At 43.4% G+C, this 576,716-nt stretch overlaps 1 protein-coding gene across 3 annotated transcripts; it reads right to left on the minus strand.

The window, feature by feature from the left end:
- Positions 1-6,760: 6,760 nt before the first annotated feature.
- EPB41L4A (erythrocyte membrane protein band 4.1 like 4A) lies at positions 6,761-472,835 on the minus strand. 3 transcript variants are annotated; one of them, XM_069752770.1, is made up of 23 exons: positions 472,597-472,835; positions 330,277-330,381; positions 227,013-227,064; positions 216,277-216,355; positions 212,897-212,994; positions 205,844-205,964; positions 179,587-179,674; positions 152,357-152,445; positions 146,535-146,598; positions 99,862-99,953; positions 86,656-86,733; positions 86,179-86,300; positions 72,980-73,070; positions 55,650-55,733; positions 54,794-54,901; positions 53,139-53,186; positions 50,343-50,420; positions 34,592-34,711; positions 32,838-32,885; positions 29,757-29,825; positions 15,185-15,295; positions 7,547-7,625; positions 6,761-7,438 (listed from the first exon to the last, which is right to left on the minus strand). In XM_069752770.1, the coding sequence occupies exons 1-23, from the start codon at positions 472,693-472,695 to the stop codon at positions 7,319-7,321; spliced, it is 2,043 nt and encodes a 680-aa protein (XP_069608871.1). In that variant the 5' UTR covers positions 472,696-472,835; the 3' UTR covers positions 6,761-7,318. The 3 variants fall into 3 exon arrangements, with proteins under 3 accessions (XP_069608871.1, XP_069608881.1, XP_069608890.1); XM_069752780.1 differs by lacking the exon at positions 330,277-330,381 and having other exon boundaries at positions 472,597-472,827; XM_069752789.1 differs by lacking the exons at positions 330,277-330,381; positions 472,597-472,835 and adding an exon at positions 323,756-323,806.
- Between the last annotated feature and the right edge of the window lie 103,881 nt (positions 472,836-576,716).

The raw sequence follows: 576,716 nt of genomic DNA on the forward strand, positions 1-576,716 counted from the left end.
AGTGCTAAACCGCTGCGGATTTATGGCGGATTTACTGCGTTTTTTCTGCGCATTTCACTGCGGTTTTACAACTGCGATTTTCTATTTGAGCAGTTGTAAAACCGCTGCGGAATCCGCACAAAGAAGTGACATGCTGCGGAATGTAAACCGTTGCGTTTCCGTGCAGTTTTTCCGCAGCATGTGTACAGCGATTTTTGTTTCCCATAGGTTTACATTGAACTGTAAACTCATGGGAAACTGCTGCGGATCCGTTTTCCGCAGCGTGTGCACATACCTTTAGAATTAGGCCATGTGCACACGGTGCGGATTTGGCTGCGGATCCGCAGTGGATTGGCCGCTGCGGATTCGCAGCAGTGTTCCATCAGGTGTACAGTACCATGTAAACATATGGAAACCAAATCCGCTGTGCCCATGGTGCGGAAAATACCGCGCGGAAACGCGTTGTATTTTCCGCAGCATGTCAATTCTTTGTGCGGATTCTGCAGCGTTTTACACCTGTTCCTCAATAGGAATCCGCAGGTGAAATCCGCACAAAAAACACTGGAAATCCGCGGAAAATCCGCAGGTAAAACGCAGTCCCTTTTACCCGCGGATTTTTCAAAAATGATGCTGAAAAATCTCACACGAATCCGCAACGTGGGCACATAACCTTAGGGTTAGGGTTGGAATTAGGGTTGTGGTTAGGGGTGTGTTGTGGTTAGGGTTGTGATTAGGGTTATGGCTACAGTTGGGATTAGGGTTAAGGGTGTGTTGGGGTTAGGGCTGTGATTAGGGTTATGGCTACAGTTGGGATTAGGGTTAGGGATGTGCTGGGGTTAGGGTTAGGGCTGTGATTAGGGTTATGGCTACAGTTGGAATTAGGGTTGTGGTTAGGGTTAGGGGTGTGTTGGGGTTAGGGTTGTGGTTAGGGGTGTGTTGGGGTTAGGGTTGTGATTAGGGTTATGGCTACAGTTGGAATTAGGGTTGTGGTTAGGGTTAGGGGTGTGTTGGGGTTAGGGTTGTGATTAGGGTTATGGCTACAGTTGGAATTAGGGTTGTGGTTGGGGTTAGGGTTGTGGTTAGGGGTGTGTTGGGGTTAGTGTTGGAGGTAGAATTGAGGGGTTACCACTGTTTAGGCACATCAGGGGTCTCCAAACGCAACATGGCGCGACCATTGATTCCAGCCAATCTCGTATTCAAAAAGTCAAATGGTGCTCCCTCAATTCCGAGCCCTGACGTGTGCCCAAACAGTGGTTTACCCCCACATATGGGGTATCAGTGTACTCAGGACAAACTGCGCAACAATTACTGGGGTCCAACTTCTCCTGATAACCTTGTGAAAATAAAAAAATGCTTGCTAAAACATCATTTTTGAGGAAAGAAAAATGATTTATTATTTTCACGGCTCTACGTTGTAAACGTCTGTGAAGCACTTGGGGGTTCAAAGTGCTCACCACATATCTAGATAAGTTCCTTGGGGGGTCTAGTTTCTAAAATGGGGTCACTTGTGGGGGGTTTCTACTGTTTAGGCACACCAGGGGCTCTGCAAACGCAACGTGACGCCCGCAGACCATTCCATCAAAGTCTGCATTTCAAAAGTCACTACTTCCCTTCTGAGCCCCGACGTGTGCCCAAACAGTGGTTTACCTCCACACATGGGGTATCAGCATACTCAGGAGAAACTGAACAACAACTTTTGGGGTCCAATTTCTCCTGTAACCCTTGGGAAAATAAAAAATTCTGGGCTAAATAATTATTTTTGAGGAAAGAAAATGTATTTATTATTTTCACGGCTCTGCATTATATACTTCTATGAAGCACTTGGGGTTTCAAAGTGCTCACCACACATCTAGATAAGTTCCTTTCGGGGTCTAGTTTCCAAAATGGGGTCACTTGTGGGGGGTTTCTACTGTTTAGCCACATCAGGGGCTCTGCAAACGCAACGTGACGCCCGCAGAGCATTCCATCAAAGTCTGCATTTCAAAACGTCACTACTTCAATTCCGAGCCCCGGCATGTGCCCAAACAGTAGTTTACCCCCACATATGGGGTATCACCGTACTCAGGAGAAACTGGACAACAAATATTGGGGTCAAATTTCTCCTGTTACCCTTGGGAAAATTAAAAAATTCTGGGCTAAATAATTATTTTTGAGGAAAGAAAACGTATTTATTATTTTCACGGCTCTGCATTATAAACTTCTGTGAAGCACTTGGGGGTTCAAAGTGCTCACCACACATCTAGATAAGTTCCTTTCAGGGTCTAGTTTCCAAAATGGGGTCACTTGTGGGGGGTTTCTACTGTTAAGCCACATCAGGGGCTCTGCAAACGCAACGTGACGCCCACAGAGCATTCCATCAAAGTCTGCATTTCAAAACGTCACTACTTCACTTCCGAGCCCCGGCATGTGCCCAAACAGTGATTTACCCCCACATATGGGGTATCATCGTACTCAGGAGAAACTGGACAACAAATTTTGGGGTCAAATTTCTCCTGTTACCCTTGGGAAAATAAAAAATTGCAGGCTAAAAGATCATTTTTGAGAAAATAATTTTTTTTTTTTTTTCATGGCTCTGCGTTATAAACTTCTGTCAAGCACTTGGGGGTTCAAAGTCCTCACCACACATCTAGATTAGTTCCTTTGGTGGACTAGTTTCCAAAATGGGGTCATTTCTGGGGGATCTCCAATGTTTAGGCACACAGGGGCTCTCCAAATGTGACATGGTGTCCGCTAATGATTGGAGCTAATTTTCCATTTAAAAAGCCAAATGGCGTGCCTTCCCTTCCGAGCCCTGCCGTGCGCCCAAACAGTGGTTTACCCCCACATATGGGGTATCAGCGTACTCAGGACAAACTGGACAACAACATTTGGGGTCCAATTTCTCCTATTACCCTTGGCAAAATAGGAAATTCCAGGCTAAAAAATCGTTTTTGAGGAAAGAAAAATTATTTTTTATTTTCATGGCTCTGCGTTATAAACTTCTGTGAAGCACCTGGGGGTTTAAAGTGCTCAATATGCATCTAGATAAGTTCCTTGGGTGGTCTAGTTTCCAAAATAGGGTCACTTGTGGGGGAGCTCCAATGTTTAGGCACACAGGGGCTCTCCAAACGCGACATGGTGTCCGCTAACAATTGGAGCTAATTTTCCATTCAAAAAGTCAAATGGCGCGCCTTCCCTTCTGAGCCCTGCCGAGTGCCCAAACAGTGGTTTACCCCCACATATGAGGTATCGGCGTACTCGGGAGAAATTGCCCAACAAATTTTATGATCCATTTTATCCTATTGCCCAGGTGATAATGAAAAAATTGAGGCGAAAAGAATTTTTGTGTGAAAAAAAAGTACTTTTTCATTTTTACAGATCAATTTGTGAAGCACCTGAGGGTTTAAAGTGCTCACTAGGCATCTAAATAAGTTCCTTGGGGGGTCTAGTTTCCAAAATGGGGTCACTTGTTGGGTAGCTCCAATTTTTAGGCACACGGGGGCTCTCCAAACGTGACATGGTGTCCGCTAAAGAGTGGAGCCAATGTTTGATTCAAAAAGTCAAATGGCGCTCCTTCCCTTCCAAGCCCTGCCGTGCGCCCAAACAGTGGTTTACCCCCACATATGAGGTATCAGCGTACTCAGGACAAATTGGACAACAACTTACGTGGTTCAGTTTCTCCTTTTACCATTGGGAAAATAAAAAAATTGTTGCTAAAAGATAATTTTTGTGACTAAAAAGTTAAATGTTCATTTTTTCCTTCCATGTTGCTTCTGCTGCTGTGAAGCACCTGAAGGGTTAATAAACTTCTGGAATGTGGTTTTGAGTACCTTGAGGGGTGCAGTTTTTAGAATGGTGTCACTTTTGGGTATTTTCAGCCATATAGACCCCTCAAACTGACTTCAAATGTGAGGTGGTCCCTAACAAAATGGTTTTGTAAATTTCGTTGTAAAAATGAGAAATCGCTGGTCAAATTTTAACCCTTATAACTTCCTAGCAAAAAAAAATTTGGTTTCCAAAATTGTGCTGATGTAAAGTAAACATGTGGGAAATGTTATTTATTAACTATTTTGTGTCACATATCTCTCTGGTTTAACAGAATAAAAATTCAAAATGTGAAAATTGCGAAATTTTCAAAATTTTCGCCAAATTTCCGTTTTTATCACAAATAAACGCAGAATTTATTGACCTAAATTTACCACTAACATGAAGCCCAATATGTCACGAAAAAACAATCTCAGAACCGCTAGGATCCGTTGAAGCGTTCCTGAGTAGAATTTCAATATTTGCAGATGACACTAAACTCTGCTGGCTAATCAATACAGAGGAGGACAATTTTATATTACAGGATGATTTATGTAAACTAGAAGCTTGGGCTGATAAATGGCAAATGAGCTTTAATGGGGATAAATGTAAGGTCATGCACTTGGGTAGAAGTAATAAGATGTATAATTATGTGCTTAATTCTAAAACTCTGGGCAAAACCGTCAATGAAAAAGACCTGGGTGTATGGGTGGATGACAAACTTAAATTCAGTGGCCAGTGTCAGGCAGCTGCTACAAAGGCAAATAAAATAATGGGATGCATTAAAAGAGGCATAGATGCTCATGAGGAGAATATAATTTTACCTCTATACAAGTCACTAGTTCGACCACACTTAGAATACTGTGCACAGTTCTGGTCTCCGGTGTATAAGAAAGACATAGCTGAACTGGAGCGGGTGCAGAGAAGAGCGACCAAGGTTATTAGAGGACTGGGGGGTCTGCAATACCAAGATAGGTTATTACACTTGGGGCTATTTAGTTTGGAAAAACGAAGACTAAGGGGTGATCTTATTTTAATGTATAAATATATGAGTGGACAGTACAAAGACCTTTCTGATGATCTTTTTAATCATAGACCTGAAACAGGGACAAGGGGGCATCCTCTGCGGTTGGAGGAAAAAAGGTTTAAGCATAATTACAGACGCGGATTCTTTACTGTAAGAGCAGTGAGACTATGGAACTCTCTGCCGTGTGATGTTGTAATGAGTGATTCATTACTTAAATTTAAGAGGGGACTGGATACCTTTCTGGAAAAGTATAATGTTACAGGGTATATACACTAGATTCCTTGATAGGGCGTTGATCCAGGGAACTAGTCTGATTGCCGTATGTGGAGTCGGGAAGGAATTTTTTTCCCCAATGTGAAGCTTACTCTTTGCACATGGGTTTTTTTTGCCTTCCTCTGGATCAACATGTTAGGGCATGTTAGGTTAGGCTATGGGTTGAACTAGATGGACATATAGTCTTCCTTCAACCTTAATAACTATGTAACTATGAGTTATTACCTCATAAAGGGACACTGGTCAGAATTGCAAAAAACGGCAAGGTCTTTAAGGTCAAAATAGGCTGGGTCATGAAGGGGTTAATAATGTTTACAGAAAAATGTGTTTCAGTGTAATTTTTATTATTATTATTATGTAATATTTTATTTTAACTTTTTTATATTTACTTTGCACTTTAGATTTTTCTTCCCTCTTCTTCAAAGGGCCACAACTTTTAATTTTCTGGCAGAATGAATTGCAATACAAGAGCGGAAACCATCCACATACCTCTCCTTTCTGTCCCGGATATCTTATGGTCATTTACTGACCCGTGGATCTGCTACAGCTAGTGTGCTTTATTTCATGCTTTCTAGATATTTGTAAAAGGTTAGTGTTATATTAAAATTATTGCCTGCCATACTCCTCGGATAAGACCCTATGTTGCGCTTATCTCTCCTTCAGCTCTTGATTATAAATGGGGGTCCAACATAAGACGTATCCAATAAGCTCATTATTGGGATGAGGATAAAAAAACATCTATTTCAAAGTATTATGGAAGCAATAAAACTAGTGTTTCTTCAAGACCCTTAGAGAGGAAAAAAGCACAATTAAAATTCTTAAAAGTTTTTTAAAGTACAATCTAAGATCAGCTATTTTACTGGATGGTAAACCAAAAAAAAAACAATAAAAAAAAACAGAAATAAACAATTGCATAGTTGTTTTTGTATTTTTTTATCCATCTCACATGAATAATTGCAGCAGTTACTGAAAAATGTAGATATGTTGATACATTTGTTGCATCTTCAAATATGTCTAGAGATGTTTTGAAGCTTTACACTCAACACTGCATTAAAAAAAAATATGCTTGTGTGTAGTGATGAGCAAACGTGCTCGCATAAGGTGTGCTAATAGAGTATCGTCGGCGTGCTTGAAAAATATGTTTCAGGCGCCATTGCTGCGTGTCACGCGGCTGTTCGACAGCAGCAACACATGCAGGGAATGCTTTACAAACAGGCTATCCATGCATGAGCTGAGGCTGCCGTACAGCCATTAGACATGCAGCTGCGGCGACTCGAACATAGTATTTGAGCACGCCGAAGACAAATAATTAACACACAAGTGTGCTCAGATAACACCTTATCCCAGCACGTTCGCTCATCACTACTTGTGTGGCCTAAAAAAGAGGAAACATTCCATATATTTAAATAAAAATAAATAAGACACACTAGCGCCCCCTAAAAGGTTAATAACTGAATCACCTAGCTCCTGGCAGGGCGACCAGCACTGTGTAATAGCCTGTCAAAATCTTGATCTTATTCATTCCATATATTTAGATTCTGGCTCAGATTTGGCGAGTACTTGGCTTTGCCCTGTGCCAGGCACTGATTTGATATCCCTACTGTAGAAGGCATTGTTCTTGCTGCTGCGGTTTTCTTGGAAATCTGTGGTTCCACATCTGGAGAATAAATACAAGTAGGTTTTTTTTGTTTGTTTTTTAGATTTTATTCTTAAATACTTTAAAATTTTAATACTGCAAGAATAAAATAAATTCAAAAGTCCTCAAAATAAAAAAAACAAATTTACAAATAATGTTTCACTTGGTATACAAGCATCTATAGGCCAAATGCCCTTGAGCAACTAGAATCTAAGATTGTGCCAAACAAGTAGGTGTAACGTCAAATATTTCAACATTCGGGCAGCTAGAAATGATTGGCTTTCGTCATCACAGACCACATAAAATGTACACAGGGTTTGTAACAATGGCACTGGAGCAGCATCTTTCATGTGGTGGTCACTTTAACATTGGCGGCTGATGTAGGAGACACAAGCTTTGTTCAGGTTTTCCTAAAACAGTCTAGGTGTCCACACCTTTCTATGGAAAGTGGTCACATAACGCACTGGTAACAACTTTGCCATTATGATCACTGTGGTGCATTCTCCAGCGATAACAAGAGCTGAAGAGATTTTCCATTTAGTCTGTCATGGAAGTGTAATTTATGGGGGTTCTTGGTCTATAGATCATCCTAACATAAGTACTATCATTTCCCACTGTTGTCAGGTTTCGGAAGTAAGGCATGAGGTCTGTGCTGTTTTGATGTTTTTCAGACTGTGCTTTCCATCCCTGCCATGAGACACACCGGCTTCAGTCAGGCTATCCTTGGACCCGTTCCGTCTCTGGAACCAAAGTTAACTTGTAAAATTAGACATCGTCAACATAGATTTTTTTTAAAAGTACATAAAAACAATCTACAAATAAAAATAAAAGTGTGAATCATTATATACCTGTGAAGAAGGCCCAGTGACGCAATGGGTATCCGAGGCTCGTGTTACAATCAAGGGAGGCACAAGATCAGTTTTCACACTAAAAGAAATATACATATCACTAGCTTAAGGAAAATGAAGAACAAGCTGCAGAACACCACTAACATCCACAGAGGGGCTCTGTCAGACATCCGTGATCATCGGTCCAATCTCGGATCGCAATGCACAGACTGCCAGGACGTTTCCCAACCTCCTCAAGGAAGTCTCATAGAAACATATAAAGCTGTCACGCTTGGGTCGGAAGATGCATGGCCAGTCTTACACAGCAATCTGAGAACTAAATGATGATCAAAGACATCTGAAAGAGTCCTAAAGGAGAGCTCATCTGAAAGGAGTCTTTCAGCACAAAATTACTGTTGAATCCAAGTCCAGGTTCTCTGTGCACCCGTAGCGGTGCTAAATAGTTCCATGCACCTTCCCAGATATATGTTTTCCATCTATTTCCACCCTCGACTCCTGTAAAGCCAGTGTTGTCAATCAAGGAAAAGAGGGCAGATATCGATGGAAACCAAACAGGTGGGAAGGTGGATTGAACTGCTCAGTCACGTAAACCTGAGCTTGGTTTGAGCAATCATTGTGTGCTATCAGACGCCTTGTAATTGTGGGATTTAAGGAAATCTAAATAAAGCTAAATGATTTCCCAATCTAAGTCTTGATGCTGCAATCATATTTTGCTCTTGTCATTTCACCAATTACGTAAGTTAACTCCTCTGTGGCCAGACCTGTTTTGACATTAAAGGGGTTTTCTTTTTCAGAAAAACCTGTCCCCTGGCTGCACTTTGTTTTAAAAAAAAAAAAAAACTGTCCTTTACTTGCCCTCCCAGGGTCCAGCATTGTGTCTCAGATGCTTCTCCCCATCTCTGCTACTGTTTGCAGTACTGCCGTCACATCTACAGCGCTGCAGCCAATGACTAAACTCAGCTCCTCCTGAGCTGTGGGCAGAGGCCGCTCAGAGACGCTGAGTTCCGTTACTGGCCACAGTGCTGTCAACGTGAAATTAGTGCTGCAGACAATATCAGACACTGGTAAGCGGTGGAGAGTAAAGAAATATATTTTTGTTAACTCTGGCTTAGTGGGAGCATAACCCTGGCGTCCTTTCTACGTTTTCCATTAACTAGTTTCATCCAAGTGCACCAGTGCAAAGTGAATGAACAAATGAGAAATCTAAAATCTAATCAATATTGGTGTGTTACCTTCAAAACAACATCAAAGCATCAATTCTTCTAGGGACACTTGTACACAGTTTTTGAAGGCAGGGAGGTTTTTCCAAATATCTTTTAGAATTAAACTCAGATCTTCTGTCGAGGTAGGCTTGCAAAAATTCTTCTGTTTTGTTTTCATGTAAACCTAGACAAACTCAATGTTATTGAGATCAGGGCTCTGAGGGGCCATATCATTACTTTCAGGACTTCTTATTCTCCTTTACACTTAATGAAATTGGCTGCATGCTTGGGGTCATTGTTCTTCTGCAGAATAAATTTAAAGCCAATCACATGCATCCAAGTTGGTATTGCATGATGGATAAGTATCTAACTATATGTCTCAAATGCAGCCTTAAACTTGCAAAGAACCTCCAACATGCTTCCCTGTGTCCTGCAGTCACTCATTACTCTACTGCTTTTCAGTCCTTTGCTGAAAAAAATGCTTTCTGTTACAACTACAGTTGTGTGACAAAGTGTTTGCCCCCTTCCTGATTTCCTATTCTCTTGCATGTTTGTCACACTTAAATGCTTCAGATCACCAAATAAATTTAAATATTAGACAAAGCTAAACACAAGTAATCGCAAAATGGAGTTTTGAAGGTCTTTATTATTTAGAGAAAAAGAAATCCAAACCTACAGGGCACTTTGTGAAAAAATTATTGCCCCCACCCCCCTTAAAACATGAAATAACTGTGGTTTATCACATCTTTGGGAAAATGAGTTCAAATTCCCTAGCCACATACTGGTCTGAATACTGCCACACCTGTTCTCAATCAAGAAATCACTTCAATAGGATCTACCTGACAAAGTGAAGTAGACCAAGTGCTCTTAAAAACTAGACATTATGCCGCGATCCAAATAAATTCTGAAACAAATTAAAAACAAAGTAACTGGGATCTATCAGTCTGAAAAATGTTATAAAGCCATTTCTAAAGATTTCAGACTCCAGCGAATAACATTGAGAGCCATTATACACAAATGGCAAAAACACGGAACAGTGGTGAACCTTCCCAGGAGTGGCCAGCCGACCAAAATTACCCTGAGAGCACAGCAACGACTCATCCAAGAGGTCACAAAAGACCCCACAACAACATCTAAAGAACTGAAAGCCTCACTTGCCTCAGTTAAGGTCAGTCTTCATGACTCCACCATAAGAATCAGACTGGGCAAAAATAGTCTGCTTGGCAGAGTTCAAAGACTAAAACAACTGCTGAGCAATAAGAACATAAAGGCTTGTCTCAGTCTCACCAGACAACATATTGATGATCCTCAAGACTTTTAGGAGAATAGTCTGTGGACTGATAACACAAAAGTTGATTTTTTTGGAAGGTGCAATCACTTTTTCAACCCGGGCCCTGTAGGTTTGGATTTCTTTTTCCCTTAATAATAAAGACCTTCATTTAAAAACTGCATTTTGCGTTTACTTGTGTTATCTATAGTATTTAAATTTATTTGGTTACCCAAAACATTTAACTGCAAAATAATAGGAAATCAGGAAGGGGAAAACACTTTTTGACACAACAGTAAATATTTCTCATTTTGACTCATCAGTCCAGAGCACCTGCTGCCATTTTTAAGTTTTTGTGCAAAGTTGAGTTGTTTGGTCTTGTTTGCATGTTGAAGTTATGGTTTTTGCCTGGAATTTTTACATGAAGACCACTTCTGTCCAGAATTTTACAAACAGCAGATGGGTGTAGCTGGATCTCACTGGTTGCTTTCAGTTCTGAGCTGATTGCACTGCTGGATATCTTCCCGTTTCCACGAGAAGTAAACATGATGTGTCTTTCATCTGCTACTCTACGTTTCCTTGGCTGACCGCTGCATATACAGTCTTCAACCTTCCCGCATTTCTTGGTGTTCTCAATGCTGAGAATATGGAAACTTACCCATCAAGCAATATCTTTAAGGAGGCTACTAATTGGCTCCAAATGTATCCTGCAGCAGGACAATGACCCCAAATATACAGCCAATATCATTAAAAACTATCTACAGTATAAAGAAGAACAAAGAGTCCTGGAAGTGATTATATGATCCCCACATCATCAAGTCTGTTTGGGATTACATGAAGAGAAGGAAGGATTTGTGCAAGCCGCATATATTGAAGATCTGTGGTTAGTTCTCCAAGATGTTTGGAACAACAGCTCTGCTGAGTTCCTTAAAAAGCTGCACGCAACAGTATCTAGAAGAATTGATGCTGTTTCGAAGGCAAAGAGTGGTCACACAGATATCACATATTTCTGTGTGTGTATGTATGTATATATATATATATATATATATATATATATCTCTCTCCATATATAGAGATATATATATATAGATATATATATATAGATATATATATATATATACACACACATACATATATATATATATATTGTGATGCAGTGACCCCTGTAACAGGTAGGGGGCACTGCATGGTCTCCCCAGTATGCGCACGGAGGCATATTGAGGCCGTGAGAGTGCGTGGCAATTGTATGCATGGATGTCATGGTGAGACAGTGTCTGGCATTGTGGTTAATGGGAGGTATGTGTCACAGGGATGGATGCTCCCTGCGATGCAACCCGGAGTATCTTGTCTTTAGAGCGTGTGAGCACTGAAGATGTAATTTAGTGCACCTGGGTCCGGGTTGCGGGTAGCTATGAGAGATGGGAGGGTCTGGCTACCCACATACCTCACTCTGAGTGGGGGTGCTCACTGTATCTTTTTCCCTGCAGGAGTTTGAGGACCTGCAGTGATGTCATGATCATGTGACCAATGCATGTGATGTTACCTCACCTGGGGGTGTGGTTACAGGCTACCTAAAGGAGGTGTGTTAGCACATGGGGTGGGTGTTGGTGAGTCTGTCAGGATGGACAGACTTCCACGTGTCCAGGCAGGACACTACAGAGCATTCCTGTATGCTCTCTGAGTGTATGTCCCTGTAGGTTCCTGTATGCTCTCTGAGTGTGGACCTGAGTGCTTCGGTGCTGGACAGTCCCGGAAGCCTAAGTGTTGGGAGTGTTGACTCCCTGGAGAGCACGTGGTGGGACTCTGGTACTGGTGGCCTGGGGTGTTGGACGGTCCCAGCCGGGCGACGGACGTCCTGAAGATCACCCGGACAGGTCACCTGTGGTGAGGACCATGGACTGACGAGGAGTCAGCCTGTGGAGCAGGAGCTCCTACGAGGTAACCCCGGGTCTGGGGAAAGGACTATGTGCCTTAATGAAGGTCAGTTACTGAACTGTGTGGCATGCAGTCACCCAGGACAACTGGACAAAGTAAGGTCCTGCATGTTTACTTACTGACTGTGCTTCAAAGCCGTATATTGTGAAGTGCTAAGTATTATGTGAGGTCTGTGATGTGGAACCTGGCCTTCCGTGGTTTATGCTGAGTGGATAATAAACCATATGGACTATTTATGTGAAAAACCGTGCCTGTCTATGTTTATCCTGCTGACAAGCGAGTATTCCCCAATACGCTAGTGAGCGCTATCTCACAATATATATATATATATATATATATATATATATATATATATATATACAGTGGGGCAAAAAAGTATTTAGTCAGTCAGCAATAGTGCAAGTTCCACCACTTAAAAAGATGAGAGGTGTCTGTAATTTACATCATAGGTAGACCTCAACTGTGGGAGACAAACTGAGAAAAAAAAATCCAGAAAATCACATTGTCTGTTTTTTTATCATTTTTTTTGCATATTATGGTGGAAAATAAGTATTTGGTCAGAAACAAACAATCAAGATTTCTGGCTCTCACAGACCTGTAACTTCTTCTTTAAGAGTCTCCTCTTTCCTCCACTCATTACCTGTAGTAATGGCACCTGTTTAAACTTGTTATCAGTATAAAAAGACACCTGTGCACACCCTCAAACAGTCTGACTCCAAACTCCACTATGGTGAAGACCAAAGAGCTGTCAAAGGACACCAGAAACAAAATTGTAGCCCTGCACCAGGCTGGGAAGACTGAATCTGCAATAGCCAACCAGCTTGGAGTGAAGAAATCAACAGTGGGAGCAATAATTAGAAAATGGAAGACATACAAGACCACTGATAATCTCCCTCGATCTGGGGCTCCACGCAAAATCCCACCCCGTGGGGTCAGAATGATCACAAGAACGGTGAGCAAAAATCCCAGAACCACGCGGGGGGAACTAGTGAATGAACTGCAGAGAGCTGGGACCAATGTAACAAGGCCTACCATAAGTAACACACTACGCCACCATGGACTCAGATCCTGCAGTGCCAGACGTGTCCCACTGCTTAAGCCAGTACATGTCCTGGCCCGTCTGAAGTTTGCTAGAGAGCATTTGGATGATCCAGAGGAGTTTTGGGAGAATGTCCTATGGTCTGATGAAACCAAACTGGAACTGTTTGGTAGAAACACAACTTGTCGTGTTTGGAGGAAAAAGAATACTGAGTTGCATCCATCAAACACCATACCTACTGTAAAGCATGGTGGTGGAAACATCATGCTTTGGGGCTGTTTCTCTGCAAAGGGGTCAGGACGACTGATCCGGGTACATGAAAGAATGAATGGGGCCATGTATCGTGAGATTTTGAGTGCAAACCTCCTTCCATCAGCAAGGGCACTGAAGATGAAACGTGGCTGGGTCTTTCAACATGACAATGATCCAAAGCACACCACCAGGGCAACGAAGGAGTGGCTTCGTAAGAAGCATTTCAAGGTCCTGGAGTGGCCTAGCCAGTCTCCAGATCTCAACCCTATAGAAAACCTTTGGAGGGAGTTGAAAGTCCGTGTTGCCAAGCGAAAAGCCAAAAACATCTGCTCTAGAGGAGATCTGCATGGAGGAATGGGCCAACATACCAACAACAGTGTGTGGCAACCTTGTGAAGACTTACAGAAAACGTTTGACCTCTGTCATTGCCAACAAAGGATATATTACAAAGTATTGAGATGAAATTTTGTTTCTGACCAAATACTTATTTTCCACCATAATATGCAAATAAAATGTTAAAAAAAACAGACAATGTGATTTTCTGGATTTTTTTTCTCAGTTTGTCTCCCATAGTTGAGGTCTACCTATGATGTAAATTACAGACGCCTCTCATCTTTTTAAGTGGTGAAACTTGCACTATTGCTGACTGACTAAATACTTTTTTGCCCCACTGTATATATATATATATATATATATATATATATATATATACACACACACACACACACACTGTATATATATATATTTATATATATATATACATATACTGTATATATATATATATATATATATATATATATATTCACACACACACAGGAGTGTGCGATATCTACAGTATATATGCATATCTATACATTTCACATTTCTATAATGGGAAAATGGGGGTGCATCTTATAGATCGAATGTACTATACTGGCTGCAGTGGAGCGAGGTCCCAGTGTGTCCTTGTTGGCAGAGGCAATTGTGAGGAAATGCTGTAGGCCTCAGGCTGGGAGGGGGCTCTTCCAACATTTTGTGAAAGCCCAGAACCCCCGCACTTTCACGGTTTACATTGTGGACTCCAGGAAAATGACCGCCGGGGGTGGCGCATGCACAGATGGAGATCTCGGCACCAACATTTTGGGGAACCACCGAACACCCGCAGCGTTTCACCTCTCAACATCCCTTCTTTTGAGCCTGGGGTCTGCAACATCGCCCCACTCCTGCCTCTGCATGCAGCGACCCTGGGACCCTGCTCTACCGCAGCCACCACACCGTTTATTAAAAACTGGTTTTTTTTTCTTCCCAAAATTTGGTTTGCGTCTTATAACCCGCAAAATACAGAAATATATATATATATATATATATATATATATATATATATATATATATATATATATATATATATATATATTATACAAAAAAATAAGCAGGCAGCACAAAGTAGGCATATAAAAAAGTGAACAAACTTAATTTGTAATTTGTGTAAAACAAAAACCAACTTTTTTTTGCATAAGTGTCAAATTAAAAGTTTGTTCACCTTTTTCAATATTCCTACAGTGTGCTGCCTGCTCTTTTTGTACTTATGTTATTAGGTTACTGGGCTGCATTCTGTCTTTGCTTGTGCTGCCTCATGTTTTGATACAACACACACGGTGAGGCAGCACAAGCAAAGAATGTGTGTGTGTGTGTGTGTATGTATATAATGTATACACATGCATGCACAGTAGAAGATACAACTCAGCCTCTTTAGTTGGAATTACTATAGGTATACATTTTATTAAGATATTTTTCCTTTAATAGGATTATTCCACTGTAGACATTTCTATATTTTACCATACATATAAGATTGCCCTAGATATTTCTATATTTTTTTATGAATAAGAGTACTATGGATATTTATAAACTTATTTTATACTGGCTACTCACTACAGCTTTATAGCATTGGTGACTTCAGGACTTACTTGACTTCAGACAGAACTGATCTTTCACCATCAGAACACTGAGATCTCCTGTACTGACGAAAGCTTCGTGGGGAGTGAGAGTGCCGGATGCGTACGGGGTCACCTTGAGTCCTGGATAAACCAAACGGCCGTTATATAAAGCACAACAATCTTACTCACAGTATCTATAGGTCAGCAATGGTCTGCATCCTCTAAGGGCGGCAGGGATGGAACTAGGAGGGATTGGGCCCCAGAGTTATCTTTTGAATTGACGCCCACCCCACTAAATATCACCCTTAGGCCTCATTCAGATGTTGTTTTTTTGTTTTTTTTAAACACGACAAAAACGGACCGAGTCATCAGTTTTATGAGATTTTCATTGGCGTTTAATCAGATTTTCATCTGAGTGTCATCACAGTTTATTCAGTTTTATCAGTTGTTTTCACTGATGAGAAAAAACAATTGTTTCTCAAACTTCTCCTTTCTATCAGTCAGTGAAAAACTGACAGAGCGGTGACTCTGTTAAAGCCTAGGGTGCCTCAGAACAATTCTCCATAGGATTTGGATGACGGAAACTGGGGGAAGCGCTGGACTACATCGGACCTTTTTTTTATAATAATTTAATGAATGAGGGACAGTGTCTTGTTTTTATTTCTCTCTTTTTATGTTTCTCAGGTTTCTATTTGTGGACTACAACAGATTCCCTGGGCTATGTCGGACCTGCATGGTTTTTCTTAATTTTAAAATAAATTAGTAAACCAGGAAAAAAGTTGGGAACATTTTTTTTTTTTAAAGTATTTTTGTGTGTGCTTTTTAATTTTTAGTACTGGGTTAGTAATGGGGTGTCTGATAGACTCATCTCCATTGTGGACACCAGGGCTTGATGCCAGCTGTGTTTTTGGGCAATTCACAGCTGATAGCAACCCCAAGCCCCATTAGCCCAATAACCAAAGCACCAGGGCAATCAGGAAGAGCAAAAGTGAAGCGTCTCTTGTGATGCGCCAATTCTGGGGCGGTTGATGGTTGGTATTTTTAGGCTGCTAAGAGCCCAATAGCCAAGGACCTTCCCAGCCTGACCATAGCAGCTCACAGCTGTCTGATTTACTTTTGCTGGTTTCATAAAATAGAGGGGACTTCACGTCATTTTTTTTTTATTTATTAATCTATTTATAAGGTTAAACAAGCCTAAAAACTGTAGAAAAAACTCCACATGAAAGGCTCTAAAGGCTGCAATTTTAAAATATATAGGGAGTTGTGAAATTATATATTTATAATCTGTTATATATCTAATATCTTTCTATCATATATCTAAATCTTTATACAAGATTGCTTTGTTATTTTTGTCAACTAGCTTTTAAATTTACATTGAGTATTATAGTATGTAAATGATGATGTTAAAAACGCATAGAATGTGGATTGCATACGTATTTCATACAGATCCGAGCCGAGAAAATAATCGGACGCTCGCATAGCACGCACATGACAAAAGGTAAACCGTACGGATTCCACCTGTCCAACTTTTCTGGATGAGAATTTTACAGATTTATTATACGTTTGTGTGAGCAAACACTCAATCTGTACATTCAGAGAAACAATGGAGTGAAATTCTAGAATTAACACCTATACTATCCTTATGAGAGTCCCATAGATTGTCCCAAATCTTACATAGAGTATGCAAAATAAGGTAAGCGGGATTGATAGATTATCATAGGGACCCGGGGTGGGGACAGGAAAAAATGGCTGGCACAGAGAGAAATACAGTGGATCTGTAAACTAGACACTGTGTCCCCTAAGGGCTTAAATGAGGCCCTGAGTTTTGTGCCTTTTTTGTAATTAGTTTCTCCCATATTGTTATTTGTTATGCTTTTAATGGTTTTTAATCTTTGGTTCTTATTTCTCTTTCTTATTTTTTGTCTTTGTTTTTAGTTATTTCGCTGTTTGACATAAAACCTATGGACTACATATGCCCGTCTTAGAATTTCTGCGTTAGCTGCTACATATGGATCAATCTCCTTTTTCCACATTATACTATGTCCTTGTTTATATACATATTGTCTGTTCTCTTTATTTTATTGTTTATTATTCTTTTGAATTATCATTGGACTTTGTATATATTGTTTTGCACATATTAGTCCGCTGAGGACATGGCGGTATGTTCTTATACATATTATTGAGATACACTTATGCACTTCACAACATAAACTTGCTCCTCTTTGAGAGGTATCCTAACTTCACTTTTATATATCTACTTGGATTTTGACCCGCTCCCTTACTTTTGGTCATCTTATCTGACTTAGGCTACCTTCACACTAGCGTTAACTGCAATCCGTCACAATGCGTCGTTTTGCAGAAAAAACGCATCCTGCAAAAGTGTTTGCAGGATGCGTTTTTTCTCCATTGACTAACATTACGCGACGCATTGCGATGGATTGCCACACGTCGCAACCGTCGCGCGACGGTTGCGCCGTGTTGTGGCGGACATCGGCCGCAAAAAACGTTCCATGTAACGTTTTTTGCAGCCGACGGACCGTCTTTTCCGACCGCGCATGCGCGGCCGGAACTCCGCCCCCACCTCCCCGCACCTCGCAATGGGGCAGCGGATGCGCTGAAAAGCAGCATCCGCTGCACCCGTTGTGCGGCGGAGACAACGCTAGCGTCGGTAACCTCGGCCCGACGCACTGCGACGGGCCGAGCCCGATGCTAGTGTGAAAGAAGCCTTAGGTGCTGGGGTTTTGTATTCTGACTGTGGTAATCTCCGGTCATGTGACACGCTCCATGGAGACGCGTCCCTGATCTCCAGGAGATGAAGGCAGCATTACCATGCATGGTAACAGTCTCGCCGTCTATTTGCTGATTTGCACGATGCACTTTCTTTGATTGGTCCTTATGGATATATAATGCGATGGGATGGGCTTACCTTCAGTGTCCTTCGTCAAAGCTGAAGAGAAACACGTGTTGGGCCGTGCGGGCTTATCATCAGGGTATGTCTGACCATGGAAACATTTCATATGATTACATTTTGGTGCACTTGGTAACTATTTGATTTTATTTATGTCCTTGTTTCCCTCCTTTATTTACTGTGCACGGCACTTTATTATATCTATTTTGGGGGGGTATACTATCTATTTATCTATATAGCTTACTCATGCACAGCGTTCACTTTAACCCCTTCATGACCCAGCCTATTTTGACCTTAAAGACCTTGCCGTTTTTTGCAATTCTGACCAGTGTCCCTTTATGAGGTAATAACTCAGGAACGCTTCAACGGATCCTAGCGGTTCTGAGATTGTTTTTTCGTGACATATTGGGCTTCATGTTAGTGGTAAATTTAGGTCAATAAATTCTGCGTTTATTTGTGATAAAAATGGAAATTTGGCGAAAATTTTGAAAATTTCGCAATTTTCACATTTTGAATTTTTATTCTGTTAAACCGGAGAGATATGTGACACAAAATAGTTAATAAATAACATTTCCCACATGTTTACTTTACATCAGCACAATTTTGGAAACAAAATTTTTTTTGTTAGGAAGTTATAAGGGTTAAAATTTGACCAGCGATTTGTCATTTTTACAACGAAATTTACAAAACCATTTTTTTTAGGGACCACCTCACATTTGAAGTCAGTTTGAGGGGTCTATATGGCTGAAAATACCCAAAAGTGACACCATTCTAAAAACTGCACCCCTCAAGGTACTCAAAACCACATTCAAGAAGTTTATTAACCCTTCAGGTGCTTCACAGCAGCAGAAGCAACATGGAAGGAAAAAATGAACATTTAACTTTTTAGTCACAAAAATTATCTTTTAGCAACAATTTTTTTATTTTTCCAATGGTAAAAGGAGAAACTGAACCACGAAAGTTGTTGTCCAATTTGTCCTGAGTACGCTGATACCTCATATGTGGGGGTAAACCACTGTTTGGGCGCACGGCAGGGCTTGGAAGGGAAGGAGCGCCATTTGATTTTTTGAATCAAAAATTGGCTCCACTCTTTAGCGGACACCATGTCACGTTTGGAGAGCCCCCGTGTGCCTAAAAATTGGAGCTCCCCCACAAGTGACCCCATCTTGGAAACTAGACGCCCCAAGGAACTTATCTAGATGCATAGTGAGCACTTTGAACCCCCAGGTGCTTCACAAATTGATCCGTAAAAATGAAAAAGTACTTTTTTTTCACAAAAAAATTCTTTTAGCCTCAATTTTTTCATTTTCACATGGGCAACAGGATAAAATGGATCCTAAAATGTGTTGGGCAATTTCTCCTGAGTACGCCGATACCTCATATGTGGGGGTAAACCACTGTTTGGGCACACGGCAGGGCTCGGAAGGGAAGGCGCGCCATTTGACTTTTTGAATGGAAAATTAGCTCCAATTGTTAACGGACACCATGTCGCGTTTGGAGAGCCCCTGTGTGCCTATGCATTGGAGCTCCCCCACAAGTGACCCCATTTTGGAAACTAGACCCCCCAAGGAACTTATCTAGATGCCTAGTGAGCACTTTAAACCCCAGGTGCTTCACAGAAGTTTATAACGCAGAGCCATGAAAATAAAAAATAATTTTTCTTTCCTCAAAAATGATTTTTTAGCCTGGAATTTCCTATTTTGCCAAGGATAATAGGAGAAATTGGACCCCAAATATTGTTGTCCAGTTTGTCCTGAGTACGCTGATACCCCATATGTGGGGGTAAACCACTGTTTGGGCGCACGGCAGGGCTCGGAAGGGATGGCACGCCATTTGGCTTTTTAAATGGAAAATTAGCTCCAATCATTAGCGGACACCATGTCACGTTTGGAGAGCCCCTGTGTGCCTAAACATTGGAGATCCCCCAGAAATGACCCCATTTTGGAAACTAGACCCCCAAAGGAACTAATCTAGATGTGTGGTGAGGACTTTGAACCCCCAAGTGCGTCACAGAAGTTTATAACGCAGAGCCATGAAAATTAAAAAAAAAAAATTATTTTCTCAAAAATGATCTTTTAGCCTGCAATTTTTTATTTTACAAAGGGTAACAGGAGAAATTTGACCCCAAAAGTTGTTGTTCAGTTTCTCCTGAGTATGCTGATACCCCATATGTGGGGGTAAACCACTGTTTGGGCACATGCCGAGGCTCGGAAGTGAAGTAGTGACGTTTTGAAATGCAGACTTTGATGGAATGCTCTGTGGGCGTCACGTTGCGTTTGCAGAGCCCCTGATGTGGCTTAACAGTAGAAACCCCCCACAAGTGACCCCATTTTGGAAACTAGACCCCGAAAGGAACTTATCTAGATGTGTGGTGAGCACTTTGAACCCCCAAGTGCTTCACAGAAGTTTATAATGCAGAGCCGTGAAAATAATAAATAGGTTTTCTTTCCTCAAAAATAATTATTTAGCCCAGAATTTTTTAATTTTCCCAAGGGTAACAGGAGAAATTTGACCCCAATATTTGTTGTCCAGTTTCTCCTGAGTACGGTGATACCCCATATGTGGGGGTAAACTACTGTTTGGGCACATGCCGGGGCTCGGAATTGAAGTAGTGACGTTTTGAAATGCAGACTTTGATGGAATGCTCTGCGGGCGTCACGTTGCGTTTGCAGAGCCCCTGATGTGCCTAAACAGTAGAAACCCCCCACAAGTGACCCCATTTTAGAAACTAGACCCCCCCAAGGAACTTATCTAGATATGTGGTGAGCACTTTGAACCCCCAAGTGCTTCACAGACGTTTACAACGCAGAGCCATGAAAATAAAAAATCATTTTTCTTTCCTCAAAAATGATGTTTTAGCAAGCATTTCTTTATTTTGACAAGGGTAACAGGAGAAATTGGACCCCAGTAATTGTTGCGCAGTTTGTCCTGAGTATGCTGGTACCCCATATGTGGGGGTAAACCACTGTTTGGGTGCACGTCGGGGCTCGGAAGTGAGGGAGCACCATTTGACTTTTTGAATACAAGATTGGCTGGAATCAATGGTGGCGCCATGTTGCGTTTGGAGACCCCCTGATGTGCCTAAACAGTGGAAACCCCTCAATTCTAACTCCAACACACCCCTAACCCTTATCCCAACTGTAGCAGTAACCCTAATCACAACCCTAACCCCAACACACCCGTAACCCCAACACACCCCTAACCCTAACCACAACCCTAATTCCAACCCAACCCTAGCCCTAAGGCTATGTGCCAACGTTGCGGATTCGTATGAGATTTTTCAGCACCATTTTTGAAAAATCCGCGGGTAAAAGGCACTGTGTTTTACCTGCGGATTTACCGCGGATTTCCAGTGTTTTTTGTCCGGATTTCACCTGCGGATTCCTATTGAGGAACAGGTGTAAAACGCTGCGGAATCCGCACAAAGAATTGATATGCTGCGGAAAATACAACGCAGCGTTCCCACGCGGTATTTTCCGCACCATGGGCACAGCGGATTTGGCTTTCCATATGTTTACATGGTACTGTAAACCTGATGGAACTCTGCTGCGGATCCGCAGCGGCCAATCCACACCGTGTGCACATAGCCTAATTCTAAAGGTATGTGCACACGCTGCGGAAAACGCTGCGGATCCGCAGCAGTTTCCCATGAGTTTACAGTTCAATGCAAACCTATGGAAAACAAAAATCGCTGTACACATACTTCAGAAAAACTGCACGGAAACGCAGCGGTTTACATTCCGCAGCATGTCACTTATTTCTGCGGATTCCGCAGCGGTTTTACAACTGCTCAAATAGAAAATCGCTGTTGTAAAACCGCATTGAAATGCGCAGAAAAAACATGGTAAATCCGCCATAAATCCGCAGCGGTTTAGCACTGCGGATTTATCAAATCCGCAGCGGAAAAATCCTCAGAGGATTAGAATACGTGTGCACATACCGAAACCCTAACCCTACCCCTACCCCTAAACAATCCACAGTGAGGAGATTGGAACAAAACAAAATCCTCTAAACTGCATGCTCGCAAACGCCAGAAGCCTGACAAACAAGATGGAAGAACTAGAAGCAGAAATATCTACAGGTAACTTTGACATAGTGGGAATAACCGAGACATGGTTAGATGAAAGCTATGACTGGGCAGTTAACTTACAGGGTTACAGTCTGTTTAGAAAGGATCGTAAAAATCGGAGAGGAGGAGGGGTTTGTCTCTATGTAAAGTCTTGTCTAAAGTCCACTTTAAGGGAGGATATTAGCGAAGGGAATGAGGATGTCGAGTCCATATGGGTTGAAATTCATGGAGGGAAAAATGGTAACAAAATTCTCATTGGGGTCTGTTACAAACCCCCAAATATAACAGAAAGCATGGAAAGTCTACTTCTAAAGCAGATAGATGAAGCTGCAACCCATAATGAGGTCCTGGTTATGGGGGACTTTAACTACCCGGATATTAACTGGGAAACAGAAACCTGTGAAACCCATAAAGGCAACAGGTTTCTGCTAATAACCAAGAAAAATTATCTTTCACAATTGGTGCAGAATCCAACCAGAGGAGCAGCACTTTTAGACCTAATACTATCTAATAGACCTGACAGAATAACAAATCTGCAGGTGGTTGGGCATTTAGGAAATAGCGACCACAATATTGTGCAGTTTCACCTGTCTTTCACTAGGGGGACTTGTCAGGGAGTCACAAAAACATTGAACTTTAGGAAGGCAAAGTTTGAACAGCTTAGAGATGCCCTTAATCTGGTAGACTGGGACAATATCCTCAGAAATGAGAATACAGATAATAAATGGGAAATGTTTAAGAACATCCTAAATAGGCAGTGTAAGCGGTTTATACCTTGTGGGAATAAAAGGACTAGAAATAGGAAAAACCCAATGTGGCTAAACAAAGAAGTAAGACAGGCAATTAACAGTAAAAAGAAAGCATTTGCACTATTAAAGCAGGATGGCACCATTGAAGCTCTAAAAAACTATAGGGAGAAAAATACTTTATCTAAAAAACTAATTAAAGCTGCCAAAAAGGAAACAGAGAAGCACATTGCTAAGGAGAGTAAAACTAATCCCAAACTGTTCTTCAACTATATCAATAGTAAAAGAATAAAAACTGAAAATGTAGGCCCCTTAAAAAATAGTGAGGAAAGAATGGTTGTAGATGACGAGGAAAAAGCTAACATATTAAACACCTTCTTCTCCACGGTATTCACGGTGGAAAATGAAATGCTAGGTGAAATCCCAAGAAACAATGAAAACCCTATATTAAGGGTCACCAATCTAACCCAAGAAGAGGTGCGAAACCGGCTAAATAAGATTAAAATAGATAAATCTCCGGGTCCGGATGGCATACACCCACGAGTACTAAGAGAACTAAGTAATGTAATAGATAAACCATTATTTCTTATTTTTAGGGACTCTATAGCGACAGGATCTGTTCCGCAGGACTGGCGCATAGCAAATGTGGTGCCAATATTCAAAAAGGGCTCTAAAAGTGAACCTGGAAATTATAGGCCAGTAAGTCTAACCTCTATTGTTGGTAAAATATTTGAAGGGTTTCTGAGGGATGTTATTCTGGATTATCTCAATGAGAATAACTGTTTAACTCCATATCAGCATGGGTTTATGAGAAATCGCTCCTGTCAAACCAATCTAATCAGTTTTTATGAAGAGGTAAGCTATAGACTGGACCACGGTGAGTCATTGGACGTGGTATATCTCGATTTTTCCAAAGCGTTTGATACCGTGCCGCACAAGAGGTTGGTACACAAAATGAGAATGCTTGGTCTGGGGGAAAATGTGTGTAAATGGGTTAGTAACTGGCTTAGTGATAGAAAGCAGAGGGTGGTTATAAATGGTATAGTCTCTAACTGGGTCGCTGTGACCAGTGGGGTACCGCAGGGGTCGGTATTGGGACCTGTTCTCTTCAACATATTCATTAATGATCTGGTAGAAGGTTTACACAGTAAAATATCGATATTTGCAGATGATACAAAACTATGTAAAGCAGTTAATACAAGAGAAGATAGTATTCTGCTACAGATGGATCTGGATAAGTTGGAAACTTGGGCTGAAAGGTGGCAGATGAGGTTTAACAATGATAAATGTAAGGTTATACACATGGGAAGAAGGAATCAATATCACCATTACACACTGAACGGGAAACCACTGGGTAAATCTGACAGGGAGAAGGACTTGGGGATCCTAGTTAATGATAAACTTACCTGGAGCAGCCAGTGCCAGGCAGCAGCTGCCAAGGCAAACAGGATCATGGGGTGCATTAAAAGAGGTCTGGATACACATGATGAGAGCATTATACTGCCTCTGTACAAATCCCTAGTTAGACTGCACATGGAGTACTGTGTCCAGTTTTGGGCACCGGTGCTCAGGAAGGATATAATGGAACTAGAGAGAGTACAAAGGAGGGCAACAAAATTAATAAAGGGGATGGGAGAACTACAATACCCAGATAGATTAGCGAAATTAGGATTATTTAGTCTAGAAAAAAGACGACTGAGGGGCGATCTAATAACCATGTATAAGTATATAAGGGGACAATACAAATATCTCGCTGAGGATCTGTTTATACCAAGGAAGGTGACGGGCACAAGGGGGCATTCTTTGCGTCTGGAGGAGAGAAGGTTTTTCCACCAACATAGAAGAGGATTCTTTACTGTTAGGGCAGTGAGAATCTGGAATTGCTTGCCTGAGGAGGTGGTGATGGCGAACTCAGTCGAGGGGTTCAAGAGAGGCCTGGATGTCTTCCTGGAGCAGAACAATATTGTATCATACAATTATTAGGTTCTGTAGAAGGACGTAGATCTGGGTATTTATTATGATGGAATATAGGCTGAACTGGATGGACTAATGTCTTTTTTCGGCCTTACTAACTATGTTACTATGTTACTATGTTACAGTCATGGTTGACAGTGTTGGCACCCTTGAAATTGTTCCAGAAAATGAAGTATTTCTCCTAGAAAACTAATACACATGTTTTGTTCTAAACGTGTGTATTTCCTTTGTGTGTACTGTAACAACACAAAAAACAGAGAGAAAAAGGCACATTGGACAAAATTGTTGGCACCCTCAACTTCATATTTGGTTCCACACCCTTTAGAAATATAACCACTTCCTATAACCATCAACAAGCTTATTTCAACTTTCAACTGGAGTTTTGGACCTCTCTTCTTTTGCAAACTGCTCCAGTTCTCTCATATTTGAACGGTGTCTTCTCCCAACAGCAATTTTATGATCTCTCCACAGGTGTTCAATGGGATTTAAGGTACCTTCACACTAAACGATATCGCTAGCGATCCGTGACGTTGCAGCGTCCTCGCTAGCGATATCGTTCAGTTTGACACCCAGCAGCGATCAGAATCCTGCTGTGATGTCGTTGGTCGGGGCTAGAGGGCCAGCACTTTCTTTGGTCGCTGGCTCTCCTGCTGACATCGCTGAATCGGCATGTGTGACACCGATTCAGCGATGTCTTCGCTGGTAACCAGGGTAAACATCGGGTTACTAAGCGCAGGGCCGCGCTCAGTAACCCGATGTTTACCCTGGTTACCATCCTAAAAGTAAAAAAACAAAACAGTTCATACTTACCTTCCGCTGTCTGTCCCCGGCGCTGTGCTTTCCTGCACTCACTGTGAGCACAGCGGCCGGAAAGCACAGCGGTGACGTCACCGCTCTGCTTTCCGGCCGCTGTGCTCACAGCCAGTACAGAGAAGCACAGCGCCGGGGACAGACAGCAGTAGGTAAGTATGTAGCGTTTGTTTTTTTTTTACTTTTAGGATGGTATCCAGGGTAAACATCGGGTTACTAAGCGCGGCCCTGCGCTTAGTAACCCGATGTTTACCCTGGTTACCGGCATCGTTGGTCGCTGGAGAGCTGTCCGTGTGACAGCTCTCCAGCGACCAAACAGCGACGCTGCAGCGATCCGGATCGTTGTCGGTATCGCTGCAGCGTCGCTTAGTGTGAAGGTACCTTTAGATCTAGACTCATTGCTGGCCACTTCAGAACTCTCCAGTGCTTCATTTCAGTCCAATTGTGGGTGCTTCTTAAGGTACCTTCAAACTTAGCGAGGTCGCTAGCGAGATCGCTGCTGAGTCACAAGTTTTGTGACGCAACAGCGACCTCAGTAGCGATCTCGCTATGTTTGACACATAGCAGCGACCAGGCCCCTGCTGTGAGATCGCTGGTCGTGTCGGAATGGCTTGGACCTTTTTTTGATCGTTGAGGTCCCGCTGGGTAGCACACATCTCTGTGTTTGACACCTTACCAACGACTTCGTTGACGACTCAGACACCGACATAGGCGTGCATTTGCGTTGCCTTTTCCGCACCCCTCCGCTCCGATTGGTGGTCGCTACTGCGTTCTGATTGGCGGTCATGCCTTCAACAGAAGGCGACATAGTAGCGCTTCCATCCTTTGTTCCTGACCGCGTGGTGGTTTGCAGATCGTTGTAGAGTTCTCCGGCCTGCGACTCCTCTTCGATTTATCTATTCTTCAACGGTTCTTCTGACACCTATATTTTGTGCACGGTAGGTATCGTTTGGGGTCTCAAATGCGTTTTCATTTTTCCTTAATTTATTTGGCAAGGCTGCCACCAATCAGAACGCAGTAGCGACCACCAATCGGAACTGAATGGGCGCGGAAAAGGCAACGCAAATGCACGCCTGTGTGACTACAACGTCACACAGGACATCCCTCATCGAGGTCTGAATCGTCATAATAGCTGCCATGTGACAGGGTCACAACGACCAACGACATCGTTGTACAGGTCGCTACAGCTCGCCGCATAGCTGCTGCATCATTGGGAAGATCTCACTGTTTGACATCTCACCAGCGACCACATGAGGACGCAGCAACGATCCCTGACAGGTCGTATCGTTGTCAGGATCGCTTTAGCGTCGCTAAGTGTGATGGGGCCTTTAAAGTATGTTTGGGGTCATTGTCTTGCTGGAAGACTCATAACCTAGGACGCAAACCCAGCTTTCTGAGACGGAGCACTACATTGCGATCCAAAATCCTATGGTAATCTTCAGATTTCATGATGCCTTGTGCCAGAGTCAGCAAAACAACCCCAAAAGATCTGAACTTCCACGACATTTGACTGTAGTTTATTATGTTATTTTCTTTATAGGTCTCATTCCGTTTTCCACAAACAGAATGATGTATACTTTACCAAAAAGCTTTATCTTGGTCTCATTTGTCCACAAGGCACTTTCCCAGAAGTATTTTGGCTTACTCAACTACATTTTATCAAACTGAAGTCTAGTTTTTATGTCTCTGTGTTAGCATTGGGGTCCTCCTTGGACTCCTGTCATAGCGTTTCAGTTAATTCAAATGTTGACGAATAGTTTGCGGTGACACTGGTGCACCTTGGAAAATTGGAGCTACTTATCCACCATCCGTACTATCCTGGGTTGCAACCTTTCATCAATTTTTCTCTGCCGTCCAAGACAAGGGTAATTAGCTACAGCGCCAAAGGTACATCAGGATCTCTGGAGATGGACTTGTAACCTTGTATTTTTCAATAATTTTGTTTCTCAAGTCCCGATATAGTTCTCTTCTCTTCTATCTGTTCTCCAGGCTTAGTGTGGCACACACAAACACACAATGCAAAGATTGAATCAACTTCTCCACTTTTTTCTGATTTCAGGTGTGATTTTCATATTTCCCACACCTGTTACTTGCCACAGATGAGTTTGAATGAGCATCACATGCTTGAAACAGAGTGGTTTATTCACAATTTTGGCAAGGTGCCAACAATTTTTTCAGCCCATATTGGGGGTTTTGTGTGAAATTATGTCCAAATTGCCTTTCTCTCTCTGTGTTTATGTGTTGTTCCAATACACACACAATGGAAATAAACGTGTGTAACAAACCATGTGTAATTGCAATAATTTTCTGGGAGAAATACTTCATTTTCTGGAACAATTTCACGGGCACCAACACTTTCAGCCATGACTGCACATACCATATTGTTCAGACCATAAGATGCACTTTTCCCCAAAAAAATTTGGGGGGAAAATGGGGGTGCGTCTTATGGTTGCAATATACTTACAAATGTGGCGGCGGCCCCGATGCAGCCTCCCTTCTTAGGTTGGTGCGGCTGTAGCTGTGCTTTGTGGTGTGGTGGTGTCGGGGCTCTGTGCTGCATGGGGGGTTCAGCCGGTATTTCGTCAAAGCCTGGAAGCCCCCGCAGCTCCGTTGCTGCGATGTGGTGGCCTCCAGAAAGATGGCTACCAAGGGCGGCGCATGCTCAGATTCAAATCTCGCACCAGCCTGGGATGGGAATTCCCGAAGGCCACCCCACCAGCCTGGACCACCGAATGACCCCTGTGACCACTCCTCTACCTGTGCCGATCCCTTCCCTGGTAAGCCAAATTTGGACTGTAAGACTGACCCCCATTTGACATGTTTTTTTCCCCTATTTTCCTTCTGAAAATTTAGAGTGAGTCTTATGGTCCGAAAAGTACCTTTTACTAAGATATCTTGCTTTTCCTTCCTATGTTATTCCTATCATAATACTCACAGATCTGATCAAGATAGCTGTCTCAATAGTGAAATGTTGGAATTGAATTTGTATTTGAAAATTTTCTTTTCAAGCAATCACCTGTATATTTTGTATTGTCATCTATAGTTCCAATCATTTTATATTTCACAATAAAAAATGATCTGATTTTAAAAAAATGTGTACATTGGCCAGGTGGAGTTCAAAACAATTTTCTTTGGTCCACAAAAATGTATAGAATAGTGTAGTAGATATTCCCAGGACTATGGAGGATGCGCAGTGTGCAATTTACATAATACTGTGCATCTTCCATTGTATGTTTACTTTGTGCGGTGTGCAGCCTCATAACAGCTGCTGTGGCTAGGGTTACACCTTAAAGTGCAGGCACATGTTAAAATTAATGGCAGGAATTGTGTAAAATAATAAAATAACCATTACTTACCTATTGATACCCTGCCATACCAGCAATGCTACTCCAATTGTCCCTGCACCCCCTGCAGCGATGACATCAAGTGACTCGATCATCTGAATGATATTGCTGCGATATCACCTCTGCCGGACTACAAGGACCAGAGGTTCTGGAGTGTCGGGGTGGGAGGTTTGAATAACAAAGGCTTATTTTTTTTATTGTTACACATTTCTAGCCTGATAATCTCTTTAAGGAAACCTGTAGTCTTCAGATTAGAAGAGTCTCAAAACTCAGATCACCCATCAAAGGTTTCCTCTCACAACACAATTCCAATCATAAAGGGTTTGAACACTTTTACAATTATTATATACAATAGACAGGAAAGCAACTTTGCAAAAAGTCTTTGTTTTTTTTTTTTTGTGTCTTCAGCTTAAATGAAGGTCTCCATATTTACGGACTAAATTAACAGGCTGGGTGTATCCTGATCCTGCATCTTTTTTGGTGACTATTCTGCCTATTCTTCTCCTCTTCTTGCTAACAGGACAGTCAATGGAAGAAGCAGGTTCAGGATATTGCACGATTACAAGTTCACATTACACAGGGTTTACATGCATGTGACTGCATTGCTGCTGTATCAACAAGAGTGCTTTTGTGGTTGTGGCACTTCTGTCCATCTGCATTACACAGTTTCATATTCAGGTTTTGCTCTTGCAGTATTATTTTAAGAGGCCTTCAGCTTGCAGCAAGGGTGCATTTAGGTTAATTAACTTACTCTATCTTCATGTACGGAATTTCCTTTAATTGTTCTGCGGATAAACCTGACGGGTCGACCAGTTCCTTCCTGAAAAAGAACAATTTCCAGATCTAAATATCTGCGTACTTACATATAAAGATATCTAGTGCGGGGCTGATAATTGTTACTAATGACATACATGCAGATTGAGAGCACAGCTGATGGACTTTGCCATAAGTCTCACATTTTACCAGTAGCTTTTGATGGCACTGGTAGCTTCGTCCTTTGCATTCTGTATGCGGTAGAACAGTAATGGACTGGTTTTTATTCCGCAGACATCATCAGCACCTCTACTTTCTGACTATTTTTCCTTTTAGAGTAGACACTGAGGTTGATAAATTGGAAGCTTACATTAAAGCGTCTGTTTCTTAAAGTCAAATGAGGCAGGTCAAGTGATTATTTTATGCAACCAGCAATATTTTATTTTTACTCACTTATATGGCGCCATTAATTCCACAGTGTGTTACAGATATTATAATCACTGTCCCCATTGGACCTCACATCTATTATTCCCTATCAGTATGTGTTTGGAATGTGGGAGGAAACCGGAGAACCTGGTAGGAAACCCACCCAAACACGGGGAAAACCTACAAACTCCTTGCAGAAACAGTGCTAACCACTGAGCCACCCAATATGGCTGTGTAAAAACCCCATTCAGACGTCCATACACTTTCTCATTTGTGGGAAAAAAATAATTTTCATTAGTGTGCTAGATCAGATTTTCATCAGTTTCATCAGTGTTTCATCAGTGTGTCTGTTTTTACCATCACTGATTTTCTCGTCTGAAAAAAAAAAAACTTTGCAAAGCTTCTCATACCTATTGCAATGTTAAAAATCCATGTGTTGCCTTGATTTCCAAAATACTTGACCCATAATACTTGTATGCGTGATTTTCATCTGTGACTTGCATCTTGTCCCCATGATTAAAAACCCCACAGAAAATGAACTGTACCATAAAATTATAAGTGTTATGTGTTTTATCAGTGATAAGCGTGGAAAGAACACTTAGATAAAAAGAAGTATGACTAGACGAGACCATAGTGAGACAACCCCTTTAATAAACTGCTTCTGTATAATTATGCTGGCAGTAGATTTGGGACACATTAGAGCTAGCTGTTATAGGGGTCAGGAACTTTCCAAGTTTGAAGTTAAAACAGAAATATCTGATACCAATGTACCAATTTAATAATGTGTGACATCATCACCTTGTCCGTGGTACAGTGGCTTGTCAGCTACAGTGGCTTGTGAAAGTATTCACCTCCTTGGCATTTTTCGTGTTTTGCTACCTCACAACCTGAAATTTCACTGGTCTTTTTGAGAGTTTGCATCAGTTCATGTAAAGAACATACCTACAACTGTGAACATTTGATCTTTCTTGTGAATCAAACAACAAATAGGAAACATAAATGAAAACTTCAGTGTACATAACTATTCACCCCTATAAAGTCATTACTTTGTAGAGCCTCTTTTTGCAATTACAGCTGCAAGTCCTTTTCGATAAGTCTCTATGAGCTTTCTACATCTTGCCATTGGGATTTTTACCCATTCCTCAAGGCAAAACTGCTCCAGGTCCTTTAAGTTAGATGGTTTCCCCTGGTGAACGGCAATCTTCAAGTCTAACCATAGGTTCTCAAATGGATTAAGATCTGGGCTTTAATAAGGCCTCTGCAAAACATTTACACGTTTCCCCTTAAACCACTCCAGTGTATAAAACGATGACCCAAAGTATGCTTTGGGTCACTATCTTGCTGGAAGGTGAACCTCCATCCCAGTCTCAAATCACTGACAGACTGAAACCGGTTTTGCTTAAGAATATCCCTGTATTTCACAACATCCATCTTCCCCTTGACTTGGACCATTTTCCCTGTCCCTGCTGCCATAAAACATCCCCACATCATGATGCTGCCACCACCAAGTTTCACTGTGGGGATGGTGTTCTTGGGGTGATGAGCTGTCCGCACAAAAAATCTGCACAAAAAACGCGGTAAATCCACAGGTAAGACGCAGGGGGTTTTGCCTGCGGATTTTTCAGAATCTGCGTGGAAAAATCCACACACGAATCTGCAACGTGTGCACATACCCTTATTGTGGTTGTGTAGGCAGAAAGGAAAGGTGACTAAACATGTGACTTATGAAGGTAATTGCTTGCACCAGAAATGTTTAAGAGACTTCATAGCAAAACTCGTGAATAAATATGCACATGCCAATTTTAGGGTATTTCATCCCATAAATTTAATTTATGCCTATATTTTTCTCACTTCGCTAACTTAGACTATTTAGTGCTGATGCATTACACACCAATCGGATCACAAAAATATTTCAACATAGGTTGTAATGTGACAAAATAGGAAAAAAGCCAAGGGAGGTTATAATAGTTTCGCAAGTCACTGTAAATTCAACCTGCAGAGATCAATACCAATCCTTCCTTAGGAAATGCTGGTTACAGTGGTTATAGCACCCAGTACAAACCAATTATTATGTTCTATCAAAACCACTAATGTCACTAGCCTCTCTGATGTATGTCACCACAGCATCATGATCACTGGACATACTGGTTTTAGTGGGTATGAACAGAAGAAAACATGCATTCAAGGAGAGGAGAAATAAAAACTATCTAAGTAGTTCCACCCAGTAGAAGGATGTCGGAATAACATTGCAAGGCTGAAATGGCAGTACATGGTACCTCTGCTAGGTGGTGCTGCCAAAACAGTTTTCTTTCCTTCCTGGAGAGAGCTAATTTGCATTTTTTTTCCTAATGAAGTGTTATCTATAAGACCGCAAAGTCACCTGGTATTCTTATAGAAAGCAAGACCCCAAAAGAAGCAATAAAAGAAGTGATAAGATGATGTTCTATGGTCTAATGTGTGAGGAATGAGACTTTTATACAAGGGGGCTGTTACTGGGGATAAGCATTTGATGATGAGTAGTAATGAGTATAAAGGGGGGCTTTTATTTCTTTGTCCCACAATAATATTAGCAGGTTTCTTAGCGTACAATATTTTTTTGTGTTTAAAACACCATAAACCTTCTGCCATACAAGAGGAAATAGTGAAATCTTACTGAATATGTTTCCACAGTTCTTCTTTCGCTTGGACATCTGGGCTTCTCCTGACAAAAAAGAAAGAAAAAAAAAACAATGAATTACTTAGGATTTATATACCGGCAGATCTGTTGTTTGTTTCATGCCATAGTGATCCGATAGATCAGAGATTTACAAGTTATATAATAAATCTCTTCTGAGTAGCAAAGAACAAGTGGAAATAAGCAACTTCTGATCAGAGAAATCGGCTTCTTTCTCCTCCTGGACCGATCGTTCATTCTATTCAGTGGTAAAATCTGTATTCAGTGAAGACAGGTTTTCCCATTACTGAGATAGATGGCAGTTAGTGCTTATAAAGTTCTATGTACAGATGAAGAGAGGAGCTAGAGGCCGACACCGACATTCTGCTGCAAGTTCTCCTGTACACTTTCTACATTCACTTCTTGTTTAGTGTTCCATTAAGACAGTTAACAAACATCACCTATCTCTACAGTTACCATTAGATCTGTATCAGCTCTTTATAAAATTCAGAGACGCAGAAAGTCCATTATTACATTTGTTGTTAATATGTTGTGTTAAAGCATAACTAGAATTAAAGGAGTTGTTCACAATTAGTAAATTAATCTCTCCACTTGAGTTATTATAAAGAAACAAACCGCGCTGTACTTACTTCTCCCGAGTACACTAGTGAGTCTCCACTTATGCTCCCAGAGTCTGGCCTTGGATGTGGTGCTGACGTCATGTCCATAGCCCACCAGTGCACCGAGCGGCTCTGACGGGGGTGTCCTGTCTGCCACAGCAAAGCTGCTGATCTCACTGTCGACGAGATGTCATTGCCACATCCAACGCCAAACGTTTGACACACAACCAGTGGACCTGGGGAATGTGAGTAGAGGGCGGCTTGTTTCTCTACAATAACTTGCAGCCGGGTTCCCTTAAAAGGGAACAACCCCTTTAAGAATACTTAAGAATACTCCCTTTAAGCACCACTCTAGTGTTTTTTTTCGTTTGCCTCTGGAGTAGTGTCACTAATCTAAGTTCCCTAACCCTGGTACTATACTCACAAGCCGCCATCTTCTTCTGTTATCGCTGCCCTTCCGGTCGTCCTTCTGCAGGTTGTGACCTGCCAGATCGCTCCAGTGTTTGCTAGGTGAGCCGGAAGTCACTACACAATGTAAGGCCACGTTCACACGATCAGTATTTGGTCAGTATTTTACCTCAGCATTTGTAACCAAGACCAGGAGAAGAACAATCAGAGGAAAAGTATAATAGAAACACATCATCACTTCTGCATTTATCACCCACTCCTGGTTTTAGCCAACAAATACTGACCATATGAAGGTGGCCTACATCTGTAAGAGCCAGAACGAGGTTCTTATAGACTTACGTTGATGGCTTCTGATCATTACCTCCGACTTCTGGTCAGTCAGAAATTGTGGTTACAATATTGCAGGATCAGGACAAGAGCGGTGCCAGGAAAAGCAGAAGATGGCGGCTGGTGAGTATAATACTAGGATCAGGGAACTTACATTAGTGGCACCACTCCAGAGCTGAAATAATAAAACCGCTGGAGCAGTGCATTCATTGCTGATAATAAAACCCTCCTACTAGCCCCCATGATAGGAAGATTTATTTATTGGTCTAAGGATAATAATTCTTTGCTCAAATATCACTGAGCAGTTTCACTCAGAAAGAAATGCAGTTACTCAGGTTCGGTGAATGAGTAAAATGGATCCGGACCTACAAACAAACTATACACTTATACTTAACATACGATCGAGACCGATGTCTTGACTTCCGGAAATTCGGGTCGCCCTGGTTTTTCTCTTTCTGCCTCCTTAATACAGCTTCCCACTGCGGAGCAGAATCCACCATGTCATTTTCCTGCCGTAACCTGCAATAAATGAATTCTGTATGTTTCCACTGAAGCGAGTGCAATCATGGGACTAATGCTTTTGCTACTATGTCATTTTGCCGCTGTGCTTGTTTTAGAGAATTGCATCAGGGTCTAAAGAAATGAAAGTCGGACTTGTGAATTACAGGGGAAACGTTGAGTCTTAGTAAGAAACAACAGGAAACACTGGAAAACATCCATGTTAGAAACATTTGGCTTATATAGAAAAGGCCTATATTCTACAGAAAGGTTTGCTCTGCATATTTCTGGTTATTTAGGTCCTAATTAATATTAATAAATAGTCATTAACAGCTGAAGCAGTAATATACAGCCATACGTGCAGTATAGTTTACTATAGTCCATGTTGGGCTTGTGTATCCCCAATGGAACCTCAAAAAACATGCGACTGGGATTTATAACTAGCTGACTAAACAGACACTGCTTACAGCACGCATCATACAGCTATATGGACACAAAAAGAGATGAATCTAAGGGTGCATCAAAATTAAAGAGGCCGTCAGGGTAAAAATAGTTAAGTGTGCTTAAAGGGGTTGTCCCTCAAAATACTTTTTATTTAATAAATCTTGGAATAATAATAAGTTGCCTAATTAGATGTGATAATCTTGTAACTGCCCCTGCTATGTACTGTGATATTTGCTGTGTCCGACTATGCAGAGCTGTTCCAGTTCTTGCTCGGTACATACCACAGGAGAAGCACAATTCACTTATACCACTATACCGAAAACACAGCAGGGGCACACAGCTGGCTCTTTCTGTGAGGTAACACATTTCCCTGCCTGTTTTATCACAGGAGCAATTTCTCCAGCCCCCTGAGCTCATCATAAATCAAGTCCGTGACATAGATGCTCCTGGTCACCGCTGAGCTTATATGTCACTGACTTGATTTATAACTAGCCCAGGAGGGTGGAGACACAGCAGAATCAGTAGCTGCTGTGTCATCTGTATACATTCTTATTCTTCCTTCCCTGGCCAGGAGCTGTGATATGTGACGACCATGAACTGGAGCAGCTCTACATGGTCAGACAAAGCCAATAAGACTGTACATATCAAGGGTGATCCCTTAAAGGAGTGTATACTTTTTTTTTATTAATTATATGAAAACATTTTAAACAAGTAAAATTTTCTATTTTAACATTTAGGTTTTTTATCATTTTTTTCTTCAGACACGTGGGACTATTATTTTTATTTTCTGGTGCATAACAGAGCACAACACTTATAAGACACACATACGGCAGCTCAAGGCCATCGGAGACTGCGATCGGTGTCCAACCACATCTCCTATACTGTAGCTACCTCCGCTATGAACTCTCCATGCCCGCCACACTGGATCCAGGTGCCATCTTACCGTAGCCCAGCGCTGTGCGCTGAGCTGCAGTTCCCCTTCATCACCGCTACTTGCAGCAGTGACAGGAGGTTCAGGCATCAGGCAGCGGCAGTGAGAACCGGCCTCTTGGTATTTTACTAATATGTCAGAATACTGAGCTGTTTTTACTGCTGGAAGAAGTTACCTACTTTGATCAGTGCTGCGGTGGTGACTTCTTCCAGCAGTGAGAACAGATCGGTAATCTGCCATTAGCCGTATAGCACCAGGCTGCCGACGTGTTCTCACAGTCAGTTTTCAGGCCTGTATTCATCACACTGCTGTGCACAGAACACCGACTGAGCTCTGCTATGTCAGTGTAAAGAAGCAATTACTTTGCCAATGGTTACAGTGCTCTCAGCACATTCAGCTTTAATGTGCAGGGCGCAGTAGCCAACGACAAAGACATTTCTTCTGATGAGCACTGGAGGCATAGCAGTAAAGCACCATTCCGACATCACCATATATCACTGGTGTCTGAATGAGGCTTTACACTGATTGAGCAGAGCTGAATCAGTGTGCAGAGGTGCAGTAGAAAAGCAAGGAAAAAGTAAAAAAAAAAAAAAAAAAAAAAATGTAAAAACAAAATGTGAATTCCCCCTTCATTCCATTAAAATAAAGAAATTCATATAAAAATAAATCATCAGTTGCTTCATTTGTCCGGCCTAAATATAAAATTGATTAACCGTTACAGTAAATGCCTTTAACAGAAAAATAATTCCCCAAAATAATTTTTGGGTTCACCCCACTTCCCCAAAAGAATGATGCCACAAACCATGCCAAGTTTGGTACCACGGTAATCACACTGACCTGGAGAATCATGATGACAAGTCAATTTTATCAAACCATGAATGGCGTTAATAAAATCCACACAAAAATATGGAGGAATTGCGCTTATTCACTGCATCTTTATATTGCACTGTGGGGATGGGGCGCCATTTCAATTTTTGTTTCAGTTGCAAAAAAAGCCAGAATCAGCCCTGACAGCCATCCTCAGTGACTATGGCCACATGTCAGGATCACATTGCAGTCACCACTGTGATCCCAAACTTAATCCTCCCCCCTCCTTCTGCCAACACCCGCCCACATTTACTGCAGTCATAAAGCGAGCTAGCACTATGTTTTCATGACAAATGTCAGCAGCTGCTCCCTCTAGTGTTTATAGATTGAAAATATCAAAACCTTTTATATAATTTTTCATATTGTACACTATTTAATATATATATATATATATATATATATATATATATATATATATATATATATATATATATATATATATATATAAACACCGTATATATTTTTGTCTATTATTGTTTCTTAAATTAAAACATTAATACGTTACATTTTTTCAATTGGTGATTTTTTTCATCATTAGAAATCAGATTCTTTAAATGCACCATGAGAATATACAGGGAGCTATCATATCATGACCAGGGTGTTGTGTATAGTTTGGGTAATAACTTTGGCCACGTGCTTTTATTATCTGAATATGAGGCAAGCCAAAAAGCCAGACTCATCATGGCTCAGGGGAGATGATCAACAGTGACGGGTGATTTTTGTCAAACAATCAGATTGGGTCTTGAAATTCAGAATTGTTCTCCTCCTGTGCATACTCATGTAAAGGTCAGATCTCACACTTTAATCCAAGGGTACATTTGGGGATCAGCATGTGGCAGGGTAAACATCAGCAACAGCAGGAGATAAAAGTGACAGGAGCCAGCAGGAGCTGTTCACCAGGACAAGCAATCCAGAGATCTATAATGACATTAATGTATCCAATTGCACATGTGAGTTCACACAACTACAACACTGGATGACAACCTCCTGCTGTGACCATGAAAGATTAAAGAGTATTCTGACTTTGTGCCAAAATACAACCGGCTTTTCCTCTCCGCCTATTCTCTGCTGCTTTATTCTCTGGAAAGAGGACGAAGTGAAAGAAAGCAGAAATATATGGGAATCATCTTATCAAGGTTGTTCCCAAATTACACAGCCTAATTATCTGCCATTGCAGTGAATTTCGCCAACCTGTAAACCCAGGCATAATTTTTTTCTTCTTGCAGAAAAACAAAGCTATTTAAATTAAACTGGAGTGTGGAGGACCAAAGCCTAAATGGCCCCCATGTGATACCATGTTACTCCTGCAGCGGCTGATGAAGAGAAAATGCCTCTGGTTACAGCTTTCCTTGGTCTTATTTTAAAAGGAATCTGTCACCATTTTCTTTGCTACCCCATCTGAGAGCAGCTTAATGTACGGACTGAAACGACTGATTCCAGTGATGTCTCACTTACTAAACTGCTTTAGATTGGGTAAGTTCCCTGCTTTCTCTGCTGCAGTGGTGGGGCGGGGTTATACAGAGCTCCTGAATATGGAGGACTATGTGGTAGCTTGTTTAATAGTCCTCTACTGATAATCTCCTGCTGATAAGGCCTCATTCACACATCAGTATTTCATCAGTATTTGTCTGCCAAAATTAGAAATGTCTCCAAACTACGGAACAGCTGTCAGTCTTTCAATTATAGTTTTTCTCTGTTAGTTCCACTAATGTTTTTGGCATTCAAACACCGATTCAAAACACTGATGTCTGTCTGAAGCCTAAAGTGGTGATTTTATCAAACCTGCACCAAGAAGTCCAGTAAGTGACACATCGCTGGAATCCGGGTCTGTCTCTACATTACGCTGCTCTCACATTAGCTGGCAAGAAACAGCTGATTGCTGTGTACACTTGTACATGGTCAGCAAACTGCCAATCACTGGTGAGAAGGAGGTCACACAGATTAGCTGGACTGCCTGGCACACCACACCTAGTCCTGCAGTGATGATCTCCAGCAGATTAACACTGATTGTATTGAAACTACAGCAAACGGTTGGTGACACATCGCTGGAATCAGGATTTGTGCCCCTACATTATGCTGGTCTCAGAATAAATATACCAATAAATCTCAACTGACCGAAATTATTTATTCATAAGGGGTAAATATATCACCAAAAAAGAAGAAAGAAATGTGCTAGGAACACATGCATGAAGTGGGTGGGGGGAATTGGGACAAAAAATCTCATGGAAACAGTGAGCACGGATGTTGATCAGTGATTTGCGTTAATAATCAAGGAGGCTGCAGAATACACGAAAAACTGCTAAAAATTGAGCGATCAAATACTGATCAGCGCTTGGCGGCAGCAGGGGCTGCTTATGACTGAGATAGAAATAGACTCCTCCACATTGAAACTGCAACACCAAGAAGGAAAAGTCACTGAACTGTGGAAATCACAGGATCATGTTAACGATACGAAAATGATGAAAAACAAAATTTGCAAAACATCCCGATTCATTCAGCCATTGGGTATGATCACCACACGCCTATACACACACTTACATGCTTTACCGACCAATGACTTCCCAGATGTGCTCGATGGGCGACAAGTTGGGGGATGCTGCAGCCCTTTGTAGCACATTTAGGCCACACAGAATACTCACAGTAGCACGAGGAACATCCGGCTTGGGGTTGTTGTATTGAAAAATTAGCTCCTGGGACACTTTGGAGAAATGGCCGTACCACTGGATCCCTGACAAAATCAATGTAATGCCAAGACGTTGGTGCACCTGAAAGGCTACCATACATTATGCCACCCCACACCCTAGCACAATGAGTAGGACTAGTATAAATGTTCCCTCCTGAAGGCAGAGGCATGTGGTCTTCAGACCTATCACTGCATCGAAGACAAAAGTGGGCCTCATCACTAAAGAGATTAGAGAGGACTTAAGGTACCGTCACACTAGACGATATCGCTAGCGATCCGTGACGTTGCAGCGTCCTCGCTAGCGATATCGTCCAGTGTGACAGGCAGCAGCGATCAGGCCCCTGCTGTGCTGTCGCTGGTCGGGGAAGAAAGTCCAGAACTTTATTTCGTCGCTGGACTCCCCGCAGACATCGCTGAATCGGCGTGTGTGACACCGATTCAGCGATGTCTTCACTGGTAACCAGGGTAAACATCGGGTAACTAAGCGCAGGGCCGCGCTTAGTAACCCGATGTTTACCCTGGTTACCATCCTAAAAGTAAAAACAAAAAACCACCACATACTTACCTTCCGCTGTCTGTCCTCCAGCGCTGTGCTCTGCACTCCTCCTGTACTGGCTGTGAGCGCCGGTCAGCCGGAAAGCAGAGCGGTGACGTCACTGCTCTGCTTTCCGGCCGCTGTGCTCACAGCCAGTACAGGAGGAGTGCAGAGCACAGCGCTGGAGGACAGCCAGCGGTAGGTAAGTATGTACTGTTTTTTTTTTTTTACTTTTAGGATGGTAACCAGGGTAAACATCGGGTTACTAAGCGCGGCCCTGCGCTTAGTAACCCGATGTTTACCCTGGTTACCGGCATCGTTGGTCGCTGGAGAGCTGTCCGTGTGACAGCTCTCCAGCGACCAAACAGCGACGCTGCAGCGATCCGGATCGTTGTCGGTATCGCTGCAGCGTCGCTTAGTGTGAAGGTACCTTTAGATCTAGACTCATTGCTGGCCACTTCAGAACTCTCCAGTGCTTCATTTCAGTCCAATTGTGGGTGCTTCTTAAGGTACCTTCAAACTAAGCGAGGTCGCTAGCGAGATCGCTGCTGAGTCACAAGTTTTGTGACGCAACAGCGACCTCAGTAGCGATCTCGCTATGTTTGACACATAGCAGCGACCAGGCCCCTGCTGTGAGATCGCTGGTCGTGTCGGAATGGCTTGGACCTTTTTTTGATCGTTGAGGTCCCGCTGGGTAGCACACATCTCTGTGTTTGACACCTTACCCGATGTTTACCCTGGTTACCGGCATCGTTGGTCGCTGAAGAGCGGTCTGTGTGACAGCTCTCCAGCGACCAAACAGCGACGCTGCAGCGATCCGGATCGTTGTCGGTATCGCTGCAGCGTCGCTAAGTGTGACGGTACCTTTACATTGATTTGGTTGTGTAACCAGTTGCACAGACATCTCTTTAAAGGGTCACAAAAGATATTTTTAAACACAACCAGGCAGTGTTGCTCGTACTACTGTGAGCAGCTTGCATGGACTAAATGTGTTGCCATGACCTGCAGTGTATCTGCATTTGGCTTCCATTGAGCACATCTAGGACTTCATTGGTCGGCAATTGCAAAGGGAGCTGTCAGCAGTGGATCTTGATTATTTATGTGCCCAAGTGTATTGGGAGTGGCTGAACATTCCTCAGACAACTATTAGTAACCTCATTGATAGCAGCCAAGGTGAATAAGCAGGTGTATTTCTGCATGTGGCGCTCATAATTGATACTGAATAAATCAAGAGGTTTTGAAAAAATATGGGCAATCAATTCTAATCACAGTAATCCTTGTCAGCCAGCATCTGATGGTCATCTTACTACCTTAACCTAACGGAATCCTGCGCTACTCCCACCAGCAGTAAGTTTATTGTGTACTGGGAAAACTAGACCACATTTATTTAAAACCACCATTACCTATAAAGGTTGTACATTTATCTAAGCAGGGGCATCTACTATAAACCTCTGAAGATTAAGCAACCGTGGTCATCACAATACCCGCATCAATTGCAGATACACAGGGATCACGTCTCTTCATTGCACATTTCCATTTAATATCTGAGTGAGTATATATTATAAATCTATTTAGTCTCACTATATTCACCAATACAAACATTTACCCCCTTTTTTTTTTTTTTTCTCTCCTCATTCCCCTAAGATTCTGGTAGTACTTTAAGGACCCATTGCAACATCCACTGCATAACCAATGATTACTCATTAAGTAAGTGCTCTCTTATTCATTTATTCATCTATTTTTCATTTTATTGTTCGTTTTTGTAGACAGCGCAGGTGAATACCACTCTTTTTCGTTTTGAAAATATTGTTATGACATGATGTCTTAAACTGAAAAGATACCTCCAAAGACAAGATGTTTGGAATATCTTATCAGAAAAAAAAAAAAAGCTCTGGTGGCTCTAAACATTTATTGAGAAATTATTATTATTATTATTTATTTACATAGCATCATTGTTCCATGGTGCTGTACATGAGAAGGGCTTACATACAAGTTACAGATATCACTTACAGTAAACAAACTAACAATTACAGACTGATGCAGAGGGGCGAGTACCCTGCCCTTGCGGGCTTACATTCTACAGGACTATGGGGAAGGAGACAGTAGGTTGAGGGTTGCAGGAGCTCCGGTGTTGGTGAGGCGGTAGCTTCGGTAGTGATGAGGAGGCAGCGGGGTCAGTGCAGGCTGTAGGCTTTCCTGAAGAGATGGGTTTTCAGGTTCCATCTGAAGGATCCGAATGTGGTTGATAGTCGGACGTGTTGGGGCAAAGAATTCCAGAGGATGGGGATATTCGGGAGAAGTCTTGGAGGCGGTTGGATGAGGAGCTGATAAGTGTGGAGGAGAGAAGGAGGTCTTGGTAGGACCGGAGATTACGTGAGGGAAGATATCGGGAGATTAATTCAGAGATATATGGAGGAGACAGGTTGTGGATGGCTTTGTAAGTCAGTATAAGTAATTTGAACTGGATACGCTGAGGGAATGGGAGCCAGTGAAAAGATTTGCAGAGGGGGGAAGCGGAGGAGTAGCGAGGAGAGAGATGAATTAATCGGGCAGCAGAGTTAAGGATGGACTGGAGAGGTGCAAGGGTGTTAGCAGGGAGGCCGCAGAAAAGGATGTTGCAGTAGTCAAGGCGGGAGATGATGAGGGCATGCACAAGCATTTTAGTAGATTGACGGTTGAAGAAAGGATGGATTCTGGAGATATTTTTGAGCTGGAGGCGACAGGAGGTGGAGAGAGCTTGGATGTGCGGTTTAAAGGACAGGGCTGAGTTACTCCAAGGCAGCAGACTTCCGGTATGGGGGAAAGCATGATGTCATTGATTGCGATAGGTCAGGTAAGGAAGATCTATGGGATGGAGGAAAGATGAGGAGTTCAGATTTGTCCACATTGAGTTTGAGGAAGCGAAAGGAGAAGGAGGAGGATATGGCTGATAGGCACTCTGGGATTCTGGACAGCAGAGCGGTGACGTCTGGGCCAGAGAGGTAGATCTGAGTGTCATCAGCATAGAGGTGGTACTGGAATCCATGGGACTTTATGAGCTGTCCCAAGCCAAATGTATAGATTGAGATGAGTAGGGGTCCTAGAACAGAGCCTTGGGGGACTCCAACAGAGAGAGGGTGGGATGAGGAGGTAGTGTGGGAGTGGGAGACGCTGACTGTGCGGTTGGAAAGGTACGAGGAGATCCAGGATAGGGCGAGGTCTTTGATGCCAAAGGAGGAGAGGATCTGTAGTAAGAGGCAGTGGTCAACCGTGTCGAAAGCAGAGGACAGGTCTAGAAGGAGGAGTACAGAGTATTGTCCATTAGCTTTGGCGGTAAGTAGGTCGTTCGTGATTTTGGTCAGGGCTGTCTCAGTTGAGTGATGGGGGCGGAAACCAGATTGTAGATTGTCAAAGAGCAAGTTAGATGAGAGGTGGGAGGAAAGTTCAGTGTGGACGTGCTGCTCCAGGAGTTTGGAAGCGAATGGAAGCAGTGATATTGGGCGATAGCTGGACATAGCAGTTGGATCGAGGGTTGGCTTTTTAAGGATAGGCGTGATTGTGGCATGTTTGAAAGCAGAAGGGAAGGTGCCACGGAATATTGAACCTAAGGTATTCTTTTATTTATTTTAATCACTTATGTAGCGCCATTAATTCCACAGCACTTTACAGACATTATTGGCACTGTCCCCATAGGGAATCTAGATTGTGAGCCCCAATCCGTATGTGTTTGGAGTGTGAGAGGAAACTGAAGTACCTGGAGGAAACCCATAAAACACAGGAAAAACATACAAACTCCATGCAGATGTTGTCCTTGGTGGGATTTGAACCCAGGACTAGAGATGAGCAAATATTTCAATATTTGGTTCGGATTATGATCGCGGTATTTGCAATATTCCCCAAACATAGCCGAAAGCCATTGGAGTCAATGGGAGTACAGATGAGCGAATATGTTCTGAAACGATCGTCAAACATAAATTTGGCATGAATATAGTACAAATATGGCATGAATATGGCAAATTTGGATTTGGCGATCATTTTTTGAACATATTCGTTCATCTCTACCCAGGACACCAGCGGTGCAAAGCAACAATGCTAACCACTGAGTCCTGCTATATTTATAGAGCTTTACTGATAATTGCATTACAGTGTCATCAGTCCTCATTTATAAAAGAAGGAATCCTAGATGAGAAGTAAGGGATGCCATGTAGATAAAGTAGAGCAATGCTTCATTCATTTTTATAACAGGATTATTACATAGTGTTCACATAACTTGTAGACACCAGTCCTCCGCTTGGGAAAGCTTAGCCTTGTTAGACGATTTGGTGGAGTAGCGGCAATAACATTGCACTAACTGACGACTGTTCCTAATGTTGTAGACAACTTGGCAGATAATCATACAATAAATCAGTAAAGTTTCTGCATATAACACGTTAATATAAGTATCTTCGTATTCTGCACTTCTCCATGATAAATGATCGTCAGCCTAATGAGATTTTACAGACAAGCAAACACTCTCCGGCTCGCTTTATCAATCCTGGCAGTACACAAGCATCATAAAGAAAAGCCGCTTACACATGCTCATTAAGCTTATGTTTATGACCGCTTTTCTTGACGTCTTGTTACGCCAAATAATTTAATTTATCATGATGTTGTCAAGTATTGATCGCACCAAGCTCTGCATGAAAAACACTATGGAGAGTAAATGAGGACATTACTGATTAGGTGAGACGCTGCTCAGTAGACGGGATTATTACAGGTTCTGCTATTGTTGGGCAGTGGAATAGATTGGCCATCAGAGCAGTGAAAAAGGGTAATAAGCGACTTCTTTACTGTCAGGCACTGTCTGCAAAGAAGAAACAATGGACAATGGCATTGCACTCTCCAATCACCTACAGAAATCCTGGACAGAGAACGAGGCATGGCGCCGGTACGTGTATGTCCTGGAGAAGATATCGAGGGCTCAGTGATTAGCACTGTAACCTCACAGCGCTCGGGTTCCGGGTCAAAATCCCACCAAGGAGTTTGCATCTTCTCTCCATGTTTGGGTGGTTCTCACCAGGTTCTCCGGTTTCCTCCCACATGCCAAAGACATACGGATCGGAAATCTAGATTGTGAGCCCCAATGGGGACAGTGCTGATAATGTCTGTAAAGCGCTGTGGAATTAAATAATACTGAAATGCGTAGTCGTTGTCTGTTTAATATCGGCACCCTTTATTGTACATCCATGTGTCCTGGGATGGTCAGCACGCAGAGACAATCACCAACAAGCACACACCGCTGCATTATATGTTTTACCTAACAAACCCTTTTCTATGAGCAACAGTTTACGTTTAGGTTTTTTTTACCTTTCTAGACAAGAGTGTGTGTCTTAGTGGGAAAGGGATGTGACGAACTGCAACACAATCCGGCAAAATTTTGGCACAAATTTTTTAGCACAAAATATACCAACAAATAGGAGGTGTAGACTTAGAAGAAAGTTTAAAGATGTACCAGATTTAAAACAATGTTTTGTACGTGCTGCAGTGATAAATGTGGAGTTTTTAGACCATCTAGTGTAGTCCAAGTTTTCACTGCTCTTTTAGGAGGTTTGCTTCTCACAAATGCTCTCTTTTCAATACTAACAGCTAATTTAGCAGCTACAGTACTACTTAAAATGTTGTCGCTTAGATATGGGATAACATGCTTGGATCTTGGAGATTTTGGATGGAGCAAAGGTGCGAATGTTCGACTGCTGAAAATAGCAGAACGCTGTAATCTCCAGCAGTCACATAGCGCATGAGCGGAGTGGAGGTCGAGCATGAGCACCTTTGCTCCATCCACAATGGAGCTGCAGTGTCTGGTTCCTGGGCTTCAGAGGACCAATTTCCGACTGGAGTGCCTATGGCTCTATAAGACCAAAGAGATCTCAGTTTTGTTTTTGGGTCCCAGAAATCAGACCTCCAGTGATCAACAAATCATCGCACAGCCAATGTATAAGGGATAACTTGTTACTTTAGAAATAACCCTATAAGGCATAAATGATTAAATCGTACTGATGAATATCTTCTATTCAATTCAAAACAATGTAACCATACAAGTGAATTTTTGTAAGACTGGAAATTACCTCTCCGCACCACTAGGTGGCAGGCAAAGAATCTTTACTGATCCATGAAGCATAAGAAAGATAAAGAATGGAGGCAGCAGGTGCACATGCAAGGTTTGAATAAGTACAAATTACAGCAATTTTTCAGTGTTGATTCAATGAGGGTTTTTTTTTTAACTTTTTTAACTTTTTTTTTAACTTAGTAAAGGATATTTTTTTTTTTTTTTACTACTAACAGTAAAAAGAAAAGTGAAGTGCAAATGACAGCTCGTGAGATCAATCTTGAATATATAAAGTATCCAACTAACTTACCGGAGACTCTTATTTCTAAAAATGTTATAATACTACAATTCAAAAGCAAAGCTATGCTTATCGCCTTAAAAAAAAAACAATTATATGATTGTTATTGTTTAGCCCTTGAAAAAAATACACACCCACACAAATAGACACAGACACATACACCCGCACCGACACACTGTGCTCATCATAAATGAGATAACAGAATCATCATCTTTTTCTATGCAATACCATACTACTAAATACTCCAACAAATGTGGGCCATTGATTGAAAACAAGATTTGTTATTTTTCACACCCAAAAAGGCAATTTTCCTAACAAATTCATTCAAGAACATGTTGCGAAAATGTATACACCCCAACTGAAGTCTTAGGCCCCTTTCACACATCAGTTTTTCGCCATCAGTCGCAATCCGTCTGATCTTTTTTTTATCATAGACTTGTATTAGTGACGGATGGCCTCACGTTTCATCCGATGTTCACCGGATCCGTCGAAAATTATTTGTCCGGCGGCCGGAGACAATGGGTAAAGTAACGTTTTTTGAGTATGTCGAAAAAACGGACAGCGATGGATCCGTTGTTTGCTAGAATGGATGTCTATGGGCGCCGGATCCATCAATTGACGGAATCCAGCCACAGATCCATCGCATCAGTTTTTCACAATCTGCGACGGATCCGTCAAGCCAACGGATTGTGACTGACGGCAAAAAACTGATGTGTGAAAGGGGCCTTAAAGTTTAAACTGCAATATTCTAATTAACAAGAATTCGGCCACAGGTAGGTTTAATTATTAATTAAACCTCATCCTATTTCATGGTGTCAGCGATGGCACCACATGGAAGAGAAATATTACAAGACCTGAGAAAGAAAATAATTTTACACGAGAAAGGTGACAAAAAGATCAGCAAAGTATTACTTATAAGTCAGAATACGGTAGCAAAAGTAATACAAAAATTTAGCAAAGATGGAACTACAACCATCTCACGGAGACATCTAGGCCAACCACGGAAGTTAACATCTTCTGTGGAGTAGGGTTTAAGAAAATCGACAAGTAAGTTCACTGCAGTTAGCTAAAGAATTAGATAGCCAAACCAAACATAATACGAACATAGCCCAACCAAACACAATACGACCTACACTGCATGAATGGCATGTATGTGGGTGTTGTTCATGAAGTAACCCTTTCTTAAAACCCATGCACAAAAGATGACTGCCTACAATTTACCAGGGCCCATCCTAAAAATATGCAGACTATGGGATCTCTATACTCTGGAGCAGACCAAAGTGCGGCCTCCGGGCCACATCCAGCCCTCTGGCTATCTCAGTCTGGCCCGCGGACCGAGACAGCCCTGGAGCTGGTAACAAGGCCCACAGGCCGCACTGTGCCCGCATGCCATCTCCATCTGTGCTGACTTCTTTGGTGGAAGAGGGGCCTCCGGAGCTTTCCTCCACCAATCAGCGTGTGAAGCGTGTGATGACGTCATTTCATCGCATAAGCTGCGTGCTGCGGAGAGTCAGCACACCGAAGGCAGAGAAGCCAAGTGCCGGGGAACGGGACCGAGGTGAGTATGTGGTGTTTTTTTTTATGTGTAAGGGACGTTTGGGTGGGCATGGTGCTGCATATGGGGGTGACAAGCTGCACACGGTGCTGCATATGGGGGCGACATGCTGTTGCATAAGGGGGCGACATGCTGCACTTGTAGAGGCTATGGGGGCCTCATGCAGCGTATATAGGGAGAATGTGTGGGGCTCATGCAGTATATGGGGAGGCTCTGGGGCTCATGCTGCATATGTGGAGGCTCTGGGGCTCATGCTGCATATGTGGAGGTTCTGGGGCTCATGCTGTATATGGGGATGATGTGTGGGGCTCTTACAGTATATAAGGGGATATGGGGGGATCATACAATATACAGAAGGGGCTGTACAATATATAGGGGGATGTCGGCATACTTAATTCTGCTCAATATTAAGTGATACAATTAATATTAATATAATTATCAATAATATATCAATCTTAATATTGAGTAGATTTAATTTTGGCCTATTGGTTCGGCCCTCCATGACAGTCACGGTCTCATGCGGCCCCTCGGAAAAATGAATTGCCCACCCCTGCTCTGGAGTGATGAGACCAAGGTAAGTGTCTCATCATGATGGGTAAAGCTGTATGGTGTCACAAAAGTGAGGAGTATAAAAGAAAAATATGTGGTGTCTACAGTGAAACATGGTGGTGGCGGAGTACTTATGTGGACTACATGAGTGATAATGGTGTCGAGAGGCTACAGTTCATTGATAATATCATGAATTCAGAGATGTACTGCTCTATATTGAAAAAGAAGATGATACCGACTCCACATACGGCAATCAGACTAGTTCCCTGGATCAACACCCTATCAAGGAATCTAGTATATATACCCTGCAACATTATACTTTTCAAGAAAGGTATCCAGTCCCCTCTTAAATTTAAGTAATGAATCACTCATTACAACATCATACGGCAGAGAGTTCCATAGTCTCACTGCTCTTACAGTAAAGAATCCGCGTCTGTTATTATGATTAAACCTTCTTTCCTCTAGACGTAGAGGATGCCCCCTTGTCCCTGTCTCAGGTCTATGATTAAAAAGATCATCAGAAAGGTCTTTGTACTGTCCCCTCATATATTTATACATTAAAATAAGATCACCCCTTAGCCTTCGTTTTTCCAAACTAAATAGCCCCAAGTGTAATAACCTATCTTGGTATTGCAGACCCCCCAGTCCTCTAATAACCTTGGTCGCTCTTCTCTGCACCTGCTCCAGTTCAGCTATGTCTTTCTTATACACCGGAGACCAGAACTGTGCACAGTATTCTAAGTGTGGTCGAACTAGTGACATGTATAGAGGTAAAATTATGTTCTCCTCATGAGCATCTATGCCTCTTTTAATGCATCCCATTATTTTATTTGCCTTTGTAGCAGCTGCCTGACACTGGACACTAAATGTGAGTTTGTCATCCACCCATACTCCCAGGTCTTTTTCATTGACGGTTTTTCCCAGAGTTTTAGAATTAAGCACATAATTATACATCTTATTACTTCTACCCAAGTGCATGACCTTACATTTATCCCCATTAAAGTTCATTTGCCACTTATCAGCCCAAGCTTCTAGTTTACATAAATCATCCTGTAATATAAAATTGTCCTCCTCTGTATTGATTACCCTGCAGAGTTTAGTGTCATCTGCAAATATTGAAATGCTACTCTGTATGCCCCCTACAAGATCATTAATAAATATGTTAAAAAGAAGAGGGCCCAATACTGACCCCTGTGGTACCCCACTGCTAACCGCGACCCAGTCCAAGTGTGCTCCATTAATAACCACCCTTTGTTTCCTATCTCTGAGCCAACTCTTAACCCACTTACACATATTTCCCCTATCGCCTTTATTCTCATTTTACGTGTTAAACTTTTGTGTGGCACCGTATCAAAAGCTTTTGAAAAATCCATATACACTACATCCACTGCGTTCCCTTGGTCCAGTCCAGAACTTACCTCTTCATAGAAGCTGATCAGATTAGTCTGACAAGAACGGTCCCTAGTAAACCCGTGCTGATACTGGGTCATGAGGTTATTCCTTTTTAGATACTCCAGTATAGCATCCCTTAGAACTTAGAATGCCCTCCAGGATTTTACCCAGGATTTTGATTAAAACTGAAGATTTTGTAATGAAAGTTATATTACTGACCTTATTTTTCATGGTATGGGTTAAAAAAAACTTCTATGAAACTCCGTCTTGTCAAATTTTGGATATTGTACTTGTGTTCAGCTGATGGAATCGTCACCAGTTGCTGACTAATTACCTGTTTCGTTTTTTGCGATGTTCCCTGTTGCAGTTTTCAGACTCGCTGCCGCTACTGGTATTACAACGTGATCGAGACCTGAAGAATTGGACATAAATAAGTCAATAGCGGAATTTCAATAAAAACAGTAACTGATAATCCATAATGCAAAGCCTCATGCACATGGCCATATTGTGCCTCTGTGCATGTTAATAGTTGTGTGCAGATGTGATATGGCACCCCAGAAATCTATGGGCCCACATAGTACTTTTAAATATAATATTCCATATTTTAACAAAATAAAAATAATAAAACCGGGATGGCGCCATGTCATATCCATGCTTCAACAATGCTGACAAATTCCAGACAGGCTGAAATAAAGCAATCAAACTATTTATATATGGTACCTCAATACAACTGGATCAACATGTTAGGGCATGTTAGACTAGGATATGGGTTGAACTAGATGGACTTATAGTCTTCCTTCAACCTTAATAACTATGTTACATGTACGATTGCCTATGGCTCTATAAGGCTATGTGCACACGTTGCGGTTTTTACTGCGGAACCGCGGCGATTTTGCCGCTGCGAGTCCGCAGCAGTTTCCATTGCGTTTACAGTAACCTGTAAACCCTATGGAAACCGCAAACCGCTGTGCACATGCTGCGGGAAAAACTGTGCAGAAACGCAGCGGTTTATAACCCGCAGCATGTCACTTCTTTGTGCAGAATCGCAGCGATTCTGCACCCATAGAAATGCATTGATCCGCTTACTTCCCGCATGGGGCTGTGCCCACCATGCGGGAAGTAAGCGGATAATGTGCGGGTTATACCCGGGGTGGAGGAGAGGAGACTCTCCTCCAGGCCCCGGGAACCATATTTGTGGTAAAAAAAAGAATTAAAATAAAAAATAATGTTATACTCACCTCTGAAGTCTCAGCGCTGCATGCGGCCGTCCGGTCTCAGGTTTGCTATGCGACCAGGACCTGCGGTGACGTCGCGGTCACATGACTGTGACGTCACGAAGGTCCTTCTCGCACAGCATCTTTGGAACCGGACCGCCGCCTGCAGCGCCCAGGAGATCGGGACGTCAGAGGGTGAGTATATCATTATTTTTTTATTTTTGACATTACTATTGATGCTGCATATTGCTGCATATGCAGCATCAATAGTAGGGGTAAAATCCCGCAGCGGAACCCGCAGGACAAAACGTGATAAATCTGCAGGGATAACCACAGCGGGTTTGCCCTGCAGATTTATCAAATCCGCTGCGGGAAAACCCGCAGGGACCCGACGCAACGTTTGAACATGGCCTAAGATAAAGTCTTGATTAATACAGGTCATCAATCTAAATCCAAAACCAGACTAGAAATGTCAATGTACCTGATGCCCTTTTCTGAACGATCCAGCTTTTGTCACTCAGTGGGGAAGCACTGACTGATTCATTAACATATGTCCATCACTGTTGGTGCCTTCTATGGAGAGTCAGAGACAAGCTCCTCCTGGCCCGCAGACAGAACCAGCCCTGATGACACCATCACTGAACCGATCAAAGGGCAATGGATGGGGAGAGGAGTTTCTCACTTTTTAGATACCACAGACAGATTCAACCATTTTAGGAAGATGCAAATAGGGCTCCACAAGAGAGGATCAGGGGCAGTGAGAAAAGAAGGGCACCAGGAATTTATGATGATGATGATAGTGAACAAACATTTATAGGACAATCAGCTATTGTAGGATAAGAAGCTCTGCATCTGCCGGCTTGTGGTGTGGCAGCAGCAGGCAGGCGCCAGGTACACTCTTGTAAGGAGACTTTTAGAAGAGTGTATGTAATGGAATATAGACTATAGACACATTTTTCCCACAATTATCTCAGCTCCGCATCCACTTCATCAGTTTTTAGAAGAAGAAAGTTGCATGTCTACATGTTTAAATGGTGATGAAAAAAGTTTTTATGTGTAGCATACTGACATATGTGAGGAGTGAAATGTGCGATATTTATTATGAACAAAAGGCACATCAGTGTTGGACTTCTGAGGAGCGGTGGCATCATATTAGTATAATTGTTGTTTTTTTTTTGTTCTCTCATTTTTTCATTTTATATGTACATGTTGATTTAGTGTCAGGGGTTGTCCGGTAAGAAAAAGTTATCGCCTATCCGCGTGTAGATCGGTGAGGGTCCAACCACTGTGACCTGCAATAATCGCCATCATAGGGAACTTTTATCACCGTTAGAATGGAACAGTGCACATACTCGACCGCGGATCCATTCATTCCCTATGGGACTGCTGAGCGCTGCAGTCTCCATTCTAACGGGGATCAGTGAGGGATCCAGTGGTTGGACACAATCTGTAAGTAATCACCTATCCCATGATAGGTGATCGCTTCTTTTTGCTGGACAACTGATGGAAAGACACAGTTTTTGAAAGATCATGTACCTGGATAGACATAGGTACCATTGTGCCACCCTTCATCTTTCTTGAATTATGTGAATTTATTGAACTTGTCATGATACCAATTCAATAAAAAACCTTCCATCATTCAGTAAAATATCAGATGTTTTTTAATTTATTTTTTATTTTTTAACAAATGTGCCAATGGGTGACTGATGTCAAATGCATAGCATCCATCTGATATACGTTTGATTAACACTTTGTGACATACTGTACCTATGGGACATGTGGGGTATGGAGACAAGAAGGACACATCTGCACCTAGACAAAAGTGATGACTTCATTGCCACAAGCGTGCACATTCGTTAAGGAACTGTCTCATGCGATTGTATGGGATTGTATAACCAGGTCAGTCCTATACGTACCTCCTTCTGTGCTTCAGATCAGAATCCTCACCACTGTTCGGTCCTTTCCTGCATATTACAGAATACACAATTATACAGACATATGAATTACAAGATATTAACATTGACTACTAAAATATCTTAATTGTTATCAAAATGACAAAGAAGACACTGCTATATTATCATTTCATTACATTATACGGTCACATCACTAATAAAATACAAATACTCATAAAAGTTTGTAAAACAACCAAAGACAGTAAAGGGAATCTCAATGTGCTGATCTATGTATGGTACTGTATGTTTGCCATCTTTTGTCCGAGGGTACGGAATTCCACAGACAACTCAATCATTTGTATGTGCAGTATATAGTGCTTATTCTTCATGGGGTAGAACCATGTTAACGGATTGTAGTGTTATTCATTGCAATTGTTCCCGATCACCCACATCACAATATATATTTTATAGACAGTTGTAATCAGAATAATTCCACCCCCACTGCAAATTAGCTGACAAATTCCAGACAGGCTGAAATAAAGCAATCAAACTATATATATATATATATATATATATATATATATATATATATATATATACCGTATATATATATATATATATATATATATATATATATATATATATTCCTCAATACCACTAATATAACAAGTGGTTTCTCCAAACTGAACACAAAATGCCACTTTCCATGACTACAGCAGTCTCAGAAATATTAAACCCCACAGTTAGAGAATGGTCCTGGCTTAATCTACTTTCAAAACTTTCATTCCTCTTATGCAAAGGGACCGTGAAATTATATAATACCCGATTTCCCCTTTTAGTCCTTATAAACCGACCCTCCTAATCTCTTGGAGGAAAACAAAAGGATTTAAACATTAACCTAACAGACTCTGAAGTTAGGACTATCCTCTCTAACTCACAAAGCTTCTCCAGGTGCACACTTGTACTGGAAATTTCTTACAAAATGCTATTTCGGTAGTAGCGGATCCCTGAATTCCAAGGGTTAACCGATTCTAACTTGTGCTGGAGATGTGGTACTCGCAAAGGTATCCTCTGCTCACATACTGTATTTTGGTTTCTCACATAGAGGTTGTTGCTATTGTGTTTAAATTGGAAATCAACCATTATGTTCCATTTCGCATGCAATTATTTAAAAATCATGCAATGTGAGTTTGTGTATTTTTTTTTAAGATTCTATTTCTCACAGATGAAGTGTACCTACTATGGAAATTATAGACCTCTCCATTCTTTGTAGTGGGAAAACTTGCAAAATCGGCATTGTATCAAATACTTATTTTCCCAACTGTACATACATACACATTCAAATGTAAAAGGACCATAGTTCACTCTAAATGTGTCTTTTCATCTGGAACCCCCTTTGTCATCTATACTGTGTATTCTTGGGAATTATCCAGGTATCATCTGATTAGTTGGATGCAGTCCAAGATGGATGTGGGTATCATCTCAGGCAGAACCCTAAATGCAGCTCTTTATTATCCATCGCTGTATTTTATATCATTCTTAGAGCAGACATTGGCCATTGAGCCTCCGGACTAATGATAAGATGCTTCTATGTAGTCCGGCGGCAGTCTTTAGCATGTGTTAACAGTCAGCCTATGTACTATAGACACAGATGTAAGAAACATTGGGATGCTACTTACCTCCTCATAGGCTGTCCCGACTCATTTTCACTCCCGGACTGATTGCGCCGTCGAGGACTGGGGAACTTTGGTGACTTGGTGCGGTCATTGGGAGAATTATAAAGACCACTGAAAAGAGTTAAGCATTTAATTCTCAGATACGTGTGTCCTTTATGCAGATTATTGCAGTACAGAGGAGTAATTGGATCTTTCTAATAGCACTCACAGAGTGACACACTTAACCCATGAAAATTAAGGCTTGGGAAGGAGAAGTGTTTCACTATGCAAAGGAACAATTCTCGGTCTGGCTGGTGGTCCTGAAGTCTTGGTAATCTGGTAACCTATATTACATGTACAGTAAGTGTAATGTATGTATCCACGTATTAGGAACATATAAAATTCATCCAGGTAAATCAGATCAATAAAAACAACTTGTGATAATTTTTTTTTTTTTTAACAGAGATTAGTGTTCGTGATCATACACCTGTCAAACCTGCATTCCTAATGCTGATGTATGGGGTCTCTGAGGTGCATATATTTTCCTTCCTTGGGGCATGCAATGGTTTTTTTCTTAGCAAATTAGAATGAAACCTCTGTATGTCTCATTATAAAACCAGAGGTACATGGAGATGTAGTATGGGCCCATAGGAGATGGGCATCACATTGATCTTTACAATACAGATCTGTAATGGAGCCATGTGCATGACCCCTATAAAGACCATCACTGCATAAATTTAATTCTATATATAATAGGGTAAGGAATAAATGCAGTTTATCATTATAGGCAAGAAACGATAATGGAAAGGCTAGTAATCAGTACATATGCGTTACACATAGGAAACCTAAAAAATAAAAAACACTTTTTAAAGTCCAGTACCTTGCAGAGCCATTTTCTTCCCAAGGGGCACTTGCTTTACTTCTTTGGGTATCAGGGCTGTTGTCACGTTTGACCTTCTTAGAACTGCACAAAACGCATAAATGAAGAAAAATACACAGTATTAAGAAATGGGGTATGTAAACTTTTTGTCAGGGCATTTGGATGTTTTGGGCTGTCATTATGATTTAATGATTTAAAAAGCGAGAAAAGAGTAGTTTGACAATAAATGGCTTCACCCAACCACTAACCATGAGTGGAGAAAAAGTTTTGGTGTGATCATTCATATTCTCTGAAAAAAGGCCAAGAAAGCAAAAATTTAGCCGGGGTATGAAAACTTTTGAGCACAACTGTTTATTCAAATAGTGATAAAATGCTGTTTCTATCTGCCCAGGTTCTCCTGCTATGTCAGGGGTGGGGAACCTCAGGCCCCAGGGCCATTTACGGCTCTCAATGACCTTTTATCAGGCCCCCGAGCAGATTCTCAGCGACCGCATTCTTGGGCAAGGAGAGGTATTTTAATTACAACCAGCTCATTAATTTCTTCTTGCTCTATTAGCACACACATGCACTGTTCATTACTGAACAATGAAGGGAGATTACCTCCTGAAACCAGTGCCAGAGTCAGGATGTACTTTGTGGGCGGAGTTTGTACGGCCCCCGAAGGATGGCATAAATATCCAAATGGCACTTGGCAGAAAAAAAGATTTCCCACCCATGTGTTATGTCATCTCCTGAATTTTGTGCGTACTGCTCATTGGCAAGGAGACCAGCCACCACTGATCTCTAGGAGCGGTGGCAGAACATGGACAGTTTGTGTTGAGGTCAGTCAGGATCTTGAACATGCACTTTAGCTCCTCATCCTGACCAGGTCTCTATAGCCCCATTCATCTCTATAAAATGGCTCCTGTGCATGCACAATAGTCCAGAAGCCGTTCTAAAGTGCGATCATCTTCCTCATCAGTTCATGATCTGGCCACTGCTCACATCTGCTAAATATATATCCAAAACAAGAAAGAAATGAGTCTCAGAGCAAAATCTCAAAAAATAAAATTATTTTAATAGTAGATAATTCATAACAAAAGTCATTCCTATATATATATGTAAAGATCAGTAACAGGGATATTGGCTCTTAGAAACCACGCCCCCCGAGCAGGGCCGTATTTGCCACTAGGCACTTGAGGGCACGTGCCTAGGGCGGCGGGATGCGGGGGGGCGCCCTTGAGCTAGGTTTTTTCCTTTTTTTTTTTTTTTTATTTTATAAAACTCCGGGGTCACGTTTCCGCCCCCCCTCCTCCCTCCCCCCTTCCCGCCCCCCCCCTCCTCCCTCCTTCCCGCCCCCCTCCCTCCCTCCCTGAAGACGTAATACTCACCTTCCTCCAGCGGTGGCTGCAACTGCGTCTCAGCGCCGTCCTGTCTTCAGCGGTCACATGGTACCGATCATTAAGGGTGATGAATATGCGCATATTCATCACCCTTAATTAGCGCTACCATGTGACCGCTGAAGACAGGAAGGAAGACGCTGAGATGCCAGGAAGTTCTGTGCTGCGCGCCGGTGAGAGGTAAGTATGACAGGGAAAAAAGTGGGGTGCCGTGCACACAGGGGAGGAGGATGGGGAGCCATGCATACAGGGGAGAAGGATGGGGAGCCGTGCATACAGGGGAGAAGGATGGGGAGTCGTGCATACAGGGGAGAATGATGGGGAGCCGTGCACACAGGGGAGAAGGATGGGGAGCCGTGCATACAGGGGAGAAGGATGGGGAGCCGTGCATACAGGGGAGGATGGGGAGTCGTGCATACAGGGGAGAAGGATGGGGAGCCGTGCACACAGGGGAGAAGGATGGGGAGCCATGTACACAGGGGAGAAGGATGGGGAGCCGTGCACACAGGGGAGAAGGTTGGGGAGCCGTGCACACAGGGGAGAAGGATGGGGAGCCGTGCACACAGGGGAGAAGGATGGGGAGCCATGTACACAGGGGAGAAGGATGGGGAGCCGTGCACACAGGGGAGAAGGATGGGGAGCCGTGCACACAGGGGAGAAGGATGGGGAGCCGTGCATACAGGGGAGAAGGATGGGGAGCCGTGCATACAGGGGAGAAGGATGGGCAGCCATGAACGCAGGGGAGAAGGATGGGGAGCCATGAACGCAGAGTGGGAGGATGGGGGAGCCATGAACGCAGAGTGGGAGGATGGGGGAGCCATGAACGCAGAGTGGGAGGATGGGGGAGCCATGAACGCAGGGGAGAAGGATGGGGGAGCCATGAACGCAGGGGAGAAGGATGGGGAGCCATGAACGCAGAGTGGGAGGATGGGGGAGCCATGCTTGCAGGGGAGAAGGATGGGGGAGCCATGAACGCAGGGTGGGAGGATGGGGGAGGCATGAACGCAGTGTGGGAGGATGGAGTATAAATATGGAGTATAAATACTGGGCCCTATAAGGGGGACACAGTGTGAGAGGACAGTGTGAAGAGGGGACTGGTATAGAAAGGAGAGGACAGTGTGAAGAGCATGTACCATAAGAGGGACAGTGTGGGGGTCATACTTTGTGCAGACAATATAGTGAGGGGCAATTTTTTATTTGGGAGCATTATAATGACACTTGTATCTTTAAGGGCGTCATGTGGAGACTTTCTGCAAAAGAGCGGCGAAGATGGAAGTCTGCAGAGACGGCTGTGGATGAGAAAACTCATCATGGGATCTGGACAAGATGAAGAAAAGGAGAACGGCTCCAGAGGCGACGTCATCTATAAGGTACCTGGATGTAAATGTTATTTGTGATGCTAACTCTCATGTTTTTATATATGTTAGGAGATTTAAAGGGACACTGTCACCTGAATTTGGAGGGAACAATTTTCAGCCATAGGGGTGGGGTTTTCGGGTGTTTGATTCACCCTTTCCATACCCGCTGGCTGCATGCTGGCTGCAATATTGGATTGAAGCTCATTCTCTGTCCTCCGTAGTACATACTGTACCTGCACAATCTGCAATCTTGCCTTGCGCAGGCGTGTACTATGGAGGACAGAGAATGAGCTTCAATCCAATATTGCAGCCAGCATGCAGCCAGCGGGTAAGGAAAGGGTGAATCAAACACCCGAAAGCCCCGCCCCTATGGCTGAAAATTGTTCCCTCCAAATTCAGGTGACAGAGTCCCTTTTAAAGGGGATGTCCAGGCTTGTGATGAGTCTGCAGTCATTCTTTGTGACTGCAGACTTCTGAATTCTCACAGTGCACACTGCACGCTGTCAGGATTCTCTCATGCTGGGGATTTACATTAATGCGATCACGTGCTGACTAGACATGCGTGACCTCCGTCAATGAAAATGAACTGAGCGAGGCCGGGCACATCTAGTCAGAATGTGGTCAGAAGTCTACAAATCACATACTTGTGCTGACATGACCGTCCACCGGCAAGGGAGAATCCTAAAAGTGCAGTGCATGCGTTGTGAGAATTCAGAAGCTGCGATGTCAGGATTCAGCTCTGCAAGTTCCAGTAGTCGTCACATGGACACGTCACTCATATGCGATTTTGCAGACTTAGGGTGTGTGTCCACGTTCAGGATTGCATCAGGATTTGGTCAGTATTTTACATCAGTATTTGTAGCCAAAACCAGGAGTGGGTGATAAATACAGAAGTGGAGCATATGGTTCTATTATAGTTTTCCTCTAATTGTTCCACTCCTGGTTTTGGCTACAAATACTGATGAAAAATCCTGACCAAATCCTGATGCAATCCTGAACGTGGACACATACTCTTATGGTCCTGTGACATCGAGCTTCTCTTCTGCTTCTCTTAGTTTTTCACTGAACATTGAGAGCATTAGGGAGAGGAGCTCGTGGGCACATGACTGAGTGTGCAAATCACATATGTCCTTGGCGGAGGGGGGGCACCAAAATGAATTCTTTCCCCGGGTGCCAGAAACCCTAGATACACCTCTGCTGGTATGCTACTGCGAGCGGTGATTACCGGGTGCGGTGGAGGGAGGTCTGTGCACAGGCAGTGAGGCAGGGACTGAGGGTGTGCACAGAGAGAATGGAGACCCGGAGACTGCCCGTCCCAGTCTACGCCGTAGCCTAGAGCCCTCATTATCATAGGAATATGGCAGTTAATAAATTGCTTTTCTGAAGCTTTATAGTGTAGTTTTAGGTCAGGGAGGGTTGGATAGGGATGAGCTAGCAAGGTGCAGGGACAGGTAATGATGGCTACTTGCGAACATGTGCGGCAATTGCGGTTTTGCACTTACGATGATACATAAAACACTGCTAGTAGTGTTTTTTCTCATTGCTGCAAGTACCGCATTTGCCGGATGGCGGCAAAACCGCAAGAGCCGCACATGTCTGTAAGTCCCATAGGGAATGAATGAGGCCGAACGCAGTGTTGCCCTAAGTGATCCATTACGCGGCAGATGCGGAAAAACTGTCGGATCTGCTGCAAAAGGCGACTTTCACATCAGCGATTTTTGCCAAAGTCACTGCCGATAGTGTCATACTCACCAAAGGGGGAGGCAGCGCTAAAAGTGCCTAGGGCAGCAGAAACTCTAAATACGGCCCTGCCCCCGAGGAAGCAAGCACTATCAGCGAAACGCGCGTCGGGGCCTCTGTCCGCATCTGGTTAATAGGTTGGTATTATTTCACACTCATTTTATGTCCCCCATTCCTGACCTCCTTTACCATATCAGAACCAGAAACACATGGGCTACTTGCACAGTGAATAAGTCTGTAGGAACCAGTTCACACACCACCAAGAAACTTGAAGACACAAAAGAGCACAGTGAGGTCAAAAATACTATTAATAATAGTAATAATATATTAATAATAATAATATATAAATAATATAAAAAAATCACAGTAATAAGCAAGTGCTAGTCAAAAGATGGAAAAAACAGGATATTTAGTTGATACTTTTTTTGCAAAAAAATGTATACTAAGCTGCTCCACCAATCGTCAAGGTATACCCATATAGAGCAGTCCTACCTAATGTATATAATCCCTATCTGATGTATTTAAAAACTTGATCATCTGTATAGTACCTGTATAGAGGTAGAGAGGGAATTTTCATGTGGACATGCTGGTTCTGTAATTGTTCTCTTGTTTCTGCAAGACTAGGGAGTCCACCACTCCTTATGGGTCATTTGCATCAGAGCTGTTCGAGCCAGCATGTCCACATGAAAATTCCCTCTCTGAACCCTGCTTATACAGGTACAATACAGATAATCAGGTTTTTAAATACATCAGATAGGGATTATATACATTAGGTAGGACTGCTCTATATGGGTATACCTTGACGATTGGTGGAGCAGCTTAGTATACATTTTTTTGCAAAAAACGTTTTTTCCATCTTTTGACTAGCACTTGCTTATTACACTGATTTTTTTACAACAGAGTATTTTTTACCTCACTGTGCTCTTTTGTGTCTCCTTTACCATATGCATTGCTATACGTAAATGGGCTTAATCTGTGGCGGTTGTTTTCATTTGACCCTTTATGTCTATCTGTGGCTCTCTGTCTTATACTGTATTGACTTGATCTTTTTACTTTGTATTGCACTTGCATATCAGTATGAGCCTCTGTGCTATGCCAAGTCAATTTACCATAGCCCTAGTGTATGCTTGTTTAAGGGAATCATTTGTATGAACATCAGTGGGACATCATTGTATTAATTATATTCCAGCCATTGCCAGGTGTGGTTTCTAGGTAACATAGTAACATAGTTATTAAGGTTGAAGGAAGACTAAGTCCATCTAGTTCAACCCATAGCCTAACCTAACACGCCCTAACATGTTGATCCACAGGAAGGCAAAAAAAAACCATGTGGCAAATAGTAAGCTCCACTTTGGGGAAAAAAATTCCTTCCCGACTCCACATACGGCAATCAGACTAGTTCCCTATATCAACGCCCTATCAAGGAATCTAGTATACATACCCTGCAACATTATACTTTTCAAGAAAGGTATTCAATCCCCTCTTAAATTTAAGTAATGAATCACCCATTACAACATCATACTGCAGAGAGTTCCATAGTCTCACTGCTCTTACAATAAAGAACCCGCGTCTGTTATTATGTCTAAACCTTCATTCCTCCAGACGTAGAGGATGCCCCCTTGTCCCTGTCTCAGGTCTATGATTAAAAAGATCATCAGAAAGGTCTTTGTACTGTCCCCTCACATATTTATACATTAAAATAAGATCACCCCTTAGTCTTCGTGTTTCCAAACTAAATAGCCCCAAGTTTAATAACCTATCTTGGTATTGCAGACCCCCAGTTCTCTAATAACCTTGGTCTCTCTTCTCTGCACCCGCTCCAGTTCAGCTATGTCTTTCTTATACACCGGAGACCAAAACTGTGCACAGTATTCTAAGTGTGGTCGAACTAGTGACTTGTATAGAGGTAAAGTTATGTTCTCCTAATGTGCATCTATGCCTCTTTTAATGCATCCCATTATTTTATTTGCCTTTGTAGCAGCTGCCTGACACTGGCCACTAAACATGAGTTTGTCATCCACCCATACACCCAGGTCTTTTTCATTGACGGTTTTGCCCAGAGTTTTAGAATTAAACGCATAGTTATACATCTTACTACTTCTACCCAAGTGCATGACCTTACATTTATCCCCATTAAAGCTCATTTGCCACTTATCAGCCCAAGCTTCTAGTTTACATAAATCATCCTGTAATATAAAATTGTCCTCCTCTGTATTGATTACCCTGCAGAGTTTAGTGTCATCTGCAAATATTGAAATTCTGCTCTGAATGCCCTCTACAAGGTCATTAATAAATATGTTAAAAAGAAGAGGGCCCAATACTGACCCCTGTGGTACCCCACTGCTAACCACGACCCAGTCCGAGTGTGCTCCATTAATAACCACCCTTTGTTTCCTATCCCTGAGCCAGCTCTTAACCCACTTACACATATTTTACCCTATCCCCATTATTCTCATTTTACGTATGTATCAACCTTTTGTGTGGCACCGTATCAAAAGCTTTTGAGAAGTCCATATACACTACATCCACTGGGTTCCCTTGGTCCAGTCCAGAAGTTACCTCTTCATAGAAGCTGATCATATTAGTCTGACATGAACGGTCCCTAGTAAACCCGTGCTGATACTGGGTCATGAGGTTATTCCTCTTCAGATACTCCAGCATAGCATCCCTTAGGTATGCCCTCCAGGATTTTACCCACAGTAGAGGTTAAGCTTACTGGCCTATAATTACTGAGTTCAGTTTTTGTTAACAGACCCTGTTATTATGGAGTCTTTAAAGATTAAAAATAATGGTCTATCAATGACTGTACTTAATTCCTGCAGTACTCGGGGGTGTATCCCATCCGGGCCCGGAGATTTGTCAATTTTAGTGATTTTTACACACTGACGTACTTCCTGCTGGGTTAAGCAGGTGACATTTAATGGGGAATTTTTATCACTAGTCATTTTGTCTGCCATGGGATTATCTTGTGTAAATACTGATGAAAAAAAGTCATTTAGCATATTGGCTTTTTCCTCATCCTCCACCATTTCACCCAGACTATTTTTAAGGGGGCCAACACTATCATTTTTTAGTTTCTTACTATTTACGTAGGTGACACTATCCCGGTCACTGATTTTTACATATATAGGACTTTTGTTATGAATGATCTACTATTAAAATAATTTTATTTTATGAGATTTTGCTGAGACTCATTTCTTTCTTGTTTTGGGTATATATTTCAGTTTTGTTGTGATAGAGCTACTATATAATTTTTTGGCCATTTGTTTTGGTTTAAATCACATCTGCTAAAGCGCATGTTCAAGATTCAAGATCCTGACTGACCTCAATACAAGCTGTGCATGTTCTGCATATATATACACACACAATCCCAAAGACCTATGTTAATGAAGCAGTGTAACCACCACTCTCTATTCATCCCTGGGGTCTATGGGACCACTATTGTACATGTGTTACTGTCAGTTCTAAAGCCAGGAATGGTTAAAAAGAGTGGTCCCACATGGATATTACACTCCATTTACAAGACGAACATGGGATCTTTGTTCTTTTACTCTTTGGGGTTCCGAGTGGTGGGATTCTCATAATCATACACTTACCACTTGTCCTGTGGATAGGAAATAAAAATTGGTGGTGGGATCAATTTAAATTCTAAATAATTCAGTCTTTATTAAGCTCTTGTGGGATATAGGAGGATGCAGTATTGAAATCTATATACATAATGTATAGTCAAATGAAGAACACACATATATTCCAAGAAAGACATATCCCATAATTTACAGAGTTTCACAGCTTCAATTACAGATGCAAACTAATGTTTCCTTTTATGTCAATGGAGATTTTATTTTCCCTGTTGGTGCTTGTTCTAGAGAAATAAATACATGTACACAGGCTTGTACAGAACGAAGAAGTCATTAGTAGAACAATCACAGCAGGGAGAACAATGAGTGCAAATGTGCGGCTGGGGCAGCGCCGGCGAAACTCTACACTGCTACCGCCGTACACTTGTGAAACAAAACACCAAATACATAAATTGTTTCCTCTAAGAAAAAGAAAGATAAAGATTTTATAAGACAAAGAAAAAGATAATACAATATGCAAACTTTTCTCAGCTTATTATAAACTTTTTTTTACATGAGTACACTACAGCTGAATGCCAAATTATCACTGCAATATGTGGAATTTATATGAAGTTTCTTCTGAACATCCTTTTTGTCTATGATAAATGCATAAAAATGTCTCACTATATGAGGTATATCTCGCCAGGTTGAACCCATTGCTGTCATACATTTCCTATACTAGAAAATGACAAAGGGTGTTTTATACATGTCACATAATGATGACTGTTACATCTAGGAAGAAGCTTACTACTAAAATTATGTCTCCAGTAGCATTAGCCCAGGTTTCTACATAAAAAGCCACGGTTTTCAATCACATTAATATCCATGGCTGCAGGTGTCATAAGCATACTACCAGAATCATGGCTCAGCTCCGAGTGGTAATGGCAGTACGTGTGTGTGCACACGTTGTAGATTTGGTGCGTTTTTGTCGATTTTTTTCTGCACGAAATCCTGAATCTAAACCTGATGACATCAAAGTGAATGAGAAACCTGAAGCATCACGCACACATTGAGTACTAGATGGCAGCCCGATTCTAAAGAATCGGGAGTCTAGAATCCATATATACTTTATTTATTCAAATGTAAGAATAATACAATTAATAAATAATAGTAAGAAAGAACAAAAATAATATGCAGTATATGGAGAAAACACCAAACAAAAGTTCAAAATTGGTGTGAAAATGTCACTGAACCACTTCACAACTAAATATATATAGTTTCGGTAAATGGTATTATCATTTTTTTGACGAAATTCGGCAGGAGCTTGAAGAGCAACGTCACTGGGCCCGCCTCCACGCAGTAGAAACTTGCTGTGAGGTAAAAATTCAAAAATCACACCAAAATGGCGGGCGGAGTGTGTCACAGTACGGCACGTTTCTGATTGGTCGCTCGCAGCAGGCGGCAACCAATCAGACACTGGACACTGTTGACGTCACTTATCTCCGGACATTAGCTCCGGACATTAGCTCCGGACATTATCTCCGCACATTAGCTCCGGACATTAGCTCTGGACAAAGCCACGGAAGTTAGCACAAATTGCAGGAAGTAGTATTCTAGGCAATTAATCTCCGGACATTAGCTCCGGACATTAGCTCCGGACATTAGCTCCGGACAAAGCCACAGAAGTTGGCACAAATTGCAGGAAGTAGTATTCTAGGCAATTATATATTAGATTTGTGACTTGCAGATTTGGTGCAGAAAATAATCTGCAGCATGTCAATTCTCTGTGCGTTTTTCATCACTGAATTCACTCAAATCATTTGAAAACGCAGGGAAAAATTTAAAGAGATGCAGAAATTATACTCAATGAGTGCACATATCCTAAAGTATAGGGTATGTGCACACGATGCAGATTTAGTGCAGAATTAGTGCAAATCCGCATCAATTCCACACAAAAAAAGTACTGAAATTGCATCAAAAACGCACCTGCGGATTCTGTCAGGAGAAGCGGATTTAGTGCAGAAAATTCTGCACCACATTTCCTATGTGTGCACATGGCCTTATAGGCGACTGCTGCAGCCAATGATTGTATTAGAAATTACTAAAGATAGATATAAAGAAATTGTCCACCACTTGTACAACTTCTTCTCATACCGCACGCTGTTGTGAATTCTGTGGCTGAATTCACTTCTGTGGTCACAAGTGGTATTGCAGTCTCTGGGCTTCCTCCCTCAGGTGTTTTGGTGAGCTCGTTGGCTGCCTTGCTATTTAGCTCCACCTGAGTCTGTCTTCCTTGCTCCTTGTCAATGTTCCAGTGTTGGATCTGAGCTACTGCATCTTTCCTTGGGCCTGCTGCTCTGCTAGATAAGTGCTTCTAGTTTGTTTTCTGTTTTTTCTGTCCAGCTTGCTATTAACTTTTGCTGGAAGCTCTGAGAAGCAAAGGGGTGCACCGCCGTGCTGTTAGTTCGGCACGGTGGTTTTTTTTGCCCCTTTGCGTGGTTTTCGTTTTAGGGTTTTTTGTAGACTGCATAGTTCTCTTTGCTATCCTCGCTCTGTCTAGAATATCGGGCCTCACTTTGCTGAATCTATTTCATTCCTACGTTTGTCTTTTCATCTTGCTAACAGTCATTATATGTGGGGGGCTGCCTATTCCTTTGGGGTATTTCTCTGAGGTAAGTCAGGCTTGTATTTCTATCTTCAGGCTAGTCAGCTCCTCAGGCAGTGCCGAGTTGCATAGGTAGTGATAGGCGCAATCCACTGCTGCTTATAGTTGTGTGAGGATAGATTAGGTACTGCAGTCTACAGAGATTCCACGTCTCAGAGCTCGTCCTATTGTTTTTGGTTATTGCCAGATCTCTGTATGTGCGCTGATTACTGCACGCTGTGTTGCCTGATTGCCAGCCATAACAGTACAAGGAGCCACACCAATGATTCCCAATAGAGGGAAAAAAGAAATCCTGACAGCATTTTTTTTTCTTAGCTCTGTCTTCAGTCTTTTTTTTCCCCTAGACATTAGAGTGCTTCAGGACACAGCTGTGGACATGGATATTCAGGCTCTGTGCTCCTCAATGGATAATCTCGTTGTAAATGTACAAAAGATTCAAGATACTATTGATCAGAAATCGATGCTAGAACCAAGAATTCCGATTCCTGATTTGTTTTTTGGTGACAGAACTAAGTTCCTGAGCTTCAGAAATAATTGTAAGCTATTTTTGGCCTTGAAACCTCATTCTTCTGGTAATCCTATTCAACAGGTTTTGATTATTATTTCTTTTTTGCGCGGCGACCCACAGGACTGGGCGTTTTCTCTTGCACCAGGAGATTCTGCATTGAGTAATGTTGATGCATTTTTCCAGGCGCTGGGATTGCTTTACGATGAGCCTAATTCAGTGGATCAGGCTGAGAAAAATCTGCTGGCTTTATGCCAGGGTCAGGATGATGTAGAAGTATATTGTCAGAAATTTAGGAAGTGGTCAGTACTCACTCTGTGGAATGAATCTGCACTAGCGGCTTTGTTCAGAAAGGGTCTCTCTGAAGCTCTTAAGGATGTAATGGTGGGATTTCCTATGCCTGCTGGTTTGAATGAGTCTATGTCCTTGGCCATTCAGATCGGTCGTCGCTTGCGCGAGCGTAAATCTGTGCACCATCTGGCGGTATTGTCTGAGAGTAAACCTGAGCCTATGCAGTGCGACAGGACTATGACTAAAGTAGAACGGCAAGAACACAGACGTCTGAACAGACTGTGTTTCTATTGTGGTGATTCTACTCATGCTATTTCTAATTGTCCTAAACGCACTAGGCGGTTCGATAGCTCTGCCGTTATTGGTACTGTACAGTCCAAATTCCTTTTGTCCATTACCTTAATGTGCTCTTTGTCATCGTATTCTGTCATGGCGTTTGTGGATTCAGGCGCTGCCCTGAATCTGATGGATTTGGATTATGCTAAACGTTGTGGATTTTTCTTGGAGCCTTTGCGGTATCCTATTCCGTTGAGAGGAATTGATGCTACACCTTTGGCCAAGAATAAGCCTCAGTACTGGGCCCAGCTGACCATGTGCATTGCTCCTGCACATCAGGAAGTTATTCGCTTTCTGGTACTGCATAATTTGCATGATGTGGTCGTGTTGGGGTTGCCATGGCTACAAACCCATAATCCAGTATTGGATTGGAACTCTATGTCGGTAACCAGCTGGGGTTGTCAGGGAGTACATGGTGATGTTCCATTTTTGTCTATTTCGTCATCCATTCCTTCTGACATCCCAGAGTTCTTGTCGGACTTTCAGGATGTATTTGAAGAGTCCAAGTCTGATGCCCTACCTCCGCATAGGAATTGTGATTGTGCTATCGATTTGATTCCTGGTAGTAAATTCCCTAAGGGTCGTTTATTTAATTTGTCCGTACCTGAACACACCGCTATGCGCAGTTATGTGAAGGAGTCCCTGGAGAAGGGACATATTCGCCCATCGTCGTCACCATTGGGAGCAGGGTTCTTTTTTGTAGCCAAGAAGGATGGTTCGCTAAGACCGTGTATTGATTACCGCCTTCTTAATAAGATCACTGTTAAATTTCAGTATCCCTTGCCATTGATTTCTGACTTGTTTGCTCGGATTAAGGGGGCTAGTTGGTTCACCAAGATAGATCTTCGTGGTGCGTATAATCTGGTGAGAATCAGGCAGGGAGATGAATGGAAAACGGCATTTAATACGCCCGAGGGTCATTTTGAGTATCTGGTGATGCCGTTCGGACTTGCCAATGCTCCATCTGTTTTTCAGTCTTTTATGCATGACATTTTCCGTGAGTATCTGGATAAATTCTTGATTGTTTACTTGGATGACATTTTGATCTTCTCAGATGATTGGGAGTCTCATGTGAAGCAAGTCAGAATGGTTTTCCAGGTACTGCGTGCTAATTCCTTGTTCGTGAAGGGATCAAAGTGTCTCTTCGGTGTGCAGAAAGTTTCATTTTTGGGGTTCATCTTTTCCCCTTCTACTATCGAGATGGATCCGGTTAAGGTTCAGGCCATCCAGGATTGGACTCAGCCGACTTCTCTAAAGAGTCTGCAGAAATTCCTGGGCTTTGCTAATTTTTATCGTCGCTTCATCTGTAATTTTTCTAGCATTGCCAGACCATTGACCGATTTGACCAAGAAGGGTGCTGATTTGGTTAATTGGTCTTCTGCTGCCGTGGAAGCTTTTCAGGAGTTGAAGCGTCGTTTTTGCTGTGCCCCTGTGTTGTGTCAACCTGATGTTTCTCTTCCGTTCCAGGTCGAGGTTGATGCTTCTGAGATTGGTGCAGGGGCGGTTTTGTCACAGAGAGGTTCTGGTTGCTCAGTGTTCAAACCATGTGCTTTCTTTTCCAGGAAATTTTCTGCTGCTGAGCGTAATTATGATGTGGGCAACCGAGAGTTGCTGGCCATGAAGTGGGCATTCGAGGAGTGGCGTCATTGGCTTGAGGGTGCTAAGCATCGCGTGGTGGTTTTGACTGATCATAAGAACCTTACTTATCTTGAGTCTGCCAAGCGCTTGAATCCTAGACAGGCCCGTTGGTCGTTATTTTTTGCTCGTTTTGATTTTGTGATTTCATACCTTCCGGGCTCTAAAAATGTGAAGGCGGATGCTCTGTCTAGGAGTTTTGTGCCCGACTCTCCGGGGTTATCTGAGCCGGCGAGTATCCTCAAGGAAGGAGTCATTGTGTCTGCCATCTCCCCTGATTTGCGGAGAGTGTTGCAGAAATTTCAGGCTAATAAACCTGATCGTTGTCCAGCCGAGAAACTGTTCGTCCCTGATAGGTGGACTAATAAACTTATCTCTGAACTTCATTGTTCGGTGCTGGCCGGTCATCCAGGAATCTTTGGTACCAGGGAGTTGGTTGCTAGATCCTTCTGGTGGCCATCTCTGTCGCGGGATGTGCGTGCTTTTGTGCAGTCCTGTGGAATTTGTGCTAGGGCTAAGCCCTGCTGTTCACGTGCCAGTGGGTTGCTTTTGCCCTTGCCGGTCCCGAAGAGGCCTTGGACACATATTTCGATGGATTTCATTTCTGACCTTCCCGTTTCTCAAAAAATGTCGGTCATTTGGGTGGTCTGTGATCGCTTTTCTAAAATGGTCCATCTGGTGCCTTTGGTTAAATTGCCTTCCTCCTCTGATTTGGTGCCTTTGTTCTTCCAGCATGTGGTTCGTTTACATGGCATTCCTGAGAATATTGTTTCTGACAGAGGTTCCCAGTTTGTCTCGAGGTTCTGGCGAGCCTTTTGTGGTAGGATGGGCATTGACCTATCTTTCTCCTCGGCCTTCCATCCTCAGACTAATGGCCAGACCGAACGAACCAATCAGACCTTGGAAACATATCTGAGATGTTTTGTTTCCGCTGACCAGGATGATTGGGTGTCATTTTTGTCGTTGGCTGAGTTCGCCCTTAATAATCGGGCCAGCTCGGCTACCTTGGTCTCTCCATTTTTCTGCAATTCTGGGTTCCATCCTCGTTTCTCTTCAGGACAGGTTGAGTCTTCGGACAGTCCTGGTGTGGATTCTGTGGTGGACAGGTTGCAGCAGATCTGGACTCAGGTAGTGGACAATTTGACCTTGTCCCAGGAGAAGGCTCAGCTTTTCGCTAATCGCAGACGCCGTGTGGGACCCCGACTTCGTGTTGGGGATCTGGTTTGGTTATCTTCTCGTCATATTCCTATGAAGGTTTCCTCTCCTAAATTTAAACCTCGTTTTATTGGTCCGTATAGGATTTCTGAGATTCTCAATCCGGTGTCTTTTCGTCTGATCCTCCCAGACTCCTTTTCCATACATAATGTATTCCATAGGTCGTTGTTGAGGAGATACGTGGCACCTATGGTTCCATCTGTGGAGCCTCCTGCCCCTGTTTTGGTGGAGGGGGAATTGGAGTATATTGTGGAGAAGATTTTGGATTCTCGTGTCTCTAGACGGAAACTCCAGTATCTGGTCAAATGGAAGGGTTATGCTCAGGAAGATAATTCCTGGGTTTTTGCCTCTGATGTCCATGCCCCAGATCTTGTTCGTGCCTTTCATGTGGCTCATCCTGGTCGGCCTGGGGGTTCTGGTGAGGGTTCGGTGACCCCTCCTCAAGGGGGGGGTACTGTTGTGAATTCTGTGGCTGAATTCACTTCTGTGGTCACAAGTGGTATTGCAGTCTCTGGGCTTCCTCCCTCAGGTGTTTTGGTGAGCTCGTTGGCTGCCTTGCTATTTAGCTCCACCTGAGTCTGTCTTCCTTGCTCCTTGTCAATGTTCCAGTGTTGGATCTGAGCTACTGCATCTTTCCTTGGGCCTGCTGCTCTACTAGATAAGTGCTTCTAGTTTGCTTTCTGTTTTTTCTGTCCAGCTTGCTATTAACTTTTGCTGGAAGCTCTGAGAAGCAAAGGGGTGCACCGCCGTGCTGTTAGTTCGGCACGGTGTTTTTTTTTGCCCCTTTGCGTGGTTTTCGTTTTAGGGTTTTTTGTAGACTGCATAGTTCTCTTTGCTATCCTCGCTCTGTCTAGAATATCGGGCCTCACTTTGCTGAATCTATTTCATTCCTACGTTTGTCTTTTCATCTTGCTAACAGTCATTATATGTGGGGGGCTGCCTATTCCTTTGGGGTATTTCTCTGAGGTAAGTCAGGCTTGTATTTCTATCTTCAGGCTAGTCAGCTCCTCAGGCAGTGCCGAGTTGCATAGGTAGTGATAGGCGCAATCCACTGCTGCTTATAGTTGTGTGAGGATAGATTAGGTACTGCAGTCTACAGAGATTCCACGTCTCAGAGCTCGTCCTATTGTTTTTGGTTATTGCCAGATCTCTGTATGTGCGCTGATTACTGCACGCTGTGTTGCCTGATTGCCAGCCATAACAGCACGCTTGGCCCGATAAAATAAAAAATCCTTTACTCACCTTCCATACTAGCGCTATTTCCGCGGTGTCAGCACTCACTCTCCCAGGGGATCCTGTGCTGTCGTGACATGTGACCTCGGCACCCAATCAGTACTGGTTTCACTGTCTCCGCCTCCAGACGAATTGAACATGAAGAGGAAGTGAGACAGCAGCTGCAGCCCGGAATTCCTCCCCATGTTAGATTTGTCCAAAGGAGGAGACAGTGACGCCAGCTCTGATTGGGCACCATGGTCACATGTCACAACAGCAGCACGGGAGCCCCGGAGAGCGCGAGCGCCAACACCATGGGAACGGCACCAGCATGTGAGGAGAGTATAGGTTTTTATTTTATCGGGCCAAACATTTATATCAAGACGGGGTTGTCCAAATAGTGGACAACCCCTGTAATATTAAATGTCCTCAATCACTCACCCCTTGCATTGGCTGCAGGCAGTCAGAATTTTATTCTCTAATTCTATGCCTGAGACTAGCAAAGGAAGGAATTTGTCTCTCTTGACCCATTAACGTTTGGATGTATAACCACTAAAAACACATATTATAAAATTAAACTTTTTTTTTTTTAATTAATTTTGTACCGGCATGGAAAGTTATGAAACTTTGCTAATCATTTTTTGGGGTAAATTTGTCTTTATTACTGTAAAAAATTGCATGCGAGTGTCTTCCAAAATTGCTTTTCCACAGTATATATGCCAAAATGCACTCATTGGGAGTACAGATGATGGCAGTTAAAGGATCAGCCCAGTACCTCTGTGTCACTAATAACTCTGGGGATAAGATGATCTGATAAGCACAGCACTCATAGGAGAAGATGAGTCTGACATCTTCAATGCTAGCGTCTGTACTCCAAATGAGTATGTACTGGTATCACTGCAGGTAAATAGACAGGGGTAAAGCATGGGATTTGGAAGACTTTATCTATTTTTTTTTAAGGAATGAAAACAAAACCTTTAACAAAATGATTTACAAAGCTTCATAGCTTTCCATGCTGACAGTGAGGGGCAGTCCGGCTCTTTCTGGCAGATTGCATCATGTGGCCTTGCTCACCAAAAAGAGTCAGGTGAATACCTAGTAAAATCGCTGCTGTCCCATGCGGGTTTTGGCATCATAGATGAGTTTTACCCCCACTGAGAGCTATTCAGAAACTTCAAGTGACTTTCACGGTGGTGCCGACTACCAAAGTTCAGAGAAGGGGCCGGCGCTTTGTGCTGGATCATTTGTGAACGACCCATCACTACATGCTGGACAAAATTATAGAAAAAAAATAAAGTTAAGCTTAGTTACTCTTTTTAAACCTTTCTGTCATTTAGACCAATAAAAACACAATTATTGTTTCACTTTCCATCTGCATTTCATGTAATTGTCTACAATAAATGTAATGATATAATATGGAATAATGTTGTAATGTACCTTTTTATTGGTGAAGGGGCAATAATTTTGGTCGTCCCTTCGTTTTCCTCATTTTCTCCATTCGTCATGATCGGCTCTGAATTATTTGAACCTAGAAACAAAAAAACTTTCCTTGTGAGTTGGTAACTTCTCACTGTATCACGCATGACAGACAGATACTCATGTTATATTACATTTATTTCAGGTCTGCTCATTTCTGTCATCACAGATCAGCAATGCAAAAATCTAAATGCTGCTTAGGGCTAAAATCACAAGTCAGAGATGAACAAGTTTCTTTGAAGTAGTTTTGCTCTGCTGATACAGCAGTATTGTCAAAGCTGGGCAGATTGTGGAAAAAATTGTTGGGTTATTTGGAAGCTTTTTCCTAAACTTAGCAGTTATTGAAGGTTGCTATGTGGAAATTCATTCTCCAAAGTTCCATTTAGAAAACTAAAATTCTACAATATTCTATGTCCTCAAAAAAAGAAAAAAACAGAATACACAAAATCATCAACAAAGTGATAAAAAGAACAAATCAACTTCAAAATATATGCAAAGTATCTGCTCGGATTCACCATATAAGGCTTTGAAAAAAGTTTGCATACCCGGTGAACTTTTCCACATTACACCCGCAAACTTAAATGTATTTTATTGTGATTGTATGTTTTATACCAACACAACATAGCAAGTATTTGAGAAGTGCAAAGGAAATGATTCAAGGTATTCTAATTATTTAACAAATATAAATCTGAAAATTGTGACTTGCATTTTTATCCTGTAGTCTAATACCCCTAAATAAAATCCTGAGTGACCAATTGCCTCCACATAATCACATAATGTGATTATATCACATAATTGAGTCCACTTGTGTGTAATTTATTCTCCGTATTACTACAGCTGTTTTTTGAAGGCCTCAGAGATGGTTGAGAACAATAGGGATCAAAGAGCACAATGACAACTAGTGAACACACCAGACAGGTCAGGGATAAAGTTGTGAAAAATAAAGCAAGGTTCGGTTATAAAAAAATCTCAAGCTCTGAAAATCTCAGAGGACTGTTCAGTCCATCATTAGAAAATGGAATGAGTATGGCACAACTGCAAACCTACCAAGACATGGCCGTCCACCTAAACTGACATCCAAGCAAGGAGAGCACTAATCACAGGAGCAGCCAAGAGACCCCTGGTCGCTGTGGAGGAGTTGCAGAGATCCACAGCTCAACCATGAGAATCTGTCTACAGGAAAAATATTAGTCTTATACTCCACAAATCTGGCCTTTATAGAAGAGTGGCATGGAGAAATCCATTTTTCAAAGCAAGCCATAAGAATTAGAACTTTATGAGCTAAAGGCACTGTACATATAATTATGTATAACGTCACGTTATTAAAGAAAATTTGTCATCAAATTTATGCCTTTCAGTCTGAGTGCAGCATAAAATAGAGACCGAGGCCTTGATTCCAGTGGTGTGTTGATAAAATCACCGTTTTATCTGCTGAAGGTCAGCTAGTCCTCTGTTGTGAATTCCGTTCTTGGGCTCCCTCCGGTGGTTGTAAATGGCACTTTTGTGAATTCTGCCCTTGGGCTCCCTCTGGTGGTTTTGAGTGGAACTGCCGCTCCTTGGGTTTAGCTTTAGCAGCTGCTTTCACTAATCGTCTCTCCTGGCTCTGCTATTTAACCTGGCTCTAGTCTTCAGCCTATGCCACTTGTCAATGTTCTCTGGCTGGATTCACATATCTGCTTGGATTCTCCTGGTTTCCTGACCAGTTCTGCAAAGATAAGTTCTGGCTTTGCTCTTTTCAGTCCACATGTTGTGGACTTATTGTTCTGTGCATTCTATTTTTGTCCAGCTTGTCACTATGGATTTTTTCTGTTAGCTGGAAGCTCTGGGAAGCAGATTTACCCTCCACACCTTTAGTCAGGTGTGGAGATTTTGTAAACTCTGTGTGGATTGTTTTGTAGTTTTTATACTGACCGCACAGTATCCTTTCCTGTCCTATCTATCAAGCTAGACTGACCTCCTATGCTAAAATCTGATTTCATCTCTGCGTATGTTATTTTCCCCTCCTCTCACCGTCAATATTTGTGGGGGGCTATCTTTCCTTTGGGGATTTTCTCTGAGGCAAGATAGGTTTCCTGTTTCCATCTTTAGGGGAAGTTAGATCTTAGGCTGTGCCGAGGGGTCTAGGGAGCGTCAGGTACCCCCCACGGCTATTTCTAGTTGCGCTGCTAGGTTCAGGGTCTGCGGTCAGTACAGATACCACCTCCTTCAGAGCTTGTCTCATGTTGTTCCTAAACCACCAGATCATAACAGTCCTCTCAATGATAAGCTATGTCTAGCCACGTCCACCACCATGGACAGCTTTCTGCTTACATTATCTGCCAAACAATGGTGGCCAGTGGGGAAAGTCAGAGCTCATGATTATCGAGTACCACATAGCAGAACAACTACATTGAGAGGGTTAGCAAAGCTGGAGCAGATAAAACAGTGTTTTATTAAAATTACAAGAAGAAACGACTGATCAAGAGTTAAAATTAAGGTCTCAATCAATATTATTAAATTAGACAGGCTCCCCAACACTTTTCAGTAACGCTAAGCGTGAAAGACCCTTTCGCCCCCAACTTTGTAAGACAGCAAAGTTGTATGGCGATACTCCCTACCATCTGTCCCTGACTTCTGATCAGACTATTCAAGATTTTTTTTTTCTTTAATCAAGACTATTTGCAGAGCTGCTTAGTTATAAGCTAGGGTCGTAGCTTTAGGTGCATAAAAAAAATCTAGTTGTGAAGATGGACAGCCTTTTATTGTTGCCCACAGTTGTTAGCAAACCTGATATACAGGCACATTCAAGATTTAAGGGGAATCTGTCAGCAGATTTTTGCTACCTCATTTGAGAGCAGCATGATGTAGGAAAAGAGAAACTGAATCCAATGATGTATCACTTAGACTACTAGGTTCAGCCGCTCTGTCACAATCAGAGTTAACAGAGTTAGCAATGCAGAAAAGCTGAGAAAGCTAACCCCGCCCACACCAGGTTCTCTAGGTACTCTGTCAGTAGACAGTGAGCTGCTTATGATAGACAGGGGCGGAGTCAGACCAGAGTCACGCACTTCTGTAGTCTGAGCAATGATAATCACAAGGTGATAAAATCTTCAGCCTAACTAAACAACAGCACACAACTGGACATGTGACACATCATTGAATTCTGTGTTTTAATCCCTACCTCATGATGTCCTCAGATTACATAGCAAAAAACTGCTGACAGATTCCCTTTAAGGCCATCTTGTGTCCATTTAGCTATTCATAGGCAGGTGTAAAACAGTCAGGTCTAGGTCCTGCTCTGCCTTCATCTATTTTGAGGCCTGTTGGGATATATCAAGACGAGATACACTGTGCGCAGAATTATTAGGCAAGTTGTATTTCACACGATTATTTTTAATATTAATTATCAACTATATTCTCAAGCAACCCAAAAGACTCAAATATCAAAGCTTAATATTTTTGGAAGTTGGACTGGGATTTTTTTTAGATTTGGCTACCTTAGGAGGATATCTGTTTGTGCAGGTAACTATTACTGTGCAGAATTATTAGGCAACTTAATAAAAACCAAATATATTCCCATCTCACTTGTTTATTTTCACCAGGTAAACCAATGTACAGTTGTGGCCAAAAGTATTGACACCCCTGCAATTCTGTCAGATAATACTCAGTTTCTTCCTGAAAATGATTGCAATAAAAACATTCTTTGGTATTATTATCTTCATTTAATGTGTCTTAAATGAAAAAAACACAAAAGAGAATGAAGCAAAAAGCAAAATATTGATAATTTCACACAAAACTCAAAAAAATGGGCCAGACAAAAGAATTGGCACCCTCAGCCAAATACTTGGTTGCACAACCTACCAAAATAACTGCGACCAACCGCTGCCGGTAACCATCAATGAGTTTCTTACAATGCTCTGCTGGAATTTTAGACCATTCCTCTTTGGCAAACTGCTCCAGGTCCCTGATATTTGAAGGGTGCCTTCTCCAAACTGCCATTTTTAGATCTCTCCACAGGTGTTCTATGGGATTCAGGTCTGGACTCATTGCTGGCCACCTTAGTAGTCTCCAGTGCTTTCTCTCAAACCATTTTCTAGTGCTTTTTGAAGTGTGTTTTGGGTCATTGTCCTGCTGGAAGACCCATGACCTCTGAGGGAGACCCAGCTTTCTCACACTGGGCCCTACATTATGCTGCAAAATTTGTTGGTAGTCTTCAGACTTCATAATGCCATGCACACGGTCAAGCAGTCCAGTGCCAGAGGCAGCAAAACAACCCCAAAACATCAGGGAACCTCCGCCATGTTTGACTGTAGGGACCGTGTTCTTTTCTTTGAATGCCTCTTTTTTTTTTCCTGTAAACTCTATGTTGATGCCTTTGCCCAAAAAGCTCTTCTTTTGTCTCATCTGACCAGAGAACATTCTTCCAAAACGTTTTAGGCTTCTTCAGGTAAGTTTTGGCAAACTCCAGCCTGACTTTTTTATGTCTCGGGGTAAGAAGAGGGGTCTTCCTGGGTCTCCTACCATACAGTCCCTTTTCATTCAGACGCCGACGGATAGTATGGGTTGACACTGTTGTACCCTCGGACTGCAGGGCAGCTTGAACTTGTTTGGATGTTAGTCGACGTCCTTTATCCAACATCCGCACAATCTTGCATTGAAATCTCTTGTCAATTCTTCTTTTCCGTCCACATCTAGGGAGGTTAGCCACAGTGCCATGGGCTTTAAACTTCATGATGACACTGCGCACGGTAGACACAGGAACATTCAGGTCTTTGGAGATGGACTTGTAGCCTTGAGATTGCTCACGCTTCCTCACAATTTGGTTTCTCAAGTCCTCAGACAGTTCTTTGGTCTTCTTTCTTTTCTCCATGCTCAATGTGGTACACACAAGGACATAGGACAGAGGTTGATTCAACTTTAATCCATGTCAACTGGCTGCAAGTGTGATTTAGTTATTGCCAACACCTGTTAGGTGCCTCAGGTAAGTTATAGGTGCTGTTAATTACACAAATTAGAGAGCATCACATGGTTTTTCGAACAGTGCCAATACTTTTGTCCACCCCCTTTTTATGTTTGGTGTGGAATTATATCCAATTTGGCTTTAGGACAATTCTTTTTGTGTTTTTTCATTTAACCCTTCTGTTCTGTTTGGGTCATAGTGACCCGAACAGACTTTTTGCGGCCCTGTAGATTTTTTTCTGTAAGTCTATAAAACTTGAGACTCCTTGACTTTTCCTCATTTGGGGGGACCTACCTATGAGTATTCTTTTTTTTTTTGGTTACTTTTTGCTACACGCAAAAAGTTACACTTGTTGTGTTCGGGTCATAGTGACCCGACATCGTTTTTTACAGCTGTGAGGCCATATTTTCAGTGAAATAAAGGAGTTATAACCTCAGTTGGGTCTATTTATTGCATCTACTATTGTATATCAATTGATTTATTTCCTAAATTATTTCAATGGGGTCGTACACGCGGTCTACCGGGGGTATGCATTGAGATCTGCGCACCATAAAAATGGCTTTATAGTGATTATTTTTGGTGCGCAGTCTATTCTAAAATGTAGAGTGCATCCGGAGAGATCACTAGGTGTGCACTACACGTGTATATTATGCGCAGAACGGACTGCTCAGAACGCGCTGTCTAAGACTTTTTTTTTGTAAAGCTGAGCTGTAAAGTCTTGCAAATAATTTTTTTTTGCTAAGTAAGTCTGTCTTCCTGGCTTATCTGCTTGTTTTCAGAAGGGTTCTTATCTTCTCTGCTCTTATCAGTACACATATGCTAGCCCAGACATGTTACCTTTCAGTTTCTTTGGAGAGCAGCTGTGTGCTTCTACCCCCATGGCCTCTTCCGGCATCAAAAGAAAAAGATGCAGCTATTGCCCTTCTACTTGTGACAACAAGACGAGTATAACATGTTCTGGCTGTAAAACATTTCTATGCAAAAATCATGTGTATTGTTTTTCATGCAAGAATCCGTAAATTTATATGATCATGTAAATATATTCACATTGTAATGTTTATTATCTTAAATTTTTTATCACAAAATGTTTGATTTGATTTTTTTTTTTTTTTTTTTTTTTTTTTACAAAATATGTGTAGTTTTCTATTTTCGTTTTGCTCATTGGATGGATGTTTTTTCAGAATAAAAACAAAAAAAAAGATTTCTAGTTCTTTTTTCTTTTTTTTTTTTACTACCAAACATGTTCACAAACAGTCTAGTAAGCAAAAAGTATTAAAAAAAATGGAGTTAGAGTGTCTAAAATCAAGGTTTAATAAGCTGGGTCATAGTGACCCGGAACACTACAAGTGTATAGTAAATGCGAACAAAACAGCAGGGTTAAGACAAATTAACCCCTTCCCGACCTGTGACACAGCGTATGCGTCATGAAAGTCGGTGCCAATCCGACCTGTGACGCATATGCTGTGTCACAGAAAGATCGCGTCCCTGCAGGCCGGGTGAAAGGGTTAACTCCCATTTCACCCGATCTGCAGGGACAGGGGGAGTGGTAGTTTAGCCCAGGGGGGGTGGCTTCACCCCCTCGTGGCTACGATCGCTCTGATTGGCTGTTGAAAGTGAAACTGCCAATCAGAGCGATTTGTAATATTTCACCTAAAAAAATGGTGAAATATTACAATCCAGCCATGGCCGATGCTGCAATATCATCGGCCATGGCTGGAAATACTAATGTGCCCCCACCCCACCCCACCGATCGCCCCCCCAGCCCCCCGATCTGTGGCCCGCTCCCCTCCGTCCTGTGCTCCGCTCCCCCGTCCTCCTGCCCGCTCCCCCCGTGCTCCAATCACACCCCCCCGTGCTCCAATCAAACCCCCCCGCACTCCGATCCCCCCCCGTGCTCCGAACCACCCCCCCTGCACACCGATCCACCCCCCCTGCACACCGATCCACCCGCCCGCACACCGATCACTCTCCCCCATGCTCCGATCCCTCCCCCCCCTGCTCCGACGCCCCCCCGTGCCCTGATCTCCCCCCCCTGTGCCCTGATCTCCCCCCCTTATACTTACCGATCCTGGCGGGGTCCCGTCCGTCTTCTTCCCCGAGCGCCGCCATGTTCCAAAATGGCGGGCGCATGCGCAGTGCGCCCGCCGAATCTGCCGGCCGGCAGATTCGTTCCAATGTGAATTTTGATCACTGTGATATAATCTATCACAGTGGTCAAAATAAAAAAACAGTAAATGACCCCCCCCATTTGTCCCCCATAGATAGGGACAATAATAAAATAAAGAATTTTTTTTTTTTTTTCACTAAGGTTGGAGTTAGAACTAGGGTTAGGGTTAGGGGTAGGGTTAGGGGTAGGGTTAGGGGTAGGGTTAGGGGTAGGGGTAGGGGTAGGGTTAGGGGTAGGGTTAGGGGTAGGGTTAGGGGTAGGGGTAGGGTTAGGGGTAGGGTTAGGGGTAGGGTTAGGGGTAGGGTTAGGGTTTCGGTATGTGCACACGTATTCTGGTCCTCTGCGGATTTTTCCGCAGCGGATTTGATAAATCCGCAGTGCTAAACCGCTGCGGATTTATGGCAGATTTACCGCGGTTTTTCTGCGCATTTCACTGCGGTTTTACAACTGCGATTTTCTATTGGAGCAGTTGTAAAACCGCTGTGGAATCCGCAGAAAGAAGTGACATGCTGCGGAATGTAAACCGCTGCGTTTCCGTGCAGTTTTTCCGCAGCATGTGTACAGCGATTTTTGTTTCCCATAGGTTTACATTGAACTGTAAACTCATGGGAAACTGCTCCGGATCCGCAGCGTTTTCCGCAGCGTGTGCACATACCTTTAGAATTAGGCTATGTGCACACGGTGCGGATTTGGCTGCGGATCCGCAGCGGATTGGCCGCTGCGGATCCGCAGCAGTGTTCCATCAGGTTTACAGTACCATGTAAACCTATGGAAAACCAAATCCGCTGTGCCCATGGTGCGGAAAATACCGCACGGAAACGCTGCGTTGTATTTTCCGCAGCATGTCAATTCTTTGTGCGGATTCCGCAGCGTTTTACACCTATTCCTCAATAGGAATCCGCAGGTGAAATCCGCAGTAAATCCGCAGGTAAAACGCAGTGCCTTTTACCCGCGGATTTTTCAAAAATGGTGCGGAAAAATCTCACACGAATCCGCAACGTGGGTACATAGCCTTAGGGTTAGGGTTGGGTTGGAATTAGGGTTGTGGTTAGGGTTAGGGGTGTGTTGGGGTTAGGGTTGTGGTTAGGGGTGTGTTGCGGTTAGGGTTGTGGTTAGGGTTACGGCTACAGTTGGGATAAGGGTTAGGGGTGTGTTGGCGTTAGAATTGAGGGGTTTCCACTGTTTAGGCACATCAGGGGGTCTCCAAACGCAACATGGCGCCACCATTGATTCCAGCCAATCTTTCATTCAAAAAGTCAAATGGTGCTCCTTCCCTTCCGAGCCCCGACGTGTGCCCAAACAGTGGTTTACCCCCACATATGGGGTATCAGTGTACTCAGGACAAACTGGGCAACAATTACTGGGGTCCAATTTCTCCTGTTATCCTTGAGAAAATAAAAAATTGCTTGCTAAAACATCATTTTTGAGGAAAGTAAAATGATTTTTTATTTTCACGGCTCTGCGTTGTAAACGTCTGTGAAGCACTTGGGGGTTCAAAGTGCTCACCACATATCTAGATAAGTTCCTTGGGGGGTCTAGTTTCCAAAATGGGGTCACTTGTGGGGGGTTTCTACTGTTTAGGCACACCAGGGGCTCTGCAAACGCAACGTGACGCCCGCAGACCATTCCATCAAAGTCTGCATTTCAAAACGTCACTACTTGACTTCCGAGCCCCGACATGTGCCCAAACAGTGGTTTACCCCCACATATGGGGTATCAGCGTACTCAGGACAAACTGGGCAACAATTACTGGGGTCCAATTTCTCCTGTTACCCTTGAGAAAATAAAAAATTGCTTGCTAAAACATCATTTTTGAGGAAAGAAAAATGATTTTTTATTTTCACGGCTCTGCGTTGTAAACGTCTGTGAAGCACTTGGGGGTTCAAAGTGCTCACCTCACATCTAGATAAGTTCCTTTCGGGGTCTAGTTTCTAAAATGGGGTCACTTGTGGGGGGTTTCTACTGTTTAGCCACATCAGGGGCTCTGCAAACGCAACGTAACGCCCGCAGAGCATTCCATCAAAGTCTGCATTTCAAAATGTCACTACTTGACTTCCGAGCCCCGACATGTGCCCAAACTGTGGTTTACCCCCACATATGGGGTATCAGCGTACTCAGGAGAAACTGTACAACAACTTTTGGGGTCAAATTTCTCCTTTTACCCTTGGGAAAATAATAAATTGCAGGCTAAAAAATCATTTTAGAGAAAATAAAATTTTTATTTTATTTTCATGGCTCTGCGTTATAAACTTCTGTGAAGCACTTGGAAGTTCAAAGTCCTCACCACACATCTAGATTAGTTCCTTTAGGGGTCTAGTTTCCAAAATGGGGTCATATGTGGGGGATCTCCAATGTTTAGGCACACAGGGGCTCTCCAAACGTGACATGGTGTCCGCTAATGATTGGAGCTAATTTTCCATTTAAAAAGCCAATTGGCGTGCCTTCCCTTCCGAGCCCTGCCGTGCGCCCAAACAGTGGTTTACCCCCACATATGGGGTATCAGCGTACTCAGGACAAACTGGACAACAACATTTGCGGTCCAATTTCTCCTATTACCCTTGGCAAAATAGGAAATTCCAGGCTAAAAATCATTTTTGAGGAAAGAAAAATTATTTTTTATTTTCATGGCTCTGCATTATAAACTTCTGTGAAGCACCTGGGGGTTTAAAGTGCTCAATATGCATCTAGATAAGTTCCTTGGGGGGTCTAGTTTCCAAAATGGGGTCACTTGTGGGGGAGCTCCAATGCATAGGCACACAGGGGCTCTCTAAACGCGACATGGTGTCCGCTAACAATTGGAGCTAATTTTCCATTCAAAAAGTCAAATGGCGCGCCTTCCCTTCCGAGCCCTGCCGTGTGCCCAAACAGTGGTTTACCCCCACATATGAGGTATCGGCGTACTCGGGAGAAATTGCCCAACAAATTTTAGGATTCATTTTATCCTATTGCCCATGTGAAAATGAAAAACTGAGGCGAAAAGAATTTTTTTGTGAAAAAAAAAGTACTTTTTCATTTTTACAGATCAATTTGTGAAGCACCTGAGGGTTTAAAGTGCTCAATATGCATCTAGATAAGTTCCTTGGGGGGTCTAGTTTCCAAAATGGGGTCATTTGTGGGGGAGCTCCAATGTTTAGGCACACGGGGGCTCTCCAAACACGACATGGTGTCCGCTAACGATGGAGATAATTTTTCATTCAAAAAGTCAAATGGCGCTCCTTCCCTTCCGAACCTTACCATGTGCCCAAACAGTGGTTTACCCCCACATGTGAGGTATCGGCGTACTCATGAGAAATTGCCCAACAAATTTTAGGATCCATTTTATCCTGTTACCCATGTGAAAATGAAAAAAATTGAGGCTAAAAGAATTTTTTTGTGAAAAAAAAGTACTTTTTCATTTTTACGGATCAATTTGTGAAGCCCCCGGGGGTTCAAAGTTCTCACTATGCATCTAGATAAGTTCCTTGGGGCGTCTAGTTTCCAAAATGGGGTCACTTGTGGGGGAGCTCCAATTTTTAGGCACACGGGGGCTCTCCAAACGTGACATGGTGTCCGCTAAAGAGTGGAGCCAATTTTTCATTCAAAAAGTCAAATGGCGCTCCTTCCCTTCCAAGCCCTGCCGTGCGCCCAAACAGTGGTTTACCCCCACATATGAGGTATCAGCGTACTCAGGACAAATTGGACAACAACTTTCGTGGTTCAGTTTCTCCTTGTACCATTGGGAAAATAAAAAAAATGTTGCTAAAAGATAATTTTTGTGACTAAAAAGTTAAATGTTCATTTTTTCCTTCCATGTTGCTTCTGCTGCTGTGAAGCACCTGAAGGGTTAAAAAACTTCTTGAATGTGGTTTTGAGCACCTTGAGGGGTGCATTTTTTAGAATGGTGTCACTTTTGGGTATTTTCAGCCATATAGACCCCTCAAACTGACTTCAAATGTGAGGTGGTCCCTAAAAAAAATGGTTTTGTAAATTTCGTTGTAAAAATGAGAAATCGCTGGTCAAATTTTAACTCTTATAACTTCCTAGCAAAAAAAAATTTTGTTTCCAAAATTGTGCTGGTGTAAAGTAGACATGTGGGAAATGTTATTTATTAACTATTTTGTGTCACATAACTCTCTGGTTTAACAGAATAAAAATTCAAAATGTGAAAATTGCGAAATTTTCAAAATTTTCGCCAAATTTCCGTTTTTATCACAAATAAACGCAGAATTTATTGACCTAAATTTACCACTAACATGAAGCCCAATATGTCACGAAAAAACAATCTCAGAACCGCTAGGATCCGTTGAAGCGTTCCTGAGTTATTACCTCATAAAGGGACACTGGTCAGAATTGCAAAAAACGGCCAGGTCATTAAGGTCAAAATAGGCTGGGTCATGAAGGGGTTAAATGAAGATAATAATAACAAAGAATTTGTGTTTGCAATCATTTTCAGGAAGAAACTGAGTATTATCTGACAGAATTGCAGGGCTGTCAATACTTTTGGCCACAACTGTAACTGCACAAAATTTAGAAATAAACATTTCTGACATGCAAAAACAAACCCCCCAAAAATTAGTGACCAATATAGCCACCATTCTTTATCATGTCACTCAACAGCCTTCCATCCATAGATTCTGTCAGTTGCTTGATCTGTTTACGATCAACATTGCGTGCAGCAGCCACCACAGCCTCCCAGACACTGTTCCGAGAGGTGTACTGCTTTCCTCCCTGTAGATCTCACATTTTATGAGGGACCACAGGTATGGGGTTCAGATCAGGTGAACAAGGGGACCATGTCATTATTTTTTCTTCTTTGAGACCTTTACTGGCCAGCCACGCTGTGGAGTGGTTGGAGGCATGTGATGGAGCATTGTCCTGCATGAAAATCATGTTTTTCTTGAACGATACCGACTTCTTCCTGTACCACCAATTGAAGAAGTTGTCTTCCAGAAACTGGCAGTAGGTCTAGGAGCTTCAATCCATCCTCAACCCGAAAAGGTCCCACAAGTTCATCGTTGATGATACCAGCCCATACCAGTATCCCACCTCCACCTTGGTGGCGTCTGAGTCGGAGTGGAGCTCTCTGCCCTTTACTGATCCAGCCTCTGGCCCATCCATCTGGGCCATCAAGAGTCACTCTCATTTCATCAGTCCATAAAACCATTGAAAAGTCAGTCTTAAGATATTTCTTGGCACAGTCATGATGTTTTATCTTATGTTTCTTGCTCAAAGGTGGTCGTTTTTCAGCCTTCCTTACCTTGGCCATGTCCCTGAGTATCACACACCTTGTGCTTTTTGTTACTCCAGTAACGCTGCAGCTCTGAAATATGGCAAAACTGGTGGCAAATGGCATCTTGGCAGCTTCACGTTTGATTTTCCTCAATTCATGGGCAGTTTTTTTGCGCTTCTTTTGCCCAACACGCTTCTTGCGACCCTGTTGGCTATTTGCCATGAAACGCTTGATTGTTTGGTGATCACGCTTCAAAAGTTTGGCAATTTCAAGACTGCTGCATCCCTCTGCAAACATCTCACAATTTTGGACTTTTCAGAGCCTGTCAAATCTCTCTTCTGACCCATTTTGCCAAAGGAAAGGAAGTTGCCTAATAATTAAGCACACCTTATATAGGGTGTTGATGTCATTAGACAACACCCTTCCTCATTACAGAGATGCACATCTCCTGATTTACTTAAACTGGCAATTGGCTCTCAAGCCTGTATAGCTTGGAGTAGGACAACATGTATAAAAAGTATCATGTGATCAAAATACAACTTGCCTAATAATTCTGCACACAGTGTATTAGTAGTGGGACCATCCTGCCTGGGTATACTTTGTAGTGGTGGGATGGATTGTATGCTCTTTTGATCAAAATAATGTCAACTAAGCCCCCCATGTGTTTTTCTGAACATGATCTATTACTATTTATTTACATACTGCAGGGTATTTGCTAATTGTTTTTATCCTAGGTTTTGTCTCTTAATGGCCACAGTGTGAATGTGCTCCTACACATTGCACTTATACCAACAGGTGCGCTTGTTCATGTCTTTGGTTCAATTTTAACAACCATTACACAATACCTGGCTGCTGTGTGAGAGCTGTTCTTTTAGGATAGGTTTTACTCCGATTTCTCTCTACCCTTTGATCAGGCCGGGGAAGCTGGATGGACAGGTCTCTGCACATCTGTGAGGCAGTCCTACCACTGGGAATAACAGAACAGATTGGATTTTCAATGCATAATGAAAGAGTTAATGAAAACATCTGTACATGCATGCAAATCACATAAACTGTTTATAACTGAAGACGTTCAACATGATCACCAGAAGTAACCTTTAAAATGTAATAAATATGAAAGTGAGAAGGAATCAGACTCACAGGAGATCTTAAAGGAAATAGAATGGCGACTGAGCTTTATGAATGCACTGAACACCACAAATGCAATCAATAATAGCCCCAGGAAGCAATACGTCTAATAAACTCGCAAAAAAAGATATTAATATATCTATCTACACTATGTAAGACATGCTTGCCTATAGGCATATACGGTAATCATTCACCTGTATCGATGTCTGGAGCCTAAGGAGCCAAGTTTACTAAGCTTCCTTGACAATGTGCTGGAATCATTTTCAGGAATCCTTGATGGGAAAAATATGAAAAAAAAAAAATGTCACAAAAGCAATAGTTATATCAGTGTTCCCAAAAGAGTGACTCGGAAACAATATGGCTCTCCGGCTGGTCTTAGCACGAACACTGGGGAAAAAACATAACATTTCTTTCACATCTTTATTATCATTTCTTATACCTTATAATATGCCAAGCTGTTTTTTTGAGACTCACTTGGTAAAAAGTGTTAAGAAGTAACCATTGTTTACATTTATTTTTCATAAATCAGTAGTACACATGAAAATTAGAAATTTTGTAATATATCTTATCAGAGAAGTCTGCTTCTATCTACTCATGGGCTGATCTTTCACTCTATTCAGTGGTAAAATGTGTCTTCAGTGAATACAGAATTTCCCATTACTGAGATAACAGTTGGTGCTTATAAGATTCTATGGAGAAGCGAGGAGATGGAGGAGCTAGAGACAAGCAGACATTCTGCTGCAAGTTCTCATGAAAGGATAGTTACACTATCAGGACCCTAGGTTTATGCAGTATATTAGTATTACATTTCTATTATTATACTGTGTGGCAGGACACCGTTCTAATGATCTTACTATGTATATTCTTTAGAAACCTAAAAAAACCCAGCACAAATAACAAAAAAACAAAACATCATTATCAATAGATCTACAAAGCTAAAGCTATAAAAATATATAATTTATTAATCAAATTAGTTTTATTGAACAAAGTATGACTTTTTTTATGCATAAATATAAAAAAACAGGCAGGGAGCCACATACTACATATTGTAAGGGGAATAACAGACAAGGGCTAACAGCCCGCTATAAAAGTATATACCGTAATTAGATTAAAGCTGTATGAATATGCATGTAGAGGAATAGAATAGTAAAGTGGAATCAAGATACTATGGAAGTGTATATAAATGCTACGTGATTAGGGATATTGTGATTAACAGAAAAATATATAAATCTGAACATAATACACCATTATAGTAAATTGGGATGAGCCATTCCTAATAGAGAGAGCCCCCACTCCAACGTACGTTTCGCACAGAGCTTTTTTAAGGAGTGATGTATATTCACATATATGCATGTATATTCATTTATATGAGATCAACTTAAAAAATAAATAATGCCATTTTGAGCACTATCGTGGGAGGCACGATAGAGAGATGAAGGGCCCATTTATAAAGGGCTTGGCCACTTTATCTTTATTTTAGCAAGTGGACATGATTTTGGGGAATTTACTAATATGCAAGTATTGCAGGTTCTCCTTCTTCCTCACAGACTGTATAGCTCTCCTGTTCTCAAAACATCAGTGGATGAAGAAGCATGTGACCAGACGGTCAACCTCCTCCAACTGAAAATCAGTATTCATATGTTAGGTGTTTTTCAATTTGAGGAGGCGGATGGACAGGTCACATGCTCCTACATTGGCAGCCATTTTGAGAGCTGTGCAGTCTGTAGAGAAGGCAGGACAAACACGAGTAGGAGAAGAACCTGTAACACTTATATATTCCCGAGAGCCACAAAATCATGTCCTCAACACGTCTGTTAAAATAAAGATGAAGTGACCAACCCCTTTAAGATATAGCAGTAATGGTCTCTTCAGGATCACTGACATCCACTGAAACCAATAGCTGCTCAGTAATTTTTCATCTTTCCTGCAGAAATACAGTAGTGAAGGAATATTGGTATTACCTCCTCGCCTCACCTCAGACAGCTGATTATAGAGAGTCCCTGAGGTACAGAAATTTTAATTTCTAGCTTTACTTTTAAAAGACTTTGTAAAATGTATTTAAACTGATTTTTTGTTTTTTTTATGTAAAGAATGTAACTTCATGAGCCGAATAATTGTACTGGCAGGTACAGTGCATACGATGCTACTTATATACCATATGTAGCTGCATTGTTTTTACATCTGCCGGATGAATAAAGCCACTTTCATATTACAGTGATATGTTATAAGGAGACAGTGTTATCAGGTGATATTTCTTCAGCTTGATTATACAATTATTATCTTATAAGTTTGTGACCGAATGAGCAAATATCATATGATCTGAATGAAGTCATTCGATGGTCAGTACATTACCATGGGTATTTCTATCACTGATGCTTCTTTATATCAAATTATATTAGATTAATAACTGCATTTATGTAGGGGTGAAGCTTTTATGAAAAAATAACCATAAAACAGTTTAGTGCAATAATCGGGTCTCAGGTCTTCATGGTGCCTGGCACGTGGTACATGACAGGCAGTGCGGAGGTTTAGAAACAACGTGTGCCTCCTCCTGATAGACAGGCAAGGAAGAGCGGTGCTAAAACATGAAAAGAATGTGCTTTTTCACAGCAAACTACACCCACACAGCAAAACTATGAAGCACTGAAACCCATCATTTTACCAGCTGGGCTGCTGTGCTGTCACTCTGCTCTATGCGATTCTGCGGTGATGATACAGATACAGTGGGGCAAAAAAGTATTTAGTCAGTCAGCAATAGTGCAAGTTCCACCACTTAAAAAGATGAGAGGCGTCTGTAATTTACATCATAGGTAGACCTCAACTATGGGAGACAAACTGAGGAAAAAAAATCCAGAAAATCACATTGTCTGTTTTTTTAACATTTTATTTGCATATTATGGTGGAAAATAAGTATTTGGTCAGAAACAAAATTTCATCTCAATACTTGGTAATATATCCTTTGTTGGCAATGACAGAGGTCAAACGTTTTCTGTAAGTCTTCACAAGGTTGCCACACACTGTTGTTGGTATGTTGGCCCATTCCTCCATGCAGATCTCCTCTAGAGCAGTGATGTTTTTGGCTTTTCGCTTGGCAACACGGATTTTCAACTCCCTCCAAAGGTTTTCTATAGGGTTGAGATCTGGAGACTGGCTAGGCCACTCCAGGACCTTGAAATGCTTCTTATGAAGCCACTCCTTCGTTGCCCTGGCGGTGTGCTTTGGATCATTGTCATGTTGAAAGACCCAGCCACGTTTCATCTTCAATGCCCTTGCTGATGGAAGGAGGTTTGCACTCAAAATCTCATGATACATGGCCCCATTCATTCTTTCATGTACCCGGATCAGTCGTCCTGGCCCCTTTGCAGAGAAACAGCCCCAAAGCATGATGTTTCCACCAACATGCTTTACAGTAGGTATGGTGTTTGATGGATGCAACTCAGTATTCTTTTTCCTCCAAACACGACAAGTTGTGTTTCTACCAAACAGTTCCAGTTTGGTTTCATCAGATCAAAGGACATTCTCCCAAAACTCCTCTGGATCATCCAAATGCTCTCTAGCAAACTTCAGACGGGCCCGGACATGTACTGGCTTAAGCAGTGGGACACGTCTGGCACTGCAGGATCTGAGTCCATGGTGGCGTAGTGTGTTACTTATGGTAGGCCTTGTTACATTGGTCCCAGCTCTCTGCAGTTCATTCACTAGGTCCCCCTGCGTGGTTCTGGGATTTTTGCTCACCGTTCTTGTGATCATTCTGACCCCACAGGGTGGGATTTTGCGTGGAGCCCCAGATCGAGGGAGATTATCAGTGGTCTTGTATGTCTTCCAATTTCTAATTATTGCTCCCACTGTTGATTTCTTCACTCCAAGCTGGTTGGCTATTGCAGATTCAGTCTTCCCAGCCTGGTGCAGGGCTACAATTTTGTTTCTGGTGTCCTTTGACAGCTCTTTGGTCTTCACCATAGTGGAGTTTGGAGTCAGACTGTTTGAGGGTGTGCACAGGTGTCTTTTTATACTGATAACAAGTTTAAACAGGTGCCATTACTACAGGTAATGAGTGGAGGAAAGAGGAGACTCTTAAAGAAGAAGTTATAGGTCTGTGAGAGCCAGAAATCTTGATTGTTTGTTTCTGACCAAATACTTATTTTCCACCATAATATGCAAATAAATTGTTAAAAAAAACAGACAATGTGATTTTCTGGATTTTTTTTTCTCAGTTTGTCTCCCATAGTTTAGGTCTACCTATGATGTAAATTACAGACGCCTCTCATCTTTTTAAGTGGTGGAACTTGCACTATTGCTGACTGACTAAATACTTTTTTGCCCCACTGTATGTTTATGTGCGCACATTTTCCCTGAAATTGTGGATCTAGGACTAGATGTAGTTCAACAGCAAAGTCAATAGATATTTTATATATGGATTCAGGCTCCACTGACCTGCAGTACGATAAACCAGCACTTTCTGGGGGCCTTTTTTCACTTACAGGGAACCGGTCACATTGGATAATGCTATTTAACTGCAGCTGTAAAGTTAATTTGCAGGCAGGCAATTAGCGTTAAAATGCTGTCCAGCCACCATACTGAAAGCGCGGCTACTTGGAGAAAATTAACTTACAGTATTTTGTCCCGGAAGCTGCTGGCTTTCAGTCATAGAGGTAGGCCGGCACAGCTCCAATCACCGCTCACAGTGTGTGTGAGCATGCCCCAGCTCTTTGAGTGATCATGGAATCTGCACTGATGCACTGGAAAGACACCTGTCAAATCAAGTGCAGGGGTGTGCTTACAGCTGACACGTCTGTGTGACTGAAAGCCGGCGGCTGCCAGGAGGAATAAAGTTACATTTCTCCCAGAAGCTGCACTTTCAGTACGGTAGCCGGGCGACCTTTCTAACGCCATTTACTGTTATGAAAGGCAATTCAGTACCACAATGGACATAGCGGTCAGAGCACATACAGTGATCTGACAATAACCCAAAATCATAGAACGAGCTCTGAGACGTGGGAACTCTGCAGACCGCAATCCCTAATCCTCTCCAAACAACACTAGAGGCAGCCGTGGATTGCGCCTAACTCTGCCTATGCAACTCGGCACAGCCTGAGAAACTAACTAGCCTGAAGATAGAAAATAAGCCTACCTTGCCTCAGAGAAATACCCCAAAGAAAAAGGCAGCCCCCCACATATAATGACTGTGAGTTAAGATGAAAAGACAAACGTAGAGATGAAATAGATTCAGCAAAGTGAGGCCCGACTTTCTTAACAGATCGAGGATAGAAAAGGTAACTTTGCGGTCTACACAAAACCCTAAAGAAAACCACGCAAAGGGGGCAAAAAGACCCTCTGTACCGAACTAACGGCACGGAGGTACACCCTTTGCGTCCCAGAGCTTCCAGCAACAAATTAGACAAGCTGGACAGAAAAAATAGCAAACAAATAGCAAAGAAGAACTTAGCTATGCAGAGCAGCAGGCCACAGGAATGATCCAGGGAAAAGCAAGTCCAACACTGGAACATTGACAGGAAGCCAGGATCAAAGCATTAGGTGAAGTTAAGTAGAGAAGCACCTAACGACCTCACCAGATCACCTGAGGGAGGAAACTCAGAAGCCGCAGTACCACTTCCCTCCACCAACAGAAGCTCACAGAGAGAATCAGCCGAAGTACCACTTGTGACCACAGGAGGGAGCTCTGCCACAGAATTCACAACAGTACCCCCCCCCCTTGAGGAGGGGTCACCGAACCCTCACCAGAGCCCCCAGGCCGACCAGGATGAGCCACATGAAAGGCACGAACAAGATCGGGAGCATGGACATCAGAGGCAAAAACCCAGGAATTGTCTTCCTGAGCATAACCCTTCCATTTAACCAGATACTGGAGTTTCCATCTAGAAACACAAGAATCCAAAATCTTCTCCACAATATACTCCAATTCCCCCTCCACCAAAACCAGGGCAGGAGGATCAACAGATGGAACCATAGGTGCCACGTATCTCCGCAACAATGACCTATGGAATACGTTATGTATGGAAAAAGAAGCTGGAAGGGTCAGACGAAAAGACACAGGATTAAGAACCTCAGAAATCCTATATGGACCAATGAAACAAGGTTTAAACTTAGGAGAGGAAACCTTCATAGGAATATGACGAGAAGATAACCAAACCAGATCCCCAACACGAAGTCGGGGACCCACACGGCGTCTGCGATTAGCGAAACGTTGAGCCTTCTCCTGGGACAAGGTCAAATTGTCCACTACATGAGTCCAAATCTGCTGCAACCTGTCCACCACAGTATCCACACCAGGACAGTCCGAAGACTCAACCTGTCCTGAAGAGAAACGAGGATGGAACCCAGAATTGCAGAAAAATGGCGAAACCAAGGTAGCCGAGCTGGCCCGATTATTAAGGGCGAACTCAGCCAAAGGCAAAAAGGACACCCAGTCATCCTGATCGGCAGAAACAAAGCATCTCAGATATGTTTCCAAGGTCTGATTGGTTCGTTCGGTCTGGCCATTAGTCTGAGGATGAAAAGCCGAGGAAAAAGACAAGTCAATGCCCATCCTACCACAAAAGGCTCGCCAAAACCTCGAAACAAACTGGGAACCTCTGTCAGAAACGATATTCTCTGGAATGCCATGTAAACGAACCACACGCTGGAAAAACAATGGCACCAAATCAGAGGAGGAAGGCAATTTAGACAAGGGTACCAAATGGACCATCTTAGAGAAGCGATCACAGACCACCCAAATGACTGACATCTTTTGAGAAATGGGAAGATCAGAAATAAAATCCATAGAGATATGTGTCCAAGGCCTCTTCGGGACCGGCAAGGGCAAAAGCAACCCACTGGCACAAGAACAGCAGGGCTTAGCCCGATCACAAATCCCACAGGACTGCACAAAAACACGCACATCCCGCGACAGAGACGGCCACCAAAAGGATCTAGCCACCAACTCTCTGGTACCAAAGATTCCAGGATGACCAGCCAACACCGAACAATGAACCTCAGAGATAACTTTATTGGTCCACCTATCAGGGACAAACAGTCTCTCCGCTGGACAACGATCAGGTTTATTAGCCTGAAATTTTTGCAGCACCCGCCGCAAATCAGGGGAGATGGCAGACACAATTACTCCTTCCTTGAGGATACCCGCCGGCTCAGACAAACCCGGAGAGTCGGGCACAAAACTCCTAGACAGAGCATCCGCCTTCACATTTTTAGAGCCCGGAAGGTACGAAATCACAAAGTCAAAACGGGCAAAAAACAGCGACCAACGAGCCTGTCTAGGATTCAACCGCTTAGCAGACTCAAGATAAGTCAAGTTCTTATGATCAGTCAATACCACCACGCGATGCTTAGCTCCTTCAAGCCAATGACGCCACTCCTCGAATGCCCACTTCATGGCCAGCAACTCTCGGTTGCCCACATCATAATTTCGCTCAGCAGGCGAAAACTTCCTGGAAAAAAAAGCGCATGGTTTCATCACTGAGCAATCAGAACCTCTCTGCGACAAAACAGTCCCTGCTCCAATCTCAGAAGCATCAACCTCGACCTGGAACGGAAGAGAAACATCAGGTTGACACAACACAGGGGCAGAAGAAAAACGACGCTTCAAGTCTTGAAAAGCTTCCACAGCAGCAGAAGACCAATTAACCAAATCAGCACCCTTCTTGGTCAAATCGGTCAATGGTTTGGCAATACTAGAAAAATTGCAGATGAAGCGACGATAAAAATTAGCAAAGCCCAGGAACTTTTGCAGACTTTTCAGAGATGTCGGCTGAGTCCAATCATGGATGGCTTGGACCTTAACAGGATCCATCTCGATAGTAGAAGGGGAAAAGATGAACCCCAAAAATGAAACTTTCTGCACACCAAAGAGACACTTTGATCCCTTCACAAACAAAGAGTTAGCACGCAGGACCTGAAAAACCGTTCTGACCTGTTTCACATGAGACTCCCAATCATCCGAGAAGATCAAAATGTCATCCAAGTACACAATCAGGAATTTATCCAGGTACTCTCGGAAGATGTCATGCATAAAGGACTGAAACCCTGATGGAGCATTGGCAAGTCCGAATGGCATCACTAGATACTCAAAATGACCCTCGGGCGTATTAAATGCAGTTTTCCATTGATCTCCTCGCCTGATTCGCACCAGATTATACGCACCACGAAGATCTATCTTGGTGAACCAACTAGCCCCCTTAATCCGAGCAAACAAATCAGATAACAATGGCAAGGGGTACTGAAATTTAACCGTGATCTTATTTAGAAGGCGGTAATCTATACAAGGTCTCAGCGAACCATCCTTCTTGGCTACAAAAAAGAACCCTGCTCCTAATGGTGACGATGACGGGCGAATATGCCCCTTCTCCAGGGATTCCTTCACATAACTGCGCATAGCGGCGTACTCAGGCACGGATAAATTAAACAGTCGACCTTTTGGGAATTTACTACCAGGAATCAAATTGATAGCACAATCACAATCCCTATGCGGAGGTAGGGCATCGGACTTGGGCTCATCAAATACATCCTGGTAATCAGACAAGAACTCTGGAACCTCAGAAGGGGTGGATGACGAAATTGACAGAAATGGAACATCACCATGGACCCCCTGACAACCCCAGCTGGACACCGACATGGATTTCCAATCTAATACTGGATTATGGGCTTGTAGCCATGGCAACCCCAACACGACCACATCATGCAGATTATGCAACACCAGAAAGCGAATAACCTCCTGATGTGCAGGAGCCATGCACATGGTCAGCTGGGTCCAGTATTGAGGCTTATTCTTGGCCAAAGGCGTGGCATCAATTCCTCTCAATGGAATAGGACACTGCAAGGGCTCTAAGACAAACCCACAACGCTTAGCATACTCCAAGTCCATCAAATTCAGGGCAGCGCCTGAATCCACAAATGCCATGACAGAATACGATGACAAAGAGCAGATCAAGGTAACGGACAGAAGAAATTTTGACTGTACCGTACCAATGGTGGCAGACCTAGCGAACCGCTTAGTGCGCTTAGGACAATCAGAGATAGCATGAGTGGAATCACCACAGTAGAAACACAGCCCATTCAGACGTCTGTGTTCTTGCCGTTTAACTCTGGTCAAAGTCCTATCGCACTGCATAGGCTCAGGTTTAAGCTCAGGTAATACCGCCAAATGGTGCACAGATTTACGCTCACGCAAGCGTCGACCGATCTGAATGGCCAAAGACATAGACTCATTCAAACCAGCAGGCATAGGAAATCCCACCATGACATCCTTAAGGGCTTCAGAGAGACCCTTTCTGAACATAGCTGCCAGCGCAGATTCATTCCATTGAGTGAGCACGGACCACTTTCTAAATTTCTGACAATATACCTCTATCTCATCCTGACCCTGACAAAGAGCCAGCAAATTTTTCTCTGCCTGATCCACTGAATTAGGTTTAACGTACAGCAATCCGAGCGCCAGGAAAAACGCATCGATATTACTCAATGCAGGATCTCCTGGCGCAAGAGAAAATGCCCAGTCCTGAGGGTCGCCGCGCAAAAAAGAAATAACAATCAAAACCTGTTGAACTGGATCACCAGAGGAGCGAGGTTTCAAGGCCAGAAATAATTTACAATTATTTTTGAAACTCAGAAACTTAGTTCTATCTCCAAAAAACAAATCAGGAATAGGAATTCTTGGTTCCAACATAGCTTTCTGATCAATAGTGTCTTGAATCTTTTGTACTCTTGCCGAGAGCTGATCCACAAATGAAGACAGACTTCTAATGTCCATCGCTACACCTGTGTACTGAACCACCCAAATGTCTAGGGGAAAAAAAAGGCAAAACACAGTGCAGAGAAAAAAAAATGGTCTCAGAACTTCTTTTTTCCCTCTATTGAGAATCATTAGTACTTTTGGCTTCCTGTACTGTTATGAAAGGCAATTCAGTACCACAATGGACATAGCGGTCAGAGCACATACAGTGATCTGACAATAACCCAAAATCATAGAACGAGCTCTGAGACGTGGGAACTCTGCAGACCGCAATCCCTAATCCTCTCCAAACAACACTAGAGGCAGCCGTGGATTGCGCCTAACTCTGCCTATGCAACTCGGCACAGCCTGAGAAACTAACTAGCCTGAAGATAGAAAATAAGCCTACCTTGCCTCAGAGAAATACCCCAAAGGAAAAGGCAGCCCCCCACATATAATGACTGTGAGTTAAGATGAAAAGACAAACGTAGAGATGAAATAGATTCAGCAAAGTGAGGCCCGACTTTCTTAACAGATCGAGGATAGAAAAGGTAACTTTGCGGTCTACACAAAACCCTAAAGAAAACCACGCAAAGGGGGCAAAAAGACCCTCCGTACCGAACTAACGGCACGGAGGTACACCCTTTGCGTCCCAGAGCTTCCAGCAACAAATTAGACAAGCTGGACAGAAAAAATAGCAAACAAATAGCAAAGAAGAACTTAGCTATGCAGAGCAGCAGGCCACAGGAATGATCCAGGGAAAAGCAAGTCCAACACTGGAACATTGACAGGAAGCCAGGATCAAAGCATTAGGTGGAGTTAAGTAGAGAAGCACCTAACGACCTCACCAGATCACCTGAGGGAGGAAACTCAGAAGCCGCAGTACCACTTCCCTCCACCAACAGAAGCTCACAGAGAGAATCAGCCGAAGTACCACTTGTGACCACAGGAGGGAGCTCTGCCACAGAATTCACAACAATTTACCTGCAGATTAACCTATAAATCTGCAGGTCAATAGCGTTATCCAACATGACAGGTTGGCCTAAAAAAATAATATTTGCAACTGGATTTTGCATCACTGATTGCCCTTTAAAGCCTCTACATTTCACTGTCTATTGCTGGCTGCTGAATTAGTTATCTAAAAATTAGGGTTAATCGAGTTGGTTCAGATATGTGCTTATCCGAATAGCTATTGCGCTTACCGAATAGCTGCATCGGGAACTCGGATACCTAGAGTGCTCCCAATAATCAGCAGTTCGGCACCGCAGCTGCATATGTCGCAGCTGTGTGACAGTCACACCAGGTGCATGGAAAGCCCAATAAACAGGCTCTCCATGTATGTGTTGTCACTGTCACACAGCTGCGACACATGCAGCTACGGAGCCGAACTGCTGATTATCGGGAGCGCTCCGGTATCCGGGTTACCAAGGCAGCTATTCAAATAAACAATTATCCAAAGTTATTCCATGAACCCTACTAAGAATCTATCAGTAAGTGCATTCTAAAGGGACAGTTTATGACACTTTCTTTTTCTGAGCTCCTCTTAATACATTTATGACCGATCACAGACGACGTCAATGTTGACCTGAGCTTTCATGCAATCATACATATGCTCAGTGGAGATCAGATAAATAAAAAAAAAGATACAAACTCTCCTGTGAGATCAAATTGACTGACAGATTCTCAGTTGAAAGTTTCATAGCTTTAAGATTGAAGGTTAAGTCCATGAAGTTGAACCTCTAGCCTACCATGTTGACCTGGAGGAAGGCAAAAACTCCACAGAGCAGACATGGATTTTAGCATATTAGGGGAAAATTTCCTTCCAGACTCCACAGGTCAACCAGACTAGTTCCCTGGATCAACGTCCCCATCACAGAATATAGTGCCCATAACCTGTATTATTATATTTCCAGTTAACTCATTCTACAGCCAGCAATAGAAGCAACACAGACGATACAAAAGGAAAACTATTTCAAATTTTTAATGAAACCCAATTTGGTTTTTGAGCCAAGATACCCACTTTCAGAACACACTTACTGATGGATTCTCAATGAACTCACTGAAGTCAGCAATGTGCAGGGAAACAAAGAGCCTGTGAGGCTAAGTTACCATGATAAGTATTTGGTTTGTTTTTGATGCAGCTGGTTTTCTGCACAAAATAGCTAAATTAGTTGTTTGTCTTCATTGCATTTTTCAGTGTGATTTTTTTACATGAGTTTTTAATGAGTTCTTTTCTTCTGGGGTTTTTGTCTCTGTTTGGTGTGTTTTGTTTTAAATAAAGCTGCTTTGTTTTGAAAACAGCCTTGATAAAACATTAATGATAAAGTCATGTGTGGATTAGGCCGGGTCACACTTGCAAGAGCAATGCGAGAAACTAGCACCAGTCTCTTGAATCAATAGAAATACAGAATAGAAATACATGCAGCCGCACGGTCGGATCCCAAGTGCCGGTGGCAGTGTCGGGTATTGATGCACGAGTTTCTCGCATTGCTCTCACAAGTGTGACCCCGGCCTTACATGCATTTTAGAGTGTGTTTCCATTTTGGGAAAACACTAAAACAACAAATACGTTTTCCTCCTCTCATTCAAGTCTATGAGGAAAATCTGCAGCGTATGGAAAGAATAAAGCACAGGGGGCAAGACATATCTATAAATCCCATCCACTGTTTTTGAACTGTATATATACGCAGCTTCAAAAAAGCAACTAATACTCATTGTGGGAACTTAACCTGAGAGCCAAACTGTGACAAATATGTAATGAAACCCAACTGCAAAAATGCACGCATTTAAAGGGAACCTGTAGCGTAATTTTTAGCACCTACACTGTCCCCAGTGTGTTGTTAGTGATTCAATGTGCATCACACACGTTGTTTTCAGTCAAAACGGCGCCGTAATCATCTCCAAAAATCACTTTCTGCAGTTATATAGTACCTTCACTTTCAGTCATGGCGCTAACGACACAGAAATCTGCTCTAAAATCCCACGACTGCGCAGTGACGCGTTTGGGCAGTGACAATTGGCTCCCTGTGTTTGGGTAGTGACGGGCAGCACCTCGCATTTACACAGTGACGGGCAGTCCACGCGATTACGCAGTGACGGGCGGCTCCCCGCGCTTGAACAGTATCGGGCGACTCAACATGTGTTCACAGTGGCTCCCTGCCCTTGGGCACTGAATCTGGGTGTATGTACCCAGCTCCAATGAGTGTCTGCACGTGCATATGCTGGAGTCGCTGCATGTCACGGGCTCTGTGACCAAGCTAGTTACTGATGTCAGCACACCACGAAACATCAGAGTGTGTGGGCATCGACAATATGACAAGCCTGTGACTGAAGGAAAATTGCCACCCCTATGACTGCCAGAAGAGGTCCTATGTATACAAAGTGATTTTTGGAGATAATTTCAAAGCCATTTGATTGAAAACAACGTGTTAGTGATGCACATTGCACATTGCATCACTAACAACACACTGGGGACAGTTTAATTGCTAAAAATGACATGACAGGTTTCCTTTAAGTAAAAAAAAATTGTCTCCAAAGGTGTCTGTATCCTAAAAAACACTGCCTGTGTGACACCACCTACATCATGTGTTTGGATTGTAACTTGCAGACACTCTATAGTATATTTCCATTGCTCCACCAATGACACACACCGTGTGAACAACGCTTCCATACAAACCTGAAAAACGTGTGGTGCTCCACACAACATTTCCACAGATGCTTACAAGCCACTTTGTTCCGGGTTTCAAAGAAAAATGAGGTTTCAGAACACTGAAAAAAAGAAAGAACGATACAATGAGAAGCCAGACAGTTTTATACCTGTAATAAAATAACTATTAAACCACTGATTTATGTGTCGGTTCCTGCAACATTTCTGTACAATCCTGATGAGGTTTGATTGGCATTTCCACTTCAAAAATAAAAAGTTACAACCTGTGCCAACTCAAACACATAATGATGTCAGATGGAAGGGATCCAAGCTCAGCGCTGACAATATACACAGGTGTCTGCTGAAATAACTAGAATGATGGGTGCGCTGACCCCATTACACCTACAAGAGCGGCTAACAAAAACATCAGCAGTATTAGCAATGTACAAGAGAACTGTTCTCGGCCAACAAAATCATATATTTTCTTTTATCCTGGATGTGTCCTTAGCATACATCACATTTATATCTTGTCACACGACGCAAAAGCTACATGATGGCAGCCAGGGTCATGGCCCCGTACTACAGAGCCATATAGGATCCATGCACCACCAAAAATTCTCACTATGGCGTAATATTTTTAGATTTAATCGGTCCAACACTCCTAGAATGAAAAAGGTCTGTACATTCTGCATCCGAAAAAGCATGTCACAATTTGTTTCTTGTAAGCTTCAAGCAATTCTGTAGGTGCCCTGTTACAGGAAAGTACAAAACAAGGCCGTGTACATGAAGCCATAGATTTAGGTTTAGTTTAGTTTTACTTTATTTTTTTTAATAATTGTGAATTTAAGATTTAAACATATAATATTAATTCTTTCATTCCGACTTACAGTATGCAGGAATTATTGCAGTTTGTCATATTTCCAGAACTAAAGTGCAAAAATAATCCAAAATTCTTATTAAAAACAAGAAACACAGATAAGGTGCAATTATACAGTTCTGGCAAAAATTAAGAGACCACTGCAAAATGTTCAGTTTGTCTGATTTTTCTCTTTATGGGTATATTTTTGAGTAAAATGTAAATTGTTCATTTAGTCTATAAACTTCTTACAACAAGTCTCCGAATTTCCAAGCAATACATTTTGCATTTTTTTCTGAAAAGGAGAAATGGTCAAAATTAAAAACAAACATTGCTTTCAGACCTCAAATAATGCAAAGAAAACAAGTTCATAATCATTTAGAAACAACAATACTAATGTTTTAACTCAGGAAGAATTCAGAACTCAATATTTTGTGGAATAACCATGATTTTTAGTCACAGCTTTCCTGCGTCTTGGCATGCTTTCCACCAGTTTTTCACACTTTAAGCAGTTCTTCTTTGTTTGATGGCTTGTGACTATCCATCATCCTCTTCATTACATTCCAGAGGTTTTCAATGTCATTCAGGTCTGGAGATTGGGCTGCCCATGACAGGGTTTTGATGTGGTGGTCTCTTAAATTTTTGCCAGAGCTGTATCTTAATTTTGATAAATTGTAATTTCTGTAAGATTTTGGATTGAGCTTGTACAATTCGTCAGGACAGACACAGATATTGGACAAAGGGCTTAGATTGCAATGTCTGGTCTTATTCGTTGCTAATTTGTTGATTAGCGTTGAGATCACTGCTCTGTGTCAAGGTCTTCCCCATAAAATTCACTCACCCATGCCTTTATGGGTGAGTATGTGTACTGAGTAACAGTCATCCTGAAACAGAAAAAGGCCTTCCCCAAACTGTTCCAACAAAGCTGGAAGCACTCAATGGTCCAAAATATCAAAGTGTTATGCTGAAGAAGAATTCAGAGATCCTTGGTGCTCAGATTGTATGCTGTTAATTCTCAACATGTTTCAAAGTCATTCCGACTACTTCCTCAGGAGGCACTATTCTGTGGTCTCCAGAGGAAGAAGTTGGCATGACTTTGAAATACGCTGAGCGTAAACCACAATCTCTGAACACCAAGGATTTCAGAATTCTTTATTTCTACCAGCTGCGCAGAAATATCCGCAATTCCGATTCCATTCTGATCCACGTTGGATCATCCAACCAGCGGAGCAGCAGTGGCTGGGTATTTTACGGAGTCTTTATAAGAGTTGTACTCACAACCAAATCCGGTGAGTCAATATTGCATCTAAAACACTTGTATCTGGAGAACACCCTATGTGCGCTTTTTTGTCCATTTTCAGTTTCTCTCCAAAGTGTTATGGTAACGCATTAAGATTTCCCTTTATTGAAACTAAGGGACCTAAGCCAACCCATAAAGAACACCCCATAGAGTTCTCTCGCTCCACCAAACTTTACAGATAGCACAATGCAGTAAGGCAGGCAACGATCTCCTGACATTTGTCAAACCTAGAATTGCACATTAGACGGTCAGATAGAGAAGCACGATCACTCCACAGATCATGTTTCCACTACTCCAGAGTCCATTATTGGTCACGGAAAACCATACACTGAAGCAGTTTTTGTGCAGATGTTAATGCAAGAAGACTTTTGGAACTCTGCAGTTATTGAGTGGGTGACCTTTAGGACTTTAGTGCCTTCGCACTCTGCGACATCACTCTGTAACTTTACGTAATCTGCCACTATGGTTCCTAGACATTTCCACTTTTTAAGAATACCACTCCCAGCTGATTGTTGACTGTTTAGGAGGGAAGAAATTTCACAAACTGACTTGTTCCAACAAGCCACACTTAAATTTAGTGAGTTATTTAGAATGGCCCATTCTTTCACAATGTCTGTAAGGGCAGACTGCAGGGCGAGGGCTGGATTTTATGCACCTGTGGCAACAGGACTGAATGAAAAACCCTAATTTCTGTGATTAAGAGATGTGTTCCAATACTTTTCTCCATATAGTGAAGATACAGTAGTGTTCAAAATAATTGTAATGTGTTCGAAAACATGAGTTAATCACAAAATCTTTATACTAGTTTTTATTTCCATGCATTGGAAACATTGTACACTGTTTTCTAATTCAAAACATGAAGAGAAATGTATATAATTTTTAACTACCGTATATACTCGAGTATAAGCCGACCCGAGTATAAGCCGAGGCACCTACTTTTGCCATGGAAAACTGGGTAAGCTTAATGACTCGAGTATAAGCCAGGTATGTATTGTCCACCTCATCCCTGTCCTGTCCTGGTATGTTGCTTCTCCTGTCCTGTCCTGCTATGTGTGGATCCCCCCGTCCTGTCCTAGTATGTGACTCCCCCTGTCCTGTCCTGGTATGTGGCTCCCCCTGTCCTGTACTGGTATGTGTGCCTCCCCCTGTCCTGTACTGGTATGTGGCTCCCCCGTCCTGTCCTGGTATGTAGATCCCCCCGTCCTGTCCTGGTATGTAGATCCCCCGTCCTGTCCTAGTATGTGACTCCCCCTGTCCTGTACTGGTATGTGGCTCCCCCAGTCCTGTCCTAGTATGTGTGCCTCCCCCTGTCCTGTACTGGTATGTGGCTCCCCCGTCCTGTACTGGTATGTGTGCCTCTCCCTGTCCTGTACTGGTATGTGGCCCCCCTGTCCTTTCCTGGTATGTGGATCCCCCCATCCTGTCCTAGTATGCGACTCCCCCTGTCCTGTCCTGGTATGTGGCTCCTCCTGTCCTGTACTGGTATGTGGCTCCCCCAGTCCTGTCCTAGTATGTGTGCCTCCCCCTGTCCTGTACTGGTATGTGGCTCCCCCGTCCTGTCCTGGTATGTGTGCCTCCCCCTGTCCTGTACTGGTATGTGGCTCCCCCGTCCTGTCCTGGTATGTGGCTTCCCCTGTCTTGGTATGTGGCTCCCCCTGTCCTGTCCTGGTATGGGGCTCCCCCTGTCCTGTCCTGGTATGTGGCTCCCCCTGTCCTGGTATGCGTGGATCCCCCTGTACTGTCCTGGTATGTGGCTCCCCGGTCCTGTCCTGGTATGTGGCTCCTCTGTTCTGCCCTGGTATGTGTGGCTCCCCTGTTGTATGCATGGCTCCCCCGGTTGCAAGGCACGGCTCCCCCGGTCCCACATGGCTCGGCTTCCCCCATCCCATCGTTGTACGCATGGCTCACATTATGAATATGCGCTCCACGCCTATAGGAGTGAAGACGCATACATATTCATTACCTTAATAAGTGGTACCATGTGACCACTCAGGAGAGGAGAGCTGCCGGCGACGGGCAATGGAGATGCAGCGACGGAGGGTGAGTATGATGTCTTCTGTTAGCCGGCAGCTGCAGTTGTCCCTGTGCTACAGCCGCTGGCTCCTGCCGATGCTCCCCCTCCACGCCAGCGTTCTGGACAATTCACTCGTGTATAAGCCGAGGGAGGCGTTTTCAGCACAAAATAATGTGCAGAAAATCTTGGCTTATACACGAATATATATCCGTACTTTACAGAAAATAAAAAAATGAACATTGGGCTGTAAAAAATAACAGTGTCTGCATTTGTCTTTACAAACTCACAATATGTTCTTTTGTGAGGATTTAGCATTCCTGAGAATCACTAACCTAATATTTAGTTGTATACCCACAGTTTTTTAGAACTGCTTCACATCTATGTTGCACAGAGTCCACCAACTTCTTGCACTAGTGATGAGCGAATATACTCGTTACTCGAGATTTCTCGAGCACGCTCGGGGATCCTCCGAGTATTTTTTAGTGCTCGGAGATTTAGTTTTTCTTGCTGCAGCTGAATAATTTACATCTGTTAGCCAGCAAAAGGACATGTGGGTGTTGCGGCAAAAAACCCTAAATCTCCAAACTGGTCCATGATCCCTGGTATGCCGTAAATAGGTCCGGCACCATAGTAAGAGAAACATGCCCATATCATGGTGCTTGCACCACCATGCTTCACTGTCTTCCAGTGTACTGTGGTTGAATGCAGAGTTTGGGGGTCGTCTGACTAACCGTATGCGACTATTGGACCCAAAAAGAACAACTTTACTTTCATCAATCCACAAAATGTTTCTCTTTAGGCTAGTTGATGTGTTCTTTGGCAAATTGCATCGGCTTCATTACATGTCTTTTTTTTTTCGCAGTGGGACTTTGCGGGGACTTCTTGCTAAGATATGAGCTTCACACAGGCTTCTGTCACAGTACTCACAGGTAACTTGAGACTGTCTTTGATCATCCTGAAGTTGATCATTGGCTGAGCCTTTGCCATTCTGGCTATTCTTCCATCATTCTAATGGTAGTCTTCCGCTTTCTTCCACGTCACTCCGGTTTGGCTTTCCATTTTAAAGCACTGGAGATCAGTTTAGCTGAACAGCCTATCATTGTCTGTACTTCTTTATAGGTTTTACCTTCTCCAATCAACTTTTTAATCAATGTGCGCTGTTCTTCTGAACAATGTCTTGAACGACCCATATTTCTCAGGATTTCAAGGAGAAATGCATGAACAACATGTCCTGACTTCATCCTTATAAGAGCCCCCTGATTCACACGTGTTCACAGAATGATTGCTCTCACTAATTGAACTCCACACTGCTATTTTTGTGAACACTCCCCCCGTCCAATTCATTATTCTAATACACAGACTCAAAAACATACAGATCATGAACGCGGAGTCTGTTGGTTTTCTTAGAATCTACTGCACCAACTGGTAGATTGTTTGATATGTGGTAATATAATTTATACCAAAAATAGTGATTCATTTGGTAAGTATTATTGGACTGCTATTATTTTGAACACTACTGTAGATCCCAATACCTCCTCTATAATATGCTACCCTCAAATGGGGTAAGATAGAAGACTTTACAGATCAGCTTTACCTTAACAGACATGTAAACCTGTCATTCATTTTTCTTTTCATTTCTTTTACAACTTTATGTACTTAAAATTAAGAAGCTTTGCAGCATATTTACATCAGCATAGTTCTGCATAGGGGCTGCTGTTGTGAATTCTGTGGCAGAGCTCCCTCCTGTGGTCACAAGTGGTACTTCGGCTGATTCTCTCTGGGAGCTTCCGTTTGTGGAGGAAACTGGTACTGCTGCTTCTGAGTTTCCTCCCTCAGGTGATCTGGTGAGGTCGTTAGGTGCTTCTCTACTTAACCCCACCTAATGCTTTGATTCATGCTTCCTGTCAATGTTCCAGTGTTGGACTTGTGTTTCTCTGGATCATTCCTGTGGCCTGCTGCTCTGCATAGCTAAGTGCTTCTTTGCTATTTGTTGCTATTTCTTCTGTCCAGCTTGTCTATTTGTTTTGCTGGAAGCTCTGGGACGCAAAGGGTGTACCTCCGTGCCGTTAGTTCGGTACGGAGGGTCTTTTTGCCCCTTTGCGTGGTTTTCTTTAGGGTTTTGTGCAGACCGCAAAGTTATCTTTCCTATCCTCGTTCTGTCTAGAATATCGGGCCTCACTTTGCTGAATCTATTTCATCCCTACGTTTGTCTTTTCATCTTACTCACAGTCATTATATGTGGGGGGCTGCCTTTTCCTTTGGGGTATTTCTCTGAGGCAAGGTAGGCTTATTTTTTCTATCTTCAGGCTAGTTAGTTTCTCAGGCTGTGCCGAGTTGCATAGGGAGCGTTAGGCGCAATCCACGGCGGCCTCTAGTTGTGTTTGGAGAGGATTAGGGATTGTGGTCTGCAGAGTTCCCACGTCTCAGAGCTCGGTCTATTATTTTGGGTTATTGTCAGATCACTGTATGTGCTCTGACCTCCATGTCCATTGTGATACTGAATTGCCTTTCATAACAGTACAGGAAGCCAAAAGTACTAATGATTCTCAATAGAGGGAAAAAAGAAGTTCTGAGACCATTTTTTTTTCTTGGCTTTGTGTTTTGTCTTTATTTTCCCCTAGACATTTGGATGGTTCAGTACACAGGTGTAGCGATGGACATTAGAAGTCTGTCTTCATTTGTGGATCAGCTCTCGGCAAGAGTACAAAAGATTCAAGACACTATTGATCATAAATCTATGTTAGAACCAAGAATTCCTATTCCTGATTTGTTTTTTGGAGATAGAACTAAGTTTCTGAGTTTCAAACATAATTGTAAGTTATTTCTGGCCTTGAAACCTCGTTCCTCTGGTGATCCAGTTCAACAGGTTTTGATTATTATTTCTTATTTGCGCGGCGACCCTCAGGACTGGGCATTTTCTCTTGCGCCAGGAGATCCTGCATTGAGTAATATCAATGCGTTTTTCCTGGCGCTCGGATTGCTGTACGATGAGCCTAATTCAGTGGATCAGGCAGAAAAGAATTTGCTGGCTCTTTGTCAGGGTCAGGATGAGATAGAGGTATATTGCCAGAAATTTAGAAAATGGTCAGTGTTCACTCAATGGAATGAATCTGCGCTGGCAGCTATGTTCAGAAAGGGTCTCTCTGAAGCCCTTAAGGATGTCATGGTGTGATTTCCTATGCCTGCTGGTTTGAATGAGTCTATGTCTTTGGCTATTCAGATCGGTCGACGCTTGCGTGAGCGTAAATCTGTGCACCATTTGGCGGTATTACCTGAGCTTAAACCTGAGCCTATGCAGTGCGATAGGACTTTGACCAGAGTTGAACGGCAAGAACACAGACGTCTGAATGGGCTGTGTTTCTACTGTGGTGATTCCACTCATGCTATCTCTGATTGTCCTAAGCGCACTAAGCGGTTCGCTAGGTCTGCCACCATTGGTACGGTACAGTCAAAATTTCTTCTGTCCGTTACCTTGATCTGCTCTTTGTCATCATATTCTGTCATGGCGTTTGTGGATTCAGGCGCTGCTCTGAATTTGATGGACTTGGAATATGCTAAGCGTTGTGGGTTTTTCTTGGAGCCCTTGCAGTGTCCTATTCCATTGAGAGGTATTGATGCTACGCCTTTGGCCAAGAATAAGCCTCAATACTGGACCCAGCTGACCATGTGCATGGCTCCTGCACATCAGGAGGATATTCGCTTTCTGGTGTTGCATAATCTGCATGATGTGCTCCTGTTGGGGTTGCCATGGCTACAAGCCCATGATCCAGTATTGGATTGGAAATCCATGTCGGTGTCCAGCTGGGGTTGTCAGGGGGTACATGGTGATGTTCCATTTTTGTCAATTTCGTCATCCACCCCTTCTGAGGTTCCAGAGTTCTTGTCTGATTACCGGGATGTATTTGATGAGCCCAAGTCCGATGCCCTACCTCCGCATAGGGATTGTGATTGTGCTATCAATTTGATTCCTGGTGGTAAATTCCCAAAAGGTCGACTGTTTAATTTATCCGTGCCTGAGCACACCGCTATGCGCAGTTATGTGAAGGAATCCCTGGAGAAGGGGCATATTCGCCCGTCATCGTCGCCATTAGGAGCAGGGTTCTTTTTTGTAGCCAAAAAGGATGGTTCGCTGAGACCTTGTATAGATTATCGCCTTCTTAATAAGATCACTGTTAAATTTCAGTACCCCTTGCCTTTGTTATCTGATTTGTTTGCTGGGATTAAGGGGGCTAGTTGGTTCACCAAGATAGATCTTCGTGGTGCGTATAATCTGGTGCGAATCAGGCGAGGCGATGAATGGAAAACTGCATTTAATACGCCCGAGGGTCATTTTGAGTATCTAGTGATGCCATTCGGACTTGCCAATGCTCCATCAGTGTTTCAGTCCTTTATGCATGACATCTTCCGAGAGTACCTGGATAAATTCCTGATTGTGTACTTGGATGACATTTTGATCTTCTCGGATGATTGGGAGTCTCATGTGAAACAGGTCAGAACGGTTTTTCAGGTCCTGCGTGCTAACTCTTTGTTTGTGAAGGGATCAAAGTGTCTCTTTGGTGTGCAGAAAGTTTCATTTTTGGGGTTCATCTTTTCCCCTTCTACTATCGAGATGGATCCTGTTAAGGTCCAAGCCATCCATGATTGGACTCAGCCGACATCTCTGAAAAGTCTGCAAAAGTTCCTGGGCTTTGCTAATTTTTATCGTCGCTTCATCTGCAATTTTTCTAGTATTGCCAAACCATTGACCGATTTGACCAAGAAGGGTGCTGATTTGGTCAATTGGTCTTCTGCTGCTGTGGAAGCTTTTCAAGAGTTGAAGCGTCGTTTTTCTTCTGCCCCTGTGTTGTGTCAACCTGATGTTTCTCTTCTGTTCCAGGTCGAGGTTGATGCTTCTGAGATTGGAGCAGGGGCTGTTTTGTCGCAGAGAGGTTCTGATTGTGCAGTGATGAAACCATGCGCTTTTTTTTCCAGGAAGTTTTCGCCTGCTGAGCGGAATTATGATTTGGGCAACCGAGAGTTGCTGGCCATGAAGTGGGCATTCGAGGAGTGGCGTCATTGGCTTGAAGGAGCTAAGCATCGCGTGGTGGTATTGACTGATCATAAGAACCTGACTTATCTCGAGTCTGCTAAGCGTTTGAATCCTAGACAGGCTCGTTGGTCGCTGTTTTTTGCCCGTTTTGAGTTTGTGATTTCGTACCTTCCGGGCTCTAAAAATGTGAAGGCGGATGCTCTGTCTAGGAGTTTTGTGCCCGACTCTCCGGGTTTATCTGAGCCGGCGGGTATCCTCAAGGAAGGAGTAATTGTGTCTGCCATCTCCCCTGATTTGCGGCGGGTGCTGCAAAAATTTCAGGCTAATAAACCTGATCGTTGTCCAGCGGAGAAACTGTTTGTCCCGGATAGGTGGACAAATAAAGTGATCGCTGAGGTTCATTGTTCGGTGTTGGCTGGTCATCCTGGAATCTTTGGTACCAGAGAGTTAGTGGCTAGATCCTTTTGGTGGCCGTCTCTGTCGCGGGATGTGCGTTCTTTTGTGCAGTCCTGTGGGATTTGTGCTAGGGCTAAGCCCTACTGTTCTCGTGCCAGTGGGTTGCTTTTGCCCTTGCCGGTCCCGAAGAGACCTTGGACACATATCTCTATGGATTTTATTTCAGATCTTCCCGTCTCTCAAAAGATGTCAGTCATTTGGGTGGTCTGTGATCGCTTTTCTAAGATGGTCCATCTGGTACCCTTGTCCAAGTTGCCTTCCTCCTCTGATTTGGTGCCATTGTTCTTCCAGCATGTGGTTCGTTTGCATGGCATTCCAGAGAATATCGTTTCTGACAGAGGTTCCCAGTTTGTTTCGAGATTTTGGCGAGCCTTTTGTGGTAGGATGGGCATTGACTTGTCTTTTTCCTCGGCTTTTCATCCTCAGACTAATGGCCAGACCGAACGAACCAATCAGACCTTGGAAACCTATCTGAGATGCTTTGTTTCTGCCGATCAGGATGACTGGGTGTCCTTTTTGCCTTTGGCTGAGTTCGCCCTTAATAATCGGGCCAGCTCGGCTACCTTGGTTTCGCCATTTTTCTGCAATTCTGGGTTCCATCCTCGTTTCTCTTCAGGACAGGTTGAGTCTTCGGACTGTCCTGGTGTGGATACTGTGGTGGACAGGTTGCAGCAGATTTGGACTCATGTAGTGGACAATTTGACCTTGTCCCAGGAGAAGGCTCAACGTTTCGCTAATCGCAGACGCCGTGTGGGTCCCCGACTTCGTGTTGGGTATCTGGTTTGGTTATCTTCTCGTCATATTCCTATGAAGGTTTCCTCTCCGAAGTTTAAACCTCGTTTCATTGGTCCTTATAGGATTTCTGAGGTTATTAATCCTGTGTCTTTTCGTCTGACCCTCCCAGATTCTTTTTCCATACATAACGTATTCCATAGGTCATTGTTGCGAAGATACGTGGCACCTATGGTTCCATCTGTTGATCCTCCTGCCCCGGTTTTGGTGGAGGGGGAATTGGAGTATATTGTGGAGAAGATTTTGGATTCTCTTGTTTCAAGACGGAAACTCCAGTATCTGGTTAAATGGAAGGGTTATGCTCAGGAGGATAATTCCTGGGTTTTTGGCTCTGATGTCCATGCTCCCGATCTTGTTCGTGCCTTTCATGTGGCTCATCCTGGTCGGCCTGGGGGCTCTGGTGAGGGTTCGGTGACCCCTCCTCAAGGGGGGGGTACTGTTGTGAATTCTGTGGCAGAGCTCCCTCCTGTGGTCACAAGTGGTACTTCGGCTGATTCTCTCTGGGAGCTTCCGTTTGTGGAGGAAACTGGTACTGCTGCTTCTGAGTTTCCTCCCTCAGGTGATCTGGTGAGGTCGTTAGGTGCTTCTCTACTTAACCCCACCTAATGCTTTGATTCATGCTTCCTGTCAATGTTCCAGTGTTGGACTTGTGTTTCTCTGGATCATTCCTGTGGCCTGCTGCTCTGCATAGCTAAGTGCTTCTTTGCTATTTGTTGCTATTTCTTCTGTCCAGCTTGTCTATTTGTTTTGCTGGAAGCTCTGGGACGCAAAGGGTGTACCTCCGTGCCGTTAGTTCGGTACGGAGGGTCTTTTTGCCCCTTTGCGTGGTTTTCTTTAGGGTTTTGTGTAGACCGCAAAGTTATCTTTCCTATCCTCGTTCTGTCTAGAATATCGGGCCTCACTTTGCTGAATCTATTTCATCCCTACGTTTGTCTTTTCATCTTACTCACAGTCATTATATGTGGGGGGCTGCCTTTTCCTTTGGGGTATTTCTCTGAGGCAAGGTAGGCTTATTTTTTCTATCTTCAGGCTAGTTAGTTTCTCAGGCTGTGCCGAGTTGCATAGGGAGCGCTAGGCGCAATCCACGGCTGCCTCTAGTTGTGTTTGGAGAGGATTAGGGATTGCGGTCTGCAGAGTTCCCACGTCTCAGAGCTCGTTCTATTATTTTGCGTTATTGTCAGATCACTGTATGTGCTCTGACCTCCATGTCCATTGTGATACTGAATTGCCTTTCATAACAGGCTGCATACTTTAAATGGTCCAAATATTTTATCAAGTATATCTGCATTATTTTATGCATTAGAGTAAAATAGAGGCTTTTAGATGGAATATATTGTAGTATTTTGATTAATGTAATATTGCTATAAATAGTAACATAGTAACATAGTTAGTAAGGCCGAAAAAAAGACATTTGTCCATCCAGTTCAGTCTATATTCCATCATAATAAATCCCCAGATCTACGTCCTTCTACAGAACCTAATAATTGTATGATACAATATTGTTCTGCTCCAGGAAGACATCCAGGCCTCTCTTGAACCCCTCGACTGAGTTCGCTATCACCACCTCCTCAGGCAAGCAATTCCAGATTCTCACTGCCCTAACAGTAAAGAATCCTCTTCTATGTTGGTGGAAAAACCTTCTCTCCTCCAGACGCAAAGAATGCCGCCTTGTGCCCGTCACCTTCCTTGGTATAAACAGATCCTCAGCGAGATATTTGTATTGTCCCCTTATATACTTATACATGGTTATTAGATCGCCCCTCAGTCGTCTTTTTTCTAGACTAAATAATCCTAATTTCGCTAATCTATCTGGGTATTGTAGTTCTCCCATCCCCTTTATTAATTTTGTTGCCCTCCTTTGTACTCTCTCTAGTTCCATTATATCCTTCCTGAGCACCGGTGCCCAAAACTGTACACAATATTCCATGTGCGGTCTAACTAGGGATTTGTACAGAGGCAGTATAATGCTCTCATCATGTGTATCCAGACCTCTTTTAATGCACCCCATGATCCTGTTTGCCTTGGCAGCTGCTGCCTGGCACTGGCTGCTCCAGGTAAGTTTATCATTAACTAGGATCCCCAAGTCCTTCTCCCTGTCAGATTTACCCAGTGGTTTCCCATTCAGTGTGTAATGGTGATATTGATTCCTTCTTCCTATGTGTATACCCTTGTATTTATCATTGTTAAACCTCATCTGCCACCTTTCAGCCCAAGTTTCCAACTTATCCAGATCCATCTGTAGCAAAATACTATCTTCTCTTGTATTAACTGCTTTACATAGTTTTGTATCATCTGCAAATATCGATATTTTACTGCGTAAACCTTCTACCAGATCATTAATGAATATGTTGAAGAGAACAGGTCCCAATACCGACCCCTGCGGTACCCCACTGGTCACAGCGACCCAGTTAGAGACTATACCATTTATAACCACACTCTGCTTTCTATCACTAAGCCAGTTACTAACCCATTTACCCACATTTTCCCCCAGACCAAGCATTCTCATTTTGTGTACCAACCTCTTGTGCGGCACGGTATCAAACGCTTTGGAAAAATCTAGATATACCACGTCCAATGACTCACTGTGGTCCAGCCTATAGCTTACCTCTTCATAAAAACTGATTAGATTGGTTTGACAGGAGCGATTTCTCATAAACCAATGCTGATATGGAGTTAAACAGTTATTCTCATTGAGATAATCCAGAATAACATCCCTCAGAAACCCTTCAAATATTTTACCAACAATAGAGGTTAGACTTACTGGCCTATAATTTCCAGGTTCACTTTTAGAGCCCTTTTTGAATATTGGCACCACATTTGCTATGTACCAGTCCTGCGGAACAGACCCCGTCGCAAAAAAGACTACAATACGTCTATTTAAATATGTCTATTTAAATCCGCTCATTAAAAGCCGCCGCTTCATGTGCTTCATGTGCTTCAGGTTTTTTCTTGTAACAGGCAATTTCCGATAAAAGGGGGCAATATGTTGGCCTTCTTTACGCTATTAAATAAAACAAATCTTAATTAAAGAAAATTACACTTTCATCAAAAGGATTTCACTGAAAAATATGTTCTGTAGAGATTGCACGGGTAATTAACAAATATCTCTTGCCGTGCTTTGAATTTCTGACAAACAGCTAGAGCGGAGCACCTGAATCCCACATGTAAATGTGCATGTTTCTTTTTTTTCAAGTGCTTATTTGTGTATTTTTACAGATAAAACTCCTCATGAAAGGAAAATTATCAAGAATACCACCGTGAGGCTTTAAAGGAAAAGTGTTAGCTGTATTTTCATATCAATGTGCATATGACACGTTATGTATCACAGCCACTCGGATCTCGGCTTTGTCAGGGAGAGTGGAGGGGGCACTAAGAATACACAAAATCATTATATGGAGAAAAGACGGAAACATATGCAGACGTAGAATTCAGAGCAGAAATGTAAAGAAAAGAAGGGAAAAAAAGCATTCCGATGTGATAATACAATTATTAAAGCTAAACAACCAACAAACTAATATGTGGTTAGCTGGTGTTGCACGTGGGCCCAACTCGCTTAAATCAGTATTTTTGCCTGCATGCTAGGCTCTTCTGTGCATCGTGCTAGAACTTCACAGAAAGTGTCACATGCATACATTATGTTATTCTGCTTGTCAGTATGAGATGTAGGTCTTCATAGCATTGCTAAAAGGGGTTGGCGACTAATTTACATATCCCTCTCATGTAAACTAGCTGCCAGAGATAAGCACTTAACTAAACACTTTGCCAAATCCTGCTGTAACATTAGCTGCTCTTCTGGCCACTTGACCTCTGGCTGAAAATCTCCTGCTTCCTTTGATGTCAAGTCATATTCTCCCTCAGTTTCACGATCTGGAGACTGATGGATGGACGGACTGGCCAAGCGGTTAGGCGGGGCTGCATTCAGCAGAGCGCTCTCGGATTCTGTGAATGCTGCTAGCTCCTCCTGCAGATCCAGCTCTCCCCTGTCCCTGTATTTATACAGCAGGGTGTATATACATCTACACATACTTCTGTATACCCTGTCTAATGTATATACACCCTGATGTATTCCCTTTATAATGTGAATACATTCAGATCTCTCCCCATGAATCAATCCATCCATCCCAGAATGCTTTTTGCATTAGGTCTATTTTCTGAAGGTCCCATACAGGAGATGGTGCTGGTCCTGTGTGAGGGAAGGAATGAGAGGGGATTAGGAGGGGCTACAGGTCTGCGCTCACTGCTGGGAAATGTAGTAACAGGAAGTGATCGCTATGATAACAGAGCTGGTGCTAGGACACAGGAAGTGAGGCAAAAAAGCATAAAAGATCATAAAACTTGGAAGAAAAGGTATATGGGGAACTTTAGGGACATTGTCCCTAAGCGTTTATGGTAAAACAAGTAACTGAGTCAGGGTAGTGGACAAGTTCATTGAGGTTCATTTCAATTGGTTTGAAGGCTGGACTTCAGATCACTGCAACATATTTTCTTTTTCAGCCAGTCTGATGTAGATTTGCTGGTGTGCTTGTGAGCATTGTCCTGTTGCATGATCCAGTTTCTGGAAAGGTTTAGCTTTTCGAAGGATGTCCTCATGTTTGACTCTAGAAAACTTTTGTAAACAGAAGAGTTCATGGTTGACTTGATGACTGGAAGGCATCCAGGTAGTGTGACAAATCACCATGCTTCCACCACCTTATGAGATGTTTGTGCTGATATGTGGAATTTATTTTTCAACAAACATGGCACAGAGGATTATGGCCAAACATCTACAATTAGCTCTGGTCTGTCCAAAGGACATTATTTCAGAAGTCGTGCAGAGATTGCCAACTGTCTTGAAATGTTTTCCACTTGTGAATAATGTTTGCACTGTATTCAAAGCAATTTTGTTTCTTACCACAGATATTAAAATTCTAGCTAAAGTTCTTGCCTTAAGATTGAGGTGGGTCCAGTCATCATTATCCCCTTCATGACATGTATAGAGATATATACATATATATCTCATGTCGTGTTTTCCCCTTTGATGTGGGCTCCAGCACATGACAGCTGATTTGATCAGCTGACATGTCCCCCTAACAGCAGCGGGTGAAATCGCGATCCACCTGCGGTCATTAACATGTTACATGCAGGCGTCAATCTTTGACAGCAGCATTTAACATGCACGCGCCGGAATCGTGGCACAAACCACGCCGATTGGTGCCCTTGTCAGATGATCGCGGGGTGCTGATGGGTTGGCATGACAACCCAGGGTCTGCAGGAGACCCTTGTGGTTGTCATAGGCAATCTGCTATGAGCGCCACCCTGTGGCCAGCATTCAGAGCAAATGAGCATTTCTTCTACACAGAGCAGAACTGCAGCATAAACAATCAGAATATTGCAGCTTCAAGTCTCCTATGGACACTATTGAAGCATGTAAAAAGTGAAAAAAAGGTTTTAAAAATATTTTAAAATTTTTAATTTATAAGTTCACATCCCCTCCCTTTTACCCCATTCAAAATAAAACAATAAAAATATATACAAAATATACATATTTGGTATCGCCGCATTCAGAAAAGCCTGATATATCAAAATATAGAAAGAATTCATCAGATTGGTAAACAGTGTAACGAGAAAAAAAAATCAAAACACCAGAATTACGTTTTTTTGGAAGGCACAACATTTCAATAAAATCAAACAACGGTCAATTCAAAGCATCGTATCTATCCCAAAATGGTATCAATAAAAATGCAATCTCTGTGTGCAAAAAATAAGTCCTCACCCAGCCCCAGATTCAGAAAAATGAAGTCGTAATAGTATAGGGAGCAGAATGGCACTAGAGTAGAACGTCTCCAAACAAGCAGGACTGTTAGTGGACAGCTGTGTATTCAGGCGTCACAATCATAAAGGGTAATGGTGCTCTGCATGAATGTCCAGCAAGTAATCCGTATGCAGTAAGAAAGAAGAAAATTATGCGGCACTCACCCCAAATTAGCTGTGAAGATTGTGATCTTTATTGGAGAAAAATGAAGATTACATCCATCAGGACATCAGGCACATGAGAGGGTGCGGTATAGGAGCACGGACGACGGCCGTTTCGCACACACAGGTGCTTCGACGGGTCCTGGACCGCACCCTCTCATGTACCTGATGTCCTGATGGATGAAGTCGCTACAGATCTCAAAAAATGGAGTCTTTTTTTTTTTTTTTTAAACAAACTTTGGATTTTTTCATTACTTAAATAAAAAAAGAACCTAGACATGCTTGGTATCTACAAACTTGTAATGACCTGGAGAATCATAACACCAGGTCAGTTTTAGCATTTAGTGAACATGGTAAGTAAAAACAAAACAAAATGGAATTGCATTTGCTTTTGCAATTTCACCGCACTTGGAATTTTTGTTCACTTTTTTCAGTATAATATATGGTAAAATCAATTATGTCATTCAAAAGTACAACTTGTCCCACAAAAACAAGCCCTCACATGGCCATATTGATGGAAAAATAAAAAGTTATGGCCCTGGAAAGAAGGTGAGCAATAAACAAAAGCAAAAACGGAAAATGGCCCGGGGTAAAGGGGTTAATATATCCTGACCAAGATGTATTCAGTTCAGGTATTAATTATAGCAGCTGCCCTTGATGATTCTTCTCCTGGTTTTGTTATGTCCCTGAATGTATGTAAAGCCTTTAACTGTGCCGAATGGCTATATTTGATTTCACTACTGTCGCACCTCAAGTTTGGTCCCAAGTTTTGTACATGGGTCCTAGAGTAAGAATTCAAACTAACTTGGAGGTGTTACACCATTTTCCTTAACACAAGCATATTCTCTTCTCCAGTCATCTGTAGTCAAGCCTTATGTGAAATGGGTGGTGTTGTGAATTCCGTTCTGGAGCTCCCTCCTGTGGTTGCTAAGGGTATTTTTGTGAGTTCTGCCCTTGGGCTCCCTCTGGTGGTTTCGAGTGGAACTGCTGCTCCTTTAGGTAGCTGTAGCAGCTGTCTTCACTAATCGCCTTGCCTGGGTTTGTTATTTAAACCTGCTCTGGGCTTTAGTCCATGCCTGCTGTCAATGTTCTTGGTTGGATTTGGTTCTTTCCTTGGAATTCTCATATGGCCAGTCCTTGTCTGCAAAAGATAAGTTTTTGTTTGTCCATTTGTTTGGACTCTATTGCTTTGCAAATATGTCTCTTTTTGTCCAGCTTGTCACTATGTGTTATTCAGGCTAGCTGGAAGCTCTGGGAAAGCAGATTTGCCCCTCCACACCGTGAGTCGGTGTGGAGTTCATTTTTGTAAACTCTGCGTGGATTTTGTAGTTTTTATACTGACCGCACAGTATCCTTTTCTCTCTGTCTATCTAGTTTAGTATTGGCCTCCTTTGCTGAATTCTGATTTCATTTCTTTGTACGTCATTTCTCTCTCCATTCACAGTCAATATTTGTGGGGGGCTATCTTTCCATTTGGGGGTTTTCTCTGAGGCAAGATAGCTTTCTATTTCCTTCTTTAGGGGTAGTTATTTCTTAGGCTGTGAAGAGGTGTCTAGGGAGAGTCAGGAACATCCCACGGCTATTTCTAGTGTTGTTGTTAGGATTAGGGACTGCGGTCAGTAGAGATACCACCTTCTCAGAGCTCGCTCCATGTTGCGTTTTAGCCACCAGGTCATATCAGTGTGGCCTCTTAACCACCAGGTCATAACAGGGTGGTGGATATACTGGATTTCACTGTGGAAGAATAGGGAGGGGTGGAAAATACATTTTATTCCTCAGTAGTGAGTGCTAAGGACTGTGTCATCCGGACAAGATTTTTAAACAGAGTTTAGAATTCCGGAAAGGTCTCCTGTAATTTCCATGACCAGCTGAGGGAAAGCTGAGGGCTGTGAGCTGATGGTAATATTCTGGGAGCGATCCAATAACCCTAAAGCTTCTAAGTCTATTAATAACAGCTCACAGGTGATTGCGTAGATTTTACTGCTTATTATAGGGAAGACCACCCCCCAAAAAATGATTTGGGGTCCCCCCTATCTATATATATAATTGCCTAAGGGTTTTTCCATCTGTCTGTCTGTCTGTCTGTCCTGGAAATCCCGCGTCTCTGATTGGTCGAGACCGCCAGGCCTCGACCAATCAGCGACGGGCACAGCGACGATGATGTCATAAAGGACATAGACATCCCGCGTCTGATTGGTCGAGGCCGCCAGGCCTCGACCAATCAGCAACGGGCACAGTATCGACATAGATGTAATAATGGTTGCCATGGCGACGATGATGTCATAAAGGTTGCCTCGACCAATCAGCGACGGGCACAGTCTGCCGCGAATTCTTGAATCATCATTGTCCATATACTACGGGGACATGCATATTCTAGAATACCCGATGCGTTAGAATCGGGCCACAATCTAGTATTCAATAACCAGCAAACACTAAATTGACAGCTGCATGCCAATATTAATAGCCTAGGAAAGGACCAAGGATATTGGCCACCTCCCACACTAACAACATCAGCTCTCGGCCACCGCAGAAATGGAGCATCCATAAGATGTATCAATTCTGGCGCTGAGCCTTGGCTCTTCCCATTTGCCCTGGTGTGGTGGAGAGTGGGTAATAGGTTTAGGGTTGATGTCAGCTTTGTAATGTCAGCTGACATTAAGTTCAGGGGTTAGTAATGGAGAGGCGTCTATGAGATGCCCCCAATACTAACCCCATAGTCATTATTTTAGTTAACACTGCCAGAATATAGTCTTTTTTTTTTTTAAATAAAACTCCCCATCCTCTTAAACCCATTTATTTACAAACATTAAAAATAAAAAAACACCATATTCCTCATTTGTCCGACAATAATCCAGATATCAAGTATAGAAATATACCGCACACTCAATTTTGGTATGATGCAAAAAGGTTTTGTGCCAAATTTATTCAAATACAAGATACAAAAGGTTGCCACATTGAAAAAATGGAGGAGAGAACCCAACGTTTCGACCCTCCCGGGTCTTATTCATGGGGTTGCTAGGAGAGTAGAAAAACAACAGTGTAAACATCTGTCTATAATACAGCAACATAATTTACATTAGAAATGAGATCGAAAATAAAAATAACAAAATAAAAATAAAAAAATGACAAACTACGACCTTTCCCTCACACTTTATGACATACCATAGGGGACCCTTCCTTTTGGTTCCTAGCTCATACCTGACGGGATCACCTATATGGGAACACCTACAGCATACATTACACACCTATAGATTTACTTTTGTCAGATACTTACACGATTTTCTGTGCCTATATTATGTACTAGATTGTGGCCCGATTCTAACGCATCGGGTATTCTAGAATATGCATGTCCCCGTAGTATATGGACAATGATGATTCCAGAATTCGCGGCAGACTGTGCCCGTCGCTGATTGGTCAAGGTAACCTTTATGACATCATCGTCGCCATGGCAACCATTATGACATCTACGTCGATACTGTGCCCGTCGCTGAATCAGAGACGCGGGATATCTACGTCCTTTATGACATCATCGTCAAGTGTCAGGAGGACTGATCAATATAGAAGTGTCAGGAGGACTGATCAATATAGAAGTGTCAGGAGGACTGATCAATATAGAAGTGTCAGGAGGACTGATCAATATAGAATGTCAGGAGGACTGATCAATATTGAAGTGTCAGGAGGACTGATCAATATAGAAGTGTCAGGAGGACTGATCAATATAGAAGTGTCAGGAGGACTGATCAATATAGAAGTGTCAGGAGGACTGATCAATATAGAATGTCAGGAGGACTGATCAATATAGAAGTGTCAGGAGGACTGATCAATATAGAAGTGTCAGGAGGACTGATCAATATAGAAGTGTCAGGAGGACTGATCAATATAGAAGTGTCAGGAGGACTGATCAATATAGAATGTCAGGAGGACTGATCAATATAGAAGTGTCAGGAGGACTGATCAATATAGAATGTCAGGAGGACTGATCAATATAGAGGTGTCAGGAGGACTGATCAATATAGAAGTGTCAGGAGGACTGATCAATATAGAATGTCAGGAGGACTGATCAATATACAGGTGTCAGGAGGACTGATCAATATTGAAGTGTCAGGAGGACTGATCAATATAGAGGTGTCAGGAGGACTGATCAATATAGAAGTGTCAGGAGGACTGATCAATATAGAATGTCAGGAGGACTGATCAATATAGAGGTATCAAGAGGACTGATCAATATTGAAGTGTCAGGAGGACTGATCAATATAGAAGTGTCAGGAGGACTGATCAATATATAGAAGTGTCAGGAGGACTGATCAATATTGAAGTGTCAGGAGGACTGATCAATATTGAAGTGTCAGGAGGACTGATCAATATAGAAGTGTCAGGAGGACTGATCAATATAGAAGTGTCAGGAGGACTGATCAATATAGAAGTGTCAGGAGGACTGATCAATATAGAAGTGTCAGGAGGACTGATCAATATAGAGGTATCAGGAGGACTGATCAATATAGAAGTGTCAGGAGGAATGATCAATATAGAAGTGTCAGGAGGACTGATCAATATAGAAGTGTCAGGAGGACTGATCAATATAGAAGTGTCAGGAGGACTGATCAATATAGAGGTATCAGGAGGACTGATCAATATAGAAGTGTCAGGAGGAATGATCAATATAGAAGTGTCAGGAGGACTGATCAATATAGAAGTGTCAGGAGGACTGATCAATATAGAAGTGTCAGGAGGACTGATCAATATAGAAGTGTCAGGAGGACTGATCAATATAGAAGAGTCAGGAGGACTGATCAATATAGAGGTGTCAGGAGGACTAATCAATATAGAAGTGTCAGGAGGACTGATCAATATAGAGGTATCAGGAGGACTGATCAATATAGAAGTGTCAGGAGGACTGATCAATATAGAAGAGTCAGGAGGACTGATCAATATAGAGGTGTCAGGAGGACTGATCAATATAGAAGTGTCAGGAGGACTGATCAATATAGAGGTGTCAGGAGGAATGATCAATATAGAGGTGTCAGGAGGACTGATCAATATAGAAGTGTCAGGAGGACTGATCAATATAGAGGTATCAGGAGGACTGATCAATATAGAAGTGTCAGGAGGACTGATCAATATAGAGGCGTCAGGAGGACTGATCAATATAGAAGAGTCAGGAGGAATGATCAATATAGAGGTGTCAGGAGGACTGATCAATATAGAAGTGTCAGGAGGACTGATCAATATAGAAGTGTCAGGAGGACTGATCAATATAGAGGTATCAGGAGGACTGATCAATATAGAAGTGTCAGGAGGACTGATCAATATAGAAGTGTCAGGAGGACTGATCAATATAGAAGTGTCAGGAGGACTGATCAATATAGAAGTGTCAGGAGGACTGATCAATATAGAAGTGTCAGGAGGACTGATCAATATTGAAGTGTCAGGAGGACTGATCAATATAGAAGTGTCAGGAGGACTGATCAATATAGAGGTATCAGGAGGACTGATCAATACAGAAGTGTCAGGAGGACTGATCAATATAGAAGTGTCAGGAGGACTGATGAATATAGAAGTGTCAGGAGGACTGATCAATACAGAAGTGTCAGGAGGACTGATCAATATAGAAGTGTCAGGAGGACTGATCAATATAGAAGTGTCAGGAGGACTGATCAATATAGAAGTGTCAGGAGGACTGATCAATATAGAAGTATCAGGAGGACTGATCAATATAGAAGTGTCAGGAGGACTGATCAATATAGAAGTGTCAGGAGGACTGATCAATATAGAAGTGTAAGGAGGACTGATCAATATAGAATGTCAGGAGGACTGATCAATATAGAGGTGTCAGGAGGACTGATCAATATAGAAGTGTCAGGAGGACTGATCAATATTGAAGTGTCAGGAGGACTGATCAATATAGAAGTGTCAGGAGGACTGATCAATATAGAAGTGTCAGGAGGACTGATCAATATAGAAGTGTCAGGAGGACTGATCAATATAGAAGTGTCAGGAGGACTGATCAATATAGAATGTCAGGAGGACTGATCAATATAGAGGTGTCAGGAGGACTGATCAATATAGAATGTCAGGAGGACTGATCAATATAGAAGTGTCAGGAGGACTGATCAATATAGAAGTGTCAGGAGGACTGATCAATATAGAAGTGTCAGGAGGACTGATCAATATAGAGGTATCAGGAGGACTGATCAATATAGAAGTGTCAGGAGGACTGATCAATATAGAAGTGTCAGGAGGACTGATCAATATTGAAGTGTCAGGAGGACTGATCAATATTGAAATGTCAGGAGGACTGATCAATATAGAATGTCAGGAGGACTGATCAATATAGAGGTATCAGGAGGACTGATCAATATAGAAGTGTCAGGAGGAATGATCAATATAGAAGTGTCAGGAGGACTGATCAATATAGAAGTGTCAGGAGGACTGATCAATATAGAGGTATCAGGAGGACTGATCAATATAGAAGTGTCAATCAGAGACGCGGGATTTCTACGTCGATGCTGTGCCGGTCTCTGATTGGTCGAGGCCTGGCGGCCTCGACCAATCAGAGAGTCGGGATTTCCAGGACAGACAGACAGACAGACAGACAGACAGACGGAAAAACCCTTAGACAATTATATATATAGACTAGATTGTGGCCCGATTCTAACGCATCGGGTATTCTAGAATATGCATGTCCCCGTAGTATATGGACAATGATGATTCCAGAATTCGCGGCAGACTGTGCCCGTCGCTGATTGGTCAAGGTAACCTTTATGACATCATCGTCGCCATGGCAACCATTATGACATCTACGTCGATACTGTGCCCGTCGCTGAATCAGAGACGCGGGATATCTACGTCCTTTATGACATCATCGTCAAGTGTCAGGAGGACTGATCAATATAGAAGTGTCAGGAGGACTGATCAATATAGAAGTGTCAGGAGGACTGATCAATATAGAAGTGTCAGGAGGACTGATCAATATAGAAGTGTCAGGAGGACTGATCAATATTGAAGTGTCAGGAGGACTGATCAATATAGAAGTGTCAGGAGGACTGATCAATATAGAAGTGTCAGGAGGACTGATCAATATAGAATGTCAGGAGGACTGATCAATATAGAAGTGTCAGGAGGACTGATCAATATAGAAGTGTCAGGAGGACTGATCAATATAGAAGTGTCAGGAGGACTGATCAATATAGAAGTGTCAGGAGGACTGATCAATATAGAATGTCAGGAGGACTGATCAATATAGAGGTGTCAGGAGGACTGATCAATATAGAATGTCAGGAGGACTGATCAATATAGAGGTGTCAGGAGGACTGATCAATATAGAAGTGTCAGGAGGACTGATCAATATAGAATGTCAGGAGGACTGATCAATATAGAGGTGTCAGGAGGACTGATCAATATTGAAGTGTCAGGAGGACTGATCAATATAGAGGTGTCAGGAGGACTGATCAATATAGAAGTGTCAGGAGGACTGATCAATATAGAATGTCAGGAGGACTGATCAATATAGAGGTATCAAGAGGACTGATCAATATTGAAATGTCAGGAGGACTGATCAATATAGAAGTGTCAGGAGGACTGATCAATATAGAAGTGTCAGGAGGACTGATCAATATTGAAGTGTCAGGAGGACTGATCAATATTGAAGTGTCAGGAGGACTGATCAATATAGAAGTGTCAGGAGGACTGATCAATATAGAAGTGTCAGGAGGACTGATCAATATAGAAGTGTCAGGAGGACTGATCAATATAGAGGTATCAGGAGGACTGATCAATATAGAAGTGTCAGGAGGAATGATCAATATAGAAGTGTCAGGAGGACTGATCAATATAGAAGTGTCAGGAGGACTGATCAATATAGAAGTGTCAGGAGGACTGATCAATATAGAAGTGTCAGGAGGACTGATCAATATAGAAATGTCAGGAGGACTGATCAATATAGAAGTGTCAGGAGGACTGATCAATATAGAAGAGTCAGGAGGACTGATCAATATAGAGGTGTCAGGAGGACTGATCAATATAGAAGTGTCAGGAGGACTGATCAATATAGAGGTATCAGGAGGACTGATCAATATAGAAGTGTCAGGAGGACTGATCAATATAGAAGAGTCAGGAGGACTGATCAATATAGAGGTGTCAGGAGGACTGATCAATATAGAAGTGTCAGGAGGACTGATCAATATAGAGGTGTCAGGAGGAATGATCAATATAGAGGTGTCAGGAGGACTGATCAATATAGAAGTGTCAGGAGGACTGATCAATATAGAGGTATCAGGAGGACTGATCAATATAGAAGTGTCAGGAGGACTGATCAATATAGAGGCGTCAGGAGGACTGATCAATATAGAATGTCAGGAGGACTGATCAATATAGAGGTGTCAGGAGGACTGATCAATATAGAAGTGTCAGGAGGACTGATCAATATAGAAGTGTCAGGAGGACTGATCAATATAGAAGTGTCAGGAGGACTGATCAATATAGAGGTATCAGGAGGACTGATCAATATTGAAGTGTCAGGAGGACTGATCAATATAGAAGTGTCAGGAGGACTGATCAATATAGAAGTGTCAGGAGGACTGATCAATATAGAAGTGTCAGGAGGACTGATCAATATTGAAGTGTCAGGAGGACTGATCAATATTGAAGTGTCAGGAGGACTGATCAATATAGAATGTCAGGAGGACTGATCAATATAGAGGTATCAGGAGGACTGATCAATATAGAAGTGTCAGGAGGAATGATCAATATAGAAGTGTCAGGAGGACTGATCAATATAGAAGTGTCAGGAGGACTGATCAATATAGAGGTATCAGGAGGACTGATCAATATTGAAGTGTCAGGAGGACTGATCAATATAGAAGTGTCAGGAGGACTGATCAATATAGAAGTGTCAGGAGGACTGATCAATATAGAAGTGTCAGGAGGACTGATCAATATTGAAGTGTCAGGAGGACTGATCAATATTGAAGTGTCAGGAGGACTGATCAATATAGAATGTCAGGAGGACTGATCAATATAGAGGTATCAGGAGGACTGATCAATATAGAAGTGTCAGGAGGACTGATCAATATAGAAGTGTCAGGAGGACTGATCAATATAGAAGTGTCAGGAGGACTGATCAATATAGAAGTGTCAGGAGGACTGATCAATATAGAAGAGTCAGGAGGACTGATCAATATAGAGGTGTCAGGAGGACTGATCAATATAGAAGTGTCAGGAGGACTGATCAATATAGAGGTATCAGGAGGACTGATCAATATAGAAGTGTCAGGAGGACTGATCAATATAGAAGAGTCAGGAGGACTGATCAATATAGAGGTGTCAGGAGGACTGATCAATATAGAAGTGTCAGGAGGACTGATCAATATAGAGGTGTCAGGAGGAATGATCAATATAGAGGTGTCAGGAGGACTGATCAATATAGAAGTGTCAGGAGGACTGATCAATATAGAGGTATCAGGAGGACTGATCAATATAGAAGTGTCAGGAGGACTGATCAATATAGAGGCGTCAGGAGGACTGATCAATATAGAATGTCAGGAGGACTGATCAATATAGAGGTGTCAGGAGGACTGATCAATATAGAAGTGTCAGGAGGACTGATCAATATAGAAGTGTCAGGAGTACTGATCAATATAGAGGTGTCAGGAGGACTGATCAATATAGAAGTGTCAGGAGGACTGATCAATATAGAAGTGTCAGGAGGACTGATCAATATAGAAGTGTCAGGAGGACTGATCAATATAGAGGTATCAGGAGGACTGATCAATATTGAAGTGTCAGGAGGACTGATCAATATATAAGTGTCAGGAGGACTGATCAATATAGAAGTGTCAGGAGGACTGATCAATATAGAAGTGTCAGGAGGACTGATCAATATTGAAGTGTCAGGAGGACTGATCAATATTGAAGTGTCAGGAGGACTGATCAATATAGAATGTCAGGAGGACTGATCAATATAGAGGTATCAGGAGGACTGATCAATATAGAAGTGTCAGGAGGAATGATCAATATAGAAGTGTCAGGAGGACTGATCAATATAGAAGTGTCAGGAGGACTGATCAATATAGAGGTATCAGGAGGACTGATCAATATAGAAGTGTCAATCAGAGACGCGGGATTTCTACGTCGATGCTGTGCCGGTCTCTGATTGGTCGAGGCCTGGCGGCCTCGACCAATCAGAGAGCCGGGATTTCCAGGACAGACAGACAGACAGACAGACAGACAGACGGAAAAACCCTTAGACAATTATATATATAGACTAGATTGTGGCCCGATTCTAACGCATCGGGTATTCTAGAATATGCATGTCCCCGTAGTATATGGACAATGATGATTCCAGAATTCGCGGCAGACTGTGCCCGTCGCTGATTGGTCAAGGTAACCTTTATGACATCATCGTCGCCATGGCAACCATTATGACATCTACGTCGATACTGTGCCCGTCGCTGAATCAGAGACGCGGGATATCTACGTCCTTTATGACATCATCGTCAAGTGTCAGGAGGACTGATCAATATAGAAGTGTCAGGAGGACTGATCAATATAGAAGTGTCAGGAGGACTGATCAATATAGAAGTGTCAGGAGGACTGATCAATATAGAAGTGTCAGGAGGACTGATCAATATTGAAGTGTCAGGAGGACTGATCAATATAGAAGTGTCAGGAGGACTGATCAATATAGAAGTGTCAGGAGGACTGATCAATATAGAAGTGTCAGGAGGACTGATCAATATAGAATGTCAGGAGGACTGATCAATATAGAAGTGTCAGGAGGACTGATCAATATAGAAGTGTCAGGAGGACTGATCAATATAGAAGTGTCAGGAGGACTGATCAATATAGAAGTGTCAGGAGGACTGATCAATATAGAATGTCAGGAGGACTGATCAATATAGAGGTGTCAGGAGGACTGATCAATATAGAGGTGTCAGGAGGACTGATCAATATAGAATGTCAGGAGGACTGATCAATATAGAATGTCAGGAGGACTGATCAATATAGAGGTGTCAGGAGGACTGATCAATATTGAAGTGTCAGGAGGACTGATCAATATAGAGGTGTCAGGAGGACTGATCAATATAGAAGTGTCAGGAGGACTGATCAATATAGAAGTGTCAGGAGGACTGATCAATATAGAGGTATCAGGAGGACTGATCAATATAGAAGTGTCAGGAGGACTGATCAATATAGAGGCGTCAGGAGGACTGATCAATATAGAAGAGTCAGGAGGACTGATCAATATAGAGGTGTCAGGAGGAATGATCAATATAGAAGTGTCAGGAGGACTGATCAATATAGAAGTGTCAGGAGGACTGATCAATATAGAGGTATCAGGAGGACTGATCAATATAGAAGTGTCAGGAGGACTGATCAATATAGAAGTGTCAGGAGGACTGATCAATATAGAAGTGTCAGGAGGACTGATCAATATAGAAGTGTCAGGAGGACTGATCAATATAGAAGTGTCAGGAGGACTGATCAATATTGAAGTGTCAGGAGGACTGATCAATATAGAAGTGTCAGGAGGACTGATCAATATAGAGGTATCAGGAGGACTGATCAATACAGAAGTGTCAGGAGGACTGATCAATATAGAAGTGTCAGGAGGACTGATGAATATAGAAGTGTCAGGAGGACTGATCAATACAGAAGTGTCAGGAGGACTGATCAATATAGAAGTGTCAGGAGGACTGATCAATATAGAAGTGTCAGGAGGACTGATCAATATAGAAGTGTCAGGAGGACTGATCAATATAGAAGTGTCAGGAGGACTGATCAATATAGAAGTGTCAGGAGGACTGATCAATATAGAAGTGTCAGGAGGACTGATCAATATAGAAGTGTCAGGAGGACTGATCAATATAGAGGTATCAGGAGGACTGATCAATATTGAAGTGTCAGGAGGACTGATCAATATAGAAGTGTCAGGAGGACTGATCAATATAGAAGTGTCAGGAGGACTGATCAATATTGAAGTGTCAGGAGGACTGATCAATATTGAAGTGTCAGGAGGACTGATCAATATAGAATGTCAGGAGGACTGATCAATATAGAAGTGTCAGGAGGACTGATCAATATAGAGGTATCAGGAGGACTGATCAATATAGAAGTGTCAATCAGAGACGCGGGATTTCTACGTCGATGCTGTGCCGGTCTCTGATTGGTCGAGGCCTGGCGGCCTCGACCAATCAGAGAGCCGGGATTTCCAGGACAGACAGACAGACAGACAGACAGACAGACAGACGGACGGAAAAACCCTTAGGCAATTATATATATAGATACTTTTGTAGTCTAATATAGATCTTATCATAATGACAGGACATACCTGGAAGGGATCGCTTATTTTCCTCTACCATTGCCACTGTTGTATATAATTATAACAAGAACCAGAGGTAATTTAAATGTATATATCTCACCTGACCTAACATGTCTAGAGAAACTGATTCCTGTCGCTTCCGATTGCCAGTCCTTCACGATTTCTGGTTGCCTGTTTTTATTTTTATTTTTATTTTTATCCTATTGGTGATATTTTGTTGTTTTGTTTTGATAGCTTGTGTTATTTGTCATTTTTTTATTTTTATTTTGTTATTTTTATTTTCGATCTCATTTCTAATGTAAATTATGTTGCTGTATTATAGACAGATGTTTACACTGTTGTTTTTCTACTCTCCTAGCAACCCCATGAATAAGACCCGGGAGGGTCGAAACGTTGGGTTCTCTCCTCCATTTTTTCAATGTGGCAACCTTTTGTATCTTTTATTTGAATAAATTTGGCACAAAACCTTTTTGCATCATACCAAAATTGAGTGTGCGGTATATTTCTATACTTGATTGACTTGGATCACACGGTCCGTTATACCAGCACCTCCGTGTTCCAGACTCGAGTGCACACCATCACCCATATATTTGTGTCTTGACTGCTTGGTGTAGCACCGGTCCACCAGATGACATCCGACATCTTTGCATATGACGCTGCAACCAGTTCCAGCATCCTATCACAAGTTACGAACTCGAGTGAGTTCCTGAAAACCCCCTCACATGAACTCAGAACGAGGGACTACGAGAAGGAGCGACGGAAGTTAGTTTCTTATGATCTACACAGCATTACGTTAGCAGAGTATCACAAACAGGGCAAGATCCCGAGGGGTCTTAGGTGCAACCTACGCCCCACTCTTTTCTCTGACAACCCAGACTTTTGCGATAAGTATAAGAGAATACTAAACAAGTGTTCTATGGACATTATTATTTTGACCATTGAATTCCTGCAGAAAGCAATCGTAGAGACAAAAGACAGCATTCGAGCCATAGAAACCCAGCTGTCATCAACTTTGGCCTCAACTGACTGGACCAACCTCAAAGAAAAAACAGACAGAATCCTTGCGGACCACCAGAAATTCCTAGAGGACAAGAAACGTCAGAAATTCCAACGTGACAGTGACGACTACACCCAAAATAGGGTTTATAGATGGAGCGATACTGCCGGCAACAACTCCTGGCGCCGTCCATATCAACGCAAAACAGGCTCCTTCAGTGCGGAAAGCGATTCATCAACCGGTTCAAACAGATCACGTTTTTTACCGAAAGGCCGCAGGGGAGGATACCAGCGTATCGACCAACAAGAAGATCGAGGCGGAAAAATGACAACCCGGTCGCAGGTAAGACACCTAACATAGTCATTAACATTTCAGGTTATACGCTCTCCCCTGCGGAACTCAACGTACTACAGAAAGGACTATCATTTTGCCCCACTCCCATCTGGGACAGCTTCCAGCTGGAGAGGGATTTACAACGACTTTATCGTCTAGTGAGACTGAAGACTCACTTTGGGACTCTGGCGGGCAATTCCGAGAACAGAGTGTCTCCTAATGGGGACGTCTCTGTTGCGGAAATCCCCCTTACATCACTGGGATTGAGGAACCCTAGTTCCTTCAACCCACCACAGACATCACATGCCGTTGAAACGTTTATTTGTTTTGTAGAGAAGGATGTTAAAGACCTATCTCACCAGTACCAACTGGGTCTTTTTCCCACACGCACAAACTTATCATCATCTGAAAAACAGGCCCTGGTCTCCCGACAGAACAATAAATCCATTATTATTAAGCCAGCAGATAAAGGTGGGGCGATAGTCATTATGGATCACACGTTATACTCTGACGAGATAAGACGCCAATTGTCTGATACAGATACCTACAATACCATCCCTAGAGACCCCACCCCAGAGATTCGTAAAAAAATACAGTCCATCATCAATATCTATCTTGACAATGGCACTATAGACCAACAAACGGCTAGGTTCCTCTCCAACCCTCATCCTATAACCCCAGTATTTTACGTCCTTCCTAAAATACACAAATCCCTTACCAACCCCCCCGGTCGCCCCATAGTGGCATCGACGGACTCTATCCTCTCATCCTTAGCTGTCTTTCTAGAGAAAATTCTTACACCATTGATTAAGACTACCAAATCCTTTGTACTAGACACAGGCCATTTCCTCAATCTAATTAAACAATGTGATACCGTTCCTCCTGATAGCCTGCTAGTCACCATGGACGTAAATAGTCTTTATACGTCTATCACCCATGAGAAGGGTATCACAGCATCCAAACTATTGCTGGAAAACTCCGACAGACCCACTAATTCCATACGTTTCTGTATGGAGTTACTAAGACTAGTCCTATATGAAAATTTCTTCCTCTATGAGGACACTTACTATGTACAGCGCCAAGGGACCGCAATGGGCTCTAACGTCGCACCGGCATATGCAAATGCATATATGAACTCATTCGAAGAAACTTTTGTTTACACAGATGATAGGTACAAACAGTATGTAAAAAACTATCTTCGCTACATAGACGATATTTTCTTCATTTGGACTGGACCGGTCGATATCTTGCAGACATTCCACCAGACCCTAAATTCTATTTACCCTGAACTACAGTTCACTATTCAATACGACACCAATAAGATTTCTTTTCTAGATACATTAATACTGAAAGACATTGAGGGCCACCTCTCAACTGATTTGTACTCCAAGCCTACAGACTGCAATAGTCTTCTGCTCTATTCCAGCAGCCATCCAAAAGCCACACGTAACAGCCTTCCCCGCTCCCAATTTACTAGGGTAGCCAGGATTGTCTCGGATCCAGCCGTACTCCCCACACGTCTGGACACTATGTCTGAAAGATTCAGGGAGAGGGACTACCCCCAGCGCCTTCTTGATCAAGAAATATCAAGGGTCCTTCAACCCCAAACACCAGCCCCGAGAAACTCGACTAATGACAGGGTACCTTTTGTCCATACTTTCCATCCTTTTATGCCCAAAATAGAAACGGTGATCAGAAAGCATTGGTCTCTCCTAGCGAAAGCATACCCTCAAATAGCAAGCTTCACAGCACCACCCCTTATGTGTAATAGGAGGGCCCCCAACATTAAGGACAAATTAGTACGAGCAGACATCGGTAGCACACGCTCCACCACAAATCAAAGTGTATTAGCTCCACGCCGCCAAGGGACATTTCCCTGTCTTAGCTGTGCCTCCTGCTCTAATGTTATTAAATCCGATTGTGTCACACATCCCAGAACAGGCAAAACATATCCTATCCGGGGATACCATACATGTAATTCTAATTTTGTCGTTTATGTCATAAAATGCCCATGCGGCCTTCTATACGTGGGGGAAACAACACAACACATAAAGGACCGTATAGCGAGCCACAAATCGACCATCCGCTGCAATAAAACCTGGCTCCCTATCCCCGAACACTTTACTAAAATGAGACACACAGTGGCCCAACTCAAATACCAAGTTATTGAACAGGTACGCAGACCCAGGAGAGGTGGTAACCATGTCAAACAACTGAAACTCAGGGAAACCTTTTGGATCCATAAACTGGGGACCTTAACCCCAAAAGGTCTCAATAGGGAAATAGATTGGCTGTTATAACATTATTACAATTTTTCTTTTTCTTCCAGACACGTTGAGTTTCCTACCCTATAGGTGAGTTCTCCATTCTGCCTTTTTTGGTTTTTTTCCCCCCTTTTTTTTTTTTTTTTCCCCTATTTTTTTTTTTAAAAATTTTTCATTTTTTTCTTTTTCATTTTTTTCATTATTTGGTCTTTTATTTTTTATTTATATTTATTTTTATTTACCACTACTACATTTATCCATTTTTCCTTTTGCATAATTTTATTTGCCTCATGTTATTTTTTCATTTTATCCAGACTTAGTGTTGTCCACTTATTCACAGACTCAATATGGCCCACCACTCAGTCAGTTTTCCTTAGTACAGTCGCTCCTTTCTTCCCCCTCATAGTAAAACTTTTTTTCCTCAGCGTACCAATCATAGCGCTTGGACACTCCCACGTTTAGGCAGGCTTGCCCTTACTATGATCTAGCGCGACCTGCGCATGCGCGGTTCGCACCGCGCTACTTCCGGTCTCTGTGCCCCTGCCCGTCCCCACTTCTTGGCTAGTTCCCACCCCTTCCTTAGAGCAGTTCATGACACGTCATGCAGAATACTCCCTCCTCTGGGCAAGTTTGCCCTCACTAATGCTCAGCACTGATTGCGCAGGCGCGATGCACACCGCGCCACTTCCGGTCCGGGACTTCCAGTTCGGCGGTATTCTTAAGCAGTACCGCTACTCGCTCCTACCACACTCCCACAGCAGGGCGCGGGAGCGCCGCTGACAGCATACTAAGAAACGAGCTCTAACAGGTACGGAGATCTCCTACAGCCAGCACCTCATAAGCCATCTGCCCTGCAGTCTATATAAGTCTGTATATTTATTGTACCTCCTAACGGATAGGCCTTTTTCACAGTGAGACAGCCTCCCCTATCAGGCTCCTTATACTCGGGACACAGAGAATTTATCTGACCCTATACAAAGGTATTTATTTCTCCTCCCTCCCTCTCCTTTACCATCCCTTCTCCCTGGATTATGGACACACTATATGGGTCTGGCACATAGATAGCAGACCTCCCACTGCTACTACGACCTTTCCCTCACACTTTGACATACCATAGGGGACCCTTCCTTTTGGTTCCTAGCTCATACCTGACGGGATCACCTATATGGGAACACCTACAGCATACATTACACACCTATAGATTTACTTTTGTCAGATACCTACACGATTTTCTGTGCCTATATTATGTATACTTTTGTAGTCTAATATAGATCTTATCATAATGACAGGACATACCTGGAAGGGATCGCTTATTTTCCTCTACCATTGCCACTGTTGTATATAATTATAACAAGAACCAGAGGTAATTTAAATGTATATATCTCACCTGACCTAACATGTCTAGAGAAACTGATTCCTGTCGCTTCCGATTGCCAGTCCTTCACGATTTCTGGTTGCCTGTTTTTATTTTTATTTTTATCCTATTGGTGATATTTTGTTGTTTTGTTTTGATAGCTTGTGTTATGTCATTTTTTTATTTTTTTATTTTTTTTATTTTTATTTATTTATTTATTTTTTTTATTACATTTTGTTATTTTTTTTTTTTTTATTTTTATTTTGTTATTTTTATTTTCTTTCTCATTTCTAATGTAAATTATGTTGCTGTATTATAGACAGATGTTTACACTGTTGTTTTTCTACTCTCCTAGCAACCCCATGAATAAGACCCGGGAGGGTCGAAACGTTGGGTTCTCTCCTCCATTTTTTCAATGTGGCAACCTTTTGTATCTTGTATTTGAATAAATTTGGCACAAAACCTTTTTGCATCATACCAAAATTGAGTGTGCGGTATATTTCTATACTTGATTGACTTGGATCACACGGTCCGTTATACCAGCACCTCCGTGTTCCAGACTCGAGTGCACACCATCACCCATATATAATAATCCAGATATGTCACGTGATGTGATCCAGCTCTGTTACATCTGGATTTCATGGCTGAGCAGTGGCATGATGAGACGGCTCAGCTGTGAATCCAGGAGACAATGAACTGAGGGGATGTTCAAGTGTAGTGCATGATCCAATCTGCCCCACTGTTCTACCAGTGCTAACCACCGAGCCACCGTACTTCTTATATACTTTATACATCCATTGGACTTAAGTGATGTAGTTTGGATACTGAATATTACTTATGAGGTAACTAGAAATTATTTTATCCCAGCAGAAATATAAACTGATGGCTCATTCCACTCATCAATTAATGCAAATGTGATTACTGCTTCTCCGGTTTCCTGTGAAGGCAGTATGAAGCCACAAAACCCATTACTGCAAATAATCATGTACATGTGAACTGTAAGCAATTCATATTCATTAGCTCAGTGCAGTTAGTGAGATAAAATGGTGTTACATGGAATCAGAGCTGAAATAATAAACTGGAAGATCACAGCAAAAGCTCTTAACAATCTTGTATCAATCACCGGCATAATAAGTAAAGCAGGAGCGAGTGATAAGGAGAATGTGAATAGAAATTAATTTGACAAAATAATTTCCAGTTAGCTGACAGCGACACTATAAAAGATCAATGGGGTGAAATATTAACATCCTGCAATTTATCTGTATTACACACTACACAAATCGCTCAACTTTTTGTCTTCTGCAGGCTGCATACAAAACTTCCACTAACTAGACTCTATGCAAGAGCAAGAGAGATTATGACCGCTGCATAAAACACCTTGAATGTACTAAATAATTGTACCCAGAACGTAAAGTTCTCAGATAACATGTGTCCACAGGTAGTTATGTGACCGCAATCATGTAATATTCATACTTCTGGCCACATTCCGACTAGACGTAAACAGCCTCTCTCAATTCACTTGCTGCACACGTCAAGTCGCCATGTGACTGCATGTATGCAAATCGTATACTTGAGCCACTCGCCCACCCGCTACCAGAGAGCGCGCACACCATGGATTGTGAGAGTTCACAAGTCCGCAGGCCTGGACAACCTATTTAACCTATTCAACAGCACCAAAATGAAAGAAATACATTTTACATTTTGGAATTTACAGATTTGGATAAATGTAATAACTTAAAGGTATGTTTATTGTAAAGTTTCATCAAATGAAAAGCAAGTAGAATTAAAAATGACACAACTTCCCGCTATTTCAGTACAATTTCTTTATTATTTAACTTTCATTCAATGGCTGATAATGACCAAAGGCACAACAATGATGTTTCTAAGTATTCTGCCCCAAGTCATTAGTCTGGGCTGGCTGCAGACGCTCCTGTAAGCCATTCTTTGTCCGCGCTAACAGGTAATACTGGTAAAAGTTTGCCTTTTAAGGAACGTCATATTGCATGCCAGGCATAGTTTGTGCAGAGAAGCATGAACTGGCAGTACAGCCTGGGGTGAGGGAAAATTAACCCAAAGAACACTGGGCATGATGATTCATGTAAACAGAGGCCGGATGTCTCCATGTTCTCCTTGTGCTAATGTGCTCTATACTAGAAGTGAATTAGTGGGCTTATATTATTTTTTTTAAAAAGTACAAGCTCTATATATTACTCAGATAAATACGGTAGTGTATAATATGCTCAGGGAGTGCTTACTACTGGGAGTTTTCCAGGATGGAGGACATTATTATAAGATGGGGGACATTATTAAACAAAGGGCCCGGGAGGGGGACATTATTACTTAATGGGGAATATACTAGGAAGGGCATTACCAGGATAGAGGGCATTGTTATGGGCCCAGGACGAGAATAATTACTGGAAGGGCCCAGGACGGGGAGTATTATTACTGGAAGAGGCCATTAAGGGGGACATTATTACTGGATGGTGCTCAGGATAGGGGACATTATTACATGGGGGTGAACATGCATGCCTTTATAACATCTGGAATGCTACAAGGGCCCATACATCTGGCCAACATGCAGGTTGGAGCCTAGATCCAAATTCTGCACCCCGGTCGATCGCCACTGCTTCATGCCATATAATCCCCTGAGTCCTGGTGCACAGTTGGATTGCATAGAAAAATAGTCACTGCATCCACAACACAAAGATACAATCTTATATAAGTGTTTTTACTGTTAAAGGGGTTATCCCCCAGCAATATCTATCATCTATCCAATGATCATAAGTACCAAGATCTGATGTCCCCAGTGTGAATGGCTCAGTACTGCACCTTATGACCACCGATTCATTCACTTCTATGGGAGCAGTAGTGTGCCTGCGTGACCATTGATCCCATAGATGGTGACTGGAGCGGGTCTTATGCAGTCACACTACTGCATTCACACCGGGCAGAAGACTTCCCACCAATCGTATATTAATCACTAATCCTGTGGATAGTTACTTAGGCATAATTTACATTATCCAGCAGAAATGGCCTAAACAATTCATCTTGTGACTTGCACAAAACTTTAGTATTGAATTTTCTCCTTTATATATTAGCCAAATAAAGTTTTACAATAATGAATTACATTAAAAGTAAGAATTCTAAGTGGATTAAAGAATAGTTTACGACTAGCCAAGTTAAAGGGATCCTATGGTAAAATGTGGAAATATTTAGGATATAGCCTTAGGACAAGTCATCAGTATCAGGTCTGTAGACGTCGGACATCCGACATCCCCAGCAATCAGCCACCAGAAATACACAATGGACAGTGCCAGAACACCACAGCGCCATACTGTCTAGTGGCCATTCTAGGACACTACAGCTCAGCTGATTCACTTCACTAGGAGCTTTGCTGCAGCATCCAAGAATGGCTGATTGACAGGGAGTTGGACCACCACTGATCATATTAATGATCTATCCCGAGTACGGGACATCCTGTTTAAAAAATGCATTATACTTATATTTTCATGACACTTTTGGGTGGATACTATCACAATCATAAAGAAAAATAAATTTTTTTCCTAATATAAAAAATAAAATATATTCCCTTGAAAATCAGGATATTGTAGACAGAGTCATGTTACATTAATATACCAGGTGCAACATTCACGTAGGAGGAAGACCAGCCTGTCTGCTAGTTGTACAGGGTTGGCGTAACCTGCAGGGCGTCCTCCCCAATTCCTTACCGCATACCTCACCCCTACTGTGCTGTTTGCAGACAGTGGTATGTGCCAGCTGGCTCTGATCATTTTCACGAAGTTTGGCAGAATTCAGTGTAATACCCAGGTAAACCGCCTGTTAGCTGAGGTCAATGGCAGCAGAAATATTTCAAAGCTGTATTATTTGGGTGTGGGCATGTTGCATGGTGAGGTTAGAGGGGGATGTTAGCATTATGAGGAGTAAATGTTCCTGTATTACAAGACTCTACATTCTTTTCTGAGACGCGGCTGAAGTTTCATCTTGTTTGTTCGCCGTCGTTAATCCCTTTGGTTGAATTTCAGCAACCGAGAGGCTGATCTTAGTGTGCCATCAATATATAAGGAAAAACATGCTTAGCGGCCTAGGCCGACATCCAAATCATGAAAAAGTGCAATTTGGATTCAAAAATTCTCAGCCACCACCAGGAAAGAAAAATTAAATGGTGAGAAAAGATTACACCTTTATTTGTCAAGGGATTAAATCCCTGAGTGTGTAGGAACAAGTTTCTTCAAGAGCATAAAAATAAAGAAATGGTCTTAAATATGACAAAAAGTCTTCCCCTCCATGTCCATACTAAATATCTCTGTTATATTTTATTTGTCTTATGTTTTAAATTCCCTTGGTGCACCTTGTGCAAAGATGTGACACCCATGCTTCCCTATGTATTGTAGGCCTACAATGGAGGCTTAGAAATTACTTAAAATCTATCAATAAAGCCTTATTCATACACCCATTGTAGGGATTTCACTCACTCAGCTGCGACGGCTGACACTCAGGAGACGTGTTCCTTTAAAGTTCACTGGGTTTATTGCTTCATAAACCATGTGGCAAACAACAGAAAACAAATAGCCTTTGGTTCAGGTAAAGAAAAACAAGTGTCCAGTTCATCCGGCTCAGTCCTGAAGCCGTAACACACTCAGGAGGGTTTCACCTCCACACATACCTACCTGTGTTAAGCATTAGGCTTTCTTTTATATGTCTAACCACACCCAGAACCCATCACATGACCAGACATGTGGTTGTGACATCACCACAGGTCCTGAAACACATATAGGTAGCCATGGTTACATCACAGCAACAAGCCATCTATAAGACACATATCTCCCATCGATTAGACATCCTTTAGCCACGCTACATACCTCCCCCCTCTGCCTAAAGCCGTGGGGCTTGGCACTTTCTCCCACTAGACAAGGGATTCTTGACAGGGCATCAGCATTACCGTGCAGCTTTCCGGCCCTATGTTCCACATGGAAACAGAAGTCCTGCAGGGCTAAGAACCAACGGGTGACCCTAGCATTTCTACCCTTCGTTTCCCTCATCCACCTAAGTGGGGCATGGTCGGATATCAGTCTAAATTTACGTCCCAGCAAATAGTACTGTAATGTGTCGACTGCCCATTTTATGGCCAAGCACTCCTTTTCAACGACTGAGTAGTTCTTTTCAGACGAGGACAGCTTCCTACTCAGATAGAGAACAGGATGCTCCTCTCCATGTAGTTCTTGGGAAAGGACTGCTCCCACCCCAACATCTGAGGCATCTGTCTGAAGAATAAACTCTTTCTTGAAGTTTGGGGCCATCAGAACGGGTTGCTTACATAAAGCCTCTTTCATTTCTTGGAAGGCTGAATCTGTTTCTTCGGACCACTTAACCATTACTGATTTTGTCCCTTTTAGCAGGTCAGTCAGAGGCGCCGCCATTGTGGCGAAGTTTGGGATGAACCTCCTGTAATATCCCACGATTCCCAGGAAGGCTTTAACTTGCTTCTTGGAAACTGGTTTTGGCCATGTTTGAATTGCCTCCACTTTACTGATTTGGGGTTTTATTTCTCCATGACCCACTTTTGTATCCAAGGTACTTAGCTTCTTCTTTACCCAATGCACACTTCTTCGGGTTTATTGTAAATCCGGCCTCTCTTATAGCATCAAACACCGCTTGGACTTTCTCCAGATGACTCTCCCAGTCCGGGCTAAAGATGACGATATCATCTAGGTACGCAGCAGCGTATGCCTTGTGGGGTGCAAGGACTCTATCCATAGCCCTTTGGAAGGTGGCCGGAGCTCCCTGTAGGCCAAATGGCATCCGGACATACTGGAAGCATCCATCTGGTGTAGAAAACGCCGTCTTCTCCTTGGCTTCCTGTGCCATGGGGATCTGCCAATACCCCTTCGTCAAATCCAAGGTGGTTATGTACCTGGCGGGCCCAAGCCTTTCGATGAGCTCATCAACTCGGGGCATGGGATATGCGTCGAACTTGGAGACCTCATTCAACTTCCTATAGTCGTTGCAAAATCTCCACTCCCCATCAGGTTTTGGGACCAGGACAATTGGGCTCGACCAACCGCTCTTGGATTCCTCAATGACTCCAAGCTTCAACATACGCTCCACTTCCTTGGAGACTATTTCTCGACGGGCCTCAGGAATTCTATAGGGCTTCACGTTCACGCGCACATGGGGCTCTGTCAGGACCTCATGCTCTATGACCTTCGTGTACCCAGGCAACTCGGAAAACAGGTCCCTGTTTTTCTGGAGTAACTCCCGGCATTGCTGTTTCTGGGACTCCGATAGCGTCTCCGCTATAGTAACCGCTCCAACCTCATCTTCTGGGTTGCTTAACAACGATGGAGTTACTGTCGGCTCTCTATCTTGCCACGGCTTGATAAGGTTGACATGGTATACTTGGAATGGTTTCCGTCTTCCTGGTTGGTGAATTTTATAGTTTACTTCACCAAGTTTCTCGACAACCTCATATGGCCCTTGCCATTTGGCCAAGAACTTGCTTTCCACTGTCGGAACTAACACAAGAACTCGGTCTCCCGGATTGAATTGCCTCACTCTTGCAGACCGGTTGTAGACCCTGGCCTGAGCTTCTTGTGCTTGGAGAAGGTGTTCTTTCACGATAGGCATCACCTTTGCAATCCTCTGCTGCATCAGGGCCACATGCTCAATGACGCTTCTGTGGGGCGTGACTTCGGCTTCCCAGGTTTCCTTGGCTATATCCAGGAGTCCTCGTGGATGTCGGCCATACAGAAGCTCAAACGGTGAGAAACCTGTGGAGGCCTGTGGAACTTCACGAATGGAAAACATCAAATAGGGTAAGAGACAATCCCAGTCTCTACCGTCTTTCTCTATAGCTTTTCTCAGCATGCTCTTCAGTGTCTTGTTAAATCTCTCAACAAGGCCATCTGACTGGGGATGGTACACCGAGGTCCTCAACTGGGAGATTTTCAGGGCTTTGCATAGTTCCCTCATCACCTTGCTCATGAAAAGTGTCCCCTGGTCAGTCAGGATCTCCTTCGGCAGACCTGTCCGGGAAAAGACATGGACCAACTCGCGAGCTATACTCTTTGAAGAAGAATTTCTCAAGGGAATTGCCTCAGGATAGCGTGTGGCGTAGTCCAGGATGACTAATATATACTGATGGCCCCGGGCTGATTTAACTAAGGGACCGACAAAGTCCATGGCAATTCTCTCGAATGGCACCTCAATAATGGGCAGTGGCACAAGGGGGTTCCGGAAATGAGGAGTGGGAGCAGTTAGCTGACATGTAGGGCAGGACCTGCAATAGTTCACTATTTCCCGGTGGCACCCAGGCCAATAGAACCTCTGCACAACCCGTTCCTGCGTTTTTTCCACCCCTAGGTGTCCACCCAAGATGTGTGAATGGGCCATGTCCAACACCTTCCGTCTATATGGACCCGGCACTACCAACTGCTCTACCAACTCCTCCCTTATTTTCGTGACCCGGTACAACAACTCCCTGCTCATTAGAAAATGGGGAAATCTTGTGTCTGCCCCCGGCTCCTGTACCACCCCGTCAATAACTGTGACATTATTAAAGGCTTCCCTCAGAGTGGGGTCCCTATGTTGGGCAGTCCCAAAATTTTCACCGGATACCTCTAACTCCAGAATGTCAGATGCAGGGGACACTTCCTCCTCATCTCCAGCCAGGACACAAAAAGGAAATCTGTCTGACTCTGGGTGTGGCACCACCCTTCCCGGGTTCACTGGTTCCCTACTCTTGCTAGGGAGCTCAGAACCTTTCCCCCACAAATCCCAAAACAAACAGAAATCCCGGCCAATAATTATAGGGTGCAACAAGTCCTGAACCACGCCGACTATGTGGGACTCCGTGCCACATGTCGTTTCAATGTTCACACTGGCCACAGGGTAGTCCTTTGCATCACCATGTATGCACCGCACTCCGACCTTCTTTCCCGGGAGCAGGTGGAGAGGAAAAGTGGCCCTCACCAGGGTCACTAGGCTCCCCGAGTCTAACAGTGCCGTTACTGCTTGACCGTTCACCTTCACGGGACATGCTTGAGGTCCCTCGTTGGGCGGAGAGTTCACACTGCAAGCTGGATACGCATAGTATGAACAACGGCGTCCCATGCTGCAGTCCATCTGCTCAGTGGTTTGGGAACAACGGGCAGCTATATGTCCTGGCTTGTGGCACCTCCAACAAATAATATCACCCGTGGGGACCTTGGGCACCACCTCCCCCGCCCTTTGTGACCTTGGACGCACCACCCCTTTTTGGGACTCAGCTGCCTTCTGGGATCCCCAGTACGGCATGGGCTGCCTCCCGAAGGAGCCTTCCAACCCTTGGTACCTCTCAACCAGTCCGATCAGCTCGTCGGCATTCTGGGGATCACCCTGGGCATCCCAAGACTGTATAGGCCTCGGGAAGGAATGGACAAACCGATCCATCATCACCCGTTCTACCATCTGTGCAGGCGCAGAGGACTCTGGCTGCAGCCATTTCTGGACCAGGTGCAACAGATCAAACATTTGGGAACGAGGTGGTTTGTCCCGGTGATAGCCCCAGGAGTGAACTTGCTGTGCCCTGACAGTCAGTGTCACCCCCAAACGTGCGAGAATCTCGGCTTTCAATTTGTGATACTCTTTGGCATCCTGCAAGGTCAAATCATAGTACGCCTTCTGGGGTTCTCCCGTCAGGTATGGCGCAAGTACCTCTGCCCACTGCTCTGGCGGAAGTTTTGCCCTCTCAGCGACCCTCTCAAACACAGTCAGGAAGGCCTCAACATCATCCCCGGGAGTCATTTTCTGCAATGCGCGTCTTACCGTTTTCCGGACGTGGGTGTCATCAGCCAAACCTGGGGTTGGGGCGCTCGCCTTGCCCTGGATGGCGGTTGCCAGAAGCTGCATCTGCTGCTGATGCTCCTGCTGGCTCTGCTGCATCTGCTGCCGTTGCTCCTGCTGGCTCTGCTGCATCTGCTGCTGGCTCTGTTGTAACTGCTGCCGTTGCTCCTGCTGGCTTTGTTGCATCTGCTGCCGTTGCTCCTGCTGGCTCTGTTGTATCTGCTGCATCAACAGCCTGTTGGTCTCTTGCTGCCTTTTCTCCTGCTGTGACTGCATCTGGACCAATTGTTTCAGCAGGTCCTCCATTTTCTCCGGCAATGCTTGCTGGCTTGCAACAGCCTTGACCCAGGACATTCAAAATAAACTCACGTCTCCGCTGGGAACGCTGCTCGCACGTCTACCACCAATTGTAGGGATTTCACTCACTCAGCTGCGACGGCTGACACTCAGGAGACGTGTTCCTTTAAAGTTCACTGGGTTTATTGCTTCATAAACCATGTGGCAAACAACAGAAAACAAATAGCCTTTGGTTCAGGTAAAGAAAAACAAGTGTCCAGTTCATCCGGCTCAGTCCTGAAGCCGTAACACACTCAGGAGGGTTTCACCTCCACACATACCTACCTGTGTTAAGCATTAGGCTTTCTTTTATATGTCTAACCACACCCAGAACCCATCACATGACCAGACATGTGGTTGTGACATCACCACAGGTCCTGAAACACATATAGGTAGCCATGGTTACATCACAGCAACAAGCCATCTATAAGACACATATCTCCCATCGATTAGACATCCTTTAGCCACGCTACACCATGTACGGACCGCGATGCACAGACTGTCCGCAGGTCTTCTGACTCAAGCTTGTAAGCCAAATATACAGGTGCTTCTCACAAAATTATCATCAAAAAGTTAATTTATTACAGTGCTTCCATACAAAAAGTGAAACTCATTATATAAAGTCATTACAAACAGAGTGATCTATTACAAGTGTTTATGTCTATTAATGTTGATTATGGCTTACAGCCAATGAAAATCCAAAAGTCATTATCTGAGTAAATCTGAATAATTAACAAAAAAACACCTGCAAAGACTTCCTGAGTATTTCAAAAGGTCCCTTAGTCTGTTTCAGTAGGCTCCACAATCATGGGGAAGACTGCTGACTTGACAGATGTCCAGAAGGCAGTCACTGACACAATCCACAAGGAGGGTAAGCCACAGGTCATTGCTATAGAAGCTGACTGTTCACAGAGTGCTGCATCCAAGCATATTAATGCAATGTTGAGTGGAAGGAAAAAGTGTGGTAGAAAAAGGTGCACAAGCAACCGGGATAACCGCAGCCTTGAAAGGATTGTTAAGAAAAGGGCGTTGAAAAATTTTGGGGAGATTCACAAGGAGTGGACTGCTGCTGGAGTCATTGCTTCAAGAGCCACCATACACAGACGTATCCAGGACATGGGCTACAAGTGTCGCATTCCTTGTGTCAAGTCATGACCAATAGACCATGCCAGAGACATCTTACCTGGGCCAAGGAGAAAAAGAACTGGACTGTTGCTCATGGGTCCAAGGTGTTGTTTTCAGAAGAAAGTAAATTTTGCATTTCATTTGGAAATCAAGGTCCCAGAGTCTGGAGGAAGAGTGGAGAGGCACACAATCCAAGCTGCATGAGGTCTAGTGTGAAGTTTCCACAATCAGTGATGGTTTGGGGAGCCATGTCATCTGCTGGTGTAGGTCCACTGGGTTTTATCAAGACCAAAGTCAGCGCAGCCGTCTACCAGGAAATTTCAGAGCACTTCATGCTTTCCTTTGCCGACAAGCTTTTTGGAGATGGAAATTTCATTCTCCAGCAGGACTTGGCACCTATCCACACTGCCAAAAGTACCAATACCTTGTTTAAAGACAACAGTATCACTGTGCTTGATTGGCCAGAAAACTCGCCTGACTTTTACCCCATAGAGAATCTATGGGGCATTGTCAAGCGGAAGATGAGAGACACCAGACCCAACAATGCATATGAGATGAAGGCTGATATCAAAGCAACCTGGGCTTCCATAACACCTCAGCAGTGCCACAGGCTGATCGCCTCCATGCCACGCAGCATTGATGCAGTAATTGATGGAAAAGGAGCCCCGATCAAGTATTGAGTCCATTTACTGAACATACATTATAGTAGGCCAACATTTCAGATTTTAAAATCATTTTTCAAGCTGGTGTTATAAAGCATTCTAATTTACTGAGATAATGACTTTTGGGTTTTCATTGGCTGTAAGCCATAATCATCAACATTAACAGAAATACACACTTAAAATAGATCACTCTGTTTGTAATGACTCTATATAATATATGAGATTCACTTTTTTATTGAAGAACTGAAATAAATTATCATCAAAAAGTTATTCTAATTTTTTGAGATGCACCTGTATATGAAACGGTAAAGACCCTGGGATAAGACCATGCGTCGTGGTCTGTACTCAGACAGTGATACACGAACCTTTATATATGGCCTATGGATTTGTTAATACAAACACATTTTTGGTCAGAGTCCTGTCAATGTGAAAAATAGACCACATACTGAAAGCACACGGACCAATTATAATCAATGTGTTACTTCACATAAATGTTTTTCCACGCAGTCATAAGTGATCTTTTACGTATTGATGTATAAAAATGGATGCCGTATGGATGTCAAAATCGGACATATGGGTGACGATATGGACAAAAATCGACTACATTTGTCATTTTTGTCCTATTTGTCATATTTGCCCCGTATTCACATGTAAAGCGCCATGGAATAAATGGCGCTATAAAAATGTATAATAATATAATAATAAAAATATATGGTGATAAACAGAGACTAAGACTACATCCATGTGACAGGTCCTAGTCCTGTACGCCGGTTCACTCACCACGCTGACTATACAGAGCGGCCGCTATAACCGCAGTCACAACCCTGATTGACACTCCCTCTGAATTACGGTCGGCTGTCAGTCAGTGCAGGGGTCACGGTTACAGTGGCCGCTCTGTATGCTCAGAACAGTGACTAAGTACTTACAGGCAGCTAGTTGCCATCTATCTGCCTGTTCTGCCCGATGCCGATCTCTGCCGGCTCAGAGGGGTCACAGACCACTCCTCCTAGCGATTCTGCTGCTTCACTTGACCTCATATCAGCGGAGAAGCTCTTCCTCTTCTGGTGTCACTGCCGCCATTATGCTGATTGACAGCAGGCTCCCCATAGTAAAGTCAGGGAAATACTGACACAGGAGATGATTGATCCAAATAGCCAATACATTTTTTTATTATTCAAAATACCTTAAATATTAACACAACTTTCATTTTATGTAAGTGGGATCCGTCAGCTTTCCAGAACTCTCTGTTTTATTAAACAAAAGTCTGGAAGATGTACAATCAGTTAAGACAATTCCAGTCTCTGTTCACAAAGTGAACAGTAACATCCATTTGTATTTCCAACATTAAAGGGGTTATCCGGGACTTTTCTTATTTTCGCACATGGGGGTAAGAACTAACAGCCAGGTAATTGCTGACTAACTGCCTGTTGTGCTAATCTCTGCAGCTCAGAGGTTTCAAAGACCTCTCCTGCTGCAAATCTGCTGTTTCATTTGGTCATTTTTGACAATAAAGCAGCTCTTCTTCTTCCGTTCTGTCACCAGGACGTCATGCTGATTGACAGCCGACTCATGATCCATCAGTATTTTAGATCAGATTTTCTTCATTTCTTGGACATGTGTTAGCCCCATAGACTAAAGTGAGTACATATTTCTATTCGTGAAAAACGCAACTATGACTTGTATATGAGAAACAAACGTCTGAAGAAGACCTAGTACTGGTCTTAGATGATACATCTATGTAGCTTAATATCTGAACGGATGAACTGTTCTATTAATTCACTGTACAAACAATAATAATGTATGTAAAATTGCCTTTATTAGAATTCAGTTAGAATTCAAGCTGTTTTTTCTTCCTGAAATGAAGTGATACATCAGTTATAATACACAGTATAATCTAAATACATTGAATAATTTACTTATTTGCATCCATTTGTACATGTAATTTTCATGCATTTTTTCTATTCATTATCCCTTGAATCCTATTATTCCATGCAGATACTTGCGTCCTCCTAGCATCACCATTAATGACATCACGGGAAAAATATATCAACACTGACAGTTTAATTTACTTACATCTTTTCCAACAACTCGTAGTTCAAACTGTGTCTCCTTGAAATGAATCTTTGTAATTCTAGGCCTATTAGAAAAAAAAAAGAACATTATTGAATATAAGCCCACAATTACTTGTATTTTCGTCTGCTTGATTCACAAGGAAAAGTTCACAATTTTAATTAAATTTTAAGCAAGCTGTTCCAGAGATATTCTGTGTACACAGGTTGTTGGAACAGGGCTGAACAGTACGTTGTGCCAGCAGCAGATTACATAACCTTGTACCGATATCTACATTCCATTCACCATGTACATGTTCACAAGTAACGAGGCCAAACGACAAGACAAAACAAAACAAATAAGCGCCAGAATGGACAAATGTGCTATTGTGCACAAATGCTAACTATTTCATCTGAACACCTTGTCCAATGATGTGCTTGTATGGCTGGGACTTCACACAAACATTTCTCACGTTCCTTCCATAATGAATATATTCAATCACTTCAATATCAGTTTTTCAAAATGTTTTGCTAAATTCTTTTTCACTTATTTGCAGAATTATTGTGGTTTTATTGTGTTGTGACTAAGGCCCTTTCACATTGCGGTCTTGCCCATGTTCAGTAGTCCTGTCAGGAATTGCATCTAATGAGATTCTGGCGTATATGCTGACAGGGCCATTGACTAGAATGGTTCCAACAATAAGTTATCTGACGTGCATAATTTTCTTCCGTACACGCCTACTGGATGCAGACTCTAAGGCCGGTGTCACACTTGCGAGTGCAATGCGAGAAACTCGCAGCAGGACAAAGTCCAGATCACAACCTAATTGAAAAGCTGACGCGGGATCTTAAAAAAAAAACCTGTTACCAGATTCATTTTGCCAAAACTGTGGGAAGCACAAAATATCAAAGTATTGATAAATGGATGCATGATCCTGCCAGAAAAAGACTAGTTTAGTCTAGTTATTGTGTTTACTTAAAGTGAACCCGTCAGCAGGATTGTGCACAGAAACCTACACACAGTATCAGGTTGGCGCCGTTATACTGATTACAATGATACCTTGGTTGATGAAATCCGTCTTGTGGTTGTTGTTTAATCGTTATTTGTAGTTTTCAGTTAATGAGATTCTCGTGCTCTGGGGCGGCCTGTGGGGGGTCTTCATGTGGTACCCTGCTTACATATGCATCTTTCTGGGCTTACATATGCATCCTTCTGGGCAAAAACTGAACTCAGAAATTATAGGCCAGTAAGCGTAACCTCTACTGTGGGTAAAATCCTGGAGGGCATTCTAAGGCCATGTTCACATGTTCCTGATTTCCCTGCTGTTTTTTCTGCACTAAAAACCGCAGCTCTTGGCAGAAAACGCAGGTGCGTTTTTTGGTGCATTTTTGGTGCGTTTTTTAGTGCGTTTTTTGATGCGGTTTTTAGTGCGTTTTTTGATGCAGTTTTCTCTGCAGAGTCTGTGTGTTTTCTAGGAAGTTTTTTTTAGGGTTAAAATGGCTGAAAATACCCTAACCCTACCCCTAACCCTAACCCTACCCCTAACCCTACCCCTACCCCTAACCCTTGTTCTAACTGTAGTGGGAAAAAAATAAATAAATTCTATTATTGTTACTACCTATGGGGGTGATAAAGGGGGGGGGGTCATTTACTTTTTTTTTTATTTTGATTACTGTGAGGTTATCACAGTGATCAAAATGTGCCTGGAACGAATCTGCCGGCCGGCAGATTCGGCGGGCGCACTGCGCATGCGCCCGCCATTTTGGAAGATGGTGGCGCCCAGGGAGAAGACGGACGGACGGACACCGGGAGGCCTCGGTAAGTATAAGGGGGGGAGATGAGGGCACGGTGGGGGCGTCGGAGCACGGGGGGTGGCATCGGAGCAATGGGGGGTGGGATTGGGGCACGGGGGGACAGCCACACTCCGCCCACGCACTTCCTGCTGCAGCGGTTCTGCACCACAAACCGCAGAAAACCCGCAGATATTTTTTCCGTCTGCGGGTTTTACTGCGGGTTTGACCTCACAATGGAGGTCTATGGGTGCAGAACCGCTGCAGTTCCGCACAAAGAAGTGACATTGTCCTTCTTTTTTACCGCAGCTATTCAGCGCGGCTTTTTTAGTGAATTTCCGCATCATGTGCACAGCGGTTCCTGTTTTCCATAGGGTACATTGTACTGTACCCTGCATGGAAAACAGCTGCGGACCCGCAGCGGCAAAATCGCGGCGGTTCCGCAGTAAAAAACGCATTGTGTGAACATGGCCTAAGGGATGCTATACTGGAGTATCTGAAGAGGAATAACCACATGACCCAGTATCAGCACGGGTTTAATAGGGACCGTTCATGTCAGACTAATCTGATCAGCTTCTATGAAGAGGTAAGTTCCGGATTGGACCAAGGGAACCCAGTGGATGTAGTGTATATGGACTTTTCAAAAGCTTTTGATACGGTGCCACATAAAAGATTGATACATAAAATGAGAATGGGGATACGAGAAAATATGTGCAAGTGGGTTGAGAGCTGGCTCAGGGATAGGAAACAAAGGGTGGTTATTAATGGAGCACACTCGGACTGGGTAGCGGTTAGCAGTGGGGTACCACAGGGGTCAGTATTGGGCCCTCTTCTTTTTAACATATTTATGAATGACCTTGTAGGGGGCATTCAGAGTAGAATTTCAATATTTGCAGATGACACTAAACTCTGCACGGTAATCAATACAGGGGAGGACAATTTTATATTACAGGATGATTTATGTAAACTAGAAGCTTGGGCTGATAAATGGCAAATGACCTTTAATGGGGATAAATGTAAGGTCATGCACTTGGGTAGAAGTAATAAGATGTATAATTATGTGCTTAATTCTAAAACTCTGGGCAAAACCGTCAATGAAAAAGACCTGGGTGTATGGGTGGATGACAAACTCATATTCAGTGGCCAGTGTCAGGCAGCTGCTACAAAGGCAAATAAAATAATGGGATGCATTAAAAGAGGCATAGATGCACATGAGGAGAACATAATTTGACCTCTATACAAGTCACTAGTTCGACCACACTTAGAATACTGTGCACAGTTCTGGTCTCCGGTGTATAAGAAAGACATAGCTGAACTAGAGCGGGTGCAGAGAAGAGCGACCAAGGTTATTAGAGGACTGGGGGGTCTCCAATACCAAGATAGGTTAGTATACTTGGGGCTATTTAGCTTGGAAAAACGAAGACTAAGGGGTGATCTTATTTTAATGTATAAATATATGAGGGGACAGTACAATTTTAATCATAAACCTGAAACAGGGACAAGGGGGCATCATCTGCGTTTGGAGGAAAAAAGGTTTAAGCATAATAACAGACGCGGATTCTTTACTGTAAGAGCAGTGAGACTATGGAACTCTTTGCCGCATGATGTTGTAATGAGTGATTCATTACTTAAATTTAAGAGGGGACTGGATACCTTTCTGGAAAAGTATAATGTTACAGGATATATACACTAGATTCCTTGATAGGGCGTTGATCCAGGGAACTAGTCTGATTGCCGTATGTGGAGTCGGGAAGGAATTTTTTTCCCCAATGTGGAGTTTACTCTTTGCCACATGGTTTTTTTTTGCCTTCCTCTGGATCAACATGTTAGGGCATGTTAGGTTAGGCTATGGGTTGAACTAGATGGACTTATAGTCTTCCTTCAACCTTAATAACTATGTAACTATGTAACTATGTATGATCGGTCACTGATCGCTCAGTGACCTACCCCTATTTTACATACTGCATATACTATGGTGGGTTTAGAAAAAAAAAATACATTTAGCAAAGTGATTCCTGCACAGTACCATTTGTATCTTTATGCCTTCAATATTGCTTCATTAGCATTTACTGCCATATTTTTTTGTCTCCAGCAAAACGTTGCCGGAACGCGATAGATGCTACTGCGCAGAAGCAGCCACCAGCACCATTTTGTTAGAGAAAAATTGGAGGGGGGCTGCCGTAAAATGGTGTTGAAGCTGCCATTTTGCTAGAGACAAAAAAATTTGGCTGCAGTAAAATGGTGGTGGCGACGCTTGCGCAGTAGCATATATCGGAACGCTATCAGATAGAGGCTACTAGGCACGCGCCCTACCGGCACCATTTTGATGAAGGTACTTTTTTTTTTTTTTACACGGCAATATTATAGGCATAATGCTATACATGACACTGCGCAAGCGCAGCCGCCTGCGTCATTTTCCTCAATGTACTTTTTTTTCTAAACCCACCATAGTATATGCAGTATGTAAAATAGGGGGCAAGTCACTGAAGGATCAGTGACCTGTCATAAGTCCATAAAGATGAATATCTAAGCAGAGCACCACATAAAGCCCCTCCCACAGGCCGCCACGAAGCACCAGAAGCACCAGATTCTCATTAACTCAAAACTACAAATACAGATTAAACAACAACCACAAGACAGATTTAATCAACCAAGTTATCACTTTAATCAGTATAATGTCATCAACCTGACACTGTCTGTAGTTTATTGGGCAAAATCTTGCTGACGGATTCACTTTGAAGGAGTATTCTCACCTCCAAGATGTTATCCCAATATGTAGTAAGTGTACTTACAATAATAATAGCAAATACCTTCGATTAGAAATGTAGTATAGTTCTTCTGATTCGCTCTGTCTCTTACCGCATGTGCAGGTCATTGCAGAAGCTTAGGTATCCATGGTTATGACCATTAACAGCTAACTATCTGTATGAGTGGTTCATAGATACTATTGGTATAGGATCTTGGAGATGGGAATACGTCTTTCATACAGTACATCTTATTCTGGTCTTGTTTTTATTAAGAAAAATAATGACGCTGTGATTGTATTTGCTTTAATTTAAGACCTTCTAATGGCCAGATGTTTTTCATTATGTCCATGGGGTTAAAGGGAATCTGTCACCCCAAAAATCATATATAAGCTACGGCCACCAGCATCAGGGGCTTATCTACAGCATTCTGTAATGCTGTAGATAAGCCCCAGATGTAACTTGAAAGGTAAGAAAAACAGGTTATATTATACTCACCAAGGGGCGTTCCCGCTGCGGTCTGGGTCAGATGGGCGTTGTGGTCCGCTCCGGGGCCTCCCATCTTCATACGATGACGTCCTCTTCTTGTCTTCCTGCCACGGCTCCGGTGTAGGCGTACTTTGCCCTATTGAGGGCAGAGCAAAGTACTGCAGTGCGCAGGTGCTGGGCCTCTCTGACCTTTCCCGATGCCTGCGCACTGCAGTACTTTGCTCTGTCCTCAACAGGGCAGACAGTACGCCTGCGCTGGAGCCGTAGCAGGAAGACAAAAAGAGGACGTCATCGTATGAAGATAGGAGGCGCCGGACCCGGACCGTGACGCCCATCGGACCGGACCGCAGCGGGACCGCCCCTGGGTGAGTATAATATAACCTGTTTTTCTCATCTTTCAGGATACAACGGGGGCTTATCTGCAGCATTACAGAATGCTGTAGATAAGCCCCTGATAGCGGTGGCCTTAGCTAATATACAATTTTTGGGGTGACAAATTCTCTTTAACATATTATTTGTGCAATCGCACAGGGTCTCGAGAGGTAAGAAGGTAGAATTGGGCATTAACTATTGGACTGTAAAGAGCACAGGTATTGCTCCTGCACAGGGGCCCTGTTCTGTCTGTTTCCACTAGTGCTGATACGTAAACAATTCAAACAGGGTGTACTTAGTTTTTCACATGACTGTACATCTATCTGATACCTCCACAACTTCATAGCATTTAATCAGTGACAACATTTGAAGTCTTCTAACCCTTTCAAAACACCAAAGTAAATAAAAAAAACTTGATCAATCATCTAATGTTCGTAAAACAAAAACTTACCAAAAGTATTTTCCCACTTGCTTCTTATTCTTGTATACAACCAGCCCTACGGAGGTGAGACCTAAAAAGTATTCAGAGTTGTTTTCCCCCTATAAAAAAAAATAATAAAGCACAAAGTATTGAGAAATGTCTCTATTACTATGACGGTTGTACAGAAGACAGAGGCTTTACATGAGCTCCATCAAAAACACTTGTCGCACCATTTATGTATTTTAGGTCCCTTTCCAACCGCCTTCATACATGCAATTTGTTTCTGCTTTCGTGTTCCAGTCGCCACAACCAGCATCCAAAAGAGTCATAAGAGCAGGAGTTAAAAATTGCTGGTTCTTAACATCGGATTCTGATGAACTGCGGGAGATCTGGGTGTTGTGTCTGTAATAGGCACAAAAAGTGGAAGTATTATGGATATCTTCCTTAAAGAGATAGCCCGAAACCCAAAAGTAAATTTAAATGAATTAATAAATCTTTAAAAATGAATAATTTTAGTAATTTAAGTCATGGTAAAATTCCCTACCCTTCACTCTGTTTTCAACTTAGGGTTCTGTTTATATTACTTACTTCCTATGATGATTTGAGAATCCCAGTGCATGATGGGATACTCAAATAAACAATCATCTGCTGGCTGAAAGTGCCGTCACTCCCCTTTCTGCCCTGAAACGAAGAGTCATTGGGAGGGAGGCACATCCCAGCGCTCCTCTGACTCTGTTTGCCGCCCTGAAACCCAGCGTCATCAGGAGGCAGTAACACATTTCTTCTCTTGGCCAATGAAATGAGACATCATCACTGACATCAGTTTTATAGGTTGGGCTGTGTATTTTCTACTGCACATGCGTCGCTAGTGCGAAGAAGAGGGAATGTAGAGGGAAGTGATTAGTGCTGAAGAAAATACACTGTCCAGCTAATGAAATTAATCTCAGTGTTGACGTCGCGTTTCATGCGTTGGGAGTGCAAGTACCGCCCTCTGATGCTCCGTTTCAGGGCGGCAAACGAAGAAAGGGGACTGTAGGGGTGTTCCAGACCCTCCTCCCCCTCCCGATGACAGTTCATGTCAGGGCGGGAAGGGGAACGACAGCAGATTCAGCCAGCAAATGATGACTCGTTTGAGGATCCAATCAGGCACTGGGATGCTCAAACTACAGTAATTGTTATAGCAAGTGGGTAACACAAACAGAAAACAGCTACAGTGCCGGCAAAAAAAATATTTACAAGTTCAATGAAAGCACAAAATCTTAATATTCAAGTGGATTCAAGTGTTTTATTGTGGATATTTTATTACAATTAGTATTTTGTCATGTCACCCATACATTTTATCACCATCTGCAGTCGTCTAGGCATGGATTTAGCACCCCACACCATCACACTGTCAGGGTGTTTAACAGTCTTAACTGTATATTTTGGGTCATACCGTGACACGGTAATCGGACGACGCATGACCTTTGAGCCTCCCCTTACCAGCCTGAAAGTGCTATCATCACTAAACATCACTTTCTTCCACACTTCAGATATCCAATCTTGATATTTCTTACAAAAGGCAAGCCTTTTCATCTTCATTGCTGCTGTGAGCAGGGGCTTCTTTGCGGCACGGCAACTTGGTAGACCCAGGTCCTTCTGCAGGCGGTGATGAATTGTCCTAGTTGCGATGTTCTGGAGGAGCATAGGGTACTTGTTTTTTAGTTCAATGGCAGTTATAGAAAGATGTGACATCACTTCACGTTTCAGAAGCTTATCAGTCCTTGGTGAAGTCTTCTTAGGTGTGCCAGAGCGTGACTTCCTCTGCGGTACCATCCCAGGAAGCAATGATGCCGCCGACCGCTTCAGTTGATAAATTGCTTCTCTTGACACTCCCAGATATCTAGCTACAGCAATCACCGAATCCCCCTTATCGAGCAGAGTCTAGGCACGGGATTTCTCTTCCATTTTAAGCTTCTTTCGACCCATTGTGGGAGATAATAAAAAAAACTGAGGAAGATAATAAAAGATTGCCTAATAGCAAAACTGGCTGAGCTGCACATAACAACCAATCAGAGTGCAGCTTTCGCTCTACCAGAGAAGTGAAAACTGAGCGTTGATTGGTTGATATTTGCAACAAAGCCAGCTTTAATATTAGACAGTTTTTTATTATCTCCCCCATTGTGTACACTTTTAAAAAGTGAAATTATGATGTGGATTTTACATGTAAAGTTTTTTTTTGCTGCGCAAGTGTAAAGATTTTTTTTGCCGGCACTGTAACATAGAAAAAACTCAGAAAAAATACATACCATGAGATACGGCCTTCCCAAAACCTTGTCTGATGACAAATGCACATCTAGCAGGATGCAGCAGGCCTAATAATGGCAAGGGGCAACACAGGTGAAAAGTACTGATAATAACAGCCACCCCAACACCAGACAGACATTGGGGGGGCTGGCTGCCTAGTAGAAAAAATGCACATTGATATAACTTGCATAGGACGCCAGTCACACAGGTGATACACAGTGTCTGGCGCGCAGCCTATTAATGATGCCCCTGTCCTATGCAAGCTATAACAATGTGCATTTTTTCTACTAGGCAGCCAGCCCCTGCAATGTCAGTCTGGTGTGGGTGGCTGTTTTTATCAGTAGTTTGCACTTGTGCTGCCCCCCTTGCCTTTATCAGTGGAGGGCTGCTGCATCCTGCTAGATGTGCATTTAATACAAACAGAACCCTATGTATAGGGTGAATAGTAGGGAAATTTACCATTACTTAGTCATAAATATTATTAGTTTTTAAAGATTTATTAATAGAAATTTACTTTTAAGGCTTATTCACAAGTCAGTATTCACTCAGTATTTTGCATCAGTGTTTGTATGCCAAAACCGGGAGTGAAACTTTCAGAGAAAAACTATAATTGAAAGGTGGACACTTGTTCTGTGTTTTGTAGAAACTCCTGGTAATGGCATACAGATACTGATCAAAATTACTGATGTGTAAATAAAGTCTTAGGGTACCGTCACACTATACGATTTACCTACGATCACGACCAGCGATACGACCTGGCCGTGATCGTTGGTAAGTCGTAGTTTGGTCGCTGGAGAGCTGTCACACAGACAGCTCTCCAGCGACCAACGATGCCGAGGTCCCCGGGTAACCAGGGTAAACATCGGGTTACTAAGCGCAGGACCGCGCTTAGTAACCCGATGTTTACCCTGGTTACCAGTGTAAAAAAAAACAAACACTACATACTTACATTCCGGTGTCTGTCCCTTGCCGTCTGCTTCCCGCACTCACTGACTGCCGGCCGTAAAGTGAAAGCACAGCACAGCGGTGACGTCACCGCTGTGCTCTGCTTTCACTTTACGGCCGGCAGTCAGTGAGTGCGGGAAGCAGACGGCAAGGGACCTGACGGACACCGGAATGTAAGTATGTACTGTTTGTTTTTTTTAACATTTACGCTGGTAACCAGGGTAAACATCGGGTTACTAAGCGCGGTCCTGCGCTTAGTAACCCGATGTTTACCCTGGTTACAAGCGAACGCATCGCTAGATCGGTGTCACACACACCGATCCAGCGATGACAGCGGGAGATCCAGCGACGAAAGAATGTTCCAAACGATCTACTACGACGTACGATTCTCAGCAGGATCCCTGATCGCTGCTGCGTGTCAGACACAGCGATATCGTATGGATATCGCTGGAACGTCACGAATCGTACCGTCGTAGCGATCAAAATGGCACTGTGTGACGGTACCCTTAGGTTTAGGTTTTAAAAAGGTGTGGCACACCATTTGTTTTTTTGTAATTATTAGATTTCTACATTTTTATATTATCTAGTTATTATGATAAAGAATCCTACTGGACCCATTGTAAGTCAGTGTGACTATAAGATAAGTTTATAATTAAGATATGATTATAATACACATAGATGACGGACCAATAGCCCCAAAAATAAGCAAAAAGGTTAGATTTTCTGTTTTTATAAATGAAGCCCAGCGTATAACATATGTGACACATCATTTTGTTGGGGATATCATTATATTTTGCCTTATTACACAATTTAAGCCTCTATGTTATTATAATGCATTTTATGATAGTAACAAATGCTTCCCATATTTCATACTGAAGAATGTACGTATAACAAAAATCTACATAAATATATATTAGGATTTATACTCTGCTCAATGAAGAATAAAATATGAATTCTCATTTCAAACACATAAAAACTATAAGGCTTGTAATAAGGCCAATTCCCTCAGATAGGGCTAATGGAACAGAAACATTTACATTGTTAAACCTTTACGCCTGTAACTGAATATGGCAAATACATTTATTCTGTTTAATTATACTCAGCAAGGGCACATTACAGCCAATTAACAGTTTATATAGAGTCTGCCGAAAATGACGAGATTAAGTACTAAAGTCAACTAATCTGGCAGAGGATGTATCCATCTCTATGTTTCTGTGATATAAACTACTTTGGGATTTTTATATTACGAAATGTGAGTCAACATTGGAAAATATATCAGAGCTGGAACAAGTAGGTGCAGCAAGTGCCCCCTAGGGCGCCATCAGAGTTTCAATTTCTTCAAGGAAAATATTATTAATATTTTAATTTATTAAAACTAGTATTTTGTGGGCCAGCCTTAATTGAAAGTATACTCGAGTAAGATTTTATTAATGTATCTTAAAGTGTAACTAAACTTTTATTAGACTTCTGATAATTTGGAACTCCTTTAACATTCTGTAGATCACTCCACTGAATGCTCAAATCATTTTGGAAAAGTGCTCAGCATCTGCATAAGTACTGTATGTGCAAAGCAGTGACAGCGCACAATAGAAAGTTTATGAGCCCAAACACTACTGTGTGTGCTCTTATAGAAGCTCAGTGCTTGTGATTTGAGCAATCCACTGGTCAGGATCTGGACCACCACTAATCTACAGAATATTTATTGGGCTTCAAAAGAATAAGAATAAATAAAAATAAACTATTAAAGTTTAGTTACACATCTCTGTCCGCCTATGGGCTAGAGCAGAGATCCCCAACCTTTCTCACCTTGAGAGCCACGATTTGCTATAAATAGGGTTCATAGCCACATTCAGCTCTGAGGGCGGGTGGCAAGGTCCTGCCACACTCCTAGTCCTCATTACCGGTATACTGGCAGCCAAAGCTTTTCCACTGAAATCACACCCAGGCAGTATGCCAAGGTCCAGGGTTTCCTCTCTTCGGGTACCGTCATACTAAGCGACGCTGCAGCGATACAACGATCCGGATCGCTGCAGCGTCGCTGTTTGGTCGCTGGAGAGCAGTCACACAGACAGCTCTCCAGCGACCAACGATGCCGGTAACCAGGGTAAACATCGGGTTACCAAGCGCAGGGCCGCGCTTAGTAACCCGATGTTTACCCTGGCTACCATCCTAAAAGTAAAAAAACCAAACGCTTCATACTTGCCTTCCGCTGTCTGTCCCCGGCGCTCTGCTTCTCTGTACTGGCTGTGAGCACAGCGGCCGGAAAGCAGAGCGGTGACGTCACCGCTCTGCTTTCCGGCCGCTGGGCTCACACTGAGTGCAGGAAAGCACAGCGCCGGAGGACAGACAGCAGAAGGTAAGTATGAAGCGTTTGTTGTTTTTACTTTTAGGATGGTAACCAGGATAAACATCGGGTTACTAAGCGTGGCCCTGCGCTTAGTAACCCGATGTTTACCCTGGTTACCAGCGAAGACATCGCTGAATCGGCGTCACACACGCCGATTCAGCGATGTCAGGAGGGAGTCCAGCGACGAAATAAAGTTCTGGACTTTCTGCAGCGACCAACAACATCACAGCAGGATTCTGATCGCTACTGTGTGTCAAACTGAACGATATCGCTATCCAGGACGCTGCAACGTCACGGATCGCTAGCGATATCGTTTAGTGTGACGGTACCTTTACCCTCATTCAGATCTGCTCTTCTGTGGAGGTCTACACACAAAAGTCACCATCTAGACATCTGCTCTTAATAGCTGTTTGCTACACCTAGTGCTAATGTACTTAGCTGGCAGACTGCCACGAGTCAAACATCATGGGCCTGTGAGCCACATGTGGCTCTTGAGCTACAGGTTGGGGACCCCTGGGCTAGAAGAACATTTTAGTGTTTCCACAAGCTTAAAAATGCCACCATGCCCTTTAACCCCTTTTCAACGTTGGGCGTAATAGTACGCCCACGTCGGATTCCCCCTATTTGGTGAGGGCTTTGGCGCTGAGCTTGACCTGCAAACAAACAAGCCTTCATATGGCCATTTTGACAGAAAAATACAAAAAAAGTTATGGCTCTGGAAGAAGGGGAGCGAAAAAACAGAAATTCAAAAACTTAAATAACCCTGGCCATTAAGGGGTTAAGCCACTTATGCACGAATAGTCCTATTTGTAGGGCAAATACTGAGATGGCTGTTTCTTAGGTGCTTTACTGTTTATTGGTTTATTGAGGAAAATAATCTGTATGGCAACACGTCCAAATGGCATAAGACCTCACCAAACAAATGTAACTATGACTGCTGCAGACTTTGAGGTTCATTTTGAAGACATTGCCGTGAGCAGCAGAAGTGTCTGTCCCACTCCTGAGGAACATTTTTAAGATGGCATCACAAGAGAAAACATCTCGCTGCTGAATAAGACATCAATCCAGACGTAATAAATGAATTAATGACTTATTCTACACATTTTGAAGTATATAGTTACTTCTTCCTCAGGAAATTACCACACGGATAACTGTATATGACCTTTATTATTTATTACATTGCTCATGTATAAAATGGGCACCATTCAGCTGTACCAAACGGAAATACGGATCACATATGGAAGTAAAAAAAAATGGAAAACACGTGGCATACAGACTGTCTAAGAATGACAATATGGGCAATAATTTACGTGAAACCATATTTTGAAAGCTATAATTTTTTTATTTTTCTGTTATTGGAGATAAATTCTGGCCACTTGCTTTTTTTAATGGTGTTCAATAGTCAAGATAAATAGCATGCTTATTTTATAATATGGGTCATTACAGACATGGGAATACAGAATACGGTATGTATAATTTCCTTATATTCTATTAAACTTTTTTTTTTTTAAATTGGATGCTATTAGAAAAAAAAGTTATATGTTATATGAAACCTTCAAAAAGAACCTGAAGACCTACGTCTTCCGACAAGCCTACAACCTGCAGTAATCACCGATCGACCAAACCGCTGCACGACCTGCTCTATCCTCACCTACTGTATCCTCACCCATCCCTTGTAGATTGTGAGCCTTTGCGGGCAGGGTCCTCTCTCCTCCTGTACCAGTTGTGACTTGTATTGTTCAAGATTATTGTACCCGTTTTTATTATGTATACCCCTCCTCACATGTAAAGCACCATGGAATAAATGGCGCTATAATAATAAATAATAATAATGTTGCTATATTATAGACCAGTAACTACGTTTTACTTAACTTGTGTGAGCGCTTATTTGTTGCAACACAAATTAAAGCTTTTTATTTTTTTGGTGTTCCCTGTGTAGAATAAATATCCTGTTAATTTTGTAGATGTCCACTATGAGGAGAGAACCCAACCCAGGAGACGGATATTAGTGTTTTTATTTTCATGGGGGGGCAAACATTCAGATCAAGAAGGGGTTGTTCAAGTAGAGGACAATCCTTTTAATGTGTTGTCATATTGTAAAGAGACCTAAAGCGAACCGGTCATCAGGATTTTGATAAGTAAGCTACAGGCATTGTCAGGTTGGCGCTGTTACACTGAAATAAAATAATACCTGGGTTGAAGAAATCCGTCTTGTTCTTGTGCAATAAGTATTAGAGATTTTGAGGTAATGAGATGCTCATGCTCAGGGCGGGACTGTGGGAGACTTTTTTCCTGGTCTGGCCTCCAGCAAAATGGCGCCGGCAGTGGAGCATCCACAGTAGCATCTATCATTTTGCCCATAAATGCTATGGCCCATCTACCGCCACCATTTTTCTGGAGCCATATTCGGCTGGTGGGCTGTGCTTGTGCAGATTGAGAGCATTGCTTGAAGATAGATGCTACTTCGCATGTGCCGCCAGCTTCATTTTGTTGGAGCAAAAAAAAAAAATTGACTCCATCAAAATGGTGATGATGCATGCGCAGTAGCATCTATAGGCAAACATGCGCTGCAGCCATTTTGCTGGAGTTAATTTATTTTATTTTTAAAAGACAACAATATTTACTGCACAAGCACGGTATTTAATATAGGTAGCAGGTTCAGTGACGTGTCATTTAAGCCAGAATGATGACAACAACAGAGCACCAAAAATGCCCGCCCGCAGTCCTGCCCCAGCGCACGAGATTCTCATTAACTGAAAACACAGATTTAAGCAACAACCACAAGACAGATTTCATCAACCAAGGTATCATTTTAATCAATGTAACAGCGCCAACCTGACAATGCCTGTCACTTAGAAAAATCCTGATGACCGGTTCGCATTAACTTTTTAATTTTTTTCATTAATAGACCAGTGCTTTGGCTTGTTTTTATTGGCAGGATAAGTTATAGTTTTTATTGGCACTACTTTGGGGATCATTTTGCTGCTTTGATCAGTTTTTCATTATAGTTTTTGGGACACGAACAAAAACAACCAATTCTGGCAGGTTTTTGTTTGTTTGTTTGTTTTTTTATTTATTTTCAAATGATCACCAGGCAGAATAAACAACATGATAAACTTATAGTTCAGGTGGTTAAGGATGCAGGGATATCAATTATGAATATTTTTTACGTATGTCTTATTGCTTTTCACAATAAAATCTCTTACCGGTAATTTAAGAAATACATCTTTTGTTGTGTTAAATTAAGCCACAATTGTTTTATTTTTTTGACGTTTGTTTTATGTTTTTTTGCTTAGTCCCACTGTGGGACTCGAACTTTTATCAGTTTGATCGCTGGTTTAGTACACTGAAATACTTCTGTATTGCACTGAATTAGATCTGTCAGTCAGGTAATTAGACCCTGCTGCTAGCAGGGCATTAAAAGGGCTTCCATATTTTGCTGACCCAGAGGCACTTGTTAAGCCTTGGGTTTTCATCAGCATCCAGGGATCGCGTCACAGGAGGCCAGTGAATTAAAGTACAGAGGGAGCCTTCACTCTCTGTCAACCATATAGATGAAACAGTTGCTATAGATTCCGGCATTTTAAGGGTTAAACGGTCAGGGAAAAAACAGCAAAACAAGGCAGAGATGCTTACGTGCCTAGGCCTCTAAACAAATGCACCAATCAGGATCAGGATGCAGTGGACCCATGTGGTTAAGATGGAGACAACACAGGTGCAGCATAACCGATGAGGCAGCCACTCTCAACCTGCCAAAGTAATGGAGGGGATGGCTGCTTGGCACATTGCTACACATAAAATTTTGTCTTGTAAACTGTGGTGTCTGTTCACATGGGGTGCATTTGGTTAGCGCTGGGCAGGCCTGTCTGATCTAATAGAAGGGTGTCACTACTAGGCCTGCCTGGATGCTGTACATCTCCATTGTGTAAACAGAGCCACATACAAGTCTTTTATGTGCAGCAATGTGCCAAACAGCCACCCCCTCCATTAGTTTGGTAGGTCGAGAGTGGCTGCCTCATCGGTTATGCTGCACCTGTGTTGTCTCCATCTTAACCACATGGGTCCACTGCATCCTGATAGTGCATTTGTTTAGAGGCCTAGACAGGTAAGCATCTCTGCCTTGTTTTGCTGTTTTTTCAAATTTTTGGAGGATCTCCGAATCCTCTTCTTGTGCTCTTGCTATTTAGAATTAAACGGTCAGGGATCAATTACAGGATTTTATGCATTCTTGATTTGTTTGAACTGGTGTATTGTACACAGATTATTATGACTAATTATCATTTTACAGCTCACAGTAAGTGTCTTAAATGCCGCTAATGCCTATATTTTACAATTAAAGACTGTAGACATACAGTAGGAAAAATACTGTAAGTATTTGATTGTTGTGAATTCCGCTCTTGGGCTCCCTCCGGTGGTTGTAAGTAGCATTTTTGTGAGTTCGGCTCTTTGGCTCCCTCCTGTGGTTTTGAGTGGTATGGCTGCTTCTTGGATTTAGCTTCAGCAGCTGTTTTCACTGATCGTCTTTCTGGCTCGGCTATATTAGTCTGGCCTTATCCCTCATTCAATGCCAGTTGTCAATTGTTCCTGCCTGGAGTCATTGCTCTTAGGACTTTCCTGACACTCTGACCAGTTCATCAAAGCTAAGTCCTTGCTTGTCCTTTTGCGGTTCTCTTGTTGTGGACTTTGTTGTTCAGCACTTTCTTTGTTTTTGTTCATTTGTCCAGCTTTTCAGTATGGATCTATTCAGTTAAGCTGGAAGCTCTGGGCAGCAGAGTTTGCCCTCCACACCTTTAGTCAGGTGTGGAGATTTTTGCATTTCTCTGCGGTTGACTTTTTCTAGTTTTTATTACTGACCGCACAGCGTTCTGTCCTATACTATTTTCAATCTAGCCAGAAGTGGCCTCCTGTGCTAAATCTTGTTTCATACTACGTATGTCATTTCCTTCTCCTCTCACAGTCATTATTTGTGGGGGGCTAATCTATCCTTTGGGGATTTTCTCTGAGGCAAGATAGTTTTCCTGCTTCTATCTTTAGGGGTAGTTAGCTCTTAGGCTGTGACGAGATGCCTAGGCCGAGTTAGGAGCATTCCACGGCTACTTCTAGTGTTGTGTTGAGCTTAGGGACTGTGGTCAGTATAGTTGCCACCTGCTCAGAGGAGACGCATGTCGCTCCTTAATCACCAGATCATAACAGTACAACTGGCCAAAAATGAGCTGAATGCCTCGCAAAAGAAGAAAGAGAAAAAGAGTTCTGAGCCATTTTTTTTTTCTTTAGTTTGTTTTGTCTTTTTCCTTCCTCTTGATCTCTGGGTGATTCGGGATTTGGATGCAGGCTTGGATGTTCAGGGTTTGTTTTCTCATGTGGATCAGCTTGCTGCAAGAGTACAGAGTATTAAAGATTATGTGGTTCAGACTCCGGCCTTAGAGCCTAGAATTCCTACTCCGGATTTGTTTTACAGGGATAGATCTAAGTTTTTGAACTTTAAAAATAACTGCAAATAGTTTTTTGCTCTGAAACCCCGTTCCTCTGGTGACCCCGTTCAGCAAGTAAAGATAGTTATTTCTCTACTGCGTGGCGACCCTCAGGACTGGGCATTCTCACTTGAGTCAGGGAATCCGGCATTGCTTAATGTAGATGCATTTTTTCAATCGCTCGGATTATTGTATGACGAACCTAACTCTGTAGAGCATGCTGAGAAAACACTGTTGGCCCTGTGTCAGGGTCAGGAAGCGCCAGAATTATACTGCCAGAAATTTAGAAAATGGTCTGTGCTCACTAAATGGAATGAGGACGCTCTGGCAGCAATTTTCAGAAAGGGTCTTTCTGAAGCCCTTAAAGATGTTATGGTGGGGTTTCCCACGCCTGTTGGTTTGAGCGAATCTATGTCTCTGGCCATTCAGATTGATCGGCGCCTGCGCGAACGCAAAGTGGTGCACCATATGGCAGTGTCCTCTAAGCAAAGTCCTGAGCCCATGCAATGTGATAGGATTTTGACTAGAGCGGAACAGAGGGGATACAGACGTCAGAATGAGCTGTGTTTTTACTGTGGTGATTCTGTTCATACTATTTCTGATTGCCCTAAGCGTATTAAGAGGGTCGCTAGATCTGTTACCATTAGTACTGTGCAGCCTAAGTTTCTCCTGTCTGTGACCCTGATTTGCTCATTGTCATCTTTTTCTGTCATGGCATTTGTGGATTCAGGCGCTGCTCTGAACTTAATGGACTTAGAATTCGCTAGGTGCTGTGGTTTTTCTTTGCAGCCTTTGCAGAGTCCCATACCCTTGAGGGGTATTGATGCTACACCATTGGCCAAGGATAAACCTCAGTACTGGACGCAGATGACTATGTACACGGCTCCTGCACATCAGGAAGATTGCCGTTTTCTGGTGTTGCATAATTTACATGATGTTGTTGTACTGGGTTTTCCATGGTTACAAGTACACAATCCAGTGCTGGATTGGAAATCAATGTCTGTGACTAGTTGGGGTTGTCAAGGGGTACATAGTGACGTTCCTTTGATGTCAATTTCCTCTTCCCCCTCTTCTGATGTTCCTGAATTTTTGTTAGATTTCCAGGATGTATTCGATGAGCCCAAGTCCAGTTCCTTTCCACCACACAAGGACTGTGATTGTGCTATTGACTTGATTCCTGGCTGTAAGTTCCCTAAGGGACGACTTTTCAACCTGTCTGTGCCAGAGCATGCCGCCATGCGGAGCTATGTTAAGGAGTCTTTAGAGAAGGGGCATATTCGGCCGTCTTCGTCACCATTGGGAGCGGGATTCTTTTTTGTTGCCAAGAAGGATGGTTCCTTAAGACCCTGTATTGATTATCGCCTTCTTAATAAGATCACGGTCAAATTCCAATATCCTTTACCTTTGCTTTCTGATTTGTTTGCTAGGATTAAGGGGGCTAGTTGGTTTACCAAGAGACCCGTTGAAGCGCTGACATAGGCGCGAAACGGCCGTCGTCACATCCTGCTCACCTCATCCCTTGTTCCACTGTCCCGGGCCGTCTATGTGATGGCGTTTTAAAGGCTTGAATAAAGATTGTTGCACCACACTGGACCGGTGAGTGTTGCCGTACTTCTCTTCAGATTTCTGGTTTACCAAGATTGACCTTCGAGGGGCATATAATCTTGTTCGTATTAAACAGGGTGATGAATGGAAGACTGCATTTAATATGCCCGAAGGCCATTTTGAATACCTTGTGATGCCATTTGGTCTCTCTAATGCTCCATCTGTGTTCCAGTCTTTCATGCATGATATTTTCCTTGACAAATTCCTGATTGTGTATTTGGATGATATTTTGATTTTTTCCGATGATTGAGAGTCTCATGTGAAGCAGGTCAGGATGGTATTCCAGATCCTTCGTGATAATGCTCTATTTGTGAAGGGGTCTAAGTGCCTATTTGGAGTTCAGAAGGTCTCTTTTTTGGGGTTTATTTTTTCTCCTTCGTCTATAGAAATGGATCCTGTTAAGGTCCAAGCCATTCATGACTGGATTCAACCCACATCTGTGAAGAGCCTTCGGAAATTTTTGGGCTTTGCTAATTTTTATCGCCGTTTCATTGCCAACTTCTCTAGTGCGGCTAAACCCCTGACCGATTTGATGAAGAAAGGCGCTGATGTGACTAATTGGTCCTCTGAGGCTGTTGAGGCCTTTCAGGAGCTTAAACGCTGATTTACTTCTGCTCCTGTGTTGCGTCAACCGGATGTTTCTCTTCCTTTTCAGGTTGAGGTTGACGCTTCTGAGATTGGGGCAGGGGCCGTTTTGTCACAGAGGAATTCTGATGGTTCCTTGATGAAGCCATGTGCCTTCTTTTCCCGAAAGTTTTCGCCTGCAGAACGCAATTATGATGTCGGCAATCGGGAGTTGTTGGCTATGAAGTGGGCATTTGAGGAGTGGCGACATTGGCTTGAGGGAGCCAAGCACCGCATTGTGGTCTTGACCGATCATAAGAATTTGATTTATCTTGAGTCGGCCAAGCGGCTGAACCCTAGACAGGCTCGGTGGTCCCTGTTTTTCTTCCGTTTTGATTTTGTGGTCTCATATCTTCCAGGATCTAAGAATGTTAAGGCGGATGCCCTCTCTATGAGTTTTTTGCCGGATTCTCCTGGAGTCCTTGAGCCGGTTGGCATTCTTAAGGAAGGGGTGATTCTTTCTGCCATCTCCCCTGATTTGCGGCGGGTGCTTCAGGAATTTCAGGCTGATAGGCCTGACCGCTGTCCTGTGGGGAAGCTGTTTGTTCCTGATAGATGGACAAGTAAGGTGATTTCTGAGGTCCATTGTTCAGTGTTGGCTGGTCATCCTGGGATTTTTGGTACCAGAGATTTGGTTGCTAGGTCCTTTTGGTGGCCTTCCTTGTCGCGTGATGTCCGTGCTTTTGTGCAGTCCTGTGGGACTTGCGCCCGAGCCAAGCCTTGCTGTTCCCGCGCTAGTGGGTTGCTTTTGCCTTTGCCCGTCCCGGAGAGGCCTTGGACGCATATTTCCATGGATTTTATTTCGGATCTTCCTGTGTCCCAGAGGATGTCTGTTATCTGGGTGGTTTTGTGACCGGTTCTCTAAAATGGTCCATTTGGTACCTTTGCCTAAATTGCATTCCTCCTTTGATTTGGTTCCATTGTTTTTTCAGCATGTGGTTCATTTGCATGGCATTCCGGAGAATATTGTGTCTGACAGAGGTTCCCAGTTTGTTTCCAGGTTTTGGCGGGCCTTTTATGCTAGGATGGGCATTGATTTGTCTTTTTCTTCGGCGTTCCATCCTCAGACCAATGGCCAAACTGAGCTAACTAATCAGACCTTGGAAACCTATTTGAGATGCTTTGTGTCTGCTGATCAGGATGATTGGGTGACTTTCTTGCCGTTGGCCGAGTTTGCCCTTAATAATCGGGCCAGTTCGGCTACTTTGGTTTCGGCCTTTCTTTTGTAATTTTGGTTTCCATCCTCGTTTTTCTTCAGGGCAGGCTGAGCCTTCTGATAGTCCTGGTGTTGATTCTGTGATGGACAGGTTACAGCGGATTTGGGCTCATGTGGTAGACAATTTGACGTTGTCCCAGGAAAAGGCTCAGCGTTTTGCTAACCGCCGTCGGTGTGTTGGTCCCCGGCTTCGTGTGGGGGATTTTGTCCTCTCGTCATGTTCCCATGAAGGTTTCTTCCCCTAAGTTCAAGCCTCGGTTTATTGGTCCTTATAAGATTTCTGAGATTATCAATACTGTGTCTTTTCGTTTGGCCCTTCCAGCCTCTTTTGCCATCCACATAGATCTTGTTGCGGAGATATGTGGTGCCCGTTGTTCCATCTGTTGATCCTCCTGCCCCGGTGTTGGTTGAGGGAGAGTTGGAATATGTGGTTGAGAACATTTTGGATTCTCGTTTTTCGAAGCGGAAGCTTCAGTATCTTGTCAAGTGGAAGGGTTATGGCCAGGAGGATAATTCTTGGGTTGTTGCCTCCAATGTTCATGCCGCCGATTTGGTTCGTGCTTTTCATTTGGCTCATCCTGATCGGCCTGGGAGCTCTGGTGAGGGTTCGGTGACCCCTCCTTAAGGGGGGGGTACTGTTGTGAATTCCGCCCTTGGGCACCCTCCGGTGGTTGTAAGTAGCATTTTTGTGAATTTTTGTGAATTCTGCTCTTTGGCTCCCTCCTGTGGTTTTGAGTGGTATGGCTGCTTCTTGGATTTAGCTTCAGCAGCTGTTTTCACTGATCGTCATTCTGGCTCGGCTATATTAGTCTGGCCTTATCCCTCATTCAATGCCAGTTGTCAATTGTTCCTGCCTGGAGTCATTGCTCTTAGGACTTTCCTGACACTGACCAGTTCATCAAAGCTAAGTCCTTGCTTGTCCTTTTGCGGTTCTCTTGTTGTGGACTTTGTTGTTCAGCACTTTCTTTGTTTTTGTTCATTTGTCCAGCTTTTCAGTATGGATCTATTCAGTTAAGCTGGAAGCTCTGGGCAGCAGAGTTTGCCCTCCACACCTTTAGTCAGGTGTGGAGATTTTTTCATTTCTCTGCAGTGGACTTTTTCTAGTTTTTATTACTGACCGCACAGCATTCTGTCCTGTACTATTTTCTATCTAGCTAGAAGTGGCCTCCTGTGCTAAATCTTGTTTCATACTAAGTATGTCATTTCCTTCTCCTCTCACAGTCGTTATTTGTGGGGGGCTAATCTATCCTTTGGGGATTTTCTCTGAGGCAAGATAGTTTTCCTGCTTCTATCTTTAGGGGTAGTTAGCTCTTAGGAGCATTCCACGGCTACTTCTAGTGTTGTGTTGAGCTTAGGGACTGCGGTCAGTATAGTTGCCACTTGCTCAGAGCTAGACGCATGTCGCTCCTTAATCACCAGATCATAACATTTGATACACTGACGATTTTGTAAGTTTTCCCACTCTAAAGAATGGAGACGTCTGTAATTTTTATTGTAGGTACACTTGGGAGACAGAATATTATATAAAAAAATTCAATTGCATTTTATTGCATTAAATAAGGACTTGATCACCTACCAACCAGTAAGAATTTTCTTTAACCCCTTTCTGACCTCGGACGGGATAGTACGTCCGAGGTCAGATCCCCTGCTTTAATGCAGGGCTCCGCGGTGAGCCCGCATCAAAGCCGGGACATGTCAGCTGTTTTGAACAGCTGACATGTGCCCGTAATAGGCGCGGGCAGAATCGCGATCTGCCCGCATCTATTAACTAGTTAAATGCCGCTGTCAAACGCAGACAGCGGCATTTAACTACCGTTTCCGGTCGGAGACCTCTATGGTTACTGATCACCGGTGGCTGTGAGCGCCACCCTGTGGTCGGCGCTCACAGCACACCTCCATTTCTGCTACATAGCAGCGATCAGCAGATCGCTGCTATGTAGCAGAGGCGATTGTGCTGTGCCTGCATCTAGCCTCCCATGGAGGCTATTGAAGCATGGCAAAAGTTAAAAAAAAAAAAGTTAAAAAAAACGTGAAAAAAATAAAAAAAATATAAAAGTTTAAATCACCCCCCTTTCGCCCCAATCAAAATAAATCAATAAAAAAAAAATCAAATCTACACATATTTGGTATCGCCGCGCTCAGAATCGCCCGATCTATCAATTAAAAAAAAGCATTAACCTGATCGCTAAACGGCGTAGCGAGAAAAAAATTTGAAACGCCAGAATTACGTTTTTTAGGTCGCCGCGACATTGCATTAAAATGCAATAACGGGCGATCAAAAGAACGTATCTGCACCAAAATGCTATCATTAAAAACGTCATCTCGGCACGCAAAAAATAAGCCCTCACCCGACCCCAGATCATGAAAAATGGAGACGCTACAAGTATTGGAAAATGGCGCAATTTTTTTTTTTTTTTAGCAAAGTTTGGAATTTTTTTTCACCACTTAGATAAAAAATAACCTAGTCATGTTAGGTGTCTATGAGCTCGTACTGACCTGGAGAATCATAATGGCAGGTCAGTTTTAGCATTTAGTGAACCTAGCAAAAAAGCCAAATAAAAAACAAGTGTGGGATTGCACTGTTTTTGCAATTTCACCGCACTTGGAATTTTTTTCCCGTTTTCTAGTACACGACATGCAAAAACCAATTATGTCGTTCAAAATTACAACTTGTCCCGCAAAAAATAAGCCCTCACATGGCCAAATTGACGGAAAAATAAAAAAGTTATGGCTCTGGGAAGGAGGGGAGTGAAAAACGAACACAGAAAAATGAAAAATCCCAAGGTCATGAAGGGCTTAATAAACCCTCCTACTCTGCACTCACTACCTGTATTAACTGCACCTGTTTGAACTCATTACCTGTATAAAAGACACCTGTCCACACACTGAATCAATCACACTCCAACCTCTCCACCATGGCCAAGACTAAAGAGCTGTCTAACGACACCAGGGTCAAAATTGTAGACCTGCACAAGGCTGGGATGGGCTACAGGACAATAGGCAAACAACCTGGTGAGAAGACAACTGTTGGCACAATTATTAGAAAATGGAAGAAACACAAGATGACTGTCAATCTTTCTCAGTCTGGGGCTCCATGCAAGATCTCACCTTGTACGGTAAGGATGATTCTGAGAAAGGTCATGAACCAGCACAGAAATACACGGGAGGATAAGGTCAATGACCTGAATACAGCTGGGACCACAGTATCAAACATTACTGTTAGTAACACACTATGCCCTCATGGATTAAAATCCTGCAGGGCACCCAAGGTCCTCCTGCTCATGCCAGCACATGTTCAGGCCCGTTTGAAGATCTTCAATGACCAATTGGGTGATCCTGAGGAGGCAAGGGAGAAGGTCATGTGGTCAGATGAGACCAAAATTCTTAATTTTTGGTATCAACTCTATTTGCCGTATTTGGAGGAAGAAGAATGATGAGTACAACTCCACGAACATCATCCCAACCGTGAAGCATAATGGGGGAAATATCATACTTTGGGGGTGCTTTTCTGCAAAGGGGACAGGATAACTGCAATGAATTCAAGGGAGGATGTATGGGGTCATTCATCATGAGATTTTGGCCAATAACCTCCTTCCTTCAGTAACAGTATTGAAGCTGGGTCTTGGCTGGGTCTTCCAGCATGATAATGACTTGAACCTCAGATCCAGGGAAACTAAGGAGTGGCTCAGTAAGAAGCATTTCAAGCTCCTGGAATAGCCTGGCCATTCTCCAGACCAGAACCCAATAGAAAATCTTTGGAAGGAGCTGAAACTCAATGTTGCCCAGCGACGGCCCCGCAACATGCGCACATTGCCTTACAGAAGTCAGAGGAGCATTGAACTGTTTGGCCTCGCCAAGGATGCACCAAGCTCATGTGTATTAGCAGTCATTTTATGCTATCAGACTCCATCTGATTCATTGATTCTCATGCATGGCAGCTTGGCATGGCAATACGCGATAGATGCTAATGCGCAGGCGCAGCAGATGGCGCCATTTTGATGGTGATTTTTATTTTCAGCACAGCAATATAATAGGCACTAACTGACAAGTGATAATGCACAGGCGCTGCCTTTTGGATGAAGTGACATGTTTTTTCAAATGCACACAGTACCGTATATTCATTATGTAAACTAGCGAGCAGGTCAGTGAGGGCTCAGTGACCTGTCAGCAGGCTGCATTATGAATATCTAATCAGAGCACCACATACCCCAACCCCGCCTTAGGGCACGAGAATCTCATTAACACAATAATGTAAATAAAGATTACACAACAACTACCAGAAGGATTTCATCAACCAAGGTATAATTTTATTCAGTATAACGGTGCCAGTAGGTTACCTGTAGGTTACTGTGCACAATCCTGCTGACAGGTTCCCTTTAAAATTATTTTATATTTTTATATGCCCTTGATACACAAGTCTAAAAGTGTGCTTATAGCTGGTTTTATTAAACCAAATTGGCAAAACATTGGGAAACTTTATGGAACCGCTTTTTAAACTGTGCAATTTTAGGTTAAAAATCCTAAATAAATCCACACGGCCATGCAGAAATTAATAAAATCAGCTGATACTGACTCTTTCAAGGTCCAGCACAGTGTCTCTGTCACTGCTACAGTGATTGTGTACAGGTTGTAGCAGTGACTTCACATCTACAGCGCTACAGCCAATCACTGGGCTCAGCGTCTTTATCAATTCACATAGGCAAATCCGCCAAGCCCAGTGAACGGCTACAGCGCTTTAACATGGTGTCAATGCTCCAGCCTATACACAATCAATGAAGCAGTGGTTGAGGCACAGCGCTTGCCCTGGGGGGTAAGCAACAGATACATTTTATTATTTTCAACACGGCCATGAGGATTTATTAAAAATATAAATAAATACAAAAAGGAAGACCCCTTTAGGCTATGTGCACATGTTGCGGTTTTTGCTGCGGATCCGCAGCGGTTTTGATGCTGCGGATCCGCAGCAGTTTTCCATGCGGTGTACAGTACAATGTTAACCTATGGAAAACAAAAACCGCTGTGCACATGCTGCCAAAACAAACCGCGCGGAAACGCTGCGGTTTATTTTCCGCAGCATGTCAATTCTTTGTGCGGAATCCGCAGCGGTTTGGCACCTGCTCCATGTTAAAAATCTGCAGGTGTCTAAAACCGCAGTGGAAACCGCACAAAAAACCGCGATAAATCCGCAGTACTTTTTGCACTGCGGATTTAATAAAATCCGCTGCGGAAAATTCCGCAACGGAATCCGCAGCGTGTGCACATGGCCTTAAAGTTAATAATATATCTGAGGAATAATTTTATATTCCGAAGACAGCATGTAATAGTGAAAATAAATATTTGCATAATTGTTACTTATTTTATTCCTTTCATTTACACATGGCAAAGAGATAATAGTTCTCTGGTTTAGGTTCAATTACTGTTGTTTTTTCCTATTTGTTTTTTAGTAGAAGCTCAAAATAATCGTTCTAGGCAGATAGATACACAACAAAGAAAATGACTTGGAAAGAAGAAATATAATTTTTTCAGAGAATAGAGACTAATTTAGCACTTCTAACACTTATCACTCTAAAATAAAGGCTTTCTTCCTTCCTTTCTTCTGTTCTCTTCACAAGTTGGGTAAAAATATAGACAATTTTGCTTGATTATGTTTTATGTGAAACAGTCACAAATACAAGTATAGTACACATACAGTGGGGCAAAAAAGTATTTAGTCAGTCAGCAATAGTGCAAGTTCCACCACTTAAAAAGATGAGAGGCGTCTGTAATTTACATCATAGGTAGACCTCAACTATGGGAGACAAACTGAGAAAAAAAAATCCAGAAAATCACATTGTCTGTTTTTTTTAACATTTTATTTGCATATTATGGTGGAAAATAAGTATTTGGTCAGAAACAAAATTTCATCTCAATACTTTGTAATATATCCTTTGTTGGCAATGACAGAGGTCAAACGTTTTCTGTAAGTCTTCACAAGGTTGCCACACACTGTTGATGTTATGTTGGCCCATTCCTCCATGCAGATCTCCTCTAGAGCAGTGATGTTTTTGGCTTTTCGCTTGGCAACACGGACTTTCAACTCCCTCCAAAGGTTTTCTATAGGGTTGAGATCTGGAGACTGGCTAGGCCACTCCAGGACCTTGAAATGCTTCTTACGAAGCCACTCCTTCGTTGCCCTGGCGGTGTGCTTTGGATCATTGTCATGTTGAAAGACCCAGCCACGTTTCATCTTCAATGCCCTTGCTGATGGAAGGAGGTTTGCACTCAAAATCTCACGATACATGGCCCCATTCATTCTTTCATGTACCCGGATCAGTCGTCCTGGCCCCTTTGCAGAGAAACAGCCCCAAAGCATGATGTTTCCACCACCATGCTTTACAGTAGGTATGGTGTTTGATGGATGCAACTCAGTATTCTTTTTCCTCCAAACACGACAAGTTGTGTTTCTACCAAACAGTTCCAGTTTGGTTTCATCAGACCATAGGACATTCTCCCAAAACTCCTCTGGATCATCCAAATGCTCTCTAGCAAACTTCAGACGGGCCCGGACATGTACTGGCTTAAGCAGTGGGACACATCTGGCACTGCAGGATCTGAGTCCATGGTGGCGTAGTGTGTTACTTATGGTAGGCCTTGTTACATTGGTCCCAGCTCTCTGCAGTTCATTCACTAGGTCCCCCCGCGTGGTTCTGGGATTTTTGCTCACCGTTCTTGTGATCATTCTGACCCCACGGGGTGGGATTTTGCGTGGAGCCCCAGATCGAGGGAGATTATCAGTGGTCTTGTATGTCTTCCATTTTCTAATTATTGCTCCCACTGTTGATTTCTTCACTCCAAGCTGGTTGGCTATTGCAGATTCAGTCTTCCCAGCCTGGTGCAGGGCTACAATTTTGTTTCTGATGTCCTTTGACAGCTCTTTGGTCTTCACCATAGTGGAGTTTGGAGTCAGACTGTTTGAGGGTGTGCACAGGTGTCTTTTTATACTGATAACAAGTTTAAACAGGTGCCATTACTACAGGTAATGAGTGGAGGAAAGAGGAGACTCTTAAACAAGAAGTTACAGGTCTGTGAGAGCCAGAAATCTTGATTGTTTGTTTCTGACCAAATACTTATTTTCCACCATAATATGCAAATAAATTGTTATCAAAACAGGCAATGTGATTTTCTGGATTTTTTTTCTCAGTTTGTCTCCCATAGTTGAGGTCTACCTATGATGTAAATTACAGACGCCTCTCATCTTTTTAAGTGGTGGAACTTGCACTATTGCTGACTGACTAAATACTTTTTTGCCCCACTGTATATTAGACATGTTACACCCTTTATATACCCGTAAACCCTCTCAATATACTAATGAATAGAGAGGGGAGAGCTGGACAGAAATGTTCAGCGTTCCTACCAGAGACTCCTGATTGAGGCTGACAGCCGAACACAGACTTTCTGCTGAAGTCCCATGCAGTGTTCAGGGTAAGTCGGGTTGAACATACGGCTTTTATCTTCACACTAGTTTCCTTACTTGTCCAGGCCTCAAAACAAATGCACTAACAAGGTTCAGTGGACCCATTTAAAGATGGCGGCACAGGTGCAGTAATACCGATAAGGCCGGTTTCACATTAGCGTGTACCTGATCTGCGGCGGGCTGCGGATTTCCTCCGTGAAGACCCACCCTCGGCCGCACCTCCGCCTACTCCTGCATGCGGCCTGCGTACCTATTTTTAACATTAAGTACGCAGGTCGTGCGGCTGTATGCGGATGCTGCCGCATGCGTCGTTTTGACGATGCGGCGACCAGCGTAGGACGCAGCCTGTAGCATTTTTTTCCCGCATCGTCAAAACGACGCATGCGGCAGCATCCGCATGCAGCCGCACGACCAGTGTACCTAATGTTAAAGATAGGTACGCAGGCCGCATGCAGGCCGCATGCAGAAGTAGGCAGAGCTAGCGGCGGAGGTGCGGCCAAGGGCGGGGCTTCACGGAGGAAGTCTGCAGCCCGCCGCAGATCAGGTAAACGCTAGTGTGAAACTAGCCTTAGGCAGCCAGCCTACAATCAGGGGATTGGCCGTTTGGAACACCAGTGCAACAAAATAATGCAGTCTGTATGTGGCAATGTACACACAGAAACTGCAGAGCATCTGGCTCACAGCCTTTTAATGACGCCCACACTCTTAGATCATGCGGACTGCCCAGTGCTAACTAAAATGCATCCTGTGTGAACAGAGGCCACAGTTTACAGAGCCATCTGGGCCCAAGTGCACCCTGAAAAGATATAAAGTGCAGTTGGGCCCAGATGGTTCTGTAAACTGTGGCCTCTGTTCACATAGGATGCATTCTAGTTAGCACTGGGCAGCCCGCCTGATCTAAGAGTGTGGGCGTCATTAATAGGCTGTGAGCCAGATACTCTGCATCTTCTGTGTGTACATTGCCACATACAGACTGTATTTTGTTGCACTGGTGTTCCAAACGGCCAATCCCTGATTTTAGGCTGGCTGTCTCATTGGTATTACTGCATCTGTGTAGCCGCCATCTTTAATTGGGTCCACTGAACCCTGTTAGTGCATTTGTTTTGAGGCCTGGGCAGGTAAGCGTCTCTGCCTATTTTCTTGGTGCTTTTACAAATTTTTGGAGGATTTTCACGTCCTCTTTTTGTGGTTTTGACATTAGTTTCCTTACAGGGATTTTCCCACAAACAAAATTTAAATGTAATCAACAGTTCTTGGAATAATAATAAGTTCCACAATTGGATGTGATTTGTCATGATCCATTTTTGGATGCGTGGCAGCTCTGGTTCCACTATAATTTATATGTAGCTTTTTTTTCCCTTTCAGGCCATGAGGGGTTAATGTCAGTTTCCCTTGCTGGCAGTGTACTGCAATTGCAGAGTTGTTAGGTCAGCTGATGTGGGTGGTGACCACTCCCAACATCCTGTAAATGGTCACCTGATGCATCAGCTGACTGTCGGTGATGGTCACCATAGATTGCTCTAAGTCTGGAGAAAGGAGCTCTCTGGCTGCAGTGGTGAATCAGCTGGTTTCCCGCAGTTGGTCTGGGTGCCTTTCTTATGCTGTGCGGTGCTTCGCAGCTGAGAAAGTTGTTAAGCTAAGTTTGGTGTTTTTACCTTGTCTGTCTCTTGTTTGTCACTGTCCCCAGTGTTGTGCCATCTGCAGTGGTGAGGCCACCGCCCTTGCTGGCCAGTGCACTAGCCAGGGCAGTGTGAGGTGACAGCAAGGGAGGAGGTTCCTGACTGAGTCGGGGGGAAAAACCCACTTAGGGTATTAGAGGAGTGCAGGGACAGGCTCAGATTGGCGTTTCAGAGGTGTCAATCCCTAATTCCCTATGGGTAGGTCCTTCCTCCCCCCATTTCCATCACGTTGAGTGTGTGTTGTGCCGTCCGCTGTCCGACCCCGTTGGGTCATTACATTCCGTGACATGATTAAATAAAATGTTCCTGTGCTAAGATAATCTTATAAATGTGTCCCTTTCGTTTACTGCGTAATGGCTGTGTCTCATCATACAGGGACATGGTCTGACCATACCACAGCTCCTGAGCAGGGAAGGAAGCAACAGAGTATACAGACATTACAGCATGAGATCGCAGATGATTCTCTCTGTGAGGTAAGATATTTCCCTGCCTGTTAATAAACAATGTTTTATCTCAAAGGAATAATCATCCGTGACCCCATTTTGTAATGTCTGTATACTTTTTCCTCCCCAACCTCCCACAAAACCACCTCATCTAATTCCTCTCTTTGACAACCTCTAATCTGCCCCCACCACTCCACCGAAACTGCCCTGATAAAAATTACTAATGACTTTCTCACAGCCAAAGCTAACAGACCGTTCTCCATCCTCCTCCTTCTCGACCTGTCCTCTGCCTTCGACACAGTCGACCACTGCCTACTGCTACAGATTCTTTCTTCCCTTGGCATCAAAGACCTTGCCCTGTCCTGGATTGCCTCATACCTTTCCAACCGCACATGTAGAGTTTTCCACTTCCACATTACCTCCTCATCCTTCCCTCTCTCTGTTGGAGTTCCTCAAGGCTCTGTCCTAGGACCCCTACTTTTTTCCATCATACCCTTGGCCTGGGACAACTCAAAGTCCCATGGCTTCCAGTACCACCTGTATGCGGACGACACTCAGATCTACCTCTCTGGCCCAGATCTCACCTCTCTGCTGTCCAGAATACCACAGTGTCTGTCAGCCATATCCTCCTTCTTCACCTCTCGCTTCCTAAAACTCAAATGTAGACAAAACCGAACTCATCTTTCCCCCATCTCACGTATCCCCCCTACCTGATCTATCTATTATGGTAAACGGCATCACGCTCTCTCCAGCACCTGAAATATGCTGCCTCAGGGTAACTCTCAACTCTGCCCTGTCCTTCAAACCGCACGTCCAAACTCTTGCCACCTCCACCTCAAAAATATTGCCAGAATCCATCCCTTCCTCAGCCCACAATCTACCAAAACTCTTGTGCATGCCCATATCATCTCCCGCCTTGATTACTGCAACACCCTCCTTTGTGGCCTCCCCGCTAACTCTCTTGTACCGCTCCAGTCTGTCCTCAACTCTGCTGCCCGGGCTAATCCACCTCTCTGCTCGCTACTCCCCTGCTTCTCCCCTCTGCAAATCCCTCCACTGGCTCTCAATTCCCCAACAAATCCAGTTCAAACTACTAACACTGTTCTACAAAGCCATCCACAACCTGTCCCCTCCCTACATCTCTGAACTAATCTTCCAATATCTTCCCTCACGTAATCTTTGATCCTCCCAAGACCTCCTACTCTCCTCCACACTTATTCGTTCCTCACACAACCGCCTCCAAGATTTCTCCCGAATATCCCCATCCTCTGGAATTCCATGCCTCAACACGTCCGATTATCCACCACCCTCGGATCCTTAAGTCGGAACCTGAAAACCCATCTCTTCAGGAAAGCCTACAGCCTGCAATAAACATTCTGCCACCTCACCACCACCCGAGCTGCTGCCTCACGACCACCAGAGCTGCCGCCTCACCACTACCAGAGCTGCCGCATCCCCGACCTTCTGTCTCTTCCCCATCATCCCATAGAATGTAAGTTCGCAAGGACAGGGTCCTCTCCCCTATGTACCAGTCTGTCAATGTAAATTTGTTTACTATAAACGATATCTATAACTCTGTACGTAACCCTTTCTCATGTACAGCACCATGGAATTAATCGTGCTATATAAATAAATAATAATAATCAGACCATGTCCCTTTATGGTCAGACACGACCATTACACAGTATACAGCAGGAGCACATTTATAAGATTATCTCAGCACAGGAACATTTTTAAACACATTCAATTGTGGAAATTATTATTATTCCAAGATCTATTGATTAAAATCAGCATTTGCTTGTGGGAAAACCCCTTGAAGTCAACAAGGGTCATACAACTTCATTACATATGCATTTTGCCTAAAGAAACCCGTGTCTTTGACTCCACTCCGCACTTGATCGCTCTCGGCTCTTCATGGCATCCAACATAGAATGAAGCATCTGCAGAGGCCACTTATAAAAGCTGTCACATTACTACACAATGTGTAACAGAAAGTATCTGACAATATCAATACTGTAGTTTACTACTTGCTGATGCTAAGGTACTTTGGTCCTAACAAACTGCACCTCATCCCTTCCTCATATCATGACACCACTACTGTAATGCACAGCCCTGTAAAAAGCCATGACCATGTGTTTGCATCTTCTAATTGGCTGGTCCTCACATGTTACATATTATATAGAGGCAAAATGTTTGTAAAAGGGACATGTCCATCAAACTTGACCAACTTAGCCCTTCATATAAAACACATATGAGGAGACCGCTACCGGTGTCAGTGTTTTCCATCAGTGTGTCACTCGTGTGTCCGGTTATACCATTAGTGTGTCATTTGTGTTTTTCTCGGATGGATAAAAAAAGAAATACATTACAAACCTTCTCCGATACTTTGCAAAGTTAAATATGGACAACACATAGATAGCACACAGACACCATCCATGTACTCTATGTGTTTCTCATGGACCCATAGACTTGTATTGGCCCATGTCATCAGTGCTGAAAAAAATTAACATGTCTGTGCATTTTACATGTAGACACAGTCCATACAAAAACATGGACATGTGCATAGCACCATAGGTTATAATGGATACGTGTTGGGTCTGTAAAAAAAACATGTACAACACGTGCTGGAAAGATGGACATGTAATTTCATATTTAATAGTCATGGTCCAAATGTGTATATGCACCCTTCATAACATGATTCACATAATAATTCCATAGTATAAAGTTTAGACAAAATATCAGAACTTCAGTTCCCTAACCCATCCTAAAGCTAAATCCCAACATTGCAGAGAGGACAGTTTTCATTTTCAAAGCAGTTCTAGAATAACAGAGTATAACCTTTGTAGAAGGCGGAGAAGGAAAAAAGAGGACTAACAATTAAGGGATCACATCTTAAATATTCTCTCTCTAATTAGAAGATTTATGGGCGGCCATGGAGTACACAATTTATTTGAGAATTGCCTCCTATGTGCCGGCGTCCCTGGATCCTCTTTGATTAGGCGGCCTGGCGTGTCACACCGCAATGATGTTCTAGCTAATCTAAAGAGGAGCAAGAGATGCTGGCGGCTAGGAGGTGGTCCTCACAGCTCCCACATTCCTGCCCGCCGATTCACTCATCTCTAGTTTCTATGCCCGCCATCTTCATTATGCACATGTAAAAAGTATAGAATTTTCGTTTCATTTCCACTTACATAGACGGGGTGCAGGTCAACTCCATACATTTCAAGAGATTTGGCCACAGACAAATAATTTGATTCCGCTACAGCAGGGACCTGACTCCTATAGAAAAAGAAAGTGAAAGAAAACAAATATCATTAGTAAAAATGTTTTCATTTGCAGATGATGATCAATCTGAAATGTCATCAAGAAGATGGGAATCTCAAGCTTAGCTTTGTATCCAGTAGGGCTGTAGATCTCAAAAGAACATGAAACTCAATTTTCTTTCATAAGATGCCTCCTAGTATGCTTGTTCCTACAAGAACCGTACACTGCACGATTATATACCGTATATAAATAATATAGACACAAGAAATGAGTGGGACTCGCCACTGCTTTTATTCTAAAGTCTCAAAAGTCCGTTTGAGGATGTTGATTTCAGAACAATTAGACATGTTCAGTTTCTCTCAATATAAGTGAATGAAGAGAAGCCAGATGAGGCTAGTTGGCATGTGACTGCAAGCAGGAAATCACACAAAGGCAGTCATGTGACCACACGCCCGCAATGGGAATACTGCACCGCATGTGGTCACAATTCGGACTGTGTCCCAGGCCTGGAATACCCCCTTTAACAAATTAATGTAAGACCAGGAATTTCCACTAATGAAGGTGATTTTACTACAGTTGTCTAGACTAAAATAATGGCCTTTAGGCACAAAGAATGCTTGCTGATAGATCAGACATTTACATAAGTAGCACACTCGCGGGTCACAGTAAGTACACCGCTTATCTTGCTCATCAGTCGCTTCACAGTACAGAACTGACAACACAATGAGCTGCAGACAAGAAGCAATCAAGAATGTCAGGTAAGCAATTAATCTAAACTGAGAAACTACAGAAACACAAAAATAAGTAAATCCTTTCTGCAGAAGCAAGTTTTGGCTTTCGTGACCTGGCCCCATTTTTCTACATCTGACATGAGTCACTTTATATATTCACAAACAATTGCTCAACCTAATGCTACTAGAATCCCTTCCATTTAAAGGGTATTGTACCATCAAAAGCTTAGTATCTCACACTTAGCGTGACGAATTAAATAGAATGATCTCCACTATGGTACTAATGTAAAAACAATATTTTTATTTAGCAAAATCACATAAAAGATGTTAATAAACACCAATTACTACATGTAAAGAAGGGTGCAAAATCCAAAAACAAGGGACTATACTGCCATAGATCATTTAAAAAAAATCAGGCAGACAAATAGCAAGCATATAAAGTCATTTATCACTAATGAAAAGCCAAAATATGTATTTGAATTAATATATAACTATTGTCTCAGAGTATATATGGTGGTGGTGAAATATAGATTTATATCACTAAATGAGTGGGTTAATACTTGTTCCCCTAATATTGTGACCACCAATATACTATTGGGATATGGCATACATACAGTGGATAGCGTATAATAGAAAATATACCTTGCAGTCGACCATGTGAAAGTACCTCGGCGTCCCTCTGCCCTGACGCGCGTTTCGCAATGCTTCGTCGGGAGGCTACACGGGAACAGGAAGAGAGTGGCCAAGTGCCAGAATAGGCGCATCTTCCAGATGTGCCTTTTCTGGGGTGGCTGGGGGCAGATGTTTTCAGCCAGGGGGGGTCCTATAACCATGGACCCTCTCCAGGCTATTAATATTTGCCCTCAGTCACTGGCTTTACCATTCTGGAGGAGAAAATTGCGCGGGAGCCCACGCCAATTTTTTCAGCGATTTAACCCTTTAAATTAATAGCTAGAGCGCCCAAATTTTGCACACACACACTACTAACATTAGTAGTGTGGAATATGCAAAAAAAAAGGGATATGAGATGGTTTACTGTATGTAAACCATGTCTCATATCATGTCGGGTTTGGAAAGGAGATAGCAAAAGCCGGCAATTGAATTACCGGCTTTTAAGCTTTCTAGCGCTGTATGAAATATTAATATATATACATATATGTGTCTCACTGACATATATATATACCCCTACATACACTATGTGTAGACATTTATTTTAGCTATTCTATTCTAACCTGTCAGTGTGATTTTACTGTACACCGCACTGAATTGCTGGATTTTCTATAGAACACCGCTGCATATTTCTCGCAAGTCACACTGTTGGTCCGTGTGTAATCCATATTTTTCTGGCCCCCATAGACTTTCATTGGCGTATGTTTTGCGCAATACGGTGACAAACACAGCATGCTGCGTTTTTCTACGGCCGTAGAAGACCGTATAATACGGATCAGTAAAATACGGCTGATAGGAGCTGGGGCATAGAGAAGCATTGTACCGTATGCAATCCGTATTTTCAGCACCTCTCTTACGTCCGTAAAACACGCTAGTGTGAGGCCGGCCTAAGTGTGAGATAATGAGTCACTTTATGTAGTACTAACTATTGCACACTTAAGGGGACAATACAAATATCTCGCTGAGGATCTGTTTATACCAAGGAAGGTGACGGGCACAAGGGGGCATTCTTTGCGTCTGGAGGAGAGAAGGTTTTTCCACCAACATAGAAGAGGATTCTTTACTGTTAGGGCAGTGAGAATCTGGAATTGCTTGCCTGAGGAGGTGGTGATGGCGAACTCAGTCGAGGGGTTCAAGAGAGGCCTGGATGTCTTCCTGGAGCAGAACAATATTGTATCATACAATTATTAGGTTCTGTAGAAGGACGTAGATCTGGGGATTTATTATGATGGAATATAGGCTGAACTGGATGGACAAATGTCTTTTTTCGGCCTTACTAACTATGTTACTATGTTACTATGTTACTTAAGGGTATGTGCACACGTTCAGGTTTTTTTAGCGTTTTTCGTGATAAAAACGCGATAAAACTGCATTAGAAACTGCAGACATATGCATCCTATCATTTAGAATGCATTCTGCAAATTTTGTGCACATTATGCGTTTTTTTTTCCGCGAAAAAAACGCATCGCGGTAAAAAAAAAGCAGCATGTTCATTCATTTTGCGGGTTTTTCGCGTTTTTCCCGCTATTCTATGCATTTGGAAAATACGCAAGAAAAAACTCCATCAAAACGCGCAAAAAACGCATCAAAAACGTGAAAAAAACGCATGCGGATTTCTGGCAGAAATGTCAGGTTTTTGTCAGGAAAATTTCTGCCAGAAATCCTGACGTGTGTACATAGCCATATCTCAGTAATTCTCGGATTGTTTTTTTGTGACACATACTTTATGGTGGTGGTAAATTTATGTCTTGTGTTTTTTTTTTACATTTTTGGCAAATTTCAGAAATGCTTACAAACAATTAGAAAATTTTAAACGATTTATGTCCTTAAACACAATGATGCACAAAAAAAAGTGGATATTGGGTGCACCACAGTAGGATACAGTAAATAAATAACCTTATAAATCAGGGTGCTACATAATGCATGGGAAGAAGACAATGCACAAAACAAACAAGACCAATGCAGATATAATGTGCACAGCTAAGATGAAATACAGTAAAAAGATTCTTTATTATGACAACAGCACATACATGGTTAAAAACAGATTAAAAACATGATGCCATCACCCTTATCCAAAAAAAAAAACAATCACCAACTAGCTGGAGCATCCCCTTATTGACAAGTGATACAGCTAAGGTCTGAAATGGCAAAAGAACAATGATAGAAATATAAAGCCGCGGTCGTGTAATATATTGTAATGAAACACAATGATGCACTTTGGAAAACATCCCAGGAAACATTTATTAACCCAAAACTAGAGTAAGACTTAGGGATCATACTTGCAAGGAACTCGGATGAGTCTCGCATGTTACTACCTGGCACTGCACCCGGCACTCAGGAGCGGAGCGTACGGCTGCATGTGTTGCTATACGGCCGCACGCTCCACTTCTGAGTGCCGGCAGCAGCGTCGGGTATTAACATGCGAGACTCAGCCGAGTTTCTCGCAAATGAGTATGAGCCCTCACAAGTAGCAAGGTGGAAGCCGTTCCGAGATCAACTTCAATGCACAGATTATTGCAAAAACGCATCTTCTCGGACCAAGAGAAGCAAATATATAACCCCTGAAGACCATACGTCCTTACACCAGACATAACACACATACCCAAAAACATCAAAACATCATACTAAACGTGCAAACATAATGTAGGCAGGTGTGGATTTACAGTGTGGTGATGTGGGATATCCTTATATCAAGAATTAAAGAACATAACGTGTCTCAATAGGAAGTCAGAGGATTCAACTAGAATGGTTTCTCTGATGCTTCCTAAACTACAGGTATGAATTGACAATTGAGAATCCTAGGATTGCGTAAAAATATAAAATTATCTATACCTCAGTGGGAGAGAGAGAGTAAAAAAAAACTAGGTGATGCTACATGTGGACAGATCAATAAATTCATTTTGAGATTAAAAGTAATCTGTCATCAGATTTTTGCTAGACCATCTAAGAGCAACATTATGCAGGAGCAGAGACCCTGATTCAAGTTATGAGTCACTTTCTGGGCTGGTTTTTTTTTTCATAAAATCAATTTTTAACTGCTACAGATCTAGCAGTTCTCTTATTGAGCTTTGTATAACCCCGCCCACACCACTGAATGGCAGATTTCTGTGTACACTGTGCATAGGTAGAAAGATGCCAATCCGTGATAAGGATGGGTTGTATTAAGTTTAAATATGGAGGACTACCTACCAGCAGGATTACAAGTCCTTTAATGAAAATATACTGCTGATCAAACAGATTTTATCGAAACTACAGCAAGCCGCCCAGAAGGTGATACATCACTGGAATCAGGGACTCTGCTCCTACATCATGCTGCTCTCAGATTAGATGTCTTGGGTGACAGATTCCCTTAAAAGTGGATCTGTCACCAGATTTCACAATATAGATCTCTTATACCTGATGAGACTGGTGTACTTACGGTACCTTAAAATCGACTTTAAAATGGCTGTACATTCCTTTATGAAAGTTGTCTAACTGGATATTCAAAGAAGCATGTTATGAGTCCCGGTTTAGTAAGACTAATAAAATTCTCATTTTAGTATCATGAGTAAACTGCTATTTTGATATGAATTTTCAAAGCAAGTACACCAGCATAATCAAGTCTTAGAGACTTATGTAATAATGAACGCGGATTGGATTATGAAATCTGGTGACCGATCCACTTTAATATTTTGTCCTATTGAGAAGGTTAATTAAAGAATCCAGTATTAATTGTATTGTCAATATTGGTATTTTTACCAAATCATTATTGTTCAGGCTCAGCTTATTACTAGGAGATACGAGACCGTATATAATTATGTCTACAGAGAAACACGTGGCTGTAGGACATATTAGGAAACAAAATGAAAACGTGTTGTAAACTACATATGCCATGTTTCACAGTAATGAGAGATGACATATTGCAGGCTCCTAGAGTGTCTCATACATTGCTCCATCAGTCCAGTGCAGTCTTTCACAATGATAACCTCAATATTCCGCCATGTAAAGTGCCACAGTACAATACAAGTAATCATATTAATAATAGACTACCTTGGCCGCAGACATAAAATTGAAGGGCATGATAAATTGCCATAGAGTCTTAGAAAAAACAACACAGATTGCTATTCTATATGATAAACGTAGTCCGTTGTGTCTTCCAGCCACGTACAGGAAAAAATCTTACAAAGATAAAAAGCCATTGACAACCTGCGTGTCGCCATATGTTGCACCAGAGTCAAGATATGGTCTGTAATATGACATCTTTAGTAATACAGGGGTATAGTAGGTTCATATAAAAGCTGATGGGCTTCCCAGTATGGCGCTATACAACTCGGAGGTTGTATGAAGCTGTACACAACTAGTCACACTAAATGCTAATGTCAATCAAATCTCTTTCACTCAAAACCTTTTGCCCCGTGGTCCGGGGGTGGGCTCCCCAGGATACAGCGAAGCCGTGGACAAGGAAAGCAGTAAAGACTAAGCTTGTCAAATGCCAGGGATGTCCTATTGGTGATGCAGAGGAGCAGCTTACAAGCTTAACAAGACAACTCTAAACCCCCTAGATAGAACCCAGTTATGGAATTATACACCATCGCGTTCACTTTAAGGACCATGTGAGTGCAATGAGCCCCTCCTCGGATCACCTCTGTATACTTCGATACATCCCCTTTAATGCTGTAGTCTCTGTAAGTCTGTAGTGGATCAGCAAGCTGAGTGTGAAGGGCACTGATTCATTCAAGTGCCTGTATCCTTGGCCTGAGCTCAGGACTTACCGATCTGTGTCTGGTCACTATCGTTACAGAGCTGAGCGACCACGGCTGTTTGACCAAAGGATGCCAAGTCTCTAACCGATGCGTGGTACCACAGTTGACTTTCTGGAGGGCTCTCTGGGTGTGGCATGGATGTTGGATCCTTGAGATTTTGGCTCCGCTACTTCCAGGATGTCGCCACTTCAAACTTCTCCACTGCCAGTGGAACTGAAACAGGATGGTATCCTCTGCCTGGTGCGGTCTTTGTCCCCCTGGAGCACCTGACTCCGCAGATGGCGCTCCGTGGAGACACACATCCTCCTTCCAACTCTCACCTCACTCTTCCAAGATGGTCACCGAACCAACACCTTCCTGTCAGACACTTCCTCCCAATTGCTTGCACTGGCCTGGGGCTACATCTGGTTCTGTCCAAACTCCAGTTAAAACCAGCAGAACAGAGTCCAGTTAACATAACATAAGTCTCTGCCAACAGAATCGCTGTTTCTATGTCTCCTCACAGAAGAGGGTCAACTGGGAATAAAAATCCTGCACAAACCAGTGTAAGGCCTCTTTCACACATCCGTGTCTCCGGTACATGTGGTGACAGTTCTCACACGTTCCGGAGACACTGACACACAAAGACCCATTCAAATGGGTCTGTGCACAAGTCAGTGTGTTTCCACAGACCATGTGTACAAGGTGAATGATGCTGCGCTCTCAGCAGCTCATTCACCAGTGATTCTCAGCCTGGACGGTCGCATCTTGGCACCGTCCAGGTTGAAAACAGTTTCTCCCCCTGATGGGATTACGCGTAGGACAGAACGATGGACAGGTATAGTATATTGTTGTTTTTTTATTTTACTTTTATTACAGGAGATCGAGGGCTTCGGTGGAATTAGGCGAGGTCGTAAGTATGGTTTAATTGAGATTATTAAAGGAGTCTCTGTCATTTTTTCCAATTAAAGGACTTTATTCTAGCTGTGTCTTTATTTACAATACAACTATAGGATTAGTGATGGATAGGAGTCTTATAGACGCCTCTCCATTACTAAGCTTTGGGTTTGATGTCACCTGACAATATTAAGGTGACATCAACCCCACAAATATTAACCTGACTTTTACAAAAAACCAGCGTGGGGACCCTTCTATTCTTGATAACCAACCTTGCTGAAGCTGACAGCTGAGGGTTGCAGCCCCCAGCTGTGAGTTTTGCCTGCTTGGTTAAAGAAAATAGGGGGAAACCCACACGGGTTTTTTATTCATTTGTTTTGTTATATCGCAGGAGGCGGCTGAGGAATACCCCGATCATCTGCTTCTGCTGTCACTGTTATTTGCGGCAGCAAATGTCGAATGATGGGAATAATAGTCCCAAAAGCCCCCACCAGCTGTCATCATTCTGACTTTAATATAACTCATCATTCTCTTCTGCTCGCGCCGATCGCCGGCAGAGCAGGGGAAAATGATGAGAGCCGTCTTCAGCACCTGCCGCCGGAGAACAGCGCTTTCTGTAGCGCTTCTTCCCCGGTGGCCATCCGTGTGGTACTGATGTAGCACACGGATACCACACATGTGCTGCAAGTATTACACACACAGACACGGATATCTCCAGTACCGGTTTTTCTTGGACCGAAAATATCAGGATGTGTGAAACCGGCCTAAGCCAGAGTCATAGATGAGTTACAGGGGAAACAGTGGCCCCCTGTGGTGGGTGAGAAGTACTGCAGGCAAAAATATTCTCACTGTCCATGTATATTACTAATAAAATAGAACAGCAGCTGCAAATTACATGCAAACGGTTAATGGTAGGTGACGGTAAGAGGCAAATTCCCCATCACCTCACACATACATAGTCAATCAATTTTAGATTAAGTTCCAAAGAGGCTGCTATCAGATAGTTTTCACTAGGGGGCGTGTACTTCTTCATCCTGTATGATGATGATCAATCAAAAGCAGGTAACAACACACAGCAGAAAAAGAACACGCTCCCCACAGTAGTTTAGAGCAGGTTTCTTACGGTGTGAGGTGTAATCACACTTATGTACTTATGTCTGCTATGCTCAATCAACTTGTACTTTGCCGTGACATCCGATCAGGGCTGTTATGGCTCACACAGGAGCAGCTAGTTTGTTTTGGGCTACTACTACTCTGTGAAATGTAATGACCCCCAACATACCTGACTGGCAGCTTCCTGGTCACACTGTGCATTGTCAGCTAGCTGGTACTCAGTGGAGGGAGCAGAGTTACACAGATTAGGCTGACTGCTGGTTGTGTGAACTGTAATCTGGCAGTGTTAATCCCCTACTGATAAAACACTGTTTATATTGAAACCTCATTACACAGCCTAGTAAGTGACACAACCCTGAAATCAGGGTTTCATGCCCTATACTATGCTACTATCAGATTAAATAGCAAAAATCTGGTGACAGATTCCCTTTAATAACTACTGTAGTATAGCGGGGTTGGTGCAGTGTGACAGATAGGTAGGGACCACAGGAAAGTACAAAGCAAAAGTCTTTTAATGTCCAAAATAACTCAAAATGAACAGCACACTGTATCCTCCAGATCGCGGCCAGGGTGTCACAACAGTCCATATCCGAGACCAGTTGCTGAGGGCGACTGCACCACCGTATCACGCTGCAGGGTGCCAGGCATTAGCTGCTCTTGGCTCCATGTTACCTCACACTGGCTGGAACGCTGCAGAGCCACATGCTCTGCCACTTCCAAACAAACACAGGAACACCCAAACCCCTTACTGCAGGGTTTTTAACTGGAATCTGCGGTCATGGGCCACTTGTAAGACCCGGCTTGGAGGGTATGACCTGCCCCCACTACCATCCGGTAGTTCACTCCAAAAATAAAAGCCCTTAACGGGTTTTCCTAAACACTGCCTTGGCTAAATATCTTAACCACGTCCACACTTACTTTTATTTTGCTTTGTGACTCTCAGGTGTCCTGCTGTGGACACAAGACACTCCAGTGGGTCCAATAGGACTCCATCAGCATCATGGGGGATACATATCGACTCTCGCATATGATCCCCTCACTGCCTCACACTACATAGAGAGGCTCATACATTTAGACCACTGTTCCATGTAGTGCAGCGCACTCCCATTGATAATTGAAGTAATAGGCAGAGCAGCCCAAACCAGTGAGCCCCTGTGCCTGTGTAAACATTTTAGGGGACATGTCACCTAAACCATCGGTGAGCATCCTACTCCTTTATTCTGCAGTGTTTAATTTACTGATAAGTAATTCATATTTAAGCCCCAGGAAAGCTTGGTAAGCTCTGCACACATTCTGTCTGGTGGCAGCAAAACGCAACCTAAGGTCTATTGTTAGAGGAAATAGAGAACAGCCATTTTAGTGTCGGTTAGAGGCTTCTTCTCTCTTGAAATCAACATGAGCACAGGCAAGCATGGACACGTCACATTAGTCAAATGACAGCTGACGCTATGTATATGTATGGGCAAAATTATAGCTGATCTATGGGCAACTTATAAACAATAAGATATACCCCAGTCTTCACTGTATTCTCTCCACAGGGATTATCTATCCCATCAGTCGTTCAGAAAACATCCATCAGAAGGAAAATCTATTTATCTGGTTATATTTGATCAGCGGGGATCAAGTGATGCCTGGACACAAACTACAGAGCACTACAGTACATCTCTATATAATCTTCCTTCAGGAGTGATGTAAAGATATCAAATGTCACAGAAGACACTGGATTTGGATTCAAGTGAATGCAGTATTCCAATTTTAGCATTTTTTTGTAGATTTAAAAAAAATACACAGTTTTTCAAAAAATAAAATAGACACTTAGCAAATTTGCCCATTTTAGATGAGAGGCTTAACCCCTCAATAAAACTTTGCCCTGCTTACGAGAGGTGATGTGTGGCTGCTGCAACATTTATAATTTGTTTTAAACACTAGATCAGCTGGCTAACACTATCTTGCTCCTTTGTGGGCAGCCTGCATCCATGTTTACAGAGTCCAAGGATTGGGCAATTATCAGCCTGTGCTTTTTATGGCACGATTACATATGTTTGTTTCTTGGTGCCATTTCCTTGTAATTCTCATTAATGAGATAATTTCCTTTTTTGTTTCCCTTTTTACGTGGTACAAACTTTCCTTTTTCCACTGTTAATGAAAACCTGGGATGGGCTGAAACGCGCCCTGTGTTAACTGGATTAAAGCCTGATTCATCAATGCCCCGACTTCTTTGGATATTACATATGCACTATCCACAAGCCCCACTTAATTTTATTGAGTGCCAATCCATTTTGGAATTATGCAAAACAAAGGGCATTAACTTTATTGTGCCATGCATCTGTGTCCATCACATGACCTGGACCAGTCTATAGGCGGTAAATAGTAATGAGCCCAAGCGCTCGTTACTCCAGTTTGCCTAGAGTGCTCGAGTATGCACCGAGCATCAAGGGTGCTCGAGTGACACATACGAATCCCTGCGCCCGCATGTTTCTTGGTTGTTTAGACATGCATGGGCAAACCCCGCATGTTTTGTGGCTGTCTAACAGCCACGAAACATAGAGGGACTCAAACATGTCACTCGAGCACCCACAATACTCAGTGCATACCCAAGCACTAGTGATGAGTGAAAGTGCTCAGATAAGGTGTTAACACAGCATGCTCGAATGCCAATAGAGCATCTTCGGCTCGAATAATATGTTAGAATCACCGTGGCTGTTATACAGCTGCAACACATGCAGGGACTCCCTGTTTGGTAGGCAATCAATGCATATGTTGCGGCTGTCGAACAGCTGAGTCATGCAGCTATGGTGACTCTTACATAGCACTAGAGCACGCCAAAGATGCTCTATTGGCACTCGAGCATGCTCTGACAACACCTTATCCGAGTATGATCGCTCATCACCACCGAGAACGCTAGGCGAACTCGAGTAACGAGACTCAAGCTCATCACTAGTGGTAAAGAATAACGGTTACTACTAAATTACTCCAAGCAGAGATCTTAAAAAAGACATGAGGGATTGATACAGAAAGTATTAGGTTTAACTTTTCATTCTTCATTTATGTGCTAATACCGTAATCCACTTGCATAACAATTTTTCTTCTTCATTTTTCACCTCCAAATTCCCCTTTCTATGACGACTGAAACACAACTTAATTTTCAGAGTGAATGTCAAAATTACAAAAGCACCTTCATGCCCTATATCATTAACCATAAGAACAAAACTGCCCATAGTTTACTGAGAAGTGCTTATTTTTACCAGGAAAACCAAACTATCCATGAATCAACACTGCCATACTAACAAATGTTTGTCTAGCCCACTAATGCTTAAACAATATTCTTGATCTGGGAGCAGAAAACACATTCCTTATTAGTGTGAACGTGACTCTTTATTTCCATGTGAAGGTGAACTTTGAAAGGTCAGTGAAAGTGAGCTATTAGTATGCAGGAGGCGCACCCTGCATCGCCGGAGGTCCGGCAACTCATGTTAAAGTATTCAAAAATAAAGATGAAAATCTAAAAAGTTTAAAAAAAAAAAACAGCTAGGCAGATAAAGTTTTATAGTTCGATATACTATATTTAATAAAAATGTCTTAATTCCTTTACTTTTGTTAAAAAAAAAAACACATTTATTCATTTACTTTATGCCATAGTCCTCATAAGCAATACAAGATAAGTCATAAGATAGCCACCGTAGAAACAATAAATACTGGGGCTAGCCTTTTAGCGTAACCAAGACACGAAAGGTATCACAAGTACTAGAATTCCCGGATGTGACCTCCGAGGAATCCTACACATGTCACTTGTAAGGTCGCACAGAGAGAATACACGATGTTCTCACATAATTATTGTAGGAGTCTAAGTTTACATCATGTTGGTCAATAAACTTCCGTGCTCACAAGATGGAAATGCGGCGTGCAGATTTGTGCATGGAAATATAGCACTAGGTATATGGATAAGATTTTAACAAATTTTTATATGCAAAAATTGATCTGTTTTACGTGATTAATCCACATTTTGGCAATTTCAGATTTTCCCTGTGGATTTTCGAGCAGTTAAACTGACCGCACAATCTGCATATTACACAGTTGTGGATTCACTGTGAAATTTCCACCATATCTGGACCCGGCCTCACACAATTTACATTATGGTTTATTTACAAGCCTGAAAAATGTAGCAGGCGTACCATTATAATTACCTCTTCCATAAAGTTATATAACAAATATTTGATGTCATTATCTGCAACACAAACCTAAGCATCCTCAGGTCCTCCCTCCTTATGTACCCGTGTGCCTGTTATCTGCTCATGTTTAATGTATTTGTCTATATTTGCCTCGTATTCACATGTAAAGCGCCATGGAATAAATGGCGCTATAAAAATGTATAATAATAATAAAGTATCTCTGGAGAAGCTACCATATAGCTATAGACAGGGGTGTCTATAGGCCTTTGGAAGTGGTGGTAAATATTGCAACGTAATGAGGTTGGACAACCTACACCTCGACAATCCCAAGGGTGAAGGAGCCGAAGCGATGGTTTGGTTTACAGCTTTTCTTTTTTGTACAGTAGCGCCCAGTCCACCAAGATAGGTCCATTCAATTGAATAAAGCGGTAATTAAGTTTTCAGCATGGCAAATGGACAAGAGCTTGGACAACATGTGTATACTCATTCAAATCAAGTATGCACGTGTATAGGGGTCTCAGGAGAGATAGCTGTTGGCCTAATAAGCTTTACAAGGAACCTGTTAGAGTCATGCTGCCCGAACCACAGGCGGCACAAATCAGAGCCTAGCTGTGTGATTGCAGCCAGGTATGTTTTTCTCTGAAATGCCAGAGAAAATATAATTTGAAGAGCCAACAGGGGAGCATATGGAGAGAGGAGACTAGTTAGACACAGTCACCAGCCATCTTCTCTCTGCTCGGCTGCCGGTGGTTGACAAGTGTTTCCCCATGTACGGACATGGGAGCAATATGTCAATCAATTAGACCGATGCAGGGAGAATCCGACCAGGGTTGCGCTGGACTACTCTAGTCTCTCCCTATAGTCCCTGGCCAGATCTTCAAACTATGTTATCCCTGAAACACAGGAATATTCCAGAGACAAACATAACTGGCTGCAATCAAAGAGACAGGCTTCGATTCATGCTGCCCATGGTTTGGGGGACGTGAATAGACTGACAGGTTCCCTTTAAGGGCAGCTTAAATCTCTGAGATGAATGGAGGAGAAAACACCCTGTAACTTAAAATATGTTATAACCTCACTTCACACATTACATTTTTCTCTAAATATAAAAATTATAAATCAAAGTTCATCTACACACAAATATTCTGCCATTGTAATAAAATAAATAACGAGCTTTTGCTATTTATACCATTATCTATTGCCTACATGTAGTTATTAACTATTGCCTCTTACAGTCAAAGTATAAAGGTAAATAGCCATACGTGATGATTGATGAGGACCTTTCATCAAATTATTCATGTTGAACAGGAGACAAGATTTAACCCCTTAGTGACAGAGCCAATTTGGTACTTAATGACCGAGCTAATTTTTACAATTCTGACCACTGTCACTTTATGAGGTTATAACTCTGGAACGCTTCAACGGATCCCGCTGATTCTGAGACTGTTTTTTCGTGACATATTGTACTTCATGTTAGTGGTAATATTTCTTCGATATTACTTGTGATTATTTATGAAAAAAACGGAAATATGGCGAAAATTTTTAAAATTTTGCAATTTTCAAACTTTGTATTTTTATGCCCTTAAATCAGAGAGATATGTCATGAAAAATAGTTAATAAATAACATTTCCCACATGTCTACTTTACATCAGCACAATTTTGGAAACAAAATTTTTTTTTTTTTGTTAGGGAGTTATAAGGGTTAAAAGTTGACCAGCAATTTCTCATTTTTACAACACCATTTTTTTTAGGGACCACATCACATTTGAAGTCATTTTGAGGAGTCTATATGATAGAAAATAACAAAGTGTGACACCATTCTAAAAACTACACCCCTCAAGGTTCTCAAAACCACATTCAAGAAGTTTATTAACCCTTTACGTGCTTCACAGGAACTGAAACAACGTGGAAGGAAAATCTAAATTCAGAACCATTTTTTTTATTTTCACATGTGTAAAAACAGAAATGTAACCATAAATTTTGTTATGCAATTTCTCCTGAATACGCCAATACCCCATATGTGGGGGTAAACCACTTTTTGGGCGCACCGCAGAACTTGGAAGTGAAGGAGCGCCGTTTGACTATTTCAATGCAGAATTGGCTGGAATTGAGATCGGACGCCATGTCACGTTTAGAGAGCCCCTGATGTACCTAAACAGTGGAAACTCCCCACAAGTGACCCCATTTTGGAAACTAGACCCCTTAAGGAACTTATCTAGATGTGTGGTGAGCACTTTGAACCCCCAAGTGCTTCACGGAAGTTTATAACGTAGAGCCGTGAAAATAAAAAATCGCTTTTGTTTACACAAAAATGATCTTTTCGCCCACAAATTCTTATTTTCACAAGGGTAACAGGAGAAATTAGACCACAAAAGTTGTTGTGCGATTTCTCCTGAATACGTCGATACCCCACATGTGAGGGTAAACCACTGTTTGGGTGCACCGCACAGCTTGGAAGGGAAGGAGTGCCGTTTTACTTTTTAAATGTAGAATTGTCTGGAATTGAGATCGGACGCCATGTTGCGTTTGCAGAGCCCCTGGTGTGCCTAAACAGTGGAAACCCCCCACAAGTGACACCATTTTGGAAACTAGACCCCTTAAGGAACTTATCTAGATGTGTGGTGAGTACTTTGAACCCCCATGTGCTTCACAGGCGTTTATAACGTAGAGCCGTGAAAAAAAAAAAAATCACATTTTTTCTACAAAAATGATCTTTTTGCCCCCAAATTTATATTTTCACATGGGTAACAGGAGAAATTAGACCATAAAGGTTGTTGTGCGATTTCTCCTGAGTACGTCGATACCCAATATGTGGGGGTAAACCACTGTTTGGGCGCACCGCAGAGCTTGGAAGAGAAGGAGTGCCGTTTTACTTTTTCAATGTAGAATTATTTGGAATTGAGATCGGACGCCATGTCGCGTTTGGAGAGCCCCTGATGTGCCTAAACAGTAGAAATCCCCCACAAGTGACCCCATTTTGGAAACTAGACCCCCCATGGAACTTATCTAGATGTGTGGTGAGAACTTTGAATGCCCAAGTGCTTCACAGAAGTTTAGAATGCAGAGTCGTGAAAATAAAAAATATTTTTTTTCCACAAAAAAGATTTTTTAGCCCCCAAGTTTTTATTTTCACAAGGGTAACAAGAGAAATTGGACCCCAAAAGTTGTTGTCCAATTTGTCCTGAGTATGCTGGTACCCCATATGTGGGGGTAAACCACTGTTTGGGCGCACGGCAGAGCTCGGAAGGAAGGAGCGCCGTTTTGGAATGCAGACTTTGATAGAATGGTCTGTGGGCGTTATGTTGAGATTGCAAAGCCCCTGATGTACCTAAACAGTAGTAACCCCCCACAAGTGACCACATTTTGGAAACTAGACCCCCCAAGGAACTTATCTAGATGTGTGGTTAGAACTTTGAATGCCCAAGTGCTTCACAGAAGTTTAGAATGCAGAGTCGTGAAAATAAAAAATATTTTTTTTTTGTTCCACAAAAGATTTTGTAGCCCCCAAGTTTTTATTTTCACAAGGGTAACAGGAGAAATTGTACCACAGAAGTTGTTGTCCAATTTATCCCGAGTACGCTGATGCCCCATATGTGGGGGTAACCCACTGTTTGGGCGTACGGCAGAGCTCAGAAGGGAGGGAGCACCATTTGACTTTTTGAGCGCAAAATTGGCTGTCGTGTTTGGAGACCCCCTGATGTACCTAAACAGTGGAAACCCCCCAATTCTAGCTCCAACCCTAACCCCAACACACCCCTAACCCTAAACCTGATCCATAATCCTAATCACTTATCCTAACGATAATCACAACCCTTACGCCAAAACAACCCTAATGTCAACCCTAACCATAACCCTAATCAAAACCCTAAATCCAACACACCCCTAATCCTAATCTCAACCCTAACTTCAAACCTAACCCTAATCCCAATACACCCCTAATCACAACCCTAACCTTAACCCTAATCCCAAACCTAACCCTAATCCCAAGCATAACCCTAATGCCAACCCTAACTCTAATACTAACTCTAATCCAAACCCTAACCCTAATCCCAACTCTAACCTTAACTTTAGCCCCAACCCTAGCCCTAACTTTAGCCCTAACCCTAGCCCTAAGGCTACTTTCACATTTGCGTCGTTTGACATCCGTCGCAATCCGTCGTTTTGGACAAGAAACGGATCCTGCAAATGTGCCCGCAGGATGCGTTTTTTGCCCATAGACTTGTATTGCCGACGGATCGTGACGGATGGCCACACGTCGCGTCCGTCGTGCACTGGATCAGTGTTTTGGCGGACCGTCAGCACAAAAAAACGTTCAAGGTAACGTTTTTTTGTACGTCGCATCCGCCATTTCTGACCGCGCATGCGTGGCCGTAACTCCGCCCCCTCCTCCCCAGGACATAGATTGGGCAGCGGATGCGTTGAAAAACTACATCCGCTGCCCACGTTGTGCACAATTTTTACAATATGCGTCGGTATGTCGGGCCGATGCATTTCGACGGCCCCGTACCGACGTAAGTGTGAAAGAAGCCTAACCCTAAATTTAGCGCCAACCCTAACCCTAAATTTAGCCCCAACCCTAAATTTAGCCCTAACCCTAGCCCTAATCCTAACCCTAACCCTAACCCTAGCCCTAACCATAGCCCTAACCCTAGCCCTAACCCTAACCATAGCCCTAACCCTAGCCCTAACCCTAGCCCTAACCCTAGCCCTAGCCCTAACCCTAGCCCTAACCCTAATTTTAGCCCCAACTGCTCTTCTCCTGCCGGCCAGCAGATGGAGACAAATGGCGGGCGCACTGCGCATGCGCCCGCCATTTTCTTTTCCCCAGAAGACACCGGCGGCCAGGAGGAGCAGCAGGAGGACCCAGGGACACCGGTAAGTATAATAGGGTCCCCGAATCCCCCTATTTCTCTGTCCTCTGATGTGCGATCACATCAGAGGACAGAGAATTACACTTTGCTTTTTTTTTTGCGGTCGCCAGTAAACAGTTAATTACCGGCGATCGCAAAACGATCATGCTCTTTGGGGTCTCGGCTACCCCCGGCAGCCGAGACCCCAAAGATTCTCGTGGGGCCGGCCGGCGCACTGCGCATGCGCCCCCCATTTTGAAGATGGCGGCGCCCACCGGGAGACACGAGGAGCACCGGGGGAGCTAGGTGAGTATTGGGGGGGCCACCTGGGACCCCTTTTCTCTGTCCTCCGATGTGCGATCACATCGGAGGACAGAGAAATTAAAAAGAGATCGCTTTTTTTTTTTGCGATCGCCGGTAAACGGTTAATTACCGGCGATCGCAAATGCGGGGTGGGTTAAAAAAAACCCGAATCATGTTCTCTGGGGTCTCGGCTACCCCCGGCAGCCGAGACCCCGGAGAAAATCCGACTCTGGGGGGCGCTATTTACTTTTTCCACAGCGCCGTTAATTAACGGCGCTGTGGTTTAAGTACCCTTAGCGGCCGCCGTTAAAAGGCGTATCGGCGGTCGCTAAGGGGTTAATAGTGGCAACAGAGCGCAATAAAAAACTTTGTGAAATGTTAACTCTGTTGCAGAAATATTAGAAATGAAAGCTTTTGGCATCTAAAGATTTAACTTGGTAAAGTCTAAGTGGGTGTTATCAGATAGTTTTCACTAGGGGAGTGTACTTCTCCCTGTATGATGCTAAACAATCACATGCAGGAAAGGACAAGCAGCAGAAGAAGAACACGCCCCCACAGTAGCTGACAGCAGGTTTCTCAGAGTGTAAGATGTAATCACACGTATATTTGCTATGTTCAGTCATCAAAAACTGAGCACAACAGACAAAAGTGTGATTACTGACATATTTCTGGACCTACAGTGTGACGAGAGGGGCAATATAGCAGAGGTGACAGTCCTATGAGAAGAGGAATAGAGCTGATAGAGTTTTCAAAGTGATACAGCTAAACTCAGATAAGTTTACATAAGCTCCCCCCACATGGACATTTTCTTAAAAGTGTTAGTTATCGGTGCTTTCTAATTGTGCATGAGGTTAGACCAAGAGATCATGACCGTCTGCCATACAACTCACACACTGAGAAACCTGCAGTACTTTATGGAGAGGGGAGTGTTCATTTCCTTCTGTGTTTCTGACTGCTTATGATTGGTCAGCATCATACAAGGAGAAGAAGTACATGCCCCCCAGTGAAAACTTTCTGATAACACCCACTTGGACTTGAAAGTTAACTCACTACAAAATACTTCGCTTGCTAATAACTCTGCAATGGAAAGCCAAAATTAGAAAGAATATATAAATTATTCCGCAGCTGCTATTTCACTATGTGTGCAGTTCAACATGAAAAATTTGGTGAAAGGTCCTCTTTAAGAAGCTACTATATTCTGTGCCAGGCAAACATGGGAATTGCTATTTGTTGGGCATTTATTCCCAAGTGTATGGTTGTACAAGTTATATTAAGGCGCCAAAAAAAAGTCATGTGCCAGGTTGTGACAATCAAGAAAGAAATTTATATCAAACCCCTCAGGCACATGCAATAACTCTAGATGTTTTAATAGTGCAAGAACAAAGAATGGTAACAAGCTTCAAAAAAATTAAAAAACACGCAAAAAAGTACTGAAAAAGAACGTAATGTCACATGCTCACAGCAGTGATTTGCTGTATTCCAAGGTGAATACACATTAAAGAAAGAGGTGAAGCAGAGGTGAGCACATAGCTACAGGCAGTAATGGATGTTGTGTCAGTTTTCCAACTTTCCCTGTTCAGACTTCTAACAATGGCGGTGATTAGTCCGCAGCGTACAGCAAAGAACGAACGGCCAATATAACAGACAGCAAGTCAAAATTAGCTGTGTACATAAATTACTAGTAGAGTTGGAAATCCAGGACTTGGGTCTCTCTCTGCACCAGTGGTATGTCCACCCTGATTATATTATATACAGCATGTACACACGTGGTCAAAATTGTTGGTACCCCTTGTTTAATGACAGAAAAACCCACAATTGTCACAGAAATAACTTGAATCTGACAAAAGTAATAATAAATAAAAAATCTATGAAAATGAACAAATGAAAGTCAGACATTGCTTTTCAACCATGCTTCCACAGATTTAAAAAAAAAAAAAAAATCTCATGAAATAGGCCTGGACAGAAATGATGGGACCCTTAACTTAATATTTTGTTGTGCAACCTTTTGAGGAAATCACTGCTATCAAACGATTCCTGTAACCGTCAATGAGACTACTGCACCTCTCCACAGGTATTTTGGCCCACTCCTCAAGAGCAAACTGCTCCAGTTGTCTTGTGTTTGAAGGTTGCTTTTTCCAGATGTCATGTTTCAGCTCTTTCCAAAGATGCTCGATAGGATTTAGGTCAGGGCTCATAGAAGGCCACTTCAGAATACACTGCGTCCAGAATTATTAGGCAAGTTTTATTTAAGAGGATTATTTTTATTATTGATCAACAACTATGTTCTCAATCAACCCAAAAGACTCAAATATCAAAGCTTAATATTTTTGGAAGTTGGGGTGGTTTTTTTTTATTATTTGGCTATCTTAGGAGGATATCTGTTAGTGAAGGTAACTATTACTGTGCAGAATTATTAGGCAACTTAATAAAAACCAAATATAATCCCATCTCACTTGTTTATTTTCACCAGGTAAACCACTATAACTGCACAAAAATTAGAAATAAACATTTCTGACATGCAAAAACAAAACCAAAAAAAATTAGTGACCAATATAGCCACCTTTCTTTATGATGACACTCAACATCCTTCCATCCATAGATTCTGTCAGTTGCTTGATCTGTTTAGGATCAACATTGCATGCAGCAGCCACCACAGCCTCCCAGACATTGTTCCAAGAGGTGGACTGTTTTCCCTCCCTGTAGATCTCACATTTTATGAGGGACCACAGGTTCTCTATGGGGTTCAGATCAGGTGAACAAGGGGGCCATTTTTTCTTTTTTGATACCTTTACTGGCCAGCCACGCTGTGGAGTAGTTGGAGGCATGTGATGGAGCATTGTCCTGCATGAAAATCATGTTTTTCTTGAATGATACAGACTTCTTCCTGTACCACTGCTTGAAGAAGTTGTCTTCCAGAAACTGGCAGTAGGTCTGGGAGTTGAGCTTCACTCCATCCTAAATCCGAAAAGGTCCTACAAGTTCATCTTTGATGATACCAGCCCATACCAGTACCCCACCTCCACCTTGCTGGCGTCTGATCGGAGTGGAGCTCTCTGCCCTTTACTGATCCAGCCTCTGGCCCATCAAGTGTCACTCTCATTTCATCAGTCCATAAAACCTCTGAAAAGTCAGTCTTAAGATATTTCTTGGCCCAGTCTAGACGTTTTATCTTATGTTCCCTTATTCAAAGGTGGTCGTTTTTCAGCTTTCCTTACCTTGGCCATGTCCCTGAGTATCGCACACCTTGCGCTTTTTGATACTCGAGTAACGTTGCAGCTCTGAAATATGGCAAAACTGGTGGCAAATGGCATCTTGGCAGCTTCACGCTTGATTTTCCTCAATTCATGGGCATTTATTTCGCGTCTTTTTTTTCCCAACACACTTCTTGCGACTCTGTTGGCTATTTGCCATGAATCGCTTCAAAAGTTTGGCAATTTCAACACTGCTGCATCCCTCTGCAAGACATCTCACAATTTTGGACTTTTCAGAGCCCGTCAAATCTCTCTTCTGACCCATTTTGCCAAAGGAAAGAAAGTTGCCTAATAATTAAGCACACCTTATATAGGGTTTTGATGTCATTAGACAACACCCCTCCTCATTACAGAGATGCACATCACCTGATTTACTTAATTGGTAGTTGGCTCTCAAGCCTGAACAGCTTGGAGTAGGACATGTATAAAAAGTATCATGTGATCCAAAAAACAACTTGCCTAATAATTCTGCACGCAGTGTAGTCCATTGTTTTCCTCTTAGCCATTCTTGGGTGTTTTTAGCTGTGTGTTTTGGGTCATTATCCTGTTGCAAGACTCATGACCTGCGACTGAGACCAAGCTTTCTGACACTGAGCAGAACATTTCTATCTATAATCCCTTAATCCCTTGATAATCTTGAGATTTCATTGAACCCTGCACACATTCTAGACACCCTGTGCCAGATGCAGCAAAGCAGCCCCAGAACATAACAGAGCCTCCTCCATGTTTCACAGTAGAGACAGTGTTATTTTCTTCATATGCTTCATTTTTCAGTCTGTGAACATAGAGCAGATGTGCGTTGACAAAAAGTTCAATTTTTGTCTCATCTGTCCATAGGACTTCTCCCAAAAGCTTTGTGGCTTGTCAACATGTAGTTTGGCAAATTACAGTCTGTCTTTTTTTTATGATTTTTTTTTTCAACAATGGTGTCCTCCTTGGTTGTCTCCCATGAAGTCCACTTTGGCTCATACAACAATGGAAGATGTGAAACTGATGTTCCTTGAGCTTGAAGTTCACCTTCAATCTGTTTAGAAGTTTTTCCGGGCTCTTTTGTTGCCATTCGTATTATTCGTTTCATTGATTTGTTATCAATTTTCCTCCTGCGGCCACGTCCAGGGAGGTTGGCTACAGGCCCATGGATCTTAAATTTCTGAATAATATGTGCAACTGTAGTCACAGGAACATCAAGCTGCTTGGAGATGGTCTTATAACTTTTACTTTTAACATGTTTGTCTATAATTTTCTTTCTAATCTCCTGAGACAACTCTTTCTTTCGCTTCCTCTGTTCCATGTTGAGTGTGATACACACCAGGACACGAAACAGCACAGTGAGTATCTGTAGCCCTATATACAGGCCCACTCACTGATTCCAAGATTGTAGACACCTGTGATGCTATTTAGTGGACACACCGTGATTCAAAATGTCCCTTTTGTCACATTATTTTCAGGGGTACCATAATTTCTGTCCAGGCCTATTTCATGAGTTTTATTTATTTTTTTAATTCTGTGGAAGCATGGTTGAAAAGCAATGTCTGACTTTCATTTGTTCATTTTCATAGATATTTTATTTATTATTACTTTTGTCAGATTCAAGTTATTTCTGTCATTAAACGAGGGTACCAACAATTTTGACCACGTGTGTACATAGCCTTGAAATTGTTCCAGAAAATTAAGCATTTTTCTCAGGCAATTATTGCAATTACACATGCTTTGTTATACAGGTTTCTTTCCTTTGTGTGTATTGGTACAACACACTCAAAAAAAAACAGAGGAAAAAAAGGCAAATTTGACATAGTTCAACACACCCTTTGGAATAAATAACTGCAATAAAACACTTCCTATAACCACCAACAACCGTCTTACACCTCTTAAATGGAATTTTGGATCACTCTTTTGCAAACTGCTCCAGGTCTCTCATATTTGAAGAGCGCTTTCTCCTAACAGCAATTTTAAGATCTCTCCAGAAGTGTTCAATGAGATTTACATCCGGACTCATTGCTAACCACTTCAGAACTCTCCAGCACTTTGCTTTCATCCATTTTTGGGTTTTTCTTGAAGTACATTTGTTATCATTGTCCTGTTAGAAGACCCATGACCTAGGACGCAAACAGAGATTTTTGACACTGGGCACCACATTGCGACCCAAAATCCTTTGGTAATCCTTTTCCGCAAAGGCACAGAGTATGAGAGTCAACAAAACAACCCCAAAACAGGTTTGAACCTCCACCATATTTGACTGTAGGTATTTTGTTCTTTTCTTTGTAAGCCTCATTCCATTTTCAGTAAACAGTAGAATGATGTGCTTTAACAAAAAGCTCTATCTTGCTCTCTTCTGTCCACAAGACACTTTCTCAGAATGATTTTGAATTACTCAAGTACATTTTGGCAAACTACAGTCTAGATTTTTATGCCCCTATGTCAGCAGTGGGGTCCTCTCCTGGGTCTGCTGCCATAGCGTTTCATTTCAAATGTTGACGGATAGCTTGTGCTGACGCTGATGCACCCTGAACCTGCAGGACAGCTTGAATGTCTTTGTAACTTGATTGGGACTGCTAATCCACCATCCGGACTATCCTGTGTTGCAACTTTTCATCAGTTTTTCACTGCTGTCCATGTCCAAGGAGATTAGCTACAGTGCCCTGGGTTGTAAACTTTTTGATTATGTTGGGCACCATGGACAAAAGAACATCAAGATCTTTGGAGATGGACTTGTAACCTTTAGATTGTTTATATTGTTCAACAATTTTGGTTCTCAAGTACTCAGACAGTTCTCCTCTTTCTGTTCTCCATTAGCGATCAGCAAGTATACTCGTTGCTCGGGTTATCTCCGAGTATTTGTTAGTGCTCGGAGATTTAGTTTTCGTCGCCTCAGCTGCATGATTTACGGCTGCTGAACAGCGTGAATACATGTGGGGGTTGCTAGGGAATCCTCACACGTATTCAGCCTGTCTAGCAGCCGTAAGTCATGCAGCTTCGTGAACAAAAACTGAATCTCCGAGCACTAACAAATACTCGGAGACCACCAGAGTGTGCTAGGTAAAACCCAAGCAACGAGTATACTCGCTCATCACTATTTTCCATACTTTGTGTGGCACACACACACACACACAGACACGCAATGCAAAGATTGGGTCAATTTCTCCAATTTTTATCCAGTTACAAGTGTGATTTTTATATTGCCACAAAGGTTACTTACCACACCTAAGTTTGAACGAGCATCACATGTTTGAAACAAAGTGGTTTATCCACAATTTGGAAAAGGCCCACCAATTTTGTCCAGACCATTTGCGGGGGTTTTGTGTGAAACTATGTTCAATTTGCCTTTCTTTCTCATTTTTTTTTTACTGTTGGTCCAGTACACACAAAAGGAAATAAACATGTGTATGACAAAACATGTGTAACTGCAATAATTTTCTGGGATAAATACTTCATTTTCTGGAACAATTTCAAGGGTGACAACACTTTCAGCCATGTATATAGTTTTACAGATTTGTCCTTAAAACTTTTCTAGAATAGTTTCTTAAAGAAAAATCCTCCATAAAAAAAAAACAAATGCAAACAATAGTTTCTGCAGAAAGTTACATTTCTAATTTGATAATGATGCTTCATCATACTAAACCGGAGAAAAAGTTGCATCTCCCGCCATCCCTTTTCAAAGTTTTACGGGAAGCTGCAGCCAGTAATAACAATGGATGTATTTGTTAAATATGAACTGACTCAAAATTAAATATTGAGTTCTGACCTCAAAATATACAAGAATTTTACAAAAAGATATACAATAATGCAAACAAAATGATTTGGCAAAATTGGTTTCCTCTGGTATGCATAGCTTCCATAAATGCCCCCATTATTTCTATTGACCACAAGTGTGAATTGTTGTAAGCTCTGGGTGTGACAAGTGACATAAAATTGTACTAAATTCCAACCCAAAGCAAATGTTCAGCCATTACAACTAGTAAGTTTAGGGGCAATAACCTTTGTTTCTCATAAAAATGTGTCAACATATTAACACGCTTTATACACATTCTTGTCAGAGGCCAATAAATCTAAAAAGTCAACTTGTGAGAGCTGTTATATAGGCTACATTCAGGTCAGGGTGCCAGGGTTACACAGATGTCATCACTTGTCAACAAAGAAGAACCCCTGGAAGAACAGTATACTCTTAAAAAGGATTTTCCAGTTTCATAAAATCTCTGTCCACAAGATGCAAATTTTACTTCACTCACTCTCATCAGGTCCAGTACTGAGTCTCCACCACCATTCTCGGTGTCAATTATTGTCGCCACTGCTGAAGTCATGACAGTAGATGGAACAAGCCACTGAAAGACACTGAGCTCATTGATAATAATACACAATATATTTAATGCATAATATACAAACAAAACAATACTCTAAGAAGCAAGAAATAAGCAAACATTGAATATATGAAATTGAACTGCATTACCGTTATATAGAACATAGTTATAAAAATGAAGGCACTTAGAGAATAAACTGGTGAATTCATGAGACCCATCAGTAGAGATGGGAAAACCCAAACAGAAATGTTCGGTTTTCATACCGGACAGTAACTGATCGGGCCTGAACACTAAACACGGACTTTCTACTGAAGTCCGTGAGAGAGAAGAGAGGGAGATGGAGGAAGAGTGGGAGATGGAGAGAGAGAGGGTCAGGTACTAGAACCCAAACTTCTACCGGTCCACTCATCCCTACCCATCAGCCACAACAAGGCGACCCTTCTTTGAGGGACCCCAAACCTAATATTTATCAAACTTGTCTCTCCTGGGCTAAAAGCCTACAAATTTATAGGGCAGGTAGGATAAAACATTAATTAAAAACAACCTTATTCTTATGGTAGGAGTGCATAGGTCAGTACCTTCATTTTTATACACATTTTGCTTTTTGTAGCACACTATTAGAGGTTTTGACTGCCTCATTTTCTGATTGAGCACTCCTCCCATCAGCTTATGGCTGTTTTCAATTAATGCTGTATCCCACATTCCCTCTAAATTAGTGGTATTTTAGCCAGGGAGAGGCATGTTTGATAACTATTAGATTTAGGATCCTATCAAAGATAGGTAAACTTGTGATGGCTGATGGGATCTCATGAATTGGCCAATTTATGAGCCAAGTCTCTTCATTTTTATAAATGTATTTTATATAGCAGTAATGCAGTTCAAATTTCATATATTCAATGTTTCCATACATCTTAGCGCTTATAGTATGCTGTTTTCTTTTGTTTGTATATTGAGCTCAGTGATTGTGTGCTATTGATGTGACATCAGCGCTACGGACAATAACAGGCACCAGGAGCCGCAGCGGAGAATTCATCGCTGGACCCACGGGGGAGTGCTGAGTAAAGCACGGGATTTTGTTTTGTTTTGTTTTTAACAAACCCGGTCTAGGGGGACGAGTTTTCTGAAACTCAAAAAACCTCTTTCATTGGCGTTAGTAATGAAATCATACACAATTGAAATACTTACATTAGTGTTTTATGGATACGTTCAACGGCTTCCTCCAGCTCTTCCTTCTGGTCAGGCACAAAACGATATTCAGAAACGTAACCAGCGAGGTTCTTATATGGATCATAGTCCCCAAGTTCCGCTGCAAAAGAGAAACATCGCTGTTAATGATTATACCATCTCACAATGTTATCTCAATTTTGGAACCCAGGTGGAATTCAAGGTTTGAAAAAGGCTCACTTATGAAAAAGGAGCAGAAAGATCCCTGTGAGTGTTATGCAGGACACAATACATTCTATCTGTAAAAACGGGTTATATCGATAGAGGCCTGTCCCACAACAGCATCTATTAGAAGAACGAGACCCCTTCATGCGTCGCTGTCAGTGAAGAGGCGGTCGCACAGTGGAATGCAACAAGACCCCGCTCTGAAGACAGATGCTTGTACCATTGGTAGGATCTGTAAAACTTAGGCCGTGTACACAAGCTATGTGTTAGTGGTGGAAATTCAGACATTTCCATTGACTTACAAGTAATATTTGCTACAGACATTATATTTGATATATTTTGTGTAGGGAATATTGGTATTAATAATGTTAAACTACAGACATGGCACAGTCGCCTATGCATTATGGTTTGGTAGAACACTCCTGTAGGCTACAAATAGGACACGTAAAGAAGACTCCAGCCAACACAAGATTTTCATCTGGGAAATCAGCCCTAAAACCTATTTGAAGAAAAAGATAGAGCTAAGCATTTTTAATGCATTTGTAAATGTTAGCTTGCTAGAACGTACAATAGCGAAGCTTATCATGACTTTCTGGAGGGACATTAATAAAAAAATATATATATTAGCAGAAGGAGCTGTGTGTATTTTTCTATCTCGGGCTAGATTTGCTCTATCTTGAGGATTGACATTTTAGCATATGTTTGGCGGGACGGGCCTTGAAGGTTGTTTGTGAGCGATAAAAACTCAACTTCAAAGTTCTATTTATTGGAAGAAAAGCTTTTTCAATTCAATGGAGTTAACGGAGAAACATTATTATATTGAAGCCTTCACGGCGTTGGAAAGAAAGAGAAACTTTCCGTCACACTGAAGCTTCTCCTGAAGAGGCCTTCTCGACAGAAAGCCAAATGAGCTTTTCGGAGGAAAGGATACAAAAATAATGATAAACAAGAAAAGCATTTAATCCTTCTCTACTCAAAAAAAGCTGGCTATTTGTGTATGAGCCGGGCTTCATAAGTCGCCACTTCTAGGATCCAGGCTCTTTCAACCCAACTGTGTTTTCATCTCCTTCAGCCTATAGAAAGCTGTCATTATTTGCTATCTGATGCAGGACTGTGCTAACCCCATTGACATTCCTCACATTCAGTTCCCTTCATCCATCCGGCAGCACTATTATGGTGTAAGAATGGATTAGACCGGGTATTATAAATTTAATAGAAACCAAAAAAGTGGTACTAAAAAGGCCCCATCAGCAATAACAGTTGGGAAGAACCAAGTGGAATGTAGAACGGTTTTCCATTTAGCAATAAAAAATATATATGAAAATGTAAAATAACCGTTAAAAAGTTGTGTATTCAGAGTAAAAATTGGGAGCCAAGCAATCAACAAAATAAGTATTATTCGTCTACTGAAGCCCTAGGCACCCCAGTGCAGATTTACCCCTTACAAGGCTTCAACACTGACTTCATGTCTACCACACAAGACCCACTATAGTCACTTACTAGCCCCAGCAGTTATGCGGGAGGAGATGACAAGACCACTGTAGCTTATAATTGGCTGCAGTGGTCACGTGTTTGTCGGGACATCATTGCTGCAGGACTATAAACAAAAAGGGCTAGAAGACAGAGGTGGCACTAGTGGCTACAACAAGAAATGTTTAAAGGTTTAGTCTCATGTTATGAAATCGGTATTTAGATAGACAGCAGGAAAATGAGCAAGATTGCAATTAACTTAATTAGTCCCTTTAAAAACAGGGTGGCACATGTTAAGGAGCTGAAACTCCTAAACCCATCATCCAATTTTAATGTGGATACCCTCAAATGAAAGCTGAAAGTCTGAACTTCAACTGCATCTAAATTGTTTTGCTTAAAATTCATTGTGGTAATGTCTATAACCAAAATTAGAAAAATGTTGTCTCTGTCCAAATATATATGGACTTAACTGTATCTATCGATATATCTATCGATAGATAAATAGAAATATAGATAGATAGATCTATCGATAGATAGATCTATAGATAGAAATATAGATAGATATATTTATAGATAGATAGTTAGATATATCTATAGATAGCTAGATATATAAAACCAAGCCCGATGTTTAGTAATAAACATAATAAAATGGTACCGTACATAAAGAGTTAAATAAAGACACACACTCACACACAAAATCTGCGTTAGGCCGGGGTCACACTTGCGAAAAACTCTCACGAGTCTCACACCTCAATACCAAGCACTGCCGCCGACACTTGGGACCAGAGTGTTCAGCATACATGCAGCTGCACACTCCGGTCCCGAGTGCCGGCATCAGTGTCAGGTATTGAGGTGAGAGACTCGTGCGAGTTCCTCACAAGTGTGACCCCGGCCTTAAATGCAATATTTGTTTAATTTAAAAAAAAATTGAAAAAAAATGGCGTGGGCTACCGCGCAATTTTCTGCGCCAGAGAGGGAAAACCAGGGGTTGGGGGCCAATGTTTATAACCTAGGAAGGGGTTAATACCCATGGAGCTTCCCAGGTTATGAATCTCAGCCTGCATTATACTGTGTAGAGAGCACTATGCAGGATTCATAATGTGGGGAGGTTGTAGGACATCTGCGGGTGAGTCGTGGGCCTCATATTATGTGTGGGGGACTGTGGACACATGATACTGTATGTTGGGGGCATCATACTGCATGGGGCGTTATGTACTTCGGGGGTAGCATATTGTGTGTGAGAGGATGTACTGTGGCAACATTATACTGTGTGTGGAAGATGTAAGATCACCACACTGTGTGAGGGCAGAGGGCATAGTACAGTGTTCCAGACACAATATAGTCATCACACTGAAAGGGAGCAAAGGGGCGTCATACTGTGTGCGGTTTAACATGGGGGGGCCTCATACTATGTGTGGAGGTTTTTAGACACATCATACTATGTCTTGTTCGGCATCATACTGTTTGGGACGAAATGTACTGGGGGGGACATCATACTGTGTGGGACCTCTGTGGGCATCATACTGTGTGGGACCTCTGTGGGCATCATACTGTGTGGGACCTCTGTGGGCATCATACTGCGTAAGACCTCTGTGGGCATCATACTGCGTGGGACCTCTGTGGGCATCATACTGCGTGGGACCTCTGTGGGCATCATACTGCGTGGGACCTCTGTTGGCATCATACTGCGTGGGACCTCTGTGGGCATCATACTGTGTGGAACCTCGGTGGGCATCATACTGTGTGGAACCTCGGTGGGCATCATACTGTGTGGAACCCCGGTGGGCATCATCATACTGTGTGGCAGTAAACCCTAGTGCACTAAAGCACTATGTGGGTCGCATTATGAGTCCCTCTTTCCGGACTTTAAAAGTATGGCGGTATGCCTATAAGTAGTAATAATTGAGAAACTGCATGATATATGTACTCGTATAGCATTCCAAATTTGACATTTTGTATAAATAGCGATGAGCGAATATACTCGTTACTCGAGATTTCCCGAGCACGCTCGGGTGTCCTCCGAGTATTTGTAAGTGCTCGGAGATTTAGTTTTCCTTGCAGCAGCTGAATGATTTACATCTCTTAGCCAGCTTGATTACATGTGGGGATTCCCTGGCAACCAGGCAACCCCCACATGTACTTATGCTGTCTAGTAGCTGTAAATAATTCAGCTGCGGCGATGAAAACTAAATCTCCAAGCACTTACAAATACTCGGAGGACACCCGAGCGTGCTCGGGAAATGTCGAGTAAAGATTATATACGCTCATCACTAATAAATAACGAAGCAATATTTAAAAAAATTCTGAAAGGAAGTACCTACTTCTCCCAAACTACTTCTCCCTAGCAATGAATCAATGGAAAGTACAGAACGCCCTCTTATGTCACAAAGGATATGTTGTTGTCCACACAGTATCACAGGGAAGGACTAAACCCAATATCATGCATATGGACATTTGTGAGGCGTCCTTTGAATCTTTGGTAGGTGGTTAAAGGGGCATCCCCATCTCCAAGATCCTATCCCCAATATGTAGTAGGTGTAATAACAATAATATTAGCAAATAACTCCAATTAGAAATGTAGTATAGTTCTTCTGATTCTCTATGTCACTTTCGTCATTTGCACTAGCTTAGGTATCCATGGTTATGACCACTGATATAGTAAGTTAGTTCTTAGTGGTCGTAACCATGGATACCTCAGCTACTGCAATGCCTGTACAAGAGAAAAGCAACACAGCGATCTGAAGAACTAAACAACATTGCTAATTGAAGGTATTTTCGAATACTATTATTATTATTATTACACCTACTACATATTGGTATGTGATCTTGGAGATTGAATTATTCTGCAAAGGGGTATTCACAAGTTTTAAATAGTTCTCTCAGCAGTAACAGGATAATCTTACCAGGAAATCTGACTTGTTGGGGTACCAAATAAATGATCTACTCTCACAGAATTTAATTTTAATAGTTTTTTTCCCCATAATTACATGTGTGTATGTTGCAGGAAGGTTCTATATACATGCATAATACATCAGGTGACAGGACAATTATGAGAATGCCTCCACCTATCTTGGCAGGTGCCTATGCTTTTTCAAAATAAAGAGAAACGTAAACAATTGTCACAAAGACACATTTTTTTCTAGAACGGCAGCTGCTGTCACATTGATATACTGCACAGGCGTTTTACCTTTGGTGCCCATGTATACATGTGAAGATGTAGCTGGAAGTATTTTGTGCCTAAATATACATATACATTCTTGAATACATTTTTTCACAAAGTAAAATCATAAGCAATATCTTATTTTTTGTAATTAATATTCTATATTTTATAAATGTATTTAAAAGGAAAAAAAGAGAATACATTAGCAACCAAGGAGATGACATTTATTTAAAGACAACCTGTCATCAGATTCACGCTGCTTGAACAGGGAAGTCACTTTGGTAATATTGATCACAAAATAATATATTTTCACTTATTCTTTAATGAGCTGTTTAGGAAAGCAGATATTGGGACACTACACTAATTTCCTGGGGTCAGTATTTGGCACTCATCTTTTTAATTTATTATTAACTACCTTTGTAGAGGACATACAATGTTAAAAATTAAATATTTTCACATACTAAACTCTGCAAGGTAATCAACAAAGAGGAATATAGTTTAACATAGGAGAATGATTTATGTAAGCTTTAAGCTTGGGTAAGGAAAAGGCAATCAACGTTTTTAAAGTAGGCAAATATAAGGTCATGCACTTTGGTCAATTAAGTAAAATGTACAATACTGCAATAAATAGTAAAATACAGGCATCCGCTATGTCTAAGGCCTCTTTCACACGTCCGTGTCTCCGGTACGTGTGGTGACAGTTTTGACATGTACCAGAGACACTGACACACATAGACACATTCAAGTGAATGGGTCTGTACACATGTCAGTGGGTGTCACCGGACCGTGTGTCCGTGGGCAAAGCTGACATGTCCGTATTTTTACTGTCACCATGGGTCACAAACCATCCAGCCCACGTGCACTCACATGACTCACATGACACACTGGCATGTCATCTATGTGACACGCACCGGCGCCAGGAAAGAAGCAGTACAGCAAGTGCTGTTCCTCTGCACCGAGTGCTGGAGACGGCTCTCATCATTCAGCCCTGCTCTGCCAGCGATCGTTGTGTTCAAGTTATAACAATGACAGCAGGCAGCGACTGATGGGACTATTACTCCCATCAGCCTACACCTGCTGTCACTTTTATTAGCTGCAGCAGGTGTAGGCTAATGGGAGTAATAGTGAATGATGAGAGCAGTCTTCAGCACCCAGCGCCGGGGAACAGCGCTTACTGTAGAGCTTTTTCCCTGGCGCCTGTCTATGTGGTACTGGTGTGGCACACAGGTAGCACACGGTAGCCTCACGTGTGCCACAAGTATTACACACACGGACACAATCATCGCCGCTACCGTTTTCTCCCGATACCGGAAATATCAGGACGTGTGAATCCAGCCTAAAGAAAAGACTGTTTAAATAATCATCATCATAATCACAGACGTAGATTCTTTGCTGTAAGAGCAGTGACATTATGGAACTCTCTGCCAGAACTATAGGTACTAAATTGCGTGATGGAAGCTACTCTAATAGATATATGTAAAATCAGGACTTTACCCCTAATATGGGTCAATCAGCAACTACCTCAAGGGAATTTTGCCTTCCTGGGGATCAACATGTTACCCTAAAGGTTAAACTTGATGGACTTAAAAACGTATGAAACTTTTTACCTGCATTACAGATAAGCAGTTGGTTACACTTCTTGTAGCTCCCTTCCCATGGCAGTCAGTATGGGGGGAACTGAGTAGAGTAGTGCTGACAGTGCTATGCGAGGAGAGCGGTAAGAAGTGTTTGTAGTGACACACAGCTCTGCTCCCTTCCCCAGCTTGTAATCACAGTATATGCCAGCAGTGAGATCAGTGAGGAGAGCAGAGCTGTGTGTCATTACATATCGCACACAGAAAGCTGTTCTGACTTTCTTTGGAGGAGTCTTCTTTCTTTCCCCAGCCAAATCCTTCTGCTTATGATTGGCCAACGTCATGCAGGGGAAAATGTAAATGTTCCAGACAAGAATCTCTGTTAACGTATACTTTGTCTTATTGAAAATTACAATTTAAACTTTACAAGTGAATGTCTCTGCAAAACAGATCGTTGCATAGATTGAAAAAGACTTTAATCCATCAAAATCAATTAAAAAATAACATGAAAAAGACATTTTATTCAGCCCTTCAGCAGCTATTCTACGCTGTGGACAGTTTATTATGATCAAACTGGGTAAAGGTCCTCTACAAAGCAGTCAAGTGTTACATGTACCCAGCAACCAATTTCATTTTCATACTTACATTGTATAGCATAGGCCCCAAGCTGAGCAGCAATGTTAAAAGGACAAGGCAATCGACCTTGCAAAACATCCTGCTTCACTTGCAAAAAGAACTGATACCTAAAGCAACAAAAAATACAAATGTATAACAGATCAGCATCCATATTTATGGTCTTAAAGAGTAACTTTCGTTTCAACTATTGATTTCTGAAATAAAAATTAACATGAAAATAAGTAACTTTGCAATATATCTTTATCAGAGAAATCTGCTTCTTTCTCAGATACAGATTTTACCTTGGAATTGAGAATTTTGATAATGACTGATCAATTCTGGCAGAGAAAGAAGCAGATTTCTGATAAGATATATTACAAAGTTGCTTATTTTCATGGGTGCTATTGATTCATGAAATAAAAATTAAAATGACGGTTACACTGTAAATATTAGTGTCAGAAATAAACACAAGAATGAAACAAAAACATAAACAATTATATAATGGTCATACAAATTAGTCTGCCAGCCACGTAATTTGATAGCCGTCACTAAGCAATAGTTTCAAAGATGTGTCAAACATTAAATTGACGGACCATACACCATTAAAAGGAAGGAGAACATGGGATAGAGGTAAAGGTGAAGGCTTTCTGCAAGGTGCTTTATAAAGAGCAATCTAGCAATATGTTCGGAAATATAAATTATACCATGATAATTGAAACACCTGGTATGAGGGGGAATCTGTCACCAGATTTTTGCTACCTCATCTGAGAGCAGTATAATGTAGGAAAAGAGACCCTGATTTCAGCGATGTATCACTGATTCGGTCAGAACTCCTGCACCCAGTAATCGGAGTTTTTAGATGTAGCAGAGCTGAGAAAGCCAACTCTGCCCAAACCAGGCTCTGTATGTACAATGTATAGTGACAGTAAGTTGCTAATCAGTGCTGGGGGCAGAGTTGTGCCAGAATGCACAGGAGATATAGGTCTGAAGTTTAATCTCCTGCTGATAAAACACTCATTGCATTGAAACAACAGCACACAGCCGAATATGTGACACATTCCTGAAATTAGTGTCTCATCCCTTACCTTATGCTTCCCACAGGTTACTTAGCAAAAATGTATGGTCAGATTCCCTTTAAAGTATTCTTGCGGTTTTCAGTGACATGTCCTTTATAAATCAACATATATTGGGTTAAGGAATAAGTAGCCATAGAATATATAACTTCAGGATAATGCAATCTACAGTCATGGCCAAAAGTATTGACACCCCTGAAATTCTGTCAGATAATACTCAGTTTCTTCCTGAAAATGATTGCAAACACAAATTCTTTGTTATTATTTTCTTCATTTAATTTGTCTTAAATGAAAAAAACAAAAAAAGAATTGTCCTAAAGCCAAATTGGATATAATTCCACACCAAACATAAAAAAGGGGGTGGACAAAAGTATTGGCACTGTTCGAAAAATCATGTGATGCTTCTCTAATTTGTGTAATTATCAGCACCTGCAACTTACCTGTGGCACCTAACAGGTGTTGGCAATAACTAAATCACACTTGCAGCCAGTTGGCATGGATTAAAGTTGACTCAACCTCTGTCCTGTGTCCTTGTGTGTACCACATTGAGCATGGAGAAAAGAAAGAAGACCAAAGAACTGTCTGAGGACTTGAGAAACCAAATTGTGAGGAAGCATGAGCAATCTCAAGGCTACAAGTCCATCTCCAAAGACCTGAATGTTCCTGTGTCTACCGTGCGCAGTGTCATCAAGAAGTTTAAAGCCCGTGGCACTGTGGCTAACCTCCCTAGATGTGGACAGAAAAGAAAAATTGACAAGAGATTTCAACGCAAGATTGTGCGGATGTTGGATAAAGAACCTCGACTAACATCCAAACAAGTTCAAGCTGCCCTGCAGTCCGAGGGTACAACAGTGTCAACCCGTACTATCCGTCGGCGTCTGAATGAAAAGGGACTGTATGGTAGGAGACCCAGGAAGACCCGGAGACATAAAAAAGCCAGGCTGGAGTTTGCCAAAACTTACCTGAAAAAGCCTAAAACGTTTTGGAAGAATTTTCTTTGGTCAGATGAGACAAAAGTAGAGCTTTTTGGGCAAAGGCATCAACATAGAGTTTACAAGAGAAAAAAAGAGGCATTCAAAGAAAAGAACACGGTCCCTACAGTTAAACATGGCGGAGGTTCCCTGATGTTTTGGGGTTGCTTTGCTGCCTCTGGCACTGGACTGCTTGACCGTGTGCATGGCATCATGAAGTCTGAAGACTACCAACAAATTTTGCAGCATAATGTAGGCCCAGTGTGAAAAAGCTGGGTCTCCCTCAGAGGTCTTGGGTCTTCCAGCAGGACAATGACCCAAAACACACTTCAAAAAGCACTAGAAAATGGTTTGAGAGAAAGCACTGGAGACTTCTAAGGTGGCCAGCAATGAGTCCAGACCTGAATCCCATAGAACACCTGTGAAGAGATCTAAAAATGTCAGTTTGGAGAAGGCACCCTTCAAATATCAGGGACCTGGAGCAATTTGCCAAAGAAGAATGGTCTAAAACTCCAGCAGAGCATTGTAAGAAACTCATTGATGGCTACCGGAAGCGGTTGGACGCAGTTATTTTGGCTAAAGGTGGTGCAACCAAGTATTAGGCTGAGGGTGCCAATACTTTTGTCTGGCCCATTTTTGGAGTTTTGTGTGAAATGATCAATGAGTTGCTTTTTGCTTCATTCTCTTTTGTGTTTTTTCATTTAAGACAAATTAAATGAAGATAATACCAAAGAATTTGTGATTGCAATCATTTTCAGGAAGAAACTGAGTATTGTCTGACAGAATTGCAGGGGTGTCAATACTTTTGGCCATGACTGTACATGGAAATGCAGATCATGGAAAGGTGAAAAAAAATGACACCTTGATATCTGCGATCTGATGTCTTATTCCAGAGAAATCTATGTTTTTCTTAATATTTAACTGAGCTGTTCCATGCTATGGGCCGGACATAGATCTCCCTGAGAATCTATCTCCCAAGCTATGTTACTAGTGTGAGACAAATAATGACTGACAGTCTGCATTTCTGATCTTCAAGAGTTCTGGAGGCAGATTCTAGGGGAAATCTATGTCCGGTCCGTAGATCTTAACAGCTCATTTACATATTAAGAAAAACGAGGATTTCTCTGGAATAAGACATCGGATCGCAGATATCTTAATATAATTTTGGTTCACTTTCCATGACCTGCATGCCCATACAGACGGTTTAGGAGGGTTGATCCTATTGACAGATTCCCTTTAATACTAAATGATGGCAACAATCCCTAGTTTATACTCTAATTGCTGTATGTATATATGGGACCAGTAAAGATATGGCCTCATTGCTGAATGCCGTCACACAGCCATGCAGATATGCAGTATACTATACCTGGTTATCTCTTCCTTCAGTTTACATGGATCTTCCGCATAGAATTTAACCCCGAAATATAGAGTGTAGGGAGGGCCGGCTAGAAAACAGAAAAGAGCAGAAGGAATTGTATACATGTATCATATGTGTAAGATAATGAAATGATTTATCTTCACATCAGCAACTATAAAACAGCTGTTAAAATTCATCGATGTAAAACCTCAAATACACAGAAGTCCAAAATTAAAAGCTTGGACAAAGTCGTGGGCCAACCTTCATATTTATTAGAAAATATGTCTACAATTGAGGAAGATTAACGCCTTAGTGACAGAGCCAATTTGGTACTTAATGACCAGGCCAATTTTTGCAATTCTGACCACTGTCACTTTATGAGGTTATAACTCTGGAACGCTTCAACGGATCCCGCTGATTCTGAGAATGTTTTTTTCGTGACATATTGTACTTCATGTTAGTGGTAACATTTCTTCGATATTACTTGCGATTATTTATGAAAAAAACGGAAATATGGCGAAAATTTTTAAAATTTTGCAATTTTCAAACTTTGTATTTTTATGCCCTTAAATCAGAGAGATATGTCACGAAAAATAGTTAATAAATAACATTTCCCACATGTCTACTTTACATCAGCACAATTTTGGAAACAAAATTTTTTTATGTTAGGGAGTTATAAGGGTTAAAAGTTGACCAGCAATTTCACATTTTTACAACACCATTTTTTTTTTAGGGACCACATCACATTTGAAGTCATTTTGAGGGGTCTATATGATAGAAAATACCCAAGTGTGACACCATTCTAAAAACTACACCCCTCAAGGTTCTCAAAACCACATTCAAGAAGTTTATTAACCCTTTACGTGCTTCACAGGAACTGAAACAATGTGGAAGGAAAAAATGAACATTTAACTTTTTATTGCAAACATCTTAATTCAGAACCATTTTTTTTATTTTCACAAGTGTAAAAACAGAAATGTAACCATAAATTTTGTTATGCAATTTCTCCTGAATACACCAATACCCCAGATGTGGGGGTAAACCACTTTTTGGGCGCACCGCAGAACTTAGAAGTGAAGGAGCGCCGTTTGACTTTTTCAATGCAGAATTGGCTGGAATTGAGATCGGACGCCATGTCACGTTTAGAGAGCCCCTGATGTGCCTAAACAGTGGAAACTCCCCACAAGTGACACCATTTTGGAAACTAGACCCCTTAAGGAACTTATCTAGATGTGTGGTGAGCACTTTGAACCCCCAAGTGCTTCACAGAAGTTTATAACGTAGAGCCGTGAAAATAAAAAAATCACATTTTTTCTACAAAAATTATCTTTTTGCCCACAAATTTTTATTTTCACAAGGGTAACAGGAGAAATTAGACCACTAAAGTTGTTGTGCAATTTCTCCTGAGTACGTCGATACCCAATATGTGGGGGTAAACTACTGTTTGGGCGCACCGCAGAGCTTGGAAGAGAAAGAGTGCAGTTTTACTTTTTCAATGTAGAATTGGCTGGAATTGAGATCGGACGCCATGTCGCGTTTGGAGAGCCCCTGATGTGCCTAAACAGTAGAAATCCCCCACAAGTGACCCCATTTTGGAAACTAGACCCCCCATGGAACTTATCTAGATGTATGGTGAGAACTTTGAATGCCCAAATGCTTCACAGAAGTTTATAATGCAGAGTCGTGAAAATAAAAAATATTTTTTTTTCCACAAAAAAGATTTTTTAGCCCCCAAGTTTTTATTTTCACAAGGGTAACAAGAGAAATTAGACGCCAAATGTTGTTGTCCAATTTGTCCTGAGTAGGCTGGTACCCCATATGTGGGGGTAAACCACTGTTTGGGCGCACGACAGAGCTCGGAAGGAAGGAGCGCCGTTTTGGAATGCAGACTTTGATAGAATGGTCTGTGGGCGTTATGTTGAGATTGCAAAGCCCCTGATGTACCTAAACAGTAGTAACCCCCCACAAGTGACCACATTTTGGAAACTAGACCCCCCAAGGAACTTATCTAGATGTGTGGTGAGAACTTTGAATGCCCAAATGCTTCACAGAAGTTTATAATGCAGAGTCGTGAAAATAAAAAATATTTTTTTTTCCACAAAAAAGATTTTTTAGCCCCCAAGTTTTTATTTTCACAAGGGTAACAAGAGAAATTAGACCCCAAATATTGTTGTCCAATTTGTCCTGAGTAGGCTGGTACTCCATATGTGGGGGTAAACCACTGTTTGGGCGCACGGCAGAGCTCGGAAGGAAGGAGCGCCGTTTTGGAATGTAGACTTTGATAGAATGGTCTGCGGGCATTATGTTGCGATTGCAGAGCCCCTGATGTACCTAAACTGTAGTAACCCCCCACAAGTGAGAACTTTGAATGCCCAAGTGCTTCACAGAAGTTTATAATGCAGAGTCATAAAAAAAAATATATATATATTTTTCCACAAAAAAGATTTTGTAGCCCCCAAGTTTTTATTTTCACAAGGGTAACAAGAGAAATTGGACCCCAGAAGTTGTTGTCCAATTTATCCCGAGTACGCTGATGCCCCATATGTGGGGGTAACCCACTGTTTGGGCGCACGGCAGAGCTCAGAAGGGAGGGAGCACCATTTGACTTTTTGAGCGCAAAATTGGCTGTCGTGTTTGGAGACCCCCTGATGTACCTAAACAGTGGAAACCCCCCAATTCTAGCTCCAACCCTACCCCCAACACACCCCTAACCCTAATCCCAACCTGATCCATAATCCTAATCACTAACCCTAACCATAATCACAACCCTTACCCCAAAACAACCCTAATGTCAACCCTAACCATAACCCTAATCAAAACCCTAAATCCAACACACCCCTAATCCTAATCTCAACCCTAACCTCAAACCTAACCCTAATCCCAATACACCCCTAATCACAACCCTAACCTTAACCCTAATCCCAAACCTAACCCTAATCCCAAGCGTAACCCTAATGCCAACCCTAACCCTAATACCAACCCTAATCCAAACCCTAACCCTAATCCCAACTCTAACCCTAACTTTAGCCCCAACCCTAACCCTAAGGCTACTTTCACACTTGCGTCGTTTGGCATTCCGTCGCAATCCGTCGCTTTGGACAAGAAACGGATCCTGCAAATGTGCCCGCAGGATGCGTTTTTTGCCCATAGACTTGTATTGCCGACGGATCGTGACGGATGGCCACACGTCGCGTCCGTCGTGCACTGGATCAGTTGTGTTTTGGCGGACAGTCGGCACAAAAAAACGTTCAATTAAACGTTTTTTTGTACGTCGCATCCGCCATTTCTGACCACGCATGCGTGGCCGTAACTCCGACCCCTCCTCCCCAGGACATAGATTGGGCAGCGGATGCATTGAATAACTACTGCCGCTGCCCACGTTGTGCACAATTTTCACAATATGCGTCGGTATGTCGGGCCGATGCATTTCGACGGCCCCGTACCGACGTAAGTGTGAAAGAAGCCTAACCCTAAATTTAGCCCCAACCCTAACCCTAAATTTAGCCCCAACCCTAGCCCTAACCCTAACCCTAGCCCTAACCCTAGCCCTAACCTTAGCCCTAACCCTAACCCTAGTCCTAACCCTAACCCTAGCCCTAACCCTAGACCTAACCCTAACCCTAATATTAGCCCCAACTGCTGTTCTCCTGCCGGCCAGCAGATGGAGACAGATGGCGGGCGCACTGCGCATGCGCCCGCCATTTTCTTTTGCCGGCGGCCAGGAGGAGCAGCAGGAGGATCCAGGGACACAGGTGAGTATGATAGGGTCCCTGAATCGCCCTATTTCTCTGTCCTCTGATGTGCGATCACATCAGAGGACAGAGAATTACACTTTACTTTTTTTTTTTGCGGTCGCCGGTAAACAGTTAATTACCGGCGATCGCAAAACAGGGGTCGGTAAAACCGACCCCGATCATGCTCTTTGGGGTCTCGACTACCCCCGGCAGCCGAGACCCCAAAGACTCTCGCGGGGCCGGCCGGCGGGCGCACTGCGCATGCGTCCGCCATTTTGAAGATGGCGGCGCCCACCGGGAGCCACGAGGAGCACCGGGAGAGACAGGTAAGTATTGGGGGGCTACCTGGGACCCCTTTTCTCTGTCCTCCGATGTGCGATCACATCGGAGGACAGAGAAATTAAAAAGAGATCGTGTTTTTTTTGTTTTTTTTGCGATCGCCGGTAAACGGTTAATTACCGGCGATCGCAAATGCGGGGTGGGTAAAAAAAAACCCGAATCATGTTCTCTGGGGTCTCGGCTACCCCCGGCAGCCGAGACCCCGGAGAAAATCCGACTCTGGGGGGCGCTATTTACTTTTTCCACAGCGCCGCTAATTAACAGCGCTGTGGTTTAAGTACCCTTAGCGGCCGCCGTTAAAAGGCGTATCGGCGGTCGCTAAGGGGTTAACAATGAACCTTTTCATATGGAAACAAACATAAAACTGGTTGTTCCACAAAGTACATTTTAATTAATAGATCTTAAAGGGAACCTGACACCCCGAAAATCGCGGGTGAGGTAAGCCCACCGAAATCAGGGGCTTATCTACAGCATTCTATAATGCTGTAGATAAGCCCCGATGTTACCTGAAAGAGGAGAAAAAGACATTAGATTATACTCACCCAGGGGCGGTCCCGCGGCTGGTCCGGTCGGATGGGCGTCTCCGGTCCGCTGCGGCGCCTCCCATCTTCATTCCAAGACGTCCTCTTCTGATCTTCAGACACGGCTCCGGCGCAGGCGTACTTTGTCTGCCCCGTTGAGGGCAGAGCAAAGTACTGCAGTGCGCAGGCGCCGGACCTCTCTGACCTTTCCGGCGCCTGCGCACTGCAGTACTTTGTTCTGCCCTCAACAGGGCAGACAAAGTACGCCTGCGCTGGAGCCGTGGCTGAAGATCAGAAGAGGACGTCTTGGAATGAAGATGGGAGGCGCCGCAGCGGACCAGAGACGCCCATCCGACCGGACCAGCAGCGGGGCCGCCCCTGGGTGAGTATAATCTAACGTCTTTTTCTCCTCTTTCAGGTAACATCGGGGGCTTATCTACAGCATTACAGAATGCTGTAGATAAGCCCCTGATGCCGATGGGCTTACCTCACCCGCGATTTTCGGGGTGACAGGTTCCCTTTAAGAGTCAGATCAAATGACTGGAGCATTGAGTATTTTTTCGCGGGCAGGCGTGTACATAGAAATCATGGGGCCCCATAGCAGAAATTCTAATTGGGTCCCCTCTAAAAAATAAAACCTTAATATTTGATGGGGTCACAGAGGAGCATATATCACAACTTTGCAGCCCTTACAAAGTAATTGTCCTCCTATTGAACAGCCTAGATTACCCTTTCATTGCCCCATAAAGTATGGAGCCAACAAAATTGCCCCCTCAAACACAGTATGATACCCTCCACACGCATAGTATGATGACACAATTGTACCCCGCCCCAAAAAAAAAGCTTCCCAGAAATATATGGTGACCCCAACACAGTATGATGAACTAACTGATCACCACAGAACCCTTCACACAGTATGATGAGCCCCACACAGTACTCTATGAAAAATAATGGACCCCATATAGTCCTCCATAGAGAATAATAGCCCCTGTGAGGCAGTGACAGGTGTTATATGCGAGAGTCGCTATATGTCCCTAGCTGTGATTGCAGTGCAAAATAAAAGTAAGTTTGGTCTTGGGCAAGCTATTTACCCAAGGCAGATTTAAGAAAACCCGGCAAGGGCTTTTATTTTTGGAGTGAAATACAGGATGATAGTGGGGCAGTTCGCTCCCTCCAAGCCGGGTCTTACAATTGCCCATGGCCACGGATTTTATTTAAAAAACCCTGCAGCAAAGGGTTTGGGTGTGTCAGTGTTGATTTTGCAAGCGACAGAGCAGGTGGCTCTGCAGCAGCTGGCTTGTGTGAGGCAACACAGAGCCAAGAGCATCAAATGCTTTGCTTAGTATCCCTCAGCATGACACTGTGGTGCAGTCGTCGTTGGCAATCGGTCTCGGAGACTAACTGTGGTGACGCCCCAGCTGCGATCCGGAAGATACAGTGTGCTGTTTATTTTGTGAGGTTTTGGACATTAAATACATTTGCTTTGAACTTTCCTGGGTCACTACCTCATTACTGCACGGTGTGAACACAGCTGCATTACATGCCACATAGTCATCCATACAGAATAATGACCCCACATAGGCCTCCACACAGTACAATGGGCCCCACATTAAAAATTTAAATATACACTCACTAATGATGAGCGAGTGTACTCGTTGCTCGGGTTTTCCAGAGCACCCTCGGATGACCTCCGAGTATTTATGACTGCTCGGAGATCTAGTTTTCATTGCGGCAGCTGAAAGATTTACAGCTACTAGCCAGGCTGAGTACATGTGGGGGTTACCTGGTTGCTAGGGAATCCCCACATGTAATCAAGCAGGCTATTAGATCATAAATCATTCAGCTGCCACGATGAAAACTAAATCTCCGAGCAGTGATAAATACTCAGACGTCACCCGAGCGTGCTTGGGAAAACCAGAGCAACAAGTACACTTGCTCATCACTAATAATAATAATAATAAAAATAATCTTTATTTTTATATAGCACTAACATATTCCGCAACGCTTTACAGTTTGCACACATTATCATCACTATCCCCGATGGGGCTCACAATCTAAATTCCCTATCAGTATGTCTTTGGAATGTGGGAGGAAACCGGAGTACCCGGAGGAAACCCACGCAAACACGCAGAGAACATAACTTCTTTGCAGATGTTGTCCTTGGTGGGGATTGAACCCAGGACTCAAGTGCTAACCACTGCGCCACCGTGCTGCCCACCTACTCACCTTTCCTCATTCCCCCACTATTCAGGTTTCTGAAACTCTTCACTGTTCAGCACAGAGGGTGCAAAATAATGACAACATCACACCTGTTGTGCTGAAACGATAGACACATATGGAGAATGATGGGGGAGGGAGTAGACAGCTTTCCGCTTCCAACTGTATCATCATCCAGGATGCCAATGCAGTTGAAAGTGTGATGCCCAGGACCAGGGGTGTTGGGCCGATATCGGCGTTGGCAAATACAATCACCCTGAGGGCAGATTTGATTCGTAGGCCAGAGTTGGACATGTTTTAGATGAATGCTTGCTTGGTCAAGATCTAACCTCCTGACTCCTCCATGCATTCTTAACGTGGCCAAGCGTGCATTTGTTTTTATTGGATGCATTTTATCTCTCCCAGAACAAAAAACATGGGCAGTTGAAATCCCCCATCTGATGATAAGTTATAAGCGATGGTCATGAGTAGAGTTGAGCGACTATGTTCGGAATCGGTTGCCTAATCTGAATTTGCCATATTCGTACCATATTGGTACCCTATTTGTGCCGAATTTATGTTTCATGATCGATTCCGAACATATCCAGATATTTCTACTCCCATTGACATCAATGACGTCCGTCTGTGTTTGGTGAATATTACAAATACAATATTCACAGCTGATCATAATTAGAACCGAATTTTGAAAACTTATCTCAACTCTAGTCAGGAGGGCCCCCATATAGTATTGGCTGACTGTTCTCACTAACATCAGGTGCAATACATCTAATGTGTATGACCAGAATATTTCATTTGAAGTATTGGTTAAGCCAAAACAGACAATTCAAAATCAGACCTGTGACCCCATACCAGGGATATCTCATGGACTCAAATGGTTCACTTTCTGTTAAAGGGAAGTTCTCATCAGAAAATGACCTATTGTTTAAAATAAGTTCTTGTGTTAAAGGTATTTGTTAAAGAATTGTCAATGTTTGTTAGTTGTTTTTCTTCCTTTTTACTTATCACAATCTGTATTAAAATAAAACTAGCAATTTTGCAATGTTTGCTATGGCCACTATGGCTTTTTTAGACTTTGGTTTCCTATTTTTTTAGGAAACGCCACAACACATGAACATAGCCAGAATGATTGGATCCAGACATGCTTTTGTATAGAAGCGTCTAATGAGCATGAGCAAAGGTCATTGTGAAGGAAGGGGGCGCAGGGTCAGTGGTCACATTACTTAGTGATTGGTGGATCCTGTGTAATCAGCCTTGTATAGAGGTGTTACCTGTCACTGTAATCCTGCTCTGAATATGGAGCCTTGCTGTAAATCTTTCCAGAAAAGACAGGCAGTATGAGTCTAGAAAAGCCCCAGTGACCAATGTGAAAATTGCAAGAATACCATTTTCTTTTAATACAGATAATAACAAGAAAAAAAAGCAATTAAAAAACATTACCCTTAAAAAAAATACATACAAAAACTCCCTGATAAATAGGTCATTTTCTGATAAGGGCTTCCTTTCAAAGTACCCCTTTTTTCTAATCACATACAGCCTCTTTGATGCTTTTTCTTGGTTTACTTTTTAATATACATAGTGGTAATAGATTCATGGATAAGGGTTTATGAAATTAAAAGAGAATAATTTAGGGCGTCAGTTCTGACTTTAAAGTGGTTTTCCACCCTTAGAAAAGTAGACTCGATATATTGCCTGCCATGTAAAATAACAAAATCAGACAAGTTTTCACCTTTTTTCTAATCATGCATAACCCTTTTAATGTATTTTTCTGTTTACATGTTAATATACATAGTAGTATTAAGGCTACGTTCACATTGGCGTTCCGCCAATGTGCGTCGCTGTTGCGCCGGCGACGCGCCGGCGACGCAGCGGTGACGCGCCCCTATGATTAACATAGGGGACGCGTGCGTCGTTTTGGTGACGTTTTTCGCCACGTGCGTCGTTTCCGACGCTAGCGTCGGACGCAAGAAAACGCTACATTGTAGCATTTTCTGTGCGTCCGATTTTCGTCAAAAACGACGCACGCGTCGCAAAACGCGTGCGTTTTTGCGCGCGTTTGCGCGCGTTTTTACGTGCGTCGCGCGTTGCGTCGCCGACGCAGGGCGGCGCAACGCTAGTGTGAACCTAGCCTAATGGATTCATAGATAAAAGAATTTGGAATTTAAAGAGAATAATTTAGGGCATAATTTCTGGCTTTAAAGGAGTTTTCCACTTTTAGAAACGTTGACTCCAAACATTGCCTGTGCTCTGTAACTCTGGTGGGTGTGGACCCACTGTGCCATGGGCCGGGCTTACCCTGGAGGGCTATGACTAAGTGTCTACTGTGTATTCATTAGAGCCTCTGATGGTGAGGATAGGCTGGACCGCCGGTAGACTAGACTCCAGGAATCACTCCAGGGCAGTCCCCCAGAACTGCAGCAGATGACTGGAGAGTCAAAGACTCAGGTACGGGGGACAGGTGGGCAAGACAAAAGCGATGTCGGATGGTCTGAAGTTGGGGCAGTAAGCACAGGTTCAGAATTCATAGCCGAGGTCAGGAGTGGAGAGATCAGGATAAATGAGAAGATAACAGGTGAGACAAACAGGAATACGCCAATACAGGAAGCTAGAGACTGAGCTGCTGAGAACTTAAGTTCAGGCGAGGAATGAAGGGTGGAGTTGCCCGATATATCACTGGCTGAGAAGTGATAGGCCAAGGAAAAAGATCTCTGCAGGACAGAATAGATACAATTCCTGCAGAGTTTGGTGGCACCCCCTATGAGGGGAGATAAGCACTAGGCAGCTCAGGGTGATTGTCTGGTACTGGGTGGAGCAGAGCGAAACACGCGGTGAGTACGGCAGGGCTTTGAAGGCGTGCGATGGCTGGCGTAACATCATGTATGGCTCTCCTCCGCTGCTGTGGTCTCAGTGTTTTGGCTGCAGTAGTCACGTAGCTTTGACAGCACACATCATTGTTGCAGTCACTCACGGAGCTCAGCAGCTTGTGCTGTCTACATCAGCAGAGCCACTGATTTCAGTGATTGGCTGCAGCAGTCATGTGATCTGTCGAGATGATGTCACCACTGCAGCCAAAACACTCAGACCCAAGCAGCGATAGGGAACTGATGCTGAATCTGGGGGGAGGAAACGGTCTGATTTTGATATTTTACATGGCAGGCTATGTTTGAGGTGCACTTTTCTAAAAGTGGAAAAACCCTTTAACATCAGAACCGATGCCTAATCATACTAATTGCTAGCATTTATCCATAGTCCATGTAGTAATCCTTTATTCAGTGCCAGCAATGAGTAGAACAATCAGTGTAGAAATATTTCAGAGTGTTCCCATTGTATCTTAACGTTGAAATATAGGGAATCCCATAGAATTCACTCAGTTTTGTTTTTCATCTGTAGTGTCATAATGTCTACTCAGAATGATGTAGAATACAAAAAATAGATTTATAGATCTCTCTGGCCAACATGGTACCAAAATATATGTAAATACTTTTATGTCAAATGACAAAATGTATCATTCCTACAATACTTTTTTATCTAATAATAATATCTACGCATTCTCCTGAAGACAATAGTGACTGACCGCCATTATCTTACTGCAAGAAACCTTTTGACACCACAACGTGTGTATTGCCGTAGTATCTACCCATTATTCTACTCCCCGTAAAATCTTTGAATCACAATATCTTTATTCATTACGACAGCAAAAAAATTTAGTGGAAAAAATAACAAAGAAATCCAACAGACATCAACTGGATGTAACAAGCTTCTCTATATTGTCAGACGCCACATCCATAGTTTGATATTCTGGGATCTCATTATATTAAATGCGTTATTGTGTGCGGTGTTAATCCTGTAAAATACACTATTCTGATGCATAATCTAGCTAATCCAGGTCGTGTCTCATACAAACTCCTGGCAAGGCCCACACATACACAGTACTTACTGCTAATCAAGTCTTTATGTTCTGAAATAGTCTTTGCTGGATCCAGCCAGTACTGTGTGGGAAAAAAATAAGTGTCACATTAATATAATAGTTAAGAACATGAATAATATAAAAAGCATAATGCAATGTTATCTAATAATATTTCAATTTTTTTTATGTATTTGAACAATTTTGGCTAGTAAAATACATGTACAAGTTCATTTGAAGAGAACCCACCATCACAACAAGAGGACAGTTTATGCTCTTATTTTATTCCTGCTGCTTCCAGAGTATTCAATATTTTGCTTTATCTTTTTGATACACTATAGTGTTCCAGAGATACGGGCCTTGTTATTTAGTGATAATGTTTTTGGTATTTCTTTAAGGGGCATTGCTCACCGGATAGTAATGCCTAAGGACACAACCCCAGAGGACCTAGGAGTCGCGCCTAATTAGTAAATGTCGTTACTAAATTAAAAAAGCCCATCTACTATAAAATTGTCTAAGGGTCACTTCCGTCTGTCTTTCTTTCTTTCTGTCTGTCATGGATATTCATTAGTCGCAGCCGCTGTCTGTCATGGAAATCCAAGTCGCTGATTGGTCGTGGCAAAACGTCCACGACCATTGCCATGACCAATCAGCGACAGGCACAGTCCGGCGGCAAAATGGCCGCTCCTTCCTCCCCTCAGTCAGTGCCCGCTCCATACTCCCCTCCAGTCAGCCCTCACACAGGGTTAATGGCAGTGTTAATGGACCGCGTTATGCGGCGGTGTAACGCACTCCATTAACGCAGCTATTAACCCTGTGTGACCAACTTTTTACCATTAATGATGCGTATGCAGCATCAATAGTAAAAAGATCTAATGTTACAAATAATAATAATAATAAAAAAAAAAGGTTATTCTCACCCTCCGACGTGGCGCACTGTCCTCGGCAGTGCAAGCGGCAGGTTCCGGTGCCAAGGATGCTATGCGAGAAGGACCTTCCATGATGTCACGGTCATGTGACCGCGATGTCATCACAAGTCCTGCGCTCATAACAACCCTGGGACCGGAAGCTGCCGCGTGCACCGCACACAGGCGCCAGGACTACAAGGGGCCCTCGGAAGGTGAGTATATGTTTATTTTTTATTTTAAGTCTTTTTTTAACCACGCATATAGTGCCCACATTGCTATATACTACGTGGGCTGCGTTACATACTGCATGGGCTGAGTAATATACTACATGGCTGCTATGTACTACGTGGGCAGTGTTATATACTATATGGGCAATGTTATATACTGCGTGGGCTGCGTTATATACTACATGGCTGCTATACACTATGTGGGCAGTGTTATATACTATGTGGGCAATGTTATATACTGTGTGGGCTGCGTTATATACCGTGTGGGCTGTTATATGCTACGTGGGCAATGTTATATACTGTGTGGGCAGTGTTATATATTGCGTGGGCTGCGTTATATACTACATGGCTGCTATATACTACGTGGGCAGTGTTATATACTATGTGGGCAATGTTATATACTGTGTGGGCTGCATTATATTCTACATGGCTGCTATATACTATGTGGGCAGTGTTATATACTATGTGGGCAATGTTATATACTGTGTGGGCTGCGTTATATACTACATGGCTGCTATATACCACGTGGGCAGTGTTATATACTATGTGGGCAGTGTTATATTCTGTGTGGGCTGCGTTATATACTGCATGGCTGCTATATACCCCGTGGGCAGTGTTATATACTATGTGGGCAGTGTTATATTCTGTGTGGGCTGCGTTTTATACTGCATGGCTGCTATATACTACGTGGCCAGTGTTATATACTATGTGGGCAATGTTATATACTGTGTGGGCTGCGTTATATACTACATGGCTGCTATATACCACGTGGGCAGTGTTATATACTATGTGGGCAGTGTTATATTCTGTATGGGCTGCGTTATATACTGCATGGCTGCTATATACCACGTGGGCAGTGTTATATACTATGTGGGCAGTGTTATATTCTGTGTGGGCTGCGTTTTATACTGCATGGCTGCTATATACTACGTGGCCAGTGTTATATACAGTCATGGCCAAAAGTATTGACACCCCTGCAATTCTGTCAGATAATACTCATTTTCTTCCTGAAAATGATTGCAAACACAAATTATTTGGTATTATTATCTTCATTTAATTTGTCTTAAATGAAAAAACACAAGAGAGAAATTGCAGGGGCAAGACTGTACTATGTGGGCAATGTTACATACTGCGTGGGCTGTGTTATATACTGTTTGGCATGTGTTATATACTGCGTGGCCACTGTTATATACTGCGTGGCCTGTATTAACGCATCGGGTATTCAAGAATATGTCGTGGCCTGTGCTATATACTATGTGGCTGCTATATACATACATATTCTAGAATACACACCAGGCCACCATCTAGTATATCTAAAAACAGCATGAAATAAAATCAGATCAAAACTTGGTCACTTAACATGGTGACAGGTCCTCTTTAAATATCATTTAATAATAGTGATATTTTCTATAAAATTAGGCAGAATGGTGCTTTCTCCTGCCTACGACTGTTCTGTAGCGTACCAATGGATGAACTCAGGCAGGATACAAAAAGCGCAAGACTATAGTGAAGAATTTCTTAGAGTTATTACAGGCACGCGTTTCATGATCATACTGTGTTTTAGTCATCACGATGGCCTCAGCACAGCCTTGAGCTATTGACATTAAATTCTTGGTGTTTTTTTTTTTTTTTTTTTTTTTAAAGGTACATGGCCCCAATGTACAGAGGGAACATCATAGGAAAACGCTGCCTTATTTATCTTGTTCACAAGACAAATAAGGCAGCGTTTTCCTATGATGTTCACAAGACAAATAAGGCAGCGTTTTCCTATGATGTTCATAAGACAAATAAGGCAGCGTTTTCCTACGATGTTCACAAGACAAATAAGGCAGCGTTTTCCTATGATGTTCATAAGACAAATAAGGCAGCGTTTTCCTATGATGTTCACAAGACAAATAAGGCAGCGTTTTCCTATGATGTTCACATCATAGAAAAACGCTGCCTTATTTGTCTTACTAGATGGTGGCCCGATTCTAACGCATCGGGTATTCTAGAATATGTATGTATATAGCAGCCACATAGTATATAGCACAGGCCACCACATATTCTTGAATACCCGATGCGATAATACAGTTCACGCAGTACATAACAGTGGCCACGCGGTATATAACACAGGCCAAACAGTATATAACACAGCCCACAAAGTATATAACATTGCCCACATAGTATATAACACTGGCCACGTAGTATATAGCAGCCATGCAGTATATAACGCATTCCACACAGTATATAACACTGCCCACGTAGTGTATAGCAGCCATGTATTATATAATGCAGCCCACACAGTATATAACACTGCCCACGTAGTATATAGCAGCCATGTAGTATATAATGCAGGTCATGCAGTATATAACATTGCCCACATAGTATATAACACTGCCCACATAGTATAGCCATGTAGTATATAACGCAGCCCACGCAGTATATAACATTGCCTATATAGTATATAACACTGCCCACGTAGTACATAGCAGCCATGTAGTATATATAACGCAGCCCATGCAGTATGTAACACAGCCCACGTAGTATATAGCAATGTGGGCACTATATGCGTGATTAAAAAAGATTTAAAATAAAAAAAAACATATACTCACCTTCCGAAGGCCAATTGAAGTCCTGGCGCCTGTGTGCAGTGCACGCGACAGTTTCTGGTCCCAGGGTTGGTATGAGCGCAGGACCTGTGATGATGTCGCGGTCACATGAACGTGATGTCATGGAAGGTCCTTCTCGCATAGTATCCTTGGCACCGGAACCTGCCGCTTGCACTGCCGAGGACAGCGCGCCACATCGGAGGGTGAGAATAACCTTTTTTTTTTATTATTATTATTATTTGTAACATTAGATCTTTTTACTATTGATGCTGCATACGCATCATCAATAGTAAAAAGTTGGTCCCACAGGGTTAATAGCTGTGTTAATGGAGTGCGTTACACTGTGGCATAACGCTGCCATTAACCCTGTGTGAGGGCTGACTGGAGGGGAGTATGGAGCGGGCACTGACTGCCGGGAGGAAGGAGCGTCCATTTTGCCGCTGGGCTGTGCCCGTCGCTGATTGGTCATGGCAATGGTCGTGGGCGTTTTGCCACGACCAATCAGCGACTTGGCTTTCCATGACAGACAGAGGCCGCGACCAATGAATATCCATGACAGACAGAAAGACAGACGGAAGTGACCCATAGACAATTATATAGTAGATGAACATCATAGGAGAACGCTGCCTTATTTGTCTTATGAACATCATAGGAAAAGGCTGCCATATTTGTTTTGTGAACACCAGATTGGGAAATCAGTGGTTTGTTTAACCAAGTGTCAAATGGGCATTTTCACATTGGAGATAAATTTCCATTCCTTGCTGGTAACATCATCATTGCCGATCAGAAAACTATAAAGTTCCTGACATTGTACACAAGGTTTTATTTGTTACATGCAGAATTAAGATCAATGATAAAAAAAATTAAAAAATACATTTTAATATGATTGTACAGAAACAAAGATATGGGAAAAGTAGCATAAAAATGCCTTCTCTCATTGTAGAACAATATAGGATTCATTCATGCATTTTTCTTGTCACCAGACATTTTCCAAGCCCCTTAAAAGGCCTGTGTCAGAACAGAATGACTGTTGAAAACCCAGTCCAGGCGCTCGGCCATTAGAGAGAAATAACATTTTCTCTAATAAGCGAGACTGTCTAGGTTTCTTGCTGGCCATGCTTCTGGCAGCAGAAAATGCCTGGCAGTTACCATTTAAAGGGGTTTATCAGTGTTCTGATAAAAGTCTGTAGTCATTCTAAGTGACCACAGGCCTCTGAATCCAGACACTGTGATCAAGATTCATCAGTGTTGCTGGTGAGAGCGGATGGTCACTTGACCGGAAGTATGTGATTTGCATACATGTGGTCACAGTCAAACTATACATGCTTAACTTATCCCAATTCATTTGTATGGAGAAAAGACAGGCACATCTAGATGGAATGTGGCTGGAAGTTTAAAACGCACATTCTTGTGCGAGGCGCGGGGGCGCCAGACAGCAGGTCACACGGTGCCAACCTCCGTAGTAAGGCAGGGAGAGTACAGAAATCTGGTAGGGTGAAGCACCATTCCTGGCTCCTATGTTCTCCTTTTTTCGTTTTTGAACATCATCAATATGTTCTCCTTTTTAATGGTGATGGTGGTTCTGAGTTGTTATTATTATTTATTTATATAGCACCATTAATTCTATGGTGCTGTATATGGAAAAGGAGTTACGCACAGAGTTATAGATATCGTTTACAGTAAACAAATTTACAATGAGAGACTGGTACAGAGGGGAGAGGACCCTGTCCTTGCAGACTTACATTCTATGGGATAATGGGGAAGAGACAGAAGGTCGGGGGTGCAGCAGCTCTGGTGGTGGTGAAGCGGCAGCTCTGGTGGTGGTGAGGCAGCAGCTCTGGTGGTGGTGAGGCGGCAGCTCGGGTGGTGGTGAGGTGGCAGCTCGGGTGGTGGTGAGGCGGCAGCTCGGGTGGTGGTGAGGCGGCAGAATGGTTATTGCAGGCTGTAGGCTTTCCTGAAGAGTTGTGTTTTCAGGTTCTATCTGAAGGATCCGAGGGTGGTGGATAATCGGACGTGTGGAGGCGTGGAGTTCCAGATGATGGGGATATTCGGGAGAAATCTTGGAGACGGTTGTGTGAGGAATGAATAAGTGTGGAGGAGAGTAGGAGGTCTTGGGAGGATCGAAGATTACGTGAGGGAAGATATTGGGAGATTAGTTCAGAGATATAGGGAGGGGACAGGTTGTGGATGGCTTTGTAGAACAGTGTTAGTAGCTTGAACTGGATTCGTTGGGGAATTGGAAACCAGTGGAGGGATTTCCAGAGGGGAGAAGCAGGCGAGTAGCGAGGAGAGAGGTGGATTAGCCGGGCAGCAGAGTTGAGGACAGACTGGAGTGGTGCAAGAGAGTTAGCGAGGAGGCCACAGAGGAGGGTGTTGCAGTAATCGAGGCGGGAGATGATGAGGGCATGCACAAGAGTTTTAGTAGACTGTGAGCTGAGGAAGGGACAGATTCTGGAGATATTTTTGAGTTGGAGGCGACAAGAGGTGGCAAGAGTTTGGAACTGTGGTTTGAAGGACAGAGCAGAGTCGAGATTTACCCTGAGATAGCGGATTTCAGGTGCGGGAGAGATAGATCAGGTAAGGGGAATATGTGAGATGGGGGAAAGATGATGAGTTTGGTTTTGCCTACATTGAGTTTTAGGAAGCGAGAGGTGAAGAAGGAGCATATGGCTGATAGACACTCTGGGATTCTGGACAGCAGAGAGGTGACATCTGGGCCAGAGAGGTAGATCTGAGTGTCGTCCGCATACAGGTGGTACTGGAAACCATGGGACTTTATGAGTTGTATTTCTGAGTTGTGTTTCCACTGTTATTTCATTTAAAAAAAAATAACTAAAGGTTATATTTTAGAATATCTAGAAGTACCGAGGTTGCTGCGGTGACTACTTGACTTTTATATACCAGTACAGAGGCATCTTTCAATCTGTGAATCAACCAGTGGTAGCAGATAAAACAGTGATATTATAAAAGCTGCAGCAAGTAACCCTGTAAGTGACATCTCTGGAAATACTTGTTTATCTTGACAGACTTTATATAGCAGGGGAAAGATGAACAGATGTGAATGGCAATGTTACTGAACTGAAGTAAAATCCATTGGAAAGGCTCATGGACAGGCTCGGATCTGCTGGTAGACCCCTGTGCATGAGTGGGCCCACCGCCCTCCTAGGAGCAGAACTTGGCACAATACACTTGATGCACTATGTACAGACAAAGGTGGCATATTGTCATTCATTTAAAGAACTAGTCAGTTTTGTGAATGAAGGTAATGCAATATTTGCATGTAGCTGAGTACTGGGCCCCCAGAAATGATGTTACTGGTGGGCACTGGACACCGCACTCTGGCACTGCTCACTATATTACACGGTCAGCAGATTTTTCAGATTCCTCAGGAAATTCTGACAAATATAAAAACCATTACAACCGTCACACCTATTAAAAACCAATGACACCTAATAATAACCAGGTCATTGAATCTACTGTGAAATCTGCAAAATAATGAGCATGCTGCACATTTCAAAATCCGCATCATGCTCATATTTCTGCACAGATTTTTCCCACTGTGGGTAGGAAAGAAGTTTTAAGGATGGAGTTCTGCGCACCTGATCCACAAATTCACTGCTGTAAACTGCCAGATCGGGGGTGCAGAACCTGTAGTACAGGACGAGGCATAATGTTCCCGGCTGTCTGCTTAAAAGAATTAGAAAGGGAAAAAAGTCCATATTAATAACGCACGTGCTATGAATGCCATGACACTGCCATGTAATCCAGCATTACACCAAATCATTTTTATCTATAGCCATTTAGCACAATATGGACGGTCTGCAGAATCAAAACAACCTAAAGCAATCTATTAAAATAGGGATTAGCAGAACAAAAATGTAATTAGAGGATAAAAAAAATCTAATTATGCCAAGAAAATTGGAATTGACGACATTCAAGGAAGGAAAAATTAACCCTTCAATAGAAACTACAGCAAACATTCATCCACTGAGCAGCACACCAGAATAATTATGCATAAGAGTGAATATGATATCTCCCTATAGTTATTATTACCTATTTTTCCCAACAGGCATGGACAGCTGCAAATTTTCACCTTCTGGGTTTTTGGTCTTTAGAAGAGAGTATTTTGCGTTTAATGTTAGGAAGTTTGACCTACAACATTGCGATGTACCGTATTGTATATCTAATGAAGCCTGTTTTAGAAGTGGCATCCAATTTGATCAGTAAACAAAAAAATAACATTTCACACGACAAGCTAGACAAACAGTGGGAAAAAGCAGATAGTAATCTTTTTGCAGCACCTAGAGCGGTGACCTGCAGATCTTGATGTTAGATCATCAATGAAATGTAGCTCCCTGACAGCAGCAGCAATCTTGCAGCCCCACATAAAGACACTACCACCACCATGTTTCACTGTAGGCACCATGTATTTAGAAAAAAACTAATTTATCAATTGCACAAAGCGATGGTAGCATCTTCTCTTTCACTACAGAGCAGTACACCTGTGAATTCATGATTCCATTAATGAAATACAGCTTTATGTTTCATTGGAGGCACCATGAATTTTTCTAAATTGTTTTATCTAAATGCATGCTACCATCACTCCATGCCATTGGTAGACTTGTACTTTTCAAACATGACAATGATCCAAAACACACACCTGTTGCATTTACCAAAGCAGGGTGAAAGTGATTTAGCGGCCAACTACAGTAATGTCCTGATCTGAACTCAGCCAAAGCTCATATGGAGAATTCTGAAGAGTCAAGTCGATCATCACTCTTCATCCAGCATTCAGGCTCTATACGAAGTCATTCTTGAAGAATGAAAAAGATAGATGTTGCAATAAGTCATCAACTTATTCATTCCATGCCTAGAAGACTTGGTGCTGTCCTTAAAAAGGATTAAGGTCATACAAAATACTAGATGTAGTAGATTGAGGTGTGGGGTGTGTTCATTTTTGCATGAACCAATTTGAGTAAAACGAATGATTTTGTAACGAAAGTTATATTATTAACATTACTTTCATACTATGGGTTAAAAAAAAATGTTCTCTCAAACTTAGCCCGGTCAAAATTGCCAAATTTGCTCTTGTATTCAGTGAGCTATTCATTATCGTATATTTCAGACTATAAGATGCACTTTTCTCCAAAAAAATTTGGGAGAAAAATGGGGGGTGAGTCTTAAAGTCTGAATACAGGCTTTCGGGGGGTTGTGACAGTGGTATAGCAGCGTCCCTGCCTCAAGGACCCGGCGGCGGCAGAGTGGAGTGCATCGTTTGTTTCCCTGCGGCCATCCTCCTGAAGCTGTGTGCCGGCGCGTCTGCAGATTGAGATCTTGGTGGCACTCGGCTTCAGGAAAATTGCCGCCGGAGGCCACGCATGCACAGATGAAGATCTTGGCGAACAATTTCCTGAAGCCGAGGGCTGCCGAGATCTCAACCTGCGCACGTGCGGCCTCAGGAAGATGGCCACCGAGAAACCGGTGATGCACTCGACTTTGCTCATCGTGAACACCGGGCCGCAGCATCGTCACATTTCTGCTGCCGGCATCCTGAGGAAGGGACCCTGCTCCATGCTCTGCCTCACCGCCGACACCAGACTCGAAGCATCTAACCACTGGGATACCCCAGGACTGCAGCATTGCTCCACTTCTGCCACCACCGGCTTCCTGAGGAAGGGACCATGCCTTCTGTGACCCTGCTCTACCATCGCCGACCCTCAAGTAAGACACCTTAAAATTCGGACTGTAAGACTACTCCCATCTTATAAAAATCTTTTTTCTGCTATTTTCCACAACAAAATTTGGGATGCGTCTTATGGTCCGGTGCGCCTTATAGTCTGAAAAATATGGCAATATCTTACATTTCACAGGGGTTGTACTCATTTATACCAAACACAGAATCCTTTGAATAGCTGATAACTTGTTTTCACTGGACAACCTATTTAACGGTGAAAAAAATGTAATAGTTTGTTATGAAGGCTGCTGGTTTCAGACATATCATACTTTGTGTAGTCAGAATGACACTACTGATATAAGATCCTCTTTGGTTCCACATAACAATAGGGATTCACATTATCCTAACAGTCTGAAGTTGGAGAGGAGGCCCTGTCTCCTGGTCACCAGTCACACACAGCAGAGAAATACTACAATAGTAGAGGGGATCCATTACACACCATGGCACACATTCAACGCCCTGTCTCATTCATCAGCATGTTATCAAACGGTGTGATAACTGTCTCATAAAGACGAATGATGACGGAAGGTATTATCCCTTACAGATGACTTTTGTTATCCAGCTATCTACACAGACAGTGAGTTACATGAACAAACGCCCTGATAAAGCCTGAAGACAAAGTACGGCACTGTTCCTTGATGAAGTATTCCGCTGCAGTGAAATGAACACAAAAAGCAACTTATTAGCAATTTACATGTTTCCCAACCTCACTTCAAAAAAACAAAAACCGCCCCGTAAAAGAAGAGAAATCTTTCTTGATTCTGTAACAGAGGTCTTTGTAATAATTACTTCTCTATTGTAGATTAAAGTCATTTTAATATCAAAGTACTCTCTCAAGGACCAATTATACAAGATCTGCTGAAAAAATGTCTATGTGAAGTGAGTTATCCAGAGTAGAGAAGACTTAACAGAAATCCAGCTAAGTAACTGATCAATGTGAAGGGAACCAAACTATAAGAGGGGCACAAGAACAGACGAACTAAAATTCAGCCCTGGCATTTGAAAGCACACAGGCCTATGCTGTACCCGTCCCCATCCCCAGATTGGGGTCTCTATTAATTTATAGCATCTTGCCTGCAGGAAATCAAGTGTACTACCTATATTTCCAATAATAACTCTATACAAGATTTATTAATTATAATATTGTAATATAACAAACAAATATCACCAGATATACAGTGGTGATAATACCGCCATACTAATCATTAGCCAAAACCACTGTACTAGGACTTGTATTACCATGATACCGTGACCATATATTAGTAATCACAGTTTTACACCAGGGCTCTGCAGACCATATGTGAATGTTTTACAGGTTCTCACCAGTTACGTTCTCGCTGATAATTGTCATTCATTTTCCCCTTTTCTTTTTTATTCAACCCAAACGACATGATGACTTCTTCCATCCATAACTCGTCCATGCAAAATGTCACACAGAAACATCCTTTATTTTACTGTTTTTCCAGCCCTCTCTGCACATTCCCCCATCTCTACACAAACCATATAGTGTTATTAACAGTGCCATAGACAATAATAATGCCCCCTCTGTGCCCTGTAGAGTAGTATTACCCTCCTTTTGTGCCCCAAATAGCAGAGTCCTCTCTGTGCCCCTACACAGTAATAATGTTCCTTTTGTACTGTACCTGTAAGGAGGCACAGGGCAGCATTATTACTATGATATACAGCACCCAATAGTAATAATCACCCCTGTGTCTGCTTATAATTGCCCTTGACCATTTCTAATAATTAACCCAGACCTACTTATAATACAAACACACCTATGCATTCTTATTATTATTACTATTATTATAATAATAAAAATGTATCCTGTGCTCTCCCTAAACGATAAATGATTATTTTAGGGAGAAAAAAAATCCCAATTTTGTCTCCTTATAATAATGCCCCTGAGCAGGGGTGCACAAAAAAATCGTAATAGCCTTTTGCAAAAGTTCTATCACTGCACATTACCTCAGTTACAGAAGAGCATAATTCCCAACTTAGACACAGAGAGGGATATATATAACGGTACTCACACAGTTATTTTGCCCCTAATGAACCCCTAGAGTTCTTACTCACTATGATACCCCTTTCCATGATCTCGACTCCATACAATATGATGCCACAAAAAATACCCCAACACAAAATGATGTTACCATATTCCTCCACCTACACAGCATGATGGCCCCACACAATAAGATAGTCACTACAGTCCCTACACACAATATAATGTTCACCACAACCTTGCTTCAACATATTGTCCACTACAGACTTCTCACACATGATGGTCTCCGCAGCCCAGTATGATGGTTAACCCACAGACCTCCACACAGTATGATGGTACCCCACAGGAACCAATACAGTACCATGGTTCCCCATAACCCACCACATATGATGCCCCCCCCCCCACAGACCCCTATATAGTATAATGGGCCCCCAAAAGGCCCATTTATAGTATCATGGCGTCACACAGTTTTCCATATAGTATGATGGTCCCCTATATAGTATGTTGGCTCTCAAACAGGCCCTTATACAGTGGGGGAAAAAAAAGGATTTTGTCAGCCACCAATTGTGCAAGTTCTCCCACATAAAAAAAAAAAATGAGAGGCCTGTAATTGACATCATATGTAGACCACAACTATGAGAGTCAAAATGAGAGAACAAATCCAGAAAATCACCTTGTCCGATTTGGCAAGATTTATTTTGCAAATTGTGGCATTTGGTCACCTAAAAACCATGCAAGATTTCTGGCTCTCACAGACCTGTATCTTCTTTTTTAAGAGGCTCCTCTATCCTCCACTCATTACCTGTAGTAATGGCACCTGTTTGAACTTGTTATCAGTATAAGGCTGTGTGCACACTTTCAGGATTTTTTGTGTTTTATCGCTATAAAAACGCAAAAAAATGAATAAATTAAGCATCTTATTATTAGAATGCAATCCGCAATTTTTGTGCACATGTTGCGTTTTTTTCCGCGACGGAATCACATTAACGCAGCATGTTCATTCCTTCGCGGTGATTCCGCACACATAGGAATGCATTGATCCGCTTACTTTCCGCATGTGGCTATTCCCACCATGCGTATTATTTTTAACGTTCTATCTTTTTACTAGTGATGCTGCATAGGCAGCATCAATTGTAAAAAGTTGGTCGCACTTGTCAAGCACTATGTTGGACAAGTGTGACCAACCTGTCAATCAGTTTTCCAAGCGATGCTACAGATCACCAGGAAAATGATAGCATTCTGCAAGCTAAAAACACTTGCAAAACGCTAGTGTTTAGCGGGAATATGCATGCCAATTCCGCATGTGATATACCCGTGGAAGGAGTTGCGGAATTGCCACAGAAATTTCCACGGCAATTCTGCAACGTGTGCACTGAGCCTTAAGGACACCAGTCCACAACTTCAAACAGTCACACTCCAAACTCCACTATGGTGAAGAACAAAGAGCTGTCGAAGGACACCAGAAACAAAATTGGAGCCCTGCACCAGGCTGGGAAGACTGAATCTGCAATAGGCAAGCAGCTTGGTATGATGAAATCAACTGTGGGAGCAATAATAAGAAATGGAAGACATAAAAAGACCACTGATAATGTCCCTCGATCTAGGGCTCCACAAAAACCACATGGGGTCAAAATGATCACAAGAACAGTGAGCAAAAATCCCAGAACTCACAGGGAGACCTAGTGAATGACCTGCATAGAGCTGGAACCACCATAAAAAAGGCTACCATCAGTAACACACTACGCCTCCCGGGACTCAGATCCTGCATTGCCAGACGTGTCCCCCTGCATAAGCCCGTCTGAAGTTTGCTAGAGAGCATTTGGATTATCCAGAAGAGTATTGGGAGAATGTCATATGGTCTGATGAAACCAAAGTAGAACTGTTTGGTAGAAACAAAACTCGTCATGTTTTGAGGAGACAGAATGCAGAGTTCCATCCAAAGAACACCATACTTACTGTGAAACATGGGGGTGGCAACATCATGCTTTGGGGCTTTTGCTCGAGGACAACTGATCCGTGTACATGAAAGAATAAATGGGGCCATGTATCGTGAGATTTTGAGTGCAAACCTCCTTCCATCAGCAAGGGCATTGAAGATGAAACGTGGATGGGTCTTTCAGCATGATAATGATCCCAAGCACACTGCCAGGACATCGAAGGTGTGGCTTCATAAGAAGCATATGAAGGTCCTGGAGTGGACTAGCCAGTCTCTAGTTCTCAACCCCATAGAAAACCTTTGAAGCAAGTTCAAAGTCTGTGTTGCCCAGCGACAGGCCCAAACATCACTGCTCTAGAGGAGATCTGCATGGAGCAATGGGCCAACATACCACCAACAGTGTGTGCCAACCTTGTGAAGACTTACAGAAACATGTGACCTCTGTCATTGCCAACAAAGGATATATAACAAAATATTGAGAAGAACTTTTGTTAATGACCAAATACTTATTTTCCACCATAAATTGCAAAATAAATCTTGCAAAATCAGACAAGGTGATCTTTTGGATTTGTTTTCTCATTTTGACTCTCAGTCGTGGTCTACCTATGATGTCAATTACAGGCCTCTCTCATCTTTTTAAGTGGAAGAACTTGCACAATTGATGGCTGACTACATACTTTTTTTCCTTCCCCCACTGTATAGTGTGACGGTCCCCCACAGCCACAATACAGTACGATGGTCTGCACTCAGGCCACTATATAGTATGGTGGTCCCCAGAGCCCCAATACTGGAAGGAAGCATACTGCGGCCTGCGAGAGTAAGTGACGGAGTACGGAGCTAGCGGCTCCGCGCTCTGCCACTGCTATTAACAGTACTAACGTATTGACGACGCCAATAGAGTTAACAAAGTCGCAAATGATGCAGCACACGGACGGACCGGAACATCTGGCGTTTTCCAGAATTGACAGATGGAAAAGCATCATCGGTCTGGTAGACCTGTACGCTATTTCTCTTCTTTAAATTTAGCACACCGACAGCTTTCAAAATGAGTTGTCACATAGTGAATGACCCCTTTAAAGACAGACATGCTGTCAATTGGACAGAAACACGATTGTTGGTTTATGGTGGCTGCACACATACATTTTTTACATCAGAGAGCAGAGTAATAACACAAACTGCATTAAATAATTGCGCTCCATGTTGCTCTGACAGTCATATGTCCAGCCAATCAAATGACAGCATATAGTGAAAGATACAATATTTTCCATTATGGGGGGTATTATTTTATAGAGGTTTTATTATGTATTATTTTGATGAAGAAACATGTTAAAGTCAATAAATTCCTCCTAACATGAAGCAATATATCATTATTATTTTTGATTGCATCCAAAACAGTATTTTGAAGACAGGTGCTCTATAAATAAGAGGTGAATACGACCCTGCAGTAAGTAGTTCTGCCCAGTGAGTGATGACATCACTAACTGCCGTTTTATGTAATTATTCAAACATTGTATCTCTATGGCAACGGAACCTACCGTTAGCAACAGTTTTACTGACACAGTGAAAACGCAACATTTCATATTCACTTTCTGTGAAGTGAGGACCGAAATCGCTACCCGCTATAATGACTGAGAGAAGGTCTGCTAGGACAAATAAGGGGGCCCGATACAAGAAATATGTATCCGACGGCCTGCTCGACATTTTATGCCAAAAGGAAAAACCTCGTAAGTGTAAAATGAAGAGGTTAAAATAACTGTACAATAACATTCCTCTAAAGGGAACCTGGTCATTAGATGAATGCTTCCCGAGCTGTAGGCAGCATGAATCAGAGCTTGGCGGCACCACTGCAGCCAGATATGTCCTTCCCTGAAATGCTCCGGCAGCGGTTCCCTGCACCACTACTGTTGATTGAAAGGTTTCTCCACTGTGTTAGCGAGTGATCAGTCAATGGGCCCGGTGCGAGGCCGGGAGAAGCCGGGAAGGTCACCGGAGGGTGGCAGGGAGGTGGCGGCTCTTTAAACCATGTGTTCTCTGAAACACCAGACCGTTATTAGACAAAAACATACCTGGTTGCAGTCGTGCAGTCAGGCTCAGATTCATGCTGCACGCGGTTTGGGCACAGTGAATTGAGTGACAGGTTCCCTTTAATATGGCATAAGAGCAGCCAGACAAGTGCTGGAGTAACAGTTATTGGCTGACATTTGTTATTACCAATACGCCTAGTAAAATAGATATATTTTGAAAAATGTAACAGCACACCGTTTAGTTAGGCTTGAGAAAGGCTCATGTGAGTCGAAATGTCTCCACGCCATGTGGGTCGAATAAAGTCCACTACATCGTTTTGGTAATGACTGGAGTGCCGCCTCATTTTTAACTTCTAGTAAATAGATAGAAATTATTGACAAGGGGAGAAAACCTTCTGGGAGAAAGTCCAAGTTAAAATATAAACCCCAAATCAGCTGCTATCATTTCCTAAGCAGAAGGTTCTCCTAATATTCCACTTTCTCCACTTTTAGCTGTTCGTCGCGTTAAACCAACGAATAGAAAGGAGAAAAAAAACTTAAAATATTTCCTGGAACAGGCCGCAGTACTCCCGGAGATCGGAGAGCCTGGTACACAAATAGAATGCATACCGTACTCAACGTAAGTCACCATTTGTATAGTACTATACCTGCTGTTCCAGAGGGTCCATTTACTTAAAAGTTCATGCGTCAGGGATGAGGTCTTATCTTATTACATCTTAAATGGAAGGTGCCATTAAAAAAAAAAAAAAAAAAAATTCTCAACAACTGAAAAATGTAAAGTATTAATGTTTTAATTTTTTAAAAAATTATCATTTGTTTTTAATGAAATATTAAAAATAATAAAAAAAAAAAAAGGTTTGGTATTTTCATTTTTAAACACTAGAGTGAGCAGCTGCAGAAATTTGCATGAAAACCTTGAGTACAACTAGCTCACATTACGACTGCAGTAAATGTAGGCGGGGCCAGGTCACATGTTTGTGATGTCACTGCTCCTCGCCCCTTCTGGGTGTTTGTAAACAGATAAGATCACAGTGCGGAGCCATTTTGTTGGTGACTGCCAGTGATACTGACAAGTAGACTGCCACCGAGGATGGCGGCAGCACCGATTCTGTCAGTAAGCTGGGGTTAGATATGTGGAGTGTATCACGTGCGTGATTAGATACGCTGTCAGTAACACACCCTGGGATTAGAAACAGAGCTAACTGTAATGTATCGTATGATGGGATTAGATATTGTGCTCAGCGGCGTGTATCACACAGGATGGGATTAGATACGCAGTATCTAATGTATATCAACAATTGTCTATTGTGGCCAATTTGCCACTAGACCAGAAGAGAGTCCAACGAAAGCAAGATAAAAAATAGTAAATGTTTATTAATAACAAGTTTAAAAATATGACTGGATACTAAAAAAAGACAGGGCTAAAGCCTCAAAAAACAAGGATGGAAGAACACAGCCCAAACGGCCCAGCACAGTAATATAAATCAATATCAGAACAGTACGTGTATATTAGGACACAAACGCAGCCACCATTAGTGTTGTCAATCAATAGTATATATTGGTATAATCCGTTCAAAGCTTCATAACGGGTGCCCCCGGAAGAAGCGAACAGCGAAACGGCGCCCGTCGGGCAGGAAGGTAACAGCTCTGCTACATCACTCCTGGCCAGCACCACTACCTATACGATTATCCATTGGCTTTACCCAGGTAATAAATGTATTATAAGGGGAATTATTTTAGCTCCATTTACAGGGATATTATGGTAAATCAGTCCTTGGATTCATCAGATACCTCTGTGAACTAGAGGATAGCCACTGCTTAGGATACTTGCACATTTGTTTTCCTGCACTGGGTTAATCCTCACCTCTTAACATCTTTTTGGTCACATTGGTTTTCCACTATGTGAACTGCTGTATGTCAGTTATGAAGCTTTGAACGGATTATACCAATGTATATTATTGATGGACAGCACTAATGGATATAATAGTGGCTGCCTTTGTGTCCTAATATACACGTACTATTCTGATATTGATTTACGTTACTGTGCTAAGCCGTTTAGGCTGTGTTCTTCCCTCCTTGTTTTTTGAGGCTTTAGCCCTGTCTATTTTTTAGTATCCAATCATATTTTTAAACTTGTTATTAATAAACATTTAATATCTCACTTTCATTGGAATCTCTTCTGATCTAGTGGCAAATTGGCCATAATAGACAATTGTCATCTTTGGACATATAGGTATCACACTATCTAATGTATGTAAGATGTGACCCCTCCTCTATCCATTTCTATGGCATCAGTGGTGTAATATGTGACCCTGCTCTGTCCACTTCTATGGGAGCAGTGGTGTAATGTGTGACCCTCCTCTCCATCCACTTCTATGCAAGCAGTGGTGTAATATGTGCAGAGCGGGGTCACATATTACACCACTGCTCCCATAAAAGTGGATGGAGTGGTGTCACACATTACACCATTGCTCCCAAAGGAGTGGACGAAGCAGAGGTCACACATTGCACTACTGCTCCCATGGAAGTGGACAGCGCAAGGTCACACATTACACCACTGCTCACATAGAAGTGGATGGAGCGGGGGTCATGCATTAGACCACTGCTCCTATAGCAGTTGACAGAGCGTAAATGACTCCTCCTATAGAAGTGGAAGGAGTGGAAACACGCATTACACCACTGCTGCTATATAAATGGTTAGAGCAGGGTTACACATTACACCACTGCTCCCATACAAGTTGAGAGTGTAAATCTCTCCTTCTATAGAAGTGGAAGGAGCGGGATCAGGCATTACACCACTGCTCATATATAAGTGAAAGGAGTGGGTTATGCATTACACCACTGCTGCTATATAAGTGGTCAGAGCAGGGTCACACCACTGTTCCCTTAGAAATGTTTAACCCTGGTCTGTCCACTTCTATGGGAGCAGTGGTGTAATAGAATAGATAACTAAAATAAACGTCCTGTAAATATATAATTTAACAAGCCCTCTACATATAATAAACTTGCACCTACTAGTTCACATGCAGGTCCACAGTAATCCATGACTTTCCCACAACAGTCCCAGATTCTGACGTCCAAAGGCTATGGAGCCTCGTTCAGAGCATGAAGATTCATAGGCTGTAGCAGCAGCCTCTCTTTGTCCCACTGCAGTACTCGAGAAGCAGCGGCTGTGATGAGCAGTGATGTTAGTAATTACACCACTCATAGTGCCCTACAGTATCATGGTCCCATATAGTGCTCCACAGTAAAATAACCTCATATAGTGCACCACAGTATAATGGCGGCTCTATATAGTGCCCTACAGTACCATGGCCCCATATAGTGCCCCACAGTATCATGGCCCTATATAGTGCCCTACAGTATCATGGCCCCATATAGTGCCCTACAGTATCATAATCCCATATAGTGCTCCACAGTAAAATAACCTTATATAGTGCACCACAGTATAATGGCGGCTCTATATAGTGCCTTATAGTGTCATGGCGCTATATAGTGCTCCACAGTATAATGGCCCCATATAGTGCCCTACAGTTTCATGGCCCCATATAGTGACCTACAGTATCATGGCCCCAGATAGTGCCCTTTAGTATCATGGTCCCATATAGTGCACCACAGTATAATGGCGGCTCCATATAATGCCCGACAGTATCATGGCCCATATAATGCCCTACAGTATCATGGCCACATATAGTGCCCTACAGCATCATGGCTTCATATAGTGCTCCACAGAATAATGGCCCATATAGTGCAATACAGTATACTGGGTCCATATAGTGCCCTATAGAATAATGGCACCATACAGTGCCCTACAGTATCATGGACCCATATAGTGTCCTACAGTGCTCCCCAGTATAAAGCCCCATATAGTACTCCCAAGTGTAATGGCCCCATATAATGCCCTACGGTATAATGGTTTCTTATGGTGCCCTACAGTATAATGGCCCCATATGGTGCCCTACAGTAAAATAGCTCCATATAGTGCCATACAGTACAATAGCCCCATATACTGCCCTACAGTATAATAACCCCATATAGTGCCCTAAAGCATCATGACCTAATGTAGTGCTCTACAGTATAATATCCCCATAGAGTGCACCATACTATAAGGTGCCCCACAGTATAATGGGCCTATATTGTGTTCTACAATATTATGGTCTCATATAGTGCTCCACAATACAATGTGCCTCATAGTATAATGACCCCATATTGTCACAAATTCTCACAGCTCTTAATTCATTCATTGTCTAATCTAAATAGAGAGGAGATTGAGGCCGAGCTTAAGAAACCAGCAAGAAAATTTAAGGAGCCCAGATCACCCGACCCGTGAGTTACACTCAGTGATGGCATCAGCCATACACAAAAAGTTAATCTTAACATATCTATTTTCTCTTACTCATGTTCAATGTCAGGATTTTGTTCTGGTTTTTTTTTTTTTTTCAGGCCAGAAAATCAAAATGAGGAGATTGACTCGGGGACAGCAGCTGATAAGAGCAGCAAACCGCCTTCCCCAAGAAAAAAGCGAAAAAGAACCATTAGTGATGATGAGGTGATTTACAGCGCCGATATCTTCATTTTTGTGTGGGTGAAGAGAGATGAGGGTCACTATATATCAGCCCTTATTAATTGATAATTGGGGTATATAGTCACATAAAAATATTCATAGTATGAACAGAAACACGAACCGAATAGGTATTTCACAGAAGACCGATTGGGATTGAGGGAACACATAAGATAATGCCATACTACATAATATAACAAAAACTGACACATCACAGTGGTCAGGAATGGTACAAAGAACCATAATTATACATTTTTCTTTTCTTGTTTTAGATGGTGACTGTCACCAACAGCCACCTACAACCAACACCCCAGAATGAGATGACACCCTTTACTACCTACCAGCCCCCATCTATGTCAAATTACCATCAACTAACATCGCCTACCACTAATTCCCACCTCCTGCAAGCAGATGTGACCACCTACCATCAATAACTACTACTAAAGGTACCTTCACACTGAGCGACTTTAGAACGATAACGATAGCGATCCGTGACATTGCAGCGTCCTGGATAGCGATATTGTTGTGTTTGACACGCAGCAGCGATCAGGATCCTGCTGTGAGATCGCTGGTCGGAGCTAGAAGGCCAGAACTTTATTCCGTCGCTGGATCACCCGCTGACATCGCTGAATCGGCGTGTGTGACGCCGATTCAGCGATGTCTTCACTTGTAACCAGGGTAAACATCGGGTTACTAAGTGCAGGGCCGCGCTTAGTAACCCGATATTTACCCTGGTTACCATTGTAAATGTAAAAAAAAAAAACACTACATACTTACATTCCGGTGTCTGTCGCGTCCCTCGCCGTCAGCTTCCCTGCACTGTGTCAGCGCCGGCCGCCCGTAAAGCAGAGCACAGCGGTGACGTCACCGCTCTGCTTTACGGCCGGCGCTTACACAGTGCAGGGAAGCTGAAGGCGGGGGACGCGACAGACACCGGAATGTAAGTATGTAGTGTTTTTTTTTTTTACATTTACAATGGTAACCAGGGTAAACATCGGGTTACTAAGCGCAGGGCCGCGCTTAGTAACCCGATGTTTACCCTGGTTACCAGGGGACTTCGGCATCGTTGGTCGCTGGAGAGCTGTCTGTGTGACAGCTCTCCAGCGACCACACAACGACGAAACAGCGACGCTGCAGCGATCGGCATCGTTGTCTATATCGCTGCAGCTTCGCTTAATGTGACGGTACCTTAACTGCCACCTATTTCCACAAGATGTGACCAGCTGCCAGCAACATCTACAGCTAAACTCCACCTGTCAGCAACATCTAAGGCTAAACTCCACCAGCCAGCAACATCTAAGGCTAAACTCCACCCGCCAGCAACATCTGAGGCTAAACTCCAACCGCCAGCAACATCTGAGGCTAAACTCCACCCGCCAGCAACATCTGAGTCTCAACTCCACCCGCCAGCAACATCTGAGGCTAAACTCCACCCGCCAGCAACATCCGAGGCTAAACTCCACTCGCCAGAAACATCTAAGGCTAAACTCCACCCGCCAGCAACATCTAAGGCTAAACTCCACTTACCAGCAACATCTAAGGCTAAACACCCTCCAGCAACATCTAAGGCTAAACTCCACCTGCCAGCAACATCTAAGGCTAAGCTCCACCCGCCAACAACATCTGAGACTAAACTCCATCCGCCAGCAACATCTGAGGCTAAACTCCACCCGCCACAAACATCTAAGGCTAAACTCCAACCGCCAGCAACATCTAAGGCCAAACACCCGCTAGCAACATTTAAGGCTAACCTCCACCCGCCAGCAACAAAGGCTAAACTCCACTCAACAGCAACATCTAAGGCTAAACACCCTCCAGCAACATTTAAGGCTAAACTCCACCTGCCAGCAACATCTAAGGCTAAACTCCACCCGCCACAAACATCTAAGGCTAAACTCCACCCGCCACAAACATCTAAGGCTGAACTCCACCCACCAGCAACATCTGAGGTTAAACTGCACCCGCCAGCAACATCTAAGGCTAAACTCCACCCGCCAGCAACATCTAATGCTAAACTCCACCCGCCAGCAACATCTAAGGCTAAACTCCACCCGCCACCAACATCTAATGCTAAACTCCACCCGCCAGCAACATCTACGGCTAAACTCCACCTGCCACCAACATCTAATGCTAAACCCCACCCGCCAGCAACATCTAAGGCTAAACCCCACCCGCCAGCAACATCTAAGGCTAAACTCCACCTGCCAACAACATCTAAAGCTAAACTACACTTGCCAGCAACATCTAAGGCTATGTATTAAACGATGAAAAAAAATTTATTCCAGTAAAAAACGTGATAATTTTAAAAGGTTTGTTATTTTCCACGTATAAACATGGAAGCAGGTGCCAAAATTTGCCATGGAAACCTGCTAGCTCACAATACGCAGTAGAAGTGGGGGAATCCGTGATCACTGTATCATGATTTGGGTGTGACAATCTGACTGCACTCTGATGTAATCTGAGCGCAGTCCTATAGTGACCGTGAGGACAGAAGACTGACAATCTGACTGCACTCTGATGAAATCTGAGCGCAGTCCTATAGTGACCGTGAGGACGGAAGAACCGGACAGAGAGTGGACCCTCTGGGTCACGGTACTGATACACCCAGGGGCGAGCGAACCCGAGATGACAACCCCTATACAGGGATAGTTGGGGAGCAGGCCCGAGGGGAACAATACCGCAACAGCTGGCACCAAGAGGGACGGCTCTGGAAAGGACAGAAGGGAAGGACGGAAGTGGAGGAGAAATCCTGGGAATGAAAGTAAAAGGGAGAGGGGAGGAAGGGACGAACCAAGGGAGACAGGCTGGGAAAACGGAGGGAAGACAGGAGGAGAATGAGCCTGAGAAAACGGACCAGACCGGAGCAGAAAAGGATCTGAACCAGACAGGGCCAAACGAAGGTACAAACTGCACACAACAATCAGGCACCTCCATTATGGAGGCGAGGCCTGATATAGCCCAAAGAAGTACCTGATTGGAGGAGACAGGAGCAGGGAGGGTCCGAAATGGTTAACTGGAGGAAGAAGTGCACGCCCGCGTCCTAAGGCGCATGTGTGGAGCAGGTACAGGACGGGAGGGAAGAGGAGCGCGCACCCCACGGCGAAATCCCCGAGCAGCAGGAAGAGGACGCGGGGAACCGGCGCGACACAGAGCGGCGAGGAGAAATGGAGAGAGCGGGACTGATAGGAGAAGCGGCCGCAGCGTCAGAGGAGGCCGGTATGACAGTACCCCCACTCCTAAGACTCCCCCCTCCGAGACTGGCTGTGAATCTTCTCAGAATCCGTGGAGCATTAACGTTCTCCCTAGGCTCCCACGACCTCTCCTCAGGACCAAACCCCTTCCAATCAATAAGATAGAAGACCCTTCCTCTAACCCTCTTCATGGCCAGAATATCCTTTACTTCAAAATCATTGTCAACGCTAAAGGGCTGAGGGGAGTCCATGGGTGCAGGAGAGAATCGATTAAGAATGAGAGGTTTCAAGAGCGAGACATGGAAGACGTTAGGGACTCGGAGAGAAGCCGGCAATCTCAATCTATAGGCCACGTTGTTAATACGTCCCAAAATCTCGAAGGGACCGATGTATCGAGGACCCAACTTGTAGGAAGGAATCTTCAAGCGAATGTGTTTAGTCGAAAGCCAGACCTTGTCACCAGGATGATACGGTGGAAGATCCTTCCTCCTTTTGTCGGCGTGTCTCTTCATCTGGGCTGCAGTCCGAACGAGAGCCTCCTTAGTCTCTCTCCAAATTTGGGAAAATTCAGAAGAAAAAGCGTCTGCTGCAGGCACTGCAGAAGGGGAAGACATAGGAAGAGGTATTCCCGGGTTCAGACCAGAAACCACAAAGAATGGAGATTTAGAAGTTGCCCCACTAGGATGATTATTATGGGCAAACTCAGCCCAAGGAAGAAGAGTTACCCAGTCATCATGATGAGCGTTGGTAAAATTGCGGAGGTAGGAGGTCAAGATTTGATTTATCCGTTCCACTTGCCCGTTGGTCTGAGGATGATAGGCGGAGGAGAAATCCAGCGAAATGCCCAAGAGCTTACAGAGTGCTCTCCAGAACTTGGAGGTAAATTGGACCCCTCGATCCGACACAATTCGCTGAGGAAGTCCATGTAATCTGAAGATCTGATGGATGAAAATTCTTGCCAATTCTGGAGCCGAGGGTAATCCAGGCAATGGAACGAAATGGGCCATCTTCGAGAACCGATCCACCACCACCAGGATGGTTGTGCATCCAGAGGAACGAGGCAAATCTGTAACGAAATCCATAGCTATTTGTTGCCAAGGGGCCTCGGGAACGGGTAACGGATGCAGGAGACCAGAAGGTAGCTCTCTAGGTACTTTGTTTTTAGCACAAGTCGTGCAGGAGGCCACTTAAGTACAGCAGATAGTTTCTCAGGATCCATCTCCAACCCCATGTCAGAAATAATATATCCCAAGAAAGGCAAAGAAGTCTGTTCAAACAAACACTTCTCGATCTTTGCGTAGAGGCGATTCTCCCAAAGACGCTGTAGAACCAGACGAACACTTCTTCTGTGAGAGGACAAGTCGGGTGAAAAAATAAGGATGTCGTCAAGATACACCACCACACAAGAATACAGTAGATCACGGAAGATCTCATTCACAAATTCCTGGAAGACCGCTGGAGCGTTACAGAGACCAAAGGGCATGACCAGGTATTCATAGTGGCCATCCCGGGTGTTGAAGGCAGTCTTCCACTCATCTCCAGCGCGAATTCGGATCAAATTATAGGCTCCGCGTAAATCTAGTTTGGAGAAAATTCGGGCTCCTCTCAGTCGGTCGAAGAGTTCAGGAATCAGCGGTAGGGGATACCTATTCTTGACTGTGATGGCATTCAGACCTCGGTAGTCTATACATGGCCGAAGGGATCCATCTTTCTTCCGAACGAAGAAAAAACCTGCTCCAGCTGGAGAAGAGGACTTCCGGATGAAACCCTTGGCTAAATTCTCTCGGATGTATTCTGACATGGCTAAGGTCTCTGCCGGAGATAACGGATAGGTTCTTCCCTTGGGAAGGGTAGATCCAGGAATTAATTTGATAGGGCAGTCATAGGCTCGGTGTGGAGGAAGAGACTCCGCCTCCTTTTTATCAAAGACATCGGCAAACGAGAGATAGGCAGAGGGAAGACTAGGAAGATTGACGGGTGCTTGGGGAAGACCTGGACGGGAGACGGACAGCAGACAACGTTCATGACAAACATGACCCCAGCGGAGTATCTCTCCAGAGCGCCAATCAAGAACTGGCTCGTGCGACCTGAGCCAGGGTAGACCCAAGAGCAGAGCGTGAGAAAGATTAGGCAGAACATAAAATGCTATCCTCTCCTGGTGTAGAGCTCCAATCTGCATGTCCAACTCGAGAGTGACCATCTTGATGGAAACAGGTAGGGGTCTGCCATCCACTGCAGAAATAAAACGCGGAGTCTCAAGAGTAACCACAGGTATCCGAAATTTGTTCACCTCCTCCTGCCGAATGAAATTACCAGCGGCACCCGAGTCCACATACGCCTCCACAGACCTACGCTCAAGACCTACAGAAATCAAAGCTGAAATAGTTAGGGGTAGAGAGGAATTTGAATCACCTAGGAAGGCCTCTCTTACCTGGCCTAGGTGGAGGAGTTTCCCGGCCTCTCTGGACAGGAACGCAGGAAATGATTTACCCCTCCGCAATAAAGACACAAGCCCTGCGCCAACCTCTCCCTGCGACGCTGCTCCGACAACCTAACTCGATCCACCTGCATAGGTTCAGGAGCGGAAGAAGCAGAGGACTTGACCGAGGAGGAACCAGGCACCCAATTAGTCCTAAAGGATCTCCTCTCCCTGACTAATTCTCGAGAGCGCTCCTGGAAACGTAAATCAATACGTGTGGCCAGGGATACAAGGTCCTCCAGGATAGTAGGGGTATCCCGACCTGCGAGCTCATCCTTAATCTTGGACGAGAGCCTTCTCCAAAAAGCCCCTACCAGTGCCTCGTTATTCCACCCAAGCTCAGAAGAAAGTGTCCGGAAGCGGATGGCGTATTGTCCAACAGTAAGGTTCCCCTGTTGAAGATAAAAGAGGGATTCAGTGGTAGATGCCACCCGACCTGGCTCATCAAAGACCTTACGAAATGTGTCCAGAAAAATCTGTATACTGGCAACTACCGGGTCATCCCGCTCCCATAAGGGGTTAACCCAGGACAGAGCTTCTCCCTCGAGATGGGACACAATAAAGGCCACCTTAGCACGATCAGAGGGATATTGCTGGGGTAGGAGCTCGAAGTGTAGACGGCACTGGTTCAAAAAACCCTGACACAATTTGGGATCGCCGCTGTATCGAGGGGGCTTTCCCAAATGAGGAGGAGGAAGGAGTACAGGATCTCAATGAGAGGCAGAAGCAGCGGCGGCAGACTGAAGAGAGTGAAGGCGGTCGTCGACCGATGCCATGTAAGTAAGAATATGGGACTGGGTATCTCGCTGCTGTGCGAGCTCCTGCTGGAGTCCCACCAGCAGAGGGGCGTTACCAGGATCCGAAGTCTGTAGGGCGGTTAAACGAGAGTCCATAGACTTCATAACAGACATAATACGGGTCTGATTCTGCCGTAAGAACAACAACTCCTTCTGGGTTGCTGAGGAGGCACCAGCGGGGTCCATGGCATGATTGTACTGTGACAATCTGACTGCACTCTGATGTAATCTGAGCGCAGTCCTATAGTGACCGTGAGGACGGAAGACTGAGACAATCTGACTGCACTCTGATGAAATCTGAGAGCAGTCCTATAGTGACCGTGAGGACGGAAGACTGTGACAATCTGACTGCACTCTGATGAAATTTGAGCGCAGTCCTATAGTGACCGTGAGGACGGAAGAACCGGACAGAGAGTGGACCCTCTGGGCCACGGTACTGATACACCCAGGGGTGAGCGAACCCGAGATGACAACCCCTATACAGGGATAGCTGGGGAGCAGGCCCGAGGGGAACAATACCGCAACAGCTGGCACCAAGAGGGACGGCTCTGGAAAGGACAGAAGGGAAGGACGGAAGTGGAGGAGAAATCCTGGGAATGAAAGTAAAAGGGAGAGGGGAGGAAGGGACGAACCAAGGGATACAGGCTGGGAAAACGGAGGGAAGACAGGAGGAGAATGAGCCTGAGAAACCGGACCAGACCGGAGCAGAAAAGGATCTGAACCAGACAGGGCCAAACGAAGGTACAAACTGCACACAACAATCAGGCACCTCCATTATGGAGGCGAGGCCTGATATAGCCCAAAGAAGTACCTGATTGGAGGAGACAGGAGCAGGGAGGGTCCGAAATGGTTAACTGGAGGAAGAAGTGCACGCCCGGGTCCTAAGGCGCATGTGTGGAGCAGGTACAGGACGGGAGGGAAGAGGAGCGCGCACCCCACGCCGAAATCCCCGAGCAGCAGGAAGAGGACGCGGGGAACCGGCGCGACACAGAGCGGCGAGGAGAAATGGAGAGAGCGGGACTGATAGGAGAAGAGGCCGCAGCGTCAGAGGAGACCGGTATGACATTGGGTTTAGATACGTGTACTGTATCACATGCTGGGATTTTATACACAGACTGTGTTATGCTCTGAAATAGGATACATTGTATCAAGCACTGGGATTGGATAAGCAGAGAATCACACACTGGAATTGGATGCGCACAGTGTACCATGCATTGGGATAGGATACACAGACTGTTCATTTCCTGGGTTTGGATACACAGATATGTATCACATATCATGGGATTAAAAAGGAAGCTCTATGGTCTGCATCAAATATAATGGATTAGATATGCAGCAATGGGCTGTATCACACATAATGGGCATTACACACACGGCACTGCAGGCTGTATCAAACATGATTGGCATTAGAAATGCAGGACTGCAGGCGGTATGACAATGAGATTAGATATGTGGCTCTGAGGGTTGTATCACACGTGATGTATTAGATATGCGTCTCTGGGCTGTAGAATAGGCATCAGATACTTGGCACTGTGTGCTGTGTTACACACGCTGAGATTAGAAATGTGGCTCTGTGGGCTGTATCACACATGACGGGATTATATTCACAGCTCTGTGGGCTGTATCACACATGACGGGATTATACGCGGCTCTGTGGGCTGTATCACACATGACGGGATTATACGCGGCTCTGTGGGCTGTATCACACATGACGGGATTATACGCGGCTCTGTGGGCTGTATCACACATGACGGGATTATATTCACAGCTCTGTGGGCTGTATCACACATGACGGGATTATACGCGGCTCTGTGGGCTGTATCACACATGACGGGATTATATTCACGGCTCTGTGCGCTGTATCACACATGACGGGATTATAAGCGGATCTGTGGGCTGTATCACACATGACCGGATGATATTCATGGCTCTGTAGGTAGGCTGTATCACACATGATGGGATTATACGCGATCCTGTGGGCTGCATCACACATGATGGGATTATATTTGCGGCTCTATGGGCTGTATCACACATGATGAGCATTAGATACTGTGAGACAATGTGTGTGTGTTTTATTAACCATTTCGTACTATTGGATTAATAATGGATAGGTGTCTTATTGACGCCTCTCCATTATTAACCTGGCTTAATGTCACCTTACAATAGCAAGGTGACATTAACCCTTCATTACCCCATATCCCACCGCTACACGGGAGTGGGAAGAGAGAGGCCAAGTGCCATAATAGGCGCATCTTCCAGATGTGCCTTTTCTGGGGTGGCTGGGGGCAGATGTTTTTAGCCAGGGGGGTCCTATAATCATGGTCCCTCTCTAGGCTATTAATATCTGCCCTCAGTCACTGGCTTTCCCACTCTGGCGGAGAAAATTGCGCGGGAGCCCATGCCAATTTTTTCTGCGATTTAACCCTTTCATTTAATAGCTAGAGCCCCCAAATTTGACACAAAGACACTTCTTACATTACTAAAGAGGAATATGTAATAAAAGAAGGGATATGAGATGGTTTACTGTATGTAAACCATGTCTCATATCCTGTCGGGTTTGTGAAGGAGATAGGAAAAGCCGGCAATTGAATTAGCGGCTTTTCTGCTATCTAGCGCTGTATTAAATATAAATATATGTGTTTCGCTGATAGATATATATATATATATATATATATATATATACACATATATACTGTATATATGTTTTAACGAATATTTGAGCCCATGGATCCATTGTATGTCCATTTTGCAAGCCGGCGAGAAAATCTCGCAGTACGGATGCCATACGGATTACATACGCAAAATACGCTGCCACACCCTGCCTACGGATGACATACGGATCACTATTTTGGGAACATTTCTGCGTATTACAGCCGTAAAACACGGACTGCATTTTCGTACGCCTTGTGTGACGCCAGCCTAATAGTCGACTGGTTGGTGTGAACTTTGCTGGTAGCCATACAGCGCTGGGTGAGACAAGGGAAACCGGGTAACCTAGATAAGATGGTTAGCCTGATCGAGCGTTAAACAGCCACACAGGACTTTGCACTGGACTCTGCCCAATTGCGGGTATCACGCAAGCCCCTTCAAGCCCAGAAGCCTGGAAAAGGGACACTACCCTCTGCTGGGGTCAGTCAAAACTGAGCCCATATTGAGAGTGGCAGGAGACCAGTTACCCCTGAGGGTATGTGCACACGTTGCGGATTCTCTGCGGATCCGCAGCGTTTTTTGCAGTGCAGAAACGCTGCAGATCCGCAATTGATTTACAGTACAATGTAAATCAATGAGAAAAAAAAATGCTGTGCACACTTTGCGGAAAATCCGCTGCGGAAACGCTGCGGTTTTTGTGAATCTGCAGTGTTTTTGTACCCATTCCATTATAGAAAACCGCAGGGTTAAAAAACGCAGCAAATCTGCAAGAAAACCGCAGCAAAAACGCACAAAAAACACGACAAATCCGCAGGTGCGTTTTCTGCCAGGAGAGGCAGAATCCGCACCAGAAATTCCTAAGCCTAATCCGCAACGTGTGCACATAGCCTAAATCAGTTTTGTGGATTAGCGGTGCGGCCATTATCAGGTGCTAGCGTTGCCAAGGGCTAAGACATGTGGCTACCAATTGCCCCATGACTGCTGAACCCATGAACTGCGGGTTTACTCGACGGGTGTTGATGTATGCCCAGACTGTCTACACTGCGGATGCTGTTACTCCAGGTCGGGAACGCAATCTCTGCCAGGTTAGCATTAACAGACACTGGGCAGAGGATCTCTTGGAATCATGGAGCCTAGTGACACTGTCCATGAGTCATTTATACCTTTTCCACTTTGTTTGCTGCCCGAATGGTACCACAGTCTTCAAAAGAGTTTTATGGATTCAAGCTATTATATGGTATATGGCAGACATTTCCAGGGGTCTGCTCAACATAACCAGAGATGTGAGAGCGAGAGCTTACTTTCCTACAAAAGATAAATAGAACACGTTGTGAATATGCAGGACCAGATCACGGCTCTGATGCCTATTATACAGGAACCTTTTGTGGACACCAAGGCAGGGCAGAGCTGAGCATACAACTAAAAGGCCATAGTCAGGTCCTTTAAACAAGGGGATCAGGTATTCGTTTTAATGCCCACTGTAGAGTAAGAAAGCTCATGACCAAGTGGGAAGGGCCTTAAGAAGGCCAGGAAAAAGTTGGGGAGGTGAATTACAGGGTATATCGGCCCAGAAAGATGAAACCCGAGCAGCTATATCTTGTTAATCTGTTAAAGGCGTGAAAATAACGATACTGTATGGTTACAGACGTGACTAAGATAAGATACGCAATTCTGCTTGCTGTGTCACACATGATGGGATTAGATACGCGTCTCTGAGAGCTGTATCACATATAATGGGATTAGATATGCCTCTGTGGGCTGCATCATACAAGATGGGATTAGGTACGTGGCTGTGGCCTGTATCACACACGATGTGCATTAGATACAGGGTACGGTGTGCTGAAACGCACATGATAAGCATTAGATACTTATCAGGTCAAAATTAGAGGACAAAAAATAGTATTCATTGCCAGTGCACCATTTCCTGATGACACCACACCAGTGGTAAAACATGTTGGGGGGATGAGTGCTTTAGTACTGTTTGTCCTATTCTACCCCTTTATGATGACACCACGGGGTGTCATCTAATTAACATACACAACCAAATCAGTTAGAAATTATTTGAGACAGATTAGGGACAAGTTTTATATACCCTTAAGGTACCGTCACACTTAGCGACGCTGCAGCGATAACGACAGCGATCGGGATCGCTGCAGCGTCGCTGTTTGGTCGCTGGAGAGCTGTCACACAGACCGCTCTCCAGCGACCAACGATGCCGTTAACCAGGGTAAACATCGGGTAACTAAGCGCAGGGCCGCGCTTAGTAACCCGATGTTTACCCTGGTTACCATCCTAAAAGTAAAAAAAACCAACAGTACATACTTACCTACAGCCGTCTGTCCTCCAGCGCTGTGCTCTGCACTCCTCCTGTACTGTCTGTGTGAGCACAGCGGCCGGAAAGCAGAGCGGTGACGTCACCGCTCTGCTTTCCGGCTGACCGACACTCACAGCCAGTGCAGGAGGAGTGCAGAGCACAGCGCTGGAGGACAGACGGCTGTAGGTAAGTATGTACTGTTTGTTTTTTTACTTTTAGGATGGTAACCAGGGTAAACATCGGGTTACTAAGCGCGGCCCTGCGCTTAGTTACCCGATGTTTACCCTGGTTACCAGCCGATTCAGCGATGTCTGCGGGGAGTCCAGCGACCAAATAAAGTTCTGGACTTTCTTCCCCGACCAGCGACAGCACAGCAGGGGCCTGATCGTTGCTGCCTGTCACACTGGACGATATCGCTAGCGAGGACGCTGCAACGTCACAGATCGCTAGCGATATCGTCTAGTGTGACGGTACCTTTAGTATTTTAAACTTTATAGAATAAAAGTTCCATTTTATGGTTTGATAGAAAGGGATTCTTTTTGGGGTTGTAGCCAAGGTACGGTTAACTGTAACTACCAGCTCAGTAGAGGGAGGAGGTGAAAGAGTGTTAGTGGCAAGCTCAGGAGGTGACAGTCAGGGAGTTGTGAGCAGTGAAAAGCAGCAGGCTCAGGTGAGGGGCTGTTAGGGATAATGGGAGGCTAGAACCTCAAGGCAATGGACTTAAAGAAAACCCCTCCACACGAGTCTCCTTTCTACCGACCTGGGAATCTCGATATAGACGTTCGGGCTCGGGGGCACGTTCTGCCCGAGAAGCTGAGAAATTAGACTCAAACTCTCAGAGGCAGAGTGAGATGGAATCCAAATATACTGCTGGAAAAGGAGAAGATCCTCTAGAGCTAGAGAAGATAGTAAGGAGGATGCTCTACCTATACCGAGAACCAGGGCTGAAGTTGTGTCCGGTACCTGTGGAAAAGATGACACCCCGTTGGGTCTTATCCTACATTTGACTGTAAATACTGACAGTCATCAGGTAAAAGTTTAATAGCTTTTATGAAACTCGCGTTCCCTGGAATCAGAAGAGGTCTGTGGGCCAGAAGAGAGTGGTAAATGCCACATACACAGCAGCACACTGGTACGGGGACACACTTTTTTAAGGTGCAAAGTGAATGGGACCAGAAGCTCGACCACGACTACCTCGCTTGGGCGAGCATGAGCATTCAATACGCAGCACTGCAGGCTGTATCACAAAAGATGGGATTAGATACATAGCATTGCTAAGTCAGTGTAAGCCTCCTTCAGACGTCTAACACAGAGATGTCTGAATGAAGTTTATGCTGACATAGCAGAGCTCAGTCAGTGCTCAGAACACAGCAGCGTTGAATTCTCCGGCAGTGACAGCAGTGTGGTAGCCTAACACTAGTACAATGTGAGGCTGCTCATTAGCAAAAAAAAAAAAAAAATCACATACCATAAGATACAGTTTTCAAAAAACCCTGTCTGATGACAAATGCACATCTAGCAGAATGCAGCAGGCCTCCACTAATAAAGGCAAGGGGCAGCACAGGTGAAAACTACTGATAAAAACAGCCACGCCCACACCAGACTATTGGGGGGCTGGCTGCCTAGTAGAGAAAATGCACATTGATATGGCTTGCATAGGACACCAGTCACACATGTAAGTGTGATACAATGTGTCTGGCTTGCAGTCTATTAATGACACCCCTGTATATGGCTGCCCAGCACTATAATATGCAACACACAGGGACAGACGCCACAATAGACCAAGCCAACAGAAACAGGCCTAGCTGTATCCTGCATAAAATGATATGATAAAAAGTGCAAAAAATTAATGCATATGATAAATAAATTAAATGAGGTACTGGTTAATATTTTGGCCAAAATAAATAGGCAGCCAACCCCTCTATAATCTGGTAGGTGTTGGGGTGGCTGTTTTAATCAGTAGTTTACACCTGTGCTGCCCCTTGCCTTTATTAGTGGAGGCCTGTCCTATTCTGCTAGATGTGCTTTTTTCATCAGACAGGATTTTGGGAAGGCCGTATCTTATGGTATGTGTTTGTTTTTTTAATTTTTCAATGTTAGCTGCTCATTACTACCCTGATACTGCCTGCAGTACGGAACCTTTGCTCCGCGCGTCCAGTCACCTCCTGTCACTGATCGCGCAAAAAATGATAATAATAATCTTTATTTATATAGCGCCAACATAGTCTGCAGCGCTTTACAGATTCATATACAACAGTCATAAGTAACATAGTTAAAGATAATGCAATAATTAAAGCAAAAATAATGACGACGTTGCTTATAAGAGCTTACAATCTACAATGAGGTGAGGGTGACACAAAGTACTGGTGCTTATTTACAATGATGGTCTAGCCATCTTGAGGGAATGGGGGGATAGATAATGGCTGCACAAGATAGTTACCTGCCAATATTTGTAGTGATTTTGGGTGCAGTGCAGTTGGATGGAGAATTATGTTCAGAGAATTATTGAATCGGCTATATATAAAAGGACCTCAATTAGGAAACAAGATAGACCACCCTAAACAGATGTATCTTTAGTGTAACTTGCCGTTAGTTCTAATTTCTTGGGGTAGATCATTCCAGAGGATTGACACAGCTTGGGAGAAGTATTGGAGCCGGGTGTGGGAGGTACGGATTTGAGCAGATGTTAGATAAAGTTCGCTTGGGGAGCGTAGAGAATGGGTAGGCCAATAAACAAATGAGGGAGCAGATGTAGGGGTGCCGCACTGTAGAGAGCTTTGTGGGTGAGAGCAATTTAAATTACATCCTATAATGTATGGGCAGCCAGAGCAATGACTGGAACAGATCGGAGGCATCCAAGTAACAATCAGCCAGATAGATAACCCTGCCTGCTGAACCCCTGAGTGAGGGGGAGGCCAATTAATAGAGAATTACAGTAGTCAAGGCGGGAGTGAATCAGGACAACAGTGAGGGTTTTTTTTTTTTGTTTCCAAGGTGAGAACGGGACAGATTCTGGAGATGTTCTTTAGGTGCAAATGACAAGAACAGTTAACAGATTGTAAAAAAGAGGCGAAGGAAAGATTGGTACCACACAACACCCAGACAGCGAGCCTACTGCCTAGGCGTTATTATGGTGCCAAACACGGAAAGGGAGATGTAAGATTTAGGGAGATTAGTAGACGGCGGGAGCAGAAGAAGTTCAGATTTGGAAAGGTTGAGTTTCACATAGAAAGCGGGCATGATGTTGGAAACTGCGGACAGACGGTCACTGGTGTTCTGCAGCACAGGGGGGGGGGTGAGGTCAGGGGATGACGTGTATAGTTGTGTGTCATCAACATAAAGATAGTACTGAAAGCCATATTTGCTGATGGTCAGTCCAATTGTAGCCATGTAGAGAGAGAAGAGGGCCCAGAACTAAACCCTGAAGGACCGCAATAATGAGAGGAAGAGGAGAAGAAGTGAAGCCAGCAAACGATGCACTGAATGAGCGGTCAGAAAACATAGGAAGAGAACCAGGAGAGAGCAGTGTCCTTCATGCCTATTGAATGTAGCATGGAGAGTAGGAGATGGGGGTCAACACTGTCGAAAGCTGCAAAGAGGTCAAGAAGAATGAGCAGAGAGAAGTTAACGTTCCCCGTTTTGCTGTCAAAAGGTCGTTGGTCACTTTGAGGAGTACGGTTTCTGTACAATATAGGGGGTGGAAGCCGGACTGTGATGGATCTAGGAGAGAGTGGAGAGGTAACGGTAAGGCGGGAAGTAGACCAAGTGCAATGCAATGCGAATAAGCCTCCTTACCTTGACAAGCCAGAGATGGTATGTCACTCTCCATAAGGAGAAACGATACCCCTTAGACCCCAGTCCAGAGCCTCTCACCTAGCCAAATTAGTTCTCATGCTTCGCACTGACGAGGGCCAACAGCCCGAAACACCGTGTCTGCGAATTGAGATACTAATTTGGCTTTTATCCTAAGTCATATTGCACGACTCGTTAAAGAGTTGATTGTGACTTGTAGGATCGCTACTTCCAACAGGTGGCGCTATAAAGTTAAGTCCTCTTTTTCTCAGAAGAGGCAATTTGCATATTGAAATTTCTTGTAATTTGAGGATTGAAAACTTACATGATAAGCCCATCTTCCCTGTAGAGTTAGCTGCGAGGCCTATATTCCCCAGCCTCGCCTGCTCGCATCTGTAGTGATGGGATAGATATGATTATTGAGTACCTGACCTTGGCTGGTATGATAATTCATCTTTCCAAGGAAGACCGACTTCTGTCTTCCATTCCAGTTGGAAATTTTTTTTGAAGAGGTACTTTATGAAATTGGACCCAAGCTATGACTGATATGCAGGATGTCATGCAGTCCAGAACTGGCAGGCAGTAATTTCTAAAGTTAAGGGGGGAACATCAAGAGAATTTTTTATTTGATTATGTGGTCACACCAAAATATTGATTTGATTTAGATTTCTCCTTTGTTCATTCATTTTGCATTTTCTTAACAAAAATGAAATTTTAAGTTATTTTTTTTCTCTCTGAGCTGTTGGACGTAACTAGCTAATTAGATGTCTCCCATAAATACTACATACAGTAGCAAGATTGATTGCTGCTCTTCTTTCGCTGTAGTAAATAGAGAGAAGCAGCAGCATGTTGGGCATTATACAGCTGCACAGAGCTGTGTGGCTGTGAATCTAGCTAACCCATCTGCCTGGTCTATCACTTTGCTTTGTGCTACTTCCCTATGGGGTATAACACAAGTTGTAAACCGACACCTCACTATGTTGGCAGCCCATCTTGGTCTGACCACGACAGATTTGAGTTGTTTCAGAATGAATGATGAGTTTGGGATGCAGAAGTATGAAAACAAGTGTCTCTAAAGTGGAGAAAGAAGATTATTTCTCTGATATATTATAAAATTTCTTATGTTAGACTGTACTACTAATTTGTGGAAAATTTGTAGAAATGGCAGTGACCATTGAAAGTGAAAACTTAAGGGGTTCCTTCCAGCACAATGATATTGAGTATGGGTATCCACAGATATTTCATCCCAAACATTGCAACTATACCATAAAGTTTAAAGTTGTATTACACAAACGTTAGTCATGGTCTTCAAATTGAATATTGAAGAGGGGAGCATGGCCACTGACCATGACCCATGTGCATGGAGGCTTTTCTTCTTGGAGAGTGTAGCTAGTTTCCCACCAGACAGTGGAGGATGTGGCGTGTAGATATAAGGAACAGATTGCTTTGCTCATCATCACATATTTGTGGCAGTGCACCTGAGAGATTAGGATCACTAAGGATCCAATATAATGTAGCAGCCTGAGTCACACAATTAATGAGGTGTCAAACACACCATAGTTTAAGTATCAGCACGTATTATCAGGTGGACCTCTCCCCTTCATGATGAATGGGTGTAACATGTGAAGACAGGATTCCTGTTGAAAGGAGAAATATTAATTCTGACACTACAAGGTTTCCACTTTCACTACTTCTGTAGTTATGTCTCCATTCTGTCATCGTCTATTAAACTGCCAGTCACCAACCATCCATTAGAAGAAGTGTCAGTGGCGCTGACAAGGAAGGATATCTGTAAGTATCAAGTACAATAGTCACAGAGACCTAAAACAACTTCATTCAAGGTAGGAAAGACTAATGGCACAGCGCAAATGTCTGACTGTACAATGTCCTGAATTTAAAGGGAATCGGTCACCAGGTTTACACTACCCCATCAGAAAGCAGCATAATGTAGAGGCAGAGACTCTGGTTTCCAGATGCTTGCTGCAGTTTTGACAAGATCACTGCTTTATCTGCTGCAGATCCAACAGTTCTCTAATGCTGAGCTTTGTTTAACAGCCTACACCAGGGGTGGACAATTCATTTTCCCGAGGGGCCACATGAGAGACCGTGACTGTTGTGGAGGACAGAACCAATAGGCCGAAATTAATTATAGTCAATATTAATATTGATATATTATAATTATATTAAATGATAATTATATTAATACTAGATGGTGTCCCGATTCTAACGCATCGAGTATTCTAGAATATGTATGTACCGTATTTTCTAGTGTATAAGACGACTGGGCATATAAGACGACCCCCAACTTCTCCATATAAAATATGGAATTTGGGATATACCCGCTGTATAAGACGGGGCTCATCTTATACGCCCAGTCATCTTATACGGCGTGTGGTTCCCAGGGTCTGGAGGAGAGGATACTCTCCATCAGGCCTTGGGATTCATATTCATGTAAAAAATAAAGAATAAAAATAAAAAATATGGATATACTCACCCCTCCGACGGACCCTGGCTCTCAGCGCTGCAAGCGTCTGCATCCGTTCCTAAGAATGCAGTGAGTGAAGGATCTTCGATGACGTCGTAGTCAGGTGAAAAATTGAAAAATAAAAAAAATATGGCTCTGGGAAGGAGGGGAGCGAAAAACGAAAACACAAAACCAAAAGAGGGCCGCGGGGGGAAGGGGTTAATATTGAGCAGAATGAAGTATACTGACATCCCCCTATATATCGTTTGAACCCGAGCATGACATGAGCTCCACCAAAGCCCCTTATATACTGTAAGAGCCCCAACGCAGCCTCCCCCATATGCGGCATGATCCTCACACACCCTCCCCCATATGCAGCATAAGCCCTACACAGCCTCCCCCATATGCGGCATGAGCCCTACACAGCCTCCCTGTATACAGCATGAGCCCCCACACAGCCTCTCTATATACAGCATGAGCCCCCACACAGCCTCTCTATATACAGCATGAGCCCCCACACAGCCTCTCTATATACAGCATGAGCCCCCACACAGCCTCTCTATATACAGCATGAGCGCCCACACAGCCTCCCCCATATACACATACCTCCCAACCGTCCCGGATCCATCGGGACTGTCCCGATTTTGACAGCCAGCCCCGCGATCCCGGGTGGGACATTAGTTGTCCCGCACTGGTTGGGAAGTGTGTAAGATCACCCGGTCCGCTCCCTGAGTCCCTGCACCCGCAGAGCAGCACACCACATATTGGCTGCTCTGTGCGCACAGGACCTGTGATGAGGTCACAGGAAGGGAGGAGTCAGGGGTCACATGATCGGGAAGACCTCTGTGTACAGGACTCTGCTGGTTGCCATGGCGCCGGACGAGGGTAAGCGTATGTGTGAGATCAGGAGGTGTTTACAGTGTGGATGTAGCAGAGCTGTGTGTGTACGAGGTGTACGGAGCAGAGCAGTGTGTGAAAGGTGTATGGAGCGGAGTCGTGTGTGTAAGAGGTTTACGGAGCCATGTGCATGAGGTGTACGGAGCGCAGCAGCGTGTGTACGAGGTCTACGGATTGGAGCAGCATGTGAAAGGTGTACGGAGCGGAGTCGTGTGTGTAAGAGGTGTACGGAGCCATGTGTACGAGGTGTACGGAGCGGAGCAGCGTGTGAAAGGTGTATGGAGCAGAGTTGTGTGTGTAAGAGGTGTATGGAGCGGAGCAGCGTGTGAAAGGTGTATGGAGCGGAGTCGTGTGTGTAAGAGGTGTACAGAGCACAGCCGCGTGTGTACGAGGTGTACGGAGCGGAGCAGCGTGTGAAAGGTGTATGGAGCAGAGTCGTGTGTGTATGAGGTGTACGGAGCGGAGCCACGTGTGTACAGAGCGGAGCCACGTGTGTACAGAGCGGAGCCACGTGTGTACGAGGTGTACAGAGCGGAGCCACGTGTGTATGAGGTGTGCGGAGCAGAGCCATGTGTGTACAAGGTATACGGAGCAGCGTGTGCAATGTGTATGGAGCGGAGCCGTGTGTGAACGAGGTGCACGGAGTGGTGCCATGTGCATACGAGATGTATGGAGAGGAGCCGTGTGTGTATGAGGTGTACGGAGCGGAGCCGTGTGTGTGCAAGGTATACGGAGCGGAGCAGCATGCACAATGTGTATTGAGCGGAGCCGTGTGTACAAGGTGTACGGAGTAGTGCCGTGTGTGTACGAGATGTATGGAGCGGAGCCGAGTGTACGAGGTGTACGGAGTGGAGCCGTGTGTGTACGAGGTGTACGGAGTGGAGCCGTGTGTGTATGAGGTGTACGGAGTGGAGCCGTGTGTGTATGAGGTGTACGGAGCGGAGCCGCATGTGCAAGGTGTATGGAGCGCAGTCGTGTGTGTACGAGGTGTACGGAGTGGAGCCGTGTGTGTACGAGGTGTACGGAGCCGAGCCGTGTGTGTACGAGGTGTACGGAGCGGAGCCGTGTGAGTGTGAGAGGTACGGAGCGGAGCCGTGTGTGTATGAGGTGTACGGAGCGGAGCCGCATGTGCAAGGTGTATGGAGCGCAGTCGTCTGTGTACGAGGTGTATGGAGCGGAGCCGTGTGTGTACGAGGTGTACAGAGTGGTGCCGTGTGTGTATGGGGAGGAGCCATGTGTGTATGAGGTGTACCGAGCGAAGCCGGATGTGCAAGGTGTATGGAGCGGAGTCGTGTATGTATGAGGTATATGGAGCAGAGTCGCATGTGTACGAGGTGTACGGAGCAGACGCTGGCTGAGTCGGATCGGAGCAGATATTGCCTCTCGCTCTGACACTGACTGGCACAGGAGACACAGAGAGGTCTTTATCAGTGGCGTATCACAGCTGCAGCGACGTGAGCAGTCAGCGGCGCAGCTGGATGACACCATTCAGCGCCGTGGGAGTGGAAGCTGCCGGCTGCTGCGAGGGTGCGCGTTGAAAGGTGTGTGTGTGTAGTGATGGAGAAGGCAATGATGGGGGTGGGGGTAACCATGTGTGGCCATTATACTGTACCCAGCATTGTGTGGGGCCATTATACTGTACCCAGCATCATGTGGGGCCATTATACTGTACAAAGCATCATGTGGGGCCATTGTACTGTATGGACCATCATGTGGGGCAAATATACTGTACGCAGCATCATATGGGGCCATTATACAGTATGGAGCATAATGTGGCCATTATACAGTATGGAGCATTATGTGTGGACATTATACAGTATGGGGCACTGTATGGCCATTATACAGTATGGAGCATCATGTGGAGCCATTATATAGTAAGGAGCATCATGTGTGGCCATTATACAGTACGCAGCATCATGTTTGGCCATTATACAGTACAAAGCATCATGTGGGCTATTATACAGTATGGAGCATAATGTGGCCATTATACAGTATGGAGCATCATGTGTGGCCATTATACAGTATGGAGCATCACGTGGGGCCAGTACACTGTACGCAGCATCATTTGGGGCCATTATACAGTATGGAGCATCATGTGTGGCCATTATACAGTATGCAGCATCATGTGGGCCCATTATACTGTATGGAGCATCACGTGGGGACAGTACACTGTACGCAGCATCATTTGGTGCCATTATACAGTATGGAGAATCATGTGTGGCCATTATACAGTATGCAGCATCATGTGGGCCCATTATACTGTATGGAGCATCACGTGGGACCAGTACACTGTAAGCAGCATCATTTGGGGCTATTATACAGTATGGAGCATCATGTGGGGCCATTATACAGTATGGAGCACTGTGTGGCCATATTTTTTTGTTTATAATTATTGTTTCTGAAACATTGAGATCAGAAGTGCTAAATGGGTGTGGTTGGGGCATGACTAGTTGTGAAATAGGTGTGGTCAAAGGTGTGGCTTAAAATTTGCCACGGCGCGTCCCTCTTTCCCTTCCTCAAAAGTGAAAGCATGAGCCCCACACAGCCTCCCTATATACTGCATGAGCCACACACAGCCTCCCTATATATACTGCATGAGCCCCACACAGCCTCCCCATATACACTGCATGAGACCCACACAGCCTCCCTATATACTGCATGAGCCTCACACAGCCTCCCTATATATACACTACATGAGCCCCACACAGCCTCCCTATATATACTGCATGAGCCCCACACAGGGCAGCACGGTGGCGCAGTGGATAGCACAGCAGCCTTGCAGCGCTGGAGTCCTGGGTTCAAACCCCACCAAGGACAACATCTGCAAAGAGTTTGTATGTTCTCTCCGTGCTTGCGTGGGTTTCCTCCGGGTACTCCGGTTTCCTCCCACATTCCAAAGACATACTGATAGGGAATTTAGATTGTGAGCCCCAACGGGGACAGCAACGATAATGTGTGCGACCTGTAAAGCGCTGCGGAATATGTTAGCGCTATATAAAAATAAAGATTATTATTATATACTGCATGAGCCCCACACAGCATCCCTATATACTGCATGAGCCTCACACAGCCTCTCTATATATACTGCATGAACCCCACACAGACACCCTATATATAATGCATGAGCCCCAAACAGCCTCCCTATATATTGCATGTCACTCCCATAGCCTCCCCATGTGCAGCATGACAGCCCCACAGCCTCCCCATTTGCAGTATGACGTCTCCATAGCCTCCCCATGTGCAGCGGGAAGCCCCCATAGCCTCCCTATGTGCTGCATATCTCCTCCATAGCCTCCTCATGTGCTGCAGGACGCCCCCAAAGCCTCCCCATGTGCAGTATGACGCCCCCATAACCTCCTCATATGCTGCATGATGCCCCAATAGCCTCCTCATGGCAGTATGACACCACCATAGCCTCCCCATGTGCAGCATAACATCCCCATACCCACCTAAACATCCCATACACATTTAAAAAAAAAAATAGTACTTTCTCATCTCGGTCCCGTTCCCCGGCACTCGGCTTCTCTCCCTGCCTTCGGTGCGCTGACTCTCCACAGTACACAGCTGACACAATGAAATGAAGTCATAGCGTCAGCTGTTTCACATGCTGATTGGTGGAGGAAGTGGCCGGAGGTCCCTCCTCCACCAAAGAAGTCAGCACAGATGCCGGAGACAGCGAGCGAGCGGGTACGGTGCAGCCTGTGGACCTCCGGTTTCCAGTCCCTCGGCTGTCTCGGTCCACGGGCTAGACTGAGACAGCCAGAGGGCCAGACTTTGCCCAGGTCTGGCCTACATCCCTGATTGGCAGCTTTCTGCCCATGTGCAGTGTACACAGAAAGCTTCCAATCAGTGGTGGGCTATACAAAGCTCATGAATTTGCTTGACTACGAGGCAGCATGTTTACTAGTCCTCTAATGATAAAATCACTGTTTTATCACCCAGAAATGATCAAAACTACAATAATAAGCCCTGTAAGTGACACATCATTGGAATCAGACTCTGTCTCTACTTTATTCTGTGCTCAAATTAGGCAGCAAAAAATCCGACATTAAGAGGGACAGATTTAATATCTGACTATGCTGACAGTCAAGTATGTGCCTACTCTTCGGGTAGATACACGACCATTTTATCAATCATTTTCTATATAACCCAACACTCCCTGCCCCTCCCCAAACATTCTATAAATCAGTTATGGCTTACACAAATTTGCATTAAAGTGTATCACAATTTTGAGGCCTAGTGGAAAAGATAAATGGACATGTAGGATTTTCCATGCATTTTTATGTAGCGCTGGTGGATGTGGACCTATTGTGCCATGGGTCAGGCTTACCCTGGAGAGGCATGACTAGGTGTCTACCGGGTCTTCACTAGGACTTTTGATGGTGAGGATAGGCTAGGATGCCGGTAGTCACAAGATATCACTCCAGGGCAGACCCTGTGACTGCAGAAGCTAACTAGAGGGTCAGAGGTGCTGAGAGAGCAGCATCATTCATCAGCAGTGACATCATCGAGGTCGGGCTGAACTGCAGTGACCTCAGGACCATGGGAAAAAGCCGGTGATGATGTCACTGCTGATGAATGATGGTGCACTCTCAGCAGCTCATTCACCAGTGGTTTTCAGTTTTCAGCCGGGACGGTCACATCTTGGCACCGCCCAGGTTGAAAACTATTTAGCCCACAGACATGGATTTCAGAGTGGGACACAATGATGGACAGGTATGGTATATTGTTGGTTCATTATTTTACTTTTATTACAGGAGATTGAGGGCGTTGGGGAACTAGGTTTTGCAGTAAGTATGGTTTAACTTAGAACATTAAACGAGTAATTTTTTTCAAATAAAGGATTTTATACTTGCTGTGTTTTTATTTAATATATGACAATAGGATTAGTAATGGATCGGTGTCTTATAGACGCTTCTCCATTACTAAGCTGTGGCCTTGATTTCCCCTTAAAGGCGACATCAACCCAGCAAATATTACCCCACTTGCCACCGCTACAGGGCAAGTGGGAAGAGCCGGGCAAAGCGTCAGAATAGGTGCATCTAATAGATGCACCTTTTCTGGGCAGCTGCGGGCTGCTGTTTTTAGGCTGGGGACCTATATCAATGGCCCCTTACCAGTCGGAGAACAGCAGCCCCCAGCTGTGAGCTTTAGCATGGCTGGTTGTCAAAAATGGGGGGACCTCACTCCGTTTTTATTTATTTAAATCCCTCTATTCTTGATAACCAACCTTGCAGAAGCTGGCAACTGAGGGTTTTGTCTGGTTGGTTAAAGAAAAACCCACATCGGGTTTTTCATTCATTTATTTTCTTAGCTGTGGAATACCCCAATCATCCGCACCTACTGTCACTGTTATTAGCGACAGCAGGTGTCCAATGATGGGGGCAAGAGTCCCAAAAGCCCCCACCTACTGTCATAGTTCGGATGTCATTCTCCTCTGCTCGTGCCGGCAGAGCAGGGTACAATGATGAAAAATGGCTTTAGCACCTGCCGCCGGGGAACAGAGCTTACTATAGCTCCTCTTCCCCGGTGGCTGTCCGTGTGATACTAATGCGGCACATGGGTGGCACACAGTTGCCACACGTGTGCCATTCATAGTACACACATGTACACGGATATCTATGGAACTGTTTTTTCCGGTACCGGAAATAAACAGACGTGTGAAACCGGCCTAAGGGAGAAGGAATCTTTTATAAACAATAACTCCCAGCAATTGGCTGAAAACCATCATGCAGGTGGAAATTATTATAGGTAAATGCGTCTCAGCAACAAGCTGAGGGTATCTACTATTTGTGCGTGCTGCGCCTTTAAGAGCAAGAGAGCACGCGAACACTAGGTGCGCCGCCAGCATTCAGTACAGGAAGCAGGGAATTCCAGGGACCACGCCGCGTGGCCGGTGAGTAAGTAGACGTCCCTGCATGGAGGGAGAAGGGGACATCATGCGGTGACACCATGCAGGGATGCTGGCCATCGCGCTACATGGTGCCAACATAGGATACTCTGAAGATGTTCTCAAATTAGCAGACATCAGTAGCTACTCTTATACATTTTAATTAAATGCAAATTGTCTCTTCAGAGAGGAAGAGGACTAGAACTCTAGTGCCACCTATTGGAAGTAGCAATCCTAGCAGTCAATGTCGATCCTTTAAGGAGCCTTGTCACATGACTTAGGATAATAGCCAAGCCAGAATCTCAATTTGCAGACACTGTGTTTCGGGGTACTGCTCCTCGTCAGTGCAAAGTGGAGATCTGGTTTGGCTGATTGAGAGGCGTCTGACCGGGATCCAAGAAGTATCGTTTCTCCTTGCAGAGAGTGACATGATAAGCATGTCGAAGTGTGGAGAAACAAAACATTTTAATTAATACATTTTAAGACAGTTTAGTCTAAGTTTCCACTATATAAACACAGTTTTAGTAAATCCAGCCATGTGTAAAGGAGCTTACCAATGAGCATAATTGTAACTGCAAGATTCTTAAGCAACAGTACATCCATGAATGTCTCTGCCCTCCTGGGTCTTTATCAGAAATGGTGCTCAGTAGGAGACATGAATAACTAATGAAGCAGTCCTATCAGTGTATACAATTCACAATGCCTGGACAGAGCAGGTGCATCCTGGCCCACACTTAAAGCCTCATTTATATCCCATGAGGCTGCAAGTTAAGGTACTGTCACACTCAGCGACGCTGCAGCGATATAGACAACGAGCCGATCGCTGGAGTGTCGCTGTTTAGGTCGCTGTAGAGACGTCAAACACAGCAAGACCAGAACGATGCAGGAGCGATCCAGTGACGTAACGGCGACTCACTTATCGTTCTCGCTGGTTGTTCGCTCCATGTAAAACATTGCTGGCGTTGTTGCTTTTGCTGTCAAACATGACAATACACGCCGACCTGACGACGAAATAAAGTTCTGGACTTCTAGCTCCGACCAGCGATGGCACAGCGGGATCCAGATCGCTGCTGCGTGTCAAACACAACAAGATCGCTATCCAGGACGCTGCAACGTCACAGATCATTGTCGTTCTCGTTGTAAAGTTGCTGAGTGTGAAGGTACCTTTAGAATCACTTTTGCATGGTGACCTGTGACTAGCTGGGGCATTATCGGATAGTGACATATTACCATATGACCCTAGTTCTTAAGTGATCCTCCAGTCCACGGACCACCTTTAACATACAATCGGATATAAGAATACTATCTGGTGACCTCATTTTGCTTCACTCTGCTACCGATCCACAATTTTAGGGATTCTCTTCTTCCGCCCAGGATAACCATTGCAACTCTCACAAAGAAACATTCCCTCTCTATTCAAAATGGCCAGTGCCAGGTACCAAGTATTTCTGCTCCTTATAACCCATCACATGTGAAAATTGAATTTGGCCAGAAGGTCAAGTTTACTTTAAAATGATGTTCAAGATTAACATATCTTTGAAAACTGATAAAATGTATCCAATAGTAGCCAGGGGAAAGAAGACTGGAATGGTGAGGAGGTGAGGATAAGGGACAGAAATAAGTAAGACAAATAAAAGGGGCAGGAAGAAGAAAGGTGAAGATCAATGACTTTAAGGCACAAGTCCACCAAAAAGATTTTCAGAAGTTTTCCAGATCTAAAATTGAAGTCAAACTTTCATTAAAGTCTTTTCCACACTTGCGAACAAAGTGATATTTTACATTTCATTTTATGTGCACCCTTAGGATATATTAATATGAGTTACAAGGTTTTGGTGAGTCCAGTCATGTTTCGATATGAAGAAAAAAAAATAAATTATGCAACTTGAAGTTTTAATCAGAATCGTGCTGTGACATGAAAAGCTTCAAGAATTTTCTATACATAACCCTTTATTACTGAACAAACTGCACAACGGTCACTTAGACTAAATGTACACCTGAGCGTTCTTCAAAGAGCGTCTGTATTTATCCAGAGTGGAGGAGGAATTCTACAATGAACCGAGATGCGAGAACATTGAGGCTTCTATGTACAAAGTGAAGTAAGGTCAGCTCCTACCAATGAATACTGCGAGATAAATCATGGCTGACAGCACAAATATGCCTCATATACTATTAGCTGCTTGTACACAGGCTACACTCATATCCTATGTCTGAGATATTGTACAGCAGGGCAAGACCCACACCTACATTTTACATTATAAGTTTTTTTTGTTTTTTTTTAACTATTTTTTAAAGACTTTCCTTTTTCTTGTACAAATAACACCATAAACACAAGTATAGTTGTAGCAAAATTATGAAAAACTAAGGTTAGCTTGGTTACATAGTCATCCCATGTAGCCCAGATGTGTTTGAACAAATCAAGTTGATTATTAATACAGGTGGTAAGATTCTCCATATGTCTCATTTCTTTCATCTTCATTGAGTTTTTTCATGGAGGGAGCTGACCTTTTCTTCCAGTACGAGGCTATTAGACACTTTGCCGATGTTAAGGTACCTTCACACTGAGCAACTTTACAACGAGAACGACAATGATCCGTGATGTTGCAGCGTCCTGGATAGCGATCTCGTTGTGTTTGACACGCAGCAGCGATCAGGATCCTGCTGTGACATCGCTGGTCGTTGCTAAAAGTCTGGAACTTTATTTGGTCGTCAGGTCGGCGTGATTCGTCATGCTTGACAGCAAAAGCAATGATGCCTGCAATGTTTCTTCATGGAGCGAACAACCAGCGAGAACGATAAGTACGTCACTGGATCGCTCCAGCATCGTTCTGGAGCTGCTGTGTTTGACGTCTCCCAGCGACCTAAACAGCGACGCTGCAGCGATCGGCTCGTTGTCTATATCGCTGCAGCGTCGCTAAATGTGACGGTACCTTTAGGCTATAGAGGAGCAGCCTGGCAGGGCCCTTTCTCAGACACGGGGGGGGGGCGGGGGGGGGTAACATTAAGCAAATAAGTCACGGGATCCAGAAGAGTTCTCTACATCCAACACCTGAGAAATCAAAGACCATGTTCCAAATTATTATGCAAATTTAATTTAAGTGTCATAAAGATTTAATTGTTTTGTTTTCAAATAAACTTGTGGATGCTATTGTGTCTCAGGGCTCAATGGATCACTGAAATCAGTCTTAAACACATGTGATAATTAGTTTTCCAGGTGATTCTAATTAAAGGAAAACTACTTAAAAATGATGTTCCACATTATTAAGCAGCCCACAGTTTTCAAGTAACATGGGAAAGAAAAAGGATCTCTCTACTGCCGAAAAGCATCAAATAGTGCAATGCCTTGGTCAAGGGATGAAAACATTAGATAATTCCCGAACACTTAAGCGTGATCATCGTACTGTTAAAAGATTTGTAACTGAATATGAGCACAGACATGTTCGTGCTGATAAAGGCATAATTAGGAAGGTTTCTGACAGGCAAGTTCATCGGATTAAAGGTACCTTGACACTCAACGATATCTCTAGCGATCCGTGACGTTGCAGCGTCCTGGCTAGCGATATCGTTGAGTTTGACAGGCAGCAGCGATCAGGATCCTGCTGTGCCATCGTTGGTCGGAGCAGAAAGTCCAGAACTTTATTTAGTCGCTGGACCTCCTGCAGACATCGCTGAATCGGCGTGTGTGACGCCGATTCAGCGATGTCTTCACTGGTAACCAGGGTAAACATCGTGTTACTAAGCGCAGGGCCGCGCTTAGTAACCCGATGTTTACCCTGGTTACCAGCGTAAACGTAAAAAAAAAAAAAACACTACATACTTACCTTCCGCTGTCTGTCCCCGGCGCTCTGCTTCTATGCACTGTGACCGCCGGCCAACCGGAAAGCAGAGCACAGCGGTGACGTCACTGCTGTGATTTCCGGCCGGCGCTCACAGTCAGTGCAGAGAAGCAGAGCGCCGGGGACAGACAGCGGAAGGTAAGTATGTAGTGCTTGTTTTTTTTACGTTTACGCTGGTAACCAGGGTAAACATCGGGTTACTAAGCGCAGCCCTGGTTACCAGGGGACCGGCATCGTTGGTCGCTGGAGAGCTGTCTGTGTGACAGCTCTACAGCGACGCTGCAGCGATCGGGATCGTTGTCTGGATCGCTGCAGCGTCGCTAAATGTGACGGTACCTTAAGAGAGCAGCTGCTAAAAAGCCATTACAAACCAGCAAACAGATATTTGAAGCTGATGGTGCCTCTGGAGTCCCTCGAACCTCAAGGTGTAGGATCCTTCAAAGGCTTGCTGTGGTGCATAAACCTACTATTCGGCCACCCCTAAACAGTGTTCACAAGCAGAAACGGTTGCAGTGGGCCCAGACATACAAGACGACTAATTTTCAAACAGTCTTATTTACTGATAAGTGTCGAGCAACCCTGGATGGTCCAGATGGATGGAGTAGTGGATGGTCACCATGTCCCAACAAGGCTGCGAAGTCAGCAAGGAGGTTGAGTCATGTTTTGGCCCAGAATCATCGGGAAACAGCTGATAGAGTGTTTTAAGGTTCCCGAAGGTGTGAAAATGACCTCTGCAAAGAATATAGATTTTATAACTGACAACATTCTTCTATGGTATAAAAAGCAGAAACGTGCCTTCAGGAGCAAAATCATCTTCATGCATGACAATGCACCATCTCATCCTGCAAATAATACCTCTAAGTCATTGGCTGCTATGGGTATAAAAGGAGATAAACTCATAGTGTGGCCACCATCTTCCCCTGACCTCAACCCTATAGAGAACCTTTGGAGTATCAGCAAGCAAAAGATCTATGAGGGTGGGAGGCAGTTCACATCAAAACAACAGCTCTGGGAGGCTATTCTGACTTCATGCAAAGAAATACAAGCAGAAGCTCTTCAAAAACTCACAAGTTCAATGCGAAAGTGATATCCTATTAGTGATGAGCGAATATCCTCGATACTCGAGATTTTCCGAGCACGATCGGGTGTCCATCGAGTATTTGTAAGTACTCAAGAGATTTAGTTTTCAGCACCACAGCTAAATGATTTACATCTGCTGGCCAGCTTGATTACATGTGGAGATTTCCTAGCAACCAGGCAACCCCCACATGTACTTATGCTGGCTAACAGATGTAAATAATTCAGCTGTGGCACTGAAAACTAAATGTCCGAGTACTTACAAATACTCGGAGGACACCCAAGCATGCTCGAGAAATCTTGAGTACCAAGTATATTCGCTCATCACTAGTTCCTATGTTAACATGTAACTTGGCCTGTTAGGATGTTTTGGAGTTAAATAGCTTTTTTGTTCAGTGGATGTGACCTCCTAATGCTGCAAATTCCACAAATGAGCATTTTGATTTCTTTAAAGGGAATCTGTCACCTCATATTTCGTATGTAAACTGCGGCCACCGCCATCAGGGGCTTATCTACAGCATTCGGTAATGCTGTAGATACGCCCCGGATGTGTCCTGAAAGATAAGAAAAACAGGTTAGATTATACTCACACAAGGGCGGTACCGATGCGGTCCGATGAGCGTCTTGGTCCGGCACCTTCCATCTTCATATGATGACGTCCTCTTCTTTGCTTCCTGCCGCGGCTCCGGCGCGGGCGTACTTTATCTGCCCTGTTGAGGGCAGAGCACACTACTGCAGTGCGCAGGTGCCGGGAAAGGTCAGAGAGGCCCGGCGCCTGCGCACTGCAGTACTTTACGCTGCCCTCAACAGGGCAGACAAAGTACGCCTGCACAGGAGTCGCGGCAGGAAGCAAAGAAGAGAACGTCATCATATGAAGATGGGAGGCGCCAGACCCAGACCGTGACACCCATCAGACCGGACCAAACCGCCCCTGGGTGAGTATAATCTAACTTGTTTTTCTTATCTTTCAGGTTACATCGGGGGCTTATCTACAGCATTACAGAATGCTGTAGATAAGCCCCTGATAGCGGTGGCCGCAGTTTATAAACGAAATATGAGGTGACAGATTCCCTTTAAAACCTATCAAATGTTTAGAAATTCTACTGTGCCTAATAATTTGGAACAGTGCATTTTGAGTTTTTATTCATTTTGGAGATTATACTGTTATCATTGGGAGGCTTGTTCAATAAAATTCGATGTATACTCTAATGGGTGTTGACTTTTATTAGACTGACTGTCATTTTCACGACCATTTAGTTAAATCCGAGAAAAATATCATTTGCATAATAATTTGGAACATGGTGTAGTCCGGTAATCCCAGAATATACAGCTCTGGCAAAAATGAAGAGACCACTGCAAAATTTTCAGTTTGTCTAATTTTTCTCTTTATGGCTGTGTGCACACGTTGCGTTTTTTTCACGGTTTTTCCTGATAAAAACGCTATAAAACCGCAAAAAAACCCGCATACAATAAGCATCCCAACATTTAGAATGAATTCCGCATGTTTTGTGCACATGATGCGTTTTTTTCCGCGAACAAACCGCATCGCGGTAAAAACCGCAGCATGTTCATTAATATTGCGTTTTTTTTGCGGATTTCCCACTACAAAATGCATTGGGAAGTGTCCGGAAAATGTAAATTGTTCGTTTATTCTATAAACTACTGACAACATGTCTCCGAAGTTCCAAGCAATACATTTTGCATTTATTTTCTGAAAATGAGAAATGTTCAAAATAACAAAAAAATGCATTGCTTGCAGACCTCAAATAATGCACAGAAAACAAGTTCATAATCATTTAGAATCAACAATACTAACGTTTTAACTCAGGAAGAGTTCAGAAATCAATATTTTGTGAAATAACCATGATTTTTAATCACAGCTTTCATGCATCTGGGCATGCTTTCCACCAGTATTTCACACTGCTTCTGGGTGACCTTATGCCACTCCTGGTACAAAAATGTAAGCAGTTCTTTGTTTGATGATTTGTGACTATCCATCTTCCTCTTGATTACATTCCAGAAGTTTTCAATGGGGTTCAGGTCTGGAGATTGGGAATTGATGTGGTGGTCCTTCATCCACACTTTAATTGACCTAGCTGTGTGGCATGGTGCATTGTCCTGCTGGAAAAATCATTCCCCAGAGTTGGGGAACATTGCCTGAGCAGAAAGAATCAACTGTTTTTCCAGGATAACCTTGTATGCGGCTTGATTCATACGTCCTTTGCAAAGATTAACCTGCCCAATTCCAGCCTTGCTGAAGCATCCCCAGATCATCAACGATGCTCCACCAAATTTCTCAGTGGGTGCAAGACACTGTGGCTTGTATGCCTCTCCAGGTCTCCGTCTAACCATAAGACGACCAGGTGTTGGGCAAAGCTGAAAATTAGACTCATTAGAGAAGATAACCTTACTCCAGTCCTCTATGGTCCAACCCTTATGGTCTTTGGCAAACTTCAGCCTGGCTCTCCTTTGCTTCTCATTGATGAAAGGCTATTTTCTAGCTTTACATGACTTGAGCCCTGCTTCTATGAGCCTGTTACGAACTGTGTGCCGTGCACTTCACCCCAGCTGCCAGTTGCCATTCGGATAAGATGATGGTCATCCCGGTCAGTGGAGAGTCTTTCTCGCCCTCTGCCGGTCTGCAGCTTTGTTGTCCCCAATGTCTGCTGCTTGACCTTGTTGTAATGGACTGCCGTCTTAGAAATTTTAAGGATGGAGGTAACATGACGCTGTGTCCCTCTGCTAGTAAAGCCGGAATTGAGCCCTTCTTTTCTTCACTCAAGACTTTTCAACTCCTTTGGCATGGTTAAAAGTTATTTTTTTCATTCCTATTACTTTTGGGATATTACTAGCACTCGTTTTGCCATCCAGTTTGTCCTATTGCAAGAGGTTTGTGAATACCACAGCAGTTTTTTATACTTTCCTTCATCAAATAAGATTAGGTTCAGTTGATCACCTAATCAGAAGCACATTAAGTAGAATGAGGTGTACTCTGGTTGGAATTCAACTGACACTGGAATGGAATGGCTGTCAGACATGTAGAGAAGCTGATTTTTATAAAACTGTGCAGTGGTCTCTTAATTTTTGCCAGAGCTGTATATGGCAATGAGCTCACAGCCCCCGGCATCTCCAGCATCTATCTGACGTTGCAGGGTAAATACGGTATTATGTAAAACCTCTGGCGTGTGATACCAATGCATCAGTATCTTGTACTGATTTACATTACAAGATTTATTCCATATTTTGTGAAATAAATTCAAAAGCAATGAATCATTCTCCTTTATTCCTACAAGACTAATTAGTGCATCAGTGTGATTCTAAAACCCAGTAATGTCTTATGGCGCACACACGATAACTGAAGCCTGAGCAAGCTGGAAAGCGCTGCCAACTCCCCCATACACGTGAATGATGGGCTCCGCTGAGTGTTTCATGTGTCCTCTATGGGGAGAGAAGAGTAAGCTGCTGCCACACTCCGGAGCTCTGAAGCCAGCATCTTTCGAGTGTTAAGAAATGTTCTCTCTCGGGTCTTGTGATATTTCTCTTACATGTGGTGCCATTGCTGACAGCATGAAGTAGCAAGGGGATATATTAACTTCCTCTTTTTAACCACTTCACGACATGCGCCATACATGTATGGCGCATGTCGTGTCTCTCCCTTTGATGTGTGCTTCGACGCTGAGCCCACATCTTTCCCGGCACATATTAGCTGACTTGTACAGGTGACAGAGGCCTTTAACGTGATCACGCCGGAAGCGTATCACTAATCCCGCATATTGGCGCCTGTGACATATGACCGCGGGTCGCCAGTGGGTTGGCTTGACAACCCGGGGTCTGCAGCAGACCACTGAGGTTGTCATAGCCAGATTGCTATGAGCGCCACCCAGCAGTCGGCGCTCATAGCAAGTGAGCATTTCTGCTACATAGAGCAGGGCTGCAGCTATTTGTTGCTTATTAATTTGTACATATTAGGTGTTGATTTTGATATTAGTTTAGGTGCAGAGGATACTCCTGTCTGCGCCTCTTCTATATAAGACTACTTCTATCAGGAATAGGACAGCTGGTTTCATTTTTTACTTACTTAATTCACAATATTATTGATAGGTTTACACCAGCTCACAATTATTCTTATTTTTTATGGGTAACAGGGTGTATTGGGACATTTTTCCTTGGTAGGAATTAATAGGGACATCAGGGAAAGCCGCCAAGCAGTGGGGGTACCATACCGTAGAAACTAAGGGTGCCACCTCCACTGTCAGGAAGGACTCAGTATAGTGAACTAGTAGGGCCCACTAGGATACATATCATTGTATTTTGCCTTTTTCCCTGATTAAAACCCACTCCCTATATGTGCATTTTACTTACCGTATATACTTTTTTTTACAGATGGTGTTATGTTTGCATCAAGAATTTGTTGAAATTTAATTTAATCCATTTTTCATTCAACCCGTCAAATCTTCCCTGTGCCATTGGCTACAAAACAACCCCAGAGCATGATTGACTATGATAGTGAACAAGCCTGAAAACTTGGTCAAAGTTATCACAAATCTTCAAAGGTGCAAAAACTTTTGCATTGACCCATTTTCCTCTTTAGGGGTTCTTCTCCCATGTCCATTTAAGGTTGGTCCATCTTTATGGCATTCCACTGTGGTTTATCTACCTGATTTTTCAGCATTTCATTATTTGGCATTAATGTCCTATAGAATAGTCTGCGGCACACTCTGTCTTTACTTTGGCAGTGACTCTTTTTATACAGGCACTTCATAACTAGTATCATCAGTATGCACTTGGCACTTTATATGATATAACTTGAGTCTCCTTTATTTCTTATTTTTGTACAGCTATTTGTATTCTATGCTATGGATGTACTTCATCCTTTAATATAATCTTATCCACCACTTTAGTCTGCCTACACTGTTTTGATATATTTATAAACCTTCCGTTTTGGACGTGGCACCTAAAGGTGTCACTATCTTTTCCCCTTTTGGCATTATTTTTAATACAATTTTAATGTATTTTTCTAATAAAAGATTTTTGTGACTTAAATTATATATTGCTCTGTGGTCCACATTTCCTTGTTTGGTTTTCTATATGCTATTTATGGATGAGCTTTAACCATTTGGCCTCTTGCTTTGGTAAATATGATAGTGAACAAGCCTGAAAACTTGGTCAAAGTTATCACAAATCTCCAAAGGTGCACAAACTTTAGCATCGACCCATTTTCCTCTTTGTAATTTTTAAAATGTAAAAAATTACTTTTTTGTGCTTAAAATGCAGAGGAAATGTGTCATATTTAACTTTAGTTCTTTAAGAGATTATTTCATCTTCAACTTGCTAAATTGTTCATAATAACAGTAATAGATTTTGACCAGGGGTGCCCAAACTTTTAATAAAAAAAGAGCAGAATTTCCAGCTCCAGGACGTAAATATAAAAGCAGTAATTCTTTATTCCATGATTAAAATAGCAAAGGCTGACAATGAACCGGAGAAAGCATTACACAACAGTCCCAACTGAACGCGTTTCGAACACTAGGTTCTTAGTCCTCAGTACCAAACTTTTACATTCCACTGTATACACACGCACATATACATTTTTTTTTTTTTTCTTTTTGAGTAATAATACTCTGGTTTATTTAGTGTAGTAAATCTTACAGAGTGTCTTTTTCTGATCTTTCAAACTGAAAAAAGACAATTTAAAATGCATGTTAAATTTAAAGGGAACCTGTCATATTGAGAATGGTATCTGATCTGTAAGCATGATATTATACAGTAGGAGGAGATGATCAGATTAATATATTTTTGTAAGGGAAGAGACAGCAAAATTTGTATTTTACTCATTGAAATCCCTGGTGTACTGTATGTATGTATACGAGTCCATTGGGTGGTCGTATTCAGTGATTTCTAGTCTTTCCTGCACGACTGTGAATAGCAGTAGGACTGCCCACTGTTCTCATAAGCATACAAACACCATGGAATTCAATGAATAAATTACAAGTTAGGGCCGTATAACTTGGACTGGCCGTCTGTTCTCTGGTGTGACAGAATAATTTTTTTAATGCAGCTATCATGCACAGGAGAGCCGCCAGCCAGTCCGAGCATTGTGTTGCGATCCTCGTCCGAGTGATCCTTGTCTGATTAAAAGGAACCTGTCACCCCCAAAATGGAAGTTGAGCTAAGCCCGCCACCGTCAGGGGCTTATCTACAGCATTCTGTATTGCTGTAGATAAGTCCCCGATGTAACCTGAAAGATGAGAAAAAGAGGTTAGATTATACTCACCAGGGCGGGTGCTCCGATCCGATGGGCGTCGCGGTCTGGGGCCTCCTATCTTCTTACGATGACATCCTCTTCTTGTCTTCACGCTGCGGCTCCGGCGCAGGTGTACTTTGTCTGCCCTGTTGAGGGCAGAGCAAAGTACTGCAGTGCGCAGATGCCGGGAAAGGTCATACGACATCGTATGAAAATGGGAGGCCCCAGACTGGACTGCGACACCCATCGGACCGGATGGCAGCGGGACCGCCCCTGGTTGAGTAGAATCTCTTTTTCTCATCTTTCAGGACACATCGGGGCTTATCTACAGCATTCCAGAATGCTGTAGATAGACCCCTGATGCCGGTGGGCTTAGCTCATCTTCCATTTTGGGGGTGACAGGTTCCCTTTAAATATAATACAAATTTTCTAAGTTTTACATGTACTACTGATTTACGGGAAAAAAAAAATACGTTTACTTTTCCCCAGTCATGTGATTGCCGTTTTTTTTTTTTTAAAAGACTGATTTCCCATTCATTTCTCTCTCCTCTGGTATGATCTAGCATACCAGAGGAGAGAGAAATGAGGTCCCCCGAACCCCCCGATATCTTCTCCATTCCCGGACACTCCGGCTCCATCCCCAGGCCCTTCACGTCATCTTCCCAGAAGAAAATGGCGAGCGCATGCGCCCGCCAAGATCTGCCAGCCGGTACTCAGTAACAGTAGGAGATTTTTCCTATTTATTCATTTTGATCACTGTGATAGACCCTATCACAAAGCTCAAAATAAAAAAAAGCAAAAAAGTAAATCAAACCCCCCTTGTTGTGCTGATGTAAAGTTGATATGTGGGAAATGTTATTAACTATTTTGCGTGACACCACTCTCTGATTTAAGGGTACAAAAGTAAAAAATTTGAAAATTGCTAAATTTTTGCCAAATTTCCATTTTTTCCATAAATAAATGCAAGTCATATCGAAGAAATTTTACCACTAACGAAGTACAATATGTCACGAAAAAACAATCTCAATCAGTGGAATCCGTTTAAGCGTTCCAGAGCTATAACTTCAGAAAGTGACAGTGGTCAGTATTGTAAAAATTGGCCAGGTCATTAAGGTCAAAATTGGCTTGGTCACTAAGGGGTTAAAAAAACCAACATATAACTCCAAAATGTCAGAAACAAATGCTTTTTATGTAGACTTTTCAATCATTTGCAGTCATTTGCCACTTTAGGATTAATAATTGAAATGTGTAATATAGTGATATGTAGGACTTTAGTAACACACACCTGTGTGTGTTAGCCATGCCCCCTCTCTTGGAAAAAAAAACATCCCCACATTTTACTGGTTCATAAGATGGCGGCAGATATAAGGAGATGTGACCAGGTGTAGCACATGCCTTTTCGACCGAAACACCATGTGCTTGCTCAGCAATCTAGGAAAGGTGAGGTATTTAAATGGGGAAGGCAAAACATTTTGTATATCTTTAATATAAAGTCATATATATCTATTTGGTAGAGCTTGAGTAAATAAAAGGAAAAAAAACAGAGCTCTGTTCACACTTTAGATTTTCCCTTTCCATCGAGGGTCATGCATCTTTAATGAATTGCATAGTCTGCTGTGCTATCTTTACTGTTAAACATGCCCGAACTAGGTAAAAAAAAAGCTGAAAGACTGCTTGTTAACTGAATAAAATCCTTGATGACTTGTTGGGGATCCATTCAAAAACAAATCTGTCAAAGGTATAAAGTAACATAGACAAAGAAATAAAGGGGAAAAGGAGAAAAAACAAACAAACAAAAAATAAAGCAAAATGAATCTAAAATCATTGAGGTGTTTCGTATAAAAAAAAGGACTAAACCCAAAGCTGAAGATGTTATTTAACCTTAAAAAGGGAACCAGTCAGTAGACTAATTCTGTCCAAACCACGGGTATGAAGAATCAGAGCCTGGCTGTACAACTGCAGACAGGTACGGTATATTTCAGGTCTTGATCCCACTTGCGATTAAATAGGACGAGTGCAATCCGACTGAAAATCGGCTTGAACTCGTACCACTTTAATCCTATAGTTCCGTATTCAATGGCATTTTTTTTTCATGCTCTGATGGGATTGAGATTGAACAGGAAAAAAAACACAGCATGCTAAATACGGATTGCACGCACCAATATAAGTCTATTGGTGTGTGTGTGTGTGTGTGTGTGAGAAACTGCGTACTGCACATATCACCAGACAGTGACAAGGAAACAGTCACTCTCTTTAACACTAACCCCTCCCACAGTGGGCTAGACCCAACTGTGAACTTCTAACTTGCCCTATTGTCAACTATCTACATCCCTATACATTACACTATCCATCTTACAACATTATGCCTTACACCAGAGGTCTCCAACCTTTCTGACCTCGAGAGCCACATTCAGCTATGAAAGAGGGTCACGAGCCACATTCAGCTCAGAGAGTTGCAAGCCATATCCAACTTCACTTACAGTAGTGACACCCAGAGCCCCATAATATCGGTATAATGAGAACCAAAGCTTTTCCCACTGAAATCGCACCCAGGCAGTATGCCAAGGTCCATAGTTTCCCATCTTACCCCCATTCAGATCTGCTCTTCTGTGGAGGGTACACACAAAAGTCTCCTTCTAGAGATCTGCTCTTCATAGCAGTTTGCTACACCTAGTGCTAATACACCAAGCTGTCGCACAGCCGTGAGCCACACATCACGGGCCTGTGAGCCACACGTGGCTCTCGATCTGCAGGTTGAGGACCCCCTATATCTTACATTATATTACTACACAATACAGAAACGCATTATACTTGCAACACGCTTATTGTCACGGGGCTACCGCGACAGAGAGGTTCCAGAGAACCGCAGCGCTCTGGGCCTCGTTCACACACAGTGAACAGAAGCTCTTCACCTGTTTTCTGACCTAGCTGCTTTGTGCAAGCAGTGCAGGAGTTAACCCTTATTTCTGAGTTGCTGAGAGCTGGGTCTCTCAGCTGAAATGGATCTTGAAATCTGATCCTCTATATAGACCCAGTACTGACTTCAGCTAGTGTCAGTGATCAGTTCTACTGCCTGGCTTGGAGGTTGATGGAGAGAGGTGTTGGAGGTTTATTTACAGAGATTGGTGTCTGCAGTTTTGGTTGCATGTTAAACCTGTTTTCCTTCCTAAGTTTATTCCTTCTCTTCCCTTCCCTGTGTTTCCTGTGGTTGTGTGAGCATTTGGTGAGTTTGGATCTTTTAGTTACCTTGTCTGTTTACCCTGTTATTTGTTGTATAATTACACTCGTGCGGTCCACCTCCTTTGGGGGGAGAGGGGGCCACTAATAGGGCCTGTACAGGAGACATGGATACGCTGGCGGCTCGGGCCTCCTAATCTTCATAGGTACCCCCGAGATAAGGGAAAGCCAGGGCCCTATTAACGTGGTAGGGACAGGTGCGGGTCCCAGTACGCCGTCCTGCCCCTTTAACGCCGCTTACGGCGTGACACTTATCACATGACATAATACATAACGCAACTGCTGACTTCAGGTGTAAGAAAGCAACAGTCACTTTCCACCATCCTTACATATCATTTCCAATTTAGTATTGCAGAAACCCAACTTTCTTGATTTCATTTTCTTGCTTGTAGTCTAATTATATACATGTTAGTTTACGGTTCTTATGGGACTTAGCGTAAAAGCTTCCAGATAGTAATTATATGAACATCAATTCAGATTCCTTTTTTTTGCATAGTAATTAAGTCACCTGTGCACATATAAGGGGTTTCTGGAGACCAGCATTGCAGGTGGGACCTGAAGAGTGGGTTTACCAACCAATATTTCAGTGCAGACAACATGCATTTTCAGCTTGTCATTAAAACCCCATCTCCCAGCAAGCTCTCCCGAGTCGGTCTGTCACAGACTGCCTTTATGAGGAGGCATTAAGAGCTCTGCCGGCATCTTCTACCAGAGCCGGTGTAACGCTTAGGGAAATCACGTATCCACAGCAAAATTACTTGTACTGAACATGCAGAAAACAGGAGGAAACTGATCACTGTGTATGACCTAAAGGATCATCCACACCACTGAAGCCAGCAGCATGAGCGGAGCACAAACAAGTAACCAAGGACTCCATGAAAACGTAGACATGGGGCAAAATCAAGGAGAAAACAGTCACGCTGGCGACAGGCCTCAAAAACTGTGGTTGTTTCAACCTCTTGGAGTGATACTGAAACAAGAGGAACATGTTCAGGACAGCGTGGAGTGGAAATATTTGTTTCCAGGTCAAGTTGTGTATAGAGTTTGGAATAGGATTTTGACAAAGGCGTACCTGAAAAAAAAAAGAAGTTTGAGTCACACCTAAACTATAGATGTGGAGAGCACGTCTAAGGCTACTTTCACACATCAGTTTTTTCGCCGCATGCCGATTCCGGCGTCGCGCCGCAGCGCCGGATCCGGCGTAATTTGTGAAAATCGGATGGGATGGAACCGGTTTCCAGCCAGATCCGATGTCTGGATCTGGCGAGAAACTGGATCCGTCCCATCCGGTTGGCATCCGTTTTGTCCGATTTTCCATCCGGTTTTTGACGGATCCGATTTTTAAGAAGGCCCCTGGGAGGCTCCAAAATGTGATTGGCCCCCTCAAAACTATATATACCATCTTTCTACAGCCCATCAGTGACAGGTTGGAGAGGAACAAGTGTTTGGAGAGAAGATGGATGTCGTTATTGCGAAGATTCTGCAGAACAACGTTGATTTCATTGTGGAGGCGAATCGCTTGAAAGCAAATGTTCTGGAGAAGGAGCGAGAGAGACAACGCATCATGCGTCTGCACGGACGCCGTTTGTGGATCCACCCCATCACTGCACAGAATGACGTGAGGCGTTTTCTACTCTGCACATGGAGCTACGAGGAAACCCAGAGAAATTTTTCCCATATGTGCGGATGAAAGCGGAGAACTTTGATCTATTGGTGGACCGAATTGAACATCTCATCCGAAGGAGTGATACGTATTGCCAATTCTCTATTTCACCGGCCGAGCGTCTGATGGTCACTCTTCGGTAAGCCACTTTTTATTTTGTATGTACTCCTGTAGTACACTTTAATTGATTGTAATTTGATTTTGCAGTCATTTCTGCCTTGTTGAAGTTGACATGGAGGAGAGCCCACTTGAACGAGCACTTGATATCCGTTCAAGCACCTGCTATTTTTGTGCCTCATCTGGAATTTTTTGCGATGCTTGTAGCGATGGTCGTAAGAAAGGGATCATATCAGATTGTCCACGAAAAGAAGTAGACATCTTACTTTGGCTGGAAGATGGTCTTTCTTCTGCAGATGTTACTGTTGCTTTACCACCTACCCCACGGACACAACCTTTTTTTCCCTTTCCAACACGCCTATTCCCCTTTCCACCAGCAGCAGGCCTTTTGCCACTCATTTTAGTGCTTAACTAATTGGCAACTCTGTATCTGTAGTTGTTGGCACAACAACCGATGGATGAAAACCGAGCAGAACTGAGTGGCCAAACTGTGGTACTAGGCCCAAAACTAATAACTGGATTAGATGCAGTGAAAATTGAGATACACAGGCGGTGTAGTTAGTTTCACAGGCGGGCTACTCTGCTGACGTGCAGACACTGCTCCTAGGCCCTAAACTATTAACCCCTTCCCGACCTTTGACACACCGTATGCGTCATGAAAACCTGTGCCAATCCGACCTGTGATGCAGCATATGCGTCATGGCCGGATTGGGCTCCTGCAGGCCGGGTGAAAGGGTTAACTATAATTTCACCCGGCCTGCAGGGACAGGAGGAGTTGTACTTTAGCCCAGGGGGGGTGGCTTCACCCCCCCCCGTGGCTACGATCGCTCTGATTGGCTGTTGAAAGTGACGTTTCACTTTAACTTTCAATCAGAGCGATAGTAATATTTCACCAATGAAAATTGGTGAATTATTACAATCCAGCCATGGCCAATACTGCAATAGCAGCAGCCATGGCTGGAGATCGTGATCTGACCCCCCCCACCGCCACCGATCGCCTCCCCTCCGTCCTCTGTCCTCTCATTTCCTGTCCTCCGCTCCCCTCCGTCCTCCTGTCCGCTCCCCCCCCCGCTGTCTGATCCCCCCATCATACTTACCGACCTCCCGCGTCCCTCCCGGTGTCCATCCGGCTGCTGCATGGGCGCCGCCATCTTGGAAAATGGCGGGCGCATGCGCAGTGCGCCCGAGGAATCTGCCGCCCGGCAGATTCGTTACAAGTACATTTTGATCGCTGTGATAAGTTCTATCACAGCGATCAAAATAAAAAAAATAAATAAACCCCCCCTTTATCACCCCCATAGGTAGGGACAACAATAAAATAAAGAAATTTTTCTTTTTTTTTTGCCCCACTAGGGTTAGGGTTAGTTCACACTGCGTCTAAGCAGTCCGTTAGATGGACTACGTTACACCACGGCATAACCGCGGTGTAACGTAGTCCGTTACGGCCACCATTGACAGCAATGTCGGACGCATCACTAGCGCACGCCCACAATGGGTGTATGCTAGGGATGTGCCGTCATTGAGTGACGGACCCGGAGACACGGGCTGCACCGTTTCCGGGTCCGTCACTGCTAGCGCAGATAGAGCTAGCAGATGCTCTACCTGCGCTAGCGCGATGTAAACGTCAGCACTTGCGCTAGCAGCAGCCCGTTAGCGTATGTGCAGAACGGGCTGCTGCTAGCGCAATGTGAACCTGGCCTTAGGGTTAGGGTTTGGGTTATGGCTAGAATTAGGGTTAGAACTAGGGTTAGGGTTAGAATTAGGCTTTGTGCACACGGTGCGGATTTGGCTGCGGATCTGCAGCAGATTTGGCTGCGGATCTGCAGCGGATTGGCTGCTGCGGATTCGTAGCCGTTTTCCATCAGGTTTACAGTACCATGTAAACCTATGGAAAATTAAATCCGCTGTGCCCATGGTGCGGAAAATACCGCGTGGAAACGCTGTGTTGTATTTTCCGCAGCATGTCAACTTTGTGCGGATTCCGCAGCGTTTTACACCTGTTCCTCAATAGGAATCCACAGGTGAAATCTGCACAAAAAACACTGGAAATCCGCAGTAAATCTGCAGGTAAAATGCAGTGCCTTTTACCTGCGGATTTTTCAAAAATGATGCGGAAAAATCTCACACGAATCCGCAACGTGGGCACATAGCCTTAGGGTTAGGGTTGGAATTAGGGCTAGGGTTGGAACGAGGGTTAAGATTAGGCTGTGGTTAGGGTTATGGTTCGGGTTAGGGTTGGGATTAGGGTTAGGGTTGGGATTAGAGTTAGGGGTGTGTTGGGGTTAGGGTTGTGGTTAGGGGTGTGTTGGGGTTAGGCTTGTGATTAGGGTTATGGCTAGAGTTGGGATTAGGGTTAGGGGTGTGTTGGGGTTAGTGTTGGAGTTAGAATTGAGGGGTTTCCACTGTTACGGCACATCAGGGGTCTCCAAACGCAACATGGCGCCACCATTGATTCCAGTCAATCTTGCATTCAAAAAGTCAAATGGTGCTCCCTCCCTTCCGAGCCCCGACAGTGTTTTACCCCCACATATGGGGTACCAGCATACTCAGGACAAACTGGGCAACAATTATTGGGGTCCAATTTCTCCTGTTACCCTTGTGAAAATAAAAAATTGCTTGCTAAAACATCATTTTTGAGGAAAGTAAAATGATTTTTTATTTTCACGGCTCTGCGTTGTAAACTTCTGTGAAGCACTTGGGGGTTCAAAGTGCTCACCACATATCTAGATAAGTTCCTTGGGGGGTCTAGTTTCCAAAGAGGGGTCACTTGTGGGGGGTTTCTACTGTTTGGGCACAAACTCTGCAACAACTATTGGGGTCCAATTTCTCCTGTTACCCTTGTGAAAATAAAAAATTGCTTCCTAAAACATCATTTTTGAGGAAAGAAATATGATCTTATATTTTCACGGCTCTGCGTTGTAAACTTCTGTGAAGCACTTGAGGGTTTAAAGTGGTCACCACACATCTAGATTAGTTCATTAGGAGGTCTAGTTTCCAAAATGGGGTCACATGTGGGGAAGCTCCAATGTTTAGGCACACAGGGGCTCTCCAAACGCGACATGGTGTCAGCTAACGATTGGAGCTAATTTTTCATTCAAAAAGTCAAATGGCGCTCCTTCCTTCTGAGCCCTACCGTTTGCCCAAACAGTGGTTTACCCCCACACGTGAGGTATCAGTGTACTCAGGAGAAATTGCCCAATACATTTTAGGATCCATTTTATCCTGTTACCCATGTGAAAATGAAAAAATTGAGGCTAAAAGAAATTTTTTGTGAAAAAAAAGTACTTTTTCATTTTTACGGATCAATTTGTGAAACACCTGGGGGTTCAATGTGCTCACTATGCATCTAGATAAGCTCCTTGGGGGGTCTAGTTTCCAAAATGGGGTCACTTGTGGGGGAGCTCCAATGTTTAGGCACACAGGGGCTCTCCAAACGCGACATGGTGTCCGCTAAAGATTGGAGCCAATTTTTCATTGAAAAAGTCAAATGTCGCTCCTTCCCTTCCGAGCCCTGTCGTGCGCCCAAACAGTGGTTCCCCCCCACATATGGGGTATCGGTGTACTCAGGACAAATTGTACAATAACTTTTGGTGTCCAGTTTCTCTTTTTACCCTTGGGAAAATAAAAAAATTGTTGCTAAAAGATCATTTTTGTGACAAAAAAGTTAAATGTTCATTTTTTCCTTCCATGTTGCTTCTGCTGCTGTGAAGCACCTGAAGGGTTAATAAACTTCTTGAATGTGGTTTTGAGTACCTTGAGGGGTGCAGTTTTTAGAATGGTGTCACTTTTGGGTATTTTCAGCCATATAGACCCCACAAACTGACTTCAAATGTGAGGTGGTCCCTAAAAAAAATGGTTTTGTAAATTTTGCTGTAAAAATGAGAAATCACTGGTCAAATTTTAACCCTTATAACTTCCTAGTAAAAAAGAATTTTAGTTCCAAAATTGTGCTGATGTAAAGTAGACATGTGGGTAATGTTATTTATTAACTATTTTGTGTCACATAACTCTCGTTTAACAGAATAAAAATTCAAAATTTTAAAATTGCAAAATTTCCATTTTTTTCACAAATAAATGCAAAAATTATCGACCTAAATTTACCACTAACATGAAGCCCAATATGTCACGAAAAAACAATCTCAGAACCGCTACGATTCGTTGAAGCGTTCCTGAGTTATTACCTCATAAAGGGACACTGGTCAGAATTGCAAAAAACGGCCAGGTCTTTAAGGTCAAAATAGGCTGGGTCATGAAGTAGTTAACTGGATTAGATGCAGTGAAAAATAGAGATACACAGGCGGTGTAGTTAGTTTCACAGGCGGGCTACTCTGCTGACGTGCAGACACTGCTCCTAGGACCAAAACTATTAACTGGGTTAGATGCAGTAAAAATTGAGATACACAGGTGGTGTAGCTAGCTTCACAGGCGGGCTACTCAGATGACTATCAGACAATGCTACTAGCCCAAAAGGATTGGCTGAACTAGATTACACCAAATGCTGTGACAAACACTTGCACAGCACTGGCACAGACCTGCCTGGCAAACAGTGCTATGAACTGCTGTAACCTACCCTGAAAAGGGCTGATATTACAACTACAACTAGTCCCGACTCCTCCCGACTCCCTAAACTTATCTCTCTGACAATTCGCTCAAAAAAAAAACACTCAGTCTGTATAGCGCCCACAGCAGCAGCGGTGCCATCTAACACTAAGCTGCAGCAGTGAGGAAATGGTGGCGACGGGGCAAATGGCTGGTTCTTATAGGGCAAGGAGGACATGTGACATACACAGCCAATGACACATGCCCTTGCTTGTGTGCATCACATGCACATTGCTGTGTGTGTGCGCACTGCTGATAGGCAGAGAGACTGCACCGCCCCACTGTAAATGCGGGAAAGAAAAAAAATAGGAGATCGGCGTTATTTCAGCACAGATCTATCCCCCGCCCACTATACACTGAAACAGTCTATTAACAATAATAAACAGTTTTAATGTGCAAATCAAGCTAGGCTTTTGGTGAACGAATAGTTATCGAACAGAAACTCGAGCAGCCGAATTTTAAGCAAATTGTTCGGGTTCGTCTAACGACTCGAACACCGCCCAAAACAGCTCGAATTTGAAATTGGCGAACAGTTCGACTCGAACACCGCTAATCTCTAATGATAACCCTACTGTACTCCACCTCAATCCCCCCGACAAATAATGGTGATTCCATCACTGTTTGATTCTCCAACTTTAATCACCACACAGCCCTCCATACAGTATAATGGCCACGAAAAAGAGCTCCATACAGTAAATTGGGCCCCACAGTCATCCATATAGAATTACTGGGCCCTGTATTGCATTCCGTACTGTATAATGGGCTCAATATAGTGCTCCTTAGTGTATAATGGGCCCAATATAGTGCTCCATACGGTATAATGGCCTCACAAAGTGCTCCATACAATATAATGGAACCCATATAGTGCTCCATACAATATATTGGGTCCACATAGTCCTCCATACAGTATAATAGGCTGACACAAAAAAATAATACTCACCTCTGCCCGTTCCCCCGCTGTTACGGTCTTTTCATGGTATCTTCACATCCTCTGCACATCTCGGTACAGCGGGTGTGTTGTAATGACGTCATCGTGCCAGCTGCGATGAGACGCCAGATGCAGAGGGTGAATGATAGGAGAGGAAGTGTCAGCTGACGCTCACTCTTCCATCAATGCTTTCAAAAGTATCAGCATCTAGGATAGCAATATATTTTAAGGTGCAATATTGGGTCAAAGTGCGATGCCAGGCGGGTCGGTGTCGCTACCAAATATACTTGGGGGATCCGCCCAGCATACGCAACTTGCAGGCCAGATTTGGGGGATGGGCCAGAGTTTGACATATATCATCTAACGGTACGTGCACATAAAGTCATATTCAGGTTATATACATAAATCGCTTGGTTTTGCTGAAGCAGCTTAGTCTGGGAAAACTTGGCTGGTACACTGTTGTCGAATAGAATGTTTTTGGAACAGAAAGGGAGCAAAAACTCACCAAATTCTTCTCCAAATCTCAAAAAAACTAGTTTCTGTTCAGTTTCTGTACTCAACCAAACTCCGTGTACAAATAGCCTAGTAGTGGACAACCCCTTCTTGATCAAGATATTTGGCACCCATAAAACAATAAAGCCTATACTCACCTCACCGGAGTGCCAGCACCACTCTCCCCAAGGCTCTCGCGTTGTGACGAGTTATGCCGGTGCCCAATTAGAGCTGGCGTTAACCCTTTACCCCCAAGGGTGGTTTGCACGTCAATGACCAGGCCAATTTTTACAATTCTGACCACTGTCCCTTTATGAGGTTATAACTCTGGAACGCTTCAACGGATCCTGGTGATTCTGACATTGTTTTCTCGTGACATATTGTACTTCATGATAGTGGTAAAATTTCTTTGATAATACCTGTGTTTATTTGTGAAAAAAACGGAAATTTGGTGAAAATTTTGAACATTTTGCAATTTTCCAACTTTGAATTTTTATGCAATCACAGAGATATGTCACACAAAATTCTTAAGTTACATTTCCCACATGTCTACTTTACATCAGCACAATTTTGGAACCAAAATTTTTTTTTGTTAGGGAGTTATAAGGGTTAAAAGTTGACCAGCAATTTCTCATTTTTACAACACCATTTTTTTTTTAGGGACCACATCTCATTTGAAGTCATTTTGAGGGGTCTACATGTTAGAAAATACCCAAGTGTGACAGCATTCTAAAAACTGCACCCCTCAAGGTGCTCAAAACCACATTCAAGAAGTTTATTAACCCTTCAAGTGTTTCACAGGAATTTTTGGAATGTTTAAATAAAAATGAACATTTAACTTTTTTTCACAAAAAATTTACTTCAGCTCCAATTTGTTTTATTTTACCAAGGGTAACAGGAGAAAATGGACCCCAAAAGTTGTTGTACAATTTGTCCTGAGTACGCTGATACCCCATATGTGGGGGTAAACCACTGTTTGGGCACATGGTAGAGCTCGGAAAGGAAGGAGCGCCGTTTGACTTTTCAATGCAAAATTGACAGGAATTGAGATGGGACGCCATGTTGCATTTGGAGAGCCACTGATGTGCCTAAACATTGAAACCCCCCACAAGTGACACCATTTTGGAAAGTAGACCCCCTAAGGAACTTATCTGGATGTGTGGTGAGCACTTTGACCCACCAAGGGCTTCACAGAAGTTTATAATGCAGAGCCATAAAAATAAAACAAAATTTTTTCCCCACAAAAATTATTTTTTAGTTCCCAGTATTGTATTTTCCCGAGGGTAACAGGAGAAATTGGACCCCAAAAGTTGTTTCCAATTCGTCTTGAGTACGCTGATACCCGATATGTGGGGGGGAACCACCGTTTGGGCGCATGGGAGGGCTCGGAAGGGAAGGAGCATCATTTGGAATGCAGACTTAGATGGATTGGTCTGCAGGCGTCACATTGCGTTTGCAGAGCCCCTAATGTACCTAAACAGTAGAAACCCCCCACAAGTGACCCCATATTGGAAACTAGACTCCTCAAGGAACTTATCTAGAGGTGTTGTGAGAACTTTGAACCCCCAAGTGTTTCACTACAGTTTATAACGCAGAGCCGTGAAAATAAAAAATCCTTTTTTTTCCCACAAAAATTATTTTTTAGCCCCCAGTTTTGTATTTTCTTAAGGGTAACAGGAGAAATTGGACCCCAAAATGTGTTGTCCAATTTGTCCTGAGTACGCTGATACCCGATATGTTGGGGTAAACCCCTGTTTGGGCACACGGGAGAGCTCGGAAGGGAAGGAGCACTATTTTACTTTTTCAACGCAGAATTGGCTGGAATTGAGATCGGACGCCATGTCGCGTTTGGAGAGCCCCTGATGTGCCTAAACAGTGGAAACCCCCCAATTATAACTGAAACCCTAATGCAAACACACCCCTAACCCTAATCCCAACGGTACCCTTAACCACACCTCTAACCCAGACACACCCCTAACCCTAATCCCAACCCTATTCCCAACCGTAAATGTAATCCAAACCCTAACCCTAACTTTAGCCCTAGCCCTAACCCTAGCCCTAACCCTAGCCCTAATGGGAAAATGGAAATAAATAATTTTTTTTATTTTTCCCTAACTAAGGGGGTGATGAAGGGGGGTTTGATTTACTTTTATAGCGGGTTTTTTAGGGGATTTTTATGATTGGCAGCCGTCACACACTGAAAGACGCTTTTTATTGCAAAAAATATTTTTTGCGTTACCACATTTTGAGAGCTATAATTTTTCCATATTTGAGTCCACAGAGTCATGTGAGGTCTTGTTTTTTGCGGGACGAGTTGACGTTTTTATTGGTCACATTTTCGGGCACGTGACATTCTTTGATCGCTTTTTATTCCGATTTTTGTGAGGCAGAATGATCGAAAACCAGCTATTCATGAATTTCTTTTGGGGGAGGCGTTTATACCGTTCCGCGTTTGGTAAAATGGATAAAGCAGTTTTATTCTTCGGGTCAGTACGATTACAGCGATACCTCATTTATATTATTTTTTTATGTTTTGGCGCTTTTATACGATAAAAACTATTTTATAGAAAAAATAATTATTTTGGCATCGCTTTATTCTGAGGACAATAACTTTTTTATTTTTTTTGCTGATCATGCTGTATGGCGGCTCGTTTTTTGCGGGACAAGATGACGTTTTTAGCGGTACCATGGTTATTTATATCTGTCTTTTTGATCGCGTGTTATTCCAGTTTTTGTTCGGCGGTGTTGTTTTTTGCCTCTTTTTTTTTTTTCTTACGGTGTTTACTGAAGGGGTTAACTAGTGGGACAGTTTTATAGGTTGGGTCGTTACGGACGCGGCGATACTAAATATGTGTATTTTTATTGTTTTTTTAATTTAAAGAAATGTATTTATGGGAATTTTTTTTTTTTTTTTCATTATTTAGGATTTTTTTTTTTTTTTACACATTTGGAAAAAATTTTTTAACTTTTTTACTTTGCCCCAGGGGGGAACATCACAGATCGGTGATCTGACAGTTTGCACAGCACTCTGTCAGATCACCGATGTGACTTACAGCAGTGCAGGCTTCACAGTGCCTGCTCTGAGCAGGCTCTGTGAAGCCACCTCCCTCCCTGCAGGACCCGGATGCCGCGGCCATCTTGGATCCGGGCCTGGAGCAGGGAGGGAGGTAAGGAGACCCTCGCAGCAACGCGATCACATCGCGTTGCTGCGGGGGTCTCAGGGAAGCCCGCAGGGAGCCCCCTCCCTGCGCGACGCTTCCCTGCACCGCCGGCACACCGCGATCATGTTTGATCGCGGTGTGCCGGGGGTTAATGTGCCGGAGGCGGTCCGTGACCGCTCCTGGCACATTGTGCCGGATGTCAGCTGCGATAGGCAGCTGACACCCGGCCGCGCTCCCCCCGTGAGCGCTGCCGATCGCATATGACGTACTATCCCATCAAGGGTCAGATAGGCCCAGGGCACCTCGACAGGATAGTACGTCTAAGGTCAGAGAGGGGTTAATGTCCCCTCCTTAGGACAAATCTAACATGTAGTGGAAGTCTGGGATCATCCGTAGCCTGGACTTAATCTTCATGTTCAATTTGTCCGAAGGTGGGGACAGAGACTCCAGCGTTGTTTGGGCGCCGGCGTCACGTGTCACAACACCGCACGAGAGCCCCGGGGAGAGTGACTGCCAATACCATGAGAACGGCACAGGAGGGGAGTATAAGCTTTATTTTATCAGGGACAAGAGTGGGGATGACAAGAAGTTGTTCAAGTAGAGGACAACTTCCTTAAGGTATGTCCACATAGAGTTTTTTGAGAAAGTCAAAAATTATGAAGCAGCTTCAGGAAACACTGCTTGTTTTGTAATTTGTTGTAGTCTTTAGCTTTCTAAATCATTTTTGCAGCCTTTTGATTGCTCAGTGACTAGTTTTGGTCAGATTCCATCAGGAGCCACTTTGAATTAGTAAAAGAACTTCCTATTATATTCCAAATCTAAAGCATAAAAAACCTAAAAAAAATAAGAAATAAATGTATCAACAGCAAAGTGGTTTTACAATAAAAATTCATAGGAAGAGTTTTTCAAGCACTTTTTAGGCAATTTTTTAGCAGACCTGCAACAAAAAATTCTATGTGTACATACTTTTCAATTTATGACATGATGTATCAAGGATAGCTTATATTAAATAAGAAGGTATAAATCACTTTTTAGATATAGTGTAAGGACATTTCATTATTCTGCTAGGGTTAGTTTATTATGCACAGATATAAGGTACCTTCACACTAAACGACGCTGCAGCGATCCAGACAACGATCCGGATCGCTGCAGCGTCGCTGTTTGGTCGCTGGAGAGCTGTCACACAGACAGCTCTCCAGCGACCAACGATGCCGGTAACCAGGGTTAACATCGGGTTACTAAGCGCAGGGCCGCTAAGGCGTTCTCCTAGCATCAGGTCCAGACTAGCGGTGGACACCGCGTCACTAAGGCTTCCTCCATGAGATAGGACATTGCCTACGTCAGCTATAAGATACGCTTTCTGCCAGCCATACTGATATATTGCCTATCCATAGGAGCACAACCACTCTGATATATTGCCTATTCGTAGGAGCACATCTTCTATTGAATACACGCCAAACAGCACGTGACTGATGAAGGTCCATTTTGTTTGGGACCGAAACGTTTCTTGTTGCTGATCAATAAAATATTCATTCAGACATAAAAGTTGAGTGCCAGGTTTTGTCATATATGGTTATGGTGTTGGAACCTACCTGAGCACCTCCTGTCTTCGAGCTGTGCACCAAGTTATATATTCAAGTTATATTCCCAGGAGCAGACACGGGGAAAAGAAGGAAATCTAATATGCCAGGTTGTTGGTATAAAAAGTCTACACATGTAAAGAAAAAATAAAATCATACCAAAAAGATTAGTTACAGAACCTTTTCACCTTTAATGTCACCCATAATCTGTACAAATCCATTGTGACACAAACTGAAATCATTTAGCGGTGTGAAACAAAAATAACAAAACTAAAATAATGCGGTTGCGCAAGTGTGAACATCCACATACAATTGGGTCATGCGGTTGTGTTCAGAATTAACCAATCTCATTTAAACTCCTGTTAAATAGTAGTCACTATACAGGTGCAATAGCATTTACAGCAATTATGATTAAGACAATATTAAAGATTAGCTGTTCGAATAGGATTTTCCAGACATTTTCTGAATTCCATTTTACTTCAAAAGCCATGGTTCATAAACAGCTTACAACACAGCAAAGGGGCCTCAATGTTAAGTTATTTGTCAGGAGAAAGAAAGAAAAAATGCCCAAGGCATTAGATATCCCATGGAACATTGTGAGGACGATCATTAAGAAGTGACTTAAATTTGGCAGAACAGTGACAATGCCTAGAACTGGATGTCCCTCAAAAACTGATATAAAGACAAGAACAACATTGGTCCAGGAGACTGTGAAGAGGCCTACAGCAACATTATAAGGAGCTGCAGGAATTTCTGGCAAGTGCTAATTGTGTAGTGCATGTGATAAACTCCCATATTCCTCATTTATCCGGCATGTGGGGGTAGAGTGGAAAGATGGAAGCATTTTCCTACAAAGAAAAACAAGCTTCCAAGCTGAACTGTGTTTTGCCAAAACCTACATCATGTCTGCCTAAAGAATGTGGGAAAACATGTTATGATCTGATGAGATCAAGGTTGACTGTTTAGCCATAATTTCAAAAGGTATGCTTGGCATAAAGCCAACACTGCATATCACCAAAAGAACATCATACACACAGAAAAGCATGGTGGAGGCAGCATTATGCTTTTCGGCTGTTTTTAGGCAGCTGTAACTAGGGCTTTAGTCAAGATGGAGGGAATTACAGTATGAACAATTCCAAATACCAGTCAATTTGTAACAAAACCTCCAGGATGCTGCTACAAATCTCAAGAGGAAATTCACTTTTTAGCGTGACAATGACTCTAAGCATAAATCCAAATCAACAAGAGAATGACTTTGTGGGAAAACGATCAAAGTTTTGGAATGGCCCAGCCAAAGCCAAGACTTGAATCCAATTTAAAATCTGTGGGCTGACCTGAAGAGGGCACTGTACACAAGAGATGCCCTAGCAATCTGATAGATATGTACCGTGGAGAGTGGGAAAAGACTACCAGTTGGGTCATTCCATGGTAACTTATGTTACATTCACAAGCCAAAAACTGGCTACAGACTGTTCTTTGAAGGAAGGCACAAAAAGGAGTGTGTTGTGAATTCTGTTGTCGAACTCCCTCCTGTGGTCATGAATGGTACTTCGGCGAGTTCTGTGTATGGGCTCCCTCTGGTGGCTATGAGTGAAGCTGTTGCTTCTGAGGTTCCTTACACAGGTGACGTGGTTTATCCTTTGGTTGGCTGCGCTATTTAACTCCTCTCAGATCGTTACTCCATGCCAGCTGTCAATGTTTTTGCATTCGTTCAGTTCACTCCTGGATCTCTCTGGTGACCTGCCTTCTCCTGCAGAAGCTAAGTTCCTTATAGTCTTATTTTGTTCTCTGTTTTCTTGTCCAGCTGGTTTTCATGATTTTGTCTTGCTAGCTGGAAGCTCTGGGATGCAGAGTGGCCCCTCCGCACCGTGAGTCGGTGCGGAGGTCTTTTTTGCACACTCTGCGTGGTCTTTTGTAGGTTTTTGTGCTGATCGCAAAGTTACCTTTCCTATCCTCTGCCTATTTAGTAAGTCTGGCCTCCCTTTGCTGAAACCCGTTTCATTTCTGCGTTTGTGACTTTCATCTTTACTCACAGTCAATATATGTGGGGGGCTTCCTTTACCTTTGGGGAATTTCTCTGAGGCAAGGTAGGCTTTATTTTCTATCTCTAGGGCTAGATAGTTCTTAGGCTGTGACGAGGCGCCTAGGTCTGGTCAGGAGCGCTCCACGGCTATTTCTAGTGTGTGTGATAGGATTAGGGCTTGCGGTCAGCAGAGCTCCCACATCCCAGAGCTCGTCCTGTATGAGGTTTAACTATCAGGTCATTCCGGGTGCTCCTAACCACCAGGTCATAACAGGAGTGAATGTATATTGTACATTAAACTATTCTCAATAGATTTCAACACAGTTTGATATTTCAACAATAAAATTAAATACAAAATACAGTGTTATTACTTGGTAACTTACGTACCGTATATACTCGAGTATAAGCCGACCTGAGTATAAGCCGACCCCCTAATTTTGCCACAAAAAACTGGGAAAACTTATTGACTCGAGTATAAGCCTAGGGTAGAAAATGCAGCATTTACCGGTGAATTTCAAAAATAAAAATAGATGCTCCATACCGTTCATTATTGCCCCATAAATGCTCCATATACAACTGTGCTATATAGAATGCTCTGCACCGTTGATTATGGCCCCATAGATGCTCCTTATAATGCTGTGCCATATATGCTCTGCACCTTTGATTATGGCCCCATAGATGCTCCTTATAATGCTGTGCCATATATGCTCTGCACCTTTGATTATGGCCCCATAAATGCTCCTTATAATGCTGTGCCCCATATATGCTCTGCACCTTTATGGCCCCATAGGTGCTCCTTAAAATGCTGTGCCCCATATATGCTCTGCACCTTTATGGCCCCATAGGTGCTCCTTATAATGCTGTGCCCCATTTATGCTCTGCACCTTTATGGCCCCATAGGTGCTCCTTAGAATGCTGTGCCCCATATATGCTCTGCACCTTTATGGCCCCATAGGTGCTCCTTATAATGCTGTGCCCCATATATGCTCTGCACCTTTATGGCCCCATAGGTGCTCCTTATAATGCTGTGCCCCTTATATGCTCTGCACCTTTATGGCCCCATAGGTGCTCCTTAGAATGCTGTGCCCCATATATGCTCTGCACCTTTATGGCCCCATAGGTGCTCCTTATAATGCTGTGCCCCTTATATGCTCTGCACCTTTATGGCCCCATAGGTGCTCCTTATAATGCTGTGCCCCTTATATGCTCTGCACCTTTATGGCCCCATAGGTGCTCCTTAGAATGCTGTGCCCCATATATGCTCTGCACCTTTATGGCCCCATAGGTGCTCCTTATAATGCTGTGCCCCTTATATGCTCTGCACCTTTATGGCCCCATAGGTGCTCCTTATAATGCTGTGCCCCTTATATGCTCTGCACCTTTATGGCCCCATAGGTGCTCCTTAGAATGCTGCTGGTGCTGCCATAAAAAAATAAAAAAATCACATACTCACCTCTCTTCTCAGGACGCCGGCGCTTTCAATAATTACCTGCTCCTCGTGCGGCTCCGTCTCCAGCACTGACGCTCAGCAGAGGCCGCGCACTGACTACGTCACAGCGCCCTCTAACCTGAGCGTCACTGCTAGAGGACGCTGCAGACGGAGCCGGAGCGAGGAGCAGGTAATTATAGCGCTGCGCTCCCCTTACCTGCTGCGGCGCGGTCCCTGCAGTCCCTGGCTTCTCCGGCGCTGCAGCTTCTTCCTGTAATTGAGCGGTCACATGGCACCGATCATTTACAGCAATGAATATGCGGCTCCTCCCCTATGGGGGTGGAGCTGCCTATTCATTTCTGTAATGAGCGGTGCCATGTGACCGCTCAGTGCAGGAAGAATCTGCAGCGCCGGAGAAGCCAGGGACTGCAGGGACCGCGCTGGGAGCAGGTAAGTATGATTACACAGCCCCCGCTCCCCCTCCCCTGCTGACACCCGGGTATATGACTCGAGTATAAGCCGAGAGGGGGACTTTCAGCCCAAAAAAATGGGCTGAAAATCTCGGCTTATACTCGAGTATATACGGTAATAAAAAAAGGAAAGGCAATTGTCCTTCATGAGTCTGCCAAATTTTCTGTTCTGGTTAACAGGGGAGAAGCACTATTTTTATTATATTAAAACACTATAGTCCCAGCAACTTTAAAACATTTATTTCAACCTCTCAAGTTAAAAGCAACAGTTTTTATTACAAGTAATATAGATAACTTACGTTATCGCACAGTATAGTAACTAACATTACTAAGCTGATGGCAACTTACGTTATAGTAAGTTACTATCAAATGGATTAAACTTATTGTAAGGTAAGTTACCATCATCTTTGTAATGTAAGTTACTATATTGTGTTGTAACGTAAGCTACCATGGAATGACTCAGTTCTAGATGCGCCATGCTGATAGACTCCTACCCATAAACACTAAATGCAATCACATTTACTTAATTTTTCATCCTAAAAAGGCTTTATCTTATTACATAGTTACGTAGGTTGAATAAAAACCTAGGTCCATCAAGTTCAAACTTTTTCCACCAATTATACATTTTGTCTCTAATCTAACTATAACCCGCAATGTTATGAGTATCAAGGAAATCGTCCAGTCCTTTTTTAAAAGCTGTTTAAGTGTTTACCATTATTACCTCTTGTGGTAAGGCATTCCACAGGCGGACTGTTCTAACTTTAAAGAACGCTTTCCTGTGTAGGTCTCGGAATCGTCTTTTTTTCCACCCATAATAAGAGCCCCCTAGTCCTCAGGACAGTCCTTGGAAGGATCAAGTCATGTGCCAGTGATTTGCACTGGCCACTCACATATTTGTACATGTACCGTATATACTCGAGTATAAGCCGACTCGAGTATAAGCCGAGACTCCTAATTTTGCCACAAAAAACTGGGAAAACTTAATGACTCGAGTATAAGTCTAGGGTGGAAAATGCAGCAGCTACTGGTAAATTTCAAAAATAAAAATAGATACCAATAAAAGTAAAATTAATTGAGACATCAGTAGGTTAAGTGTTTTTGAAAAACCATATTGAATCAGGAGCCCCATATAATGCTCCATAAAGTTCATGATGGGCCCCATAAGATGCTCCATATTAAAATATGCCCCATATAATGCTGCATAAGAGGTTAATGATGGCCCCATAAGATGCTCCATAGAGTATTATGCCCCATATGCTGCTTCAAAATGTTAATGGCCCCATAAGATGCTCCATAGAATATTATGCCCCATATGCTGCTCCAAAAGGTTGATGGCCCCATAAGATGCTGCATAGAATAATATGCCCCGTATGCTGCTGTTGCTGCGATAAAGAAAAAACAAAAAATGATATACTCACCTTTCATCGCTAGGCGCCGAGTGCCGGGGGCCTGAGCAGGCAGGGTCATCGGCGTGCTATGGGGGTCAGGTGCCAGAGTCGCCGCTTGCTCAGGACATCGGCACTTGCGATATTCACCTGTCCCCGTTCCACTGCCGCTGTGTCTTCCGGGTCTCTGCAGTGACTGTTCAGGCAGAGGACATTCACTAACCACGTCATCGCGCCCTCTGACCTGAACGTCACAGCCAGAGTACGCAGAAGACAGAGCCCGGGGTGGAACGGGGACAGATGTATAACGCATGGCTCACCCACCCTCATACTCACCCCATTCTGACGCGGTCTCTCTGCAAGTCCCTGCTTCTCCGATTGTCTCCGGCAGCTTGTTCCGGTGTTCAGAAGTCACATGGTACAGCTTATTAAAGTAATGAATATGCGCTACTCTATGGGAATGGAGTCACGCCCATATTCTTTACTTTAATGAGCAGTACCATGTGACCGCTCAACCCAAGAAGAGCTGCAGGCGCCAGAGACCATCGGATTAGCAGGGAAGTGCAGAGACTGTGCCGGGAGCAGTTGAGTATGATGTGACAGTCGCCACTCCTGCCGCTCCCAAACCCCTTCCCCCCCCCCCCCGGCCGACCCCCTGGGACAATGACTCGAGTATAAGCAGCCGAGAGGGGCAGTTTTAGCCTAAAAAAATGGACTGAAAGTCTTGGCTTATACTCTAGTATATACGGTAAATGAGAACTCCCCTGAGCTGTCTTTTTTCTATGCGACAAAAGTAAACAAGCCCAACTTTTCCAACCTCTTTTCATATGAGAGGCCTTCCATCCCTTGAAATAATCTAGTTACCCGTCGTTGAACTGATTCTAACTTCTGAATATCCTTTTTACAATGTGGAGCCCAAAACTGGATCCCATATTCTAGATTTGGCCTCACCAGTGATTTACAAAGGGGTAATAATATGTTGGGTTCGCAGGATTTTAGCTCTTTTTATACATCCTAAAATCTTTTTTGCTTTTGCGGCTGTTGCTTGACATGGAGTACTGCTGCTCAGCTTACTTGTAACAAGAATACCCAAGTCCTTCTCCTGTTCTGTAGTCCCGAGTATACTCCCATTTAATGTATGGGCAGCAATAGGATTACTCCGTCCTAGGTGAATTACTCTACATTTATCTATATTAAATCTCATTTGCCAATTCAGTCATCTTATTCAGATTGTTTTGCAATATTGTAATGTGAAGGTTAGATTTTAATATCCTACATAGTTTGGTGTCGTCATCAAAGACTGACGTTTTACTCTCAATCCCATCCATTAAATCTCATTTGCCAATTCAGTCATCTTATTCAGATTGTTTTGCGATATTGTAATGTGAAGGTTAGATTTTAATATCCTACATAGTTTGGTGTCGTCATCAAAGACTGACGTTTTACTCTCAATCCCATCCACAAAGTCATTAATAAAGAGGTTAAAAAAGAATCGGCCCTAGCACAGATCCCTGCGGTACTCTACTGCTCCCAGTGCTCCCAGTACAGATCCCTGCAGTCCCCACTGCTTACTATATCCCATTTAGAGAACGTACCGTTTATGACAACTCTTAGGTTCCGGTCATCTAGCCAATTTCTTACTCACCTGCATATAGTTTTCCCCAGTCCTTGCTTCTGTAGCTTAAGTATAAGTCTGTTATGTGGAGCAGTATCAAATGCCTAATTGTAAAGTCCAGATAAATCACATCAGACGCATTACCCACATGCAGATTTTCACTCACCTCCTCATATTTGTCAATTTAATTGTATAAGTTATGGATGATATTAAAAAGGTGGAACAAAGTTCTGAAATTATTTCTCTGGTTAGGTACCTTTTAATGGCTAACTATAAAGATGGTAACAAATTGTAAGCTTTCGAGACTACTCCGGTCTCTTCATCAGGCATAGTGGTGTATCAACCACTGAGGACTCTCAATTCTAACTATTTTCTATCCAGTGGCTAACACGGTACCAAGATATACACTGTGTTCCAAATTATTATGCAAATTGGATTTAAGTGTCATAAAGATTTAATTGTTTTGTTTGTCAAATAAACTTGTGGATGGTATTGTGTCTCAGGGCTCAATAGATAACTGAAATCAATCTTCAACACATGTGATAATTAGTTTTCCAGGTGATTCTAATTGAAGGAAAACTACTTAATAATGATGTTCCACATTATTAAGCAGGCCAAAGGTTTCAAGCAATATGAGAAATAAAAAGGATCGCTCTGCTGCTGAAAAGCGTTAAATAGTGCAATGCCTTGGACAAGGTATGAAAAAATTAGATACTTCACAAAAACTTTGTGATCATCATACTATGAAGAGATTTGTGACTGAAACAGAGCACAGACAGAGTTCATGCAGATAAAGGCATAATGAGGAAGGTTTCTGCCAGACAAATTCATTGGATTAAGAGAGCAGCTGCCAAAATACCATTACAAAGCAGCAAACAGTTATTTGAAGCTGCTGGTGCCTCTGGAGTCCCTCAAACCTCAAGGTGTATGATCCTTCAAAGGCTTGCTGTGGTGCATAAACCTACTATTCGGCCACCCCTAAACAGTGTTCATGAGCAGAAACGGTTGCAGTGGGCCCAGACATACATGAAGACTAATTTTCAAACAGTCTTGTTTACTGATGAGTGTCGAGCAACCCTGGATGGTGCAGATGGATGGAGTAGTGGATGGTTGGTGGATGGCCACCATGTCGCAAAAAGGCTGCGACGTCAGCAAGGAGATGGAGAGATCATGTTTTGGGCCGGAATCATGGGGAAACAGTAGGTGGGGCCCTTTAAGGTTCCTGAAGATGTGAAAATGACCTCTGTAAAGTAAATAGCGTTTCTGACTGACAACTGTCTTCCATGGTCTAAAAGCAGAAACGTGCCTTCAGGAGCAAAATCATCTTCATGCTTGACAATGCCCCATCTAATGCTGCAAATAATACCTCTGAGTCATTGGCTGCTATGGGCATAAAAGGAGATAAACTCATGGTGTGGCCACCATCTTCCCCTGACCTCAACCCTATAGAAAACCTTTGGAGTATCATCCAGCACAAGATCTATAAGGGTGGGAGGCAGTTAACATCAAACAGCAGCTCTGGGAAGCTATTCTGACTTCATGCAAAGACGTACAAGCAGAAACTCTCCAAAAACTCAAGAATGCAAGAATTGTGAAGGTGATATCAAAGAAGGGTTCCTATGTTAACATGTAACTTGGCCTGTTAGGATGTTTTGGAGTCAAATAGCTTTTTTGTTCAGTGAATGTGACCTCCTAATGCTGCAAATTCACCAAATGAGCATTTTCAGTTCTTTAAAACATATCAAATGTTTAGAAATTCTACTGTGCCTAATAATTTGGAACAGTGCATTTTGAGTTTTTAACACCGTGTCTGCGAATTGAGATACTGATTTGGCTTTTCTAAGTCATATTGCACGACTCGTTAAAGGGTTGATTGTGACTTGTAGGATCGCTACTTCCAACAGGTGGCGCTATAGAGTTTAAGTCCTCTTTTTCTCAAAAGAGGCAATTTGCATATTATATTTCCCAGAGGAGCATTGCACGGCGAATAAGCCATGATGATGTGTTGCCCTCTTTATGCACTGAAGATGGCACGTTCCCTGAGTTTTTCCAGCAAGATGCTGCACCACCACATTATGGGTATCCAAGCTTTCCTACAAGGAATCTGACCCCCTTTGAAAAAAATAAAGTTGGATCCAAAATGGCCAACTTCAAAATGGCCACCATGGTCACCACCCATCTTGAAAAGTTCCCCCCCTACCATATACAAATGTGCCACAAACAGGAAGTGGATATGACCAACCATTCCCATTTTATTTTGGTGTATCCATATAAATGGCCCACCCTGTAGTAAGGGTATTGCCAGTATATGTGTTTCTGGGTTTGTTAAAAAAAAAAAAATCAAAACAAACAATTAGTTAATACAGCATGATTACAAATCAGTGTGACATTACACACCTAGGAATTTCACAATATTTCAGTGACTGAGTAAGTCATGGCTGAGAGATGAAAAGGTAAGGCGATTTCTGCTCTCCGTCTGCGATCATAGAAAACCCAGCTCTGGGAAATGACCCTTGTTGTCTGCTTTGCCAAAAAGTCAGGAATAATTCAAACTACACAATAACGCAGTGTCACAAATGGCTATTAACCTGTCAGCAGGAGCAGTTACTGCATGAAGCACAAGCGGCAGCCAGTGATGGAAGCCATCATTCTTAATGTGATTTTCAACCACTATGAAAGGGCAACACTTAACTTTTAATATCTGCTACAGAAGAGCATTTTGTGAGGATCTGTTACAAGATGGATAATAACATGTTTGCTGATAGGGGATGAACAAGATGCCAGGATATTACCGAAGTATGAAAGTGAATGCTCGACGGCTCGCCTCTATAAGAGATCGTAAAGCTGTGTGCTCTGAGTATAGGGGGACATCTCTTCTTTTATGCCATACTGACTCAGGTATAGAAGAATACCAGCAGAGGTTTTATAGCCACACACCCACTCACGATCATACGGACGCACCTGGAAAGTGTCGCACTACCACTGGGCTTATACAGTATTATTCATTTTTATATATTTATATTAGTTTGGTATATCAGCCTCATTACACATCAGTCATGTTGAAGCACCTTTGCTCGGTGAGGACTGTGTATGCATACTTATACTCATTCCCTGTCTATGAATCCGTCCATGTAATTGTCTAACCGTGTGTTGTCTTCTTGGCCCTGATACTTCATGCATAGCCAGCACTTTGACTCTGATCAGCCATGTTTTTTTGATTAATTATTTCAGTTATCCAGAACATAATATCATTCATTGTGACTGTTGAAGTATCTATGTATCAAAATAATAATTAGATATAAAAAGAAGCAATGATGTAGGACCCATCTTTCAATACCCTTCACGTGCCCACTACATTGAGCAGGGTAAGATTCGCCAGCACATATAGAAAAGTTGATGAGCGCAATGTGAACATGCCACATTCTTGGCGATTACTTTTATCTTCTCTGTATGTGTGGGAAGGGCAAAGCGGCGGCCCATATACCTTGCACTATAGCCCTGAGCGGACTGATCTCCTTACCTATTATACTCTCAGAGTTATTTACGATGTAATCTAAGATGACTTTAAAAAAAATGATGTGCCACAAACATAGTAAATGTACCGTAATCGCCAATTTAACGCTAATCGAAGCTGATAACAAAAAAACAACATTACATATTTCATAGGAGAATAGCATGCTGCACAGCAAAATATTCACAAAGGTATAAATTACTTTTTTTTATCATATTACAAAAGTCAAATTAATGCCTGTCACGGTAAAACTATAAAAAAAAAATGAATTTTAATTCTGAATAAGAATGGACTAAATTATTTTCCAGAAAAGGAATCCCATGTGAGGTGATACCATGCAGGTGGTAATGTTCATGCTGGAGAATAGGACATGTAACAAACAATATGGCCTATTACCCTGCAGGTCCATCTCCTGGAAAATGAACAAATATGTCTGGGTCCAGGAACTGATCAGATGTCAGCCAACGACCCTGGAGGCTCAGCTGCTGAACTATGGTGGAAGTAGCTTTAGGTTTCTGCGCAGTATGTTTTTTTTTTTTGTTTTTTTTAAACTCTATGAAAAGCTAAACCTCACAAATGTATTAATAAAGCAGAACACCAGAGCGGTCATGTAAACCCCATTTTCAATAGTAAATGTTCCTCTGATCCAATGAATTTTCACTGTACAATGGTTCTCACTAGATCAATATTACTAGGGGATCTACAAAACATTATTCTACACACTATTTGGACAAAAGTATTGTGCCACTTACACATTACACCTACAGGCAGGGCCGGACTGGCCATCGGGCACTTCTGGCAAATGCCAGAAGGGGCGGTACCAGTAGTGGGCTGCTCGATCCGTGCACACTGTGCCGCTGTCAGCGGTGCCAGTGCCGACTCACTCCCCCGCCTGCGCCGCCGCATTCAACTATACTGGCATCTATGACGCCGGTACAGTTGAATGCAATAATGGAGGAGAGAGCGTCTGCTGATGCTCCCTCTCCCATCATTCACCGCTCTGCCTCTGACACTGCCGATGCGCGATGAAGTCATATCATCGCGTACCTGCTGTGTGCCTGGCAGACTGCAGCCTCTGAGACCGGAGCAAGGAGCAGCGTGGGGCACGAGGAGAGGATTGTATGTTTTTATTTTAATATATCAATGAGTGATAACTGGATTGTGGGGCTATTGTAGGGGGGGTGATACATTACATTCTATGGGGGGCTGTATTACATTCTATAGGGGGGCTGTATTACATTCTATGGGGGGTTGTATTATATTCTTTGGGGGCTGTATTACATTCTATGGGGGGCTGTATTACATTCTATGAGGGAGGATTGCATTATACTCTTTTATGGGACTACATTATATTCTATATGGAGGTAGGCTGCAGGGCACGACTAGCCATCTGGCAATTCTGGCAAATGCCAGAAGGGCCTGTCTGGTCATGGGCTGCCTTGCCTGCCACATTAACAGAATCTGTGCTCTTAAGACACCCATACTGTTAAGAGTTGTGATGGAGCATAAAGTCTCTGACTCAGTCACTTACCCCAGTAGCCCACGAGTATCATTAGACATATTGGTCTTGTAGAAAATCTTCCTTTCCTCCATCCAGGGTAATATTAGTAATATAACCCACTGGTTCTTGGGGCCTGTGTGATTTCAAATGCCAGGACTGAATTTCAGCCCCAGTCCGTACCTGGCAGGCTGTATGATATTCTATATTAAATGTATTCTATGTATTATATTTATTATATTCTATGAGGGGTGATTGCATCATACTCTATGAGGGGGCTACATTATATTCTATGGGGAGCTGCATTATACTATATGAGGAGGGCTGCATGGTATTCTATGGAGGGGTTACATTATATTCTATGGGGGGCTGCATTATGCTCTATGAGGGGGCTACCATATATTATATATGCCTGGGGCTGCATTATACTATATGAGGGGGCTGCATTATATTCTCTGGGGGGGTTACATTATACTCGGGGCTACAATATATTCTGTGGGGTGGCTGCATTATACTCTGGGGTAGCATCATTATACTATATGTGGGCTGCATTATACTGTATCGAGGACTATGGGGAATACATTATACTATATGAAGAACTATGGGGTGCATTATACTATGGGGAGTGAATTGTAATACATGAATGACTATGGTGGTGCATTATACTATATGGAGGACTATGAGGAGTGTATTATACTATATGGAGGACTGAGAAGTGTATTATACTATATGCAGGACTGAGGTGCACATTATAATACATGGAGGACTAAGGGGTGCATTATACTAAACAAGCAAAATGCTGCCTATTCATCGAGTGATTGGATTCTTTATGTGGGAACAGAAATCCTTGTTCTCAGCAGCACATCGCCGGTGTAAACTGTAGTTGTGCTGCTGATAACATGATACTGTATGGGGACAAATTGATCTAATTGTGATTGTTCTGTTCCCATCAGTCTTTCTCAGTTGGTGTAAAGAGGCCGAGAAACAAGCGAATTACTTCAATATTGTCGATCTCACTCATTTAGTGGCCTGAAATCAGCGCATGTAAATACAACAGAAATGCTTCATAGGGAGACCAGGCAAGGATGATGACAGTTGTAGTTAGCACCCGGCACCTGGGAATAGCGCTAACTCTACTGCTTTTTCCATCCGCCAAAGCATTTAATTCTGGCATGTGTAATGATATTTAGGGTTGATGTCAGCTGCGTATTGTCAGCTGCCATCAATCCCTGGTGTAAGTAATGGAGAGGTATCTATCAGACACCCCGACTACTAGCCCAGACCTGGCTAGACCCAGCGACTCTGAAGAGCGGTGACGGTAGTAACAATACAATTTCTTCACAGTCGCCGATCTCAGTGCAAGACCCGGAATATTTGAAGAGCGGTGACGTTACTGATGTCACTGCTCTTCAGAGTCACCGGGTCTCGTGCTGTGCAGCGGAACCAAAAGTTGCTGTAGGCAAAGTATATGGAGCATCAGAATGAGGTTCCATAGCCTTTGGTCATCTCAATCCCTTCATTATCTACGAGATCCAGTTATATAGGTAAAGTAGCAGCTTTTCTTGGTACTGCAACGAAAAGCAATAAATAGGACTGAGCTGTAATGCTGGTTACAGCTGTAATTATCTACTATATAATTGTCTAAGGGTCATTTCTGTCTTTCTATCCTTCTGTCTGTCACGGATATTCATTGGTCGTGGCCTCTGTCTCTCATGGAATCCAAGTCGCTGATTGGTCTCGCCAGCTACCTGTCATGGCTGCCACGACCAATCAGCGACGGCCATAGTCCAATTAGTCCCTCCCTATTCCCCTGCAGTCGGCGCCCGCTCCATACTCCCCGCAGTCACCGCTCACACAGGGTTAATGCCAGCAGTAACGGACCGCGTTATGCCGCGTGTAACTCACTCCGTTACCGCTGCTATTAACCCTGTGTGACCAAGTTTTTACTATTGATGCTGCCTATGCAGCGTCAATAGTAAAAACATCTAATATTGAAAATAATTTAAAAAATAACAAATCATTATATACTCACCTTTCGCGACGCTCCGGTGACCTCCGGCAGGTTCCGGTGCCAAGAATGGTATGGGAGAAGGACCTGCCATGACGTCACGGTCATGTGACCGCGACGTCATCACAGGGCCTGCGCGAGAACGACCTGCCGTAACGTCACAGTCATGTGACCGCGACGTCATCACACGTCCTGTGCGCCTGCTCGTGAAGGACCTGCCATGATGTCACGGTCATGTGACCGCGACGTCATCACAGGTCCTGCGCGAGAATGACCTGCCATGACGTCACGGTCATGTGACCGAACTACAAGGGGCCCTCGGAAGGTGAGTATACAGTGGGGCAAAAAAGTATTTAGTCAGTCAGCAATAGTGCAAGTTCCACCACTTAAAAAGATGAGAGGCGTCTGTAATTTACATCATAGGTAGACCTCAACTATGGGAGACAAACTGAGAAAAAAAAATCCAGAAAATCACATTGTCTGTTTTTTTAACAATTTATTTGCATATTATGGTGGAAAATAAGTATTTGGTCAGAAACAAAATTTCATCTCAATACTTTGTAATATATCCTTTGTTGGCAATGACAGAGGTCAAACGTTTTCTGTAAGTCTTCACAAGGTTGCCACACACTGTTGTTGGTATGTTGGCCCATTCCTCCATGCAGATCTCCTCTAGAGCAGTGATGTTTTTGGCTTTTCGCTTGGCAACACGGACTTTCAACTCCCTCAAAAGGTTTTCTATAGGGTTGAGATCTGGAGACTGGCTAGGCCACTCCAGGACCTTGAAATGCTTCTTACGAAGCCACTCCTTCGTTGCCCTGGCTTTGGATCATTGTCATGTTGAAAGACCCAGCCACGTTTCATCTTCAATGCCCTTGCTGATGGAAGGAGGTTTGCACTCAAAATCTCACGATACATGGCCCCATTCATTCTTTCATGTACCCGGATCAGTCGTCCTGGCCCCTTTGCAGAGAAACAGCCCCAAAGCATGATGTTTCCACCACCATGCTTTATAGTAGGTATGGTGTTTGATGGATGCAACTCAGTATTCTTTTTCCTCCAAACACGACAAGTTGTGTTTCTACCAAACAGTTCCAGTTTGGTTTCATCAGACCATAGGACATTCTCCCAAAACTCCTCTGGATCATCCAAATGCTCTCTAGCAAACTTCAGACGGGCCCGGACATGTACTGGCTTAAGCAGTGGGACACGTCTGGCACTGCAGGATCTGAGTCCATGGTGGCGTAGTGTGTTACTTATGGTAGGCCTTGTTACATTGGTCCCAGCTCTCTGCAGTTCATTCACTAGGTCCCCCCGCGTGGTTCTGGGATTTTTGCTCACCGTTCTTGTGATCATTCTGACCCCACGGGGTGGGATTTTGCGTGGAGCCCCAGATCGAGGGAGATTATCAGTGGTCTTGTATGTCTTCCATTTTCTAATTATTGCTCCCACTATTGATTTCTTCACTCCAAGCTGGTTGGCTATTGCAGATTCAGTCTTCCCAGCCTGGTGCAGGGCTACAATTTTGTTTCTGGTGTCCTTTGACAGCTCTTTGGTCTTCACCATAGTGGAGTTTGGAGTCAGACTGTTTGAGGGTGTGCACAGGTGTCTTTTTATACTGATAACAAGTTTAAACAGGTGCCATTACTACAGGTAATGAGTGGAGGAAAGAGGAGACTCTTAAAGAAGAAGTTACAGGTCTGTGAGAGCCAGAAATCTTGATTGTTTGTTTCTGACCAAATACTTATTTTCCACCATAATATGCAAATAAATTGTTAAAAAAACAGACAATGTGATTTTCTGGATTTTTTTTTCTCAGTTTGTCTCCCATAGTTGAGGTCTACCTATGATGTAAATTACAGACGCCTCTCATCTTTTTAAGTGGTGGAACTTGCACTATTGCTGACTGACTAAATACTTTTTTGCCCCACTGTATGTTTATTTTTTATTTTTTAACCTGTGACATACGTGGCTGGGCAATATACTACGTAGCTGGGCAATATACTACGTGACTGGCCAAAAAACTACATGGCTGGGCAATATACTACGTGGCTCTGTGCTGTATACTACGTCACTGTGCAATATACTACGTGGCTTTGTGCTGTATACTACGTCACTGGGCAATATACTACGTAACTGGGCAATATACTACGTGGCTGGGCAATATACTACGTGGCTGGGCAATATACTACATGGCTGGGCAATATACTACATGGCTGGGCAATATGCTACGTGCCTGGGCAATATGTTACGTGGCTGGGCAATATGCTACGTGACTGTGCAATATACTACGTGGCTCTGTGCTGTATACTACGTCACTGGGCAATATACTACGTAACTGGGCAATATACTACGTGACTGGGCAATACACTACGTGGCTGGGCAATATACTACGTGGCTAGGCAATATACTACGTGGGCTGTGCAATATACTTCGTGGCTGTGCAATATACTACGTGGCTGGGCAATATACTACGTGGACATGCATATTCTAGAATATCAGATGCGTTAGAATCGGGCCACCATCTAGTATGGTATATAGTCGCGTTACACTCCCCACACTTCGTGTAACCAACAAGTGTACAAAGATATTATACAGTCACCATGTGACAAGTGAGCCTGTGTAACTTCAAATGCCAGGGCTGAATTTTAGTCCCAGTCTGGCCCTGCCTACAGGAGCTTTTAGGACATCCCATTCATCCCTCCATAAGCATTAATATGGAGTTGGTTCCTCCTTTTGTGGCTTTAATAGCTTCCATTCTTCTGGGAATACTTTTTCCAAGAATTTGGGAGTGTGTCTGTGGGAATTTCCCCCCATTCATCCAGAAGAGCATTTGTGAGGTCAGACACTGATGTTGGGCGACAGAGCATTACTCACATTCGTCGTTATAGTTCATCCCAATGGTATTTGATAGGTTTGAGGTCAGGACACTGTGTGGGGCATTCAAGTTCTTCCTCACCAAACTCTCCCAACCCTTTCTTTACAGACCTTCCCTGTGCACCAAGGTATAAGTCATGGTGGAATAGAAAAGATGCTGCACCTTGAAGGTTAGGGGCCCACTGAGAGGGTCTCTGTGAGGCCAAAGTGGGCTTCATATGGCCTGATCAGAATGTTACTTCATGTTCAGCTTTATACATTTTTGGTTAGCAGTAATAGATCAATGTATAACATTTGGACATCTTCTCCATGTCTTTCTCTATAGCTATGGAACAGAAAAAGGCCTTCTCCCAAACTATTCCCACAAAGTTGGAAACACAGAATTGCTCAAAAACTCTTGATATTCTAAAAAAAATAAGATTTCCCTTCATTGGAACTAAGGGACGTAGTCTGACCCAAGTCAATATCATCAAGCCTCATCCACCAAACTTTATAGTCGGCACAATGTATTCAGCACAGCAGCAGGAGAAATTGATTCAACGAAAGCAGGGCCAACTGAGGAGACAGAGAAAAATCCGAACGCTTTAATATAATAGAAATAAGAGAAGAGATTTCATCCTAAAAAGGTCTAATACGTGGACAAAACCAAAACAAATGGGAAAGACTACTATAATGTCCACAATCCCTCCAGCAGAGGGGGGAATTGGAAGGATTAATAAATGCTAAGCGAGACGGTGAATAATACCACCTAGAGATAAGTTTAAAATAAGACTCATGAAGAGCCATGGACATGAGGGCAGAATAAAGGTACCGTCACATTAAGCGACGCTGCAGCGATATATAGACAACGATGCCGATCGCTGCAGCGTCGCTGTTTGGTCGCTGGAGAGCTGTCACACAGACAGCTCTCCAGCGACCAACGATGCCGAAGTCCCCGGGTAACCAGGGTAAACATCGGGTTACTAAGCGCAGGGCCGCGCTTAGTAACCCGATGTTTACCCTGGTTACCATTGTAAATGTAAAAAAAAACACTACATACTTACATTCCGGTGTCTGGTCACGTCCCTCGCCTTCAGCTTCCCTGCACTGTGTACATTTACAATGGTAACCAGGGTAAATATCGGGTTACTAAGCGCGGCTGTGCGCTTAGTAAGCCGATATTTACCCTGGTTACCAGTAAAGACATCACCGAATCGGCGTCTCACACACCGATTCAGCGATGTCAGCGGGAGATCAGCGACCAAAATAAAGTTCTGATCATTCCCCAGCGACCAACGATCTCCCAGCAGGGGCCTGATCGTTGGTCGCTGTCACACATAACGATTTCCTTAACGATATCATTGCTACGTCACAAAAAGCAACGATATCGTTATGTGTGACGGTACCTTAAGTCAAGGACATGGCCAGTTCCCAATCATCTACAGCTACAGAAAGATTCAAAGTAGATTCCCATTAAATCATGTATGGGGATTTTATAATTTTGAAATTGTTATTAAACCACTGGTAGATATATTGAGTAGACAAAAAAATGCAATGACCAGAGTTGCATAAAATGTTAATCACCGGCTCCGATAAAGGAGGGCGACCAGTCACCAGTGGCCTCAAAAAATCCTTTAAAATAGTAAACTGCATAAAAGCCGATGAGGGAACACCAAACCTATCTTTAAGGTGGGTAAATGGAACAAACTTGTTACCATCAAAGATGTCATGTAGTTTAGAGATTCCCCAGTCAGCCCAACTTGAATGCAGCTCAAACAAGATAACAGTAGCCAAAAAAGAGAGGGGAAGTCTCAGCATAAGTTCCATCCTAGTGAAACCACTTTTAATTTTGAGAAATTTCCGCCATGCCACAAGAACAGCTACAAATATCGGATGATCAGACCGAAGCAAAGACTTGGAGGTGAATAAATTGATAATGATATTACAAGGTGGAGAATTTCTATTAAAATATAATTCCAATTCCACCCATGAAGGTGTATGATCTGCAGACCACCAATATAGACTCTGTTTAATTAAATTAGAGAAATAATAGGCCGAAACATTAGGTAGAGCCATACCCCCACGCAAATTATGTTTATACAGTTGACTAGAGGCTATACGAGATCTTTTGTTGCCCCAAACAAACAGATTGAGGTGTGCCTGCAAACTGGTCAAATAGGAAGTAGAAACAAGTAAAGGAAAACACCTGAAGAAATAGAGGATCTTGGGAAGAATTATTGATTTTACAATAAGGCACCTTCCCCACTACGATAATACTTTATCATCATAAAATCTAAGCTCTTTAGAAATGGTAGCAATAAGAGAATCCAAATCGCTGGGAATCAAGGAGCTAAGGTTTCTAGAAAATCTCAGACCCAAATAAACAATATCCGTCTCCGCCCAACCCCAGGGCGAAATATCCTTTATACTCCGGATTTGAGAATCAGTGAGGTTAAATTGAAAAATTTTCGCCTTGGACTCGTTTATTTTAAAATACGAAAAAAATGAACATTTTTTAAGAAGGGTTTGCAAATGTGGAATAGAACGACAAGGATTGGTAAGGGACAGGAGAATATCATCAGCATATAAACTGATTTTAAAGTCCTTACGATCCGTGCCAACTCTCTCTATGGAGGGATTATCTCTAATGAGCTGGGCTAATGGCTCTATGGCAAGGGCAAAAAGCAGTGGAGAAAGGGGGCAACCCTGCCGAGTACCATTAGAGATTGGAAATGGGGAAGAAAAGTGATTATTAATATAAATTTTTGCCTGAGGATTGGAATATAAAGCCATAATTTTATTTTTTGAAGTCCAAATCAAAGCCAAATTTTTGTAGGGAACATTTGCGAAAAGTCCAATTAAAGCGATCAAATGCTTTCTCTGCATCAAGGGAAACGAAAGTGGAGTTAATTTTTCGGGAATTAATTATTTAATAATATTTATCAGCCTCCAGGTACCTTCAATGGATTGCCGGTGCTTGATAAATCCAATCTGGTCTGTGGAAATTAATTTGGGCAAAATAAGGTTACGGCGGTTAGCTAAGACTTTGGAATAAATTTTGAGATCAGTATTAATTAATGAAATGGGACGGTAATTAAGTATTTGATCAGGACTAGTATGAGGCTTGTAAATAAGTATAATTGTGGCATCCAAATTTTCCCTAGGGAAAGAACCAATGGATGCAGCGGCATTGAAAATTTGAACTAAATGGGGGACAAGAATTTCACGGAATGATTTATAATAATTATTGCTATAACCATCAGGACCAGGGGCCTTATAAGATTTCAATTGTTTTATTGTGCCACTAATCTCTTCTGCAGTAAAAGGAGCAGCCAAAAAGTCTGCATCCATGGAATCTAGTTGTGGAAGATTGACAGAAGACAAAAAGTAATCAATAGATCTCACACCTGAAATGGGAAGAGAGGGATCAGACCGCAAATTATATAATTGATTGAAATATTGTACAAATTAATTTGCAATGTCCTGTGGGTGGGTGAGAGAAATGCCCTTAAGAGCAATTATCTTGTCGATTCGGTTACGTATTCTAACCTTTTTAATTCTATTAAACATAAAACGAGTGGGCTTGTTAAGGGACATATAGTGATTGAGTTTTGATTGTTTGACCGCAGAGTCATAAAATGAAAAAATTATGGCCCTCAATTAATTCCTAAGAGGGGATAAATCAGTCAAAGTTTTGGAACAAGGGGTAGGGCTATTGGCCAATGCCAGCTCCAACTCCTTCTCTTTAATCAAGGCTTGTAAACGTTTAATCTTTTGGCGGTTAAAATTTTTTTAATACGGGAGGAAATATGAATGCGAGCGCCACGTAGAACCGCCTTGTGCACGTTCCACTGGAGGAATAGCTTAGAAGGATCATACACATTCTTTCAGGCACACCACATCCGCAACAGATTTATTAATGAATTTCCCTCTGAAAGGAAAAACGTCTATTTGGGCTATTAAGACCCCTCACATTATAGGTAACCAAAGTAAGCACCATGAGAGAAAAAAGAAGGAAAAAATTGGCATTAGTAGGCAATCACCGGCTGGAATGTAGCAAGAAAAAAATCACTACCAAGACTAAATAGACAAAGAAAAGTACAAACTTTAAACTTTACCGTACTAGAGCATTAGAGGGAAACCAACAAAATGGCTCTCCTTCTTGTATCGGGAGGAAAAGTCCGTGCAGCGCAAGGCCAAGGAGACCCTCACTAGTACCAATAACAAATATTTAAGATTGAACAAATGAATAATAGAAGCACAATATCATACAATATTAGAAAACCCAGGTACGTAAATCAAAAAATGACAAATTGAGCTCAAGTGACATGGCCTGGACCTGTGGAAGTAGATGCAGGAACGGAAGAAATAACACCGTGGGATTTTAAAAATAGGATACCCTCCTTAGGTGTAAGAAAAACTGCATTTTTCCCCCTATACTTAAAGATGAGCCTCAGAGGAAAACCCCACTTGTAAGGAAGGCTTTTCTCTCTCAGCATGGAGGTGAGTGATCTAAAGTGCCTCTGACCCTCAATAGTCGCTTTCGACAGGTCAGTAAACAACTTAAGATGGTGATAGGGTTCCGGGAATCCTTTAATTTTGACCAGGCTTTGTATTTTCTCTTTAAATATGATAAAAGTGAATTTTCATGATAACATCTCTAGGGAGTTTTTTAGGGACAGAAGGAGACTTAGGAAGACAATGGATACGATCTATAATGAGATCCATATCCGAAAGATTAGGAATCATCCTCCTAAAAATCCCCTTTAACTCAGGGAGCTTAATGGGCGAGATATCTTCAGATATACCTCTAATTTTAATGTTGTTACGACAGGATCTGTCCTCTAGATCTGCCAACTTAAGCTTCAACTGACGAATCTCTGACTTAAGGTACCGTCACACTGAGCGACGCTGCAGCGATACCGACAACGATCCGGATCGCTGCAGCGTCGCTGTTTGGTCGCTGGAGAGCTGTCACACAGACCGCTCTCCAGCGACCAACGATGCCGGTAACCGGGGTAAACATCGGGTTACTAAGCGCAGGGCCGCGCTTAGTAACCCAATGTTTACCCTGATTACCAGCGTTAAAGTAAAAAAAAAAAAAACACTTCATACTTACCTTCCGCTGTCTGTCCCTCGGCGCTCTGCTTCTCTGCCCTGTGTAAGCCAAGCGGCCGGAAAGAACAGTGGTGACGTCACCGCTGTGCTTTCCGGCTGCCGGCGCTGACACAGGATGCATGAGGAGTGCAGAGAAGCAGAGCGCCAGAGACAGACAGCTGAAGGTAAGTATGTAATGTTTGTTTTTTTAACGTTTACGCTGGTAACCAGGGTAAACATCGGGTTACTAAGCACGGCCCTGCACTTAGTAACCCGATGTTTACCCTGGTTACCAGTGAAGACATCGCTGGATCGGTGTCACACACGCCGATACAGCGATGTCAGCGGGAAGTCCAGCGACGAAACAAAGTGCTGGACTTTCCTCAGCGACCAACGATCTCCCAGCAGGGGCCTGATCGTTGGTCGCTGTCACACAGAATGATTTCCTTAACGATATCGTTGCTATGTCACAAAAAGCAACGATATCGTTAACGATATCGTTCAGTGTGACGGTACCTTAAGAGTCAGACTGTTCCTTTAGGGACAGTGCATATGTCTTTTCCAATTCTCCCAGTCTGACTTCATGGTTATCCAACCGAGAAGTGAAAAACTCGAGAGTCTCCTGAAATATTTTCGTCTGGCTGTCCATATCAAGAGGCAATCTGGTGCTAAGTTTATCAACCAGAGTATCCATACACGCCTCAAGCGACGTTGCATCATGAAAGGTACAATAAGACAGGGAAGACACAGATGGTTTCTCGGTCCTTGGTTTGGACTATGATTGGGAGAATAATTAGTAGAATCCTCTTCCGAAGAATTGGTAATGGAGGACCGTGTTTCCCCCCCCCCCAACTCGAGGGACCCTTCCTTTTTGAAGAGGAAGAGAGGTCCATGGTCTTTAGGCTTTAGGCGTGGACGCGGAATGAGAAAGGGCCTTGATAGAGGACTGTGAGAGCTCTCTCTCAATAGGAGAACGAGACTTAAGTGGACTCAGCAAATTAACCGAGCCCCTTGAAGAACCACGATTAGCCCGTGGGTCCTTATTTTGTTTTTGAGCTCTAGAAGAACCAGACGATTTAGCCATAAGCAATTTGGAGGTGAGATGACTCATGGTGTTCAGCGGTATTATAAAAAAGTGATTGAAGGTAAGACAAGGTCCCACCTCAATATGATATTGTATAGGTTATGACATAGAAACTTGTTATATATTTTACCAACCTCTTACTTTAAAATGTTATCTCCCAAAAAGATACAGGTAAAAGTGACCTAATATGTAAATAGGTAGATATATAAATATACAATATAAATTTGTTATAAGCTTTATATAATTATTATTATTATTAATATTAGATTAATCAGAACCAACTCCAACTTTGTAAAAGTAGCTGCTAAAATGAAATGGACAAAAAAGACCTTTTCGGGCAATAAAAATACCCACCCTTCCCCACCCTCAATGAAACCAAGCAAGCAATAAGTCAATATTATGCAAAGACAGAGCAGCTGTAATCTTCTGCAGCCTCCAGAAGATGGCCGCAGTCAGCGGTGACGTCACCGCCAGAGGAGGAGAAGCCGGGGAACCGATGGAAACAGCGGTTCTTGACAGGATCTTCCCGGGCGATGTGCCCAATGAAAACAGAAGCAAAATAGATCCCAGACCCCCCGGTTCTCAAGGGGCAACCCAAAGGAAGTTTTCTGAAGTGGATCCAAAGCAATTTGAGCACTTACAAGAATATCGCAGGCAGCGATGATGTCACTGAAGCAGAGGAAGATGGCGTCTGGAGCGGACCGTGGTAGAAGCTTCACCACCGGAGAGCCAGGTGAAAATACAGTTAAAAGGGGGTGAAACCCCCCGGTAGGGTAGGGGCACACCCAAGGAAGGTGATCCGTTGTAGTTTGTGACACCGCCAGATTAATGGTGACGTCACTGAGATGGAGGAAGATGGCGCCTGGAGCGGTCCCTGACAGAATCTTCACACCCTGTGTGCCAGGTCCAAACGTAGTCAAAGGGAGGTGAAAAACCCCCGTTGGGTGGGGGCACACCTAAGGAAGATCGAGGGAGGGGTTTCTTGGTAGTCTGTCACACCGCCCGATTAGCGGTGGTGTCACTGACAGAAAAATGCCGGACCACCAGCACTTATGACAGGCCGTGACAGGGCCCTCAAGCCCCCCCCTTCCCCCCCAGATGGCCAGGGGCAACCCCAAAAAAACCCTCCAGTGGTGTTATTAATAGAAATTAACACAATGTCTTCAGCAGAGCAATAGAGGTTACTGAGGTAACCATAGCAACCTCACAGACACCAGGTAAAACAGGTACACTAGAAAAAAAAAACACAAAGCAAGAATTGTTTTAAAAATGTCATAAATCCACACAAATCTAAATAAAAAACACAATGTTTGAAAAGAAAAATTGTAGTCCTGTAGTTTATTTTACCTCAGAAAATTAGTCACTCACAGGAACAAGCCGTTTGATGACGCCATTTTAAGTCTGTCATCTTCAAAACAGGATAAACAATCCTAGGTTATCCAATTAAGGCGAAAAATGTCTCAAAATGTGCAGAATAAATTTCAGAATAAAAGTAAATATGAATGGAAGTAAAAAAATTTCAAAAAAGATGGCGTTATATGTTGCGTTAGAGGGTTACCTCAGGAGCTCGCACGTTTTGCGACCTACATCACCTGTGCCTAAGCCACGCCCCTCTTGAGCAGAGTAGTGTAACAAAACGGTTACCGTTCTGTTCTTACATGTCTGATACGTTGTACTTCACACAAATATTTTTTGCCCCAAAACAATGCACAATGGCCATGAATTTGCAGAATTTCACAAGCCATCTTAGCTATCTCGCCTTTATTTATTTAGAAACCTTTCAAAATTGGCAAGGAAGATGGATGCAACAAAAGATAAATTGTGTGCACAATATGTACTAGGACACTTTTTGCAATGCATTCTGGTGCATTGTGCATACCTAATTTCACCTACAGAAAATGCCAGAGAAAACTACTTGTAAGTGTCAATATTTGAGTCTGATTTTAGTTTTTAAGCGCTTGAAAAACACTGAAACATGGAGCTGGCACCAGAAAAAGCAACATGTGTCACGAAAACAGAAGACATGACAGGGAAAGATTTAACTCTCTATTGTCTGTTGGCCATATTGGCCTCCGTAACCCTCTCCACCCAAAGGAGGCTAAAAGACTCATTGCACTGGTAATTTTATCCTCAATATGGAAAAGCAGTTTGCTGCATTATAACGGTATCCAGTAAAAAGAAAACAAACAAACAAAAAAAAAACACTTAAGGCCCTGTATATGGTTTTTAATAATGAAAACCTATGTGCAAAGGTCTATATAACTGCAATTGAAGGAGGTTAAATGTAAGGAAATCTTAAATGATTACTGAAGGCAAACACATAGTGAAAACCTCCTAAGGCTGACTTAATACTATCTTCAAGAGGTCTACTATAAGGCCTTGGCTGCAGTTTGCTAAAAAAAATAAACTTCACCTGATTCACCCTCCCCGGGTCCATCTGGCACTGCTAATAATGCTGCTTCTGGTGTCTCGCCCTGGCTGCAGCACGGGTGTCACACTGACAGCACGGTGGCTACTCAGCAAGTTCAGCGGCTCTGAAGGGGCAGGAACATTATCTGAAAGGCGGCAACCCCTTCAGGCAAAAACAAAACCAGATCCAAGTACAAGAGAGAAGGAAGAATGGAAGAATGTGTTTAAGTTCCATTTGCAACAGTGACAAATGAGAATACTTTCTAAATTCCACACTTAAAAGGAAAAAAAGGAGGGTCAGAAAGTTTAGGCAGACACCCAAGAGTCCATAGCCAAAGGTTGGAAATGTTTCAGCCAAAGGGCCTAGTGACCACCACATGTTGTAAGAGAGTGTAAATAAAATATTAAACCTGAAGAAGTCCAAACGGGGAGAATGTCATGAGAATGTCCAGGTCACCATAAAACTATGTAGCTCAATACAGCACAGATTATTAACCATCTAGACTACCCTCCAACCTCTGTATGACATGGCGAAGTCTAAAACATTGTTCTCAATGCACCTTAAAATATACTTAGACATAGTGGACATATTGAGATTTACAACCGCAAATGCAAGGCAAAACTTGGAGCTTTCCAAAAAAAAAAAATCACTGAATTTTGCAGCAGTTTCATGGTAGACTTCGAAGAAAAAAATAAATATGGACTGCTATGTCTAGAGTAAACCAGTTTTAAAGTTATTTTTGTCTACATGTGCAACATGAAGACCACTACTGGCAGTCATTACATAGCAGAAGATACTAGGTGGCAACTCAGGTGATCCTTGTTACCAATTATTGTTATTGACTACTAATATAGAAGATCAAGAAAACTCAGTAATGACTAAACAGGATAGAAGCAAATAAGTATACAAATTATGTATATATATTATATATACATACATACACAGTTGTGTGAACAAGTGTTTGCCCCTTGCTGATTTACTATTCTTTTGCATGTTTGTCACACTTAAAGGTTTTCGAATCACCAAACAAATTTAAATATTAGACAACGATACAATAAAATACAAAATGAAGTTTTTAAATGAAGGTCTTTATTAAGGGAAAAAGAAATCCAAACCTACAGGGTGCTGTGTGAAAAAGTGAATTTCCCTATAAAACATAAATTAACGTTTTTTCACATTTTTTGAGTACAAATTCCCTAGTTACACCCAGTCCTGATTACTGTCACAACAGTTCACTTAAATAGGAGCTGTCTGACAAAGTGACGTAGACCAAAAGCTCCTCAAAAGCTAGACATCATGATGCAATCCTAAGAAATTCTGGAACAAATGAGAAACAAAGTAATTGAGATCTAAGTGTCTGGAAAAGGTTATAAAGCCATTTCTCAAGGTTTGGGACTCCAGCGAACCACAGTGAGCGTCATTATCCACAAATGGTGAAAACATGGAACAGTGGTGAACCTTCCCAGAAGTGGCCAGCCAAACAAAATTACTCCTCGTGCGCAGCAACGACTCATCCAAAATGTCGCAAAAGACCACACAACAACATCCAAAGGAATGCAGGCCTCACTTTCGTCAGTTAAAGGGAACCTGTCACCTCAAATTGGCGGGATATTTAAATAACTTTTTACCGGTTCGATGGGCGGTGTTTCATCTTCATTTCTCCACCTCGTCTAACCCAGTTGTCCGCAATATGTTAGTGAATTAGAGTACGTGTGCTCCATAGTTGGCGTGTGCGCAATGCAATCTTCGGTCGCGCACGCGCAGTATGCTTTGTCCAACTGCGGGCAAAGCCAAAAAGCATTACTGCGCATACGCCCGCGCACTATGTCCCACAACACAGCTAAATACTTCCGGGACATAGTGCGCGGGAGCATGCGCAATAATGCATTTCAGAAAAGGAAAATCATACCAACAGTAAAATATGGTGGTGATAATGTGATGGATGGGAGCCATTTTGCTGCTTCAGGACCTGGAAAACATCCGGTGGTAAATGGAACCGTGAATTCAGCTTTCTACCAAAAAATCCTGAAGAAAAATGTCCAGCCATCTCTTCATGACCTCAAGCTGAAGCGCACTTTGGTTATGCAGCAGGACAAGGATACAAAAGATACCAGCAAGTCCACCTCAATGGCTTCAGAAAAACAAAATTAAAACTTTAGAGCAGCCTAGTCAAAGTCCTGACCTTAACCCGATTGAGATACTGTGACATGACCTTAGAAAGGTGGTTCATGCTCGGAAACCCTCCAATGTGGCTGAAATATAACAATTCTGCAAAGATGAGTGAGACAAAATTCCTCCAGAGCGCTGTAAAAGACTCATTGCCAGTTATAACAAATGCTACATTGCAGTTGTTGATGCTAAGGGTGGCCCAACTAGTTATTAGGTTTAGTGGCAATCACTTTTTTCACACAGAACCCTGTAGGTTTGGATTTCTTTTTCCCTTATTTAAGGCCTCCATTTAAAAAATGCATTTTCTATTTTCTTGTGTTACCTTTGTCTAATATTAAATTTGTTTGGTGATCTGAAAAATATTTAGAACTGAGAGTCCTTAGTGGTTGATACCTTTTAATGGCTAACTGAAAAGATGGTAACAAATTGCAAGCTTTCGAGACTATACAGGTCTCTTCATCAGGCATAGACTCATACAAAATCTGAAGAATGCAATTTTCAGTTAGCCATTTAAAAGGTATCAACCAGTGAGGACTCTCAATTCTAAAAATATTTTTTCCATCTACTGGCTAACACAGTACAAAGATATATATCTTTGGTGATCTGAAACATTTAAGTTTGACAAATATGCAAAAGAATAGAAAATCAGGAAGGGGGAAAACACTTTCACACAACTGGAATATTATATACACACATAGATAGTGGGTGAAATAAGTATTGAACATATTACCAATTTTCTAAGTAAATATATTTCTAAAGGTGCAATTGACATTAAAATTCTCAAGCAACAACCCATCCAATCAACCCAGATAAATGACAAACTCTAAAATGTCCATAAATTATTTGTAATTATGAGAAATTACACAGAAAAAAAAAATATTGAACACATGAAGAAAGAGGTTCAAAAAGCCATGGAAAGTTTCTAGCTGAAAGCTATCAGTAATGTGAAAGCAATCCTGCCACTTGGTGAAAAATAACGTGAGCTGGTTGAACTAATGGTCTATAAAAAGGTGTATGATTACCAAGGTGCCACACCACAAACCAGTGAGATGTTTCAAGACCTTTGCAACCTTATTGTTGCAAAACATACTGATGGCATTGTTACAGAAGAATTTCTATATTACTGAAGGTTCCAGTGAGCACTGTTGGGGCCATAATCTGGAAGAGCAAAGAACATCATTTCACCATAAACTGGCTATAACCATGTGCTCCTCATAAAATTTCAGACAGAGGAGTGAAAAGAATTCTCATTAGAGTTGTCCAAGAGCCAAGGACCACCTGTGGAGAGCTATAGAAAGACCTGGAATCAGTTGGTACAATTGTTTCAAAGAAAACTGTAAAGTAATGCACTCAACTTCCATGGCCTGTATGAACGCTCACCAAGCCTGAACAAGAGACATGTTCAAGCATGTTTAAAGTTTGCTTAACCCCTATCTGACCTTGGACGGGATAGTACGTCCAAGGTCAGATCCCCTGCTTTGATGCAGGGCTCCGCGGTAAGCCCGCACCAAAGCCGGGACATGTCAGCTGTTTTGAACAGCTGACATGTGCCCGTAATAGGCGCGGGCAGAATCGCGATCTGCCCGCACCTATTAACTAGTTAAATGCCGCTGTCAAACGCAGACAGCGGCATTTAACTACCGCTTCCGGCCGGGCGGCCGGAAATGACGTCATCGCCGACCCCCGTCACATGATAGGGGGTCGGCGATGCATCTGGATGGTAACCATAGAGGTCCTAGAGACCTCTATGGTTACTGATGACCGGTGGCTGTGAGCGCCACCCTGTGGTCGGCGCTCACAGCACACCTCCATTTCTGCTACATAGCAGCGATCAGCAGATCGCTGCTATGTAGCAGAGGCGATCGTGCTATGCCTGCTTCTAGCCTCCCATGGAGGCTATTGAAGCATGGCAAAAGTTTTAAAAAAAAAGTTAAAAAAAATGTGAAAAAAATAAAAAAAATATAAAAGTTTAAATCACCCCCCTTTCGCCCCAATCAAAATAAAGCAATAAAAAAAAATCAAATCTACACATATTTGGTATCGCCGCGCTCAGAATCGCCCGATCTATCAATTAAAAAAAAGCATTAACCTGATCGCTAAACAGCGTAGCAGGAAAAAAATTCGAAACACCAGAATTACGTTTTTTTGGTCGCCGCGACATTGCATTAAAATGCAATAACGGGCGATCAAAAGAACGTATCTGCACCGAAATGCTATCATTAAAAACGTCATCTCGGCACGCAAAAAAGAAAAAGCCCTCAACCGACCCCAGATCACGAAAAATGGAGACGCTACGAGTATCGGAAAATGGCGCAATTTTTTTAATTTTTTTTTTTAGCAAAGTTTGGAATTTTTTTTCACCACTTAGTTAAAAAATAACCTAGTCATGTTAGGTGTCTACGAACTCGTACTGACCTGGAGAATCATAATGTCAAGTCAGTTTTAGCATTTAGTGAACCTAGCAAAAAAGCCAAACAAAAAACAAGTGTGGGATTGCACTTTTTTTGCAATTTCACCGCACTTGGAATTTTTTTCCCGTTTTCTAGTACACGACATGCTAAAACCAATGATGTCGTTCAAAAGAACAACTCGTCCCTCAAAAAATAAGCCCTCACATGGCCAAATTGACGGAAAAATAAAAAAGTTATGGCTCTGGGAAGGAGGGGAGTGAAAAACGAACACGGAAAAATGAAAAATCCCATGGTCATGAAGGGGTCAACATATAGACAAGCTTGTGAAATATGGTCTGGTCAAGGAGACCAAAATTGAAATATTTGGATACCATAATACACACCTTTTATGGAGGCCAAAAAGCACACCATACCAACAGCGAAGTTTGGAGGTGGAAACATCAGGGCGTGGGGCTGGTTTTCAGAATACAGCACTGGCAAACTTCATACAATTATAGCAATATGAATGGAGAAATGTACAGAGACATGTCTGCCATCTACCAGGATGATGAAGATGAAACGAGGGTGGACATTTCAGCAAGACAATGATCCACACACACACAGCGAAGGCAAGGAAACTGTATTTTGGGGACTATAAAATGCATTCCAAATTTTGGGGAGTAAAGTAGAAAAAAAAAAATGTGTCATATAGCCAGATTTTACGGTAGCTTACAGGGGGGTTGGGGTGGACAACTGCAGTGGAGCTGGGTCATTAGAGGCAGGGTCGATGCGGCAGGAGGTCTGAGGTGGCAGCAGTTGTAGGGCGATGCTGTGGAGACCAGATCTAAATCTGCACATGCGCTGCCTCTGGTGGCCATTTTCCAAAAGCCCACAGCAGGGAAATCACCACCAACATTTTATGATATCCAAGGGCCTGCAGCCTCAAACCACCAGGACATCGTCTCCTCCCAGTATGGGAACCGCAGCATCGCTCCACTCCTCACGTTGCTGCTACCCTCCTGCAGCAGCCCTACCTCCTGTGAACCCGCTCCACAGCAGTCGGTAAGCTACATTTGGATAAAAAGACGCACCCCCCATTTACCTCCGAAATTTGGGGGAAAGAAAGTGCATCTTATAATCCCCAAAAAATACGGTAATTGGTTTCAGAGAGAGAAAATAATCTACCACAAGCTGCTACTGCACAATTGTCTCCTGTACATTTCTTGTATGCACTTTATGTGAATAAACAGAAATCTTGGATGAAGATTTATGTGGTAAGTGGCATGAATATACTTCTCTTCATGAAGGAAAAGTAAAATAAAGCTGCTAGAATAGCCAGGCAATCACCTGACCTGAATCCAATAGAAAACGTATAGAAGGAACCAAAGCTCAGAGTTCATAGAAGGAGCCCACGGAAGCTTCAGGATTTGGAGAGTGGAAGAATGGGCCAAAATCACACTTGAGCAATGCATGTGACTAGTTTCTCCATACAGGAGGTGTCTTGAAGCTGCCATCACCAACTACTTTTTCTCTGTGTAGTTTCTCATTATTACACACAACTTAATTTACGGACATCTATGGTTTGATTTCTTTGACTGTGTGGATTGAATGGGTCTGTAATTTATTTTACTTGCTTGTATAGCCGTTACTTTCTACAATTTATTACAGACATCACCACCACTGTCTCCATCATCAGAGTTTAATTTCTTTATCCGTTATTACTATTAATTGTAACATAGAAAATGCTATCGTTATAGGAAATCAGGTTTAAAACAAAAAAAAATAAAAAAATAAAAAAAAAAAACAGAAAACATACTTAGCTATTAGTACATTGTTACTTATTCACATCTTGTGACCATGATTGCATCTATAGCTTTCTTCCTCCTCGGCTGAGCTACATCAATATGAAAGGTCACAGACAGATGCAATGGTTGGACAAACAGAATGTGCTCTGTCTCTACTCACCGTCTGATGGTTTCTGTCACAGTACCGTAGCCCAAAGTAATCTATCTCCACAAGGTTTAGGTGACGGAATACGTAGTCCAGGACAACAGAGCCTTTAGTTGACTTCTGTGGGAAAGAATGTACAGAATCTATTCAGAAGAATATTTCGGGTTGTCAGTGTCATTCATGCATTCACTACGGCTTTGTGTAAGGAGAGGGGTTTGTATTATTGACCAGGAGCTACGTTTGGCCTCCTCACAGCAAGAGGCTCTTAAAGCCTTTGTCGTTATTTATTCACTTTTCAAAATGCATGAAATGCAGGCAAAGGTGCCGCTTTTGTGTTCCTCTGCACCATGTCTGACAAGTGACAGCCCTTTCTTCAGGGGCGTTTCCTTATCATTTCTATAATCTGATGGTAAGACTGAGAAACACCTGCCACTGTCTACATGACAGCATGAGAACATTACATCGAGCACTGGTACGAGGCAGAACGAAGAATTCCACCAATATCAGGAATTTCAATGCCACATCCCTTCACAAGATACTAAATTCCCATATTCAACTACTTTATCATTTCACATTTCCCTATAGACTTTGACACAACAATTTTATCATCAGGCGCATGGAGTTCGCCTAAAGGTACCGTCACACTAGACGATATCGCTAGCGATCCGTGATGTTGCAGCGTCCTCGCTAGCGATATCGTCCAGTGTGACAGGCAGCAGCGATCAGGCCCCTGCTGTGCTGTCGCTGGTCGGGGAAGAAAGTCCAGAACTTTATTTGGTCGCTGGACTCCCCGTAGACATCGCTGAATCGGCGTGTGTAACACCGATTCAGCGATGTCTTCACTGGTAACCAGGGTAAACATCGGGTAACTAAGCGCAGGGCCGAGCTTAGTAACCCGATGTTTACCCTGGTTACCATCCTAAAAGTAAAAAAAACAAACAGTACATACTTACCTACAGCCGTCTGTCCTCCAGCGCTGTGCTCTGCACTCCTCCTGCACTGGCTGTGAGCGTCGGTCAGCCGGAAAGCAGAGCGGTGACGTCACCGCTCTGCTTTCCGGCCGCTGTGCTCACACAGACAGTACAGGAGGAGTGCAGAGCACAGCGCTGGAGGACAGACGGCTGTAGGTAAGTATGTACTGTTTGTTTTTTTTACTTTTAGGATGGTAACCAGGGTAAACATCGGGTTACTAAGCGCGGCCCTGCGCTTAGTTACCCGATGTTTACCCTGGTTACCGGCATCGTTGGTCGCTGGAGAGCGGTCTGTGTGACAGCTCTCCAGCGACCAAACAGCGACGCTGCAGCGATCCGGATCGTTGTCGGTATCGCTGCAGCGTCGCTTAGTGTGACGGTACCTTAAGGGGAACCTTTTAGCTAATTCATGCCACCCGACCCACAGGCTGCATGAATCAGACTGATTGTGTAGGTTTCATTCTGAAAAGCCCTCGGCATTTCAGAAGACAATATGGTTTAGGCAGCATGAATAAGCAGTCATGTTGTAAGGCTTGGATCAGAATGTAAGTCCACAAGGGCAAGGTCCTCGCCCCTCTGTATCAGTCTGTCATTGTAAGTTTGCGATCTGTAATGTGTATGTAACCCCTTCTCATGTACAGCACCATGGAATCAATAGTGCTATATAAATAAATAATAATAATAATAGAAACTTTGGCCAGACAACATGAAACCTTTCGCCTGTTGTACATCCAAAAAAACTTGGGCAATTTGAGTTTTCGCGGACTGAGCAGTCAGCAGAAAATCATAGACATGTCGAATTTTAATCCAAAGGTTGGAATAAAATTGGCACTACAAGTCAATGAGTCTGTGAAAAAATATAGGATCGCACTCGGATGACATCAGAATGCCGTCCGATTTTTACAGACTGTCAGAATGGAGAAGGTAGGTTTTTCCAACATACAGGAAAAAAGGAGAACACCATGTTCAAACTCTTGTCTTATTATAATCAGTGGTTTTTTCTCGTATGTGAAAAAAAAACAGATGTGTGAATGGGCCCTAACACTGCGGCCATCAAGTCGCCAATCTACAGTCCTAGCCTAAATGTACTCATACACGATAGACAAAATTTAGCCCAACCGGTCATCATTGGCAGAATCCGACAATAGTCTAAAGTGTATGGTGGCCTGACTATCCTGCAACAGAAGATGTTGGGGGAGAAGGATCCTGCATGCTGGAATTCCAACAGCAAAGTCTTACGGCCTCTGACAGATAAGCCTCTACCAGGAGTCTACCAGCTGCTATCTCAGAACACAGGAGCTCTCAGCCAATCCGAGAGGTTCTATATATGGGGCAATTGGGATAGATTGCCATCACCCAAACAATAATTTGGCCGACACTACATCCAATGTATATGGGGGCCTTAGTAAACTTTAAAGTGCACCTGACAAGTGGTACATGCTGCCCGTTCCAAGGGCAGCATATATGAGACACTATTATAGGTATAAGTGCCATCAGTGAAAAACATGGATACTACTTGTATGCAAAAAAAAAAAAAGACAACTGAACGAGCCCTTAGGCTGCATTCACATGTCATTGTATCACAATCCGTTATTTCCAGACCACCTGAGGAATCATAGGCATATATGAGGGTGCTGAGTTTTGGTTGGGATACCCACTGTCTGGTCTGGAAATTACAGCCTACGCACACGCACACAAACCATGGAAAATTGACATGTGACTGTAGCCTTACAACATTAACTAAACATGCTGAATTCCAACATGTCCAACACTTTTCTTATAATATATATATTTATTTTCTAGAAAAAAATATATATATTACGGAAAATAGTCACCAACTTACTAGTATACTTTGTTTTTGCCTAAACACAACGGAAGAATAATTAGCTTCATTAGACCAGTCTTAATTACCAATATATACACTGTCAATGCAGAGCTAAATGATGAATGGATCCGCTGCTAATGAAGCATCGATCAATAATGCTCTGCGATAAGTGCTTCTCACCAAATTAGAATATCATCAAAAAGTTCATTTGTTTCAGTTCTTCAATACAAAAAGTGAAACTCATATTATATAGAGTCATTACACACAGAGTGATCTATTTCAAGTGTTTATTTCTGTTAATGTTGATGATTATGGCTTACAGCCAATGAAAACCCAAAAGTCATTATCTCAGTAAATTAGAATACTTTATAACACCAGCTTGAAAAAGGATTCCGGATGTTTTTCTTTTCTGTTTTCATGTATAAATAAAGATTTTTTTTTAACAAAAAACAAAAGCTTCAGAACCACATCCTTGATCGTTGCAGCAGGTGAGAAGAGAACCAGTAGGCAGAAACAGAGGCACGGCACTGGAACAGAAATTAATGAAAAGGGCGAGTACACTTTTTTTTTCTTATTTGATGTGTATTGGTGGCTGGGGCAGTTTTTTTTTTAATAATTTGGAAAATCTTTTACAGTTAACTAGGATACATAATAATTTCATCTTTTGAAAACTAGAGTATTCAACTAAACTAAATGCCAAATGAGGATCTTACAATACAAAAAACAAACAAACAAAAATTCAAGCTTCCCTGCAATTTGTACTTCATTGATCAATAGGCTATTAAATGAACAAGTTTGATAAGAAAAAAAAAAGCGCTATGGGATAGATGAAAACAATCAAGAAATTAGGGCACAATAGTATAAAAGGAATACACTAAGTAAGATAGCGGAGTGCAAAATGACTATTCAAACCCAGCACATCCGCAAGGTGCACCCCTGGATCCATCTCCACTGACCCCGCTCCATCATTGATAATTGTGGTGGAAATAAATAGAAAGTAATTAAATGGGGAGGCGCACTGAATTTTTCAGCCACATCAAAGGTTCATCGAGTACAATATGCTTGGTTTGAACAGTCGTTTTTTGCTGACAGACTCCATTTAAAACTGCATATTAATACTAAGCGGATCCTAAAAAGTTACGAGTACGACATGTAAATCTGGCTAACTTTGTTCCTCTACAGTATAATTGTCTGGGAGGGAAGATGATTCTTTTGTGAAGTGCATTATCTGGCATTTCTAGTATGAAGCCCTTGAAGTGCACGTATGGGTATTACATAATCAGCATGTACTCCACGGTTCCAGGCTTGAAGTACTATGAAACTTTATAGCAGAATGCATTTATCCTGGATACCCAGCAGTAAGGCTTTCAGTAGACAACAAAGGCTGCTTCACAGACACATAAATACTGCTTGAGCATTAGTTTTATGAAATGAAAGGTAGAAAGAATTTCTGCAAAATGGATAAAGCAAGAAAAACCCTTTGTGCCATTGATCACATGTAGTACAAAAACCAATATCCTAAGAAAATCAGAATATTCAACATGTCGTTGGATGAGAAATGTAGATGGGAAGACTCCAAAGTGGAAAGAGGAACACTGCCATTTTGGTCAGAGCTAGATTAACCCGCTTTAAAAAAAAAAATAAATGAATCAAAGATGAAGTCAATGTACTGTGCAATATAAAAGTCCAAGAACAAAGTGTTCTGGGAGTTTCACATTGTTATATTGGGCCAGCTGTTTGCTTATGGTTCAGCTATGTTGGCAGTTGCGCCACAAGCAATTGGCCTGATTCATCATGACCGGCATTGTTCATGCCCTGACCGACCCCAGCATCTCCAACTTTGTCAAAACTGGGCAAAAACGGCATGGGAACGCCAGAAGTGGCAAAATTCTAGTTGTGCCCAAATTAGGAATTTTAATCTTTAGAATACTGGTGTAAAAGCTTTGATGAATCTGGGCCCTATGTGTTGGCCATTTCCTACTAGCTCACTCCTGATTGCTGCGGTTAGTCCCTTAAAGGGTATCTGTCAGCAGGTTTTTGCTACCGCTTGTGAGAGCAGCATAATGTAGGCAAAGAGAAGCTGACTCCAACGATGTATCACTTAGATTACTGGTTGCAGCCGTTCTCACACAATCAGAGCTTTTAGATTTAGGATGAAGCCGAGCTGAGGAAGCTGTCCCCGCCCATAACACAGCTAACCCCGCCCACTGCAGGCTCTCTGTACAAAGTCCATAGACCATGAGGTGCTTAGTTGCTGGACTAGTCCGGCAATGTTAATCTTAGTGATAAATCCATCACAGTTTGACTAATGACACATCCATGAATTCTGTGTCTCAGCCTCTATCTCCTGCTGTCTTCAGATTACATAGCAAAATTCTGCTGACAGATTCCATTTAAGTGCTATTGTCAACCTTTGCCAGTGATATTTATAGCGCATGATTGCAGGAACATGCCGCTTCAAGGGAGTGCTGATGGGTTTCTGTAGTAGTTGGGGGACTGCTGAAGGGAGAAGTAAAAAATATAAAACAAAGTTTTAAATATTTTTCAAAAAAGTAAAAAAGTAAATCACTCCCATATTTCCCATTGAATAAATAATAAAAAAAGAAATATACTTGGCATCTGTGCGTCTGTAAAGGTCCAATCTATCAAAACATAAAAAAAATTATTGGACTCGTAGATAAAAGCCGTAAAGCAAATGAAACAAATGCCAGAATTGGAGTCTAAAGTTGATATCTAGGATAACGTCATCTCACCACACAACAAGAACTAAGGCAACCATTAACGGAAAAAGGAAAAAAGTTATGGGACTGAGAAATTGGTGGCGCAAATCAATTTTATTTTTTAGCTAAAATTTTTTATTTTTGATTCATCCTTTAGATTGAAATAATAATTAAAAATAAAAAAAACGTAAAAAGTTTATCATCATCATAAATGTATTAACTTGGAGAATCATGTTGCCAGGATATCTTACCACACAATGAACACATATTGAAGATATACGGTAAATAAAGAAAAAACAACGTAGGAATTGTGTTTTGGTTTGTTTCACCAAGTCGCCGCATTTGGAATAGTGTACTGTATAGTAAAGTGAATAGTGTCATTCAAAACTACAACCCATCCAGCAATATAACAAGCCCTGATATGGAAATGCTGGCACATTTAAAAATATATATATATATATATATGGTTTTTGAAAAAAAAACTATTAAATAAATAGAATTTGGCCAGGGCAGGAAAGGGTTAAAGAGCAGCTGCTTACATTTTTATTTCATAAAATCAATGGTACACATAAAAACAAACAACTTTGTAATGTATGGAATCTGAGAAATCTGCTTCTTTCTCCTCCTGGACTGATGAATTTATGGGTTAATTCAGCAAATACAGATTTTGCCATGACTAAGATAGATGACAGCTGGTGCTGATAAAATTCTATGGTGAAGGAGGAGGAGGAGGGAGCTACAGACAGATGTGTGGCTCCATATTCTCCAGTTACACTAGTTACAGTTCTCCATAGAACCTTATGAGCACCAACTGCCATCTCCAACAGGATTTCAGAAATGGAAACATTTGTACTCCCCGAAGACACACGAGAATGAAAGATCAGTCCAGGAGGAGAGAGAAGCAGATTTCTGCAATAAGATACATTACAAAGTTTCTTACTTTCACATATACTAATGATCTTTGAAAATGAAGGGGCATCATGCAACTTGCCAGCTCTGGTTTTATCCCCGATTAGTTATCCTACTGGTAAATGTCTTATTTTATTGCATGGTCTGTGTGCGGCAGCTGGGCAGGGTCTTGGTCACAGACACAGCTACAATGTATGTTTTATAAAATCACCACAGTGCGGTTGTCATTGCTGACAAATCTCTCACAGCCGTCTTCGCACCGATGGCAGTACAATGATCGCCAAACGGTCGCTAAACCAACCTCCAAGACATATGTTCAATCGCATCCACCGTGAAGCCGCAGCTACACCATCAGTATGATCAGAGCCAATGAGTATTTGGGACCAAGACGTCACCTACATGAACATCAACTATGCATTTTATTTCAAGACCATAAACCTGATCATGGAGTTGGACCACTTTTTCTATAACAACCCTAACTCTTCTCCATAAATATTTCACTACATTTTAGAAAATGCAGAAAATAAAGAGAATCTGTCAGCAGGTTTTTGCCATTGGGAGCAGTGTGAAGTAGGGGCTGAGAGCCTGATTCCAGTGATGTATCCATTACTGAGCTGTTTGATGTAGTTTCAATAAAAATCAGTGTTTTATCAACAGGAGAGAATCACTTGAGGACTAGTGGTCTCGTGCCATGTAGTCCTTCTACTTTACAACCCCACCCCTGCTTGGCTGCTTTCTGTTACTTTTATTTTCTCTATGCATTGAAAGAAAGCCAATAATCAGTGGAGATGGCGGGGTTTAACAGAGCTTAGCATTCAGAGTACTGCTAGATCTGCAGCAGAGATTTTGTCAAAGCTGCACCAAGCCGCCCAGGAAGTGATACATACATTGGTGGAATCAGGGTCTCTGCCCCTATATCATGCTGCTCTCAGATTACAAAAACTTGGTGACAGATTGCCTTAAATTATTTGTCTTTGAGGATTGAATATCCATATGCTGAATTTTGTGCCTCCATTATCCCTTCTTCCCCACAGACAGGTCGTTCTTTGGAAGTCTTACTACTACTCACAACCTCAATAAACCGTGGAAAAACAGCAACATCTTTTGTGGATTTCTGTGTTTTTTTTCTCCAACATCCATTGGAATCATTGAACCGTGCGGAATCACCACGTCCCATACATTGTATGGGTGATATTTATCTTGCGGAGACTGAGCGTCTCCGCAAGATAAATACACATGCTGCGGTCTGGAAAGACGCACCGCATGTCCGTCTCCGCGGGTGAGCCGCGGGTGTTGGAGCACGCATAGTGGACATGGGATTTCTTGAAATCCCCTCCACTATGCTGTAACATCTGGTCGCTGCAGGTTGGACGCCACGGATGTACGCAACGTCCAACCCAGTGTTTACTGACTGTGGGAAAGTACCCTTAGACCCGATAAAGCTCTGGGTCAGAATTGCTGTATAATCTTTTTTAAAGGGCGTCCATCATCCCAAAAACATTTTTTAAAATGGCTTATACCGTGCTGTTGGGAACTTAGAATAAACATGGAAACTTGAATATTATAATCAACGAGTCATTCAAATACACCATGAAATGTATAAGGAGAGGGAGGAGAAACAGAAAAACATAAGATCAGGGAAGGGCTATGCCAAAATATTTCCATTCATCATTTTCCATGAAGTGTACTGTAGGAATAGAGCGCCCTGACTGAGAGAGCTCCCATGTACATCTCCACTGAGATGATGTACATGGGACAGCCGCCACAATGCCGGAAAGCCGCCACAATGCCGGAAAGCCGCCACAATGACGGAAAGTCGCCACAATGACGGAAAGCCGCCACAATGACGGAAAGCCGCCACAATGACGGAAAGCCGCCACAATGACGGAAAGCCGCCACAATGCCGGAAAGCCGCCACAATGACGGAAAGTCGCCACAATGACGGAAAGCCGCCACAATGACGGAAAGCCGCCACAATGACGGAAAGCCGCCACAATGACGGAAAGCCGCCACAATGACGGAAAGCCGCCACAATGACGGAAAGCCGCCACAATGACGGAAAGCCGCCACAATGACGGAAAGCCGCCACAATGCCGGAAAGCCGCCACAATGCCGGAAAGCCGCCACAATGACGGAAAGTCGCCACAATGACGGAAAGCCGCCACAATGACGGAAAGCCGCCACAATGACGGAAAGCCGCCACAATGACGGAAAGCCGCCACAATGACGGAAAGCCGCCACAATGACGGAAAGCCGCCACAATGACGGAAAGCCACAAGCTGCATCAATGAGATCCCAGATAACTCAGCTCCAATGTGACGGGAATTTAATGTCACGTGAAGGAGAAAACAAACAAACAGGTAACAAGGAAGAGTAATGTCAGTCGTTTAGGTTTTGCCAGATATTTGCAGCCCACTTTAGACTGCAATGACATTTTGACCTAAGGCAGAAATCTGAGCAGCAGACGTATCAGTGAAATAACAACCGGCACATGACTCCTGACTTATTAGTTATAATTATGATCTGACCTGCTAAATAGTTGTGAGGACACTTGGAATAGGAACAGTTGTGAGTGCAGTGTGTGCAGTAACGGGATCTGAGGACGGCGTCTGGTGCACAGGAAGATCTGCTCAGCTATGGAGCATATAAAGTTCTCGGTGGATTAGAGGCGATTTCCTGGAGCATCTCCTGCTCACACGACTTTGTACTGTCATGAGGATGGTAATATTCTATTTCCCCGCTGGTGAAGGAGCCCAGTGATCAGACTTCACAGCATCTGTTCTTATTCAACCGTGGGACAACCCCATCTACAATTCTGCTAATGTACTTAAAGCTTCTTAATGCCCGAAAAGATGCCAAGGACAATTATGGAACCACCAATGTCCTCATGAGATGTAATATAAATGTATAATAAAAAAATTATAGTTCTAGCTCTACGACGCGCGTTACGTTGTGTCCACCTTATATAGCACCATGGATCTCTACATAGATCTGCGAGGGAGCTACGCATTATGTGCAGTATGGCATTTCTTGTTCTCTCACTGACTGAGCAAATACCGCCGCTGCTGTAATGTGGTTTGCTTTTGAAAGACTGGTATTAGTGAGATAATGACTGCCATGTCAAAGTGCCCATAGTAAGTGAGCGATAATAGAACATATCTGGGTCAATTACCCAATAGCAAACGCCACCAACATTGAAGAGGATTCTAGGGCAGTGAGAATCTGGAATTGCTTGCCTGAGGAGGTGGTGATGGCGAACTCAGTCGAGGGGTTCAAGAGAGGCCTGGATGTCTTCCTGGAGCAGAACAATATTGTATCATACAATTATTAGGTTCTGTAGAAGGACGTAGATCTGGGGATATATTCTGATGGAATATAGGCTGAACTGGATGGACAAATGTCTTTTTTCGGCCTTACTAACTACATTTTAGTGACATTTGGAAAAAAAATCTTTTTGTCAATCTCCAAATCACTGAATTGCCAAAATCGAAATGAAAATAAGGCCACATTCACATTAGCAGTATTTGGTCAGTATTTTACATCAGTATTTGTAGCCAAAACCAGGAGAGGAAAAGTATGATGGAAACAAGTCAACACTTCTGTACTTATCACCCTCTCCTGGTTTTTCTTTACAAATGCTGACATCAAATACTGACCAAATACTGAGTGTGTGAACGTGGCCTTAGAATCAGACTTTTAGGTTAGGTTTAAATGTCGCGAATTTGGTGTGGATTTTTGTACAACATTTCTGCAGCAAAATCCATGTATAATACATTCACTCTTGAAAATAGAATGGTCATGTCTAGTTTTCAAACTATAAAGGCACAGATGATTGGCCTCGGGGAGACCAAAACATCCAACACTGCGGAGACACCATCACGTGTTCTGGAATCACTGCGTTGAGAAACACGTGATGGTGTCTCCGCAGTGTTGGTGTTTTGGTCTCCCCGAGGCCAATCATCTGTGCCTTTATAGCCTTTTTACTAGGCACTGCTCCTAATAGCCAGATTCCTACTCCACACTGATGAGGGGCAAACACCCCGAAACAGCTGTCTGTGGATGGATACCATGCTTGGCATAGGTGGCTTTCCTTCATAGGATGCTGCCCTTCCCGTGGTTCTTCCTTCCCGGGGAAAGGCCTGGCTATTCACTGCTTGCGTCGAGAAACACGTGATGGTGTCTCCGCAGCTTCTTTACCTGCATCTGCATATTTCCCATAAGGGATGGGGGCAGTGTTCTGGAATCACTGCGTTGAGAAACACGTGATGGTGTCTCCGCAGTGTTGGATGTTTTGGTCTCCCCGAGGCCAATCATCTGTGCCTTTATAGCCTTTTTACTAGGCACTGCTCCTAATAGCCAGATTCCTACTCCACACTGATGAGGGGGCAAACACCCCGAAACAGCTGTCTGTGGATGGATACCATGCTTGGCATAGGTGGCTTTCCTTCATAGGATGCTGCCCTTCCCGTGGTTCTTCCTTCCCGGGGAAAGGCCTGGCTATTCACTGCTTGCGTCGAGAAACACGTGATGGTGTCTCCGCAGCTTCTTTACCTGCATCTGCATATTTCCCATAAGGGATGGGGGCAGTGTTCTGGAATCACTGCGTTGAGAAACACGTGATGGTGTCTCCGCAGTGTTGGATGTTTTGGTCTCCCCGAGGCCAATCATCTGTGCCTTTATAGCCTTTTTACTAGGCACTGCTCCTAATAGCCAGATTCCTACTCCACACTGATGAGGGGCAAACACCCCGAAACAGCTGTCTGTGGATGGATACCATGCTTGGCATAGGTGGCTTTCCTTCATAGGATGCTGCCCTTCCCGTGGTTCTTCCTTCCCGGGGAAAGGCCTGGCTATTCACTGCTTGCGTCGAGAAACACGTGATGGTGTCTCCGCAGCTTCTTTACCTGCATCTGCATATTTCCCATAAGGGATGGGGGCAGTGTTCTGGAATCACTGCGTTGAGAAACACGTGATGGTGTCTCCGCAGTGTTGGATGTTTTGGTCTCCCCGAGGCCAATCATCTGTGCCTTTATAGCCTTTTTACTAGGCACTGCTCCTAATAGCCAGATTCCTACTCCACACTGATGAGGGGCAAACACCCCGAAACAGCTGTCTGTGGATGGATACCATGCTTGGCATAGGTGGCTTTCCTTCATAGGATGCTGCCCTTCCCGTGGTTCTTCCTTCCCGGGGAAAGGCCTGGCTATTCACTGCTTGCGTCGAGAAACACGTGATGGTGTCTCCGCAGCTTCTTTACCTGCATCTGCATATTTCCCATAAGGGATGGGGGCAGTGTTCTGGAATCACTGCGTTGAGAAACACGTGATGGTGTCTCCGCAGTGTTGGATGTTTTGGTCTCCCCGAGGCCAATCATCTGTGCCTTTATAGCCTTATTACTAGGCACTGCTCCTAATAGCCAGATTCCTACTCCACACTGATGAGGGGCAAACACCCCGAAACAGCTGTCTGTGGATGGATACCATGCTTGGCATAGGTGGCTTTCCTTCATAGGATGCTGCCCTTCCCGTGGTTCTTCCTTCCCGGGGAAAGGCCTGGCTATTCACTGCTTGCGTCGAGAAACACGTGATGGTGTCTCCGCAGCTTCTTTACCTGCATCTGCATATTTCCCATAAGGGATGGGGGCAGTGTTCTGGAATCACTGCGTTGAGAAACACGTGATGGTGTCTCCGCAGTGTTGGATGTTTTGGTCTCCCCGAGGCCAATCATCTGTGCCTTTATAGCCTTTTTACTAGGCACTGCTCCTAATAGCCAGATTCCTACTCCACACTGATGAGGGGCAAACACCCCGAAACAGCTGTCTGTGGATGGATACCATGCTTGGCATAGGTGGCTTTCCTTCATAGGATGCTGCCCTTCCCGTGGTTCTTCCTTCCCGGGGAAAGGCCTGGCTATTCACTGCTTGCGTCGAGAAACACGTGATGGTGTCTCCGCAGCTTCTTTACATGCATCTGCATATTTCCCATAAGGGATGGGGGCAGTGTTCTGGAATCACTGCGTTGAGAAACACGTGATGGTGTCTCCGCAGTGTTGGATGTTTTGGTCTCCCCGAGGCCAATCATCTGTGCCTTTATAGCCTTTTTACTAGGCACTGCTCCTAATAGCCAGATTCCTACTCCACACTGATGAGGGGCAAACACCCCGAAACAGCTGTCTGTGGATGGATACCATGCTTGGCATAGGTGGCTTTCCTTCATAGGATGCTGCCCTTCCCGTGGTTCTTCCTTCCCGGGGAAAGGCCTGGCTATTCACTGCTTGCGTCGAGAAACACGTGATGGTGTCTCCGCAGCTTCTTTACCTGCATCTGCATATTTCCCATAAGGGATGGGGGCAGTGTTCTGGAATCACTGCGTTGAGAAACACGTGATGGTGTCTCCGCAGTGTTGGATGTTTTGGTCTCCCCGAGGCCAATCATCTGTGCCTTTATAGCCTTTTTACTAGGCACTGCTCCTAATAGCCAGATTCCTACTCCACACTGATGAGGGGCAAACACCCCGAAACAGCTGTCTGTGGATGGATACCATGCTTGGCATAGGTGGCTTTCCTTCATAGGATGCTGCCCTTCCCGTGGTTCTTCCTTCCCGGGGAAAGGCCTGGCTATTCACTGCTTGCGTCTAGAAACACGTGATGGTGTCTCCGCAGCTTCTTTACCTGCATCTGCATATTTCCCATAAGGGATGGGGGCAGTGTTCTGGAATCACTGCGTTGAGAAACACGTGATGGTGTCTCCGCAGTGTTGGATGTTTTGGTCTCCCCGAGGCCAATCATCTGTGCCTTTATAGCCTTTTTACTAGGCACTGCTCCTAATAGCCAGATTCCTACTCCACACTGATGAGGGGCAAACACCCCGAAACAGCTGTCTGTGGATGGATACCATGCTTGGCATAGGTGGCTTTCCTTCATAGGATGCTGCCCTTCCCGTGGTTCTTCCTTCCCGGGGAAAGGCCTGGCTATTCACTGCTTGCGTCGAGAAACACGTGATGGTGTCTCCGCAGCTTCTTTACCTAGTTTTCAAGCTATTCATACTTTTTCAGGAAAAATAACACAAACAGTAAAAAAAAATTAACATTATTGGAAAGTATGCTCGAGAATTGCTATTTCATAGGAAACACAAATGTTCTCCCAAACAAGACTCATCTGCAGAGCTGACAGATTGTAGGTGAAGTTATAAAGCCAATGAGTGTATGACCGCTCAGTCTATACAAAGATGCTACACACGCTGACATTTTTCCGACTATTCGCCGCCCGACTCTTACTGTTAAATTTAAGTGAAATTTCCAATTTCAGTGTCAGAAAAATAGGAATTAGAATAATAACCGAAACGTATAAAATGACCTTTATATCTAGCAAACCACGAAGATGAAAATTACCCTGGTTTACAACATGGCTGTCTTCCCCATGACAAGTTTCCAATAGCGGCCACATAAGAAGGATGAGGGATCTGTCACCTGAGGTTCAGGCTCGGCAGACACATTTGCTTACACAATGGATACTGCAAATTGTACTCAATGTACTTTTTTACATTAAAGTTCTTCCTATAATTACTAAATTAATTCCTAAGGCTCAGAAATGGTAATACGTGCCTCCTATGTTACAACCATTTGTGACAGTAGGTAAAATACAGCGGCGCCTCTAACACCGCGGTGTTTGCATTGCGTTAAACATTCACTTGTGTATATTTTGCTGCGGAAGAGATAAAACTGTCGTGAAAGTAGATTTATGAAACCTTTACTCAAGTTGTGAAAGTATTAAAACAATATACTGTACGGTTCATTCTACTTTTTATAAACCCTTATGTTTCTTAAATTGACAAATTTTACAAAAAAAGAGTTAAACAAGGGGACACAACTCTAGTAACAATTAAATATTTTATGTAAAATATATCATACATCAAACATTATGGTAGAAAAGTTCCATAATTATCCAGGAAGGAGCATAAGAGAACAAATAGGAAAGTAGTCGAAGAGAAGTATAAGAGAACCCGAGGAGAGGGACTCGGAGAGGAGAGCAAAGAATAGAAAAGTCAGAATCAAAAAGGCAAAATGAAAAGAGGGGGATGAGAAAGTGAAAGGAGCGGATGTGGGGGAACAAGCGGCTATCGGCTAACAAGGCTACAGCAGAAGGAAGACTTGTGCAGGCTGCAATGATCAGATATTAGACTTGAATAAGAACTACACTTTTTCAGAAAATAATACAAGCGAAGATGAAAAAAAAAAAAACTTTGTTATACATTTTATTACAGAAGTTTGCTTCTCTCTCTTCTTGTTATTTTTTTTTCTCCCGCTTTTCATCATCCACTCAAAAAATTATCTTAGGCTAATGAGGTTATTTTAGGCAGATTTTGTGTAGAAGTCACCGGGAAAAAAATTAGAAAAAAAAAAGGTTCAAAACTGCTGAAACAGTTACCATAATATACAGCAAAGTAAAAACAACTTATCTGTGCACATGTCCGGCCATTTGTTGCTTCAGAGTACTAGTATTTATAGCTTGAATTATAGTAAAAAGACGCCAGCGGCCATAAGAAAACGACAGCGAAACCGTCAGGGAAACCACTTCAGGAATAGAACTGCTATCTTCCTCTTGAAGTGGAAAGCAAGTGGAATATTCCCCCCAGCAGTGTTCCGGTTTCGGCCACGGGAGCGGGGCTGGTGCGGGTTCAGTCACCACTCCGTGTATAGATAGCGGCGGCTCTAACCGAGTCCCCTGCACTGACTGACAGCCGGCCCTAATGCTGAGCTGCTGTCAGTCAGCGCTGGGGTGCGGTTACAACCGCCGCTATCTATACACGAAGCAGTGACTGAGCTAGCTGCAGACCACTCTGTGGCTGAAATTGGAACGCTGCCGGAGGGAATAAAGTTAATTTCCTCCTGCAGCGGGGGTCTAAGTGGCAGGCAGGTTGACAACGCTATTAACCTGCAGATTATCCCCATATCCGCAGATTGACAGCAATTTTTTTTTTAGGTGACAGGTTCTCTTTAAAAGGAACAACCACGGGAAGGGCAGCATCCAAAAAGGAAAACCACCTATGCCAAAACATGGTATCCATCCACAGACAGCTGTTTCGGGGTATTTGCCCCACATCAGTGTGGAGTAGGAAACTGGCTATTAGGAGCAGTGCCTAGTAAAAGGACTATAAACATAACGATGAAGGTTGTTCCTTCCCGGTGAAAGACCTGATGAAGGGCAAATACCTCGAAACAGCTGTCTGTGGATGGATACCATGTTTTGGCATAGGTGATTTTCCTTTTTGGATGCTGCCCTTCCCGTGGTTGTTCCTTCCCGGTGAAAGACCTGGCTATTTATTGCTTGCGTTGAGAAACACGTGATGGTGTCTCCGCGGCTTTTCTACATGCATTTGCATATTTCCCATAAGGGATGGGAGCAGTGTTCTGGATCACTGCATTGAGAAACACGTGATGGTGTCTCCGCGGTGTTGGATGTTTTGATCTCCCCGAGGTCATTCATCCTTATGTTTATATAGTCCTTTTACTAGGCACTGCTCCTAATAGCCAGTTTCCTACTCCACACTGATGAGGGGCAAATACCTCGAAACAGCTGTCTGTGGATGGATACCATGTTTTGGCATAGGTGGTTTTCCTTTTTGGATACTGCCCTTCTCGTGGTTGTTCCTTCCCGGTGAAAGACCTGGCTATTTATTGCTTGCGTTGAGAAACACGTGATGGTGTCTCCGCGGCTTTTCTACAGGTTCTCTTTAAAAGACGAATACACATAGCCCAAATATGTCTACAAATCTGTCTTCAGTGAGTATAAAAGCCTATGGAGATGGGAGGGAGGCAGGAAGGAAAAAAATGCAGAGCACACAGAGAAAATGCTAAAAGCTGTCAACAAATGCAGGACATAAATGACAGCTTATTCTGAAAAGTCACCTGAAAGGGCAGTTATATATTAAATGAAGGTTAAAGTGTAATACTGCTCTGTGCAGGAGCAGGAGGCAGGTCACGATCCTAACCCAGGGGCGCTTCCTACTGCCAATTTCCTCCAGCCCAGCAGGTCCAGTCATGAAAGTCACCCTACGAAGCCTGCACTTTCCCTAAGGGCTCACGCACAAGATGGTGTTTTCAGAATGAGTGCGATCCATCAAAAAAAATTAAATAAATAAACTGAATCATACTCAGACCAATATTATTCAATGGGGCAGTGCAGATGAACAATTTTATTTTCACTTACTGGATCTGCATGTGAAAAAAAAAAATACAACTTGTAAGTGGTTCTGTAAATGATTAATAGCCGGACTGCACACGGATGACAAATGAGAAGGAAAAAAATCGGCCCACTCTTCTGGATGAAACTCTGAACTCATTTTTATACGTGTCATGTGACCCTGGCCTAAGGGTGATCCACCAAAACCAAGGCTTTATGTAGCACGCCACAATTGGTTTTAGACCTGAAGCATGATGGATTTGTAAAGAAATTCCCCATCATTCATTTCTTTACGTTAGAAAATTAAACTGCTCTTCTAATTAGCTGATGAATAATGTCTGCTCTATTGTCTGCATGTGAAGCCTCATGACTGAGTGGCTACTTCCCAAAGAATGAGATGGAAGAATAAAAGACTATTCTTACTGGCACAAGGCATATTTACTAACATTACATTATTGGCCATTAGCCGTCAGTACTACTAAAATTATATATGCCTAATTAAATTATATCTTTACATGCGGTAATGAATAGGTCTTTGGTCTCTATTCCAAACTAACATTTTTAGCAATAAAGTACAATACATGTCCCGAACCAACTGATCTGAAAGACAAAGGGTTTGTTATATCAGGAAAAAATATATATATCTACCCAAACAGAGCAACTAAATATCAGAGGATGGTCTACCACATGGATGGCCCCCCACATGAAGAGTCGCTAACCAATAATGACCTTCTTTAGTATGACCAGCATGTAATATTTCACAGTGTTCTAATTCTACAGTGGAACTGTATGGCTGCCCACATGTTCTGGAAATGTATGGCTTATGGCTGCCCACATGTTCTGGAAATGTATGGCTGGGCATTTCTCATAACCTTTAACTCCTTCATCCCAGGGCCATTTTCCATGTTTTTTTCTTTTTTCATTTTTTGCTCCCTTCTTTCCAGAGCCATAACTTTTTTATTTTTCTGTTAATATGGCCATGTGAGTTTTTTTTTTTTTTTGCAGGACGAGTTGTACTTTTGATCATCATTGATTTTACCATATAATAGCAAAAAAAAGAGCAATTCCACAAGGCCCTCACTGCTCGAGGGGCCCCCAGCCAGTGGCTATGGGGCCCCTGAGTCAAGGGGGCCCGCCCTGTGCCAGTGGAGCAGCAGCGGATGACAGGAAGCCACGCCTGTCCCTGCTGCTACAAAGAAATAAATATTCACGTTTCTCCACGCCCCCATGGGCGTGGAAAGGAGTGAATACCGTTTCACTTTAATAGCGTGCAGCGTTAGCCGCAGGCTGCAGCTAACACTGCCTGCATGTAAATCCCCACCACCACCGCACCATTCTCTCACACTCACACACAAAGCACCGCACCATATACACACGCACATCACTCACCTATCACAGCACATCCTGGTGTCCTGCTTCCTGTCCGGCGCTTCCTGTCATCATTCAGCGTGCGGCTGTTACAGAGAGCTGCCGGCGAGGAAGAGGCTGCTGGGATATGCTGCGAGAGGTGAGTAGTGCTGTGTGTCTGTCTGCGTGCATATGTGTACATGTGTGGTGCTTTGTGTGAGTGTTTGTGTGGTGTGTGTGTGGGGTGTGTGTGTGAGAGAGTGGTGCTGTGCTGGGCGTGTGTATTGGAGATGTGTGTATTGGAGATTGGCAATGATGGGGTGGTGGGGAAGGACGATGGGGGTGGTGGGGAGGAAGGCAATGATGGAGGTGGAGGGAGAAAACAATGATGGAGGTGGAGAGGGGCTGCAATATACTTTATGAGGGGGGCTGCATTATACTTTATGAGAGGGGCTACATAATATTCTGTGGGGGGCTGCATTATTCTCTCAGGGGACTGCATTACATTCATTACTATATGAGGGGGGCAGCATTATGCCATATGAGGGTGCTACATTATATTCTATGGTGGGGACTGCATTATACCTTATGAGGGGGTTGCATTAAATTTTGTGGGCTGAAGCATTATATTCTAGGAGGTGGGCTGCATTATATTCTATGAGAGCGGGCTGCATTATATTATTTGAGGGGGGCTGCATTATATTCTATGAAGGAGGCTACATTATATTCTATGAGGGGGCTACATTATATTCTATGAGGGGGCTACATTGTATTCTATGAGGGGGCTACCCCAACCCCTGCTACATAATATGTGTACTACCTTATATTATACCCTGATATTAGCGTGTTTTACCACACAATTGGTGGTCTTGTATTTATTTCTATGTAGCTACATAGTGGGCCCCAAGAATGATTTCCTCTGGTGGGCCCAAGGTGCTCCAGTCTGACGCTGCCTGTACCATCTCCTTTAGGGCAGAGACACACTGCCGTATTTCTGGTGCGAGAATCGCATTGTAAAACTCGTACTGGCTGTCGGCTCTCCTGACCTGAGCTTGACAGCTGAATAGTACCATATTTTCCGGCGTATAAGATGACTTTTTAACCCCTGAAAATCGTCTCAAACGTCGGGGGTCATGTTATACGCCGGATACAGCATGTGCAGGGAGCGATCCTGGATGTTCCCAGGGTCTGAAGGAGAGAAGACTCTCCTTCAGGCCCTGGGATCCATATTCATGTAAAAAATAAAGAAGAAAAAATATGGATATACTCACCCTCGGACGGCCCCCGGATCTCAGCGGTCCAAGGGCAGCTTCCGTTCCTAAGAATGCATTGAGCGTAGGACCTGCGATGACGTCGCAGTCATGCGACCGCGACGTCATCGCAGGTGCTACGCTCAATGCAATCTTAGGAACGGAGGCTGCCGCTTGCACCGCTGAGAGCCGGGGGCCGTCCGAGGGTGAGTATATTCATATTTTTTATATTTATTCTTTATTTTTTACATGAATATGGATCCCAGGGCCTGAAGGAGAGTCTCCTCTCCTCCAGACCCTGGGAACCATACGCACCGCACACGCCGTATAAGATGACTTGGCGTATAAGATGACCCCCATTTTATACGGCGGGTATATCCCAAATTCCATATTTTACAGTATATGGAAAAGTTGGGGGTCGTCTTATACGCCCAGTTGTCTTAAACGGCAGAAAATACGGTAATTCATCATGCTGTCATGCTCGGGTCAGGAGAGGTGCCGGCCAGTCCGTACAGTGCGATGCAATTCTTGCACGAGAAATACGGCAGTGTGACTCTGCCCTTATTCATGATCTGGGGTTGTGGAGGGCATATTTTTTAGCGCCAAGCTGAGAATTATATATCATTACTGTTTTGGGATAGATATGATGCTTTGATTGCCTGTTATTGCAATGCTTCAGCGACAAAAAAAAAAAAAACAATTCTGAAGGTTTTTTTTCCTCTTGTTACATTGTTTACCAATCAGATTAATTATTTCTATATTTTGATAAATTGAGTGTTTATGAACTCAGCATTACCAAATTTATGCACAATGAAAACCACAGCGGTCTCCTGCGATTCCACCCGCAGCTGTTAGGGGTATATGACAGCTTATCAAATCAGCTGTCATATACCAGAAATTATACAGGCTCAGCACCGTAGTCAGCATCACAGAGAGAGATAGGACATATATATGTTGTGAAGGGATTAAATTGACAGTACAATTAGAAAATGACCTATTGTTTAAATTAGGTTTTGTGTCAAATGTATTTTTTTTCCAAAGAGTTTTATCATAGAACAATTTGTAGCAAAAATAAATTAGAATCAATAGACTCATATACTTCATGTTCTTTATAGAAGAGTTTTCAACAGTCTCATCACAGACAGGATTACAATGACTGGTAACTCCTCCATATGCAGTAGATAACTCATGATTCACCATTCATTCACAGAATGTGATGTCACATCTCCTCTCCTCGCCTTCCCTCTACAATGACTTTTGCACACTCATTAGATACCAAAAAATAGGAGCCTGAGTCTTTTGCTACTAATATACATGTGGATTTCCTTTAAAAGACAGAAATAAAAATACTAGGATTACTCAGTGGCCAGTGTGAAGTTTGCAAGATTTTGATTTATTCTGTTCATACAGATTGTGACATGCTAAAAAAAAAAAAAGGTAAATCCCCCCAAAAGCAATCATAAATAAAGCCAGATTAAGGCTGCCGTCACACTAGCAGTATTTGGTCAGTATTTTACATCAGTATTTGTAAGCCAAAATAAGGAGTGGAACAATTAGAGGAAAAGTACAATAGAAACATATGCACCACCTCTGCATTTATCACCCCCTCCTGGTTTTAGCTTACAAATACTGATGTAAAATACTGACCAAATACTGATAGTGTGACGGCAGCCTAACAGGGAATATGTCAGTAGGATGAACTCTCCTAAGCCGTCTATATGGGCATGTGAGTCATAGAAAGTTGAATAAAGTGATACCTTAATATCTGTGAGACAATGTTTTATGATTCCAGAGAAATGCATTTTTTTTCTTAAAGGGAATCTGTCACCCCCAAAATCCAAGGTGAGCTAAGCCCACCGGCATCAGGAGCTTATCTACAGCATTCTGTAATGCTGTAGATAAGCCCCCGATGTTTCCTGAAAGATGAGAAAAAGAATTTATATTATACTACCTCGGGACGGTCCCGCTGCGGTCCGGTCCGAAAGGCGACGCAGTCCGGTCTGGGGCCACCCATCCTCTTACAACGACGTCCTCTTCTTGTAGTCATGCTGCGGCTCTGGGAGAGGCGTACTTTATCTGCCCTGTTGAGGGCAGAGCAAAGTACTGCAGTTCGCAGGTGCTGGGCCTCTCTGACCTTTCCCAGCGCCTGCGCACTGCAGTACTTTGCTCTGCCCTCAACAGGGCAGATAAAGTACGCCTGCGCCGCAGCATGAGGAGAGGACGTCATCGTAAGAAGATGGGAGGCCCTGGACCGCGACGCCCATCATACCGGGACCGCCCCTGGGTGAGTATAATCTAACCTCTTTTTCTCATCTTTTAGGATACATCGGAGGCTTATCTACAGCATTACAAAATGCTGTAGATAAGCCCCTGATGCTGGTGGGCTTAGCTCACCTTCGATTTTGGGGCCATAAGATCTATGAGCCGGACACTGATCTGAGTGAGATTCTGCCTCCATTTTAAATAAAAAGGGGGTTACCAGGGTGAGACATGTAACAACTGATAGCCCACTTTCCTGATCTACATGTCTGACATTGGTAACACCCCCTTTCATTCACTCCTTAGTGACCAACAATACTTCTTTTTACTGACCTGAGATGTTAGAGAATAGCATCCACCATCCACCGGCGGGTGACAATCCAGCAGCTGTTGGCTGTACACTATAGCTGACAACTTGCCGCATCAATCACGATCATTGTTGGCAATGACAATGGCTGTTTAATCCCATAGATGCTATAGTAATTATTGACAGCAGCATCTAAATGGTTAAGAAAGTGAGGGGGCCCTCTCTTTATCCCCATCGGCACCCTGGGATCATGATTGTGTGGTCCTGATGTTTGCGATGGAAGGTCATGGCCAAACAGCAGCCTAAGGCTATGTGCACACGTTCAGGATTTCTTGCAGAAATTTCCTAAGCAAAACCGGACATTTTCTGCAAGAAATCGCATGTGTTTTTCTTGCATTTTTTACGTGTTTTATGCACGTTTTTTTTCGCGTTTTTTCCCCCGGAGCTTCCCAATGCATTAAATAGCGGGAAAAAAGCAAAAAAATACGCAAAATTAATGAACATGCTGCATTTTTTACTGCGATGCATATTTTTCACGGAAAAAAACGCATCATGTGCACAAAAATTGCGGAATGCATTCTAAATGATGGGATGCATAATGTATGCGTTTTTTAATGCGTTTTTATAGCGAAAAAAAAACGCAAAAAAAATGCAACGTGTACACACAGCCTTAGAGTCTCCCGGCTATAGCGGCCTATTCAGAAGTTAGCAACATATAGGTGGTAAAAATATTTTTTTTCATTCCTAAGGCCGGTTTCACACTTGCGTTTAGGTAGAGTGCTGCATACTTCCTCCCTTATGCTCCGCCTACTTCTGCATGCGTCCTGCGTACCCATCTTTAACATTGGGTACGCAGGGACACGGGTTGTATGCAGATGCGTCCGCATGCGGCGCTTTGAAGTGCCCACTGACCACAACAAAATGCAACATGTTTCAATCGGCGGCCACGTCAAAACGCCGTATGTTAAAGATGGGTATGCATGACGACGCAGGACACATGCAGAAGTAGGAGGAGCTTAAGGGCGGAACTACGCAGTCATACGCACTCAACCTAAACGCAAGTGTGCAATCGGCCTAACATGTCACTTTTCATTAATTCCTGAAGAGTTAATAATCTACCTGACAGCAGTTTTGAATATGATAACTGGTGTGGTTTTTAAAATGTTATCACATTCAGGAGATCTCAAATATAGAGGACCCCCAAAGTCTCTTCAAACCTGAATAGGTCCCTAAAATGATACATTTTGTAAGTTTCCTTCAAAAAAAAGAAAGAAAAATGCTACTACATTTTTAAACCTTATAAAATACTAACCAAATAAAATAACAGTTTACAAATGGTGCTCTTGTAAAGCAAACATGTGGGAAATGTTATTTATTAAAGGGAACCTGTCAGCAGGATTGTGCACAGTAACCTACAGACAGTGTCAGGTCGGCGCCGTTATAATGATTAAAATGATACCTGGGTTAATGAAATCCGTCTTGTGGTTTTTCTTTAATCTTTATTTTCAATTTATAGTTAATGATATGCTCGTGCTCCGGGGCAGCCTGTGGGGGTCTTTATCAGGTACTTATAATGAAGACTGCTGACAGGTCACTGATCTCTCACTGACCTGCCCCTTAGATTACATAATCAATATTCTACATATTTTTAAAAAAATCCCCTTCTGCCAGCAGATCACTGATAGCTGACACTGCTCTGGCGCGGCAGGAGCCTTTTTCAAACTTTTTTTTTTTTTTTTTAATGAATTTATGGATACAATCAAATACAATAATTAAATGCACATTATGGATGTGATCATGCAACAGCACAGGCACCAGGGCCGGATTTAAGAGGTGGGTGGCCCGGGGCCCATTTTGGAGTGAGGCCTTTTTTTCAATGTGTTGCAATATGTAATGCAAAAACACAAAATGAAACGAACGGAAGTTTATTTACAAAAATCATTTACGCAGAGTAATTCAGGTAAAATCATTCATTTTTTACAATCCAGGCACTTTCCTTGATTTTTGTGCTGCAAAATCACTAATGTCACTAAAGTCCAATTCACGCAGTAGATCTGACTCGATGCTCTTGATAGCCAAATTTACAAGTCATTCCTGCTTCATTAGTGTCCTAATCGGTTTTCAACTAATTTGAGTTTGGAGAAAGAACACTCACCACTGCAGTTTGTTACCATCAAAATAAGATATATCCTTAGACCGGTCACAATATTTGGGAAAGTGTCCTGCACACCCTTTTCCATGACGCTGTCCGTGTGCAGTCCGTGTGCCGTGCAGGAGACAGCGCTACTGTAAGCGCTGTCCCCCCCACGTGGTGCTGAAGCGGCCATTCATATCTTCTCTCCAGCTGGAGAGAAGATATGAAAAATCCTTTTTTTTTTTGTCCTCGTGTTTAAAATAAAGATCCCTGTCGCCATCCCCCTCCCACACCCTGTGCGCCCCCCGCTGTTACTAAAATACTCACCCGGCTCCCTCGCAGCGTCCTGTCCTCGCCGCACCTTCTCCTGTATAAGCGGTCACGTGGGGCCGCCGATTACAGTCATGAATATGCGGCTCCACCTCCCATAGGGGTGGAGCCGCATATTCATTACTGTAATCCCTGGCGACAGGGATCTTTATTTTAAACATGAGGACAAAAAAAAAAGGATTTTTCATATCTTCTTTCCAGCGAACGCTGCTGGAGAGAAGATATGAATGGCCGCTTCAGCACCAGATGCAGGGGACAGCGCTTATCTCTAGCGCTGTCTCCTGCACGCTCCATGTGGTACCCAGTCGGCACACTGATGTACCACGGGAGCACACGGACATGGATAATTCCGGTACCAATTTTTCCAGTACCGGAATTATCTGGACGTGTGAGACTGGCCTAATGCAGGATATAGTGTGGACCTGTATATACAGTATGGTACTGTGTAGGCCAGGAGCTGCAAGAAAGATACACAAATAGACAGACACAAACAGACAGACAGAGACCATACTCACCCACCGCGACACTGTGAAGATTGAACCACTTCACAACTGGATCTTCAGTGACTGAAGATCCAGAGTGAAGTCCTGACATGCTCCGCGGTGGAGAATCCTCTTCTCACGCCGACATCGTGGCTCCACCTCCTTCCTCGAAGGTAGCTGAACAAACTCATCTGACCTAATCCGAGGGAGCGATCATGTAGCTGAATAGGGAGCGCCTAGAAGCTTCTGTTGGGATCGGAGAAGGCTGCCACATGCCATAAGCTAAGCATTAGGTACAGGGAGGGTACTAAGGAAGTCTGGCTAGGCTAGCCAGGTCAGTGGATGCTGACACAGGTCAGGTGCCATGACTCTGCCTCTCTGCGCCAGCCACTGAGATGTAGGACCGTAGCCAGGTACCTACACTTTCAGTAGTTTCTCTTTTTTTAAATGTTCCTTATCATTAGAAACGGTTCACAGCAAAGAGACGTGTATTTTACATGTTTTGAAATATTTATCCCTATGTTGGTGGGAGGCCCCCGCCTGGTGGGTGGCCTAGGGCCCGGGCGCCCCCTAAATCCAGGCCTGACAGGCGCCGCTGCCTGCAGAAGGGTTTTTTGCTTTTTTCCAATACGCCTTTTAACTGACCTGAGATATAAGAGAATAGCCTCCCCATACAGATGACAATCCAGCATCTGTTGGTTGTACACTATAGCTGACAACTTGCTGTATCAGCCACGATCAGTATTTGCACCTTCTAAATCTGTTTAACCCCTTAGATGCTGCTGTCAATAGTGACTACATCATTATAAATGGTTAACAGAGTGTGGGGGCTTCTTCTTTGTCACAATTGGTGCCCTCAGATCATGATTTTGCGGTCCTGATGTTTGCCGTGGCAATTCATGACCAAATAGCGGCCTTAGAGTCTGACGGCTGTAGTAATCTGTTTAGAAGTTAGCAACATTTAGGTGGTAAAAATACACATTTTCATTTCTGTCATACCACTTTGCATTAATTCCTGTAAAGCACCTGAAGGGTTAATAATCTACCTGACAGCAGTTTTCAATATGTTTAGGGGTGCTGTTTCTAAAATGGTATCACGTTTGGGGGTTTCCCAATATATGGGACCCCTAAAGTCACTTCAAATATGGATAAGTCCCTAAAAAAATAAATGTGGTAAATTTCTTTGAAAAAATGAAAAATTGCTGCTACATTTTTAAACCTCCTAAAATGCTAACAAAATAAAACAACATTTTACAAATGGTGCTGATGTAAAGCAGACATGTGGGAAATGTTATTTATTAATGGTTTGCTGTTGTATGACTATCTGGATTAAAGGGATAATCATTCAAATTTAGAAAATTGCTAATTTTTTAACATTTTTCTCAAATTTGTAATATTTTTTATAAATAAACACAAAAAATGTTGAACTAAATTTACCATTATCATAAAGTATAATGTGTCACGAAAAAACAATCTCAAAATCACTGGGATTTGTTGAAGCGTTGCAGAGTTATTACCACATAAAGTGACACTGGTCAGATTTCAAAAATTTGGCTCGGTCACTAAGGGGTTAGCTATATATAATATTCAGTATGTAAACAAGGGAGCCGGTCAGTGAGGGATCAGTGACTTGTCAGGAGCCATCAGAGCACCACATGAAAACCCCCCACAGGCTGCCCCGAAGCACGGGCATATCTAACTGAAAACTGAATATAAAGATTCTACAGCAACCAGAAGACGGATTTCATTAACCCATTTATCATTTTAATGAGTATAACAGCGCTGACCTGACACTGTCTGTAGGTTACTGTACACAATCCTGCTGACAGGTTCCCTTTATTGTTATGTGTGATTTTACTATCTGGATTAAAGGGATAATCATTCAGAGTTTGAAAATTGCTAACTTTTTTAAATCTGTCAAATTTGGATTTGTTTATAAATAAAATACAATACATATCAACCTAAGTTTACCAATAACAAAGTACAATGTGTCACACAGAAAACAGTCTCAGAATCACTGGGATATACTGAAGCGTTCCAGAGTAATTACCTCAAAGTGACACTGGTCAGATTTCAAAAATGTTTTCCGTCATCATTAAACGGGTTAAAATAAGCTCTAAAAACAGATTCTCAGGGAAATCTATGTACGTCCCATAGATCTTAACAGCTTGTTTATATTGCCCATAGGAACTTAACTATTTATTAATCTTTCCTTCCTTATTTACTATATTAGTAGATTTGACACCTTTTTCTACACATGCATTTTTGCCCGTGATTACCTTGTATAATATTGTCATTCCTTACATATACAATCATGTGGAGGCACCCTTTAAAGTATTTCTTTCTATAAAATTATTGCAATTACACATGTTTTGTTATACTTGTTTATTTCCTTTGTGTGCACTGGAACAACACAAAAAAAGGCAAACTGGACACAATTTCACACAAACCCTCAAAATGGGTTGGACAAAACTGTTTGCACCCTCAACTTATAAGGAACCTGTCAGCAGGATGGTTCACAGTAACCTACAGACAGTGTCAGGTCGGCGCCGTTATACGGATTACAACCTTGGTTGATGAAATCCATCTTGTGGTTGTTGTTTAACCTTTATTTTCAGTTTTGAGTTAATGATATGCTCATGCTCCGGGGCCAGGGCCGCCATCAGGGCATGACGGCTGTGACTGGCGTATGGGGCCCGGTGAGCAGAGGGGGCCCGCATCGGGCCCCCTCTTATCTGCTCACCGGGCCCCTACCGGCAGCCGCAGGCTAACCGGGCCCTTAGCGCCGACGCTGCAGCTGTTTAAAGCTATTGACGTGCGGGCGCGGGCCCGCACGTCAATAGTTAACAGCCGCGGCGCCGCCAGCCAATCTGAGGCAAATCATGAGTCAGTCGCCGGCGAGTGCATGCACGCTGCAGCTGCGTGGAGACTTCGCCCGCCGCAGGAGCGCGGCAGGTAAGAAGAACTTCTTTTTTTTTTTTTAGAGCGGCGATCCGGGGGCCCAAGGAAGAACGCTGGACAGAGATGGGGCAGAGTGCTGGGAAGAGATGGGGCAGAGTGCTGGGAAGAGATGGGGCAGAGTGCTGGGCAGAGTGCTGGACAGAGATGGGGCAGAGTGCTGGACAGAGATGGGGCAGAGTGCTAGACAGAGATGGGGCAGAGTGCAGGGAAGAGATGGGGCAGAGTGCTGGGAAGAGATGGGGCAGAGTGCTGGACAGAGATGGGGCCGAGTGCTGGACAGAGATGGGGCAGAGTGCTGGACAGAGATGGGGCAGAGTGCTGGACAGAGATGGGGCAGAGTGCTGGGCAGAGTGCTGGGAAGAGATGGGGCAGAGTGCTGGGCAGAGTGCTGGACAGAGATGGGGCAGAGTGCTGGACAGAGATGGGGCAGAGTGCTGGACAGAGATGGGGCAGAGTGCTGGACAGAGATGGGGCAGAGTGCTAGACAGAGATGGGGCACAGTGCTGGGAAGAGATGGGGCAGAGTGCTGGACAGAGATGGGGCAGAGTGCTGGACAGAGATGGGGCAGAGTGCTGGACAGAGATGGGGCAGAGTGCTGGACAGAGATGGGGCAGAGGGCTGGACAGAGATGGGGCAGAGGGCTGGACAGAGATGGGGCAGAGCGCTGGACAGAGATGGGGCAGAGCGCTGGACAGAGATGGGGCAGAGCGCTGGACAGAGATGGGGCAGAACGCTGGACAGAGATGGGGCAGAGCGCTGGACAGAGATGGGGCAGAGCGCTGGACAGAGATGGGGCAGAGCGCTGGACAGAGATGGGGCAGAGCGCTGGACAGAGATGGGGCAGAGCGCTGGACAGAGATGGGGCAGAGCGCTGGACAGAGATGGGGCAGAGCGCTGGACAGAGATGGGGCAGAGCGCTGGACAGAGATGGGGCAGAGCGCTGGACAGAGATGGGGCAGAGCGCTGGACAGAGATGGGGCAGAGCGCTGGACAGAGATGGGGCAGAGCGCTGGACAGAGATGGGGCAGAGCGCTGGACAGAGATGGGGCAGAGCGCTGGACAGAGATGGGGCAGAGCACTGGACACAGATGGGGCAGAGCGCTGGACACAGATGGGGCAGGATTGGACACAGATGGGGCAGAGTGCTGAACACAGATGGGGCAGAGTGCTGGACACAGATGGGGCAGGATTGGAAACAGATGGGGCAGAGTGCTGGACACAGATGGGGCAGAGTGCTGAACACAGATGGGGCAGAGTGCTGGACACAGATGGGGCAGGATTGGAAACAGATGGGGCAGAATGGAGACAGATGGGGCAGGATTGGAGACAGATGGGGCAGGATGGATACGATGGAGACAGATGGGGCAGGATGGGGAGATCATATGGGGCAGAATGGATACTCATGAGGGCAGGATGGGAGAACATATGGCTGGAGCCTGCAATGAGACACACGGGGGCTAGGATGGCGAATATTATCATAGGGGCTAATTAAGGGATATTATTATTATTGCAGTGATGTATTTATTTTATTTTTTGAGTATACTGTTTTAAATGGGGGGAGGTCCTGTTACTGTGCAGAGTGATACTATGTCACCTTCTTTATGTGGTGTACTGTAGAGGCTGTGAAAATTAAGTAATGTATTCTGCAAGTGGAACTCGAGATAACTGTGTTATTTCCTGCAGAGACGAGTCCTGGCTGGAAGAAATGATGGCGGTCTGTGCTGGATGAAAGATGAAGGACTTCACCTAGAGACGTCACTGGTGAGTCAGTGTTAACTATACACTGACACTATACACTGTATACTATATACAGAGCTCCTGTGTATAATGTCACCGGTGATCACTGTATTACCTGTACACAGACACTGCTTACTAATTACAGATCTCCTGTGTATAATGGCACTGATGGTGATAGTATTGTGGTTGTTTTTTTTTATTACTGATCAGTATTGTAGTATTCAGTCACTATGTGGTGGTAATATGCGGTCTGGTCATGGTGTTGTGGTATTTGTTCCTTGTATTTTATATTATTCGATCACTGTGGTGGTAATATGTCATCTGGTCATAGTGTTGTGGTATTTGTTCCTTGTATGTAGTATTATAGGTCATTTTAAAAATTGAAAAATAAATAAAAATATACCTAAATTGTATTGCATATTTTAACAAATATTTAGTAGGTTACAGTACAGTAGGGCCCGGCCAAAAGTGTCTACCGTGTTCTGGTGGCGGCTTAAAAAATCTTTTGGCCAAAACAAAAGCTGCCGGCTATATGTGTGATCTGGTGATGGGAACTGTTAATGTGTGATAGGTGAGAAGTGGAGATTTTCCAAGAGAGAGCGGTGGGACTGTGGACAGTTCGAGGGGTGGAGCCTGGAGGCGGGGCTGGGGTGGAGCCTGGGCGGAGTCTCAAGGGGGCCCCGAAAATTTTGCCAGTATGGGGCCCCAAAATTTCTAGTGGCAGCCCTGTCCGGGGCGGCCTGTGGGGGGCTTCATGTGGTGCTCTGACTAGGTATTCATAATGCAGACTGCTGACAGGTCACTGATCCCTCACCGACACCCCCCTAGTTTACATAATGAATACATGTACATACTGAAGAAAGAAAAACCTTTCTGCAGGCAGGTGTAAGCCGTGGCCCCTGGGCTGCAGCATAATCGCATGTTTAGTGTCCTTGTAATCACTGTTCTTCATGTTACTGATCAAGTACATAAAAAAAAAAAACAATTTGAAAATGGCACGCAGTAGCAGATCTGTGTGTATAGTGTATAGAGATGCAATAGCTGCTGTTGCGCAGGCGGCATCATCTTGCTGGAGAAAAAAAAAATTCCTCCGCCAGGCTGGCGTCGCCCACACCTGCACAATAGCAGCTCAAATAGATTTTTAAATTTTTTTTTATTGTACTTGATCAATAACATGAAGAACCTTGAGTACTAGGACACTAAACATGCGATTATGCTGTAGCGTAGGTGCCACGGCTGCACCTGCCTGCAGAAGGGTTTTTTTTTTGCAGTGTGTGTATGTATTCATTATGTAAACTAGGGGGATGTCAGTGAGGGATCAGTGACCTATCAGCAGTCTGCATTATGAATACCTAATCAGAGCACCACATGAAGACCCCCACAGGCCGCCCCGGAACACGGGGATATCATTACCTCAGAGCTAAAAATAAAGATTACACAACAACCACAAGACGGATTTCATCAACCAAGGTACCATTATAATCAATATAACAGTCCTGACCTGACACGGTCTGTAGGTTACGGTTAGGCTATGTGCACACATAGGAAAAGTGGTGCAGAATTTTCTGCACAAAATCCGCATCTCCTGGCAGAATCCGCAGCCGCGGATTTGCCGCAATTTTTATGCGGATTTTGTGCGGAATTGATGCGGATTTTGTTCGGATTTTCTGCGGTTTTTGCCACTGCGGATTTCTATTATGGAGGGGTGCAGAAACGCTGCAGATCCACACAAAAGAAGTGACATGCACTTCTTTTAAATCCGCAGCAATTCCACACTGATTTTTCCGCACAGAGTGTATAGCTTTTTTTGTTTTTACATTGATTTACACTGTACTGTAAATCACAGTGTGGATCTGCAGTGTTTCTGTGCAGAAAAATCCGCTGCGGATCTACAGCACATCCGCATCGTGTGCACATAGCCTTACTGTTACTGTCTTCTCCCAACAGCAATTTTAAGATCTCTCCACAGGTGTTCAATGGGATTTAGATCTGGACTCATTGTTGGCCACTTCATAACTCTCCAGCGCTTTGTTTTCATCCATTTCTGGGTGATTCTTCACGTATGCTTGGGGTCATTGTCTTGTTGGAAGACCCCTGACCTAGGATGCAAACCCAGCTTTCTGACACTGGTCACTATAGTGTGACCCAAAATCTTTTTGATTATTTTCAGATTTCATGCTTTGCACACAGACAAGGCACCCACTGCCAGAGGCAGCAAAAGAACCCAAAAATATCTTTGACCCTCCACTATATTTGACTGTAGGTGCTGTATTCTTTTCTTCGCAGGCCTCATTCCGTTTATCTGTCAACAAAACATTTTCCCAGAAGGATTTTGGCTTACTCAGATGCTTTTTGGCAAACTAATCTAGCTTTTTATTTCTCTGTGTCAGCAGTGGGTCTCCTGCCACAGTGTTTCATTTCATTCAAATGTCGACTGGTAGTTTGTGCTGACACTGATGCACCCTAAGCCTGCAGGACAGCTTGAATTTTTGGGGAACTTGATTGGGGCTACTTATTCACCATCCGGACTATCCTGCGTTGCAACTCTTCATCAATTTTTCTCTGCAGTTCACATCCAGAGAGATTACCTCCAGTGCCATGGGTTGTAAACTTTTTTTTATTATGCTGCGCATCGTGGACACAGGAACATCAAGATCTCTGGAGATGAACTTGTAACTTTTAGATTGCTGATTTTCTTCAACAAGTTTGGTTCTCAAGTCCTCAAAAAGTTCTCTTCTCTTTCTGTTCTCCATGCTTAGTGTGGCACACACAATGGTTTAGTCAACTTATCCCCTTTTATCTGGTTTCAGGTTTGATTTTCATATTGCCCACACCTGTTACTTGCTACAGGTCAGTTTGAAGGAGCATCACATGCTTGAAACAAAGCTGTTTACCCAAACTTTTGGAAAGATGCCACCAATTTTGTCCAGCCCATTTTGGGGGTTTGCGTGAAATTATGTCCAATTTGCCTTTTTTGTGTTGTTCCAATACACAAAGACGAAACAAAAAACTGGTTTAATTTTGGCAATAACTGCATGTGCAATGCGTCTGTATATGTATCTTTTTGGCTCACCTATCATGTTGCTTCTGGTGCATGTATTTTTTTATCTATCTATATATTTTTAATGATATTTATTAAAAATTTACATTTTGTGATTTATTGCATTCTGCATTTTGACCTTTCAGTTTAAGTTAATTTATATATTAACAAAACCATGAGTATCCCTGGACCATCACATATATCAAGGCATCTTATTTTCAGCTATGACCTATATGACAATATAGACTGCTTAGGAGGGTTGTTGCTACCGACAGATTCCCTTGAAATAATTGGTCATTTTCTGATGATAATTTACCTTTAAAGTTAAAGTTATAGTGTTGTGTTCATTGAGTAAATTGTGCTTATAGCTTAGCTGCAAAAAAGTGTACATTTCAGATAATTAGCAAATCTTCCAAATTGTTCTCTTATGGTGGCAGAAGATTTTGTTATGTAATATTAATAGTATAAGAGTATGACTTTACTGTTCATTAACACATCTTCTATACAGCACCCAGTCATATATCGATCTCTCAGGCCAAATGTCAATATGGAAGTATCTTCCCTTACCATACACAGTCAGCTATTGTTTCATCTACCGGAAAGCTCACTTAATTGACAATGAAAAAGTTCTCGATGCCAATGTTTGTTAATCATCAGCTAGGACCTCGGTTTAGAATTACCAAGGATGCAGAAAATGCAGCAATTACCAGGTACCTGGGCGTGTGTGATATGAGTAACTAGACTAACGCTGGGGGCTAGAGAGGCAAATTAGGAATTGTTCTCGAACATTATTTATTACATTAGAAGAAACTACCTAGACACCACTTCAAAGAGGACCTGTCATTTGCCACAAATAGGTCATTTTTTCACTTGGTGTAAATGCCGCTGTTCTCCTCTGGCATTAACTATTTTTTTTGCTCCTGAAATGTGGCACCCTCTAAAGTTAGGGTCAGAAGGCTGTAGATTCTCTCATCCAAGAGAATCAGGTTATACAAATGACATCCTGATCAGACACTGAGTGTCGGCATAGCGTGAGCTGGTTGTTTAGGATGAGAAGATGGAGAACAAAATTTCTCCATCTTCTCCATTGTGTCAGTGCGTGGAAATTGGACAATGAAGAGGCGGCTGCATCTCAGGGACGATCAGGAGCCGAACCAAAAAGAATAAATAAAAACCCTCCACAATCAGGAGAACAGCAGCATTTACACTAAATAAAAGAATTACCGGCACATGTTTATGACAAGTCGTCTATAAGAGGAATACATCAATGTAAGCTCTCCAGATCTCCTATGTAGCAGCTGTTAATATTTGCATCATTTGTATAAAGCGAAGTATAAAATATGATGATAACTTACTGTAACTAACACCACAAGCAGGTTGGCAGGTGACACAATATATCTTCTTACATGACTATGGAATTTTAGGATGGAAGTGAGGCATAAAAGCATTATGGAGTCGTGGATTTGTAAATACCTGCAGACTTGTCCCTTCTGACACAGCATGCATGGCCCCGGGAAAATGCTATAAGCTTCCCATTATCTAATACTCTGCCTGTGCTGTCAAGTCCTGACACTAAGTACAGGGATACAGGGTGTATACCGGCTTATGGATACAAGAAAACTCACGTCTAAAGTCAAAATATTTAGGTTTTTTTTTTTATTTACCTAAAAATACTACAAGACGAGAAAATGAGAACATCAGTGAACGTCATCACGGAAATGACACAATAAAAAATGGATAGTATCACTTCTATTGTGTGAGAATGCTGCATGCCTCGTCTTCTGTACCATAGGATAAAGCAGGAGTATTACTAGCACTGGTGCCAACAAGATCATTAACTTAATAACAGGTTATTTGTAGTATTATATTACATGTGGAGCTTTCACATACATTAAAATACTAAAGGTGATTAGTGGTAAAGAGCAGATAATACTTCTCTGACTAAATGAGGGTTACACGGAAATAGCAAAAAGAAAACAAGTGAGAACTACAGTTCACTAACTTATTATTCAAGCAATTAAAATTAGCTTTCAAATATAGAATACTAGATGGTGGCCCGATTCTAACGCATCGGGTATTCTCGAATATGCATATCCACGTAGTATATTGCCCAGCCAAGTGGTATATTGCCCAGCCAAGTAGTATATTGCCCAGTCACGTAGTACATTGCCCAGCCACGTAGTATATTGCCCAGCCACGTAGTATATTGCCCAGCCACGTAGTATATTGCCCAGCCACGTAGTATACAGCACAGAGCCACGTAGTATTTTGCCCAGTCACGTAGTATATTGCCCAGCCACGTAGTATATTGCCCAGCCACGTAGTATATTGCCCAGCTACGTAGTATATTGCCCAACTACGTAGTATATTGCCCAGCCACGTAGTATATTGCTCAGCCACGTAGTATATTGCCCAGCTACGTAATATACAGCACAGAGCCACGTAGTATTTTGCCCAGTCACGTAGTATATTGCCCAGCCACGTAGTATTTTGCCCAGTCACGTAGTATATTGCCCAGCCACGTAGTATATTGCCCAGTCACGTAGTATATTGCCCAGCCACGTAGTATATTGCCCAGTGACGTAGTATATTGCCCAGCCACGTAGTATATTGCCCAGCCACGTAGTATATTGCCCAGTCACGTAGTATATTGCCCAGTCACGTAGTATATTGTCCAGTCATGTAGTATATTGCCCAGCCATGTAGTATATTGCCCAGTCACGTAGTATATTGCCCAGCTACGTAGTATACAGCACAGAGCCACGTAGTATATTGCCCAGTCACGTACTATATTGCCCAGTCATGTAGTATATTGCCCAGTCACATAGTATATTGCCCAGCCACATAGTATATTGCCCAGTCATGTAGTATATTGCCCAGTCACGTAGTATATTGCCCAGCCACGTAGTATATTGCCCAGTCATGTAGTATATTGCCCAGTCACGTAGTATACAGCATAGAGCCACGTAGTATACAGCACAGACACGTATTATATTCGCCAGTCACGTAGTATATTGCCCAGCCACGTATGCAACAGGTTAAAAAATAAAAAATAAACATATACTCACCTTCTGAAGGGCCCCTTGTAGTCCTGTCGCCTGTGTGCGGTGCATGCGGCGGCTTCCGGTCCCAGGTTTGGTATGAGGTCACATGATCGTGACGTCATGGCAGGTCCTTCTCGCATAGCATCCTTAGCACCAGAACCTGCCGCTTGCACTGCCGAGGACAGGACGACACGTCGGAGGGTGAGAATAACGTTTTTTTTTTTTATTATTATTTTTAACATTAGATCGTTTTAATTTTGATGCTGCATACGCATCATCAATAGTAAAAAGTTGGTCACAGGGTTAATAGCTGCGTAACCGGAGTGCGTTACACCACACTCCGGTAATGCTGGCATTAACCCTGTGTGAGGGCTGACTGGAGGGGAGTACGGAGCGGGCACTGACTGCGGGGTGAAGGGAGCGGCCATGTTACCGCCGGACTGCGCCCGTCGCTGATTGGTCGTGGCAATGGTCGTGGGCGTTTTGCAACGACCAATCAGCGACGTGGATTCCATGACAGACAGAGGCCGCAACCAATGAATATCCGTGACAGAAAGACAGAAGGACAGACAGAAAGACGGAAGTAACCCTTAGACAATTATAGATATGTGCATTATGTTTAAAAAGAATATATAGAATATATGTGCTTTATGTTTAAAGGGAATCTGTCAGTAGGATAAATCCCCTTAAGCCGTCTATATGAGCATGCAAGTCATAATTAGCTGAATAAAATGATACCTTGATATCTGTAATCTGATGCTTTATTCCAAAGATATCCACGCTTTTCATCTATATAAATTACCTCTTCCAGCCTATGGGCAGGACGCTGCCTTGAAGAAGACTCTGCCTCCGGAGGTTATTTTACATTAATGGAGCAGTTACCAGTGTGAGACATGTAACTAACACAGAACAAGAGAACTGGACGTTGTTTCATTACAAACACATTTGTTGCAGCTCTCACAGCTCTGCTGTATTGTAACACTATTGCCACACTGGCTGCCTGTGGGATGGAAGCGGCATATGTGTCAGGTATAATCACACACAGCTCTGCAGTGAGATGAGGAGAGTGTCCATTACAGATCATACTGGTAATGTCACCTTTTAGTCATCACTAGAGGCCGATTCTGAGGGAGATCTATGTCCGGCCCATAGTCTTGAATAGGCTATTTACATTGTGGTAGATTGGCCCACTCAGCTGCACACGGAGGTAGTCAATGGAACACTGCGCCTTAAGGTACCGTCACATTAAGCGACGCTGCAGCGATATAGACAATGATGCCGATCGCTGCAGCGTCGCTGTTTAGTCGTTGTGTGGTCGCTGGAGAGCTGTCACACAGACAGCTCTCCAGCGACCAACGATGCCGAAGTCCCCGGGTAACCAGGGTAAACATCGGGTTACTAAGCGCAGGGTCGCGCTTAGTAACCCGATGTTTACCCTGGTTACAAGTGAAGACATCGCTGGATCGGCGTCACACACGCAGATTCAGCGATGTCAGCGGGTGATCCAGCGATGAAATAAAGTTCTGGCATTCTAGCTCCGACCAGCGATGTCACAGCAGGATCCTGATCGCTGCTGCGTGTCAAACACAACGATATCGCTATCCAGGACGCTGCAACGTCACAGATTGCTATCGTTATCGTTCTAAAGTTGCTCAGTGTGAAGGTACCTTTAGGGATGCACTTGGTTTATTAGTACAGCATAAACCAAGGTCTTAAGCACAAAAATAAATACGGCTCTTTGGGCAAAACAAAACAGTAGCACTTTGTGTAGTCCTCTCACTAGTGGGGGTCAGCCCACTCAGGGTTAACAATGTCCTTACACAAACCCTATGGCACCAACACTCTCCTGGAGTCTTCCTCTCCAGGCCCTCAACAGCCCAGACTAACCATGGAGCTCAGCTATTTAAAGCCAGACCATGTGACTATCATGTGACTGATCACATGATCCTGACATCACACAGGTCCTGTAAGGACACTACAGGGGAGATACATGGACATTCTCCCTCCCACTATGAATGTTCACTAAAACCAGCCCATAATATAACTTGCAGTAAACCGACCCAACTCGTAGTGTGCTGCAGGAAACTATTGTGGTTTTACAATACTGACGCCATCATGCGCAGTGACGCGTATCTGCCTTCCATCATTTCACCAGTGACTGTCACAACATATAGGAAAAATGAGGATTTCTCTGGAATAAGACATCAGATCACAGGGATCACTTCTTCAGCTTCCTATGACCTATAAGCCCTTATAGACGGCTTAGGATGGTTGATCCTACTGACAGATTCCATTTAAGTAGATCTAGATATTAGGCAGTGTTCATTCAATTCTTTGCTTTCATAAAATTGTCCTAAAATTATGTCAAATACATAAAAAAAATACAAATTCATCTATGTATATCCAATTTACAGGATCACCTAATGTGTCCTTTTTGGTCCTAATGTCCTGGGTCCCCAGTCTAACTAGACAACTACGGTATGTATGCAATCACCAGAGAAAATAACAATATAATTTATCAAACCAGTTGATTTGTTGGTCCATCAAATACAATTATAAAATTTTTCCCCATAAATATGTGTCCATACGGGATGGAAATTTGAAGGATTTGTCATGAATTTTTTGCTTCAGTTTTGCTACAGATTTTATTTGCATGGCAAAACGTGAAATCCATACTGAAAACCTGCAAAACTTGACATGATGTGAATTTACCACCTTCCAGATTGAATGAATTTTCACATTTTGCGCTTTTTCCCTCCTCCCCCTTCTTCCCATCCAAGAACCCTAACTTTACTTTTCCATCGACATACTGTTTGAGGGCTTGATTTTTTGTAGGGTGTGTCTTAGTTTTGAACAGAACCATTCAATTTACCCAAAAACGCATTGAAAAATGGTAAACAAAATTCCAAGTGGAGTAAAAGGGTGAAGAAAGGAATCCAACCATTGTTTGTCTGGTTTTTATTTCTATTTACTTTTGTTATTGCTTTCAGTGTGAGAAAAAAAATGACCCGGCAGCACAATTCTCCAAATCAGTACAATTACCGCAACATCAAACATAAAAAAATATATATACAAGTTGTGAAAACAAATATTCTGAATTGGTTTGTGTGGCCATTTTCTGATACACATAACTTTTTTTCCTCTTCGATGGAGCTGTGTGACGCCTTTGTTAGGATAATGAGTTGCAATTTTTATTGCTTGAATGTCGAGATATATGTGACATTTCACTTTATGGTTCACTTTTGAGGGGTAGGAGCGGCAGGCAAAAAACTTACAATTTTGGTGGTTTGATTTTTTGTTTGTTAGAGCTTCTAACTTATGGGTTAAATAATTTCATAGTTAAGTAAATAGGGCAGTAAATAATTTCATAGCTATGTAATCCTAGTCTGTATAGGGGGACTTGAACCTGCAATCATTTGATCGCTTGTACTACATACAGCAATACTCAAATATTGCAAAATATATCAAATATTATGCTCCCCTATGAAGTACAGCATTATGCTGGGCTTCATGAGGAATCAATATGGTGGTCATGGAAGTCGTTAGCAGAGCCCCAACTGCCATGGCAGCCCAGGGGCCACCTCTGTAGCATCACATATTCCTCCATCCCTGGGATAGAGCAACTTAAATGAGTCATTCAGAGAATTACTGCAACTTTTAATTGGTTAAAAAAAACAGTGATCGGAAATAACTGTTCAAGGCAGGTGCTGGAAGTATAGCACAGCCGACACTTGTCCTGGGTGTGGTAGGCTCAGTTCCGGAGCCTGCTCTGTATACTTGTACATAGGATGCAACAGTAAGCTCTACGTTGAGAAGGGGTTAAAAATGGGCACAGCATATCAATATGGGCTCAGAGTGGATTTTTTTTTTTACATAACATATGGATAAAATTCTCTATAGTAAGTATAATTTTTTTTACACGTTACAATCACTATTAAAATAAAAAGTAGAAATCTTGCAATTGTCACATTGGTCATTAGGTTGCTTTTTAGACTCTTAACTTCCCGATGTTTCAGGAAACAGCACATGCACATTAGCCTCAATGATCAGAGCTGACCCCATCTTTTGTACTGAAGTGTCTAACGTGTGCGTCTGCAAAAGGCCTTTGTGAAGGAGGAGCAGGTCAGCTGTGACATCCCCTGCAGTGATTGGTGGATCCTGTGTAATCAGCTGTGCATAGAGGTGTTACCTGTCACTGTAATCCTGCCTCTGATAATAAAGAGCCTTGCTGAAAATGGTTCCTGAAAAAAAAAAAAAAAACAACAGGAAGTACAAGCCTAAAGAAGAGATTTTTTTTTTTAAATACGGATCATGACTAAAACAAAAAAAGAAAAAAAAAGCCAGTCAAAAATGTTTTTAAAAGATGTGTAACACAAAAACCTAATTTAACCACAGAACAGCTTCCATTTAACATTTGCATCTTTATAATCAGCTTCCAAAACTTGAAGGACACGTTCATATCGTTTTCCCAAGACAAAATCCGTGAATCGCTCCTGCTTTCTACAAATGGCTTGGGCTGTCAGCGCTGCCAATGAACGTGAAACTTTACAAGTGCCGCATAATAAAACTTAGACATAATATAATTAGTTAGTGTATTTTTATCTCAAGACGTCTTTTTGTCATTTTCCGCCAAAGCTATTAAAACTTTCACTTCAAAGGGAGCAATTAAAAAGTATGTACTAGACATGAAACTGAACGATTTTCTGCATGGCTGAGAAGTTAAATGTAAAAAGCTTATTTTATAAGGTTTGAACAAATGCCCCAATTAAGAAAATATCTACTTCAAAAGTAATCCCCGCAGCACCATACCACCTCTTTCTACATTCGGAATAATAGCAATTGTTAAAACCCATTCATGTTATTTGCTACGGGTCCGCAGTGAGCACTGTACATATCATTTATATTACTTCATGTCCCGAGACCAAAAATGACTAGACACATAAAATGGATCCAATCATCTACATATCACAAGTTGCAAAATAGTCATAGAAACTTCAAAAAATAGTCATTTTAATGAACTATTCTAGAAGATGTCTAAACATCTGGGTGTTCCACATATAGGAGGACAAAAGAATAATTTAATGGATAAAGATACGATGAAGGCAACAAAGGAAAAGAACCTTAAAGGGCCACTGTCCCCCCCTCCAGCCGTTATAAACTAAAAGAGCCACCTTGTGCAGCAGTAATGCTGCATTCTAACAAGGTGGCTCTTTTAGTTTTAGTTTCTGTTATTCCCACAATAAATGTATTTATAATTCTGCTGAAATACCTATCTTTGTCCATGGAGGTGGGACTGAAGCCTCCTCTTAGAAGCGCCCAACTGCCGTCAGTCATCTCTTGTGTAGATTTTCGCCGCATCCTCAGCGCTGTTATTGTGTGAATTCCGGCGCCTGCGCTCTGCTCTTCTGCCTTGCGCAGGCGCATAGAGCATTTGCCGTCCTAGCGCTGGTGCCGGGTTCCGTTCTGCGCCTGTGCGGGCAGTGCGGCCACCCTGTTACTGAATCCCCGCCCCGCACTGTGTTATGCATGGATAGCTGGATAGGAGCCGTGAGAACCGTCTCTTACGTGCCTGCACATACGGCTGTTCTTTTGATTAGCAGGCATGGGGAAATGTCATTGGAGTAGTGCTGACACACGTGACGTCACAAATATAAAGAAGTCTAGCACTCAACTTAAGCAGCGATAGGTTTGATTTATTTGCAGCACTTGACTTCAAGTGCTACAAATAAATCAAACCCATCGCTGCTTAAGTTGAGTGCTAGACTTCTTTCTATTTGGATTGAAGGTCTGGGAACCTAGTCTAGGCACCACAGTGTAGCTGTGCACACGGTGTTTTCTCTCACACGTGACGTCACGTCAGGCCGGCTAATGAAGATAAGAGTTACAGATGCAATCAGGTAAGAGGCGGGATGAGGTCGATGAACCCGATAATACGAATTGATTTGCACCAACGGTAGTAATTAATTAATTCTAATTTTCGGAGCAACTGATATGCAGCCAACAGGGGAGTGTCATTTTTGCATGTGTTAGGCTACGTTCACATTAGCGTTTTGCGGGGCTGCGTCGGGCGCAGCCGCGGCGACGCATGCGTCATGCGCCCCTATATTTAACATGGGGGCGCATGGACATGCGTTGTCGTGCGTTTTGTGACGCATGCGTCTTTTTTGGCGCAAGCGTCATGGCGCACAGGACGCAGCAAGTTGCATTTTTTTTGCGTCCAAAATCATGCCAAAAAAGGATGCATGCGTCACAAAATGATGCGTTTTGCATGCGTTCTTGTTTGCGTTGTGTCGCCGACACAGCACCGCACAACGCAAATGTGAACGTAGCCTAATATTGTGTATATGAATATCTGCCTGTGAATTTTAACGCTAGCCCTAAATATAATATTGGAATTGCTTGTATATCTGATTGCCAGTTTCCAAGTCATGTGGCTATGGCCCATTCAGCAACTGATAAGCATGAAAGGAATAAGAAAATGTAAAACTAGTTATGACACACAATCGCCTATTTGGGTGAAAAGGTACAATAAATGTTAAAAGCATAGTGGAGCACTGGCGACATCCGAACAGCGTGCTGAACAATGCACTGGCATGTGCGGTAATAACTGATGACCGCTCTGCATAGGGCTCTAATGAGTGTTGAGTAATTGCAGCATTTAGTGATTATCTCCTGCTGATAAAACACTGATTTTATCGTAATAACCACACACAGCCCAGTAAGTGACACATCTTTGGAATCAGGGTCTCAACTCCTACATCATTCTGCTCTCAGATTACATAGAAAACACCTGGTGACAGATTCTGTTAAAGATTCCTGAAAAAAATGTGATCTCATTGGTAGCTTGACAATTCAAGGTCAATCTAAAAGAAAACACAAAAAACACTGACAAGGAAGGTTTTTTTTTAATGTTATTACTGTAGTCATACCCAGTCACTTCTAGACTATGTTAAGCCAAGATAGTAAAAATAATAGGATAATGATATAAATGATCAATAAAATAGCCAACGTTTAGACTTGCCACAGCGTTGGTAAAGCTGTAATGGAAGCATTGCATTAAGTCTTAATTCAGGAAGATGTTGACTTGCCCAGGCTCGCTATCACTCTCCTGTGACACAGCAACAGAAGTAATTACCAGCCTTTCTATTACGCTGTCATCCGAATTAGCTGCCACGATATTAATATCAGAGCTGCTTGTCTCAGTTATTATCCCATAGGAGAAGATATTCTGGGTATTTTCTCAAAAGATGTTACCACTTAATTACTGTGCACTTATGTCTACACTTTTGACATTGGGTTTGACTAAAACATTCTGGATTTCCTTTCTTCTATGTAGAAGGTAATGTCTGGGATTTAAAAAAAAAATAAGTAGCCAACAGCAGGAGTATTGGTAAAATGACAAATAATCACATAGTAAATCCTCCACAAACAAGTTGAGCATCAACATTCCTCTGATCCCTGAAAGTCTTTATGAAAATTAGCCCTGGCCTAGAAAACGCCTTTAAGAGAAGAGATCAGTGCCTTGCAACATGGATCATTGCCTTAAAATACATATAAAACGATATTAAAGACATTTAATGTTCCTTGAAATACAGCTGAAGAGCACACAAGTCCAAAGTCAAAGAAACACCAGCTACCCTATCAGTGGACTCTAACACCAGTTGCCACCAGATTCCCAACAAAGCAGATGGTCAACACTCACGAGTGACTGCAAAAGACCTGCAGCAAGATTTGGTGGAAGCAGGCACAAGGTGCATATTAAATACTGAGGATTCGCCATACCAAGAAGCTCAAGACTCAAAGACAACTCTGTAGAGCAAATAACACAAGAAAATTGACTACAATATGGTTAAAGTTATACAAATGAGACACAGAAGTTTTGGAGAATCTGTTCTGTGCAGCGATGGAGTCTGTTCTGGTATTGGAATCTTGCATCATGTGGAGGACAAGATGGATCCAATGAAAGCATACTGAAATCCTTTGAGAAAACATCATGACATCTGTGAGTAAGCTGAAGCTTGGCCACCACTGCAACTTCAAGCAGGACAATGATCCCAAGCATATCTCAAAGTCCATCATGGCTTGGTTTCAGAAAAGGTTCTGGAAGATTCTGGAGTGGCCGTCAGTTTTATTACTTGAAAGCCATATCAAATCTTTGATGGGATATGAATAAGGCGATTGCAGCACACAAACTCCAGACTATTAGTGAATTGGAGGCCAATGCCCATGAGGAATGGGCAAGGAATACTCAGGAATGCGGTCAGAAGCTGGTGTCTGGCTAATCATCAGGTTTGTAGCAGGTCATAACAAGAGTGCTCTACGAAAGGCGCTTGTCATGAAGGGGGAGGATTAAGGCCACATTCAGTACTTGGCAAGTATTTTACCACAGCATTGGGAAGCCAGGAGTGGGGAAAAATGCCAAAGTGGTGACGGGTTTCTATTATACTTTTCCTCTGATTGTTCCACTCTTGATTTTGGCTTAGAAATACTGAACATGGCCTAATTCTGAGACTGCTGTACTCATGAAAAAGTGACAGCTAGTGTTGAATTTGAAGTAACCACTTACATTACTCTTGCTTGATAAGAAATGAGAAACAAGAGAAATTTGTAAATGTAGACAATAAACCTAATTTGCAAGCGGGATTGGAGCATTTTGACTATAACTGTATTTACAATGACATGTAAAAGTTTGGGCACCACTGGTCAAAGTTACTGTCATTGTAAACAGTTAAGCAATTGAAGATGAGCTCTAAAAGGCCAAAAAGTTAAAGATGATATATCTCCTTCGCATCTCGGGCACAAAAATGTATATATTTTAAACACACACACACACACACACATACATTATATATATATATATATATATATATATATATATATATATATACACACACTAGATGGTGGCCCGATTCGATTCTAACGCATCGGGTATTCTAGAATATGTATGTATGTATATAGAAGCCACATAGTATATAGCACAGGCCACGCAGTATATAGGAGTACTACGTGGCCTGTGGTATATACCATGTGGCTGTTAATATAGGCTACGCAGTAAATAACACAGTCCACGTAGTATATAACACAGCCCACACAGTATATAGCAGCCACGCAGTATATAACACAGCCCACGTAGTATGTAACACTGGCCACGTAATATATAACACAGCCCACGTAATATATAGCACAGCCCACATAGTATATATCAGTGGCCACGTATATAGCACGCAGTATAGAACACAGCCACGTAGTATATAACACTGCCCACGTAGTATATAGCAGCTATGTAGTATATAACGCAGCCCACGCAGTATAGAACACAGCCCACATAGTATGTAACACTGGCCAGGTAGTATATAGCAGCCACGCAGTATCTAACACAGCCCACGTAGTATTTAGCAGTGTGGGCACCATATCCCTGTTAAAAAAAATAATTAAGATAAAAAATAGTTATATACTAACGGGACGGGGACGGGAAGAAAAACATTAGACTTGAACAAAGATGACCCAGGAAAACATACTCAGAAGGGAGGTAAGAACATTTCTAAAACAATCCACAGTGAGGAGATTGGAACAAAACAAAATCCTCTAAACTGCATGCTCGCAAACGCCAGAAGCCTGACAAACAAGATGGAAGAACTAGAAGCAGAAATATCTACAGGTAACTTTGACATAGTGGGAATAACCGAGACATGGTTAGATGAAAGCTATGACTGGGCAGTTAACTTACAGGGTTACAGTCTGTTTAGAAAGGATCGTAAAAATCGGAGAGGAGGAGGGGTTTGTCTCTATGTAAAGTCTTGTCTAAAGTCCACTTTAAGGGAGGATATTAGCGAAGGGAATGAGGATGTCGAGTCCATATGGGTTGAAATTCATGGAGGGAAAAATGGTAACAAAATTCTCATTGGGGTCTGTTACAAACCCCCAAATATAACAGAAAGCATGGAAAGTCTACTTCTAAAGCAGATAGATGAAGCTGCAACCCATAATGAGGTCCTGGTTATGGGGGACTTTAACTACCCGGATATTAACTGGGAAACAGAAACCTGTGAAACCCATAAAGGCAACAGGTTTCTGCTAATAACCAAGAAAAATTATCTTTCACAATTGGTGCAGAATCCAACCAGAGGAGCAGCACTTTTAGACCTAATACTATCTAATAGACCTGACAGAATAACAAATCTGCAGGTGGTCGGGCATTTAGGAAATAGCGACCACAATATTGTGCAGTTTCACCTGTCTTTCACTAGGGGGACTTGTCAGGGAGTCACAAAAACACTGAACTTTAGGAAGGCAAAGTTTGACCAGCTTAGAGATGCCCTTAATCTGGTAGACTGGGACAATATCCTCAGAAATAAGAATACAGATAATAAATGGGAAATGTTTAAGAACATCCTAAATAGGCAGTGTAAGCGGTTTATACCTTGTGGGAATAAAAGGACTAGAAATAGGAAAAACCCAATGTGGCTAAACAAAGAAGTAAGACAGGCAATTAACAGTAAAAAGAAAGCATTTGCACTACTAAAGCAGGATGGCACCATTGAAGCTCTAAAAAACTATAGGGAGAAAAATACTTTATCTAAAAAACTAATTAAAGCTGCCAAAAAGGAAACAGAGAAGCACATTGCTAAGGAGAGTAAAACTAATCCCAAACTGTTCTTCAACTATATCAATAGTAAAAGAATAAAAACTGAAAATGTAGGCCCCTTAAAAAATAGTGAGGAAAGAATGGTTGTAGATGACGAGGAAAAAGCTAACATATTAAACACCTTCTTCTCCACGGTATTCACGGTGGAAAATGAAATGCTAGGTGAAATCCCAAGAAACAATGAAAACCCTATATTAAGGGTCACCAATCTAACCCAAGAAGAGGTGCAAAACCGGCTAAATAAGATTAAAATAGATAAATCTCCGGGTCCGGATGGCATACACCCACGAGTACTAAGGGAACTAAGTAATGTAATAGATAAACCATTATTTCTTATTTTTAGTGACTCTATAGCGACAGGGTCTGTTCCGCAGGACTAGCGCATAGCAAATGTGGTGCCAATATTCAAAAAGGGCTCTAAAAGTGAACCTGGAAATTATAGGCCAGTAAGTCTAACCTCTATTGTTGGTAAAATATTTGAAGGGTTTCTGAGGGATGTTATTCTGGATTATCTCAATGAGAATAACTGTTTAACTCCATATTAGCATGGGTTTATGAGAAATCGCTCCTGTCAAACCAATCTAATCAGTTTTTATGAAGAGGTAAGCTATAGACTGGACCACGGTGAGTCATTGGACGTGGTATATCTCGATTTTTCCAAAGCGTTTGATACCGTGCCGCACAAGAGGTTGGTACACAAAATGAGAATGCTTGGTCTGGGGGAAAATGTGTGTAAATGGGTTAGTAACTGGCTTAGTGATAGAAAGCAGAGGGTGGTTATAAATGGTATAGTCTCTAACTGGGTCGCTGTGACCAGTGGGGTACCGCAGGGGTCAGTATTGGGACCTGTTCTCTTCAACATATTCATTAATGATCTGGTAGAAGGTTTACACAGTAAAATATCGATATTTGCAGATGATACAAAACTATGTAAAGCAGTTAATACAAGAGAAGATAGTATTCTGCTACAGATGGATCTGGATAAGTTGGAAACTTGGGCTGAAAGGTGGCAGATGAGGTTTAACAATGATAAATGTAAGGTTATACACATGGGAAGAAGGAATCAATGTCACCATTACACACTGAACGGGAAACCACTGGGTAAATCTGACAGGGAGAAGGACTTGGGGATCCTAGTTAATGATAAACTTACCTGGAGCAGCCAGTGCCAGGCAGCAGCTGCCAAGGCAAACAGGATCATGGGGTGCATTAAAAGAGGTCTGGATACACATGATGAGAGCATTATACTGCCTCTGTACAAATCCCTAGTTAGACCGCACATGGAGTACTGTGTCCAGTTTTGGGCACCGGTGCTCAGGAAGGATATAATGGAACTAGAGAGAGTACAAAGGAGGGCAACAAAATTAATAAAGGGGATGGGAGAACTACAATACCCAGATAGATTAGCGAAATTAGGATTATTTAGTCTAGAAAAAAGACGACTGAGGGGCGATCTAATAACCATGTATAAGTATATAAGGGGACAATACAAATATCTCGCTGAGGATCTGTTTATACCAAGGAAGGTGACGGGCACAAGGGGGCATTCTTTGCGTCTGGAGGAGAGAAGGTTTTTCCACCAACATAGAAGAGGATTCTTTACTGTTAGGGCAGTGAGAATCTGGAATTGCTTGCCTGAGGAGGTGGTGATGGCGAACTCAGTCGAGGGGTTCAAGAGAGGCCTGGATGTCTTCCTGGAGCAGAACAATATTGTATCATACAATTATTAGGTTCTGTAGAAGGACGTAGATCTGGGTATTTATTATGATGGAATATAGGCTGAACTGGATGGACAAATGTCTTTTTTCGGCCTTACTAACTATGTTACTATGTTACTATGTTACTCACCCGCCGGGATCCAGCGTAGATCCAGCGAGCCTCTGGCGAGGCGAGCGGCTGCCGCCATCTTTCGTTCCCAGGATGCATTGCGAAATTACCCAGATCACTTAGCGGTCTCACAAGACCGCTAAGTCTTCTGGGTAATTTCGCAATGCATCTCTGGGAATGGAAGCTGGCGGCAGACGCGAGCGCATCGTCGGACTACAGAAGGTGAGAATAGCAGGTTTTTTTTGTTTTTTTAATTATTATTTTTAACATTAGATCTTTTTACTATTGATGCTGCATAAGCAGCATCAATAGTAAAAACTTGGTCACACAGGGTTAATAGCGGCAGTAACAGAGTGAGTTACCCACGGCATAACGCGGTCCGTTACCGCTGGCATTAACCCTGTGTGAGCGGTGACTGGAGGGGAGTATGGAGCGGGCACCGGGCACTGACTGCAGGGGAGTAGGGAGGGACTAATCGGATTGTGGCCATCGCTGATTGGTCGCGGCAGCCATGACAGGCAGCAGGCGAGACCAATCAGCGATTTGTATTTCCATGACAGAGGCCACGACCAATGAATATCTGTGACAAACAGAAAGACAGAAAGACGGAAGTGACCCTTGGACAATTATATAGTAGATATATATATTTTATTATTATGTCTTCTTTCTAAAAATATATCATCCAATTCTCCTTTGAGGCCCTGGTATTTCTCCAGCTTCTCATATTCCATCTGTCTGATGTTGCTGTCACTTGGCACTGCCACATCTATTATCATTGCTGTCTTCTGATTCTTATCTACTACTAGAGGATTCATTCTTATTTCTATACTAGCTGAAGAGCCCGGCGTTGCCTGGGCATAGTAAATATCTGTGGTTAGTTATAGCACGTCACTTCTCTTATTTTCCCATCACGCCTCTCATTTTCCCAATCACATCTTTAATTTTCCCCCTCACATCTCTCATTTTCTCCCTCACACCTCTCATTTTCTCCCTCACTCCTCTCATTCCCGCCTAACACTTGTCATTTCGACCTCACATCTGTCATTTTCCGATCACTACACTATTTTCCCTCACTCCTCTCATTTTGCACTCACACCTTTTCATTTTCACCTCACACCTCTCATTTTCACCTCAGTATATACATATTTGTTATCTCCCTTATATATAGTATACACCTGTATGTCATCTCCTGTATATAGTATATACCTGTATGTCATCTCCCCTGTATATAGTATATACCTGTATGTCATCTCCTCCTATATATAGTATATACCTGTATGTCATCTCCTCCTATATATAATATATACCTGTATGTCATCTCCTCCTATATATAGTATATACCTGTATGTCATCTCCTTCTATATATAGTATATACCTGTATGTCATCTCCTCCTGTATATAGTATATACCTGTGTGTCATCTCCCCTGTATATAGTATATATCTGTGTGTCATCTCCTCCTGTATATAGTATATACCTGTATGTCATCTTCTATATATAGCATATACCTGTATGTCCTCTCCACCTGTATATAGTATATACCTGTAGGTAATCTGCTCCTGTATATAGTATATACCTGTGTGTCATCTCCTCCTGTATATAGTATGTACCTGTATGTCATTTCCTCCTTTATATAGTATATACCTGTGTGTCATCTCTCCTGTATATAGTATATATCTGTGTGTCATCTCCCCTGTATATAGTATATACCTGTGTGATCTCCTGTATTAGACCTCGTTAACACGTTATTTGCTCAGTATTTTTACCTCAGTATTTGTAAGATAAATTGGCAGCCTGATAAATCCCCAGCCAACAGGAAGCCCTCCCCCTGGCAGTATATATTATCTCACACATACACATAATAGACAGGTCATGTGACTGACAGCTGCCGTATTTCCTATATGGTACATTTGTTGCTCTTGTAGTTTGTCTGCTTATTAATCAGATTTTTATTTTTGAAGGCTATTACCAGACTTGTGTGTGTTTTAGGGCGAGTTTCGTTTGTCAAGTTGTGTGTGTTGAGTTGTGTGTGGCGACATGCATGTAGCGACTTTTGTGAGATGAGTTTTGTGTGGCAACATGCGTGTAGCAACTTTTTGTGTGTCGAGTTGCATGTGACAGGTTAGTGTAGCAAGTTGTGTGCAGCAAGTTTTGCGCATGGCGAGTTTTGCGCGTGGTGAGTTTTATGTCTGGTGCCTTTTGAGTATGTGCAAGTTTTGTGTGAGGCAACTTTTGCATGTGTTGCAAATTTTGTGCATGTGGCAATTTTTCCGCATGTGCAAGTTTTGCGTGTGGCGAGTTTTCCATGAGGTGAGTTTTGCACTTGTGGCAAATTTTGCGTGAGCCTAGTTTTTGCATGTGGCGAGTTTTGCGCGTGGTGAGTTTTGAGCGGCGACTTTTGTGTTTCGACTTTTATGTGGCGAGGTTGGTGTATGTGTGGTGAAATGTGTGCTGAGGGTGGTATATGTGTTCAAGCACGTGGTAGTGTGTGGCGCATTTTGTGTGTGTGTTCATATCCCCGTGTGTGGTGAGTATCCCATGTCGGGGCCCCACCTTAGCAACTGATCGGTATATACTCTTTGGCACCATCACTCTCATTCTTTAAGTCCCCCTTGTTCACATCTGGCAGCTGTCAATTTGCCTCCAACACTTTTCCTTTCACTTTTCCCCATTATGTAGATAGGGTAAAAATAGTTTGATGAATTGGAAAGCGCGGAGTTAAAATTTCACCTCACAACATAGCCTATGACGCTCTCAGGGTCCAGACGTGTGACTGTGCAAAATTTTGTGGCTGTAGCTGCGACGCCTCCAACACTTTTCCTTTCACTTTTTTCCCCATTATGTAGATAGGGGCAAAATTGTTTGGTGAATTGGAACGCGCGGGGTTAAAATTTCGCCTCCCAATATAGCCTATGACGCTCTCGGGGTCCAGATGTGTGACTGTGCAAAATTTTGTGGCTGTAGCTGCGACGGTGCAGATGCCAATCCCGGACATACACACATACACACACACATTCAGCTTTATATAGTAGATCACAATGTCTGGTTGGTTAGCCAACACCTGCTTATCTGTCTGGATTTTGAAGTCCCACAGGATTTTAGCCCTTTCATTCTCCACCACTTTTTCTGAGGTCTCCCACTTGGACTTAGGGGGACTTAGCCCATATGCTGTGGAGATGTTCCTGTATACAATCCCCGCTACTTGGTTATGGCATTCAGTATGCGCTGTTCCTGCTTGCATTTTGCATCCTGCCACTTTGTGTTGGATGGTTTCTTGTCTTGTAGATTCCTGCTTCTACGGATCTGATACTTGGTACTTAGTGCTTGCTCTTGTGCCGCTATGATTAGTGCCTCTATGCTGTCTCGGAGTCCAGCTTTTTCCAGCCATTAGTAGGATTTCTCCATGTCAGCCACCTCCCATTATATGTCGATGGTACATCCCATGCAGCGGCTTCTCTTGCCATGGTGCTTCATGTTCCTGTTCTTCCTTCCAGATCTGTTGCTGCCTTAGGCTTTCTCTCAGTATCTCATCTTTCGGTGCCATTTTCCTGATGTATTCCTTGATACTCCTGGTTTCATCCGTGATGGTGGCTTGGATGCTTATTAAGCCTCGACCGCCCTCCTTTCTGTTGGTATACAATGACAGGGCCACTGGCGCTATGTGTGAGGGGAGATATGTATCACGCACATTACTTTCTTCTGTGATCTAAAACCCATAAGTTTCTCTCCAGCATACTATGTGCTGAAGGGGGTTAAACCAGTTGTTACAAGGGTCTGGGTTTTTGGTGAGTAGGTCAGAGATAGGCAGGATGCCTACTCACCATATCTCCACCTCAAGGGTGTGGTTGGCAGAGTTAAATGACCAGCAACTGTTTTTATCTCTGTTTGGAGGAAGGAAGTCTCCAGATGCTAGCTTCGACGGGAGTTGAAGTGTATTGCATCACTGGAGCTATACTAAAGGTACCGTCACACTAAGCGACGCTGCAGCGATTCCGACAACGATCCGGATCGCTGCAGCGTCGCTGTTTGGTCGCTGGAGAGCTGTCACACAGACAGCTCTCCAGCGACCAATGATGCCGGTAACCAGGGTAAACATCGGGTTACTAAGCGCAGGGCCGCGCTTAGTAACCCGATGTTTACCCTGGTTACCATCGCTAAAGTAAAAAAACAAACACTACATACTTACCTACCGCTGTCTGTCCTCGGCGCTCTGCTTCTCTGCTCTGGCTGTGAGCACAGCGGCCGGAAAGCAGAGCGGTGACGTCACCGCTCTGCTTTCCGGCTGGCCGGCGCTCACAGCCAGTGCAGAGAAGCACAGCGCCGGGGACAGACAGCGGAAGGTAAGTATGTAGTGGTTGTTTTTTTTACTTTAACGATGGTAACGAGGGTAAACATCGGGTTACTAAGCGCGGCCCTGCGCTTAGTAACCCGATGTTTACCCTGGTTACCAGCGAAGACATCGCTGAATCGGTGTCACACACACCAATTCAGCGATGTCAGCGGGAGAGCCAGCGACGAAATAAAGTTCTGGCCTTTCTTCCCCGACCAGCGACATCACAGCAGGGGCCTGATCGCTGCTGCGTGTCACACTGGACGATATCGCTAGCGAGGAGGCTGCAACGTCACGGATCGCTAGCGATATCGTCTAGTGTGACGGTACCTTAAGAAGGACTGTTTGCATGGACTTTTTATTTTCATTTGTGCCAGAAAGGCTGTTTTTGCGTTATTACTTTGCTTTGTGGTTTATGAGGCAACAAACCACCCAGAAACTTTACTACCAAGTATTTCTGTGTGTACCTCAGGGAGCAGCTGAGTGAGCCGATCTGTATATCTATATTTCTTTTACATTTATAAAAATTACAAAAAAGAAAATGGGCTGATGCAAATGATTGGGCACCCTGCATGGTTAGAACCAAGTAGCACCCCCTTTTGAAAGTATTACAGCTTGTAAACACTTTTTGTAACTAGCCAAGAGTCTTTCAATTCTTGTTTGAGGGATTTTCATTCATTTTTCCTTGCAAAATTCTTCCAGTTCTGTGAAATTCCTGGGTCGTCTTGCATGCACTGCTATTTTGAGGTCTAGCCACAGATTTTCAATGATGATCAGATCAGTGACTGTGAGGACCATGTAAAACCTTCAGCTTGCGCCTTTTGGTGTAGTCTATTGTGGATTTTGAAGCGTGTTTAGGATCATTATGCATTTGTAGAATCGATCTGCTGTTCAACTTCAGATTTTTTTGTAGAGATCATGTGATGCTTACAGCCAGAATTTGCTCAAATTTAATTTAATCCATTCTTTCCTCTACCTGTGAAATGTTCCCCATGTCATTAGCTGCAGCACAACCCCAAAGCATGATTTATCCACCCCCATTGTTAATGGTTGGAGAGATGTTCTTTTCCTGAAATTATGTGCCCTTTTTTTCTCCACACAAACAAATCATTGTGGCCAAAGAGTTCTGTTTTAACCTGATCGGTCCACAGGACTTGTTTCCAAAATAGATCAGGATTGTTTAGATATTATTTTGCAAACTTCTGATGCTGAATTTTATGGTGAGGACACTGGAGAGGTTTTCTTCCGATGACTCTTCCATTAACGCCATATTTGGGCAGGTGTCTATGACCTGTAGAACTATATACCACAAATTCAGAGTCTGCTAAATCTTTCTGAAGGTCTTTTGAAGTCAAGCAGGGGTTCTGATTTGCTTCTCTTGACAATACTAAAAGCAGTTGTCACTGAAATTTTGCTTGGTCTACCAAACTTTATCTTGACCTCCACTGTTTACCTACTCAAAGAAATGTAATAAGAAATCAAAGCATCTTATGTACACAAAATTAGTACAAATAAAAACGTCAGCTCACTGAGCAAAAAACAAACCCTCCCTCAACCCCATCAACAGAAAATTTAAGATGTTATGGGTTTCGGAAAAATGGCGATTCAACAACAAAGAAAGTTTTACAATATTCTGAATTTTCAGAAATGTTTTCATCACTTAAAAATAAACGATGCACGGTTTTTGGAATCGCCATAATTTATCGCATAATGAAAACTGTAAAAACAAAACTTACAAAAGAATTTTGGAATTGCATTTTTTTTTTAAACACAATTTCATCCCACTAGGAATTTTTTTTCCTGTTTTCCAGAATACTATGACAAAACGAATGGTGCAATTCAAAACTACAACTTGTCCCACACACAAAAAAAATGCACCTATAAGACCACGCGGCTGATCGGAATAAGTGGACCGGCCACAGCGGCACAGGACTGTTGCGGTATGGTATGAAGCCGCAGAATGACACGTACATATAGACGCAGTCTAAGTCCTCATTCACACGTCGGTATTTTACCTGAGTGTTTGTTGGCCAAAACCAGGAGTGGAATTAAGGCCGGGATCACACACAGCGAGATACGGCCGAGTCTCGCAGGTTAAAACCAAGCTCTGGCACCGGCACTCCAGAGCGGAGCGTGCGGCCGCACAGCAATACATGGAGCCGCACGCTCCGCTCCGAAGTCCCAGTGCCAGAGCTTGTTTTTAACCTGCGAGACTCGACCATATCTCGCTGTAGTGAGACTCCGGCCTCATAGAGAAAAACTAGAATTGAAAGCTTGACACTAGTGATGAACGAACATGCTCAAATTAGGTGTTATCCAGGCATGCTCAGGTGCTAATCGAGTATCGTGGGTGTACTTGAATAATGTGTCTGAGTCCCCATGGATGCATGTTTGTTAGGAACTCCCCGCATGAGTAGCAGCTATCAAAATAGCCGTAGGATATGCAGATGCAGGGACTCACACTTAACATCCGAGAACGCCCAAAATACTTTGTTAGCACCGAACATGCTTGAATTACATATTATCTCAGCACGTTAGCTCATCACTACTTGACACATATTTTGTGTTTTGAGGACACTCCTGGTTTTGGTAGAAATTCTGATCAAACACACTGATGTGTGAATAAAGCCTAAGGCTACTTTCACACTTCCGTCGGTAAGGGGCTGTAGCGAACCGTCGGCCCGACGGACGTTGTGCTAAATTTAGTAAAACGTGGGCAGCGGATACAGTTTTACAACGCATCCGATGCCCATTGTGATGAGCGGGGAGGAGGGGGCGGAGTTTCGGCAGCGCATGCACGGTCGAAAATGGCGGACACGTCGCACAAAAAAACGTTGCATTGAAAGTTTTTTGTGCCGACGGTCCGCCAAAACACGATGCATCCGTCGCACGACGGATACGACGTGTGGCCATACGTCGCAAGGCGTCGCTAATGCAAGTCTATGGAGAAAAAAAACGCATCCTGCGGGCAACTTTGCAAGATGCGTTTTTTCTCCAAAACGACGCATTGCGACGTAGCCCAAGCGACGTAAGTGTGAAAGTATCCTAAGTGATTTTCAGGTACTGGATGATGGCACATTTTTTAATAAGAACTAATGAGCTCTATATTAAAATATTTTATTGAGAGGTTTTCATAGATTTTTTTCCCCTTATTCCCTTCTTTAAATCTTCTAAAAAGAAAGAGTTGAAGCGTTAAATTGGATTCAATACCTAAATGCGGTGGATTAAAATTTTACTACAGAAACCCTTCATGTACATTATTAAGCTAAAACACTTCAAGAATTAGATTTACTTAGATTTACTAACCCCCAGACGGACGCACATTTTATACTACTCATCAGATGATGAAATAACCCTGGCAGTCATTAGAGGTCATCCTGAAAAGCTTATGTTATTCAACTTAAAAAAGACACCTAGTGCAGGAAAAAAACGGCTATTGGCGTCACATACAATGGACAGGAGGCGCAGACATTGTGCCTGTGGAGATTTTGGGCAGGTTGTAACCTTTGTAGCTATTCAGTAGATCATAGCAAAAAATCTATCTCAAAAAGTTTCCTGCAAAAATTGGGGGGGGGGCGGTAGTTATAACACGACTTACTATAAACTCAGGGAATAAAAGCTACAATAGGGATGATCTAGTACCTTCCTAATTTTTTTTAATCATACATGCGTATGATCCGTACACTTGTCCATGAACATGGGGTATTCCCATAGACACCTATATATAGTATATAACGCAAACATGTCACTGACTGCAGACAGCCGAATCCTGACAGTGTACAATGCGCTCAATGTCATGATTCGCTGTGTGGGTAAGCAATATCACATGATGGCTTATCTCAATAGATAAGAGTTTAAAGAAACAGGGTGAGACTAGTTGGTTTGTGACCGAAAGTAGGCAAATCACTTACGTGCGATCAAGTGACTGCCCACCTGCAGGAATACAGGGGAATCGGGACAGTGTGCGCATTGCACACTGCAGGTCACTGCAGACTTTTATTAGCGCTTGATCAAACCCTTAGAAGGGGACCTGTCACTTGCTCAAAAACATTTGAGTTAAATACTTTGTAAGATCCCCTCAGCTCCCTATCATTATGTTTGCGCTGCATTGCTTCATTGCAAAGATATTCAAATGTATGGCTTTTGCAGTACAGTATGTGAAATCTCTGCTTGGATCACAAATGGGCATTCTTTCAGAGTTTTCAGTGCAGGCGTGCGTTTTCACCCATCCCTCCCAGATGCTGCCAATCACAGCTTAGCAGCGTCCAAGACAACTCCAACTAGGTCGGCTGCCGTCATTACAATTTGACCTGGGAGGAGGAACAGATTTCATATTTAGGAATTACTTTTACAAAAAGGGTTAGCGAATTGGCCAAGACTAATGGGGAGCACTTTCTTTCAGTAATTAATAAAGATTTTCAATCATGGGGTAAAGTGGGGTTATCGTTGATGGGTAGGGTTCTAGCGGTCAAATCAATGACACTTCCAAAAATTCTGTACATCTTTAGAACATTACCTTTTAAGTTTTCTTCAGAATTTTTCAAAAACTGTCAAAAAAAATACTGTCTTTTGTCTGGAGTGGGAAAAAAGCCAGAATATCTAGGGACATCCTTTACAAAAGTAAAAGAAATGGTGGATTAGGTCTCCCGAACTTACAAGCATACCACAAAATTAATTTAATAAAACATAGCCAGGGATGGTTCAATAAAAAAGATAACCCGGTGTGGCTCGATATGGAGTTGTCTTTAAATAAATCTGATTCTTTGGGAAACCTTCTCATTAAACATACCCTAAATTTAGACAAATATAAACGTAGTCATCCGATTATCTCAGCCATTCTTCAAGCATGGGATAAATTAGCTAAAATCCCAGGGGAAAAAAATAAAACAACAATTGGGGAAATTCTACCAATTTCATTAATAACCTCTCTATTCGGACAAAAATTTCCAACATTATGGGAACAAAAGGGAGTAAAAAAATTAGGAGACTTGTTGGCAAACAATAAACTACTAAATTTTTCAGAAATCAAACAAAAATTTAATATCCCTTCGTCAGAATTTAATCAGTACCTCATTGTTAAAGAATGCCTTCAGATCTTCATTTCTAAGGCTTCTCCTAAATTCGAACCAATATATTTATTGCTTAGAAATCTTGATCATAAAGTTTTCTGGAGCACTAAGTTCCTATATAATATTTTCAATAAAGACTATACATTTAAAAAGAATACATGAAAAAATGGGGGAAAACATTAGGCCTACAAATAGATGACGAGCAGTGGGAAGAAGCATTAAAAAACACTTATGCCTCTAATATCTCCCTTCCACTCCACGAGACATACAGTGGGGCAAAAAAGTATTTAGTCAGTCAGCAATAGTGCAAGTTCCACCACTTAAAAAGATGAGAGGCGTCTGTAATTTACATCATAGGTAGACCTCAACTATGGGAGACAAACTGAGAAAAAAAAATCCAGAAAATCACATTGTCTGTTTTTTTAACATTTTTTTTGCATATTATGGTGGAAAATAAGTATTTGGTCGGAAACAAACAATCAAGATTTCTGGCTCTCACAGACCTGTAACTTCTTCTTTAAGAGTCTCCTCTTTCCTCCACTCATTACCTGTAGTAATGGCACCTGTTTAAACTTGTTATCAGTATAAAAAGACACCTGTGCACACCCTCAAACAGTCTGACTCCAAACTCCACTATGGTGAAGACCAAAGAGCTGTCAAAGGACACCAGAAAAAAAATTGTAGCCCTGCACCAGGCTGGGAAGACTGAATCTGCAATAGCCAACCAGCTTGGAGTGAAGAAATCAACAGTGGGAGCAATAATTAGAAAATGGAAGACATACAAGACCACTGATAATCTCCCTCGATCTGGGGCTCCACGCAAAATCCCACCCCGTGGGGTCAAAATGATCACAAGAACGGTGATCAAAAATCCCAGAACCACGCGGGGGGACCTAGTGAATGAACTGCAGAGAGCTGGGACCAATGTAACAAGGCCTACCATAAGTAACACACTACGCCACCATGGACTCAGATCCTGCAGTGCCAGACGTGTCCCACTGCTTAAGCCAGTACATGTCCGGGCCCGTCTGAAGTTTGCTAGAGAGCATTTCGATGATCCAGAGGAGTTTTGGGAGAATGTCCTATGGTCTGATGAAACCAAACTGGAACTGTTTGGTAGAAACACAACTTGTCGTGTTTGGAGAAAAAAGAATACTAAGTTGCATCCATCAAACACCATACCTACTGTAAAGCATGGTGGTGGAAACATCATGCTTTGGGGCTGTTTCTCTGCAAAGGGGCCAGGACGACTGATACGGGTACATGAAAGAATGAATGGAGCCATGTATCGTGAGATTTTGAGTGCAAACCTCCTTCCATCAGCAAGGGCATTGAAGATGAAACGTGGCTGGGTCTTTCAACATGACAATGATCCAAAGCACACCGCCAGGGCAACGAAGGAGTGGCTTCGTAAGAAGCATTTCAAGGTCCTGGAGTGGCCTAGCCAGTCTCCAGATCTCAACCCTATAGAAAACCTTTGGAGGCAGTTGAAAGTCCGTGTTGCCAAGCGAAAAGCCAAAAACATCACTGCTCTAGAGGAGATCTGCATGGAGGAATGGGCCAACATACCAACAACAGTGTGTGGCAACCTTGTGAAGACTTACAGAAAACGTTTGACCTCTGTCATTGCCAACAAATGATATATTACAAAGTATTGAAATGAAATTTTGTTTCTGACCAAATACTTATTTTCCACCATAATATGCAAATAAAATGTTAAAAAAACAGACAATGTGATTTTCTGGATTTTTTTTTCTCAGTTTGTCTCCCATAGTTGAGGTCTACCTATGATGTAAATTACAGACGCCTCTCATCTTTTTAAGTGGTGGAACTTGCACTATTGCTGACTGACTAAATACTTTTTTGCCCCACTGTATTACAAATTAGTTACAAGGTGGTATCTTACACCAGATAGAATTACTCATTTCGGCGGAAGCTCTTCACCGTTGTGTTGGAGGGGATGTGGAGACAAGGGGGACTTACTTCACATATTTTGGTCATGTCCAAAATTAACAAACCTGTGGATGCAGGTCTCCAAATACATTAGTACTCTGCTCAATGAGGACTTTGTCTTGACTCCCCAGACGGCTCTCCTATCAGTGGACATCGAAAAATTACATTACTCAATGAGGTTTGTAATAATCCATATCTTGTTGATAGTTAAAAACAAAATTGCAGCGATGTGGAAGAGCTCTGAGGCTCCGAGTTTCCCTGACGTTGTGGACAATCTTAATCTTCACAATTCCTTAGATCTTAAATTCGCTATAGCGAATGGATGTTTACAAAAATATGAAAAAAAAATGGAATAAATGGAACCTCAGATTCCAAAATCAGTAATCTTTTCGGTGGATTGTGGTGTTGTTGACGATCAAATTAAGACGAGTAACTAAGTTAAAAGTTTTCTTTCTTTATTAGGGCAATTTGTTTCTGGCCTAACTAGGTCAGTGGCCCAAAAAGCAAGGTTATTGCTTATCTGTTAGTTTTGTTCTTTCTTGTTTTGTTATTATGTTTCCCCTGCCCCTTCCTTTTCCCCTCCTGTTCCCCTTTTCCCCTTCCCCCCTTCTCCCAACCATATCCTTTTCTTTGATGTAGATACATACTAATATTTCACAAATGCATTATATTGGTTTTGTTTTAAAAAATTGTTAATAAAAATGATTTGAAAACAATTTGACATGCCTCTAGTGTATATAATTATTAAGTCAAATCCCAATTTTAAAATGTTTAACCCCTTCATGACCCAGCCTATTTTGACCTTAATGACCTGGCCGTTTTTTGCAATTCTGACCAGTGTCCTTTTATGAGGCAATAACTCAGAAATGCTTCAACGGATCCTAGCGATTCTGAGAATGTTTTTTCGTGACATATTGGGCTTCATGTTAGTAGTAAATTTAGGTCGATAATTTTTGCGCTTATTTGTGAAAAAAAACGGGAACTGGGCGAAAATTTTGCATGAATTTTTATTCTGTTAAACCAGAGAGTTATGTGACACAAAATAGTTAATGAATAACATTTCCCACATGTCTACGGTACTTTACATCAGCACAATTCTGGAAACAAAATTTTTTTTTGCTAGGAAGTTATAAGGTTTAAAATTTGACCAGTGATTTCTCAATTTTACAACAAAATTTACAAAACCATTTTTTTTAAAGGGACCACCTCACATTTGAAGTCAGTTTGAGGGGTCTATATGGTTGAAAATACCCAAAAGTGACACCATTCTAAAAACTGCACCCCTCAAGGTGCTCAAAACCACATTCAAGACTTTTTTTAACCCTTCAAGTGCTTCACAGCAGCAGAAGCAACATGGAAGGAAAAAATGAACATTTAACTTTTTAGTCACAAAAATTATCTTTTAGCAATCATTTTTTTATTTTCCCAAGGGTAAAAGGAGAAAGTGGACCTCAAAAGTTGTTGTCCAATTTGTCCTGAGTACGCTGATACCCCATATGTGGGGGGGAACCACTGTTTGGGCGCACAACAGGGCTCCGAAGGGAAGGAGCGCCATTTGACTTTTTGAATGAAAAATTGGCTCCAATCTTCAGTGGATACCATGTCGCGTTTGGAGAGCCCCTGTGTGCCTAAACATTGAAGCTCCCCCACAAGTGACCCCATTTTGGAAACTAGACCTCCCAATGAACTAAACTAGATGTGCGGTGAGCACTTTGAACCTCCAAGTGCTTCACAGAACGCAGAGCCGTGAAAATAAAAAATCAGTTTTCTTTCCTCAAAAATTATTTTTTAGCCCGCAATTTTTTATTTTCACAAGGGTAATAGGAGAAATTGGACCCTAAAAGTTGTTTTCCAGTTTCTCCTGAGTACACGGATACCCCATATCTGGGGGGGAACCACTGTTTGGGCACACGTCGGGGCTCGGAAGGGAAGTAGTGACGTTTTGGAATGCAAACTTTGATGGAATGGTCTGCGGCCGTCATGTTATGTTTGCAGAGCCCCTGATGTGCCTAAACAGTAGAAACCCCCCAAAAGTGACCCCATTTTGGAAACTAGACCCCCCCAATGAACTTATCTAAATGTGTGGTGAGCACTTTGAACCCCTAAGTGCTTCACAGAAGTTTATAACGTAGAGCTGTGAAAATAAAAAATCTTTTTTTTTTCTCAAAAATGATTTTTTAGTCCGCTATTTTTTATATTCACCCGGGTAACAGGAGAAAATGGACCCCAAAAGTTGTTGTCCAATTTCTCCTGAGTACGCTGATGCCCCATATGTGGGGGTAAACCATTGTTTGGGCACACGGCAGAGCTCAGAAGGGAGGGAGCACCATTTGACTTTTGAACGCGAAATTGGCTGGAATCTATGGTGGGGCCATGTCGCGTTTGGGACTCCCTTATATGCCTAAACAGTGGAAACCCCTCAATTCTAACTCAAACACTAACCCAACACACCCACAACCCTAATCCCAACCCTAACCATAACCCTAACCACAACTCTAACGCCAACACACCCCTTAGCCCTAATCCCAACCCTAACCCCAACACACCCCTAGCCCTAATCCCAAAACTAACCATAACCCTAACCACAAGCCTAACCCTAACCCCAACACACCGCTAATCCTAATCTTATCCCTAATTCCAACCCCAACCCTAATCCCAACCATAACTCTAATTCCAATCCTAACCCTAAGGCTATGTGCCCGTGTTGCAGATTCGTGTGCGGATTTTTCCGTACCGTTTTTGAAAAATCCGCAGGTAAAACGCACTGCGTTTTACCTGCGGATTTACCATGGATTTCCTGGTTTTTTTGTACGGATTTCACATGCGGTTTTCCTATTGAGACGCAGGTGTAAAATGCTACGGAATCCGCACAAATAATTTACATGCTGCGGAAAATACAACTCAGCGTTTCTGCACAGTATTTTCCGCACCATGAGCACAGCAGATTTGCTTTTCCATAGGTTTACATGGTACTGTACACCGCACGGAAAACAGCTGCGAATCCACAGCCAAATCTGCAGTGTGTGCACTGTTGTGAATTCTGTTGTTGAACTCCCTCCTGTGGTCGTGAATGGTACTTCGGCGAGTTCTGTCCATGGACTCCCTCTGGTGGCTGTGAGTGAAGCTGCTGCTTCTGAGGTTCCTTACACAGGTGACGTGGTTTATCCTTTGGTTGGCTGCTCTATTTAACTCCACTCAGATCGTTACTCCATGCCAGCTGTCAATGTTCCTGTGCTGGTTCAGTTCGCTCTTGGATCTTTCTGGAGACCTGTCTCTTCCTGCAAGAAGCTAAGTCCCCGTTTGTTATTTTCTGTTCATGGTTTTCTTGTTCAGCTTGCTTTCATGATTTTGTCTTGCTAGCTGGAAGCTCTGGGATGCAGGGTGGCGCCTCCGAACCGTGAGTCGGTGCGGGGGTCTTTTTGCACACTCTGCGTGGTCTTTTGTAGTTTCTGTGCTGACCGCAAAGATACCTTTCCTATCCTCTGTCTATTTAGTTAGTCTGGCCTCCCTTTGCTAAAACCTGTTTCATTTCTGTGTTTGTGACTTTCATCTTAACTCACAGTTAATATTTGTGGGGGGCTGCCTTTTCCTTTGGGGAAATTTCTCTGAGGCAAGGTAGGCTTTATTTTCTATCTCTAGGGCTAGCTAGTTCTTAGGCTGTGCCGAGGCGTCTAGGCCTGTTAGTTACGCTCCACGGCTATTTCTAGTGTGTGTGATAGGATTAGGGATTGCGGTCAGCAAAGTTCCCACTTCCCAGAGCTTGTCCTGTGAGTTTAACCATCAGGTCATTCCTGGTGCTCCTAACCACCAGGTCATAACAGTGCACATACCCTAATTCCAACCCTAAGGGTATGTGTCCACGTTCAGGATTGCATCAGGATTTGGTCAGGATTTTTCATGAGTATTTGTAAGCCAAAACCAGGAGTGGAACAATTAGAGGAAAAGTATAATAGAAACATATGCTCCACTTTTGCATTTATCACCCACTCCTGGTTTTGGCTTACAAATACTGATGAAAAATCCTGACCAAATCCTGATGCATCCTGAACGTGGACACATACCCTAACTCTTATTCTAACCTTAATTCTAACCCCAATTCTAACCCTAACCCTAGTTCTAACCCTAATTCTAACCCTAACCCTAGTACTATCCCTAACCCTAGCCCTAACCCTAACCCTAGTTCTAACCCTAGCCCTAACCCTAGCTGTAACCCTAACCCTAGTGGAAAAATAAATATAAATATTTCTTTATTTTATGATGTTCCCTACCTATGGGGGTGATAAAGGGGGGGCTATTTAGTATTTTTTATTTTTATCACTGTGATAGGATGTATCACAGTGATCAAAATGAATGAACGAATCTGCCAGCCGGCCGATTCGGCGGGCGCACTGCGCATGCGCCCGCCATTTTTCAAGATGGCGGCACCCATACTGGAAGCCGGACGGACACCGGGAGGGACCCCAGGACTTGGTAAGTATGGGGGGGTGGGATCGGACAGCGGGGGGGGCGCCGGACAGGACGGAGGGGGCGAAGGGGAGGGGAGAGGAGGGCAGCGGGGACAGAACGGAGGGGTAGGAAAGGCGGACAGCGGCGTCAGATCGCCGCTGTCAGTGTGTGTGGGGGGGCAGATCTGGGTCTCCAGCCATGGCCGATGCTATTGCAGCATCGGCCATGGATGGATTGTAATATTTCATCAATTTTCATTGCTGAAATATTACGATTGCTCTGATTGGCTGTTTCACATTCAACAGCCAATCAGAGTGATCGTAGCCAGGGGGGGCAAAGCCACTCCCCCTGGGCTGAAGTGCCACTCCCCCTGTTCCTGTAAGTCGGGTGAAATTGGAGTTAACCCTTTCACCCGGTCTGCAGGAACGCGATCATTCTGTGACACAGCATATGCGTCACAGGTCGGATTGGCACCGACTTTCATGACGCATACGCTGTGTCACAGGTCAGGAAGGGGTTAAAGGAGTTGTCCTGTTTCAAGTTTTATTAATCCATAGGCTTGCAAACTTAAAATCATAAATCGAGCCTTTACTCAGCCTGCCTTTGTCCAGTGATGCCCGTCAGGCTGCAGCGGTGAAATCACATCGACAGCCTTGCAGCCAACCGCTGACTGATTTCAGAAATTACAAGTGCTATAGATGTTACTTCACCGCTGCAGCCAATCACCCAAGTCCGGAGCAGAAAAGGAAATGTATTATTCATACGGGAGTATGAGAAGTGATCATTAAAATCTGATTTTGTTATTTTATAAGTCTGCAAGCCTATGGACTAATAACATGTGAAACTGCATAACCGTAGAAACAAGTCACTGAAAAAGCCGCCATATGGAGTCTCTACCAGGGACTGAATATGGTAAGTATTCTCCCCTATAAAAATACCTCAGGGTAACTGCCACTTGCAGAGAAAATGAAAAGTTGGATTGGATTTTACTCCCATTTAAAGCCTTGACCAACTCCAAAAAGGTTTATAAAATGCAGCCTAACCTTTGTGCAGAGGATTTTTAAGCTGATTTGCAGTGTTTCTGTAGTATTAAATATCCTCGTCTTCACTGATAAAGTTAGTTTAAAAAAAAATAAAAAAAAAATATTAACATCTACTGTAGACAAAAAGCATACATGAAACCTGCCTGGAAAATGCACTAAAAAGTAGTAAAAAGCAAAAGGTACACTGGAACAACAATATATGTTTTTGCACACATTTTTCCTGCCAAGAGTGAAGACTGTGGCTACAGGAAAAAAAAAAAGAAAAAACGCCACATGTGAACATATCCTTACACTTTCCGTCCAACAGAACGGAATCTGAATGGAATCAGCCAAAAAAGGCAGCAAACCAAATGCATATAGAGATACAGTGGACGTACATCAGAGTGTACATTAATGAGAAAAAAATGAACTTTTTTGAATTTACTAAATGGCTGCAATGAAACAGAGTGAAAAATTTAAAGGGGTTTGAAAACATTCCGTACCCACTGTATATTCTATAAGTGCCATCTGCTGGCTCAGGACACCTCTCGGGGACTGTAGAGCTCTGTACGAGTCCTTACCTCTAGGCCTCATTCAAATATCAGACATTTTTCAAGTTTCGTCAGTGATTTGGATCAGTATCAGTTTTTACCATCAGTGATTTTCACATATCAAAAACTAAGTTGCAAAGCGCTTATTCACTGCAATGTTAGTCACAGGCAGCCCATAGATGCCATCCCTGTGTTTTATGGGATTTTCATGGAACCATAGACTTGTATTGGTAATTTTGACCTGTAACATAGTAACATAGTTAGTAAGGCCGAAAAAAGACATTTGTCCATCCAGTTCAGCCTATATTCCATCATAATAAATCCCCAGATCTATGTCCTTCTACAGAACCTATTTGTATGATACAATATTGTTCTGCTCCAGGAAGACATCCAGGCCTCTCTTGAACCCCTCGACTGAGTTCGCCATCACCACCTCCTCAGGCAAGCAATTCCAGATTCTCACTGCCCTAACAGTAAAGAATCCTCTTCTATGTTGGTGGAAAAACCTTCTCTCCTCCAGACGCAAAGAATGCCCCCTTGTGCCCGACCTGTGACGCCTAACAAAATTAGACATGACTTTTTTTTTTGACGAACGATCTACAGAAAATCTGGGACATGTGGACAGTTCAATAGACTATAATGGGCACACGTTCTACCACGGGAAGGAATTGTACGTGACCGACAAATGTCTCACACTGAAGGCTGGAATCTGGTTGGCTGCAGAGAGGAGCTGCACTGTCAATACCAGCAGGCCTTCGCTAAGAGAATCCTACGAAAAGCTGATAATTGTAGTGATTTGAAAACAGAAATCGCTCAGGGAATAGATCATTGATCTGTGCATCAAACGCATACTCCTTCTGATAAAGAAGACCCTTTTATACTAAACCTCTAAGTGTGAGAGTATCTGAAAAGAATTATTCACGGGGAAAGGAACAAACACAGATTAAAATGGAATAGTAACTTGAAAGTAACTAAACTTGCACCCATCTGTTGCTTCTAAAAATATCCCCCGTACGTTCCCCTATTAAACCTGCAATTTAGGAGACGGTAAGATTTTAGAATTGATTATTTATATGCGACAGACTTTCGTGCTGTTGCCTAGTAACCTGCGCTTTCAGATATAATGTCTCCACATGTCTTCCTATTAATGGTGTGCCAGTGATCTTGCAAGCCCATGGCCTAAAGTACACCGGGCTGGAACGACAAGAGCAGAGACCAACTTAAAGTGTATCTTCTGTTTGAACCCAAAAGTGAAGTAAGGCAGATTGAACATTCCCAAATTATCCTTCAAAACAACATCTTACAGAAACAAACTATTTTTTTTTCTTTTTTAAATGATTTAAAGTATTGTGGCGGATAGTGCTGGGATCCAAGAGGCATACTGAGAAAAAAAATTATATAAAAAAGCGGTTATAGAGAATGTACAGTATTCCTAGATTCTTGAGTTTTGCTATATTTTGAATAGTCACAAATGATGAATTAGAAGAAAAAACACATCTGGCACCCTCAAGATCTGCCCACAAAGGTGAGCTAAAAACAAGAAAACAGACAAGCGACTATTCTTTAAAAAGGCATGAATGGAAAGATGAATATGGCAAAAAAGTAAAGTGCAAACACAACTATAATAAAAAAAAAAAAGCACAAAAGCAATGATAAATTGGACCCAGAAGCCTTAATTGATCATTTGCATTTTTTAAGACATTTTTGTTATAAGCAGTACTAGTTGAAGTTTTTAGTGCAAAATTCATCCAAATGGCGCATGCAAGTTATGAATTTGGTAAAAAAAAAAAAAAAAAAAATTTTTCAGGGTTTTTTTTTGCGACTTTTGGTGTCAAAAGTCACAATTTGACACCAAAAGTCAAGGTTTGGCGCACTCAGAAATAAACCAAATTGTGTGACCTTTTAAAAAGTTAAAATTGATAAATCAGCCGAAAATATATGAAATCACTAAACTACACCCACAAAGCGAAAAAAACAAAAACAGGAGAGCAAATAAAAATAAATTGGGTGCAGAGAGGAAAAAAGGAGCCAAATAGATTACGGCGTGGGACAGAAAGTCAGACAGGCGAGGCATATTTTTTTATTTCAGTATTATTACAAGAGGCGAGCTATTCAGTGGCATTAGGAGTTAGGTGAGTATAACTGTTTGTTATTTTTAAATAAAAATGGAAAAAGATACTTTGTTTTATTTCAAATAAAAGACTTTATTCTAGCTGTTTATTTACCATATAACTATAGAATTAGTAATGGATGGGTGTCTTATAGAGTCATCTCCATTAGTAATCTGTGGGCTTAATGTTACCTGACAATACAAAGGTGACATCAACCCCACAAATATGAACCCCACTTGCCACCACTAGTGCCAGGCAAAGTACAAGAACTGGTGCATCTAATAGATGTGCCTATTCTGGGTGGCTGCGAGCTGCTATTTTTAGGTTAGGGGTGGTCAAATCTATGGCCCCTTACCAGCCTGAGAATACCAGCCACTAGCAGTCAGCTTTAGCAAGGTTGGTTGTCAAAAATGAGGGGGACCCCCAGGTCTTTTTTAATTCAATTAATTAAAAAATATGGCGTTGGGACCTTTCTATTCTTCAGCCTTGCTGAAGCTGAGAGTTGCAGCTGTGAGTTTTGCCTGGCTGGTTATCAAAAATACAAGGGGGGAACCCACACAGGTTTTTTTTTTTTAAATATTTATTTAAGCGCGAAACAGCTGTCGTCCATTCCACTCCTGCTCCCATCCTCCACGTACTCGAGTATAAGCCGAGATTTTCAGCCCATTTTTTGGGGCTGAAAGTCCCCCTCTCGGTTTATACTCGAGTCATACCGGGAGGTCGGTAGGTGAGGGGGAGCGGGGGCTGTGTAATTATACTTACCTGCTGCGGCGCGGTCCCTGCAGTCCCTGGCTGCAGATTCTTCCTGTACTGAGTGGTCACATGGCACCGCTCATTACAGAAATGAATAGGCGGTTCCACCTCCCATAGGGGAGGAGCCGCATATTCATTGCTGTAAATGATCGGTAACTGTGACCGCTCAATTACAGGAAGAAGCTGCAGCGTCGGGGAGCCAGGGACTGCAGGGACCGCGCCGGGAGCAGGTAAGTATACGGGAAGCGCAGCGCTGCGCTATATTTACCTGCTCCTCGCTCCGGTGCGGCTCCGTCTGCAGCGTCCTCTAGCTGTGACGCTCAGGATAGAGGGCGCGGTGACGTAGTCAGTGCGCGCCCTCTGCTGAGCGTCAGTGCTGGAGACGGAGCCGCACGAAGAGCAGGTAATTATTGAAAGCGCCGGCGTCCTGAGCGAAGAGAGGCGAGTATGTGATTTTTTTTTATTGCAGCAGCAGCATTCTATATGGCACAGCTTGATAAGGAGCATCTATGGGGCCATAATCAACGGTGCAGAGCATTCTATATGGGGCATTGCTTTATAAGGAGCATCTATGGGGCCATAATCAACGGTGCAGAGCAATATATATATGGCATAGCTTTATAAGGAACATCTATGGGGCCATAATCAATGGTGCAGAGCAATATATATATGGCATAGCTTTCTATGGAGCATCTATGGGGCCATAATGAACGGTATAGAGCATTCCATATGGCACAGCTTTATGTGGAGCATCTATGGGGCCATAATGAACAGTGCAGAGCATTGTATATAGCACAGTTGTATATGGAGCATCTATGGGGCAATAATGAACGGTATGGAGCATCTATTTTAATTTTTGAAATTTACCAGTAGCTGCTGCATTTCCTACCCTAGGCTTATACTCGAGTCAATAAGTTTTCCCAGTTTTTTGTGGCAAAATTAGGGGGGTCGGCTTATACTCGGGTCGGCTTATACTCGAGTATATACGGTACATATACACACAGTACAGACCAAAAGTTTCGACACACCTTTTCATTTAAAGATTTTTCTGTATTTTTTTGACTATGAAAATTGTAAATTCACAATGAAGGCATCAAAACTATGAATTAACACATGTGGAATTATATACTTAACAAAAAAGTGTGAAACAACTGAAAATAGGTCTTATATTCTAGGTTCTTCAATGTAGCCACCTTTTGCTTTGATGACTGCTTTGCACACTCTTGGCATTCTCTTGATGAGCTTCAAGAGGTAGTCACCGGGAATGGTCTTCCAATAATCTTGAAGGAGTTCCCAGAGATGTTTAGCACTTGTTGGCCCTTTTGCCTTCACTCTGCGGTCCAGCTCACCCCAAACCATTTCGATTGGGTTCAGGTCTGGTGACTGTGGAGGCCAGGTCATCTGGCGTAGCACCCCATCACTCTCCTTCTTGGTCAAATAGCCCTTACACAGCCTGGAGGTGTGTTTGGGCTCATTGTCCTGTTGAAACACCGGATTACGTACCGGTAATGCTCTTTTATAGAGCCACGACAGCACCCACTGAGAGGGGATCCGCCCCTAGGAACAGGAAACCCTACGGAGAGATAAAAGGGGCGGTCCCCCTCGCTCCCACAGTTTGGGTTACAGAGATTGCGAGGAACCGCCCACCAGTTTTAGTAGAGAATTCTTTATCATCATTTATTATAATTTAACTACGTATAACTACAAGAATCCACCACCCTTAACAGTGCTCATATGTACACTAATATATATAAATGGGAGGGAAGTGAAGGGGTGCTGTCGTGGCTCTATAAAAGAGCATTACCGGTACGTAATCCGGTGTTTTCTCTTCGCCACGACAGCACCCACTGAGAGACTTTCAGAGATAGTTATTTGGGGGGGATTATAGTATTAAGAACGGATCTACCGAAACACAAGTCAGTGGAGGCGGATAGATCTAATCTATAGTGACTATAGTAGGTAGAAGGGGAAGACCAGGTTGCGGCCTTACATATGAGTTCTATAGGAACCTCTGCTCGCTCCGCCCAGGATGATGCTATTGCCCGGGTGGAATGTGCCTTCACAGTCTCAGGTGGACTCTCCCCTTTAGACGAATAGGCCAGGTATATCGCCTCCCGAATCCATCGGGATAGTGTGCCTTTTGTAACACCAGATCCTTTCCTTTGACCCTGGAAGGAAACAAAGAGAGCCCTGCTCTTCCTCCAGGCGCTAGTCCTATCCAGATAAGCTATTATAGCCCTTCTAACATCTAAAGTATGGTATTTCTCTTCCTCCTGGTTTGTAGGATTATTATAGAAAGAAGGAAGAAGGATCTCTTGAGATCTATGAAATTTTGTACACATTTTAGGAAGGTAGGAATGGTCTGTCTTCAGGACAATTCTATCTGGAAATATTGACATAAAGGGAGGATCTACAGATAGCGCCTGTATGTCACCTACTCTTCTTGCCGATACTAGCGCGACAAGAACGGTCTTAAGTGAAATATATTTAATATGAGCTGAGTCTAGAGGCTCAAATGGGTGACCTGTTAAAGGGAACCTGTCACCCCGAAAATCGTGGGTGAGGTAATCCCACTGGCATCAGGGGCTTGTCTACAGCATTCTGTAATGCTGTAGATAAGCCCCCGATGTTACCTGAAAAAGGAGAAAAAGACGTTAGATTATACTCACCCAGGGGCGGTCCCGCTGCTGGTCAGGTCGGATGGGCGTCTCCGGTCCGCTGCGGCGCCTCCTATCTTCTTTCCATGACGTCCTCTTCTGATCTTCAGCCACGGCTCCGGCGCAGGCATACTTTGCTCTGCCCTGTTGAGGGCAGACAAAGTACTGCAGTGCGCAGGCGCCGGGCCTCTGACGTTTCCGGCGCCTGCCCACTGCAGTACTATCCTCTGCCCTCAAGAGGGCAGAGCAAAGTACGCCTGCGCCGGAGCCGTGGCTGAAGATCAGAAGAGGACGTCATGGAAAGAAGATAGGAGGCGCCGCAGCGGACCGGAGACGCCCATCCGACCTGACCAGCAGCGGGACCGCCCCTGGGTGAGTATAAACTAACGTCTTTTTCTCCTTTTTCAGGTAACATCGGGGGCTTATCTACAGCATTACAGAATGCTGCAGATAAGCCCCTGATGCCGGTGGGATTACCTCACCCGTGATTTTCGGGGTGACAGGTTCCCTTTAAGGCTTCCAGGACCAAATTAATATCCCAAGGAGGCATCTGCGGAATCTGAACTGGCTCTGATCTCTGGCAAGCTGAAATAAATCTGGCTATCCATCTATTACCCGCAACATTGTGACTATACAAGGCCCCTAGAGCAGAAACTTGTACCTTCAGAGTACTAACTGAAAGGCCTAGGTCACGTCCATTTTGAAGAAACTCTAGAATAGTGGAGACGGGAATTTCACTAGACAACGCTGATGGATAGAGATCTAGAAATTTTTTCCACACCCTCACATATATGGCAGTAGTGGATCTTTTTCTACTTGTCAACAAGGTATTAATTACATTATTGGAGAAGCCTCTTAGTTTTAACAGCTGCCTCTCAAATTCCAGGCTGTCAACCTTAGTCCCTTCACATGACGGTGGTTGAAGGGACCCTGGGAAAGAAGATCCTGATCCTCCGGGAGGATCCACGGATCCGAGATGGACATGGCTCTGAGCAGGGAAAACCATGGTCTTTTTGGCCAAAACGGGGCAATCAGGATTATGTTTGCCCGGTCCTCCCTTATCTTCCTGATTACCGTTGGAAGAAGAATCAGAGGAGGAAAAGCGTATGCTTTCTGAAAGGTCCAGGGAGTCTGAAGGGCATCGAGAATGTTGGGATTGTCGGCCCGGAACATTGAAGCAAACCTCTTTAATTGTCGGTTGTGTCTTGTGGCGAAGAGATCTATCTCGGGTGTACCCCATTTCATAGTTATCATTTTGAAAATGTGAGGATTTAGGACCCACTCCCCTTGGTGGAGGGTATGACGACTGAGGAAGTCTGCTCTTGAGTTGTCCACTCCTCTGACATGTAGCGCTGACAGGGACAGAAGATGTTCTTCGGCTATAGTTAGGATGTCCTCTGTTATAGACATAAGTGTTCCCGATCTTGTTCCTCCTTGATGATTGATATAGGCGACTGATGTCATGTTGTCTGACAAAATTCTGGTATGTGTCCCGTGTAGCGGAGGAAGGAATTCACATAGAGCATGATAGATAGCTTTTAGCTCTCTTATATTAGAAGAGTCGTCTGACTCCGTGACTGACCACAGTCCTTGGACTAGGTGGTCTCCTAAATGTGCTCCCCAGCCAGTAGGACTGGCATCCGTATATATTATATTTGAGGGTTTAACTACCCAGGGGACCCCACTAACCAAGTTTCTTGGTTCTAGCCACCAGTTTAGAGATTGGATTACTTTATTAGAAAGGGAAATCTTAATATTTAAATGACCATGAGATTTTTCTTCTTCATGTAAAATTGCATACTGTAAATGCCTCGAATGGAATTGGGCCCATGGAACCGCTGGGATACATGACGTGAAGTAGCCAAGAAGGGACATGCCGTCTCTCAAGGAAATTAGGGATTTATCTATTACCGACTGAACTTTATTTCTAACCGTTATTTGTTTAGTTTCCGGAAGGAAACATTTCTGGCTTGTAGAATCTAATATAATCCCCAGAAAAATTTGCCGAGTTGTTGGGAGAAGCCTAGATTTTTCCCAGTTTATTATCCAACCCAATTCTTGCAGAGATACTATCATATCACACAACCGTTGTTGACATTGTGAAGGAGAATTTCCTACTACTAGGATGTCATCTAGGTAGGGAATCACGAGAGTGTCTTTTAATCTTAGATACGACATTACCTCCACCATTAGCTTAGTGAATACTCTTGGGGTTATAGATAGCCCAAAAGGCATTGCAGTATACTGAAAGTGTCGGACACCCCCATTCAATACAATCGCTACACGTAGATATTGTTGATGCTCTGTATAAATAGGTAGATGGTAATATGCATCTTTAAGGTCGAGAACTGTCATAAAGCAATAGGGAAACAGGAGTTTAATGGTGGACCGGATAGACTCCATTTTAAAGGTTTGATTTTCTAGGTAGATGTTTAATTTTTTAAGATTAATAATAGTTCTGAATGTTCCATCTGGTTTAGGAATTAAAAATAACGGGGAATAGAATCCTTTTCTCTCCTGTAGGAATGGAACCTCCACCAAGACTCCCTTGGATAGGAGATTCATTACCTCCTGCTCCAATGCCTCTTGTTGTAACTGAGACTTTAATGAAGTCAATAGAAATGAGTCCGGAGGGACTCGGGAAAATTTTAATTGTAACCCAGAGGTGATAAGGTTATTTGCCCAAATATTTGCTGTTATCGCCCGCCATTGATTTGCGAAGGAGGACAATCTGCCTCCCACAGGTAGATCTGTCCTAACGGGGTTTGTCTTCAAACTTGAAAGGGCGCTTCCCAAAGAACGCACCCCTTTGTTTTGTATCTCTTGTGGCCCAGCGATCCTGGTTCTTAAACTCCTTCCTCTTATTAAATGCGGGCTTTCGGAACGCTTTCCTATAAAATGGAAGGTAATTATTACTATTAGGAAAGACTTTCTTCCTCTCCCCTGCTTTAGTCAGGATCTCATCCAGTTTGGTACCAAACAGGTACTCACCCTGACATGGAAGGCCGCATAATTTAGACTTGGTTTGGGGATCACCCTTCCAGCCCTTAAGCCATAGGGCCCTACGTGCTGCATTTGTTAATCCGGCCGACTTGGCTGCCAGGCGTATAGAATCGGCAGATGAGTCCGCTAGAAAGGCTGTGGCACCTCTAATTAGGGGTATAGAGGACAATAATTTTTCTCGAGAGAGACCTCCTTTCAGCCCTTCTTCCAAGTCACTCAGCCAGACAAGCATGGATCTTGCGGTGCATGTGGCTGAAATTGCCGGTTTAAAAGCCCCTGCAGAAGTCTCCCATGCTCTTTTAAGAAGCGAATCGGCTTTACGATCTAGAGGATCTTGCAACGAGCCTGAATCCTCCACAGGCAGTAAGGATCTTTTTGATGTAGACGCCACAGTTGCGTCTACTTTCGGGGCTTTTGACTATGTTGCGAACTCTTCGTCATTAAAGGGGTAGCGTCTTTTTGAGGACGGTGGTAACCCCCTCTGCCCCTGGCTTTTCCACTCTTTTTTGATTAAACTCTTTACTGCCGTTATTACCGGAAAAGAGGGTCTCTTCTTTTCGGATAGGCCAGCAAACATAATGTCTTGCTGTGTTCTAGGGACTTTAGGATCTTCTATGCCCATGGTATTGCAAACTGATCTCACCAGATTGTCAATGCTGTCTGTGGGGAAACACGTATCCTGATCCTCATCTGAGGATACATCTTGCTGCGTTCTATCTGAGTTTGCCTCCTCTAGCTCAGAGGGCTGATCGGATACAGGTGAAACGTATCCTCTTTTCTCAAATATATATTTTAAAGTGGGCACCATCCAAAAATTCTCAGCTATAAGTATTGTGGGTTCACTACCAAGCATGTATAAAGTATACCAGAAAAAAGAAAAGTAGCACATGCACAAAAAATGGGTGGAACACCACTATTCAATAGTTTCAAAATATATCAAATTTTATTTAAACACACAAGACAGTACTACACACAGATAAAAACATCTAACAGGCTACTCCAACGAAAATTCCATGTTCCAATTCAGTATATCTGGCCATCAATATTACTTTGCACAACAATAATTATACATACAATCACAATACTGCATATGTTTGAGACAAAAAAGGGGTACTGTTTACAAAGCGACAGTGAATATGGATATAGGGTAAAGAAAACCGCTCACTAAATGACCCAAACCAGCCTATAGTACAGCTGTTTTTGTAGGTACCAGCAATGTCCAAATGGATCTAGTTGTAGATACGCCCTACGAGAGTGCTCACACATAAACTGACATGGTAGATCAAGAGAGCCCCAAGAGGCATTAAAGTGTAGAGGCGATAGACACAGAGCTGTATACTTTACCCTAACCGGTCATGAGAGTCGCCCCCTGGTCCCTATAGCAGCGGTGCAGCCAGAACATGGAAGGTTAAGAGACCCACGCGTTCCGGCACATACAGTGTGTCTTCCTCAAGGACGGAAGCTGTACTATAGGCTGGTTTGGGTCATTTAGTGAGCGGTTTTCTTTACCCTATATCCATATTCACTGTCGCTCTGTAAACAGTACCCCTTTTTTGTCTCAAACATATGCAGCATTGTGATTGTATGTATAATTATTGTTGTGCAAAGTAATATTGATGGCCAGATATACTGAATTTGAACATGGAATTTTGGTTACATCTACTCGTTGGAGTAGCCTTTTTTATCTGTGTGTAGTACTGTCTTGTGTGTTTAAATAAAATTTGATATATTTTGAAACTATTGAATAGTGGTGTTCCAACCATTTTTTGTGCATGTGCTACTTTTCTTTTTTCTGGTATCCTCTTTTCTCCTTAATACGTGGCTCTCTGTCAACACTTTGTAGGGCTCGTAATTCTTCCCTAATCATGAGTCTTATATCCTCTGATTTAACTGAGGCTTCTTCCTGTAACGTGGTTTTTATGCATGAATCACATAGCCTTTTAGTGTAACTATCCGGAAGGGGCTGTATACATAACGCACACTGCTTGTGTTTCGCTTTTTCCCTTCTTTTTGCCTATGTAAAGGGAGAGGGACAATAATCAGGCTAGTGGGGTAGATGCACACTCACCCAGAAGCTGACCGATCAGGTACCGGCTGAGGAGGAGACACAGGTGCAGGTGGCTTCCTTTTGGATGATCCGCTCTGCCTAGAGCGGCTGCTGCTGTTGGTACGGCTGCGAGGGGTGATTCTCTTGCAGAATCCATTTTGGACGCCGGGATGCAGCGCCGGCGTCCTTTTCATATGGGGGCCGCCATGTTCTTCCTGTTGAACCCGGAAGTGCTAACCACTTCCGGGTCGCGGCCATATTGTGTGCGCCGACGCTGTTACCGGCTTCAGCGCCGGCGTCGTCTCGCTCCTCCCGCACCCCGGAAGCTTACCAGTACTTCCGGGGGCATACACTGGGCTCCACACCGAACAGGCATCCGCCGAGGACGGCGCGACGCTACTACCTGGTGTTTGCCCCGCAGACCGCCGGACATCTGCCGCGAACCAGCCCCAGCACGACCCGGTCTCGCGACGTCTGCCAGCAGAGGGGGGAAAACTAAATCAGCACCCCCGACGTTGCATCCAGTCCTGGAGCCCTTGCCGTCCTCACAGATAAACTGCGCAAGCGGCGTCCAGGCTGGGAATCCTCTTCTCCGTGGATCTTCCCGTAGGAACAGGAAACCAAAACTGTGGGAGCGAGGGGGATTGCCCCTTTTATCTCTCCGTAGGGTTTCCTGTTCCTAGGGGCGGATCCCCTCTCAGTGGGTGCTGTCGTGGCGAAGAGAAAAAATAAATGATGGTTCAACTAAACGCAAACCGGATGGAATAGCATGCCGCTGCAAGATGGTGTGGTAGCCATGCTGGTTCAGTATGTCTTCAATTTTGCATAAATCCCCAACAGTGTCACCAGCAAAGCACCCCCACACTATTACACCTCCTCCTCCATGCTTCACGGTGGGAACCAGGCATGTAGAGTCCATCCGTTCACCTTTTCTGCTTCGCACAAAGACACGGTAGTTGGAACCAAAGATCTCAAATTTGGACTCATCAGACCAAAGCACAGATTTCCTCTGGTCTAATGTCCATTCCTTGTGTTCTTTAGCCCAAACAAGTCTCTTCTGCTTGTTGCTTGTCCTTAGCAGCGGTTTCCGAGCAGCTATTTTACCATGAAGGCCTGCTGCACAAAGTCTCCTCTTAACAGTTGTTGTAGAGATGTGTCTGCTGCTAGAACTCTGTGTGGCATTGACCTGGTCTCTAATCTGAGCTGCTGTTAACCTGTGATTTCTGAGGCTGGTGACTCGGATAAACTTATCCTCAGAAGCAGAGGTGACTCTTGGTCTTCCTTTCCTGGGGAGGTCCTCATGTGAGCCAGTTTATTTGTAGCACTTGATTGTTTTTGCCACTGCACTTGGGGACACTTTCAAAGTTTTCCCAATTTTTCGGACTGACTGACCTTCATTTCTTAAAGTAATAGTGGCCACTCATTTTTCTTTACTTAGCTGCTTTTTTTTCTTGCCATAATACAAATTCTAACAGTCTATTCAGTAGGACTATCAGCTGTGTATCCACCAGACTTCTGCACAACACAACTGATGGTCCCAACATCATTTATAAGGCAAGAAATCCCACTTATTAAACCTGACAGGGCACACCTGTGAATTAAAAACCATTCCCGGCGACTACCTCTTGAAGCTCATCAAGAGAATGCCAAGAGTGTGCAAAGCAGTGATCAAAGCAACAGGTGGCTACTTTGAAGACCTTAGAATTTAAGACATAATTTCAGTTGTTTCACACTTTTTTGTTAAGTATACAATTCTACATGTGTTAATTCATAGTTTTGATGCCTTCAGTGTGAATGTACAATTTTCATAGTCATGAAAATACAGAAAAATCTTTAAATGAGGTGTGTCCAAACTTTGACTGTACTGTGTGTATATATATATATATATATATATATATATATATATATATACACACATACATACATATATATATATATACATACACACACATATATATCCATCCACCAGGATACCAACATTTTCCTTGTCATCTTTTTGTTTCTGTTTTAGCTAGTGATGAATGAATACACGCGTTACTCGAGATTTCTCTAGCACGCTCGGGGGTCCTCCGAGTATTTTTTAGTGCTCGGAGATTTAGTTTTCATCGCCGCAGCTGAATGATTTACATCTGTTACCCGGAGGACACCCGAGCGTGCTCGGGAAATCTCGAGTAACGCGTATATTCATTCATCACTACCGTAGTTTTAACCTAATCTTGTGTTATTATGCCTTGTGTTTTGTTAATAAAATAAAATAATTGTTTTTGTCATAAAACTCCTGTCTTCATATTGATTTTATGTACGCAGGACCCCTAGAGCTGTGAATTCGGAGCTGTTGCATTCTTGCCGGCTGTTTACCTCATGTAAAATTGTCCATTTATTGAGGACAGCCCAATATATTGGAGACCTGTGATCTGCTCATAAGGTGCAGTGGCAGAAAATAACTGAACAGGGCCGGGCTGACATCGATAGTCACAGCATCTCTATAGGAACTGAACAGGAAAAAATAAATAATGCTACAATAAAACTCAGTAAGCTGCTGGCAAAGAAGATGAAATATTGAAATCAAATATTATTCCTGACAGCTTCTTCTGACGATTGCCGCCTTCTGAAGTCCACTGACTATGTCTGGAACATATAAAAGAAGTTGGCAACATCAAAGCAAAACTGAATTAGTGAGATGGACGACTGCAGCACTCCTGACAAGCCGACTATGGACTCCTGACAGTCCCCGATGGAAAGGAAAAAATGTGTATAAACGAAGTCCCATCATTCTCAAACTGTTCAAGAACTTTATACTGATGCTGTCAAAATGATGACGGCCATACTGATGGTCAAATACGGCTGCTAAACTCTGGCTGTACCTAGAAATCTATTCATTTACCGTCAGTAAGCAGATACAGTGCCTTTCGAAAGTATTCGGCCCCCTGGAACTTTTCAACCTTTTCCCACATATCATGCTTCAAAACAAAGATACCAAATGTAAATTTTTGTGGAAAAATCAACAACAAGTGGAACACAATTGTGAAGTTGAACGAAATTTATTTATTTTTTTTAATTTTTGTGGAAATTCAAAAACTGATCAGTGGGACGTGCAATATTATTCGGCCCCTTTACTTTCAGTGCAGCAAACTCACTCCAGAAGTTCATTGTGGATCTCTGAATGATCCAATGTTGTCCTAAATGCCTAATGATTATAAATATAATCCACCTGTGTGTAATCAAGTCTCCGTATAAATGCATCTGCTCTGTGATAGTTTCAGGGTTCTGTTTGAAGCACAGAAAGCATCATGAAGACCAAGGAACACAACAGGCAGGTCCGTGATACTGTTGTGGAGAAGTTTAAAGCCGGACTTGGATACAAAATGATTTCCAAAACTTTAAACATCCCAAGGAGCACTGTGCAAGCGATCATATTGAAATGGAAGGAGCATCATACCACTGCAAATCTACCAAGACCTGGACGTCCCTCTAAACTTTCATCTAAAACAAGGAGAAGACTGATCAGAGATGCAGCCAAGAGGCCCTTGATCACTCTGGATGAACTGCAGAGATCTACAGCTGAGGTGGGACAGTCTTCCATAGGAGAACAATCAGTTGTACACTGCACAAATCTGGCCTTTATGGAAGAGTGGGAAGAAAAAAAGCCATTTTTCAAAGATAGACATTAAAAGTGTAGTTTAAAGTTCACAACAAGCCACCTGGGAGACACATCAAACATGTGGAAGAAGGTGCTCTGGTCAGATGAAACCAAAATCAAACTTTTTGGCAACAATGCCAAACGATATGTTTGGCGCAAAGGCAACACAGCTCATCACCCTGAACACATCATCGCCACTGTCAAACATTGTGGTGGCAGCATCATGGTTTGGGCCTACTTTTCTTCAGCAGGGACAGGGAAGATGGATAAATTGATGGGAAGATGGATGGAGCCAAATACAGGACCATTCTTGAAGAAATGGAGTCTTGGAGTCTGCAAAATCTACAATGGAATGGTTCACAAATAAACGTATCCATGTGTTAGAATGGCCAAGTCAGAGTCCAGACCTCAATCCAATCGAGAATCTGTGGAAAGAGCTGAAAACTGCTCTTCACAAACGATCTCCATCAAACCTCACTCAGCTCGAGCTGTTTGCCAAGGAAGAATGGGCAAGAATTTCAGTCTCTCGATGTACAAAACTGATAGAGACATACCCCAAGCGACTTGCATCTGTAATCGCAGCAAAAGGTAGAGAAACAAAGTATTAAAGGGAACCTGTCACCCCGAAAATCGCGGGTGAGGTAAGCCCACCGGCATCAGGGGCTTATCTACAGCATTCTGTAATGCTGTAGATAAGCCCCCGATATTACCTGAAAAAGGAGAAAAAGACGTTAGATTATACTCACCCAGGGGCGGTCCCGCTGCTGGTCAGGTCGGATGGGCGTCTCCGATCCGCTGCGGTGCCTCCCATCTTCATTACAAGACGTCCTCTTCTGATCTTCAGCCACGGCTCCGGCGCAGGCGTACTTTGCTCTGCCCTGTTGAGGGCAGACAAAGTACTGCAGTGCGCAGGCGCCGAGCCTCTGACCTTTCCGGCGCCTGCGCACTGCAGTACTATCCTCTGCCCTCAAGAGGGCAGAGCAAAGTACGCCTGCGCCGGAGCCGTGGCTGAAGATCAGAAGAGGACGTCTTGTAATGAAGATGGGAGGCACCGCAGCGGACCGGAGACGCCCATCCGACCTGACCAGCAGCGGGACCACCCCTGGGTGAGTATAATATAACGTCTTTTTCTCCTTTTTCAGGTAATATCGGAGGCTTATCTACAGCATTACAGAATGCTGTAGATAAGCCCCTGATGCCGGTGGGCTTACCTCACCCGCGATTTTCGGGGTGACAGGTTCCCTTTAAGTTAAAAGGGGCCGAATAATATTGCACTCCCCACTTTTCAGTTTTTGAATTCCCACAAACTTAAAAAAACCAATAGTTTTCGTTCAACTTCACAATTGTGTTCCACTTGTTGATTCTTCACCAAAAATTTACATTTGGTATCTTTATGTCTGAAGCATGATATGTGGGAAAAGGTTGAAAAGTTCCAGGGGGCTGAATACTTTCGCAAGGCACTGTATCGGAACATTTAGGCTAAGTTCACACTAGGCGTTTTTGCTGCATTTTTAATGTTTTTTTATGCTAATTTTCAACTGCATTGTAAAGGTACCGTCACACTAAACGATATCGCTAGCGATCCGTGACGTTGCAGCGTCCTGGCTAGCGATATCGTTCAGTTTGACACACAGCAGCGATCACAATCCTGCTGTGATGTCGTTGGTCGCTGCAGAAAGTCCAGCACTTTATTTCGTCGCTGGACTTCCTCCTGACATCGCTAAATCGGCGTGTGTGACGCCGATTCAGCGATGTCTTCGCTGGTAACCAGGGTAAACATCGGGTTACTAAGCGCAGGGCCGCGCTTAGTAACCCGATGTTTACCCTGGTTACCAGCGTAAAAGTAAAAAAAAAAAAAAAAAAACACTACATACTTACCTTCCGCTGTCTGTCCCTCGGCGCTCTGCTTCGCTGCCCTGTGTAAGCACAGCGGCCGGAAAGCAGAGCGGTGACGTCACCGCTGTGCTTACACAGGGCAGAGAAGCAGAGCGCCGAGGGACAGACAGCGGAAGGTAAGTATGTAGTGTTTGTTTTTTACTTTTACGCTGGTAACCAGGGTAAACATCGGGTTACTAAGCGCGGCCCTGCGCTTAGTAACCCGATGTTTACCCTGTTACCGGCATAGTTGGTCGCTGGAGAGCTGTCTGTGTGACAGCTCTCCAGCGACCAAACAGCGACGCTGCAGCGATCCGGATCGTTGTCGGTATCGCTGCAGCGTCGCTTAGTGTGACGGTACCTTAAGGTACCAGCAAAGCCTATGACATTTCAGAAATATCATACACACCCATTTTTTCCCATTAGTGTTTTGTGCTTTGCATGGTTTTTTGGACACGGTCATGTCACTACTTTCACTGTTTTTCACCCATTGAAAGCAATGAGTAATGAAAAAAGCAAGCACAGCAGTATATGAAATCCATTTATTTTTGTGATTTCCCCAGGTTTACCATCTTGTTTTGGTCACCTGAGATGGCAGTTAGGATTAGTACAGTTTAAAGGGAACCTGTCACCCCGTTTTTTCAGTATGAGATAAAAATACTGTTAAATAGGGCCTGAGCTGTGCGTTACAATAGTGTATTTTGTGTACCCTGATTCCCCACCTATGCTGCCGAAATACCTTACCAAAGTCGCCGTTTTCGCCTGTCAATCAGGCTGGTCTGGTCAGATGGGCGTGGTCACAGCGCTGTTTCTTCCCCCAGATCTTGCATATCTTTCCGTTGGTGGCGTAGTGGTTTGCGCATGCCCAACTGCTGAATCCACTGCACAGGTGAAGAAAAAATGCTCGATCGGCGCTATTTCCCGGGTGATCGGTGGGTGCGGCCATCTTTCTGAGGCCGCGCGTGCGCAGATGGAGTCCTCTGCTGCCCGGGGCTTCAGGAAAATGGCCGCGGGATGCCGCGCGTGTGCAGATGGAGATCGCGGTGGCCATTTTCCTGAAGCAGAGTTCGCATCTCGGCTCCAGGAAAATGGCCGCCGCGATCTCCATCTGCGCACGCGCGGCATCCCGCGGCCATTTTCCTGAAGCCCCGGGCAGCAGAGGACTCCATCTGTGCACGCGCGGCCTCAGGAAGATGGCCGCCCCCACCGATCACCAGGGAAATAGCGCCGATCGCGCGTTTTTTCTTCACCTGCGCAGTGGATTCAGCAGTTGGGCATGCGCAAACCACTACGCCACCAACGGAAAGATATGCAAGATCTGGGGGAAGAAACAGCGCTGTGACCACGCCCATCTGACCAGACCAGCCTGATTGACAGGCGAAAACGGCGACTTTGGTAAGGTATTTCGGCAGCATAGGTGGGGAATCAGGGTACACAAAATACACTATTGTAACGCACAGCTCAGGCCCTATTTAACGGTATTTTTATCTCATACTGAAAAAACGGGGTAACAGGTTCCCTTTAATTAAATTACTGATGAATGCAAAGTAAACATTGAGGGACCAGGAGTGAGATTGAACATTGCCTGTGGCTGACTGAGGAGTGAGATTGGACAATGCCTGAGTAATTCAATGGCAGACCAAAGTGTGAAAGTTAAACACTATCCTACAAACTCAATGCACTGCCAGTGTCTTAGGTAAATTATTCCAGACCAATTCACCTCCCTCAGCTGATAAATTTGTATGTGTATTTTTCATGAACATACAGTGGGTATGGAAAGTATTCAGACCCCTTTAAATGTTACACTTTTTGTTTCATTGCAGCCATTTGGTAAATTTAAAAAAGTTCATTTATTTTCTCATTAATGTACACTCTGCACCCCATCTTGACTGGAAAAAAAAATGTAGAAATTTTTGCAAATATATAAAAACAGAAAAACTGAAATATCACATAGTCATAAGTATTCAGCCTCTTTGCTCAGTATTGAGTAGAAGCACCTATTGAGCTAGTACAGCCATGAGTCTTCTTGGGAATGATGCAACAAGTTTTTCACACCTGGATTTGGGGATCCTCTGCTATTCTTCCTTGCAGATCCTCTCCATTTCCATCAGGTGAACGTTGTTGGACAGCCATTTTCAGGTCTCTCCAGGGATGCTAAATTGGGTGTAGGTCAGGGCTCTGGCTGGGCCAGTCAAGAATGGTCACGGAGTTGTTCTGACGCCACTCCTTTGTTATTTTAGCTGTGTGCTTAGGATCATTGTCTTGTTAGGCCGGCGTCACACTTACCGTATAAAAAAAAAAAAAAAAATTTGATCCGATTGTGACGGCCGAAAATTGCACAAATGTTCCCGAACAGTGATCAGTATGTCATCTGTGTGCAATGCGAGGATGTGATTTACTTGCATCTAGTAACAGTGTGACATCCGTATGCAATGCGATTTTAACATGAGCTTTTACATACAACAGTTCTCTCTATGTAAAAGCTCATGTTAAAAGCTCATTGCATACGGATGTCACACTGATGGTCCGTGTAGTGTGTGAGTTTATCTCGCACCCATAGACTTGCATTGGCGAGTCTCGGCCGAAATACGCTGACAATCGCAGCATGCTGCGATTTCACTCGGATCCTGAATACGGCCGGGAAAACAACGGATGATAGGAGCTGCCCCATAGATTAACATTGGTCCGAGTGCTATGCGATTTTTTATTGCATAGCACTCGTCCGTAATACGCTCTAGTGTGACTCCAGCCTTAGGAGGTTAACCTTCGGCCAAGTCTGAGGTCCAGAACACTCTGGAAGAGGTTTTCATCCAGGATATCTCTGTACTTGGCCGCATTCATCTTTCCTTCAATGGCAACCAGTCATCCTGTCCCTGCAGCAGTGCCTGGTTTTCTCCACACATGCCGCTTAGAATTATCACCAAAAAGGTCTATCTTCGTCTCATCATACCAGATAATCTTATTTCTCATAGTCTGGGAGTCCGTCATGTGTTTTTTAGCAAACTCTATGCAGGCTTTCATACGTCTTGCACTGAGGAGATGCTTCCGTCGGGCCACTCTGCCATAAAAGCCCGACTGGTGGAGGGCTGCAGTGATAGTTGACTTTGTGGAACTTTCTCCCATCTCCCTACTGCATCTCTGGAGCTCAGCCACAATGATCTTGGGGTTCTTCTTTACTTCTCTCACCAAGGCTATTCTCCCACGATTGCTCAGTTTGACTGGACTGCCAGGTCTAGGAAGACTTCTGGTGGTCCCAGACTCCTTCCATTTAAGAATGGCCAGATCTGTGCCTTGCCATAATTCTGTCTCCAAGCTCCTTTGCCAGTTCCTTTGACCTCATGATTCTCATTTGGTTTGACATGCACTGTGAGCTGTGAGGTCTTATATAGACAGGTGTGTGCCTTTCCAAATTAAGTCCTATCAGTTTAACCTTCCTCTAGTGTTAGGGTCGTGACAGACCCGTTTTAGGTTTTCTCCCTTTCCGTGGAAAATGTCCCTTCCGGCAATCCATGCCAAGTAAGCCAGGCAAATACGGCATAAAAATCTGGGCAGCCTGTGATGCTAAAACTAGCTATGCATGGAATCTATAGATTTACACAGGCAAGTCTGCAAGCGGCATCCCTGAAAAAAAAAAAAAGGAAAACGTGTAGTTCTCGATATGACTACTGGACTGCAGGGTCACAACATTACTTGTGACAATTTTTTTTACCAGCTATGACCTTGGACAAGAACTTCTCAGGAGGAAAATCCCCATTGTGGGCACAGTGAAAAAAAACAAACCTGAGCTGCCCGCTGAATTGTTGCAGATTAAAGGACAGAACTCCACTTTCCTCAAAGTTTGTTTTTACAGACACCACCACTGCTGTTTCATACTGCCCCAAAAAACGACGGAATGTGGTACTGATGTCCACACTTCCCAAAGATGCAGCTGTGTCATCAGGAAGTGACAAAAAGCCCAGAATCATCCTGGACTATAACAAAAACAAAGGAGGAGTGGACAACCTAGACAAGCTGACTACCACCTACACTTGCCAGCGAATGACTAGGAGATGGCCAATGGTTGTATTTTACAACATCCTTGATGTGTCAGCATGCAATTCATTTGTGTTGTGGACCCACATTCACCAATGATGGAATTCAAAGAAAAAAAACAAGCGGAGGATGTTTCTTGAGGAACTAGGAAGATCCCTTGTCAAGGCGCACATTGACCAAAGGGAACGAGTGCCCCAAGACCCAGCCAATGCAGCCTTGGTCCGACAACTCCAGAGCTCAACAAGTGCTTCGTCCACACCCACAGCAACACAAAGAGCATCATCACCAGCATCCTCCTCAACCAGGCCTGCCTCAACATCAACCACAACAGCCACAACCCCAGTGAGACCACCCTGATTCTAAAAGAAAGAGGTGTCAGGTCTGCCCTAGCAATAAGGACAGAAAGACAAACACTTCGTACTTCGCCTGCAAAAAACACCTCTGCAAAGAACACACAAAAAGTGTCACTTTTTGCCACACATGCATCTAAATACTAATGCATCTAAAAACTAGTACTTGATTTCTGTTGATTTGATTTGCTTGATTGTTGTTTGTTTGACCTAGAAAAGCTACTTTTTATTATTACTATTAATGTTAATAAAATTTTCATCTTATTTGTATTAAAGTTCTATAAAAAAAACCTTTTTTTTGCCTTTTTCATAAAGTAGCTAGATATGGGTCAAAATTGATCCATAACACCATAGATGTTACTAGAGTTAATAATGTAAAATATATATATAAAATTTAGTATGATAGGAATTCTAGATTGTGAGCCCAATCGGGGACAGTGATGATAATGTGATGTAAAGCGCTGCGGAATATGTTAGCGCTATATAAAAATAAAGATTATTAAAAAAATAAAGATTATTATAGTATAAAGAAAATTGGTGGCGCTTGCTACACTATTTCCTTGCAGCAGATATTGTCACAGTACCACTTTACTGCGTCGTGTACTAAAGGTAATATAGATAATAATATATCCGCGCTAGGAGCAATACCCTTTCATTAAACAATGGACCAATGAATAGCCTGTCAAGTCTTAATTACCTATCAGCCCCACTTTTATCTATGGTTGTACCTTTCAAGCACCATATAGACCTTCAGTCTTTTTCATTCAGTTTTACCCACTGGGTGTTTTTTAATGTAAATTGCCGTCCCAATATGGATACTATAATATAAAGAATATTTCAATATTATAAGGGCGCACTTGCTAAACAAATCCTACCAAGAGGATATATGAAATCTATATAAAAGAAAAACGCAAGGAACTGTATATGGAACAATAAAGTTACACCGAAGAAACTAACCCGAACTACGTTACCTCCTGTGATCCGGTTACTTTCTCTCTATTGCGTTGCTTAATGAAGTCCTCCTCCTATGGTCGGACCTTCAAGTGAGTTCGGGAGCTTCGGCGGGCGGTGAACGCTGCTCCGGCCGGAAGCAGCGCTCTAACACGGCCGCTATTTGTGTTTAGGCAGCGTGAAATAGCTGCGCGCTGTGAAAGTTAGCCGCTAGGTATCCCGACAGTGCAGGACCTAGCGTGACGTCACAGTCACGTGAGCACACACGTGACCGGCTACGGATAGCACAATAGACCAAAAGCCGACGCGTTTCGGAATAAACGTATTCCTTCTTCAGGGATGGTCCATGTAAAGATGTGTGCCCTTTTATTCACAGCCGCAGTCGCTTAACCCCTTCATGTATTAAAGGCGAACAGCTCGATTTCGCTGTTCAGACCTTTCGGCATCAGTGTGTCCAGTTCAAAAATCATCCTACTTTCTTCTCTTGACATCTGCTTGATGTAATCTCCTTTCCTCCAACTTCTAATTACTATTTTTAAACCTGTAATAATGGTATCTTTCATGTCGCCTCCATGATAGTCCACAAAATGCTTTGATAATGGGTGACCTTGGAATTTCTTTTTTATGTTAGTCAAATGTTCATTTATTCTTCTATATAATGGTCTTTTGGTTCTCCCTATATACAATTTATTACAAGGGCATTTTATGGAATAAATGACTCCTGGCGTGTCGCATGTTATATGGTCTTTAATAATCCATTCAGTCAGCCCATTTGTAAGCGATAATTGTTTCTTACAATTTAGTCGTTTACATGACTTGCATTTACGACATGGAAAAAATCCTGGGTATGTACGATATGGAGGATGCGTGGTCAGAGATCTCGGGTTCGGGATTGTGGGAGCTATATTATTCGCCAAACTATTCGCTTTTCTGTATACAAACACTGGATGTTTCGATATTTTTTCTCCTATGATTTTATCATCTTTTAAAATGTCCCAGTGTTTCTTCACTATTTTTTTGAACAGATAAGTATTGGCATTATATTGTGTAATTATCGGAACCACCTCGGACATCTTATTCTCATTTTTATTATTTATTTTTTCTTGGAGTAGTTGGTCCCTTGGTATTCCTTCCACTGATTTTTTTGTCCTACATAAGTGATCCTGAGAGTAACCCTTTTGAATAAATTTTGATGTTAAAGTCACCACTTCCTGATTGAAATCATGTATATTAGAACAATTCCTATGGGCCCGGATGAATTGGCTTCTTGGAACGTTTGTTAGCCAACTGGGAAGGTGGCAGCTGTCGAGAGATATATAGTTATTAGCGTCTGTGGGTTTATGGAAGGTCTTTGTGTGAATTTTCCCGCTTTTGATAAAAATAGTCAAATCTAAAAAGTTAATAAGTTCGGAACTGGTGGTGCCCGTAAAATTTAAAAAATACTCGTTTTTATTTAAATTAATAATAAAATCAGACAATGAATCAGGGCCCCCAGACCATATAAAAACAATATCATCTATAAAACGTTGCCAGAGTACCAGGTTCGCACATCTGGGTCCCTCACTATAAATAGTATGCTCCTCCCATTTCCCTACATATAAATTTGCATAACTTGGTGCGAACCTGGTACCCATAGCAGTGCCCCACTGCTGGGAGTAGTGGTGCGCCTCATATTTAAAATAATTGTGAGTTAATATAAATTTAATACAGTCCAAGATAAAAGTCACTTGTTCTTCTGGTAGTAGTCCTTGTCTGTCCAAAAAGAATTTCACTGCCTCACAGCCTTTATGTGCTGTATAATGGTGTACAGTGAAGTAATGTCTAATGTACCCATAATATAGTGTGATTCCCATTCCACTTTTTCAAGAATTCTGAGAATATGGGTACTATCCTTAAGATAGGATGGAAGTTTAGGAACCACTTTTTGAAGGTGGCAATCTACATACTTCGACATATTTGCTGTGAGGCAGCCTATTCCAGATATAATCGGTCTACCTGGTGGATTGGTTGCACACTTGTGTATCTTTGGGAGATAGTAAAAGTATGGTATCCTTGGGTGTTCTATGTTCATAAAATCGAATTCATTTTTAGTGAGGATTCCCTTATCTTTCCCTATTGTGATAAGTTCTTTCAGTTCTTTCGTATATTTCATTGTTGGATCGCTGGGTAGGATACTGTATGTTCGTTGGTCTCCTAATAATCGTAAGGCCTCTTTTTTGTAGTCCTCTGAGTTCAAGATGACTATACTTCCCCCTTTGTCAGCTGCTCTAATAACTATCTGTTTGTTCTCTTGCATTTGCTTCATAGCCTTACGCTCATTATTGGTTAAATTATTCTTAAATTTCGTACACCTCTTATCCGGAATTTTTTTAATATCTCCTATTACATTCCTTTGGAATGCCTCAAATGAATTAGAGTATTCCTGGATAGGATTAAAGTTTGATTTTACTTTTAAGGAGGTGTGTACATATGAGTCAGTTGATTGGGGGGGGATATTAGCGGAATTGGCTTTATTCTTTAAAAAGTATTTCTTTATTGCTAATTTCCGCATAAACATTTTTATTCCAATAAATGCCTGGAATTTGTTAAACTTTGTGTTGGGAGCATATTTGAGGCCTTTGTTTAAAAGGGATACTTCGTTTTTCTCTAGCTTCTGTTTACTCAGATTAAAGATCTTTTGTTGTTGTGATTGTAAATCTTCTTCATTTGTTATTTTTTTATTATTGATGTCCTGTTTCCTCTTTTTTTGGGTAAGTTTCCCAGCCCTACATCCTCTTTTTCGTATTTTTTTGTGGCCAACTGAAAAAAAGGATGGCTTTTTTGTTGTTTATTTTGTTGTTGGTCTTTTTCTCTATTTTTTCCCCCTGATCTAATATTATGACTCTGTTTTGATGTTTTCTTTATAGTTCTTTTTGAATGTTTGATTTTCCTAATGGGAGAATTAGTTATATCCTTATAAACTATATTGGCTCCTCCACTGGTAGATGGGGAGTCAGCTTCATTATTTAGGATACTAAACCTATTCTGGAAAGCTTGTGATGCTATAGGTGTGTATATTGATCTTTCATGGGTGGAAGGCCAGGAATCCTCCAAATTGATACTAATTTCTAAATCTTGGATTTCATTCTGATTAGTTCTAATTTCTACTTCTTCAATGGGATGTACCGAGAATCTGTCATCTGATATTGGACTGTCGGATATTTCATCTAATATTTCCAATTGGCTTAATCTTCTTGGGGTTTGATATTCTCCCTCAGATTCTTCTATCCTACTCGTCAGGGCGGTCGGCATTATTTGTTGGAATGTAGCCATATTGGCGTCCTCAACAACCAGATTTCTACTAAACTTGTTACGTTTTCTCTCCAAAATTTCCTTTTCTTTTGCTATAATTCTCAATCTGATGTTTCTTGATAATTTAATAATTTCTGCATGATCTTCTAGTGGTTTAATTTCTTCAAATAATTTAGAAATATTGTTCTTTAATATAGTAAGATGTTGTTTTCTTTTCTCAATTATGAAGGAGACAGTACGTACTGAAAATTCTTTAAACATGGCATTCCATTCCTTCACTGTTTCGGGATCACCAATATCTCCAGATATTGCTTTGTATACTGTTAGTCCTTTTGGTATATAATTGAGTGCCAAATAGCTTTCCAATGTGGCCACCTCCCAGAGATCTCTCATTTCTTTAATTAGATGGTGTTCTAAACTTCTTAGGGATTCTATCGTTTTTTCTAAATTCTCACCAATATCTTCCTGTGTATACTCTGTATCAGTTGTATTGAAGAATTTTTTTATGGTATATAATCTTTTGTTCCTGTCTGAACATAAATCCCTCATAGTGTTAGGGTAGTAAGCAGCTGCCTTCCAATTAAAGTGGTAATTTCTATATATAAAATTTAGTATAAAGAAAATTGGTGGCGCTTGCTACACTATTTCCTTGCAGCAGATATTGTCACAGTACCACTTTACTGCGTCGTGTACTAAAGGTAATATAGATAATAATATATCCGCGCTAGGAGCAATACCCTTTCATTAAACAATGGACCAATGAATAGCCTGTCAAGTCTTAATTACCTATCAGCCCCACTTTTATCTATGGTTGTACCTTTCAAGCACCATATAGACCTTCAGTCTTTTTCATTCAGTTTTACCCACTGGGTGTTTTTTAATGTAAATTGCCGTCCCAATATGGATACTATAATATAAAGAATTTTGATGTTAAAGTCACCACTTCCTGATTGAAATCATGTATATTAGAACAATTCCTATGGGCCCGGATGAATTGGCTTCTTGGAACGTTTGTTAGCCAACTGGGAAGGTGGCAGCTGTCGAGAGATATATAGTTATATATATACTCTGGCAACGTTTTATAGATGATATTGTTTTTATATGGTCTGGGGGCCCTGATTCATTGTCTGATTTTATTATTAATTTAAATAAAAACGAGTATTTTTTAAATTTTACGGGCACCACCAGTTCCGAACTTATTAACTTTTTAGATTTGACTATTTTTATCAAAAACGGGAAAATTCACACAAAGACCTTCCATAAACCCACAGACGCTAATAACTATATATCTCTCGACAGCTGCCACCTTCCCAGTTGGCTAACAAACGTTCCAGGAGGACTTCATTAAGCAACGCAATAGAGAGAAAGTAACCGGATCACAGGAGGTAACGTAGTTCGGGTTAGTTTCTTCGGTGTAACTTTATTGTTCCATATACAGTTCCTTGCGTTTTTCTTTTATATAGATTTCATATATCCTCTTGGTAGGATTTGTTTAGCAAGTGCGCCCTTATAATATTGAAATATTCTTTATATTATAGTATCCATATTGGGACGGCAATTTACATTAAAAAACACCCAGTGGGTAAAACTGAATGAAAAAGACTGAAGGTCTATATGGTGCTTGAAAGGTACAACCATAGATAAAAGTGGGGCTGATAGGTAATTAAGACTTGACAGGCTATTCATTGGTCCATTGTTTAATGAAAGGGTATTGCTCCTAGCGCGGATATATTATTATCTAAAATATATATATGTATATTTTTTTACATTTAAGAAATGTGTTCTAAAACCCTTCAGTAACAGTCAGGTAATATAACAAACTTTTTCAAGTTTATATTATTCTCTTGAGGTTCATTTGACAATATTTTTATATTGAAAATGAAGGGTATGCTCTCAAATGAAAGGCCCAGGGGGCCACAACAAAAATATTAACCCCTTCCCGACCTTTGACGCCACGTAGGCGTCATGAAAGTCGGTGCCATTCCGACCCATGACGCCTATGCGGCGTCATGGAAAGATCGCGTCCCTGCAGATCGGGTGAAAGGGTTAACTCCCATTTCACCCGATCTGCAGGGACAGGGGGAGTGGTAGTTTAGCCCAGGGGGGGTGGCTTCACCCCCTCGTGGCTACGATCGCTCTGATTGGCTGTTGAAAGTGAAACTGCCAATCAGAGCGATTTGTAATATTTCACCCATTATAACGGGTGAAATATTACAATCCAGCCATGGCCGATGCTGAAATATCATCGGCCATGGCTGGAAATACTAGTGTGCCCCCACCCCACCCCTCCGATCGCCCCCCCAGCCCTCCGATCTGGCCGGTACACTGCTCCGGCTCCCCTCCGTCCAGTGCTCCGCTCCCCCCCGTGCTCTTGTCCGCTCCCCCCGTGCTCCAATCACCCCCCCGTGCTCCAATCACCCCCCCTGCACTCCGATCCACCCCCCTCGGTGCTCCGTTCCACCCCCCCGTGCTCCATTCCAGCCCCCCCGTGCTCCGTTCCACGCCCCCCGTGCTCCGTTCCACCCCTCCCGCACTCCGATTCCCCCCCCCCCCGTGCTCCCCCCCCACCCCATCATACTTACCGATCCAGCCGGGGTCCCGTCCGTCTTCTCCCTGGGCGCCGCCATCTTCCAAAATGGCGGGCGCATGCGCAGTGCGCCCGCCGAATCTGCCGGCCGGCAGATTCGTTCCAAAGTGCATTTTGATCACTGAGATATAATCTATCTCAGTGATCAAAATAAAAAAAATAATAAATGACCCCCCCCCTTTGTCACCCCCATAGGTAGGGACAATAAAAAAATAAAGAAATTTTTTTTTTTCCACTAATGTTAGAATAGGGTTAGGGGTAGGGTTAGGGCTAGGGTTAGGGGTAGGGCTAGGGTTAGGGCTAGGGGTAGGGGTAGGTGTAGGGTTAGGGTTAGGGTTAGGGCTAGGGGTAGGGGTAGGGGTAGGGTTAGGGCTAGGGTTAGGGTTTCGGTATGTGCACACGTATTCTGGTCCTCTGCGGATTTTTCCGCTGCGGATTTGATAAATCCGCAGTGCTAAACCGCTGCGGATTTACCGCGGTTTTTCTGCGCATTTCACTGCGGTTTTACAACTGCGATTTTCTATTTGAGCAGTTGTAAAACCGCTGCGGAATCCGCACAAAGAAGTGACATGCTGCGGAATGTAAACCGCTGCGTTTCCGTGCAGTTTTTCCGCAGCATGGGCACAGCGATTTTTGTTTCCCGTAGGTTTACATTGAACTGTAAACTCATGGGAAACTGCTGCGGATCCGCAGCGTTTTCCGCAGCGTGTGCACATACCTTTAGAATTAGGCTATGTGCACACGGTGCGGATTTGGCTGCGGATTCGCAGCAGTGTTCCATCAGGTTTACAGTACCATGTAAACATATGGAAACCAAATCCGCTGTGCCCATGGTGCAGAAAATACCATGCGGAAACGCTGCGTTGTATTTTCCGCAGCATGTCAATTCTTTGTGCGGATTCCGCAGCGTTTTACACCTGTTCCTCAATAGGAATCCGCAGGTGAAATCCGCACAAAAAACACTGGAAATCCGCGGAAAATCCGCAGGTAAAACGCAGTGCCTTTTACCCGCGGATTTTTCAAAAATGGTGCGAAAATATCTCACACGAATCCGCAACGTGGGCACATAGCCTTAGGGTTAGGGTTGGAATTAGGGTTGTGGTTATGGTTAGGGGTGTGTTGGGGTTAGGGTTGTGGTTAGGGGTGTGTTGCGGTTAGGGTTGTGTTTAGGGTTATGGCTACAGTTGGGATTAGGGTTAGGGGTGTGTTGGGGTTAGTGTTGGAGGTAGAATTGAGGGGTTACCACTGTTTAGGCACATCAGGGGTCTCCAAACGCAACATGGCGCCACCATTGATTCCAGCCAATCTCGTATTCAAAAAGTCAAATGGTGCTCCCTCACTTCCGAGCCCTGACGTGTGCCCAAACAGTGGTTTACCCCCACATATGGGGTACCAGCATACTCAGGACAAACTGCGCAACAATTACTGGGGTCCAATTTCTCCTGTTACCCTTGTGAATCAAAAAAAATGCTTGCTAAAACATAATTTTTGAGGAAAGAAAAATGATTTTTTATTTTCACGGCTCTGCGTTGTAAACGTCTGTGAAGCACTTGGGGGTTCAAAGTGCTCACCACGTATCTAGATAAGTTCCTTGGGGGTCTAATTTCTAAAATGGGGTCACTTGTGGGGGTTTCTACTGTTTAGGCACACCAGGGGCTCTGCAAACGCAACGTGACACCCGCAGACCATTCCATCAAAGTCTGCATTTCAAAAGTCACTACTTCCCTTCTGAGCCCCGACGTGTGCCCAAACAGTGGTTTACCCCCACTCATGGGGTATCAGCGTACTCAGGAGAAACTGGACAACAACTTTTGGGGTCCAATTTCTCCTGTAACCCTTGGGAAAATAAAAAATTCTGGGCTAAATAATTATTTTTGAGGAAAGAAAACGTATTTATTATTTTCACGGCTCTGCATTATAAACTTCTATGAAGCACTTGGGGGTTCAAAGTGCTCACCACACATCTAGATAAGTTCCTTTCGGGGTCTAGTTTCCAAAATGGGGTCACTTGTGGGGGGTTTCTACTGTTTAGGCACATCAGGGGCTCTGCAAACGCAACGTGACGCCCGCAGAGCATTCCATCAAAGTCTGCATTTCAAAACGTCACTACTTCAATTCCAAGCCCCGGCATGTGCCCAAACAGTAGTTTACCCCCACATATGGGGTATCACCATACTCAGGAGAAACTGGACAACAAATATTGGGGTCAAATTTCTCCTGTTACCCTTGGGAAAATTAAAAAATTCTGGGCTAAATAATTATTTTTGAGGAAAGAAAACGTATTTATTATTTTCACGGCTCTGCATTATAAACTTCTATGAAGCACTTGGGGGTTCAAAGTGCTCACCACACATCTAGATAAGTTCCTTTGGGGGTCTAGTTTCCAAAATGGGGTCACTTGTGGGGGGTTTCTACTGTTAAGCCACATCAGGGGCTCTGCAAACGCAACTTGACGCCCACAGAGCATTCCATCAAAGTCTGCATTTCAAAACGTCACTACTTCACTTCCGAGCCCCGGCATGTGCCCAAACAGTGATTTACCCCCACATATGGGGTATCAGCGTACTCAGGAGAAACTGGACAACAACTTTTGGGGTCAAATTTCTCCTGTTACCCTTGGGAAAATAAAAAATTGCAGGCTAAAAGATCATTTTTGAGAAAATAATTTTTTTTTCTTTTTTTCATGGCTCTGCGTTATAAACTTCTGTGAAGCACTTGGGGGTTCAAAGTCCTCACCACACATCTAGATTAGTTCCTTTGGGGGTCTAGTTTCCAAAATGGTGTCATTTCTGGGGGATCTCCAATGTTTAGGCACACAGGGGCTCTCCAAACGTGACATGGTGTCCGCTAATGATTGGAGCTAATTTTCCATTTAAAAAGCCAAATGGCGTGCCATCCCTTCCGAGCCCTGCCGTGCGCCCAAACAGTGGTTTACCCCAACATATTGGGTATCTGCGTACTCAGGACAAACAGGACAACAATATTTGGGGTCCAATTTCTCCTATTATCCTTGGCAAAATAGGAAATTCCAGGCTAAAAAATCATTTTTGAGGAAAGAAAAATTATTTTTTATTTTCATGGCTCTGCGTTATAAACTTCTGTGAAGCACCTGGGGGTTTAAAGTGCTCAATATGCATCTAGATAAGTTCCTTGGGGGGTCTAGTTTCCAAAATGGGGTCACTTGTGGGGGAGCTCCAATGTTTAGGCACACAGGGGCTCTCCAAACGCGACATGGTGTCCGCTAACAATTGGAGCTAATTTTCCATTCAAAAAGTCAAATGGCGCGCCTTCCCTTCCGAGCCCTGCCGAGTGCCCAAACAGTGGTTTATCCCCACATATGAGGTATCGACGTACTCGGGAGAAATTGCCCAACAAATTTTATGATCCATTTTACCCTACTGCCCATGTGAAAATGAAAAAATTGAGGCGAAAAGAATTTTTTTGTGAAAAAAAAGTACTTTTTCATTTTTACAGATCAATTTGTGAAGCACCTGAGGGTTTAAAGTGCTCACTAGGCATCTAAATAAGTTCCTTGGGGGGTCTAGTTTCCAAAATGGGGTCACTTGTGGGGGAGCGCCAATGTTTAGGCACACAGGAGCTCTCCAAACGCGACATGGTGTCCGCTAACGATGGAAATAATTTTTCATTCAAAAAGTCAAATGGCGCTCCTTCCCTTCCGAGCCTTACCATGTGCCCAAACAGTGGTTTACCCCCACATGTGAGGTATTGGTGTACTCAGGAGAAATTGCCCAACACATTTTAGGATCCATTTTATCCTGTTGCCCATGTGAAAATGAAAAAATTGAGGCTAAAAGAATTTTTTTGTGAAAAAAAAGTACTTTTTCATTTTTACGGATTAATTTGTGAAGCACCTGGGGGTTCAAAGTGCTCACTATGCATCTAGATAAGTTCCTTGGGGCGTCTAGTTTCCAAAATGGGGTCACTTGTGGGGGAGCTCCAATTTTTAGGCACACGGGGGCTTTCCAAACGTGACATGGTGTCCGCTAAAGAGTGGAGCCAATTTTTGATTCAAAAAGTCAAATGGCGCTCCTTCCCTTCCAAGCCCTGCCGTGCGCCCAAACAGTGGTTTACCCCCACATATGAGGTATCAGCGTACTCAGGACAAATTGGACAACAACTTTCGTGGTTCAGTTTCTCCTTTTACCATTGGGAAAATAAAAAAATTGTTGCTAAAAGATAATTTTTGTGACTAAAAAGTTAAATGTTCATTTTTTCCTTCCATGTTGCTTCTGCTGCTGTGAAGCACCTGAAGGGTTAATAAACTTCTTGAATGTGGTTTTGAGTACCTTGAGGGGTGCAGTTTTTAGAATGGTGTCACTTTTGGGTATTTTCAGCCATATAGACCCCTCAAACTGACTTCAAATGTGAGGTGGTCCCTAAAAAAAATGGTTTTGTAAATTTCGTTGTAAAAATGACAAATCGCTGGTCAAATTTTAACCCTTATAACTTCCTAACAAAAAAAAATTTTGTTTCCAAAATTGTGCTGATGTAAAGTAAACATGTGGGAAATGTTATTTATTAACTATTTTGTGTCACATATCTCTCTGGTTTAACAGAATAAAAATTCAAAATGTGAAAATTGCGAAATTTTCAAAATTTTCGCCAAATTTCCGTTTTTATCACAAATAAACGCAGAATTTATTGACCTAAATTTACCACTAACATGAAGCCCAATATGTCACGAAAAAACAATCTCAGAACCGCTAGGATCCGTTGAAGCGTTCCTGAGTTATTACCTCATAAAGGGACACTGGTCAGAATTGCAAAAAACGGCAAGGTCTTTAAGGTCAAAATAGGCTGGGTCATGAAGGGGTTAAACTCAATCCTTCCATGGATGAGAAACCCTAACAAGGTAACTAAGAGGTAAGAAACCATCTGGATCATAAATAACTGTTTTTAGGGTATCCTAGGGGTGAATTAAGACACGGGTCAAAACCGACCCGTTAACATAAGAAATAGTAACAGAAAGCTAACACTAGAGGAAGGACACAGCTGGACTCCAACGAAGGAATAGAACCATCTCAAGGAGGATCACAAGGAAATGGACAGCATGTGACTTAAATCAGTGTCTGAGCAAAGGGTCTGAATACCTGTGACCATGTGATATTTCAGTTTTTCTTTTTTATAAAATTTTGCAAAAATGTCTACATTTCTGTTTTTTTTTCAGTCAAGATGGGGTTAAGAGTGTACACTAATGCGAAAAAATGAACTTTTTTGAATTTACCAAATGGCTGCAATGAAACAAAGAGTGAAAAATTTAAAGGGGTCTGAATACTTTCCGTGCCTGCTGTATGTCTTGTATTGATGACCTGTATTCATGCTTCAGTGGTGCTAAAGCTAAACTTTGTGATCCTGAAAAACGCAGCAAAAACACCGTTTTTTTATGCTGCTTCTCTTCTGCCAAGGGTGCAGGTTTTGTTGCAGAAAAAAAAATGCAGCAGAAACACGTAGTGTGAATTTAGCTTTATTGTAATTTGAAGTACAAAGTTTATTAAACTAACACAAAATTACTAAATGGGATGTCCCAACTGGACAAGCCTCTTCCAAAATATAGTCTGGCATACAGAGCACAAAGCTGTATTCCATTCCCACCCATCTGACACTTTTATAGTATGGCCACAGTATGTACCACAGATGTATAGCGGACAAGGATCCCACCAATCCCTAAAGGCCCCTTCACATTAAGCGACACTGCAGCGATACCGACAACGATCCGGATCGCTGCAGCGTCGCTGTTTGGTCGCTGGAGGGCTGTCACACAGACAGCTCTCCAGCGACCAACGATCCCGAAGTCCCCGGGTAACCAGGGTAAACATCGGGTTACTAAGCGCAGGGCCGCGCTTAGTAACCCGATGTTTACCCTGGTTACCAGCGTAAAAGTAAAAAAAAAAAAACACTACATACTTACCTACCACTGTCTGTCCCCGGCGCTCTGCTTCTCTGCACTCCTCCTGTACTGGCTGAGCACAGCGGCCGGAAACCAGAGCGGTGACGTCACCGCTCTGCTTTCCGGCTGACCGACGCTCACAGCCAGTACAGGAGGAGTGCAGAGCACAGCGCCGGGGACAGACAGCGGTAGGTAAGTATGTAGTGTTTGGTTTTTTTTACTTTTACGCTGGTAATCAGGGTAAACAACGGGTTACTAAGCGCGGCCCTGCGCTTAGTAACCCGATGTTTACCCTGGTTACCAGTGAAGACATCGCTGGATCGGTGTCACACACGCCGATCCAGCGATGTCCACGGGAGATCCAGCGACGAAATAAAGTTCTGGACTTTGTTCAGCGACCAACGATCTCCCAGCAGGGGCCTGATCGTTGGTCGCTGTCACACAGAACGATTTCCTTAACGATATCGTTGCTACGTCACAAAAAGCAACGATATCGTTATGTGTGAAGGTACCTTAAGTGGTAGCAATTCGCCATCATTTGTTTGGGAATTCTGGCCCCTGACAGCAGTGGGTAATAGGGCTCCGTTACTGAGATCGATGCAAGCCCCATTTATAAGATCAGCATCCTCCACACACTTATGGCCTATGCTGTATATAAGCCATGAGATAGGAATACTATGAACCTGTAATTTACAAAATATTGTGATCCAACATGTATATCACCAATTCAGTCAAACTCCATGTGGGAGATCCGGAGCTTAATCAGGGCAGGACTAGTCCCAGTCCCAGTAAACTCCCAATTGTGCCTGGGAGATATACGGCAAGCCAGAGGTTTCCCCCTAAAAATACTTTTGTTAGGATTCACTCTTTCGAAATGGACCACGGGGAGCACAGTTAGAATTGAAGCCTTGCAGCGCTGGGGTCCTGAGTTCAAATCCCACCAAGGACAACATCTGCAAGGAGTTTGTATGTTCTCCCCATGTTTGTGTGGATTTCCTCCCACACTCCAAACACATACTGATAGGGAATGTAGATTGTGAGCCCCAATGGGGACAGAGATGAATGTCTGTAGAATGCTACTGAATTAAAGGGAACCTGTTACCAGCAAAAACGCTATAAACCTGCAGGTGAATAGGATTACTCACCTCTCCAGCAGCATTCAGTTTCCGTCACGGGCGGCGTTGGTTCAGTCACTGTTCTGAGTATACAGAGCGGCGGCTGTAACCGAGCCCCCCCCCCCTCCCCCGTCACTGGCTGACAGCCGGCCCCAATGTAGAGGAAGTGTCAGTCAGGGCCCCCGTGATTGAGACCGAATGCTGCCAGAGAAAATAAAAGTTAATTTTCTCCCCGCAGCGGTTGGGTAAGTGCAAGCGTCCAAAGACATACTGATAGGGAATTTAGATTGTGAGCCCCAACGGGGACAGTGATGATAATGTGTGTAAAATGTAAAGCGCTGCGGAATATGTTAGCGCTATATAAAAATAAAGATTATTAAATAAAGATTATTAAGCGGCGGGCAGGTGAGTAAGACTATTAACCTGCAGATTAAGCCCATATTTGCAGGTTAATATCAGTTTTTGCTGGTGACAGGTTCCCATTAATGCCGCTATACAATTAGCATAACAGATAAATAAATGTTCCACATGAAATATACTGAGCAGCATAAGGAAACCTCAAAATTGAACTCACAGTAGGTGTTACTAAAACCAGACGTGGAAGACCAGCAAGGGCTTAAGTGTATCAGTTTCCATCAAGGAATCCAGCCTCATCCTGACTCCTAGGCACGTACAGAGTAACGGACAATTTAATTTTTATTTTCATAAATCAATAGTACATTTGTTACTTTGTAATAAATCTTATCAGGGGAACCTGCTTCTTTCACCTCCTGGACTGATCTTTCACTTTGAATTCTTCGGTAAAATCTGGATTGAGTGAAGGTAGGTTTTCCCATTACTGTGATAGAAGGCAGTTGGTGCACTTAAAATTCTATGGAGGGGGAGCGACATGTGGTAATAGCAATTGGATACTATAAAACTTAACCTTTAATAGGTTCATTAAAAAATGTCATGGACTAAAACAAAAAAGGGGAAAAAAGGGAACCCTAGTGAATGATTGTGCCCTAAACCCAACACAGAAGGGGAAAACTACAAACAAAAAACAACACACCAAAAGTTTGTAAAATGACAGTACTATTAATCTCTGAATCAAAGGCATCTACAGTCAGAGATATGAAGCAAAAATCCCAAAAGAGATAACTCTGTCTAGGTCACTTGAACAAGGTCAAATATAAGAAAACCAACAGTAGGGGAAGTTTCCATATTCTCAATGGTAGAACTTATATGCAAGATATATAATTATATAAACCAATATATTGTTTATACAGTCATGGCCAAAAGTATTCACACCCCTGCAATTCTGTCAGATAATACTCAGTTTCTTCCTGAAAATGATTGCAAACACAAATTCTTTGTTATTATTATCTTCATTTAATTTGTCTTAAATGAAAAAAACACAAAAAGAATTGTCCTAAAGCCAAATTGGATATCATTCCACACCAAACATAAAAACGGGGGTTGACAAAAGTATTGGCACCCTTTGAAAAATCATGTGATGCTTCTCTAATTTGTGTAATTAACAGCACCTGTAACTTACCTGTGGCACCTAACAGGTGTTGGCAATAACTAAATCACACCTGCAGCCAGTTGACATGGATTGAAGGTGACTCAACCTCTGTCCTGTGTCCTTGTGTGTACCACATTGAGCATGGAGAAAAGAAAGAAGACCAAAGAACTGTCTGAGGACTTGAGAAACCAAATTGTGAGGAAGCATAAGCAATCTCAAGGCTACAAGTCCATCTCCAAAGACCTGAATGTTCCTGTGTCTACCGTGCGCAGTGTCATCAAGAAGTTTAAAGCCCATGGCACTGTGGCTAACCTCCCTAGATGTGGACGGAAAAGAAAAATTGACAAGAGATTTCAACGCAAGATTGTGCAGATGTTGGATAAAGAACCTCGACTAACATCCAAACAAGTTCAAGCTGCACTGCAGTCTGAGGGTACAACAGTGTCAACCCGTACTATCCTTCGGCATCTGAATGAAAAGGGACTGTATGGTAGGAGACCCAGGAAGACCCCGCTTCTTACCCCGAGACATAAAAAAGCCAGGCTGGAGTTTGTCAAAACTTACCTGAAAAAGCCTAAAACGTTTTGGAAGAATGTTCTATGGTCAGATGAGACAAAAGTAGAGCTTTTTGGGCAAAGGCATCAACATAGAGTTTACAGGAGAAAAAAAGAGGCATTCAAATAAAAGAACACGGTCCCTACAGTCAAACATGGCAGAGGTTCCCTGATGTTTTGGGGTTGTTTTGCTGCCTCTGGCTGTGGAGATCAGACTGAACTAAAGGAATCCATCTTATCTTCTTCCTGAGAAATCTCGCTTACAACAAGATACATTTCTGCTGACTTGACATTTCCTTTTATGGAAGTAATCATGTGTGCATTCCTTCTTTCAATAGCAGCCTTTCATTCACCTTCCAGATGATGTAACTTTCTACTGATAAAGACTGGTATAGATTGTTTATGTAAGAGATAGTGAAATATGAGCGCTTGTGCGCATGTCTGTAAAAGAATAATTATTTTCTATATAAAGGGAGGGCAAAGCCCAGAGAGAGAGATGTGCTCCTGGGCTTCCCCGGTATATGATCACACAATACCTTGTTTGCGTGTCATTTACTTAGGATCCCTACCTCTAGTAAGCCAGGGACTGAGAAGGACTTAACATTTCTTTGGCGCACCGAACAGGGACCCGAGATGAGAGTATTTGCTCGAGATTCACCTGCAGATACGGACAACGGAGATCTGGGATAATGGACGGCAAATGAACTGAAAAACCTGGCCAGGTAAGAGACATTATTAGTTCTCTTTTATCTGCCTTGTATTATCCGAAAGATCTCTATGAGCCGTGTCACGCTGGGTTAGTCTAGTAGTGAGTAGATACCTATAAAACTCGGGTTACTATATTGTATAGATTTATGAGTCCTGTCCCTGGCAGTGTGTGAACAAGTGTGAAGGTTGTGGTATGTTGTGAAAGAAGAGCAAAAGTGCGTAGAAAAATAAGCCGAAATAGTTGGGGTATAAGCCTTATACACGGAAGTCAGCCTAACTGGGTCATGTGGTTGCGTCCTTTCGGGGAGACCTCCGCCCATGCTTGACTCTCATTTAAGTGCTTAACCTCCTTCATTTCTGGATAAGGTTTGATAGAATGAGCCCAGGACGCGGGTCCATGAGCCTGGGACAAGTATGCTAACTGACACAGAAAGTTTTGTGATCTGTATGGTGTTGCTGGGTCTGTTTGCGTGCATAATAGCACTTAAGTACATTCTGCACATTAGAAAGAATGGAGCAGATCAGCCCTTCAATATTTTAGCTCCCTAGGAGAGAAGGCAACGAGACATCACCTAGGATAAGTGATTGTCCAAACGTCACCTGGGGTAGAAATAGCTAATATTGAAAAAAAATAAAAAAGAAAAATGGGAAATAAACAGACAAAAACCGTCTTAGGACAAGTGGAAGCAGCAGATATCATACAGGAAAGATGTGGGAAGACAGTCAGAAGTCAGATTAGAAGGGTAAGAGAAAAATTGGGAATTTCAGAAGCACTTATGTTCAGTACAGAATGGGAAAAACTGAGTAAAGAACGAGGTGGAATTATCAAAGACAATGGGTGGGAAGAAATCATACACTGTATGATAGAGGTCTCAAAAACAGCTAAAGAGGAGAATTGGAAGTATGATCCAGACACTTCCAAATGGATTATGGGGAAGGGAAAAAGTTGTGACATAATCCCACCACCTTACCTAGATCCAAAAGCCCAATCATTTGTACCATCTGGAGGAGCAGAAGGAGGAAAACAATTTCCAGCCTTGTATCCCAATCTTGGTGGGGTAGGAGGATGGGTATGTTCACACTGTGGACAACAAAATCCAGATTGGAGAAATGATTGCCTAGTCTGTGGTACACCTAGACATGGCGCTGTACTTGCCCCTGTTAGGGTAGTACCAAGACCCTTTAGGGAACCTGGTGCTGACGGGGTAATGGGAACTAGATATCACCAGACCCGACAGTATTTTCCTTGGTCCCCTGCTGAAGGTATGTCCCTCCTGCATAATGCGCCTGATCCCACTCAATATCCCATCCGATTTGTACAATACATACAACAAATCATGCAGACTCATGCTGGGGTCTGGGCGGACGGGGAAGAATTATGTAGAATGAAAATGTCCCCCGGACTTTTTCAGGAATTATTGACACACCTACAGCCCAATAGACCAGTGGCAGAAGGGGGTGCCTTACAGACAGAAGCATCAGGTACCCAGTTCACAGAGGCATTAATAATTTTCATGAGAGAAAAACAGAGGGAAAGGGGATCTACGGGTGTGATTATGCAGAAATTTGGGCAAAGTATTGAAGAATATAGTCAAGAATTAGAAAATAGCTTTAGGGATGAAGGATTGGATTTGACTGATGCTTCAGTAAGGAGACTTTTTACAAAACAATTAATAGAGGGGCTAGATCCGAAAATCAGAGAAAAATTTAAATCCTCTACTCCAGATTGGAGAACAATTGAACAACCAAATATTGTGAAACAACGATGTTTAGGAATAGTCATGGATATGAGAGAGAATCGTAAGCCTGTTAGAATAGCACAAGCTAATACAGGAGGAAGAGTGAGACACAACTTTCCTTGCCACTACTGTAAAAAGCCAGGTCATTTCCAAAGAGAGTGCAGGAAGAAGTTGGCAGATATAAAGTCAGGCAAATTTGTTCCCAGAAATAACCCTCCCCAAACGGACAACCAGCAGAAATCTACCATCATAGATGGTCCCATACCAGATTCAGATTGACTCGATGTGTTACAAACTTCCCTACCAGCTAGAAGACCTATGATACAGGTGAATGTGGGGGGGAGAGAGATTCCATTTTTGATAGATACAGGTGCAACTTCCTCAATTTTGAATCAAGATTTTCTTCCGAATCCGGAAGATATTTCAGAACAAACAACTTTTGCTGAGGGTTATGATGGGGTAATTCGAACACTGCCATATACTGTGCCCCTAGAGGTCTCATTAGGACCTAAATGTTTTGCATCCAGATTTTTGTATGCCAGAGGTGCCCCAACATGTTTGTTAGGAACTGATGTCCTAAAGAAATTAGAAGCTAACATCAATTTTAGGGAAGATGGCACAGTTATACTGACTATCCCTGATGATGCAGAAACATTAGAACAATATGTTAGAATTCAGGCTTTTGAGGATTATGCTGAAGAAAAAGAGTACACCACAGATCTAGACCTCTCAATGGTCCCAGAAACACTGTGGGCACAGGGTGACACCGATGTGGGACTATTGCATATCTCTCCTGTAAAACTATCTGTGCAACCAGGAACTGTTCTCCCACAGCTCAGACAATACCCTGTGAGTGCCCAGCAGGAACTAGGGATTACAAAACAGATAGAGGGATATAAAGAGAAAGGAGTTTTGGTAGAGATACAATCACCTGCTAACACTCCTCTGTATCCAGTCAAAAAGAGAACTCTTGATAAGAGTTCTATGCCCAAATATCGTATGGTACATGATTTAAGAGAAATAAACAAAGTTCTAGATCCAATCACCCCAGTTGTACCCAATCCTCATACGTTACTATCACAGATACCAGCCAGTTCTCAAGTATTTACTGTAATAGATCTTTCAAATGCATTTTTCTCGGTTCCTTTACACCAAGATAGTTGGCATTTGTTTGCATTTACATTTAAGGGCAAACAGTTGGCGTGGACACGCCTTCCACAGGGAATGATACACTCCCCTACTCTTTATTCAAATGCCCTACAAACAGTCCTTCAGAGGTTTGAACCCGAACCACAGGTAGTAATTTTGCAGTATGTGGATGACCTACTACTTTGCTGCCCAGATCTAGAAACTGCAGAAAGGTCCACTGTGAGTTTACTATGTTTTTTAGAAAAAGAAGGGTGTAAAGTGAATAGACAAAAGCTACAAGTTTGTCAGACCAAAGTGGTCTTTCTAGGTCATTGCATTTCTCAAGGTAAAAAGCATCTTACACCACAAAGAACTGAAGCAATAAGACAGATGAATGAGCCTAGAAATCATAAACAGCTACGAGCATTTTTAGAAATAGTGTCTCATTGTAGACAATGGATTATACATGCCAGTCAACTAATGCAACCACTGTATGACTGTGTAAAAAGTGAACCTTATTTGTTGACAAAAGAAGGTCAGATTTCGTTCCAACAATTAAAAGATGCCCTTGTTTCAGCTCCAGCGTTAGGGCTACCAGACTACACCAAACCGTTTCAGCTTATGGCTGCAGAAGTTGATTCCCATGCTACAGGAGTTCTTACCCAGAAGCATGCAGGGAAACAAAGACCAATTGCATATCTTTCAGCAAGGTTAGATCCCGTAGCTAGAGCAGCGCCAACCTGTGTACGTGTAGTTGTTGCTGTCTCACTATTGTTGGACAAAGCATCAGAAATTGTCCTAGAGTATCCACTCACAGTTCAAACTACACATGATGTTTATGGGATATTAAACCAGGTCCAACCAAAACACATTTCCATGGCCAGACATTTGCGGCTACAGTGTTCTTTGTTGCTCCCCTCTACTATCACATTTGCTAGGCTTCAGACTCTCAATATAGCTACACTGCTACCTCTCGAGTCTGAAGGGGGGAATAAGGACACTGATCCACACGCAAATTTTTTCCCTACAGACACACATGATTGTACAGAGCTCATTTTACAAGAAACGGTAGGCTTACCCAATGTATCCGAAACACCACTTCAAAATCCAGATTTAGAGCTGTTTATAGATGGTAGTAGGTTTGCAGATGACACAGGTAACTTCCATACAGGGTATGCAGTTGTGTCAGAATCTGAAACTCTCAAAGCAGAACCACTTCCACCGAAACAGTCTGCACAAGAAGCAGAACTAACAGCATTGATTGAAGCTCTTAAAATAGCTGAGAACCAGACAGCTAATATATACACTGATTCTAGGTATGCACATGGTATTGTGTTTGATTTTGGAGTAATCTGGAGAGCTAGAGGTTACATGACAGCGTCAGGACAACCTGTAAAACATGCTTCTCTGATCAAACAGATCTTAGAGGCTGCACAAGAAACAAAAGAAGTAGCAGTAATCAAGGTAGCTGCACATGTGAGACTCGACACTAGGGAATCTAGGGGAAATGATAGGGCTGATAAAGCAGCCAAAGCAGCAGCAGTCAAACCCTTACAACAGGTCCATACTATAAACCTCACAGAAAATACTGAAGATAGACTGAGACAAGCACAGGAAGATGCAGGAGAAGAGGAGAGGGACAGGTGGAAAAAGGAAGGGGCAGAAGAACAAGCGGGAATTTGGAAGAAAGATGGACTAATATGTCTACCTAGAGCCTGGTATCCGATTGTAGTTGGTGGACTGCACCACCCTACTCATGTGTCTGCAAATGCAATGACACTACTGGCAAAGCAAGTCTGGTTGGCTCCAGGTTTTGGCAACTATGCAAGAGACTATTGTGCTGCATGCGCTATATGCCTGACACATAATCCCGGACAGACAGCAAAGACCCCTATGAAGCACCACGTCCGACCTCTCTACCCGTTTCAGCGATTACAAATAGACTTTATCCAGCTGCCAAAAAGTAATGGGTATGAGTATGTGTTGGTATGTGTGGACATGTTCTCGGGGTGGCCAGAGGCCTATCCAGTTCGGAAGGCTTCAGCTAAAAACACTGCTGTAAAGCTAGTTGCCGAACTGATACCCCGTTACGGTCTCCCTGAAGTGATCGAGTCAGATAGGGGTACTCATTTCACTGGAGAAATATTTCAAAATGTACTGAAAATGTTGGGTGTTGAAAGTCAGTTACACACTCCGTACCATCCTCAAAGTTCTGGTAAGGTGGAACGCATGAATGGAACTTTAAAATTAAAAATACAGAAAGCCATGGCTGAAACAGGAAAGCCTTGGACAGAATGCCTTCCACTGGCCCTTTACTCAATACGCAATACCCCAAGGGGTAAGACTAAACTGTCTCCATATGAAATTTTGTTTGGCAGGACTGCCAATTTAGGATGTTATTTTCCACAGCAACTTGTGTTAAATATTGAGTCATTGACTTCTTATGTGCAAAATCTTCAGAAACAATTAACTAAGGTGCATGCACAAGTTTTTGCTTCCCTTCCAGATCCTGACAACACAGAAGGAAGTCACAAGTTGGAACCAGGTGATCAAGTCTATGTAAAAAGACACACCAGAAAGGCTCTAGAACCAAGGTTTGACGGACCCTTCCAAGTCCTGTTGACAACACCTACATCAGTCAAGCTTGAAGGAAAGGCATCATGGATACATGCAAGCCATTGCAAGAAAAGCAGTATAAACTCATGATATTGATGTTAATAATGATAACCTCAACGGAGGCGTGGGATAGACTGAATTCTCTAGCCCCTTTGAACAATAGATTCGTACAACATCATAGAAAATTAGTGCATGACTTGTTAAACAATACACAAACCCTGACAGATTGTTGGATCTGTACCCATTCGCCGGTATCAGCCACAAGTATACCTTTTCTAGCAGTTCCCGTATTAGCAGAAGAAATATTCGCTTGGCCTAATTGTTCAGACAACCTGGCCAACAACCAAATTGGTAATGCTAGGCTGTGGAATACTACAATCGCCATACCAATTGTGGGATGGGTAGAATTTCCTTGGTGGCAGGGTAATCTCTCAGGGAGTAACACACATCTACAATATTTAGCATTTAGGGGAGGAAAATGGGTACCTAGAAATAAGACTGGATTAACTAATTTAGGACAGGTCCCCACAGAAAATCTACAGCTTAGTTTCAGTACAACCGTCCCCCCCTCTGATGCTTTCAAACCTGTAGTATTGGAAAGATACATACATAATAGAAAATGGAAACATTCTAAATTGTTCCCCCAAGGTGATGCAAACAGTTGTACAAGTAAGCTGGGGAACCTGGTTTGTAATGAATCCAATGAGTATATCAAAGGAATGCCTGTATGTGGGAATCCCGCAGCCGGGTACTGTAGCCCCTTGGGACAAAAACCCTCTTGGTGTATGCTTCAGAATGTATCTAGATTTGTGGACTTGGCTCACAGATTGGTATTGCAGCACTCAGCTCTATGGGATCTGCCTGAAGGTACATTTTGGATATGCGGAGAAGGAGCATATAAATGGCTTCCCGTAGGTATAAAGGGTACTTGTACATTAGGACGCCTAACCCCGGCTACATTCATAATTTCAAATAAACAAGTGAATATGCAAGCCGTGCCCAAGCACACACTGTATAAAAGAGCTGCAGATAACTCACCACGTCCCTCGGGGAGGCCACATATAGTACAAATGGGAATTCCTAACAAAATTGCTAGTACCATTTTTATTTATCCTATGTTAACACAGATGTGGGATAAATTAGTTAGAGCCACGGATTATCTAGATGATCAGATCTGGGATATATTGGATATACTAAACACTAGTATAGCTGTACAGAATCAGCTTATAATAGTCACTAACCAACATACCCTGGTATTGGATTACCTAACTGCCTCACAAGGGGGTATGTGTCAAATCATCGGACCCACCTGCTGTCATTATATAGACCCGAATAGTACTATGAGTATGACATTTAAATTAAAGGACGTACAACGACTCAGAGATCAGTATGACAAAGACAATGACCAGAATAAGGATAGCTGGTGGTCAGATACCTTTTCTTTTCTTAACCCAGCCAACTGGTTCAGAGGAATCGGTGGGTGGGTTGCTGGGATTATGCAGAGCATAATACATATAGTTATGATTATTGTAGTCATATACGTACTATTCCAGATTGTGCTCAAGAGTATCTCAGTATGCACAGATAAACTTTGTGTAATAGATGCAAGAGTATAAAGTTTTTTTTCCTTCTTCTCTTATGTTATCCTTTGCTAATACTGATTATTGCGCTTATTTTGCTATCCCTTTGTAATATCTGTACTTATTGCAAAACAAAGAAAAGGTTGCGAGAGTTAAACGGAAGAATTAATACTAGATTTGATTCTCTTATTGAATACAAGCATGTACATGTGTAATACCAAATAAAGGCTTTGTCTTTGGCCCTGTGGTAATAAAATAAATAAAAGAAAATGTCAAAGGGGGGAATTGTGAAGATCAGACTGAACTAAAGGAATCCATCTTATCTTCTTCCTGAGAAATCTCGCTTACAACAAGATACATTTCTGCTGACTTGACATTTCCTTTTATGGAAGTAATCATGTGTGCATTCCTTCTTTCAATAGCAGCCTTTCATTCACCTTCCAGATGATGTAACTTTCTACTGATAAAGACTGGTATAGATTGTTTATGTAAGAGATAGTGAAATATGAGCGCTTGTGCGCATGTCTGTAAAAGAATAATTCTTTTCTATATAAAGGGAGGGCAAAGCCCAGAGAGAGAGATGTGCTCCTGGGCTTCCCCGGTATATGATCACACAATACCTTGTTTGCGTGTCATTTACTTAGGATCCCTACCTCTAGTAAGCCAGGGACTGAGAAGGACTTAACATGGCACTGGACTGCTTGACCGTGTACATGGCATTGTGAAGTCTGAAGACTACCAACAAATTTTGCAGCATAATGTAGGGTCCAGTGTGAGAAAGCTGGGTCTCCCTCAGAGGTCATGGGTCTTCCAGCAGGACAATGACCCAAAACACACTTCAAAAAGCACAAGAAAATGGTTTGAGAGAAAGCACTGGAGACTTCTAAGCTGGCCAGCAATGAGTCCAGACCTGAATCCCATAGAACAACTGTGGAGAGATCTAAAAATGGCAGCTTGGAGAAGGCACCCTTCAAATATCAGGGACCTGGAGCAGTTTGCCAAAGAATGGTCTAAAATTCCAGCAGAGCATTGTAAGAAACTCATTGATGGTTACTGGAAGCGGTTGGTCGCAGTTATTTTGGCTAAAGGTTGTGCAACCAAGTATTAGGCTGAGGGTGCCAATACTTTTGTCCGGCCCATTTTTGCAGTTTTGTGTGAAACGATCAATGTTTTGCTTTTTGCTTCATTCTCTTTTGTGCTTTTTCATTTAAGACAAATTAAATGAAGATAATAATACCAAATAATTTGTGATTGCAATCATTTTCAGGAAGAAACTGAGTATTATCTGACAGAATTTCAGAATAGTACAAGTGTATGGAGAGCAAGGTCGCACCCACTGGCAGGGGTACTCATACATACCCTTCGGTCCCAGGACTGAAACCGGAGAATCCAGTGTGTGCACTGGGGGGATTCATAAGGCTACAGTCATACAGAGTGACTGTATCAAACAGGGGGAGGCAACCTTAGACTTACCTATATGTCTAAGCTCGGAAAGGGGTTAAATGGGTTTGCAGCCTCTGTGGCCTTTCAGAACAGTGTGTATATACTGATAGACCATGTGGCACGTAGATTGCACACAGGTGGGCTTCCGCTCACTAAACATGTGACTTATAATGGTAATTGCTTGCATCAGAAATTTTTAGCGGCTCCATCGCAAAAGTGAATACATATGCACATGCCAATTATTAGTTATTTTATCCCATAAATTTAATTTATGCATATATTTTTCTCACTTCACCAACGTAGACTATTTAGTGCTGACACATCACACACAAATCAGATTACAAAAATATTCAGTAAATACAGGTTGTAAAGTAACAAAATAGGCAAAAAGCCAAGGGGGCGGGTGTGAATATTTTCACAAGCCACTGTAATTATGGCAATCACATTACATAAGCAACACAATGAAAATTGAGAAACCACTGTTTAGTTTCCCACATTAATATCCATGTCGCATATTCTGCCTGCAGCTCACTGATTGAATCTTTAAAAAAAAAAAGCGTTAAAATATTGCAAGAAAGTTTTAAAACTTATCTGACAAACTTTACTGCCCATTGATATGTTAAATATTTGGAATTATTCAAATATCAAAGTCTGTAATAATTTAGGGGAAGGCAGATCGCATTACTCACAAGCTTTTATTCGCAAATGTTAAACTTTCAAGCTCTACCGAGTCTGTCCCTTGTGAAAAAGCAACGTCTTAAAGTCGAAATTGATGCCTTTCTGCTTTCTTCTAAGAGAGTAGTAGTCATGGCTGACGTGATTTGCCGCATCCAGCCGAAAATTTCACCTTTGAAGTGAAGTTGTTGTACATCAGGTTGCAGGAGTCAGATGGGAAGTAAATGTCAGAAGAAATTAGGACAGCCGTATTTACTGTGCAACTCTCCATCTCGGCTAATGGATTTATCAGCCAACAAGCCAGACTCGATAGATGTATAGTGGGAGCAGAATGTCAATACCACTCAGCGCTACACAACATAGCAGGGATAAAAGAAACACTCCGCACTGGCTCCTGTCCATACACATCAAGCTCTACTTAACCTGACGGATGCCAGAAATCTCAAGACTACAAAGCCCAGCGCAAGTCTTACCGGTCACATGTGACGTGCGGGTATATTGTATCAGTCCTATTAAGCTTTTCCTAATGGGTGGGGTGGGGTGGGGTTGAATTGGGGCAATATCAGACATTCGCCACACCATGTTATCTCCCTTAAGATGGGTCAAAGACTTCAAAACACAAACTATATATACTGTATTATTAAATAGTTGATGATGCTGGTGTGCTTACTTTGAAAATTAATGCTGGATTCACAAATAGCTTAATATATTAGTAAGATCATTGTTTAAAAGGATGGTACTTTAAAAATCCATATCAGTATTACTACAAGTACATCAGGTTTAACATATCTCTTTAATAATGGACATTGGGAAATCAGGAGACAGATCATAAAAACAAAAGGATTCCTCATGCTATAAATCAGGGGTGGGGAATCTTTTTTCTGCGTACAAGCTCCGCCCACAAAGTACATCCGGACTCTGGCACTGGTGTCAGGACGTAATCTTTCATCGCATGCCCTTCAGTGTTCATTAGTGAGCACTGCGTGTGTATGCTAACAAAGCAAGAAGAAATTAATGAGCTGGTTGTAATCAAAATACACCTCTTTGCCCAAGAATGCGGTCCCTGAGAATCTGATCGGGGGGGCCAGATAAAAGGTCATCGAGGGCCATAAATGGCACTGGGGCCTGAGGAACCCCACCCCTGCTGTAAACCAACATGGTTGATCCTTTCTTCCTCCTGACAATTGACATTGGGAAAGAATCAGAACACTAAAATTCACATTGGATGGTCGGTCAGTCTCTCAGACATCAGGGAATTAGGCCAACATCTATCTATATATTATATTATATATCTCAATCAGAGGATCACATCACTTACCCTGCTCACTCCTTCCCCCTCTACACAGATCAAGTTTAAAATTCTCCCATTGACACCGTAGAAAGGAATCCGTCAGCAGGTTTTTGCTGCCTAATCTAACAGCATAATGTATGCCCATAAACCCTGATTCCTGAGATGTGTCACTGACTAGACTGTGTGCTGTAGTTTCACTACAATAAATATTTTAGCATCTGGAGATGATCACTGCTGACTAGGTTTAATGTCCACAGCAGTCAGGCTAGTCTGAGAGACCCCGCCCCCACCATTGATTGGCAGCTTGCTGACAATTCACAGTGTACACAGGAAGCTGACCATCAAGGATATGGGCAGGGATAACCTCTTTACGACCTATGACACATAGGTAGGTCATAGGTCACCCCACCCTCTTTGGTGAAGGCTCTGAGCCTGCATCTTTTCAGGCACACGACAGAGGATCTGACTTGTGATCCACCCGCTAATGTTAACATGCTTAAGTCTTTAAAAATATTTTAAAAATATAAAAATTCAACTCGCCCCCCTTTGCCCCATTCAAAATAAAAAAAAAAACAAATACACACATATTTGGTATTGCCCGATCTATCAAAATATAAAAATAACTAATCCGATCTTTAATAGGTAGAAAGAGAAAAAAAAATGATCAAAGCACCAGAATTACATTTTTTTGCTCACAGCAACATTGCAATAAAATGTAATAACACGCGATCAAAAGATCATATCTACACCAAAATGGTATCATTAAATGTCAGCTCGGTGCGCAAAAAATAAGCCCTCACTCAACCAGAGATCATGAAGCTACGGGTTTTGCATTTTTTGTTCACCACATAAATAAAATAGAACCTATACAGGTTTGGCATCTGTGAACTCATGACCTGGAAAATTATAATGGCAGGTCAGTTTTAACATTCAGTGAACATGGTAAAAAAAACAACTGTGGAACTGCACAAACGAAAACGCAAAAACGGAAAATCCCAAGGTGATGAAGGGGTTATACATACTGTAGCTATTATTCTGAGCACTGCTAAATCTACAGCAGAGAAAACAGGGATTCTATCCAAACTACACCAAGCAGTCAAATAACTGACATCACTGGAATCAGGGTCTCTGTCCCAAGATCATGCAAGTCTCAGGTGACACAGCAAAAACCTGCTGTCAGATTTTCTTTAAGATAAGTTCAGACAAAAAGTGCCTAAGGTCCATATAGCTGATGTAAAGCCGCTCTCTAAAGTCTATTAACAGAAGCTCAGGCAAGATGGCCGCCCCTATAATCATGTACTGTACGTAAAAGAAAAAATAGTCTATAATTAAAAATTCACGTAGGTGATAAACCCCTTTAAGGCCGGGGTCACACGCGCAAGTGCAATGCGAGAAACTCGTACAAGTCTCTCGCATCAATACCCGGCACTGCCACCAGCACTCAGAACCGGAGCGTGCGGCTGCATGTATTTCTATAGTGCCGGCGGCAGTGCCGGGTATTGATGCGAGAGACTTGTGCGAGTTTCTCGCATTGCACTTGCAAGTGTGACCCCGGCCTTAGGGAATGTATTCCCATCTTCCTTGATGGTCAGATCTGGATAGTGCTCAGGAAAACAAGTAACTTTCCAATTAAAATACTTCCCTTCTAATTACAGGTATATCCATTATTATTTACAGCTGGTTGCCCAGAAGCACCGGCCACCACTGCGGTCTAGCAGCAGTGGCCTAGCATGCGCAGCGCTTACAGGCCCCTTTGTAGTAGAGATTTGCAGTACTGCTCTGAACCTGCCCAGGAGACAACTTTTAGCTTCCAGTCCCGAGCAGCTTCAGTCATACTGCGCTCCTCCAATGTTAGCAGCATAGTGGTCTCATATAGGAGAGTCGGAGAATGGACGGCTGTCAGCAGTGCGAAATGTCGCTGGTCCAAACTGCCAAGCAAGCAGGAGTGTGCCACATCCCCATACAGTCAGGAGGTTGGGGAGTTCTGCATTCCTACTACAGAACACGGAGATAACCCTTTAAATGCATCTTTGTATTAAAAAAACAAACAAAACAAGCAACATCCTGGAAAACTATCAGTTTGTAGTCTAACCATTTAAATGAAAAAAGAAGAAGAGGGAGACTCAAGTATTTTAACTTGTAATCATAAGGGCTTGTCTGGTCCCAAAAAACTGATAAGTCCACTTAGGCTAGGCTCACATTAGCGTTTCTGTGCGCAGCGTATTATCTGCATGCGCAAACGCATGCCTGCGCATCAACTTACGCATGACGCAAACAAAAACGCTGCGTGTGCATGCGTTTTGGCATGCGTTTGTGTTTTTTATGCGCATGATGGAGGCGGTGACATCATTTTCTGGACATGCACAGTCTAAAGTACGCATGCTTATCGAATGTCCTTGCGTACCAATGCGTTCCCATAGACAGTAATGCGTTTTTTTAAGCAATCATCCGCAAACTGACGATTGTGCAATATTTGACAAATCAAAAAAATGCAACATGTTGCGTTCGCCAGACACTGCCGCACACCGCGAAACGATGCATGCGTATGCATCCACATGCAAACACATGTCCCTGCGTACACCATGTTAAAGATAGGTAAGCATGATGCATGCGAATCATACGCTGCACACAGAAATGCTAATGTGAACCTGACCTAATATCGTGAACAGGAGCTGTTGTGCAGTACCCGGCAGACAGGAGCGGACTTGGCAGCTCCTCGGGGTGTAACGATCACGGTCACAGACGGTGACCAGTGACGCCAGTGCCATTTTCAGCTGAAGGTCCATCCTCCGGCACACATTTAGCTGAAATATTTTGCGACGCAGAGAGCCACCAACTCACTCCACTGCAATCAGGGGACATTATTACAGGATGGGGTCCAGGACAGGGGACAGTATTACAGGGTAGGAGACATTACTACAAGTTGGTGGCTAAGACAAGGGACATTATTACAGCACTAGATAGTAGCCCGGTTCTAACGCATCGGGTATTCTAGAATATGTATGTATGTATGTATGTATGTATGTATGTATGTATGTATGTACGTACGTCGCGCTTAGCACAGCCACGTAGTATATAGCACAGCCACGTAGTATATAACACAGACAGCCACGTAGTATATAGTACAGACAGTCACGTAGTATATAGTACAGACAGCCACGTAGCATATAGCACAGCCACATAGTATATAGCACAGCCACGTAGTATATAGCACAGCCAGCCATGTAGTATATACAGGTCCTTCTCAAAAAATTAGCATATAGTGTTAAATTTCATTATTTACCATAATGTAATGATTACAATTAAACTTTCATATATTATAGATTCATTATCCACCAACTGAAATTTGTCAGGTCTTTTATTGTTTTAATACTGATGATTTTGGCATACAACTCCTGATAACCCAAAAAACCTGTCTCAATAAATTAGCATATTTCACCCATCCAATCAAATAAAAGTGTTTTTTAATAACAAAAAAAAAAATCAACAAATAATAATGTTCAGTTATGCACTCAATACTTGGTCGGGAATCCTTTGGCAGAAATGACTGCTTCAATGCGGCGTGGCATGGAGGCAATCAGCCTGTGACACTGCTGAGATGTTATGGAGGCCCAGGATGCTTCAATAGCGGCCTTAAGCTCATCCAGAGTGTTGGGTCTTGCGTCTCTCAACTTTCTCTTCACAATATCCCACAGATTCTCTATGGGGTTCAGGTCAGGAGAGTTGGCAGGCCAATTGAGCACAGTAATACCATGGTCAGTAAACCATTTACCAGTGGTTTTGGCACTGTGAGCAGGTGCCAGGTCGTGCTGAAAAATGAAATCTTCATCTCCATAAAGCATTTCAGCCGATGGAAGCATGAAGTGCTCCAAAATCTCCTGATAGCTAGCTGCATTGACCTTGCCCTTGATGAAACACAGTGGACCAACACCAGCAGCTGACATGGCACCCCACACCATCACTGACTGTGGGTACTTGACACTGGACTTCAGGCATTTTGGCATTTCCTTCTCCCCAGTCTTCCTCCAGACTCTGGCACCTTGATTTCCGAATGACATGCAAAATTTGCTTTCATCAGAAAAAAGTACTTGGGACCACTTAGCAACAGTCCAGTGCTGCTTCTCTGTAGCTCAAAAGTGGCTTTACCTGGGGAATGCGGCACCTGTAGCTCATTTCCTGCACACGCCTGTGCACGGTGGCTCTGGATGTTTCCACACCAGACTCAGTCCACTGCTTCCTCAGGTTCCCCAAGGTCTGGAATCGGTCCTTCTCCACAATCTTCCTCAGGGTTCGGTCTCCTCTTCTCGTTGTACAGCGTTTTCTGCCACATTGTTTCCTTCCAACAGACTTACCATTGAGGTGCATTGATACAGCACTCTGGGAACAGCCTATTTGTTGAGAAATTTCTTTCTGGGTCTTACCCTCTTGCTTGAGGGTGTCAATGATGGCCTTCTTGACATCTGTCAGGTCGCTAGTCTTACCCATGATGGGGGTTTTGAGTAATGAACCAGGCAGGGAGTTTATAAAAGCCTCAGGTATCTTTTGCATGTGTTTAGAGTTAATTAGTTGATTCAGAAGATTAGGGTAATAGGTCGTTTAGAGAACCTTTTCTTGATATGCTAATTTATTGAGACAGGTTTTTTGGGTTATCAGGAGTTGTATGCCAAAATCATCAGTATTAAAACAATAAAAGACCTGACAAATTTCAGTTGGTGGATAATGAATCTATAATATATGAAAGTTTAATTGTAATCATTACATTATGGTAAATAATGAAATTTAACACTATATGCTAATTTTTTGAGAAGGACCTGTAGCATAGCCATGTAGTATATAACACAGCCACATAGTATATAACACAGCCACGTAGTATATAACACAGCCACGTAGTATAACACACAGCCACGTAGTATATAACACAGCCACGTAGTATATAGCAGCCACGTAGTATATAGGACAGCCACGTAGTATATAGAAGCCACATAGTATATAGCAGCCATAGTGTATAGCACAGCTCACGTAACGCAGACAGCCACGTAGTATACAGCAGCCACGTAGTATATAGCAGCCACGTAGAATATAGCAGCCACATAGTATATAACACAGCCCACGCAGTGTATAACACAGCCCACGCAGTATATAGCAGCCAGGCAGTATATAACACCGTAATTTTCAATTTAAATAGAGTATTCTGGGTATACATCAAGTATGTGAATCATAACAAAACCCATAAAAAAAATTTTTATCATTCATTTAAAATGCCACCAAACCTGTGGCTACCGACACACAAAAAAAAAACACAAACACCGTGCTACAACCACTGTGAACAGACACTGATAAAGGGATACTCTTTCCTGCTATGGTGCCTACACTGATACCTTCCTAGCTGCGGGGGTTGGCGCCCTAGGGGGAGCATTGTGGCGCCCCCGCTCAACGATGACTTAAGGTGTTTTGGTGCCCACACTGCTTGTATAGCAGTGTGGGCACCATATCCCTGTTAAAAAAAAGGCCCAGGCAAATATTGCACCAGGGCCCATAAGACTTTAGTTCCTCCATTGCAGCTCCTTTCCTATGTTTACATCTGGCAGAGCAAATAACACCAATCAGTGAGGGTGAGCAGTTTCGGACCCCCATTGATCTGATAGCGATAGTATAACTTACGGATAGGTCATCAGTTTATTGTGACTGGACAACCACTCTAAACTCAAAATATAATGAAATCTATTTAGGAAGAATATCCAGATAATAATAATAATAATAATAATAATAATAATAATAATAATAATAATAAACGAAGATTACTTTCTCTTCTATCAAAATTGAAAATCAAGGTAATCCTGTGGAGTGTGTTTCTGTTGGGTACACGGTGATCACCTCGATCCGCTCAATTAAAACACTCCTAGACATCCCTTTCTGGATATTACCCAACACAATCCAGTTGGTTCCAGGACTTGTCCTCGGCAGGACATGTAACAGGTCTATGGTCATCCATTATGGCCAATCCACATCCACTTCATGCAGCGAAAGTTATGTATAACCTAAAAGCTGGAGGGGATGGGGGCAGGTGACGAAGGAACAAGAACTTTCACCTGTTAGTCAGGAGAAGGAATTTAATGCATGCAAGTCATTCCTCTCAAGCTGTATAAAAGGACAGAGGGCTGCTCTCATGTCACATCACTAGACGTACCGGTGTTATAGTATCAGACCAAGTCAATGGCAAAACAGAATGATAAGTAAATCAGGACTAAAAAAATAAATTCTCCAATACAAAAAATGCTGTATAATTTATCAGGAAATGTATATGCAGTAAATGTCACCGTTATTCCATATAATGTGGTTAAACACAAATATATGTGTAAAGAAGATACTGAAAATATGTCTGAAGGCAAATCATGCAAATTGACTAAATCTAAGCCTTACGCCATCCTTTCATTCATTTAGGCTTTTGTAGCCAGTTAAGGACAGAATACCCAACGAACTCTGTATACTTAAGGGGTTTATACAGGACTAAATTATTTTTTTCTGAGAGCCAAAAAACTAACAGGCAGGTAGTTGTTAGATAGTTGCCTGTTCTATCCGACGCTGGCACAGACCAATAACTGACCGTTCCTGCTGGCAATTCAGCTGCTCCACGTCAACAGTGCAGCTCTTCCTCTTCCAGGCTGCTCTGTCAACGGTGCCTGACTGCCGATGTCATGCTGATTGACAGCCGCCTTACCGCAGTAAGTCAGTGGAGAGCCAGCTGTCAATCAGCATGACATCGGCAGTCACGAACCATCAACAAAGAAGAGTGGAAGAGAAGCAGCTGATCTGTCAAAGACACGTCAGCGGAAGCCGCAGACTTTCCGCAGTCTGCTGAGCAAAACAAGTAGTGAGCCTAAGAACTAGCAGTCATGGATAACTCTGAGATCTACCCACGGCTGTTAAGGTAAATGCCACCGTCAATCACTGACAGCGGCATTTAACAAGCTTCAGGAGGAAGCACAGTCCAAGACCTACATATCGGCGCCCCTGTCACGTGATCGTGGGGCACCGATGGCTTGTCATGACAGCCGAGGGTCTGCAGAAGACCCCTGTGCCTGTCACTGTATGCTTATCAAAGGAGATGATTTTTTGTTACACCTAGCAGGGTGAAAGCCCTGCTATATCTAGCACAGGCGATCAGATGATCGCAGCTTCAAGTCTCCTAAGGAAACTATTGCAGCCAATAAAAAAAGTTTAAAAAAAAATAAAACAAAAATGTTCAAATAACTCCTTTCCTGCCCCACTCAAAATAAAACAATTTAAAAAAATACACGCTTGTTAGCTCTGTGTTCAGAAATATCCGGTCTATCAAAATATAAAGTAAATGAAAGCGACGTCGTAATGAGAAAAGAAAAAAAAAAAAAAAAGAATCCCAGAAGCCAGGAAATGTGATGAAACAAAGACAACCAATACTCATCTGGAAAATGTGATGCAGGTCTGGTGGTCCTAGTGATCCTGCGGACTTCTACACACATGACATGCCACCCATGTGCATGTAAAAGCTGCAGTCAATCACTGGCCTCATGTTGCACAAGTATCACGAATGAGGACAGTGAAGGACTGCAGAGGTCACAAGAGAAGCAAACAAGACTGGCAAGGCCATAGAAGCGGCAGTGATGGTGCGGCAGGTGGTTTGAGGGTATACATTCTTTTTTTATTTTATCACATTCCCCCCTGCAATTACATTTATTAAAAAAAAAATAAAATTCCTGGACGACCACTTTGATTATCAGAAGTGCCCCCTAGGGCTGCACCTGCTGTAGTCATTACAGTGTCAGCCAATTATGACTCATATGTGGATATCAGTAAAAAGTTTTAAAGTTTTAAAGGGTAAATGGATTTACTTTTCAATTCTGCAATTTTGAAAAAACACTTTGTTACATCAATTCCCCGAGGCCTTAAAATCTATACTTTGAATACATTTCACACCCTTTAAAGGGAAGCAGTCACCCCCAAAAATCGACGATGAGCTAAGCCTACCGGCATCAGGGGCTTATCTACAGCATTCTGTAAAACTGTAGATAAGCCCCCGATGTATCCTGAAAGATGAGAAAAAAAAGTTAGATTATACTCATCCAGGGGCGGTCCCTCTGTGGTCCGGTCCGGGGCCTCCCATCTTCTTACGATGACGTCCTCTTCTTGTCTTCACGCTGCGGCTCCGGCGCAGGCGTACTTTGTCTGCCCTGTTGAGGGCAGAGCAAAGTACTGCAGTGCGCAGGCATCGGGAGAAGTCAGAGAGGCCCGGCGCCTGCGCACTGCAGTATTTTGCTCTGCCCTCAACAGGGCAGACAAAGTACGCCTGCGCCGAAGCGTGAATACAAGAAGAGGACGTCATCCTATGAAGATGGGAGGCCCCGGACCGGACCGCGACGCCCATCAGACTGGACCGCCCGCCCAGGTGAGTATAATCTAACCTCTTTTTCTACAGCATTACAGAATGCCCCCTGATGCCGGTGGGCTGAGCTAATCTTCGATTTTGCGGGTGACAGGTTCCCTTTAAGGGGATCTGTAGTTTTACATTTAAACATCTTGTGGATAAGCGAGGATGAACTTTGTCGCCAAGACATTTCTGATGAGTTAAATATGCCGCTGTCCCAAATTAAACCACAAAATTACACCGGAGGGGGGCAAATACACAGCTCAAAAAATAAAGGGAACACTAAAATCCCACATCCTAGATATCACTGAATGAAATATTCCAGTTGTAAATCTTTATTCATTACATAGTGGAATGTGTTGAGAACAATAAAATTTAAAAATTATCAATGTAAATCACAACTAATATCCCATGGAGGTCTGGAGTTGGAATGATGCTCAAAATCAAAGTGGATAATGAAGTTACAGGCTGATCCAACTTCAGTGGAAATGCCTTAAGACAAGGAAATGATGCTCTGTAGTGAGTGTGGCCTCCATGTGCCTGTATGATCTCCCTACAGTGCCTGGGCATGCTCCTGATGAGGCGGCGGATGGTCTCCTGAAGGATCTCCTCCCAGACCTGGACTAAAGCATCCACCAACTCCTGGACAGTGTGGTGCAACGTGACATTGGTGGATGGTGCGAGACATGATGTCCCAGATGTGTTCAATCGAATTCAAGTCTGGGGAACAGGTGGACCAGTCCATAGCTTCAATGTCTTCATCTTGCAGGAACTGCTGACACACTCCAGCCACATGAGGTCTGGCATTGTCCTGCATTAGGAGGAACCCAGGGCCAACCGCACCAGCATATGGTCTCACAAGGGGTCTGAGGATCTCATCTCGGTACCTAATGGCAGTCAGGCTCCCTCTGGCGAGCACATGGAGGGCTGTGTCTCTCCAAAGAAATGCCACCCCACACCATTACTGACCCACTGCCAAACCGGTTATGCTGAAGGATGTTGCAGGCAGCAGATCGCTCTCCATGGCATCTCCAAACTCTGTCATGTCTGTCACATGTGCTCAGTGTGAACCTGCTTTCATCTGTGAAGAGCACAGGGCGCCAGAGCCGAATTTGCTAATCCTGGTGTTCTGTGGCAAATGCCAAGCGTCCTGCACAGTGTTGGGCTGTGAGCATAACCCCATCTGTGGACGTCAGGCACTCAGACCATCCTCATGAAGTCGGTTTCTAACAGTTTGTGCAGACACATGCACATTTGTAGCCTGCTGGAGGTCATTTTGCAGGGCTCTGGCAGTGCTATTTCTGTTCCTCCTTGCAGAAAGGCTGGTGTAGCGGTCCTACTGTGGGGTTGTTGCCCTCCTACGGCCCCCTCCACTTCTCTTGGTGTACTGGCCTGTCTCTTGGTAGCACCTCCAGCCTCTGGACACTACGCTGACAAACACAGCAAACCTTCTTGCCACAGCTCACACTGATGTGCCATCCTGGATGAGTTGCACTACCTGAGCCACTTGTGTGGGTTGTAGAGTCCGTCTCATGCTACCACGAGTCTGAAAGCACAACCAACATTCAAAAGTAACCAAAACATCAGCCAGAAGCATTGGTACTGAGATGTGGTCTGTGGTCCCCACCTGCATGACCACTCCTTTATTGAGTGTGTCTTGATAATTGCCAATAATTTCCATCTGTTCTCTATTCCATTTGCACAACAGCAAGTGAAATTGACTGTCAAACAGTGTTGCTTCCTACGTGGAGTTTAATTTCACAGAAGTTTGATTTACTTGGAGTTATGTTTTGTTGTCTAAGTGTTCCCTTTATTTTTTTGAGCAGTATCTATTATATAATTGTCTAAGGGTCACTTCCGTCTTTCTGTCTGTCCTTCTGTCACGGATATTCATTGGTCGCGGCCTCTGTCTGTCATGGAAATCCAAGTCGCTGATTGGTCGTGGCAAAACACCCACAACCATTGCCACGACCAATCAGTGACAGGTGCAGTCCGGCGGCAACATGGCCACTCCTTCCTCCCCGCAGTCAGTGCCCGCTCCATACTCCCCTCCAGTCAGCGCTCACACAGGGTTAATGGCAGCGCTAATGGACCGCGTTATGCCGCGGTGTAACGCACTCCATTAGCGCTGCTATTAACCCTGTGTGACCAACTGTTTTACTATTGATGCTGTCTATGCAGCATCAATAGTAAAAAGATCTAATGTTAAAAATAACAAAAAAAATAAAAAATCATCATATACTCACCTTTTGGCGCCTTTCCGGCTCCTCGCGATGCTCCAGTGACCAGTCCATGCATTGAGATCTCGCGAGATGATCATCTTGCGAGACCGCAATGCACTCGACCGGAGCGCGTGAGGAGCGTCGGTAAACGCTTCCTGGATCCAGGGGCCAACAGAGGGTGAGTATATAACTATTTTTTATCTTAATTCTTTTTTTTAACAGGGATATGATGCCCACATTGCTATATAATACGTGGGCTGTGCAATATACTACGCGGGCTGGGCAACATACTACGGGGCTGGGCAATGTACTACGCGGGCTGGGCAATGTACTACGCGGGCTGGGCAATATATTACGTGGGCTGGGCAATATACTACGTGACTGGGCAATATAGTGTGTGACTGGGCAATATACTACGTGGTTGGGCAATATACTACGTAGCTGAGCAATATACTACGTGGGCTGTGCAATATACTACGTGGGCTGTGCAATATACTACGTGGACATGCATATTCCAGAATACCTGATGTGTTAGAATCGGGCCACCATCTAGTACTTTATACAAGCTTAAATGATAAATGTATATACTCAGAGGCATGAAGCTGCCACACCCTCATAAGCAACAAACATACAGAACAGAGGCCGGGCCCTTTGTCACATTGCATTATGTGTTTCATTAAATTCTGATAAGATTGGGAGGAGGATCCCAAAAAAAAAAAAAAAAAGGATCCTAGTTTCTGTAGATGGAAAGTCCCAGGTGGGACAGACAATGGCGGTCTCATCTGTAAAAACCCTGGAGAAATTACTAATCTAGTTTAGCGATGTGAAGTCAATTCCTAAGACTAGCTAATTTATGGCCGGATTTGTGGAGGCCTTTGTTCCTGGCAAAGCGCAAGTCAGTGACTGTTCTATATTTCTGGAGAATCAGAATACATTACTGCAAAAGCCCATCTCCCAAATTTACATTTAAATACAAAGAAACAGTCTAACAATCTGATTACAGAGATTCGTTCTGAACTAAAATATTTCACAACAACTTTGGCATAGAAAATAAACAGCATTCACAGGTTCCTCATTTCTAGCACTGATAACATTGCTGATTGACAGGTGATTTTACAAAGGGAGGCTCTAGGTGGAATGAAGATGTTATCTCCAGAATTCGGTTTTAGCTACAAGAGAAACTTAAAACTCATATTGGGAGAAAGTCGTTATTAAGTGACAGGGTCAGTGTGGAGACAGCAGCACGTGCGCTTACGGGGAAGACTTCACACAGCACAAGTCTCCGTCGGCCAATTATCAGACGTGCCCATTTACAAGCCTACGTGTTGAATAGTTGAATTGAAATCTTTAGGAAAAACAAAGGTGTTTTATTCAACAAAGTGTTGAATAAAACACCTTTGTTTTTCCTAAAGATTTCAAGGTGTGATATTTTTTAAAAGGAAAGATTAAAAACAAAAAAACAAAACAAAACATGGTTTCTAGCCCCATGAAATGGTTTACAAACAGAGGACAGTGGTGGAAAATGAGAAGAGGAGCAGAGGGACGTATTGGTATGTTGCATCATAGGTTAACAACTGTATAATGTGAAAAAAAAACACCTTATAATAAGTAATTGCCCCAGTTTTGCCATTTTTACATGCAAGTTATGTTTTACAGGTCAAACATGTAAAATAAAGATTAAACCTTTTTTTACAGCCATTGTTTCAACTTCCTAAATTGCAAGTTTACCAAAGTGTCTTTTAGAACTTGATACAGGAAAGATGTACATCTTTGTACCGTGTTAGCCAGTGGATAGAAAATATTTAGAATTGAGAGTCCTCAGTGGTTGATACCTTTTAATGGCTAACTGAAAAGATGATTAAAGAAAGGGGTGCTCACTGTATATAATAGGTGCCATGGAGAAAAAACAGTAGATATCGAAAAAGAACTCCGGCACACAGAAAAATTTCCAAATGAAAGATCAAGTTTATTTCATAGACTTCTATATTTCAAAAAAAAAAATCAAGTCCGCACACAGTGATGAAAACAAGATGAATATACCAGGTATCAGTTTCAACGTTTCGGCTATGTGAGCCTTTATCAAGAAATACCTGTATTTGAAATGATATGGATAGCAATCAATAACATATACCGTAAATGGAACAAACAAATTAACCTAGATAACAGTAATCAGCCCTGAAAACTCCATGGTATATCCAGTCCATCACAAAACACATATAAAAATCAATATCCCAAAGAGACCCGTATATATTAGCAAACCTACTACGAGACGGGATGACGTCCAGACAGAAAAACATCCAGATATTTGTCAAAATACATAGGTTCAATATCCGCCATATATATATATATGTACGGCATATGCTATAGTAGTCCAAATGCAAAGTAATGTAAATACAATTAGAGGACAAAACGTGATTACATTATGCCCCATACTCATAATAGCCTAAGTGACACAGAGTGACGGAAAAGTAAAGCAGAGCCATAAGGTAACATAGTTTCCAGCAGCGGTACTGAATCGGTGAAAGGACAGAAAGAAAACGAGATGGCAGGTACTATACCTTGCAACAAATGAGAATCCGGGTAGTCAAAGTCCGTGGTGCGGTGCAGTACGGCGGCATGTCTTGTGCTTTTATAGGTGCGGTGGATCTGCAGTGCGATAGGAACTTCCGGGTGATCGGAAAGGTTATGTACCCTGTGCGCAAGCACAAGTGTTCGTGAAGAGCCGAATGGAGTCGGAGAAAGCCGAATACCCTACTACACCACAGCGCATGCGTAACTCACGAGAAAATTCCTTATATTATCCGATCTCTTATTGCAGATCATCGGTCTCGTGTTAAATTCAGGAATGTGAGGATAGGAATTCTGTAAAATGTTCGAGTGTTTGAATATGCACTGATGGATATGTTGCTTAAAGGGGTGGAATGTATTTACAAAAGCTATTCTGGGAATCCTACGTGAACCAGATGAAGTTGTAATTTTACCCTCGGTTATACCTGGAATGGTGGGGGGGATAGCCCCTATCTTGGAATTTTCTGTCCATTTCCCTGTGTCTAAGGAGACGGGTGGTTGGATTGGAGACAATCCTTTTTATCCTGTCATGTTGAGACTTGGGCAATGCCCTTTTAACATGTTGTGGATGACTACTTGTAAAAAGAAGCAAACTGTTTTTGTCAGTTGGTTTAACATATAAGTCAGTCTCCACCCGACCTCCCGTTTGTACGGTAACCAATGTATCCAAAAAATTGATCGAAACATAGTCATACTGTATAGAGAATGAAATGTCAGGTATACTGGAATTTAAATCCCAATGGAAGCTTAACAGTGTCTCAACATCACCAGTCCAAACAAGGAACACGTCGTCGATAAAGCGTTGCCAAAACAGAACATTAGTGGAAAATTGAGGATGACAGTATACAAAGGTGGTTTCAAAGGAGTCCATGAATATATTTGCATAAGGGGGCGCAACTTTTGACCCCATTGCTGTACCCCTCTTCTGTATGTAAAACTGGTCCTCAAATAGAAAGTAATTGTGAGTAAGGACAAGTCTCAGTAGGTCTTGACAAAATTGTAGCTGGAGATTCGAACTCGGCTTCAGGAAAATGGCCGCCGCGATGTCCATCTGCGCACGCGCGGCATCCCGTGGCCATTTTCCTGAAGCCCCGGGAAGCAGGAGACTCCATCTGCGCACGCGCGGCCTCAGGAAGATGGCCGTGCCCACCGAGAAACCGCTGAATAGCGGCGAGCGCGCTCTTTTTCTACAGCTGCGCAGTGCATTCGGCACTTGCGCATGCGAGAAGCACTACGCCACCAACGGGAACATAAGCAAGATGTGGGGGAGAAACAGCGCTGTGACCACGCCCATCTGACCTGACCAGCCTGATTGACAGGCGAAAAAGGCCACTTTTGTAAGGTATTTCGGCAGCATAGGTAGGGAATCAGGGGACAAAAAATACCCTATTGTAAAGCACAGCTCAGGCCCTAGTTAACGGTATTTTTATCTCCTACTGAAAAAACGGGGTGACAGGTTCCCTTTAATACAAATAATTAAGTACACCAAATTAGGAAGTTGCAATTTGCTCCTTATTTTATAATTCACAACTCAATGCATAGGAGACCTACCACCTCTGCATTCTGGTAGCTGGTTTTGGAGGTAAGAAATGCATGAGGTGTCTATGGAACTGTGACTATGCCAGACATCATGTTGCTCAGTAATATGATCTACTTACGATTCCATCCTTATAATAGCTTTACTTTTTGAATAACTATTTTGGATTTGTAGATATTTTGCGCTAATTATGCAAATTGTCTCTTCAGAGAGGAAGGGAGCAAGAACTCTATTTCCACCTATTCTAAGGTAGCAATCCTACAAGTCAATGTTGACCGTTTAACGAGCCTTGTCACATGACTTAGGATAATAGCCAAACCAGAATCTCAATTTGCAGACATTTTAAGGATATTCAAGTACACCATTATCAATATTAATCCATTACTTTCCTACCTGTAATTGCATTTTAATTTTATAAATGATATTGGGTGATGGTTTGGCACCAGCATAGTGTTTAGCTAGGTTGATATTTTTTTTTTGTTAAGATTATTATGTTCCATGTAATGTGAGGCCTAGGAATAGCCATTTATGTACTGTATATTTCTTTTACTGATACAGGAACATCATATTCTGCAGTGCTTTACATTGGTGTTCACAATCTAAATTCCCCATCAATATGTCTTTGCAGTGCTGGAACCAATGGATACAGTGGGTGCGGAAAGTATTCATACCCCTTTAAATTTTTCACTCTTTGTTTCTTTCCAGTCATTTGGTAAATTTTTCATGTGTTTTTTTAACAAACTATGTGGGCTTTCATGCAACCCCTGGCAAAAATTATGTAATTACCGGCCTTGGAGGATGTTCATTCAGTTGTTTAATTTTGTAGAAAAAAAGCAGATCACAGACATAGCACAAAACTAAAGTCATTTCAAATGGCAACTTTCTGGCTTTAAGAAACACTAAAAGAAATCAAGAATGTCAATCAAGAAAACAAATAATGTGGTAGTCAGTAATGGTTACTTTTTTTAATCAAGCATAGGGGAAAAAAATTATGGAATCACTCAATTCTGAGGAAAAAATGATGGAATCATGAAAAAACAAACAAACAAAAAACACTCCCAAAACATCACTAGTATTTTGTTGCACAACCTCTGGCTTTTATGACAGCTTGCAGTCTCTGAGGCAGGGACTTAATGAATGTCAAACAGTAGTCTTCATCAATCTGGCTTCAACTTTCTCTGATGATTGCTGTTGCCAGATCAGCTTTGCAGTTTGGAGTCCTGTCCAACTGAATGAACATTATATATATATATAATATACATACATAATATACATACATACAATATATATATATATATATATATATATACAGTTGTATGAAAAAGTTTGGGCACCCCTATAAATCTTAATGCTTTATAAAAATAGTTTTTTTTTGCAACAGCTATTTCAGTTTCATATATCTAATAACTGTTGGACACAGTAATGTTTCTGCCTTGAAATAAGGTTTATTGTACTAACAGAAAATGTGCAATCTGCATTCAAACAAAATTTGACAGGTGCATAAGTATGGGCACCCTTATCATTTTCTTGTTTTAAATACTCCTACCTACTTTTTTCTGACTTACTAAAGCACTTTTATTTGGTTTTCTAACCTCATTGAGCTTTGAACTTCATAGGCAGGTGTATGCAATCATGAGAAAAGCTACTTAAAGTGGCCACTTGCAAGTTGTTCTCCTGTTTGAATCTCCTCTGAAGAGTGGCATCATGGGCTCCTCAAAACAACTGTCTAATGATCTGAAAACAAAGATTATTCAACATAGTTGTTCAGGGGAAGGATACAAAAAGCTGTCTCAGAGATTTAACCTGTCAATTTCCACTGTGAGGAACATAGTAAGGAAATGGAAGAACACAGGTACAGTTCTTGTTAAGGCCCGAAGTGGCAGGCCAAGAAAAACATCAGAAAGGCAGAGAAGAAGAATGGTGAGATCAGTCAAGGACAATCCTCAGACCACATCCAGAGAGCTGCAGCATCAACTTGATGCAGATGGTGTCACTGTGCATCAGTCAACTATACAATGCACTTTGCACAAGGAGAAGCTGTATGGGAGAGTGATGCGAAAGAAGCCGTTTCTGCAAGCACGCCACAAACAGAGTCGGCTGAGGTATGCAAAAGCACATTTGGAGAAGCCAATTTCTTTTTGGAAGAAGGTCCTGTGGACTGATGAAACCAAGATTGAGTTGTTTGGTCATACAAAAAGGCGTTATGCATGGCGGCCAAAAAACCCAGTATTCCAAGAAAAACACTTGCTACCCACAGTAAAATTTGGTGGAGGTTCCATCCTGCTTTGGTGCTGTGTGGCCAATGCCGGCATCGGGAATCTTGTTAAAGTTGAGGGACGCATGAATTCCTCTCAGTATCAGCAGATTCTTGACAATAATGTTCATGAATCAGTGACAAAGTTGAAGTTACGCAGGGGATGGATCTTTCAGCAAGACAATGATCCAAAACACCGCTCCAAATCTACTCAGGCATTTATGCAGAGGAACAATTACACTGTTCTGGAATGGACATTTCAGTCCCCAGACCTGAATATCATTGAACATCTGTGGGATCATTTGAAGAGGGCTGTTCATGCTCGGCGACCATCAAACTTAACTGAACTGGAATTGTTTTGTAAAGAGGAATGGTCAAAAATACCTTCATCCAGGATCCAGGAACTCATTAAAAGCTACAGGAAGCGACTAGAGGCTGTTATTTTTGCAAAAGGAGGATCTACTAAATATTAATGTCACTTTTCTGGTTGGGTGCCCATACTTATGCACCTGTCAAATTTTGTTTGAATGCAGATTGCACATTTTCTGTTAGTACAATAAACCTCATTTCAAGGCAGAAACATTACTGTGTCCAACAGTTACTAGATATATGAAACTGAAATAGCTGTTGCAAAAAAAACAATTTTTATAAAACATTGAGCTTAAGATTATAGAGGTGCCCAAACTTTTTCATATAACTGTGTGTGTGTGTGTGTGTGTGTGTGTGTGTGTGTATATATATATATATATACCGTATATACTCGAGTATAAGCCGACCCGAGTATAAGCCGAACCCCCTAATTTTGCCACAAAAAAACTGGGAAAACTTATTGACTCGAGTATAAGCCTAGGGTGGAAATGCAGCAACTACCAGTGAATTTCAAAAATAAATACCAATAAAAGTAAAATTAATTGAGACATCAGTAGCTGCGTTCATATATCCCCATATCTGCCCCATACTGTGCTCTGCTGCGTTCATATATCCCCATATGTGCCCCATACTGTGCTCTGCTGCGTTCATATATCCCCATATCTGCCCCATACTGTGCTCTGCTGCGTTCATATATCCCCATAACTGCCCCATACTGTGCTCTGCTGCGTTCATATATCCCCATATCTGCCCCATACTGTGCTCTGCTGCGTTCATAAATCCCCATATCTGCCCCATACTGTGCTCTGCTGCGTTCATATATCCCCATATCTGCCCCATACTGTGCTCTGCTGCGTTCATATATCCCCATATCTGCCCCATACTGTGCTCTGCTGCGTTCATATATCCCCATATCTGCCCCATACTGTGCTCTGCTGCGTTCATATATCCCCATATCTGCCCCATACTGTGCTCTGCTGCGTTCATATATCCCCATATCTGCCCCATACTGTGCTCTGCTGCGTTCATATATCCCCATATCTGCCCCATACTGTGCTCTGCTGCGTTCATATATCCCCATATCTGCCCCATACTGTGCTCTGCTGCGCTCATATATCCCCATATCTGCCCCATACTGTGCTCTGCTGCGTTCATATATCCCCATATCTGCCCCATACTGTGCTCTGCTGCGTTCATATATCCACATATCTGCCCCATACTGTGCTCTGCTGCGTTCATATCGCCCCATAGATGCTCGGTATAAGCCTGTGCCATGGCCGCTGCTGCTGCAATAAAAAAAAAAAAAAGCCATACTCACTTTGCTGATTGCAGCTCCCAGCGTCCGGTCCCGGCGTCTCTCTGCACTGACTGATCAGGCAGAGGGCGCCGCGCACACTAGTGCGTCATCGCGCCCTCTGACCTGAACAGTCAGAGCGCAGATAGATGCCGGGAAGATGGATCGGCGCCCGGCGGCTGGAACGTGGACAGGTGAATATAACATACTCACCTAGTCCTGGCGATCCTCGCGCTGTCCCCGCCTGTCACAGCTGTCTTCGGTGCCGCAGCTTCTTTCTCTATCAGCGGTCACCGACACCGCTGATTAGAGAAATGAATAGGCGGCTCCACCCCTATGGGAGGTGGAGGCGCCTATTCATTTTTCTAATGAGCGGTCCCACGTGACCGCTGAAGAGAGGAAGAAGCTGCAGCGCCGAAGCCCATGGGACGACAGGGACAGCGCGAGGATCGCTGGGACTAGGTAAGTATACCTCAGCGCCCTCTCCCCCTCACCCGCCGACCCCACCGCTACCGTGACTCGAGTATAAGCCGAGGGGGGCACTTTCAGCCCAAAAATTTGGGCTGAAAATCTCGGCTTATACTCGAGTATATACGGTATATATATATATATATATATATATATATATATATATATATATATACATATATATACACATATATACATATATATATATATATATATATATATATATATATGTATATATATATATACACACACACAGACACACACACACACACACGCAATGCCTACAAGTAGTATTCAACCCCCTGCAGATTTAGCAGGTTTAATAAGATGCAAATAAGTTAGAGCCTTCAAACTTCAAACAAGAGCAGGATTTATTAACAGATGTATAAATCTTACAAACCAAACAGTTTTGTTGCTCAGTTAAATTTTTATAAATTTTAAACATAAAAGTGTGGGTCAATTATTATTCAACCCCTAGGTTTAATATTTTGTGGAATAACCTTTGTTTGCAATTACAGCTAATAATCGTCTTTTATAAGACCTGATCAGGCCAGCACAGGTCTCTGGAGTTATCTTGGCCCACTCCTCCATGCAGATCTTCTCCAAGTTATCTAGGTTCTTTGGGTGTCTCATGTGGACTTTAATCTTGAGCTCCTTCCACAAGTTTTCAATTGGGTTAAGGTCAGGAGACTGACTAGGCCACTGCAACACCTTGATGTTTTGCCTCTTGAACCAGGCCTTGGTTTTCTTGGCTGTGTGCTTTGGGTCGTTGTCTTGTTGGAAGATGAAATGACGACCCATCTTAAGATCCTAGATGGAGGAGCGGAGGTTCTTGGCCAAAATCTCCAGGTAAGCCGTGCTATCCATCTTCCCATGGATGCGGACCAGATGGCCAGGCCCATTGGCTGAGAAACAGCCCCACAGCATGATGCTGCCACCACCATGCTTGACTGTAGGGATGGTATTCTTGGGGTCGTATGCAGTGCCATCCAGTCTCCAAACGTCACGTGTGTGGTTGGCACCAAAGATCTCGATCTTGGTCTCATCAGACCAGAGAACCTTGAACCAGTCAGTCTCAGAGTCCTCCAAGTGATCATGAGCAAACTATAGACGAGCCTTGACATGACGCTTTGAAAGTAAAGGTACCTTATGGGCTCGTCTGGAATGGAGACCATTGCGGTGGAGTACGTTACTTATGGTATTGACTGAAACCAATGTCCCCACTGCCATGAGATCTTCCCGGAGCTCCTTCCTTTTGGCCTTGGGTTAGCCTTGACTCTTCAGACAAGCCTGGACTCGGCACGGGAGGAAACTTTCAAAGGCTGTCCAGGCCGTGGAAGGCTAACAGTAGTTCCATAAGCCTTCCACTTCCGGATGATGCTCCCAACAGTGGAGACAGGTAGGCCCAACTCCTTGGAAAGGGTTTTGTACCCCTTGCCAGCCTTGTGACCCTCCACGATCTTGTCTCTGATGGCCTTGGAATGCTCCTTTGTCTTTCCCATGTTGACCATGTATGAGTGCTGTTCACAAGTTTGGGGAGGGTCTTAAATAGTCAGAAAAGGCTGGAAAATGAGATAATCCAAACATGTGAAGCTCATTGTTCTTTGTGCCTGAACTACTTCTTAATACTTTAGGGGAACCAAACAGAATTCTGGTGGGTTAAGGGGTTGAATAATAAATAACCCTCTGAAAAGACTTTTCACAATTAAAAAAATAAAAATAAACAAAGAAATAACATTCTTTTTTGCTGCAGTGCATTTCACACTTCCAGGCTGATCTACAGTCCAAATGTCACAATGCCAAGTTAATTCCAAATGTGTAAACCTGCTAAATCTGCAGGGGGTTGAATACTACTTGTAGGCACTATATATATATATATATATATATATATATATATATATATATATATATATATATATATATATATATATATATATATATATATATATATATATATATATATATTACCTTTTTCCATTTTTCCACTGGCTAGTTGACCAAGATTATATATTAAAACCGGTTTGAATCACCGACCGGTGACCAACTTACGATTTTACTCAACAAATGCTTTGTCCCAATTAATTTGCACAGCACTAATATATATATATATATATATATACACACACATACACAAAAGGTGAACGGATGGACTCAACATGCCCGGTTCCCACCGAGAAGCATGGAGGAGGAGGTGTGATAGTGTGGGGGTGCTTTGCTGGTGACACTGTTGGGGATTTATTCAAAATTGAAGGCATACTGAACCAGCATGGCTACCACAGCATCTTGCAGCGGCATGCTATTCCATCCAGTTTGTGTTTAGTTGGACCATAATTTATTTTTCAACAGGACAATGACCTCCAAACACACCTCCAGGCTGTGTAAGGGCTATTTGACCAAGAAGGAGAGTGATGGGGTGCTACGCCAGATGACCTGGCAAAAAAGGCCAACAAGTGCTAAGCATCTCTGGGAACTCCTTTAAGATTATTGGAAGACCATTCCCGGTGACTACCTCTTGAAGCTCATCAAGAGAATGCCAAGAGTGTGCAAAGCAGTCATCAAAGCAAAAAGGTGGCTACTTTGAAGAATCTAGAATATAAGACATAATTTCAGTTGTTTCACACTTTTTTGTTAAGTATATAATTCCACGTGTTAATTCATAGTTTTGATGCCTTCAGTGTGAATGTACAATTTTCATAGTCATGAAAATAAAGAAAAATCTTTAAATGAGAAGGTGTGTCCAAACTTGGTCTGTATTCAAAAACTGAAAAGTGGGGCGTGCAATACTATTCGGCCCCTTTACTTTCAGTGCAGTAAACTCACTCCAGAAGTTCATTGTGGATCTCTGAATGATCCAATGTTGTCCTAAATGCCTAATGATGATAAATATAATCCACCTGTGTGTAATCAAGTCTCCGTATAAATGCACCTGCTCTGTGATAGTCTCAGGTTTCTGTTTGAAGCACAGAGAGCATCATGAAGACCAAGGAACACAACAGGCAGGTCCGTGATACTGTTGTGGAGAAGTTTAAAGCCGGATTTCGATACAAAATTATTTCCAAAACTTTAAACATCCTAAGGAGGACTGTGCAAGCAATCATATTGAAACAGAAGGAGTATCATACCACTGCAAATCTACCAAGACCCGGCCGTCCCTCTAAACTTTCATCTCAAACAAGGAGAAGACTGATCAGAGATGCAGCCAAGAGGCTCATGATCACTCTTGAACTGTAGAGATCTACAGCTGAGGTGGGACAGTCTGTCCACAGGACAACTATCAGTCGTACACTGCACACATCTGGCCTTTATGGAAGAAAGGCAAGAAGAAAGCCATTTCTCAAAGATATCCATAAAAAGAGTCATTTAAAGTTTGCAACAAGCCACCTGGGAGACACACCAAACATGTGGAAGAAGGTGCTCTGGTCAGATGAAACCAAAATCGAACTTTTTGGCAACAATGCCAAACGATATGTTTGGCCTAAAGGCAATACAGCTCATCACCCTGAACACACCATCCCCACTGTCAAACATGGTGGTGGCAGCATCATGGTTTGGGCCTGCTTTTCTTCAGCAGGGACAGGGAAGATGGTTAAAATTGATGAGAAGATGGATGGAGCCAAATACAGGACCTTTCTTGAAGAAAACCTGTTGGAGTCAGCAAAAGACCTGAGACTGGGATGGAGATTTGTCTTCCAACAAGACAATGATAACGAACAAAGCAAAATCTACAATGGAATGGTTCACAAATAAACGTATTCAGGTGTTAGAATGGCCAAGTCAGAGTCCAAACCTCAATCCAATCGAGAATCTGTGGAAAGAGCTGAAAACTGCTGTTCACAACCGATCTCCATCAAACCTCACTGAGCTCGAGCTGTTTGCCAAGGTAGAATGGGCAAGAATTACAGTCGCTCGATATACAAAACTGATAGAGTCATACCCCAAGCGACTTGCAGCTGTAATCGCAGCAAAAGGTGGCGCAAAGTATTAAGTTAAAGGGACCCCAATTTTCAGTTTTTGAATTTCCACAAAAAATTTAAATAACCAATACATTTCGTTCAACTTCACAATTGTGTTCCACTTGTTGTTGATTCTTCACCAAAAATTTACATTTGGTATTTTTATGTTTGAAGCATTATATGTGGGAAAAGGTTGAAAAGTTCCAGGGGGCCGAATACTTTCGCAAGGCTCTGTATCTCTCTCTCTATATATATCGCCCATCACATGTACATGCAGCATTGCACAGTAGACTCCCAGCTGTAATCTCCCCACACATACACAGATGTCCTGCCCGGCCTCGGGGGGATTTCCATTCTCTGACACATAGTTGTCAAACAACTCCCGAGTATATTAAAATACAGAGAGAGCGAAGAGGAGGGTTCCATTGTCTGGGACTCGAGGAAATAACATCACACACCAGAACCGTGCCAAAGGCCACAAAAGGGGACGGCATTTGCCAAGAGCAATGTTTCCCCAGCTCTTCCTCTATGAAGCGCCCAATGCCAGCAATAGTCGCCTGCTGTTGAGGATTATCACAGGAGATTCAAGGATTGTGAAGCCACCTAATGTATTGTAAGCAGTGGCGGACATAGGACATGGCAGCCGCTGCACAGGAGCCCGTGGGGGACTACATGTATCCCACTCAGGACGCTGCTGTGATTGTTCCATTTACTCCCAAGTGTAGATTCACCTTCATCGATTCAGGACACTGGGGGACGGGCCCCGGGCGTCTGTCTGTGCTCAGTAAATGCCATCATATGTCAAGTTAATTATTTAATTGTCTTAGAATGCTGTTGTTCCTGAGATTTAAACTCACAACCTGTGATGTGGAAGGCAGAAACCATAACCCTGAGCCACAAGCTGCACTGCTAAAATGAGGAGAATTTTCTCTGCCAAAAAAACTAAAATGATAGTATTTATCCTTACAGACAGATTGTACAAGTATGCAACGATCCATCTCTATATACTTTTAAAAGGCACTGAGTATTCTGAGGAGTTCAAGGAACAGGTGTTCTTCTTGCAGAAACCGTTTCAGGAAAGGCTTCTGTTCTGGACAGTTTTTCTTTCCTGAAGTGGTTATGAAAGTTTTTTCTCTAAGTTCTCTTTGCAGCCTTTTGATTGGACAGTGCTTAGTTTGGTGAGATTTCCTTCAGCATCCTCCTCAAAGAAGTGACATGTATTAGTGTTTTCCACTAAGTGCTTTTCAAAATGGAAAAAAAAGGGGGAAAAAAACACCTTTAAACAAGAGAGGTAATAATATCTAGATTCCAACCACTGAGACACATATTGCCAGAAACAAAGGTTGTAAAAGCCTAACCGTGCAACATTTTTTTTAAAGGAATGGTTTTTGCTATGTAATCTGAGAACAGCATGAGATAGGAGTTAAAACATGGAATTCAGTGATGTGTCACATATCCAGCTGGGTGCTGCATACTCACAATGAGGGTATGTGCACCCGGTCAGTAAACGCTGCAGGTTGGACGCTTGTGCAGCATCTACCCTGCAGCGGCCAGATGTTACAGCATAGTGATGGGATTTCAAGAAATCCCATGCCCACTATGCGTGCACAGATGCCCACGGCTCACCCGCGGAGAAGGACATGCGGCGCATCTCTCCAGACCGCAGCATGTCTATTTCTCTTGGGAAGACACTTGTCTCCACAAGATAAATCTCACTCATACAATGTATTGGACGCAGTGACTCTGCACAGTTCAGTGATCACATGCGGATTCACCTGCGTTCAATAGATGGCAGCACTTTGGACGCAGCGGACATATGCTGTATCCAAAGCGATGTCAATTCCTGATCGTGTGCACCTACCCTGAAGGTTTCATCACCTTGTGATTATCATTACTGTAACTGGCGGGTGCTTCCTAGAATGGCTCCGCCCCTTCTGTGATAAGCCGCTCACTGTCTATAGACTATGTACATACAGAGCCTGGTATGGGCGGGGTTAGCTGTGGTATGGGAGGGGTTGGCAGTGGTTTGGGCGGGGTTGTCTGTGGTATGGGAGGGGTTAGCTTTCTCAGCTCTGCTGCATTGTTAAATCTAAGAACACTAAGGCTATGTGCACATGTTGCGGATTAGCCTTAGGAATTTCTGGTGCGGATTCTGCATATCTTGGCAGAAAACGCAGCTGCTGATTTGTCGCTTTTTTGTGTGGATCCGCAGCGTTTTTGGTGCGGTTTTGCTGCGGATTTTTTGCTGACATTCAGCGTTTTTTACCCCTGCAGATTTCTATAATGGAATGGATACAAAAACGCTGCAGATCCGCAAAAAAGAAGTGACATGTTGCTTCTTTTAATCCGCAGCGTTTTCGCACAGATTTTTCCGCACCATCTGCACAGCGTTTTTTTTTTATCATTGATTTACATTGTACTGTAAATCAATTGCGGATCTGCAGCATTTCTGCACTGCAAAAAACGCTGCGGATCCGCAGAGAATCTGCAACGTGTGCACATACCCTTATTGCGTCAGAGCAGCTGCAGCCAGTAATCTAAAGCTATGTGCACACATAGGTGGGATGTCTGCAGTTTTTTCAGCACCTGTTTTTGTAAATCCGCAGGTAAACCGCACTGCGGATTTACTGCGGAATTACCACGGTTTTTGTGCGGATTCCATTCTGTTGACAAAACATGAAGTTTTTTGTTGTGTTTGTGTTCAGGATGAGTTATAGATAAGAGTTACAGCATTCATTTTACCATATACCGTAAATTATTGAAAATATAGGTAAAAAAAATTGTAATTCTGACACTGTTTCTTGAGTTTTGTTTTTACTGTGTTCATGCTGTGGTATAAATGACCTGGCAGTATGATTATTCAGGTCAGCAGAATTTCAGTGTTAGGCTACTTTCACACTAGCGTTGGAATCTCCCCGTCGCAATGCGTCGGGGAGAGATTCCGACGCTAGCGTTTAGCGCATTGCACAATGGAGGCAGCGGATGCATTTCTCCGGCGCATCCGCTGCCCCATTGTAAGGTGCGGGGAGGTGGGGGCGGAGTTCCGGCCGCGCATGCGCGGTCGGAAAAAGCGGTCCGTCAGGAGCAAAAAAACGTTACATGTAGCGTTTTTTGCTCCCGACGGTCCGCAGAAGCACGACGCATCCGTCTCTCGACGGATGCGACATGTGGCAATCCGTCGCAAATGCGTCGTCAATACAAGTCTATGGGGGAAAAACGCATCCTGCAAGCACTTTTGCAGGATGCGTTTTTTCTGCAAAACGACGCATTGTGACGGATTGCAGAAAACGCTAGTGTGAAAGTAGCCTTACCAAACACACAGGATTGTTTTTTTAATTCAGTGCTCAAAAAAAATTCAGAAACTTGTTACAAAAAAAAACTGTTGCCATTTTTTTTGAGACCTGTCACTGCATTTTTCAAAAACAGTTCAGACAAGTGGCAGGACAATGGCACTGGAGTAAACTCAATGTTCAGGAGTGTAGTGCAGGCAGGGTGCTGGGAAGCTGCAGAGGAGTGCACCCATAAAAGTGACTACACCAAAGACAATCCCATGGCTCCGGACACTTCACTCATTGGCAGCATTACTGAACTACGATCGGAGAAACACACAATATTTACCACAAATACAACGGATTTGTCCCTTCTCCAGCAAAACTGCTCAGCGTCTGATGGCCAAGTGTTTATAGCCCGGCCCGGCTTCATGAGGACCTGCCACCAGGACAAGTGGCCAATGTTTGCTCTGATTTTATTCCCACTGTGCCCAAGTATTACGTTTGGAACCATATGGCGGATTTAAATCAATATACAGGGTGGTGCAAAAGTAGGTGGACAGTATGTGTGATAGGGTTATGAAGGGGAGATTTATCAAACATGGCGTAAAGTGAAAGTGACTTAGTTCCCCTGGGCAAACAGACTCTTTGGAAAATGAAAGGTGGAATCTGATTGGTTGCTAAGGGCAACTGAGTCAGTTTCACTTTACACCATGTTTGATAAATCTCCGCCTTCAAAACCCCATTACACATACTGCCCACCTACTTTTGGACCACCCTGTACTATGGGCCTATTTAGTCAAATGGGTGTGGTTCTCTGGATTTTCTATGGGGGTGTCTCTAGGCTGCATCACATTATTACATTGTAAGCCACACCCCCTTGAAAATTACCAATAAATAAAAGTTGATCTGCATTCCTACCCTGTGAGCCACACCCCCTTGTAAAATTAGCACTCAATAAAAAGCCCATATGTCTGGGAGCATATGGCGGAGCTAAAGAAAAGACACTGGACCCTTCCTACCAGGTGACAAGCCCCTTTTAAGGTGTATCAAGGACAGAAATTATCCCCCATCTAAAAGGCTTTTGGGCCCCCACTGATTTCAAGAAGAGGGCTCAGCAGACCCCTGTCTGAAAGGTGCATGGAGCGAGCAGTCACACCTCCTTTCTATTCATTCTCTATAAGACTGCTGGAAGAAGAGCTTTACTTAGCTGTCCTATAGGCAAGGAGAGGAGGTGCGCACGCTCGGACCCCCCGCGATCAGCAGGTTATCGTCTGTCCTGTGGGTAGAGAAACACTTGCTAGTCTGGGACCCCTTTAAGCAATGCTCAGTGCCCATTCAACAAGTGCTGGTCCAAGGTCTCAGACTTCAGTGATGTTATCACCATGGCACAGAACAAGCACGTCCCCTTCACACTGACCAGAGCCTCCGCTGTCCCCATACCTCCGCCATGGCTCATCCTGCAGAGATCCGCGATCATCGACACCCCTGCATCTAGGGAGGAGCCGTGTCCTGACAGTTATCCCAGAATAAATCATTCTGGATATTGTTTCCTTATAAAGCCTCATTCACATGTACAGTTTTTGCGCACAAGAGCCATCCATTTCTTTCAGGGATAGTACTCGTACCTGTGACAGTCTATGGCGCCATCCACATGTCCGTGATTAAAATCGGGGAGACTTGTCTGGTTTTGATCTAAAGGCTCCGGATCAAGATCTGCAATGCAAGTTAATGGGTCTGGGATAAACACCAAACATGCGGACTGCACTCGGATGCCATCTGAGCGTGGCCTGGCTGTCACAGTGTCAGAATGGAGAAGGTGAAGGGGATTTTTTTATGACTATTCACATTTCTGATCCATCATAAAAATCACAGAAAGGCAAAGTATCACACGATGGACACCAGACTCCTAAGACCCCCTTGATTATAGTGATGGTCTGTGTGATTCAGTTATTGATTAAAAACAAAAAAAGAGCTGTGTTGAATTTTTCCTGATAATATCGTGAAATCTGCGCCAATAATCAATGTGAACCCTGCCTAAATTGACAACTCAGTGCTTCCATTTCTCCAAAGGGGCGTGTCCCTCCGTCTGACAGCTCTGACACATCCCAGGAATGAGAAGATGCTGGAGCACAGTCACACTGGGGTGTACGGAGCAGACCCTCCCATCTGTGCCCCTGACAATGGACCCACGGGCGGCACACAGCAGCGGTAATGCCCCAGGGGCTGCACTCTTCCGGGGCTGCACTCCTCCGGGGGCTGCACTCCTCCGGGGGCTGCACTCCTCCGGGGGCGGCACTGCTCCGGGGGCGGCACTGCTCCGGGGGCTGCACTCCTCCAGGGCGGCACTGCTCCAGGGGCTGCACTCCTCCAGGGGCGGCACTGCTCCAGGGGCGGCACTGCTCCGGGGGCTGCACTCCTACAGGGCAGCACTGCTCCAGGGGCTGCACTCCTCCGGAGAGGCACTGCTCCAGGGGCTGCACTCCTCCAGGGGCTGCACTCCTCCGGGGGCTGCACTCCTCTGGGGGCTGCACTCCTCCGGGGGCTGCACTCCTCCGGGGGCTGCACTCCTCCGGGGCGGCACTGCTCCAGGGGCTGCACTGCTCCGGGGGCGGCACTCCTCTGGAGCGGCACTGCTCCAGGGGCTGCACTCCTCCAGGGCGGCACTGCTCCAGGGGCTGCACTCCTCCGGGGCGGCACTGCTCCAGGGGCGGCACTCCTCCAGGGGCGGCACTGCTCCGGGGGCGGCACTGCTCCGGGGGCTGCACTCCTATAGGGCAGCACTGCTCCAGGGGCTGCACTCCTCCAGAGAGGCACTGCTCCAGGGGCTGCACTCCTCCAGGGGCGGCACTCCTCCGGGGGCTGCACTCCTCCGGGGGCGGCACTCCTCCGGGGGCGGCACTCCTCCAGGGGCGGCACTCCTCCGGGGGCGGCACTCCTCCAAGGGCGGCACTCCTCCAGGGGCGGCACTCCTCGGGGGCGGCACTCCTCCAGGTTCGCCACCACAGAGGAGCAGGAACTTTCTGCGGTGTCCTGGGCGTGCAGGCACAGCCATCGTCAGCACAGCCATTGTCAGCACACTGGCACCAGCCGGGCACTTACCTTCACCCCCTGCTGCTGGGTGGTCAGTGACAACTTGGACTCGTCCAGTAACAAAACTTCACAATAAAATTCCTCCGGGACGGCGCAGAAACAACCCATCACTGCTGCAGGACCCCCGGCCAAGGAGAGGAGCAGGTGTCAGTCAGAGGCAGCGGTTTGCGGGGACACGGAGCCCCCCGGTGCCGCCCCGCCGGGCACTGACCATCTCCTCACCGCTGCGCACCGCGCACACTGGGGTTACCAAGGCTGTACAGCAAGTGTATGGAAGAAAGACACGGGGGCGGGCCTGGCTGCGTGACGTCACCAGGAGGGCGGGATCTCACGAGGGTTTTCCATTTGGTCCTTGTGATTGGAAGTTACAGCTACGGCCGAGGGTTTGTTACGCAGCATGCCTTGTCTGCCCTCTGCTGGCTGGGAAAGGTAATTGCGCACCCAGTAAACTTGGAAGAAACCAGTTATGGCTATGGTCACACGCAGCAGTTTTCTAACTTATTTTTTCTGTAGCTAAGACCTTCTCTCTTGACAGTAAAAATGTACTGAAAAACGCAGGTTTTGCTGCATTTTTGCAGGTTTTCTGGTGTGGATCAAAGGTGTAATTTGTCTACAGGTCATGGTTAATAAAGTTGGTTTTAGACCGGAGTCACACTGCTGTAACACAGCCCATAGCTCTCTGCCCAGTGTTGTTCTATGGGGCAGCTCAGATCCGCGATTATTTTCTCCTGCTGCTGAGCGCACAATGGCAGCGTGCTGTGATTGGCAGCGAGACTCCGCTCATTCGCACACATATAAGTCTACGGGTGCGAGTGACAACACACTGCACTCGGATATCACCCCGGACGGTGCGATTCCTGCCGGCAGCAGCGGAGATGGAGCAATGACTTTGGGAGCACAGAGCGCTCCATCGCCCGCAGCAGCGCCGGAGCCGAGTGTCATTAGAGTGTCACTATACACTGGCGTGGCTCCGGCTTTATTCCCCAAAACTGCAGAAAAACCTATTTAGATGTAGTCGCCCGCATTCTTCTGTCCTCCAATAGGCGTAAAGAGGCCAAAAATTATTCAAAACAGAGCACACAGTGACTGCATCACTATAGTCAATGGCCCCACAGGCAAAAACATCTAAGTTTGCTGTGTTTTTGGTGCTGCAGAGTTTAGTTCCAGCAAAGTGTATGGGATTTATCTAGCTCTCCTCATGTCCGCCGTGCTTATTTTTTTACTCTGCATAAACTGACCTGAGGTCAGGGCCGGCATTAGCGACAGGCAGACCAGGCAGCTGCCTAGGGCCCCCGCTCCCCCCAGGGACCGCCAGCCAGTGGCGTGCCACTAATAGCGACACATCACGCAGCTGTTATGGGGCCCATGAGTCAGGGGGGCCCACCTGCCACCAGCATCGGCACAGTTCAATGCAATGATGGAGTAGAGACCGTCAGATGAGCCTCCCTCTCCCATCATTTGCCTTGACATTGCGGGTGCGTGATGATGTCACTTCATCGTGCACCCACTGTGTGCTGCCGCTGAGCCTGGAGCAGCGCGAGGCACGAGGAGAGGTGAGGATTGTGTTGTTTTTTTTAAATATATCAGTGAGTGAGTACTGGACTGTGGGGCCATTCTGGGGGGGGGGGGAGGATCTGTATTCGATGGGGGGACTGTATTATATTCTATTAGGGTTGAGCGAAACGGATCGGTCATTTTCATAAGTCGCCGACTTTTGGCACAGTCGGGTTTCATGAAACCCGACCCGATCCCTGTGTGGGGTCGGCCATGCGGTACGCGATTTTCGCGCCAAAGTCGCGTTTCAATGACGCGAAAAGCGCCATTTCTCAGCCAATGAAGGTGGACACAGAGTGTGGGCAGCGTGATGACATAGCTCTCAGTTTTTTTGCATATCTGCTTATTTGTGTTACATAGGTAATCCTGCTGGTGTGAGGTATTCACAGACTGGTGCATTATATATCATGGTCACAACTATACTCCTTAGGTTGTGTTGCTTTACCCTATATTCCAATAGTGCTGTTCATGCAGACATCTTACACTGTACTATATAATATTATTAGCCATTACAGTGCGTTTGGGGAGGGATCGCATCTAGGAGGAGGGTTCTATTATGGGCCATTTGTTCATGTTTCTAGGTCCTATGTGTGACCAATTTTAAATGCTTTTAATTGTGTGCTCCATGTGGTTGTTTCCTATGTCCATGAGTGTTATTCTAATAAAATTTGTAATTTTCATATTTAATCCATTGCCTTGGGTGATCCCCTTTTATGGTCTATTTCTTGTGTTGTTTTTTCATGGCTTAGTATAGCATAGACCAGGTTGGATCCCCATTTCCTATGTGGTGTCCCCGCTCTAGTTATTAGGTCTCAGTCCCCACCATCTTAAAGAAGGGCATTGCAGTGATTGGCTTGCTTTCTGCGGCGTCACAGGGGCTATAAAGGGGCGTTCCCGCCGACCGCCATCTTACTGCTGCTGATCTGAGCCTAGGGAGAGGTTGCTGCCGCTTCGTCAGAAGCAGGGATAGCATTAGGCAGGGTACATTAACCCCCAAACCGCTTGTGCTGTAGCGATTTCCACTGTCCAACACCACCTTTTGTTTGCAAGGACAGTGGAGGCTACATTTTTTTTTCCTCAGCGCTGTAGCTCATTGGGCTGCCCTAGAAGGCTCCCTGATAGCTGCATTGCTGTGTGTACACTGCTGTGCAAACCAACTGCTTTTTTCAAAGCACAAATCCTGTTGCTCCTTCCTTTCTGCACAGCTATCTTGTTTGTTTGTCCACACTTTTGACTTTTTTGTGCAGCAGTCCACTCCTTGTTATTGCTGCCTGCCATACTTTGCTGAGATTACTGCAGGGAGATAGTAATTGTAGGACAGTGCCTTTTTTTTTTGTTTCGTTATATCTCTTCAAGCCACTTTCTGACACAGAAAATATACTCTAATACAGTGGCCCAGATTTATTCACTAGTCTCCCTGAAGAAAAAAAAAAAGGGTGCAGATTAAAATTGGCAAATCTGCATCAGTGGCAGTCCTGTGTGTGGCATCTGTGTCTCATTTTCTGGCACAGAAAACATACAGTCTAACAGTGGGCCTGATTTCTTGCCAATTCTCCCATAAATAAAAAAAAAATAGTGGGAGATTAAGATTGGCAATTCTGCCTCAGTGCCAGTTGTGTGTGTGGCATCTGTCTTTAATTTTGTGCCACAGAAAATCTAATGTGTAATACTGGGCCAGATTTTTTTTAAATTCTCCCAGAAAAAAAAAATAGTGGGAGATTAAGATTGGCCATTCTGCCTCTGTGCCAGTCCTGTGTGTGGCATCTGTCTCTCATTTTGTGCCACAGAAAACCTAGTGTGTAACACTGGGCCTGATTTCTTGACAATTCTCCCACAATAAAGTTACAAAAAAAGTGGGAGATTAAGATTGGCATTTCTGCCTCAGTGCCAGTCCTGTGTGTGGCATCTGTCTCTCATTTTGTGCCACAGAAAACATACAGTCTAACAGTGGGCCTGATTTCTTGCCAATTCTCCCATAAATAAAAAAAAAAATAGTGGGAGATTAAGATTGGTAATTCTGCCTCAGTGCCAGTCGTGTGTGTGGCATCTGTCTTTAATTTTGTGCCACAGAAAACCTAGTGTGTAATACTGGGCCTGATTTTTCTTAAATTCTCCCAGAAAAAAAAATGGTGGGAGATTAAGATTGACAATTCTGCCTCAGTGCCAGTCGTGTGTGTGACATCTGTCTTTAATTTTGTGCCACAAAAAACCTAGTGTGTAATACTGGGCCAGATTTTTTTTAGATTCTGCCAGGAAAAAAAAAAATTGGGATATTAAGATTAAAATTTCTGCCTCAGTGCCAGTCCTGAGTGTGCCATCAGTCTCCCATTTTGTGCCACATTAAACCTAGTGTGTAACACTGGGCCAGATTTTTTGACAATTGTCCCAGAAAAAAAAATTGTGGGAGATTAAGATTGGCAATTCTGCCTCAGTGCCAGTCGTGTGTGTGGCATCTGTCTTTTATTTTGTGCCACAGAAAACCTAGTGTGTAATACTGGGCCAGATTTTTTTAAAATTCTCCCAGAAAACAAAAAACAGTGGGAGATTTGTTGTGAATTCTGCTTTTGGGTTCCCCCCAGTGGTTGTAGGTGGGAATTCAGTTGTCTCTGAGTCGCAGTCCTGGCCAGGTGTTTCTGCTGATTGCAGTTCTGATTGGGATATTTAGGTGTGCAGGATTCATTAGTCCTTGCCAGTTGTCAATGTTTCTTGGGAAGTGTTGGATCACTTTCTGGCTTCTCCTGCTTAGCTGCCAATTCAGCAAAGATAAGTGTCTGTTTCTTTTTCTGTGGCACACATGCAGTGTGCTTATATTCTGTGCTATTCATTTGTTTTTCTCTTGTCCAGCTTAGACTGTGTCAGTGTTTTCTCAGTCTTGTTGGATTCTCTGGAGTTGCAGACATACGCTCCCCATCTTTAGTTAGATGGTGGAGTTTGTGTATTTTCTGCTGTGGATATTTTTGGAAGGATTTTTAATACTGACCGCTTAGTATCCTGTCCTATCCTTTCCTATCTAGCTATTGTGGCCTCATTTGCTAAATCCTGTTTTCTGCCTGCGTGTGTCTTTTCCTCTACTACTCACAGTCATTATTTGTGGGGGGCTGTCTATTCTTTGGGGTTCTGCTCTGAGGCAAGGTAGAATTCCTATTTCCATCTATAGGGGTATTTAGTCCTCCGGCTGTGTCGAGGTGTCTGGGTTTTGTTAGGCACACCCCACAGCTACTTCTAGTTGCGGTGTTAAGATCAGGGTTTGCGGTCAGTATTGTTACCACCTAATCCAGTGAAAGTTTTCATGCTGCTCCAAGGTCACCTGATCATAACAGTACAACTGGCCAAAAATGAGTTAAATGCATCTCAGAACAAGGGAAGAAAGGTCTTGAGCCATTTTTTTTTCTTCAGTCTACTTTGTCTTCTCCTCCCTCTTTATCTCTGGGTGGCTGAAGAGCCTTGTGCTAGCATGAATGTTCACGAATTAGCTTCTCGTGTAGACCAGCTTGCTGCTAGGGTACAGGGTATTTCTGATTATATTGTTCAGACTCCTGTTTTAGAACCGAAGATTCCTACTCCTGATTTGTTTTTTGGTGACAGGTCCAAATTTTTGAGTTTTAAAAACAACTGTAAACTGTTTTTTGCTTTGAGACCTCGATCCTCCGGTGATTCCATTCAGCGGGTTAAAATCGTCATCTCCCTGCTGCGTGGCGACCCGCAGGATTGGGCATTTTCCCTGGAATCTGGAAATCCGGCTTTGCTTGATGTAGACTCCTTTTTTCAGGCTTTGGGATTGTTATATGATGAACCTAATTCTGTGGATCAAGCTGAGAAGACCTTGTTGGCCCTGTCTCAGGGTCAAGAGTGTTGTGAATTCTGTGGTCAAGCTCCCTCCTGTGGTCATGAGTGGTACTTCGGCTGGTTCTGTCTATGAGCTTCCTCTGGTGGATGTGAGTGGGGCTGCGGCTTCTGAGTTTCCTTCCTCAGGTGACGAGGTTAAGTCGTTAGGTGCTGCTCTATTTAACTCCACCTAGTTCTTTGTTCCTGGCCTCCAGTCAATGTTCCAGTATTGGATCTATTTCATCTCTGTGTTTGTATTTTCATCTTAACTCACAGTCATTATGTGTGGGGGGCTGCCTTTTCCTTTGGGAAATTTCTATGAGGCAAGGTAGGCTTATTTTTCTATCTTCAGGGCTAGCTAGTTTCTCAGGCTGTGCCGAGTTGCATAGGGAGCGTTAGGCGCAATCCACGGCTACCTCTAGTGTGGTATGATAGGATTAGGGATTGCCATCAGCAGAGTTCCCACGTCTCAGAGCTCGTCCTATGTGTCTTTTCGTTTGACCCTTCCAGCTTCTTTTTCCATCCATAACGTATTCCATAGGTCATGGTTGCGGAGATACGTGGCACCTGTGGTTCCATCCGTTGATCCTCCTGCCCCGGTTTTGGTTGAGGGGGAGTTGGAGTATATAGTGGAGAAGATTTTGGATTCTCGTATTTCGAGACAGAAACTCCAGTACCTGGTTAAGTGGAAGGGTTATGGTCAGGAAGATAATTCCTGGGTCTTTGCCTCTGATGTTCATGCTGCCGATCTGGTTCGTGCCTTTCATTTGGCTCATCCTGGTCAGCCTGGGGGCTCTGGGGAGGGTTCGGTGACCCCTCCTTAAGAGGGGGGTACTGTTGTGAATTCTGTGGTCAAGCTCCCTCCTGTGGTCATGAGTTGTACTTCGGCTGGTTCTGTCTATGAGCTTCCTCTGGTGGATGTGAGTTGGGCTGCGGCTTCTGAGTTTCCTTCCTCAGGTGACGAGGTTAAGTCGTTAGGTGCTGCTCTATTTTACTCCACCTAGTTATTTGTTACTGGCCTCCAGTCAATGTTCCAGTATTGGTCTTGCTTTCTCCTGGATCGTTCTTGTGGCCTGTCTGCCCTGCATAAGCTAAGTTTTGCTTGTGTTACTTTTGTTTGCTATATTTTCTGTCCAGCTTGCTATATTGGCTTTTCTTGCTTGCTGGAAGCTCTGAGACGCAGAGGGAGCACCTCCGTACCGTTAGTCGGTGCGGAGGGTCTTTTTGCCCCCCTCTGCGTGGTTGTTTGTAGGTTTTTGTGCTGACCGCAAAGCTATCTTTCCTATCCTCGGTCTATTCAGTAAGTCGGGCCTCACTTTGCTTAAATCTATTTCATCTCTGTGTTTGTATTTTCATCTTAACTCACAGTCATTATATGTGGGGGGCTGCCTTTTCCTTTGGGAAATTTCTCTGAGGCAAGGTAGGCTTATTTTTCTATCTTCAGGGCTAGCTAGTTTCTCAGGCTGTGCCGAGTTGCATAGGGAGCGTTAGGCGCAATCCACGGCTACCTCCTATAAGGAGGGCAACAAAATTAATAAAGGGGATGGGAGAACTACAATACCCAGATAGATTAGCGAAATTAGGATTATTTAGTCTAGAAAAAAGACGACTGAGGGGCGATCTAATAACCATGTATAAGTATATAAGGGGACAATACAAATATCTCGCTGAGGATCTGTTTATACCAAGGAAGGTGACGGGCACAAGAGGGCATTCTTTGCGTCTGGAGGAGAGAAGGTTTTTCCACCAACATAGAAGAGGATTCTTTACTGTTAGGGCAGTGAGAATCTGGAATTGCTTGCCTGAGGAGGTGGTGATGGCGAACTCAGTCGAGGGGTTCAAGAGAGGCCTGGATGTCTTCCTGGAGCAGAACAATATTGTATCATACAATTATTAGGTTCTGTAGAAGGACGTAGATCTGGGTATTTATTATAATGGAATATAGGCTGAACTGGATGGACAAATGTCTTTTTTCGGCCTTACTAACTATGTTACTATGTTACTATGTTACCTCTAGTGTGGTATGATAGGATTAGGGATTGCGGTCAGCAGAGCTCCCACGTCTCAGAGCTCGTCCTATGTTAGTAACTATCAGGTCACTTTGTGTGCTCTTAACCACTAGGTCCATTGTGGTTCTGAATCACCTGTTCATAACAGTACTGGAGGCCTAAAGTACTAATGCTTCTCAATAGAGGGAAAAGAGAAGTTCTGAGACCATTTTTTTTTCTCTGTACTGTGTTTTGTCTTTCTTTTTCCCTAGACATTTGGGTGGTTCAGGACACAGGTGTAGTGATGGACATTAAAGATCTGTCTTCTTGTGTGGATCATCTCACTGCAAAAGTACAAAATATTCAAGACTTTGTGGTTCAGAATTCTATGTTAGAACCAAGAATTCCTATTCCTGATTTGTTTTCTGGAGATAGAGCTAAGTTTCTGAGCTTTAAGAATAATTGTAAACTGTTTCTGGCTTTGAAACTCCACTCCTCTGGTGACCCAGTTCAACAAGTTAAGATCATTATTTCTTTATTACGTGGCGACCCTCAAGACTGGGCATTTTCCCTTGCGCCAGGAGATCCTGCATTATGTAATATTGATGCGTTTTTTCTGGCGCTCGGATTGCTGTATGATGAACCTAATTCAGTGGATCAGGCAGAGAAAAATTTGCTGGCTCTGTGTCAGGGTCAGGATGAGGTAGAGATATATTGTCAGAAGTTTAGGAAGTGGTCTGTGCTCACTCAATGGAATGAATGTGCGCTGGCAGCAATTTTCAGAAAAGGTCTCTCAGAAGCCCTTAAGGATGTCATGGTGGGATTTCCTATGCCTGCTGGTCTGAATGAGTCTATGTCTTTGGCCATTCAGATCGGTCGACGCTTGCGTGAGCGTAAAACTGTGCACCATTTGGCGGTATTATCTGAGCATGGACCTGAGCCTATGCAGTGCGATAGGACTTTGACCAGAGCTGAACGGCAAGAACACAGACGTCAGAATGGGCTGTGTTTTTACTGTGGTGATTCCACTCATGCTATCTCCGATTGTCTTAAGCGCACTAAGCGGTTCGCTAGGTCTGCCACCATTGGTACGGTACAGTCGAAATTTCTTTTGTCCGTTACTTTGATCTGCTCTTTGTCATCCTATTCTGTCATGGCATTTGTGGATTCAGGCGCTGCCCTGAATTTGATGGACTTGGAGTATGCTAGGCGCTGTGGGTTTTTCTTGGAGCCCTTGCAGTATCCTATTCCATTGAGAGGAATTGATGCTACGCCTTTGGCCAAGAATAAGCCTCAGTACTGGACCCAGCTGACCATGTGCATGGCTCCTGCGCATCAGGAGGATATTCGCTTTTTGGTGTTGCATAATCTGCATGATGTGGTCGTGTTGGGGTTGCCATGGCTACAAGTCCATAACCCAGTATTGGATTGGAAATCAATGTCTGTGTCCAGCTGGGGTTGTCAGGGGGTACATGGTGATGTTCCATTTCTGTCTATTTCATCATCCACCCCTTCTGAGGTCCCAGAGTTCTTGTCGGATTACCGGGATGTATTTGATGAGCCCAAGTCCAGTGCCCTACCTCCGCATAGGGATTGTGATTGTGCTATCGATTTGATTCCTGGTAGTAAGTTTCCTAAAGGTCGACTGTTTAATTTGTCTGTGCCTGAGCACGCCGCTATGCGGAGTTACGTAAAGGAATCCTTGGAGAAGGGTCATATTCGCCCGTCGTCGTCGCCATTGGGAGCAGGGTTCTTTTTTTGTGGCCAAGAAGGATGGTTCGCTGAGACCTTGTATTGATTACCGCCTTCTAAATAAAATCACGGTCAAATTTCAGTACCCCTTGCCGCTGCTGTCTGATTTGTTTGCTCGGATTAAGGGGGCTAGTTGGTTCACCAAGATAGATCTTCGTGGTGCGTATAATCTTGTGCGTATTAAACAGGGCGATGAATGGAAAACAGCATTTAATACGCCCGAGGGCCATTTTGAGTACCTGGTTATGCCATTCGGGCTTTCTAATGCTCCATCAGTGTTTCAGTCCTTTATGCATGACATCTTCCGAGAGTACCTGGATAAATTCTTGATTGTATACTTGGATGATATTTTGGTCTTCTCGGATGATTGGGAGTCTCACGTGAAGCAGGTCAGAATGGTGTTCCAGGTCCTGCGTGCGAATTCTTTGTTTGTGAAGGGGTCAAAGTGTCTCTTTGGTGTTCAGAAGGTCTCATTTTTGGGTTTCATTTTTTCCCCTTCTACTATCGAGATGGACCCTGTTAAAGTTCAGGCCATTTATGATTGGACTCAGCCGACATCTCTGAAGAGTCTGCAAAAGTTCCTGGGCTTTGCTAATTTTTATCGTCGCTTCATCAATAATTTTTTTAGTATTGCTAAACCGTTGACTGATTTAACCAAGAAGGGTGCTGATGTGGTCAATTGGTCTTCTGCTGCTGTGGAAGCTTTTCAAGAGTTGAAGCATCGTTTTTCTTCTGCCCCTGTGTTGTGCCAACCAGATGTTTCGCTCCCGTTCCAGGTCGAGGTTGATGCTTCTGAGATTGGAGCAGGGGCTGTTTTGTCGCAAAGAAGTTCTGATGGCTCGGTGATGAAACCATGCGCCTTCTTTTCCAGGAAGTTTTCGCCTGCTGAGCGTAATTATGATGTTGGCAATCAAGAGTTGCTGGCCATGAAGTGGGCATTCGAGAAGTGGCGTCATTGGCTTGAGGGAGCTAAGCATCGCGTGGTGGTCTTGACTGATCACAAGAACTTGACTTATCTCGAGTCTGCCAAACGGTTGAATCCTAGACAGGCTCGTTGGTCGCTGTTTTTCTCCCGTTTTGACTTTGTGGTTTCGTACCTTCCGGGCTCTAAAAATGTGAAGGCGGATGCCCTGTCTAGGAGTTTTGTGCCCGACTCTCCGGGTTTGTCTGAGCCGGCGGGTATTCTCAAAGAGGGGGTAATTTTGTCTGCCATCTCCCCTGATTTGCGGCGGGTGCTGCAAAAATTTCAGGCTAATAGACCTGACCGTTGCCCAGCGGAGAAACTGTTTGTCCCTGATAAATGGACGAGTAGAGTTATCTCTGAGGTTCATTGTTCGGTGTTGGCTGGTCATCCTGGAATCTTTGGTACCAGAGATTTGGTGGCTAGATCCTTTTGGTGGCCGTCTCTGTCACGGGATGTGCGTTCGTTTGTGCAGTCCTGTGGGATTTGTGCTCGGGCTAAGCCCTGCTGTTCTCGTGCCAGTGGGTTGCTTTTGCCCTTGCCAGTCCCGAAGAGGCCATGGACACATATCTCTATAGATTTTATTTTGGATCTCCCCGTCTCTCAAAAAATGTCGGTCATTTGGGTTGTTTGTGATCGCTTCTCTAAGATGGTCCATTTGGTACCCTTGTCTAAATTGCCTTCCTCCTCTGATTTGGTGCCATTGTTCTTCCAGCATGTGGTTCGTTTACATGGCATTCCGGAGAACATCGTTTCTGACAGAGGTTCCCAGTTTGTTTCGAGGTTTTGGCGAGCCTATTGTGCTAGGATGGGCATTGATTTGTCTTTTTCCTCGGCTTTCCATCCTCAGACAAATGGCCAGACTGAACGAACCAATCAGACCTTGGAAACATATCTGAGATGTTTTGTTTCTGCCGATCAGGATGATTGGGTGTCCTTTTTGCCTTTGGCTGAGTTCGCCCTTAATAATCGGGCCAGCTCGGCTACTTTGGTTTCGCCGTTTTTCTGCAATTCTGGTTTCCATCCTCGTTTCTCTTCAGGGCAGGTTGAGTCTTCTGACTGTCCTGGTGTGGATACTGTGGTGGATAGGTTGCAGCAGATTTGGACTCATGTGGTGGACAATTTGACATTGTCTCAGGAGAAGGCTCAACGTTTCGCTAACCGCAGGCGCTGTGTGGGTCCCCGACTTCGTGTTGGGGATTTGGTTTGGTTGTCATCTCGTTATATTCCTATGAAAGTTTCCTCTCCTAAGTTTAAGCCTTGTTTCATTGGTCCGTATAGGATTTCTGAGGTTCTTAATCCTGTGTCTTTTCGTTTGACCCTTCCAGCTTCTTTTTCCATCCATAACGTATTCCATAGGTCATGGTTGCGGAGATACGTGGCACCTGTGGTTCCATCCGTTGATCCTCCTGCCCCGGTTTTGGTTGAGGGGGAGTTGGAGTATATAGTGGAGAAGATTTTGGATTCTCGTATTTCGAGACGGAAAGTCCAGTACCTGGTTAAGTGGAAGGGTTATGGTCAGGAAGATAATTCCTGGGTCTTTGCCTCTGATGTTCATGCTGCCGATCTGGTTCGTGCCTTTCATTTGGCTCATCCTGGTCGGCCTGGGGGCTCTGGGGAGGGTTCGGTGACCCCTCCTTAAGAGGGGGGTACTGTTGTGAATTCTGTGGTCAAGCTCCCTCCTGTGGTCATGAGTTGTACTTCGGCTGGTTCTGTCTATGAGCTTCCTCTGGTGGATGTGAGTGGAGCTGCGGCTTCTTAGTTTCCTTCCTCAGGTGACGAGGTTAAGTCGTTAGGTGCTGCTCTATTTTACTCCACCTAGTTATTTGTTCCTGGCCTCCAGTCAATGTTCCAGTATTGGTCTTGCTTTCTCCTGGATCGTTCTTGTGGCCTGTCTGCCCTGCATAAGCTAAGTTTTGCTTGTGTTACTTTTATTTGCTATATTTTCTGTCCAGCTTGCTATATTGGCTTTTCTTGCTTACTGGAAGCTCTGAGACGCAGAGGGAGCACCTCCGTACCGTTAGTCGGTGCGGAGGGTCTTTTTGCCCCCTCTGCGTGGTTGTTTGTAGGTTTTTGTGCTGACCGCAAAGCTATCTTTCCTATCCTCGGTCTATTCAGTAAGTCGGGCCTCACTTTGCTTAAATCTATTTCATCTCTGTGTTTGTATTTTCATCTTAACTCACAGTCATTATATGTGGGGGGCTGCCTTTTCCTTTGGGAAATTTCTCTGAGGCAAGGTAGGCTTATTTTTCTATCTTCAGGGCTAGCTAGTTTCTCAGGCTGTGCCGAGTTGCATAGGGAGCGTTAGGCGCAATCCACGGCTACCTCTAGTGTGGTATGATAGGATTAGGGATTGCGGTCAGCAGAGTTCCCACGTCTCAGAGCTCGTCCTATGTTAGTAACTATCAGGTCACTTTGTGTGCTCTTAACCACTAGGTCCATTGTGGTTCTGAATCACCTGTTCATAACACAAGAGGCGGCAGAATTGTATTGTCAGAAATTCAGAAAATGGTCGGTGTTGACTAAATGGAATAATGATGCTTTTGCGGCAATTTTCAGAAAGGGTCTTTCTGAATCCGTTAAAGATGTTATGGTGGGGTTTCCCACGCCTTCCGGTCTGAGTGATTCTATGTCTCTGGCCATTCAGATTGACCGGGGCTTGCGGGAGCGCAGAACTGTGCGCACTGTGGCGATATCCTCAGAGCAAATTTCTGAGCCAATGCAGTGTGATAGGATTCTGTCTAGAACGGAACGACAAGGTTTCAGACGTCAGAATAGGTTGTGTTATTATTGTGGCGACGCTTCTCATGTCATTTCTGTCTGCCCTAAGCGGACAAAGAGGATCGCCAGTTCAATTACCATCAGTACTGTACAACCTAAATTTTTGTTATCTGTGTCCTTGATCTGCTCATTGTCATCATTTTTTGTCATGGCGTTTGTGGATTCAGGCGCCGCCTTGAACTTAATGGACTTTGAGTTTGCCAAGCGTTGTGGTTTTCCCTTGCAGCCTTTGCAGAACCCTATTCCTTTAAGGGGCATTGATGCTACACCCTTGGCTAAAAATAAGCCCCAGTTTTGGACACAGGTGACCATGCGCATGGCGCCAGCCCATCAGGAAGATTGTCGATTTTTGGTGTTGCATAATTTGCATGATGCTATCGTGCTGGGTTTTCCGTGGTTGCAGGTACATAATCCTGTGTTGGATTGGAAGTCCATGTCTGTGACTAGTTGGGGTTGTCAGGGGGTTCATAATGATGTTCCTTTGATGTCAATCGCCTCTTCTTCCTCTTCTGAAATTCCAGAGTTTTTGTCTGATTTTCAGGATGTATTCGATGAGCCCAAGTCCAGTTTCCTTCCACCGCACAGGGACTGCGATTGCGCCATTGACTTAATTCCAGGCTGTAAGTTTCCTAAGGGTCGACTTTTCAACCTGTCTGTGCCTGAACATACCGCCATGCGGAGCTATATTAAGGAGTCTTTGGAGAAAGGGCATATTCGACCATCTTCTTCACCGTTGGGAGCGGGGTTCTTTTTTGTTGCTAAAAAAGATGGTTCCTTGAGACCCTGTATTGATTATCGCCTCTTGAATAAGATCACGGTCAAGTTTCAATACACTTTACCTTTGCTTTCCGATTTGTTTGCTAGGATTAAGGGAGCTAGTTGGTTTACGAAGATTGACCTTCGGGGGGCATATAATCTTGTTCGTATTAAGCAGGGTGATGAATGGAAAACTGCGTTTAACATGCCTGAAGGCCATTTTGAATACCTTGTGATGCCATTCGGACTCTCTAATGCTCCATCTGTTTTTCAGTCCTTTATGCATGATATCTTCCGGACTTATCTTGATAAATTCTTGATTGTATATTTGGTCGATATTTTGATTTTTTCCGATGATTGGGAGTCTCATGTGCAACAGGTCAGGATAGTATTTCAGATCCTTCGTGACAATGCTTTGTTTGTGAAAGGGTCTAAGTGTCTCTTTGGGGTGCAGAAGGTTTCTTTTTTGGGCTTTATTTTTTCTCCCTCGTCTATAGAGATGGATCCGGTTAAGGTTCAGGCCATTCATGATTGGATTCAGCCCACATCCGTAAAGAGCCTTCAGAAATTTTTGGGTTTTGCAAATTTTTATCGCCGTTTCATTGCTAATTTTTCCAGCGTGGTTAAACCCTTGACCGATTTGACGAAGAAAGGCGCTGATGTGGCGAATTGGTCCTCTGCGGCTGTCTCTGCCTTTCAGGAGCTTAAACGTCGATTTACTTCTGCTCCGGTGTTGCGCCAACCGGATGTTTCTCTTCCGTTTCAGGTTGAGGTTGACGCTTCTGAGATTGGGGCAGGGGCTGTTTTGTCTCAGAGGGATCCTGTTGGTTCCTTAATGAAACTGTGTGCCTTCTTTTCCCATAAGTTTTCGCCTGCTGAACGGAATTATGATGTCGGCAATCGGGAGTTGTTGGCTATGAACTGGGCGTTTGAGGAATGGCGACATTGGCTTGAGGGAGCTAAGCACCGTATTGTGGTCTTGACGGATCATAAGAATCTGATTTACCTCGAGTCTGCCAAACGGCTGAATCCTAGACAGGCTCGATGGTCCTTGTTTTTTTCCCATTTTGATTTCGTGGTCTCGTACCTTCCGGGTTCTAAGAATATTAAGGCTGATGCCCTCTCTAGGAGTTTTTTGCCTGATTCTCATGAGGTCTTAGAACCGGTCGGTATTCTGAAAGAAGGGGTGGTCCTTTCTGCCATTTCCCCTGATTTACAACGGGTTCTTCAGGAATTTCAGGCTGACAAACCTGACCGCTGTCCTGTGGGGAAACTGTTTGTTCCTGACAGATAGACTAGTAGAGTGATTTCTGAGGTTCACTGTTCCGTGTTGGCTGGTTATCCTGGCATTTTTGGTACCAGAGACTTGGTTGGTAGGTCCTTTTAGTGGCCTTCTTTGTCGCGTGATGTGCGTTCTTTTGTGCAGTCCTGTGGGACTTGTGCGCGGGCCAAGCCTTGTTGTTCCCGTGCTAGTGGGTTGCTTTTGCCATTGCCAGTCCCTGAGAGGCCCTGGACGCATATTTCAATGGATTTTATTTCTGATCTTCCGGTCTCCCAGAAGATGTCTGTTATCTGGGTTGTTTGTGACCGGTTCTCTAAGATGGTTCATTTGGTGCCTTTGCCTAAATTGCCTTCCTCTTCAGATTTGGATCCGTTGTTTTTTCAGCATGTGGTTCGTTTGCATGGTATTCCGGAGAATATTGTGTCCGACAGAGGTTCCCAGTTTGTTTCTAGGTTTTGGCGGGCCTTTTGTGCTAGGCTGGGCATTGATTTGTCTTTTTCTTCTACATTTCATCCTCAGACAAATGGCCAGACCGAGCGAACTAATCAGACTTTGGAGACTTATTTGAGATGCTTTGTGTCTGCTGATCAGGATGATTGGGTGGCCTTCTTGCCATTGGCCGAGTTTGCCCTTAATAATCAGGCTAGTTCGGCTACTTTGGTTTCGCCTTTCTTTTGTAATTTTGGTTTTCATCCTCGTTTTTCTTCTGGGCAGGCTGAGCCTTCTGACTGTCCTGGTGTGGATTCTGTGGTTGACAGGTTGCAGCAGATTTGGGCTCATGTGGTGGACAATTTGGTGTTGTCTCAGGAGGAGGCTCAACGTTTTGCTAACCGTCGTCGGTGTGTTGGTTCCCGGCTTCGGGTTGGGGATCTGGTCTGGTTGTCTTCCCGTCATGTTCCTATGAAGGTTTCTTCCCCTAAGTTTAAGCCTCGGTTTATTGGTCCTTATAAGATTTCTGAGATTATTACTCCGGTGTCTTTTCTTTTGGCGCTTCCAGCCTCTTTTGCTATCCATAATGTCTTCCATAGATCTTTATTGCAGAAATATGTGGTGCCCGTTGTTCCCTCTGTTGATCCTCCGGCCCCTGTGTTGGTTGATGGAGAGTTGGAGTATGTGGTTGAGAAAATTTTGGATTCTCGTTTTTCGAGGCGGAGGCTTCAGTACCTTGCCAAATGGAAGGGTTATGTGTTATGATTAGGTAATTCAGAACCACAATGGACCTTGAAGTTCAGAGCACACAAAGTGACCTGACAATAACCAAAAGACATAGGACGAGCTCTGAGACGTGGGAACTCTGCTGACCGCAATCCCTAATCCTATCCAACCACACTAGAGGCAGCCGTGGATTGCGCCTAACGCTCCCTATGCAACTCGGCACAGCCTGAGAAACTAGCTAGGCCTAAGATAGAAAAATAAGCCTACCTTGCCTCAGAGAAATACCCCAAAGGAAAAGGCAGGCCCCCACATATAATGACTGTGAGTAGAGATGAAAACACAAACGCAGAGATGAAATAGATTTAGCAAAGTGAGGCCCAACTTACTGAACAGACCGAAGATAGGAAAGATAACTTTGCGGTCAACACAAAACCCTACAAACAACCACGCAGAGGGGGCAAAAAGACCCTCCGCACCGACTAACGGTACGGAGGTGCTCCCTCTGCGTCCCAGAGCTTCCAGCAAGCCAGAAAAACCAATAAAGCAAGCTGGACAGAAAAAATAGCAAACAAAAATAACACAAGCAAAACTTAGCTTATGCAGAGCAGACAGGCCACAGGAACGATCCAGGAGGAAGCAAGACCAATACTAGAACATTGACTGGAGGCCAGGAGCAAAGCACTAGGTGGAGTTAAATAGAGCAGCACCTAACGACTTCACCACATCACCTGAGGAAGGAAACTCAGAAGCCGCAGTACCACTTGTGACCACAGGAGGGAGCTCTGCCACAGAATTCACAACAGTTATGGCTAGGAGGATAATTCTTGGGTTTTTGCCTCTGATGTCCATGCTGCTGATTTGGTCCGTGCCTTTCATCTGGCTCATCCTGATCGTCCTGGGGGCCCTGGTGAGAGTTCGGTGACCCCTCCTCAAGGGGGGGTACTGTTGTGAATTCTGCTTTTGGGTTCCCCCCAGTGGTTGTAGGTGGGAATTCAGTTGTCTCTGAGTCGCAGTCCTGGCCAGGTGTTTCTGCTGATTGCAGTTCTGACTGGGATATTTAGGTGTGCAGGATTCATTAGTCCTTGTCAGTTGTCAATGTTTCTTGGGAAGTGTTGGATCACTTTCTGGCTTCTCCTGCTTAGCTGCCAATTCAGCAAAGATAAGTGTCTGTTTCTTTTTCTGTGGCACACATGCAGTGTGCTTATATTCTGTGCTATTCATTTGTTTTTCTCTTGTCCAGCTTAGACTGTGTCAGTGTTTTCTCAGTCTTGTTGGATTCTCTGGAGTTGCAGATATACGCTCCCCATCTTTAGTTAGATGGTGGAGTTTGTGTATTTTCTGCTGTGGATATTTTTGGAAGGATTTTTAATACTGACCGCTTAGTATCCTGTCCTATCCTTTCCTATTTAGCTATTGTGGCCTCATTTGCTAAATCCTGTTTCCTGCCTGCGTGTGTCATTTCCTCTACTACTCACAGTCATTATTTGTGGGGGGCTGTCTATTCTTTGGGGCTCTGCTCTGAGGCAAGGTAGAATTCCTATTTCCATCTATAGGGGTATTTAGTCCTCCGGCTGTGTCGAGGTGTCCGGGTTTTGTTAGGCACACCCCACGGCTACTTCTAGTTGTGGTGTTAAGATCAGGGTTTGCGGTCAGTATAGTTACCACCTACTCCAGTGAAAGTTTTCATGCTGCTCCAAGGTCACATGATCATAACAGAGATTAAGATTGGCCATTGTGCCTCAGTGCCAGTCGTGTGTGTGGCATCTGTCTTTAATTTTGTGCCACAGAAAACCTAGTGTGTAATAGTGGGCCAGAATTTTTTTAAATTCTCCCAGGAAAAAAAAAAAGTGGGAGATTATGATTGGCATTTCTGACTCAGTGCCAGTCCTGTGTGTGCCATCAGTCTCTCATTTTGTGCCACATTAAACCTAGTGTGTAACACTGGGCCAGATTTTTTTAACAATTGTCCCAGAAAAAAAAAATTGTGAGAGATTAGGATTGGCAATTCTGCCTCAGTGCCAGTCGTGTGTGTGGCATCTGTCTTTAATTTTGTGCCACAGAAAACCTAGTGTGTAATACTGGGCCTGATTTTTTTTATAATTCTCCCTGGAAAAAAAAATACTGGGAGATTAAGATTGGAATTTCTGCCTCAGTGCCAGTCCTATGTGTGCCATCTGTCTCTAATTTTGTGCCACATTATACCTAGTGTGTAACACTGGGCAAGATTTTTTTGACAATTCTCCCAGAAAAAAAAATTGTGGGAGATTAAGATTGGCATTTCTGCCTCAGTGCCAGTCCTGTGTGTGGCATCTGTCTCTCATTTTGTGCCACAGAAAACATACAGTCTAGCAGTGGGCCTGATTTCTTGCCAATTCTCCCATAAATAAAAAAAAAAATAGTGGGAGATTAAGATTGGCAATTTTGCCTCAGTGGCAGTGCTGTGTGTGACATCTGTCTCTAATTTTGTGCCACAGAAAACCTAGTGTGTAATACTGGGCCAGATTTTTTTTAAATTCTCCCAGGAAAAAAAAAATAGTGGGAGATTAAGATTGGCATTTCTGCCTAAGTGCCAGTTCTGTGTGTGGCATCTGTCTCTCATTTTGTGCCACAGAAAACATACAGTCTAACAGTGGGCCTGATTTCTTGCCAATTCTCCAATAAATAAAAAAAAAATAGTGGGAGATTAAGATTGGCAATTCTGCCTCAGTGCCAGTCGTGTGTGTGGCATCTGTTTTTCATTTTATGCCACAGAACATATACTGTATAAGAGTGGGCCACATTTCTTCAATATTCTCCCAGAAAAAATAAAAAGGGGTAGTAGTGTAGCATAGCCATGATTCGTCAAACTCAATCTGACAGGTGCCCCGCCCCTATCAAAGTGTATCAAAGTGTGTAACCCCTCCCCTCCCCTTGTCTGACGGCTGGTATCCAGCTGTCCCTCCTTGTTTGATTTCCCCCTTTTGATATCATTTGATATACTTTAATTTGTTGCAGTTTGATATTATTCACGTATTTGTTTTATATTTTTATACGTAGCTCGAGTTTGATTCTGTTAGCTGTGTTTTATTCACAGTGTATCCATGATATCGTTTGATATACTTTAATTTGTTGCAGTTTGATATTATTCACGTATTTGTTTTATATTTTTATACGTAGCTCGAGTTTGATTCTGTTAGCTGTGTTTTATTCACAGTGTATCCATATAGTTCAGAACTTATAACACACCAAGCTGTTTATTTGTGTCTCTACACGTATTTGTTTTATATTTTTATACGTAGCTCGAGTTTGATTCTGTTAGCTGTGTTTTATTCACAGTGTATCCATATAGTTCAGAACTTATAACACACCAAGCTGTTTATTTGTGGCTCTACTGAACATTAACTAAATGGTGAACATTAACTAAATGTTTATTTTCACAAACAGAAGAGCCAGATTTTCTGTTTGGGTTAACTGCGGGTCAGAGGTTTATAACACCTAGGTCAATTGTTGTTGTATTTGCTTTCCCAATAAATGTTTATTTTCACAAACAGAAGAGGCAGATTTTCTGTTTGTACATGTATTGTACTGTAGGGTTATGTAGGGTTATCTGCGGGTCATTTGCCCAGGCATTGTGTATTATTTATGTTTTTATAACGCACAATGTTTGATATTTGCTTTCTCTTTTTTGTGTCTGTAGATGTCATCTGAGAAGTTATTTGTGTTTCTACTGAGCATTAACTAAATGCTTATTTTCAGTGGTTTATAACACCTAGGTCATTTGTTTTTGTTCTGTAAGCTGTGTTTATTCACAGTGTACCAGATTTTCTCTTTTGTGCCTATATATATATATATATATATATATAATATGACCCAATGTTACAACACAAGTAAAAGCGGTATGTTTTATACGAATATAAATTTTATTTCTCACAATAAAACAACATCTCAAAGACATTTCAATACTATAAAAAATTCTTACAGAATATAAAAAGTAAAAACATTAAATAGTACAATGAACAATTACACTTCTTACAAAATAATTAATATAGCGTTACAAGACGAGTACAGCATTTATCTAGTACATTCTTTACATCGTGAGCCACATGGTTTGTAGCATCGGTAGAGACTTTTTTTAGGTAGCAAAGTTCCACGTGTGGTACCTAATGACGGGGAATGTAAAGATTGAATTGTACGGGGTGCCGCCGCTAACTTCAGCGGTGTAGATACAGAGCGTGTCTCACTGTTGGTAATTTTTAATTCATCTAAAAGCTTCCTAGTAGCGGGGTTACCCACAACTGTAGACGGCATATTTAGCTCGGCCATAGCCTGCATAAATGAATCCCAACCCGGCGGTAAATTTCTACTGTTCAGAGCATGGCTCTGCGTTGTACTACGTACCAAATCCAGTAAGTTAGACCCTGGTATTACGGATCCTTTGAAAATAAATTCAGCATTATTATTCCATGCTGTGACATTTTTATTCTGCAGCAGCCTGTTTAGTAAAAATTCAGCATTCTTTTTATATCTTTGGTTTATATGTCCGACAATTTCAGTGATCTCATGATTTTTATCAGAGTCGGTATTTGGCAATTGCTGCTGACCAGGATCAGGAGGGCTAACGAGATTTAAAGCCGTTACTTCTTTTGAGCTGTGCCTCGTATGTACCAAGTAGCGTTGTAGCACAGAGCTATACATTTTAATTTTCACATCATCGGGAATGTCACGACGATGTAAAATGTCGCTAATTTCACCATCAAGGCGTCGAATAACACTGTCGCGTATGTTATCTGTAGTACCGGGTCTTAGTTTGTCTAGCTCCTGTTTGGGGACTAGATACATTTTCGCTGCATGCTCCATTATCTTCCGGCGATCAGGCTTGTTATTATTGGAATTGCAAAAGCTAAAAGAGGACCGATAAACCCGCCGGCCTGTTTTAGTAGTCGCTTCTTTTTCTTTATGGGCTGAGATCTGTCGCTCAGGGTTCTTATAGCTTTACGCCACTTCTTTAATATACCTTTCTGGCGCTCTTTCAGCGGAATCCTGCCTTTTAAGATATTTAAAGCAATCTCGCCTATGGCTGTAATTAAATCATTGCTTGCATCGCGCAAAATAGACTTTCTGACAGCGGGGGTTGCTTTCACTAGGGTTTTTAAGAGAGCCCAGTTACGCCGGAGCCTCTCAGACATCTTTACATCACAACGCTCACAGCGTAGAATGTCTGATACCGGGTAAAATTCACTTTTTAGAAGTGTTTTTCTTTTGAACATAGACAGCGGGCAACGCGGGTGGAAACAACCCAGTCCTTAAACGCAGATCCTCAGGCGTATTAGCTCGCAAATCTACAAGCAAATACCCGTAAGGCTCCCGCGTGGCATCCTCAAAAGCTTCTAGGAAAAAACATGTTTTTCCGGGATACATCTGACGAGCTAGAGTTAAAATTTGTAATTTATCTCGGGGGTTATTAAAAAGCACCATGTACTTTGTGTTTAAATTTATCGTACGGCTTTTCTTGCCCTGACAAAATATGTTTTGCACCAGGTAGAAAATGCTGAGATTTCTGTGGTGCACATACTTGGTAAAGGCTTTTTCTATCTCACAATTCTCACTAGCACTCTCCATGAGATCATCAACAATCGCCAAATTCACCTTCTCCGGGGGGAATAATTCGTCATCTACGAATGTATTCGGCAGACCTTCCACAAATCTGGCGTGGGGAAAAGAGAGAGAGATTTCATCATATAGTTTTTGCCAGCACGAATAAAACCATACAATATTATCAGGTTTCTGAGAAAAATTAGCTTCAGTATTATATAGCAACTGTTTTACAAAATAGCTCTTTCCAGAATTAGACGGGCCTGCTAGAATGCACGAGAACGGGTGTTGCAGACGCGTATCCATCACAATACTCGACTAATACCCAAAAGGTAATGTTGTGAAATCGTCTAATAGTCGGCGCTTTGTATAAACGCACTTTTGTGTTTTGCGTAATGGCCTTGTTTCAATATCCCAGTACTTTTTATTTCTCACAATGGACGCCTGCTGTACGACAATACGTTTCTGAGTTTCTGCGGCAGAATTGCGCGGGTAGTCCAGAACTAGATCTTTCAGACTGTTGAAATTAATAGATTGAGAGTTACCAACGTTTAGTGTTATCCCCTTAACTTTTAAGACAGTTTTACCGGTGTTGAGTTTGTAGCCGTAAGTTTTGGGGCCCGCGGATACAAATTCTGTGATGTGTGTACCATCGGGTATTTCACTGGTCAGCTCCCCCAGGTAATCGCCTAAAGGCGGTTGCCACTCACCATCTCTCTGTACAAAAATAACTGAGTCTGTGTCGTGATAAAGGCACCTCTCCTGCAGCCGGTCCAGCAGCGAATAGAGCTCTAACCGAGCATACGCTGTTGTAAAACACGCTATAAAAATGTTTGTGTTTTTGTTGAGTGTGTGGTGGCCTTTTGCATATTTCCAGTTAATGGTTGCGGTGTCATCATCAAGGAAATGTAACATCGAAATGTCATAGTAAGGCAGGAACAAATACTTAAAAAGCTCATCTGGATCCCTAACAATGCTGGTACATGATAGATTAGATCTCTGAGCAAACTTTCCCCATAAAGAATTTAAGAAAAGCTTGGAGATCTGTCGCTTAGCAGGATTGACAGCTATATTTTCAGGCCGTAATTGGACACCTTCTTTTTCAAGAAAAGAGTCAATGTACTGCCGTTTCTTGGCGTCATCAGTGCACCAGCTAGGATAACCAGAGGCTTCCTGCTTATCCCTAAGATGTAATTTAATGTAAGGCGCAAACAGATCATCAGTGGTTTTAGGAAAATGCCATATTTCGTAGATGTGAGCGATCCGATACCCTTTTTCTATAGCCATCTCGAGCTTTATAGCGCACCAGGTGCCTGTCAGCGCCCGTTCTTCATCACTGTGGGCACAAATATCTGCCTGGGAATTTGCAGCGCATGTGTAGCAAAGGGGAAACATTAATTTTTTGTTGAGTTTTACCGGTAGAACTGGAAAAAATAAATCTCTCGGCGGGTAGACCTTGACTCTAGCAATGCCAAAGTATTTTTTAATGAATCCAAAATTGTCGTAGATGATGTCTGGATGGCCTACAGGGTATGTTTTACTTTTGTTTACAAAGGAGTACAGACTGGAACTTGTGATAATTATCACCAGGTAAAATGGCGATTGTCTTTTTTGGAAGAAATTTAAACCGGTACATTGTCATACACACCGAGGCCAGGGTGATGAGCTGAAAAGGATCAACACATCTGCTCACTACAATCCATTGCTTTTGACGCTTACAGTATTTTTTAACATTTTTCCGCGTCATCTGCATAATACGCTCTCTATAGATCTCGCATGCCATTAAGCTCTATCACCATCTGGAAGAAGGGGAGACTTTACACTACTACGATTTCACCAGTCTGTACCCCTTTGTAAACAAAACTAAAACATACCCTGTAGGCCATCCAGACATCATCTACGACAATTTTGGATTCATTAAAAAATACTTTGGCATTGCTAGAGTCAAGGTCTACTCGCCGAGAGATTTATTTTTTCCAGTTCTACCGGTAAAACTCAACAAAAAATTAATGTTTCCCCTTTGCTACACATGCGCTGCAAATTCCCAGGCAGATATTTGTGCCCACAGTGATGAAGAACGGGCGCTGACAGGCACCTGGTGCGCTATAGAGCTCGAGATGGCTATAGAAAAAGGGTATCGGATCGCTCACATCTACGAAATATGGCATTTTCCTAAAACCACTGATGATCTGTTTGCACCTTACATTAAATTACATCTTAGGGATAAGCAGGAAGCCTCTGGTTATCCTAGCTGATGCACTGATGACGCCAAGAAACGGCAGTACATTGACTCTTTTCTTGAAAAAGAAGGTGTCCAATACGGCCTGAAAATATAGCTGTCAATCCTGCTAAGCGACAGATCTCCAAGCTTTTCTTAAATTCTTTATGGGGAAAGTTTGCTCAGAGATCTAATCTATCATGTACCAGCATTGTTAGGGATCCAGATGAGCTTTTTAAGTATTTGTTCCTGCCTTACTATGACATTTCGATGTTACATTTCCTTGATGATGACACCGCAACCATTAACTGGAAATATGCAAAAGGCCACCACACACTCAACAAAAACACAAACATTTTTATAGCGTGTTTTACAACAGCGTATGCTCGGTTAGAGCTCTATTCGCTGCTGGACCGGCTGCAGGAGAGGTGCCTTTATCACGACACAGACTCAGTTATTTTTGTACAGAGAGATGGTGAGTGGCAACCGCCTTTAGGCGATTACCTGGGGGAGCTGACCAGTGAAATACCCGATGGTACACACATCACAGAATTTGTATCCGCGGGCCCCAAAACTTACGGCTACAAACTCAACACCGGTAAAACTGTCTTAAAAGTTAAGGGGATAACACTAAATGTTGGTAACTCTCAATCTATTAATTTCAACAGTCTGAAAGATCTAGTTCTGGACTACCCGCGCAATTCTGCCGCAGAAACTCAGAAACGTATTGTCGTACAGCAGGCGTCCATTGTGAGAAATAAAAAGTACTGGGATATTGAAACAAGGCCATTACGCAAAACACAAAAGTGCGTTTATACAAAGCGCCGACTATTAGACGATTTCACAACATTACCTTTTGGGTATTAGTCGAGTATTGTGATGGATACGCGTCTGCAACACCCGTTCTCGTGCATTCTAGCAGGCCCGTCTAATTCTGGAAAGAGCTATTTTGTAAAACAGTTGCTATATAATACTGAAGCTAATTTTTCTCAGAAACCTGATAATATTGTATGGTTTTATTCGTGCTGGCAAAAACTATATGATGAAATCTCTCTCTCTTTTCCCCACGCCAGATTTGTGGAAGGTCTGCCGAATACATTCGTAGATGACGAATTATTCCCCCCGGAGAAGGTGAATTTGGCGATTGTTGATGATCTCATGGAGAGTGCTAGTGAGAATTGTGAGATAGAAAAAGCCTTTACCAAGTATGTGCACCACAGAAATCTCAGCATTTTCTACCTGGTGCAAAACATATTTTGTCAGGGCAAGAAAAGCCGTACGATAAATTTAAACACAAAGTACATGGTGCTTTTTAATAACCCCCGAGATAAATTACAAATTTTAACTCTAGCTCGTCAGATGTATCCCGGAAAAACATGTTTTTTCCTAGAAGCTTTTGAGGATGCCACGCGGGAGCCTTACGGGTATTTGCTTGTAGATTTGCGAGCTAATACGCCTGAGGATCTGCGTTTAAGGACTGGGTTGTTTCCACCCGCGTTGCCCGCTGTCTATGTTCAAAAGAAAAACACTTCTAAAAAGTGAATTTTACCCGGTATCAGACATTCTACGCTGTGAGCGTTGTGATGTAAAGATGTCTGAGAGGCTCCGGCGTAACTGGGCTCTCTTAAAAACCCTAGTGAAAGCAACCCCCGCTGTCAGAAAGTCTATTTTGTGCGATGCAAGCAATGATTTAATTACAGCCATAGGCGAGATTGCTTTAAATATCTTAAAAGGCAGGATTCCGCTGAAAGAGCGCCAGAAAGGTATATTAAAGAAGTGGCGTAAAGCTATAGGAACCCTGAGCGACAGATCTCAGCCCATAAAGAAAAAGAAGCGACTACTAAAACAGGCCGGCGGGTTTATCGGTCCTCTTTTAGCTTTTGCAATTCCAATAATAACAAGCCTGATCGCCGGAAGATAATGGAGCATGCAGCGAAAATGTATCTAGTCCCCAAACAGGAGCTAGACAAACTAAGACCCGGTACTACAGATAACATACGCGACAGTGTTATTCGACGCCTTGATGGTGAAATTAGCGACATTTTACATCGTCGAGACATTCCCGATGATGTGAAAATTAAAATGTATAGCTCTGTGCTACAACGCTACTTGGTACATACGAGGCACAGCTCAAAAGAAGTAACGGCTTTAAATCTCGTTAGCCCTCCTGATCCTGGTCAGCAGCAATTGCCAAATACCGACTCTGATAAAAATCATGAGATCGCTGAAATTGTCGGACATATAAACCAAAGATATAAAAAGAATGCTGAATTTTTACTAAACAGGCTGCTGCAGAATAAAAATGTCACAGCATGGAATAATAATGCTGAATTTATTTTCAAAGGATCCGTAATACCAGGGTCTAACTTACTGGATTTGGTACGTAGTACAACGCAGAGCCATGCTCTGAACAGTAGAAATTTACCGCCGGGTTGGGATTCATTTATGCAGGCTATGGCCGAGCTAAATATGCCGTCTACAGTTGTGGGTAACCCCGCTACTAGGAAGCTTTTAGATGAATTAAAAATTACCAACAGTGAGACACGCTCTGTATCTACACCGCTGAAGTTAGCGGCGGCACCCCGTACAATTCAATCTTTACATTCCCCGTCATTAGGTACCACACGTGGAACTTTGCTACCTAAAAAAAGTCTCTACCGATGCTACAAACCATGTGGCTCACGATGTAAAGAATGTACTAGATAAATGCTGTACTCGTCTTGTAACGCTATATTAATTATTTTGTAAGAAGTGTAATTGTTCATTGTACTATTTAATGTTTTTACTTTTTATATTCTGTAAGAATTTTTTATAGTATTGAAATGTCTTTGAGATGTTGTTTTATTGTGAGAAATAAAATTTATATTCGTATAAAACATACCGCTTTTACTTGTGTTGTAACATTGGGTCATATTATATATATATATATATATATATATAGGCACAAAAGAGAAAATCTGGTACACTGTGAATAAACACAGCTTACAGAACAAAAACAAATGACCTAGGTGTTATAAACCACTGAAAATAAGCATTTAGTTAATGCTCAGTAGAAACACAAATAACTTCTCAGATGACATCTACAGACACAAAAAAGAGAAAGCAAATATCAAACATTGTGCGTTATAAAAACATAAATAATACACAATGCCTGGGCAAATGACCCGCAGATAACCCTACATAACCCTACAGTACAATACATGTACAAACAGAAAATCTGCCTCTTCTGTTTGTGAAAATAAACATTTATTGGGAAAGCAAATACAACAACAATTGACCTAGGTGTTATAAACCTCTGACCCGCAGTTAACCCAAACAGAAAATCTGGCTCTTCTGTTTGTGAAAATAAACATTTAGTTAATGTTCACCATTTAGTTAATGTTCAGTAGAGCCACAAATAAACAGCTTGGTGTGTTATAAGTTCTGAACTATATGGATACACTGTGAATAAAACACAGCTAACAGAATCAAACTCGAGCTACGTATAAAAATATAAAACAAATACGTGTAGAGACACAAATAAACAGCTTGGTGTGTTATAAGTTCTGAACTATATGGATACACTGTGAATAAAACACAGCTAACAGAATCAAACTCGAGCTACGTATAAAAATATAAAACAAATACGTGAATAATATCAAACTGCAACAAATTAAAGTATATCAAACGATATCATGGATACACTGTGAATAAAACACAGCTAACAGAATCAAACTCGAGCTACGTATAAAAATATAAAACAAATACGTGAATAATATCAAACTGCAACAAATTAAAGTATATCAAATGATATCAAAAGGGGGAAATCAAACAAGGAGGGACAGCTGGATACCAGCCGTCAGACAAGGGGAGGGGAGGGGTTACACACTTTGATACACTTTGATAGGGGCGGGGCACCTGTCAGATTGAGTTTGACGAATCATGGCTATGCCACACTACTAGGGGTAGATTTTTATTGGTAGTGTCTGCATCTGCGTCAGTCCTGTTAGTGGCATATCTGTCTGCCACTGAAGCTGTGTACTGTTATACATTGGGCCTGATTTTCCCTGCAGTCTCACCCACCTATAAACGGATATATAAATCCAACAGAAGTTTGAGTTCACCTTGTAACTGGTTTTACAGTAACAAATACCATTAGTTTGGTTACGTTTTTCAAACAATGAGGAAGTCTGGTGGAAGAGGTCGTGGCCATGGGTGGTCATTGTCAGCTGGTAATGATGGTAGTGGTGGTGGTGGTGCTTCAGGTGGTCGTGGGAAAAGCAATATAGCACCTAAGTCTCGAGTTGTTGAGCCAAGTTCGTCGTCTGGCTACACAAGGCCTCGAACGCTCCCTTTTCTGGGAGTAGGAAAACCGCTTTTAAAGCCGGAGCAGCAAGAACAAGTTTTGGCTTTCCTTGCTGACTCAGCCTCTAGCTCTTTCGCCTCTTCTTCTGAAACTGCTAAATGTAAAAGCAGCGCATCGTTAGTGGATGTTCACGGTCAGGGACAAGTCGCTTCCTTGTCTTCTTCACCAAGAACAACAGAGAAGGATGTGTCAGGTGACACAACGGGTTACTCCATGGAACTCTTTACACATACCGTTCCTGGGTTAGAAAGTGAAATAGTTAACAGGCCATGCCCATTACAAGTTGAATCGGACATGGAGTGCACAGATGCACAGCCACAGCCAGATTACTATGCTGTTCCTTTGACTCAGACCAGAACATTGCCCTCGCAGTGTACTGATCCAGAATCAGACCCTGATGAGACTATGGTGCCCCGTCACGAACGCTATACCACCGGCTTACACGGTGACACAGACGAAGTTGCACACGAGATAGAAGAGGAGGTCATAGATGACCCAGTTGTTGACCCCGATTGGCAGCCCTTGGGGGAACAGGGTGCAGGCGGCAGTAGCTCTGAAACGGAGGAGGAGGAGCCGCAGCAGGCATCAACATCGCAACAGGTTACATCTGCCAGGCCCGTATCTGGCCAAAAACGCGTGGCAAAACCAAAACCAGTTGTAGGACAGCGTGGCCATCTGGTTAAAGAAGCTCAGTCTGCAATGCCTGAAAAGGTATCCGATAGTAGAAAGAGTGCAGTCTGGCATTTTTTTAAACAACATCCAAATGATCAGCGCAAAGTCATCTGTCAAAAATGTTCAACTACCTTAAGCAGAGGTCAGAATCTTAAAAGTCTAAATACAAGTTGCATGCATAGACATTGAACCACCATGCATTTGCAAGCCTGGACTAACTACCAAACGTCCCTTAAGGTTGTAGCACCCTCGGCCAATGAAGCTAGTCAGCAACGCTACATCCCTTCCCGCACTGTAAGCCCACTATATCCCGCACCACCTGCAGTAAATGTGCAGGTTTCGTCGCCAGGCCAAAGCAGTCAGGGAATCACCAGGTTTGTGGTAGGAAACACTGCATGTAGGGCACCAGCAAGAATACCATCTCCAACCCTCTCTCAGTCTGCCATGTCCACCGGCACCCCCGCTTGTTCCACGATCTGCAGCTCTCCAGTCCAGCTCACCCTACATGAGACTCTCGTTAGGAAAAGGAAGTACTCAACCTCGCATCCGCGTACACAGCGTTTGAACGCCCACATTGCTAGACTAATCTCATTAGAGATGATGCCCTACCGGTTAGTTGAAAGCGAAGCTTTCAAAGCCGTGATGGACTACGCTGTACCACGCTACGAGCTACCCAGTCGACACTTCTTTTCGAGAAAAGCCATCCCAGCCCTCCACCAGCATGTAAAAGACCGCATCGTCCATGCACTCAGGCAATCTGTGAGTACAAAGGTGCACCTGACAACAGATGCATGGACCAGTAGGCATGGCCAGGGACGTTACGTGTCCATCACGGCACACTGGGTTAATGTGGTGGATGCAGTGTCCACAGGGGACAGCAATATTGGGACAGTTCTGCCTAGCCCCCGGTCTAGGAAACAGTTGGCTGTAGGCGTTCGCCCCCTCTCCTCCTCCTCCTCCTCCTCGTCCTCCTGCAAAAGCGAGAGCTCGTCCACAGACCGCATATACAAAAAAGAGAGAAAAGCAATAGACCATAGAAGGGGATCACCTCAGACAAGGATCAAGTGAAAAATATATAGTTTTTATTCCATACACATATAGACACAAGTAAACCACAGAACACAAACATTAAAAACATTTAAAATCGGTCATCCAAGTGACCTACAAATATATCACTCGTCCACAGACCGCAGTCGCACAAGCACTCCATCCGCAGCTGCCACTGTTGAACACGAGGTGTCCCATTATGGGACAGCTAGTGGCAAGCGTCAGCAGGCTGTACTGGCAATGAAGTGTTTGGGCGACAACAGACACACTGCGGAAGTTCTGTCTGAGTTCTTGCAGCAAGAAACTCAGTCATGGCTGGGCAGTGTACATCTTGAGGCAGGCAAGGTAGTGAGTGATAACGGAAGGAATTTTATGGCTGCCATAGCCCTTTCACAACTGAAACACATATTCCTTGCCTGGCTCACACCTTAAACCTGGTGGTGCAGTGCTTCCTGAAAAGTTATCCGGGGTTACCCGACCTGCTCCTCAAAGTGCGCAGACTTTGCTCGCATATCCGCCGTTCGCCCATACACTCCAGCCGTATGCAGAACCATCAGCGGTTTTTGAACCTTCCCCAGCATCACCTAATCATCGACATTGCAACAAGGTGGAACTCCACACTGCACATGCTTCAGAGACTGTGCGAACAGAGGTGTGCTGTTATGTATTTGTGGGAGGATACACATACACGGGCAGGCAGTTGGATGGCAGACATGGAGTTGTCAGGTGTGCAGTGGTCGAATGTACAAGACCTGTGTCAAGGCCTTCAGTGTTTTGAGGAATGCACACGGCTGGTTACTGCAGACAACGCCATAATAAGCATGAGCATCCCCCTAATGCGTCTGCTGATGCAAAGTTTGATGCACATAAAGGAGCAGGCGTCTGCAGCCGAGGAAGAGGGAAGCCTTGATGATAGTCAGCCATTGTGTGGTCAGGGCAGTCTACAGGAAGAGGTAGGGGGCGAAGAGGAGGAGGATGAGGAGGATGATGGGGATGAGTATTTTTTTAATGAGGAAGCTTCTCGGGGGCCAATAGAAACTGGTGGCGTTGCAAGGCCGGGTTCAGGTTTTTTGAGGGAGACAAGTGACATAGATTTGCCTGAAACTGCCCCTCAACCCAGTACAAGCGCAGATTTGACAACTGGAACTTTGGCCCACATGGCGGATTATGCCTTACATATCCTCAAAAGGGACCCACGCATTATTAAAATGATGACCGATGACGATTACTGGTTGGCCTGCCTCCTTGATCCTCGCTATAAAGGCAAATTGCAAAATATCATGCCACATGAGAAGCTCGAACAAATATTAGCAACCAAACAAGCAACTCTTGTAGACCGTTGATTCAGGCATTCCCAGCACACAGCGCCGGTGATGGTTCTCACACGAGCTGCAGGGGGCAACAGGGCAGAGGTGTTAGAGGTGCACAAATCAGAAGTGGCGTTGGACAGAGGGGTTTTCTGACCAGGTTGTGGAGTGATTTCGCAATGACCGCAGACAGGACAGGTACTGCAGCATCAATTCAAAGTGACAGTAGACAACATTTGTCCAGTATGGTTACTAACTATTTTTCATCCCTTATCGATGTTCTCCCTCAACCGTCATTCCCATTTGATTACTGGGCATCCAAAATAGACACCTGGCCTGAATTGGCAGAATATGCATTGCAGGAGCTTGCTTGCCCAGCAGCTAGTGTGCTATCAGAAAGAGTATTCAGTGCTGCTGGTTCAATATTGACCGAAAAAAGGACTCGTCTGGCTACCCAAAATGTTGATGATCTAACCTTCATTAAAATGAACCACTCATGGATTTCTAATTATTTTGCCCCACCTTTCCCGGCTGACACCTAGCTTTCCTATAAAAAGGTCTTGCTTGTGGACTGGTCTTACTGACTGTTCCAATCTCTTAATTTGCAGCAGCTGTTTGTCCAGCATACGACATGTTTACACCTCCCTAAATGGGCTAACTCCCCCCACGGGGCCGTGGTCTCGCCACTTGGCGCAAGCACCCGTGAGAGTGCAGTTTGTCTGAAGAGGTGGGTGTGCCCACTTTTGGTCGACGGCACTGCCACTGGGTCCCTCATAGTACAATAAAGTGTCTCTGGCAGTGGTGGCGCGCACCCAACGTCAGACACACCGTTGTAACATGAGGGGCCCTGGGCCTGTACCGCCGGCCGCAAGAGAGTTTCCCCCCCAGCTCAAACAGTGCTCTACCACTTGCAAAATTATCTCTCACAGCTCCACCAATGTTTAGTCTATGCGCTGACATCCTTCAATGCCTGGCACTGACAATACCAATTTGTTGACATGTATGATGCTAGTTAAAATAGTCTGGGTCAGTGTCGTATATTGACACCAGTAAATACTTAGCGCCAAATTACTATGTTTGAAACTCAGCAGAGGAGCCCACCCCTGTACCTAAGTATGCCACTATTTTTTTGTTTGGTTTTGTTGTTTTGCGAGACATTAACATCTATTTTTTTGGGGAGTACTAACTGTGTCAGACACTCCTTCCAATCGTCCTCCGCTGACCACACCAATGCTGCCTGTGTACCCCTGCCACATAATTGAAGGTGCTTTGAGCCTATTTTTTTTAATTTTAGGCCTACTAAGTGTGTCTGCGGTCCCTCCTTCAAATTGTCCTCCGCTGACCACACCAATGCTGCCTGTGTACCCCTGCAAGATAATTCAAACTGCTTTGAGCCTATTTTTTAAAATTTTAGGCCTACTAAGTGTGTCTGCGGTCCCTCCTTCAAATTGTCCTCCGCTGACCACACCAATGCTGCCTGTGTACCCCTGCAAGATAATTCAAACTGCTTTGAGCCTATTTTTTAAAATTTTAGGCCTACTAAGTGTGTCTGCGGTCCCTCCTTCAAATTGACCTCCGCTGACCACACCAATGCTGCCTGTGTACCCCTGCAAGATAATTCAAACTGCTTTGAGCCTATTTTTTAAAATGTTAGGCCTTCTAAGTGTGTCTGCGGTCCCTCCTTCCAATTGTCCTCCACTGAGCACACGAATGCAGACCGTGTACCCATGTAACCTTTTTTAAACCTACGTCGAGCCAAATTTGTGGTATAAGGCCTACTAACAGTGTCTGGCATCGCCACTCAATACAGCTGTCCTCTTAAAAAAAAAAACCTGCAATTACCAGGTTTTCAGCCTATCGGAATTTTACAACTGCAGTGGGGCTACTAGTTTGGTTGGGGCCTACTAACAGTGTCTGCCGCTCCAAGGTGTTCTCCTGGTTGCCTTTCCTGAGCTTCTATCTTCAGGCTCTTGTTAAATAGTTATTAAATGGAACAACTGCATTTGGCCTACTAGTTGGGTTGGGGCCTACTAGCGGTGTATGCCGCTCCTTGCTGTTCTCCTGGTTTCCTGTCCTGAACTTCCATTTTCAGGCTCTCGTTAAGTAGTTGTTATTAGTTAATATTACACAGAATTTGGCCTACTAGTGTGGTTGGGGCCTACTAACGGTGTATGCTGCTCCATGCTGTTCTCCTGGTTTCCTGTCCTGAAATTCCATTTTCAGGCTCTCGTTAAGTAGTTGTTGAAACAACACTGCATTAGGCCTACAAGTTGGGTCTTGGATGTAGAGACGGTGTCTGCCGCTCCAAGGTGTTCTCCAGGTTGCCTCTCCCTAGCTTCTATCTTCAAGCTCTCGTTAAGTAGTTGTTGAAACAACACTGCATTAGGCCCACAAGTTGGGTCTGGGTTGTAGAGACGGTGTCTGCCGCTCCAAGGTGTTCTCCATGTTGCCTCTCCCTAGCTTCTATCTTGAAGCTCTTGTTAAGTAGTTGTTGAAACAACACTGCATTAGGCCTACAAGTTGGGTCTGGGTTCTACAAACGGTGTCTTCCGCTCCAAGGTGTTCTCCAGGTTGCCACATAATCGAAGCTGCATAGAGCCAATTTTGTTATTTTAGGCCTACTAAGTCTGCCTGTGGTCCCTCCTTCCAATAGTCCTCCACTGACCACACCAATGCTGCGTGTGTACCCCTGGAACCTATTTTAAAGTGCATAGAGCCTATTTTGTTATTTTAGGCCTACTAAGTCTGTCTGCGGTCCCTCCTTCCAATAGTCCTCGACTGACCACACCAATGCGAGAAGAGCGACCAAGGTTATTAGAGGACTGGGGGGTTTGCAATACCAAGATAGGTTATTACACTTGGGGCTATTTAGTTTGGAAAAACGAAGACTAAGGGGTGATCTTATTTTAATGTATAAATATATGAGGGGACAGTACAAAGACCTTTCTGATGATCTTTTTAATCATAGACCTGAAACAGGGACAAGGGGGCATCCTCTGCGTTTGGAGGAAAAAAGGTTTAAGCATAATAACAGACGCGGATTCTTTACTGTAAGAGCAGTGAGACTATGGAACTCTCTGCCGTATGATGTTGTAATGAGTGATTCATTACTTAAATTTAAGAGGGGACTGGATACCTTTCTGGAAAAGTATAATGTTACAGGGTATATACACTAGATTCCTTGATAGGGCGTTGATCCAGGGAACTAGTCTGATTGCCGTATGTGGAGTCGGGAAGGAATTTTTTTCCCCAATGTGGAGCTTACTCTTTGCCACATGGTTTTTTTTTGCCTTCCTCTGGATCAACATGTTAGGGCATGTTAGGTTAGGCTATGGGTTGAACTAGATGGACATATAGTCTTCCTTCAACCTTAATAACTATGTATGTAATGCTGCCTGTGTACCCCTGGAACCTATTTAAAAGTGCATAGAGCCTACTTTTTTTTATTTTAGGCCTACTAAGTGTTTCTGCGGTCCCTCCTTCCAATTGTCCTCCACTGAGCACACCAATGCAGACCGTATACCCATGTAACCTTTTTTAAACCTGCGTCGAGCCAAATTTGTGGTGTAAGGCCTACTAACAGTGTCTGGCAGCGCCACTCAATACAGCTGTCCTCTTTAAAAAAAAATACCTGCAATTATCAGGTTTTCAGCCTATCAGAATTTTACAACTGCAGTGGGGCTACTGTTGTGAATTCTGTTGTCAAGCTCCCTCCTGTGGTCATGAATGGTACTTCGGCTGGTTCTGTCCATGGGCTTCCTCTGGTGCTTGTGAGTGGGGCTGCGGCTTCTGAGTTTCCTTCCACAGGTGACGAGGTTAATTCGTTAGCTGGCTGCTCTATTTAACTCCACTTAGATCATTGCTCCATGCCACCTGTCAATGTTCCAGTATTGGTCTAGTTCGCTCCTGGATCGTTCTTGTGACCTGTCTTCCCAGCAGAAGCTAAGTTCCTGCTTGTTTTTCTATTGTTTGCTATTTTTCTGTCCAGCTTGCTATTTTGATTTTTGTCTTGCTTGCTGGAAGCTCTGGGACGCAGAGGGAGCGCCTCTGCACCGTGAGTCGGTGCGGAGGGTCTTTTTGCGCCCTCTGCGTGGTCTTTTTGTAGTTTTTATGCTGACCGCAAAGTTACCTTTCCTATCCTCTGTCTGTTCAGTAAGTCGGGCCTCACTTTGCTAAATCTATTTCATCTTTGTGTTTGTGATTTCATCTTAACTCACAGTCATTATATGTGGGGGGCGGCGTTTTCCTTTGGGGAATTTCTCTGAGGCAAGGTAGGCTTTATTTTTCTATCTTTAGGGCTAGCTAGTTCCTTAGGCTGTGTCGAGTTGCATAGGGAGCGTTAGGAGCAATCCACGGCTATTTCTAGTGTGTGTGATAGGATTAGGGATTGCGGTCAGCAGAGTTCCCACGTCTCAGAGCTTGTCTGTATTATTAGTAACTATCAGGTCATTCCGTGTGCTCTTAACCACCAGGTCCATTATTGTCCTAACCACCAGGTCTCATAACAGTCTACTGGTTTGGTTGGGGCCTACTAACAGTGTCTGCCGCTCCAAGGTGTTCTCCTGGTTGCCTTTCCTGAGCTTCTATCTTCAGGCTCTTGTTAAATAGTTGTTAAATGGAACAACTGCATTTGGCCTACTAGTTGGGTTGGGGCCTACTAACGGTGTCTGCCGCTCCTTGCTGTTCTCCTGGTTTCCTGTCCTGAACTTCCATTTTCAGGCTCTCGTTGAGTAGTTGTTAATATTACACTGCATTTGGCCTACTAGTTGGGTTGGGGCCTACTAACGATGTATGACGCTCCTTGCTGTTCTCCTGGTTTCCTGTCCTGAACTTCCATTTTCAGGCTCTCGTTAAGTAGTTGTTAATATTACACTGCATTTGGCCTACTAGTTGGGTTGGGGCCTACTAACGGTGTATGCCGCTCCGTGCTGTTCTCTTGGTTTCCTGTCCTGAACTTCCATTTTCAGGCTCTCGTTAAGTAGTTGTTATTAGTTAATATTACACAGAATTTGGCCTACTAGTGTGGTTGGGGCCTACTAACGGTGTATGCCGCTCAATGCTGTTCTCCTGGTTTCCTGTCCTGAAATTCCATTTTCAGGCTCTCGTTAAGTAGTTGTTGAAACAACACTGCATTAGGCCTACAAGTTGGGTCTTAGTTGTAGAGATGGTGTCTGCCGCTCCAAGGTGTTCTCCAGGTTGCTTCTCCCTAGCTTCTATCTTCAAGCTCTCGTTAAGTAGTTGTTGAAACAACACTGCATTAGGCCTACAAGTTGGGTCTGGGATGTAGAGACGGTGTCTGCCGCTCCAAGGTGTTCTCCAGGTTGCCTCTCCCTATCTTCTATCTTCAAGCTCTCGTTAAGTAGTTGTTGAAACAACACTGCATTAGGCCTACAAGTTGGGTCTGGGTTCTACAAACGGTGTGTTCCGCTCCAAGGTGTTCTCCAGGTTGCCACGTAATCGAAGCTGCATAGAGCCTACTTTTTTATTTTAGGCCTACTAAGTGTTTCTGCGGTCCCTCCTTCCAATTGTCCTCCACTGAGCACACCAATGCAGACCGTATACCCATGTAACCTTTTTTAAACCTGCGTCAAGCCAAATTTGTGGTGTAAGACTTACTAACAGTGTCTGGCAGCGCCACTCAATACAGCTGTCCTCTTTAAAAAAAATACCTGCAATTATCAGGTTTTCAGCCTATCGGAATTTTACAACTGCAGTGGGGCTACTAGTTTGGTTGTGGCCTACTAACAGTGTCTGCCGCTCCAAGGTGTTCTCCTGGTTGCCTTTCCTGAGCTTCTATCTTCAGGCTCTTGTTAAATAGTTGTTAAATGGAACAACTGCATTTGGCCTACTAGTTGGGTTGGGGCCTACTAACGTTGTCTGCCGCTCCTTGCTGTTCTCCTGGTTTCCTGTCCTGAACTTCCATTTTCAGGCTCTCGTTAAGTAGTTGTTAATATTACACTGCATTTGGCCTACTAGTTGGGTTGGGGCCTACTAACGGTGTATGCCGCTCCTTGCTGTTCTCCTGATTTCCTGTCCTGAACTTCCATTTTCAGGCTCTCGTTAAGTACCGTATATACTCGAGTATAAGCCGAGATTTTCAGCCCAAATTTTTGGGCTGAAAGTGCCCCCCTCGGCTTATACTCGAGTCACGGTAGCGGTGGGGTCGGCGGGTGAGGGGGAGAGGGCGCTGAGGTATACTTACCTAGTCCCAGCGATCCTCGCGCTGTCCCTGCCGTCCCACGGGCTACGGCGCTGCAGCTTCTTCCTCTCTTCAGCGGTCACGTGGGACCGCTCATTACAGAAATGAATAAGCGGCTCCACCTCCCATAGGGGCGGAGCCGCTTATTCATTTCTCTAATCGGCGGTGCCGGTGACCGCTGATAGAGAAAGAATCTGCGGCACCGAAGACAGGAGGGGACAGCGCGAGGATCGCCAGGACTAGGTGAGTATGTTATATTCACCTGTCCACGTTCCAGCCGCCGGGCGCCGCTCCATCTTCCCGGCGTCTATCTGCGCTCTGACTGTTCAGGTCAGAGGGCGCGATGACGCACTAGTGTGCGCGGCGCCCTCTGCCTGATCAGTCAGTGCAGACAGACGCCGGGACCAGACGCTGGGAGCTGCAAGTAGAGAGGTGAGTATGGCATTTTTTTATTTTTTATTGCAGCAGCAGCGGCCATCGCACAGATTAATGTGGAGCATCTATGGGGCCAATATCAACGCTGCAGAGCACTATATGGGGGACAGCTATGGGCCAATATAAACAGTGCAGAGCACTGTATTGGGGACACCTATGGGCCAGTATAAACAGTGCAGAGCACTGTATTGGGGACAGCTATGGGCCAGTATAAACAGTGCAGAGCACTGTATGGGGGACACCTATGGGCCAGTATAAACAGTGCAGAGCACTGTATTGGGGCAGCTATGGGCCAGTATAAACAGTGCAGAGCACTGTATTGGGGACAGCTATGGGCCAGTATAAACAGTGCAGAGCACTGTATTGGGGACAGCTATGGGCCAGTATAAACAGTGCAGAGCACTGTATGGGGGACACCTATGGGCCAGTATAAACAGTGCAGAGCACTGTATGGGGGACACCTATGGGCCAGTATAAACAGTGCAGAGCACTATATTGGGGACAGCTATGGGCCAGTATAAACAGTGCAGAGCACTGTATTGGGGACAGCTATGGGCCAGTATAAACAGTGCAGAGCACTGTATGGGGGACACCTATGGGCCAGTATAAACAGTGCAGAGCACTGTATGGGGGACACCTATGGGCCAGTATAAACAGTGCAGAGCACTGTATTGGGGACAGCTATGGGCCAGTATAAACAGTGCAGAGCACTGTATTGGGGACAGCTATGAGCCAATATAAACAGTGCAGAGCACTGTATTGGGGACAGCTATGGGCCAATATAAACGGTGCAGAGCACTGTATGGGGGACAGCTATGGGGCAATATGAACGGTGCAGAGCACTGTATTGGGGACAGCTATGGGCCAATATAAACAGTGCAGAGCACTGTATTGGGGACAGCTATGGGCCAATATAAACGGTGCAGAGCACTGTATGGGGGACAGCTATGGGGCAATATGAACGGTGCAGAGCACTGTATGGGGGACAGCTATGGGGCAATATGAACGGTGCAGAGCACTGTATAGGGCACAGCAATAAGGCAATATGAACGGTGCAGAGCACTGTATGGGGCACAGCTATAAGGCAATATGAACGGTGCAGAGCACTAGGTATATGGCACAGCTATGGGGCAATATGAACAGTGCAGAGCACTATATGGCAGAGCTATGGGGCAATATGAATGTGCAGAGCACTATATGGCACAGCTATGGGGAAATATGAACGGTGCAGAGCACTATATGGCACAGCTATGGGGCAATAATGAACTGTATGGGGCATTATATGTGGCACATTTTTATATAGAGCATCTTATGGGCCCATTATGAACTTTATGGAGCATTACGTGGTCTGTGGTCTTGGATATACAGTATTTTGAGAATTTAATCGCTATAGTATGGGTTTTTTTTTAACGTTTTTTTTTTTTATCCCGTTAGAAATGGATCCCAATACTTCTGATCCTGGACCAAAACAAAAACGCAGGTCATACGAAGCTGGTTTCAAACTTAAGGTTGTGTCAAGAGCAGAAGAAAGCAATAACAGTATAGCAAGTAGGGAATTTTGTGTTAACGAAAAACAAGTGAGAGAGTGGCGGAAAATGAAAGCTGACTTGGTAAAGATTCCAAAGGCAAAAAAAGCTCGACGTGGTTTGAAGACGTCATATGAGGCTCTAGAGACTGAGTTGCATAAATGGGTTATGGAGTGTCGTCAAAATGGTTACTGCGTAACACGCATGGGAATTCGCTTACGTGCTCTTCAAATGGCTAAAGAAGACAAATTGAAAGCACCAGGCATTGAAAATTTTGTTGCATCAGCAGGATGGTGTACCCGCTTCATGAGTAGATTTGGCCTATGTTTGCGGCAAAGAACAAAGATTTCACAGAAGTTGCCAAAAGACCTTGATGAAAAAGTGATGTCATTCCATTCATTCATCATAAAACAAAGAAGGATCCATAACTATGACCTGGGAGATATTGGAAATATGGATGAAACACCTATGACTTTTGATCTTCCAAGCAACAGAACTGTGGCAAATATGGGAGACAAAACTATTTTACTCAGAACCACAGGAAATGAAAAAAACCACTTCACAGTCGTTCTTTCATGTTTGGCTAATGGAACTAAGCTGCGGCCTGTCATTATTTTTAAAAGAAAGACCTTGCCTAAAAAGGTCAAATTTCCACCACGAATTACAGTGCGCGCGCATGTTAAAGGCTGGATGGATGAAGATGGAACAAAAAAATGGCTGGAAGAAATTTGGAATGGACGACCAGGAGCAGCCTTAAAGAAAAAACCATCATTACTAGTCTGGGATATGTTCAGAGCACACACATCTGATGACATAAAAAAACTGGCAAAGTCTTCTCAAGTTACTTTGGCGGTTATTCCAGGTGGACTTACATCTGTATTGCAGCCCCTAGATGTGTGTTTAAATAAACCTTTCAAAGACCGTGTGCGAAGGATGTGGCATGAATGGATGTCATCTGGTCAAGCCCGACTGACAAAACTTGGAAATCTGATGAAGCCGGACATAGAATTAATAGCAAAGTGGGTTCGTGATGCATGGGAAGAGATTCCAGAGGACATGGTGCAACGGGCCTTCAAGAAGTGTGGCATTAGTAACGCTATGGATGGCAGTGAAGACAACGCTTTGTATGAGAATGACAGCAGTGACGGTGATGACAAACTCAGTGATGATGACAACGTCTATGCTGATAACCTCTTACCAGCTGAATTTGAGGCTCTGTTTGGAGATACCGATGATGAATCCAGTGAATTTGAAGGATTTTAACTTGTGTTTAGCTTGGTTGCTGATTGATCTATGGTTTTTGTACTTTTAAAGTTATTGTTGTTACCGTATTGTTTTTGTTGACCCTTTTTTCCACTTACAGTGCTAATTTAATGTTTTCTTCTAAATAAATATTCAAAAAAACACTTAACCTACTGATGTCTCAATTAATTTTACTTTTATTGGTATCTATTTTTATTTTTGAAATTCACCGGTAGCTGCTGCATTTCCACCCTAGGCTTATACTCGAGTCAATAAGTTTTCCCAGTTTTTTGTGGCAAAATTTGGGGGGTCGGCTTATACTCGGGTCGGCTTATACTCGAGTATATACGGTAGTTGTTAATATTACACTGCATTTGGCCTACTAGTTGGGTTGGGGCCTACTAACGGTGTATGCCGCTCCGTGCTGTTCTCTTGGTTTCCTGTCCTAAACTTCCATTTTCAGGCTCTCATTAAGTAGTTGTTGAAACAACACTGCATTAGGCCTACAAGTTGGGTCTTAGTTGTAGAGACGGTGTCTGCCGCTCCAAGGTGTTCTCCAGGTTGCCTCTCCCTAGCTTCTATCTTCAAGCTCTCGTTAAGTAGTTGTTGAAACAACGCTGCATTAGGCCTACAAGTTGGGTCTGGGATGTAGAGACGGTGTCTGCCGCTCCAAGGTGTTCTCCAGGTTGCCTCTCCCTAGCTTCTATCTTCAAGCTCTCGTTAAGTAGTTGTTGAAACAACACTGCATTAGGCCTACAAGTTGGGTCTGGGTTCTACAAACGGTGTGTTCCGCTCCAAGGTGTTCTCCAGGTTGCCACGTAATCGAAGCTGCATAGAGCCTACTTTTTTATTTTAGGCCTACTAAGTGTTTCTGCGGTCCCTCCTTCCAATTGTCCTCCACTGAGCACACCAATAGCAGACCGTGTACCCATGTAACCTTTTTTAAACCTGCGTCGAGCCAAATTTGTGGTGTAAGGCCTACTAACAGTGTCTGGCAGCGCCACTCAATACAGCTGTCCTCTTTAAAAAAAATACCTGCAATTATCAGGTTTTCAGCCTATCGGAATTTTACAACTGCAGTGGGGCTACTAGTTTGGTTGGGGCCTACTAACAATGTCTGCCGCTCCAAGGTGTTCTCCTGGTTGCCTTTCCTGAGCTTCTATCTTCAGGCTCTTGTTAAATAGTTGTTAAATGGAACAACTGCATTTGGCCTACTAGTTGGGTTGGGGCCTACTAACGGTGTCTGCCGCTCCTTGCTGTTCTCCTGGTTTCCTGTCCTGAACTTCCATTTTCAGGCTCTCGTTAAGTAGTTGTTAATATTACACTGCATTTGGCCTACTAGTTGGGTTGGGGCCTAATAACGGTGTATGCCGCTCCTTGCTGTTCTCCTGGTTTCCTGTCCTGAACTTCCATTTTCAGGCTCTCGTTAAGTAGTTGTTAATATTACACTGCATTTGGCCTACTAGTTGGGTTGGGGCCTACTAACGGTGTATGCCGCTCCATGCTGTTCTCCTGGTTTCCTGTCCTGAACTTCCATTTTCAGGCTCTCGTTAAGTAGTTGTTATTAGTTAATATTACACAGAATTTGGCCTACTAGTGTGGTTGGGACCTACTAACGGTGTATGCCGCTCCGTGCTGTTCTCCTGGTTTCTTGTCCTGAAATTCCATTTTCAGGCTCTCGTTAACTAGTTGTTGAAACAACACTGCATTAGGCCTACAAGTTGGGTCTTGGTTGTAGAGACTGTGTCTGCCGCTCCAAGGTGTTCTCCAGGTTGCCTCTCCCTAGCTTCTATCTTCAAGCTCTCGTTAAGTAGTTGTTGAAACAACACTGCATTAGGCCTACAAGTTGGGTCTGGGTTGTAGAGACGGTGTCTGCCGCTCCAAGGTGTTCTCTAGGTTGCCTCTCCCTAGCTTCTATCTTCAAGCTCTCGTTAAGTAGTTGTTGAAACAACACTGCATTAGGCCTACAAGTTGGGTCTGGGTTGTAGAGATGGTGTCTTCCGCTCCAAGGTGTTCTCCAGGTTGCCTTTCCCTAGCTTCTATCTTCAGGCTCTCGTTAAATTGGTTTTAATATAACACTGCATTTGACCTACTTGTTTTGTTGGCCCTACTAACGGTGTCTGCCGCTCCTTGATGTTCTCCTACACTGAACAAACCAGTGCCGCCTCTTTACTTCTGTTACCAATTTTGAACTGCATATAGCCTACTTACTGATTTGGGCCTACTCACTGTGTCAGCCTCTCATTACAGTTGTACTCCACTGAACAAAGCAATGCCCCCTGGTTAGTCCTGTTACCAATTTTGAACTGCATTTAGCCCACTTTATTCTTTGGGCCTATATCTGTGTTTCCTCCTCATCCTGCCCATTGCCCAGCCAGTTATAGATGAGTCTGCTGGTACATTGACCCATAACGCTACATTTCCCGTGCACGCTACACAGCAAGAATGTGACCCTGCTGAAAGTCAGGTTTCCCTTCCCGCATACCATACCACCTTACACGGGGACAAAGAGGAACGTGCAGATGAAAGTGCAGGTTCCTTCATCAGGTGGGGGGGGAAAACTCGTTGGCAACGTCACTGGCACAGGGCCCCTCATAGTACGCAAAAGTGTCACTGCCGGTGGGAGGCGCCCCCGCTGTGCAAACACACCGCCGTACTTTGAGGGGCCCTGTGCCAGTGCCAATGCCGACGAGTGGGCCCACCCTGCTTGCTCAGGATCACAGCACTTGCAAAGTTTAAATACTTACCTCTCCCTGCTCCACTGTCGTGACGTGGTCCAGATTTCCTGGGCCCACTAAATACTTGAACCAGCCCTACCCCCCACAACTTTAGCCAAATGACCCCCAATTTCCAATGCCTTACTATTATTATAAGGTAAATTAAGATTAACAAGCTTCAGTAACAAGAATGGATGTTTTTGCCATTAAAATGGGCACTGTACGTGTTTTCCTGGCCTCCACTCACTGCCGACTATGCTTCCCTATTGACTTGCATTGGGTTTCGTGTTTCGGTCGATCCCCGACTTTTCGCGATAATCGGCCGATTTCACTCGACTCGACTTTTGAGATAGTCGGGTTTCGCGAAACACGACTCGACCCTAAAAAACTAAAAGTCACTCAACCCTATATTCTATGAGGGAGAATTGCATCATAATCTTTGATGGGGCTACATTATATTCTTTGGGGGGCTCTACTATATTTTATGGGGGTTACACTATATTCTATGGGGAGTTGTATTCTATGGGGGTTACAGTATATTCTATGGGGGGCTGTATTATATTCTATGAGGGAGGATTGCGTCATACTCTTTGATGGGGCTACATTATATTCTATGGAGAGGTGGGATGTATTATATTCTATGGGGGTTACATTATATTCTATGGGGGGCTGTATTATATTCTATGGGGGTTACAGTATATTCTATGGGGGGCTGTATTATATTCTATGAGGGAGGATTGCATCATACTATTTGATGGGGCTATATTATAGTCTATGGAGAGATGGGCTGTATTATATTCTATGGGAGGTGGGCTGCATTACATTCTATGGGGGCTACATTGTATTCTATGGGGGCTGCATTATATTCTATGGGGGGCTATATTATATTATATGGGGGGCTTCATTATACTCTATGAGGGGGCTACATTATATTCTATGGGGCTGCAATATACTATATGAAGAGGGCTACATTGTATTCTATGGAGGGGCTACATTATACTATATAAGGCGGCTACATTATATTCTATGGAGGGGCTGCATTATATTCTATGGGGGGCTGCATTATACTCTATGAGGGGGCTGCCATATATTCTATGGAGGGGCTGCATTATACTATATGAGGGGGGCTGTATTATATTCTATGGGAGGTTATATTATATTGTATGGTGGGACTGCATTATACTCTTGAAGGGGCTACATTATATTCTGTGGGGTGGCTGCTTTATACTATGTGGGGTGGTTGCATTATACTGTATTGAGGACTGTGGAGAAAGCATTATACTATATGAAGAGCTATGGGGTGCATTATGCTATGGGAAGTGAATTGTACTACATGGATGACTATGGCGGTGCATTATACTATATGGAGCACTATGAGGTGTGTAATATACTATATGGAAGACTGAGGAGTGTATTGTGCTATATGGAGGATTATGAGGAGTGTATAATACTATATGGAGGACTGAGCAGTGTATTTTAATATTTGGAGGACTATGAGGAGTGTATTATACTATATGGAGGACTGAGGAGTGTATTTTAATATACTGTATATGGAGGACTATGAGGAGTGTATTATACTATATTGAGGACTATCGGAAGTGTATAGTACTATATTGAGGAGTGTATTTTAATATATGGAGTACTCTAGGGAGTGTATTATACTATATGGAGGATTATGGGGAGTGTATTATACAATATGGAGGACTATGGGGCACATTATATTATATGGAGTACTATGGGGTGTGCATTTTACAATATGGAGGACTATGGTGCACATTATAATATAGGGAGGAGTATGGGGTGTATTATACTAAACAAGCAAAATGCTGCATATTCATCGAGTGATTGGATTGTTTATGCCAGAACAGAAATCATTGTTCTCAGCAGCACATCGCCAGTGTAAACTGTAGATGTGCTGCTGATAACATGATACTGTATGGGGACAGATTGTTATATTAGTGATTGTTCTGTTCCCATCATTTCTCAGTTGGTGTAAAGAGGCTGGGAAACAAGTGTCGAACGACTTCAATATTGTCGATCACACTCGTTTAGAGGCCTGAACTCAGTGCATGTAAATGCAATGGAAATGCTTCTGTGTGATGTGCAATATGTTAGCATTTGGGGCCCCATTTTAAACTTTTGCCTAGGGCCCCATTTTGCCTAAAACCGGCCCTGCCTATGGTGCGTGCTTCATATCTGCAATATGTCTCGCGGTAAGTATGTTTTATTTGCATTTGCTGAAGCCACCCACAGGACGAGCACGTCTGTTCATTTAGCCACTGCAGAATGTCCAAACCCTGAAGCAGTCAAAAGAAATGACATAAGACAGAACAAATGTTATTTTGACATTGCTGTGCATTAAAATAATTTTTTATAGTGCTTTTTGGGGGAATCCACCTAAAAAAAATTTGAGTGTGTACATACCCTAATAAGAAGTATCCAAAACAAAGCAGTTTTAGGGCTCTTTCACATGTCCAATAGTGGTATGGTAAATAAAGACACCATCAGAATAAAGTCTTTTACTTGAAATAAAAACAAAACACAGTTTTACTTGTTTTATTTAAAAATATCAAACACAGTTATACTCACCTAACGCTTAATTCCACTGAATCCCTCGTCTCCTGTAATAAAGCAAAAATAAAAAAGCAACAACAATATCCCTCACCTGTCTGTCATTCTGCCCACACCGTAATCCATGTCTGCAATAAACAGTTTTCAACCTTGATGGTGCCAAGATGCATAAGTCCAGGCTGAGAACCACTGAGGAATGAGCTGCTGCGAGTCAGTGACTAGTGGTCATGTCATCGAGATTACCGCGGGTCACTGGGGCAGTGAGTTCACTGCAGTTCACCGTGATGAACTCACTGAGCTGAACTGCGGTGAACTCACTGACTGTTTTTCACTGCGCTGAGGTCACTGCAGCTCAGGGGCCCGGATGGGAATGCAGCCTCAGTGATCTGCAGTAACCTTGATGATGTCAACGCTGCTCACTGATGCTGTGCTCACAGCAGCTCATTCTTCAGTGGTTATTAGCCTGGATGGTTGAAAACTCTTTATCCTCAGACATGGATTCGGCGTGTGACAAAACGATGGACACGTGAGGGATATGGTTGCGTTTTTATTTTTGTAGAAGATTCTCCATTACTAAGCTGTGGGCTTAATGTCACAGGACAATACAAAGGTGACATCAACCCCACAAATATGAACCGCATTTGGGACCGCCACAGGGCAAAAATGGGGGGAAGCCAAGCTGTTTTGTTTTCATTATTTATTTAAATAATAGAAAAAAAAGCAGAATGGGGACCCCTCTATTCTTGATAACCAGCCTTGCTAATGCTGACAGCTGAGGGTTTCAGCTGTCAGTTTTGCCTTTCTGGCTATCAAAAATACAGTACAGGGGAACCTCATAGCATTATACTTTTTTTTATTTATTTATAGGGGCGGCTTAGGAATACTTCCATCACCCGTCACCTGCTCTTGCTGTTAGCGCTTATCGCAGCACAAGCAGGGGACAGTGATGTGAGTTGTCTTCAGCACCCGCCAGGGAACACCGCGAACAGTACCGCTGATTCCCAGGCACCGGTACATGTCACACTGATGACACACGAATGTCATCCTGTTAAAAAATGGACATGTCAGCGTGTTTTGCCCACAGACACACAGTCCGTGGAAACACAATGACATGTGTCTCTGGTATGTGCGAAAACTGTCACCACATGTATTGGACACACTGACACCTGAAAGAGGCCTTATTTAACCCTCCGTCACATACAACTGATCTGACAGGCGCTTCTCTTTTACTTTCATTTCTCCTTCCTCACCAGATTGTGAGGAAACCCCCTCCCTCCAGGTAGTCTCCTGTCTCTTGAAGGTCTGTGAAACCTGATATCACAGTTGGATTTCAGAGCTTCAGGGGAGAGGATATAGCTGCACAGATCTCTCAGGCTCATTGTATGTGAATACGTCGCATTCAGTAAGGTTGGTATTTTATGTTTTTATTCATCACAATAGTTTATTTAGCTTGTTTTATGAATGTATAGCACAAAATGTGAGGATATTTCATAGAAATAAGGGAGATTTTATAAAAGAAAGTGTGCTGCTCAGGCATATACAGTAGTTCCCTAACATATTCCTTCTCTTGCTTCAGATTATCTGCTGAAATGGAGAGGAAAATGTACAATTTATCCAAACAACTTGATGTTGAGGAAGTAACAAACATGCTGTTAGATGATAGAGACCTCACACTGAATGAGGATTTAGGAGAGGAAAGTGAGATTAATTCTCATGATGAGGTGGAAGAATGTGTCCTGGATTCTGAAACAGAGCAAGATGGTGACAGTGGTGAGGATGAAGAAGTTGGATCATATTATATTGGAAAAGATAAAAATACTAAATGGAACAACAAGCCATTCCAGAAAAAACGTAGGGAACCTTTAAACATTATTACTCACCTTCCTGCAGTAATAGGAACTGCACGTAATGCAAAAACTGCAGTTGAATGCTGGAACAGTATATTTACAGATGACATTCTGGACTCTATTGTCACATATACCAACCAATATATAGACATTATAAAGGACAAGTACATCTGCAACAGAACCATCAAGCCCACAGATGAAATAGAACTGCGTGGTTTTTTTGGATTACTGTACCTTGCAGGAGCTTATAGGGCAAATAGACAAAGTTTGGAGGAACTTTGGGGTAAAGATGGGGATGGAGTTGAAAAATTTAGCCTTGTTATGTCCATAAACAGATTCAAGATTCTAATTCGTTGCCTTCGGTTTGACGACAGAACTACCCGAACCGAACGCAAAACACATGACCGACTTGCTCCAATTCGTGATATATTTCAAAGATTTGTTGTAAACTGTAAACAAAGTTATTACCTTGGAGAGAATCTCACTATTGACGAAATGCTCCCTGGTTTTCGTGGTAGATGTGCCTTTCGTCAATATATTCCATCAAAGCCAAACAAATATGGAATAAAAATTTATGCCCTTGTTGATGCCAGTAAGACCTACACTTACAACCTGGAAGTTTATGCAGGAAAACAACCAGAAGGTCCTTACTGTGTGAGCAACAAACCCATTGATGTTGTAAAAAGACTGGCTGAACCCTTATTTGGATCGGGTCGCAATATTACAGCTGACAATTGGTTTACAAGTTGTGATCTGATTGATTATCTGAAAATTCAGAAGCTGTCATATGTGGGAACTGTAAGAAAAAACAAAAGGGAATTGCCGCCACAGTTTGTAAGTGTGAAAGAGAGACAACAGTACAGCAGTATGTTTGCATTCCATAATGGAAAGGCTTTAGTTTTCTATGTACCACATGCTAAAAAAATCGTACTTCTTCTATCAACACTTCATGATGATGCGGCCATCGATCCTGGGACTGGGGCAGAAAAAAACCGGAGATAATTACATTTTACAATGCCACCAAAGGGGGTGTGGATACAGCAGATCAGATGTGCTCCACTTTCAACGTCAGCAGAAACATCAAACGCTGGCCAATGGTCATATTTTTTGCTATGTTGAATTTGGGTGGTATAAATTCACAAGTAATTTATCTTGAAAACAAGCTTGAACCACTCCGTAGACGATTGTATCTGAAAAAATTGGCCCATGAACTAGTACTTGGAGAGCTACGCAGAAGCGTGAAAACAATCGGTATCCCCTCTCGCCTTCAAGTTCAGCTCAAAAGGTTCCACCCAGAAGATGATGGTGAAAAGTCACCATCTGCACCACCTCACAAAAGAAGGAGATGCACCACCTGCCAAACGGAAAGCGGAACCAGAAGGCTTTCAAATTATGAATGGTGTGTAATTCTTGCTATTTGCTCTGCAAGTGTGACTTTTCTGGGGAAACCTCAGCATCTACTTCTGATTGAATATGTTTTTAATAGTACTTAAGGTACCTTAAAATTAAGTTTGTGTTCAAAAATTTTCTTTGTACATTTTTTTGAGAGAGTCGAACTGGGGACTATTTGGCGGGAGTTTTGAAAAGTTTGTATTTCATAGTTATTAGTTTTATGTTAAGTAAATGTTTTTTTTTGCAACTGATTATGTGTAGTCTCTTTTATTACATCCCTATGAAGGTCACTGATCACTTTTAGAGCACTGAAATTGCAAACATTAGATGATATAGGTATTTTTCCAGCAGGCGCCTGACAGGCACATTGTATGTGAACTCGTTAGTCCGAATATTGTATGTGACGGAGGGTTAAAATAAGACACACCAAAGAGGACGAAAACCACAGCAGGAAAACCACAATATTAGAAACCCAATTTACCTAATAGGTGCAGAAAATCTGCAACCTCAAAAGCTCACCAAATATTTAACGTGGGAACGTAGCCTAAGTCTATGTTCAGGCAAAGTTTTTTTTTCAGGCAGTGAAAAACATTTTCTAGTGGAATTGCTTTTGGAAACTTTCAATGAGTTTTGGAGCTGAAACTGAGCAAAAACTCTCCAAATCCATCTCAAAGCTTGGATTCTCAACTCAGTGGCCCCCTGAGTCTTTTTCCTTAGTTTTCAAAGCAGAAACTGAGCAGAAAATCAAAGCATTTGAGAAGCTTTGAAATTTAGAGGATGATTTGAAGAATTTCTTCTCACTTCCTCCTCACTGGCTAAGTGCACAAAGGAGTCTTTTTTCTGGGGTTATATTAGAGGAAACTGCACTTTTCCACCAAGGAAACCACCTGAAAAAAAAAAAACAATCAAAAAAGCATTTTTAAGCAAAATGATGGCAAAATGGAAAAAAAAGTTATTTTGAGCTGTCCCATTGACTTGCATTGTAAAGTACAAAGTGTCTTCTGAGTGACATCAGGAGAATGGTCAAGTCACTTCTTTTATCACCTTAAGGACGAGCCACTTTGTACATTAATGACCGAGCCTCATTTTTAAATCTGAGGTAAATTATGAGGTAATAACTCAGGAACACTTCAACGGATCCCACTGATTCTGAGATTTTTTTTCGTGACATATTGTACTTTAAGATAGACATAAAAATTGTTTGCTATCACTAGCGTTTATTTCTTAAAATATCGGAAATTTGGTGAAAATTTCACAATTTTGAAACTTTTAATTCTTATGCCCTTAAATCAGAGAGTTATGTCACACAAAATAATTAATAAGTAACATATCCCACATGTTTAATTTACATCAGCACAATATTTTAAACATAATTTTTTTGTTAGGATGTTATAAGGGTTAAAATTTCAGCAATTTCTATTTTTTCCAACAAAATTTACAAAAATCATATTTTTTAGGGACAACATCACAACTGAAGTGACTTTGGGGCAGACAAAGTATGCCTGCGCAGGAGCTACGGCAGGGCATTTGGATTTGGGAGTGCAAAATTTGCTGGATTTCTTTTGGAGGGCGAGTATTTATTTAACTTTTTCAGAGCATTTATACTACTATTAACTTGGAAGTCCCCTATATTTCCATTGACAGATGATGGACCAGAGTGGGGGACTTTTTTGGATTGAGTGGAAGCTTTTATTGGGAACATTTTACATAACATTTTGGATCACATTTATCCAACGCTCTGCGCTGAGCACTTACACCAGGGTTTCCACCTAAATCTCTAAGTCACGTGATTCAGATGAAACCCCCGAGGGATCCATTCACTATAATGAGACAGCAGAGTTACTCTGGACTCTGTCTGGCCTCTGTTCCTTGGTGTACTTTTGCACAAAGCTGCGGCAGACTGGAAGCCTATAAAGACGGACAAAGCCGGGTCACAGGTCAGACAATGTCCACAGTGCCTCCATCTGCCTCATTATAGGGAATCTTCCACCGGGGGTTTTGTCTGAATCACGTATTTCAGAGATTTACACGGAGACCCCAGTGTAAGCACTCAGTGCAGAGTGCAAAATAAATGTGAGCCATGCTGCACTACGATCTTTGGGAGGCAGAATGAACAAATCATCAGCATGTGAAGAATTGGTACTATGTATTTTTCCTCGTCATTCCTCTTGCGGTATAAGTGATTAGACGACTTTATTCTTCGGGTAGATGCGATTACAGCGATACCAGATTAATATTTTTTTATGTTTGGCTGCTGTCACACAATAAAATACTTTTTTTTTCAAAAACTAGTTTTTGCATTCCCATATTTTGAGAGCTAACGTTTTTCCATATTTCGACAGTCATGTGAGGGCTTGTTTTTCGTGGAATGAGTCAATATTTCTATTGGTACCATTTTCTGTCACATGACATTTTTTGATCTCTTTCTTTTCCAATTTTTGGTAGGCAGAATGAACAAAAACGAGCATTCTTCAGGTCAGTACAATGACAGCGATACCACATTCATACCATTGTTTTATGTTTTGGCGTTTTTACACAATAAAAACTTTTAGAGAAAAAATGATTATTTTTGCATCGCTATATTCAGAGAGCTATAACTTTTTAGTTTTTTTGCTGATGGAGCTGTAAAGTGACTTGTTTTTTTGCAGGACAAGATGATGTGTTCAGCTGTACCATTATTGTGTACATTCACGTGATCACATTTTATCCTGCTTTTTTCCAGTGGTATGATGAAAAAGCATAGTTTGACATTTTTTTTTATGACCTTCACTGAAGGTGTTACCCAATGTGACACTTTTCTAGATCGGGTTGTTCTGGAAGCTGAATACCAAATATGTGTACTTTTTTTAAAATGAAAATCTGTATTTATTAGTGTATTTTTTGTAATTATTCTGTAATCTTTTTTTTTTACATTTTAACTTAGTCTCCCTATGAGACTTTCACTTTTTTTTATTTTGATCACAAATATATTGCATTGCCTATCCAGAAACTTTTTAGACCGTGCTTTGAGCATGGCCTAAGAAGCTTTCCGTAGCTTGGTGACCAGGGTTTGTCATGATGATCGGCAATGATGACTGTGCGATGACGGCAGGGGCGCTGATTTGAAGGCAGAGGGAGTCCTCTCCCTTTGCCTGTCTTCTAGTTGTTGCGATCGCTCGTGATGTTTCAGCATCTCCTGCAGTAATATGCTGTGATCGGTCAGTCAGATTGATTGACTGATCACATCTCCCTGAGTGCAGGGACCAACAGCATGGGTCCCCGCTCCTGTGCCCATGCCACTCATCTGTCACAGACAGTAGTCGGCACTGAACTGTCACTACATGTTTACTGCATGACAGACATAGCACATCATGGTGCGGGAACTGACACTCAGCCATGACGTTCTATGTTCGCCATTGGTCGTTAAGGGGTTAACCTATTGGCGTCTTTAGAAACCTAAAGTGGTTAAAAGACATTCAAAAGCCTGAACATCTGCACAGCAATTTGTTTTCACATAGAATGGCTTATGTTCATTCTTTTGAATATTTGTTTACAGGTTTTTTTTTATGGTTTCCAAGACAGAATACACTTGTATAAAGATGTCGGTGCACACAGCCAACTGTTAGAGTGAAAAAAAACTACAACAAAGAACACTTCACAAAAACCATTGAAAAAAACTTCCAAAAAACCATCGGTGGCCAAAACCTTTGAAAAAAAACAAAGCAAGAGATTGTGTGTACATAGCCAAAAACTCATCAAAAAGACATCATGTGCACATACCCTCTAGTCTAGTGAATCCGCCTGAAAAAGCACCACCAAAAATGAACATAATGCACATGAACATTGGTTTGGAAACTGTGAAGCAGTGAAAAGAAGTACAATGTTCATTCTTTGATGGGCTTAGTTTGCAAGCACCCGCTCTTTATTGCTGAAAGTATAGGTGAAAAATGCCTGCATCAACATGGCCAGCAAAGCCATTTCAAGTATGTTCACTGTCAGCCGACGGTTTTCAATGCGACAGCCGACCCGCCGGAGTTTTGTATCACAAAGCTACTTCTAGGAAAAGCCAGCATTTTTCCTGAAGCAGTTCTACACGTGGTCATTTTCATGGCGGCTCTAGAGTCTTTCTCCTGTGTCTTCAAAAATAGAGAGAGGCGGCTTTCAAACAAAGGTGCCCGAAAAATGAGCATTACCACTACAGAGTTTCCGAACCTTTATTTTTCGGCATGTTTTCACATGGATTCCGTCTGGAATTCGCCTAGAAAAAACAGTGTTCATACTACCAAAGATCGCCAACTTTTTTATGAAACAGCTTTGCCTAGGAACATCTCAGGGAAGAGACCAGGGACACTACTGCTGGAATTAAGACGAGTGTACATACCCTTTTGCTACTTGCACACAGAGTATTTTGAGGAGCTTTTGAAGCAGATACTTACTGGAAATTGTGTGGAATCTCTCCAAATCCTCTCCAAAAACGTAAAACCTGTCAAACGCTTCTGCTCAATTAGTTTATGCTCCGACAACGCAACAGTACGATGTTATGTGCACTAAGCCTAAGGCGTTTTTGGAGGAGGTTTTCGTTTCCTGAAGCTGTTTCAATTAGTTTTTGCAGAGTATCTTTTTTTTAAGTGTTCTTTTTTGGCCTTCTGTTTGATCAGACCTCTCCTCCTTGCTTACCAAAATCCCGCACTGTCTGTCTGCCATTTCAGCCTTCTTTTCTGCTCGCTTTCTACAACTGAACATGGACAAAACAGAATTCATCATCTTTCCCCCATCTCACTCTACCCCTCCACCAGACCTATCCATCAATGTCAATGGCTGCTCACTATCCCCAGGCCACACGCCCGGTGCCTCGGGGTGATCCTCGACTCTGCCCTCTCTTTCAAGCCACATATCCAAGCCCTTGCCTCCTCCTGTCGTCTCAAACTCAAAAATATTTCCCGGATCCGTGCTTTCCTTGACCGCAACACTGCAAAAACGCTAGTGCATGCCCTTATCATCTCCCGCCTCGACTACTGCAACCTCCTACTCTCTGGACTCCCCTCTAGCACTCTGGCACCACTCCAATCCATCCTACACTCTGCTGCCCGACTAATCCACCTGTCCCCCCGCTATTCCCCAGCCTCTCCCCTGTGTCAAGCCCTTCACTGGCTTCCTATCGCCCAGAGACTCCAGTTCAAAACCCTCACACTGACATACAAAGCCATCCACAACCTGTCTCCTCCATACATCTGTGACATGGTCTCCCGGTACCTACCTACACGCAACCTCCGATCCTCCCAAGACCTCCTTCTCTACTCCCCTCTCATCTCTTCTTCCCATAACCGCATCCAAGACTTCTCCCGTGCTTGCCCCATACTCTGGAACTCTCTACCCCAACACATTAGACTCGCGCCTACCATAGAAACCTTCAAAAAGAACCTGAAGACTCATCTCTTCCGACAAGCCTACAGCCTGCAGTGATCCTCAACCTACTGAACAGCCGCACAGCCAGCTCTTCCCTCTCCTAGTGTATCCTCACCCACCCCCTGCAGACTGTGAGCCCTCGCGGGCAGGGTCCTCCCTCCTTATGTACTCGTGTGCCTTGTTATCTGCTCATGTTTAATGTATTTGTCTATATCTGCCCCGTATTCACATGTAAAGCGCCATGGAATAAATGGCGCTATAAAAATGCATAATAATAATAATAATAATAATCATTGCCTGGCTTGGAATAGATTCCATTAAAAGTCGGTTCCAAAAATTCACAACAAGTTGTTTTTTTCTGAAGCGGAAGAAAAATGCTCAAAAGACTGTACATAAGAACAGCAAAGTGTATTTCAACAGTTTTTAAGGTTATGTGCCATGGCGTCTTATAGACATCGGGACTGCCACTGAGTTTTCCCAGGCCAAGCTGCTTCTAGAAAGCACTGGTGCTTGTTTTACTGAAGAGACTTCATCGGTGTTATCATCGTTCTTGCACCAGCTCCTCAGCTGGTGTCTTTTGTTCTACACTGTGAAGTGTAGAGAGAGATAGGCTTTCTCCTGAAAGACGCCTGGAGAATGAAAATGTCACTTCTTTTAACCGCTTCATTGTTTCCGTAGAAATGACGGAACATGTGCACAGTAATGTCATTTTTGCTGTGCGTTATGCTTATTTTGTGAAAGACTTTTGCGGAATTTACCTGAAAAAGGCATCATGTGAACATTATTATTATTAATATTATTTATTTATATAGCACCATTGATTCCATGGTGCTGTACATGAGAAAGGGTTACATACATGTTACAGATATCACTTACAGTAAACAAACTAACAATGACAGACTGATACAGAGGGGTGAGGACCCTGCCCTTGCAGGCTTACATTCTACAGGATTATGGGGAAGGAGACAGTAGGTTGAGGGTTGCAGGAGCTCCGGTGTTGGTGAGGCGGTAGCTTTGGTAGTGATGAGGCGGCAGCGTGGTTAGTGCAGGCTGTAGGCTTTCCTGAAGAGATGGGTTTTCAGGTTCCGTCTGAAGGATCCGAATGTGGTTGATAGTCGGACGTGTTGAGGCAAAGAATTCCAGAGGATGGGGGATATAGATATATAATAGAAAGGCCGATGTTTCTAAGGCTACTTTCACACTTGCGTTTTTAGCAATCCGTCGTTTTGGGAAAAAAACGGATCCTGCAAATGTGCTCGCAGGAAGCGTTTTTTACCCATAGACTTGTATTAACGATGGATGGTCACATGTCGCATCCGTCGTGCAACGGATCCGTCATATTTTGGCAAACCGTCGGCACGAAAAAATGTTCAAGTGAAGGTTTTTTTGTCCGTCGCGTCCTCCATTTTCTACCGGGCATGCGCGACCGAAACTCCGCCCCCTCCTCCCCGGACTTCAGAATGGGCAGCGGATGCATTGAAAAACTGGATCCGCTGCCCACCTCATGCACAAATTTCACAACGTACGTTGGCCCGACGCATACCGACGGACCCGTATTGCTATTGTAAGGTGACATTAAGCCAGGTTAATAACGGAGAGGCGTCAATAAGACACCTATCCATTATTAATCCAATAGTAATAAAGGGTTAATAAAACACACACACATTAGGAAAAAAGTATTTTAATATTCTTCATTTAACCATACTTACCATACTTCAGCACCTGCAAAAAACGTAAAATAATAAACCGTATACTACCTGTCCACAGTAGTCCAATTAATAACGAGTGTCCCACGACGATCTCCCCTATAGAACAGTGACATCAGGTGATGTCACTGCTCTATAGGACCCTCAGTGACACACTGACAGGAGACAATGGTTCCTGCAGTGCATCACTGAGGTTACCTTAGGACAAAGTCTCACTTTATGGCAATTGCTGCGTGGGAAAATTTCTCATACAGCAATGCTAAAAGTGAGACTAGGGACTATTTTTTTTACAGCGGCGGAGGAATACAATGTGGAAGAATACCTTCCTCTCGTCATTATGTTCCTGGAGCCCCTAGAGAGCGGTCGCATCAGCTGATGCTGCCGTTCTCTATGGTAGATCATCGTGGGACACTCGTGGATTTCTGCAGACAGGGAGTATATTGGTTGTTTGTTATTTTCATATTTTTTTTACAGATGACACTGGCTTCGGGGAACAAAGTGACAAGTAATGGTGAGTATGAATATGTTTAATGTACTGTATGTCTGTATGTAAGTATTGTATGTACTGTAGTATGTATGTAGTATGTATGTAGCATGTATGTAGCATGTATGTAGCATGTATGTAGTATGTAGCATGTATGTAGTATGTATGTAGTATGTATGTATCTATGTATGTAATATGTATGTAGCATGCATGTAGCATGTATGTATGTAGTATGTATGTAGTATGTATGTATGTAGTATGTATGTAGTATGTAGCATGTATGTAGTATGTATGTAGCATGAGTGTAGCATGTATGTATGTATGTAGCATGTATGTAGCATGTATGCAGTATGTATGCAGTATGTAGCATGTATGTAGCATGTATGTAGAATGTATGTCGCATGTATGTAGTATGTAGCATGTACAGTGGGGCAAAAAAGTATTTAGTCAGTCAGCAATAGTGCAAGTTCCACCACTTAAAAAGATGAGAGGCGTCTGTAATTTACATCATAGGTAGACCTCAACTATGGGAGACAAACTGAGAAAAAAAAATCCAGAAAATCACATTGTCTGTTTTTTTAACATTTTATTTGCATATTATGGTGGAAAATAAGTATTTGGTCAGAAACAAACAATCAAGATTTCTGGCTCTCACAGACCTGTAACTTCTTCTTTAAGAGTCTCCTCTTTCCTCCACTCATTACCTGTAGTAATGGCACCTGTTTAAACTTGTTATCAGTATAAAAAGACACCTGTGCACACCCTCAAACAGTCTGACTCCAAACTCTACTATGGTGAAGACCAAAGAGCTGTCAAAGGACACCAGAAACAAAATTGTAGCCCTGCACCAGGCTGGGAAGACTGAATCTGCAATAGCCAACCAGCTTGGAGTGAAGAAATCAACAGTGGGAGCAATAATTAGAAAATGAAAGACATACAAGACCACTGATAATCTCCCTCGATCTGGGGCTCCACGCAAAATCCCACCCCGTGGGGTCAGAATGATCACAAGAACGGTGAGCAAAAATCCCAGAACCACGCGGGGGGACCTAGTGAATGAACTGCAGAGAGCTGGGACCAATGTAACAAGGCCTACCATAAGTAACACACTACGCCACCAAGGACTCAGATCCTGCAGTGCCAGACGTGTCCCACTGCTTAAGCCAGTACATGTCCGGGCCCGTCTGAAGTTTGCTAGAGAGCATTTGGATGATCCAGAGGAGTTTTGGGAGAATGTCCTATGGTCTGATGAAACCAAACTGGAACTGTTTGGTAGAAACACAACTTGTCGTGTTTGGAGGAAAAAGAATACTGAGTTGCATCCATCAAACACCATACCTACTGTAAAGCATGGTGGTGGAAACATCATGCTTTGGGGCTGTTTCTCTGCAAAGGGGCCAGGACGACTGATCCGGGTACATGAAAGAATGAATGGGGCCATGTATCGTGAGATTTTGAGTGCAAACCTCCTTCCATCAGCAAGGGCATTGAAGATGAAACGTGGCTGGGTCTTTTAACATGACAATGATCCAAAGCACACCGCCAGGGCAACGAAGGAGTGGCTTCGTAAGAAGCATTTCAAGGTCCTGGAGAGGCCTAGCCAGTCTCCAGATCTCAACCCTATAGAAAACCTTTGGAGGGAGTTGAAAGTCCGTGTTGCCAAGTGAAAAGCCAAAAACACCACTGCTCTAGAGGAGATCTGCATGGAGGAATGGGCCAACATACCAACAACAGTGTGTGGCAACCTTGTGAAGACTTACAGAAAACGTTTGACCTCTGTCATTGCCAACAAAGGATATATTACAAAGTATTGAGATGAAATTTTGTTTCTGACCAAATACTTATTTTCCACCATAATATGCAAATAAAATGTTAAAAAAACAGACAATGTGATTTTCTGGATTTTTTTTTCTCAGTTTGTCTCCCATAGTTGAGGTCTACCTATGATGTAAATTACAGACGCCTCTCATCTTTTTAAGTGGTGGAACTTGCACTATTGCTGACTGACTAAATACTTTTTTGCCCCACTGTATGTAGTATGTAGCATGTATGTAGCATGTATGTAGTATGTATGTAGCATGTATGTAGCATGTATGTAGTATGTATGTATGTATGTAGTATGTATGTAGCATGTATGTAGTATGTATGTTTTTTTTTCATTCAACACATTAGCCGGATGATGGGACTACTACTGTCCCATCATTGGCTAATGTGTAAATCACTGTCACTGTAGTACGCATCGTCCGATGGGACTTGCAGTCCCATCGGACGATGCCTGCACACAGGCACAGAGCCCTGAGACGCCGCACAGAGCCCCGGCACGCCGCACAGAGCCCCGGCACGCCGCACAGAGCCCCGCACGCCCCACAGAGCCACGGCACACCGCACAGAGCCCCGGCATACACACACAGAGCCCCGCACGCCGCACAGAGCCGCGGCACACACGCACAGACCCCCGGCAGGCCCGCACATACCCCCCCACGGTCACACACAGATCCCGCCCGCACACACACATGCAGTCTCCGCCCACGCACCGCCCACACTCCATTATAGTGCATCATTGCACTATAGGAACTTCCGATTCCGGTATCCGATATCGCAAAAGTATGGGAACTCGTTATCGGAATTCCGATACAGCGAATATCGGCCGATACCCTATATTTGCAGTATCGGAATCCTCAACACTACTCATAAAGGGACGGTGGTCAGAATTGTAAAAATTGGCTCAGTCATTAAGTACCAAATTGGCTAAGGGGTTAAATAAAGTTGCTTTGTTTCTGATACTTCCTGGTATTTTGCTTTAACAAAGCCTTATTGATATAGTCATGTGCAGATTATATGCGGTTTTAATGCATTTCCATAGTGAAATTCCCACTGTGATCTGCTGTGAACTCCCTGAGCTAAACTGCAGTGACCTCATCACTTTTTCCCACAGTGCTGAAGTCATCGCTGTTCAGCTTGACTCGGAGCGCAGCCTCACTGACTGGTGGTAACCACAATGATGTCACCGCCGGTCACTGAAGCTGTGCTTGCAGCAGCTCATACATCATGGTCGCATCTTGGCATTGCAGCGCCCCAGGGCCCTGGTCGTTGCAGTAATATCATTCTCCTCTAGGGGGGAGTGATGTTACGTCTGAAGGCAATAAAGAAGATCACTTTACCAGGTATCACAAACCATGCAACACACTTCACACTTCAGTCCACCAGGGGGAGCTATGCTACTATTTATTAGGGCACTCCTCACAATTAGGTAAAACTGGTCTGGACAGGAAGTTAGTCAGATGCTGCCTGGGCATTCACCCAGCCAGTCCCTGTCAGGCAGACAGAGGGAAAGGAGGAACATCTAGCAGTTGCCGATAGGGTAGTCCCTGACAGGGGTGGGATCCTGTCAGAGGCCTAGATAGAAGGATACGGAGCTGCGCCTGCCTACCAATGCGGCAGCATCGTAAGAAAGAGACAAGATCAGCTAATTGTATTGTAGAGGGTGAGAAACGAAGTCATAGCAAAAGGAGAGGAAACCAGAAGGAGTTCTGCCCTACGCAGGCTGCCTCCTTCTGAGGCGCAGGATCCGGTAGCCGGAACACCGAGGGAGCAATCGTCTCCATGCCTTGCTCCAGAGACCGGCAGGACAGCTAATTGTACATTACTGATCCGCACCTATTCCCAGGAGGCACGGTGGCAACTTGTGGGGGCCGGGGCGTGCTAGAGTACCTGTGAAAAGCCTCAGGCCATCAGTCATACGGGTTTGTTCCTATCCATCTGAGGGACAGAGAGGGAGACATAACATCTATAACATCTACAACAGTTGTGAGGACCTTACCGAGAAGCTCGGCAGGAAAGCACTACAACACCCAGGCGCTAGAGGAAGGCTACTGATTTCCACCTGGATAAGGGGACTCTGGATTTGCCTTCAGACCGGCCAGACTCTGCCTGCCCTGTGATCTGGTGCTCTGGACTGTGGACGCTGAAGCCTTCAGTAAAAAAAAGGTAAAGAGAGTAGAACCTTGTGTCCTCTTTCTTCACTGCGCTTTTCACCATCCACCATCTACACTCTGGGAAGCCCTGGGGACACACTTCATCTGTGGGAAGGTATACCATCTAGCTGCCATAACAGCACACCCAGCGGACCCCTAAGCAGCGTCGGTCACCCTGACCGAATACCACAGGTGGCGTCACGAACATTTCCCCTTTAAAGACCTTTCCCCTTTCACAACGGACCTCCCGAGGGCCACGTACCGGGTCAGCCACCGTGACATCCCCCTTGAGAACTGAAGGGCCCAGTACTGAGTACCCCACTGCCCTACGGGGGTGCTCCAATCTTTTGGCATCATGAATAGGATCTACTTAAGCCTGAAAATCAGGTCATGTGCACCTAAGAACTGTGCCAGAATAGTACTTGAACTGTGATTTGCTTAAGGACTGTGTATTGCAAAAGACCGCCAAAATTTCCGCCAAAACTGCCGCCATTACCACGCCACGAGGAGCGTAGGAGAAGAAGGGCGTGTCATCGTGGGCGTGAATGAACTGAGAAGCGTGAAAAATAATGGCCGCCCAGTCTAAATATCTCTGTACCTTGAGGATGAGTCCGTCAGCAGCCGAGATCCGCCTCTTGATCCTCAATGGCGGGCGGAGACAAAGAAAAAGAAACCAACCCCGGAGAAGAGAGCGGGAAAAGGACGAGGAAGGAGCCAGCCACGTGGAAGATGCCATGGCCAGCCGTCCAGAACCAGAGCGTGGGGTAGAGGCCGTGGACTCCCCCAGCCACCCGGAGAGGCACCGCAGCCAAGCGTCACCCATTGGCCTCGACTTCCTGCAGGCCGGAGTGGAAGAGCTAATCGACCAGCTCCTGCAGCTGTGGGTGAACACCCAGGCCGCATGCTGGACAACACCTGCGGAGGACCCACCAGCACCGCCACTGACACGGCTCCCTACACAGCCCCAGGAGCTGTTGCCAACACCGCTGCAGACGACGACGCCACCAGTGGAACCGACCGACACCGAAGACATTGCTGCAGCAGGTAAGGACGCCGACCCTGCCCCGGTGACTGAGGAACTGCTGATAGGCCCAGTAGCAGCATCACCTCCTCGTGGTACCCATCGGCTCCAGCGCCTTGAGCCTTGGGACCAGGCCACGGGAATGGAGCGATTCATGAAGGACCCAGTTGCGCCCACCACCCTGCCAGGTGAGCTATATGCGGAGCGGACTGTATACCGCTGGGTGAATCCCAGACCAGACCTTATAGGGTTCCCCGGGGCAGAAAAGCAGAAGGGAGAAACCGTAGAAGTCTTAAGTTGAGAGGACTACCAGGCCCAGCTCGCCCGCAAGTGGGAGGAAACAGAAGACACCAGGCTCAACGTAGGGCCTTTGACAAATGGGACTTAAAAGTTAAAGCCCAGGCCTGCAAGGACCGCACCACTAACCAGGCCCCACGTAAGCAGGGCACAGTAGTCACCTTTAAGCTACAAGGAGGATGGGGCTTTATCAAAGAACAAGGACTATATGCCGAAATATTTGTTAACCGCAGAGACGTAGAATCTCATCTCTGGGAAGGACATCCAGATAGAGACTTGTATCCAGGGAATAAAGTTACTTACACCAGGCACTTTGGCAAAAAGGGGTGGTTTGCCCTGAATGTCCACAAACAAAGAGACACTATGACACACCATGCTGAAACTCCAGCTATGCTGTCTCCTGTGACAACAGCACCGCCATGTGTCAAGACCACTGCCACTACTACCACTACGACTGTCACTCCTACCTGTACTTTCACGAGGACCACAATATGCACTGTCACTACTACAGAAACTGTTGTGGCCACGGAACCAACACCAATACCAACGGTTACCTGTGCTAAGGTTACCCCTGAACAGAATTCAGTGGGCCCTCAAACCCCCATCTGGAATGAATGAGCTCCCTATGTAGCACCTGGTAGCCGCCAGTATCCAACCGGGCTACCTCCACCCGTGCTACCTCCAGAATTGCAATAGAAGAACACTGACAAGATTGTAAATACAGTAGTTCTTAAACTTTCCTATTTCTACTTTAAAACCCGTCAAGGGTTAACTCTTAAAGGGATCCTGCGTTAAAGGGATCCTCAGTTTCGCACAAGTTTCATCGTTGCCTTGAGAACATTTGAATCATGGACGGTGAATGATTCACAAACTGTACTTGTACATAGTTGGCACTTTCTTAAGGGTGCTTTCTACTGATTTTACAATGGAGGCTTTTACAGAGATTGCCTCCAATGGAGACTGCTATTAATCTTGTGGTAAGAATTACTTTGTTTTTCAGACCTGAAGAAAAACCTGTTGGTGTGGCAGAATTCCGGGTCAGGATACACATCTTGTAGCCCACCCAAGACCAACGTTGGGGGTTCGTCACGGGTCCCTCGCCTCATGTCACCTTTATTGCTAAACTGACTTGAAAATTGATGATGTGATTGTCTGCACTACCTCATTGAAAGACTTGAGTTCGACCTTAAAGGGAATGTTGAATCCTTGCACTTTGTTAAGAAGTTGGTGTATTACAGAGTAATATAGCAAATAAAGTTAAAAATTTAGCTTCAGATAGTAATAATGTTTACATAGAGTTAAAGTTATATAATAAGAAAATGTTTGATAATGTACTTTGAATAAACTGAAGGAAATGCAGTGAGCTCGTGGGGGTTGATAGATAGCCCTGCATGTGTAGAAGAATAAAGAAAAATGTTGATTTGCATTCTAAGGTTCTATATTAGTATACCCTTAGAGGGTACTTGCACTTAGTAAATAGTACACCTGTACAGGTAATTGTGTTTCATAGCTAGTTAATAACCGTTTCCTACTTGACTTAAAGTCGCGCGCACAATGTAAGGCTAGGTTCACATTGCGTTAGTGGGTGTCCGCTAACAGAATCCGTTACATGGTGAAATTGGCGCAATTAACACTATGTAACGGATCCGTTAGTGCACCCATTGACTGCAATGTGCTAACAAATCGCTAACGCATCGCTAACGTATGCCTTTTTTTCGGCATGCGTCAGCGATGTGCCGTTAGTTTCGGACGGACCTCGAACGCTGCTTGCAAAGGTGGCGTCACAAACATTTCCCCTTTAAAGACTTTTCCCCTTTCACAACGGACCTCCCGAGGGCCACGGACCGGGTCAGCCACCCTGACATCCACCTTGAGAACCGAAGGGCCTGGTACCGAGTACCCCACTACCCTATGGGGGCGCTCCAGCATCGTCTAAACTATTTATCCCCCAGACATGGATTACAGCGTGGGACAGAACAATGGACAGGTGAGGGATATTGCTGTTTTTATTTTTGTTTTATTACACGAGACAAGGGATTCAGTGAATATAACTGTTTGTTATTTTTAAATAAAAATGGAAAAGTGTGTTTTGCTTTATTTCAAATAAAGGACTTTATTCTGGCTGTGTCTTTATTTACAATACAACTATAGAATTAGTAATGGATAGGTGTCTTATAGACATGTCTCCATTACTAACCTGTGGGCTTGATGTCACTGGACAATACAAAGGTGACATCAACCCCACAAATATGAACCCCACTTGCCACTGCTACAGGGCAAGTGGGAAGAGCCGGGCAAAGCACCAGAATTGTGCATCTAATAGATGTGCCTTTTCTGGGCGGCTGCGGACTGCTATTTTTAGGCTGGGGGGTCAATATCCATGGCCCCTTACCGGCCTGAGAATATCAGCTGTCAGCTTTAGCAAGGCTGGTTGTCAAAAATGGGAGGGGACCTCATGCCGTTTTTTAAAAATTATTTATATAATTTAAAAAAAAAAACAGAGTGGGGACCCCTCTTTCCTTAATAACCAGCCTTGCTGAAGTTGACAGCTGAAAGTGGCAGCCCTCAGCTGTGAGTTTTGCCTGGCTGGTTATAGAAAATACAGGGGAACTAAGGCCAGATTTTTTATTTATTTATTTAAAGCACAAGCAGCGGGTGATGAATACTCCCGACCTGTTGTCACTGTTATTAGCGACAGTAGTCATATGCTGATGGGAGTAATAGTCTCATCAGCCGATGCCTGCTGTCATTGCTATCACTTGAAGATAACTGTCATCATTCTCCTCTGCTCACGCTGATCGCCGGTAGAGCATGACAGAATGATGAGAGACGTCTTCAGCACCCGGCACCCGGGAACAGTGCTTACCGTACTGCTGCTTCCCTGGCGCTTGTGCATGCTCTACTGATGCTGCACACGGTTGCCACACGTGCTGCAAGTATTACACACACGGACACTGACATGTCCAGTACCGTTTTTTCATGTATCGGTAATATCAGGACGTATGAAACCGGCCTTACGGTATGGGCTTATAAAAAGCAAAACAACAAAAGTGGCGGACAAGTGGCATGCACCTCCGTTTGTGCGTCATGACAAGTCTAACTCAAGTCTGAGCTCTACTCCAACCATTTTGTTGGAGCTGGGCATAAATGGAGTAAGAACACCAAAAGCTACAAAATTTTAGTAGAACCTTGAGATGTGCCAAAATGTTGCAACTTTTCAAAACTTTGATGAATCAAGCCCTCACTGTGTGATTGATAGTTCCACTAGTGGCTTACCGCCAATAGCAGCAGGCCATGCAACCTCTATAGGCATGTGAGCTGGAGAGGGCCAGTGAAACCGCCTATCATCACAAGTCCAAATGAATCAGCATCCTGGACAATGACCTGACCTGAAGCATTGAGATTAGCAAAGAAGTGTGTTATGACCTGGTGGGGAGGACAATAATGGACCTGGTGGTAAAGAGCACACGGAATGACCTGATAGTTACTAATAATACTGGACAAGCTCTGAGACGTGGGAACTCTGCTGACCGCAATCCCTAATCCTATCACACACACTAGAAATAGCCGTGGAGCGCTCCTGACGCTCCCTAGGTGCCTCGTCACAGCCTAAGGAACCAGCTAGCCCTAAAGATAGAAAAATAAAGCCTACCTTGCCTCAGAGAAATTCCCCAAAGGAACAGGCAGCCCCCCACATATAATGACTGTGAGTTAAGATGAAAATTACAAACACAGAGATGAAATAGATTTAGCAAAGTGAGGCCCGACTTACTGAACAGACAGAGGATAGGAAAGGTAACTTTGCGGTCAGCACAAAAAACTACAAAAAGACCACGCAGAGGGCGCAAAAAGACCCTCCGCACCGACTCACGGTGCGGAGGCGCTCCCTCTGCGTCCCAGAGCTTCCAGCAAGCAAGACAACAATCAAAATAGCAAGCTGGACAGAAAAAATAGCAAACAGAGAAAAACAGGCAGGAACTTAGCTTCTGCTGGGAAGACAGGTCACAAGAACGATCCAGGAGCGAACTAGACCAATACTGGAACATTGACAGGTGGCATGGAGCAAAAATCTAGGTGGAGTTAAATAGAGCAGCCAGCTAACGAATTAACCTTGTCACCTGTGGAAGGAAACTCAGAAGCAGCAGCTCCACTCACAGCCACCAGAGGAAGCCCATGGACAGAACCAGCCGAAGTACCATTCATGACCACAGGAGGGAGCTTAACAACAGAATTCACAACAGTACCCCCCCTTGAGGAGGGGTCACCGAACCCTCACCAGAGTCCCCAGGCCGACCAGGACGAGCCAAATGAAAGGCACGAACCAGATCGGCAGCATGAACATCAGAGGCAAAGACCCAGGAATTATCTTCCTGACCATAACCCTTCCACTTGACCAGGTACTGGAGTTTCCGTCTCGAAATACGAGAATCCAAAATCTTCTCCACCACATACTCCAACTCCCCCTCAACCAACACCAGGGCAGGAGGATCAACGAATGGAACCACAGGCGCCACGTATCTCCGCAACAACGACCTATGGAATACATTATGGATGGCAAAAGAAGCTGGAAGGGTCAAACGAAATGACACAGGATTGAGAACTTCAGAAATCTTATACAGACCAATAAAACGAGGCTTAAACTTAGGAGAGGAAACCTTCATAGGAACAAAACGAGACGACAACCAAACCAAATCCCCAACACGAAGTCGGGGACCCACACAGCGCCGGCGGTTAGCGAAACGTTGAGCCTTCTCCTGGGACAATGTCAAATTGTCCACCACATGAGTCCAAATCTGCTGCAACCTATCCACCACAGTATCTACACCAGGACAGTCCGAAGACTCAACCTGCCCTGAAGAGAAACGAGGATGGAAACCAGAATTGCAGAAAAACGGCGAAATCAAAGTAGCCGAGCTGGCCCGATTATTAAGGGCGAACTCAGCCAAAGGCAAAAAGGACACCCAATCATCCTGATCAGCAGAAACAAAGCATCTCAGATATGTTTCCAAAGTCTGATTAGTTCGTTCGGTTTGGCCATTTGTCTGAGGATGGAAAGCCGAGGAAAAAGACAAATCAATGTCCATCCTAGCACAAAAGGATCGCCAACACCTTGAAACAAACTGGGAACCTCTGTCCGAAACGATGTTATCCGGAATGCCATGTTTGTTTACCACATGCTGGAAAAACAATGGCACCAAATCAGAGGAGGAAGGCAATTTAGACAAGGGTACCAAATGGACCATCTTAGAGAAGCGATCGCAAACCACCCAAATGACCGACATCTTTTGAGAGACAGGGAGATCCGAAATAAAATCCATGGAAATATGCGTCCAGGGCCTCTTCGGGACCGGCAAGGGCAAAAGCAACCCACTGGCACGAGAACAGCAGGGCTTAGCCCGAGCACAAGTCCCACAGGACTGCACAAAAGAACGCTGTCATGATATGTACTTTTGCCCTGTCCTGTATTTGAATAATACGCCATTTGATGTATGTAACTGTTCTCTGGTTTCTATTAGCTGTAATTTATGTATTCTCTTGTGCTGGGAGTTCACCTGTAACAATATGTCTCCTTCCCCCAATACTTGCAGCCCTAAGCTCTAATGTAATTAAGTTTTGTCAACATCACTAGTGGAGGAATAGCCATTCTTCCTCACAGCAGGTGGCTAGTCAAATGTACATACTACATAGATTAAGTGGAGCCCACCAGTCTAGAATCTTCTGGTGGACCCAACCATTGAATAGAAGGTGTGACCCTACCCCCCTTCATGGGCGGATCCCAGGAGCTCAGACAATCCATTCTTATTTTGAGATCAGATGTGAGTTGATCCTTGAAGGAGAAGGAGTGGGGATTCTTAGCTGAGGCAAGACCCCATGTCCATCTGTGACTGCGGAAGCGAATGGGGCGAGACTTGAGCTGAGGACATATCTCGTCGCTCGTGGGATTGTTTTGGGATCCCTTGGACTCGTGTGGACTATTGCTTTGTTAGCTGGCACAAGGATTATCGGGAGGTGTCCCCGAACCTGTTCTGTTGGACTAATTGTGGACTCTGTAGATCTACCTGCATGTGTTGTTCCAGCGTTCTTGATAATAAATCTGTTGAATCATCCCTCGGCCTGTTGTCCCTTCTTGCTCTGCCGTACACCCCGTCACAAACTGGTGGCAAGCAGTGGGATCAGAGCAGAAGGAATGGAGGACAATGGCCCAACATCGGGAACCAACACCGCAGAGTAAAAGAACTGGACTTTGGGGAGCCTACAATCAAAGGCCCCTGAAGTAGGAGTCTGTTTTAAGGGACTCTCGAAGGAGCAGCTTATTGAGGCTTTGGAAGGAGTTCGCCTGCAAGATGACGCTGAGGAAGGACCCTCACAGCAAATGGAGGAAAGACTGCAGCCGGAGGTAAATACCCAAAAAAGTCAGTGGGTTGTGTGGTACGAGGAGGAGTTGGCATTGCTGGGAGAAGAGGCCACCATAGACGATAAGAGGGAGGCCATTCACAGAGCTCAGGAGAGGGAGGCCATTCACAGAGCCGAGGAGAGGGAGGCCATTCACAGAGCTCAGGAGAGGGAGGCCATTCACAGAGCCGAGGAGAGGAAGGCCATTCACAGAGCCGAGGACAGAGCTCAGGAAATGGCATTGCTGGAGAGGCAGATCGCTTTGGAAGCAGCTAGAAGCTCCAGACAGACTGTAACCCCAGCACCCACCATGAGGGAACTCCCCAGAGTGTCCCGCAAAGACTTCAAGCCCTTTAATGAGGCTGCAGGCGACATTGAGGACTTCCAGGACTTTGAGCATCAGTGTCGATTAATGGAAGTCCCGGAAAGGGACCGAGTCCAACATCTGGTGGGGCTCTTAGAGGGTGGAGCTGCCGCAGCCTATAGAGCTATGGACCCTCAGGGGAACTGTGAGTATACGGAGATTAAACGGACTATTCTAGAACATTATGCTGTTACCCCAGACACTTACAGGACTCAGTTCCGTACTTTAGCCTGTGATGAGGAAGTGTCTTTCAAGATGTAGGCCCACAGACTCAAACAAATATGTCATCGCTGGCTGGAGGCAGAGGAGGCCTTAACCTGGGAGACCTTCCTCCAGGTTATCCTAAAAGAGCAGTTTTACTTCAAGTGCCCTGCTGAGATCCGGGAATGGGTGCGTGAGAGGAGACCAGCCACTGTGGAGGAAGCTGCAGCTCTAGCTGATGAGGCTCTCACCATCAAGCCTCAGTGGAGGGTTCTGTTGGAGGATGGAGAGAAGCCTACCAGCTCCACAACATCGGTGGCCCCCTGTTCTTCTGTCCCCGTTGTTCCCCGTTCCTCTAAGCCACCACCTCATGCTGATACCCGTGTAAATGTGCCTCCAGTTGCTTCTACTGCGTTTTCTGGAATACGACGAGGAGAGGAAGTAGCAGAGCGCAGGTGTTATGGTTGTGGGCATCTGGGGAATCTGCAGGCCTCATGCTCAGCCAGCTCATGGAGAAGTCATCCTCAAACCCCTACAGCACCTTCAGGTGGGAGCCGGCCTCCAGGTTCCCTTACCCCTCGCCCAAGAGGACGCCTTGGATGGAGTGAGACCCAGCAGAGATGCTATCGATGTGGACAGCCGGGGCATCTGCAAGCCTCCTGCCCAGCTGTTCAAATGAGTATTAATCCTGTACCAAGTCGTATTATTAATTATGTACACCCAAGTGCCATGGAGGACGACGTGTCACCACTACGTGAGGACTGGCCTAGTGCCTCACCCACCCATGTTGCACTACTAGGAGTTTATGGTGTGCGACCCGCAGCTATGACGACTTCTGCTCATCGAAGTAAGCACTTGCAGGAGGTCGTGCTGGATGGACAGAGACTTATTGGATTTTGTGACTCGGGCTTTCCTCACACTGGCTGATCGCCGAGTGGTTCGGCCTGAGGCAATCCATCGAGGACCTGGGATTGTCATTGAACTGGCTGGTGGACAATGGAGGACTATTCCCACAGCCACTGTGGATCTGAACTTTGGTTTTGGGGTCAGGCGATGTGTGGTTGGGGTGATGGGTGGTCTGCCTGCAGATGTTCTCCTGGGCAATGATGTGGGAGAGCTACGATGCCAATTCGTGGCTGCATGAAGCCACATGTAAGTTACGCTCTGCCTGAGGTCCCTGGTACGTACACAAATTGGGAGGGGAAGGGATTGTCATGATATGTACTTTTGCCCTGTCCTGTATTTGAATAATACGCCATTTGATGTATGTAACTGTTCTCTGGTTTCTATTAGCTGTAATTTATGTATTCTCTTGTGCTGGGAGTTCACCTGTAACAATATGTCTCCTTCCCCCAATACTTGCAGCCCTAAGCTCTAATGTAATTAAGTTTTGTCAACATCACTAGTGGAGGAATAGCCATTCTTCCTCACAGCAGGTGGCTAGTCAAATGTACATACTACATAGATTAAGTGGAGCCCACCAGTCTAGAATCTTCTGGTGGACCCAACCATTGAATAGAAGGTGTGACCCTACCCCCCTTCATGGGCGGATCCCAGGAGCTCAGACAATCCATTCTTATTTTGAGATCAGATGTGAGTTGATCCTTGAAGGAGAAGGAGTGGGGATTCTTAGCTGAGGCAAGACCCCATGTCCATCTGTGACTGCGGAAGCGAATGGGGCGAGACTTGAGCTGAGGACATATCTTGTCGCTCATGGGATTGTTTTGGGATCCCTTGGACTCGTGTGGACTATTGTTTTGTTAGCTGGCACAAGGATTATCGGGAGGTGTCCCCGAACCTGTTCTGTTGGACTAATTGTGGACTCTGTAGATCTACCTGCATGTGTTGTTCCAGCGTTCTTGAAAATAAATCTGTTGAATCATCCCTCGGCCAGTTGTCCCTTCTTGCTCTGCCGTACACCCCGTCACAAACGCACATCCCGTGACAAAGACGGCCACCAAAAGGATCTAGCCACCAAATCTCTGGTACCAAAGATTCCAGGATGACCAGCCAACACCGAACAATGAACCTCAGAGATAACTCTACTAGTCCATATATCAGGGACAAACAGTTTCTCCGCTGGGCAATGGTCAGGTCTATCAGCCTGAAATTTTTGCAACACCCGCCGCAAATCAGGAGAGATGGCAGACAAAATTACCCCCTCTTTGAGAATACCCGCCGGCTCAGGAACACCCGGAGAGTCGGGCACAAAACTCCTTGACAGGGCATCAGCCTTCACATTCTTAGAGCCCGGAAGGTACGAAACCACAAAATCAAAACGGGAGAAAAATAGCAACCAACGAGCCTGTCTAGGATTCAACCGTTTGGCAGACTCGAGATAAGTCAAATTCTTGTGATCCGTCAAGACCACTACGCGATGCTTGGCTCCTTCAAGCCAATGACGCCACTCCTCGAATGCCCACTTCATGGCCAACAACTCTCGATTGCCAACATCATAATTGCGCTCTGCAGGCGAAAACTTTCTAGAAAAGAAGGCACATGGTTTCATCACCGAGCCATCAGAACTTCTTTGTGACAAAACAGCCCCTGCTCCAATCTCAGAAGCATCAACCTCGACCTGAAACAGGAGCGAAACATCTGGCTGGCACAACACAGGGGCAGAAGCAAAACGTCGCTTCAACTCCTGAAAAGCCTCTACAGCCGCAGAGGACCAATTGACCACATCAGCACCCTTCTTGGTCAAATCAGTCAACGGTTTAGCAACACTAGAAAAATTACTGATGAAGCGACGATAAAAATTAGCAAAGCCCAGGAACTTTTGCAGACTCTTCACAGATGTCGGCTGAGTCCACTCATAAATGGCCTGGACTTTAACAGGGTCCATCTCGATAGTAGAAGGGGAAAAAATGAAACCCAAAAATGAAACCTTCTGAACTCCAAAGAGACACTTTGACCCCTTCACAAACAAAGAATTCGCACGAAGGACCTGGAACACCATTCTGACCTGCTTCACGTGAGACTCCCAATCATCCGAGAAGACCAAAATATCATCCAAATATACAATCAGGAATTTATCCAGGTACTCTCGGAAGATGTCATGCATAAAGGACTGAAATACTGATGGAGCATTGGAAAGCCCGAATGGCATAACCAGGTACTCAAAATGGCCCTCGGGCGTATTAAATGCTGTTTTCCATTCATCGCCCTGTTTAATACGCACAAGATTATACGCACCACGAAGATCTATCTTGGTGAACCAACTAGCCCCCTTAATACGAGCAAATAAATCAGACAGCAGCGGCAAAGGGTACTGAAATTTGACTGTGATCTTATTAAGAAGGCGGTAATCAATACAAGGTCTCAAAGAACCATCCTTCTTGGCCACAAAAAAGAACCCTGCTCCCAATGGTGACGACGACGGGCGAATATGACCCTTCTCCAAGGATTCCTTTATATAACTCCGCATAGCGGCGTGTTCTGGCACAGATAAATTGAACAGTCGGCCCTTACGGAACTTACTACCAGGAATCAAATTGATAGCACAATCGCAATCCCTATGAGGAGGTAGGGCACTGGATTTGGGCTCATCAAATACATCCCGGTAATCCGACAAAAACTCAGGGACTTCAGAAGGGGTGCATGACGAAATAGACAAAAATGGAACATCACCATGTACCCCCTGACAACCCCAGCTGGACACAGACATAGATTTCCAATCCAATACTGGATTATGGACCTGTAGCCATGGCAACCCCAAAAGACCACATCATGCAGATTATGCAACACCAAAAAGCGAATATCCTCCTGATGTGCAGGAGCCATCAATTGGCTCAATTGGGTCCAGTACTGAGGCTTATTCTTGGCCAAAGGCGTAGCATCAATTCCTCTCAATGGAATAGGACACTGCAAGGGCTCCAAGACAAACCCACAGCGCCTAGCAAACTCCAAGTCCATCAAATTCAGGGCAGCGCCTGAATCCACAAATGCCATAACAGAATAGGATGACAAAGAGCAAATCAGAGTAACGGACAAAAGAAATTTCGACTGTACCGTACCAATGGTGGCAGACCTAGCGAAACGCTTAGTGGGCTTAGGACAATCGGAGATGGCATGAGTGGAATCACCACAGTAAAAACACAGCCCATTCCGACGTCTGTGTTCTTGCCGTTCAGCTCTGGTCAAAGTCCTATCACATTGCATAGGCTCAGGTCTATGCTCAGGTAATACCGCCAAATGGTGCACAGCTTTACTATCACGCAAGCGTCGATCGATCTGAATGGCCAAAGACATAGACTCATTCAGACCAGCAGGCATGGGAAATCCCACCATGACATCCTTAAGAGCTTCAGAGAGACCGTTTCTGAAAATTGCTGCCAGGGCACATTCATTCCACTGAGTGAGTACAGACCACTTCCTAAACTTCTGACAATACATCTCTACCTCATCCTGACCCTGACACAGAGCCAGCAGGATTTTCTCTGCCTGATCCACTGAATTTGGTTCCTCATAAAGCAATCCAAGCGCCAGAAAAAACGCATCAATATCACGCAATGCTGGATCCCCTGGCGCAAGGGAAAATGCCCAGTCTTGAGGGTCGCCACGTAACAAAGAAATAATGATTTTCACGTGTTGAACAGGGTCACCTGAGGAGCGAGGTTTCAAAGCAAGAAACAATTTACAATTATGTTTGAAATTCAGAAACTTAGATCTATCCCCAAAAAACAAATCAGGGATAGGAATCCTAGGCTCTAACATCGGACTCTGAACCACAAAATCTTGAATGGTGAGATTATCCATACAAGAGGACAGACCTTGAATGTCCATATCTACACCTGTATCCTGAACCACCCAGAGGTAAAGGGGAAAAGAGAGACAAAACACACTGCAAAGAAAAAAAAATGGTCTCAGAACTTCTCTTATCCCTCTATTGAGATGCATTAATACTTTGGGCCACCTGTACTGTTATGACCTGGTGGTGAGGACAATAATGGACCTGGTGGTAAAGAGCACACGGAATGACCTGATAGTTACTAATAATACAGGACAAGCTCTGAGACGTGGGACCTCTGCTGACCGCAATCCCTAATCCTATCACACACACTAGAAATAGCCGTGGAGCGCTCCTGACGCTCCCTAGGCGCCTCGTCACAGCCTAAAGAACCAGCTGGCCCTAAAGATAGAAAAATAAAGCCTACCTTGCCTCAGAGAAATTCCCCAAAGGAACAGGCAGCCCCCCACATATAATGACTGTGAGTTAAGATGAAAATTACAAACACAGAGATGAAATAGATTTAGCAAAGTGAGGCCCGACTTACTGAACAGACAGAGGATAGGAAAGGTAACTTTGCGGTCAGCACAAAAAACTACAAAAAGACCACGCAGAAGGCGCAAAAAGACCCTCCGCACCGACTCACGGTGCGGAGGCGCTTCCTCTGCGTCCCAGAGCTTCCAGCAAGCAAGACAACAATCAAAATAGCAAGCTGGACAGAAAAAATAGCAAACAGAGAAAAACAGGCAGGAACTTAGCTTCTGCTGGGAAGACAGGTCACAAGAACGATCCAGGAGCGAACTAGATCAATACTGGAACATTGACAGGTGGCATGGAGCAAAGATCTAGGTGGAGTTAAATAGAGCAGCCAGCTAACGAATTAACCTCGTCACCTGTGGAAGGAAACTCAGAAGCAGCAGCTCCACTCACAGCCACCAGAGGAAGCCCATGGACAGAACCAGCCGAAGTACCATTCATGACCACAGGAGGGAGCTTAACAACAGAATTCACAACAGAAGTGGTTCAATGACAATGAAGTAGAGGTTCTGGAATTGCCCCCACAGTCCATAGACTTCAACTCAATCGAACACTTGTGGGTAGATGAAGAAAAAGTTGTAGACATATCCAAGTGAGTCGACCAGTATGCATCAACTTTGGGAACGTGGAACGTGTTGAAGAGTCCTGGGATCATATTTAGGTCAAAACATGCTTGAATCTGATCAAGAGCATGCTCAGAAGGATTCAGGCAGTGTTGAAAGCCAAAGGTTGATTTACAAAATACTAATAATAAAAATTAAAATTTTAGATTTTTAGGAGCAAAACAGTAACAATGCAGTGGTACTATTGGGTGCATTAAACTATATGGAGGAATATGCGGGGTGCTTTATACCATATGGAGGACTATGGAGTTCAATAAACTGTATGGAGGACTATGGGGAGCGCATTATACTGTATGGGGGACTATGGGTGCATTATACTATATGGGGGACTATGGGAGGTTCATTATGCTAAATGCATGACTATGGGGGTGCATTGTACTATATGGAGGACCATGGGGTGTGCATTATACTAAATGGAGGACTATGGTGAGTGCATCGTACTATATGAAGGACTATGGGATGAATTATACTATGTAGAGGACTATGGGGTGCATTACACTGATGAGAAAAGGGGTTAACAATGTTTTGAACTTTTCACTTTCAGGCTCCATATCTCACCATCCACTACTGCTTCGACTGTAAGACTACCATCATTATGTATAAAATCACCTCATTCATAAATTTGACTTGCAACTATTTAGCATATGATTCGTTATGCAGATTCATGTCATATTACCGCATTGCTACTGTTTTTCTCCTAAAAATCTAATTTTTACAGCTCGACTCACTTCGGTATATATACAAAAATAATATAATAAACAATAAAGGTCATATAGAGTTTCCTATCTTACTAATTGCATTTTATCCCTGCAAAACGCATGACGAATAGATGGCAACCTGTATTTAATACGTTTTTTTTTTTTACGGATCTTTTGACTTATAATGGGAGGGTCTGATCCTGAATACGGATCATCGTCCCCAGTGTAGAAACGTTCATGAGAACTATCACATTGACATGCATTGGTCTGTGCACTGCCCATTAGCTATCAGTTTTGCATATGGACTATATACAAATGTCTAAGGCTGGTTTCACATTTGCGTTTAAAAACGCAGCGTTTTAAATGCAAACGCATGTGGTGAAAAAAACGCATGTAAACGCGTTAAAACGCCGCGTTTTTTAGACACATGCGTTTTTGCATGTTTTAATACAAACGCGGCGTTTTGACGCGTTTACATGCGTTTTTTCCTGCGTTTGCGTTTTTAAAACGCATGATGAGAAGTGTGTGACAGCTGCCAATCATCAAAATCAACAAGAAAACCCACTTTAAACAGAAATAGCTAGGGTTAGGGTTAGGATCCCTAGTAACCCTAGGGATCCTAACCCTAACCCTAAGGGATCCTAACCCTATCCCTAACCCTAACCCTAAGGGATCCTAACCCTAACCCTATCCCTAACCCTATCCCTAACCCTAAGGGATCCTAACCCTAACCCTATCCCTAACCCTAACCCTAAGGGATCCTAACCCTCAGGGTTAGGGTTAGGATCCCTTAGGGTTAGGGTAAGGCTTAGGCTGCCGTCACACTAGCAGTATTTGGTCAGTATTTAACACCAGTATTTGTAAGCCAAAACCAGGAGTGGAACAATCAGAGGAAAAGTATAATAGAAACATATGCACCACTTCTGCATTTATCACCCACTCCTGGTTTTGGCTTACAAATACTGATGTAAAATACTGACCAAATACTGCTAGTGTGACGGCAGCCTTAGGGTTAGGGTTTGGGGTTGGCTTATCAGTGTGTATTCTTGTGTTTTTCTATTAAAACGCATGCAAACGCATGTGCTTAAAAACGCATGCGTTTACATAGACAGCAATAGGTTTTTTTGCGGCAAAAAAACGCCGCTAGAAATTACTACATGTTGCATTTCTGCAACACAATGCATGCATAGAAAAGACGCATGCAGCGGCAAAATGCATGCAAAAAAAGGCATGCGTTTTTAATATTAACCCCTTCGCGCCACGCGCCGTACTAGTACTGCGCTGCCGGCACTGCATTTGTGCCAGCAGCAGTACTAGTACGGCGCACCGATCACCGCGGTCTCGCGCTGAGCGCCGTGGTGATCGGGTGCGGGTGTCAGCTGTATATGACAGCTGACACCACACAGCAATGCCCACGATCGGCGTTATCGCCGATCGCGGGCATTTAACCCCTCTGATGCCGCTGTCAGTAGTGACAGTGGCATAGAGGGGGATCGCGCAGGGACGGGGGCTCCCTGCGCTCTCCCACCGGAGCAACGCAATGAGATCGCGTTGCTCCGGTGACCCGGAAGGAGTCCCCGGATCCAAGATGGCCGCCGGACTCCTTCCGGGTCATGAAATGACCTGGCTAGCCGGCGCCTGCTGAGAGCAGGCGCTGGAAAGCCAGCTAAACTGCCTGTCAGATCGTTGATCTGACAGTGTGCTATGCACAGTGTCAGATCAACGATCTGATCTAATACAGAGATGTCCCACCCTTGGACAATGGTAGAAAGTAAAAAAAAAAAAAAAAAAAAATAGAATGTGTAAAAAAAAAAAAATCCCCAAATAAAAAAAAAAACATTTCCCAATAAATCCATTTATTTATGTAAATTAAAAAAAAACAATAAATGTACACATATTTGGTATCGCCGCGTCCGTAACGACCCGCTCTATAAAACTATCCCACTAGTTAACCCCTTCAGTGAACACCGCAAAAAAAAAAAAAAAAACAAGGCAAAAAATATTGCTTTATTATCATACAGGCGAACAAAAAGTGGAATAACACGCGATCAAAACGACGGATATAAATAACCATGGTACCGCTGAAAATGTCATCTTGTCCCGCAAAAAAAAAGCCGCCATACAGCATCATCAGCAGAAAAATAAAAAAGTTATAGCTCTCAGAATAATGCGATGCAAAAACAATTATTTTTTTATATAAAATAGTTTTTATTGTGTAAAAGCGCCAAAACATAAAAAAAATTACATAAATGAGGTATCGCTGTAATCATACTGACCTGAAGAATAAAGCTGCTTTATCCATTTTACCACACGTGGAACGGTATAAACGCCCCCCCTAAAAGAAATTCAGGAATTGCTGGTTTTTGGTCATTCCGCCTCCCAAAAATCGGAATAAAAAGCGATCAAAAAATGTCATCTGCCCGAAAATGTTACCAATAAAAACGTCAACTCGTCCCGCAAAAAACAAGATCTCACATGACTCTGTGGGCCAAAATATGGATAAATTATAGCTCTCAAAATGTGGTGATGCAAAAACAATTTTTTGCAATAAAAAGCGTCTTTTAGTGTGTGACAGCTGCCAACCCGCCAAAATCCGCCAAAAAAACGCTATAAAAGTAAGTCAAACCCTCCTTCATCACCCCCTTAGTTAGGGAAAAATAATAAAATGTAAAAAAATGTATTTATTTCCATTTTCCCATTAGGGTTAGGGCTAGGGTTAGGGCTAGGGTTAGGGCTAGGGTTAGGGCTAGGGTTAGGGCTAGGGCTAGGGTTAGGGTTGGGGTTAGGGTTTCAGTTATAATTGGGGGTTTCCACTGTTTAGGCACATCAGGGGCTCTCCAAACGCGACATGGCGTCCGATCTCAATTCCAGCCAATTCTGCTTTGAAAAAGTAAAACAGTGCTCCTTCCCTTCCAAGTTCTCCTGTGTGCCCAAACAGTGGTTCCTCCCAACATATGGGGTATCAGCGTTCTCAGGACAAGTTGGACAACAACTTTTGGGGTCCAATTTGTCCTGTTACCCTTGGGAAAATAAAAACATAGGGGATAAAATATCATTTTCGTGGAAAAAAAAATATTTTTTATTTTCACGGCTCTGCGTTATAAACTGTAGTGAAACACTTGTTGGTTCAATGCTCTCACAACACATCTAGATGAGTTTCCTGGGGGGTCTAGTTTCCAATATGGGGTCACTTGTGGGGGTTTCTACTGTTTAGGCACATCAGGGGCTCTGCAAATGCAACATGACGCCTGCAGACCAATCCATCTAAGTCTGCATTTCAAATGGCGCTCCTTCCCTTCCGAGCTCTGCCGTGCACCCAAACAGTGGTTCCCCCCAACATATGGGGTATCCGCGTTCTCAGGACAAGTTGGACAACAACATTTGGGGTCTAATTTGTCCTGTTACCCTTGGGAAAATAAAAACGTGGGGGCTAAAATATCATTTTCGTGGAAAAAAAATATTTTTTATTTTCACGGCTCTGCGTTATAAACTGTAGTGAAACACTTGTAGGTTCAAAGCTCTCACAACACATCTAGATAAGTTCCTTGGGGGGTCTAGTTTCCAATATGGGGTCACTTGTGGTGGGTTTCTACTGTTTAGGTACATCAGGGGCTCTGCAAATGCAACATGACACCTGCAGTCCATTCCATCTAAGTCTGCATTTCAAACGGTGCTCCTTCCCTTCCGATCTCTGCCATGCACTCAAACGGTGGTTCCCCCCACATGTGGGGTATCAGCGTACTCAGGACAAATTGGACAATAACATTTGTGGTCCAATTTCTCCTGTTACCCTTGGGAAAAAAAAATTGTGGGCTAAAACATCATTTTGTGGAAAGAAAAAATGATTTTTTAATTTTCACAATGCTACATTCTAAACTTTAGTGAAACAATTGGAGGTTAAAAGTGCTCACCACACATCTAGATAAGTTCCTTAGGGGGTCTTCTTTCCAAAATGGGGTCACTTGTGGGGGGTTTCCACTGTTAAGGCACGTCAGGGGCTCTCCAAATGCGACATGGCGTCCGATCTCAATTCCAGCCAATTTTGCATTGAAAAGTCAAATGGCACGCCTTCCCTTCCGAGCTCTGCCATGCGCTCAAACAGTGGTTTATCCCCATATATGAAGTATCGGCGTACTCAGGACAAATTGCACAACAACTTTTGGGGTCCAATTTATCCTGTTACCCTTGGGAAAATAAAAAATTTGGGGCAAAAAGATCATTTTTTGTGAAAATTAATATAACATTTTTTTTACGGCTCTACATTATAAACTTCTGTGAAGCACTTGGAGGTTCAAAGTGCTCACCACACATCTAGATTAGTTCCTTAGGGGGTCTACTTTCCAAAATGGTGTCACTTGTGGGGGTTTCCACTGTTTAGGCACATCAGGGGCTCTCCAATCGTGACATGGGCTTCGATTTCAATTCCAGCAAATCTTGCATTGAAAAGTCAAATGGCGCTCCTTCCCTTCCGAGCTCTGCCATGTGCCCAAACAGTGGTTTACCCCCACATATGGGGTATCGGCGTACTCAGGACAAATTGTACAACGACTTTTGTGGTCCAATTTCTCCTGTTACCTTTGGCAAAATGAAACAAATTGGACCTGAAGTAAAAATTTTGTGAAAAAAAAGTTAAATGTTCAATTTTTTTAAACATTCAAAAAATTCCTGTGAAGCACCTGAAGGGTTAATAAACTTTTTGAATGTGGTTTTGAGTACCTTGAGGGGTGCAGTTTTTAGAATGGTGTCACTTTTGGGCATTTTCTGTAATATAGACCCCTCAAAGTCACTTCAAGTGTGAGGTGGTCCGTAAAAAAATGGTGTTGCAAATTTTGTTGCAAAAATGAGAAATCGCTGGTCAACTTTTAACCCTTACAACGTCCTAACAAAAAAAAATTATGTTTCCAAAATTGTGCTGATGTAAAGCAGACATGTGGGAAATGTTGTTTATTAACTATCTATATATATAATTGCCTAAGGGTTTTTCCGTCTGTCTGTCTGTCTGTCTGTCTGTCTGTCCTGGAAATCCCTGCTCTCTGAGACCGGCACAGCATCGACGTAGAAATCCCGCGTCTCTGATTGACACTTCTATATTGATCAGTCCTCCTGACACTTCTGTATTGATCAGTCCTCCTGACACTTCTATATTGATCAGTCCTCCTGACACTTCTGTATTGATCAGTCCTCCTGATACCTCTATATTGATCAGTCCTCCTGACACTTCTATATTGATCAGTCCTCCTGACACTTCTGTATTGATCAGTCCTCCTGACACTTCTATATTGATCAGTCCTCCTGACACTTCTGTATTGATCAGTCCTCCTGATACCTCTATATTGATCAGTCCTCCTGACACTTCTATATTGATCAGTCCTCCTGACACTTCTGTATTGATCAGTCCTCCTGACACTTCTATATTGATCAGTCCTCCTGACATTCTATATTGATCAGTCCTCCTGACACTTCTATATTGATCAGTCCTCCTGACACTCTATATTGATCAGCCCTCCTGACACTTCTATATTGATCAGTCCTCCTGACACTTCTATATTGATCAGTCCTCCTGACACTTCTATATTGGCGGCCTCGACCAATCAGAGAGCTGGCACAGCATCGACGTAGAAATCCCGCGTCTCTGATTGACACTTCTATATTGATCAGTCCTCCTGACACTTCTGTATTGATCAGTCCTCCTGACACTTCTGTATTGATCAGTCCTCCTGACACCTCTATATTGATCAGTCCTCCTGACTCTTCTATATTGATCAGTCCTCCTGACACTTCTATATTGATCAGTCCTCCTGACACCTCTATATTGATCAGTCCTCCTGACACTTCTGTATTGATCAGTCCTCCTGACACTTCTATATTGATCAGTCCTCCTGACACTTCTGTATTGATCAGTCCTCCTGATACCTCTATATTGATCAGTCCTCCTGACACTTCTATATTGATCAGTCCTCCTGACACTTCTATATTGATCAGTCCTCCTGACATTCTATATTGATCAGTCCTCCTGACACTTCTATATTGATCAGTCCTCCTGACACTTCTATATTGATCAGCCCTCCTGACACTTCTATATTGATCAGTCCTCCTGACACTTCTATATTGATCAGTCCTCCTGACACTTCTATATTGATCAGTCCTCCTGACACTTCTGTATTGATCAGCCCTCCTGACACCTCTATATTGATCAGCCCTCCTGACACTTCTATATTGATCAGTCCTCCTGACACTTCTATATTGATCAGCCCTCCTGACACTTCTATATTGATCAGTCCTCCTGACACTTCTATATTGATCAGTCCTCCTGACACTTCTGTATTGATCAGTCCTCCTGACACTTCTATATTGATCAGTCCTCCTGACATTCTATATTGATCAGTCCTCCTGACACCTCTATATTGATAAATCCTCCTGACACTTCTATATTGATCAGCACTCCTGACACTTCTATATTGATCAGTCCTCCTGACACTTCTATATTGATCAGTCCTCCTGACACTTCTATATTGATCAGTCCTCCTGACACTTCTATATTGATCAGTCCTCCTGACACTTCTGTATTGATCAGCCCTCCTGACACTTCTATATTGATCAGCCCTCCTGATACCTCTATATTGATCAGTCCTCCTGACACTTCTATATTGATCAGTCCTCCTGACACTTCTGTATTGATCAGTCCTCCTGACACTTCTGTATTGATCAGTCCTCCTGACATTCTATATTGATCAGTCCTCCTGACACCTCTATATTGATAAATCCTCCTGACACTTCTATATTGATCAGTCCTCCTGACACTTCTATATTGATCAGTCCTCCTGAAACCTCTACATTGATCAGTCCTCCTGACACTTCTATATTGATCAGTCCTCCTGACACTTCTATATTGATCAGTCCTCCTGACACTTCTGTATTGATCAGTCCTCCTGACACTTCTATATTGATCAGTCCTCCTGACACTTCTATATTGATCAGTCCTCCTGACACTTCTATATTGATCAGTCCTCCTGACACTTCTACATTGATCAGTCCTCCTGATACCTCCATATTGATCAGTCCTCCTGACACTTCTATATTGATCAGTCCTCCTGACACTTCTGTATTGATCAGTCCTCCTGACACTTCTGTATTGATCATTCCTCCTGACACTTCTATATTGATCAGTCCTCCTGATACCTCTATATTGATCATTCCTCCTGACACTTCTATATTGATCAGTCCTCCTGACACCTCTATATTGATCAGTCCTCCTGACACCTCTATATTGATCAGTCCTCCTGACACCTCTATATTGATCAGTCCTCCTGACACTTCTGTATTGATCAGTCCTCCTGACACTTCTATATTGATCAGTCCTCCTGACACTTCTATATTGATCAGTCCTCCTGACACTTCTATATTGATCAGTCCTCCTGACACTTCTATATTGATCAGTCCTCCTGATACCTCTATATTGATCAGTCCTCCTGACACTTCTATATTGATCAGTCCTCCTGACACTTCTATATTGATCAGTCCTCCTGACACCTCTATATTGATCAGTCCTCCTGACACTTCTATATTGATCAGTCCTCATGACACCTCTATATTGATCAGTCCTCCTGACACTTCTGTATTGATCATTCCTCCTGACACTTCTATATTGATCAGTCCTCCTGACACCTCTATATTGATCAGTCCTCCTGACACTTCTGTATTGATCAGTCCTCCTGACACCTCTATATTGATCAGTCCTCCTGACACTTCTGTATTGATCAGTCCTCCTGACACTTCTATATTGATCAGTCCTCCTGACACTTCTATATTGATCAGTCCTCCTGACACCTCTATATTGATCAGTCCTCCTGACACTTCTATATTGATCAGTCCTCCTGACACCTCTATATTGATCAGTCCTCCTGATACCTCTATATTGATCAGTCCTCCTGACACTTCTATATTGATCAGTCCTCCTGACACCTCTATATTGATCAGTCCTCCTGACACTTCTGTATTGATCAGTCCTCATGACACCTCTATATTGATCAGTCCTCCTGACATTCTATATTGATCATTCCTTCTGACACTTCTATATTGATCAGTCCTCCTGACACTTCTATATTGATCAGTCCTCCTGACATTCTATATTGATCAGTCCTCCTGACACCTCTATATTGATCAGTCCTCCTGACATTCTATATTGATCAGTCCTCCTGACACTTCTATATTGATCAGTCCTCCTGACACTTCTATATTGATCAGTCCTCCTGACACTTCTATATTAACATAGTAACATAGTTAGTAAGGCCGAAAAAAGATATTTGTCCATCCAGTTCAGCCTATATTCCATCATAATAAATCCCCAGATCTACGTCCTTCTACAGAACCTAATTGTATGATACAATATTGTTCTGCTCCAGGAAGACATCCAGGCCTCTCTTGAACCCCTCGACTGAGTTCGCCATCACCACCTCCTCAGGCAAGCAATTCCAGATTCTCACTGCCCTAACAGTAAAGAATCCTCTTCTATGTTGGTGGAAAAACCTTCTCTCCTCCAGACGCAAAGAATGCCCCCTTGTGCCCGTCACCTTCCTTGGTATAAACAGATCCTCAGCGAGATATTTGTATTGTCCCCTTATATACTTATACATGGTTATTAGATCGCCCCTCAGTCGTCTTTTTTCTAGACTAAATAATCCTAATTTCGCTAATCTATCTGGGTATTGTAGTTCTCCCATCCCCTTTATTAATTTTGTTGCCCTCCTTTGTACTCTCTCTAGTTCCATTATATCCTTCCTGAGCACCGGTGCCCAAAACTGGACACAGTACTCCATGTGCGGTCTAACTAGGGATTTGTACAGAGGCAGTATAATGCTCTCACCATGTGTATCCAGACCTCTTTTAATGCACCCCATGATCCTGTTTGCCTTGGCAGCTGCTGCCTGGCACTGGCTGCTCCAGGTAAGTTTATCATTAACTAGGATCCCCAAGTCCTTCTCCCTGTCAGATTTACCCAGTGGTTTCCCATTCAGTGTCTAATGGTGACATTGATTCCTTCTTCCCATGTGTATAACCTTACATTTATCATTGTTAAACCTCATCTGCCACCTTTCAGCCCAAGTTTCCAACTTATCCAGATCCATCTGTAGCAGAATACTATCTTCTCTTGTATTAACTGCTTTACATAGTTTTGTATCATCTGCAAATATCGATATTTTACTGTGTAAACCTTCTACCAGATCATTAATGAATATGTTGAAGAGAACAGGTCCCAATACTGACCCCTGCGGTACCCCACTGGTCACAGCGACCCAGTTGGAGACTATACCATTTATAACCACCCTCTGCTTTCTATCACTAAGCCAGTTACTAACCCATTTACACACAATTTCCCCCAGACCAAGCATTCTCATTTTGTGTACCAACCTCTTGTGCGGCACGGTATCAAACGCTTTGGAAAAATCGAGATATACCACGTCCAATGACTCACCGTGGTCCAGCCTATAGCTTACCTCTTCATAAAAACTGATTAGATTGGTTTGACAGGAGCGATTTCTCATAAACCCATGCTGATATGGAGTTAAACAGTTATTCTCATTGAGATAATCCAGAATAACATCCCTCAGAAACCCTTCAAATATTTTACCAACAATAGAGGTTAGACTTACTGGCCTATAATTTCCAGGTTCACTTTTAGAGCCCTTTTTGAATATTGGCACCACATTTGCTATGCGCCAATCCTGCGGAACAGACCCTGTCGCTATAGAGTCCCTAAAAATAAGAAATAATGGTTTATCTATTACATTACTTAGTTCTCTTAGTACTCGTGGGTGTATGCCATCCGGACCCGGAGATTTATCTATTTTAATCTTATTTAGCCGGTTTCGCACCTCTTCTTGGGTTAGATTGGTGACCCTTAATATAGGGTTTTCATTGTTTCTTGGGATTTCACCTAGCATTTCATTTTCCACCGTGAATACCGTGGAGAAGAAGGTGTTTAATATGTTAGCTTTTTCCTCGTCATCTACAACCATTCTTTCCTCACTATTTTTTAAGGGGCCTACATTTTCAGTTTTTATTCTTTTACTATTGATATAGTTGAAGAACAGTTTGGGATTAGTTTTTCTCTCCTTAGCAATGTGCTTCTCTGTTTCCTTTTTGGCAGCTTTAATTAGTTTTTTAGATAAAGTATTTTTCTCCCTATAGTTTTTTAGAGCTTCAATGGTGCCATCCTGCTTTAGTAGTGCAAATGCTTTCTTTTTACTGTTAATTGCCTGTCTTACTTCTTTGTTTAGCCACATTGGGTTTTTCCTATTTCTAGTCCTTTTATTCCCACAAGGTATAAACCGCTTACACTGCCTATTTAGGATGTTCTTAAACATTTCCCATTTATTATCTGTATTCTTATTTCTGAGGATATTGTCCCAGTCTACCAGATTAAGGGCATCTCTAAGCTGGTCAAACTTTGCCTTCCTAAAGTTCAGTGTTTTTGTGACTCCCTGACAAGTCCCCCTAGTGAAAGACAGGTGAAACTGTACAATATTGTGGTCGCTATTTCCTAGATGCCCGACCACCTGCAGATTTGTTATTCTGTCAGGTCTATTAGATAGTATTAGGTCTAAAAGTGCTGCTCCTCTGGTTGGATTCTGCACCAATTGTGAAAGATAATTTTTCTTGGTTATTAGCAGAAACCTGTTGCCTTTATGGGTTTCACAGGTTTCTGTTTCCCAGTTAATATCCGGGTAGTTAAAGTCCCCCATAACCAGGACCTCATTATGGGTTGCAGCTTCATCTATCTGCTTTAGAAGTAGACTTTCCATGGTTTCTGTTATATTTGGGGGTTTGTAACAGACCCCAATGAGAATTTTGTTACCATTTTTCCCTCCATGAATTTCGACCCATATATTGATGTCCTCCTGACACTTCTATATTGATCAGTCCTCCTGACACTTCTATATTGATCAGTCCTCCTGACACTTCTATATTGATCAGTCCTCCTGATACCTCTATATTGATCAGTCCTCCTGACACTTCTATATTGATCAGTCCTCCTGATACCTCTATATTGATCAGTCCTCCTGATACCTCTATATTGATCAGTCCTCCTGACACCTCTATATTGATCAGTCCTCCTGACTCTTCTATATTGATCAGTCCTCCTGACACTTCTATATTGATCAGTCCTCCTGATACCTCTATATTGATCAGTCCTCCTGACACTTCTATATTGATCAGTCCTCCTGACACTTCTATATTGATCAGTCCTCCTGACACTTCTATATTGATCAGTCCTCCTGATACCTCTATATTGATCAGTCCTCCTGATACCTCTATATTGATCAGTCCTCCTGACACTTCTGTATTGATCAGTCCTCCTGACACTTCTGTATTGATCAGTCCTCCTGACACTTCTATATTGATCAGTCCTCCTGATACCTCTATATTGATCAGTCCTCCTGACACTTCTGTATTGATCAATCCTCCTGACACTTCTATATTGATCAGTCCTCCTGATACCTCTATATTGATCAGTCCTCCTGACACTTCTGTATTGATCAGTCCTCCTGACACATCTATATTGATCAGTCCTCCTGATCTATATATATAATTGTCTAAGGGTTTTTCCGTCTGTCTTTCTGTCTGTCTGTCTGTCTGGGCACAGCGACGATGATGTCATAAAGGACGTAGACATCTCACGTTTCTGATTCAGCGACGGGCACAGTATCGATGTAGATGTCATAATGGTTGCCATGGCGACGATGATGTCATGAAGGTTGCCTCGACCAATCAGCGACGGGCACAGTGTGCCACGAATTCTGGAATCATCATTGTCCATATATTACGGGGACATGCATATTCTAGAATACCCGATGCGTTAGAATCGGGCCACAATCTAGTCTATATATATAATTGTCTAAGGGTTTTTCCGTCTGTCTGTCTGTCTGTCCTGGAAATCCCAGCTCTCTGATTGGTCGAGGCCTGGCGGCCTCGACCAATCAGAGACCGGCACAGCATCGACGTGGAAATCCTGCGTCTCTGATTGGTCGAGGCCGCCAGGCCTCGACCAATCAGCAACGGGCACAGCGACGATGATGTCATAAAGGACGTAGACATCTCACGTTTCTGATTCAGCGACGGGCACAGTATCGACGTAGATGTCATAATGGTTGCCATGGCGACGATGATGTCATAAAGGTTGCCTCGACCAATCAGCGACGGGCACAGTGTGCCGCGAATTCTGGAATCATCATTGTTCATATACTACGGGGACATGCATATTCTAGAATACCCGATGCGTTAGAATCGGGCCACAATCTAGTATTATCTATATATATAATTGTCTAAGGCACAGCGACGATGATGTCATAAAGGACGTAGACATCTCACGTTTCTGATTCAGCGACGGGCACAGTATCCACGTAGATGTCATAATGGTTGCCATGGCGACGATGATGTCATAAAGGTTGCCTCGACCAATCAGCGACGGGCACAGTGTGCCGCGAATTCTGGAATCATCATTGTCCATATACTACGGGGACATACATATTCTAGAATACCCGATGCGCATCTAAACAGTAGAAACCCCCTACAAGTGACCCCATATTAGAAACTAGACCCCCCAAGGAACTTATCTAGATGTGTTGTGAGGATTTTGAACCCCCAAGTGTTTCACTACAGTTTATAACGCAGAGCCGTGAAAATAAAAAATATTTTTTTCCCACAAAAGTTATTTTTTAGCTCCCAGTTTTGTATTTTCCCAAGGGTTACAGGAGAAATGGACCCCAAAAGTTGTTATCCAATTTGTCCTGAGTACGTTGATACGCCATATGTTGGGGTAAACCCCTGTTTGGGCACACGGGAGAGCTCGGAAGGGAAGGAGCACTGTTTTACTTTTTCAACGCAGAATTGGCTGGAATTGAGATCGGACGCCATGTCGCGTTTGGAAAGCCCCTGATGTGCCTACACAGTGGTAACCCCCCAATTATAACTGAAACCCTAATCCAAACACACCCTTAACCCTAATCCCAACGGTAACCCTAACCACACCTCTAACCCAGACACACCCCTAACCCTAATCCCAACCCTATTCCCAACCGTAAATGTAATCCAAACCCTAACCCTAACTTTAGCCCCAACCCTAACTGTAGCCTTAACCCTAGCCCCAACCCTAGCCCTAACCCTAGCCCTAACCCTAGCCCTAACCCTAGCCCTAACCCTAACCCTAATGGGAAAATGGAAATAAATACATTTTTTTAATTTTTCCCTAACTAAGGGGGTGATGAAGGGGGGTTTGATTTACTTTTATAGCAGGTTTTTTAGCGGATTTTTATGATTGGCAGCCGTCACACACTGAAAGACGCTTTTTATTGCAAAAAATATTTTTTGCGTTACCACATTTTGAGAGCTATATTTTTTCCATATTTGAGTCCACAGAGTCATGTGAGGTCTTGTTTTTTTTCCGGGACGAGTTGACGTTTTTATTGGTAACATTTTCGGGCACGTGACATTTTTTGATCGCTTTTTATTACGATTTTTGTGAGGCAGAATGACCAAAAACCAGCAATTCATGAATTTCTTTTGGGGGAAGCGTTTATACCGTTCCGCGTTTGGTAAAATTGATAAAGCCGTTTTATTCTTCGGGTCAGTATGATTACAGCGATACCTCATTTATATCATTTTTTTATGTTTTGGCGCTTTTATACGATAAAAACTATTTTATAGAAAAAAGAATTATTTTTGCATCGCTTTATTCTGAGGACTATAACTTTTTTATTTTTTCGCTGATGATGCTGTATGGTGGCTGTTTTTTTGCCGGACAAGATGATGTTTTCAGCGGTACCATGGTTATTTATATCTGTCTTTTTGATCGCGTGTTATTTCCCTTTTTTTTGGCGGTATGAGAATAAAGCGTTGTTTTTTACCTCGTTTTTTTTTACGGTGCTCACTGAAGGGGTTAACTAGTGATATAGTTTTACAGGTGGGGTCGCTATTTAGATAAAGTAATGTATTTGTAGGAACAATATTTTTTTTGGGGGGGGGGATTTTTTCTTTTTTTTTTTACACATTGGAATATTTTTTTTTTACACTCCAACATTGCCCCGGGGGGGGGGGGGAGGGGGGGGAGGGGAATCATGTTATAGTGCAAGATCGCTGATCTGACACTTTGCTGTGCACTGTGTCAGATCAGCGATCTGACGTGCACTTCTCCTGGCTTCCCGGCGCCTGCTCTGAGCAGGCGCAGTGAGGCCACCTCCCTGCAGGACCCGGATGCCGCGGCCATCTTGGATCTGGGCCTGCAAGGAGGAGAAGGTAAGAGACCCTAGCAGCAACGCGATCACATCGCGTTGCTGCGGGGGTCTCAGGGAAGCCCGCAGGGAGCCCCCTCCCTGCGCGATGCTTCCCTATACCGCCGGCACACCGCGATCATTTGATCGCGGTGTGCCGGGGGTTAATGTGCTGGGGGCGGTCCGTGACCGCTCCTGGCACATAGTGCCGGATGTCAACTGCGATAGGCAGCTGACACCCGGACGCGATCGGCTGCGCCCCCGTGAGCGTGGCCGATCGCTATGACGTACTATCCCATCGAGGGTCAGATAGGCCCAGGTCACCTCGACGGGATAGTACGTCATAGGTCAGAAAGGAGTTAATATGTGAAAATGCATTACCTACATGATTTCCTACCTATTGTATTTTACCTTAAAATTCTTATCATTTATTTACCTAGCACCATTTATCTAGCTGCCGACATAACTACAAGGGGCCCTCGGATCGAAAGGTGAGTATGTTTACTTTTTATTTTTTAACCTGTGACATATGTGGCTGGGCAATATACTACGTAGCTGGGCAATATACCGTATTACGTGGCTCTGTGCTGTATACTACGTCGCTGTGCAATATACTACGTGGCTCTGTGCTGTATACTACGTCACTGAGCAATATACTACGTGGCTGGGCAATATGCTCTGTGCTGTATACTACGACACTGGGCAATATACTACGTGACTGGGCAATATACTACGTGGGCTGTGCAATATACTATGTGGCTCTGTGCTGTATACTACGTCACTGGGCAATATACTACGTAACTGGGCAATATACTATGTGACTGGGCAATATACTACGTGGCTCTGTGCTGCATACTACGTCGCTGTGCAATATACTATGTGGCTCTGTGCTGTATACTACGTCACTGGACAATATACTACGTCACTGGACAATATACTACGTTACTGGGTAATATACTACGTAACTGGGCAATATACTGTGTGACTGGGCAATATACTACGTGGCTCTGTGCTGTATACTACGTGACTGGTGTAATATACTACGTCGCTGAGCAATATACTATGTGACTGGGCAATAAACTACATGGCTCTGTGCTGTATACTACGTGGGCTGTGCAATATACTACGTGGCTCTGTGCTGTATACTACGTGGCTGTGTGATATACTACGTGGCTCTGTGCTGTATGCTACGTCGCTGTGCAATATACTACGTGGCTCTGTGCTGTATACTACGTCGCTGGGCAATATACTACGTGGCTGGGCAATATACTACGTGACTAGGTAATATACTACGTGGGCTGTGCAATATACTATGTGGCTCTGTGCTGTATACTACGTCACTGGGCAATATACTACGTAACTGGGCAATATACTATGTGACTGGGCAATATACTACATGGCTCTGTGCTGCATACTACGTCGCTGTGCAATATACTACGTGGCTCTGTGCTGTATACTATGTCACTGGACAATATACTACGTCACTGGGTAATATACTACGTAACTGGGCAATATACTATGTGACTGGGAAATATACTACGTGGCTCTGAGCTGTATACTACGTGGGCTGTGCAATATACTACATGGCTCTGTGCTGTATACTACGTCGCTGTGCAATATACTACGTGGCTCTGTGCTGTATACTACGTCACGGGGCAATATACTACATAACTGGGCAATATACTATGTGACTGGGCAATATACTATATGACTGGGCAATATAATACGTGGCTCTGTGCTGTATACTACGTGACTGGGCAATATACTACGTCGCTGGGCAATATACTATGTGACTGGGCAATATACTACGTGGCTCTGTGCTGTATACTACGTGTTCTGTGCAATACACTATGTGGCTCTGTGCTGTATACTACGTCACTGGGCAATATACTACGTAACTGGGCAATATACTATGTGACTGGGCAATATAATACGTGGCTCTATGCTGTATACTACGTGATTGGGCAATATACTACGTCGCTGGGCAATATACTATGTGACTGGGCAATATATTACGTGGCTCTGTGCTGTATACTACGTGGGCTGTGCAATATACTACGTGGCTCTGTGCTGTACACTACGTGGGCTGTGCAATATACTATGTGGCTCTGCTGTATACTACGTCGCTGTGCAATATACTATGTGGCTCTGTGCTGGATACTACGTCACTGGACAATATACTAAGGCACTGGGCAATATACTACGTAACTGGGCAATATACTATGTGACTGGGCAATATACTACTCTGTAATGACAGGTGACATCAAGCCCGCAGCTTAATAATGGAGAGGTGTCTATAAGACTCCTCTCCATTACTAATCCTATAGTTATATGTTAAATAAGGACACAGACAGAATAAAATCCTTTATTTGAAAAAATTACACAGACTCCTTTAACCCCTTCCCGACCTGTGACACAGCGTATGCGTCATGAAAGTCGGTGCCAATCCGACCTGTGACGCATATGCTGTGTCACAGAAAGATCGCGTCCCTGCAGGCCGGGTGAAAGGGTTAACTCCAATTTCACCCGGCCTGCAGGGACAGGGGGAGTGGTAGTTTAGCCCAGGGGGGGTGGCTTCACCCCCCCCCCCCCCCCATGGCTACGATCGCTCTGATTGGCTGTTGAAAGTGAAACTGCCAATCAGAGCGATTTGTAATATTTCACCTAAAAAACTGGTGAAATATTACAATCCAGCCATGGCCGATGCTGCAATATCATCGGCCATGGCTGGAAACACTTATGTGCCCCCACCCCACCGATCGCCCCCCCAGCCCCCCGATCTGTGGTCCGCTCCCCTCCGTCCTGTGCTCCGCTCCCCCGTCCTCCTGTCCGCTCCCCCCGTGCTCCAATCACACCCCCCGTGCTCCAGTCAAACCCCCCGCACTCCGATCCCCCCCCGCACAGCGATCCCCCCCGTGCTGCGATCCACCCCCTGCACAGCGATCCCCCACCCCGTGCTCCAATCCACCACCCCGTGTTCCGATCCACCCCCCCATGCTCCGATCCACCCCCCGTGCTCCGACGCCCCCCCGTGCCCTGATCTCCCCCCCCCCCTTATACTTACCTGGCCTCCCGGGATCCGTCCGTCTTCTTTCCTGGGTGCCGCCATCTTCCGGCCGGCAGATTCGTTCCAAAGTGAGTTTTGGTCACTGAGATATAACCTATCTCAGTGATCAAAATAAAAAAAATAGTAAATGCCCCCCCCCCCCTTTGTCACCCCCATAGGTAGGGACAATAAAAAAAAAATATTTTTTTTTCCACTAAGGTTGGGGTAAGAACTAGGGTTAGGGGTAGGGGTAGGGTTAGGGGTAGGGTTAGGGGTAGGGGTAGGGGTAGGGTTAGGGGTAGGGTTAGGGGTAGGGTTAGGGTTAGGGTTAGGGTTAGGGGTAGGGTTAGGGGTAGGGTTAGGGTTAGAGCTAGGGTTAGGGCTAGGGTTAGGGCTAGGGTTAGGGTTAGAGCTAGGGTTAGGGGTAGGGTTTCGGTATGTGCACACGTATTCTGTTCCTCTGCGGATTTTTCCGCTGCGGATTTGATAAATCCGCAGTGCTAAACCGCTGTGGATTTATCGCGGATTTACCACGGTTTTTCTGCGCATTTCGCTGCGGTTTTACAACTGCAGTTTACTATTGGAGCAGTTGTAAAACCGCTGTGGAATCCGCAGAAAGAAGCGACATGCTGCGGAATGTAAACCCCTGCGTTTCCGTGCAGTTTTTCTGCAGCATGTGTACAGCGATTTTTGCTTCCCATAGGTTTACATTGAACTGTAAACTCATGGGAAACTGCTGCGGATCCGCAGCATTTTCCGCAGCGTGTGCACATACCTTTAGAATTAGGCCATGTGCACACGGTGCGGATTTGGTTGCGGATCCGCAGCAGATTGGCCGCTGCGGATCCGCAGCAGTGTTCCATCAGGTTTACAGTACCATGTAAACCTATGGAAAACCAAATCCGCTGTGCCCATGGTGCGGAAAATACCACGCGGAAATGCTGCGTTGCATTTTCTGCAGCATGTCAATTCTTTGTGCGGATTCCACAGCGTTTTACACCTGTTCCTCAATAGGAATCCACAGGTGAAATCCGCACAAAAAACACTGGAAATCCACGGTAAATCCGCAGGTAAAACGCAGTGCCCTTTACCCGCGGATTTTTCAAAAATGATGCTGAAAAATCTCACACGAATCCGCAACGTGGGCACATAGCCTTAGGGTTAGGGTTGGAATTAGGGTTGTGATTAGGGTTGTGATTAGGGTTATGGCTACAGTTGGGATTAGAGTTAGGGGTGTGGGGGGGTTAGTGTTGGAGTTAGAATTGAGGGGTTACCACTGTTTAGGCACATCAGGGGTCTCCAAACGCAATATGGCGCCACCATTGATTCCAGCCAATCTTTTATTCAAAAAGTCAAATGGTGCTCCCTCCCTTCCGATCCCCGACGTGTGCCCAAACAGTGGTTTACCCCCACATATGGGGTAACAGCATACTCAGGACAAACTGCGCAACAATTACTGGGGTCCAATTTCTCCTGTTACCCTTGTGAAAATAAAAAAATGCTTGCTAAAACATCATTTTTGAGGAAAGAAAAATTATTTTTTATTTTCACGGCTCTGCGTTGTAAACGTCTGTGAAGCACTTGGGGGTTCAAAGTGCTCACCACATATCTAGATAAGTTCCTTGGGGGGTCTAGTTTCTAAAATGGGGTCACTTGTGGGTGGTTTCTACTGTTTAGGCACACCAGGGCCTCTGCAAACGCAACGTGACGTCCGCAGACCATTCCATCAAAGTCTGCATTTCAAAAGTCACTACTTCCCTTCTGAGCCCCGACGTGTGCCCAAACAGTGGATTACCCCCACACATGGGGTATCAGCGTACTCAGGAGAAACTGGACAACAACTTTTGGGGTCCAATTTCTCCTGTAACCCTTGGGAAAATAAAAAATTCTGGGCTAAAAAATTATTTTTGAGGAAAGAAAACGTATTTATTATTTTCACGGCTCTGTGTTATAAACTTCTGTAAAGCACTTGGGAGTTGAAAGTGCTCACCTCACATCTAGATAAGTTCCTTTGGGGGTCTAGTTTCCAAAATGGGGTCACTTGTGGGGGGTTTCTACTGTTTAGGCACACCAGGGGCTCTGCAAACGCAACGTGACGCCCGCAGAGCATTCCATCAAAGTCTGCATTTCAAAACGTCACTACTTCACTTCCGAGCCCCGGCATGTGCCCAAACAGTAGTTTACCCCCACATATGGGGTATCAGCGTACTCAGGAGAAACTGGACAACAACTTTTGGGGTAAAATTTCTCCTGTTACCCTTGGGAAAATAAAAAATTGCAGGCTACAAGATCATTTTTGAGAAAATAATTTTTTATTTTTATTTTCATGGCTCTGCGTTATAAACTTCTGTGAAGCACTTGGGGGTTCAAAGTCCTCACCACACATATAGATTAGTTCCTTTGGGGGTCTAGTTTCCAAAATGGGGTCATTTGTGGGGGATCTCCAATGTTTAGGCATACAGGGGCTCTCCAAACGTGACATGGTGTCCGCTAATGATTGGAGCTAATTTTCCATTTAAAAAGCCAAATGGCGTGCCTTCCCTTCCGAGCCCTGCCGTGCGCCCAAACAGTGGTTTACCCCCACATATGGGGTATCAGCGTACTCAGAACAAAATGGACAAGAACATTTGGGGTCCAATTTCTCCTATTACCCTTGGCAAAATAGGAAATTCCAGGCTAAAAAATCATTTTTGAGGAAAGAAAAATTATTTTTTATTTTCATGGCTCTGCGTTATAAACTTCTGTGAAGCATCTGGGGGTTTAAAGTGCTCAATATGCATCTAGATAAGTTCCTTGGGGGGTCTAGTTTCCAAAATGGGGTCACTTGTGGGGGAGCTCCAATGTTTAGGCACACAGGGGCTCTCTAAACGCGACATGGTGTCCACTAACAATTGGAGCTAATTTTCCATTCAAAAAGTCAAATGGCGCGCCTTCCCTTCCGAGCCCTGCCGTGTGCCCAAACAGTGGTTTACCCCCACATATCAGGTATCGGCGTACTCGGGAGAAATTGCCCAACAAATTTTATGATCCATTTTATCCTATTGCCCATGTGAAAATGAAAAAATTGAGGCAAAAATAATTTTTTTGTGAAAAAAAAGTACTTTTTCATTTTTACAGATCAATTTGTGAAGCACCTGGGGGTTTAAAGTGCTCAATATGCATCTAGATAAGTTCCTTGGGGGGTCTAGTTTCCAAAATGGGGTCACTTGTGGGGGAGCTCCAATGTTTAGGCACACAGGGGTTCTCCAAACGCAACATGGTGTCCGCTAACGATGGAGATAATTTTTCATTCAAAAAGTCAAATGGCGCTCCTTCCCTTCCGAGCCTTACCATGTGCCCAAACAGTGGTTTACCCCCACATGTGAGGTATTGGTGTACTCAGGAGAAATTGCCCAACAAATTTTAGGATCCATTTTATCCTGTTGCCCATGTGAAAATGAAAAAATTGAGGCTAAATGAATTTTTTTGTGAAAAAAAAGTACTTTTTCATTTTTACAGATCAATTTGTGAAGCACCTGGGGGTTCAAAGTGCTCACTATGCATCTAGATACGTTCCTTGGGGCATCTAGTTTCCAAAATGGGGTCAATTGTGGGGGAGCTCCAATTTTTAGGCACACGGGGGCTCTCCAAACGTGACATGGTGTCCGCTAAAGAGTAGAGCCAATTTTTCATTCAAAAAGTCAAATGGCGCTCCTTCCCTTCCAAGCCCTGCCGTGCGCCCAAACAGTGGTTTACCCCCACATATGAGGTATCAGTGTACTCAGGACAAATTGGACAACAACTTTCGTGGTTCAGTTTCTCCTTTTACCATTGGTAAAATAAAAAAATTGTTGCTAAAAGATAATTTTTGTGACTAAAAAGTTAAATGTTCATTTTTTCCTTCCATGTTGCTTCTGCTGCTGTGAAGTACCTGAAGGGTTAATAAACCTCTTGAATGTGGTTTTGAGTACCTTGAGGGGTGCAGTTTTTAGAATGGTGTCACTTTTGGGTATTTTTAGCCATATAGACCCCTCAAACTGACTTCAAATGTGAGGTGGTCCCTAAAAGAAAGGTTTTGTAAATTTCGTTGTAAAAATGAGAAATCGCTGGTCAAATTTTAACCCTTATAACTTCCTAGCAAAAAAAAAATTTGTTTCCAAAATTGTTCTGATGTAAAGTATACATGTGGGAAATGTTATTTATTAACTATTTTGTGTCACATAACTCTCTAGTTTAACAGAATAAAAATTCAAAATGTGAAAATTGCGAAATTTTCAAAATTTTCGCCAAATTTCCGTTTTTATCACAAATAAACGCAGAATTTATTGACCTAAATTTACCACTAACATGAAGCCCAATATGTCACGAAAAAACAATCTCAGAACCGCTAGGATCCGTTGAAGCGTTCCTGAGTTATTACCTCATAAAGGGACACTGGTCAGAATTGCAAAAAACTGCAAGGTCTTTAAGGTCAAAATAGGCTGGGTCATGAAGGGGTTAATATTCTAAATTAAACCATACTTACTGCAACACCTGATTCCCTGACGCCCTCGATCTCCTGTAATAAAAATAACATAAAAAAGCAAAAATATACCATACCTGTCCGTCATTGTGTCCCATGCTGTAATCCATGTCTGGGGGCGAAATAGTTTTCAACCTGGACTGTGCTGATGTGAGCGCAGCATCATTCACCAACAGTGACATAGTCACCGGCATTTTCCCACGTCCTGAGATCACTGCAGTTCAGCCCGGCCTCAATGATGTCACCACTGGTGAATGATGCTGCGCTCTCACAGGCTCATTCACCAATGATTTTCAGCCAGGACGGTCTCATCTTGGCACCGTCCAGGTTGAAAACTATTTAGCCCCCAGACATGGATTACAGCATGGGACACAACGATGGCCACCTTTTCTGGGCAGCTGCGGGCTGCTGTTTTTAGGCTGGGGGCCTATATCAATGGCCCCTTACCAGCCTAAGAACAGCAGCCCCCAACTGTGAGCTTTAGCAAGGCTGGTTGTCAAAAATGGGGGACCCCACGACACTTATTGCCGCCCTTATTCCCCGGCGGCTGTCCGTGTGATACTGATGCATCACACGAACATAATCCGCGTGCGGTACGTGTTTACACGGACCCATTGACTTGAATGGGTCCATGTGATCTGTGCAGCTGCACAAAAATGGACATGTCTACGTGTGGGTCACACGGACGCACTGTCTGTGAAAAAACACAGATATGTGCACAGGCCCATTCATTTGAACGGGTCTAGGTGTGTCAGTGTCTCTGTTACGTGTGAAAACTGTCACCACACATACTGCAGACACTGAGGTGTGAAAGATGCCTTAGTTACAGCACAATATATTGTCGTAGTTACGGATCCTTCAACCTGAGCTATCCCTTTCCTCTCTGGCAACTCTGGCCCCTGGTTCTCCATCCGGCTTTGTGGCTCTCACAAGTCCTGTCCCGACTTCCATAAGTGCTTTCCAGTCTGGCTTTCCCTTGTGTAAAGAGAATAAGGCAATTTTATCTGTGTCTAATTCAGGCCGTAGGTCCTGGATGTTCAAGGAAGATCCACTGAAGTTTGTCGTGGCCATTCTCATGCTGCCTGACAGTCCCTAACCGTTTGTGCCCTCCAGCCCACTGGCCTTGAACTTTTGCTATCACAACTGTGATAGAAATATATATATCATGTAGATTTCACTTGCATGTATACTCCTCTATAAACATATATACTCATATATCCACAGCTAATATATACTCAGCTAATATATACTCAGCTAACACCCTTGCACCTCTCCAGTCCATCCTTAACTCTGCTGCCCGATTAATCCATCTCTCTCCTCGCTACTCCTCCGCTTCCCCCCTCTGCAAATCTATTCACTGGCTCCCATTCCCTCAGCGTATCCAGTTCAAATTACTAATACTGACCTACAAAGCCATCCATAACCTGTCTCCTCCATATATCTCTGAACTAATCTCCCGATATCTTCCCTCACGCAATCTCCGGTCCTCCCAAGACCTCCTTCTCTCCTTCACACTTATTCGCTCCTCATCCAATCGCCTCCAAGACTTCTCCCGAATATCCCCCATCCTCTGGAACTCTCTGCCCCAACACGTCCGACTATCAACCACAGTCGGATCCTTCAGACGGAACCTGAAAACTCATCTCTTCAGGAAAGCCTACAGCCTGCACTGACACCGCTGCTGCTTCATCACTATCGAAGCTACCACCTCACCAACACCGGAGCTCCTGCAACCCTCAACCTACTGTCTCCTTCCCCATAATCCTGTAGAATGTAAGCCCGCAAGGGCAGGGTCCTCGCCCCTCTGTATCAGTCCGTCATTGTTAGTTTGTTTACTGTATGTGATATCTGTAACTTGTATGTAACCCCTTCTCATGTACAGCACCATGGAATCAATGGTGCTATATAAATAAATAATAATAAATAAATAAATAATAGTTTATAATCAATTGCTCAATTTGACCACATGAGCTAGGCCAGATGGTTCCTCGGTGCTTCCCAGACACCCGAAAAGCGGAACAGTACCAGATGTATTAAGTGCTGATGAGATGTCTCAACTTTGTCCTAGATGCAGAGAGCTACATTTTAGTTGCTTAATCAGCATTCATATGTGCATTAATCAAAATATTCCATATATATTTAGATAACCAATAACAGAGGAGCTAGACAATATGGTAATTAACTAACCACCCCTAACTACCCCCCTTCTATATGCGATTATAAAACTATGTATGTACAATAAATCATCAGTATTGATGGAATGCTTTTCTGTCACAATGGTGTACAGTCCATTCTTGATGAGCGCTCAAAATACTCAGTCTTATTGGGAACGGCCACAGCACACACAGGGATAGATTTATCCAAACCAAATTTCCATAACATCTGGCGTTTGCTCACGGGGCATGGACAAAACACACAGGGACCCTGCAGACCGGAGAGACGGAGGTGTTGGCCACGGCCTTGGTTCACAGGACAGAGACTGCACAGCTCCATAAGTAAGGTAAGAAAATGTTATCATCTTACCTGAAAGTCTCCTGTGCCCAGTCCGGGTCTATACCTCTTGCCGGTCAGGTGTGGTCACCACCGCATTCCCAGGTAGTGTAAAAAGTCCAAGCCCGTATCCAAACCCTGGGATATAAGTCAAAGTGTCTGCTGTGTGCCGTGTATGTGTTCTGTGTTTGTGTAAGATCTGGGAGACAGTTGGAACGGTGACTGTTTTGCTTGTGGCTGCTGGGTAACAGACCGCAGGAGGTCAAATCGCTCGATAAGTTATTGCAGGATTCCCATGCATAGGAGAGACAGGCAGTCCCGGGGCAGGTGGTCCCAGGCTCCAGGCACAGGTAGTGATAACTTAGAGGGCTACTGCAGATTCCCGTAGTGCCGGCGAGCCAGTTAGGATGACCGGACCGCGGTGGTAGATTTCCCGCTTGTGTTTCTCACTCAGGCGGCCGGCCACAGGTGTGCCCAGTGCAATTGACAGTAGTCTGTTCCCAGAGTAACCTGCACGTGTTACAGAATAATAAAAAGGGCATATCGGGTCTCCCGGACGTCTTTATCTGTTTGGTTTGTGTCACGTTTTGCTGCTTTAAATGCATACAATTGTATAGAGAAGTTTTTTCCCGTCCCCGTCTGCTGTAGCAAAGATATAACCATTGTAAATCACACTTGTCATATCTGTTTTTGCAAAGTTTCCTGTTTCTGCATTCAGAAAAGTGCTACAGTAGCAATTTTTGAAGAAGTGAAACTAAATGGTATCTATCATTTTTGCTGTGATATACTTGTTTTCAGATAAATGATTTTAGTGATATTGGATACAGCAGCATAAGAAATGGGGAAGTGTGTGTGTCTGGCTGCGTTTGAGGACAGAGGAAAAAAAAAGAGAAGCCGTTTTAACTTTTTACTCTTTTGAAGGTTTTCCTTCTGTCTTTTTACATTTTAAAGTTTTTTTTTTTAAGTTTTCCAAAGTTTTTCCTTCTGTATCAAAATTTTAAGTTTTTGGTTGTGTACCAAGTTTTTGATGGTTTTCTTTTCTTTTGGTTTCAACTTCTTGTACCAACTTTTTGAAGGTTTTCTTTTTGTTTTTTTGTGTTTTTATATACCAATTTTTTTGAAGTTTGTTGTTGTTTTCTTTTTCCTTTTTGTTTGTTTTTCATTTTTGTTTTTGCCATGGGGAATAAGGTGGCCAAGCAACAGGAGGGTCTTTTATTTCCTGATGAGAAAACGGGCCCCCAGATAGTGGCGGAACACAAAGGTGTTAAGTATGTGAAATCCATCAGAATGGCAGAATTCAAGCTGCGGAGTGGCATGACATAGAAAGGAAAATAAGGGAAGTTAGCTGATGTTAAATTGCTGAATACTAATACATGGTATAATGTAGCAGCGGAGCTTACATCGCTTAGGTGGTACAGAAAGATATGTGAGCAAACCAGGAAATGATTTTTAGGTGTATAATATGGGGAAAGGTATTAAGCCATCAGCACCTCCCCATACATTAGGCATGTGCAGTCTGCTCTCAACAGAATCCATAGTATAGGGAGTTTTTGCACAGTATGTGGTGAGCCCCGCCCAACCTTTGTACAGGGAGATGGCACTGTTGCTCTGACCATGCCGTCTCAGGCTGCATCAAAGAAGAAGGAATTCTCTTCTTGTCTTTCTCCTCCATCTTTCTCCTCGCTATCCTTTTTCTCTGTCACTCTTTCTCTCCTCCTTCTCCTCTCTCACTCTCCTTTCCTCTCCTCTTTCTCCACACTTTTCTCTCTCTCTTTCCCTCTCTCCAAACATCTCTATCTCTCTCCTCTACTCCTCCTTCTCCTTCTTCTCCACACCTCTTTCCTCCTTCACTCACCCTTTTCCTCTCCTCCTTCTTCACTCCCCCACCACACCTATCTCATCCTGCTCTTCCTTCTCGACACCCATCTCCATGCCTCTCTTCTCCTCTTCTCTCTCCTCCACACCTCCCATCTTCTCCTCCCTCTGTTCCTTTTTTCCTCACACCTCACCTCCTCCTCCTATACACCTTTCATCAACCCCTCCTTATTCTTCATCTTCTTCATCTCCTTCTCTGCTGGATCTCTTCTTCTCTGCCCCATATATCTCCTCCTGTTTCAGATTCTTCTTCTTTTGTGTTGCCGGCTAGGCCAACTCCCAATTCAAACAATGTCGTGCTTACAGCACAAGGCACCCCTTCTATGTCCCTGGCACAGTCCAGCCATTGCCCGTTATGATATCGGGGGAAGAAGGTGAAAATCCCCCTACACACAATGCAGTGGGCAACCCCCAGACACATCAGGCAGCAGACAGCTCAGCCCTGGGTGCAGAGGGGGGAGGACTGACATCATCATCTGCTGATAATGTACAACTTCAGCACCGGTCAGAGCTGCCTACATTCACATCAACATAGAACTATAAGCCTATGCTTCAGCAAGGGGGGAGACATCCACACACAAAAAGGCAACTTCTAAGTCCAAAAATCAGCCAGTGTATGACCCCAGGACACGCTATCACAACTATTCCTCTGATGAAGATGAAGAGGGAACATCATACATGCTGCCCAGTACTAGGAAAAGAAACCCACAGGCACCAAGAATGCAGGGGCAGATAGAGGCACCACCATTACACTATGTGCACTTCACCCCAAGTCAGGTGACCAGCATTCTCAACAATCTTTCAGACCCAGGGATGCATCCCATGCCATTTTACCGAAGAATGTAGCAGAACCAGCGAACATATGCAGCCACCTGGAATGATCTCTGGGCCATAAATGGAAATAAAAGCGGGTGATGGACTCTGGCCAATCATGAAGGAACAATTCAAACTTCCAGCAGAATTAGACGTATACGCTTGGGAGTCAGGGCCACAGCTAACTGATCTGCTCAGAGAGTGGGCCAAAGGCAGATTGGCAGGACAAGCCCTCAGCTTACATGACATGAGCCAAGACAAGACAGAGTCTGTAAAGAAGTTTCATGGCAGAGTAATGCAAGTATTCCAAGACTTGGGCTTCACTATTCATGACCAGATACACAGGCAAATGTTGGCACAGGCCTTTGTGCATGGACTGAGACAGCCAATCAGGAAACCACTGGTAGTGGCTAGGCCCGAGAACAGGTCAATGGCAGTGGACTGACCCAGAAAAATGGGTTATGTGCGCCTAGGAGACTGTTTATTGTCAGATTGTCCCCAAAACTGCCACCATCATAGTTCGACAAAGAGTGCGAAGAAGGAAACGGGTGCGGTGCTGCTGAGAATGCCGGAAGGGGAGCCAGAAGTGAAGACGCTGCAAAGTGCCGAGCGACACACCGGAAGAACCTCTGCAGAGGAGACACCGACCTCAATAAGGTTAGCAAAGGGGAGAAGTTATGTCAAACCAGGGAGAAGAAGTGGTGGCAGATGCAGCCGCAGCCCCTGTAATGCCCCAAGCCCTCGGGTTGGATGCAGCCACCGGTCTCATGGCACCCTCGGGCCTCACCATGGACGCACCTGCAGGGCCCACAGCTTCAATCAGCAGGCCAGACACCGCTGCCGCTACAATGCCCATCATGCCATTGTCCACAGTAGCCAAAGGGATTGAGTCCCAACCAGGAGTGCAGAAGACGACCCCTCTCATGGTAACCACTGATCTGGAAGCGCAACCACCCTACAAAGACAGAAGAAGCGTCAAGTGTTGCAACTGTGGCAAGTTTGGCCATTTCTGGAACCAGTACAGAGCACCCATGCAAACCAAGAGTTGGTCCAGAGAAACAGGTCAAGGAAGAAGTACAGAAGGCAGTGAAGTACCCCGTCCATAGGACAGGGGCAAGCAAGCCAGGTCCGCAAGACACTACGCTCCTGACATGTAAAAGCCCTTCTGCAGGACCAATACCTCAAATTACTCTGAAAGTGGATGGCATTGTCAGATCTTTTCTTCTGCACACCGGTGCAGTCAGAAGTGTGATGAGACCTGTGGAACTCCCCGATCCCACCTGCCTACCAGAATCCTCTGTGTCTCGCATGGGCATTGATGGTCAAGTCAGACATTCTCAGCTTACAAAGCCTCTGAGCGTGTGCACTCAGCCAGGACACTCTATCCTGTCCCAGTTTGTGGTGTCAGGGACCTGCCACTTAATCAGCTGGAAGCGGACCTACTGCAGAAGCTGAAGGCAATCACAGTGTTCCAGGAAGATGGGACTGTGACACTTTTTTCATCCCTGACCCAAGAAGAGTCATGCTGGTGGCCCTACAAGAACCTCAAACAACCGCCGGAGGCCTACCCAAGGAGGTACTG

This window comes from Ranitomeya imitator, chromosome 1, assembly GCF_032444005.1.
Source record: "Ranitomeya imitator isolate aRanImi1 chromosome 1, aRanImi1.pri, whole genome shotgun sequence".
NCBI lineage: Eukaryota > Metazoa > Chordata > Amphibia > Anura > Dendrobatidae > Ranitomeya > Ranitomeya imitator.

Excerpts from the sequence above, each read along its gene's own strand:
- EPB41L4A (XM_069752770.1), bottom strand. The coding sequence starts at position 472,695 with ATGGGTTGTTTCTGCGCCGTCCCGGAGGAATTTTATTGTGAAGTTTTG. Across the intron at positions 227,065-330,276 it reads GTGACAGAAACCATCAGACG|TACTGGCTGGATCCAGCAAA; the intron begins GTGAGTAGAGAC and ends TTTCCCACACAG. Across the intron at positions 86,734-99,861 it reads GAGCACCACACGTTTTTCAG|GATTCCTGAAAATGATTCCA; the intron begins GTTTGTATGGAA and ends TTTCCCATCAAG.